Source organism: Toxorhynchites rutilus, chromosome 2 (assembly GCF_029784135.1).
Source record: "Toxorhynchites rutilus septentrionalis strain SRP chromosome 2, ASM2978413v1, whole genome shotgun sequence".
Classification (NCBI taxonomy): Eukaryota; Metazoa; Arthropoda; class Insecta; order Diptera; family Culicidae; genus Toxorhynchites; species Toxorhynchites rutilus.
Window position 1 is genome coordinate 219,348,636 of NC_073745.1, and position 576,716 is coordinate 219,925,351.

The 576,716-nt window shown below is 37.5% G+C and overlaps 5 protein-coding genes and 3 pseudogenes across 11 annotated transcripts; 2 read left to right on the top strand and 6 right to left on the bottom strand.

Annotated features, from left to right (window-relative positions):
* Positions 1-13,103: 13,103 nt before the first annotated feature.
* On the bottom strand, positions 13,104-457,090 carry LOC129771504 (nuclear hormone receptor FTZ-F1-like). 7 transcript variants are annotated; one of them, XM_055775226.1, is made up of 10 exons: positions 457,073-457,090; positions 454,446-456,326; positions 214,759-214,818; positions 214,453-214,665; positions 48,300-48,547; positions 47,653-47,990; positions 47,193-47,391; positions 21,445-21,861; positions 20,987-21,378; positions 13,104-20,933 (listed from the first exon to the last, which is right to left on the bottom strand). In XM_055775226.1, the coding sequence occupies exons 2-9, from the start codon at positions 455,275-455,277 to the stop codon at positions 21,232-21,234; spliced, it is 2,454 nt and encodes an 817-aa protein (XP_055631201.1). In that variant the 5' UTR covers positions 455,278-456,326; positions 457,073-457,090; the 3' UTR covers positions 13,104-20,933; positions 20,987-21,231. The 7 variants fall into 7 exon arrangements, with proteins under 7 accessions (XP_055631201.1, XP_055631199.1, XP_055631200.1 ...); XM_055775224.1 differs by lacking the exon at positions 457,073-457,090 and adding an exon at positions 456,553-457,058; XM_055775225.1 differs by lacking the exon at positions 457,073-457,090 and adding an exon at positions 456,495-457,058 and having other exon boundaries at positions 454,446-456,316.
* LOC129772122 (U4 spliceosomal RNA) lies at positions 196,168-196,356 on the bottom strand (annotated as a pseudogene).
* Positions 329,160-329,339, top strand: LOC129772313 (U4 spliceosomal RNA; annotated as a pseudogene).
* A 30,926-nt stretch (positions 457,091-488,016) lies between the features above and the next one.
* On the bottom strand, positions 488,017-505,350 carry LOC129769643 (medium-chain specific acyl-CoA dehydrogenase, mitochondrial). Its single transcript, XM_055772029.1, has 4 exons — positions 505,168-505,350; positions 504,374-504,635; positions 489,197-489,297; positions 488,017-489,135 (listed from the first exon to the last, which is right to left on the bottom strand). The coding sequence occupies exons 1-4, from the start codon at positions 505,183-505,185 to the stop codon at positions 488,248-488,250; spliced, it is 1,269 nt and encodes a 422-aa protein (XP_055628004.1). The 5' UTR covers positions 505,186-505,350; the 3' UTR covers positions 488,017-488,247.
* Positions 505,351-516,601: 11,251 nt separating this feature from the next.
* LOC129770640 (uncharacterized) lies at positions 516,602-518,119 on the bottom strand. Its single transcript, XM_055773597.1, has 5 exons — positions 517,904-518,119; positions 517,740-517,837; positions 517,498-517,675; positions 516,787-517,428; positions 516,602-516,702 (listed from the first exon to the last, which is right to left on the bottom strand). The coding sequence occupies exons 1-4, from the start codon at positions 518,040-518,042 to the stop codon at positions 517,340-517,342; spliced, it is 504 nt and encodes a 167-aa protein (XP_055629572.1). The 5' UTR covers positions 518,043-518,119; the 3' UTR covers positions 516,602-516,702; positions 516,787-517,339.
* Positions 518,120-527,536: 9,417 nt separating this feature from the next.
* On the bottom strand, positions 527,537-529,626 carry LOC129770088 (uncharacterized). Its single transcript, XM_055772716.1, has 4 exons — positions 529,432-529,626; positions 529,278-529,369; positions 529,025-529,202; positions 527,537-528,969 (listed from the first exon to the last, which is right to left on the bottom strand). The coding sequence occupies exons 1-4, from the start codon at positions 529,535-529,537 to the stop codon at positions 528,872-528,874; spliced, it is 474 nt and encodes a 157-aa protein (XP_055628691.1). The 5' UTR covers positions 529,538-529,626; the 3' UTR covers positions 527,537-528,871.
* Positions 529,627-545,929: 16,303 nt separating this feature from the next.
* LOC129769906 (uncharacterized) lies at positions 545,930-567,418 on the top strand. The gene is made up of 5 exons (XM_055772442.1): positions 545,930-546,105; positions 551,574-551,716; positions 556,692-556,917; positions 566,514-566,723; positions 566,987-567,418. Exons 2-5 carry the CDS (start codon positions 551,607-551,609, stop codon positions 567,290-567,292), a joined length of 852 nt encoding a protein of 283 aa, XP_055628417.1. The 5' UTR covers positions 545,930-546,105; positions 551,574-551,606; the 3' UTR covers positions 567,293-567,418.
* LOC129772057 (U4 spliceosomal RNA) lies at positions 551,281-551,459 on the bottom strand (annotated as a pseudogene).
* Positions 567,419-576,716: the final 9,298 nt, after the last annotated feature.

The window sequence follows — 576,716 nt, forward strand, 5'->3', positions numbered from 1 at the left end:
GAAGCAAATTAATCAAGTTGATTGGATTATTACTAGCGTCAATGTAATATCAACATATTCTTTTTGCAAGTGTTTAGAAAATCGTGAACTAAATATGTATTTGAAAATGTTTTTAAATCCATTTATTTTAATTCGATTGGCGATTGGCAATCACAATTAGTAAAGCTCAAGATCAATCTATGAAGTTGTGTATATTCAGATGCGAATTTTTCTTCGCCTGGTCAACTGTACATTGCGTGTTTCCGTGTTATCAAACCAGATAGCCTATATATATATATATATACGCTTATAATGGAAAAACAAAAAATATCATATACTCACAAGTATTTCAAAATTAAACTCATATGAAGCATGTGCTTTGTTATGCTACTTATTTCTCTACCATACAAGAACAATGGGCCACAACTGGCATAGGGTACAGCTAGTGAAATTTGAAATAAAATCACCTTAAGGGGGGACCCCGGTCTGGAAAATCGAACAAAACGAATTTTAGTTTTTTTGCATTTTTGGGAAGCTTGTGCCCTTTTCGATATTTGATTTCGTTGAAAAGTTACAGCCAAAAGTATGACCTCACCTCAAGGGATATAGTATTACTGTACGAATTTTGAAACGCGTTTTACTCGATACCGTGTTTTTCAACTGGTGGCATCAATATCTTAGGATCTACTCGACCGATTTGACTGAATTTTTTTATCAGCCTTTAAAAATTGATTATCTAAAGCGTTACATAGCCGTTTTTTGATATCTCATTTTTTCAATTTTTTATGAGCTTCTAAACAGCGATTTTTTATAAAAAAAATTATAGGAGGTTGTGTCCAAGATACGACCGCATTGTTGACGTAGAACTACGCTGTTATTTTATATAAGTCGCTTGTTTATACCTTCGGATATTATTCTATAATGCTTTGGGGCACCTTAACGTCTGCTTCGCTATAACGTCAGTTTAATGCATTGATGCATTCTCAAAGGCACCAACGAAGCCCTTATGATGACGGAAAACAAACAATGTTAACTGCTTGGAAAAAGACTGAATTGTGCCACACAGCTTGTTCTCTGTTGTAACACCCATCGATGCGAATTCGCTGATGAGTTTGTCAAGAGCGACCGCCTTCACCACCAGCGGGGGGTGCTTGATTTTGGTTGCTGCCTGGGTAACGGCGTTTACATTTTCGACCGACGCGCCGAAATCGCCTACTTCGCTGTTGTTCGATGCGGTGTCCCACTCGTGAAGGCTCGGTTCAGTGCGAGCGCTTTTCACTGAAGCAACATCGCGTGCATCATTAGATGACGCTTGCCTCGAAATTTTATTGCCCCTGACAATTCGTTCGTTTTTTGCAGGGCTCGAGCCTGCCTTCCTCTTCTTCTTGATCATCACACACTACGCGAAGCGTCCAATTTATGACGCGGAAAGAAAAACACACGACACGAATAACGCCATTACACCCGTATTGACGTGGGACTACGTCTAACCGGAATATATGGGGGGTAAAATGAAATCTAAACACAGAACATGCAGCGAAAAATGAAAGATTTCGAATGCTTATAACGCGAACATTTCTTACTGGATTGGAAAGATGTTTGCATCAACTGATAGGGAATATTTCTACGCATCTATCGCAATTAATGAAATGTTTTTTTTATAAGGGAAATAATTTAATAACTGTAAAATGTCAAGCGTTATCTAAACGCCCTAACTGCCTCGTTTTGATTGGCCCGATTTACGGTTTCCCCAACACAGCCATCAAAACCAAGCAGCCTCAGGGAAATCGGCATTGTAAAATATATGAAAGTAGGGGGACTTTTGTTCTCACCGAAATGTGTTCCCTAACACAGACTTCAAAACCAAGGTGCCTGGAGGAAATCGGCCTTGCAAATGAATGCAAACTGCGAGTACTTTTGTACTCGCTTGCCTTTGTAAAGACTATAATATCTTTCCCTAACACTAACACACTAACACTTAGCAATCTGGGAAAATCGTGCAGACACTAGAGACGAATGAACTTTCAAGTTTCAAGCAAATTTGCGGTTCGAGAAGCACGTGCACTTGAGAGATGTGAACTTCAGAGGGAAATGTAAAATAAAATGATCGTTTGATAATTCTTCCGTTCTCATATTTTGTTCTAGCCATCATAACAAACGTAAAAGGTAAACGTAAAACAATTGAATTCGGAAATTGGTTCATTCAATCAAGATTTTTATCAATACAAACAAACGAATGCTAAGCTAAGGTAGTCCCACGTCAACCATGCGGCTATATCATAGATATAACCCACCCATTTTTGACGAAGAACTACGTCTTTCATTAAGGGTGTCAAATCAGAAAACAGGTCACGTTTTTATGAAATAAAGTTAACGTTAACAACTATTTTTGCCGCGAACGGATTTTGGCGATTTACATACTAAACGAATCGGAAATTCCGTAAGATTTGTTCAATATGCCATACAATAGAATCCCCTGGTTAGTAAATGGTTAAAATTCATGAAAACTTTAAGTGTTTCTATTTTCCCATACATTTGTTCTGTCCATTTGAGTGCTTTCCGGAGGGGAAATCATAGGATTTAAATGTAAGAGGCGAATGAACTGCAAAGTTTAAAGCCTCTTAAAAACAAAGAAAGAAGAAGAAGGCAAACTTTCATTCGGCATCGGACTGTTGAGTAATCCAGTTCACTTTGTTTTCGCTGTGCTTCGATCTAAGATTGGACCCCACCAGTGGTAATCCAACTTGGAAATCGTCGTTTGATTTTTCTGTTCGTTTTTCGCGTTATTCGTTTCGTGTGTTCTTCTTTCCGCGTCATAAATTGGACGCTTCGCGTAGTGTGCGATGAGCAATAAGAAGAGGAAGGCAGGCTCGAGCCCTGCAAAAAACGAACGCATTGCCAGGGGCAATAAAATTTCGAGGTAAGCGTCATCTAATGATGCACGCGATGTTGGTGCAGTGAAAAGCGCTCGCACTGAACCGAGCCTTCGCAAATGTGACACCGCACCGAACAACAGCGAAGTAGGCGATTTCGGCGCGTCGGTCGAAAATGCAAACGCCCAGGCAGCAACCAAAATCAAGCACCCCGCTGGTGGTGAAGGCGGTCGCTCTTGACAAACTCATTAGCGAATTCGCATCGATGGGTGTTACAGCAGAGTACAAGCTGTGTGGCATAATTCAGTCTTTTTCCAAGCAGTTAACATTGTTTATTTTCCGTCTTCATAAGGCTTCGTTGGTGCCTTTGAGAATGCAATAACTGACGTTATGGCGAAGCAGACGTTAAGGTTGTGCACCAAAAAATTATTTGGGAATACCAAGCATCTTGAATGTCTTACTGGAATGTTATAAGTTATTTAGGTTCGCGTGCCAGTCGCAAAACTGCCTTCAACTAGGATTGCATTTGCGCTAATATTGATCATAATGAAGCATTGCTACTGTTTTCGAGGTTGTCATTAACAAAAAGAGTTTATTTCTCTTGTTTAGTCATCAAGAAAGTAAATGTTCTGGAATTTTGTATGTGATTAGGTTTTGCTTGTCAGTAGCAAAACTTCCTCCACTAAGGGTGACAGCTGCGCTTCTCTCGAGCATGAGAAAGTAATGCAGCTCTTTTCGAGGCCAGTAATATTAACAGAAGCGTTTCTTTTGAGAATAGCGCAAAATGATGAGAAATGTTTATATTGCTAGTAGTTTCAAGCCACCAATGTATGGCTCTGTATGCATGCTATGGTGAACGCTTGTTTGGCGCTTGGTTTACGCTTAGTTTGTACGAACGATATCTAGAGGTGCGATTCCTTTGAGGCAATACTAAATAACATGTAGCATGATATTTGATACTTGCAACTGTTGTCATTGTTGTTGTTTACATGCGGTGCCAAAGATATATTGATGTAGTTATGAGATATGGAATAATGGTGCTGGTGCAACATGTATATAATCGACTGTAGCCGAGTCTATGTCAATTTCGAAAAAGGACACCGGAATAGCCTTCGAGGTAAATTTTCAATGCATTGACATGAAATAAATTGCGACATACGATTGTTTTGCGAGGGCAAGAATGAATCATCAATCAATTATCGTCAACTGATTCTACAATGAAAAAATCATTTCAGAGATTATTCTACTAAGCAGTTGTTTCTAAAATTTCACAGCATTATAGAATAATATCCGAAGGTATAAACTAGCGACTTATATAAAATAACAGCATAGTTCTACGTCAACAATGCGGTCGTATCTTGGACACAACCTCCTATAAATTTTTTTCCAAAAAATTACTTTTTTCAAAAATTCATAAGTTTTAAACTACTAAACCGATTCAGATGATCGATATATCAAATTAAAGCCAAGCCTGGCATTTCTTGAAAAAATACTACACCTGCAGAAAATATTGATTTTTCAAAGTTAATCGATGGTTTCAAAAATCAATTTTTTCTTTTTTTTTTCCAACACTAAAATACATAACTTTTGATCTACTGGTACGATTCAGATTATCGACACATAAAATTATAGCCAATTAGATAATATTAGAAAATATTAGACTTGCGAAAAAAATGGATTTTGATTTCGTAAATATTGTTCGTATTAGTTTTTTATAGTTTAAATGGTTTCGGCACCAAGGATGCTATATTTTTTATATTTTTTCTTGAAAGCTGAGGTTTTTTTACATTTTTTTTACATAATTATATTTTTTCTTGAAAGCTGAGGTTTTTTTACATATTCGAAAATCAGAGATGTGTTATTTTTCGTTTTTAAGTTATGATTTTTCAAAGTTAACATGTTTTTAATCTTCGTTTAATATTTATATGCGACTAGACTGGATGTATGCGACTAAAATTCAGTTAATTGACAAATGTGTAATTTTTTCAAAAAAGGCTAGTTAATTGGTTTTAATTTGACATACCGGTCATCGGTCCAATAGTTCAAAAGTAATATTTTTTTTAAAAAAAGTCATTTTTGGAATGAAAGTGAAAATATATTTTTTGGACCATCGGTTAACATTGAAAAATCATAACTCAAAAACGAAAAAAAACGCCTGTCTGGTTTCCATATATGTTATGTGAAAAATCCTCAGCTTTTCAGAAAAAATATAAAAAAATATAGCGCCTTTGGTCCCGAGACTATGAAAACAATAAAAAACGAATACAATCAATAATAACGAGAACAGATCAATAATTTTCTGCAGGTGTAGTATTTTTTTCCAGGTGATTGTCTTTAATTTGATATATCGATCATCTGAATCGGTCTAGTAATTCAAAAGTTATGAATTATTTTAAAAAAGTCATTTTTGGAAAAAAGTTGATTTTTCGGATACCATAAAATGGAAATGGTCACCCTACTGAAAAAAATAAAAAATACGAGTCTTATATTTTGCGATAAAGAACAGAACTACCACTTTTCACGAAAATCTGAGAACCACTATATCGGTTTTGCATGGAATTACTATATATACAGGGTTTTCCAACTTTAAATTCCGAAAGTAAATTGAAATAAAACACACTTAGAATTCGAATTTCGATGAAACTTTTATTTCAAATTAAAGTTTGGTTTATGCCATTATGTGTGAAATACAACATCATTCAAATGTCTACCTAGGGCTTCCTCGCACACCTTGATCCGGAACAGGTAATTTTCGATGACTTTTCGGCACATATGGGGCGGTATCTCGGTCATAACTTCACGAATGTTGTCTTTCAAATGTTCAAGAGTTTGCGGAGAGTTGGCATAGACACGGTCTTTCGCATAACCCCACAAAAAAAAGTCTAGCGGGTTCAAATCGCATGATCTGGACGGCCAATTGGCATCACCAAAACGCGAAATTATGCGTCCCTCAAATTTCGTTCGCAATATGGCCATGTTCGGTCGTGTTGTGTGGCACGTGGCGCCGTCCTGCTGAAACCACATGTCATCCGTATCCATATCTTCAATTTGTGGCCAAAAAAAATCGGTTAACATGCGGCCATAGCGCCCACCATTCACAGTTACCGTCCCGACGCATTCCATGGTCACCACGCTCTAATTTTTGTACCAGTTGGACTTTATATGGATGTAGGTGCAAGTCCAAATGCAAAATTCGCCACAATGATGTGTTTGACAAGCCCAATTGCTGAGCACGCCGTGGAATCGAAACATTCGGGTCATCCTCCACATTGGCAGCAACAGCAGCAATATTTTCGGCTGAACGCACATTATGATGATGCACAGGTTTCACAATATCCGCAACGGATCCAGTTTGTTCGAATTTACGCACTACATTAGCGATTGTGTGCTCTGTAGGCCGTCCATGACGACCAAAATCCGTCCGTAATGCTCGAAAAACATTTGCCGGTTTTTCATCATTTTTATAGTATTATTTGGCAAAATTTACACGTTGTGCGATGCTAAAACGATCCATATTGTAAAATGGCAGACATTCAACTAAGCATATGACGCTTTGGTTGACAGCTATGTCAAACGGTTGTCAGCGCAGGGCTGTATACTTTCGGAAGCCCGAAATGGAAAACCCTGTATAAATACCAATAACGCCAAAAAAATGTAATTTTTTGGCAATACAGGTCTGACTCGATTATCCGGAGTATTGACTTTTTTTTCACTCCGGATAATCGAATCCTCTGGATAATCGAGTCATTAAAAAAAATTATAGGAGGTTGTGTCCAAGATACGACCGCATTGTTGACGTAGAACTACGCTGTTATTTTATATAAGTCGCTTGTTTATACCTTCGGATATTATTCTATAATGCTGTGAAATTTTAGAAACAACTGCTTAGTAGAATAATCTCTGAAATGATTTTTTCATTGTAGAATCAGTTGACGATAATTGATTGATGATTCATTCTTGCCCTCGCAAAACAATCGTATGTCGCAATTTATTTCATGTCAATGCATTGAAAATTTACCTCGAAGGCTATTCCGGTGTCCTTTTTCGAAATTGACATAGACTCGGCTACAGTCGATTATATACATGTTGCACCAGCACCATTATTCCATATCTCATAACTACATCAATATATCTTTGGCACCGCATGTAAACAACAACAATGACAACAGTTGCAAGTATCAAATATCATGCTACATGTTATTTAGTATTGCCTCAAAGGAATCGCACCTCTAGATATCGTTCGTACAAACTAAGCGTAAACCAAGCGCCAAACAAGCGTTCACCATAGCATGCATACAGAGCCATACATTGGTGGCTTGAAACTACTAGCAATATAAACATTTCTCATCATTTTGCGCTATTCTCAAAAGAAACGCTTCTGTTAATATTACTGGCCTCGAAAAGAGCTGCATTACTTTCTCATGCTCGAGAGAAGCGCAGCTGTCACCCTTAGTGGAGGAAGTTTTGCTACTGACAAGCAAAACCTAATCACATACAAAATTCCAGAACATTTACTTTCTTGATGACTAAACAAGAGAAATAAACTCTTTTTGTTAATGACAACCTCGAAAACAGTAGCAATGCTTCATTATGATCAATATTAGCGCAAATGCAATCTTAGTTGAAGGCAGTTTTGCGACTGGCACGCGAACCTAAATAACTTATAACATTCCAGTAAGACATTCAAGATGCTTGGTATTCCCAAATAATTTTTTGGTGCACAACCTTAACGTCTGCTTCGCCATAACGTCAGTTTAATGCATTGATGCATTCTCAAAGGCACCAACGAAGCCCTTATGAAGACGGAAAATAAACAATGTTAACTGCTTGGAAAAAGACTGAATTATGCCACACAGCTTGTACTCTGCTGTAACACCCATCGATGCGAATTCGCTAATGAGTTTGTCAAGAGCGACCGCCTTCACCACCAGCGGGGTGCTTGATTTTGGTTGCTGCCTGGGCGTTTGCGCCGAAATCGCCTACTTCGCCTACTTCGAAGCGTCCAATTTATGACGCGGAAAGAAGAACACACGATACGAATAACGCGAAAAATGAACAGAAAAATCAAACGACGATTTCCAAGTTGGATTACCACTGGTGGGGTCCAATCTTAGATCGAAGCACAGCGAAAACAAAGTGAACTGGATTACTCAACAGTCCGATGCCGAATGAAAGTTTGCCTTCTTCTTCTTTCTTTGTTTTTAAGAGGCTTTAAACTTTGCAGTTCATTCGCCTCTTACATTTAAATCCTATGATTTCCCCTCCGGAAAGCACTCAAATGGACAGAACAAATGTATGGGAAAATAGAAACACTTAAAGTTTTCATGAATTTTAACCATTTACTAACCAGGGGATTCTATTGTATGGCATATTGAACAAATCTTACGGAATTTCCGATTCGTTTAGTATGTAAATCGCCAAAATCCGTTCGCGGCAAAAATAGTTGTTAACGTTAACTTTATTTCATAAAAACGTGACCTGTTTTCTGATTTGACACCCTTAATGAAAGACGTAGTTCTACGTCAAAAAGAAATTTCTCTTTATATATATCGATACTTGACAAAATAGTTAGAGGAACGGAGTAAGTGAGAAGGTAGACAGAGAAAATGTAATTAATGTAATTAATTTAACATTAAAAATTGAATTTGAAAAAATATCTTTAAATTCTGTATCTTTGAAGAAAATCTATAATTCTGCAGTGTTTGGATTTCGATCAATATCGAATAATACGCAAAGTGCCATGCAAGTAACCTCTCACGAATACATAACCAAACACGAGAGGATCGTTCAGATACTTGTATGAATGACAGTATCCATTTGTGTTACACTAAATGATTAAACAAAGAGTGGAACGAATACTGTTGATTGCATATCCGAACTGTACCAAACATCGCACACCATTTTCGAAGCCTGCATACAAATTTTACCCGCATATATCGTCCCGTTCTACTGTAGCGAAAACCGCTGCACAGACAAGTGCAAAGCAATAAATTATACAAGAAAATTTACGTCATCATTCGGTCACCATTTGCGGAGAGCAACGAATGGGAAAAGAGCTAAAACGAGATAGTTTTGACGTAGGACTACGTTACATTAAGGGTGCCAAATCAGAAAACAGGTCATGTTTTTATGAAATAAACTTAACGTTAATAACTATTTGTGCTGCGAACGGATTTTAGGGATTTGCATACCTATCGAATCGGAAATATTCTAAGATTTATTTTATATGATATACATTACAGTCCCGTAGTCTGTATATGGTTTAAATTGATGAAAATTGGAAGCATTCTCATTTCCCCATACATTTGTCTGTCCATTTGTGTGCTTTCCCGAACAGAGCTGTCAATAACAGGCAACTTATGCAGCCGCTAGAATAGAGACAACGAAGAGGAGTAGCGAAAAGAGAATATTTGCGAAGTAAGCTCCACCCTTGCATAGTAAGTAAGCTGTCGCTAGCGTATAAGTATTGCATCTTCTCTGAGGAAAATTCTCAGAATTTCTCTGTGCCCGAAACAACAAAGGTCGCTTATTCTGCTCGTTTTGTGTTTTATGTTTCCCCTCGCGAGCTCCTAGCTTTGTTGACGGTTTTGACCGAAAGACGAGAAATGATTTTCCATGAACGGTCATTCTCGCGATGTTTCATTTTTATCGCTGCAACCGTGTGCATCTGTTAGACGCGTGTTTGATGCTTGTCGAATGGCGATGCACGGAAGATGCCTCTCGTTAAATACTCAGTGCAATGCGTGCATTGACATAAAGAAACAAATTGCGACATATGACCAATTAGTGTATAGTTCTCGCAAAGGCAAGAAAGAATCGTTGCTTCTCGAAATGATTCTACAAAACCACGCAAGCCATTGAACCTTTTCAGGGTTCCCGAAACTTTTTACTAAAGATTTATTTATGAAATTTCGACGTATTCGCAAATAATATCCGAAATGATAAACCAACAAATTAAATCAAAATTACGTAGTCCTACGTCCTAAGCGGTCGTGTCTCGGCTATTTTTCTGTTTCTCACTGGAGCGGTGTTACTAGTAAAACTATGCGGTCTATATGAATATATATATTTCAAGGGATAGCAGCGTTAAAAATGAAAAATATAATCTGACTACCCTTCCCTTAGCCTCTATCGAGCTAAATAATCGTATAGTTTGCATTTTCTGAGACTTACAAATCAGGATCTGCTACATTAGATGAATATGAACCATTTGATTTGCGTAGTCCGTATGATCCTGCTGTTTCATGATGCATGGAGAGGTTCGACATGTAATGAGTTAGAGGCAAAGAAGAAAATAAACTTTCTGCACCGAAACAAGTACATGATGGTTTTGCTTGCGTGCCGGTGTATCATGAAGTGCGAACCGAAGCAGAGTAGTCTCGTTCTTATTTGTGTCGTGATTTGTAGCACGTAACAACAAAAGAATTCCACTGGGGGAAATGATTTCTGTAAGATCATATTTAAACGAACGAAGGTGATTTATTCAGTGAAAAGATCAATTGACAAACACTGTAATTCTGTTTATACAGATTCTGTATCTGAAATTTGGCGAAAAATCCGTAAAATACAGAATATCCTTCATATTTAAACAATGGTAGATTCCTCGCATATATTAGTGAGAATGGTCAAATAAAAATCTTGCAGCTCTTCATGTAGCATCGTGAATTCAGGTTTTTCAGCCTGGAACAAACAATTAATCTGGTGACCTGGAGCAAAAAATAAATAACAGGGTGGTTCACGTAACACAACTTATGGAGCATCTTAAAAATTTCAAACTTGTGTTATTTTATAGGGGTCGATAATAATATCCCATCAACTTTCAAAATCAATTTTCGTTTCTGTTTCGTTTCGATATCGACCCCAGGGGAGAAAACCCTGATATTGACGAGGAGATCGATGATCGTTAAGGAGTACATCCTAATCCTGGAGCGGCAGTGGGTGATTATGGCCCTGAAACCATTAACTTCATGGAACCTTTGTACGTAACAACGAATGTAACCTTTGATTTTCCATTTCTCGAGGGATTTAAGGACAAAGTTTTTCCTCAGATTCGGTAAGGTACTCGTAAGAACTTTTATTCGAACGGAAAGCGAATTGATTGAGAATTGTTGAATAGACCACGCGACGTTTCTCAAGAATTTTACCAACGCTTTTCAATAGAGCGAATCGCAATTCACTGTTAGCGAAACATCAATTTTTCGCGACTTTTAGAGTGGTAGATTCGAGAAAGATTATTCAGAGAGATAAGGCTCGATCGATCGTATCGTAATACCATCTGAGGCGGCTGGTCCTGACGGGGGTTACTCGGTAATGAGGTGGTAATTACTCCCGCAGCTACCATCAAGGATCTTCCAAGACAACTGTGAATAAAAGTTTCGCGACGAGATGAATAAATTAATAGCAGATGAGTTACCAGAAGTGGAATGATCATCGTTTTTTATTACAATGAGGCATTTTCCTCGATAAACTGTTTCAAAAAAAGGCCACAAATAATTGTAGGAGGAACCACCCCGAATGTTTATTTTAAAGTGAAAGCAAGTTTTAATCCATGAATTTACTTAAAGTGTGTTAAATTAGATAAATTTATCTATCCATTTCTCTATTGTTTTCATTGCATCATGTTTAGGGGTTTTTTTTCAATTTTTCCTTTATTCATTTAATTTGTTGTATTTTAAATACATTAATTAAAAATAAGATGATGTTATCTGCATTTTTACAATTATCTTCCATCCTTTCAAATATATATATATTTAAAATATATACGCGTGTGTTTTCCTATACGCTCTGTGTTGTAATTCGTTTTTTTCTCTTTCATTTTTATCAATCTGCGTGTGTATGTGTGTTTTTACTTCTTTGTATAAACTACGGTCATAAATCTAGTTTTTTTGTTTTCCGATTTTCTTGTTTCCACATTATCAACACATCCTTCTCTCTGTTAACTGCCACGAAAGAAAGGAAAAACTTATCACTTAACTTAGCTGATATAAAAATAATGTACATTAATAACGGATTCATCTGTTCATCCCTTTCTTTACATAAACTCTGTTGTTTACCTGTGGTAAAATTATTAGCCATAACAATTTGCCGTTAAAATTTGTTTAAACCTCTTTGAAACAAAAACCTGCAACCGGTTGCTTAATTCTCTCTCTCTCGCGCGCTTGCGCCTATTCTGTTTGTGTGTTAATGTTGTGTTCATGTTATCATTTTTGCCTTTTAAATAACTTTTTCTTTTCGTAGAGGATGCTCTCTCTCTATATGCTCTCTGGTGGCTGCTGTTCAAACGTAACATTGATTTTTTTCATTTCTCGCTTAGCCTAGTGATACTTTTTGAAAGTATTGGTAATTTTACACATTGTTTTTTTTTTTTGTTTTCACCTCATTTCTTCCGCACGCTGCCCTTTAGTTTTAAACACTAAATATTTTTAGTTTTGAATTTCTCGTTTCATTCAATGAATAGTCTAAAGCTATATTTTAATGGTAGTGTTCACATCCTTTCTCTTCAGTTTAAAAAAAAATTAAGTAATATCCTAAGCGAACTTGTTCTTTTCCTTTCTCCTATCCTTGGACAGCAAAAAAAAAACGCGAAATGAAACGACTTAATTTGCTTTCACTTTCACACTGCTTTCATCTCCGTTAAATTAACAGATAGCGTAACCACTATTAGACGAACAACTTAAACGTTAAAATGTTTTGAAAACACATTAAGGTAAGGTACCCAATTTTTTTGCTTGATTTTTAATATCATTATTTTTTCTGGTATATTTATATATTATAGTTCTCTATAATTAATTCTGTGATGTGTTCTTGCTTTTTTCTCTAACTGTTTTGTGTTGTTTGTTTTTTGGAAACCAGTGGCGAGTTTTTCATTTTCATTATTCTTCTTTTTTAAGGACGTACACCTAGTTATGGGAAAGCATTTTATGGTATGGAAATTATGGCATGTGAGAGGCATGATTGTTGCAACGGTTGATTTTTTTTTATGGTAGGAGAGTGAGCGGTGACTCACTTCAAACGGTAACGCCCACTTGACAGCGTAGCGTAAAGCCGTGGATGTTAAGAAAAAAAAACTTTAATTCCGAACGAAGTAAGAATATATACGATTTTTTTTTTTGATGTCGAACAAAACAGCACCTTGTTCGTACAAAAATTTAGCGAAATGAGAAATCGAACAAAACTTTGAGCTTAATATACCTTCACCTTCTAGTCGATTTTTTTGTTTCGGTTTTTAATCTTATAACGACTGCTGACCAATTGGTATGTGTGACCACATGTTTTTCTTCCATGTTCTAGCTTTTGATACTTTTCTACAAAGACAATGCTTCCAACCGATCAATACTTAATAAATTAAGTGCGTTTTGCTCCATTAAATCTATATCACTGTGGCAAATTATTTTCTTTAATCTTTCCACATTTCAGTGTTTACGGTTTTTCTTCACGACGCAGCAGCAGCAGCAGCTTACGCGTTACATTTGTGGGTGTGTGCATGTGGTTTATTCTGAATCACCCCTTCTGGAATGTTTAGCGACAGAAGTTCGCACCTAAGGTGTGTCCGTTTCTACTTTTGTCGGTGGGAAACAAGTTTTTCTCCCCCCACATATCCTCTGCGAGTGCGAGCTTCCTTCCGTTGTTTTTTTTTGCCTATATGCCCTAACTAACTAATCACGCACACATCTTGAACACGTTTCTGATCCTGGTTCTCTGCACTTGTGGCTATACTTTATTTTCTCACGTTCACCAGTTTTAACATTAATTACCCACTCTATCTACTAAAACGAAGCGAATAACCTAAATCTAGCATCTTTCCTTGTTTTTGTTTTTAAAAAATTACTCTTTCACAGCATTTGGTTACATTTCCCAATATCTACGACTACGCCTTCCTTTTCTTTCATACTCTGGTTTATACTTCACGTCGATGCCCGTTTGACTTCTACATACCCCCCGCCCCCCCCCCTCCTCATAATGGATTTGTAGAGAGGGTTACCTCACGCTGCTGCTTGGTTGAGAACAAGGTGCTGAACGGAAATTTTGACGCATCGACGCAAACGTTGGTCACAATCGGACGAGAATCATCGATCATCGATCATCATCTAACCTGCGCTAGCCCTGGTGTTTGTGTCACAAGCGTGAGAAAAATTCTACAAGACAATTACAGCTCCTACTTTCTTAGGTCATCAACTGCTACCTACATGTACATAATTCTCACCTTTTTGTGAGATGTGTTTTTTCTGGTGATAAGTGTGTTGTAATGTGTGTTTTTATGTCCGGTCTAGTGTGTTTAAGTTTTGTACTTTTGAAAAGGCATATCATTGAATTGTTTTTACTCTTAAATACTTCCGCTAAAGAATCGCTCGACTAGACTCTCGTATTCCTTCCGGCTGACTTCGTGTTCGTGTGTGTTTACTGTGGATTTACTCTGAAGGCCTGACTACTACACTGTGCGGCGGCGTTGGCTGTTCCGATGGTAGCGGCGGAGCGATGGAAAATCTGGAAAATCCTCTAATGGACATCCCCACCTGGTTTAGAGACCCCCCTCCCCTCGGTAACCATTGTGTTCGCGCCATAATATGACTTCTTCTACTAAGAATAAAAGTGGCATCAAAAAATATATATTCTTTTTTTTTCTTTGTCTCATACTGGCTTTCGCTGATTATTTGGTTGTTGGGTTGTGTACTTCTGCACTTCTGCTTTCTCCCCCTCCTTCTTTGTTTCGTACTGTTTGTCGCTTAAATACACCTTCCTCCAAGGAATAGGTGAGGGTAAGTGTATTTCAAGGTACTGTTTTTTTTACTATTTACACAATTTACTTCATGCAATTTTAACAATTTCAACTGTTCCCTATATCCCGCGTCGCTGCCCGCTTGTTTATCGGCGCTTATCCATTAAAAATAAATAAAACTATTTGATAATACTTGTTTGCTTTTGCGTCGACGGCTGAATATTTTTGCGACCCCTCCCCCCCCCCCCCCTCTGTCTGTTTCGCTTTCGTTTAGTTTTTTCTCCCTAGAACACATTCGATAACAATTTGTTTTGCATCACATTTTCGTTTTTCTATTTGTTTAGTGTCATTCTAGTAAGTGTTAGTGTATGTGTATTAGTGTTTGTGTGTATCTTAATCTTGATCGCGAATTTGTCTCAGTTGATCGATGATCGATTTTCTGCGGCGTAAATGCTTGAAACAGAGGCTTGATCAAAGAGGCATGCCATTTGGAAGTGAATCGAGTGCTGTTTTCATAAACCCCGGAAAAATCCTTTTTTCGGTTGAACATTTGAACATCTCAAGCAATTATTTCCACGAGCTCTCGACCTAAAGGAAGAAAGGTTTCAAAAATCTACATTAATCGTGAAATTTGAGGTTAGTCTCCACTGCTTCTTCGATTTAAGACTATAATCGAATTACATTTCATCAGGCGGAGCTTATTTTAGCCCGCGAGGCTACTTTCGATGCTCTAGTATATCAAAAATATGTTTTTGAATTTATATCATCTCCATAAAAAAAAACTAGAAATACAAAGTGCTACAAAATTTTTCGAAGTGGAACAACGTGCCATGATTGGTTTCGTTGCTTCAAAGTTGCTCGATGTTGACGATTATCCGCGTGAAGAAAGACTAAAAACGTTCCAAGAAGCTGGCATTACTCAACATGGATCCGTGCCAAACACAAGACGAGCTTGCTTCAGCATTAGAAGTTATCTACCAAACCATTACCAAGCGATTGTTTGCGTTGGGAATGATTCTAAAGTTAGGTACTTGGGTTCTTTATAATTTGAAGCCAACGGGCGTTGAGTGTCGTCTTGCGGATAATCAATACGATTACATCTGGTTAGCCTAACAGTTCCATTCCACAATATCATCGCCTCTCGCCTCCGCATAGCTAATTATATACCAGATAATAAACCCTTCAACTGTGATGTAGCCCTATCCGTTGCCTACATATCAACAGCGTGCAAAGTCTATAATATTGAACGATCGGCTAATGATTTGAACATCACTCTGGAGATAGTACTCTCATAATATATATTATACAATTGTTCCGATTTTAGATGGAACATGCCTATACGACAAATTCTGAAGCAATCGTGTAGGGACGAATGTCTTTCGGGTCAAAGTACCTAATCAGTAAGAACGAAATGGTACAAGTATTGAAAACAATCTACATGATGGTTTTGGAAGATTGTTATTTGAGATTGAACAGAAGTACTAGTGATCTAGAATTTTGGGTGTTAGGAAGCTGTGTGTGCGCAATGGGGCTGCCTTTTTCGTAAACAATGTAAGAAACACAAATCGGTATGTGACCATCTCAAAAACGTGTGGAAGGCAAAAAAGTTTTTTTCGTAGTTCAACACTGTGGGTTTCCAACTATTATCCTAAAATAAAAACAAAAAGCCAGCCCACGCGAAGCTCAATAGGCTCAGCAGGAGCGGACATCTGGACTCGCTTGGACTCCTTAAGTTTGAGCGGTCTTTTTCCTGACTCACGCGAGAAGATGCGAACATAAATACACAACGTCCGTTTTACCACCAACATGAATGTGGTTCGTCTTCTTTGCGAAATATGGAATGAATAGTTGGACATGAAAAATGATTCGATTTGTAGTTGTGGTGCCAAAAGCAAATCGTCACAAACGATTTCTAAATTCTGAAATTTTGAAAAAATTGTGCCTACAGAAGCGTCTATTGCCATTCATAAGGAAACACAATGTGTCTACATTCTTCTGGTCAGATTTGGCTTCATGTATACCAAAGGAATTTTGAAATGGTATGAAGACAACAATGTGATTTTGGTTCCTAGAGATGCCAATTCGCATTATGGGGGTATTGTGGTGTAGATACACGAAAACATCACATCATTATTTGTTCATCTATTTTTTAACAATGAAGCAAAATTCGAACGGAGAAAAAATATGCATTACTAGAATAGTTAAGAGATGATGAAGTGATTGGGTTCAGAAAAAAGTTGTGCCATGGCGTACACGATTCCAGCCCTTCTGGTTATCTGAAACAAAAAATCGGCCAGATTCTGAATCAGTAAAGATGCCGCTATCGCGTGAACCTCGGACAAGTCGAAAAGATTCTTTTTTGACAAAATGGCGGGCGTTTGAAAAACAAAATGTGGTTCAAAACATTTTTTCTTACGTTTCTCGATTTTTTAAAAATATTAAATTTAAAAAATATAATTTTTTTAGAGGTTCATGCGATATAGAGATGCCTGCAGATTGTATCCATAGAAATGACATGAATCGGTTCAGTAGAACTTGAGATATCGTGTACGCCAGTTCGAAAAATCTAGTTTCGAGAAAAAAGCGTTTGAAGTTCATTGTTATGGCCGTACCAGGTTAGATACCGCGTCACTAAAATGGCTCTAACTCGTTAAATATTAGTATTTTCGATAAGTCTTTTCTAGGGTATATTCTTGAATGCCTAAACTACAGAAATATGGAGGATTTTTTTTTGATTTTTTACAAATTTCTAGACTAGAATACTGCCTTAAGGTGAAGGTGGAAGGAAGCCACAAATAGCTGCCGCAATGGCGCTCATTTCTATCATCTCCCTCCCTTACCCCTCGCCCGAAAATTAATAATTTTGCGAAACAGTGCGAAGAAAATGATATCAATACAATTATTTTTCTTACGTTTAATGGGTCTATGATGTAAGTGTTAGCAACTTAAACATTGGTTAAGAAAATTGTATTGCAGAACACTGCCACGGCTGCCTATGCTTTCAAAAATAGTAAACGGAAAGGTATTACATCCAATCAAAATGCCTCGGCCAACGAAAAGACGGGTTAAGGCTTTCCAACGTGAATATATGAAAATAATACGATCAACGAAGGAAAACGTTGAGAAATTATCAACATCGAGTTACTGTGCGGAAGAACTTGGGCGCATGTGTTATGAATTGGCTCATGTTACGCTCGCGTAAAATCAGAATTTTACTTCATTTGCAAATACACCTTCTTTATATATTTATATTTTAGCATTGAATTGTTATTTTTTTTCAAATGTGTTCTAAGACTCGTGTCAATGAAGCGCCACACAGTCTGATAAGTGAATTAATCTATTTACGTGTGCTTTGCTCTTCTCTCACAAACACTATTACCCCATGAGAACACGTGATTTTACCTATACTACTACAATGGCTTCCTTCCACCTTCACCTTAATTAAAAGAAATTTGAAGTCAATGAAGTAATGAACCGAAAACATTTCAGAATTTCGTAGTAAGTCAGTCAGGAAAGTATCCAAAACTACAGTGAATTCCCTAATGGAAGGTATGCACCTTTGAAGATAGAAGAGTTTTGCAAAAAATAAAATGTGTAAATTATGTTACTATCAATTTAATCAGAAATTAAATCCCCTTTTCAATTTTATTTAGCTTTCTATAATACAGGTCGGACTCGATTATATGCAGTCTCGATTATATGCAATTTTGGAAAAACATTTTTTTTTTATATTTCAAATATTGCTTATTTCAAGAAGAAATGTAACCTTTCAGCATTAAGGTGAAGTTTAAGGGTCTATTACATGTAAAGTGGGGTAAAAATCATGATTTTTGAAGATTTGAATTTTGAATTTTCGATATTGCAGCCAAATTAGGAAAGATAGAATTGGGAGTCAAAGAACAAATTGTAGAGCGGTTAAAGAACTTCAATTTAATTGATAGAAACAATTTAGTTTAGTATAAATTTACAGGATAAAATTAATAATAACACATTAAAAATTTTTAACTTTTATGTTTTTCACTTCCAAAATGTTGTTAAAATCCACTAATTTAGTTGTTCCGCTACTACATCATATACTAAATTTTCTCATCTTTCAAACGAGCATCAGAATCATTTTCCATAGCGTACCTTTTAATGTAGAGCCAGTTTGAGGCAACAGAGTCTGAAAAAAAAGTTCTATAACTCTGTCATTGTTGGAATTCGAACATATGCGTAGAAGGATTTTTTTTCATCAAATATGTTCGTCTATCACCTCCTTAGATAATCTGGATAAATTTATTTTTTTCATATGAGAAAGGTGTTTTCTGACTTTAAGGGGATGAATCAAAAATCAAATTCCTCTTTTATTTTCAAAAATCGAAAAATACATGCAAAACAAACAAATCAATTTTTTTTTCGATTATATACAGTGAAAAGAAATCAAAAACTGTATATAATCGAGTCCGCGCTGCAGCGCAATTGGTTTGGGGATTGCAGCTGTTTAAAGTTTTGATTTTTTCTGTCTCATTACTGATCTAGATTTTCAAATTTCTGAGTAAATATTGATTGGTGAGGTAATAGCAGCCGTGAAAGTGTATTCCGACAGTCCTCCGGATTCTCATTCCAGGAATTAACTCACAAACCAGAACATCACTAGAACAAGTGTATTGAAATTGCGGGGAATTATATTAAAATCATGAAATGATATGGTCCAATAAGTTTTCAACCTGGTATCTGTAAAAACATTTTGAGTCCGCCCACTTCCATAGCATTTATTATTTCATAAAACAAATAAAAATGTAACATCGATAAAAAGAATCCCACTCGATTGAATCCGAGCACTGAACGATAGTTTAGGATGAAAATAATTTACCTCTCTGTTCTGATAAATGCTCGATAATTGAGGCTCGTTTCCATTGCTGATGTTCTAGCATTACTGCCTTCGAATTGAAGTACCAGACCTATCGAAGCTCTACCCTCTGCTATCCGAAACGAGGTACTAGAAAACAGCGCCCACCATTCAAGATCGTTTCAAACACTTGCACCCAAACGCGCATTGGGAACTATGTTTCACGTTCCTTGGTAATTGTGACCAACGCCGCTAGGTTTTGCCCGGGACAAACATCTAAGGATTTGTTCTGTTCCGCAGCGACACGATGGCGATGATGTATGGACATTTGTTGCAATACTCGATTGTGGGGTGAAATCTAAGTGTGACGGTTCTGAATTCCTAACATGTTTTTTTCCAATGTGTTCTTACTCTCAGCACACAGTAACTATTAACAGTTGATTCGCTTCAACGGCGATTAACCATTTGAAACACATTTGTTTGCTCTTCCTAAATTTCTCTCCTGCTGCACTTACTTGTTTCGCCTGTGTCGGTTATGGCGGTAACGCTTAGTATACAGCTTTAGTATCATTTGCTTTGCTCAGTTTTAACGAGTAAGGACTTATTCAACATATTCGATTTGAACTTTTTTTCTTCTCTCTCGCACACACTTTTTTTACGTTTGTTCTGTTGTTTATCTTTAATATTGAATCGGGCGTGCTTTTTGCATATTAGAGTAGAACGGGTTTTGTGTGGACAAAGAGGATATTTTCTTAGGGTGCAATCAATAGAACATAATTAATTACCATCACTGTGGCGATTCTGGTGAGATGAATTTGGAAGGAATACCACTCTTCTTGTTTCAAATTTTGGTTGCGCTCTTCTGTCTCAGAAGACGATCGGTGTGAACAATGAATTAATGAATGACATGGTGTGTGTGGTTGTCTTTGTTAAATATTGCACTAAGATCCGGAAAGAAATATATGATTATTACAGCAAAAAAAAAGTTATTCATTTAAGGAGAATTCGTTAATAGTTGCATTTTGTTTTAACATTTACTGAACACTTAGTTTTAGATCCTTTGTTTTTACGTTGGTTGTGTTGTGTTTCGTTTTTAGCTTCTTCGCCTCAAGTCACGAGTTTTGCATGCTTGCTTGCTTTCGCATATGATTGGGTGTTGTATCCGGAATAGTTTTATAACATTTTACACTGAATTGTTTTTTTTCATCTTCGGCAAATTTGATTTGGATTGACAACAATTTTTTTTTGATTTGACTATTTCTTCTACGGCGTGTTTTGCTTCTGTTTGTCTGACTAAAACTACTTTTGTTTTTTTCTGAGTTGACAATTAGGGTAGAATTAAAATTTAATTCGCTGAGATGAATGGTAACATCATTGTTTTATTACTGTGCATATTAGTGGACTTGGAGAATCTATTTATTCGTATACAGATTCGGTTCTGTATGTCTGCTGGTTGCTTGCGTGTTGCGTTGTGGCACTGATTTGGTGTGAATCAACCGTACAGGCAGGGGCACACCCAGAACCATTGCTCTCTGTTCTGAAATGAATACGATGATGTGAAAAAAATCTTTCTAATCTGAAGTTGCATACCTGTTGCTTCCAAATGGATGGACGTCAGCGGTTTGTAACCAATATTAAAAACCGATTGTTTTCTTTCAACACAAAATAAAGAAGAAATTATTCGCTCGAAACAGCATACACTAACTAAATAAACACGAAAGGAACACACAGTCCTTTGCAATTCACACCACATTTTGTCTGCACTGTACTTAGGAAACGATTCCGGCCGTTTTCCCCTAGGTGACCCTCCCGCTGTTGTTACTTCCCCGTCAACTTCATTTGCGTTTGGCGTGCAGCATCTCCATCAGCAGGGTTTGCGAGGGCGCACTGCCGGCGCAGTGCTTCATGTACAGATGCCCTTCGCCCCGCGACGATATCACGTGAATTTCCGGAATAATACTGAGCAATTTACTAAACTTATCCTGTGAAGAGGGGAACAGAATGGTTAATGTTACTTGTTACCGATTGAATAACGGGAGAACACTTACAGGCACCGACGGATAACAGGTGAGGGTGTAATCCAGCAGTGCTGCTTGCACATTTTCATAGCCTTCGACCACCGTCTTCCGGTTGGTGATCGCTCGAACTTCTACGATACGAATGCCAATTAGATAACCACTCAAAACCAGAAAATAATCGTTCTTACCAGGATTCAACAGCAGCAGGAATTTCATACAGATGTAATCGCCAACATCGAACTTGAGCTCTTGCAGCTTGTTCTGCAGCTCGTTGAAATGATCGGCCATGCTGGGGACGCCCAGCAAACCTAAACCTAAGAGATCAAACTTCTGCCCGTTGTGCAGGTTGGTTTCGTCCGGCAGCCCGTTGTGTAACCGCTGGTGGATGTGATCCAGCACCAGCATATCGGACCAACTGTTTTGCAGCAGCTTCATTTGGTCGTCCACCTGGGGGGTGATACATTGAAATATTGTTTTAGTTACGTGTATTTAAATAAAAAGATTAACCGAAATTCACTGCTACAGAACGAAATCATGTGTTTTATTGTACTATTCAAATGTGCGAACGACTTTCATGTTTGATGATTGAGATTTTAATGAAAAATTCAATACTAACGTAGTTGAACAACTCAACATTACATAGAATTTTATTTCATTTCATATGTACATTACTTAAAATTATTCATGTTGACAACATAATCCACATAATTATTATCGAGCGCTATTCGTTGTTGGGACATGCTATCACGGATCAAAATTTTCCTGTAGATGTTGCGAAAATGAAATATTAGATTGTCTAATATTTTTCGCCGGGTTGTCAAAGAAACATGAGATCTGGCATTGCCTTGGCGGAACACTACGCCTATCATATTGGTTTGTTCTGGACGTCAATCCGTTCAGTTGTGATCAGTACTTGATGGAATTTATCAACTGATAGAAACTCATTATACAGCCATTCCATACTAAACCGATATAGTGGTTAAAAGATGTCCATGAAAAGTGGTAGTTTTGTTCTTTATTGCAAAATATTGGACCCGTATTTTTTATTTTTTCGTTAGGGTGACCATTTCCATTTGAGGGTGGTCCAAAAAATCATATTTTTCAACTTTTTCCCAAAAATGACATTTTTTCAAATATTTTTTCAAAGAAGGTTAGCTTATTGGCTTCAATTGAATATGTCGATGATCGAAATCGGTTCAGTAGTTCAAATGTTATGATTTTTTGCAAAAAGTCATTTTTGGATAAAAGGGGAAAAATGATTTTTTGGACTTTGATAGATGATATCTCAAAAACGACAACAATAGCTTCTCTGATATCGAGATATGTTATGTAAAAAATCAGCTTTTAAGAAAAAAAATATAGTACCCTCTAGTCCAAAGCCATGAAAACAACAAAAAACAACTACAATCAATAATTACCAAAACAAAATCCATTGTTTTTGCAAGTTGAAAGTTTTTAAACAAAAGGTTCATTGGCTTCAATTTGATATGTCAACCATCTAAAACGGTTCAGTTGTTCAAAAGTTATGAACTTAAAAAAAAGGCATTTTGGGAAATAATCGATTTTTCGAACCACCCTAAAATGGAACAAATAAAAAAAAAATCGGGTCTAATGTTTTGTGATGAAGAACAGAATTACCTCTTTCCACGAAAATCAGAGAACCACTATATCGGCTTGGCATGGAATAACTGTATACAGAATTTCTTCTTATTCCCACCAGACACAGACTATATCTTCAATTATATCAAATATTCTATTCAATTTTTCATCACCTTTTACGATTTGCTTCAAAAGCAGCGTGTTTCCGATGCGTTTTCAAAGCGAGTCGCCGATGGAGATGCGATCGTTTTGATTGAGACTATGTGATGGAGTTTCGTACTCGCTGTTCTAATTCATTGTGTAGGATATGATCCGGACCACCATTGTGACGATGATAACAACTTTTAAGCAGTCGGTTTGCATTGGTAGACTTATCTTGCTTCTTGACTAGGCGAACCTAGCCAGAATATTCACCTGCCTCCAGGCTTCTGATTGCCAAAGGGGGACTAGGCCCTGTGGAATGCATGTATCTGCGTGCTCGTGCTTTTTAGCCCTGACCGAGGAATTGTCAGACAATCGTGCAGGTGCAATGGATGACCGACTTTTGGAAGCCGGCCAGAGGGAATGACTGGAACAATTCTTGGGACCTCCCTTAGCCCCTCTAGCTTGTTCCTTTTTATCTTGATTCAAGGGGCTTTAACCCAAAGGTCATTCTTCCCTGGTTTTGCTTCAGGGCTTCTCCCTTGGTACAAATTTTTGCGATGTTGGAAGAAACTTGTACTAGATTATAAGCGTTATCTAAACGAATTGCAATGAGAGCAAGAGACTCTAAAGAAAAGTTGGTGCTTCAGTCTCGCGGCCTGAGTATTCGTATACGGAGACAATCCCGAAGTTAGTATTGACAACTGCAGTAAATAACACCCAAGGAGATAGGCAGTGACTCATTCAATCTGGAAATCGTGTCAACTATTTATTTCGCACCAGGAGACAACTAACGCGTGTGAAACAGGGTGAAATTGACGAAACGTTGAAGGTCTCAATGGATAGTTTTCTAGACAAAGCTACACTGCCAGCAGAAAAAAAAGTTCTAACCTAATTCTTGAAAGAGTTGCCTGTTACTAGCCATTTTCATTTTACATCTTCCTGACAGGATACGGATTCCTTGATTGAAGAACTGCTGGTTTTCTATAGTGATCCACGAGTCTATCAAATTGTTCAGTCTCTTCGTAAGAATAGCAGGTCTGCTCAGTCAGCCATGCGCCATCAATCGGAATAAATGGCAGTCGGAAGAGACGATATCTGCAGGATATGGTTGGTAGGGAATAACGTCCCATTGAAGTATTTCAAGATGAGTTTCAAAGTCTTAGGCAACATGGGGCAGAGCGATGTCGTGCAGCAAGATCACTTCTTTGCTCATATTGCGACTGTTTTGTTTCAATGCTCGGCCCAAACGCATAAGATGTGTTTGGTAACGATCTCCTATGGCGATTTCACGAGGTTTCAACAGTTCGTAACGACGAATTGGTCCACACAGCAGAAGCATCCTTTCCGCACGCCTTTCGATGTACCTTGGCATCAATTCGAGTAGAATTGAATTCCCGTGCCCTTAGATCATTTCCAATGTTTAATGTTTTTTTTTTCGAGATTCGCTTCATGATATTGCTAGTTCCTAATGACGTTTGACTTAAATTCTCATGAAGAAGTACCTCCAATTCTGCATATTCAAGTGTTTTCTCCTTTCCGGGATACTCCGTGTCGTCAATACTAAAACCTTAAATTTTTAAAACGTTGAAAATATTTGCGGTATTTTCATTCACTAATATCGGTATTACCATTGTTATCAACAATCATTTGGTGCGTTTCTGGCGGAATGAACACAAAACGCAAAATGTTTCGCAATCGGAGAAAAGTTTTCTGAATCGCTGGTCACATAAGGCTTAGAAAAGTTTACAAATGTTTGCTTAGTATTGTGATCCTAGTTGACGTTTTTGGAACTTCTGACATGAAGGTGTTAACAATATCAATAAAATCAACAGTACAAATTTGCCTCGCATAAGCACCGTAGCCGTATATAAGTTTACGAAAAAAATTTCTTCCCGGTTAAAAAATGAATGATCGGTTCGGAGTGAACAAGTGAAATATATCCGCATTGACTGGTTGTGGACCTTGCGATGCAATATTTCGCATCTCTTCTGGATTTCATTGTATCGAGCAATTCGCAAAACCAAACAAAGGAAAGTAAACAACAGCTCACAATTCTGTGCATGTGTTGGCTTCGTTTTCTTAATTTTCATATTCCCCTAGGATAGAATGCTATGCACGGTGGATAGCTATGTTTGTTTTCGCAGTAGTATTGATGTATCCAGGTTGCATTCCGCCGTTACTCTAGTTGCCTTTCTTAGTCGATTAAACATGTTTGGATAAAGCTTGATATTTTACAATCATTCGATTATTTTTCTAAAAAAAAATATTTATTGTGTTTGATGTGTAGAAATATTTTAAATCAATTGATGCAAACATCTTTGCGATTTATCGAGAAATGGTCGAAATATAAGGGATCGAAATCATTCATTATTCCCTACATATTCAGTGTTAAGATTCTCGTCAAATTCGTCTCGATTCTCGCTACGTCAAAAAGCAATCTGGTTTAAATCAGTGCCCGGAAGCTGTATGACCAGATGCCCACCGAACTCAACGGAAGTAGACAAACAGGCAGATTTAAAATGTAATATGATTCGTAGTTGGATTAAAAGAATGGATAAGAGAATTCGGAAAGCAATTTTGTTTCTGCGCCTGTTAATATCGGATTGATATCATCGTGTAATTGTGTCCCGCTGGAAGCATTTTAAAAATAGAATAATTTAAAAATGAGAAATTGGCAAGCATTTTCAACCAATCATGCCGTCGACCGTAAGATCTGTAGCAAATCGGTGAAGTATTTCAACTGTTCGAACAAATGGTCGGTGTTAAGTCACACCGGACCGTGTAACACTTTTATGATTTCGAGAAAAATGAACTTAAAGTTCAGTGCTCCGCAATTTTCGCAATATTTTGTTCAATATTGTTTCCAGATAATGATAATTGCAAAAAACATCAAGTATCATGCTCAAAACAGACAGCTATTTGATTGATACATGGTCCACTCTGACTGAACCAATCAATCATCTAAGGCAGTGTTCCTCAATAGCTTGGTCTAATTCGAATTCTTTATCATCGCTACAGTCTGAACCGCACTCTGAAATAGTACATTTTGCATTCACAAACACTGAAGACCAGCATTTTTCGCTGATTCGATCAGTTAGAGTGAACCAACCTCATTTTTTAATATAATTAAAATGTGTACCTTCTATACAAACGGGTTCAAGCTCATTTCAACAAATGAGTTAATTTGAACGTATTAACGCCAACGAAGCGCAATTTATTGAATTTATTTTTTATATTTATGAGTTTATTTTTTTACTATAAAATTTATTCTGAGGGTAAATCTAACGAGGATAAGGAACCGAGACGGCCCCAATCCGTCGAGGTGACGCAATTCGATTCGCCCGCCGACCCGCTGTCATAAGCGGCGGCCTATTGCAAGCAAACCTGTTTCCACCATTTGTTGGATGAGAATTTCGTTCCCATTACATTGCGCAATGGTCTAGGAGGAAATTAAGTGAAAATTTAGAGCATTTAGAGCTCGACAGTTATTCTCTAGATAAGAACTGTCTTAGGCAAAGTTGTTACATATGACAGAGCGCTCATTTATATGTTACTAGCTGACTCGGCAAACGTTGTTCTGCCACATAATTTATTTCTAGAGAATATTTTAGTTGGTAAAAATAACGAATATATTAAAAAAATACTTTCGTCGGTTTGAATTTAGTGTTTGAAAATTGTTTCAATTCAATAAACAACTGATTGATGCATGGTACACTCGGTCTGCACATTATATAGAGTATTATCTGGTCAGTTTACCGACAGCAATGAATAATCGTAAATACACTCGAAATGCACTGCAGTGCATAAAACATACTGGAATCCGATGGTGAGTAGAACAAAGAGTCCCCTGATATATAAAAGTCTTAAAAAAGTAACTGTAAATAACTACTTGTGTGACTTACATCGCTTACGGGTTGGTAGTACTTGCAAACATGTCGTCGAAACAGCGCGAAAAAAGTGCACTTGCAATGAAAATCCGAAAGTTTCTGAACGATCTATCGCGAGAATGCTTAGAATCGCAAATACCACCTTGTTCCATGCAAGGCTGCCAACTTTTGCACTCTGCAATCAAGTGCTTAAATGATTTGATTTCAATGTAGATCCACCTTATGTCATAGAAAGGAAGCATATGTCAATTGTTCTCCTTCTACAAAGTCTTCCGAATATTTGCGAACGAAATTATATTCAGGATATCGATAACGAGTCTAGGGAGATCCGAAACTTGGATTTTTCTGACTTCACTGTAAACGAACGCAAGGATGCTTCTTTCTTTTGGGGTAAATAAAATTTTGTCACTAGAAAGGAATGACAATAATTTTGCTTATCCCAAATCGAAAAATATTATTCCAACATTTCTGATTCTGCCGCAATACTCAGCAACCGTCCAACGATTGTTTTCAGAATACAATTTGAACAAAACTATGCAATAGAACAGAAACAAAAACTATGCGAGCAATTCCAGCTTCCAAAAATGATGTAAACATGCATGAAGAACAGTCAGGATTAGTAAGAATGACACAAAATGTAAAACAAAAGTATAACGGTAAAAATTATGATCACAAACAGCATGAGGAAATTCGAAATTGCTGCGGTACTTACGTATTAACGCCAACGAAGCGCAATTTATTGAATTTATTTTTTATATTTATGAGTTTATTTTTTTACTATAAAATTTATTCTGAGGGTAAATCTAACGAGGATAAGGAACCGAGACGGCCCCAATCCGTCGAGGTGACGCAATTCGATTCGCCCGCCGACCCGCTGTCATAAGCGGCGGCCTATTGCAAGCAAACCTGTTTCCACCATTTGTTGGATGAGAATTTCGTTCCCATTACATTGCGCAATGGTCTAGGAGGAATTTAAGTGAAAATTTAGAGCATTTAGAGCTCGACAGTTATTCTCTAGATAAGAACTGTCTTAGGCAAAGTTGTTACATATGACAGAGCGCTCATTTATATGTTACTAGCTGACTCGGCAAACGTTGTTCTGCCACATAATTTATTTCTAGAGAATATTTTAGTTGGTAAAAATAACGAATATATTTCTAGAGAGTTTGTTGTATGTTGTTTGTATCGTTCTGATCTTCAAAATTGATCTAAATGATGATTTTCGCTGCGAAACATACATATCTTCTTGGATGGCACTAACGTTCCAGTGGAACTTTTGCCTCCTCAATGTAGCATTACTTGCGTCATTTTTATTAATAGTACAGGGTTTTCCATCTTTAAATTCCGAAAGTAAATTGAAATAAAACACACTTAGAATTCGAATTTCGATGAAACTTTTATTTCAAATTAAAGTTTGGTTTATGCCATTATGTGTGATATCATTCAACATCATTCAAATGTCCACCTAGGACTTCCTCGCACACCTTGGTCCGGAACAGGTAATTTTCGATGACTTTTCGGCACATATGGGGCGGTATCTCGGTCATAACTTCACGAATTTTGTCTTTCAAATGTTCAAGAGTTTGCGGAGAGTTGGCATAGACACGATCTTTCGCATAACCCCACAAAAAAAAAGGTTAGCTGGTTCAAGCATGATCTGGACGGCCAATTGGCATCACCAAAACGCGAAATTATGCGTCCCTCAAATTTCGTTCGCAATATGGCCATGTTCGGTCGTGTTGTGTGGCACGTGACGCCGTCCTGCTGAAACCACATGTCATCCGTATCCATATCTTCAATTTGTGGCAAAAAAATCGGTTAACAATCGGTTACCGTTTCGCCGTCCTCATTTTCAAAGAAATACGGCCCGATGACTCCACCAGACCATAATGCGCACCAAACAGTGACTTTTGGCGGATGCAATGGCCTCTCAACAATCACGTGTGGATTTTCTGAGCCTCATATACGGAAATTTTGGGTGTTCACATAGCTAGCTCGAAATGTGCCTCATCGCTGAATAAAATTTGATGCGAAAATTCAGCATTTTGCTGCTGTTGTTCGTTCACCCAATAGACGTATGCCCGACGCATTCCATGGTCTCCACGCTCTAATTGTACCAGTTGGACTATATATGGATGTAGGTGCAAGTCCAAATGCAAAATTCGCCACAATGATGTGTTTGACAAGCCCAATTGGTGAGCAAGCCGTGGAATCAAAACATTCGGGTCATCCTCCACACTGGCAGCAACAGCAGCAATATTTTCTTCCAAACGCACATTACGATGATGCACAGGTTTCACAATATACGCTACGGATCCAGTTTGTTCGAATTTACGCACTACATTAGCGATTGTGTGCTCTGTAGGCCGTCCATGACGACCAAAATCCGTCCGTAATGCTCGAAAAACATTTGCCGGTTTTTCATCATTTTTATAGTATAATTTAACAAAATTAACACGTTGTGCGATGCTAAAACGATCCATATTGTAAAATGGCAGACATTCAACTAACGATATGACGCTTTGGTTGACAGCTATGTCAAACGGTTGTCAGCGCAGGGCTGTATACTTTCGGAAGCCCGAAATGGAAAACCCTGTACTTGGTTGAGATTTCTATGCCGAAAAACACGCCTTAAATGTATTCTGAAGTGGCAAGCTCCAGTATACGCGTGATCACAGTGTAAGCAGTGTTTTTATTTTAAATATCCTTGTTTTATATATAAAGGATAGCTGACCCGGCAAACGTTGTTCTGCCATATAAATTATTCCTAAAGAATATGTTGGATGTTAAATAAAACATAACTAATGTATTAAGAAAGTGTGTTTGAATATTTTAACGATCTATAAGATTAATCGAATGTGATCGATAAAAGCATTTATGAATGCCGCATATTAGCTGACTGAAGTGACCTCCAATTCGGAGAATGTTTGTAATTGCAAAAAAGTGCGGGTTTCGATTAATGTTCGATTTTTCTAACAGTCATTTCCCGAAAAGTGGAAGTTGGGAAAAACATAATTCTTGAACATTGGGTTCAAATTATGTCTTACTGGTGGAAAATATGCCCTTGTCATTTTCATGATGGACGGCTAAATTTATAGTTACTGGTTCCTGTTCATGAATTGGGAAACCAACGTTACGCCATGCAACTTCAATTTTCACGATTCGATCGAAATCGATTTTTGCATTCTTAAATCCGTTCGACTCATATTCATTAGTTCTATGCAAATGTGGCATATAACTATTGTGGCCTTGTTGCAACAAAACGTCAAAGTGATTCATTCGTATTCGTGGATCAATTTTGAATTGTTGAAATTTGAATGAAAATTAACACTCGATGATGTTTAAATACATAGAAGACAGCACTGATCCTAACTTAAGTTTTTTTCTATAAATTTCTTCGTTTTTAGTGCAAGGAAATTTAGGTGCAACGTTTTTTTTTTATTTAAGTCATTTATTTTTACAGGCTCAGTGCAACGTTATCCATAATAGAAATTCATCATCAGACACAATTTTCGTTCAAAATTTTTCTCCACTTGCAGAGAATTTGTTACTTTTGTACATAGAACACATATTTGATATGTAGAGCTAATTTTTGTTTTAAAAGCGTGTTTTCCACCCGAATATACATTACCATTTTTGCTACACATAAATGGAACACGGAGCTCGATGTTGTCAATGCACAACATTTGCACAACTCGATTGGACTTGTCGAACGGATTGTAAAATACAAAATTGCAATTCGTTAGGGTAATTTTAACTCGATCGGTTTCCAGAGTACGTGTGAGTAGTTGATCAGTTGACAGATCTGAAATTTCTGAGGAAATTACACTATCGATTTCTTAGGGGCGTATTCTGTGGATACCCAAACTAAAAATGTGTGTTTGAGGTAATCCTCACTTCTTCCAATCAACCGAATACATCCAGCTATAGGTGAGACCGAATCCGAACAGACTGTATACACGCGCTGTTATGTGATGACAGTAGCGTGATTGTGATTTTATAATTCGACTAAGTGTGATTTGAAGTATTTCAATAATTCAATGTGCCTCCAGCTCGCCGACGATGCGCCTGGCTTTAGATTGATTGAGGTTACTTGCGCATGATGCGGACGTAATGCCATCTGTCATTTAACAACGTTGATAAAATCGTTCTGTTTGAAAAACGAACACGGTTGAATTACTTGGATATTGTTCATATAAAAATACTGAAATAGCTTTTATTACCCCAATCGGTATCTAATATATAGCAATCGGTATCCTAGCAGTATCGTATCTAGTTTACATCCTATTCTCATGTCTACCAAGTTTTTTGTGCATAATTTCATCAAAATCGGTCGAGCCGTTTTGGAGGAGTTCAGTAACAAACACCGTGACACGAGATTTTTATATATATATAGATAAAAAATAGGGTGACCAAAATTATCGATAAAATAAAAAATATAACTTTCTTATCTTTATAGATAGATATAAACATAGTTCGATCATGTTGTAGCCCTAGTTATTTGAGACAACTTTGTAGAACAAAGTTTTTTCTATTTCTATTACCATGAAAAAAACTAACTTTTATATTTCAAATTCTACATGCAAACTGTTTTCAAAACTATGTTCTTTTTTGTATTTTAATACATTAAAATTTAAATTATGCGTTTTAGGGTGAAAAAACATCAATAACTTGGAGTAAAGTTGTTCTAAGACAATTTTGATGTTGAATTCTAAATACAAAAGTTAGAGCAAAAAAATCTGTTAATGAGGATTTTATGTCTGGAGACTTCACTTTTAAGTACGACAATGCAGCCATCCATGTCAGTAAGAGAAGTACGCAGTGGTTTTCGGAGCGAGACATCGGGGTCTTGCACTGGCCAGCACGTATTCCAGACCTGAATCCAATTGAGAACCTTTGGGGAATTCTTGCACGACGTGTGTACAGCGCTGGAAGGCAGTTCGGAACAGTTTGGGAATTAGAAGCTGCTGTGAGAGAACCCTGGAGGTCCATCGCTGCGGCCACGCTTGAAAATCTCGTAAATCCATGCCGAACAGAATTTTCGAAACTAAATATTCGCAAGAACGGAAAGCAAACTAAATATTGACTGTTGTTTTTCCTTAAAATGAAAACTAATTCATTGTTTTCATTAATGAAAACTAAAGTGTGTTCAACGAAATTCCTCTTATTTTTATTTCTTATTTAGCCAAGAAAGAACATACAATTGGAAGTAATACTGTAACAAACTATGATTTGGAGGGACCAATATTTGCAATTGTTGTGGATCAATGATTGTTTGTTGACTCACTAATGTACTAAAATAAGGCACAGCGTTTCACCGGATTTTTCACGCTGTATATATCGTGGATACAAAAATAATATTTTTTTGAAATAGCTGTGTTTTGGGAAAATTCCATAATTAGAACCGCCATGGCTTCTTGGCCTTGTACACCCACGAGTTCTGTTGAGAGTGTCTCTCCCATTCTGTACCGAGGAGTAAATAAGAAAACCAAAACCAAACCATCACGGATGTGGTTTACTGGGTTCGTGCCGAAAATCGAATTCCCAAACTCAACTGACCCCCCCCCCATTTGGTTCTCTGTAAGTCCTCTTCCAATAACTTGGTTGACTTCGATGTTGGTGGGGTGGTAATGATGGTGATGGCAACAGAAGCAGGCAACCATTCAGTCACTCATTAAGTCGTGTGCAAACAGTATAATGGACGATGCAGACGATGAACACAACACAAAAAAAAATAAATAACAACGACAACGACGACGACGAGGCAACGATGTAAAAATCTGGGCCATGGTCAACTGATTGATGTAAATTAAGCATGATTTGTTCGCACAACAGAAATGAGAAAAGTAAAAAGAAAACGAATACTTCTCGATGGTTGCTACACGACGTTCGAGGGGTTCGGCCTGGGGGGAGGTTGTTTCGGGGACAAAAAGGATATGATTTGGGTGCAAGAAAGGGAACAATAATGAAGAAAAATGGGTTATTATTGTTGTTCGCTTTGCATGAAGGGGATGAGGTGTGAACTTAGAGTGCGCATCTTGGAATTGCTTGTATTCGAAGCAAGGTTCAGTGTTACTGATTTTATTGAAAGGAGCAGCGGAGAGTTCTGAAATTTACTGGGGATCGATTCATTGTTCCAATTTCACGGTTTAGTGAATTATGTGACTTTTTTAGGGGGGCACATGCTTCCAGATTGTGAAAATTCACTATTTGCTATGCAGTATTGATCGACAGAAACAAATAGTGAACAACAAAAACTTTTGTTCAATTTGTTACGTGTTCCACCGAATGCTCGAACTCACAGCCCAAGAGCAAGAGCATGGGTCTCAGAGTGGTGCGAAGATTTAGCAATCGTCGTCCCGTGTTGATTCAGAGTTTCGAATTACCATAAGGTGCCCCTACATGCGGATCACACGGCACGGTGATAATTTGTATGCACTTGCGCTTTGTGAAGACAACGCACTCTGAATGCATTAGTTCCGAGTCTTGGGCTAGCGGCTCATGTGGCCATTCGCTTGAGAGGCATTCACAAGAGGGCAAATCCGTGCGTGTGTGTGGCGTGCGTTCTTTGCACTAACGCCGTCATGGCAATCGGCATGGAAATCGGGCCAATTAGACAGGTTGATCTACATCGGATTCACATCGGAACATTCGCGGCGCCAAGGGTCCAGTGAACTATGTTGGTGTTGTTTTTTTATGGTGGAAATGGTGAGAAATATGTTCCGGTATGTAGATATAGATGTAGGTACCATTTGTTCAAAACCCTGGGAAAACACAACATTCTTGCCGATTGCAGATATCTGGGAGACTAATTGTTACGCGATTAAACCTATTTAAATACAAACGCGTTAGACGCCTCAAATCGAAGAAATTAGTTTGTAAAGTAGAAAATATATTACAAAATTGTTCAAATGTTCCGAGCCACCGTTTTAAAAAATAATTGGGCCAAAATGCGTACGTCGTGTTAAAAGATTACTTTCGTGTTTCATGCAAATCGGAGCCAGTCGAATTTGGCCGATCTGTCATTGGGCATGGAAATGCTCGGAAACTAATGGAATAAATTATTCCCATTGTGGTAGAACAAAACAGTCCAACAAATTGATAGTTATCATAAATCGATTAAATAAGTCTGTACTTTTCACAGAGCCCCAGTTGCAATTGTGCACATTAACAAAACACGAGACAGGCGGATCTTTTCGCTCAGCATTATGTAATTGAATCGATTCGAGGGCATTTAACCTGGTTCTCTTTTTAATCCGGTTTATTACATGCGGTGCTAAAAAATGCAAACGCGTCCATCGCTCCCAGAAGAAGGTGCGAGAAGGCGATGGGAAGCGAGAGCAAAATCGGTTGACCTACTTTTTTTATGGGTGGCAAATCCTTGCGTGTGACGCCCATACCCTTATGCATATATGTGGAGTGTAGTACACTTCGAAAAGGATGGGGTTAGCCTGAATACTAGTTACGATGTTAAGTTACTATGATTTAAGCATACGACGATTCTCTTGATACGAGTCGTAAACCTTTGCATTGGCATAAAAAATCTTGAAAAACCCATCAATGGATCCAGGATAAATGACACTCATAAATGCGTGCGTATTCCGATGATGAGGCACATTCCGAGACGTGTCTGAAATACTTCCTCCGGGCAGCATCAATTCCAATTGTGGATGCATATGAGCGAGCAGACCGTGGCACGCAAGATATTGGCGCGACCTTGACATGTTTGTCTGGTGCAAGATTTATGTGTGCTGCACTTATATATGTATGTGCATGGAGAAAGAAAGCAGACATGAGATGAAATATGCACGCACGCGGCACGGCGGCACTGAGGTTTTATTTTGCCTTATTCATTCATAAATCAAACCAGCTACCCTATGTTATATTGCAGACATTTTTTTACAGGGACCGAGAACGCGATGCAGCGCGATGTATCAAGGTTAATCTTTGCTATTATTAACTCATTGGTTTTGGGAAGAAAAAAAATCAAATGGTGAAGATAATTTTTTAAATCAAATGAAAAAAATATGAAAGAATATGTCCATTTTCGACATACTTTTTACAGTATTTCTGAATTTCATGTTCTAATACCAGATATGTAAATATGAAACCGGATTTTGTCAACATATGGTATTAACTGTCAATGTAATCTTCATCATAATTCATTTTTGGCAACTCTGTCTTGTTTTACATCTAGCAATAGATTTGAACTCAAAACAAAACAAGTTTTACTCTGCAGCATATGTATAGATGAAACGCCTTGAACATGACGTCTTCTATGACTGGAAAGTACGAGCTATTTTCTGCTACCATTAAAAAAACTACATGCTGAACATGCTCTTGGAAAATCGCTGCGATTCGAATGACTCAAAAAATGAAAAAATTTTTTTTTTTGAAGTCACAAAAAAAGAGCGTGGAAATACTCCGAAAAATTTGAAGAACAGCGAAATTGACTCAAGAAGCCGTGCGTTTTATGGTCATAGTTCTAATCAAGAAAGAAAGTCACTATCCAAGACCAATTGTCATTAACTTAGCAATTCTACGAAAAACCGATCAACCGAAAAAATAAATTGCTCAGATTTTATTTAAATCTTGAATAGAGCGTTTTATCGGTTTCCAAACTTTTATTTTTGACAGCTGACAGCATACGTGATTCACGATATATTTTAAAATGAAATAAAATAAGTAAAAAAACTTATTAAGTTAAGCGGTCTCTTTGTGATTAAACATAATAATAATAATAATACAGATAATGTACTAAAAGCTAGAAAATAATTAGGCAAGTAGCAGTTAGCAGTTATCATACCCCTTCCTTCATTAATCAAGGACATTGGTGAGACTAAAATAAAAGCGCGGGGCATATGATAAAAACCATTAAATGCGGATAATGGAAATCCAACGTGCTCCACGATACTAGTCAAGCCTTTTCTTTTGATACTCATATTGCTGAGTATATATATATATATATATATATATATATATATATATATATATATATATATATATATATATATATATATATATATATATATATATATATATATATATATATATATATATATATATATATATATATATATATATATATATATATATATTGCGCCATATGTGGTGGCAGCCATTTTGGATTTGCATTTTTTATAAATAAATGTGATCTACTCATCAAGCCCTTTTATTTGATACCCATATTGACGGGATTCTGAAAAAATATGTAATCTGCCATTTTGTAGCGGCCACCATTTTGTGTTTGCATTTTTCTCAAAGAAATGTGTTCTACTAGTCAAGCCTTTTCATTTGACTCCCATATTGATATGATTTTGAATAAAAATATATATGGCGCCATTTTGTGGTGGCGGCCATTTTAGATTTGCATTTTTTTTTTGTGGTGGCGACCATTTTGGATTTGAATTTTTCATAAACAACTGTATTCTACTAGTCCTTTCAATTCATAACCATATTGATGGAGTTTTGGAAAAAATCATGGTGATGAGGGTTTGAGAAAATATATAATTCGCCATTTTGTAGCGGCCGCCATCTTGGATTTGCAAGATCATGAAATACGCACTTTTATGCAAGTAACTATAAAACTGCGTATTCCAGATAGAGGTTTGTCCCAAATTTCAGATCAATCGGTCAACAGGAACAAAGTTCAGTTTGTGTTGCCATTTCATCATGCAAAGACTTTCACAACTCGAGCAGCTTTCACAAAAATTGAATTGCATTATCAACCTTTGTGCTCTGTGAAAAGAATGTGTTTGGCGACGAAGCACAATTTTGGTGAAATTGATACGTCAACAGATAACATAGTTCTATTTGGTGCGATGAGCTACCCCAGACAATTCAAAACTGCTAATGACATTCACTGTTCGGAACGAAAAGGACGAAAAAGAGATAAATAAGAGATGAATAAAGAAAAAAAAATATTAAAAAAAAAGGATACAGAAATTATATTTTTACAATAGAAAAACACAAAAAAGAAAACTTTTATGAAGAAAGAATGGAAAAAGGAAATAAAGAAGTAAGAGAAAAAAAGAAGACAATAAAGAAAACGATGCAAGAAAGGAAGAGGCAAATAAGGGGGAAATATAAGAAAAAAATGTTTAAAAAACAAGAAATTCTGGAAAGAAAAAAGTTGAAAAAGAAAAATTCGTGAAAATTTCGTCGAAATAGGACGAGACCACCTAGAAAGTAGCAGATATTTTGACTAGCACGGCAATAAGCGAGGCTCTGGTCACCATCATTAAAAAATCAGTGGAACAAGTTCTACAAAAAATAAACCAGTAGGCTAAAATATTCTGCATTCATCCTTTTGGCCCTTATCGAAATATTTTAGACTATTTTTTTTATTTCGCCGAGTTGCCAATCGGTATCATACTCCTATATTTTTTCAAATATTGGAGCCACTTAATGTCTTAATATTTAGGTAATGTCGAGGTGAAACATAGAACTCAATATTTTCTTTAACTATACGAAGGCATTCCAGAAAGTATCAGACGTTTTTACCTACGCGGTAGTGGGCGTGACGCATCTAGCTGTGGTAGCGTGTCTCTCTCACTTTTCTCACCGTGTCTAGTTTGAATGTGCGCTGCAATTGAAAATTCCACCGTTCGCGAAGTACGTTCAGTGCCTAGACCGTAGTTGTGAACGTGAAAAAATACGGGTCTGAAAATTTCGATAAAGACCATAAGGATTGAATGTACACTATTTGTGCATATTGGTGTATTTTTTTAGAACTGTTTTGCTTTGAATTCCTAAAAAGAAGAAGAACACGTGGTATAAAAGTAGGTAGTAAAAGATAAAAATAGACTATAATGTAGAGAAATAAAGAGGATAAAGAAGAAGAAGTTCTTTCATTTTTAACTTGACTCGACTTTTTGATTAGAAAAATCTTTTTCTAACGCTCTTAGACATCAAGTATTATTAAAGTTAAATTTAAAAAAACGTTCAGGTTGGTAATAACATGAATAGACGAATAAGATGAATAAGAACAGGAAAATAATGGATAAAGAAGAAAAGATTGAAAAATAAGATGAAAACAAAAAAAGAATGAAGAAAAAGAGTTCGAGAAGAATCCAATAAATCGTCGCTAAGATTCGTAAACTTCATTACATTTCATATTTTCCGTGATCGTCGACAGTTTCTCTAATTCGTTGCAAAACTATTGTCAATTCGATACTTCATGTTCATTTCCATCGATAGTTGGGTTGAATTGTATTGAACTGCATACATTCCACTCTAAACCAATATCCTTATAATCTGCAGTCAATTCTAATATTGTTCAACATTTTAACTTAAAGTGAAATACTATATAAAAGTTTTTACAAATGTTCGAAAACGATTGAAAAAGTTGAAAAAATACAGAGTAAAAGAAGATGAAGAAGACGACGAAATCGTAGAAGATAAAAAGGAAGAAGAAAAAGAAGCATAACTGAAAGTGTTAGTCGCGCATATAGTTCCTACACTGAGCTTCGGAGGAGCGTTAGTCACTGGGACAGTTTCAAAGAAAGAAAATAAATACAAATACAGTCATACCTCGATATAAGGCAACCTCGATATAAAGCGACCTCGATATAACGTAACTTTTCAAGATGTACAAATAAACAATACAGAAATAGTTTTTGGAATATAAATTATTTCGAATAAATGTTTGTAGTAAGTTTTTCAACAAATAAGTACCGTAAAATGGGGTAGCTTCGGTAGTTTTCATTTTGGATCTCTTTTTTTTTAATAAAAAAGAACTTGTGGAGAAGCGATGTACGGATTGTTTTGTACATTACTTTTGAGAATTTTTCCACGACAATTTCCCTCATGAAACACGCATGCCTTCAACCTGATATTCTTGGGCGGACTTTCCACCTAATATTATTATGAAATTATGAACTTTTAGCATAATTTTGAACATGTTTCAAGACCAAATTCAGAGGAATTTCCATTCGGATATAAAGTAAGTCAAACATAGAAACTATAAAATAAACATTGATACTAGAGATGAAACGGTTGTCAGGCCTATCCGGTCAATATTTGCTATGCGTATGTTGAAAAAGAAACCACAATTTCCCTTAACATAAATAACGGACGGCGCCAGTGGTTGTGTGGTTAGAGTAACAGCTTCACAACCCGATCGGCCTGGGTTCCCAGCTGGCGTCGTCGAGATTTTCTGAGGCGAAAAATCTCTGGTTACGCCTTCCTTCGGAAGGAAAGTAAAGGAAGTTGGCCCAGCTCAAGAGTTGTTGAGTCTGATAGGTAGGAACAGGTGTAGTCGCCTCCCTGTTGTGGGTGATTGGCACCGAAGTGGTGGAAATAGGCCGACAAATATAAGCGAAGATAAAAAAACAGCATAAATCATAACAAAATAACTCATTAGCCAGCTAGCATAACATAGCAAGGGGGTCTTCGTAGCCACTTGGTTACGCGTTCGCTTACCAAGCGATCGATCATGAGTTCAAACTCAGGGCCCTCGATTGACCATCTTTGTGTTGTTATAGAATAACTACGTCCACGCAACCATCATCAGCGATGGAAATCGATCCACGGTCGAAATAAGATCGATTCATCCATACAACTGCTCTGCTCTGCAAGACACATCGGGCTGCTGTTCTATAAATAACTCAACAATGATCAATATCAACTGTCTCCGCTGTCCGGTCTGCTGAACAATGGATGAACAGAAAGAATACCCTTACGCCTAAATGGCTACTACTGTGTAATTTACCATAATGTAATGGAACAGAAAACTTAACGCCTTAATGGCTACTACTAACTACCGTGTAATTCACAATTTATAGAAACATAAACATATGTACATGTACACGATTAAACCCGGTTCTGTTACAGCTAAATACTAATGAGCCTAATAAATAAATAAATGAGATAAAAAAAAAATAACATAGCAAGACCATTTATCCATAATTAAAATTAAGGTTTGATTACTGAAATGCCAGATTTTTTTAAAAATTATATAAATATTTACTCATAATATTAATTTATGAACAGTACTCAAAATTACCCAGTGGTTTTTATTATGATGAATAAATAATCAATTTTCGGAAGTTGATGATGACAACCGATTGAGCTTTGCTTCGTAAGCCAGGCTAACTTCAGAGAACAGTTTTCGCTGTAATACTACTGCAAGGAGCTGAAAGATGAACTCTACCAATCCTTGCCCTCGATTGACTGGTTAAATATTAAAGACCACCAAATTCAGAATCGATCGCAAACGTGATTCACATTTCGTCGATTTGGTTAGCAACGGGATTTTTTTTATGAACGCAACTCTTATTTAAATTTGCCACTTTGTTGAAACAGTCCTAAAAGGTGGGTCGTGAGTTTCGTGTATATGATTTGATTCAGTTTCGTCTCTTTTGTTTCATTTACAGGTCTTGAAGATGACGATGAGCTGTTACTCTCAGAAGATTCGTCGTAAGATATTTGATGTACTCCAATAACATTTGCCAACAAGACTGTTTACGTTTCAAGAACTTCTAGATAGTTTGACTTAATCCTCGGGTCTAAAAAGGTTGCAATTAAGTAATTCTAATCTTCTTCTAAGTAGTTGAATCCTTATCAGAAAAAAACCCTGTTGAATATAACTTGTAGAAAACTTGAATCTCTTTTAAATATGAATATGATGAACTATGAATAAATTTCCGGAAATTTATCATTTTTATGTTAAAAAGTATTTATTTATTCTAAAATATAATCCATTATTCGCTTCATGCACAAATTCAGTGTCATCCAATTTCGTATTCTTACTATAAATAAAATCGCTAAAAAATAAAGCGCGGCCGTCGTGAACAGTCGTAAACGGTCGTAAATGGTCGTATTCTCGACGTAAACACAAACAGAGTGAGAGAGTGAGCAGCTGCGATGTGTTTTTTTTGTGTGAGAGAGTGTGCGCGTTTGCATGTGTTATGTGTGTGAGACCGTGCGGGTCTGCGTGTGTGCGTGTGTTCGTTTGCGTATGTTCGGTTGCGTGTGCATGTGCGTGTTTGTGTGTTCGTGTGCGTGTGCGTGTATGGGAGTGTGTGTTTTGGTTGATTGATGTATACAAAAACAGTGTGAGAGATGGAGCAGTCAGCAGATGCGATGTGTTTTTTGTGTGTGAGACTGTGCGCGTTCGCGTGTGTGCATGTGTTCGTTTGTGCGTGTATGTGATTGTGTGAACGTTTTTATTTTTTTTTAGAGTCGAGAATAGAGAGTAGAGAGTAGAAAGTTGAGAGTAGAGAGTAGAAAGCAGAGAGTGGAGGATAGAGAGAGTAGAGAGTAGAGAGAGTAGAGAGAGTAGAGAGTAGATAGAGTAGAGAGAGTACAGAGTAGACAGTAGAGATAGTAGAGAGTAAAGAGTAGAGAGAGTAGAGAGAGTTCAGAGTAGAGTAGAGTGAGAAGAGTAGAGAGTAGAGAGTAGAGTGAGTAGAGAGTAGAGTGAGTAGAGAGTAAAGAGTAGAGAGTAGAGAATGTAGAGAGTAGAGAGAGTAGGGAGAATAGAGAGTGGAGAGAGTACAGAGTAGAGAGTAGAAAGTAGAGAGAGTACAGAGTTGAGAGTAGAGAGAGTATAGATTAGACAATAGAGATAATAGAGAGTAGAGAGTAGAGAGTAGAGAGTAGAGAGTAGAGAGTAGAGAGTAAAGAGTAGAGAGAGTAAAGAGAGTAGAGAGAGTACAGAGTAGAGAAAGTAGAGAGTAGAGAGAGTAGGGAGAGTAGGTAGAGTAGAGAGAATAGAGAGTACAGAGTAGAGAGAATGGAGAGTAGAGAGAGTACAGAGTAGAGAGAGTACAATGTAGAGAGAGTACAGAGTAGAGAGTAGAGAGAGTAGAGTTGAATGTTAAAGTCAAATTGAAAGAGCAACAATTGATCGCAGAGAAAGAGTAGAAGTTTTAGACATAGAGACATTTGGAATAAAAAAGAAACATTGAATAAAAGAAAAGAAAAAAAGTTACGAGAGTCTGTTCGAGTGCAACAGCAAAGCTATTCCAATAACTTAACTTATTGGGCCGCTAGTCACAAATAAAAACCCGAATATCCGACTCCCAGATATCCAGATATCAGGCCTTGAAGCTATCCGGTACCCCGCCCCGACTATCCGTTTCATTACTAAATAATACCAATTTCACTTTTTCATTTTTTCAGACTTTTTCATCTACTTTTCCTTTTCCTCTATCATTTCTGTCTACGAAAATTTTCCTAAATGGGCATAAGAAAGGTTTACAAATACTGCTGGGTGATAGAAAATTAATTATGCGCATTTTTGAGTAATTATGAACAGTTTTGCATCAATGAAAAAAAATTATTTTTATGCTTCGGTATAACGTTACTCGATGTAACGTAACGAGAAAAAAAATAAAGTTGCCTTATATCGAGGTATAACTGTATTCTATATGCGGATATAGTGTTGATTCAGGGCTATTGACTAATGCTAACTGATTGAACATTTCAATCCTTGCTCCTTGATAATGTTACTGGAAATTAAGTAGAGAAAAAAGTACTTATGCAATGCTTTTATTTAATAACTTGTTTCTAATGCAATGATCTGAGAATTTATTGAAACAAGATGTCCTAAAAAATCCTTCAAGTCAAACCGTATCATATTTTTAAAGTTATTAAAACACGGAATTTACGAATCAGAATCATAATAGATTGATACGATTTCTTGGCTTTTTGAATAGGAACATGCGATTCTTCTACTCATAAAGGTTTTTCCCTATTCTCAAATTTAAATAATGGTTAGCGTTTTGTAACGAATCAAGAAAATTATACAGAACAAAGAAATTTCCGATACTTTTGTCAACTATAACATGTTCGCCCCCATTAAAAAAATGGAATTTTTTTATGTTTGTTGGAGTATCAAAAATTACACTATTATTTTAGAGTATACGAGTATAAGTTATAATTTTGCGCGCGAGTATAGGAGGGTTATGACCCTTCCGAAACCCTGGGGAGATATTGGTAGGCATCTCATTGTTCATCAAAACTGAATCATTCTTGTGTTTTATTGTTATACGAACTCAAAAATACTACAATAAATATTGTTTCAATCAATATGGAAATATTATTATCTATGTACTATTTAAATACTAGCTGACCCGTCCCACCCAGAATTTATTTTTTGTTATCACATTCACGTTTTTTTACTAAGCGCACGTTCATAGGTCCAATCGGAGAACTGTTCATTGATTGATTTTCTAATCGTCCCTTCAAAATTACCTTTTACAATAAAACTCCTAGTACTTCTACCACAACTCGTCATTATAATATCAGATTATTTTCAGACACAATTCTCGATCAAGATTTTTCAACCACTGGCAAATAAAATATTTCTCCGTTACATGGAATAAATGTTTGATACAAAAAATATGATAGAATATGATAGACAGCCCTAAATCGGACAATTCCTTTCTCGAGTTTTGCTCTTATCAACACATTCGGTGATCCATTTTTATTTATATAGATAGAAGAAGATATAGGAGTGCGATTTATCACATTAAAAAAAATTCAATTGTCATGTTTGGTTGGAATATGTTTGGTTGAAATATGTGTATTATTTTCACGGGACCCGCTCCATTTTAGAGGAGGGAAGGGTGTCATACCATCATAGAAACATCACTCATATTCAAAACCCCTACATGCCAAATTTGGCTCCATTTGATTGATTAGTTTTCGAGTTATGCAGAAATTTGTGTTTCATTTGTATGGTAGCCTCAGCAGTGTAGTGAGGATAGACAGCGCCCCTGGCAAACTAAGAAAATGGCGCCCCAAAAATACCACTTTTTGCCTACTCTATGGAATTCCTTTTAAAAGTCCTATTCAATTTGAACAAGGAAAGTGTCACCCATATCTAGGTGATGGAAAGACGAACGTGTTATTGCTTCAATAACTGTAAAACATAGCATGGCACGGAGGGGCGCCCAGGCATGCGTAGCGAAAAAACAAAAGAGTATTGGTGTAATATGATGTTGGGTGTTTCAATTTTTCGAAAATCAAAGAGAGCTTTGTAGGTTTCAGAAGCAACTACTCATGATGGATGTCGTTTTACTCAATTGAAAGATGGAATATAATTCGGGGATAGAAATTGCTATTGAAAATTCTTGGATTTTGGCGCCCCAAACGCTCAGCGTCCCCGGCAAATTCCGGGTTTGCCAGCCGCACACTACGCCGCTGGGTAGACTCCTCTTAGAGAGGAGAGAGGAGTGTCCAATTATATTTTCCGTTGTTTTCATTGTTTTGATCAATTAAATCTGGAAAATGCCGAAGGGAAAAGCCCTCACGGAGAGAGAAGAGAGACAAATCGATGCATTTCACCAAGAAAATGTTTATATCAGAGAAATTTCTCGTCGGATTTGACGATCCAATCAAGTAGTGCTCAATTATTTGGCGAATCCTCGAGGATACGGTAAGAAGAAGAAAGTTCCACGTAAATCGGAGCTCTCTGACCGGGATAAGCATGAAATAGCTAGAACAGGTTCGAATACCTCCAAATCGCACGTGCAAATAAAACAATATTTCTATAACTACTTAACTGCTCGGATGACAATTCATCAAATTTTGGTAAAAAACCCTCACATAAAGAGGGCTTAAAAGGTAAAAACTCCTCATCTCGGAAGACGTCTGTGTTTTGCCAAAACTCACATGAACCGACAGTGGGACATGGTATGTTGGAACAAAAAATGTTTCCTAAAGAATACATTTTGCTATTTACCATATCTGATAAATCATCATCAAGGCATCTAGGATGTTTTGTGTCATTTTTCGCATCACAAAGCAATTCAAAGACCCACATTGTATCAAAGCTGTTTATTTTGCTTTAGTGCGCTCTCATCATGAATATGCGTGCATAGTATGGTCTCCCTACTATCAAAATAGTGTTCAGCGAATTGAAGTGATCCAGCGGAAATTCGTCCATTTCGCCCTACGCAACTTGCCCTGGAGCGATCCTTCGAATTTACCCAGCTATGAGGAAATTGATCGGACTCGATTCGCTGAGCTTACGTAGAGATGTAGCGAAGGCAACTTTTATATCCGATCTTATTTCCTCGAAAATCGATTGTGCTGATCTTCTTCAGTCGATCGATTTTAATATACGCCCTCGTAACCTGCGTTCACATACATTTCTCTGCCTTCCTCACTCTCGCACAAACTACGGTTACAACGAACCCGTATCGAGTATGTCTCGTGTATTTAACCGCTGCTACTTATCTTATGACTTTCACTTATCTCGCGCAAATTTAAGAAAGGCATTGTTGGCCGCACTTTCCAGTTAGGCATAGTTTTAAGTAGATTAAGTATTTTAAGTTATTAATCTCTTCTACCGTTTTTGCGTAGATATTGTCACAAAATCACAATTGCGTAGATATTGTCACAAAAATCACATTCCAGCGAAACAATGCTTCTAAATATCCATACCAGCACGTAGCTAAGCAATGGATTAAGGAACAAAAACCTATTTTTTTAGACTGGCCGGCTCGCTATCCAGACTTGAATCCTGTTGAAAATCTTAGGGGGGGATCCTTGTACGCAGAATCTACACTGAGGGAAAACGGTACACCACGATTGAAGAACTCAAGGTCGCAATTTCGGAAAAATGGAAAAATATCTAGAAATCTGTTCAGCAGAATTTGGTAAATAGTATTCCAACACGAATTTTCAAGGTTGTTAGTCGAAATGGCAAGGTTACCAATTATTGACATGTAAATCAGCCGATCGTTTTTAATTTTTCATTGATAATACTTATGAATGTTGAAGTGGTCTTATAGAAACTGGAAGCTGAAATTATCATATTGAGGTACAATAAATAAACAAACAACTCTTTTGAACGGAATTGACGTTAAATGTATATTAACGTATTGTATTATCCTAAGCAGTCTGAAATGTATGAATGTATCTTGTTGAAATTCTAACTGTTTGTGTTGCAACGAAATAGAATCAGGGTGGTCTTATAGAAGTTGAACAGAGAGTTGGTCTATTTCATACCCGAGTCGATAACATATGAGGCCACGACTTCAAATCTCACCTACGTGACAATCTGTAGTCACGCAATTCGCCTGCAGGAATACCGTGACTTGAGTCATCTCATGTCACTCGCCGCGCGGAATCAAGGGGTGTATATGCTCGATTCCGCACTGTATTAATAACTTTGGAATGGCTCATAGTATTATCAAAAAGTAGCTTGCATCAGAACGCCTACTCAAATCCGACGTAAATATCATCGGAATCACCTGGTGCAGAGCTCTAATAAATCCGTATCCGTAACATGGGACAACCAAGTTTCACTTTCCTTCAAAACGGCAGCAGTAAAATGTCGAGTGTGTGTATGTGTGTAGCTCCCACTGTCAAACCGTTCGAGAATGAAAACAAGGTATGCCATAATTCGGAATAAACAGCAATAGCAATAAGAATAAACAGCGCGCGTTTTTGTTCGTGTTCTTCTCGCTGCTTGCAACATTGACTCCTGTACGAGCTTGTACGAGTAATTGCATCGAACGTGTGTGATTGTACATTTACTTCCACATTACATTATTATTTCCCCTATTCCCCCTCCCCACCTCGGTTAGTGGCCGGCCCCTCGATTCGCCACGGTGTGTTTATGCTAAGGCCGGTCGGTGCGCGAATTGCTCAGCTCTGACACACGCGGATGGCCGGTGGAAATGTGAAAAAAAACACGACGATTGATGGTGGCAGCAGCAGCAGCGTTCGGCTTAACTTGGCAAGTAGGTCAGCAATTGAAATTGAGAGTGGTCTGGGCAATATGCTTGTGTGTACACATTTATATGTATGTACTTTTCGTGTTCAGTTTAAAGTTTTGTTTCAGTAGTTATTCATTTTACTTCTTCTGTTCGCTCTCACACTTTTCGCGTGAGCCTTCGGTCCATTTATTTATTCATTCTCCTCGACGACTTCGACGATTCCGATTACCGAACCGTCTCTGGGAACAGTGTGTGGAAGGAACTTAATTTTGCTTATTGTTGTTGTTGTTGGCCGGCGTCAATTTGTAATTTCACGGCAATGAACACAGCGTGGAATTTGTTTGGTGTGGTCAACCTCCATAAAAAATGTGCGATTCCGCACAATCAAGATAAGCAAATGATCACAATTTAGGATCGGCATTTTGTCGGCACAATAAAACAGATGGTCGAGAGAGAATCAAGAGTCACTTACCTTCAAATCCTTAAAGAATATGGTATTCCGCGCCCAGTCCACCTGGGAGAACAGATTTTGGTCTAATACTTTGCACATCAGCTCGAAGAGATCCACCTCGCACTGATTGTAGGTTTGGTTCTGAAGCAGCGAGAACAGCGCCGTCTGCCACTCCCGGTCATCGATCGATTGTACGAAGTCGCGAATCATCGGTGATACCCTAGATATGATCGAATCACAGATAGGCGTTGGAGTAAATTTTGATTGTCCGATGGAGGTTGTTTTTGGGGATAGCGAATTATAAGACGATTTGCCGAATGTTTTGTTGGGATGGGAAGGCGAGTGGGAAAGAAAAAAAAGAAAGAGAAAAAAGAGGAAATGAGAGTAAGAAGAAAAAGAACATTAAAGGAGTCACGAGAGTTGTGCCTGCCGGTGGGGATGATGATGGTGGACAATGACAATTAGTGTAAAAAAGACTAGCCTTAACGTGTCCGCCGGGTTGCCCGAATCGGCCGTGCTCGTGGGGATCGTTCCACTGTCGAAGCTGAACGTTTTGGGACTTAGCGAATGTGGCGAAGCGGTCGTCGAATTGGCGCTCATCCATAGCTTGGACTCCGAGAGTTGATTCTGCAGCGTTTGTAGCGTCGAGTTGGATCCACCGGAACCGTTGTTGTTGCCTCCGCCTCCGCCACCACCGCCGCTACTTCCGTTACCTCCTACGCCACTACTCAACGATATCGTCGTCTGTGGGTTCACTTGACCTAACGCAATCGCGATCGGACTAGGTGAGCTATCGGGCGAGGACGTCAGCGAAGACACCTGTTTGGTGGGGGGAGAAAAAATAACAGGACAGGCGAATTCATTGGCCAAAACATAAATACATTTTGCGTTGATAAGTCACGTGTGTCGACGAATGTGTGCACCCCCGATGGAGAGGGCGACACAGTGAGAGGGAGGGAGTGAGAGTTACACCCGACGTCGACGTTGTAGTTGTCGATGTTGTGGACCATCGGTAAAACCCCGTTACGGTAGAACAGAAGAAAAACATAGTGAGAGAGAGCATTATTGGTAACTTTCCACAAAACCATCGCAAGTGTACCAATTGGACTCATATTAACATAAACAAACCTGCGGTATTTGGATTTCCTGCTTGATATGCATGCTGGAGTACGGCTGGTGGTAATCGATGCCCTGCAGCTGCGGTGACGCACCGTCCGAACCGAGCTGACCGATGCCGACGCCGCCACCTATCGACCCCCGCAGTGCCTGTATCGCTAGCTGCCGCTGCCGCATGATTTGAAGCTTCCGCGCCCGATCGCGTTTGTACATGGGGCCGAATTTGTTCCTTCCTCCACGCATCCGATCGGCTCGCACGGCTGCAGGGGGAGATAAGAGAGGGGAGAAAACGAGGTATTAAGGATCAGTTTGACATAAACAAATGAGTACAAAAAATGAGTGATTCAGCTGCTGTTTGTGTTTCGCCAATGCGTTTCAGAAATAACAATGCAATTGCATAATTTGGATCACGAGACTGGCTTGCGATTGTTGTCATAAAAGTGTACAGTAAGGGTATATCCAACATTGGGATAAGTCTGTTTGAATACATGCTCCCATTTTTTTTTCTAAAAAAATCAATCAAGAACTTACTAAATCAACAAATTTTGTATTTGTTCCACTTTGCACCAAGTCTCACGCTAAGTTGATTAGCTGTTACTTGATCCATATTGAGATATGAACACATGAGTATTACCCTAGCAATGAAACATATGAAACGACTGGAAAGGGTGCCAAAACATGAACCACTACTAATAATGCTACACTACAATAACGATTATAGTTGGTTTGAAGGTTTAGAAGTGTTTTTGGTTTTTTTTGGTGACTTGGTGATTGAATTCATGCTTCCGGGTTAAATGAGGCGCCAAACTGCAGTGAATGCTCTGAAGAGAATCCGGATGAGACTAATGTATTTTCCATAGGTAAGAGCTATTTTCTTCGATTAAAAGCTTAAGGTAAAACTTGTTAAAATCAACAAATCAACCGATTCATTTCCCGGCTAGGCCACTCACGCATAAGACACATTATCATTTGAAAAAATCGAAGAAATGAAAATAAAACGATATATTCAAATTAACTACCCTTGATGTAGTCATGCGTCTCTATGACTATGTTCTCAACATTACTCACTCGTCTACTTTTGCAAAGTAGACACAACTACAAAAACAGAAAGTGACGAACCAGCCAAATGAGTTGAAAGTCACTATAATACAGAATAAAAAAATACTTTTGCAAAAGTCTTCGCTCCAGAAAATCATGACTTGGAAAATTTCTTTGTTAGTAGAGACGTGATATTACACTGAGTTGTTAAAGAAGAAATGGATTATGTTAAGAAAAACTAATCTTAAAAATTTTCCTAACAAAAATAAATAAGAATAAAAATTAACTTTATAAGGTTTGAATCCAGGACACGACCTCTTCAAACTTTAAAGTTCGTAGCTTCACCCTTGATAAAAGCCAGTTAGAATGAGTGTTGTCACATATTCATCTGTACCGGAAAGGCTAACCATCTTTTTCATCTGTACTTTTGCCTTCGAAAATCTGTACCATTAAAATATTTATTGCATCTGTAAAATAGAAATCGCAAATGACATCTGTCGTACACTTGCCCGTTACAATAAGTTGTAAAATAGACGAAGCCTAAGTTGCGATATTTTCTTTCTCCACAATGTCCGTAACGCAAGGAACTGCATTTACATTTCGAGTGAGCAATTTACATGCGACTTGATTGGCTCGGCGTTACCTTTGCTCGTTCTCGACGGAACGAGTATTTTTTTTATCCCATTTATTTATTTATTAGGCTCATTAGCATTTTAGCTGTAACAGAGCCGGGTTTTAATCGTGTACATGTACATATGTTTATGTTTTTATAAACTGTAAATTACAGAGTAGTTAGTAGTAGCCATTTAGGCGTTAAGTTTTCTGTTCCATTACATTATGGTAAATTACACAGTAGTAGCCATTTCGGCGTAAGGGTATTCTTTCTGTTCTTCCATTGTTCAGCAGACCGGGCAGCGGAAACAGTCGATATTGATCATTGTTGGGTTATTTATAGAACAGCAGCCCGATGTTTCTTGCAGAGCAGAGCAGTTGTATGGATGAATCGATCTAATTTCGACCGTGGATCGATCTCCATCGCTGATGATGTTTGCGTGGACGTAGTTATTCTATAACAACACAAAGATGGCCAATTGAGGGCCCTGAGTTTGAACTCACGACCGATCGCTTAGTAAGCGAACGCGTAACCAAGTGGCTACGAAGACCCCCCGACGGCACGAGTAAGAATACATCAAATGCACAAAATGTGTATGAGGAATTAGAAGCTCTCCTATCAGAGCTATAATAACAAAATTAAAAAAATATATATTTTTCTATATTGTAATACATTTTTAGAATGCGTTCAAAGTGATTGGTGCAAAAATCTGACAAATGCAAGGAAAGAAAAGAGCTATTGAGGTTTTCAATTCGCATCCCAATATGGTCCCGAAAGGCGTATCCCTACGTCAAAACATTGCATCTCTTACATCCATAAATAGTATTTTAAGCGGTGTTGGTCTTACGAGATCATGTATTTTGATTTGTGAATATCGAATATAGTCAACCATCATTCAGAATTTGAAACATTTTAAAATAACAATTTTTTGACAAGAGAAATGCTAAAAATTATGAGTAGTGGCTAAGACACGACCGAATTGTTGACGTAGGACTACGACTTTATTGTATTCAATTCGTTTGTTTATCGCTTCAAATATTATTTTAAAACGTGTCAAAATTTTAGAAAAATAACTGTTATGTGTCGTGCACAAATTACGTAACCCGAGTAGGGGGGAGGGGGTCGGGGTTGTGTTACTTAATGTGTAAAAGGGAGGAGGGGGGTAACTTCGTTATCTTCGATCGTTACGTAACAAAAATTATATTCCAAAATAAATTCACGCGCCCCTATATGCTTGAGCAGCGATTGAGCGATTCTGGAACCGAATGAGGTGTGTTTTCTGAGCCAAGATGATAAAGCACATGTTGTTATGGGCTTAACAGCGGCCGGTAAGCAAGCACCGATCAATAAATCTCGAATATCGCGTTAATTTACCAGTTCATGATTTTGTCGTAGCGGACGCATTTCTTCTTTGGCTCGATTTTAAAAGGGTGAACGAACTGCCTGAATTCAAGATTATTCGGTAGAAAGTAATAATCAAGCCAGTAATTATCATTAATGTGGGTGGAGAACCAGACGAGAACTCTCGTTTCAAAAAGGTCTTAGATATATTCGATTTGTCATTTCACTCAATTGAATATTGATGCAACATTCGTTGCTACTGCTCCATGCTCCAAGACGCAGTGCTTTTTTTGAAAGTCGAATGGCTCCTCTTTCCCGGAAGTTAACAGGTTCAATACTTGCAAATAGTGACGTGGTTTGAGAACACCAATCTCAACAGATGTGAGTAATAATTTTCCGCTGCTGTTTGCTCGAAATTCTATGAAATTGTCGAAAGTTCTTTCGAAGTCACTACTTGCATATAAGTAATTTCCGTAAAAAACATTTGATTCTAACATAACGTTGTTATTTTAATTACTTTTTTTTTCTGTATTATAGTGACTTTCAACGCTTTTGGCTGGTTCGTCACTTTTACCTCTCATTTTGGAAGAATGTCGGGAGTGAGAATTGAACTCGTGATCTTGAGCGTGAGAAGCTTGGATGTTACCACTACGTTAGATCGCCTCCACATTCCAATTACTTAAAAAAAGTTCAAGTATGATGCAAATTTTTCAAACGATTTTTTGTACAGATTGTGTTAGCGTTACGTAACTTAAGAGAGAGGGGGGTTTGTCTTGCGTTACCTTTTGGTACATTGGGGGAGGTGGTCAAAAATCCGCATTTTTAGCGTTCCGTAATTTGTGTACAACGCCTCACGAACATTATTTTTATTATACAAAACTTGAAATATCTCGAGAATGGTTAGTCCTAGGTTAAAATGTAGGATATACTTTTCATGTAAAACCGCATGCAGTTTCCTTTCTTCATATTACTTTTCTCAAATGGCTATGCTTACGATACTGAAATTTCATAAATTTCGAAAATTTCATATCCCCATTTTGGCCACTGTATATCAAATTTTGTTAAACGAAAAGTATCTTATAATAAAAGTATTTTTTAAAATATCGAAGGAGAGCTTGAGCTGCCTCGTTTCCTTATCCACGTTAAATAGGGAATTCGTCCCCGTTACATTAACCTCAGAGTAAAGAAAAACGAAAAATAATTTACAATAAAAATTACGCTTTTTTGTGTGAGGTATTTATACCCAAGATTTTTTCCACGTCTCAATATTTCTAGCCTACTTGTGACATTACGCTTTTTTCTGTGCCGTTATTTCTGTTGCTCTTATTTTCTTTGCGACTTTTAGACTTTTCGAGTTTTCGAGTGGTCACGTTAATGGATAACATAGAATTTCCTATGTTGCTGTTAAAAATAATGTGAAATATGTGAGAATTATATCAAATCAATACAACATTAATTTTCGAATTAAAATTCCAATTATCCAGTCAATAAATTCCAGCAAGTAATGCTTGTAACCGGACAAATTGGATGCAAACTCCAGTGCAAGCTAATATGAAATACGTTTTATCTTACATTTGTCCACCTACCTATAAGTTATATTTTTTATTATTTGCAATTAAACCACAAAATGCAATTGTGGTTTTATTTTTGCTGAAATTATTTTGTTCTTCAGGAACATCTCGATGAGGATTCGGCAAAAAAAACCCGACTGAGCTTGTCACATCTTCTTCGACTTGAATAAATTGAATCTATGGAGATCAGTAGTTCTATGAAAGAATAAAAGATATAAAAAAAATGTATTTTGGAAGAATTTTTAGAACAAAATATTACGGTTGGGGAAAAAGTTATCCATTATTTTCTCGGTAGCTGGTTTTAGTGATCAATATCTCGCGTAATAACGATCATACAGTTTCAAGTTTAGGCTCGTTGTGAAGGAGACATTTCACTCTAAAAAATCTTCTGCTGTTTTTTGTTTGTCCCATTCAGTTGTGAGTTACAAGGTGGTAACAATGGAGTTCAACAAAGAGAAAATTGGATACATTTTACACTTTTTCTTTTACAAAGACAAAAATGCAAGCCAGGCCACTGAAATTTTGAAAACCTTATATTATATGGTATCTAAAATGTATGCTTTCAGTTGAAAGCTCTAAATATTTTTAGTTTGGGGTGTCCAACCCAAAAAGACTCCGGCTATTTCATTTTTTTTCGGAAAGTTTAGACTTTTTACATTAAAAATCAAAATTGCAGAAGCACTTAAATTTTTTTTTTAGATATATTTTTTTAAATGTGTTATGTTTAAAAAAAACATGCGTCTCCATAACGGAAGTCCCGATTTATTGAATCAATGGAAACGTGCTGAAGCTGTCCGAATAGATTAAATTTTAAATTTCTCCAAATCTGCTATATGGATTAGCTTTGCATGTTGAATGAAAATTCAGTGCCTTTTACGAATTGAGAGGATCTTGCTCTTAGTTTGTTGCGACAGCCAATGTTAGACTTCAGTAAACCGTAACTTCTTCTCTGATTGAGACGCAGTCTCCGACTAAGTTGGCTTTATTATATTTACCCGAATGCCATTCAGTCGAAACACATTTACCCGAATGTAATAAATATCCGAATACCGTTCACCCGTAAGTGACATTTACCCTAATGTAACGTTACCCCAATGAAAAATAAGAAAAAAACATGAGATTATAATTTTTGCCAATTCTCCCGATAATAAAAGAGGTTACTTCAATAAAACATAAAAGTGTAACTTTACGTCATACGTATTGAAAATTGTAATAACAAAATTTGAAAATAATCCGCAACAACCTAACGGTTTCATTCAAGGGAGTATTATTCCTGTCTTGAAACATAAAGAAGTCGATTTTTTTCTTCGTATTGTTGAAGTTCAAGAATTTGCTCTTGGTGGGAATTTTTAGAAATTACCACACAAAATCCACACTCGACAAAACAATTTTTGATAAGCTGTAGCTTCGTGCAAAATCAATGCATGAAAATCAGACGTACATCATTTTAATCTTAAGCTTTCAAATTTAGGGACATTTTACGAAGAATTTTTTATCTTGGTGTTTGTTGGACAAAAATATCAAGAAGAAATAAAAAATCGATTTCTTTTTGTTTTTTTTCAACGATTTTGTGGACTAACACATTTTTTCGCAAACTACGTTAATATTTGAAAAAAAATTGAAAAAAGTGCCAAATAACAGGAGTTTGGAGTTTTACAAAAACTACTGTATTTCTACAAATCTTGCAGTAAGCTTTAATGTTACTCGACAATTTTTTTAGCCGAATCTTTTCCCTTAACCCATTCATTAACCATTAACATTTCATGTTGATATGGCTGATCAATCAAAGTATGAATTTTCTTATAATTTCCAACAATTTTGAAAAATATTTTTTTAGTTTCGCTACGTTTTGTATTGACCCACATGTTTTCGAATGTTTCGTAACGTAACTCCTAAACATATGTCTTTACCATAACGATGTATTTGGAAAAGTTGTTGGAAATTATAAGCGAATTCATAAAATCTCATGAACATGATGGTATAACAAGACAAACATATTTAAAGGGCCTATTTACTATTAAAAAGACAATAAATTACAAATATTTTCTTAAATATCTCGAGAATGGCTACATTTAGAAAGAGATTGATAATAACCTTTTTTGTTTTGAATCACATCAGGATTCATAATTTGTGGCTAAAAATGATTGCTAACATACAAAAGTTTCGAAAATTCCTAAAAATTCGATGTTCCACAAATTTCGTCAAAAATAGTTTTACCTTCTTGGGCCTTTTTTTAAAATTTTCTACATAACTTAATTTTTATATGAAAAAATTAAAAAAATATAACAAAAATACATATTTTTTGATATCGCGAATTAAAATTTCATTTTGTAAATAAAAAAAAGAGTACTAATTTTTATTCTCAGTTTATATTTCTTTCAAATTAAGCCAACAACTCTCTATAACTCTTTCTAACACACTATTTCGGTACGACTCATATTTTTTGAGATATAAATTATCAAAGATTTCTCTTACTAAAATCGATACGCCCTTTTCAAAAGTTACGCTTGAGTCAAAAAATTCCCAATTGCTGTGAAAAACTCATATTTCTTCCAACCCAAGCGGAATACACACTTTCATTGGAATCAAAAATACAAGTTTTTAAAATCTGCATTTTTAGGACGATTTCATTTGGAATTGCTGGTATGGTTTTTCATGTTCATTTGCATGCAGAATCCATTTTTTATATTACTTTTCTAGAACGGTAACGATTTCACAAAGTATTGGAATTTGGAAAAAATCATATCTTCATTTTGGCGAGTCTGACACGGCACCACTATACGTCAAACTACATTAAATATTTATATATTTATTGGGTTTTTTACACAATAATGCGCCGAATCACAAATTCATGACTGTGTGCCAATTTTAGGCTCGAAATCGCACCAATGTCCTAAATCATACGCCGTATCTATCTGATTTGGAACCCTATGACTTTGTGACCAAACATTAAGACACAATTGAAGGGCCATTTTTGAGGATATCATAGCCACTCTGAAGGCAGTTTCACAAAATCGGGAGGCGATCTGACGAAGTGGTGACATCCATACTTCTCACGCTAAAGATCACGAGTTTCTATTTTCATTACCGACACTCTTCCAAAATGGAAGGTTAAAGTGACGAACCAGCCAAAACTGTTGAAAGTCACTATAACACAGAAAAAAAACTTTCTCAAAATTAGCTTGAAAACGCCCTTTAATCGCCATTGAATCGACGTAAAAAGTTTATTGAAGCTGGAGAAAACTACTTTGAACCACGAAATCAACAAATCTTAGAACACAAATAGAAAAAAAACATTTCCAGTTCCAGTCTATAAACTCAATTGTCACACTGTGTAATTACTCATTACTGCATCTATTCGTTACTATTTCATGGTAGCAAAAGGACTATCTATTTTATGGGGATACATTTTGAATAATTTTCACAAATTAAAGTTATGAAGAATTAGAGGAAGAAATTAGAAAGTGCCTCCTCAGAACACGATCTAACTACAAACATTGTTGCATACATATCAATTTTATAGGCAGCTCGTTGGTTTACAATGTTTTTCCTTTAAATCTCCAACCTACAACGTCAAATCACACTCGTGGTAATTAAACTTTGTCGAAACGGAAATTCTCCAAAAATGTTTGATACATTACGATTCCCCAACCCGTAAATGGTTGACATTAACAAAAATTTGAAGCACACTCATTTTCCCATACATTTGTTCTGTGCATTTATGTGCTTACCTACCGGTACCATCTATTGGGTCGTGTCGTGAGCAGGATTACCATATCTACAGAATAATCTGTATTTATACAGATTTTTGAGTCTTTTTGAAACCAAGAATCTGTAGATACAGATAAAAGATTTTTTAGGTTTCCATACAGATTCACAGATTTTACAAAATAACGATCCAACATTAGTTATGGCTTGATCACAATAATATTTTTTCCCGACTCACCAATTTTATTCATATGACATTCGAATCAGTATGAATCAGAGTCATTTTGGCATTCATGTGTAGCGTGTAATACTGCTTTCTCATGTTCAATCTAAGGCGAAAAGATGCCAAAAGTCTGCGTCATCAGCTAGCTTTACAATAAATAAATATCACTGTTTATCTTTTTCCTACTAAAGCACAGTAATTGCGAATTTATACGTGGATACCATCGACATCGTCAAATTCATAATATCTATGCCAACCAATGATACTAAAGCTAAGATTCAAGTTTTTTCCTACACCTAAAATTGATTTTTAGCTCATGTTTTGTCATCCCAATTTATGACATTAAATGAGACATAACATAACAGAAAATGTCATGACTCACAAATACTGGTAAGCATTTGTATAATATACATGGTACAGCAATATAAGATTAATACGAGCGAGCGAAACAAAAGACAAATAAGCTCTCCGCATACTTTGCCACATACACGGCCCAGACCAAGATAGATATTGTTCTCCTTCATGCGCTCCTTTTTTACTCTTAGAAAACACTTCCCAACTTCATTTTATAATCAGGTGCAATATTATCACGTACTTGCTGAACAATTTCTTGAGCATCATTAGCCATGTGGATAGCGTGGTCGTGTAAATTAGCTTTGCATTCCAGCCGGCCTAGGTTCGATCCCAATTGACGTTGTATGGACTTTTTTTTGCACAATCCCAAATGAAATGAGAAAAGAAAACAGAAAGAGATGTCTGCACGCATACATGCAAACCATTTTTAAGCTTTCAAAATAGCTCATTTTTTGCGCATTTGAATCAACAGTACACTAAATGGCATCATTTCTGCCAAAGATGACATGTTTTCTGGCAACGCTAGTTTGGCTGTACATACGTATAACTAATCATCACAAGAGAACGGCTGATCAGATTTGAGTCGTCTATATATTGTTGTATCTGTCTCCACTCAAATTAGAATGATAGAATGCTTTGAAGAATGTTTTAAAAAAGGAACATTTAAAAAAAATGGGCTAGGCATATGTACTGCAGTGAAAAGTGAAATCGAAAAAAATGATCACGCATTTGTTCAACAATGATAACTTTGTCCGATTGGAGTTAATTTACTCAATTGGAATCAATTTTGACGACATTAATATTTATGTTTCGCCATTCTGTAAATATTAATGGATGTTCAGGTGAAAAATGAAAATGAATCGCCAAAAAGGGTTATCAAATTCGAGTAAAGATTGTCCGATTTGAGCTGAGATCCCTCCGTAGATCAATGTAACGGTGAGAACAATTGTTTTTTTTTGAAAATTTTGAAGGAAAAAGGAAAAAAATCGGAAAAAACTGAGCAATTTGAAACTGCTCTCGAGTTTGGTTATCAGATAGAGTTAATTGCAAATTATAGATTGATATTTATTTTTGATTATAGAGTTTCAGACATTAAAATTCATTCGTGTCCAGCAGTGACAAATGCCGAAAGATTGATCAATTATTTTTTTGGAATTCAAGCCACAAGTTTTCGCTTTCTGTTCAGAAGTATTCATATCAAAAATCAATTTTGGGTAGTACAAAGTTAGCCGGGTCAGCTAAATGAAGTTATAAATTTAACCCTTTTGCGGTGGTCTTAAATTTCGACACGTATATCGTACTTTTCGCGATTATTTTTACTTGAAGAAGCAGTGATGTATAACTAAGATGAACATAAGATGAACAAGATTCCTTTACTTTTGTAAACTTCTGATAAGTATTTACTGAACAATGTTTTTATGTTTGTGATTAAAAAATATTTGCTATAATTCTTTTTCGCGTGATATCTGTCGCATGTATCACCGAAATAATTAGTTTGGTTCGTGAATAAGTTCACTGGACATAAAAATTCGTTTAGAAAAAATGTGAATCAGGGTTGCCAACTATTATTTTCAAAAATCAGGGAGAATGAAAATAAAAATCAGGATGCTCATTTTGTGTTGTCCGGAAAGTTCGAACAGATTTTTGGAAACACAAACGCATGATTTTTATGGGCAGACATACATTTATTCAAATTTAACCCTCCAAAATCATAACACGTATACTCGCGCACGGTGTCACATACCGAAAATTGAACTTCTCTCTAATATTGCCATTGTGTATTTTTCAGGCTTTATTGGTATTTATTTGAAGAAGAGGGTATGATTGAATGAAAAAACTTCAAAAAATATGTTTTCTTCATCTTTATTATGTTTTAATAGTCATCTAATTCAGCCTCCTCAAAACAGAGTAATTTTTGATACTCCAACACAAATAACGAAATTCGAATTTTTCACTGTTATTAATTAAAAGTAAGCAACTGAATATAATTCATGGAAGTATAAATAGCTATAAAACAACATAAAAACGTATTAATCGATTGTGGTTTCATTGGTGTGAGAATCAGAACACAGCATAACTGCATGCTCGAAACAAACATATGTTTTACATTTCATGAAGTTGTTGCGTATTTTTCGGGTCTTTTATCAAAGAGAAGAATGTATAACGACCTTATAGATTACCAGATGATAAAGATTCTGTAATATATTCCACGCCACTAACATTAATTTATACATTTCATTCAACAATATTCTAGAATATGAAAAAAGGCACTTGTCCAAAAAAGTTACTGCTATACTCGCGTCGGTAAGTCAGACCGAAAGAGTTAAAAAAGTGGCACATGTCCTCTTTGTACCAACACATGCGATACGCTAAACGATGACGAACGACAAATAACGAAGCTAGAGAGAATCGCAAAGCCGTAGTGTTGATATGTTCTGAGAAATGAACGAATTATTGATTTCTCGGTCTGACAGACCAATGCGCGAGTATAGGAGTGTTAAGTGCACAGTTCGGTTCCACGATCTTTCACCAGCTTAAACATTTTATCCTTCCAGAATATGTTTGCCTTCACGTCGAAAACTGTTTCATATATAAAAGAAAGTTATTTTCTATTCTGTCCATAATGTCCAAGTTCGTGTTACATGTTACGTGTTACGAGCAGTAGTTGTGGAAATTTATCGACTGTTTGATTAGTAGAAGCTCATAATGGAACCTCGAGTATAATGAATAAGTTCAGCTACAAGATCAATTTCGAAAGATTAAACTAATGATGATGAAATGTCGGGAACTTTACTGACACAGTTGTAAAGTAAGAATGAGGGCTACGTGTTTTAAGTATTTAAAAAACAACAAGTAATTATTTTCATTCAAAATATAACGATTTGAAACTGCCTTTGGGCGTGTTAATCTGATAGAGTATCTTTTTTTCACGCAAACTTCAAGCTTGTTTAAATGTCGACAGGGTATCTTCGATAAACCGAATCGCTTCGGAACATATAGATAATACACAAAAAAATATTGAACATTATACAAGTGCGGACCGAAGAGCTTTTTTATGTAGACTTCGTATATTTATTACGGATAACTTTTTATTCCTAATAAAGTAAAAAATATAAACTTAGGAAAAATCAGGCAAAATTGAATGTTTGTCAGGATATTTTAATATTAGTATACTACTTTGCTGTGGTGGCTGAGAGCAGACAAACGACCGCAAAGGGTTAAGACAGATTTCGATACAAATTTTCTGAGAAAAAACGCAGATAAAAATATTTTTCGAAACCAAAAACACAGATTTTATTATGGCAACCCTGGCCGTGAGGTATAATTTTTATTTACCACAGCAAATAAGTAAATCGTAAATCGCTCGCTAGAAATTGTAAATGCAACGTTCGTTCGTACGGAGTCAGTCTCGTTCCACCTAGCGAGCAGACAACAGTCTCACCTAATGCTGATGTCACGCCCAACGGTTTTGTTTGATACAAACTTCAAAAGCGAAATCGTTCCACGCGTTGAATATGTCTCAGATGGTTTAACAGTTCAAAATATGGGTAATGCAACCTTCGGAGAGTGTAAATATAGAACATTGGGTTCATTCGGATTGGCAGCAACCCAATACAGAAAGTTCTGCTTGTTACAAATCCTCCTTAGGTGGAAGCGATTCTCATAATTATTTATGATAATGCGTGTAAAGGGGTTATTTGAAGCATTTCTTTCCAAAGGTTTTTGCGACTTCGATGAAATCGTAGTAAAACAGGGCAATACTGCAAACATTTTTTTCTTTATACTAAAAATACGATACAAATTGATTAAAAGACTGGACAATCCAGAATGGTTGAAAAACGGCACTGTCCCGTTCAAACCGGTACGTTTGATCAGCCTATATTTCGGGGAGCGAAAAATATTCTAGAACATGCTCTCAATCATGATGAACATCTTTTCACACAGTTTTACGCAACCGTACTTTGCCGTATGATCGAACCGGAAAGCTATTAATGCCAATGGAAAACATGAAAAGTACAACAAAGCCACATATCGAAAAGTTGTCGCAAATGATGATGGCCAATTAATTAGGGAACCGATCGAACGTGTTTTCTGTCGCACGTGCTCCCAATTCCACACTAGCGAAGCCCATTCGCTATCATCACCTGTCCCCTTATAATAATGGCAATAAGGTCATGTTCGGGCGCAATTTCCCCACAGAACACCGGTAGTCCAGCTTTGCTGCCGATCAATTGTTTCAAACTTTGGCACTTCTTAAATAACGGCTGTGCGCGTGTTCCAAGGTGCTGCATCTTGTGTTTATCAGAAACGGGAAAAGTGGTGAGCGAGAAAGCGGATGATACGTTGCTGAAGGCTGCTACTAATGGATCCTGTCGAAACTAGTTGTGCAATCGCGAGACAGGTTCATCCGGCGTTGCTACTATTATAGTGTGTCCGAGTTCGATCGCTGCAGTTTGGGCAGCTGCATCCGATGAGTGCGATCGAAAAATGATCTATAATTATGACCGGAAAAATTTAACAACAACTTTTTTCCGGTAATTGCACACAGGATGTGTGTTGAACTTTCGTTTTTGGTGAAGAATTTCTGGTGGAAATATCTTTCCGGTTAATTGTTGCGCGTCGCAAGTTTTGTTCTTTCAACCGGTAGCGATGGCCAACATATATACGGTCGGGTCGGGTACAGGGTATTTATTACCATCGCTCAGTTGTAAATTTCCACTCCGATTTGCTAAACCATTTCGTCATAGGCTTTGTTTATAGTTATAACTAGTCGCGCTGCATACGAATTCAGCTTCGCAACCGTTGAAACCATGCATATGGTTTAGCGCTAATGGATTTCCCCTTCATGGAGTGGTTAGTATTACATCGGAGGGGGGGAGGGGGTGCATTGATAAAGTAAATCTAACCTAAGCCTCAAGCAACACTTGACGATGATATATTTGACATCGAATGCTGCTGCTGTTGGTTGCAAGGCGATGCTAATAAGTTTACCCTGAGTTGTGTGAGACGCATTACATCGCACGGTTGCTTATGATGGGGTGAATTGAGAATTTGTTTTATGCGACGCACCACTACATCAGCTTCCACCACATTCGCGGAACATTTCATGTTATTGTTTGTTCAAGCCGAAACTTTCAGACGCCAGACATCAGACGTTTTCAGCAGCTACAAAAGATAGAATTCGTCTTTCAGGAACCCATATAACTGAGACCTATTATTTGCTTCATGCCACGAAAAAAACCGCTCCATCTCATCACCATTAGAAGCAGCCTGACGACACTGCCCAGACCGATTCACCACATCCTTTGGTGTGGTCACTTCCAGGAAGGATCTCTCGCGTTTCGGCTAAACGTTTCATCTAATGTCGATTAAAGAAGATCCGAACGGCGACGAAACGAAAGCATACTGGTTGGCTGGTTGCCGATTTTTTTTTGAGTTCGCTCGGTCGAGGTACCCGAATCGAAAGTGAACTCAAGCCCCAACTGTGGGGCCAGTGCTGTGTGTCCTAATGACCTATTTTTCATGGCAGGAGAGTGTGAGCCCGCTAATGGAAACATAATTACGCAAATGGTTCGCTATGAATGATTGCACCGAGCGATGAGAATGACTAATTTTGCTTTTTTAAAAAAATTAGTAGTGGCGCTATTCGTTCTTTATTATTTATATACCTAACACACAATTAGAGTCAAAATTAATTGAGAGAACGAGTCACGCATGTCGTTCTCATACAGAGGTAACGTATTTTTCAATCTACATCAACTCGTCTAATTTGATCGATGAATGAATGCAAGAGAAGAGAATCAGGTGGAAACTGCTACAGAAGTCGAAAATCTGATTTGAATGAAATTTGATCATGACTCCGGCGCAGAAGATGTTTTACAATTACGGCTCAACACAAATTTTTCTAAAAGGCGTATTAATAATTCGGAAACTGTTCTTTGTACCGGCATGGTGAAAAAGAAAATGTCAAAAATCGATTGAACTCAATTCAAAAATACAAAAAAATATCAATCAATTCCGAAAAATAAACTTGCAAAATTTAAAGAATATAACATTTTTTCCTTTTATTTTAAAATATTCAAACCAGCAGGAAAAATTATGTTCAATTTGTTATGATAGACGGGTCGAAAAATATTCTTGAAGGAAAACTTTTCAAGTATTTTTCGAATTCGGTATAATTGTACGAATTGGCACATATGCTTGTTTTGCCAAAATCGCCGGTGATGACTCTATTGGAATTGCAGCAATAAGTTTTTTTTCAAAATTGAAACTAATTCACTGTCAATTTCACTGTTGTGAAATGTCAAAAACAAATAATACACCTAATATCACTGACAAAACAAACTGGAATTGACTTTGAGGAATCTGATGAAGGAATATTTAGTGATTATACAATTGAAAACCATAAATAACTTGGAAGTAGAGAAGATAGAATCAATAATAAACCCAAGTGGTGATGATACTGAAATAATATCAATATTTCACAGACCAGCGCCACTGAGTGTTCTCGCAAATTATTTTCAGAGCAATTTATTTGGTAAGAAATAAAAATCTAGCTCATGTGGAATATTTTCCTGAAAGATCTGAAGTCACTTTCGTATGCCAGCGTAGGCGCAATATCTAATAGCTCTTTTATCGTTCCACAAACTCACAAATCAAATCTGTTGCCAACGCAAAAAATATATATATCGGTACCCTAGAGTTAGAAACATTTTCAACCAAAACGCTCTTAAGGACAGACCATTTTCTCTCTTAAGAAGCCATTTTCGTGATATATTGAAACATATTTCGATAAAATGAAAAAAAAAACTATTTTTCAGGGGTAACAGTTCGGCGCCTCTAGCAAAAATCTACTTGACTATCACAAAGCACCATCTTTCAATGGATACGTGTCAAAATTTGACAGCAATCGGTCGATTAGTTCGTGAGTTATAGCATTGAGAGTGAAGCAACTTTTGTTATTGTGAAAAAAATGGAAAAATCACAAATGAATGAAAACAATGGCAAAATTGCATAAATTTGGTTCGAATTGCTTCCACATTCATCGTATTCTCCAGATCTGGCCCCGGCGACTACTTTCTATTCGCAGACCTGAAGAGAATGCTCGCTGGCAAAAAGGTAAGACCGATGATGAAGTGATTACCGAAACTGAGGGCTATTTTGAGGAAAACCCGAAAGAGTACTATAAAAATGGTATCGAAAAGTCGCAAGATCGCTATAATCGCTGTATCGCCCTCGAAGGCAATTATGTTGAATAATAAAATTGAATTTTGCAAAAAAAATAGTTTTACTATGTTACCTTATAAATTTCTTTGCCGAACTGTTATAGTTATGATCTTCCATTTAAAGCTACATACTTTTCGCAAAATGTAAGTAAAATTCTTCTAATTTATCGAAAGCCGCCAGTAGCAATCAATAATTTTTCGTTTCTCCATATTCCATCCGTCTTGCAATTCTTTTATCCAATGTTCGTACGTGAGCAAATGCAGATATTAAAAACATGTATTTTAGATTCGCATGGAAGTTTGTATTCCGCTTGGGTTGGAGGAAATATGAGTTTTCCACAGCAATTGGGATTTTTTTGACTCAAGGGTAACTTTTTGAAAAGGGCGTATCGATTTTAGTAAGAGAAATCTTTGATAATTTATATTTTATATTTATTATATTTTCACCATAAAGAAAAAGTTGTTGAAAATTATAAGCAAATTCAACATGACGGTATAACACGACAAGCATATTAAAAAATCCTATTTACTATAAAAAAAAACAATAAATTAGAAATATTTTTTTCTAATATCCTGAGAATAGTTGCATTAAGAAGGAGATTGATAAAGAGCTTTGTTTTAAATCACATCAGGATTCATAATTTGTGGCTAAAAATAATTGTTAACATGCAGAAATTCGAAGTCTCGAAAATTCATAAAAATTCGATGTTCCACAAAGTTCGTCAAAAATAGTTTTATCATCTTGGGCTCATTTTGAAAATTTTCTAAATGACTTCCATTTTATATGAAAAAAATAAATAAAAATAAAAAAAATGTTTTAAATATTGCCAATTAAAGTTTTTTTTTTAAATAAGAAAAGAGTACTAATTTTTTTTCTCAGTGTATATTTTTTTCACGTTTTAACATCAACACTCTATAACTCTTTCTAAGACACTATTTCTGTACGACACATAGTTTTTGAGATATAAATTATCAAAGATTTCTCTTACTAAAATCGATACGCCCTTTTCAAAAGTTACACTTGAGTAAAAAAATTCCCAATTGCTGTGAAAAACTCATATTTCCTCCAACCTAAATGGAATACAAACATTCATTCTAATAAAAAATACTCATGTTTTGTCATTCGTCGATTTCATTTGGAATTGCTCACGTACAACCCATCATCAAAATAAAACAGATGGTCAGATTCTTGCTGTCTTTATTTCGTTGTGTTCGTCTCCACCTAAATTAGAATGATGGAATAAATTGTACAATACTGAAAAAAAAATGGAAAAATAAAAAAATCGATTACGCACGCATACATTTCTTTTTGGAAAACTGAGACTTTTTTACATAAAGAACACTTGAAAAACACTTGTTTCTTTTTCGTTTGTGGGATATTTATTTTTCCTCCATTTTTTTTTAAACTAGCGGCCCAATTCTATATTTTGATAAGTTTACCGTAAAGTCATTGGAATATCGTTGCTGTTGCACTCGAACAGACTCTCGCAACTTATTTTCTTTTCTTTTATTCAACGTTTCTATTTTAGTCCAAATGTTTCTATATCTCGAACTTCTACTCTTTCTCTGCGATCAATTGTTGCTCTTTTAATTTTGACTTTAACTTTCAACTTCCTACTTCTCATTTCCTACTATACTTTGTTCTCTCTTCTCTCTACTCTCTGCTCTTCATTTTAAAATCTGTACTCTCTGTTTTCTACTCTCTGCTTTTTACTCTCTACTCTCTACTCTTTATTCTCTACTTTCTACTCTCTACTTTCTCTACTCTCTACTCGCTACTTTGTACTCTACTCTCTTCTCTCTCTTCTCTCTGTTCTCTCTCTTCTCTCTGTTCTCTCTCTTCTCTCTCTTTTCTCTGTTCTCTCTGTTCTCTCTGTTCACTCTGTTATCTCTCTTCTCTCTCTTCTCTCTCTTCTCTCTCTTCTCTCTCTTCTCTCTCTTCTCTCTCTTCTCTCTCTTCTCTCTCTTCTCTCTCTTCTATCTCTTCTCTCTCTTCTCTCTCTTCTCTCTCTTCTCTCTCTTCTCTCTCTTCTCTCTCTTCTCTCTCTTCTCTCTCTTCTCTCTCTTCTCTCTCTTCTCTCTGCTCTCTACTCTTTCACCTCTCTGCTCTCTACTCTTTCACCTCTCTGCTCTCTACTCTTTCACCTCTCTGCTCTCTACTCTTTCACCTCTCTGCTCTCTACTCTTTCACCTCTCTGCTCTCTACTCTTTCACCTCTCTGCTCTCTACTCTTTCACCTCTCTGCTCTCTACTCTTTCACCTCTCTGCTCTCTACTCTTTCACCTCTCTGCTCTCTACTCTTTCACCTCTCTGCTCTCTACTCTTTCACCTCTCTGCTCTCTACTCTTTCACCTCTCTGCTCTCTACTCTTTCACCTCTCTGCTCTCTACTCTTTCACCTCTCTGCTCTCTACTCTTTCACCTCTCTGCTCTCTACTCTTTCACCTCTCTGCTCTCTACTCTTTCACCTCTCTGCTCTCTACTCTTTCACCTCTCTGCTCTCTACTCTTTCACCTCTCTGCTCTCTACTCTTTCACCTCTCTGCTCTCTACTCTTTCATCTCTCTGCTCTCTACTCTTTCACCTCTCTGCTCTCTACTCTTTCACCTCTCTGCTCTCTACTCTTTCACCTCTCTGCTCTCTACTCTTTCACCTCTCTGCTCTCTACTCTTTCACCTCTCTGCTCTCTACTCTTTCACCTCTCTGCTCTCTACTCTTTCACCTCTCTGCTCTCTACTCTTTCACCTCTCTGCTCTCTACTCTTTCACCTCTCTGCTCTCTACTCTTTCACCTCTCTGCTCTCTACTCTTTCACCTCTCTGCTCTCTACTCTTTCACCTCTCTGCTCTCTACTCTTTCACCTCTCTGCTCTCTACTCTTTCACCTCTCTGCTCTCTACTCTTTCACCTCTCTGCTCTCTACTCTTTCACCTCTCTGCTCTCTACTCTTTCACCTCTCTGCTCTCTACTCTTTCACCTCTCTGCTCTCTACTCTTTCACCTCTCTGCTCTCTACTCTTTCACCTCTCTGCTCTCTACTCTTTCACCTCTCTGCTCTCTACTCTTTCACCTCTCTGCTCTCTACTCTTTCACCTCTCTGCTCTCTACTCTTTCACCTCTCTGCTCTCTACTCTTTCACCTCTCTGCTCTCTACTCTTTCACCTCTCTGCTCTCTACTCTTTCACCTCTCTGCTCTCTACTCTTTCACCTCTCTGCTCTCTACTCTTTCACCTCTCTGCTCTCTACTCTTTCACCTCTCTGCTCTCTACTCTTTCACCTCTCTGCTCTCTACTCTTTCACCTCTCTGCTCTCTACTCTTTCACCTCTCTGCTCTCTACTCTTTCACCTCTCTGCTCTCTACTCTTTCACCTCTCTGCTCTCTACTCTTTCACCTCTCTGCTCTCTACTCTTTCACCTCTCTGCTCTCTACTCTTTCACCTCTCTGCTCTCTGCTCTCTACTCTTGCACCTCTCTGCTCTCTGCTCTCTATTCTTTCACCTCTCTGCTCTCTGCTCTCTACTCTTTCACCTCGCTCCTCTCTGCTCTCTACTCTTTCACCTCTCTCCTCTCTGCTCTCTACTCTTTCACCTCTCTCCTCTTTGCTCTCTACTCTCTGCTCTCTCTACTCTCTCTACTATCTGCTCTCTACTCTGAACTCTCTCTACTCTCTACTCTCTCTACCCTAAAAAACGCACACACAAACACATACACAACACATGCACACTCTCATACACAAAAAACACATCGCAGCTGCTGACTGCTCACTCTCTCACATCGTTTTTGTTTATATCAACCAACCAACCAACCAAAATAGACACCCCCACATACGCAAACACAAACACATACACGCACATGTGCACGCAAACTAACACACGCACACACACGCACACACTTTGACGATATCAAAAAAAAAGTTTTCATGATTTTTGAGTCGACATCGATCGAAGAGACCCTTTATATAATTTTTGAGAAGCTGAGACTTTTACATAACACATCAATTCATAGAAAATTAATGCAAATATCTTTTATCAAATATCATTTGCAGGTAAGAGAGCAGAGAAAGTGATTTATTTCTTACGAATGCATTTAAATTCGACTTTTAACGGTGTGTTTTGAATGTTATTTCAATAAATCGTTCATTGATCCTCCAACAATTTTATTTTGATGTACATCTTATTTAAATCAGACATCTGGATTTCGATGTTTGATTTTTTGCACAAAAAAAAGTTCAATGATTTTGGATACGATCTTGTAAAAAAAATGAGTCGTAATTAAAATTGGCCATCTGGTAATGAAAATAGGATTTTGTATAAAGTACAAAGTGAGTGAAGGTAGCGGATGGCTGATTTGGTGTGAAATTTCTCTAGATTTTGGAATATAACCGGAATACTCGTAGATTTATCTATTCAAAAGATGGTTACAACGAATTAAATCCTGATATGTGGCAGAATTCATGGTGAGTTCGAGTGAACATGTTTATCCTTCCATAACATCTTGAAGTGACGCTAGAGTCAATATAAAATTGGCAGATAATCATAGGAAACATAGTAAAGCAGAATTTCTCATTTCAATTGACGGTTAATTCGGATATAGGATTTTATTCCCGACCGGTTGACGAGGTTGGACACGGAAGAAATGTGCTCATGTAATGCCTCAATTACTACTTTTGATACATTTGATACAAATGCGAACTCAAAAGTTAAATACAATTGATCATCGATCCGTCCTCTCTGTATCATTGTTCATCTAATAACTATCTTACTTGAATCGCTCGCTAGCATGTCATACCTGGAAGAGAGGAAAAGAACAAAGATTAATACTCATGTGTTAGTGGTTCAGTTCGTCAAGAACTTGCGAATCTAGGCAAGCACATATAAAATAAGACTTTTGTTCGATGGAACAGTGACTCGAACAGTTCAAAACCTATCTCTACTTCTCACGTTACAAAAAAGTAACAACAATTTGCATCAACATAAAAAAACTCCGATATTCCGTTCCAGTTCCACTACTTCACGCAGGACTGGCGAAACAAAACCAAATCTAGTCTGATTGTAACCACAAAGTGTTCCCACCGAAGCCAGCAGTCCCAGACGGTCAATAATGTGACCATTGTGTATCCACCAAGCAGACAACAACTCGAGCAGTGTTTGTTGGCACTAATTTATAAAGCCTTCCATTTTACCCACGATATGGCGAAAGAAAAATCTTGCAAGCATAAGTGTTGTTCCGTTTCGTTCGACATCCCACCACTTTCCTCGCAGACGTCTCACCCTGCGTGTCCACCAGTATCCAAATATGATGCTTGGTTGCATAAGCTTTCGCCATCACTCTCCAGACTGGCAATTGTTCTCAGTTCTTCAATCCTTCGCACGCGGACTCAAGTGGAACGAAAAAAGAGAAACTTTCTTTTTTCCGTCCCGTCCGTTCTGTCTGTCTGAGGCTCCCCAAAAGTGGATCGTCTCTGACCAAACCAAAGGAACACAGGCCTAGCAACAATTCGTCGGAGCGCCTCCTTGGTTCGGAGGTTGGAGTGTTGCTCCATGCGGTTCCACTCGCCGTTAGTACAAGTGTCGGGAGGGAGGAATTGAAGCATAAAATTTAATGAAATGCCGCCCGTTCCAGCTCGTTCCACAACTGGGACAGTTTTTTCGCGCGGACGAATGTCCCGGAAGTTGGAGCTGAAAATAATGAATTAAATATTAAAGGAGGAGAAAAAAAAAACCGAACCCGAAGAAAGGGAGCGCAAAAAAATGAATTAATAAGAAAGCGACAGTCGAAGGGATTTAGTGGATGGGTCCATCCGAACGGAAATAATGAGGCATAGTAATGAATTACTGACTAACGAAGACGACGAACGAACGAGCGAATGAAGCTGGGTGTTATAATTATTGCACGGGATTCCGCTTCCGGTTCTAGCTGTTGGCATCATCATCAGCAACGGCAGAAGCGGATCGTGTCGAAACGCATTTGCTTGCAGTGTGTGCAGTCGAGTGGTTTCCACTTTTTTTTTTCGCCAATTCGGTGTTCTTTGCATTGCTTCATCCGATGGAACATTGTTAGTTCAGCGCTTAAAAGTGTGCCAGAATATTATTTTACCAGATGAGATGATAATGAATGCCAAATATTTGAGCCGAAATGGAGCCCTTCCGATGGAGCACAAAATTCAGGTTTTTTATTCATGATTTCGTAGAGAAATGTTTGGTCAGTGTTGTAACTGGAAGCTGTATTTGATTAATACATTTGGAATTTGAAGTAATATGCTAAATTAACTGTTTTTTTTTGTAACGGAAGAAATTTTTTACTTATTTTTAATATTATTTTTTCTTCGAAATATGACAGCAATGCTCACGATTTAATATTATGAATGGCGTAGAGTATCAAAATTGCTATCCTTTGAATAGACAGTAGTTTTCATAATTATTAGGGTAAATGATCTTGGTTTGTCCGATTTGGGGTGTTTTTACGCAACTAGTAAATGCAAATCGGTTTTTCTTCATGAAAATCACACATAATCGATACGAGTTTGGGTTTGTTGAAAAGCCCCAAGTCTCTAGTTGCTAAAACTACCATAAGGTGTTGAAATTATTCAAATTTTCATGTTTCTAAACGATTTTCCTTGAAGAGGAATTATGATCATGGTTTGTCCAAAAAATGATGATGGTTCGTCCGGTTTTAGAAATCACCATTTTTGAATGAAAACACTCGAATTCTGAAGTAGATGTTGCATTTATCATTGTTTGAGTTTAATGTCATCATATTGATTCATTCATAATTTAGGCTTTCTTCAGAATATTACCCTTTCTTGGGCATTTTAAAAGTGTTACACTCAACACCCTCAACACAGTGAAACTTTATTGCTGCTTTATTGTCATAGAAAGCATGTGGACAAATAACATTATTGAATTGGAAAACTCATGATCAGATTTGAGTTCATCAAAATGCGCTATGCATAACTCGAGAACTAATCAAGCAAATGGAACCAAATTTGGCATGTGATGATTTTAAGGGGCAATAAGTGTTTCTATGGTGGTTCGAAACTACTCCCCCTCTCGAAAGTTACAAATAAAATACTAAAATACAAATACAAATGAAAATACAATACAAGATACAAGAAATACAAATGAAATGTGAATTTCAGCATATTTGCATAAGTAAATTACAAAGGGTCAATTAGAAGTTCAGTCGGACCCATGACCGTTCGCTAAGCAAGAAAACGTGAATGTTTGAAGATTGTATTGTATTGTATTGTATATTGTATAATTCATCCGACAATCTGTTTGTGTTAATGAATAAAAACTTAGACTAGTTTACATACATGAAACTCCTCATAAATACACAGATAAAAACAGTCATGCTCTCCTCAATCTATTCCTAAATCGGTTTGACGGTTCTCCAAACTCAAACGCAGATTCCACCAAAGAAAATTCACGAATCATCGCTGTCATCGGTTCATGATATCCGTATAGAGTTCGATGGAAACTTGGCTGTAGCAGGGATGATTGCCGCAAAGTCCTTCGGGGAACATGGAAGTCAAGTTGTGCAAGTAACTGAGGGCAGTTCACTTCACCGTTCAGGAGTTTCGCTACGAATACCTGTCGGTGCAGTTTCCTTCTGTCTTCCAGCGTGTCCAAGGCTAAATAGTAACATGCATCGATGTGAATAGGGTGGCAAATTGAACGGTTCACGCCACGGTAGGTTGCGCAATGAGATTCTCACGAACCTTTTTGGACACACTCGATCCGATGTTTCCAAATTAAATCATATGGAGACCAGACGATAGATGCATTCTCGAGGATAGGTCGCACTAACGAGCAATACAGCGCTTTCAGACATTGCGGGTCTTTAAAGTCACGAGCTATTTTGGATATAAATCCCTGTTGTCGATTTGCTCTACAGATGATAGAAGAGTAGTGAAGATTGAAATCCAACTTCGGGTCCAATAGAACACCAAGGTCTGTTACACGATCTACTCTGCGCAGCGTAACATTTTCAACAGAGTAATCGTAGAGGATTGGGTTCATAGAGCGGTGAAACGTCATCACCGCACATTTTGGAACGCTGATATTGAGTTTATTGCGATGGCACCAGTCAACGAAAGTATTCAGCAAAGTCTGAAGACGATGGCAATCCTCAATCGAGTAAACAACAGCATACAGTTTAAGGTCATCAGCATAAATCAGTTTGCATCTGACTCCTGATATACTCCTGAGATATTGATAACAAAAAAAATCATTTTGGGCGGAACAAAGTTTGCCGGGTCAGCTAGTATACTATAAAACTACTGTAAATCATGAAAAAGACAATTTTATTTATATGTTTTGAAACATTCCTTATTTGACACAGGAGCGCTGAATTAGAGCATTCAAAAAAGTGGGCAAACCATGATCATATTTTCGACTGGACAAACCAAAATCATTTACCTTAATAGAGTGTTGGAATCATGTAACTCCTTTACAGCAGTGCTGAACTGAATTCATCGCCGCATTCAATCACGGTGCGATCTGATATCAGGGATGGCAGTTTTTTTTTGCAATACATATGCATCATATTTCGCGTTGATAATCAAACCAATATTTTGTGTGGAATGGCTTTGAACACAAACATTTGACCCATTTCATGAGATTATGTACCAGAGAACCAAATTTCAAATCTAGTTTTAGGAGAAAATTGAAAACTTTATTTGAATACACACTAGTATCATGAATTATTTGAAACGAATTTGATTTTTATGCATCAACCTTTGAGAGGAGCGAGTTAAAAAAAACTACATGATTATATTTAAAATATTTTGGATTTTCACTATTTTTATGATTCTTGAAATATCTCTGCACATGCTCAACCAACCTTCAAAGTCTATATACCATTGAATGGATAATTAACCACTTTTTTGAAGAGCCGTGGGTAGAACTAGATTTCTTTTTGTAATTTGTGAGAAACAAGGATTTGAAAAACTGGTTTTTTTGAAGCTTTGTCATGTCACAAAAACGGAGCATTTTTTTAGGTTATCAGATGAACCTAATTTCAAACATTTTTTTTTACTTGGGTTTCTCTGAGCAAGCAATGAGGGTTAAAAACCAACAAAATTTGGTTAAGAACGGGCCACAAATAGAGGAGTATCAACTGTGTCAAGAAGTCGTTGTCACGTCACGCAAAGTATACGTTCCATTCCAGTGTGACGTGAAAAAACGACTCGCTACAAATTCTTTTTTCTACGTTTTCATGTATGAATCACACAAAATTGGCTCATTGTCAGTTAAATACTTTTGTGAAGTCACAAAACCTGTCTTTTTGCTGTTTCCGACTTTTGAGCATTAATGATGTATTTTCAGTTCCATTTCAAAACGTACAAATGAACTTTCTTCTGTGTTTTATCTATGTTTTGTCAATAATAGATGAACGTAGATTCGAGAATATAGAATATAATCTTGTTTCGAATTCCGGTTTGCTAATAATAGTATTGAATGACAAAAAATATGGAAAACTCATACAATTTGGGTATTGGTTGTAGGTGTTTTACCAACGAAAGTCGAATATCGCATTCAGATCTCATTTTCACATGCACACGGATGCATGCAAAGAGTTTATCAAAAGTTTCTGATAGCAAAATCAAATGCGTTCCCCCTGTTGTGAGCGCCACTCGATGAACCAGGCTTGTGCGAGCCATTGTTTCACAATCTAAAAGAACATTGAATTCATTCTGCATACAGGTCAAAAATATTTCTATTCTGTTTTTAAACCAATGAAAACGCAAAATGACACTAAAACGCTAGAATAAAGAGAGCCACAAAAAAGTCACCATATTACCAAATTGTCAGCGTTATGACACCTTTCATTTGACACTACTGAAAAAACGGTAGGAAGCACCTTTCCTGAGATACAAAGCAGGGTAGGTTCAGACAGAACCACCGGTCGTATTAGGACCACCTTCCCCTATAGGATGGACTTTTGGAAGAGGAAGGGGAGATCTCAGAGGAAAGTGAGAAGTATTCAGAGTAATGAAAAAGAAAAAAAAATAATGTTATTTAATACAACTAATTGATTGTGTGACGTGACATCGCTTTGTGGAGACAGTTCTTTCGCACAGAGCGCGTTGTCATGTCACAAAATGCATGCCGATTTTTGCAAAGTTCTTTGAAAAACTGAATTTACAGGAATTCACGTTCCTGTAATTTGTATGTTTTGAAACAGAACTAAAAATACACCATTAATGTTCAAAAGTCGGAAACCGCAAAAGGACAGGTGTTGTCACGTCACAAAAGTATTGGGCTGGCAACAAGCGAATTCAACTGTACAATATTCTCCAACTGATGATTCTAGTAAGAAATTTTCTCAATTTAACTTTTATATCTTTTACTATTTGAGAATCGTGTGATTTACACATGAAAACGAGAAAAAAATTGTTTTTAGTGAATCAAAACGTTGAATGAGTCATTAGCTCAACACGATGAGCCCCGGATTGCTCTTACCACGCTTTCCATGCAGTTCTCATCAAGAATATTTGCACAATATCAGTGTCGGTCCCCGTTACCAAGTATATTTATTGTATTGAAAGAAAATAGTCAGAAATTCGTCTAGGAAGTATCGTAGAACAACCAGAATTAACCATGCATTTTTTTAGTCCCTTGTTTTGTAACTTGCTGTCCCATTTATTAAAGTTTTTCTAACGAAAAGCTCAATGTCAGTCCCTATGGAGCGACACGGGGCTCAACGTGTTAAACAAAAGAAAACACTATAGAGCTTTTTTCTTGAAAACAATGAGACAATGAGGATCGGTTAATAAATAATTGACCCGAAAGATAGGAATGGAACTTTATTGAATTGTAACAAATTCAACTAATTTTTACATAGCAAAACAATTTGATATGTTACTAATCAACATTTTAATTAATAATATGATCGAACTCTGATGAACATTTTGTAAGATGTGATTGAAATTTAGCTTCAATTCTGCTAAAGTTTTTAAGAACGAAAGTGTTCTGGTATTTTTGTTTCAATCGAACTGAAATTCGAAGAAAATGTATGAAAATGTTTTATTGAAACTAAAACAGATATGGATGTTTCGCCAAAAATATCCATGAAGTGGAACTTGCAGGGCTTGCTAAGTTCGACGAGTTTTTGGGTATTTTTTTTAGATTGCTTCCTAGGCTAATCTCTACCTTCACCATTTCCTTTATTTACCTTTCATTTTACTTGAAGTTCTAACTTCTAATTTCTTTATAGTACATCGGTAAATTTTTCGAAACTTGTCCTAAATCAACTAAAATTCTGAGACAATTCAGATAACATTTGGATGAACCTCATCACGTTGAGCTTTTGTTAGAAAAACGTTGATCACTGGTACTGACAGTTACTAAATATATAAAATAAAAATAAATATTGAAATATTGAAAAAAATGGGTTGTTTTCGGATGTTTTACGATAGGTGACTATCTTTCTAGTCGGATTTGGGACTATTTTCATTTCATACAATGAACATATTTGGGAGCGGGAACCGACATTGATATTATATGAACATACTAGCTGACCCGGCAAACGTTGTTCTGCCGTATAAATTAGTTCTAGTGAATATTTTTGTCCAACGGATTACAGAATGCAAAAATTAGATCCGTTCGGGTGATTCTGACTTGATAGAATTTCAGAACACGGGTGAGTATAGTAAACGGATTGGGAATTTCCGAGGAAATTACATAGTCGATTTTCTTAGGGCGAAATTTTTCCACTAACCAAACTAAAAATGTGTGTATGAGGTAATCCTCGCGTTTGCCATTGAACCGAATACATTCAGTAACGTGTGGGACTGAATACGTGTAATGTTGTAATAAAGCTTATTAATGACTTTATTTTTTGTTTGAACGCACGTGCTGCAATGTCATGTGCATTGCGTTTTGGTCTGGCAATAGCAAACGCTGTGTCGGCATTGATCATGATAGCGTCTCGCAAGCAAAGAATCGTAGTCGGTCGCTCTGTACCTCTACCTTGGTACTGTTCACGAAATCGTGGAATGACGTTTTCCTGGCCGCATAGAATCATCATATGATACACACAAAAATCCTTCAAGCTCCCTCCACAATCATAAATACAGTAGAATCCGTTTATTATGACTCCGCGTATATCGACCTACCGTCTATTATTATCTAATTACACAACGAAGTTTGGTTTTCATATAAAATTCTTTGTAAAAAAGTCGAATATAATTACTTTACATGCATAAGTACATAGTTTCACAAAACGCTTTGTATGACGTCCGCTTATTATGACCTCCAGTGTTTGCCAAATGATCCACTCATTGAAAAAATCGCTTTCGTTCGTTCAAATATGATCTTTCAGGAAACATTTCCCCCAGCGGTATTCTATTATTGTTATGTGCTGCAAATCACGACACAAAAGAGAACGAGACAACTCTGCATCGGCTCGCACTTCATTGCACACCAGCATGCAAGCAAAGCTATCATATACGCTTTCAGTGCAGAAAGCTTATTTTCTTCTTTGCCTCTAACATATGCATACCGACCTCTCCATGCATCATGAAACAGCAGGATCATACGGACAACGCAAAGCGAAAGATTCATATTCAGCTAATGTAGCAGATCATGATTTCAGAGAGTCTCAGAGAGTGCAAACTATATGATTATTTAGCTCGATAGAGGCTAAGGGAAGGGTAGTCAGATTATATTTTCCATTTTTAACGCCGCTATCCCTTGAAATGTGTATATTCATATAGACCGCATAGTTTTACTAGCAACAGCGCTCCAGTGAGAAGCAAAAACTCTCGCGTTTTATCTCTTTTCCCATTCGCTGCTCTCCGCAAATGGTGACGTAATGATGACGTAATTTTTCTTGTATCATTTATTGCTTTACACTTGTCTGTGCAGTGGGTTTCGCTATAGTAAAATGAGACGATATATGCGATTCAAACTTGTATGCAGGCTTCGAAAATAGTGTGCCATGTTTGATACAACTCGAATATGCAAACAACAGTCTTCGTTCCTCTCTTAGTTTAATCACTAAATGTTACAAAAGTGATTGCTGACATTCATACAAGTATCTGAATGATCCTCTCATATTTGGTTATATGTTCGTGAGAGTTTACTTGCATGACACATTGTGTATCATTTGATTTTGATCGAAATCCAAACACTGATGACCTCCTTTCGATGTCATTACAAACGGATTCCACTGTATTAATTCAAAATGAGAAATGATGTTCATAATGAATGAAGTACCTGTGGCGGAGTCTCGTTGTCCAATGTGTATGCAATATCCGTTGTGTTTTTTCAGAACGGCAGGGGGATTTTTCGTCAAAGAAACCCTTCTGACTTGCGCTATAGTCACACATATTTTAGAGCTTGTCATTCAGGATATATTCAAGGCACATTGCTTGGCATAAAAATCTCAATTAAGTACTACTAAAAATGACGTGGAAACTTTGGTGGCATTGAAGAAGGTCATGGAGAGAATCGTATGAACGGTGTGTGTCAGCAATGAACTCCAGATCATTGTTTTTTTTTCGAATCACAATTCCTCGCGTCACTGTGCAGTCGCCTAACAAGATTCCAGCAACACTTGCGCATTGAATCTACACGAATCTAGTACGATTAAGCAAACGTAGCGCTATCTGTGATTCAAGGGCTGACCCTGGTCGTGAAGGCGAAAAATAAGTTTTTTTTTTGCATTTTTGAAAAGCTTATTCTCTCAGAAATTCTGTCCCAAAATTATTTTTCGATATTTGATTCCGTTGGAAAGTTACAGCCAAAAGTATGAGGTCATCTCAAGAAATATAGTATTGCTGTACGAATTTACAAACGCGTTTTTCTCGAAACCACTTTTTTCAGCTATTGTATCGATTGATTTTTCAGGATATACTCGACCATACCGACCGTACACCAAAATTTCCTCCTGGATGGTGAAACGAATAATTGAGAAGATTGATAATGAGTGTTCCTTGGAGGTAAACCCGGTTCCAATAACCCCGGATTGGACCAGAAAGTCGTAAATAATCGCATAAAATCCATCTGCTTCTATTCGTGATTTGGTCAAATAATCTGGTACCAGCATCGAAATGATCCAGCGGATTAAGAAGAGACAGGGTTCAAAAACCTACAAGAAGCAGAAAGCACCCAAACAAACTCCGGTATATCAACATCGTGCTAAAACGATGACTTGATAGCTTTATAGCTTAATCTTAAATAATCCAAACAACTGCATTTTGATGGAACACAAGGAAGTCCAAAAAATAATCAGAAAGTCATATTTTTGAAAAAAAATATTGAGTGAATAAAACCCACAATAAAACCAATCAATCAAACATTCTTAGACGTACCTGCTTTGTTCTCCACAGTGTAGGAATGTTTAGATGCTAAAGAAATTTTACGAAGAAGGTTATGGTTTTCGGAAATTTTATCACATTTTATGATAAAATTTCCACATCACATTTCAGATCAAGGTTCTATTTGGTATTTATTTTTTAGCTTTTGTGGTTTCAACATTAAGGCGCGACAATGTTGTGTCCAAACATTGACCATTGAAAAAATCCTTCCAACAGATGCAGGCAAACACAAAATATAATCAGTAAGCTACACGAATTCCTTATATTCTAGAAATTTGTTTTCCTTTTTGAAAATATTTGCACACAACAATTCACGCCTGGTAAGGATTATTTGTTCCCCATTTTCATCTCATTAATTATAATTTCTGTAATAATCTATATATATTTTTTTACTAACTAATGCTACTTTGAACCTCTGACCATTCAGCAAACCAACCGTGATAATTGTTTGATATGTTAAACATGACGATTCCCTAGTCAGTACCGGTTTGAACTAACAAAAACTGAAGCACACTCATTTTCCCATACATTTGTACTGTACATTTTTGTCCTCATCTATCCGTACTTTCTTTTCCGAGGAATGGATGTAGCGGTGATGTATGATTTTTACATACCACTGCGAATGAGGCGTGCGTTAATCGCTCACTAGAAATGTAAATTTTCGTTCGCTCGTTCGTACGGACTCTTTGGAGAGAGGAGATATTGCAAATTAGGCCCGCTTGTTTTGTAACTTATTGGGTATTGGGTATAATTCGTGATTTCTAATTCACAGTCTCGCTCCAACTACCGAGCAGTCATAAATTTCACCTAATGCTGATGTTACACACAACGGTTTAGCTCGACACAAACTTCATAAGCGAAGTTGTTTCACGCGCTGAATTGGTCTGAGATGCTTAATCAGTTCCAAATCTTTATACTGCAACCTTTGGAGAGTGCAAATTTAGTACATTCGGTTCCCTTGGATTGACAGCCACCCAATACAGAAAGTTCTGCTAGTTGAAAACCCCTCTCAGGTGGAAGCGATTCTCATAATTATAGGCGTGCAAAGGGGTTGTCTTAACAAAGCTTTTTTGCGAATGGCATGATCACTTTTAATTCTTGAGTTAATATGGTTTTGTAGAGATGGAACTCAAAGTGTTACAACAACATATTTAAGCACAGACCGTCTCAATGACCGCTCAATTGAAACTCTTACTCGTTCCACTTTTTCAGGTGTTTCTTAACTCCTATGGCTTTCAATTGTGCCATCAGAATTCTTCCTGTACTGCCGTTCTACGCATAGTTGTCCCATGTTCCAAAATCAGCAACCTTATAAAAACGCATTCGAAGTTTTTTAGCATATTTGTTTATAAACAGAGAACTATTGTTTAATGAAATGTGTAAATATTCCCTCATTTGAATCAATCAATCTTGGTTACAGGTTTAAAAATTCATGGTGGGACAGTTATGTCTAGAATATCAACATAGGACAATTGAACTTGATGTTGTTTTTTGGAATTGCCTTTGCAGAATATAAATCTCGTTGTTATTAGGCATTTGCTAACAATGTGTTCACGTGTTCTGTTAAACTTTTTATTTATTTGAGAATTAGTTTGTTTTTCCCATCCAGAAATCAGTGCATTAGCCCTGCTGAAAGGCGTGACATAAAATATTTGTACTTTATTTGATATGGATCTACAAATAATATATGGTGGGACAGTTATAGATATAATATCAATATGGGACAATTGAGCTTGATATTGTTTTTTTAAAAGCTGGGAACAAACTATAACTTTTTTGTGTTTTCCCGGGAGACTAGGCATAACAGAAACAGTCTATGTGCGACAGTATCAAACCGGAAATGAAACATATTCTGGAAAGGTTGCGGCGATTACACAAATAATCCAGCCCGATGAGTCTGCAGCGATGTTCATAACTGGGATCCCTTCAAGGTAGATGCCGTAGAGCAAATTTGACGAATTTGCACTGAATAGCTTCTAGCCGCAGAATGCTGTTTTGATAGCATTGTAACCAATACTTTGGGCCTCACTAGTCAAAAATACGTTTTATGTTGAGGAATTCTAAAGAAAAAAAAAACAGCAAAATTAACAGCATTAACCATCATCTCTTTCAACAAAACGAACAAATGTTCGAAATGTCACTAACTAATCTCCGGTGAGAAAGTATGAAAAGGTCCTACAGGAACGTTTCAGGAACCAAATGAAAACTGTTTGATAAGGTTAATTGAATTTGCTATTGATTTGGTTAGCAAAAAAATGTGTTAGTCCCCAAAATCTTTGGAGAAACAGAATAAATCGATTTTTTATTTCTTCCCGATGGTATTACCCATTACACCTACAAACACATATACACACCTAGATAAAAAATATGTAATATTCTAATGATATGAAATACTCTAATACCAGAAAGTTACCCATTACACCTACAAACACATATACACACCAAGATAAAAAATATGTAATATTCTAATGATATGAAATACTCTAATACCAGAAAGTTGGAGCTTTAGAATGATGCATATCCCATCTGTATGCGTTAATTTTTCACGAAGTTACGGCATGTCAAAAATCACTTAAAATTTTCGACTTCGCACTCTGTTCCTCTAATTTTTTGTCGAGTGTATTTTGTAGATATGTTCTCCACGCAAAGATTACCGAATTTGTGGCATATATCAATTAAATTGTGGCGACATGTTCGGCCGAGAAATTGTAATTTTTTGAAGGTGAGTCGCGTGTGTCCTGATCACACGCTCTAAAGGCAGTTGAATGAAATCAAATACATTTTTGAGCTATTGAAGATTACATTCTTCGAATACGAATAACTTTATACCCGCAATCAATGCAAAACGCGATTATGGTATCACGTTTGAAAAAAATATTGCGATAGCGTAGAATATTCTCTTATATTGTTTTAGAGTTCTTTTTCCACGGTGGTACATACAGCATATGGTACAAACACGCCGATGAAGTATCTCAAAACAGATTTTAAGAAAGCTGATTAAAATTTGTAAAGGATTTGTACCAAGAAGAATGCCGTAAAAGCTATTATTTTACAAATTTTTATGGACAGCATTATTTGTACTTGGTTCCCCAAATATTATTGAAGCGTTTGCAAATAATTTGAATCTTGCACAGAAAATCGCTTTTCACCGAGAAGTGTTTGTATTACGAAAATTCGTTTCGTGGAACATTTTAGGTAATTTACGTCTAAATTTGTTCGCTACTGAATGTGAGGAAAAGAGTTTGTTAATGATTATTTTTCTGTTGAAAATTTGTACAATGAACATGGTGGGAGATGATTGAGAGTTTTTGCTGTCATGAAGACTCTACACGATCTATTCTGCTGTAAAAACTGTATCTAGAGGCTCAACATATATTCAGAATACAAAAAAAACAATTAGATTTGACTTTTTCACAGATGATGATGATGATGGTCCCGCCACCTTCCTCTACAAAGTTTTGAGCAAGATGAGTTATCTAGAAGATAATATTTTTTTCCTCAGCTTTGAAATCAGTTTAACAAAAAAAAAAAGCGAACTGATTTTACTTACAGATAAAAATTCAAAAAAATATTTTATTACATTATCGAAAGAGAAGCCAATACTCAGTCTTGTCCGCCGCAGAGCCGATACGATCCCGACTAGGCCCTTGCAGCCAATTGGTCCACCAGAGCATAAGTCCAACCGCCAGCCTAGTTTTGGATAGACAATGAGTACCCCCATCCAGAGATGTCGAGAAATTTTCCATCACGAAAAAATTCCTAGACTAGCCCTCACAAAACTTTTATTTTTTCTCATTTATATCTGTGCGTAGCGCAAGGCTCAAACTTTTGTAGACTACTTTAATTTTTTTTAAACTACTACAAAAGAAAACAACAAAATAAAAAATAAAAAAAGTTCATCATCACCATGATCATGACAGACATAATACTGATTAATACAATTTTCGAAAAATAATACTAAAAAACAAACAAATTATATACAGTATAATCCGTTAAAAAAAAAACAGGTACAGTAAAGGGTGTGTCACATCAAATTGCATCACGGAAAAAACGCTGTAAAAATTCGCCCAGTAGACCGATCCTTTTGAAAATTTTAGACAGTAAAATAGAAATTATTAAACAACTTTTGGCATTTTCTTTTTATTCATACGAGCCCAAGCTCGTATGCTCACACCTGCCTCTTTACCCCGTCCATAAGGTTCTGTACAACGTCAGGTTGAATTTTTTTTTTTCATTTTCTCCTTCGTACCACTCCAACACGTCCTTTGAATAGTGGCACGAAGCGAGATCCGGCCAGAAGATGATCGGGCCCTCGTGCTGCTTCAATAGTGGTAGTAAGCGCTTCTGTAGGCACTCCTTAAGGTAAACCTGCCCGTTTACCGTGCCGGTCATCACGAAGGGGGCGCTCCGCTTTCCGCAAGAGCAGATCGCTTGCCACACCATGTACTTTTTGGCAAACTTGGATAGTTTCTGCTTACGAATCTCCTCCGGAACGCTGAATTTGTCCTCTGCGGAGAAGAACAACAGGCCCGGCAGCTGACGAAAATCCGCTTTGACGTAGGTTTCGTCGTCCATTACCAGGCAATGCGGCTTCGTCAGCATTTCGGTGTACAGCTTCCGGGCTCGCGTCTTCCCCACCATGTTTTGCCTTTCGTCGCGGTTAGGAGCCTTCTGAACCTTGTATGTACGCAGGCCCTCCCGCTGCTTGGTCCGCTGGACGAATGAACTTGACAAATTCAGCTTATTGGCGACATCCCGGACCGAACTTCTCGGATCACGTCTAAACTGCTTAACTACGCGCTTGTGATCTTTTTCACTGACGGAGCATCCATTTTTGCCGTTCTTCACCTTCCGGTCGATGGTTAGGTTCTCGAAGTATCGTTTTAGTACTCTGCTGACCGTGGATTGGACGATTCCCAGCATCTTACCGATGTCCCGATGTGACAACTCCGGATTCTCCCAATGAGTGCACAGGATTAATTCACGACGCTCTTTTTCGTTCGACGACATTTTTCCAAATTTACGAAAAATTGACAGTGAAGCATGGCCAACGTGATCTATACACTCTTATCTGATTATAAGCGAAAGCTGAAGATATAATTCCTAAAAATTAAATTTCTACAGCGTTTTTTCCGTGATGCAATTTGATGTGACACACCCTTTATTCATTGAAAAAAATATATATATAAAAATGCTACAATAAACTGTTGACACTAAATTATCCGTTCCTATAAAACTTCGTCAGTTACAATCTTCGTCAAAAAATTTAAAAGAACACTATTCGACTGTTAAGAAACACAGCTTTAATGTGTGAAATACAGTGCCTCTTGAATTCTGTTGTGCTGTGTTGTTGCACATTTAATATGTCTTGGCATCGAGTTGAAAACATTTATTCCTTTGAAGTACTACGAATTTTGTAATGCACATGACAAGAAATTAGGTGTTCTCAATTCATTCGCGTTTCTAGTGTTATATCTATGAAAATCACTTCCTCTTTTAACTCGATCACTCAAATATCGAGGCAGCAAACCGTTAACTGCTTTAAAAATAAACACCATAGTTGAATAAACAATTCTTTGCTTCACGGATAACCATTGCAGAGCGTCCAGCATCAAAGATGAGGAAGTGAACCTATTACATTTTAGAATCAATCGCATTATTTTATTCTGCAAGCGCTGTAACCTCGATATTTGTGTGTCATTGGCTAAAAATAGAATGGAAGAATAAAAGTCCAAATGAGGAGAGATGATTGATTTGTGCAGTAGTATTTTGCTGTGTATGGTCAAATCGTTCTTCAGCGATTTCACCATTCACATCCAGCACAGTCTTGGAGAAATCTATCACCAAGTTGAAACTGCAAAAATCATAAGGCGGCTACTAAAAAAAAGCTCGTCAGCTTGGAAATCCGAAGCGAGCTCTAAAGAAAGAAAATCTCATATTACGTTTCTAAAAAGAAAAAAAAACAACATCGTTCTCATTTCAAACAAATGATCTTTCAATTTTGTTCTGTTTTGTTCATGTGTTATGTTTTGAATTGGTTTTTATTGTAACTCCTGAACGTATATTTTTGCCATAACGTTTTTGGAAAAATTATTGGAAACTATAAGCAATTCCATAAAATTTCATGGACGCGATGGTGAAACACGATGAAAGACGTATTTGCTATCAAAAAACAATAAATTGGAAGCATTTTTGTAAATATCTCGAGAATCGCTGCATTTAAAAGGATGTTGACTACAAGCATTTTGGTTTTAAATTACATCCGAATTTTTAATTTGTGGTCAAAATTGATTATTAATATGCGAAAATTCTATGTATCAAAAATTTAAAAACATTCGCTGTTCTACGAAGTTTGTCAAAAATAATTTTAACATCTTACTTTTTTCAAAACATCCTAAATGATTTCTTTTTTTCACGGGAAAAAAATAAAAAATAAAAACAATGTATTTCAGGTATTGGAAGTTTTATTTTCGTAAATAAAAAAGTACTATTCTTTCGCAGTGTTTTGTATTTTTCCACGTTTAAAGATCGACAACCCAAGACGACATTTCGGTATGACTCATCGTTTCAAGATAGGAGGGTCGTTCAAAAAATAAGTTTCCGTGCCTTAGAAATCGCGGAAAAATAAAGTTAGGGATAAAAACAAGGTGATATTCGTAATCTATGGTTTTTTTTCTATTTTTCTACATAATCGCCGTAACGAGTTTTTTTTATTTCGAGCGCGAAGTGCGTAGCGTCCAACTTTTTGAAGTACGATGTAACTACTTCACTATTTTTTCAGTGTTATCGAATCGTTGACCGCGTTCGCGACCGTTAAATAAAACAATCAGATTTATTTAGCGCTTCCCTCTGGATATGCAACATTACAACGCCAGAGGTGATAATTGGTACGAATAGCTTAGATCTCAATCATCATAACCGGAGATTTTTCACTTTCCAGTCACGGGAAGCACAACCCGGTAGAGTGAATTTCAATACACAACACACCGCGCGTGCCTTCCATGAAGTAACACAATCCCATTCAGATGGGAAAAGCTTGATAACATGTTGCACAACTCGCCCGCGTTCCTGGCTAAAGCATGCCACCACCAAAGTGGAATCATAGAAAACAGTCGACAAAACACAACCACGGCCACTAACAAATGGCTGGGAGAAGGTGAAAGTGGGCAGCAGCCAAGTCGCGCAATTAATAGTCACGCTCCGAACAGACTCCCCGCGGGCTACCAGCTGAGCTGAGTGTTGCGTTGTGGAGAGCAGGCACACGGGAGGAAGAAATTGTAACCATAAACATCTGGGTCAATGTCAAGGTTCCCTGTCTCTTCGCCCCTTTCTAACGCGGCGCTGTGTTCCAGCGCGCGCAGCCTAGCCTGTTTTCATGGCTAGGAGGTGCAGCATAACGTTCTTCCTCTATGACTCTCTCTCTCTCTCTCTCTCTCTCTGAATGGCGGTACGGCGCGCGTACATAGCAATTCATTTACTGACTTCTTCTTGCACCCAGTCGCCACCCAGTTCCCCACAGCTTCCCTACCGCCGCGGTGGTGGTGCCTGTCCGACGGAGTCGCGAGTATTTTCTATGCTCAATGTTACACAACTCTGGCTGATGGGGGTTTGCCATTTTTTCAGCTTCCTCCATTTCACTGCTTTCGCTCTTTCTTCTAAACATCTAAGTGCGCACACATACACACATAACCAGCAGCCAGCAGTCGCTGGTGGCGACGACGAGATTTTTAAGCGGGAAAAGTGGGTGGTAGAAAACACCCGCGGGTAGCTCTTGGAGAGTGACTCATGCAGAAGTTGAGCATTGCATTCGTCTATGCGTGGTTAGTGTGTGCAAGTGGCGTAATTAAACTATCTGGTATAATGGAGATGTTCTACTCCCGTGTGTTCCCGTGATGCTTCTGTCATTATGGTTTAATCTTTTGAAAACGGTTTTCAATATAAATAACTGTTGGGTTCGATTGAAATTAAAGCTATCGGTACCATTATCTTTCTTTTACCATTACCGAAAATTAACATCATGAAAAATGCGAAAAACTGGAATCGTTTTAAATCATTACTCTTTATGATTTTATTAAAAAATCGGTCATCTACCCCCTTTCCAAACGACGGCGCCGAAATAATCATATTCACCATTGCAAACTTGTTTGGTCACCCAGGATTACTCAAATTTGTATACATATGGTTAATATTACCGGCCTAGATTAGCTTAGCTGCCATCCTTGGAGGAGAGAGTTTTGCTACTGTCATGCGAACCAAATCACAGACAAGATTCCAGAACATTTATTTTCTTGGTGAGCCGACGATAGCCTACACTCCCAAAGTTAATTTTTAGCACATGTTCTGGCATCCCGATTTATTACATTAAATGAGCTGAAAGATAACATAAAATGTTCTACTCCCCAATACATGTATATCATTTGTATAATATATTAGGCTGTCAAAAAAGTCCTGCGGTATTTCCGCGAGGTGTCGTTGTAAGCGCGTAGTTCTAGTTGTATTCATTGTATCGAGTCATACTATAGCTTGTTGGAAAGGTATTTTTGCGCGCTATAATATAGTCCTTGACAGTGCATTGTTTGGTTAATTCGTTCGTGAGTTATAGTGTCGCAAATATGGAGCAAAATAAAGAGAAAATCCGACATATTTTACAGTACTTCTATGACAAAGGCAAAAATGCATCTCAAGCTGCCAATAAAATTTGTGCAGTTTATGGACACGATACAGTTTCCATTTCCACCGCACAACGATGGTTTCAACGTTTTCGTTCTGGTGTAGAGATCGTCGAAGATGCGCCACGCTCCGGAAGGCCTGTCGTCGAAAATTGCGACAAAATCGCTGAATTAGCCGAGAAAGACCGGCATAGTAGCAACCGTAGCATCGGCCAAGAGCTGGGGATAAGTCATCAAACCGTTATTAACCATTTGAAGAAGCTTGGATTCACAAAGAAGCTCGATGTATGGGTGCCACACACGTTGACGAAAAAAACATCGTTGACCGTATCGACGCATGTGAATCGCTGCTGAATCGCAACAAAATCGACCCGTTTTTGAAGCGGATGGTGACTGGCGATGAAAAGTGGATCACTTACGACAACGTGAAGCGCAAACGGTCGTGGTCGAAGCCCGCTGAAGCGGCTCAGACGGTGGCCAAGCCCTCATTAACGGCCAGGAAGGTTCTGCTGTGTGTTTGGTGGGATTGTCAAGGAATAATCTATTATGAGCTGCTTCCCTATGGCCAAACGCTCAATTCCGACCTGTACTGCCAACAATTGGACCGCTTGAAGGTAGCACTCATGAAGAAGAGGTCATCTTTGATAAACAAAGGCCGCATTGTCTTCCATCAGGACAACGCCAGGCCACACACTTCTTTGGTGACGCGCCAGAAGCTCCAGGAGCTCGGATGGGAGGTTCTTTTGCATCCGCCGTATAGTCCGAACCTTGCACCAAGTGACTACCACCTGTTTTTGTCCATGGCGAACGAGCTAGGTAGTCAGAAGTTAGCCACAAAAGAGGCCTGTGAAAATTGGCTATCCGAGTTTTTTGCCAATAAGGAAGCGAGCTTCTATAACAGGGATATTATGAAGTTGGCATCTCGTTGGGAACAAGTCATCGAACAAAACGGCGCATATTTGACTTAAAACAGATGATTGTAACTAATTTTATGAACAAATGAAAATTCAAAAAAAAAATACCGCAGGACTTTTTTGACAGCCTAATATATGCTAGAGCCAATATGAGGGAGCGAAACAGGAGACACATTTAAATGAAAGCATATGAAAGCTTTTCGTATAGTTTGCCAAATACACGGCCCAGACAGAGAAAGATATATTCTCGTTCATGTTCTTCTTTATCGTCTCAGAAAACACCTTCCAACTTCATTTTATGATGAGGTGTAATATTATCACGCTCCTGTATAATAGCGCTGGCAGTTATATGGATAGCGTGGTCGTGTAAAGTAATTTTGCATTCCAGCCGGCCTTGGTTCGATCCCCATTGACGTCGTACACAACCCCAAATGAAAAGAGAAAAGAAAACAGAAAGAGATGTCTGCTCGTATACATACAAACCATTTTTAAGCTTTTAAAATAGCTCATTATTTGCGCATTTGACTGTCATGCACAGGAAATTGCATCTTCTCTGCCAAAGATGACATGTTTTCTGCCAACGCTAGTTTGGGTGTAGCTTGTAGACTTCCTACCTAACTGTATGGCGCAGAACCTTAATGCAATGGCGTCAGTTTGATGCAATGATTGCAATGCCAGAGACATCAGCGAGTAAAGCCAGCGCTACACGATGCTACGAACACTCTCGAATGCTGGACGCTCGATGATTCGACGCATCGTGTAGTCGAATGACGAGCTACGAACCTCCAATATCAAGTGTCGAATATTCGCGTTGGAAGGTAATCCGTTCGTTGTGGATTACCTTCCAACGCGAGTGGCACGAGTCAAAGGATTTTTGTCATTCGTTGATTCGACACTCGATGACATTCGATACAGCGCTACACGATTCGTCCGAATCTATCTTTGACAGATTGGTTTTTTTACAAGTTTTAGATGAAGGAACTATGAAATTGATTCATAAAATTCAAAATATTCGGCAAAATATTGCAGTTTAATAATGTTGATTTCAAGCATTTTTAATTTACAGCCCGATATCAGTACAATTGCTACGGCAGCAATTTCAATACTCGCATCGTCATCCAGTTTCCTAACGTTTTTGATGGTAAATAAAAACAATAAACATTCGATCCAAATACTCGCCGAATGTTTGGACCGAGTGCATTGAATCGAACATTCACTTCACCGTGTAGCAGCACATTCGTCACAACATTTGTCGATTCATCGAGCCAAATGCTTGAGTCCAACATTCGAGTGAAACTTTGGACGAATCGTGTAGCGCCCGCATAAGTAATTTGGTCGCATTCACAACTCAATCCGAAACGAAGACATGTGATGACGCAAAACAAATAAAGTCTATAGTTGGCGATATTCATTGATTCGTATCTAGAACGATACTGAAGGTTTGCCTCAGCGAGATCCACTGTTTGTACCAGAGTTGCCACATACACATAATATTCTGTATTTTACAGGTTTTTCGACAAATTTTAGATACAGAATTACAGATTTTCAGCAAAAACACATAATTTACAGATTTTTTAAAATTCAATTTCAAGTGCATGTATAGATACCTCGACTTATAAAAATGTTGAACACAACACAACGAGAGGGCTTTCTGTGGAGGCTGATCTTAAGCGAAATCTTGAGCGATTCGAAGAGCTTAAACTATTTTTTTCGTTCCAAGTTAAGTATGATCATAATCAATTTGCCGTATTGACTCATTTAAATGATCCTACGACTGAACCGACTATATTGTTCCTAAAGTTTGTTCTCCCGCTCATCAAATCAGAAAATTCTCTATTTTACAAATTAATGAGACATGAGACAAGAGTGTTATTGTTGATTATGTTGGGTAACTTATGTTTGGAGAGCTACAGGCAACGATTCGCTGATGCTGACCTTGATGTGAAATATTTTGAAAACTCTCTGATGAAGCCTGAAGATGTTTACGTTGGTATCGATGCAGAAAAAGCTGAAAAAGGATTGGATGTAGCTAGAAAACTGACCTTCAAATCAATTTGTCGTGATTCTATTGAACTCGTGATTTCAAAGTGATTTGATTTCAGCGATCCGGTTATCAAAACTGCGGCCTTGATGAACTCTCAAAATTTTGTCGAGGTACCAAACCTTAATGATTTGATACGCCAATTTCCTTAATTCGTTGAAGCAGGTAATAAATAAGGCTTGAATAATCAAATGTGGCTACTCAAAAATTCAGGTTACTCAGATATAACTTTGTCCCAGCTGTCGGATATCAAAAGGCGCGATGAGAAATTTTTGTATCCATTGCTAAGGTCGTTTGAAAGACACTTTTTGGTAACATTCATCAGTGTGTGTTGAGCGATTTTCATTCGCTTTACAATGGCAACAAAACAAAATCCGCAAATCGGTTGGCAACTATGGACTTTATTTTGAGAGCCAAGAACTATGTATCGGCTCAAAGAGGAGCTTCAAAGATGAAATTGATGAAAAAATTGAACGCAAGTTCAACAAAACCATTTGTAAAGAAGGGTTAACAAACCATTATGTAAAGAAGGGTTAACAACCCATTAACTAGAAAAATAAGTTCAAAATGAAAATAAACCTTTAATTTTTTCCCCCTAATTTTTCGATACAGATCTGTAAAAATCTGTATAAATTTTTTGCTAAGAATACAGATATACAGATTTTTTCATAAAATGTTACAGATTCAAATGTGACAACTCTGGTTTATACTCTAGGCAAATATTCCCCTTCGTTCTACTTCCTTTCCTTTGTTCACGGAGACTTTAAATCTCACGAATTCCTCTTCGTTGCTCGTCCATAAGTTGCTCGTTATTGACAGCACGAGTAGAAAAGCTCACAAATCAGCAGAACAAATGTATGGAAAAATGAAAACACTTATAGTTTTCATGAATTTGAACCATTTACACACCAAGGGATTGTAATGTATAGCATATCAAACAAATCTTAGGGAATTTCCGATTCGATTGGTATGAAAATCGCCTAAATCCGTTCGCACCAAAAAAAGGTATTAACGTTAACTTTATTTCATAAAAACGTGACCTGTTTTCAAATTTGGCACCCTTAATGAAAGACGTAGTTCTACGTCAATAAACCAATATAATTCAATTCAACCAACATAATTCAATTTTTTGCTTTAAAAGAGTAGATGAGTGTAATATCATTCAGGATCCATTCAAGATCCAACGAATTTCAGAACACCAATGAACTTGCAACCTAAATGCAAGTTGGTTATACAGTAAAATAGCAGGAGCAAGTTTGGACTTGAATTTTATCATGATTTCCCTCGTGTTAAATCGTGCCGTTACCGGGATAAACCACCCCAGAAAGAAACTGCAACAGAAACAACCACTCAGAAAAAGTGTCAGACTGAAGTTCAGCTTGAAATTGTACGCAAAAAATTCCAAACGATGCCAAGCAGAGATCGAATTCAATGCTGTTTTGCGACTAGGTTATCCACATAATCACTGGTACTGTTACACATGTTCGTGAGAATATTACACCACACCACACCACATATTCGCACAGAGAAACTTCTCAACAAACCTTAGAGTTGAACAGACTTCCACAATTGAAAAGAGGTGTGATCGAATTGATTGTTTCCACCATGAAACTGTTTCGATTAGATAAAATGCTCTTCGGAATGTTCAATCCTGTCAAGTGGTACGCAATTATTTTACAATTCCTAAAACAAATTCTCCTATGGAGATAAGCGGGAAATAATACGATATAATTACGGCATTTTTTCGCCAACAATAATACGACCTGAACGAGATATGGGATATTTCTAGCACTCTTAACTTTTCCAGTTTCAGTTAGGAAAAAAATCAACTTGAAAAAATGGTCCTTATGATTTCAACGGGATGGCGTGAATTATGGATATTTGTCCCTCACACAAATCTTTGGTGTCAAACCATGCATGGCATGGGATGAGTTCGTGCAATTGTAAAGTTTAAAATAACTACATTCGGATTCTAGAGAACTCTATTTAACATCTTTGTGTAAATATCGTCGAAACAGTTTACGATACAGCATCCCGCAAAATTATCTAACTGAGGAAGTCAGACAGTGAAAAATAGATTGGTTCGACTTGTCAGCTAACTTGAACTTCCTATTTGGAAGGATTTACGCCGAAGGGAGGCAGTAAGCTACTGTTGATGATCTCAAGACTACGATTTAGGAATTATGCGGAACAGAGAGTTGCCAAGTTACAATGAATTGTATGATTTCTGAATCAAGGCTTTATTCTAACGGGTGTTAAATAAAAAATGAGAATTTTTTCAATCACATATAAAATATTTTTATAAATAATAAAAAAAAAATTTATAAATATTTTAAATTTTTTATCATCGATTTCAGTATTTTTTATTAATAACATAATGTATTTTCTTCAAAAAAATTTTAGTGAATGTTGTTGCGTCGAACAGCAGACCACGGCCCTTAGGTCTGCTGTTCGACGCAACTTTGTCGCGATGCTCTCACAAGAACGTTGTACGGCACTTACGTCCATTTTCCGGATACAATTCCGGATTCTTGTACTCAGTTGCTTCGTGTCCTTGGCCCTGTTTTTATACACTAGGGCACTGAGTGAACCAAAGAAATTCTCTATTGGGCGGCACTGGGGCAAGTTTGTTGGGTTACGATCTTTCGGCACGAACGGTATCTTTTTCTCCTCAAGATACGTCAGCGTCTTCTTGGCGTAATGGGAAGAGGCTTTGTCCGGCCAGAAGACGTACTTCCCATCCGCGTGATGCTCGTTCAGGAACGGCAGTAGGATTTTATCGAGGCACTCTTCTGGATAGATTTGTTGGTTGATTGCCAGACCGCTCGGCTTAAACCAAGGCTTTGAAATGCCTCGGTCGGAAATGGCGATGTACAACATAACCTTTTTTTTCAAACTTATGCTTGAACTTGTATTTCACTTCAGGCGGTGTGGATGACTTGTCGCTGAAGTAGTAATTATCATTTCCTGGAATATGCGTTTTGGACAGCGGAAAATAGCTTTCGTCGTCCAGAACGAAAGACGTCCCGCGATATTTTTTGGTCATCCACCGACACTGTGATTTAACCGTCTCAATCTGCACCTCCGTGTACTCCGGCGACCTCGTCTTCTTCCTGCAGACGATTCCTTCCATCTTGAGGGTCCGATGGATCAATACGTGGGAGCAGCCATATTTCCGACCGGCGTCACGCAGGCTGGTTGCGTCCTTGTTGTCAAACAGCTTCTTTCTCTGTCTTCCTCTGTTTCGTCATTATCGTCACCGGACGACCACTTCCGACCTTCCGCTCTACGTTCAGGGAACTCAGGATACGATATACCGTACTGACAGGTACATTTTCTTCCTTAAAATGTGCCACCGTGAACTTTTTTCCTTGCTGGAAATGCGTTTCGTAGAACCGTACAAAGTTCTTGTGAGAGCATCGCGACAAAGTTGCATCGAACAGCAGACCACGGCCCTTACTCAAACATTCACTGACATTTTTTTGAAGGAAATACATTATGTTCTTAATAAAAAATACTGAAATCGATGAAAAAAAAAAATTTTTTTTTATGTGAAAAATTCTCATTTTTTATTTAACACCCGTTAGTCTAGAAATTAAAAAAACAATCAAAATTTTTTTTCCTTCATATTTTTGTAGTTTAGGCATTCAAGAATATACGCTAGAAAGGACTGATCGAAAATCCTATTATTTACCGAGTCAGAGCCATTTTAGTGATGCGGTATCTAATCTGGTACGGCTAAAACAATGAACTTCAAACGCGTTTCTCTCGAAACAAGTTTTTTCAAACTGGCGTACACGATATCTCAAGTTCTACTGAACCGATTAATGTCAAATTTATATGGATACAATCCGCAGGTATCTCTCTATCGCATGAACCTTCAAAAATTATATTTTCAAAATTTTACTATTTAAAAAAAAATCGGGAAACGTCGGAAAAAACGTTTTAAATCGAATTTTGTTTTTCAAGCGGTCGTCATTTTGTCAAAAAAAACATGTTTATGGCTTGTCCGAGGATCAGATGCGATAGCGGCATCTTCACTGATTCAGAATATGTTCGATTTTTTTGTTTCAGATAACCAGAAGGGCTGGAATCGTGTACGCCATGGCACAACTTGTTTTTGAACCCTCTCACTTCATCAGCTCTTAACTATTCTAGTTGTGAATATTTTTTCTCCGTTCAATTTTTGTTTTATTGTTAAAGGATAGATGAACAAATGATGATATAATGGATAGTAAAAATATTCTTTGTCTCAGATTTTCGTGAAAAGTGGTAGTTTTGTTCTTTATCACAAAATATTAGACCCGCATGTTTTAATTTTTTCGTTAGGGTGACCATTTCCATTTTAGGGAGGTTCGAAAAATCAAAGATTTTTAATTCATAACTTTTGAACCACTGAATCCTTTCAGATGATTGACATATCAAATTGAAACCAATAAGCTAGCCTTTTATTAATTAATATTGATATAATATATTAATATATTAAATATTGAACCAGCAAAAAATGGATTTTGTTTTCGTAATTATTGATTGTAGTCGTTTTTTGTTGTTTTCATGGCTTTGGACTAGAGGGCGTCATATTTTTTTAATATTTTTTTCTAGAAAGCTGAGCATTTTTAAAATAACATGTCTCGATATCAGGGATGCTATTTTTTTCGTTTTAGCTGAATTACATCTCGATCGCTCCCAAAAACTGACATCTTTCTCAAAGAAATAATCCACACATTTTAGTATGAGGCACCTTTCGCAGAGCGGCAAGAGAAAATCCGACCCTAATTGATTGTGTGATTATAATGACACACGGAGCAACGTTGCATGTGGCTGGACAATGCACACATCAACAGGAAAATTAACTTTTGAATAGAATCATTTTACGCTATTGATTACTCTCGGACGAATATTACACACCTGCATAGTCAATGATTGCAGATGAAGCATAAACCGAACCCCAAAATTGTCCGTTGAAATAGGCACATATCAAACATACAGGCGACTTACTTCCAAATACATACACGTACGTCCAAACAACTAGAAGATCAACAGTGGTTATGAGACAGTTTGAAAACATTAAAGTGTGCTCTGAAACCGGCTCGCTGGCTGGACCGAGACTTGATAGTTAACTTCTGTTATGCTTTGCTCCTGCACGACAATGCAAGCTCAGTACTACACATTTATCTTTGTGCACATTCTGAGAATGCATTCGGGGACTAACAACCTGACATGTCCGTTCAGCACGATAGCAAACCAGAAACTGAAGAATTGCCGCAACGGGGGAATTTTTCTTTGGCCTCTTGATCACCTGCACTGCCCTTGGATAGAAGATTTTTGGAGGTAGCTACAGTTGAATTGTTGTAATACATAATACGTCAAAAATTAGCGCCGACCCGTCTTTACATTTTCAATTTCCAGCCTCTTTAATCGTCGCATATAGAGTTACCATCTGTTCTGATTCAGCAGAACATGTCCTGATTTTGAGATGCTTTTGGGGCATCCTGATTTAATTTTCATATTCTAGCATTTGTCCTGATTTTTTGAAAGAAATTCAATTTTGTTGATGAATCATAATTAGGGCGTTACAATTTCGCTTCAATTGACACATCCTCACTCACTAGTGAGCCTATCGCCTTTCGCCATACAAATGAAACACAAATTTCTGCATAACTCGAAAACTAATTAAGCAAATGGAGCCAAATTTACCATGTGAAGGTTTTAGGGGGCAAGAAACGTTTCCATGGTGAATAGACACTCCTTCCCCCTCTAAGGTGGGGTTGCCATACAAACGAAACACAAATTCCTGCATAACTCGAGAACTAATCAAGCAAATGGAGCCAAACATGGCATGTGAGGTTATTTTGTGTACGAGAAAAGTTTCTTTGATGGTTTGACATACCTCCCTCCTTCGAAAGGAGAAGGACGGTCCCATAAATATTACACTTACCAGCCATATCAACAACTAAATGCGACAATTTGAGAACTCTGAAGAAAAATAGGAAAATATGGAAAATCGAAGGAAGAAGAAAGAAAGAAAGGAAGAAAGGAAGAAAGGAAGAAAGGAAGAAAGGAAGAAAGGAAGAAAGGAAGAAAGGAAGAAAGGAAGAAAGGAAGAAAGGAAGAAAGGAAGAAAGGAAGAAAGGAAGAAAGGAAGAAAGGAAGAAAGGAAGAAAGGAAGAAAGGAAGAAAGGAAGAAAGGAAGAAAGGAAGAAAGGAAGAAAGGAAGAAAGGAAGAAAGGAAGAAAGGAAGAAAGGAAGAAAGGAAGAAAGGAAGAAAGGAAGAAAGGAAGAAAGGAAGAAAGGAAGAAAGGAAGAAAGGAAGAAAGGAAGAAAGGAAGAAAGGAAGAAAGGAAGAAAGGAAGAAAGGAAGAAAGGAAGAAAGGAAGAAAGGAAGAAAGGAAGAAAGGAAGAAAGGAAGAAAGGAAGAAAGGAAGAAAGGAAGAAAGGAAGAAAGGAAGAAAGGAAGAAAGGAAGAAAGGAAGAAAGGAAGAAAGGAAGAAAGGAAGAAAGGAAGAAAGGAAGAAAGGAAGAAAGGAAGAAAGGAAGAAAGGAAGAAAGGAAGAAAGGAAGAAAGGAAGAAAGGAAGAAAGGAAGAAAGGAAGAAAGGAAGAAAGGAAGAAAGGAAGAAAGGAAGAAAGGAAGAAAGGAAGAAAGGAAGAAAGGAAGAAAGGAAGAAAGGAAGAAAGGAAGAAAGGAAGAAAGGAAGAAAGGAAGAAAGGAAGAAAGGAAGAAAGGAAGAAAGGAAGAAAGGAAGAAAGGAAGAAAGGAAGAAAGGAAGAAAGGAAGAAAGGAAGAAAGGAAGAAAGGAAGAAAGGAAGAAAGGAAGAAAGGAATAAAGGAAGAAAGGAAGAAAGGAAGAAAGGAAGAAAGGAAGAAAGAAAGAAAGGAAGAAAGGAAGAAAGGAAGAAAGGAAGAAATGAAGAAAGGAAGAAAGGAAGAAAGGAAGAAAGGAAGAAAGGAAGAAAGGAAGAAAGGAAGAAAGGAAGAAAGGAAGAAAGAGAGAAATAACGAAAGGAATAAAGAAGTTTTGGCGATCAAGAAGAATAGTTTTGGCCACTGAAAAATACGATTGAGATCGACTTATTCAAGCTTATAAAGCCAACCATACGATTTTTAGGTCACTCTTTATTATGAACGAAAGCGGAACTAGAAAACTATGTTAGGTTCAGATTTGACATTTCCATCAGGTGAAGACTGTCAATTGCAATCATATTATGTCTTTTTTGCTTTCTAATTTTGATTCATTTTCATTTTTAATAATAGGGGAACGTTATCAAACGAATGGTCGTAGTGGTACAATATTCCTATATAAGGTAGGGGAATGTAACCCAATAGTTATCAATCAACAAAAAAAGGAACGAGAATAGTACATAATATCAATAGGAAATTGCAACTCAAAATACGATCAAGGGAATATTTCCTAACCTTATAAAACCAACCCAACGCTATTGAAATGGAGCGAATAAATTTTATATACCCATATTGATTATGAACTAGATTGTCTATAAAAAAGAAACCATCTGCTCTGTAGCCATTTTTTCAGTTGATTCCTTATCATCATAGTTTTGAATGATTTAGATTCGTAACCTTCAATAGTGGTCAATTATGAAAAATGAATGAAAATAGCACATTTTTTCCAGTCGCTTTTGATTATAACCTAGAGCAGGACCAGATGCTAAGAGGACACATTGGGGTTTGTCTATCGGATAAACACCCTCTGATCTGTTATTGTTGTATTATTTTTAGTTGTTGCTTATTTTTGATCGTTTTAATTCAAATAATTCTCCAGAATAATGTTTTCCGTTACAAAAAGAACTTCAAAGTTTAGGAATAGACATGAGATACAAGAGAAAACAATAGGAATTGCTCTATAGGTATAAAAAATAGAATATAGCAACATGAAATATAAATGAGAATATTAGGTGAATTCACTGACGTTTGTTTCTATGTTAAGAGATAGTGACAATTTGGAATTAATTAGGTTTCGGGAAATCGGGATTTTTTTCAATTCAAAATATCGGCTTGTAAGATAGCAAAGAGCAATATAACCTTTGGAGCGTTTTTTAATCAGGAAAGTTTGGAAAAGGAATGGGTTTTGTAAACAGCATCGAGAGAGTAAGCAATTGAAAAAAAAACCTTAAAACCATCATTTATCAATCAATTTCAATTCCCAGATTACATAGAGGCTAGCGTATATTAGATGTGTATCGAGTCCATGAGCTTCAGCATAAAAAGGCTTCGGAAATAAATTCCAACAAATTATATATGATTGCTTCACATCGCATAACATTATTACGTCATGCTGTCCAATCGAACTACAAGGATTGTTACGGCCCGAACGAACGCCACGGCAAGTGTCACCTCATCTCTTGTGCCGTATGATTAAATCATACCTGACATGTGCTCCCTTATGCATTCATACATGATTCCGCCCAACCTCTCTACCCACAAAAACTCCACAACTCACAGTCAACGAAATGCATCGCACGGTCTGAAAGCCACTGACACAGTCGACGGGGGCACAAGATCGAAGATAACGAGGGGAGGGGCGAGAGGGTGGCGAAGATGCCATTTTGCTCTGTTCTCTCTCAAGTCACGTTCACTTCGGTGTAAGCAAGCGGGGGAGGTCCCACTTTCCACTTTCCGACTTCGTCGTGAACTTCTGGCGTTGGCATTGCCCATTACAACACCGCCAACTGTGACTCTCTCTAGCTGCAGCTGCATAGAAGTAGAAAAGTAAGTAAAGGGGGCAACAAATAATGCAACGTTGCGTTGCGGTACAACAACATGATGCTGTGCTACTCATGGATAAGAAGAAGGGGGTAGTGTGAGGTACTTTTCTCTCCATTACGTCTTTTTTCCAATGTTGCATTTTTCCCAACTTTACCTAGAAAAAAAAACAAGAGACCGTGCAGTGGCGGGCGTCGGTTCGCTTTTCAATGTCTATGCTTTCAGGCCGTTTTAATTTCAGGTTGGAGCCCCGGTAACCGTGGCTCTTGATCATGACCGAGAGCGAGACCCGTTGCGGGGTGATCAGGTTTGGCCTTGTCTATCGACTGAAAACCGGGATCTGAGCGTCAGGTCTATGTTTTTGTGTTCATTATTTTTTGCGATGATTTGTCATCATTATGAGGGTTGATAATTGGGGTACATGTCTAAAGAGCTTTCGAGTCGGAAAATACAGGATCTGAATCTAACAGAAAAAAATATAAAAAATGGGCCACCTTTGACCTTTTTTTTTTGGAAAAACTAGATGAGATGTCAACCAAATTTTGCTATGTACAGACATAATTCATCATGTTCTATGGTATCTTTTTCTGTGAATCAATTCCTATAGCAAAGACATTTTCTGTTCTCAGATTAGTCGAACGACTGACATCCAACTTCAACGCTGTCTAGACTGTGAAGGCTCCCTTTCTGCTGCTTGGTCCTCAGTATCCAGCAGTAAATATTTTTGTAACTCCATTAGATTACTTCGAATTACTCTGCACGATGTAGACATGTTAACTGTAAAAATAACGGCCCGAGGAACGAGGTTACTACACATGCTCATATTTGATCTGCTAAAAAAATGCAAGGCTTTGGGATGAACAAAGTAGTATTTAAAAATAGAATATAGATCTCACTCAACATAATTCATCGTTAGTTCATCGTTAAGCGGAAATACGTGATAATGACATGTTGCTGCGAATTGCTGCATTCCACGCAACACAGTAAATGCAGCGCTTCCCTATCTCGGCCGTCACAATTGGGTGATCCCATTGACCCTAAATACACATCACCTGATCTATTTGTTTTTGTTTTTCATACAAAAAATTAAGAAGATTTTTTAATATTTGGTTTCCAACCAAAGCCAACATTTGAGTCCGTATTATTTCATTTCAAATTATTTATCAGATTGATATAAAAATAGGATGCGGCATATGGTCGGTGTTAAGTCGGTTCGGACCATGTGACAGTTTTATGATTCCGAGAAAAACGAGCTTGAAGTTTGGTGCTTTAAGTGGTTTTTATTGAACATTCGAAACAATATCAATGCGTTATTCCTGCTGTATGCGTGATTTTTGACATCTGATTAATGTGGTACGGAGCTTACGAAATGCTTAACCTAATGCAATCGATAACTCAAAATTTTCAATTTTGCGACTTGGTTGTCTCTGACTTAACACCGACCATATAATGACTGGCTGTTTCCTATATAGGATGGATTGTACTCGGTTAATTCTATTATCACTAGATCAGTAACCAATTTCAAATTCTGGCGCCAATGAAATTTGAAAAAAATAATTAGTTTCCTTTTTTGACGTAGGACTACGTCTTTCATTTCTATACTGGGGTGTAAGTTCAAAGTCTCAAAAATGAGAGTGTTACGCCGAAACAACAAGAGCGTTAATACCTCCAAACCAACTGAATGAAATGGTATGATAACCATTTTGTTCGAAAGATATTTAGATGCAGATTGATTTAGATGCAATTTCAAACAAATTATACCCGAGCCAGCGGTAGTCCTACGTCTACTTTGCGGCTATAACGCAGATATAATCCACTTCTATTTTTTTTCTGAACAAACTGCCATGTGGTGCGATGACTTTATGTTATGAAATATTCATGTCTAGATTTAAAGTTACATGATTATGGCCCTCATAGCCTGTTGATGAATCGACAAATAAATAAATAAATAAATCAATCAATCAATACAGAAGAATAAAAGGATTAATAGAGATATGTGGATAAGAGAGATGAAAAGGATAGGCAGGTAAGAGAGAATAGCGCTATGTGGGATTAGAGAGAAGGATAAGGATGAGAGATAAGAAAGATGAGAGCGGTTAGAGGAAAAGAGCGATGAAAGAGATAAGGAGGATCAGGGGGATGAGAAGAATGAGAAGGATAAGAAGGATGAGAAAAATAAGGAAGATTAAGAAGACAAGGAGGATAAGAAGGATAAGGAGGACAAAAGAATGAGAAATATAAGGACAATGAGGAGGATAATAAGGAGGAAACTGAAGATTAGAAGGATAAGGAGGATAAAGAGTACAGAAAAGATAAGTAGGATAGCAAGAAAAAGAGGATAAGGGGATGGGGGAGAATAAGGATGATGAGGAGGATAAGAACGATAAAAAGGATAAGGAGGTCAAAACAATAAGAAAGATAAAACGATGAGGAGAATAGTGAAGATTAGAAGGATGAGGACTATAAGGAGAATAAGGAGGATGAGTTGGATAGGAGGAAAAAGAGGATAAGAGGGGTGAGGAAGATGAGGATGATGAGAAGGATATGAAAAATAAGAAGGTTAAGAAGGATAATGGAGGATAAGGAAGGGAAGAAAGACAAAAAGAGTAAGGAAGATATGAAGAATAAGAAGGATAAGGAAAAAATGGATAAAGAAGAAAAGGAGGATAAGAAGGATAAGGAGGACAAAACAATAGAATGACGAGGACGATGAGAAAGAAGAGGAGAATAAGGATAAGGATAAGGAGGATAAGTAGGTTAGGAGAAAAAAGGGACAGAGATGGGGAAGATGAAGAGAATAATAAGGATGGAGAAGATGAGAAAAATGAGAAGGATAAGAAGGATAAGGAAAATAAGGAGGATGAAGAAGACGAGGAGGATAAGAAGGATTATGAAGACAAAAGAATAAGAAATATAAGGACGATGAGGAGGATGAGGAAGTTAAAGAGGATGAGAAGTATAAGGAGGATGAGAAGTATAAGGAGGATATGGAGGATAAGGAGGATAAGGAGGATAAGGAGGACAAGGAGAATGAGTATGTTAGGAGGAAGAAGAGGATAAGAGGAATGGGGAGGATAAGGAAGATAAGGATGATAAGCAAAATAATAAGGATAAAGACTACAAGAAGTATAAGAGAAATAAGAAGGATACGGACGATAAGGAGGACAAGGAAGAATAAGGAGGATAAGAAAGATAAGAAGATTAAGGCTAATAAGAATGATAAAGAAGATATATAAGACAAGGAATAGAAGAAAGATAAGAAGAATAAGGAAGACATGGAAAATCAGAAGATCATAAAGGATAAGAAAAACAAAGAATATAAGATACATAAGAGGGTAAGTGCAATAAGACGGATAAGAAAGATAAGAAAGATAAGAAGGATAATAAGTATAAGAAGGATAAGGAGGTAAGAAGAAGTAGAAAGAGGAGAAAGGGAAAAAAAGAGGAGAAAAGGGAAAAAGGAGGAGAAAAGGAAATGAGGAAATGCAAAAAAGAGAAAAATAAGAAAATGAAAAAGTAGCAAAGGGATAAAAAGGAAGAAAAGAATAAAAGAAGGGAAAGGGAAAAAGGAAAGATAAGAAGAACAAGGAAGATATAAAAAATAAGCAGGATAAGAAGGATAAAAGAGTAAAAAGAATAAGAAGGATAAGAAAGAAAAAAAAAGAAACAGAAAAAGGAGGTAGAGGAGAAAGGGAAAAAAAAAGAAAGGTGGAAAAGGGAGAAAAATGAAAAAAAATTAGAACAGGGAAAAATGAGAAGATGAGAAAAGGAGCAAAGGGAGAAAAACGAGAAAAGGGTAAAAGAAGGAAAAATAAAAAAAAGGATAAGATGGTAAGAAGATGAGAAGGACGAGAAAGATAAAAAAAGATAAGAAAGATTAGAAGGATAAAAATTTATGAAGGATAAGGAGGAAAGGAGAAGCAGAAAGAAGAGAAAAGGAAAATAAGAGAAAGGGGGAGATGAGACAAAACTGAGAAAATCAAAAAAGGAGCAAAGGGAGAAAAACGAGGAAAAGGATAAAAGAAATAGAAGGAGAAAAAAGAGAAAAGGAAAGATAAGAAGAATAAGGAAGATATGGAGAAAGAGAAAAATAAGATGGATAAGAGAGTAAGACGGATACTAAGGATAGGAAAGATGAGAAACATAAGAAGGATAATAAGAATATGAAGGATGATGAGGAAAGGAGAAGCAGTAAGAGAAGGAAAAAGAGAAGAAAGGGAAAAAAAGGAGAAAAGGAGGAAATGGAGAAAAGGGAAAAATGAGAAAATGAAAAAAAGGAGCAAAGGGAGAAAAACCAGGGAAAGGATAAAAGATGGAAAAATAATAAAAGGAAAGATCAGAAGAATAAGGAAGATATGAAGAATAAGAAGGATAAGAAGGATAAGATGGTAAGAAAATGAGAAGGACAAGAAATATAAGAAAGATAAGAAAGATTAGAAGGATAATAAGTTTATGAAGGATAAGGAGGAAAGGAGAGAAAAGGAAAAGAAGAGAAAGAGGGAGATGAGACAAAAATGAAAAAATTAGAATAGGAGCAAAGGGAGAAAAACGAGGAAAAGGATGAAAGAAATAGAAGAAATAGGAGAAAAGGAAAGATAAGAAGAATAAGGAAGATGTAGAGAATTAGAAGAATAAAGAGAAAAAGAAGGATAAGAAGGATTGTTTTTTAGGAAGGATAATAAGGATAAGAAAGACGAGAGAGATAAGAAGGATAAAAAGTACACGAAGGATAAAGAAGAAAGGAGAAGCAGTAAGAGAAGAAGGAAAAGGGGAAAGTGAAAAAGGGAAAAAATAAGAAAATGTAGAAAAATGAGAAAAAGAAAAAAAGAGCAATGCGAGAAAAACGAAGAGAAGGAGAAAAATAGGAAATGAGAAAATTACAAAAGGAAGAAAGGAGTAAAAACAGTAAGAAAGAATGTACTTTCTTCGTAATTCGACATTTTGTACTGCAACTATGTGATTTTTTTTAATGTTATCACACGGTCTTTTTAGTTAAGATGTCATGACATGTCATTACTGATCAGTAATGGTAATGTACCAGTGCAAGTCAGAAGAAATATCTATGATAAAAAAAACTCCCGATCAAGGCAGGGAGCGAACCCACGGCCGCACATTCACATGTTATTGTCATATTCAACAAAAAGGAAAAGAAATCATAACATATCTTGGTTGTGAGGGAGAAAAACGAGAAAGGAGAAAATAAGAAAAAAAAGGATAGGATGAAAAGGAGAGAATGGGAAAAAGAAACAAAAAAAAAGAAAAAATATCAAAAACACGAGGAGAAGAAAAAGATAAAAAGAGAGAAAATTAAGAAAGGAGGAAAAGGAGAAAAGAGACATAGTGGAAAAGAGAGAAATGGGAAAAAGAGAAAAATGATAAAACCAGAAAACTGAGAAAATGGTCAAAAAGAGAAAAAGAAAAAAAAGAAGAAAAAAGAGAAAAAAATGAAAAGGAAGAAAAGGAAAAAGGATAAAAAATGGGAGGAAAAAACTAACGTGAAGAAATAATAATAAGAAAAGGAAAGTGCTAGTTAATTATTCCAGACTTCTGATCACCTACGTTACGTTTACGTATTGTCTTTCATCATTTCGCGGCAAGATTTTTATCATTTGCCCAAAGTTTAACATTATATGCTAGCTACTTACAGCGCGCGGAGTTAAATGATAAGATGAACAGAATTTTCATACCTGCAACAGAGAAAATAAAAAAACCGTTAGTTATTGGTCCTATGATTATGAATTCATGTTACCGAACGAAGAAGTTTGAAATCGTTCGTTCCATTTAGCACAGTTCCATTTACCAACTAGTTGACTAATAAATGTATTGATTTAATACGCTAACATATTGTGCCGCTATTTGGTAACATCTCCTATATTAACGCGAGAAATTGATCCAACAGACGAAGGAAAACGTAAAGGGTGTTGTAAAACGACCCTACAAGATGAACACTTTTTAGCAGATTTCAAAGTCTCACAAAGCCACAAATTATGACACACATTCTTTTGTGTACCTCAAGCATAACACTCTCCACTTGTTCGGCCTGATTATTACCAAATAGCCCGACCAATTAGCACACTCTATTTGCAGCACCAATGCAAATAGCGTCTCTTCATCTAGGAGCAGAAATAGAAATAACAACGACAAAAAAAACAGAACTAAGCGCTGTTATGATTTATTTGTTTTACTCGAATGTTGTGCGACAATGGGTAGGCAAACACAAATGCGCAAATCCATCGATAAGTGCACTGGGCGCCGAGAGACAGAGAGATATGACAAAACATTGCATAATGTCAATTTTGCATATGATTCGCCGCATCGATGCGCGACTTCAATATGCGCGACGACGGACGACGACGGGAGAGGAAACCCATTGCTAATTGATGGCGTAAACTTTTTACACCATTAGCGCGCGTGTAATACATGGGAACTCGCATTCGATAATGTTTGCGTTAAACTAAGCATCGCAAGATGCAATCTGTGTTTGTGTATTGGGAGAAGATTTGACCAAAGCGGTCCTCCAATTACCGCTTGGTTGATAATATCTCCCGAAAACAAACTCCTCGCAGCAACAGATGTTGCAATTGTACTGCTATGCACACTCAAGAAGAGCATCTTTGCAGAATCGCGACCGAACGCATAACGGTCGCTAATTAGCGCAATCGGTTTGGTCAGGTTTTGTTTTGATTTTTTTTTGTCGTGGTATAAAAGAGATGACCTCCAAAAAGTGGTGAACGCAACTCGGAGCTCGCGCATTGAAATCACCAACGCGATCGCGCGATGCAATTAAATTTTAAGTTTCTCTGTTGCTGGTGGCGACCAACCAACGTGGCCTCCAAGGCTGCATCTGATTGGTTTCATTTTTTTGTTGTTGTTGAGTTTCCAAAGTACGCGCGGGTTGTTTGCTTCGTGTCAAACCCCCGCGCCCCAGAGACAATACTAGATGATCAGTGGAGTGGAGTTGGTACTAGCCACCGAGGGTTTGTGTTACGAATGTAGAGACCAGATGGAAGGGAGTTGGATGGCGCCGAGAAGAACGGAAAGAATAATTTAAATTGGAAATTTGGTATTTTTTTTCTTCGATCGCGTCATAGCTGACATTGAAGCGAAGTGAGTGTTGTGGCTCAATTGTGGATCGAAAAAATGCAGATTTTTGCTGATTCATTGTTATGTTGGGCACCAAGTTGTTTATGGTTCGACATATGATCTAAAATTGTTGTGTTCAAAAATTTTTTTTGTGCAGGTTTCAGTATCTTTTAATGAATAAACTTATCGTTTTGTGCTTTTAAGAACAGAAGCCTTGCTATAATATAAGAAAAATATGTATAATACACTCCTACTGGGAAAAATGGTACATTTCAATTTCTCGGAAATCAGTAAGCGTGACACCTAATGACAACCTCCTACTATGAACGTTTGGTAGTTGTAACATGCTTTTTCAAAATAATTTCTTAACAATTCTTTGAATTCGGATTCATTAAGTTGAGTGTCCCGTGAATATATCAGATGAAGAGAGCGAACTGTAAGAAGGATTTCACTTCCAATTCAATATATTTCATTTCAGCTTCACTCCGGGCAAAATGGTTCACCTTCGATCGAATCAATATGGTTTGTGATCCTACTGTGTGATTTTTTTTTAAATGTCTCCACACAACCTGAAAAAATTGTCTGTAAAAGTCATTATTTTAAACGAAAAGTAGAAAATCATAACGCAATTCTTTAACCATGTTTGTATAAGTCAGTATAAGTTTGTATAAAGTTTTAACATACTTCCAAATTGAATCCACATCGGGAATCACGGTTGTGTTCTGAGAGAAAGGAGCAGCAACATTGTATTTAATGCACAAAAACTGGGAGAAAAAGTTCACCGCATAAAATCCGTTTCTCTTAACTCGTATGCATGAAGTGAATCGATCATCTGAATCGGTCAAGTAGATCAAAAGTTATGATTTTTTGTAGCGGAAAAAATGAAATGGGAAAAAATGATTTTTTGGACCATCGGTTAACTTTGAAAAATCATAACTCAAAAACGAAAAAACGCCTTCCTGGTTTCGAGATATATTATACTCAGCTTTCCAGAAAAAATATTAAAAATATAGCACCTTTGGTCCCGAGATCATGAAAACTATAAAAAACAAATACAATCAATAATAACGAAAACATGATTAAAACTTTCTGCAACTGTAGAATTTGTCCAAAAAATACCAGCCAATTGGCTTTAATTTTATATGTCAATCATCTGAATCGGTCCAGTAGTTCAAAAGTTATGAATTTTTGAAAAAAGTCATTTTTGGAAAAAATGGATTTTTCGGACCACACTAACATGGAAAATAATACGGGTCTAATGTTTCGCGATAAAGAACAAAACTACCACTTTTCACGAAAATCTGAGAACCACTATATCGATTTGGCATGGAATGGCTGTATATATATACAAACATCGATTCTAAGACAAAAAAAAAGTTTTTTTAAAGCACTTCAATTTTACTCAAAATCGCAGTGATGGGTCACCAGTCAAAAAATTATACCCTTTTTATTTGTTCATTAGGGTGCTCAGTCTTAAAGTAGGGTACCAAGAAAAAAGCGACATTTGACTTTTTTTTTAAACATTTTTAGCAACAATCAAACATTTGAAGGATTTCCAATTATACTGAAGTCGCTCCAAATCGCTTCGTCGCAGTAGTACCCTTCAGAATTTGGTAGTATATATCTTAAACTTGACAAAAAACCATAGCCCTGCCCGGGAGCAAAAGATGCCGATCAACAAAGTTGAAATTATTTTTATTCTTATTTTTCTTATGTTTTATCTTCTCATTTTCTCCTATAAAGCCACTTTACCACAAGTTTTTCGGGAAGCATAAACAATAACGTTTATAAGAATACTAGCTGACCCGGCAATCTTTGTCCCGCCCAAAATTTATTTTTCGTTATCACATCCACGTTTTCTTACTAAGCGCTGTTCATGGGTCCAATCGCAGAAATATGCATTGATTGATCTCATAATCTACCTTTTAAAATTACCTTTTACTATAAAATTCCTAGTACTTCTACCAAAACTCGACATTATAATATCAGATTATTTTCAGACACAATTCTCGTTCAAGATTTTTCAACCACTTGCAAATAACATGTTTCACCGTTACGTTACATGCCAAAATTGGTTTTATGTGCTTGATTGATTTTCGAGTAATGCAGAAATTTGTGTTTCATCTGTATGGCAGCCCCCTCTTAGAGAGGGGGTGGAGTGTCTAACCACCATATAATTATTTATTGCACCCTTAAACCTCAATATGCCTAATTTGGTTTCATTTGCTTGATTAATTCTCGAGTAATACAGAAATTTGTGCTTCATTTGTATGGCAGCCCCTCCTAAGAGAGAGGAGAGGGATATCTAACCACCATAGAATCATTTATTGCACCCTAAAACTTCCACACGGCAAATTTCGTTTCATTTGCTTGATTAATTCTCGAGAAATTTAGAAATTTGTGTTTCATTTGTATGGCAGGCCCCCCTTAGAGAGGGGGGAGGGGTTTCAAACTGTCACGAAAATCTTCTCCGGCACCAAAAACCCTTGCATACCAATTTTCATGTCGATCAGTTCAGTATTTTCCGAATCCATAAGAATCAGACAGAATGAAAGACAGACAGACATCACTCCATTTTTATATATATAGATACAGCCATTTCATGCCAAACCGATATAGTGGTTCTCAGATTTTCGTGAAAATTGGTAATTTTGTTCTTTATCACAGGACATTTGATCCGTATTATTTTATTTCTTCATCAGGGTGACCATTTCCATTTTAGGGTTGTCCGAAAAGTCAACTTTTTCCTCTTTTTTTCCAAAAATGATTGTTTTCAAAAATTGATAACTTATGAACTACTAGACCGATTTAGATGATCGATATATCAAATTAAAGCCAATTAGCTAGCCTTTTTTGAAAAATGATACATTTGATTGCCAATTGATTGCATTCATCCAGTCTAGTCGCATAGAAATATTGAACGAAGACTGGAAACATGTTAATTTTGAAAAATCATAACTTTAAAACGAAAAATAACACATCTCTGATTTTCAGATATGTTATGTAAAAAACAGGAAGATGGTTATATCTATGGTATAACCGCAAGGGTGACGTAGGACTATCGTTGATTTAGAGATCATTTGTATGAAGTTGAATCTGAATTCATTCTGAATGAATGAATATTTGGAGAACTTCGAAAACGAGAGCGTTAAGTTGGAGGCACAAGGTTTTATGCATCCAATATTGGATACGGAAATATCCTACTGATGGGGAAGAATAATCTTCAGAAGCTATCCTGTTGATTGCGATTGATTGAAAAATCACAAAACCTAATGTATTTGGTCACAGTGTTACATGGATAGAAAACATTAAAATAAACTCTTTCATATGAATGTAATTTTAAATTCCCAGAGGCAGATTATTTTCAGTAACGATTAGATATTTCCACATTTTCCTCGATACTGGAAGCCCACCAGTGGTTAATGCTAACTCGATAACCATCTGTTAATAGCACTTGATTGAAACATATTTGGTCACAGTGTTACATGGATAGAAAACATTCAAATAAACTCTTTCACATGAATGTATTTTTAAATTCCTAGAGGAGCTGGCAGATTATTTTCCGGATCTTTCTCGATCCAAACGGGAAGAATTCCGTGCGTGTATGTGTGTGTGTGTAGCGGCTGCTTCGAGATCTTCCCGGGGAACCGTTTGTAGCATCACTCTCCTCCTGATGGATTCATGTCTGGCCTAAGGTGCACAAACAGGCTCTTGGTGACACCGTTCATCATGGATAAACGAAAAGCTTCACCACAATAGCGACAACATGCTCCAATCGCTGTTCAATTAGAACTGAGTGGATTTCCGAGCGGCGCTCGCTTATATACCGATTGGTGATTTCAGTAGCCTATTTTGAAAGCAAATTTAAGACTATTGAAACAAGTTTTTGGATCAGAAAGTAACAAGTATAGAACGCGTAGACATTTTATCTTTCGAATGAAGTGTTTATCATACCATTTCGTTCAGTTGTTTAGGAGCTATTAACACTCAAAATCTCGGTCTCCGGCGTAACGCTTTCGTTTTCGAAACTTTGATTTTACACCCCGGTATAGAAATGAAAGACGTAGTCCTACGTCAAAAAACCACAGCTCAGATTTTTCGAACCATCGGTTAACTTTGAAAAATCATAACTCAAAAACGAAAAAAACGCCTCTCTGGTTTCGACATATGTAATGTGAAAAATCCTCAGCTTTCCAGAAAAAATATAAAAAAATATATCGCCTTCGGACCCGAGACTATGAAAACAATAAAAAACGAATATAATCAATAATAACGATTGCAGAATTCGAATTTTCTGCAGGTATAGTATTTAAAAAAAAAAAGACCAGGTGATTGGCTATAATATGTCGATCATCAAAATTGGTCTAATAATTCAAAAGTTATGAATTTTTGAAAAAAGGCATTTTTGGAAAAAAAAAAAAAAAAAAAAGAGGAAAAAGTTGATTTTTCGTACAACCCTAAAATGAAAATGGTCACCATACTGAAAAAATAAAAAATACGGATCTTATGTTTTGCAATAAAGAACAAAACTATCACTTTTCACGAAACTCTGAGAACCAATATATTGGTTTGGTATAGAATGGCTGTATAAGTATATATGATCAAAAAAAATTTTTTTAGATGCGCTTTTTTTCGACAAAAATGCATTTTTTTGCAATTGTTCATCTTTATTTTTCGTTATCCAAGGTATAGTAAAGGTATAGAGAAAGTGCCACAAAACTCAGCCCTGGTGGAATGGGGAGCTTCGCAATCTTCGAAATCGACTTCCCAAAGCAAGGAAACGGTTTTTCAAATGCAGGAGTGAGCAACAAAAAACTGAAATGCGGGAAGCTGAGGCCCATTACAGCTCTCCGAACGCAATATGTTTTCGCGACTACATTCATCGTATCTAGGTAAAGTGAAGGCGGACCCGAAATCTTTTTGGAACTATGTTAACGATCGAAAAACGACGAAAGTTATACCTCAAAACATGCATTACCAGGGAAGGGCTGCCATCACGTCACAGGATTCAGCGAATATGTTTTCGTCTTTCTTTCAAAGTGTATCAAGTAATAACTCACCACCTTTGATTGAAAGTTACCTGAACAGTATGCCGCATTTCGATGTGAACGTGCCTCAAATAATATTTTCAACACACGAAGTCCTGCTTAAGCTGCAATCTATCGACGGATCAAAAGGACCTGGGCAAGATCAATTACCGCCTTTTTTCATCAAACATTGTGCAGCTCTTGCTTTTCCAGCAACTATGTTGTTCAACCGTTCTCTTAGTGAGAAATGCTTCCCATGATCTGGAAATCCGCCTCAACGACACCAATCCATAAGTGTGGGTCGCTCAATGATGTGGAGAACTATCGTGGGATCTCCATTCTTAGCTGTCTGCCGAAGGTCTTCGAAAGAATGGTACACGATGTACTCTACCAGTCTACGAAATACATAATCTCTGACGACCAACATAGTTTTATAAAAAACGCTCGACTACAACCAACTTACTAAGCTTCGTATCGACTCTGGTGTTTGAACGGGATGGATGTGGATGTCGGCAAATGCAGCGTGATTTCATTCAACCGCTTACGTACACCGATTGTCTTCGACTATAAAATGGCGACAACCAGTTTGAAGCGTGCGAGTATCGTGAAGGATCTGGGAATTCTAGTAGACAGCAAACTGAGGTTCACGGAACATATCGCTTCAGTCACTGCGAAAGCATATTCCATGCTAGGCTTCTCAAAACGAAACAGAAATACTTTGATGATATATAATATATTGTTTAAAAACGTTGTACTGCTCATTGGTGCGTAGTGTGTTGGAATACGGAGTACAAGTTTGGGCCCTGTTCCATGTAGCCCACATAAATCGGATAGAGCGTGTCCAGAAGCATTTTATTCGATATGCTCTTCGGAATCTCAACTGGAGCGATAAGACAAATTCACCAGTGTATGAAAGCTGTTGCATGCTGATTGACTTACCAACATTAGCAAGCAGACGAGCGCTTCTTCAACGATTACTTGTCTTTGATGTCCTGACAGATCACATCGACTGTGCAGACCTATTATCAAAACTTCGCTTCAACACACCTTTTCGAGTAACTCGGCAATCAGACTTTTTCCGCCGATCGAATCACCGCACCACCTATGGTATGAATAATCCACTGAACGTCTGCTGCAACAAGTTCAACGAAGTATCTTTTATGTTTGACTTTAATATATCAAAAAATGTGTTTAGGCTTAGACTTAGTATGCAATAATATCTGTACGATTTTTATGTCGAAGCTAGACAATAATAACATCGCGCTCCTCATAGTACCTGCTACAGTCCTGAAATTTTTAACTTTTCTTAGTTAAAGGGTGTGTCACATCAAATTGCATCACGGAAAAAACTCTGTAGAAATTTAATTTTTAGGAATTATATCTTCAGCTTTCGCTTATAATCAGATAAGAGTGTATAGATCACGTTGGCCATGCTTCACTATCAATTTTTCGTAAATTTGGAAAAATGTCGTCGAACGAAAAAGAGCGTCGTGAATTAATCCTGCGCACTCATTTCGAGAATCCGGAGTTGTCACATCGGGACATCGGTAAGATGCTGGGAATCGTCCATTCCACGGTCAGCAGAGTACTAAAACGATACTTCGAGAACCTAACCATCGACCGGAAGGTGAAGAACGGCAAAAATGGATGCTCCGTCAGTGAAAAAGATCACAAGCGCGTAGTTGAGCAGTTTAGACGTGATCCGAGAAGTTCGGTCCGGGATGTCGCCAATAAGCTGAATTTGTCAAGTTCATTCGTCCAGCGGACCAAGCAGCGGGAGGGCCTGCGTACATACAAGGTTCAGAAGGCTCCTAACCGCGATGAAAGGCAAAACATGGTGGGGAAGACGCGAACCCGGAAGCTGTACACCGAAATGCTGACGAAGCCGCATTGCCTGGTAATGGACGACGAAACCTACGTCAAAGCGGACTTTCGTCAGCTGCCGGGCCTGTTGTTCTTCTCCGCAGAGGACAAATTCAGCGTTCCGGAGGAGATCGCTTTCCACGAAGAGCAGAAACTATCCAAGCAGAAACTATCCAAGTTTGCCAAAAAGTATATGGTGTGGCAAGTGATCTGCTCTTGTGGAAAGCGGAGCGCCCCCTTCGTGATGACCGGCACGGTAAACGGGCAGGTTTACCTTGAGGAGTGCCTACAGAAGCGCTTACTACCACTATTGAAGCAGCACGAGGGCCCGACCATCTTCTGGCCGGATCTCGCTTCGTGCCACTATTCAAAGGACGTGTTGGAGTGGTACGAAGCCGTGCCAAAGGAAATGAACCCGCCCAACGCGCCGGAGCTTCGCCCAATAGAGAAATGTTGGGCGATTATGAAGCATGCCCTCCGGAAGAACCCAAAAGTTGTCAAATCGGAGGCGGACTTCAAGAGAAAATGGATTTCTGTTTAAAAAAAACTACAACCTGACGTTGTACAGAACCTTATGGACGGGGTAAAGAGGAAGGTGCGAGCATACGGGCTTGGGCTCGAAGTATGAATAAAAAGAAAATGCCAAAAGTTGTTTAATAGTTTTTATTTTACTGTCTAAAATTTTCAAAAGGATCGGTCTATTGGGCGAATTTCTACAGCGTTTTTTCCGTGATGCAATTTGATGTGACACTCCCTTTAGAGTGTCTATTTTCTATAGGAAATATACAGAAAACAGATCGGTGACAGTCACTTTTTCGATTTTTGTCCACCTGAAAAGTCATAGTGCAATGTTTGTCAGAAATATCCGGCTAGAAAAAAAAATCTCACCATGAAACATTTGTTGGCTACTGCGCAAAGCAGCTATAACAGCCATAAAAGCATCAAAACTGCATCCACGTGAACCAATTTTACAACGGATTTTTCAATCCGTTCTCGAGATTAGTGGTCACGGGCACATTTCATCTTTGTCGTAGTCTTTCAGTAAGGGTACCAAGTCAGAAAATATGTCACATTTTTACGAAAAATAGATTAACGATAATATCTGTTTTACTGCGAACGGATTTCGATGATTAGCCTATCAGTAAAATACTCTCAGGCTTGGTCGACATGATTTTGTGCGATCCTGTTCGATTGAAATGATACAAAGCATCGGTTTGTGTGCCATTTTGTCGCAACTCTAAATCCAAGGTATCATACGATGATACAAAACGTCGATATTCATGCCGTCTGTCGGAAAGTGATTGCGTATTTTCGATTCCCGAAAAAAAAAGAAATAAGCGCAACGGAAATCACCGCAGAGCAAAAAACGCAATGTCACAAAAGCCTACAGGAAATATACTCACATGGAAAATTACACTCAAGGAAGCGCACGTAGAAAAATGTTCTTGGGTATAAATGCGCACATCGAGAAAAGCGCGATAGATTTTTTATTAACCTAACAATTTTAAATAATACCTCAATATCCAAACCAAAATACTTATAAATTTTTATGTTCAGATAATGATGCAATAATTTTTAATTGTAATGAATGATATATTAGGCTGTCAAAAAAGTCCTGCGGTATTTCTGCGAGGTGTCGTTGTAAGCGCGTAGTTCTAGTTGTATTCATTGTATCGAGTCATACTATAGCTTGTTGGAAAGGTATGGGTTTTTGCGCGCTATAATATAGTCCTTGACAGTGTTTTGTTTGGTTAAGTCGTTCGTGAGTTATAGTGTCGTAAATATGGAGCAAAATAAAGAGAAAATCCGACATATTTTACAGTACACCCAGGTTTTTTTTTACGCGGGGGATACGTACCTCGTAAAAAAAACCGCGTTAATTGGAAAATCCGCGTAAAAAAACCGCGTTAATTCTAAAATCCGCGTAAAAAAAACCGTGTTAATTGGAAAATCCGCGTTAATTGGAAACTCCCCGTAAAGAAAAAAAGGTCACATAAAAATCCTCTTGAGAATCGTGATGGGGTGCGGCATACGCTCTGAGGGAGCTTGAAAGGGAGAGATATGAACTGAGAGAGAGAAGTGATGTTGCTCAGGTTTACGCGCAAAAATCGCGCTTATTTCATTCCTAAATGGGTTTGATGCTATGCATGAATTTCATTGTGTGTGGCTCTCGACGAGCGGACTTAAATACATGTACATGAATCTTTCTTCCCCCAGTTCCCCCAGCCGTTATGTGGGGTTGGATAAAACTTCGTTGCACACGAAGGTCGTACGGAGGATTTCTGCTTCGCAGTGGTGTGCTCATCAACCCATTCTTGCACAAATTTTATGCTATCTCGAGATACTACTTCTTGCACTTGCAGATTCATCAGCTAGCGACCCAGCTTGTATTTTTCCTGGAAATGCTTCTCTGCAGCGCTAATTGCCTCTGTTCCAACTGTAACTGCTTCTGGTCTAATTCTTTCTGTTCTGTCAGGCATTTGCGTTGCAAAATCTGTCCTCGACTTGACGTGGTCGTTCCCATCGAAACTGGCATAGGCGGTGGTGAACAACGCGGGCAAATTGAATCTGTGTTCGCTACAGATGCATCGAACCTGGCACATAGGTGCGGCACTAATATCCGTCAATAGCACTAAGTTCCGTCATATGGTCTCAGGAAGCATGAGGGACAGATTTGATATTGCTCAGTTTTTAATTGGAAAATCCGCGTAAAAAAAACCGCGTTAATTCGAAAATCCGCGTAAAAAAAACCTCGTAAAAAAACCGCGTAAAAAAACCGCGTAAAAAAAACCTGGATGTGCTACTATGACAAAGGCAAAAATGCATCTCAAGCTGCCAATAAAATTTGTGCAGTTTATGAACCCGATACAGTTTCCATTTCCACCGCACAACGATGGTTTCAACGTTTTCGTTCTGGTGTAGAGGTCGTCGAAGATGCGCCACGCTCCGGAAGGCCTGTCGTCGAAAATTGCGACAAAATCGCTGAATTAGCCGAGAAAGACCGGCATAGTAGCAGCCGTAGCATCGGCTGGGGATAAGTCATCAAACCATTATTAACCATTTGAAGAAGCTTGGATTCACAAAGAAGCTCGATGTATGGGTGCCACACACGTTGACGCAAAAAAAAACATCTTTGACCGTATCGACGCATGTGAATCGCTGCTGAATCGCAACAAAATCGACCCGTTTCTGAAGCGGATGGTGACTGGCGATGAAAAGTGGGTCACTTACGACAACGTGAAGCGCAAACTGTCGTGGTCGAAGCCCGCTGAAGCGGCTCAGACGGTGTCCAAGCCCTCATTAACGGCCAGGAAGGTTCTGCTGTGTGTTTGGTGGGATTGTCAGGGAATAATCTATTATGAGCTGCTTCCCTATGGCCAAACGCTCAATTCGGACCTGTACTGCCAACAACTGGACCGCTTGAAGGTAGCACTCATGAAGAAGAGGCCATCTTTGATAAACAGAGGCCGCATTGTCTTCCATCAGGACAACGCCAGGCCACACACTTCTTTGGTGACGCGCCAGAAGCTCCGGAAGCTCGGATGGGAGGTTCTTTTGCATCCGCCGTATAGTCCGGACCTTGCACCAAGTGACTACCACCTGTTTTTGTCCATGGCGAACGAGCTAGGTAGTCAGAAGTTAGCCACAAAAGAGGCCTGTGAAAATTGGTTATCCGAGTTTTTTGCCAATAAGGAAGCGAGCTTCTATAACAGGGGTGTTATGAAGTTGGCATCTCGTTCGGAACAAGTCATCGAACAAAACGGTGCATATTTGACTTAAAACAGATGATTGTAACTAATTTTATGAACTTTGCGGTCGTATTTAATTTGGATATGGGTGTCAATCTGGTCGGAATTATTTTTACTTTAAAAAGCAGTGATGTATAACTTGTAAGATTATGAAAGATGAACAAGATTTATTTATTTTTATGTAAACTTCAAATAAGTGTTTACTGAACAATATGTTTTGATGTGTTGTTTTCATGTGAAAATATATGCTATAGTTCGTATGATATCTTTCAAAACAGTTCCTTAAATACAGCTCAGGTGCCCGCATGTATCACAAAAATAATTAGTATGGTTTTTTTCGCCTTTCATCTTTCTGTTTGAACACATAGAAAAATGTTCTTCGTCGTAATACATGCAGTTATCCATTAGGCCTTTCCTGGAGCATGGGTGACAACTTTTGTTATACTGAAAGGAAGTGTATTAAACTTGTACTTTATGCAACAATATATCAGTTTACACTTTTTCAAAATGAATTTTAATGTCTACTAAACCAGTTCACAAATTCAAACGGTGCACCTACTCATAATACATAACGGTAACATCATGCATAGGACCACCGTTTAGTGTCTGAGATCAGACAAACGACCGTAAAGGGTTAAAACAAAAATTGACCGTATTCCGACCTAACTAAAAAGTCGTCTCCTATGTTTCAAACTAACCGGGTGATCGGTAGAACACAGGTTTGCTTGCGAGAGGCCGCCGCTTCCGACGACGAATCGGCGGCCGACTCGGATTGCGTCACCTTTGCGACTTGGGGCCGCCTCGATTCCTTGTCTTCGTTAGATGGAGTCTTACATTAGCATTATATTACAAAATTAACTTTATTTAAAAATAATCTAGGAATAATAATAACAAAAATTTTACTTTATGCTTTTTTTTCTAGTAGGAAGATTACACGCTAAACAGATTTCTTCCATAAATCTCCTTTATTTCCAACCAACATTGTACCCGTTCCCGCTTAAAATAAATGAATGACAAAAAATGGGGTTTTTTCCTTGTGCGCATTTATACCCATGATCTTCTTTTCACGTGCACTTTATTCCACGTGTGCAATTTTCCATGTGAGCTTATTTCCAGTAGGTTTTTGTGATATTGCGCTTTTTTCTCTACGGAGCTTATTTCCATTGTGATTATTTCCGGTATTTTCGCACCATACGCAGCCATTGTTGTTGTTTGTGTTGCCATAGATCGATTGAGGTAGTTATCATAATGGTAATGGTGGAACAAATATATAATCACTCGTGATCAAGTGTGTGTCCACTGAGAAAAAGACCGATAGTTGTAATTTCTCCCGTGTTTCATCAGTTCTCATCACTGTTAACAGTTCACTGTGATTGCTTAGTAAGTGTTTCGCAGTTGACTATAAAATATTGACTATAAATAAGTGCCATGTAATTTTCGTTCACAAAATTACAAAATAAAGTGTCCGAAATTTGAATTCAATCTGTCCGAAATTTGATTTAGTGTCCGAAGTTTGATTTTTATTCGCTTCATTTGAAAAGCATTTTATTCGATCATTTTTTTATGTTTTCAATCAAATAGGTATCAAAGTAGAAAGCTTAAAAGCATATTGAATTAATCTTTTAAAAATATCAACCAAATAATACCTATACATAAAGTTTGAACCTGTTTTCTGCATCATATGCCTTAAGCGTCCGAAATATGGTTCAGAACGGTACTACTTAATGTCAATTTTAATCGCAATCGGCAATTTAGTTTGTTTACAGCGTCATCAAGAACAAATCAACTTTTTTTGCTTGACGATTTTTGATAAAAATAATGGTCAAAGATACCGAAACGTTGAAAATGTTTGGGTGTACATTTGGTAACTCAACTATGTCGAAAACACGGGTGTATGAATGGTATTCAAAGACGACCGAGAAGAGATGAACGATTTGCCACATCAACGAGGACCATCCACCTCTTTAACTGATGAAAACATCGACAAAATGGTGCTCAGAAATCGTCATTTAAGTTTGAAAGAACTAGCCCGTAAATTAAATATCTCTCAAGAGATCAATCGTCATATTTTGGTTGATGTTTTGGGCATGAGAAAATACGCAGCACCACTAGTGCCAACAGAGTTCAAGTTTCTTTAAAAATTTCATCGCAATCAAGTGGCTGAAGACATGCTTGGACGAACAAATTCTGTCCCCACGTTCATCCAAAGCATACTTACTGGCGACAAACATTCTTTTTTGCCTAATGGTTCCGGAATCTTTTTATCACTTCAACTTTTACAACACATTTCAAAAATCCCAGTCCATGTAACAAACGGCTTTTTTCGAAGACACCATTTGGAATATTAAATAAGTTAAATTTTAAAATTTAAGAATTTTTTAACAATTAAAAGAGTTAAATTCAAAAACGTTTTTTTAACAATCGCAGCCCTATATCAAGCCTTCATTCGTGTCCTTAGGCACAACTTCTCCTTCGTTCTGATTTTCATCGTTTTTCTTATTACGGTAAATGTTATATTAGATTAAAAATTCTAATAATTTTTAAGATGGGAAACGGTCAACAGTTACGGTAAGTGGAATAAATATTTTTGTTACCATATAAAAAGTATTCTAAAGAGCGCCTCTAGGAGTGTTTACTGCATCCCTTTAAAAAGAACGATTTTTTTTATATGAATTGGCATTGTACGATTATGCAATAACGATCTCTGACTGCATCTGAACGAGCAAGATTAAATCCGGCTAATCGAACAATTCTTGACAATGCAAAAGATATTGAAACAAGCTGAGAAAGAGGTTTGGACCGATGGTAGGAAGCATTAAGGGAGCTTAGTTATGGAAATCGCTACGAACCAGGACAAACGTTCAGAATTAGCCGATAGGGAAGGTGTTGATTTTCATCGGTACAAAGGCTCATGTTTATTTAATATCCCGAAGAAAATGAGTTTGGCTGGGATTTTCAAACTATAAATTGCACCTCCTGATTGTTCAAGTCTCTGCCGAATTCTTTCAAGGTCAAAACACATTGATCAACTTCTCACGAGAAAGCAAAAGATTGTGCATAAAAATGGTTCATATGTCATTGAAAGAAAGTTTGTCTATCGATATAAATAATTCTTTTGATCTTTCCTAGACATTCCGGATAATCCAATATTAAAATTTTCCAAATGTGTATAGTCTTTTTTTATTTCGTGATTCGGTTTACGTGACAATGTTTTCAATTTGGTGCAATACATAATTCCGTGGGCTGTATTGTTTATCTAGGTTCTGTAATTTTAGGTGAAAGCGAAACGGTTGTTCACTGTAGTTCGCATCATTCCTAGTATATTTCTACTTTCCACAATTTTCAACTGTTCCTAATCTAACAAACATACGTAGATTGAGGCGAAATGTTCGCAAGAATCATCCATCGCAATCCGCAATCCGTAATCAATGACAGCGGACATTTCTACCTTGCATACCGATTAGCATATTTCAACATAGCAGCAGCGATTTTCGAACTCCCACCACAGACAATCCCCACTACAAATTGCCAAGGTGACAAACCGCGGCTGGAATGAAAAAACCTCCACCGAAAGTAGAAAACAAACGTGATAATTTTTTTTTCTTGTTTATTTACTATATTAAAAGCTGGTAATTTTTCCACGATTGCTTTACCGACGCGCATTTTTTTTTGGTTTGGTTTGGTTTCGTTTGTTTGTCTCCCCACCTCCTCCCATTCACAAATTCGGTACAACCAGCCAATCTCCGGGCAAACACGAATTTATTGATTCAGTCCACCTTGACCCAAATTCGAGCCACAAACACAGACTCAGCCACAACAGCGAACGAAAAAAAACTCCACCGTCATCATCATAACAACCGTGTGATAATCGTCGTCATTCGCGTTCGGACGAAAGACGAAACGGAATAATATACACACCACTATCATCAATGAAGCAATCCCGAGTGGCGGTTCGGCGCGCGAGTGCTGAGTTCTTTATTTTTATTTGTTACCGATGGCGGTGTGTAGCAACAGCTGAAAAGTATTGCACACTCGAAATAACAACAGCAGCAACAACAATCAATGTTCGTATTTCGAAGATATTTCGTGCTTATTTTGTGGGGTGTGGGGAGGGAAGTGATACTCCTGACACACTTTGCTGCATTGAAAATGTGTGGGAGGGGTTGTGGATGCAACAAAGAAATGCGAAGATTTCGAGCCAAAATATCATTTTATTTCTATTCAAAAGTGGAACCAAACATTTTTTGGAGTTCATTAATTGATCAAAGAATTTCGAATAGGTTAAAGATTCGAAGATCAATTTTTAAGGATTTTTTTTTATCGTGTTATTTGGCAGAATGATTATCATCAATCAGTTGCTTCCTGCATCGCTATAACAATGGAAAATAGCCTTTGCAAGGCAATTAAAAACACATTAAACTCGTTCAACATGATTGCTATTCCCATTCAATATGACACAAAGTCACTTGTTTCTCCCCCTCCTTCAATTTAGGGTACTTAGCTGTCATCTGCGTGAGCGCGGTAACGACGCACTCTTCTCTTCCTCCACACACGCACACACACACACAAACACAGACGCCCTGAGAGTAGGTACATCACTGGGCAATTGCTACAGAAAACGTGTAACGAGTGATAAGATTATCGGCGGTGGCCTACTTTCTTGGGGATGCCAACCACTCTCGTCATAACTGCTGCTGCGGCGTATCATTCTTTTATTTTGTGTTGTGTTTTCCCACTCTCTCGCTTAAATTCTTCCAATTCATTAATAGGTGCCGTAACCAAGTAAACGAATGTGTGTGCCGATTTACTGTTTGTTGACAACGTCGTTGCTGGCTGTCAAAGGCGTAGATAATTGGGAATTGGGTACGCATGGTTACTTTCTTCGTTCCCGCTAAGTGGATGCGTAATTTGCGCAATGTATGAGATTTTATTTGGATGTTTTGGATGTTTTGGATGTTTTGTCTCAATTTTAAAAAAAGTGTTACTCTGAATTGTGGTAAGCTTCAACTTGGGTAGACTGTACACTTCGTAGTTGCTTTCCGTGATTGACCTGAACTTTCGAAATTGCAAAAAAGAACACACTGAATGAAATCTCGTTGTGACTCTAAACCAGGGCCCGAAATATTCGAAAATGAAAGATGAAGATCGACTCTCCTCTCTGTATCTTCGCTTCGACTAGGACTACTTCGGTATTCGACGTCAACATAACGTGAAGTGACGAGCGTTTGAGAGCGAGGATGACTGATGAACTATTTTAGTTAATACTTATTCTAATGACTAATGAATACAAATCTTCCTCTTCATTCAACCTGACTTCAATCCACACTTCTACTCCCCCTGCCTGGAATTTTGTTACCCGCGTACACAATCTTATTTTACGCCCATGTGAAGTGAAACGAAAACTTGATTTTTGATGCAAAAAAGTAGTTACACCATTAATGGACGGTTTATTGTCTACCCACCGTGAACTCAAACCAACGAACTTAGACAGTTATCATGTATGCTATAAAGGTCCTCGTGTTAGTATTAATATAGCGTACAGTTTGGGAGGAATTCTAAACAAAAATTTAGTTTTCTATGTCTCCGAGTTCAAGTTTGTGAAAAAAAAACATACAGAAAAACGGGTTGATATTAACAAAATTCACAAATTTGCCAGTGTTTCTGAACACAACACTGCACACTGTTTTATAGGTGTGAATTATTTTCGTGTACCATACTAAAAAAATCTAGCTCACCTGTAGTATAAGACAAATCACGTTGAACTCAAACATCGATAGATGCATACGTGATACATGAGAGAAAGAAACGTATTCATTTTGGCGGGAGTCACTTTAACATGCATTGAAATCCCTTCGACGGGACACCCGAACACCCGAACTTTCCCGAACACCCGAACTTTCGAGTCATGTTGACGGAGAAACTGCTGGACAAAAACCAAAACTAGTTTCCAATTGAATACGAAGGCGACTTTTTTCATAGTCCGTTGACTGTCTCCAGTTGAAAATGACTATGTCGAGTCCTGCTCTCAACCGCACGACGAAATGAAATCCCAAAAATCAACTGCATTTTGATACATGGAAGCCTTACCAACGACACACCTGTAGAGTATCCATGGGTAGCTTGGGAAAGCAACCAAGAGATAATCACAAGATCCACCGAACGATACATTTTGTGTCTCATCGTTCCAAAATTCTAAAATATTTCACACACTTTAGTACGAGTACTCGGCATCCATGAACAATCGAGGAAGGCAACCAGAAGAACACATACAACCACAAAATGGAACGACGATGTATTTTGAGACCCATAGGACTCCAAGTTCCTAAATATTCTGATGAAACTTTACGATTCGATTGTCGATTTACAGCATTTTAAATGAATAGTTAATTAACAATTATTACGATTGAGCTTTATAGATTACGATTAGTGCAAAACGTTCAACGATTTAGTATTGAGGAATCATATTTTACGAATTGCGATTCTAGATTTTAAATTGGTATCAGATTTTGGATTGGTTTTAATTTTTAAATTGTATTATTATGAAGATATGACACTATGAAAAGACAAGTTTTTTACTCTATCTACTTGATACCTTTTTCCAGAATTGCCAGTCTCTGGAGAAAAAGTTTCAACAAGCTTTATAGGATTCCTTTTGGAATTGCTTCTCACATGACACATAGCTGTTTTACTGACACTTTGGAAATGTTTCGAATAGATGCGTCTCAGACATTGTTGACATAGCATTAGGAAAGACTGTTGCCTACTCTGGATGGGGCCAGACTCGAATGAAAATCACAAATGAATTCTCCTCGATTGTACGCTTGCGCCAAGTGAAACCGATTCGGCCTATTTGGACAGTTTCTTGAATTGTGCAATCTAGACAAGAGTGCCTATTAACTCTTTGCGGTCGTATTAAATTTGGGCATGGGTGTCATACTGGTCGGAATTATTTTTCCTTGAAAAAGCAGTGATACATGCAAGATTGTGAAAAATAAACTTTTTAAATTTTTTTTTGAACTTTGTCCCACATTCCTATGTATGCAACGCACTGTTCGTTGTTTTGTGTGGGTGACTACTTTGTTTGATACTGAGTACCGTTATCTATTACTCATAGGAGCACCGTATTGATTCGTGAACAGGTTCACTAGACATCAAGCTTCGTTTAGATAAAGCATAAACTGATACATAGTTGAGTAAAATATAAGATTAGCATGGTTTCAAGCTGTGGTGGCTGAGAACAGACAAACGACCACAAAGAGTTAACACAGTGCGGTTAACTCAATACCGAAAAGAAGTGGAGAAATAGTTTTCATTGTCATGTAATTTTCCAACCGATTCTCATTAGTTTCAACCCGAGTCAAAATTGTTTAGGCTATTTATTGCGTTAGACCAGGGACTCGCAAACTATTTTGGGCTAGAGACCCCTTTTCCAGAATGGAGTGTTACCTCGACCCCCAAAAACTTCGTGGTTGATCAAGTGAGTAAACTTGACATAATTTTTCAATCAAAATATGTGAAAATATCAAGTGTAGTTAATAATTATTAATACAAGTTTCAATGATGATGTCTTCCCACTAAAATATTAGATTATTATTATTATTATAACGAGTTGGCTCACGTTACACAACTTATACAGTATCTTGTCGACCCCTGGGAAACTCATATCGACCACTTTGAAAATCCCTGCGTTAGGCTATTGACGTTATTATGAAGCACAAAAAGGCACGGAACACATCTGTAGAAAATGGTAATTTCGCCAATCAAAACTATTAAAACTAGAGAAATTCCATTTCTGTTTTCTTCCGATTGGTACTAGATTATTGAACCCTGATGATTGGTAATTCTGGCATGGGCTTAACATAAAAATGTTTTATTTCTTAGGAGGATAAACAACATACCTTCTTTGTGCTCCACCCGTGTCATCCTTTGTAGCAACAAAATAGAATTTGCGGTAAGTTGGTGACGAACTTGGTCTGAAAATCATGGCAAACTCAAGAAAAGCTACATTAAACGTTGAGAGTGACTCACCACAGTGATTTCAGATCTTCTGAGTATGAGTGACTCACCACAGTGATTTCAGATCATCTGAGTATGGTACAAAATACGAAAACTGAGCTCCGAGACATCGAACACAGTTTTTACGCGCAAAATCGGAATGGTTTTTTTTTGTATCCAATCATGACGGGAAACGAGAAGAGGATCCACTACGAGATCTCTAAGCACAGAATGTGTGGCGTGAGCTGTGCCTCTAACAGCGAATACCGAATACCCATAACTAAGAATTGATTTTTCTTAAATAGAGCTTGGGCTTCAGTTTGAACTTGACCTGAAGAGGGGACCCCTGTCTGGATGGTCGAAAAATGATGTATTTTCGTGATTTTTTTTTTTCGGATGTTAGGAATGAAGTGAAGCGTTCGGGTATTTCGGTTATTGTTTAAGGTATGTTTGAAGATGTATTTTTATTTTTTTCAATGCTCGAATAATGATTATTACGCTGTTGACAGCTGGATGAGTAGATGCTGTCTGAAAATCGGTACCTTGCTGGTGGTATCGGTTCTGAAGTGCTGAATTCCAATGAATATTTTGAAACTTAAGGACAATACCTGAATCGTTACATACGGTGTTCGCGATCGACAGCGCAAAAAAGGAGCAAGTATGCCTATTTCCATATTCCAATATCCATCCCTATTCTTTTTCCCATCCAAGCCTCTCCCTTCCTTCCGAAATGCAGTGTATGTGGTGCATAACACAACTACAACAGCAGCATATCCCGATGCCGAACAACAGCCGAACGTATACGAACAGAATAAAAGTACATACAGATTACTACCAATGCAATGCAATCCAAAAAATTCCATATTCGACCTTTAACCGAGCAACATCGCGAACAGTTTCCAAAGTGTTTTTAGAAGTTTACCAAGTGTTTTTTTTTTCAAAGTTTTCCATTCTCCGAACAAGCCACGTACCAAATCCAGAGATATCATCCTGGTCTCCTTCAGCCGAAGGAGCAGCCATTTTCGTCAATGGTGTGATCCACCATAGGAGTTTACAAAAATTCGAAAAATTGTCAAACGGCGACCATTTTTGTTAAAAATGAATTATTTTTCATGAAAAAACCGTTGTTCAGGAGCTCATAAGAAACGAAAAATATAGATACCACAAGACGGCTATGTAACGCTTTAGATAATTCATTTTTATATGCTGATAAAAAAAATTCAGCATAATCGGTCAAGTAGATCCTGATATATCGATAACACCAGTTGAAAACATGGGTTCAAGAAAAACGCGCTTAAAAATACGTACAGCAATACTATGTTCCTTGAGGTGACGTCGTACTTTTGGCTGTAACTTTCCAACGAAATTAAATATCGAAAATCCTTTAAGGACAACATTTCTGAGGACAAAGGTTCTCAAAAATAAAAAAGAAAATCGATTTTTTGACCTTCCAGAACAGGGTCTCCCCTATCACCTGAGCTTGGTTCGATTCTTCTTGAATGGCGCTCGATTCTACACTTCGGAGTTATTTTTCGTGATTGATCTGAACGAGCAACCTAAGAAGACAACCGAGAATAAGCCTCTGAACTCTCAAATATTTACAAGTAACCTTCACGATTCAGGATTTGGGATTTACGATTTACTATTCAATATTTGTTAGTGAGTTTGATTAACGGTTCACTATTTACGACTTGTGAAAAACGATTAAGAATTTGCTATGAAGTACACCTTACAAATAATAATTTTAGATTTTAAGGACATACACAAGTGTTTAAATATATTATTAAACAATAAATCAAACTACCAAATTCATTCGCCTTTAGCCTTGAAAAAGACCAACTCACGATCATTTGCTTAGGGTGCGGACGCGTAGTCATGTGGATAGTAATATCTGCTAAGAAGCTAATGATGTGAACATGATAGGATTGAAAAAAATACTACTATGACTTATTCCAGCTCAGCAAAATAACCACTTGACAAAATGATTGAGTCGAGTATTGAAGCTCAAAGGCTCCCAATAAACCAAAAACATGACAAAGAGATCTGGCTACACGAGGACGCATAGCCACATGTTGCAGAAGTTGTCAAAAATACTTTAGTGCCAAACGGGATGTTCTATCCCAACGTCGTATTCGCTTGACATTATTCCTTCCGACTACCGCTTGTTCGGGTCGATGGTTCATGACATGACCGAGTAGCATATCACTTCTTACGCAAAAGCCAAAAACAGGACCGATTCGTGGATCAAAAAAAGGATTTTTTTCAAAGTGGAATCCGTATGATGCCTGAGAGTGTGGTATGGTAGTATCTAACTCTGGTCAATACATTGAATAATGCCCTTTTCCCTAAATAAAGATTGAAATTTCACAAAACATTTCAAGCGTCAATTTCGTGGTATAGGTGCGTCATTCGTTCTTCGATTCGGTTGAACTGTCCGTTCTTAGATGTCGGGAAATCCTATTCAGTTTATATCGGTTTGACTTTCATATTTGTTATATTTTTCCATTTGTTTATTTTAGGCTCATTGGCATGTGAGCTGTAACAGAGCCGAATTTTATTCGTGTACATGTCACATGTTTATCATATCTATAATTAGCACAGTTGCCGGTTGCCTCCTTCGGCGTAAGAGTATTCCCTTCTATACCATTGCATATGGTACATTACATTACATAGTAGCCATTTAGGCGTAAGAGTATTCTTTCTGTTCTTCCATTGTTCAGTTAGACCGGACAGCGGAGACAGTTGATATGATCATTGTTGAGTTATCATTAGAACAGCAGCCCGATGTTTCTTGCAGAGCAGAGCAGTTGTATGGATAAATCGATCTTATTTCGACCGTGGATCGATCTATATCGCTGATGATGGTCATTGAGGGTCTTGAGTTTTGAACTCACGATCGATTACTTACTAAGCGAACGCGCAACCAATGTGGCTACGGAGACCCCCCAAATAGTATTTGCGAAGGGTTTTAGTTTTCTGCCCAGATGGGAAAAATGTGCAGTGGAAGCTTATTAAATGCTTGTCGAGAAACAGCTCGAATACAATGAAATTGAGCGCCAAAAGCTAAGTCCGAAAAATAATGAAATACTAAGTTTCACTTGTGACTAGTTGATTATGAATAGATTTCAACAACATCAAAGCCGAATATCAACTAAACACAAATCACTCCCTGTACCAGGCGGAATCGAAAGGCAATTACATACTCACTTTGTATGCTGAAAGTTTGTGATTTCTCGCGTAACTTTGTAATATGTCAGTAGCGGCACAGCCAATATTGGAAGTGGTTTAATGCGATTGTGGCGTATCTTTTTTTGCAAAGATGTTTACCAACATGCAACAAAAGGCCAAACATAATACTAAAATTTTCATTTTCATTTTTTTGTTTTGAAAATAAAACAGTTATAAAAAAATATTTTGCATTAAATATTTAAAGGAATTTAGGGTAAACGGGAATCATGTTGATTCATGTTGATTCAAATGAGACATAAAAAATACAATGAAAAAATCCCTTTTTCCAAGTTTTTTGAACAGATTTCACTCGATTGCAATTGCATTGAACCTTTCAAAAAATGTGAGAGAATGTTTGCGCGAGAAACAATCTTGATTTTTTCCCTTTTAACTTAAGGTATCTATATATTGCTCTATTGAGGAGTGGCAGATGATGAAAAATGGATTTATTTCGATTATTACAAACGAAAAATACACAGTGTACTGATCAAGACCATCTATCAACATCGCTAGCAAGATCAAATAAGTTCAGGCAGTTCGATGTGATTAGTTGAGTAAAGCTTAGGGTGAGCTGCTCAAACCAGACAGAATTACAAAAAATGCTAACGACTGCAATTAATGCGAGCCATTAAAGAAAAAACGTCCATTATAATAAATGTTTTTTCTTTCAATTATAGTCGTTAGCTGATCGAGCAAAGAAAGATCATAATGTTTTTTGACGTAGGATTACTGATGGATTGATGAAATTTTTGCGTCGATCGATTTCGGCACTCCATAACACTTTTTTATATTAAAGAAAATAATATGTCATGAAACTAACTATCGAACAACTGAAAAATCTCAACCTCTATCCTAACGGTAATACCCACTTCTCATTGGTCGTTAAAAATGACTTGATATATGAAACGATTTATTTGAATTTCCATAAATAAAAACAAGGTGTGTTCCCGTTCGAGAACGAATCGTTTGATTCAAACTGTCTGTTTTGTTGTGTTCATTTTCACCCAAGGAAAGTTTATACGGCGAGAAAAATTGGAAAAGTGAAGAAATATTTAAAAGTAATTTTCCATATGCTCTAAATATAGTATAAGGTGTTGTTAGTCCAATTAAAATTCGCATTGGGTTGAATTTTACTCTCAGAAAGTAAAAATTATTAAAAAAAAATACCTTGTCCATTTCAAATATGTTTTTTTTTTTATCCAAAATATATATTTTATTAAGGCTCATATGGCGTCAGCCTAACGGGGCCGAGAGTTCAATATTTTGACAATGTTTGCTTAGACTATGTTAGTAATATGTAACCGATTACTCGCGGTTGACTCGAGGTTAGTATTACAAGTGTTCTCATAATTGGTATGTCGCAGTCGTCGATGCTCTGTACGTGTGCCCGACACGGGATACTTCCTATTGGGATGCAGCTGACCATTAATCAGCAACGCCCCCCTAGTATGTACCCCATATCTAGCGTGGTGCGTCTTTCTCGACTCGAGGAATCCAGGATAGAATGGTCACTAGCCGGCGCAATCATCAGCTCGTGTAGAGTTGTCATGAGCGGTACAACCTTTGGCTCTTGTTGAATCATCAGTGGACTGCACAACCTTCGGCCCGTGCATCTGTAAAGAGTGTGTGTATGTATTGCCGCGACTAAGTAAAAGTTTATCGATCGGATAGGAGGGATATGAAACGGGGACACAACGAAGGAAACATCATTAAACGTTGACATCGGCGTTTCTGAGGAACAGGTATAGATGAAGCAGAAGATCAGGATCCCGGCTACCTAAGATATCCCGGACGGGGATATCCAATTGTCTGCCTTGTGCTCTCAGTGCTCTAGAGAGCTGAGAGCGAGCAGCATGGCACCGGATACACGACCAGACAACATGCTCGATGTCGTGGTAGCCATCGCCACAATCACAAAGATTGTTTGCTGCGAGCCCAATGCGATAGAGATGCGCGTTTAGGTTGTAGTGATTGGACATAAGCCGAGATATCACGCGAATGAAATCACGACCTACATTCAATCCCTTGAACCATGCACTCGTCGAGACCTTAGGGATAATCGTGTGTAACCAACGACCGAACTCATCACCACTCCACATGCGCTGCCAACTTACGAGCGTATACTGACGAGGAATGTGGAAAAATTCATTATAAGCAATTTGCCTTTCAAAAAGTGTGCCTTCTAAAGCGCCCACCTTAGCTAGCGAGTTCGCTTTCTCATTCCCCGGAATCGAGCAATGAGAGGGAACCCATGCTAAGGTAATCTTGAATAATTTTTCGACCAAAACACTCAATAATTGTCTTATTCTTGTTAGAAAATAATATGAGCGTTTATCAACTTTCATTGAGCGGATTGCCTCTATTGAGCTGAGACTGTCTGAAAAAATAAAATAGTGGTCGATGGGCAATGTTTCAATGATCCCTAATGCGTAATATATCGCACCCAGTTCAGCGACATACACGGAACAAGGATCTTTAAGTTTGAAAGAGGCACTGGAATTTTCATTGAAGATGCCGAAGCCAGTGGACCCGTTTATGAATGAACCGTCAGTAAAGAACATTTTATCAGATCCAACTTTCCCATATTCTGCCGAAAATATCGGCGGAATAGAATCGGAGCGTAGGTGATCTGGGATTCCATGGATTTTTTGTCGCATGGACAGATCAAAAATGACAGAGGAATTGCAGAAGTATGGGAAGCAAACTTGGTTGGAGATGCCTGGTGAAGGGAGCACGTCGTGTGTAAGGTACTCATGGTATAAAGACATAAAACAAGTTATCAATCACCAATGGATTCATGATCTTGCAACGGATGAGAAATCTGTAGGATAATTCTGTGAACCGAAGAGTAAGCGGGGGTACTCCTGCCAAAACTTCGAGACTCATCGTATGTGTCGAATGCAAACACCCCATGGCTATACGCAAGCAACGATATTGTATTCTCTCCAGCTTGAGAATATGAATCCTGGCAGCTGATCGGAAGCAAAAACTGCCATATTCTAACACTGATAATATCGTTGTTTTGTACAACTGAATGAGGTCTCCTGGATGGGCACCCCACCATGTTCCGGTAATTGTTTGGAGAAAAATGATTCTTTGCTGGCATTTCTGTTTCAAATACGCAATATGTCTCCCCCAGGTACACTTAGAATCAAAATATACACCCAGGTATTTGAAAAACATAGAGTGTTGGATCGTTTTGCCGGATAGGTGAAGCTGGAATTGGGCGGGTTCGTGCTTCCTAGAAAAAACGACCATTTCAGTTTTCTCCGTAGAGAATTCGATACCCAGCTTGAGGGCCCACGTGAACAGATTGTTCAGGGTATCTTGCAACGACTTTTGCAGAACGACGGGATTAGTACCCGTGATGGAAATAACTCCATCGTCTGCAAGTTGTCTCAGCGTGCAGTCTCTAGTTAGACAATCATCCATATCATTGACGTAAAAACTGTACAAGAGGGGGCTTAGGCAGGAGCCTTGTGGTAGGCCCAAATATGTTTTCTCTATATTAGTAATATGTTTTTACTGATGAGAAAAAATTGATAATTGTGTTCGGTATTTATAAGTAGCTTATATTACATTGGTGAGTTTTTTATTTTCTTTATTTCATCCATACATATCACAAGAGGCGTACATATGCGGTCATGTCTCGGACACAACCCTCCTGTAACTTTTTTTGCAATTTGACAACACATTACTACACCTTGTAAGTCGATTCTATAGCTCAAAAAAAGAAATCCTAGCCCATCATATATTGACCATATTGATCAGACTTACATTGTAATAACATCATCAATTATCATGTTCGTCCGAATGAAATTAAGAACACAGGATAGAGGATAAATGAAAAAGGATAAAAAGATGATGGATAGAGGACAGGGGTAGACAATAGGGGACAGGTGATGAAAAATGAGGTCTAATGATTAAGAATAAAAGATTAAAGGTAAAAGATGAAGAAAAATAAAGAAAGGATGAAAAAATGGTAAACAAAGAAATTGGAATGGGAAGTAACAATATATAAAAGAAATCAAAATATAAGAAGAACAGGAGGTATCGCAAAAATTAATTAATTAGCTGTGTTGGAAGCGGAGTAATTTATATTTTGCTTGAGGCAGGAAAAGGTGATTTTCCCTTCATCTTTTCCAGCCTCAAGCATAACATAAATGATCCGGAAAAAGGTAACAGAACGAAAATAAAAAATGAAAAAGGGAGAAATAAATTTAATAGAAAATAGCAGTGAAACATTTAATAAAGAATTTAAAAAAAACAGAATAAATAGGAAAAAGAAAGAGAGAAAAAGGAATCAAATAGAAAAACTAAAATAGAGAACCTAACTAAAATTATGGCGAGCAATAGTTAGGTTCAAGAAGCAAATGGAACAGAAACTGGAATGAAAGTACTCAGTAGTGGATATAGATAGCAGATGGGAGGTGGCAGAGTGGTCCACTAGCTGGATTCGACTCAAAGTGCTACAGACAGAATACCGCGATCGCCTGAATGACGGACAACACTTGTGAGTGACTGTGTTATTGGAATTCCACAAATCAGGCGACTTTCATCACAAAGAACATACCAATTTACAGCGACCAATGATTTAAAGCCTATCTACGCAAAATAAATAACTTTCAACTTTTCTGCGCCAGCCAACAGATAACATATATCGTAATGTCTCGTAATGAAACAGAAGAAAGCGACGCAGAAGGAAAAAAATAAAAAACAAGAACGATTTAAAAATGAGTGAAAAGGAAAGAAACGGGAAAATCTGCCGAATGGGTGTAGAAGAAGAAGAAGAATAATGAAAAAAGAGAAAAATAAAAATAACAAGAAAAAAATCAAAAGAGGACGTTAAAAGAAATTGCTAGAAAAATACATGAAAAAAAATGGGAAAAAATGGATGACATAAAATTTTAAAAAGGCATGGATTGATATACTATCCATATCAACAAATGGGATATGGGAAAAAAACAGAAGATGAAAATGCTAAGTAAACGGTACCTGAGAAAAATTATAATATTTTGAGGAGACAATTTCGACGCATACACAATCAGCGAATCAGAAAAAAAAACTCGAAATGACAACTAGAGATATTCTTCATAGCTTTATGTTATGTAATCAAGCAATTTGATTCCCATTTCTTCTGCCATTCAAATATTTGAGAGAAAAACATGCCAACCGTCAGGCTGACTCAGCGTTATATCCACATGCGGCATAAGAGAGAATCACCTGAGCCTGAATAAGTGAGTGAAAGCAACAGAGAAAACAGCCTTCTATTATCGGAGCTTGTGGCTCGGAAGGGTGCGCTGCCTCATAATCTAACGCGCATCCCAATGCACTGGGCGCGAGTGCGAGTAGCGTTGATAAAGCTACGAATGTTTACCATGACGCGTCGCGCCTGTTTTGTTGTCTCGTCGCCTTCCGTCCGCCAATTTCGCCACATTCCTTCCCGAACCCGACGACGACCACTTTCGATTTCTGTATCAGTAGGTCAAGGTCGGTACGTCAGCGGGCATCCAGAGAAAGGTGGGGGGGGGGGTAAGACGCCACACACATAAATGTGTCATCTTCGCGGGGCACTTTATGACCCGTCGTCGTCGTCGTCTCGTTGAGATTGAATGGAAACGCAGTAATGGGGGTACGATGATTAAGCAGACGATGATCCGGGGAAACGCCTGGTAGGCAGAGGTCTGGTTGAAATGGTTGATTGAGGCGGATAAAAGTGGCCTTTGTTTGTGTGTTTGAGGATGCGAGGCGAAAGTTATTGATAAATTGTGGGAAATCCATCGTGAATCAGATCGAATGACAGATTTTATTGTTCGTAGGAAGGGTACCATAAATCGAGGTCGTAGGTGAAATGGGCGCAATCGATTGCATTTTTATGGATTCCAAGAGAGATCGCAAAATACTCGAGCGAGTTGCTGCTGTCAGCTACGATTTTATTGCCTTTGGGATAATCAGCAGTAATTGATTAATGCAAATAATAGAATTATGAAGATTTCTTGTAGATCCTGAATTTTACATAAGAATATTTGCGCCAAAGTAGAAGAACAGGTGAATGAGCAATGCTATGACGTGTTACTCCTCTCTCTAATTATTTAGAAGTAGCAAAATCTGATCAGCAGTTTCCATGACGTTTTTTAGAGAATTTAACGCATGACTGAACAAGTGCTTAGGAAGAACCTAACGCCTGTTTACGGATAATGATGGACCCAACTTTTAGATTTGAACAAGAAGGTCTGGGTCTGAGTTGAACTTTCGTTAAGATGTGTACGCATATAATAAAATAAAAAATATATAGAAGACATGAAATGATTATAATTTATCGATTGGACACAGATAGACTATCCGAGCAGCTAGTGTTTTTATGAAAATCGTTAAAATAAAACGACTTTAGGAACGCACTATCATGAAATATCTTGGTTGGCATGGGTATGTTAATTTAAAATAATTCTAACGAGAGATCGAGAACACTATAACACACCGCTCAATAAATTTTGTAAAATATGTTTCAATCAACGAATCTATCCGATTGCTAGGAAGCAATGGTTCCGTATGTCATTAAATGTCAATTCATGTATGAAATTTGATCTATCTTTATAGCTCAAGTTTTAAGATAAAAACTGATACCGTCGATGGGGGTGAAAATGAGTCAAAAATGGTAGTTTTCGAACTTTTTGTTGAATAACTATCATAAATAAGAGTAAAACACAATTCTGATTACGTAGAAATGTTCTCTAATGATGAACACTCGTAAGTGTTCAAGGAAGTGTTGAATAATATTAATTTTTCACTGAACTACGATTGAATGAAAGTTGACACAATCTCACCCCTTCCTTAGAGGGGGTGACATTGGGTCAAAGTATTGAATATTACTTTCTATTAAGAATTGTGTTTAGAAATCAATTTCTCAATAGATAATTTACCAACATGTAAGTGTCTTGAATGATTATTTAAGTTACGAAAATAGTGTCAATCCACCTAGGAGTGCGACGGAAATGTTTATATAGTCATTCCATATCAAACCGATATAATGGTTCTAAGATTTTCGTGAAAAGTGGTAGTTTTGTTCTTTATCGCAAAACATTAGACCCGTATTTTCTATCATTAGGGTGATCATTTCCGTTTTAAGGTTGCCCAAAAAATCAATTTCTTCCCATTTTTTTCCAAAAATTGCTTTTTTTTAAATTCATAACTTTTGAAGTACTGTACTGATTCGGATGATCCACACATCAAATTTAATAGGTGACCATTTCCATTTTAGGGTGGTTCGAAAGATCATTTTTTTCTAATTTTTTTCAAAATTTACTTTAACTCATAACTTCTGAACTACTGCACCGATTCAGATGATAGACATATCAAATTAAAGCCAATAAGCTAGTCTTTTTTCGAAAAATATTTTGAAATTTAGAAAATTCTGGATTTTGGTCTTGTAATTATTGATTGTATTTTTTATAGTTTACATTGTCTCGGGACCGAGGGCACTATATTTTTTACATTTTTTTCTTGAAAGCTAAGAATTTTTTAGATAACATATCGCAAAATTTATAGATGCGTTATTTTTCGTTATTGAGTTATGATTTTTCAAAATTTGCCGATGGTCCTAAAATTTTTGTGTCACTTTTTTCCTAAAAATACTTTTTTTAAATTCATAACTTTTAAACTACCGGCCCGATTCAGATGATCGATATACCAATTTGAAGCCACATGAAATACCACAGATGCATAAAAATTGGAGTCAAGTCGCATAGATGTTGTCCAGTCGCATAGGAATAGGGATATGTTATGTAAAAAAAAATCAGCTTTCAAAAAAAAATATATAAAATATACGGTGACCTTAGTTCCGAAACCATGCAAGCTATGAAAAACAATCACAATTAATAATTACGAAAACAAAATCTGTTTTTTAAGAGTAATGTTTTTCGAACAAAACTAGCTCATTTGCTTTAATTTGATATATCGATCATCTGAATCGGTCCATTAGTTCGAAAGTTATGAATTATTGTAAAAGGTCATTTTTGGAAAAAGGGCAAAAAATGATTTTTCAGACCACCATAAAATGGAAATGGCCACCCTGATGAAAAAAAATTAAAATTACGGATCTAATATTTTACGATGAGGAATAAAACTACAAATTTTCATGAAAATCTGACAATCACTATATCGGTTTGGCATGGAATTCAATTTTGTACTTGACCCATTCCAACCATCACTCAGTGTAAATAAGAGATTATTTCAAAGATATTGAAATTCGAATGGAAAAAAAATGTTTATGTTCGAAATCAGTGATGACTCATCTGGCAGAACTTTAAACAATAATTCTATCCAATATTTACAATTTTAGTAGTTCTGTATAGTGCTGAGCATGATATTTTTTCTGAGGTGTTATTTGATCAAACTTTGATAAATTATTAAATAATAACTATTTGTACTACAGTTAGGTATTACACACAGGCTCACAGCCTTCAAATATATTCGCAATATTTGTATAGATATTACTAATAGTAACATTCTCCATTTTTGACCCAATTTCACCCCCATCGACGGTATATGATAGTTAATACAGATTCATATTTGAAGTATGGTTTTTGTACAACAACAATGGTGCAAAATACGACATCTAGATTTTAAAGTGATTTTTGAAACGCTTCCAGAAAAAATCATGCATTAAAATAGAATATACAACAACACAGCGTTTTTCGTTTTGGAATATCGGGCGTACATTTTTTTGTGCACATATTATTTTTATGTGTAAATGCGTAATGGACAAAATCCTCACGCAAAAAAAAATCATCAATGAATAATCATGTTAACCAGAGTCGGAAGGATGATTTTCCATTCAATCAAAAATGTCCCGGTAGCAAGGGTAGGATGAAACGTCTCAAAACCTGCGGCCAATTGAATTTGATATTAACTTGTTTGGGGATATATTTTTTGACCAGTGGATGAATTTTAAGCCAACTCGACTGGTCCTTAGCAGCACCATCTCAGAATGCAGTGAACCAACATTGACCATTTCAGCAGCTTTGTATACTTGAAATCTGAAAAGACGACTTCTTGAAAACTTTTTTTTAAATTTATATAAAGATTTCAAAATTCAAAAATTATAAGACAAATGTTTGGTCAAAAAATGAAATGTGGAAAATGATTCAAATTTTAATTGGAAAAATTCAAACAATTTTTTTCTGAAAAATTGCCCCAAAAAATATTTTAAAAATAAGCTTTTTTTCTCGTAAACGTATCTTTTTTAGATTTTGAAAAAAAAATATAAATTACCCATACGATATCCAACAAGTCTTTCGTACAACGGAAGATGAGTTATTCTATAGGAACAAAGTTTTCCAAACTACAACTTTTTCATTTTTTTTCTTTGAAAGAATTAGAATTAATACTAGTTTTGTTCAAAGTTAAGATAGCGATATAGTGTATTCGGCAAAGATGATAGATAATATTAAAACTTGTAACTTGAGTCAATTTTTTATTTTCTTTTTGACGTAGAACTACGTTTTTCAGAAAGGGTGCCAAATCAGAAAATAGGTCACGTTTTTATGAAATAAAGTTAACGTTAATAACTATTTTCACTGTGAACGAATTCTCATGATTTGCATACCAATCGAATTGGAAATTCTCTAAGATTTGTTTGATATGCTATACATTAATATTGGCTAATCTCTAAACGGTTTAAATTCAAGAAAACTGGAAGAACTTCCTTTTGTCAAGTTTTGATTGGCACAGACTTCAAAATCGATGTACCTGTGGAAACCCGTTTTGCAAATATACATGCAAGTCGTGGGTATTTTTGTTCCTACCGAGCTGTGTTTCCCTAACACGGATTTCTAAATCAATGTGCCTGGAGGAATTCGCTTTGTCAAAACATGCAAGTCGGGGGTATTTTTTTTCCACTGAGCTGTGTTTCCCTAACACGAACTTCAAAATTAATGAGCCTGGGGGAGTCCGCTTCGCAATGAACTTTCGCGGTTCGAGAACTACGTAAACATGAGATGTGCAATAATTTCAGAGGAAAATGTAAAACACAATGATCGTTTGACAATTCTTTCGTTCACATATTTTGGTAAAAGGACGTTCATCAAATTTATTTGTAACGAAGAACATAATCTATTACAAAAACTTCGATGCAATCAAAAATAATATTCGAAGTGGTAAACAAGTGGATTGCATAATGGAATTGCGTAATTCTACGTCGAAAATAAGCGGTTGTGTCCTAGATACAACCCCTTACAATTTTTTTCTTTCAGTGTGATTTTAAAAAAAAGTTTTATATTTGTTAACTGAGAATAAAAACAATTTCCTACATTTCATTCTTTGACCAACATTTATAGGTCTTAAAATTTTTCGATTAATTTTTTTTGTAATTTCGAGTTTTTATTCTAACTCATGTTATGTTTTGTTTGTTTTATGGTGTCAGTAGGAGCTTATTGAAAGGGTCACGGATGGAATCATTAGGATTTGTGTTATTTTTCTAAGGAAACTTTTTTTTGTGCGGTCCCCATCCACCGCATAATTTTTTTTTTTCAAATTGTGTAGCGAACTTTTTTTTAAAGCTACTGGTGAAGTTTAGTACGGTTTTTTAATGGGGGGTCCCTATCCCCCGCAAAAAAAGGTTTGCCTGTATACTAAACTTTCTGTTTTCAAGATATATTATTTTATTTGTTTTCTTGGCCGATTTGGCTGAAAATGTCTATTTTAGAAAACATGTAACTTTTAAATCGCTGGATGAATTTTCGATGATACTCACGCATATATATGCATACTTCCACATGTTCACACACTCCTCAAACTCATAAAAACGAAAGTAACGAGTCGTTCATTCTGAGAGTACGTATAGCATTTTGTGCTTCTGGTGAAGTACAGAATCAGCACCACAGAAACTACAAACGACTGAAACACACAGTTTCTTCTGTTTGCTTATGCTTTTAACACATTAAGAATTTTAAAAAATGAAAAAAAACGAATCGTCCAAATATCTTTCATAAGCTGTACAAAAATAGAAAATTGGTCAAGCGGCTTGAAAGAAGTAACTTTTTTTAACATGTGTATTAGGGTGGTCATCTCTCATTCCAAAAAGTAACCTCATAAAAAAAGTTTGCTATGCCAAACATTAGCTCAATCGGACTTAAAGGAGAGTGGCGCAAAGCGGTAAAAGTTTGAGTTTTATGAAAATCGAAAAATCATCCAAGGGGTGTTTTAAAGGAAATCGGGATGTTCGAAAAAAAAATTGATGCCAAACGTCGAGATCTAGTGTCATCTCGAAAAAGTTTTTTTTCTCAAAAATCGACACTCTGAGACTTAGTTTTTTTTCGGAATACGAAACGAAACGTATGGTTTTGGGTACCAATAAAAATAGTTATCTCGATTTTCCATTCGGAATTTGCTGCGTAATGTTGATTTACACGAAAATATATCCTTTGCATAATATTAGCTCATTCGAACTTCATTTATTAGTGTAAAAATTTGATTTTTTTTTGAAAAACGAAAGATCACCGAAAATCGGGGTTTTCAAAAAAAAATGTTGGTGCCAAATGTCTTCAAATTGCATTACGCGTCGAGATTTCCTGTTATCTCGAAAAAAAAATTTGTCAAAAAAAATTTTTTTTTCGCTTGATCGTTTTCCGTCTGAAAAATAGATTTTTGACGAAAACAATTTTTTTGCGATAACTGTAAATCTCGATGTTTCATGCAATTTTAAGACATTTAGCATCAAAAAAAAATTTTTTGAAAACCCAATTTCCTTCCCCCTTGGGTGATTTTTTGATTTTCAAAAAACTCAAATTTTGACCGCTTTGCGCCAGTCTCCCTTAAGTCCGATTGAGCTGATATTTGTATACCCTAATGTGTATGTTCTAAATAAATCGGCAAAATGGCCAGAATAAGTCTTGCATATTTTTTCATTATGTAAAAAAGTGAAAGCTTTCCAAAATTATGTAAACAACTAGCTGATCTGGAGAACTTTGTCCCGCACATTCGATTCAATTCATCAAATTATATTTTAGAAGATCAGCTAACTGGCGGATCTAGTATTTTTCGATAACGAATAAATATAAAGCATTTTATTGCAATTCCATGAGAGAAGATCTAAAATACAAAAAAAAGCTCTCATTTTGCTCGAACCCCGTATATTTACAGTTCTTAAAAATTACGCATCTGTGTTTTTTATTTCGTCTTTAGGGTGTGTAATTCAGTATTAGCCTAGTCTGGAAAATCGTCTCTTTTGACAATATTTACATGAAAAAAATTGAAAAATGTTTGAACTTTCGACCCACTCAAAAAATTTACGATTTGTTAAGAAGTAGTGAAAATATTATCTATAGCTCTGTGGCTTACTGGTAAATCTTGGCTATCTATCATCAAGACCACGCGGAGCTCCGGATGTCGAACGGACCGGTAACTATGGTCATTATTCATTACTCAGATAAAGCAACATAAGTAGTGATTACCTACAGTTTATAAATTATGGCCAGGTGACAACATCTCGATTCCATTTACATACCTGCAGAAAAATAGAAAAGAAAAAAAAATCTCATTAGTATACCAAATAATCGTGTTTAACCCGTAAAATTAACCCTGTCATAACGCAAGCAAACACACACACTGAACGAGAACCCCCGAGAACCAGCCGCAGCACTTTTATCAGATTGAGGTAACTAGATAAAGAAGCACTGAGTGCTGTCGCAGATTTCATCAACCCCCGGCCGTACACAGACCAGTTCTTGAACTGTTGCATCAAACCGGTGGCCGGTCAGAACGCTTCCGACTCGGCGGGACCCGGGTTGCATATGGGCGCAACTTCATTAACCACTGAGCTGAGCTGCAGCAGCAAGCTGAGCAAACTTGAGTCGGTTGCCGAAGAACAAGTGCACAGTGCAAAACTACTTTCGCAATCTCTCACTACCTGCTACTACCTGCCGCGCCGTAGCTTTTACCTTCCACACGGTAGCACACGGCATTTTCACCTCTCGTAATGAAAGCTAGAAGTTAAAAGATATGTACATATGTATTAAAAACAAAACCGGAGCTTATGGAGTTTATAGTGCCAAGCCAATTCCGTTTTATTTCCATGCACTAGCGACAGAACGGAACGTACCTAGAACCAAAAACGCCGAACTTCATTCCAAGCCACTACCTATGCAAACGACCGCAACACATATGCACCAGGCACCACGCGCGCGTCTTTGTGGTAAGGAAGGGTTGCCCAACCAATTGAATCTACTCCATTGGCGTGCTTCGCCGTAAAACTAGTTAAACTATCCGTCAGAGCGCTCCCCCCAATAAGTCAGTGTACTCACACGCAAGCGACAAGCGAAGTTGGTGGCGGCGGCCAAGGGGAAACCCTTCCTTCCTACCGGTGTGTACCTACTACGAGTACCTATACTATATGTTGTGTGCGCGCTGTTGCCCAGCCGACAAGTGCACTGCAAAGGTGAAATCTTGCTCTCTGCAGCTCCTCACTACCCGCACCGGTGAGTCAAACCACTTTGCGGAACGCGTCGTCGTGTCAATAAATTCTCTACCCTGGTTTTAGTGTTCTACGATTTCTGCGCGGAATGTAACGCGAACGCGAGGTTCGAATTATGTCGGAGTATGGGTTTTAGAAGAGATCTATCAGGAGAGTAGAACATTTGATGGTTGTTTGCGACATCGGTCTATTGCGCTGGGTACTAGGGAAGTTCTTTGAGCTAAATGCGACTTGCGCTTCGTCAAATCTCTGTATCATATGTCACTCTTACGAATGAAAATATTGGTACTCAGAACAGACCCATTTGATATAGAGTTACTCCATCTAGAAGTATTTGAAATTTCTATGGACTTGGACTATGAAACTCTTCGGGAGCTCGAAGAGTAAAGTGACCAGATGGTCAGAGGCCTAACGCGGGACACAAAAAACAAAACGTTATGTATATACGTTATGTGAACATAAACCATAGTTTAGCGAGTCTAAACTGATCAGTATTATTTTATTCTGAATATCGGCACTCAGGCAAGCACGATTTAAATTCTATTCTAAAATTTTTTTTTAGAATTTTTAGAAATTTATTTAAATTCTAAAAAATAATGGACTAATTTCGAATGGCGATGAAAGATAATTTATAGGAACAAATTTCCTTTAAATCTTACGTTTATTAAGTCTACAACGAAAATGATTCAAGGCTGTTGATTCACAGCAGCAGCACTGTCAAGCAACTTGATGATTTTTTCATATTGTAAGCTCCACCCCACAGCGAAGGAGTTGGACATCCGGAGGCACTTTGTGTCCGCCAGATAAAACCGATCTGGTATTTACAATATCATCTCTTTGCCGCTCCTTAAGCCGGGAGATCGAAGCATCCGGCCAAGAAGAATCTGGCCAAAAATGGCCACGCCGATATACATCTTTTCATCATTTGGTTCAGGTTCCGGCCAACTTCCGTAAGACCGCCTAGCGCTTCATTTACGATACTTCATCAAACAACTCTGCCTCTTCTTGTCGAGTATACACTAGTTTTTCCGGCTTATTTAAAACGTTGAGCCCTGACCGAGCTAGGGGACCAAAGATGTGCTTTTCGTCTGACTCACGTTGTCCCTGCGGATCAATAGGGGACTTTTATAAAAATCATTCTCCAATTTTGTTACGGCCGCTTCCAGTTGACACTTTCTAAACAAAAAACCCAATGTCGGTGCGATGAAACCAGCTCAACGTAATAATCATTGGATGCATTAGAAGCGCTCTTGAACAGTCTGCCAAATAAAAGTTTAAAAAAAAACTTTTATTTGGCATAAAAGAGGTTCATCCATTTAAGAAAATCAACATGATCAAATTGTGATATTGAAATATATTGATATCGCGGGACATTTTCGTTTCTTTTGCGAAATGCGGGACGTTTCGCGTCATAACATAGCAGTGAGTCTTAAAATCATCCGACCTTAAATTTGCCGCGCATAAGTGACGATTGAACGGCGTTATTACGGTTGAGGTCATAGAAAAGATCGGTGGACTGAGTGTTTACAGGGCCTGATAGCGAAGCGCATAAGGGTCCCGAGTTATTTTTTCCGGTCACAGGTCGGAAACATTTGGGAATCAATTCCTTTGATCTCGCATCACGCATTGAATTATTTTGTGTTCAGAACTAAATCCTTGCCAAAAAAAATCAGCCTGCGACCTACCTTTTAGCAAGAAAAGAGCTTACAAACATTTGCTAACAAATCGCTTTTTATGTTGTTGCTCCAGAATTGGATTGTCCTTGTACCCCCATTTGTTAACTTTTGCCTGAAAATAGTATGTTCAAACATCTTCTGTTCGGAATTCAAATTCGTCGTCGCGAAACTTGATTCGAATTCCGAACACTACCTAAATGCTAATTTTAATGAAGATTTCTGCCTGAAATATCTTATTTTATTCATTTACTATCTGGCCCGGCAAACTTCGTCCCGCCCAAAATTTATTTTTTTGGTTATCACATCCTCGTTTTCTCACTAAGCGCGCGTTCATGGGTCCAATCGCGATTTTTGCTCTTATCAACACATTCGGTGATCCATTTTCATTTATATAGATAGAAGACGATATAGGAGTGCATTTAATCACATTAAAATCCATTTCCACTTTCGAACAAAGAACAATTTCGTTACCGCAAACATCAAATGGACTAATAACGATTGTCAATATGTAATTGTACAACACATGCGAATTGAATGTTTCTAATTTTCCCATTTTCCTTCAAATATGTGCATTATTTTTATTTATTTAGGCAGACTTATCTCACTTCTTAACTAGGCGAACCTAGCCAGAATTTTCACCTGCCCCCGGGCTTCTGAATGCCAAAGGGGGACTAGGCTCTGCGGAATGCACGTATCTGCATGCTCGTGCTGTTTTAGTCCTGACCGAGGAATTGTCGGACAATCGCGCAGATGCTAAGGATGACCGACTTTTGGATGCCGGCCAATTCCTTCTCGATGTTCAACACCTTTAGCGCTTCCAGAAGTGTCTTCGGGATAATTCCAGTTCCAGAGAGAACGACTGGAACAATTCTTGGGACCTCCCTTAGCCCCCACAGTTCCTTGAGCTCCACGGCCAATGGTCGGTACTTGCAGATTTTGCGACCGTGGGTCTCCTCCAGATTCTGGTTCAGTGGAATAGCGACATCGATGATGGTGACTTTGCGGTCGCTCTTGTCGTAAACCATTATATCTGGGCGGTTGTGGTGGATCGAGAGGTCGGTCAGAACAGTGCGATCCCAGTACAGCTTGAAACGGTCATTTTCCAGGACAGGTGCAGGCAGGTACCGGTAGTTTGGTACGTTGTCTTCCAGTAGAGCACATTGGAGCGCCAGTTGTCGATGAACAATACGGGCCACGTTGTTGTGGCGCTCGGTGTAGGCTGCGTTGGCCAAAACGGGACAGCCTCCCATAATGTGCTCTATGTTTTCACCTGGTTGATGGCACATCCGGCAAATGTCATCAACGTCTTGATGCCAGACGTACCGCCTGCAGTTTCTCGTCGGCATTATCCTGTCCTGGATGGCTATCATGTCGGCTTCTACTACTGAAGAGAGTTCACCACGCGTTAGCCACAGATTAGATGCGGCCTTGTCGACGTGTGGCCGGTCCAGTTGATGGGGGTGGGCACCATGCACTGCCTTCTGCTTCCAAGCTGCAATCTTCTCCTCCACTGTCTGCAGATTGCAGTTGAGTTGGTACTCCGCTTGCGCCAAGTGCAGAGCGCTGTATCCTCTGTCGGCGGCGCAGACAGCCCGGTATAGCGCGTTTTGGTTGGCGCGTTCTGCGAAGTACTCGCGCAGTTGTCGTACCTGGGCAACACACAGTGCAGAAATGTCGACGATTCCAAGTCCCCCTTCTTTGCGTGGTAGTGAAACTCTCTCCAGTACCGATTGAGGATGGTGCATTCCGGCCTCTTTTAATGCTTTCCTCATCCTCCTCTCAAGGTCCTCTAGGTTAGTTTTGCTCCATTTGACTACACCAAAACTGAAGGTCAGCAGGGGAACCGCGAATGTGTTGATCGCGCGTACCTTGTTCCCCGCGTTGAGGAAAGTCCTCAGGACACAGTTCACTCGACTCAAGAACTTGTCTCGCAGCTCCGTCTTGATGTCGGAGTGGCGAATCCCGGTGAGCTGTCGGAATCCAAGATATTTATAGGATTCGCCACGAACCATGTCTCTTATAAACTCGCCGTCATAGACCTCGTAGCCTCCGGATTCGGTAAGTTGTCCTTTCAGCAGGTGGACACAGCGACACTTGTCGAGGCCGAACTCCATACAGATGTCCCTGCTTATGTCTTCGACAACCCGGATAGCTACACCTAGACGCTGACGTGAATCAGCGTAGACCTTGAGATCGTCCATGTAAAAGGTATGGGTCACTTCTTCGTGGGCGCCGTCGCCATACCTTATTTTATAGCCATGACCGTTTCTATTGAGCGTCCTACTGAGGGGGTTCAGTGCCAGACAAAACCAAAGCGGGCTGAAAGAGTCGCCTTGGAATATCCCCCTCTTTATCTGCAGCGTTCTAGACTGCAACACATTTTCCCCATCACTGAGGTGCAGAGACGTACTCCACTGCCTCATCGCATGCTGCAGGAACCTAACGACGACGGGATCAATTTTGTAGAGCTCCAATACCCGGACGAGAAACGAGTGAGGTATGGAGTCATAAGCCTTCCTGTAATCGATGTAGGCCATACTTAGGTTCCGCTGGTTATATACCGCCTGGCCGACTATGGCTGCGTCGATGATGGCCTGGTCTTTGCAGCCATGCGTATTTTTCCTGCATCCTTTCTGCTCTTCTGCGATGATGTGATGCTGTTCGCAGTGAGCAGAAACTTTGGCGGTAATTATGCTGCTCAGTATTTTGTACAGACTCGATAGGCACGTTATCGGTCTGTACTTTGATGGGTTCAATGTGTTGCTGTCTTTCGGGAGGAGGAAGGTGACGCCACGGGTGGCGAATTCAGGAAGGTTGTGTGGGTCACGTAGCACCTTGTTGAAGCACTCAGCTATCTTTGGATGTGCGACGGTCAGCTTCTTGTGCCAAAAGTTCTGGACACCATCGGGGCCCGGTGCTGCCCAGTTCCTCAGGTACCGCGAGGCTTCGCGGACATCGTTCTCTCCGACGATGATAGCTGGCATCTCTCCAATTTCACCACAACTCTCCTCCTCCCGTCTTAACCACATTTGCCCGTCGCGATGTTCTACTGGGGTCTCCCAAATACCAACCCAGAAGTTCGTCACATCGCTAATATCTGGCAAACCTTCGCGGTAGTCGGGCTTCTCGTCGCTAATGTGGTCGTAGAACGCTTTTTCGTTATCTCTGAACATCCGATTTTGTTCCTGGCGCTTTGCAGAGTCAGAGTAACGTTTCAGCCGTTTAGTTAGGACGCTCAATTGCTGTACCAGTGTGTCGAGTTTTTCCGTCAGCTGGTGAGCTCCCAGCTGGCGAAGTTCAGTAGGCCGCACGATCACAGCAACTTGGCGACATAATTTCGCCGATCTGCTGCCTCTTTTGTACGCCATCAGTCTTCCAATTGCGGCGCGCTTGTTTAGGATCCGTTGCTCCAATCTCCTTCGCCATGGAGGCTCACGCCTTTCACGGAGATGTTGGAGCAGTCCGCCTCTTGGCCTAATACGGTATCCTAAACTTTTGGCGGTCGCCACAGCAGCACAGTAAACTTTCAGTTGCAGCTCCTCCATGTTCTCAGCATCAACCAAGTGCAGCGGAAGAACGTGCTCGTTCATGAGCTTTACTGCACTTGTCAGCCTGCGGGAATGCTGCAACTTCGGGATCCTGGGGCGCGACAAAGGGTCCGTGTCGCGGAACTGTGAGATCGCCTCGTCGTAATGGAAGACCAGATCGCGTAGTAGTTGTTGATCTGGCTGTGGATCTTCCGGCTCAGGGGGTTGTTGTACTGTGGCCTCCACTGGTGCTGATTCGCGTGCCCCACTCGCGAATGAATTGCTCAGCCGTACTGAACTTCGTCTCGACACATCGCTTGCTCTGCTTGTTCTGGAGCTTAGTTCTCTCTGCACCTGCTGCTTGATCTCGTCGACTTGCGTTTGGGAGAGCATATTGTTGCGTACAATCGCTCTACGCCTCGCGTTCATCGCGTTTTGGTCAAGCCTCCCGACGAACTCTGGATACGCTTCCTCGAACATTGCGAGTATTCGAGGGCGACCGCTCATGTCCGTCTCCAAAGCAGTGCAGATGTAATAGGCGCGGATCACGAATTCATTCATTTCATGTGTCCACATGATCCGTCGTCTAGTAGTACCCACAAGTGTGGACGACTGTCGTCTGACAGTCGCAACACGCCTCGTAGGCGCAGCGTTTCGTTGGTGATGTCGATGGCTGCTGTTTCCGTGTGGCGGTAGCTCTTCGGGTTGAACCCGGCTGGTGGCCCGCTCTTGCACATCGCCCTCCAGCCGCTGGCCGCTCGCTCTTACGCCCGTTCCAGGACCAGCTCCAGTTCGGGGACCCTCCTCGGGCGATCGCATTCTGAGTATTCTTCGTGAACGTAGCTCCATTTTCTGGGTGTATCTCCTTTGCCCGGGAGACAGCGGGTTGGCAAGGCCTCCATGACCCGGGAGGCCTTCCCCGGGAGAGATATAGCGCTCTGACTCGCTCGCACCCCCTCACTTAGCCACTTTCGACACCCGTTCTCGGAGCCAAGACCAGGTATGTGTTTCCAGTTCACGCCCGATCTAAAAATGTCGTCATATGATCTTCGTGGAGGCGTGAGATAGGAACATTTGAGACCAACAGGTAGGCTCCTACCCTAGTGTTGATCCCCATTTGAGAACCTAGAACCTAGAACCTAGAACCTAGAACCTATTATTTATTTATTTTTATTTTTTTTTTATCCCATTTATTTATTTAAGGCTGATTAGCATTTTAGCTGTAACAGAGCCGAATTTTTAATCGTGTACATGTCACATGGTTATCATATCTATAATTAGCACATTACACAGTTGCCATTCGCCAGTATTTCTTCTATACCATTACATATAGTACATTCACACAGTAGCCATTTAGGCGTAAGAGTATTCTGTCTGTTCTTCCATTATCCAGTTGGACCACCGAACAGCGGAGACAGTTGATTGATCATTGTTGAGTTATTTATAGAACAGCAGCCCGATGTGTCTTGCAGAGCAGAGCAGTTGTATGGATGAATCGATCTAATTTCGACCGTGGATCGATCTCCATCGCTGATGATTGTTGCGTGGACGTAGCTATTCTGTAACAACACAAAGATGATCAATGAGAGCCCTGAGTTTTGAACTCACGATCGATCGCTTACTAAGCGAACGCGCAACCAATGTGGCTACGGAGACCCCCTATTTATTTATTGTCGTCAATCAAAATTGTAGACCGATACATTCTTAATACTATTTGAAACTACTTAGTTAAAACTAAAAAAACTAAAGAGAGCTGGCTGGATAATTTATCCGTTTAATTTAGAAGGGGATTTTAACAAGTTACATAATAAACAAAAAAATTTTCATTTATTTATTTATTTCGTCAAACCAGCGTAGACTAAATATACTGCCAAATATTACAGTGAAATTTAACTATATCTTATTATATTCATATAGTCTTTAAGCATTGACCTTGACATGGTTACATCAAGTATTTCACTGTATTCGTTACAGAGACTCATCATACGATTAATAGGACTATATTTGGCATAATTAGTTCTTCGGTAATCTATGTAGAAAATGTTAGGGTTTCTCAGGTGTCTAATCGGTGCGTAAAAGTAAGTTTCGTAAAGTTTCCTAATATTTCTTTTGAGTCCACTCGTTGTGATATGATATCAATAATAAATAGAATCATGGCAGAGTTCCGACGTTCTTTTAGGCTTTTAATATTGATTAGCATACAGCGTGCTTCATATGGAGGGAGATGATATGAAGACCAGCCTAGTTTACGAAGTGCAAATAGTAAAAATTGTTTTTGTACAGATTCAATTCTGTCTTCGTGTGAAGTTATATAGGGGGACATACAATACTACAGTATTCGAGAATTGATCTGACATGTGTAATATACAATGTCTTTATTGTGTACGGATCGTGGAAATAGTAACTAAAGCGTTTGATGAAGCTCAACATATTATGTGCTCTATGGATGGTTGTATTATAATGATCAACGCAGGTTAGTTTCGAATCTAAGACCACGCCTAAGTCTCTGACTCGTTGACATCTATTGATGGGTTGATTTTCAAGCTTTACACCATTGTTCAAGTGTGTTCTTCTTGTAAAAGTCATCAAAGTGCATTTCCTAACATTGAGCTGTAATAAACTCTTAGTGCACCTTTTATAAAATATGTCAACTTCGTTTTTGAATGTTTGAGAGTCTTCTTCATTCTTTATTTCCATATACAGCTTCATATCATCTGCTTAGATAAGTACCTTAACCCTGTTAAGAAAAACGCAAACGTCATTAACAAATAAAATGAACAAAAGCGGCCCCAAAGTCTTGAGGAACTCCGGATGTAACAAATATTGGTTTTGAAATTTTCCCATTAAATCTTACCATTTGCGTGCGGTCAGTAAAATATGATTCTAGCCATTTCAATAGCTTGACTTCTATCCCTGTTTTTTGAAGTTTAAGAAGGAGTAAGGGTATATCAACACGATCGAAAGCCTTACTAAAGTCAGTGTATAGAGCTTCAACTTGATTACCATTATCCATTGCATTCAAAATGAATGTGACAAATTCCAGCAAATTTATTGTTGTTGATCGTCCGAGTTGCTTATTCGTAATTCGTGTCTTTAGTTGGTGGAAAAGTTTTTGGTTTATTATGGCTTCAAAGAGTTTTGGAATGCAAGAAATAATTGCTACTCCACGATAATTTCTTACATCGGATCTATTACCGGATTTGAATATAGGTACAAGAAAATAGTTTTTCCATATTTTTGGGAACCTTTCAGATTCCAATGACTTATCGAAAAGCCATAAAAGTGGATGAGTTAATTCAGTTGCCATTTTTTTTATAAAAACCGGTGGAATTCCGTCAGCACCAGGCCCTTTCGAGACATCAAGCTTATTTAGTGCGTCAAAAATTTCAATGTAAGTTAGTTTTCTGACTCCAACATCACATGGAAATTCTGGAAGAAATGCAAAGAAGTCACGATCTCGGTCCTCCTCAGCTGTTTCATTATTTGTATGGGACCCCCTTTCCTTTCCAGAGGAGGAAGGGGTGTCATACCATCATAGAAACATTTCTCGTATCCAAAAACCTTCACATTCCAAATTTGGCTCCATTTGCTTTATTAGTTCTCGAGTTGTGCAGAAGTTTGTGTTTCATTTGTATGGCAGCCCCCCTTTAGAGAGGGGGGAGGAGTGTCGGACTACCATAGAAACGTTTATCGATCCCTAAAACCTCTATATGCTAAGTTTGATTAATTCGCGTGTTGTTCAGCATCTTTCCGCCCTCTTCAGAGAGGGGAAAGGAGTGTCAAACCACCATAACAACCCTTCTTGCTCCCTTAAAAAACTTCCATATGCTAAATTTGGTTCCATTTGCTTGATTAGTTCTCGAGTTATGCAGAAATTTGTCTTTCATTTGTGTAGCAGCCCCTCCCTAGGGAGACGGGTGGAGTATCTAACCACCATAGAATCATTTATTGTACCCTAAAACGTCCACATGCCAAATTTCGTTTCATTTGCTTGATTAATTCTCGACTTATGCAGATATTTGTGTTTCATTTGTATGGCAGTTCACAAAGTTTGCATAAAGGGTGTGTGTTGGTGTTGCTCATGATAGCGTCTCGCAAGTGAATGTATTCTTCCTCAAACCGCTTCTGTTGGTTGTGTCATAGGAATCACAGTCGTTCGCTCTCTACCTTTGCGTACATGTTGACCATGGATTATTGGCACATCCAAAGACATCGTAGAATGACGTGAATAATAAGAATCAATCGATCACACCTTCTTGTTTGTTTCGTCTCCTTCAACCACATGTTCGGAAATATTAATTCAAAATGAGTAATGATGTTCTTAATGATTGAAGTAACAAGTCGAAGTTGCCGTTACCGGTGTTTGTGAATGTTTTCATAAGATTTGCATGAAATAATGATTGACGTAACGTGACGAGACGTGACGTGATCGTGACGGTTACGTTGTATGTGAATCGCACTTTAGTCGAATTGAGTTTACTTGCGTATGTGTGGGGTGGAAGTTCGATGAAAAGGGCGAATAAATAAATAAATAAGCGTAAATAAATTCGTCCTGTTTGAAAAACGAACGACGGATCAATTCTTTGGTATTATCTCTATAAAAATACAAATATCGCAATTAAAAATAGAAGATAGGAGTGAAAATCGGTAATATATGGTTATATTTATTTTTTTTTCAGGCCAAGTGTAGGCAAAAAAGACAAAAATAAAATTACTAATTTTTTTTATAGAACCACCCTAATCGGTATTAAATATACAGTAATCGGTATCCTAGCGGTATCATATATGGTTTACGACCTATTCTCATGCCTACCAAGTTTTTTAGTATAATTTCATTAAGATCGGTCGAGCCGTTTCGGAGGAGTTCGACCACGAACATCGCGACACGAGATTTTTATGTATATACAGCCATTCCATTTCAACTTCCGATAAAGTGGTTCTCAGATTTTCGTGAAAAGTGGTAGTTTTGTTCTTTATCGCAAAACATTAGACCAGTATTTTTTATTTTTTCAGTAGTGTGACCATTTCCATTTTAGGGTTGTCCGAAAAATCAACTTTTTCCTCTTTTTACCAAAAATGACTTTTTTTTAAAAAATCATAACTTTTGAACACTAAATTGATTCAGATGATCGACATATCACATTAAAGCCAATCACCTTTTTTTTTAGGAATATTCTGAATTAACATAATTTTTGCTAACCAACTTAACAGCAATTCCAATTAACCTTATCAACCAACTTTCATTTGGTTCTTAGAACGTTTCTGTAGGACCTTCCCGTACAAAGATATTTCAGTTTGAATGAAAATTACCCCTTAGCCTTTGATGATGAATAATTCAATAAACAATCATCGCACCGAAAATCGAAAGGCAGTTTTGAAAACTCTAATAAATTCTGCACAAGGGTAATATGTTACTTTGACGAAAAAAATGGAAATTTTTGCATCGATTTCAAAAAAGTGCCAAAAACAGGGTTTTTATAGTGCTTTACAGAATCCACTGTTATTCTGCAAATATTGCAAATACTGCAAATATTGCAGCAAGTTCTAATGTTTGCAGGCAAATTTTCAGCCTAGTGTAGTCCCCAAACATCTGTGAACGTTTCATATTGATACGTCAGCCATTTTTTCTAGCTGATTTTTCAAAGTTTGGAGTCAATTAGAGGAGCATTTAATCGCAAATCGTATCAGAAGTACAAAATCCTATGTGAGAAGTACAAACTCATAAAGACAAAAGTTACGAATCGTTTATTCTAAGAGTCGCGTAAGATTTTGTACTTCTGATACGATTTGCGATTAAATATTCCTCTAGTTTACTCCAAACTTTGAAAAATCGGCAGAACGTATCAATATGAAACGTTCACAGATGTTGAGAGAATACACTAGGCTAAAAAATTGCCTGCAAACATTAGAACTAACTGCGATATTTGCAAAATAACAGTGGATTCTGTAAAGCACTATAAAAATTCAGTTTTTGGCACTTTTTTGAAATCGATGCAAAAATTACAATTTTTTTTTATCCGTGAAAGCGATAAATTACCCTTGTGCAGAATTTATTGGGGTTTTCAAAACTGCCTTTCGATTTGCGATGCGATGGTTGTTTATTGAATTATTCAACATCAAAGACGAAGGGGTAGTTTTTCATTCAAACTGAAATATCTCTGTATGGGAAGGTCTTACAGGAACGTTCTAGAAACTAAATGAAAGCTGGTTGATAAGATTAATTGCATTTGCTGTTAAGTTGGTTAGCAAAAAAAATATGTTTGTCCAGAATATTCTTAAAAAAACAAAGAAAAATCGATTTGTGATTTTTTTTCCGATACTGTTGCCCACTACACCTACACACACCAAGATAAAAATATGTACATAACATATCCTAATACCTGAAAGTTGTAGCTTCAAAATGATGCGCATCCTATCGATATGCGATGATTATTTACGAAGTTACAGCATGTCAAAAATCACTTAATATTTCCGACTTCACACTCTGTTCCTCTAATTATTTTGTCGAGTGTATAATGTTGAAACAAATGGTCGCTATTTTTCGGGAACTCATGTGGGAAAGTGTTTTCGAGAGGAACGTCTAATAGTCAATTCAGAATGGTATACACTTACAACATTTGTTAGCAAAAAGTGCTGCTACATATTCTAACAAGTGATTCGGACCGATTTGGATATTTCCTTGTAATTTCTGTGTAACTACTAAATTAATTATCAAAAACAAAAAAAAATGTCAATTCTAACTTTTTCTTCCTTTGATTTAAGTCGGACGATTTTTTTACAAAAATACACTTCACATTTCACACTTCTAAATTGACCACAAATTTACCTATCCTTCATATTTTTGGCAACACCAGACTTTATTAATGATCTTCCAAGCAATAAGATTTCAATGATATATTCACTCCGACTCAAACACTCGACATATATCGATTAACTTTGAAAAATCAAAAATCAAATACGAAAAAAACGCCTGTCCGGTTTCGACATATGTTATGTGAAAAATCCTCAGCTTTCCAGAAAAAAATATAAAAGAATATAGCGCTCCTGGTCCCGAGACTGTGAAAACAATAAAAAAACGAACACAATCAATAATATCGAGAACAGAATTCGAATTTTCTGCAGGTGTAGTATTTTTTCAAAAACGAGTTTCAAATATTGAGTTCTGTGTATAAATCAATTACAAACAATATTTGTTCGATTTATTAAATCGTGATAAAATTCGATACACATCCCATGACCAAAAAAAACAAAAACAAAAAAATTTTCAGGTGTAGTATTTTTTCAAAAAAGACCAGGTGATTGGCTTTAATTTGATATGACGATTATCTGAATCGGTTCAGTAGTTTTAAAGTTATAAACTGAAGAAAGTCATTTTTGAAAAAAAGAGGAAAAAGTAGATTTTACGGACAACCCCAAAATGGAAATGGTCACCCTACTGAAAAGATAAAAAATACGGGTCTAATGTTTTGCGATAAAGAACAAAACTACCACTCTTCAGTAAATTCTGAGAACCACTATATCGGTTTGGCATGAAATAGCAGTATATAGAGAAGAGATTGTAGATTCTTACAATATATAGCACATGAAAACAGTAAACCAAATAGTGGAAAGCTATTTTTTTATCCCATTTATTTATTTAAGGCTCATTAGCATTTTTGATGTAACAGAGCCGAATTTTAATCGTGTACATGTCACATGGTTATCATATCTATAATTAGCACATTACACAGTTGTCATTCGCGTGAACTTTGCCTAGTATATTGAACGAAAACAGCACGAATGAATTTCGTAAAGCCTGCATTCAGGCACTTTCCTAACTGTCAATAATCTCAGATAATTATCACGAAAGCTAAATTGATCTTCATCGCTTGCAGTGAATTTTTATTGCGAACGTGTTTTATTTCCATATTTAGAAAAAAAAAAAAAAAAAAAGGACCAGGAATCCGGAAAGGGCAACATTATGGGTTTCGTTGAGCGTTGACCGTTGTGCGGTGATGAGCGGTTAAGCGGCCAAAATAGCATCGGAATACGATATTCGTATTCCGATTTCGATTATTTTCACCCATATGATTGGGGGTGTATGTCGTTTCCGGACAATCGGGAGTAGATTCTCAAAACATAGTCAAAGAGTTATACTATACATTTCAATGCCTCAGTCACCAAAAACATGAATTTTATGTGATGAATGACCTTCCCTTACCATTATTAGATTTCACTCTCAATTGGTTGACGTTGAATTTTATGCTTAGATTTTCACTAACACGCAGTGATCTTCAATTCCGACGTTTTGAATATCATGAAGGAAATGAACATGCAAATAAAAAATGAACTTCATTGCATGTTGATGTTGATGTTCATCCCACTCGTGTTCATTGATAGTGTTGTTTTATATTTATCGACTCTCATTTGAGCAGAAGGTTATCAATACAAGGAGGGCTGAAATTCGCCGTATTTGAATGTCGTGAACGTGAATATTTTCGGCACTGTTCGCCAGTATTCCTTCTATACCATTACATATGGTGCATTCACACAGTAGCCATTTAGGCGTAAGAGTATTCTTTCTGTTCTTCCATTATCCAGTTGGACCACCGGACAGCGGAGACAGTTGATTGATCATTGTTGAGTTATTTATAGAACAGCAGCCCGATGTGTCTTGCAGAGCAGAGCAGTTGTATGGATGAATCGATCTTATTTCGACCGTGGATCGATCTCCATCGCTGATGATTGTTGCGTGGACGTAGCTATTCTGTAACAACACAAAGATGGTCAATGAGGGCCCTGAGTTTTGAACTCACGATCGATCGCTTACTAAGCGAACGCGCAACCAATGTGGCTACGGAGACCCCCTAGTGGAAAGCTATACTATGCTTGTTTTACAGAATTTTCTAACGGAAACATTTTATCATTGGTTTTGACTGTAACTTTTTTTGCAAATGCTTAATGTTATAAATTGTAGGCTGTATCGATACCTGTAAATGATGTTAAAATGAAGCCTATATTCATAACATAAATGTTTTATAAATTTACATTTAAAAAAGGAGTGTTCGGAATTTTAGACTGTTCGGAATAGGAGACAAAACGGTATATTTGTTCTCATCGAAGATTTCGGATCCGTATTTTTTGGTCAACTCTTACGGTGCTTTTTGACGATTTTGTCGATTATATCTGTTGGCAACATATGAAATATATTCAAGTAAACTATGAAAATACTGTTAAGCACTTCAATGTTTTGGTACTATTTGGAAGAAGACACAATCATTGGTCTGAGGGCTAAGGGCTAATTTTCTCCAGTTTGCGTTTGAGTGATAGAACGAAAAGATGAATATTAACAAAACAGGTTCCACCCCCTTAATGCTACAAATGTCAGTTTCAAGATAATAACACTCAACTGTGTGACCGAATTCGGGCACTAAAGTTGCTATTCTTTGGAGATTTGGTAAACAATAGTACGAATCAACAAGTGAGGCGGAGAAAAATCAACCGGTTCCGGCTATGTAAGTGCCTAGCTTCAAAAGCTAAAATTCTATTTCCTTCCTCCCCGCGAAAATTTTGCAACACTAGCGTGTGCACTTAAACATCACATCGCAAATTGCAATCGCCGAGAATAACATCAACAGTGGCAGCAAGAGAGGTAACTAGTTTCACTATTAACCGGTGTTTTATACATGGTGGTAGTTAATGTGCATCGTTGTTTTTCACAGCCACAGCCTGGCGGAAGGGGGCGCGAGGATATGCTGCTCATATAGCTCAAACGTGCAACCACCTTAATGCTGTGAGATATCCGATCGTATTGTATCCGCTGGGGTGGTTGGGATTACTCTTGAACTTCTTGTTTTTGTATTATCTTGTGATTTGAAAAAACTATGGTTTTTATTTTCAAAGAAAACAAATTGCACTACGGATTTTTTTTAAACACGAAGAAGCCACCCCAAAAACACCAAATGCATTCTTCAACAGACAGCCTTTCATTCAAACTCAACGAAGGCAATCGAAGGAGTGTGAACGAAATACGAGATATGTTCTTTCCGAATGGCTTCGAACTCGGGTAGGAAAATTAAGCAAGTCAAAGGCTTTGCTCAGAACACCTAGCAGTGAAAAAGTTTCCGAATTTATCAATGACCCGAAAGTTTTCGGAAAAAAAATAAAACGTTGTGAAAAGCAACAAACAAAAAGACAGAAACATTTTCGGAATCTCCAATACATATTTCACGGATACGGTGCCACCTTTCTCCGAGCCAAGAATCCAGCAATCAGACAAAACTGGTTTGCACACCATAATTGCTAATTCTTTCGCGACCTGGGGTTCTAGCCCAGGCGATGGTCGTATTGTGCGCGTGCATAGCCCATAGCCTAGGAGAGGGTTGCAATTTTAAGGCTGTTTTCGTTGCGTTTTATTTCCTCCTCTCCTCGCCCGTGCACAATTTCCCCCCGTCCGTTCGTCCAGCACAATTCGCGTTCTATGCTAGAGTGGTTTTCGCGCGAGGTGCTGAACGCTGAGAAGTTTCTAAAAATTGTTTCGTTCTGACCAGAAGACGACGAAGAAGCGCAAGAGGTGGTGTGATGATGGGGAGGAAGTGCTGTTGCAAAAGTTGGCCTATGCAGTTTGTCGGTGGCGATGATGACGATATTGCTCGGTTCTTACTCTTACTGCTGCTACTGCTGCTGCTGCTGCTGGTGGTATTCATGTGAATATCATGTTGATTGGAACCAGTTTCCACACCACCCTGGTGATATGAAACTGAAAATTCTAGATTGAGTTTTATCTGGCGAGGGGCAAAAACAGCATTTCAGATCTTGAATTATTTATGGTGGTGGCACAGTTTTTTCACCCAATAAAAAGTCACCACTTTTTTCAGCTCTCTATGAATTGAATACGAATCAAAATTGTTCCCGTACGAGAACATTAGTAGAATGTTCTTGGTCAAAGTGCAAAATAAAAGAAATAAATTTCCAACGTTCCTAGAGGATCTTCGCCGTCTCAACGTAGAATTACTTGTGTCACTTTTATTCTATACCAAATAACACGCCTCGGATGCATTCTGAGTGGCAAGCTCTAAAATACGCGTGAGCACAGTACATGTCGGAGGAACTTTCTTTGACGAAAAATTCCCCCGACAAGAACGGGAATCGAACCCGAACCCGTGACGCTAATCACTCGGTTGCGAGAGCACCTTCAATCATGTTTGCACGTCTCAATTCAGTCTCCATTAAGTTCAATACACTTCCCAGCAAACATTAAATCGTATAACTTGCATATTCATAACACTATCATAAAGGGTGTGTCACATCAAATTGCATCACGGAAAAAACGCTGTAGAAATTTAATTTGTAGGAATTATATCTTCAGCTTTCGCTTATAATCAGATAAGAGTGTATAGATCACGTTGGCCATGCTTCACTGTCAATTTTTCGTAAATTTGGAAAAATGTCGTCGAACGAAAAAGAGCGTCGTGAATTAATCCTGCGCACTCATTTCGAGAATCCGGAGTTGTCACATCGGGACATCGGTAAGATGCTGGGAATCGTCCAATCCACGGTCAGCAGAGTACTAAAACGATACTTCGAGAACCTAACCATCGACCGGAAGGTGAAGAACGGCAAAAATGGATGCTCCGTCAGTGAAAAAGATCACAAGCGCGTAGTTGAGCAGTTTAGACGTGATCCGAGAAGTTCGGTCCGGGATGTCGCCAATAAGCTGAATTTGTCAAGTTCATTCGTCCAGCGGACCAAGCAGCGGGAGGGCCTGCGTGCATACAAGGTTCAGAAGGCTCCTAACCGCGACGAAAGGCAAAACATGGTGGGGAAGACGCGAGCCCGGAAGCTGTACACCGAAATGCTGACGAAGCCGCATTGCCTGGTAATGGACGACGAAACCTACGTCAAAGCGGACTTTCGTCAGCTGCCGGGCCTGTTGTTCTTCTCCGCAGAGGACAAATTCAGCGTTCCGGAGGAGATTCGCAAGCAGAAACTATCCAAGTTTGCCAAAAAGTACATGGTGTGGCAAGCGATCTGCTCTTGCGGAAAGCGGAGCGCCCCCTTCGTGATGACCGGCACGGTAAACGGGCAGGTTTACCTTAAGGAGTGCCTACAGAAGCGCTTACTACCACTATTGAAGCAGCACGAGGTCCTTCGGTATTACGCTGACCCCGTTCGTTGCGTACCATTCCATAACCGTTTTGCTGTAATGGCAGCTTGCGAGGTCCGGCCAAAACATTACTGGACGGTCGTGGGCACGAATAAACGGCAGAATCCGTTTCTGTATGCACTCTTTTTTGTAGACTTCTGATGTCATTGTCTTGTCAGTGAGAAAGACTTTGGTTTTCTGTCCACAACTGCATATCCCCTGCCAAATCATGTACTTGCGGGCGAATTTATTCGCAAACACGAACTTAAATTTTGCAGGTACATCCCCCCGAGCCGTCGCCAAATAAAATTTTTGACCTGGGATTTGCCCAAAGTCCACCTTCACGTAGGTCTCATCGTCCATCAGAATACATCCGTCGAACTTGGTCAGCACTTGGTCGTACAGCTTTCGAGCACGGATTCTGGCCACATTGTTCTGCTTCAGCGTCCGATTTGGCTGTTTGCTGGCTCGGAATGACCTTATTCCTTCCCGGAGACGAATTCGTCGCACCGTCCTGTGAGCGGCCTGGAACTTATTGGCCAAATCGCGGTCTGAAAGATTGGGATTCCTCTTGACGGCCTTGATGACTTTCCCACTCAGTTTCCGGTCGACAGTTCCACTCCGACGCTTCGAATGCGGCTTCCGAGCCGTCGTCAATGTTTCCTTGTACTGCTTGATAACACGCCATACGGTATTTCTGGGCATTTTAAGCTGTTTAGCTAGCTTAGATGCCGACAACAATGGATTTTCAAGAAAACTGTGCACAATTTTATCTCTCCGTTCGGCTTCCATGGCGGTTGTTTACAAAATGATATCGTTTGGTGTTATGACATAAATACATGGTGAAAGGTAATGAATTTCCCGACACGTGGGTGAAAAAAGTTTCCAAATCCGTCCTCCTAGCAAAAGAATTTGTTCCAATTTCCTCCGTCCACAATGAGCAAAAGAATTTGTTCCAATTTTAATGAAGCAGACTTTAGTCGACATCATAAATGCATATCAGGCTGATGCAGTTCGTGAGTCGCATAAACATATACCATCGATGGGGGTAAAAATGGGTTATGGGGGTGAAATTGGGTAAAAAATGGAGAAAGTTACTATTAGTAATATCTTGACAAATATTGCGAATATTTTTGAAGGCTGTGAGCCGTTTAATAGGAGACATATTTCCACAACTTCCAATGCATAGTACTTAACTGTAGCACAAAAAGTTATTATTTAATAACTCATCAAAGTTTGATATTTACACACCATCAAATAACACCTCAGGAAAAATTTCATGCCCAGCATTATACAAAACTACCAAAATTGTAAATATTGGATATAATTATACTTTAAAGTCTTGCCAGATGAGTCATTACTGATTTTGAACGTCAAAAATTATTTTCCATTCGAATTTCAATATTTTCGAAATAATCTCTTATTTACACTGAGTGGGGGTTCCATGCCAAACCGATTCAGTGATTGTCATATTTTAATGAAATTTGGTAGTTTTATTCGTCATCGCAAAATAATAGACCCGTATTTTTGTTTTTTTCATCAGAGTGGCCATTTCCGTTTTATGGTGGTCCGAAAAATCAACTTTTCTCCCTTTTTTCCAAAAATTACCTTTTTCAATAAAAAATTCATAACTTTTGGACTACTGGACCGATTTAGATGATCGATATATCAATTTAAAGCCAATGAGCTAGTTTTATTCGAAACATGTTACACTTGAAAAAAAAACCAGATTTTGTTTTCGTAATTATTGATTGTAATTGTTTTTCATTGTTTCGGAACTAAGGTCACCATATTTTTTATATTTTTTCATGAAAGCTGATGTTTTTTTTACATAACATATCCGAATATCACAGAGGTGTTTTTTACGTTTCCTAGTGATTTTGCAAAGCTAACATGTTTTCAGTTTTCGTTCAATATTCATATGCGATTGGACAACATATGTGTGACTAGAATCCAATTTTTATGCACATGTGGTATTTCAAATTGGTATATTGATCATCTGAATCGGCCCGGCAGTCTAAAAGTTATGAATTGTCATTTTGAAGGTCATGAAGGTCATTTTTGGAAAAAAAAAAAAAAGGAAAAAAATATTTTTCGGACCATCGGTTAGTTTTCAAAATCATAACTCAATAACACAAAATAGCGCATCTCTGAATTTGGGAAATGTTATCTAAAAAAAATCTTAGCTTTCAAGAAAAAAATATAAAAATATATATCGGTCTCTAAAAAAATACAATCAATAATTACAAGATCAAAATCCAAAATTTCTGTAATATTTTTCGAGACTAGCTAATTGGCTTTATTTTGATATGTCGATCATCTGAATCGGTACAGTAGGTCAAAAGTTATGCATTTAAAAAAAGTCATTTTTAGAAAAAATGGGAAAAAAATTTGATTTTTTGGGCAACCCTAAAATGGAAAGGATCACTCTAATGATTAAAAAAAATACGGGTCTAATGTTTTGCGATAAAAAACAAAAATACCACTTCACGAAAATCTGAGAACCGCTATATCGGTTTGACATGGAATGACTGTATATAAACATTTCCATCGCACTTCTAGGTGAATTGACACTATTTTCGTATTTTCGTCTTTGTAGGGATTGTTCGTTCGTTTGCGATGAAGGTCGCAGAAAAGAGTTCTGTCCGAGAGTGCGTCTTATGGGCAGCATCCGAAATCGGAGGTGGATAAACGGAGATCTGTTTGCCAAAAATAGTTGCTTTTACAAAAACAAACAACAGAAAGATGAACAAATTGCGTTCTGGCCGAACTAAGTTTCATGCCATTACGCAAAGGTTACTCTTACTATCCCATGGTTTAAATCTCTTACTTACTGTATATGGTTCCAATTGATTGGTTTAAATTGGAAGCAATCTCATTTCCCCATACATTTGTTCTGTCCATTTGTGTGCTTTCCCGTTTTTTATGTAATAAAGTGAAATTATTTTTTTGTCTGATTTAAAAGTACAAAAGTTTTGTAATAGAAAGATTAGATACCCAAAACATTGCACGGTTGAGGAAAGACTTCAGAAGATTTACTTCTTCGAGTGTTAGTTTTTTTTTTAATTTAAGTAATTAAGCAATCTTAGGCAAATGATTCTTTTTCCGATTTGTCTTCTTCGTTTTTCGTAATCATCAATGTGTTCCTTTCATGATAGGGTTATTTTCTTGTAACTTAAAAAATATTCTATTGGGCTATTTTCAAATGTTTCATTTTGTTTTGTAAAAAAAACATATTTGTTCCGAATTAGTTTCCTAGACATGATCTGATTTTCTCCCAAGTTTTTCCTTTTGAAATAGAATGCCGCTGGCCCTTTTAGTTTCAATAAAACGACTTGATCTTGTTTTTAACAATTTTATCATATTAAATTTTAATTCGTATAAAAACAACAACTTAGTGATTTATGATTGGATTATGTAGAGAACAAATCCAAAGTCATTTTTAAAAACATTCTATAACCATACTAAGATCCCAATCAACACATTAATGATTTTCTGGTAAATTACGTTAACAATAGGTATTTAACAAGCAACGCGTAAGGAATGGATGATCACAGCTAGAAGCTTAACACTATTTTCTATTTATACAATAAATATCTTATCTGATCTGGGACCGACGCAGACATTGTGCAAACGCTCTTGATGCGGGCTGAATGGAAAGCGCAGCAAGAATAATTCGGGGCTCAACGTGTTAAAAGTGAAACCCCCGAAACCTGCGATGAATGCGATGAAAAAATCGAATGCAAATGTGAGATTCTGTGCGAAAATCTCAGTAAAAACTCTCAACCAATAAAAAAACCGATATGTTTGTGATGTTTAAAGACTTAGTTCCTACGCGTGGCAATATGTTTAATCACCGAAAAGCAGTAATGTTGCTGCAGGAAGGAAGTGGTTGTATGTGGAATAACCGCAAGGTTGACGTAGGACTAGCTGGTTTAGTGATCATTTCTTTGAAGTTGCATCTGAATCCATTCTAAATGAATGAATGAACGAATATTTCATTTTATGTATCCAATATTGAATACGAAAATATTTTACTGAAGGGGAAGAATATTCTTCAGAAGCTTTCCTGTTAATTGCATTTGACTGAAAAATCGCAAAATAAAATGTATTTGTTCGTAGTATTGTATGGATAGAAAACAATAAAATAAACTCATTTGCTTGAATGTAATTTTCAATTCTAAGATTATTTTTCAGCAATAATGACATCCTTTCGGTTTCTTCTCGTCGCTCGATTCCCGCCAATGGTTAATGCTAACTCGATAACCACCAAACGAAAAGAGTTGCGCGCGTGTATGCTCCTAGCAGAAACAATAATCGATGCTGGTCGTAACAATGCTGTTTTCTTCTGCCCTCCTGCGCTCCCTCACAGTTCGATACATACTGAATGCATTTCGCAACCGGAGCGTCGAAGCTAGCCACAGCAGCAAAAACATACTCCCAACGCTGTACAATTATAACTGGGTGGATTTCCGAGCGAAACTCGCTTATATACCGATTGGTATGATTTCAATAGCCTGTTTTGAAAGCAATTTTAAGGCTATTGAAACAAGTTTTTGAACAAAAAGTAACAAGCATATAACGCGTAGACATTTTATCTAATAATGATGGGTTTATTATATCATTTCGTTCAGTTGATTGAGAGGTATTAACGCTCAAAATCCCATTGCTCCGGCGTAACGCTTTCGTTTTCGAAACTATGAACTTACACCCCAGTATAGAAATGAAAGACATAGTTCTACGTCAATAAAAAATACAAACATTTCGAGAACAAAATCCAATTTTTTCTGCAAGTGTAGTATTTTTTTCAAAAAAAAAAAAACTTTCATCACTTGAATTTGATAAGTCAATCATATGAATCGGTTGAGTAGTTCAAAAGCCATGAATTTTTGAAAAAAGTCATTTTTGAAAAAAAATTGGAAACCATGATTTTTTGGACCACACTAAAAATTAATTAAAAAAAAATACCAATTCCCCCGAAAGTCTGAAGTCAGTTCGATAAAAACGAAGTCCTCCATATGATAGATTTTTTCAACTTATTTGTGGCGGAAATTTTTGTCTGAAAAGGCCATTCACTACTCCTCATTAGCATTGATGCAATGTTCCGCAGGTGAACAAGTGGTTATACTCAAAGTAAAAGCATTCGAAATCTCCATCATTTTCCCCTATCATTACTCTCAACAAAAACTAAAAGTACCGTAAACCGGAGGCAAATTGATCACGATTTTCAGAACAATGTGAATATTTTCGATTTTTTCTTTTCTTGTTAAATTTATACCCAATTATTTTTAAAAACAATACTGGTGCTATGTCCACAAAACGTTATAGAAAGTTTTGTTGAAAAAAATCCGTAAATGTTAATTTAAAAAATTTTCAGCGAAAAAATCCAAAACGTAGCTTCGGGGTGAAATTGATCAATCTATGTTTTTCATTCTTTTCTAGGATGAAATGCACAAGAATGTATAGAAAGGCATTGAGTTCTTCGCCTACGGTCATTTGACTGATAGTTCAAGGGTTTGAAGGGTACAAAAACCATATTTAATCCACCTAAAGGTGTGGTCATGCCTTTCCATAACTCGATCTAAAAACTGATCTGCAGGTCGTACGGAGACCATTCAGGTTATCCTGATACAACCAAAAACCTTTGAAATGGTAACCTATGAGCTAGTTCTAACAAGTCAAGAAGTTCGATATATCGCATGATAGGATTCGGTTCTGGTCATTCGCGGTCCATTTTGTAAAATAGATTTTTTTAAACTTGTTTCAATAGTAATTACAAGTGTTCAATTACTATTTCAACTCGTAAAGTATCGGCTAGTAGTGAATTAATATGTTTAGCGTCTTTGAATATTGTTTTGATGTGTTGAAAACATGTTTCTTTGTCATAGTTAAAAATGGAAACGAAAATGCTATTCAGAAAAATATTAATTTTCATGCAATTTAATAAGTGATTCGTTGAGAGTAATTGACAAACAGAACCTTCAGATGATTATTGAACATGGCAGATAAACAAAGTTTGAAATTTAATTGCATGATACCTTTGACATGGTAATTTTTATAGTTTTAATAGTTTTAATAGTTTTAATAGTTTTAATAGTTTTCAGTAATACGTTTGATCAAATTTATCCCGGTGATCAATTTCAGGTTCTTATGTTAATTGAAGGGCATAGAATGAAAGGGGTGTAAGTGATTTGATCGATTTCTCTACATCGACTCTCTCTGATCGTCATAGCTTAGCCTCAAATACTTTTCGCAGCTGTATTTGACAATGTGGAAGATAGGTCAGAACCTCACCTCGATCGATCAAGTCTCTTACACTCCTTGCATTCTAAGCCCCTCAATTGTCATATTTTGAACAACTATGCATATCAATTTGAATCTCAATACAGAGATAAACAAGTGCAAATACAGGCCGGACTCGATTATATGTGATTCGATTATATACAATTTTGGACTCATTTTTTTATGTTTCAAATATGAGTTATTTTTGATGATTTTTGAAGATTTTGCTTGAATTTTCACCAGGAATTGTTTATATCGATATTGCAGCGAAATTAAGATAGATAGAAGTTGGGTGCCAAAGAACAAATTGTAGGGCGATTAATAAGCTTTAACTTAATTGATAGAAACAGTCAAGTTTAATATGAATTTTCAGGATAAAATAAATAATAACACATTGAAAATTATTACCTTTGAAGTATTTCACATCCAAAATATTATTTAAATCCACTAACTTAGATGTTCCACAACTATATCCTGTACTGAATCTTTCTAATGGAAGCTACAGAATCGTCTTCTGTAGCGTAGTTTTTGATGTAGCTCCAGTTTTTAATGTTAATGTTAATGTTGAGACAAAAGAGTCCGAAACAAACAAAAAGTTCTATATTTCTGTCATTGTTGAAATTCGAACATATGCGTAGAAGGATTTTTTTCAACAACTATATGATTCTCAATCACCTTCCGAATGAATTCGGTTTTTTTTTAATAAGAGAAAGGTATGTTATGACTTCAAGGGGATGAATCAGAAATTAAATTTTTCTTTTCTATTTCAAAAAACAAAAAACGATAAAAAAAAATTGTATACTCGAATAAATACAGGATATGCAGTGGTAACGAATCCGAAACTGTATATAATCGAGTCCGCCCTGTACAGAATATAACGAATAACGAAGGATCAGACTCGAAACTATGCTAAAGTATATAAATATAAAAGTGATATAACAAAAGCTCATCAGGGTGCACAAAGCAAAATGTGATCGAAGTCCCACGGCTTCGCAACATAAGTCCATCACCACTCAAACCATGGAGATGCTGAAACATATGTTTTTAATGCTGGGTGAGTGTGGAGTGACAATCTTAGGCAGGACATCGCGTAGAAAGATTTGCAGAAAACTGATTCCAATGTTTAGAGGCGAATGAACTGAAAAGTTTAAACCCTCTTAAAGCCAAGAAGAAGAAGACGAAGATTCCAATGTTGTCAGCCAGAAAGAAATCAAAACTCTCTGCTGGGTTGCGTTAGGATCGGTATAAGAAAATTTTGGATCAACATATCACTCCACCGACTTTATATTTATACATGGCTCTGCTGCTAGACACAAATAGGAATATTCAAACTTTGAACCTGGCCAGGATACTCGCTCGACCCCCCGATAAACTGTAAATATCGTTCTATGTTTGAATCTTGAATGAGCTTCTTTCGTTCAAATTTTAAACTGAGAAATTAAGTTTTCGAAGGAGGATTGAAACAATTTTGGAGACACTCTGTAAGCTTCTCGAAGTTTCTTAAATTCTGCATCGTTGACTTCTGTTTTTCTTGTTTTCAAAGGTACTTTAACTTAATGGTAAGAATATCGGGAGTGAGAACTTAACTCGTGACCTCTAGCGTGAGAGGTACGGATGTTAACTACTTCACTGGTAAAACGAAAAAAAAAATTATTACGAAATACTTTCAGACGCCCGAGAATCCAACGAGGAGATTCTTGTGGAAGAAGACATTGTATACTTACACGTAATGCGAAATTTGAAAACACGTTTTGTATGATACATACCTGCAAATACAAAATAAGAAAAAAAAATAACATTAGTCTTGGGATTTTTCAATGTGATTTCTTATTCCCTATGTCTATGTTTCGATTGCTTGAGTTCTAGTTACTCATGAGCCAGTTTTGGATAACAGGCCTGTAATAGCATCATTATATGGTTTTTCATTCTGAATTAGGTGTAGAATCTATTCTTTGTATTATTTCGTGCTGAAAAATGACAATTTATCCTTTTTTTTTTAATTCCTTACTTTCGACCAATGGATTGTACTTCGGACGTTTAAATGCACTTTCTGAAAAGAATTGTGAACCACCAGCAATAGTCTACTTTTAGACGAAGCCTTTGAAGAATTTGACCTAACGTTTTATATCAATTTTAGAATGCTTAGACTTTTCTTTCCTTTTTTTGAAATTTTAAAATTTTGGAAACAACGTTTTCTTTGAGATAATATTTTTTCCCATTCCCAACTTGAAAATCACCTAATCCATTAATAAAATTGACATGACTAGGCGAAAACTTTGACTTTTTTTCTATGATTTATGAGGTGGCGACACCAAATAGATGTTTATATCAAAATATAAAATTTAATAACGGAAATCATAGAATTTTCGATATAATTCGAATTCGAATTTTCGTAAGCAAGTCTAAACTGAAAAGCGAGTTTCGTAGTTTGCCGTCAACATATACAGGGCAACTTCGATATAACGTACATTTCGCTTTCAAAATTGTACGTTGTATCGAATTGTACGTTATATCGAAGCATAAGAAAGAAATCAGAAACATAGCTCACATTACTTTATTGTGGTGCTGTTTGAGTAAAGTTCGTAACTAATGATGACAAAATCCAACTAGAAGGTGAAGCCAACCTTTCTCATGATATTTCCCTTCATACTGTTGATTGAGGGTAAATAGATAAAATGACCGCTTACTCGTCACCTGTAACAGTGCCCTTTTTTCGATGAATGGGAAACTTGTTGATAGTTGTATGGACTATTCATATAATTTTCGTTCAGAACTTAAAAACAAATATATTTTTGAGATGAATTTCAATTTTAAAATTTTTTTTCCAGCGTTATTTTATATATTTTTTTCATATTTTTCATGAAAGATAAAATTATTTCCTATATTTCATTCTATGACTACAATTTTGTAGGTTTGAAAGTTTTTAAGTTAAATTTTCGAAAAAACCTAAAAATAACCTAAAATAAAAAAAACTGGAAAACTATAAGAACTAAATAATTTTGGTCAGACAATGAAATATAGAAAATTTTTGAAGCTTCCATTAAAAAATAGCAAATTCATTTTCAAAAAAAAATCATCGAACAAAATAATTTTGGAAAATAAAATTTGTTATTCTCAAAAACATTAACATTTGAATATTCTATACAACTATCAATAGGTCTCCCATATATTGGAAGAAGGACACTGTCGCTTTTGGTAATTTTAATGGGAATTAAAAAAATACATTTTTGAGAAAAATCAATTTCAATCTTTAAATTTTTTTTTCAGTGTAATTTTATTTATGTATTATTATTAATTACCACGCCAATAATACATGAAATACATGAAATTAACAGTTTCCTACATTTCATTCTTTGGCCAAAATTTTATAGGTATTAAAATTTTGGAGTAAAAGTAGTCCAAAAACTCCAAACTCCAAAAAGTAGTCTAACTCTTTTTTTTTTAGATTTGAAGTACGCAAATTTGCTCAAATGGCCAATGTCTTTACACCTACGTTTCACTGCATTTTGAGATGGAGTGGATTCGTCGATTGAGAATGTGTACGTTATATCGAATGACGTTATAACGAGGGTACGTTATATCAAAGTTTCCCTGTATACACAAAGTGTACAAAGACAAAAACCTTCAACTGTTTTATGGTAAAAATTCTAACGATATGTTTGCTGGACAGAAGTGTTGTGTATATCTCGAAATTGTGGATACAGCACCAATATTGTCAGAACAATGATTCTATTGAGATAGCACAGATTCGAAAAAAGATACATATTACTAAGCAAAAAGCTCCAACCACTCTTAACTGCTCTTGGGCAATGAAAGTGTCTCCGGCATGTTTATGCCGCTCATGAACAGAAACCGCAGAGCAGAGCACATAACCAAAGAACGCCAAAGCGCTCAGAACGAAAAACCATCCTCGAAGCTTATTTTATGCTCGAACAGGCCAGCGCTTCGCATACTTTTTCCGTGCTTGAAAAAACTCTCCGGCGATCGCCAAATTACCACGCTACTTACATACCAATCACACCCTCACCACCCATCCGGCTTCGTTCTAAACATCGCCCGTAATCATCGGCAATCATTGCCATCATCGGCTGTCGTCATCGCGAATGGAGCGCGCGTATCACAACAGCCTCAGCTTCAGCTTCGGCTTCTCTCTCGCCCCATTGCCACCGCAAGCAAACACAACCCGATCACCTATCTCGCTTCTTCCTTCCGCTCTGACCGCAATGGTGTTGTCTCTTGTTGTCATGACCTACTTGCGCGCCGTCCCGTATACACACGATTAATCAATGCATAACTTTGAAACACGTTTGCCGAGGCCGACGATGACGACGAACAACGGGGGAAGGAGAGGGGGACCGGGTACACATATACATCATTCGCGGGCAAACCTTTCCCTCCCCCGCCAACTCAACACAAATCAACTCACACTATCCGACACAACATTTAACTCAACATTCCCATGGTCTCACCGTCTCTCGCTCTCTTTCCGTTGAGAAGAATGGCGACATGCCATCGTTGTTTTTTGTTGTTGTTGCTTTCTGTTTTTGGATCACTGTATCACTCGGCCAAACATTCGGTGGGAGAGCGATACTCAATCACTCAATCGAGAGTGAGAGTGTATGACACACACTCGGGAGAGCTGGTATATCGATTGCAACATACGCACACACCCACACACACACACACACACACACACACACACACACACCGAATCGATCGACACCCCACGTGAGTTGGTAACTCTCCGAGGCGGCGAACTTCACCCATGAGGGTGAGTTCCTCTCGATTCCGGTCTGCCGCTGCTGCTGCTATTATGTAAACAAAAAAATAAACACCGACCGCCCCTTTTGAATATACACATTCTTCTCTACGCACGGGGATCAGCAGCGTTCGTTGAACAGTTTTATGACTCACACACCGAGCGTCGTCTCTATTGTTGTTTGAAAAGTATTTTTACTTTTATTTTCTTTATATTATGCTGTCACTCCCCCCGGCCATAAAAGTGACTCTAAAAGCGAGAAGCAGCAATACACACAGGCAGGCAGGCAACCAGAGATCTTTACGATGTTGAGCCGGGCCAGGCCGAGCAGGTAGGAGGAAGGTATGCAGCAGCATGCTCTCTTACCATGACCGGTTTATCGCTGCTTCGTATTGTCTATGACAGCAGCAGCAGCCCCAAAATATACGCGATATGGTGTAACGAGCCGCGAAGGGCAGCGCGCATGTTTTGTAATAGTGCGAGCGCGTCTCGGCGCACCGAAAAATGGGTGTCACTGTGTTAGTGTTGCGCGTTTCAGTTCGCGGATGGCACGGTGGATGGATGAATGGATTTCGAGTGGAAATAAAAGTATTTTGCTTAACTCTTTAAGGCCGTGGTAACTATATTGCCAACACAAAAATATATTTTTTCGCTGCACTTAGAATATTATTTCAATATTTTACTTAATCAGAAACTTCTACAGGTATCTGGCAATACTCCAATTTTTTTGAGCTGTTGAAAATGTGCGATATTTATTTGGGAGTCATTTTTATTTGAAGTTTTCTTTCTAGAAACGTTTTATTTTGGATCTATTGATGGAAATATTCAAGTTTTGATTTTTTTTTCTTTGTAAGTCTATATTAGTGATGTAACGGATAGTACTTTGGCCGGATACCGGATATCCGGCATTCTTCGAGGCCGGACAGCAGGATTTTCCGTATAGAATAAATGTCCCTGAATACAGTATCAAGTTTTTTGAAAGGAATATTGAACAGATTTTTTTTCAGTTGAGGGTTTAATAACAGAAAAGGTTACAATGATGAAATTTTGGTGGATATATTGAAATAATTTTAATGATATATAGTGGAGAAAGAGTAAGTACTACGGATCCAAATAAGCAATCAATTATTTTCATTCAAGATAACAAAACTTGGAACTGTCTTCGGGGATGATATTCTGAGAGAGTTCACGTACTTCATCACAAATCAAATAAAATGAAGCAAAAGTGACGAAACTGAATAAGACCTTACACGCAAAGCTCAGAACACCAACTGGGGCTGTTTCAACGAAAGGGAATTGTCCCATTGCTATTGGAAACGACTGTTATGCGAAAACATTTTGAATCAATCGCAATCACGTTCCTAACGTTTGGTGGTCATTAAACTTTAAGCAGAACCCCCATTTAAAAAGGTTTGCTAGAGTTTATCGTTCAGTTCCTAGCAGTAGTGTTTACAGTGGAAGACTCTAAGGCTGACCTGGTAAACGAATAAGGCGTTATCGGTCGGTTAAAAAATTTGTAATGAAAGTCAATGTGTTAATGAATTAATGATATGAGTTAATATTGATTTATTTTGCAAAAAAAGATTTATCTTGTGTGAAAGAGAAATTATTGACTTTTTTTTTCTAATATCCGGTATCCGGCCGGATAGTAAATATTGACCGGATATCCGTTTCATCTCTGGTCTATATAAAAAAAACACTTTTTTTTTCACTACACTAGAAATATTGTTTAGATTTTTGCATAACCAAAGGCGCAATAAAGTGGGCCTACAATGCAGTGGCAAACAGTGTTTTTGAGGTTAGCGGGCAGTGGCAATTATATTGCCACCAATTTTTTCAGCTGATTCAATAGTTAATTTTTTATCGATGGCAAATAAGTGTTATTTCACATGTAAGGCATTATGTTCTTTGAAATTGGAGTCGATTCGTTGGCTAGCTTTCACGGTCTTATAAACAGTGAAACATTATTTGAATAAAATATCTGTTTAACGGTTTCGCACATTCCCACCATTGCTAGCAATGATTGATTTTCTTCAGCATTCACAAACGAACTGAAATCTTAGAGTAATTCTATCGACCTCGCCATCATGAATCCATTGAAGAGTTGTGTGAACACATATATTGCATTATATGTGTCCTTTTTACCTGTCTGTTATGTGAAATTTATGAGATTACAAAATTCAGGTGAGTTGATGTCCCTTGTTGAATACTATCGTAGTTTTTTCTGTTCTAGATGCACTGTCGGGAACGTTAACATACGACAGATTAAGCCAACACAGGAAGAAACAAGGGCTAGAATACGCGGGATCACAGCGCAAGTCAAAATGTATTCCTTTGACGAAAAATTCCCCGGACAGAACGGATTTCGTACAAAGCATATTCCTGAACAGAAGCGAGTTCGTTTTCGAAGTGTTTACCAATTTGAGGTAACACTAGGGACAAAAATCTTTAACACATTCATACAGAAACTCGATAAAAACTATCTCTAGGTGGAGAAGGAAAATTGTGTTTCCAGAACTCACAGATAAAGAAGACGCAGAGCTGCCTTACTATGCAATAATACTCTGAACACCCTAATGCGTGTAGATATCTGCAGCAAAAAAGTGGGAGTTTTTTGGCACATTTGCTTAGAATTTTCTTGAGTATGATATTGTAAAAAACAACACAGTACGAGAATATTGGCTAAACGGAACCAAAAGTTTGTTGGAAAGGTATGCCATGAACAAGTTTCCAATAATATCGACGTAAATAAAGGTAAAAGTTAGAAACATGCATCAGCAAGTGCAAAATCTCTGAACCACAAATCCAATGAAAATATTTATTTTTTTATCAAAAACACATATGCAAGCAAAGGTAAGCGAACAAAGTTTTCGCGCCATCTGCAGTATTTTATTCATTTATTTCACATGAGAATATGCTCTAAGGAACTGTTCGCCAACCAGCAAGCTGTGGAATAACTTCGACGAGCATGATGATACCAAAGTCAATGGATATAAAATAGTATTTTGGCAATAGATAAAATCATAAAGATGAATCTATTTTGTCTATTAGGTTATTATACGTGAGCATCGATCTTGAAACGGTTGGAGATTTTTTGAAATCTATAAGCAATTACGGTGAATAAATTGTACTAATCTAGGATGTACTGATATTGATTGAAAAGATCATCCGATCATCATAAAATAATCAGTTGTAATTCAAATATAAACGAATAAAACATTTTACCACAAAAATGGGTTACTTATTAACGCAAAACCGGCTGCAAAACATAGGAAAAATACTCTCCACTCAATAGAGGCTATCCCATCAGTTAGGTTAACCGTCTATATATATATATATATATATATATATATATATATATATATATATATATATATATATATATATATATATATATATATATATATATATGTGTTATGTTATTATATAAAAAAGCTATTGATCAAGAGCGAGGCAATATCAAATAACATTGAGAAAAAAACATGGGTGAAAGTTCCGAGAAATTTGACACCGTGGAAAAACAGCAAAGTTTGCATATACAAACTATATCAACATTAACATATATTCAAATACAATTACAATAAAAGACAGCTATGTTTTTGATTCACTTCTGGGGAATCCCTCAAGCCAAAAAAGGTTAGATGTACGCTAACTGAAGTTCGTTAATGTATCCCCCTATAAGGTCAATTCGTGCTTTGGTTAACAAATAGCTGCGTAAAATATAATAGAACCATAATCATAAAAACTTTATTAGAAAAGGGGATCGGTTACAGTCGATGTTTTGGCTTCTTTCTGTGTCCCTTTACTACTTTAGAACCAGCAATATCGGAGTGTTTATTTCGTTAATAACGCAGCAATTGGACATCATCTACTCTCTGTGCATATATGGAAACTAACCAAGAAGAGGATAAAACAACCAGCGAAATATGTGTCACGCTAGAAAGGTGTTGAATTAGCATAGTTTTTGAATGATGTTCATATTGAAATTGTTTCGATCTGCAGAAAAAGCGACTGAATTAAAGCTTCAAATTTGGTGTTCAGATGAGAATAAATTTTCGATTACTTTTCGAATGCAGATTTTCAGTTGCTTACAGATTCGAATATTGTCCTCTACATCACACGCAACACGAAATTTCTCTGCAACCAATTGACATCATCAAATCTCGAAATTAGGCGATTTGAGAACATTTTACGCGGAAAAGTCTAATACTTTGTTTCATGGCTTAACTATCATATTAAAAAGGGCAAACTGTAAACTGAAAAAAAACAAGTTGGATAACATCAACGCTCGATATCTGTCAGAATGGAGCGCTATCCTCTCAAAAATAAATGTACAGCCAATAAGAAAATTGAACGTTACACAAATGATGAATTCGTTGTTTTTGAGTTTTACAACACAAGTAATTCCAGGTTGGAAAATGTACACAAATCATAAAAACCAATTCATTGTTTGATTTGATTCATTACTTTCTGCATAGTCGTGGCATCGATTCAACTAAATTTTTTGATCACGCTTCCAGATCTCCTTTACCACCGTCTCGAGTCCCACTTCTTTCTTTGGATTTTCATGGGAATTCACACCACAGATGCGCTCGATAAGGTTCAAGTTCGGTGATAACTGGGATGTTTTGAGTTGATTGGAGGGACATTATAGAGCAGCCATACTCGTACGCTGAGACCGGTGTGCTGCAAGCTCGAGGTAGAATTTACACTTCGTAGTTGCTCTCCGTGATTGACCTGAACCAGCGAAATTGCACAAAAAACACACTGAATTGCGCTTGAAAAAACAAATCCGTTGTCATTCAAATAGTAAATAATGGCACGGATCGCGTTCTTATAATCACCAGAGGAAAGGGAATGTTAATATGACATTCGCGCCCAGAGAGGTCACATCTGCGATTATCATGGACGGGATATATTTCAGTTGAAAGGGGTATGAATTAAGATTCGTAAGCGATGTGAACTACCTAAATTTCAATACAAAGCCGCAGAACTGACGATATATTTCGTGATTCGTCGCGTTGTCATCTTTCCCATTCACTCAGTGGCGGGGGATCTTCATGGCTCATCGTATCACGTAATTTATTATTCCTCACCTGAACTTAATAAACATTAACACGGAGTATTTCTATGAATACGTTGAAAGCGGTGTGCCTCGGATCATTACTGAAATATGTAACCATGTTTAAACAACTCATTTTGCCCAATGTTAAAACAATGTTCTTCGTGAAGCCAGTTCCAGAAGCTGCCATAGAATCTGACTACCAGCTATAGCAGCTCTACCGTGTTCTAGCAATCGGATCAAGTACAGAACTTGAAGTTTCGGTCTTGATTTTCTCCACATCAACTGTTTTCCATCAAATTCGAATGAAAAACCTTATTCCAGAAATCTTAAGGCGTTATCACATTTTATTTAACAAAAGTCAATCATTTCTTCATATTCATCTAGAAATAAAAGGGTTTTTAACGGGCGAGAAGACCTCTTATATTGTTTCTATTGCCACCCTCCGAACAGGTCTTTCGGTGATACCGGCTACTTCGTCAGTAATTTTGGCATATTCTTGCTATTTGTTATAATTTTTCGGGTAGCAATAATCGTTCAATTCTTCTTATTTGACATTTAGATCTAAACACATACAAAAATTTGCAAAAATAAAGAAAACACTCCACTTTGCAAACTGATCTTAGATGTGAACATCATACACTGAAAAAACAGGATGCTAATCAGTTATGAACTTATTTTTCCGGTAAATTTGTTCGGAGAAATGGAATGTTTCTCAGATTCGAAAAATGAGCATTTTTTTGCAAAAATTACTTGTACAGTATAACTAATCAAATGTATCAGCGATTAATGTGTATCAAAAGGAAGGGATTACTAACTCTTCTGTACGCGCAAAACCGTAACTCGTATACTCACAGACTGTGCCTGTCTCTGTAATATTTCTATCAAGTATTTTTAGGCATTATTTGTATTTATTCAAAGAAGAGATTAACTCCGCTCAGTTTTGATAGTTATTTAATTCAGCAACCTCATCGATACTCGGTCTGTCAGACCGTATGCGCGAGTATAGGAGGGTTGAAAATATTTCATAGCAAAAAAAGGAAAACTTTTGAACTTCACGGGTGTACGTTCAATTTTGCGCCCGACTGTAGTATATAGACTGCATATAGAACGTTTATTAAGGTTGAATATACATAGGAAAAAGGCTCTTGCTTAAGCAGTGTAATTTGGCACAGCAATCTAATTATAGTCGGAGTTAAAGTGAAAATCTTCATAACGACAAATCTGTATAACGGTATTTCCACAGGTCCCTCCATAATCCTATAGAAATTCTCTTCTTCATTAACGACACTTCTCTGTAACCCTGTAGCTGGAATGCATTATTGAGAATAACTGTAATAAGTACCCATTAGTGTATTCTAAGCAAGTTTTGAAGCGCTCACTGAAAAAGAAGTTGATTTCACTTGAAGGTATAGGTACCAATGTTCAAATAACAAGTAATGTATAATTGCAATTGATGTGACAGCATGACCTTCGACGAAAACTCATGTGAGGGAAGGATTTTTTTTGACGAGAATTTAATCAGGAGAGTTATTTCCGTTAGTAGACGATTAAACTTGTTTTGGACCTGGCGAAGCTGTTAACAATTACGCTATAAGGCCACCCCCTCAAGCCCATCTAGTAGATGCGCCCCATACTATATATGGAGGTTTTTGAATGAAAAAAATTCTTGCATAGAATAGCTTGATTATTATTTTTTTTATTTCAAGAAAGTTTTTTTAGAGGATGAACTCACTGGAATTTGATTTTACTGTTTAATGGTCTTGCTCTAGACCTGTCACAAATCAATTGCATTGATTGAGAATATAATTTAATGGTTTCGTATGGAATTGGACATTTTTCTCTATGAAACGACATCGACAATTCCAAAACTATAGTTTTTTGTAGCGACAATTCTCTATAACTTCAGCGCTTTGCGATGTCGCTATGTACTAGAGAATGTCGATACTCTAATCTCAATCGAATATTTTCTGTCATTCTCTTATTTATAAAATTGAAACTTCGGTAATACGAAGATCGACATTTCATAGCAATAACTAACGACAATTCTATAAATACTTCCCCTGTATTTAGTTAGCTAGCTGAGATTATTAATCGAAAACAAATCGTTCCTTCTCCCAAACTCACATTTTCAAGCGTAAAACTCGTTTCGTGCACACCGCGTGCGCTTTTTGTTTGTATCGCAGATATCAGCAACAACAAAATGGATTAGACAAAACAACTGAGCGAACGGACTCTTTGATTTGATTGAATTGAGTTACGCGTTCGGCGAACGGAATGAGTTGCCGTGTGAAAACGAAAGGGAAACCACTGTTTTGTTGACATATTTAACTTTTTATTGCACGAAAGCAAAAGCTTTTGACATTCTTCAGTTTAACGAGATTTGGGGTAGTGTTCCCAACGTGAAAAAAAAATCGCACCAATTCACGCTTCTCGCACCATTTACACATTGGCTCGACCCCAATTTGTGATCCGAGTGCTGTTTGATACATACTTTTATTATTCGAATGGCAATTGTGAGGGACTGTGCGCTCATTGTGACATAAGTTCGTCTGTCTTACTTTTCAATCTAATAGCGCTTCTAACTGGGACCGCTGAGATAGAACTTCTACGGCTTCCAAAGTCTCAACAAAAAAAGGGTTGTCCTAACGGTACCTGTTGCTGCGCTGGCCCAAAATTCTTTCGCATCGAGTCCACTGTCACGAACACACACACACACACACACGCGCGCCAATCATCATCTCAGTCAAGAACGGAAATCCTATAGGAAAATCTGGGTCACTCAACAAGCGCGTAAACATCAGAACTCACACAACGCGAACGAGAACGAGAGCGAGCGGGAGTGAGAGTGTCCTTTGCGAGGGGCGAGATCGCAGCTTCTGATCTTCTTTGTATAGGGTGCGCGCGGTGACGAGAAAGAACGCTTGGCGACTGTGTGAGTGACACACTTAGCAGAATGAACACAATGTTGCGAACGACGGCATCATCGACGGATACGCGGGGGGTGGGAGGGTATAACAACAGATCGCGTGAGGTAGCGGCGGCGGCGACGGCAAGCTGCGCTCTAAGATGTTACAAAAATTGGGGGGCCTCGTGCTCTTGCTCAGTAGGTCACTCTCTAGAATAAGGATGCTATGGGGGAGAGACGATGGAAACGAGAATGAAAAAAAAATGTGTGCCGCGCGGAATGTGTCGTTTCGTTCCGTTCGAATGTTGAGACTCGAGAATAAAGAAACACAAATGTATGTTTCACACAACCCATTTAATCGAGAATGGAAAACACGATTCTCTGTGCTTATGTTCTACAACAAGTTCCGTATTCTTTGGTGTCTTGCGGTGTATATTTTCTTCTCGTTTCGTTGGTGGAAGCAGCAATGAGGACCCCGAAAAAAGCGTTTTCCGGGAAACACATGGATAGGAAACATTAAGAGCATGAAATTCGGGAAATAAATATAGAACCTTTCCATGATGTTGTGTACCACACCGAAAATGTTTCAAATTTTAGCTCTTCTTAATGTTTTTTGAGCTTGAAGAGCAATTACCAGACTCAGATCTGATTTGAGAGGGTCTTCGAAGCCAAATTGACGCGCGTCCACTCACTAATCGAATGGTTTTAAGTTCGATCACAGGTCCATCTATTGGCTATCTTTTCAAAACACTTGAAATAAAACAAGTAAAAAACTATTTGTGAAACAGGTGTAAACTACCAAAGGATACGGAAAAACTAAAAGTATTCCCCATAACTCGAAGCTCTCCACTCGAGATACACGGTAAATAATACTGCTTCGAATACCTCGGAATCACTATCACAAGACAATTCGTTAATGGGATATTCTAGTATAGGGACACGAATTTCGGACGTTTTTGATAAAAATGATTCTTTTCTAGGGTATATTCTTGAATGCCTAAACTACAGAAATATGAAGGAAAAAAAATTGTTTTTTTTTCAAATTTCTAGACTAGAATACTGCCTTAAGTGATAATCAAAAAAAAAATCTTAGCATCATAAAAAACTTGAAAGGTAAAAGACCCTAATCTTAAAACCTCTCACACCCAAGACCGAGTTTCGCTAAAACTCACATGAAACTTCATTCCTAAAAATTCCATAATTCAAGAAATATTTCTGATACCTTGAACATTTTCACGAATATCTAAGAATCAAGGTTTTTATCGATCTGAATTATGTCCCAATTCCAGATTCCTCTCTAGATTTTATTTAGATTCTGAATCATAAAACTGATACCCGGATTCAGATCTCTACTACACACTCTATTTTTTTAAATTTTTGATTACACATTCGGCAATAGATCTCAGTTCTCATATTAATAATCTTGAATTTCGGAATTTCTGACTCCCGAAAACAATTTCCGATTCAATTTGTTATTATCAGGTGTTAGATCTCAAATTCAGACGCTGGTTTCGACTTCCAAATTCCACAATTCAGAACTCTTGATCTCTGATATTTACTTCAGATTTCCTATTTCAGACTCGAATTTCCTTCAGCTGAATAATATTTCCAATCTAAAACTTGATAATTTTTGATTACAAATACCTGAAACCTCAGCCCGCATGTCACAAAAATCCAGAATTCATAATCCGATTCCACAACGTTCATGAAGTGTTCTCACTTAAAGATTATGGCTTCGATTTCAGACACTGATTATCACTGAAATCATAAAAAAAATTTAAAAAAAATCCAAATTTTAAATTCAAGATTTTTTTTAATGTCGAAACTTGGCTCATTCAATGCCTTAGATTACATATTCAAATGATAGATACAGTCCAAGATTGTAGGTTAGAAAAGACGCGTAATATAAATTGTGGTTCTGAAGGAAACCCACAATTTCTTCTAAAAAGTTATAAAATTTGGTGAATAATTTCAGATTCAATTCAGGTATCACATTTGAGATTCAAAATTTAGATTGTGAATTATTTTTATTCAGTAATCTACAATCTAAACTTGGAAGCTGCAAACGGAGACCGAATCTTAATCTGAAATTTTCCATACCGTCGTTAACTGAATCTAAATTTAACGCACAGGTCTCTGATTCATATTTTACATTCATCACCCGAATTCTTGATTCAATAATGGTTTCAAAATTCAGATACAAATTATTGACATTGATTTTAATTTTTGATTTTATAGTCAAACTTCAGGTCTGACGTACCAAATTATCCAATTCAAAAATGCTTAAATACCAGTTTAGGGTATCATATTCGGATCTTAGTTTGGAGATTTCATACTCCAAACACCAAGTGATCTAGGTTCTAAATTCGGAAGATTGCAAAATTGTACGTAATAAAAATAACTGAGATTTTTTATCTTACAAAAGTGCTGTTAATGTTAATGTAGTAACCGTTGGCTGGTCTTCAAGTCATATATTTTATTAAACTTTCATTTGATAACGAACATAATTGAAACATTATTTATCAAATTAATGCAGAAATCAACAGGTTTTCTAGAAAACAGAGTAAAATGAACAAAATTTAATTAATTAAGACTATATTAAGATTCAAACTATACAATACAAACTCCGACAGATTCACGATTTCATATTAAGATTTCGATCAATATATTCAGAATATAATCCTCCGAGTGGGATTCCAGATTCTAAACTCAAATAACTAACTCCTGTTTTTCAGTTCCAGGGGATAAATTTCCAAATACACATACCAGATTCAGATGTAAATATCTGATTTCAAATGAATTTATAGGATTGCCGATATCTGGTATCAAATTCAATCCGCAGATCTCTGATTCGGGTTTCACATCCATTATTCAAATTCCAAATTCAACTTCAGTGTTTAAATTCAGATACAAATTATAGACATTCATCGTATTTGATGATGGATTTTAGGTCCGACTCATCAGATTACACAGATTTCAGGATGCTGAGTTTGAAATCCGTTTAGGATACTGTATACGGATCTCAGTTTGCAGATATAAAATTGAATTGCTCCGTTCATAATCCAACCTTCCAGACGATTTAGATTTTGAACTCACGGCCTAATGTGCAGATTTCACACTCTAGACACAGAGTTTAGACAGGTTTTTTTATATCATACAAAAATATTAAAACTCAAAAAAAGAAAAATGACTCTGAAATCCAAAGCTATAGTTTCCATATACGGCTCCCCAATATTATATTCTGATTTCAGCTTGAAACATTCCTAACACAGATCTCCGATTGGAATTCCCGATTCCAAATCGGAAACTAATTGTTTCAAATATCGGATTCAGATGTTTGAATGCTTGTTTAAGATACCAAGCTTCCAGATGACTCAGATTTCAAATTCAAAACATAATGTGCACTTTCCAGATTCCTAATACCGAATTCAGATACGTTTTTCGTTCGACATTGCGATTTCGTATTTGAACTTAAAATTAAGAGCCTGCTTTTTGAATCCAAAATTTGAGTTTCTGTAATACGGATTCCCAATTTCATATTCAGATTTCGAATTATGGGTTTCTAATACAGATCTTCGATTAGAAATCCGGAGAATTCAAATGACAATTTTCGGTTTTTAGATACAGATACAGAGCAAGAAATTCCTAGATTCTTAATTTCAGATTATAGATTCAGAGCTCGAGAAATTGGAACTGAAAATCTAGATCTAGATTGCTAAATCAAGAATTCATATTTACTTCTCAAATTATCTGTTGTGGAATCCCGAATCTTTATACTGTAGATCGCTGTTTCCAGCTTGTACAGATTTCAGGTTGATTATTTCGCAATTCCTCGGGGGCTTCCGAATCTAGATTCAGAAAAATTATTATATATATTATGACAGTTTTAGAAGATTTATTTGTTCAAAATACAAGATTTCCGTCCCTACAACATCTGATTCACGATTCCTGACGTTAGATTCAGAGTTCAAATATGTTTTTTCGAATAACAATACGAGCTCATATCAGAACTTCAAATTAGGAATCGGATTTATAAGGTGTGATTCCCAGCTTCATTCTCAGAATTAAATTTATAGATTCCCAATGTCGGATTCTGGATTCCAAATACAACTCACAATTTTCAGTGTCTAGATTCAGCACTTCAATTCCCAGACACAAATATCAGATATAATTAACTGATTCAAATGAGGGATGTTCGATATCTGATATCTGATTCAATGATTCCAAGAGCTCAAATATGCCGATACTAGAATCTCCGCCTCCCGATATTGGTAATCATGTAGATTTTTCAATTCGACCTTGGACCCTTTATACCAGATGACAGATTGCAGGATACCAGCTCAATCATCAGCCCAGAACGCCATATTGGGATCTCAGTTTGCGTATCGAAAAAGTCGAAAGAAATTTTGTACTAATATTCATAGCTTAAGAATTTTTATATCCTGATTCTCTGTTTGAATTTGGGTTCCCAAATAAAGAACCACATTCTAGATTCGGGTTGTAAATTCCTTTTCTTAAATAAAAAAAAAATCCGATAATGTCAATTGATTGAGATTTCACATTTTTGTTCCCTGTTTTCAGAATCTGAATTCCTAATCTAATCCCGGAATTCCGATTTGAGATTGTTGATTTCATTTTAAGATTCCAACTCAAGACTTGTCAATACAACAGAAATTTTGGAATATTCTTGTTTTAACTTCAGCTTCCAGATAGGGATTCTTCACGAATCGAGATTTCATAACACTCGCTCTGAGTTTGCGGTTGTCATTCCGAATTAGTAATTAAGTTCCATACAACTAAGATCTGAATTTATGTATCCAGATTACCAATTTCCCCAATATATTCTTTAATCCTGATGCTGTTGTTCCCAGTTTCCAGTTCTACCGATTTTAAATTTCATATTCCGAATACCTGTTTTCGATTGGGCCATCGAATTGAGATTCAGAACATTTACTGTCTTAAATTTTTTCAGCATTCCTGATTCAGGGAATCCATTTTCAAATACAGATATCAGAATTAGATGTAAATAGCTGATTTCCAATAAGGAGTTCCCGGTAATTCATTTCGATTTCAGATATTCAAGTACAGAGATGAATTCCAGACAGAACTACAAGATTCCATTTTAGAACTGAGCCATGACGACCCATCAGATACGGATTTCCGAGTACTACGCAGTACTTACGCAGATTTAAAATTTGTTATTCCGAATACGTATTCTTGATTGAGCCTCTCAGCCGATTTCGGACTTAAGATTGGGGAAACGCATACCTTTTATCTTTTACGCTAGGATTCGTAATTTGAATTGCAATCAGAATTCTGCGATTTCAGATTTTTACCGCTGTGTCACGATGGAGATTGCAGATACAGATTCAACGCGAGATATCGTAATACTTGTGCAAAATTTGCGGTTGTGATTCCGAATTTGGAATCAGTTTTCGGAGTTTGACAAAAAGTTATGTTCTCGAAAGATTGAGTATTAATCATAAGCTTTGAAGTTTTTATGTGTTCTAAGATTGGATAATTTGGACACATGAATAAGGCAAGGTATCAAAATGTGTTATTGCTTCTACGGTAATCTTGAATCGCTGCGGAATTTATAAGATTGTGGATTGTGGAATACGAGAAGGGTGACCCGAATACTGATTTCGAAATTCAAACCTGCGAATCACAAACTCCTTAGTGTGGAGGCGATCTGGGGTAGTGATAACATCCATGCTTCTCACGCTGAAGGTCACGAGTTCAATTCTCACTCCCGACATTCTTCCAAAAATGGAAGTAAAAATGACGAACCAGCCAAATGAGTTGAAAGTCACTATAATACAGATATAAAAAAAAAATCACAAACTCCTTAGAAATTCTAGTTATAAGCTTCATGGTCGACTATCATATCTCCAAACTCCAGCTGTAGGATTAAGATTCTTTCTACATGTTCCAGCTATGCAGATTTCAAATTCAAGAGATGGCAAATTCAGACCTTGGATTCAGTTTGCAGCCTTAGTTCACGCATTCCAAGATGTAAATTACTTTTTTTCTAAATAAAAAAATGTGATAATGCCAATTGATTGAGATTTCACATTCATATTTTTGCCATTTTTACCAAGATTCAAGCTGCAATATCAATGCACGGATACTAAATAAAGATTCCAGCGACTGGTCGAATTCGAGGTTCTAATTTGAGAACCCAGCATATGGAATTGAGATTGTTGATTTCATATTTAGATAAATCAAAATTACAAATTGCAAACTGTATCCAAACTTATTCCTGTTTTCGATGAACTCCTGTTAGGAATTCCAACTTAAGATTTCATAATTTGTTTACGAATTACCAGGAAATTGGAATTTAGAATCAGATTTCGAGATTACAGAAAAGTCTAGTTTTCAAATTTGAAGAATTTGAATATCCAAATAGCGATCACCATTCAGAGTAACGTTGTTCTCAACGTCATCTTTAAAAAAGTACGTGCCAATGATTCATCTGGACTATAAATCGCACCAAACAGTGCATTTTTCGAGATGCATGGGCAGCTCTTGTATTTCTTGTAGCTGCTCATCAGACCAAATCCGGAATTTTTGCTTTCTAACATATCCGTTCTACCAAAAATGAGCCTCATGAAGACATTTTTTTCACAAAACAATGAAAAACATACACTTTGAACAGGGCATTAATTCTGATAGTAAAATTCAATGATTTGCAAGCGTGGTTCGTTTGCAAGTCTTTCCATAATGGAATGGCAATGAAAACTACACAACTTTAATTTTGACATTTGACATGAATCACGCGTGGTCTTTAAAAAACAGTAAAATATGTGAAATATGAACTCTATATGGAATAAGGATTACAAAGGCGTGGATCAGAAATCCTAGCTTTTGGAATTCGAAGTCGGAAAAAAAATTGTTGTTTCTGTTGAAATACAGTCTATACAGTCATCTTCGACATCGTTGATTCCATTCCTATCACAATTTGCTTGGTTAATGAAATGTGTATTGTAGGGAATACCCTAAGCATTTCTTTAGCTCTGAATCGAAAACAACCCAACCCCAATAACATTTTCGCAATGATTTGCTGCTATTTCCCTTCTGACAAATTAAAGTTTTCTCCAAGCCGTGACGGTGGCGGCAACAAGCGCCGATTCCGGAATCACAAACATTCCCACATCATATTACCCCCCTCCTGCCACTGCCGAGAACTGGGACCGCGTAAAATGAGGACACTCGAGGCAATCCATCGAGCAGAGCACAAGATGGGGGGCAACATACAAAGCATCCAACCCAAGAAAATGAAAATTTATGTTTTCTAGCGAAAGATGATAATTTATTCTCGAGTGTCCCCCTTCTCCCGCCACTCCGCTTTGCTCCTGCTGCCTCCAGGAGGGTGGTACGCGTTTGTTCTTCCGAAAGGAAATAATACAGACAGCAGAGAGGAAGAGTGTTGCTCGACATTCCTTCTATCTTCAGGCAGGGGAGATAGGGCGCAAAAAAAAACGAAATGCAACCGGAGGAGAATGTGAAGAAGAGAAAAATTGCATTAGCTTCTGCGCCTGAGAAATGCCGCCCTTGGGACGCGTGTTTGATGGTGTTTTTTATTTGCTGCCGCCCGGACTCTGTCTCCACCAAGTCGGACTGCTGTGTGATGAGGTGTTGGGTCCTTTTTTTTCCGCAATTGCGAATCGCATCTTATGAAAAATTGCATTCGGTGTGAGCGCGAAAACTGACCTACCTTTCGTCTGATGATGGGGTGGAGCAAATACCTGAGGGGTGGAACAGCTGAGTGTACATTTAATTCGCCTGTGCTTCCTCACGGCACTATGCTAATTGAGGGGACCAATGCGCGGTCCCCATCGTTGTCGTTTGGTGTTGCTATCAACGAACCATCACACACTTTTGGCTTGTAATAGTGACCCATTTATTCTTCATTCGTTCAGTGCAGTAGCTCTTCGTACAACAGCAATGCAATGCAAAATGTGATGTGTGATGCCAATATGATTCGAGTTTGAATGGCGCGCCTTCACTTTCGATTTCAGAGCGAAATTGTGGTGCAGAAAAAAAAAATTATGCATTGTGACGAGATTTATTTTGAAAAAATAACAGATTATTTTCGACAATGAAAAAAATCTTTTTCTATGGGCTCTTATTACTGCACCATTAGATGGTAAATCAACGATGGCGCGTTAAGAAACTAATTAATTCCTAGAAAATTACCGAAAACACATCCAAACAAAAATAGATGTGTAATTTCGTTTACGGAAAAAAGTCCAATATGAGTCCTAAACAAGCAAAACGCAGACTCCACCATCTCTGATTTTGATGGTCAATGAATTTCAATTGATCTATTTTTTCTGATAGCATTCTTGATCGGTCAAGAAACATTCCTAGATATTCAAAGCACTACGCAAAGGTGAGCTATTTCGTGCCATATTCCTCAATCTGCAATATTTTGCTCTAACTTTCTAAACCAACAAGATTCTTGTAGTTGCCTATTAGATTCAAAATCAGTCTGATACTGTATACAGATTCTGGAACCTAGATCTCGGATGCGTATTCCAAACCTAAAACCTGTATCTGGAATCTCCCATACGAACGTCCGATATAAAATCCAGAATATGAATCTGGAATCGGTTTCAGAAAGTTTGATATGGAATGTTTAGAATCTGTAGCCTGAGTCTGAAATCAAGATTCATTAGTATATTGAGGTAGAGATTTAAATGAATTAAAAAAATAAACTAAAAACATGGTTTCAAAATAGAAATTCATTTTTATTAAAAACGTCTTTCATAAAACTAGGAAAAATATATAAATAGCACATACAATAACCAACAAGTCATCCAAACATTGGAAGAAGGGCGCTCCTACTGGGGAAGCGTTTTTCTAACAGCTACTTTTTCATGTGTCTTTCGGAAAAATTACTACTAATGTTTTACTCGTAACATTTTTGCGTGTGAATCCTCGCGATTGACTTGTCTTGCAATTTTTTTTCCTATTTGGAAACATATCAATAATTTGCGGAAATTTGCACACAATAAATATTACGAGTAGAACATTACTTTTTCAGGTGTCTCCATACAAAAATGCCATATATTTTAGAACCTATAAAAGAGAGGATGTTGACGTTTTTGACAGAAGTCCATATTTTGATATTATTTCAAACTTTGTCGAATACACTATATCGCCATCTTCACTTTAAACAAAATTAGGATAACGAAAAACACGTTTCTGAGAAAAATAAACTTTAATTTTGTATTTTTTTTAGTGTAAACCTTTTGAAAAGGTTTGTTTGATTTTTGAAAATTAAAATAAAATAATCCCTATATTTCATTCTTTGATCAATTTACTATAGGTCCTATAGTTTTTGAGTTAGAAACTTTTGCAAAAATTTAAGAAAAAAATTTAGGCCTTTTTCAAAAATTCGTCTAATTTGTTTTTAAATTTTAGATGTCAATAGTTATAAGCCCACAAAGTTTCACCGCAATCTGAAATGATACTACACCCAAACTTGCGTTGGCAGACAAAATGCTTTTTCTAATGCTGAAGGGTGAAATGAACAAATGAAAGCACCTGTTTTCAAGAGTGTTAAAATGTTTGTATGTAATTTTTTCGATCTTGGGCTCTTTAATCGTGGTGTAACGTTTTCTCTCAGTGTAGATTACGCGTACAAGGATCCTCCTAAGATTTTCAACAGGATTCAAGTTTGGATAGCGAGCCGGCCAGTCTAAAAAAAATAAGCTTTTGTTCCCTAATCCATTGCTTAGTTTCCTTTCCGGTGTGAATAGTAGCATTGTTTTGCTGGAATGTGATTTTTTTGTAACGATATCCACGCAAAAACGGTAGGAGAGAGGATTCCAGAACATGTATGTAATATTTGAATGATGTGAAAGCTATCTTGAGCTTTCCGGTTGCACAGAATCCCGGCCAAACCATGCACGAGTCTCCATCAAAATTATGGTTGAAAAATACTGTCCCTTCTTCCGTAAATCACGCCAGTACCCGTTCAAACCGTCAGGGCCATCCAAATTAAACTTTTTTTTCGTCAGTGAAGATAACCTGTACTATTACTCTATTTGCATAAGCGATTTTGAGTTATTCGAAGCTGTTCTAGCTATTTCCCGCTTATCCCGGTCAGAGAGCTTCGATTTACGTGGAGTTCTCTCCTTCTTACCGTATCCTTGAGGATTCGTCAAATATTTGGGCACTTCTTGACGGGATCGTCCAATCCGACGAGAAATTTCTCTGATACCAACGTTTTCTTGGTGAAATGCATCGATTTGTCTTTCTTTTCTCTCCGTTAGCACTTTTCCCTTCGGAATTTTCCAGATTTCGAGATATCGATACCACTAGTTGAAAAAAACATGATTCCGAGAAAAACGCGTTTAAAAATTCGTACAGCAATACTATGCCCTTGAGGGGACTTCATACTTTTGGCTGTAACTTTCCAACGAAACCAAATATCGAAAAATCTTTTTAGGACAACATTTATGAGGGTATAAGCTTCTCAAAAATACAAAAAACCAAAAATTCGATTTTTTTGATTTTCCAGACCGGGGTCTGAAAATCGACGGAAATGTGAAAAGATCAATCGGGCAATTCATGTTTTTTTTGTCTAAATTGTTATATTCGGTTAAATCGACAGAAAAAATGATGAAAATCAATATAAAAGCTGTTAGGTAGCTGATACAGAAAATTATAGAGAATCATGTCTGATAAAAGTAAGTTGAATTGTTGTGTCCGAGACAAGATCGAATAGTTGACGCAGGATTACGTTACGATATTTTTTGCATGTTGATATTGAATATATCGGAGTAAAATATGCCGTATCCTAAGCGTATTCGACCACTTGCAACCAGCCGGAGTTTCCAGCTCGATTGATGCAAAAATCTCGTAGTTCTATCAATAGATGAATAAGCGCTCAAAATTGGACCTTTCTGATGATGCGACCAATATTTTTATTTAAATTTTGACCTTAAATATGTTCCCAAAAGACGTAATACTACGTCAAAATCCTTCTACGCATATGGTGAAACCTCAACTATGAAGAAATTATTGAAATTTTCTTATTTTGGGTTCTGTTTGCATCTCTCAGGACAGTTTTGTTGCTTCCATTTACAAGATGAGAAGATTGGCGCTGAATACATTTGAAAAATATTTAAAATAGTGAAATATATAACATTTTAGAAATAAAAAAAAAAATAGAACGTTAGTGATTTTTGTTTTTTTTTTCAAAAAGCCCAATAATTCTTATTGTTTCCGTTAAATTGCTTCCGGTTTACAATCGCTTCACAATTTGTTCTTAGGTGTCAAACCGCTATCTTTTTATCTCTGGCTGAAATTTTGTTTGAAGAATCATGAAAATCCGCGCATTCTATGCGATTGTGTCCATTGAATAAGTTTTAATAATGAGTTTTAAATGCTCTTGCAGCTAAACTTAGAAAAAATAATAGTTGGGCGTCAAAAGACGAAACATGATGTTTTGGGAGAAAACCATCATTTTAAAGTTTTCTACTTATGAAATGTTATAGCGAAAACAGGAATACGAATGGAGTATACTTTTAAACGAAACGAAAACAATAATGAGAGCTTTTTACCCGATCAAACAGAAAGAATGTCATGTAGTGTTATTATCCAAAATCTGCTTCAACACGTTGATCCCCGAGTTGTTCTTGTTGCGTTTCCTATTAAGCCCGAATCAAGAGCGATTGTAGATATTGATTGTATAAAAAGAAAATAGTCAGAAATTCTACTAGAAAGTAATCACATTTTGAAACACATCTGAAAACAAACCATATATATTTTTGTTTTCCTAACTTGTAACTGTTACTCCAAGTAGCCAAATCAACGTGTTAATCAAAAAAATTTCCAAAAAAAATACAATAGATTCGATGACTGTTGAACGGTTGTTTGCGTTTTGTTCCTGTCAAAATGAGCTTCAACCAAAAAGTTTCCAGAGGAAATATTTATGAAATAAAATACAGGTCGGACTCGATTATATGTAATTCGAACAATCTATCACAAGATCAGCATGGAATCTTCCCAAAAAGGTCAGTCGTCACCAATTCAGTCGACCTTGTTTCTTTCTGTCTGCGCAGCATGGAGCAAGGCACTCAGGTGGACGAAGTGTACACAGACCTTAAGGCTGATTTCGACCGTGTCGATCACAAAATCCTGATAGTGAGGCTGAACAAACCAGGCATTTCCTCGAGATTCACGATATGGTTGAACTCTTTTTTAACAGATCGGTGGATGTGTGCCAAAATTGGATCTGCGCAATCTGCGAGTTTCTCCAATCTTCCGGGAGTGCCTCAAGGAAGCAACCTAGGCCTACTGTTGTTCTCATTGTTCATCAATGCAGTGTCCTTACTACTTCCACCTGGCTGCCGCTTATTTCACGCCGATGATGTGAAAATCTGTATGGTTATCAGGAACGCTCTTGATTGCTTTAGACTTCAGAATATGGTCGACTGTTTTGAAGAATGGTGTTCAAGAAATATAGTGTCGCTCAGCATCACGAAATGCAGTACTATTTCGTTCCATCGTAAGCTAAAGCCAATTGTGTTTGGCTACTCCATCTCTGGTCAAGTTCTGTCGCGAGTAAGCCATATACGAGACCTTGGAGTGACACTCGATAATGTACTCAGCTTTCGATTACACTTCAGTGAAATAATCACTAAAGTCAACCGGCAGTTAGGATTCATCCTTAAAACTACAAGGGAATTCCGTGATCCACACTGTCTCCGATATCTCTACTGCTCGCTAGTTCGATCTATACTGGAGTTGAGCGCAGTTGTGTGGTGCCCATTTCAAGCAAATTGGATTTCAAGGATTGAGTATGTTCAGCGGAAACTCGTACAACATGCTCTCCGGAACCTTCCGTGGCGGGATCCACTAAACTTGCCACCATACGAGGCGCGTTGTCAACTTCTGGGACTGGAGACGCTGGAAAGAAGGCGTTTCAACGCTCAAGCTATGTTTGTCGCTAGACTTTTGACCGGAGGAATCGACTGCCCTGCATTGTTGACACAAATCAATATTTATGCGCCTGAACGTACTCTTCGTGTCAGAAACTTCCTGTTTCTCGAAGGACGCATTGTGAACTATGCGTTGCATAATCCTGTCCGTTTCAACGAAGTTTTCGACTTATTTGACATCAATATCTCCTCGGACACTTTTTATAGACGACTCATTCATTGATGACTCATTTTGTATTTTGTATCGTTTTTATTTCGTATGACCAACGTATTAGATGTAGTTGTGACGTTTAGTTTTAAATAATCATTTAGACGAAATGTGAGTCAGACGATTCAAAGAAATAAATATACATATAAATAAAATATAAATATACAATTTTGGACTCGATTATATACAGTTTGGATTTTTTTTATATTTCAAATATGGCTTATTTCAAGAAGAAATGTAACCTTTCACTATTAAGGTCAAGTTTAAGTGGCTATCACATGTACAGTGATCGTGATCAAAATCGTGATTTTCGAAGATTTTGCTTGAATTTTCACCAGGAATTGTTTATATCGATATTGCAGCCAAATTAAGAAAGTTAGAAGTTGGGCGTCAAAGAACAAATTGTAGAGCGGTTATAGAACTTCGATTTAATTGATAGAAACGATCAAGTTTGATATAAATTTTTAGGACAAAATTAATAATAACACATTAAAAATTATCAACTTTCAAGTTTTTCACTTCCAAAATGTTATTAAAATCCACTAATTTAGAATCGTCTTCCGTAGCGTACTTTTTAATGTAGTGAAAGTTTGAAGCAACAGAGTCCGAAACAAACAAAAAGTTCTATAACTCTGTCATTGTTGAAATTCGAACATATGCGTAGGAGGATTTTTTTTCATCCTGAGAGAATCTGGATAAATTTATTTTTTTTCAATTGAGGGGCTTAGAATGAAAGGGGTGTAAGTGATTTGATCGATTTCTCTACATCGACTTTTTCTTTTGGTCAGACCGTAGCTGCAAATACATTCCCAGCTGTATTTGAAAATGTGGAAGATAGGTCAGAACCTCATCTATCGGATTCTATAGCAAACTTAAATTGGAACGTTTTTGCAGTTGAGTTATTAACTAAATAAAATGTTGATGAAGAGAAATCGATCAAGTCACTTACACCCCTTGCATTCTAAGCCCCTCAATTGAGAAAGGTGTACCTCCTTTATTTTCAAAAAAACAAAAAAATACATGCAAAACTAAAATAAATAAAAAAATTTTTTGGCTCGATTTTATACAGGATTCGATTAAATACCGTGAAAAGAAATCAACAACTGTATATAATCGAGTCCGTGATGTATATGTTTCCTGTCGTTGGAGACAGCAAAAATAATCCATTGAATACAAAAACAACTTCCATTTGAGGAAACCCTTTCTCGGAACAACTGACCGCCACATTCGGATAACCAATATGAGAGGGGGGTGGGGAGGATAGGACAAACTTGCGTTGCAGTGGTGTGTCTGTCGCTTCGCCTTTGATATGTTATCATCTGCGCAGAACATATAGTAGGTATGTGACACAAACGACGCATTTAGCCGCGAGGAGAACATTCGCAACCAAAACAAAAGCACCGCGCGCCACATAACATTTTACACATTACGAGCAAGCGATCCAGAAAATTGGCGAATATCCCCGTCGTTTTCTCCTGCAACCAAACACGGCATCCCCATCATCAGGTGAACAGAAAGAGACATTGATGGAAGTCACAAACTGCACCACTCAAAGTCAGAGAGAGAGAGAAAAAGAGAGGGCGAAATAAAAGGGGGATGCATTTTGAGTGGAGTGAAAGATTCTTTTTTTTTTCGTTTTCTTCGCTCAGAACCACCAACACATCGGCACTTGGTTCGGTTCTCGGGCGGCACTGCTCTAGATTGTGTTGTTGTTGTTTTTGCTGTTTTTGTTGGGTGATTACGGCAGAGACAAGAGCGAAGCAAATTAGGTCGCCGGTATGGGCGGGGGTGGTATGTCGAGCGGGCGGCGATTGAAAATGGAAAAGGCTGTTTGCGTACCAGAATCGACCGGCGTGTGTTCTTTGAAATGGGTTTTTTTTCGTTCCATCATCATCATCATCAACAACAACATCAGCGCTTCATTTACCCTCGTTTTGTATTATTTTTTTTTTATTTATTTCAAGGGTTTGTATCAGTGCATCCCCGTAGCCAAACAGAGGAGCTTCTCCAGTTAGTGCGGAAGGGCGGAAAGGGAGTTTTGTTTTGAGTAAAAAGTTTTCCAGTTTTTCGCCATGACGTCAGAAGACAGAGGCGTAGCGGGATTCGTTCGGACGGAAAATCGATACCGAAAAATGGTTCACCCCATCTGCTTCGCTACTCTTCGGACGCGCCTGTTATCCTTTATTTTTTTTCGCGACCCCGCGGTGCGAAAAAAGATAATGTCGGAGCCGGCCTGAAGCTGAAGCAGAAGCTTATTTTTATGGGGTGCCAAACTACTCGCCGAGGAAAAATAACGGCGGAGATGCCAAACAAAGCGCCGCTCAGCAATGGGTAGTAAACGCGGGACGAAACTAGGACAAGGTCAGCCGGAAATGGCGCGCAGTTTGCACACACACACAAAATATACTACGCACATATATACCCACCACCGAGCGCCTCCATGTCTGGAGCATAAATTTTGCGAACGGAACGGGAAACGCGAAGTGCGCATCGCCGCTGCTGCTGCTGCTACTGGTAGAGATCTATCTGATTTGATTAAATTTATTGGGATATTTTTCAAGAGCTATCGCCCAAGGCGGTGTCCAAACGGTTAGGTTAGGGGACATACATTTCGATGGTACGGACCCCGGAAATGGTTATAATAAAATTATTAACTAGGACGACGAGTTGCGGGCGGATTGCTTGCAGAAAAGAGGGGTGGATTGGTAGTGTTTCAATGCAGTATCGGGCGAAGCCAATTTGATTTGAAATTCATTGCTCAACGTCTGATTTTTGTTGGTCTGCACTTGCTATAATGATCAAAATGTGCTCCATTCGTTGGAACAATTGTAGATACTACCTAACGGTAGATGACCAAGAATCTCCCACGAGGTTACAGAAATATTATGAAATTATAATATGTTAATGTAAACAAATCCTTTTACGCATATGTTCAAATTTGAACTATGACAGAGTACTTTAACTTTTCTTGTTTTTAGTCTTTGCCTTAATCTGTTTTTAATCCAAGGAGTAAGCTACTCTAAACGTCTCTTTTGCCTTCATTTAAAAGATGAAAAAATGTGCATAACACAGTTGTATAACGTTTATATTAGGAGAACCAAGTAACCATTTAGAAGTAAAAAAAACATATAAGTTAATGTTTTCTTCCAAAAATGCAAGCATGTTTCTGCATGTTCTACATTTCGTTCTTTGGCGCCCAATTTATATTTTTTTCATTTCGCTATAGGTTCATTTCATAGTCAACATAGCCACAATGGCGCAGAATTATTGGTTTTTGGAAGATCCTTAAAACTAAATTTCAGTCAGAGTAAATAAAAGAGATAGCGGTTTGGTATCTAAGAACAAATTGTGGAGCGGTTAAAAATTTTCAATTTGGTTGATAGAAATGAAGTTTATGAAACTTTCAAAACTTTTTTTATACTTCTAAAATGTAATTTGTTTCACAAATTTTAATAATCTACAACTGTATTCAGCGCCCATTTTTTCATATTTCAAAAGGAAACAACAGAATCGTTCCAAGAAGTGCAAACCCAATATAAGCGAATTCCGATAACTTTTCCATAGTTGAGGTTTTCCATTCTCTAAGTACGGTGTCTTTCGGGAATACATTCAGAATCCGAATTGGAAATCAAAATATTGGTCGCGTCTCGAAAAAGGTCCAATCTTGAAAGTTTATTTATCGGACATCTATTGATAAAATGACAAGATTTTTGCATCAATCGATATGAAAACTCATAAATGATCAATCGAAGAATAGAAAATGTTTGAATAGTTAAGTTATTTAAACAGCGTTGAAAAAAGAACTTCTAAATTCCCATGAATTTGCGCACACCGTAAAGCGACAGGTTTTAATTTGCTCTGTGCGTCAGTGCTAGCTCTACACTATGCTTGCTTTGTGCATATTCTGAGAATGAATTCTGAATAAAAAATAAATGACTTTCCGTTCAACACGGTAGCAAAACAGGAACCGAGGTTAAAACTTATGATGATGTCTTGAATTCTAGAGACTTTCTTCATCTTCAGCTTATTCACCTCTTAATCACCATCGAATCAGCAGCGAGAAATCACACATTCATCATTATCTCGGACAAACGCATCATTGCACTTTAACGGCGTGAGCAATCGGCATAGCAGGATTTGAACCACCAAATTAAATCTCAATTTGCACACATAGTGTTTGCTGGTCGCTATCTGAAGCGAAATTAAAAATTGAAACCTCAGAATGAGCGACGAGAGCGATAGGGAAAAACCTACCTATTTTACTCGTTGCACTGTTTGCTTTTTTTTTTTACTTTTTCCACAATATATGTCTTAGGACGAATTTCATGCCAACTCGTATTAGCAGTTGACAGCATCATCTCAGATAGCAGGGAAACATTGTGGTTGTAAAGACATTGGTCATTTAAGCAACTCACTTAAATGACCAACTTGTCTTGGAATATTACAAAAAGAATTAGACTACTTTTTGAAAAGAGCCAACAAATTTTTCTTATTTTTTTACAAAAAAATGTTACTCAAAACTGTAGTAACTACAAAATTCTGAGCAAAGGATGAAATGTAGAAAACTATCGAAAAATACCAAAATACCAAAAATTGTTTAGAAAAAATACGCTGGAGAAAAAATATTTTAAAAATTTATATTAATTTTTCTCAAAAAGGTTTTTTTTTATTCTCAAAAAATATTTCTCAAATTCTCAAAAAATAATATTCAACAAGTCACCCATACATCGCAAGATGGGCACTTTTACAGGAAAAAAGTTTTTCTAACAAAAACTTTTTCATGTTTTCTTTGAATAAAATACAACTGACCTCAATTTTGTTTCCAGTCAAGATAGCGGAATATTCGTCAGTTTTTTTTTTTGAAAACAATTTTTTTTATTTTTTATTTTTATTTTCTACATTTCATTCTTTGACCAGAATTTCGTAGTTATTATAGTTTTAAAGTTATAATTTTTTGTAAAAAAATCATAAAAGTTTTTTAGCTCCTTTCAAGAAGTAGTCTTCTTTTTCGAATATTTCAAAGTTACTTAAATGACCAATGTCTCCACACCCACAATGTTTCACTGCTATCTGGGATAGTCTTGCCAACGGCTAGTCGAGTTGGCATGAAATTCGTCTCAGGTAGAAAAATTTGCCAGAAATGTTTCCCATTGATTTGTTTATTTGGAATCGTAATCCATTCATTAATATTTACGTTCAAAATCCATACACGTTTGCCACTCGAAACATTAAGATGTTAATAGAAATACTACGTCAAAAGAAAAAAAAAACTATGGATGGGTTATACCTATGATATAACCGCAAGGTTGCCGTAGGACTGCCGTTGGCTTAGTAATCATTTGTGTTTCTTCAATTAGCAATAATCGCACCTCGGATGTTCCTCATTGGTTACGATATTGCCGCTGCGCAGAGCTATCTTTTGTGTGTATTGATTAAACTAGTGAATGAATGAAACAATTTACGAATTCAATTGCAAACAAATGCCTATTTAGGTCAATTCATGCATTATGGTAGTAGTTATCACAGCAAATAGTTATCAACATTTTGCTTAATCATCGAACAGTATGCGTAGAAATTCAGTGAGCTGGCGACATGAAGGGATATCTTCCAATGCCGTCTTGAATAACCGAGGCAAAGCGTTGCATTTGTACCCGCTTTTGTCGACAGTGTTAGCAAATGAATTCCGGAGTGTAAAAATGCATGGGAGTATAAAAGTACTACCGACTTGCATGTATCTACAATGCCGATTTTCCCAACTTCTTGGTTTCGGAATCTGTATTGGGAAAAAATATTCCGATTTGCAGAAATGCAAGCGAGTGCAAAAGTACCCACAGCTTGCATCTATTTTGCAATGCCGATTTCTCCAGGTTCCATGGTTTTGAAATCTGTGTTAGGGAAACATCCATTCATTTCAGCAATCGTACCTTAATCGTTTAGCAATCACAACTGAGTGGATTCTGAGCAGCGCTCGCTTGTATACCGATTGGTGATTTCAATAGTCTGTTGTGAAAGCAATTTTAAGGCTATTGAAACAAGTTTTCGGATCAAAAAGTAACAAGTATAAAATGTGTAGACATTTTATCTTTCGAATGAAGTGTTTATCATACTATTTCGTTCAGTTATTTAGGAGATATTAACCCTCAAAATCTCAGTCTCCGGCGTAACGCTTCCGTTTCCGAAACTTTGATTTTACATCCCGGTATAGAAATCAATGACGTAGTTCTACGTCAAAAATTTCAAAGATTTCTTGTAGAAGTATGGATCTTCTTCTTCTTGAATGGCGTTAACGTACCCTGTGGAACTTTTGCCGTCTCAACGTATTCATTAACTAGCGTCGTTCATTAATACTTGGTTGAGATTTCTATGCCGAATAACACGCCTTGAATGTACTCTGGAGTGGCAAGCTCTAGAATACGCGTGACCACAGTGCAAGCCGGAAGAATTTTCTTTGACGAAAAATCCCCCAACCAGAACGGGAATCGAGCCCGAACACCCGGCATGATAGTGTGGGACGCTAACCACTCGGCCACGGGTGCACAAGTATGTATGGATCTAACCTGCAATTCACTATTTTCATCCGAGAAAGTTTATCCAATCTTTCCAATTATATAAAGAGTTAGGGCTACATTTGGCTCCAATTTCTCATAAACTATATTTTTTCAAATGCTTCGCCTACAAGTAGACAAATGACAAATGATGCTTAGTTTAACATTTTTATCATAAATTTACCTTTGCCTGATCCAGATTTAATATTTTTTCATGGAAAATTATCTTATTCCTTATTCTAGTAAGTGCTATATTGGGGTTATGGAACTCGAGTGAGTGTCTCTCTCGTGAATGTCAAATGATCACGCTATGATATCTTTATTTCTGTTATCTATATTTAATTTGTAATAAACTTTTCATCACTATCAAAAATATAGTAGGCAACGCAGTAATAATTATTACTGCACTCCCACAATAGATACAAACGATTTTTGGAAAGAAAATGAATGTACAATACAAATGGGACCTGATCACGAACGTCACTTCACGGTGAAAACGAAAAGAATTGTATGCGATTTGTATGCATTTCATTCCGTTTTCACCGTGAAGTGATGTTCGTGATCAGGTCCATGGTATTATATTAGAAATATATATCAGAAATGAACACATAAATAACTACAAATGTTTTCTAATTTTGGATCTCCTGAAAAATTTTCGAATGAATTCGAATAATTTTCTTCAAAATAAAGTTTTATTCTGGTATCCAAAATTCGCAATTGATTGATCTGGTTACTAAGGCAATGTATGCCTTTCATTACGAAATTATTACTTCGAATCTGTATACAGCAGCATTAATGTTTGTCTGCTTGTCTATATGCCCTGTAAAGATTCGAAAGTTACTGAATTTTTCGACGTGAAAATTTGTTCATAACGGATTCGAGTACCGCGAGTATTACTGCATTACGAGCCTTTGGGTCTATCACGAGTAGGAACGGTGGAAGAGGGTAAAGTAAAGAGATATATAGAGGTAGAGACATAGGTAGAGGTAGAGAGAGGAAGGAAAAGGGAGAGAAAAATATAGAAGCAGAGATAGGAGAAAAGAAGAGAGAGAAAAAAGAGGGAAGGAACGAGAAGTGAGAGTAAAACAGAAAAATATAGAAGAAGAAATAGGAGAGAAGAAAAAAGAGAAGAGAGAAAGAGAAAGAGAGAGAGGGAGAGAAGGGAAGAGGGTGAGAAATAGAGGGAGAGAAAGAGAGAGAGAGAGAGAGAGAGAGAGAAAGAGAGAAAGAGAAAGAGAGAGAAAAAACGAGAGAGATAGGGAGAGAAAGAGAGATAGAGAGGAAAAAAGAGAGGGATAAAGGGAGAGAGAAAGAGAAAGAGAGAGGAAGAGAGAGAGAAAGAGAGAGAGAGAGAGAAAACGAGAGAGAGAGAGAGAGAGAGAGAGAAAGAGAGAGAAAGAGAGAGAAAGAGAGAGTGAAAAAAAAGAGAGAGATAGGGGGAGAAAGAGAGATAGAGAGGAAGAAAGAGAGAGACAGAGGGAGAGAGAGAGGGAGAGATGGAGAGAGGAAGAGAGAATGAGAGAGAGAGAAAAAAAACAAAGAGAAAGAGACGAAGAGAGAGAAGAGGGAGAGAGAGACGAAGAGAGAGAAGAGGAAGAGAGAGACGAAGAGAGAGGAGAGGGAGAGAGAGACGAAGAGAGAGGAGAGGGAGTGAGAGACGAAGAGAGAAAGGGAGAGATATATAGATAGAGAGATAGGGAGAGAGATGATGAAATGGAGAAAGAATCAGAGAGGGAGAAAGAGATAGAGAGGAAGAGTGAAAGGGATAAAGAGGGACAGAGAAAAAAAGAAAAAAAAGAAGGAGAAAGAAGATCAGGAAAAGGGAAAAAGAGACAGAGGAGAAATAAGAAAAGAAACGGGAAGAAAGAGGTAGATTTTAATTAAGTAATTCAAGGTGGTACAACTCATGGGCCAAAAAATACGGGTCTGAAATTTATGGTATACCAATAAATACAATTGGCTGGAGCACATACAGGCAAATTTTTGTTTCGGTCTATCCTATTTTTCATGGCATTGATGTATAAAAACTAAACAAAATAAAATTAGAGGATCAAGTTGCAACATCGAGATTTTTAAATATTTTTGGAAGACTGTAACTTCGTTTCACATGAGGTGATGAAATATACATTACATTGAAGCTACGTGTACATAGTACATCTGGTAGTTTAATAATTTTACTTTGAATTGTGTATGTGTATCAAACAAACATATCGTTATAGTTTTGATATAACCAAATCTATATGACGAATTCTGCAACTTGCATTTGCCTTTCCAATAGAATTTTTTATTACAGGAATGTTCATCATTTGATAGGTACGACTGTTGCCATCGGCTCCTAGCAAAGTTTGCAATATGTTCCTCTCATTTACTCAAAGATTTGAAAGAAAAACAGCCGAACGTATCAATATGAGGTTTTGGTAACATTAAACTGAAAATTTACCTGCCGACATGAGTACTTGCAAAACTATGGTATATTAAAAATAAAACCAACAAAGTCCTATTTTTGACACTTTTTAAAATTGGTTAAAAAAATCAATTTTTTTGTCGTCACTTTATTGAGCCGTCTCATTTTTCCTTTTCCATTTTTCCATTTTTCTCTGTTAATTTCTGTGCCGTGCTGACGATAACGAGCAACTATTGCAGCAGCGAGGTACAATTTTCATTCCCAAGTTAAGGTGTAGGTGGAAGGAAGCCGTTGTAGTAGTGTAGATAAAACCACGTGTAAAAATGGGGTAATAGTGATTGTGAGAGAAGAGCAATTTGTTTCGTTTGTTTTGATTTTTGTACGTAAATAGATCAATTCACTTATCAGACTGTGTGGCGCTTCACTGACACTGGTTTTAGAATACATTTGAAAAAAAAAATAACAATTCAATACTGAAGTAAAATGTATGAACGATGTGTTCCGATGAAAAATTGCAAATATAAATATATAAAGAACATGTATTTGCATATGAAGTAAAATTATGCTTATACGCGAGCGCAACATGACAAAATTCATAACACGTGCGAATTGGGGCTCTTTTGGTATTAACAAGTTCTTTCGCACAGTAACTCGATGTTGTTAATTCCTCAATATTTTCCTTCGTTGATCGTATTTTTTCACATATTCACGTTGGAGAGCATTAACCCTTCTCTTCGTTGGCCAAAACATTTTGATTGAATGTAATACTATTCCGTTTACTATTTTAGACAGCAGAGGTACCCGTGGCAGTGTTCCGAGCTCTGCAATACAATTTTATTAACCAATGTTAAAGTTGCTTAAACTTACATCATAGACCCAGTAAACGTAAAAATAATAATTGTACTCATATCAACACAATTTTATTTTATTGATATTCATGACATGAAACGCTTTGACTCATGAACATTTTATTGAGTGGATTTTATAGCTGTTTCGATGATATTTGTCTGGCAACAGTGTCGAAAAAATAACGATGCTTTCACCAATACAAACAAAACCATTGCGGAAAATTGAAAAATGTAAATTGACCTTCCAGAGCACTAGCTCGAGTTTTCCGGCGTTTTTCACTAGATATTGCGACGGCAGATGAAAATTTAATATCTTGTGAGCAATCGATTAGAGTTTGGTTGATATTACTTGATGGGAAGTGTGCGAAAACGATCATTTTCTTCACACTTTTTCGCAAAATTATTGATTTTCGGGCGAGGAGTGAGGCAGGGAGATGAAAGAAATGAGCGCCGTTGTGGCAGTCATATGTGGCTTCCTTCCACCTTCAACTTAAGTCGGGCTAGCAATCAATCAACAACTCCAACATCCTTCGCTAGCGGGGCCGAGCGCACATCATGTACTGGAGCTCATCCATAGCTAGCGTCTCGCTAGCCACAATGGTTGCGTGTCCATAGCAGGATACTAGCAACTCTCCTTTGATTGATCTTCGAATTAGTCTTTTTCAAGGCTAGAGGCGAATGAACTTTGTAGCTCAAAAACTTATAAACCTTAAAATATTAAAATACAAATCAAGCAATCAGACAGCAGTCGCACATCAAGTTTATTTTTACTTTCTAATATTAGGTTGGGAAAAAAGAAATGTCATATATTATCAATATATGGCAATACTTAAACATATCTTGTGTTGTACTTATCGCATCGGGTCATACTATACGGCTATTCAAAGACAACAATCTGTGCTACAAGTGTCGTTTTGACAATGTTGTGATTGTCCTTTTCAGTCTCAAGTTATAGCGCGTCAAAGGTGGAGTTCACCAAGCAAGAAATTCGCCATATTTTTATGTTTTACTACCTGCAACGAAGGCGGCCGAAAAAATTCGTGTAGTTTATGGACCCGATACTGACCAGAAGCGGCCAGAAATGATCAGTAGGAATGGTGTTGTTTTCCACCAGGACAACGCTCGGCCTCACACATCTTTGATGACCCGCCAGAAGCTACGGGAGCTCGAATGGGATGTCCTATTGCACCCACCGTATAGTCCGGACCTGGCTCCAAGTGATTATCATCTCTTCCGGTGCATGCAAAACGTTCTTGGTGATACTAAGTTGGCCTCAGAAGAGGCTTGCGAAACTGGCTGTCTGAGTTTTTTGCAAATAAGGAGGGGGTTTTATAAGAGGGGATAATGAAGTTGCGAACGAAACGGCGCATATTTGACTTAAATTGGATACTTTTAAGTATACTAAACAAAGCGTCAAATTTCGATCAGAAATACGACATTTCTTTTTCCCCAACCCTATATAATAGGCGTTTTCCCTCTAAACAATTTTTTCCAGCTGGCGTACGCGATATCTCATACGATATCTTATACTGAACCGATTTATTTCAAATTTGATATGGATATTCTTAATAAATAGCTCTATCACAACATCAAAAAATCAAGTGCGGGATGGGAAATAAAATAAGAAGTGGAGAAGTGATTTCAGCATCATAAAATTGATGTAACGTCACAATGTCAGTTCCCGTCTGTACCTGAGATAATGATTGGTCTTAATCCAAAGTTCTGATCAATTATTTTTATTACATTTAAATGTATGTATTTTGAGTACGATGAAAAACTAATTTGCCATGTCATGCTGAAAAATATATGTTTTGAGATTTATTCTGCAAAGCCTGATAATCTGGTCTGTTTCAATAAGAAATTATCTCAACGGGTCTATCGTGACGCGTGTGATCTCCGTTTGAAATACATGAATTTTCCTGAATATTTCAATTGCAAAGAATATTCATATTCTTGACAAATTTTCAAACCCCCCCCTGGGAATATGAGGGATGCGATAGAATTTCCCAGCTACACGAAATCGGGTGGGAAACCAACAATACAATTTCGACAGCTCAAAATTGCCAAACTCCAGTCCAAATTCCTACCATAGTTGCGACGTGTGTGTCGGTGTCGGCTCCAAAAGCTTTTAAACGGAACATTCCATCGCAACAATGTGTAACACCAGAAATAAGAAGTAAAGTAACCAGCAAATATTTCGAAACGTTTGCCGCTTCGATCTCCGACAATACCTTCCAAAGCAGTGACCGGAGAAAAAAAAAAACATAAACCAAATGCCGAATTTCAGGAGAAAGGGTACCACATGTGCAAGTCGGTCTCTCCAGTAAATACACATTTCGCCGCAAGACAGATTGCCGAAAAGTCGAAACCTAGCAACTCTTCTTCGCTCTCTTTGGGCCCAGTCACGTTGAAGAAGCCGAAGAAGACAAGTTAACCGACTTGCGTTTCCATTCGTTCGATCTTAGAGACTCCACCATTCACCAGACAGAAATTTGACGTTTTTTTTTCGCGCCTTACTCAATCGCTTACTTCATCACTGCCGCCATCGCCGCTCCTGACGGGTGATATCGATTACTTTGTTGTTTTATTTGATTCCACCAAGTGTGGCCGTTATAATTTTTTTTTCAAGATTTCTTCAACTCAAGTTTCGCATATCTACCGCTACGCTAGTGGCAGCCACCTACGAGCCCGACCCCGTTTTCGGCGATCGGTTTATCGCATCATGTGGTCACCTAAATTTTCGCGTCTGTCTTTTTGGAACTGCCAGCCCCCCCCCCCCCCGGCGAATACTCACCAGCACACCATCACGCAGACAAACGCTCGGACTGCCAAAAGTGCCCAAACGCAGCGCAGCGAACAAAACCTGTCTCGATGGCGATTGTCACGCGCGACAGACTGCGCGGCCTTACCTGTGCGCACGATACGAGGGTAGGAGGCGACGGCGGCGATCGCCGAAATCGAAAGTGAAACTCTACACACTCGATTACTCAATCGATCCCGTCCCGTTGTTGTTCGAGCCTCCCGCCACCACCACTCTCCCGAACGCGGTGGGGTGGATATGAAATCCACCAAAAATCAACACCCACTATATCGAAATAAAAGCGAAATATAAAAGTGCGTACACACACATGACGGGTGGACGGATAAATTACTTTATGATCTGCACCCGGTTGCATTTTACGATCGTCGATCTCGATCTCTTACCGAATGTAATGCGGCGGGCGATGTCAAAAATGGTCGGATTATGATTGCCACCGAAGAACCTGTAAATTGGATCGACGAGAAGCCCAGCTCAGCTAGGGGGCCAGGGGGAGATGGATGGCACAGTCGGAACGCACCGACACTTGCGCGAGAGTGCAAAACACAACAAACAGGTTTGTTTTGTAATCACCCTTTTCTTTTGCCGAAAAACATGCGTGTCACAACCGTGGTTTCGGAGGCCCGGTGTCGACGAATGTATGTTTCGGGGTTTTGTTCATGGTCCAGTTGGACACCAATTATGACGCTCTGGAGTGAATGTGTGAATGTGGCAAAAGTTGTTCGAAGAAAATTGTAACAGACTGCATCGTACACTGAACGGGATTTTATCAAAATCAAGAAAGACTCCTGATTGAGCAAAAAAAGATTCTTTCCAGAAGGATTAGTTTTCATAAAGTAATAATATTGGGCCATCAAAATGGAATATTTTTTGCTCTTTTTTTGTTTTGATCAAATTGCGATGGAACAGCTCGCGTCAACTTTTGAATACTCTTTTGGTCAACCCAAGGTGCCTGAGTGTTAACAGGGGTGTAACTTGTAATCATACATATTTTTCTTTCTTTCCGCTTCCATTTGTCCAGACTTCAAACTGGACTTTTGACAGGGTGTCGACTCAAAATTAAAAAAAAACAAATTCCCTGATTTTCCAGTAATTTTTCCGAAAAATTCCAGGTGTAGACTAGTAATCTAATTCTCTACTAGTACTTAACCTGTAGTTCCTAAAACATTCAATTAACTTAAACAATGAAATTTAAAAACGACTGTCGATATTTTCCAATAAATGTAGAAGATTTAAAAAAAATGGATTTACTAACACAGTTCAAAGTTAGCTTAACAGAACTTCAAATACTAGTAAAGAATGAGGCATTTTCATTTTGACGATTTTAACGAAATGCTTTATCTTTAGGCACCCTTCTGTGCGATTTCCAAAAAATTCCACTGATACGTCAAAAATCTGTCAAATATCAAAATAGTCAATAGTCAAAAGCTTTTCGAATCATTTTCCCTCCAATTTTCTATCGGAATCAATTATGGAATGATCAAGGATGCATCAATGCTTCATAAGCTTTAAAACCAGTGCTTCGCATATCAGACGAAATTTCAAGATTTGTCTGTCGTAAAAATTTGGCGAGTATGTTTGAATCTATCAATCCTTTGATGAACCGTGCAAAATAAGCAATCCGAAACTATCCATATTCAAGAATTTTTTTTTCTAAATTTTGAATTCATGTTTATACCGCCCATCGACACAAGAAGAAGTTTGTTCGAATATATAGGGGAGAACTGTACAAAACGCATCGGTGAGGTAAAATGGCCCAAGCCATCAATTGTGAAAAATCTTTAGATTAGTCATGTAAAATGACATATTACTTCACTCATTTCAGTTCGCAGTAATCTCTTCCACATATTCACAGTACACAAACATGCCCATCATAATAAAATAAGATACAAATTGAGAAAAACTAATGCATCTGCCTTTTCTGTAAATATTCATGGTTGCTTGGTAAGATTTTGCGGTTAGTCAATGTTTAAATATCAGGATATTTACACTCTACCTCCACAACGAATCATTGAACTTTATGATCACACTTAAAAATCACACCAACATGTCATATTTTACAAGAATTTTGCCAAAAATTGTGAAAGCAATAATTGGGGCAGTATGCACAGGAAAAATATTCGTTACATAGGTTATAAAAACAAACGTTCGTCTTGACCAATGCCCTGGCATGTAACCATTTTTTTGTGGTTCGCACAGAAAATCATAAGCATAGTAATTACTCCAAGCCGCACTCACATTACGGAACAAACAAAAGAAATTTGACAGCACGACTGAATTGACCACAATCACATCACGCGAAGAACAAAGAAAGGCTTTGGTTCTGACTTTCTCTCTTCGCTTTGATGATATTAGTTGCATAGTGGGTCTAATTGATTGCATAATGTGATAAAATTGCAACAAGTTTATTGGTTTTACACTATTTATTTGAAATTTTATTCATGTAATGAATTTTCAATAAGCTGTGTCTAGCATCGAATATGTTTTTTTTATGAAATATAACAAATAGAAGTACTTTTATTAACTTATCGATAAAAAAAACATATTGAAATTTCGGGCATCCTGCAAGTCCACTGTGTGCGTTGTGTTCGTTTGTTTTGATACGTCTAACCAAGTTGTTATGATGCGTTCTGTCCATGGATTATGGCATTTTACTCAACTGTTTTTACTGTTTTGAACTGTCGATGGAAATATTTAAAAATCCTTGCAAATTCGAGTATGTTATATCAAATTACATCAGGGATATAATTGGCAGTGATGGAAGAAGTATTCCAGATGTTAAACAGCATGAATCAATTACAAGAAGTGCGGTAAATGATTGATTTGCTTAAATGGTGCGTTTTGTACCACTCTCCCCTAATTCCCAGGCTTTGAAAATTCTTCTTTTCTTCATCCCAAAATCTAACTTTCAGATCAATCTGTAATTTCTTTGTAGTCTTGTTCATAGACTCGTCGAAACCAACGACTATGTATAGCTTACAAAATTTCACCAAGCCAAACTTCATCATAATGTTCATTTTTTTACACCCTAGTTAGACCTTCTCAGCGCTTTGGCTTTCATGAAACATTTATCTCAATACAACCATGTCTTTTTCAGCAGTGCGGAGTGATTTGTGACACATAACTATTTCCAGGCACCACATCATCTCAGCTCTGATAGTATGATTTTCAAACATGAATTTATCAATAGTTTTCGAAGAAGGCAAGGAAGAGAATTGGTTGAAGCTGAGCTGACGCCAAATGCCAGTAAAACAGCGCGAACGTAAAAGTCGTCTACTTTTGCGCTGTTAACCCTTCGGAAAGACTAAGTTTATCTACATAGAGTCAAATACAACTTTTTTGGTATCATTATCTTTCTAATTACTGCACTAATCGAAATTCTAATTGGCGAAATTTCATTTTTTCCAGATTGGTGACGATTTTCCCTGACATTGTTTGAATTCCCTGATATTCCCTGATTTACAAGGATTTTCAAGGTAGTCGACACCCTGTTTGAAGGCTGACCTGACCGACTGATCTTATACTTACTCAAATTATTAATTCTAGAAATTTTCATAATCATCATTGATTTATGGGAAATTTTTCATTGGATAAAAAAAATAGATTACACACTTTTGCTGAAGAATCGAATGAAAGTTAAATTGTTAGTTTAATTAGATTTGATATTCGCATAGTTTGGAATATATTTTTTCAATACAGGTCGGACTCGATTATATACAGACTCGATTATATGTGATTCGATTATATACAGTTTGAAAAAAAATTTTTTTTTATATTTCAAAAATAACTTATTTCAAGAAGAAATGTAACCTTTTAACGTAATTCATGTTGCTATTACATGTACAGTGGAATAAAAATTGTGATTCTTGAAGATTTTGCTTGAATTTTCACCAGGAATTGTTTATATCGATATTACAGCCAAATTGAGAAAGATAGAAGTTGGGGGTCAAAGAACAAATTGTAGAGCGGTTAGAGAGCTTCAATTTAATTGAAAGAAACAATCTAGTTTGATATAAATTTTTAGGATGAAATTAATAATAACACATTAAAATTATTAACTAAAGTTTTTCACTTCCAAAATGTTTTTAAAATCCACTAATTCAGATGTTCCACTACTATATCCTGTACTACATTTTCTCATCTTTCAAATAAAAGCAACAGAATCGACTTTCGTAGCGTACTTTGTAATGTAGAGACAATTTGAGGCAACAGAGTCCGAAACAAAACAAAAAATGCTATAACTTTGTCATTATTGAAATTCGAACATATGCGTGGAAGGATTTTTTTTATCAAATATGATCGTCTATCCTGAGAGAATCTGGATAAATTTATTTTTTTCATGTGAAAAAGGTGTTTTCTGACTTTAAGGGGATGAAACAAAAATCAAATTCCTATTTTATATTTCAAACTTTTGACTCATTTATATACAGTGAAAAGAAAACAGAAAATGTATATATTCGAGTGCGCGCTGTACTAGAGAAACCGGAATTAAATCCTTTTTTTTCGTATTTGTAAATTTAATCTTCGATCTTCTCGCAGATCTCGCACTTTACATGTTTTATTTGTGCAGAGTTGTATTAAAAATTGGTAGCTCTCTGATTTACATAAAAAGGAAATTATTGTAATAACTTACGTGAAAAAAGTTCGGGTTTCAAAAATATGAGGTTTCAATGTGAAAAACTACAAAAAAAACCTTCTTCGAAATCGAAGCAAAAAAATTTAAAAAAAAATCGTCAAAGCAATAAATCAGCCTTGTACAGAATTTATTGGAGTTTTCAAAATTGCGGTTCAATTTGCAGTGCGATAATTATTTTTTTAATTAATCATCATCAAATACGAAGAGGACATTTTTCATTCAAACAAAAACATCTCAGTATTGAAAGGTCCTACAGGTCCTACGTTACAGGGATCAAATGAAAGCTGGTTGATAGGGTTAATTAGATTTGCTATTGAGATGGTTAGCAAAAAAAATTGTTATTCCACGTAATCCTTGGAAAAAAAACAGAGAGATATCGATTTTTGATTTCATTTAGATTCTTTTATCCACCACATCTACACTCACCAAGATAAAAATGTGTTCATAACGTATTCCAAAAGTTTAAGTTTAATTTAGTTAAGAAAGTTTAAGCTTTAAAATTGTGTAAATTCCATCCTCATGCGATGATTTTTCACGAAGTTGCAGAATTTCTAAAATCACCTAAAATATCCGCACAATGTTCCTCTATTTTTTTTTGTCGAGTGTACACTGAAAATATTCAAAAACTTATACTATTTATTCGTGTTATACCAGGGCCTCCGAATATTAAAGAAATTCATCAATATCCAAATCCCTCAAATTACAATACCTATTCTGCCGTTCTACGCATAGTTGTCCCATGATACTTTTTGACAATTTTCACTTTTCTTCACAAAACGATGTTTTTATGCCGAATCTTCCGGAAAACCATTAAAAAAAGATATAGTTTGTTCCCAGTTTTTTTAAAAAAAAAAACAACACCAAGCTCAATTGTCCCATGTAGATATTCTATTCATAACTGTCCCACCATGTATTTTTTTGTAGATCCATGTCAAAAAAATCGGTTCAAGTACAAGAATTTGATGTCACGCTTTCAGCAAGCATGCAATACACTCAGTACTGGTTTGGAAAAGCGAACTAACTCTCAAACAAATGAAAAAAAAAGTTTACCAGAACACGAGTATACCTTGTTAGCGAATGCCCAATAACAATGAGATTAATATTCGGCAAAGGTATTGCAGATCACTACCTTCTTCATAAAACGATGTTTTCATGCATAATCTTTCGGAAAAAATACAAAATAACTTATTGTTTGTTCCCAGTGTTTCAAAAAACAACATCAAGTTCAATTGTCCCATGTAGATATTCTAGGCATAACTGAGTTTTTAGGCCCGTTACCAAGATTGATTGATTCAAATGAGGGTTTCTACTAGTAAAAAAAACTCAGTGTATTGCTAGACCGAAATGCCTAAAGCTTCTGGTTGACAAATATGCTGGAATATTTTGAATGCGTTTTTCTCATTCGATGATTTTGGAACATGGGACAACCATGCGTAGAACGGCAATATACACTTGTAAATTTTAAGTTTTTTTTATTTATTGTTTTGATAACGATCCTTCTTACTATTATTATTATCAGTTCTATGAGAAGAAAATGAGTCTCTGGTTACTATTTTATCTTCTCTTTTTCAGCTTTTTCCTCACGAAACTCAAAAAAATATGAGTAGATGCATATAATCCTCCTAGTTGGTACCATAATTCTAAAGACACGTTTTTTCTATATGGAAAATTTTAAATGAGAAGCTTTGATGTTGTTTTTCATGATGAATTACATTATATTATATTGTCAACATTGATTTTGTAACCTTCCTCGAAAAAACGCGAAAGTAATAAATTCTGAAAAGAGGTTTTATGTCATTTTGAGAAAGAACTTACAAACACTCGATCGTATTTTTAAACACAGTATAGCTTACGTGTTTACGCAAAAAAAAAAATTGCTGAGCCATTTGAAAATAAATTCACATGCTTCAAAAAATAAATAGTTTTTTTTAAACGGAATTAATTATAGGATTTGTTAATAGATTTATAGATTTATTTACTTTTCGCAATCAGGTCAGATAATATGAATATATATAATGGATTGATTGGAAGATATTGGATGTTATTTTATATGTGTACACTCTGTCCAACTTCTATAAGACCAGGTCATGTTTTTGCTGCTTTGTGCCATTGTAAATAAACAATTATTATATTCTAGTGTGTTGGTATTGGTGACTATCACACACAGCATGATTTTCATATGTGTGTGTGCAAGTGCTGAGCGTAAACCAAAGGTATTGTATTTTTCAAGTGTCAAGTTTCTATAAGGCCAGTTACATTTCTCCGTTGTTTTGATCAATGAATCTGGAAAATGCCGAAAGGAAAAGTGCTCAAGGAGAGAAAAAAAAAGACAAATCGATGCATTTCAACAAGAAAATGTTGGTATCAGAGGAATTTCTCGTCGGATTGGAAGATCCCATCAAGTAGTGTTCAATTAATTGACGAATCCTCAAGGATACGGTAAGGAGGAAAGAGCTCCACTTAAATCGATGCTCTCTGACCGGGATAAGCGGAAAATAGCTAGAACAGCTTCGAATACCTCAAAATCGCTTATGCTAATACAGAAATATTTCAATTTAAATTTTACTCGGGTGACAATTCGTCAAGTTTTGGTAAAAAATCCTCACATAAAGAGTGTTTAAAAGTTTAAAGCTCCTCATCTTACACCATCTCACATCGGAAGATGTCTGAGTTTTGCCAAAGCTCACATGAACCGACAGTGGGGCATGGTATGTTGTGACAAAGAATTTTTCCAAAAGAATACATTAGCTATATACCATAACGAAAAGTTCTTCAATGTATAGGTTGTCTTCACTGACGAAAAAAGTTCAACTAGGATGGTCCTGATGGTTTCAACGGGTACTGGGGCGTGATTTACGGAAAAAGGAACAGTATTTTTCAACCAGAAATTTCGGTGGAAGCTCGTGCATGGTTTGGACGGAATTCTATGCAACCTGAAAGCTCAAGACAGCTTTCACATCATTCAAGGATTACATACATGTTCTGGAATCCTCTCTCCTACCGTTTTTGCGTTGATATCGTCACAAAAAAATCACATTCCAGCAAAACAATGCTACTATTCATACCAGCAAGAAAACTAAGCAATGGATTAAGGACCAAAAACTTAATTTTTTGAACTGGTCGGCTCACTCTCCAGATTTGAATCCTGTTGAAAATCTTAGGGGGATCCTTGTACGCAGAATCTACACTGATGGAAAACGGTACACCACGATTGAAGAGCTCAAGGTCGCAATTTCCGAAAAATGGAAAAATATCGAGAAATCCGTTCAGCAGAATTTGGTAAATAGTATTCCAACACGAATTTTCAAGGTGACAACGATACCAATTATTGACATGTAAATCAGCCGATCGTTTTGAATTTTTCATTGATAATACTTATGACTTTTGAAGTGATCTTATAGAAACTGGATAGCTGAAATTATCATATTTAAGCACAATAAATAAACAAACAACTCTTTTGAACGAAGTTGACGTTAAATATACTTTATTCTAAGCATTTAACAATGTATGAGTGTATCTTGTTGAAATTCTAACTGTTTGTGCTGCAACGAAATAGAATCAGGGTGGTCTTACAGAAGTTGGACAGAGTGTAGATTGAATTTTCAGTCAATTGGATAGGTATGAAAATATAATTTATACTTTTAACGTTTCGTTTTCAAAAAATAAGTGAAATGCACAGGCAGTGATGCCAATGTTCTAGATTGCTGAGTTGATCATTTTCGCGCCTTCAAGTCACTGCGTTCAAAAGAAGGTCATTCATCTTCATTTTCTGGAGAAAAATCGCTGACATTGCTAGTGCTTATGGGCTAGATGTGGTTTAGGAGGTCACCGTGGTCACATGTGACGCGAACAGCCTAATTCCAGAGGAATCAAGTGTCTCGGCTGATGAGCTGATAGCTCTTATCAACGCTTCCAAGAACATGAAGACCCCTGTTTTCAACAACACCATTAACAACGAGTTCGAGCACTTGAGCCACGGCTCATTTGCTTTTGTAGCGAAAATGATTATTAGATGCTGGGAGCTTTGCTACTTCCCTTCAGTGTGGAAGCTAGCTAAAGTCATCTGAAGTTACCCAGTTCAAGTTCCCAGTGTCCCAGAAACTGTTTGAAAATTGTGTCCAAACCCGAACTTTTGCTTTTCCCGATGAGTATGGTGCCTTTCCTGAGGAACAATTTGGTTTCCGTATGGGAAGGTCCACCCTTCATCAACTCATTAGAGTTAATAATATTATACAACGTTCTTCCATACAAATGAAACACAAATTTCTGTATTACTCGAGAATTAATCAAGCAAATGGAACAAAATTTGGCATGTGGAAGTTTTAGGGTGCAAAGAATGTTTCTATGGTGGTTAGACACTACTCCCCTTTCTCTTAGGGGGGGGGGGGGCTGCCATAGAAATGAAAAACAAATTTCTTCATAACTCGAAATCTAATCAAGCAAATGGAGCCAAATTTGGCATGTGAAGATTTTAGGGGGCACGAAACGTCTCTATTGTGAATAGACACTCCTCCCCCACTTTCTAAGGGGAGAAGCGGGGACGGGCCTGTATTTATTCTACCATAATTTTCTGTATCAAACATTTATTCCATGTAACGGAGAAACCAATTATTTGCAAGTGGTTGAAACATCTTGAACGAGAATTGTGTCTGGAAATAATCTGATATTATAATGATGAGTTTTGGTAGAGGTACTAGGATTTTTTTTAGTAAAAGGTAAATTCAACGGGGTCTATTAGAAAATCAATCAATGAACAGTTCTGCGATTAGACTTATGAACTTGCGCTTAGTAAGAAAACGTGAATGTTTGAAGGTATTGATTTTTATTTATTGCTATTGATAACAAAAAACAAATTTTGGGCGGGACGAAGTTTGTCGGGTCAGCTAGTCTTATATCAAAAGCAACAAATTGATATTCATCACATTCGAAACGATATTCGTTCTGGCAGTGAATTTGAGTCAAAATTCAAAAATAGAAAAATTATTCAGGCTGGACCGTTTAGAGAACAAAAACACAATTGGTTTCCGTATGGGAAGGTCCACCCTTCATCAACTCATTAGAGTTAATAATATTATACAACGTTCTTCCATACAAATGAAACACAAATTTCTGTATTACTCGAGAATTAATCAAGGAACATATCGAAGAACAAAAGTTCATTTGTTCATATTCTTTGGTTGTCTGGATCTGTCATTTTGATTTGCGTTTGGAAAATAGAGGTTTTCGATGCAACCTAGCCCGAAAATCTATGCATTGGAACCTAACGAAGATGATTTCTGTCAACACTGATATGAACTCAGAGCAATTCATTATAAGTGCAGGTGTACCTCAAAGAAGTATCCTCGGGCCCATTCGGTATACCATTTATACTGCAGACATCCCACCGCTCCCCGGTGATGGAATTTTGTCCCAATTTATCGCTATTTTGTGCAATGGTCGCGCCATCGATAGTCTTATTCGAAAATTGCAGGATGGTCTGGATGCTCTAACAGAATATTACACCAGTTGGAAAACTGTTATCAATGCGGCGAAGACTCCCGCATTCAAGATCTTCTAGACTTGTTCCGACGGATAACGTTTGAATTCGGTTCGGTGGCTCAATGGTCAATGGTCACTCAAATGGTCTACTTAGGACTCACACTAGACAGTCATTTGATTTTTAGATCTCACGTTGGGAAAATCTCCACAAAATGTAACATTCTGCTCCGATCTAATGGTGAATATGATCTATGTTACCTATTCTCACACCAATTCTAGGTTTTCTTATAGTCGGGTTTATTACCTGAACGATGAATTTACGGAATTATTGATCAACAGAATCTTGTTTCAGACGGAGAAGAAGCAGAGTCCATTAAGTATACGAGTTTACGCATCAAAAACCAAACACATCACTTCGATTTGAAATTGATAAATATTTTATTTTGCATATTTTTCAATAAAAAATAGCCCAAAAATATGAGAAAATAAATGCATCCTGATTTTTGAAAATATTAATTGACAACGCTATGTACAGAGTTGTGCTGTACAGGGTTCTTAATTTACGCTTTAAAAGTATTTTGCGTCAAGACATGTAGTGAGATTTGTTATGGTCATGTCCATGACAATGTTCTGTGAGCAAAGATTCATGTAACTGTACAATTTGGTTCAATTTGGAGGAAATCAAATTTGTCAAATTGTTCAACAGATCCCCCCTAGAACAGACCCTGAACCAAGCAATCGAAATATCAGGTCATAAGAGAAAAAGGGGTTCACCACTTACCTTCTAGCTTCATGCCGACCTCGAGGCACTTCTGGAAGCGGCAGTAGGGGCAGCGCTTGCGCTGGGTCTTGTCGATGTGACACTGCCGCTCGGCGACGCACGTGTAAACCTTCTTGTTCTGGACGGTACGCTTGAAGAAGCCCTTGCAGGACTCGCACGTCAGCAGTCCATAGTGGTAGCCTGAAACTTTGTCACCGCACACCGGGCACAGTTCTTCAATGAAATATTTAAAATCAGTTTGGTCGCATTGGATGGCGGATACGACATTTAGGTTATTAAGATTAGTGGGCTCAATGGCGGTAGTACCTGACGGGGGGATCGCGAGATAGTTCGACTGCGTTTGGGAGATGTTCTCGTGGTAGCCACCTGCGGAAAACATGTAAGGGGAGTCGAAATTATACAGGGAATAGTTGGACTGCGACTGCATGCCCTGGGACCCAACGGCCGCTCCGCTGTTCTGGTTGGGATGATGATGATTGTTATTGTTGTTGTTGTTGCTATTGCTAGTGTTGTTGTTGTTGTTGTGCGATGGTAATGGCGATTGCGACGTGAGACTGTTCACCATTGTGTTGGTAATGCTGCTACTGTTGTTATTGTTATTGTTGCCTAGATGGCCTGAAACGGCGGCCAGGACCAAATCCGCGCTACCGGATCCGTCACCAGTTCCGGCAGACATGTTGTAGCCATACTGTGGCGGTGGCATGACATTACCGGTCATGCTGTTGCTGTTGCTGCCCTGGCTGGACAGGGACAGGAGCTGCGTGGTGTTGCCGCCAGCGCCGCCATGCGGCGGAGGGCTGCCAGAATCGTTGATCATCGAGTACTGCGACATGTTGAGCGACATAAACACTGCCGAATTTTGGTGATCCATGTCTAATAACATTTCTTCTTCCCACTTTGTATGCTAAGTATATATGTATCGTTTTGCTGTCGTGTGTTTTAAAATCCACGCCACTTTTTTTTCCTTTTCAACAGATAAATATTGTGCACAATTATGCTTTACTATACGATGGACGGACTCTTGCAGATGTTTGTTTTGCTGTTGATGTTTTGTTTCTTCACTAAATTCGATCACACTATCACCCTTTTTTTCTCTGTTGTTTTTTTTTTATTCTGTAGTTGCGGTTTTGTTGGATTTTGTGAGTTTAGGTGCTACCACTAAATACGCCTAATAGCTACTCTTATGCCTCTAGAATGACCAAACACCCTTATCAAAGTAAATATATGTGTATGTATATATCTTATGCGCTAATAGACAACATCACAAAATCGTAGCTCTCCCTTGAATTATTGTTGCACTTCAATTTGTGTACTTTGAATTGTTGTTTCATCACCTGTATCACACACACGTAACCAAAAACTAACCGCCAGATTTTTGTTTCTTCTTGTGCCAACTTTTGAGTACTTTCACACAATAACTTTTTCGTTTGTTTTTAGTTGTGTCTTCACTTCTTTTTTTTTTGCGGATTTTCAGGCTACTTGCTACACTACTTGCGTCGTCATTCCGACTGGGAGTAACGTTAGAGTTGATGGTAGACAAGATGCAAAGAAGCCTTGTCGAAGTCACTCCGATGGTCACGTGCCGTGCTGGACGATTCCGAAGACGATTGCGACGACGACGACTGTTGAGATTTGATCAGCTTGCAGCCACTGCTCCATCGATGGAACATTTTTGCTCCACTGAAGTCTTCATGGGGATCTGGGATCGCTAGGGCTATATCCAACGACTCACAACAACACACACACACACACGCAAACACTACAGTTGCAGGTTCTTCTCTTGCAGGATCACTTGTTTCGCGCACGCAGCTCACTTTGAACACACGCAGTAATCCTTTAGATTTTGTTGTTTTTTTTTTGTTTTGTAAATCCAAGATTGTTGTTAATATTTCCGATTTATATATATACACTCGTAGACAAACACTAGATGAGTTTGCTAGCACCAATGATTTGTGGTTGTTTCCTTCCGTTGTTGCAAAGTTCGTGCCGAACTTTGACTTGAATTATTATCACATTTGCATTTGAACCAGTTTTTCGAAACTGTGGTTTTAGTTTTCCGGCACACTTGGGCCGAAACTTGAAGCACTTGGTAACTTTTGATTTATTTTAGGATCTTCCGGCTGAGCTCCAATGGGAAGATCAGAGTAGATTTAGACGGTAACTAGGTGGCTCTTCCAGAAGAGCCCGAAGAGATATATGTAGAAAAATCCAAACCGTTCTTGGAACGGAACTTCGTTTTTTTTTCTAAAAAATAATTCCGCGAATCGCGCGTTCGTCCCGATTCTAGGAGAAAACAGTTCTTCCAACCCCCGAAGGAAGGTATCGAAAGAACTCCGGTTGCCTTTGGTGGACTACTACTGCTGGTCGTTCCGGTGGTGACTCAAAAAAGATCGCGGTGTGGCGCACGATCGGGAAGCGTTGATTACGACTTGCGGCGAACATGGGCTACGATATACTAACTCCGACGACTACTTGAAAAATAATAACGCAAAATCCGCTGCTCAAGAATCCGTCCGAAAACATCGGCGACTACTTTTCGTGTGGCCACACTCCGGTTGTCTTGCCTGTTCACTGCTCAGTGTACCCGACTTTTTTTTCGGCCTTTCGGGGTTCTCTCTCGCACACTCTCGCTCTCGGACGCTGCAGCCGAAACGAAAACACACCAAACAGCAACAGGGAGACGGAGAAAGAGAAGTACACGTGAGAGAAAGAGTGTCGACCCAGCGCCAGAGTCGTCATGCCGCAGCAGCAGTTGCATTTGACACAGTTCGGAATCAAGAACAACAACTTCAATAGCAGCAACAGCAGCAGCAGCAGCAGCATCAGTGGCACAGAAAAAGTATGACACACTCTCGCTCTCATTGGCCCACATTTTGGGGCGCGCGCACGCAGACACCGCTCACCCCGTGCACACAACAAAGCCCCACCGAGCAGAGGTGCGCTCGGGCAGAGTGCTGAATGAGTGGCGATTTGTGTTCGAAAATTAGAATACACCTAAAGAAGGTCAATCTGACTCGACATTTTCGGGCATAATTTGACACGATTCATTTGCATAAAAATAGTTCAAAAGGGACCGATTCCGGTTACACAAAACCGATACAAGCAGACAATAATTCTTCAATTCGCTCCCCTCATATATTTCCCAACACCCAAAACTCCGTACACACTCACTCCATTCAGTGTTGAGGCAGGAAAGGAGTGCTCGTGAGTAACTCACAGTGGGAGCTCGCTAGCGCGCTCACCGAGCAGCATCAACACTTTCGGTTTCATTTAGCGGTGTGGCAGCGCGCTGTTCCCCACCATTCCACCGACGAACTCCAACGAACACCGACGACGATCGAGAGTGAGAGTAGCGCAGCGCTTCACACACGCGACATCCGATCGTACACAACACGGCGACAGAAACTCTCGTGTGAGTACTGGCGGGAGAGAGAAACGGCAACTCGACTCTCAGAGCTTTGGGGCAATAAAATAAAAGCGAAGGTATGAGGTAATACTAACAATTGCTGTAATTCACCACCACCACCGCTGGAAGGAGGATGGCGCGCGAGCGGTATTATGGAACTATTGGTGTTGCTGGGAAGAGGTGGGGAGGCAAAGAGAAGTCCGCTGTGAGGTGAATTCCGAATGAAGCGCACGATGGAAACGCAGTGAAGAATGAGAAAAAAACGCTGCCCGCCGCCCCGCAAAGGAAATGAGAGGAGCAGCGCGCGATCGTGTGGAGAACGAAAAGGTTTTTTTTGCTGTGTTTTGAATGTTCAAATATTTTGCTCACACTTAATGTCACAAGCAATTGTAAATAGTCGTGTTCGAATGTCGATTGCAAATAATTAATATGCACGATTGTGGGCTGTCCGTGGGTGCCATATGGTGCGTTCGGTTTCATATTTTGGGGGTACATCAATTTTGAATTAAAATCCAAAAGTATAAGAACGAAAAAGTATTCTGTGAGCTTTTATACTGAATGAGCTATGCAAATCCTTTTTTTTTTTTTTTTTTTTTCTCTTTTATAGTGACTTTCAACACATTTCTGCTGGTTCGCCACTTTTACTTCCATTTTTGGAAGAATGTCGGGAGTGAGAATTGAACTCGTGATCTCTGCGTGACAGGTATGGTTGTTACCACTACGCCAGATCACCTCCTATGCAAATCCTTTAATCACTGTATCTTTAGGGGAAGTGGGGGCATAGTGGTCACCCTAAGGAATATGCCCATTTCCAGCGCCCACATACCAATTCAATTCCCGTTTCTCGAAGAACATTATAGTTCAACTCATTGTTCTTCAAGATAGCAAATGGCTTTTTTTATAAAAATTCAAAATAGTACACTTTTCATCATTAGAAAAAAAGATGAAAAATCGAACTTTTTTTTTTGCTTGGAGGTAAAGTGGTCACCTAGTGGGAGCAAAGTGGTCACCCGCACATATCAAGCTAAATGGGATAGTTTTATGGGTTTTTTTCATCCAAATTTTTTCAAATCATATTTGTTATGGTAGGTACATGTATGAAATAAGCTTAGCCTGTTCACCTAGAGTCTCAATTTAAATTTGCTCTTGCATACAAAAACGTAGTAAGAAACACATAACGTTCCGCATAATGCGGCTTGGTTTAGTTGGATTGGCCTATTTATCGAGGGTGAAAGCAACAAAAGATCTTCTTCAAGAGCAGAATGTGATGATATATATCAGCTTTAGTAAACAGAACATTGTAAGTTTTTATTTATCTATGACCACTTTGCCCCCAAACATGAACATAATTTCTATGCTAATTAATCGCTGAGATTAAACAAAATATCTGTTCACCTCTTCTAGAATATGTTAACAGTCGTCCAAACTGATGATTTGTCCAACAAATCAGATTGAATAAACTAAATTTCACGAGAAATTCCTAAGATACCATGCGCACAGAACTACGGCTGAATGGCTATCGAGAGAGTAATTTCTGTTTTTATTTGTATTTTGACATGCGATAGCTCTACTGAAGTACAGGGTGACTCAAAAGTCATTAAATTCTTCGAACGTAAGGTGACTATAAATACGGCATATATCGTTAATAGTTATACTACACAAACAAGCAGGTGACCACTTTGCCCCCCATGACCAATTTGCCCCCACTACCCCTATACATAAAAGAAGGATTTTCCCACGTACGTGTAAAATATCATCACAGTAGAACGGCTGATCAGATCTGCACGGTCCATATATTTTTTGAGTTTGTCTTCACCCAAATTAGAATGATAGAGTACTTTGGAAAATATTTGAGATGATTAGAAAAATTCGAAAAAATTGGCTATGCATATATGGATATTTAAAATAAAAAGGGAAAATTTGAAAATAAGAGGTACGCATGTGTGTGTTTCGCTATAAAAATCATCATTTAGATCAATTTTACAGATCTGAACGATAACGTACAAACTCTCTTGAAATATATTCGTTATTTTTACCAACCAAAATATTCTCTAGAAATAAATTGTATGGCAGAACAACGTTTGCCGGGTCAGCCAGTTTATTATAGAGATTGAAAAAAATTGAAAATGCATTCGAATCATTGCTATTTTTCTGACTTAATCGAACCAACTTAAAAAAAAATCGTTTGTAGTTAACTTAAATTATTTTGGTGAGAAAACAACTATTTGAAATATTTAGTTCATAAAACCTTCACTTTTATCATCATCATTTTCTGGAATTATGTATACCGCTAATATCCGAGAAAATCAATAATTTCTCATTAACACAATAGAATTCATATTTAATAATTTATGTTTAATATTTAATTTAATAATTAAATTAATAGAAACTCATAACATTAATTCATTATCACTATGATTTTTACTACAAAATTTTAACCGACCAATTACGCTTTGCTTCTTATACCAGTCCAGCTTCAGAGAATAGTCTTTCATTGTGAACACTACTCTGCAAGAAGCTGAACGATAAACTCTAGCAAACCTTGCCAATTGGAGATACTGCTTAGAGTTTAATGGCCACCAAACGTAAGGAACGTGATTGCGTCGATTCGAAATGTTTTCGCATCACATTCGATTTCGTTAGCAAATGTATTTTTTTTTTTCCTGAACGCAACGTTAACTATCATTTTCGTTTGCCACTTCGTTGTAACAGTCTCTAAAGGTGTTCTGAGCTCCGCGTAAAAGATTTAATTCAGTTTCGTCTCTTTTGCATCTTTAATTTGATTTGTGGTGAAGTAAGTGTACTCTCTCTCAGATTACCATCCCTGAAGACAGTTCCAAGTTTTGTCATTTTGGGAAAAAAGAGGAAAATGCTTTTTTGGACCATCGGTTTACTTTGAAAAATCATAACTCGAAAACGAAAAAAAAACATCTCTGATTTTTGGATATGTTATGTAAAATTAAATAAGTAAAAAAAACTTCTTAAGTTAAACGGTTTAATTGTGATTAAACAAAATTATGTACTAAAAGCGAGAAAGTAATTAGGCATGTAACAGTTAGCAGTTATCACACCTCTCCTTCATTAGTCTATGGCATTGATAAGACTAAAATAAAATCGTGTGGCACGTTGGATTTCCATTATCCACAATTAGCGACTTCATCATATGTCCCACGATTTTATCTAAGTCTTATCAATGCCCTAGACTAATGAAGGAGGGGTTTGATAACTGCTAACTGCTACTTGCCTAATTATTTTCTAGCTTTTAGTACATTATTATTTTTAATCGCAATTAAACCGTTTAACTTAAAAAAAAATTTCAATTATTTTATTTTCTAGTTTTTAATACATTATCTGTTTCATTAGAATATTTCTCTACAATAAAACCATTGTACTGTATTCTATTAGTCAAAAAAAATCATTTGATACCGATATTAGGTGGATTGCAGAAAACACATAGTGTGTTCTCCAAGTTAAGTTCGTTCGTTTGATACACATATCTCAATCAATCATTTTTTTGAGACGATATGGAATCAGATATTTTGTAGCGGCGGCCAAATTGAATTTTTCAAGATAAGCAGTTTTAAAATGACAGCAGAGATAAAGGTATTGTACAAATTCGGATCCTATTCGTCAAATTTCTATTAATGTGGGACAACCCTACAGACATACAAACATACATACGAACAGTTCGAGCTAAATAAAACCGTTTAATAAAGTAATTTGCTATTTTGTGATTGCGGCCATATCATGGATTTGGATTTTTCATGATCTACTGTGATCTACTATCCAAGCCTTTCCATTTGATAGCCATATTAATCGGGTTTTGAGAAAATATGTAATTCGCCATTTTGTAGTGACAACCATCTTGGATTTGCATTTTTCTTAAATAACCGTATTCTACTAGTCAAGCCCTTTCATTTGATACCCATATTAACGGGGTTTTGACATAATATGTAGTCCGCCATTTTGTAGTGGCAGCTATCTTGGATTTGCATTTTTCTTAAATAGCCGCATTCTACTAGTCAAGCCCTTCCATTTGATACCCATATTAATCGGGTTTTGAGAAAATATGTAATTCGCCATTTTGTAGTGACAACCATCTTGGATTTGCATTTTTCATAAATAACCGAATTCTACTAGTCAAGCCCTTTCATTTGTTACCCATATTAATCGGGTTTTAAAAAAATATGTAATTCGCCATTGTGTAGCGGCCGCCTTCTTGGATTTCCAAGATCATGAAATACGCAGTTTTATAATGACTACAGAGATAAAGATTTGTTCCAAATTTCAGATCAATCGGTCAACAGGAAGGGGGTCAAATTCTATTAATGTGGGTCAGCGCTACAGACAAACATGTTACAAACACACAAACATACAAATATACAAACAGATTACAGGGCAAGCTAAATAAAACCGTTTAAAAAACCGTTTAATGAAACCGTTGTCTGTCTGTCTTTCTGTCTTTCTGTCTTTCTGTCTTTCGGTCTGTCTGATTCTTATGGACTCGAAAACTACTGAACCGACCGACATAAAAATTGGTATGTAGAGGTGTTTGAGGTCGGGGAAGGTTCTTATGATAGTTCGAGCCCCCCTTAGAGAAGGGGGAGTGCCATACAAATGAAACACTAATTTCTGCATCCCTCGAAAACCAATCAAGCAAATGAAGCCAAATTTGGCATGTGCAGGTTTTAGTGGGGCAAGAAACGTTTCTATGGTGAGTAGACACTCCTCCCCCCCTCTCTAAGGGAAGGCTGCCATACAGATGGAACACAAATTTCTGCATAACTCGAGAACTAATCAAGCAACTCGAGCCAAATTTGACATGTGGAGGTTTCTATCGTGAATCAACACTCCTCCCCTCTCTATAGGGGGAGGGGGACTACCATACAGATGAAGCACAAGCTTCTACATAACTCAAGAACTAATCAAGCAAATGGAACCAATTTCGGTAAATGGATGTTGTAGGGGGCAATACACGTTTCTATGGTGGTTTGACAAGCCTCCCCCTCCCTAAGGGGGGGGCTGCATTACTTGAGAATCAATCACGCTACGGAACCAAATCTGGGATATGAGGTTTATTGGGTACGAGAAATGTTTCTATGATGGTATGAAACCCCTCCCTCCTCTGGAATGGAGGGGAGTTCCAAAAAATTAAAACACATATTTCAATCAAACATATTCCAACCAAACCTGACAATTGGAAATTTTCGGGATACTCTGAAGAAAATGGGAAATTTTGCGAAAATTCAATTCCCATATGTTCTACAATTTCATAGTGAAAAGGCGTTGTTAGTCCTTTTGATGTTTGCGCTAGCAAAATTGATCTTTGTTCGAAAGTGGAAATTAATTTTAATGTGATAAAACACACTCCTATAGCTTCTTCTATCTATAAAAATAAAAATGGATCGCCGAATGTGTTGATAAGAGCAAAACTCGAGGAAGGAATTGTCCGATTTAGAGCTGTCTTCATTCTATCATATTTTCTGTATCAAACATTTATTCCATGTAACGGAGAGAAGTACTGTTATTTTATAGTAAAAAATGATTTTATAGGGTAGATTAGATGAACAGTCGGCCCATGGACCCATGAACGTGCGCTTAGTAAGAAAACGTGAATGTGATAACGAAAAATAAATGTTGGGCGGGACGAAGTTTCCCGGGTCGGCTAGTAACTTATAATATTAGGTATTTGCAAAAAAAGTGACTTCAAAACCAGCGATAAAATGGACAAATTCGACAAATTCGGAATTGGAATCAAGTTTCGAAGCACAAAATCCGAATTTTTGGGAGAATAATATTTTTCCAAAGAAGAATAGAAGAATAGGCTTTAATTTAATGTATCGATCATCTGAATCGGTCTAGTAACTCAAAAGTTATGATTTTTTTTAAACAAAATTGCATTTTTGCTGTTCGGAATTTGAGACAAAACGGTAATTCTTCCCGAAGCAGCACTGCCGTAATCTCGCAAAGTTACGCAAGCGCCAAAATTGACATTTTCCTTTTTTTGCTTTAGATCGATGAAGAATTCCAAATGCTTTCAAGCAACTGCGAAGTTTTACAGAAATGTGAAAAAATGACACCGTAAAAGTCTAAAAACGGAGTGGCGCAAGCGCCATTTCCACTGTGATGTGGCGCAAGCGCCATTTTCCCTATGGTGTGACGTGATTTGATTGTGATAGGAAGTGATTTTCTATTTGATCTGATAGTATAGAATGGATTAGCAGGGACAGCAAATTTCACATAAAATCATCTTCCGTAATGAACGTTTAGCATAATGAAAATCACTTTTCCGAAAAGCTCGTCATTGTATTTTGCTCTGTTTATAAATCTCGTCAAATATTTAAATTCATAAAATCAAACTCACTTGAAAGGAAAAAATTATCCTTGATCGATCACATATTGTACATAAAAATTGTAACTAATTAGTTTAAACTCATCAATTTAATTGTTGATTACCAGAATTGATGTCTTTTGATGGCAATGATATCTTCTATCCTCAGGTATCAAGCGATAAAGCTTCTTGACGCTGTCTACTTTCTCACACGCTCATTTCTCTTTCGGATGGATTGAAGCTGAGTGTTGATTGAAGGGTAAATATCGGATTTGGTGAAAAGTTGCACTTTTCCAAATCCTCCATCGAAACGCATCTTGTAACCAAACTTAAAACATACTCGCATAAACTGTATCTGCTTTACATCGGATGATTCTGGACGGGATTATCTTATGTTTTCAATTGTATTTTGGATTGGAAAAAAATGGTACTTGGTAATGGTCCATAATTGTTACAATCGGGTTCTCAACTATGTTAGCCTGTTCAACGCATGTTACAAAGTCGGAAAATGTGTAGAACTTTTCTCCCTGATGCTTTCTCATGCTCCGCTCAACGGCAACATTTTGGATAAAATAATTGGAAACAGATTCTCGCATACTTTTATGGATGAACGCCAATCGGTTGTGGAAACAGCGACTAAAATTTGCTGTTTCCACAACAAATTGGCGTTGGTAAAATAGCTTAAATAAAACGGCATTTTTTCAAAAATCAAGTCGGCAATGTTTTTCCATCAAGTGTACACAATTTGAACAGATCAGATTTTCGTAATGTACGCGTAAGCTGATTATACATGCAATTTTACGAAAAGTCTCGTACTGAAAATTCTTCCCTCTGGCGCTTGCGTCACTTTGCAAGATTACGGCAGAGCAGTCGTATGCATCGTGAAATCAACCATAACCTGCTATTGAAAGTGCAGTCCCAACTTAAATCGACTCCCCGATCGGTTTCGTATTGTACTTTTCCCGAAATTCATTCGCTGCATACACCCGTACGGATGCGTGGATCCCGTGGTTTTTTGTTGTGCTTGTGTGTGGGTCTCTGTGTGCATGTTTTTGTTTTACTTCGACGCTCATGTAATAAGTGAAAGTGTGGCGGCGACCTACTTTTTTTCGTTTTTGTCGGACCCGCCGCAATTATTTGTTTTTTTTTGTCTGTACCTTATTCTTTTTCTCTTCTTCTCTCTGGCTCTCGCTCTCACGCTTCAAAGTGACGACGATTCAGGTCTATGTTAACGAAACAACATTGAAACCGCGAGGATTGGTCTGCATTTCGCTCTTACTTCACTCCCCTCTCCACCCTCTCCACCATCATTCAACCCGAAAAAAAAGTAGTGTCACGCAGTTCCGATGGTCCGTTCGAATTCGGTGGGACTGAATGAATTTGCTCGAGGGGACTTACATTGAAATATGTTGGGGCTCTTGGCAATTTTTTTGGTGCGTGTGTTTGTTTGGCGAGAGAAAATCGTTTTGTCATCGCAAGCTGTGACGTGAATGCCGATGAGTTGGGAATGGCGGAGCGCTTAGCCGCTTGGCACCTAAATTCGGCTGCAGCGGCTCGAAACTGACCAGACACAATACCGTGTGAGCTGATCGTTTGGGTAATTCTGTGCCGAACAAAATACAAGGCGGAAAGAAGAAAAGATGAAAAAACTCGTCCCAAACCGAACAACACGCAACGAACCATCATCCGTGATTCATTATCAGAGGATAAAGATACGATCCGAGGCAAAAGTGTTAAAAACTCGTATCCTTCATTATTCCTTATTTCCCTACCACTCGGCTCTGTGCATGCTTTACGCACGTAAATATTCAAAGAAAAGTCAAATTATTCGAAACAAACAAATGGACCGGGAGTGCGAGGATGAGATCGCATCTTCGGATCAAGCTTTTTCTCGTGGCGATGTGTTCTTAAGCCAAGATAATTACGGACTCATCCGAAGCCAGAGGAAGGATGATACGCAATAAAGCTTGGGGGATGAGTAAAGCAGAGTAATGAGCGCTCCGCAGGACCGAGTAAATTACAGACTAGTAGGAAAGCCGGTTTCGATCTGGAAGATTCACGTTCGTAGCTTCCATTCGGGTTTCTTTCTATCGCACCCCAACCAGGTTCCTTTTCCTCATTTCTCCATCCACCGTTCCATCTTGGTCGAGGAACGACGCGGAGAAATTCGTCAATAAACCTATTTTTATTGGTTTATTACCCAATCCCTGTGCGTTTTGGTACAGTGTTTGTTGGTGGATATTAAGGAGTCTCTGCCTTTAATCCTGATCCAGCGGCAGGGGTAGCTACCTGTCGCACGAGAAGACCAGCAGTGCTCAGCGAGAGAAGCGAGAGATAATAATTATTCTTTCATCCCATTCTTTGTAACATTCCGATAGGTAAATACCATGCATAGTGCTGCTCTGTTGGTTCAATTAGAAAGTGAAATTATGTAAATATATATATATTTTCCCAGGCCTAGAGTAGTCCGGACAATGTTTGTGTGTGATTTCATTTCTCTATTCGTTATTGCTGGTTGAGAGCAATTGAAGGAAGTCTCGAACACTAGGTGAGAACGTAAATATTTTGGATAGCCGTTATTGAAGCATAATAAACAAACGTTGAGCGATGTTGAGCCTTTTGGTTGCTTTAAATGCAGTTTGTTTCTATTGAAAGTCTTTCCTGCTAGCTTACTCCGTTTACAACTCAACTAAATTTAGTGGCATTGAACGTTGAGCTCCTCTTCTAGCACAATGGATCGTATTTGAGCCTATTTACGCGAAACCAGCGACATGTTCCATGTTTGTTGGCGCTCTTGCTCGAATAATTAATTAACTACATTCTACCGGAGATAGATAAAAAGGTCGGTTAGGAAAAATTTTATCTATGTTCGAATGACCATTACTCTTCGGAAATAGATTTATTCAGATGCTGCTCGTTGCCGACAAATTTTCTCTGAATTTTCCATTGCTTGTATTTTTTCTAGTGCGAGATTAATTGTCCTAGTAGTACAGGTCGGACTCGACTATCTGGAGTATTGATTTTTATTTCACTCCGGATAATCGAATCCTCCGGATAATCGAGTCATAACAAAAATAATTTTCTCTTGGTAGACGTATTATAATTATGATTTGCACTTATTTATTAAATGGTTTTATCTAGGCCGTTTGTATGTTTGTGACTTTGTATCTTTGTAACTTTGTAACTTTGTATGAAGCACCGTACCACATTAATTGAAATTTAACCCAATTCCTGTTGACCGATTGATCTAAAATTTGGAACACATCTTTATCGCTGGTGTCATTATAAAACTGCGTATTTCATGGTATTGAAAATCCAAGATGGCGGTCGCTACAACATGGCGGATTACATATGTTCTCAATACCCCATCAATATGTGTTTTCACAAAACCCCATCAATATGGGTATCGAATGAAAGGGCTTGATCATCTTGTGGTGGCGGCCATTTTGGATTTGCATTTTTCATAAATAGCTGTGTTCTACTAGTCAAGTCCTTTCATTTGATACCCATATTGATGAGTTTCTGAGAAAATATGAAATCCGCCATTTTGTAGTGGCCGTCATTTTGGATTTACATTTTTCTTAAATAACTGTATTCTACTAGTCAAGCCCTTTCATTTGATACCCATATTGATGGGTTTCTGAGAAAAGATGAAATCCGATATTTTGTAGTGGTCGCCATCTTGGATTTGCATTTTTCATAAATAATTGTGTTCTACTAGCCAATCCCTTTCATTTGATACCCATATTGATGGGGTTCTGAGAAAATATGTAATTCGCCATTTTGTAGTGGCCGCCATCTTGGATTTGCATTTTTCATTAATAACTGCATTCTACTAGTCAAGTCCTTTCATTCGATACCCATATCAGCTATTCAATATGGAATTATTATACAAATTATTCAAAATTTCAGAAAATCAAAAATAAAATACTCCGGATAATCGAGTCTAAAATTCCGGATAATCGAGTCCGACCTGTAGTTGGAATTGTCCGGTTGATGTTTTAGTAGTTGTTGGTAGGGTTGTATGGATTTTTTCGATTTGACATATATGTCATTCGTTTCATTTGTCATTTAACTTCACACAAACGTTATTATCCTGCAAAAAATAACTTGATGGTTCAACGTAATAAGAATGTTCCGAATGAAGAGCATTTGAGGCATTTGCTACTTTATTTAATTTGGAAAAAAGCGGTCAAAGTACATCGTTTCCTTTTGAAAGCTTATGGTAAACATGCTCTAAAAGTGAAAACATGTGAAAGATGGTGTTGGGGAGAGCCGTTTCCGAAATGTTCAACTATTTTGTGTTAAAATTTCCTATAATGTGTAAAATTCATTCAGTTTGATGAATTATCTTCTGAACAAACAAACATTATTCACAATGTGGAGATGAGCGTTGGCACAAAGCACTTAACCTAGACTAGTTAGAATAATAAATGTATTCAAACTTCAATTTAATTTCAATATATTCATGTTTGACTCACTGTATCGATAAAGAAAATTTCAGTAGATATGGTTTTCTATGTGACAACCTTTGTAAAACTATATAACGCAATAAATTTATGCATAGAGCACGTGAGTTCAATCTTAAGAAACTTCGAAACGAAAGTAAATTTTTCCTACCATATCCCTTCTTCTTCTTCAATGGCACTAACGTTCCTAGAGGAACTTTGCCGTCTCAACGTAGTATTACTTGCGTCATTTTTATTAGTACTTAGTTGAGATTTCTATGCCAACTAACACGCCTTGAACGCATTCTGAGTGGCAAGCTCTAGAATACGCGTGGCCACAGTGCAAATCGGAGGCAATTTCTTTGACGAAAAATTCCCCCGACCAGAACGGGAATCGAACCCGCGAATCGCACCCGCGAATCGCACCCGCCATATTCTCCAGGCCTGGTCCCGTTAGATTACCACGTTTTGACGTGGGACTACGTCTAACCGGAATATATGGGAGGTGGAATAAAAACCTAAACACAGAATATGCAGGAAAAACTGAATGATTTCGAATGCTTATAACTCAAACATTTCTTAATAGATCGTAAAGATGTTTGCATCAATTGATAAGCAATATTTCTACTCATCTCTCACAATAAATAAAATACTGTTGTTTGAGCGAGATTCAAATAACAACAGAGAATATTAGAACCACCACGAGTGTGGATCGCGTTTGCGATTTATTACTATCTCACTCGTACGCACAGATTTTAACAGTCCATTTCGCTGCACGTATTTGTACTGTGAGTAGTACTTCTTTGTCAGTCAACTGTTCTTTGTTGTAGAAAGTCAGTCGGAATAAACCATTGTAAAATACGGTTCGGATTACTGGTGGGATCAATTCACATATACGGAGTTCTAATAAAGTGGGAAACAATTGAAAAACAATTTCAGAGGGAAATGTAAAAAACAAAGATCGTTTGACAATTCTTCCGTTCACATACTTTGGTAGTCCTAGTCATCATATCAAACGTAAAAGAACAGTCATCAAATTTACTTGTAACGAACAACATAATCTATTACAATGCATGAATTGATCTTACATGGCAACTGTTCAAACTCTTTACTGATAAAGTAAATATGTTGAATTCAATTGAATTCGAAAATTGTTTCATTCAATCAATAATTTATTCAATACAAACAAATTAGTGCTAAGCCAACGGTACTCCCACGTCAATCTTGCGGTTATATCATAGATATAACCCACCCATTTATTTTTGCTTTCGCGGGACATGCACTTGTAAAATTTATTTAAAAAATTTCATGGAAAAAATCGCACAAAATAAGACATTCTTTTGGCCGTTCAAGAAACATTTCGGACATGCAAAATCGCATTATCTCGCTTTCAATTTGTGTGGAACACAATTTACTTGCTTTCGAATGTATCCTGCGGCTTTGAGTCGATTAAAAATAGCTCGTTCAGCTACTCTTGATGATTCTGCAAGCTATGTTTGCAGTTGATATGGATCTTGATCGAGTAATGTCGCTTATTCTTCGTTTTCAAACTTTTTCGATTTATCCGGACGCTCTTTGTCTTTCACACTACAATCCTCATTTTGAAATCGTTCGAACCAATCTCAACAATATATATTCAATGTGCAGAGTCGCAGAAAATCGAAACATCCCAAATATATATTTTCAACGCAGTGAAAAGTGAACTTGTTGTGCAAAACTTAAGGCAGTATTCTAGTCTAGAATTTTGAAAAAAGATCACAGGAGGGTTTTGGATATGTTTGAAGAATTACATCGTTAAACTCTTTGGTAATGATTCTGTGAAAAGGGCCGTTTTGTTTGGTTGTTGGGTATTGTTTGTTCACTCCACCAGTGTTTACCGAGTGATGATGACAGAAGGATGGTAAACGGTCGTTGGATAGTGCGTATCAGATACAAGATACCGAAGTGGAACGAGATATGATGGAAACTGCCCTCTGTGATCCTAGACGAGATGGCTTCTGTGTTATGTATGGATGAAATAAACAAAAAAAACTCACCAATGTAATATAAGATAATAACCAATACCGAATACAATTATCAATTTTTCTTCAATATAGAGAAAACTTATTTGAAATGGAAAAGGTAATTTTCTTTTATATTTTTTACTTTCTGAGTGTTTATTCAACACAATGTGAATTTTAATTGGACAACACCACCTAATACTATATGTAGAGCATATGGGAAACCACTTTTTCTAATATTTCTTCACTTTTCCAAATTTTCTGCCGTATAAACTTTCCTTGGGTGAAAATTAACACAACAAGCTTAAACCTAACGACCCGTTCTTGAGCGGGAACAAACCTTGGTTTTTATTTATGAAAATTGAAATAGATCGTTTCATATATCAAGTCATTTTCAACATAACTGCTACCATCTCTGTTAAAGAACACATTTCGGTGGGAAAAAAACTCCACCTACTTTCATGTTTTTGCAATGTCGATTTTCCCCAGGCAGCTTGGTTTTGATGTCTCTGTTAGGGACCCGCCGCATGTGTCGTCAATTTCGACCAATCAGAAGTTGGTATTTTCTTTAGGATAGGGGTTGAGATTTTTCAATTATTCGATAGTTAGTTTCATGACAAATATTATTTTCTTCAATATAAAAAAATGTTATGGAGTAAATTTGTAAGTAAAAAAAAAAAAGTAAATTTGAGTGCCGAATTCGATTGACGAAAAAATCTCACCAATTTATCATGAAATGACTGAGCAATAAGCGTTAGAAGGTGGACAATTTTCACGATATGTTCGATTTTCGATTTTCAATTGGTTCTCCAATATGTTCCCGAAAGACGTAATCCTACGTCAAAAATTCTAAAAGTTTTTTCTTCATATTTTTGAAGTTTAGGCATTCGAGAATATACACCAGAGAGGATTTTTCCAGAATCTTATTATTTACCGAGTTAGAGCCATTTTAGTGATGCGGTATCCAACCTGGCACAACCATAACAATGAATTTCAAACGCGTTTTTCTCGAAACTAGTTTTTTCACACTGGCGTACACGATATCTCCAGTTCTACTGAACCGATTTATTTGAATACAATCTGCATCATCAAATGGTATGCATAGAAATTCAGTGAGCAGAAGGTATGAAGGCATATCCTTCAATGCAATCTTGAATAACCGAGCAAAAGCGTTGTGTTCGTACCCGTTTTTGTAATCCATGTTAGGAAAGCACTTTTCGGAGTGCAAAATAAAAACATGCGGGTGCAGAAGTACCCCCGGCTTGCGTCAATCAACAACTTCAACTTATACTTATTATACTATAGAGGCTTCAAACTTGAATGTTCATTCAACTCTAATGTCTGCACGATTTTCCCAGATTCCTAAGTTTAGTTTATATTCTAGTCTGCACAAATGCAATCTAGTACTAGCCGCAATTTGCATTTATTTGCAAAGCCGATTTCCCCAGACACCATAGTTTAGAAGTCTGTGTTAGGCAAACACATTTCCCTCGGAACAGAAATGTCCCCGACTTACATGTATTTGCAATGCCAAATTCCCCAAGCTCCATGAATTTGAAGTCTGCGTTAGGGAAACACATTTCAGTAGGAATAAAAATGCCCCCGACTTACATGTATTTGCAATGCCAAGTTCCCCACGCTCCACAGTGGTTCCGTTCTGAAAAAAGACGGTCAAAAATCTTTTCTCGTCTTACCTTACATTTTTGAGGTTGGGTGTCTTCAGAAAAGTTGTTCAGAATGTTAATTCGGATAATTTGACGGTTTAATTTAAACTCTTACTAAGTTACAGTAAAAATTAAAAAAAAGCAAACTTTTTATACTCACGAGATAGTTGAGTTATGTCTTCAGCAACATTGTAGAGCTAATAATTTCATGAAACTTTGCTGAAGATATATTGTATCTTTCTATAAGTCCTTCAGAGATGTAACTGTTTTTTTCTGGGGAAACTATCTTAAAACTAGTTTTTTAACTTAAGTTATACCTAAATTACATTATATCAACTCGACATGTTCCACAAAGTTTTAGATAACATGAAAATACACAACTTTGCTGAAGACACTATTAGTTATAAATTACACCATTGCGATGTAGAGTGGTTACAAAGCAAAAATATGTTACTTTTATTTATTTAATTATTCAAAAATGTGCACGTCTGTGCATAAATACTCAATGTCATTTTGTTCGTCAGAGTTTGGAGTATACGGCAAACTACTTTGGAGAACTCGGAAACTCTCGAGAACATCCCTTTTTATACCAATTTTAACAGCGCAATTTACACAATATTTTACTCTATTTTCTTCATACTTTATCTACTGTTGATGTTTATTTGTATTATATTAATATATGAATCAATTTCTGATTCTATCTCACTATCAGAGCTCAAATTTGAGTTATATTGCAGTAGTTTTATTGCAGTTGGTGATAGCAATTGGACCTTTCTCGATTTTCGTTTTTGCAAGCTGCTTATCGTAGGATCGGATGTCATAAAACATCCTGTTTGTTGGCCTCTCTGCAAGTTCTGGATCTGCAAGTTGAATTTTGAAGGTTTAGAATGTGTTTATACGCCTTTTCTAGATATGATTGATTTTTTCCGAATTTTCATGTTATCGAAAACTTTGTGGAACATGTCGAGTTGATATAATTTGATATAATTTTGTAATTTAGGTATAACTTAAGTTAAAAAACTAGTTTTGAGATAGTTTCCCCAGAAAAACAGTTATATCTCTGGAGGACTGATAGATAGATATGATACATCAGCAAAGTTTCATGAAATTTCTAGCTCTACAATGTTGCTGAAGACATAACTCAACTATCTCGTAAGTATAAAAATTTAGCTTTTTTATTTTTTGCTGTAACTTAGTAAGAGTTTAAATGAAACCGTCAAATTATCCGATTCAACATTCTGCACAACTTTTCTTAAGACACCCAACCTCTAAAATGTAAGGTAAGACGAGAAAAGATTTTTAACCGTCTATTTCAGAACGGCCCCACTGTGCGCTCCTTGGATTTAAAGTCTATGTTAGGGAAACACATTTCAGTCAGAAAAAAATTTCCCCGACCTGCATGAATTTGCAATGCCAATTTCCCCACGCTTCTTGGATTTGAATTCTGTGTTAGGGAAACTCATTCCAGTCGGAACAAAAATACCCCTAACTTTCATGTAGTTGCAATGTCGATTTCTCCAACGCTGCTTGGTTTTGAAGTATGTGTTAGGGAACACATTTCGGTGAGAACAAAAGTCGCTATAATTTCATGTATTTGCAATGCTGATTTCCCCAAGGCTGCTTGGTTGTGATTGTTGTGTTGGGGAAACCGTAAATCAGACCAATCAAAACGAGGCAGTTAGGGCGTTTAGATAACGCTTCACATTTTATTGTTATTCAATTGTTTATCTAATGAAAAATAACATTTTATCAATTGGATGTGTAGGAATATTCCCTATCAATTGATGCAAACATCTTTCCGATCCGGTAAGAAGTGTTCGAGTTATAAGCATTCGGAATCTTTCATTTTTTCCTGCATGTTCTGTGTTTAGGCTTTCATTTTACTCCCCATATACTCCGGTTGCACGTAGTCCCACGTCAAAGGCATGTGAAATCGCACTTTTTTCTTCAAACGGTCGCCATTTTGTCAAAAAACATTTTTTTGACTTAACAGAAGCTCATGCGATAGAGGCATCTTTACTTAATCAGAATTTGTTCGATTTTTTTGTTTCAGATAACCAGAAGGACTGGAATCGTGTACGCCATGGCACCACTTTATTTCGCAACCCTTACTGCAACAGCTCTTATCTATTCTAGTTATGAGTATATTTTTCTTCGTTCAATTTTTGATTCATTATTGAAAGATAGATGAACAAATAATGATATAATTGATAGTACAAATATCATTTGTTTTATTTTTGCGGAGCTCGAAAAAAACTCCGAAATTCGTGTCTCTACACTAGAATACTCCCTTAAACGCTTTCACGACACGCTTGTGATCCTGATCACCAATAGAACATCCATTCTGGCTGCATTTCTCCTTCCGTTCGATGCTCAAAGTTTCGAAGTAACGTTTAATCAAACGACTCACCGTTGACTGCACGATTCCGAGTTGTTTTCCGATATCCCGATGAAGGAGTTGAGGATTTTCCAGGTGCTTGCGCAAAATCAATTCGAGACGCTGCTTTTCGGGTGACGCCATTTTTTATATGAGGGGTAAAATAAAAACCTAAACACAGAACATGCAGGAAAAAATGAAAGATTCCGATTGCTTATAACTCGAAAATTTCTAACTAGATCGGAAAGATGTTTGCATCAATTGATAGGGAATTGATATTTCTACACATCTATCGCAAGTAATGAAATGCTATTTATCATTAGATAAACAAAAACTGACAGCGATGAAAAGTAGTGATGAAACAGCTAAGAGTTTGGCCGGATATTCGGACTTTTATTTGCGAATACAAAACTGGAAGAAACTGCATGTTTGCATGCAGCAAATAAAGGAAAAAATAAAAATAATGAACGATGATTAATCGATGATTTTCGTTTAGAATGAATATTCTTTGATGGGGTGTCAAATTTTTTGCAGGAATTCTTGAACAGAAATTTTTCTGATATGGATTTGGTGTGATTTTTGTTGATATATCGAAATAATGTTCATACTGGTCTAGTAAGAATAACTACAACGAATTAAAATAAGCAAAAAACAACAATGAATTATTTTCTTCTAAGATTAAAACTTAGAACTGTCTACAGAGGTAATAATCCGATAAACGACACATACACTCACTAATTAGACGACATAACAGCGGTGTTTTATGGAACAGTGCATTTGTTTTCTTTAGGTAGGCTTCTTTAGGCACAAGTTCTAGTCTCCTGTATATCCAAGGTAATTTCGCATGTTGCTGTATAGAAAAGTATTTGGATAAGGAACATACACCGAACTTACCTCGCATGAAAGCGTTTTCAAACGCTGGTTCGAGAAGTTATTTCAAAATGGATTATCTAAATCGTTACATAGACGTTTTCGATACCTAAATTTTTAAATTTTTTTTATGGTTTTTTGAATAGATTTAATACATCTGTTGCCAAACAGCCAAATTTTCATTCGAATGGCCGCCATTTTGGCAATATTTCGAATATTCAAAAACCGCTACGTAACAATTTAGATGTCAAACTAATGCCAAATTATCGGCGACTGAATTGGCGGACTCCGTACTAAGGATCTTCACATGCCTCACCATATGTTTTGGTATTCCAAAATGTACTTTTAAAAAAGTTGTTGTTTTTCACAAAATTTCAAGAAGTATGTCTTCACATATTTTGGAACTTATTCGAAAAATCTTCACAAAATATTACATGTTTTCAAAATGAAGGCATCTAGCATCTCTGCCCTTCTATATTCATATTTGTCACAGGAGCTGTCGCAAATGATTCTCCATTTCCATGCCTAACACAACAATTTCCTTATTAGGTCGATAAATCACGCTACCCATTCAACATCATGAGTGAGAGTGAGCAAAGGAACATGCCCATGTGTGCGGCTTTTGACTGATTCATCTCAGCCCTCACCGAGCGGAGCGTTTTTCGTTCAAATCCGCTGTTGGGCCTCTTGACACGTTTTCAATTTTTGCCGCACCAATTCGCCACGTGAAAGCGAGAATTTATCACGACGAGGGCGCCAAAAACAACAAGAAAATATGATCGGAACCATATCGGAATCTCGCAATAAGCACACACACATACACAGAACTCACCGATGATTCTCTCTCCCTCGCCTTAGTTGTGCTCGGAGGTGAAAAATGGTGTGTATGTAATGTATGTGTGTGTATGGATATACACACAACAGCTGTAGTTTACGGTGACCGAATGTCGCTATTTGCGGGTGGAATATCGGTAGTGGTGTCGAAAGTAGGTCAGTAGGACGCTCGTAGTACTCTACCTCTCGCAGCAGTAGCCGCATACATCAATCTGCCGCCCCAAATCGCCACCCCCTAAAAATCGACTAGGTATTGCGCGGCCCCACTCTTCGAGATCTACAATCGTGCGTCCACATTCCTCGCTTTCCCGGGCTGATTAAGTCTTATGGCGGGTTTACATTAGGGAGATCTATAGCTATAGATGGATTTATTCACGTGAAATAGGTGTAAACGGGTGAGAATAAATATGATACACTTATATAACTTGAATAAATTCAGCATATGTAAACGCTTGTGAATTTCTCACTGGTGAGAAATCACTAAAGTTGGATGCAGTTCTACTTCAGGTGAATAAATTCACTGAAGATATGAATATATTCATTATAGAAGTTCACGCTAGTGTAAACGGTTGATGCGATTTCTATAAATCTCGTCATATTTCTTCATATGAATATATCACTAGTCTAAACCCACCCTTAGTCAGCTTTGATGTTGTAATAGCGCCACTAACTAATCCACGCCATTCATCTTCTACTTCCTTCCTTTGATACGGTTCGCAATGCTTCTTCCGTTCGGTTGAAGCATCCAAACGAAAAGGAAAGTGATGAAGACGCAGTACAAATCAGTAAAAGGTGCAAAAAAAAAAAACGGAGAAACTTGAGAACTTGGCTCACTGCCAAAGGTTGAATAATGTAGGAAGCGAACAACAAAAACAGTGAGACAGTCCGAGTTCGATTATTAAATTAAATTCAAAGCTAATGTAACTCGCAGAAAAACAGCACAGTATGACCACTAGCTGTGTAATTTGGACCTCTACCCATTAATGATACTCGATTAATGATTCGTTCGTGAAATATGATGGATCGAGTTTGATTAACGGTTTGCGGGTGCTGATCGAACGTTGCAATGACCGCAAGACATTGAAACGAAGAAAAAAAAAGAACCACCGAACGCAAAATTTTTTTGTTGCAATTTGTGGGCCACACTTTGGCACGAAAAGTTTCACAATCGAGAAAAAGAGTTTCCGTGCATCATTCGAGGGGGCGGTAGAATCTTCGTGGTTGTATCGTGGGAATGAGCTTATTAGTTCTAGATATGATGGCGAGCAAGGTTTGCTGGGGAAACAAACACAAATAGAAAAGTGAGAAGAATGATGCCAAATTTCGATGGAGCGTAGACCGAAAAACATCATCATAAAACATGAAAAAATGCGTCAATGCGTAAATTTAAAATTATATTATCGTATAAACAAAACAAGATAAGTTAAACGCATAAAAAACTTCAAGTACTTATTACCAGACATAATCTAAACTGTTAAATCTGGGATTGATTACGGACTACACAAAATGCGTTCCGAAGTTGAAAAACAATCCCACAAACTCACTAATTCGACAAAACATACTGCAATCCTTTGACTTTAAACAGTGATTTGCAAGCATATTTTATCTGGAACTACAACGCAAGGAGAACAACGATTAAAACCTGATTATCAATCCGTTTTCTAAATTTCATTTCAAGTATATGATTAAACTCACGAAAATTCCAAGTCTATATAAGTTACCAGCTGACCCGGCAAACTTCGTCCCGCCCAAAATTTATTTTTTGTTATGACATCTACGTTTTAATACTAAGCGCACGTTCATGGGTCCAATCGCAGAACTGTTCATTGATTGATCTTCTAATATACTCTTCAAAATTACCTTTTGCTATAAAATACCTGGCACTTCTACCAAAACTCGTCATTATAATATCAGATTTTTTTTGACGCAATTCTCGCTCAAGACTTTTCAACCACTTGCAAATAACATATTTATCCGTTACATGGAATAAATGTTTGATACAGAAAATATGATAGAATAAAGACAGCCCTAAGTCGAACAATTCCTTTCTCGAGTTTTGCTCTTATCAACACATTCGGCGATCCATTTTTATTTATATGGATAGAAGAAGCTATAGGAGTGGGTTTTATCACATTAAAATCCATTTCCACTTTCGAACAAAGTACAATTTTGTTAGCGCAAACATCAAATGGACTAACAACGCTTGTCAATATGTAATTGTAGAACATATGGCAATTGAATTTTCGCAAATTTTCCCATTTTATTCAAAGTTTTCCGAAAATTTTCAATTGTCATGTTTGGTTGGAATATGTTTTATTGAAATATGTGTATTATTTTTATGGAAGCCCCCCCCCCCCCCTCCATTCCAGAGGAATGTCATACCATCGTAGAAACATTTCTCGTACCCAAGAACTCTCACATTTCAAATTTGGTTCCATTTGCTTGATTAGTTCTCGAGTTATGCAGAAATTTGTGTTTCATTTGTATGGCAGCTGCCCCCTAGAGAGGGGGAAGGGATCTCAAACTATCATAAGAACCTTCGCCGACCCCAAAAACCCCTACATACCATTTTTCATGCCGCTTCAGTAGTTTCCGAGTCCATAAGAATCAGACAGAAATCAATTTTTATATACAGAGATTGTCCCGTCTTCGGTGCCGTATTTTAAGCATAAAGAGAAAAACATTCTTTTGTCATTATTTTCAATAAATTTATCTTATTTATCTTATTGGAATTTGAATTTTAATCTTGCTCAGTGTATTCGCACAGAAACAGTTTGTCTGTCAATTCTAGGTTAATCCTGTTGACGTTAGTGAATGAAAATGAAAATGTGAATATGAAATCACTACCTTCTTTTGACCTAAGACTTATTTTTCAGTAATGGTACCAGAAAACAAGTCACGTTTCTTTATGAAATAGTTTTAACGCTAATGATTATTTTAGCTCTGAAAGGATTTTAATAGTCTGCACTCCAATCGAATCGGAAGTTCTCTAAAATATTTTCCGTACGTTATACATTGCAGTTCCCCAACCCATAAATGAGTTCAATTAACAAAAATTGGAAGAACACACATTTTCCTATCGTGTTACTCTGGTCTAATATGTATCAGCGAGGTACAATATATGAATATTACTGCTAATCAGACAAGCGTAAATCGGTCGCTCGAAATGCGAATGCAGCATTCGTTTTACGGACAATGTGGATAGTGAAACTATTGCAATCTGAGCTCCGCCGTATTCTATTCATTGAGTATGAACATGCCATTCACGATTTCAAATTACGATTATCCGGAGACTCGATTAACCGGGATTCGATTATCCCGAGTATTTTATTTTTGATTTTCGAAAATTTTGAATAATTTGTATAATAATTCTATAGTGAATGGCTAATATGGGTATCAAATGAAAGGGCTTGACTAGGAGACTGCAATTATTCATGAAAAATCCAAAATCCAAGTGGCCGCCATACTACAAAATGGCGGATTACATATTTTCTCAGAAACCCATCAATATGGGATTCAAATGAAAGGGCTTGACCAGTAGAACACAATTATTTATGGAAAATGCAAATCCAAAATGGCCGCCACCACAAGATGGCACCATGTATATTTTTTTCACAACCCCATCAATATGGGTATCAAATGAAGGGCTTGACTAGTAGAATACAGTTATTTATAAAAAATTGAAATCTAAGATGGCGGCCACTACAAAATGGCGGATTACATATTTTCTCAGAACCTCATCAATATGGGTATCAAATGAGAGGGCTTGACTAGTAGAACACAGTTATTTAAGAAAAATGTAAATATATATATATATATATATATATATATATATATATATATATATATACATATATATATATATATATATATTTTTATCTGTATTATAGTGATTTTCAACTCATTTCACTGGTTCGTCATTTTTACTTCCATTTTTGGAAGAATGTCGGAAGTGAGAATTTAACTCGTGACCTTTAGTTTTTAGGGTTTTGAGAAAATGTATCCATAATCCGCCATTTTGTTGCGGCCGCCATCTTGGATTTTCAAGATCATGGAATACGCAATTTTATAATGACACCAGAGATAAAGATGTGTTCCAAATTTCAGATCAATCGGTCAACAAGAAGAGGGTCACATTTCTATTAATGTAGGACAACCCTACAGAAAAAGTTACAAATTTACAATGTCACAAACATACAAACGGGTCAACCTAGATTAAACCGTTTAATAAATAAGTGCAAATCATAATTATATTACGTTTACCGAGAGAAAAATGGGTTTTTTATGACTCGATTATCCGGAGTGAAAAAAAACCTCAATATTCCGGATAATCGAGTCCGACCTGTACTATGAAATTGTGATACGTAACTGAATATGCAACGTCAACGATGGTTCTGGGATTTGAACTCTATAGTTCTGAATCATGAATTTAGAATACTGGTACAGGTCGGACTCGATTATCCGGAGACTCGATTATCCGGGATTCGATTATCCGGAATTTTAGACTCGATTATCCGGAGTATTTTATTTTTGATTTTCGGAAATTTTGAATAATTTGTATAATAATTCTATATTGAATAGCTTATTTACAGTTATTTACGAAAAATGCAAATCAAAGATGGCGGCCACTACAAAATGGCGGATTACATATTTTCTCAGAACCCCATCAATATTGGTATCAAATGAAAGAGCTTGACTAGTAGAATACAGTTATTTATGAAAAATTCAAATTCAAAATGGTCACCACCACAAAATGGAGCCATATATATTTTTTTTCACAACTCCATCAATATGGGTATCAAATGAAAAGGCTTGACTAGTAGAACACAGTTATTTATGAAAAATGCCCACAAATGTATCAAAAGAAAGTTCTCGACTAGTAAAACACAGCAGATAATGAAAAGTCCAATTTCAAGATGGCCGCAGTCCCCAAACAGATAATTACTTTTTGAATGGTTTCATTCAGCTTGACCTGTTTCTAGGTATGTTTGAATGTTTGTTGGGTTGTCCCACATTACTAGAAAATTGACTCCGGTCTGTTGAATGATTGATTTGAAATTTGGAACATACATTTAATTCTACTGTCATTATAAAACTGCGTATTCTGGCTGAATGGCTTGATTTGGAGAATACACTACACTATGAACAACATAAATTCGAAAAGGTCGCCGCCACAAAATGGTCGATGTATTTTTTGCAATCCCCTTAATATTGGTATCAAATGAAATGCTTTGACTAATAGAATACGGTACAGGTCGGACTCGATTATATACAGACTCGATTATACATGATTCGATTATATACAGGGTGCGGCAGCATAACTTCCTTTTTTAAAATGCGCACCACTCAGTTAGTTGATGTCATAGCGGAGCGCTTGTGGTCTCGTTCAAGAGGGAACACTGTAAAGTTTTGTCCCGACACGGTTCATTCGCCATCAAGCGTTGGAATAGTGAGGAGCGAGCCTTTGTCGTTGAGGTTTACTTTTCAAGCGGAGGTTCGGTTATTGCAACACAGCGTGCATTTCGGAATCGCATTAATTTAGCCTCGTTGGCTCCCGTCCCAGACCGCAAATCAATTGTTACATGGGTCACTACATTCAGACAAACTGCAAGTACGACAAAAGGAAGAACTGGAGCCCCTCGACCCGTTAGATCACCGGAGAACATTGAAGGACTGAGAGCGTCAATGTTGTGATCGCCACGGCGTTCTGCGCGCAAACACGCATCTGCCCTTGGACTGTCCGATCGTTATGTAAGAAGAATTTTTCGTGATGATCTTCATTTTCATCCCTATAAGATGGTGATAGTGCAGGAACTTTCAGAACGTGACTTCACGTGGTATGGGTCAAACAAAACATGCGCTACTGGGCTGACATCAACCCTCGAGAATTGCATCAAAAGCCTTTGCATTCACCCAAAGTCACAGTGTGGTGTGCAATTTCCTCAGCTGGAATTATTGGTCCCTGTTTTTTTTTGAGGAAAATGAGGTTACAGTGACAGTGAATTCGAACCGGTATGTAAACATGCTAAAAAAATTTTTTCCCCACGGCTAGAAAATTTGGATTTGGAGGACATTTGGTTCCAACAAGACGGTGCAATAGCACACACTTCAAGAGCATCGATGGCTGTTTTGAGGGAACACTCTCCGGAGCGCCTTATCTCAATTAGAGGCGATTTGGAATGGTCGGCACGCTCTCCCGATCTGCCCCCTTGTGATTTTTTTCTATGGGGTTTTTTGAAATCCCGTGTTTATGTGAACCGTTCAAGAACCCTACAAGATTTGAAGATCAACATCCAAGAAGAAATTGCCAACATAACACCTGCTATGCTAACAAGAGTTATGACAAACGTCAGAAATCGGTTTACGCAATGTATGGAGAATGGGGAACGTCACCTAACAGATTTGATCTTCAAAACAATGTAAATAAAAAAACTTCAGACATGTACCTACATTATGAAAAATAAATAAATATTTTCCGATGCATACAATAGTTTTTATTGAGTTTTGAAAAAAGGAAGTTGCCGCACCCGGTACAATTTTGACTCGATTATATTCAGTTTGGATTTTTTTTTATATTTCAAGTATGGCTTAATTCATGAAAAAATTTAACCTTTCACCGTTAAGGTGAGTTTTAAGTGGCTATTACTTGTACAGTGGGGTAAAAATCGTGATTTTTGAAGATTTGGCTTGAATTTTCACCAGGAATTGTTTATATCGATATTGCAGCCAAATTAAGAAAGATAGAAGTTGTGCGTCAAAGAACAAATTGTGGAGCGGTTAAAGAACTTCATTTTAATTGATAGAAACAATCTAGTTTAATATAAATTTTTAGGATAAAATTAATAATAACACATTAAAAATTTCACTTCCAAAATGTTATTAAAATTCACTGATTTAGTGGTTCCACTACTATATCCTGTACTAAATTTTCTCATCTTTCAAATGAAAGCATCGGAAAGCATCGTCTTCCGTAGCGTACTTTTTGATGTAGAGCCAGTTTGAAGCAACAGAGTCCGAAACAAAAAAAAAGTTTTGTAACTCTGTCAATGTTGAAATTCGAACAAATGCGTAGAAGGATTTTTTTCATCAAATATGATCGTCTATCACCTTCTGAGAGAATCTGGATAAATTATTTTTTTTCATGTGAGAAAGGTGTTTTCTGACTTTAAGAGGAAGAATCAAAAATCGAATTCCTCTTTTATTTTCAAAAAACGAAAAATACATGCAAAAAAAAAACAAATAAAGAAAAAAAATGTTTTGACTCGATTATCCGGAGTGAAAAAAAAATCAATACTCCGGATTATCGAGTCCGACCTGTATTTGCAATTTAAGAATACATTGTGGACCTGTAATCCGAAATCTTGTAATTTGGAGCCCGACTTAGAAATTTGAGTCCAGACATTGAAATCAAGTGTCAGGGATCTGAGTTTATCATCTGAGTTCATCAGAGTATTGAAGTTATATCTGAAATTTTGTGTTCGGATTCCGATATTATTGTACAGTTGTTGTGAAGAAATCATATCATAAAGTAATGAAATTTAAAATGCAATTTAAAAGACACGTACTAAAATACGAAACCTCCATAGCATATCACCTACCATTCGGGACTGGACATATGCAATAAAAGTAACCGTTTTTCCTCGCTCTCTTTACTATAGTCACAAATCATGGAGCATCATAAAATTATATATCGACCCTTGCATTTACACCTCATCTACCGAAACGACTACACTAAACTCCATTGCCATCATAATTTTGCAGGGCGGGAACTACTAGGGTACCCGTTTTTTTCGGAAAGGAACCGCTGCTATTCGCTCTGCTGCCGTTGCCGATCTATGCATTACACAATAGTCCTTCCAAGAGAGCGACCACACGAAAAAAAACCCAACCCATACACGAATCGGCGCCAAACAGAATGAAATGAAACCTCATCTGACAGCGAAAGAGAGCGCACCGAAAGAAGATCGCGCGCATTGGTGCCATAATTTATAATATGCATATTTCGGTGGGTACCACGAAAATACAAGAAAAAAAGCTGAATCAACCTTTACACACGCTGAAAACATAACGAATGCTGAAGGTGGGTGGGAGGGGTATGCATGTTTGGTGGAATATTTTCACAGCGATGAACACACATTTATTTGGCTTGGAGTAGCTGCCGTCGTAGTGCCGAAAAAAAAGTGAAACTCAAGAACGGTACGATCCCGCCGTATGTTGAGAGGATTCGAAAGGTGCGCGCGTTTCGATCCAGACGGCGAGATCCCTCCTGGAAGCGACCGCACATTATGGGCCCCCGAAATCGTACATTTCCATATAATTGTGGGGAAACCGCGAAGCGGTTCGATGATGTTATATTCTTATACTTCAGCGAATCGTGCCAAGAGAAAGTAGGTCTTGTGTAATCGCACGGACTTATATCCACGCGGGAACTGCTTTTTTTTTGCAGGCTATTTGGCCTTTAGAGTTCAATCCATGTTCGTGAATTTACTACAACAAAATGCATTCATTATTAAAACAATGATCACCACGCAAATCTCACGATGTTCCAAAAACAAAAACGAAATCGGCACAAATTGGCAGTTCAGCCCGTGTTGGCGTGACGTAACACGAGATTGACTACGCAAAAGGATCCCGATTGCTGTGGAACCGAGGCCGAGGAAAAAGTGACCACAACGAACCGATTTTCCGTTCACTCGCCGCTGAGAGAAAGGATTCTGATTCGTTGGGTTTAATAATTTTGGATTTTCTTGTTTCTCGCGTTTCGTCATGTAATTGCCAGGGACGATATTGAGATAATCGCCTTTGGCGATTGGTGTAAGGGAGAAAAACAGCTGTGGGAAAGTGATAAAGTAATCTGGTTTCACATAATGATAAAAAAAATATTGTCAGTTCCATCTCATTTGGAACGGTGATTCCGATTGGAAACTGTTTCAATAGAACAACAGAGCATTTCCAGGCTGAACGACATATCTTAGAACGAATTGCTCAGAAATCGTTGGTTTTATTTTTCATAAAATATAGAGCACATCTACTTCAATTGTTTGTAAAAAACCCAACTGTCTGTCAGATCGAGTAAGATCTCCTCCACATTTTGAAAGTATTCGTTTAAAATACTTATTTTTTTCAGTGCCACTGATATCACAATATTGATGTGTCATTTTCAAGCCACAAGGTGGATTAACTAAACTTATTGATGTACGATAAAGATCGCCTCTGTCCCACAATTCGCAAACCCGAACGATGATCGCAAGAATATTTTGACCTTTTCGGATCGCATTTCTGCAGCTTGACATTGCTGCTCTGCACCCCTTTCCCAAGCCTTCTCCTCCACCGGAGCTCACTCTGGTAATGGTCGATACGTCGTCCGTTTGCTACCTTTTCAGTCCAACTCACTGTTGAACATCGCGTGGACACCCCGCGAATGCATCGCATCGAATTATGGCGTGTTGTTACTATTATTGTTTTAGCGTGAGTTTGTCCCGTTCTTCTGCCCTTATTTTGGTGTACCATATGAGCGGTTTGCGATGCTGTCCTGTCCGCGGTCTGACCCAGACAAACCGGACCATTAACGGGTCCCTGGCAGACGTCGTCTTGTTTGGGACAAGAACTGTAAAACATAAGAAATAGGCATGAAGATGTGAAGATGCAGAACAAGAAATAACAATTGGTGCCGCGGCTGCTGCAGTCGTTGTTCTTCAACAGCGCTTAATTCGGTTACTGTTGTTGTTGTTGTTGTTGGTACTTTCAATACATCTTGCATTGAGCCGGTCATATGCCAATTCAGAGGGGGCTACACTTTCGATTGCGTAACAATGTTGTGTTTTTTCGCTTTTGTTTTCGGTGTTCTGTGCCTTTTTCACCGTTCGCAGACTATTTCGCGCGATTCGAAAGTTGGATACAGCTTCGGTGTCCTTGAACGTAGGTAGGTACACTGTGTCAATTTATTTTCATGTTTCGCTACATCTTGAGATGGAAAGCGCCCAGACCGAGGCCAGAGGTTCATGAAACACCATGAGAGCATTTTTATGTTCTAGAATGTTAACAGTAATTGTGAATAATTTTGCTCGCCTCAAATTTGGAACCCTTATCTGAACAAAATGTATTTCTTGATCTAAAACTCACAGCCCATTGAAGCTACGAAGATCCTTTCCATCAAGTGTGATTCTCTATCATGAAGGATTTTCAGCAACCTCATACCCTGTATAACTGAATAAACGAATCACTACCAGTGGAAATGATGCCTGATATTTTATGCAAATTAGATTAAAATTAAAATTAGTATTGAAGTAGTGTTCGGAATTTGCATCAAGTTTCTTTGCATTATTCAATTTCCGAACACTTCATTTTAAATGTAAATTTGCTGAACTTTAATGTTATAAATAGTTGAATAATGAGAGCCTTGACAGTCTTTGGGTTATAGTCAGACATAGACAGTCAGTCGGTCGTTTAGTCGCTATCTCCCTCTACCGCCTCGACTATATCATTTCATTATTCCCAGTCAAATTGTCCTGATTGCATCCCCCAAAATGATTTCGTTCCTCTCTTTCTCTCTCCCATGTACATGTGCATGCATCGATGTTTGAGTTCATCGTGGTTTGACATACGCCACAGGTGAACTAGATTATTTTGTATCGTACAAGAAAATTACTTACACGTATAAAATAACGTGCAGTGTGTGTGCGCTATTATGCACGTTATTTACTAATCCTAACGCGAGGACCTTTATAGCATACCTGATAACTGTCTAAGTTCGTTGGTTTGAGTTCACAATGGGTAGACAATAAACCGTCCATTGATGGGGTATCTTCTTTTTTGCATCAGAAATCATGTTTTCGTTCCTCTTTACATGGACGTAAAATAAGATTGTGTACGCAGGTATGAAATTAGTGTCAGGGGGAAATGGAAGTGTGGATTGAAGTCAGTTGAATGAAGAGGCAGATTTGTATTCATTAGTCGAGACAGTTAAAATAACCACTGACTGGACTAGTTCACCAGTCATCCTCGCTAGTCAATTCATTTTCTAGTCAAATCACTTTTTGTTGGCGACGACTGTCGAAGCAGTTATAGTCGAAGCGAAGCTACTGAGAGTAGAGTCGGTCCTCATTTTTCACCTTCGAAGATTTCGGGTCGTGTAAGGGACTATGGTAAATGGATGAAAAAATTGTATGGAGTTGTATCTAGGACACGACCGCATATCTTCGACGTAGAACTACGCAGTTATCCTATGCAATTCACTTGTTTACCACTTCGAATATTATTTTAAAATGCATCGAAATTTTTGTAATAAATTATGTTCTTCGTTACAAATAAATTTGATGAACGTCCTTTTACGTTAGATATGATGCCTCGGACTACCAAAATATGTGAACGGAAGAATTGTCAATCGATCATTGTATTTCACATTTCCCTCTGAAATTATTGCACATCTCATGTTTACGTAGTTCTTGAACCGCGAAATTTCATTTACCTAAGGTATCTGAAATAACGCTTTTCCCAGGCTTCTCAGTTTAAAAGGACGTTTTAGGGAAACATATTCCGGTCTGCACAACGACAAGCGAGTACAAAAGTACTCAACACCCAAAAATACCCTCGACTTGCATGTATTTGCAAAGCGGATTTCTCCAGGCACATTAATTTTGAAGTCCGTGTTAGGGAAACATAGCTCAGTGGGAACAAAAATACCCTCGACTTACATGTTATGATGAAGCAGATACCGCCAGGCACATTGATTTTGAAGTCCGTGTTAGGGAAACACAGCTCAGTGGGAACAAAAATACCCCCGACTTGCATGTATATTTTCAAAACGGATTTCCACAGCTACATTGATTTTGAAGTCTGTGTTGGGGAAAGCGTAAATCAGGCCAATCAAAACTTAGCAGCTAGAGCGTTTAGATAACGCTAGACATTTTACAGTTATTCAATTTTTCATCTCATGAAAAATAACATTTTATTAATTGTGATAGATGCGTAGAAATATTTCCTATCAATTGATGCAAACATTTTCCCGATCTGTCAAGAAATGTTCGAGTTATAATCGTTTGAAATACGGGTAGGGTTAGCACACAAATCGGGAGAATAAATGTATGGGAAAAAAGTAGGTTCTTCCACTTTTAATGAATTTAAACCGTTTTTAGATTAGCGAATTGTAATGTATAGCACATCAAACAAATCTTAGAGAATTTTCAATTCGATTGCTATGCAAATCATGAGAATTCGTTCACAGTGAAAATAGATATTAAAGTTAACTTTATTTCATAAAAACGTGACCTGTTTTCTGATTTGGCACCCTTCCTGAAAGACGTAGTTCTACGTCAAAAAATTATATTTTGTGCAGAAATATTCATTAAATTAGTATTGAAGTAGTGTTCGGAATTTGAACACTTAATTTCAAATGAAAGTTTACTAAACTTTAATGGTACAAATAATTATATAATGAGACCCTTGACATTCTTTGGGTTATAAGCTTCATTTCAACATCATTTACAGGTATCGATACAGCCTATAATTTATAATATTAAGCATTTGCAAAAAAGTGAAAGTCGAAACCAATAATAAAATGTTTGCGTTAGCAAATTTCGTAAAAAAAACAAGCATCGTATTTTTTTCAGTTTTTGTCAACTTTCAACTGTTTCGTTTGCTGTTTTCATGTTAAGTGCTAGAGAAGTAAGAATCTACAATAAATGGATGAAAACACTGATATTTTGTGCAGAAACATTTATTTAAATTAGTATTGAAGTAGATTTCGGAATTTGAATTGAGTTTTGACGTATGATTCAAATTCCGAACACATCATTTTCAAATGAGAATTTACTGAACTTTAATGTTATAAATAATTGCATAATGAAAACCCTAACATGCTTTGGTTTATAAGCTTCATTTTTAAATTAATTTACAGGTATCGATACTGCCTATAATTTATAATACTAAGCATTTTGTAAGGGGGGTTCTGTGCGAGCCTTTTAAAATCGCCGACTTTTGCGCCAGAGGACCAATGTCCTCTGTCGGGATTCGGATTGATTGTTGCCCGGACCAGCGCGTACCGTAGGCCTCGCTACAGTATCCTCCTTCAAATTGCGGCTTGCCACACTTCCCAATTTGCTGACGAGAATTTCGAAAAGTTTCTCAGTCGTTTTGAGGAACCCAATCTTTCTTTCTAACCGAAACTAAATAAGAAAATGTTACTAATTTTAAAATAAACCGCTAATATTTTAATAAAAATTAACCAAATCTTTTCCAGAAATTTTCCGAATCTTTGTTTCTTATTTTCGTCAAGACACCTAACTCCTTTTCCCAACAATTCCAAATTACTTGTGACGTCACTCTTTACTTTACGTGTTTTCCTAACTCTATGATTCTCCTACTAACACAATATTTTGTCCCTACTAATTGGTGTCGTTTTACGCGTAACTGTGGTGGTGGTCCGTTATATAGCGTTCTGTTTCAGGGTACTCACTTTAATTGATGTTTTAATACCGGGATGGGCCCACTCGTGCAGCAACGGTGGGGTTTTCAAATGGTGGAGCAGCGTGATGATTTATTCCGCTCCGACACCACAACTCTCACCGACGTGAGTTCCGGTAAATCTCGCTGGCGTTGGTGGACTTTCCCGTCCTGAGCTTACCGTGTTGGAGTAGGGTCGCGTGTAGCGTGCGACTCACACGGGCCGAGCTTCCCTTCCGTTGACCAACGCGCTCCAGAATGGTCTATAGTGGTACGCAACCACGAGGCGATAGACCACTCCGGGGGATTTTCCGTAGCACCAAGATCTCACAGCGATGGCTGATCGCCGGAACGCAAGCGCAGTCCAAACTAGGAATCGGGCACGTAAATGTAACATGTACACGGAGCCACCAAGGCTGTATAAATTGCCTTTCATTATTATAAAATCATCAAACCAATGTTGCTTTAATAAAAATTTACCTCCGTTTTACTGGGTGCAAAGCACACTGCTGCACTAACTTTTAATTGTACTGATTGATTGTACAAATGTCCTAAATAAAATTTAACACAATGATTTATTGATATTTTTATCCAAATCACTCCGAAAATTTCTGGAAATAATCAAAACTTAATACTCGAAACGTTTTGAAACTATTTTTACTGTTACTTTAAAAAAAAAAACTACTCAAAATAATGTCACTCGTTTTCACCAAAATTGAACTTCTTCGCTCGGCGGCTCAGAATGGAAAGGTCGATTCCTCTGTTCTTTCCGATTGCGAAACCTTTCAAATCTTCTAGTAAATTTTTTTATACTTCTGTCTCTACTTCCGGATCTTTAGGCATTCTATAATCTAGAATTTTCGTCGAGGACTACTAAGTTCTTGATCGATTATTCTGAGCGTCTGATTCTATTCGTGGTCTGATATCTAACATTAGGCGTAACTCAATTTAAAATTTTCATGAAACGACCTACTCGTTTCAATTTACAAAAAAAAAGTGTCTATCGAAAACCAGTGAAAAAATGTTTGCATTAGCAAATTCCGTAGAAAACGAGCATCGTGAATTTTTCAATTTTTGTAGTTTAAACTATTTTAATTGCTCTTTATATGTTCGTTCGGTAAGAATCTCGTTACGAATCTACTATAAATTGTTAAAAAAAACTTTTATGCAGAAATCTTTATTAAAATTAGCGTTAGCGTGTTCGTAATTTGAATCATGTTCCGATGTATGAAACGAGTTCCGAAAGAAAATGTTTGAACACACTATTTCCCGGCAAATACAGCGATAGTTCCCAAAATGGAGCACAAGAACAAACCAATTATGGAGCAACAATATAAAATGACCATTTGTTAGCAATTGTTTGCAAGCTTTTTCCTTGCAAAACGCAGGTCACAGGTGCAAACCAACGAGAGTAAAATTGATTTTCTCAGTCAGGTTTTCAACTTAAACCACAAAACCGGGGTCCTGAAGTAACAGGTCGAACTCGATTATATATTGATTCGATTATTCCATTCCATGCCAATATAGTGGTTCTTCGATTTCCGTGAAAAGTGGTAGTTTTGTTCTTTATCGCAAAATATCAGACCCGCATTTTTTTAATTTTTTTGTTAGGGTGACCATTTCCATTCTAAGGTGGTTCAAAAATTAATTTTTTTAATTTGTTTTTTTTTTTTTTTCCAAAAATGACTTTTTTCAAAAAACCATAACTTCTGAACTACTGGACCGATTCAGATTAAACCAGTTAACTGGTCTTTTTTGAGAAAATACTAAATCATGTTAAATCATGTTAAATTTGAAAAACAACTCAAAAACGATAAAAAACACACACCTCTGATTTTTTGATATGTCATGTAAAAAATCCTCAGCTTGCAAGAAAAAATATTAGGCTGTCAAAAAAGTCCTGTGGTATTTCCGCGAGGTGTCGTTGTAAGCGCGTAGTTCTAGTTGTATTCATTGTATCGTCATATCGTCATACTATAGCTTGTTGGAAAGGTATTTTATAGTCCTTGACAGTGTTTTGTTTGGTTAAGTCGTTCGTGAGTTATAGTGTCGCAAATATGGAGCAAAATAAAGAGAAAATCCGACATATTTTACAGTACTACTATGAAAAAGGCAAAAATGCATCTCAAGCTGCCAATAAAATTTGTGCAGTTTATGACCCGATACAGTTTCCATTTCCACCGCACAACGATGGTTTCAACGTTTTCGTTCTGGTGTAGAGGTCGTCGAAGATGCGCCACGCTCCGGAAGGCCTGTCGTCGAAAATTGCGACAAAGTCATCAAACCGTTATTAACCATTTGAAGAAGCTTGGATTCACAAAGAAGCTCGATGTATGGGTGCCACACACGTTGACGCAAAAAACATCTTTGACCGTATCGACGCATGTGAATCGCAACAAAATCGACCCGTTTCTGAAGCGGATGGTGACTGGCATCCGCTTCAACGTGAAGCGCAAACGGTCGTGGTCGAAGCCCGCTGAAGCGGCTCAGACGGTGGCCAAGCCCTCATTAACGGCCAGGAAGGTTCTGCTGTGTGTTTGGTGGGATTGTCAAGGAATAATCTATTATGAGCTGCTTCCCTATGGCCAAACGCTCAATTCGGACCTGTACTGCCAACAACTGGACCGCTTGAAGGTAGCACTCATGAAGAAGAGGTCATATTTGATAAACAGAGGCCGCATTGTCTTCCATCAGGACAACGCCAGGCCACACACTTCTTTGGTGACGCGCCAGAAGCTCCGGGAGCTCGGATGGGAGGTTCTTTTGCATCCGCCGTATAGTCCGGACCTTGCACCAAGTGATTACCACCTGTTTTTGTCTATGGCGAACGAGCTAGGTAGTCAGAAGTTAGCCACAAAAGAGGCCTGTGAAAATTGGCTATCCGAGTTTTTTGCCAATAAGGAAGCGAGCTTCTATAACAGGGGTATTATGAAGTTGGCATCTCGTTGGGAACAAGTCATCGAACAAAACGGCGCATATTTGACTTAAAACAGATGATTGTAACTAATTTTATGAACAAATGAAAATTCAAAAAAAAAAATACCGCAGGACTTTTTGGACAGCCTAATATAAAAAATATATTGCGCCCTAGGTGCCGAAACCATGTAAACTAGAACAAAACGAACACAATCGATCATTACGAAAACCAAAGCCAACATTCTTGCGAGTAAAATATTTTTCCACAAAAGGCTAGCTTATTCGCTTTAAATTAATATATCGATTATCTGAATCGGTCCAGTAGTTCAAAAGTTATGAATTCTTCAAACAAATGCATTTTGGCTGTTCAGAATTTGAGACAAATGTGATTTATGTAATTTTTAGTTTTTCACCATGAAAATATATTTGTAAATCAATTTTTGTGAAGTCAAATGAAATAGAAGGCTCTATTGTATCCAAAAATCAAATTAATTTCGCGAAAAAGTATCATTTTGAGTAATGATACACTGTTTAATGGCCATCAAAGCTTAAGTGTTCGGAATATGAGACAAAACGGTACAGTGGCTCCGATTTGAATGTAACTTTGCACACTCGTTTGGCTCAGGTAACTGTTTTTTTATTGAAAACTCCAAAACTATTCTTAACATATTTCAAAAAGTTACGAAAATAAACTTTTCCATAAATTATTCTTGCTTCAAAAAGTTGTTCGAAAAGCTTTCTCGGGTCAGCAATGATAGAAGGATCTAGTGAAAAAAAAGTTACGACGAATATATTTTTAATTCATCTTTTGGATCCATTATTCAGTACTAGTGTTGTCTGAAAAAATGAAATTTTTACCAATGCGCCCATTTTCGCGAATTCGCATCTTTTGAACCACTTAACCGATTTTCGACTACTTGACTTCAAGTGAAAGGTATTTAGATAGACTTTCCGCAAAGAATATAATGCTGCCACTAAAAAACATACTTCCAGGCGAAAAGTTAAAAAAAAATCACCTAAAATATTGAAATTTATTTCTGTACCGGGGTGTAAGTTTAAAGTTTCGAAAACGAGAGTGTTATATTTGGAGTGCAAGGTTTTGAACACTAATACCTTTTTGCAGGCTCAACGGAGGGGTATGATAATCTCTCCATTCGAAAGATAAAATGTCTATGAATTATATGCATGTTACCCATTGGCCCGAAACTTGTTTCAATAGCTTAAAAACAATAATAATAATAACACAGACTTCAAAATCAGGGAGCTTGGGGAAAATGATATAAATAAATGAGAAAATAAATGAAAATGACTATACTTTTGTACTCGTTTGCATTTGTGCAGAGAGGAATGTTTTCCTAATACGGCTCGGTTATTCAAGATTCCATTGGAAGATATCACTTCATGTCTTCAACTTCTACGCTAGCCGTTCGATGATCGGGCAAATATTGATAACCAGTTGCTGCGATAACGTCGATTGATTCAACAATATGTGTTCAACGTGCATGTCAAAATCAAATCTGAGTACCTAAAGTTCATCAAATCAAGCAAATTTGCGGTTAGAGAAGTACGAAAACTTGGGAGATTCAATAACTTCAAAGGGAAATGTAAAATACACTGATCGCTTGATAATTCTTTCGTTCACATATTTTAGAAGTCCACGATAACTGAATGAATTTATGCCATACGTAAAAAGATAGACTTAGTGATTAGATTCACATGCAACGAAGAACGTAATCTACCATAATACTCATGCATTGACCGAAATTGGGTTTTGTTTGCAATTTATTTCGGAAATTCCTCCATTCAATCACTAGTTTAATAAATATTTTAATCAATACAAATAAATGATTACTGAGCCAACGGTAGCCCTACATCAAGCTTGCGGATAGGTATAACCGACCATAGTTTTTTTTTCGTTTTGTTAGATACATAATTATTCTCCACAAAAAAAAAAATGATGATTTCGAAATAATACTACGCTGTAGAGGCGACTCTTCTGGCCGTGAATTTCACACTAACATTCCTTTCCTTCGCCTGGTGATTGTAAGGACGTGGCCAACGTCGTCATTGACTATTTATAGCTCTCTTCACCATAACTTGCACAATGAGAATGTATGCTACTCCCAAGTTCAAGCTCAATTTTTAGCCCTGAACCTGTAGTATAACTACTTTTGTGACAAAAAAGGATAGGTGATGTCGGGGACATAAACGGAGCGACATAGGACCACGTCAAGGGGCTTTCGATTTAAATAACTTATTGAATATCCAATTAGTTTTTCCCTGTCTCTTAGCAAAGTTGCATCTTCGACACTTCGAAAAACACAGTTTTCAAAGAAATAATCAACACATTATGCTACCGAAGAACTCATTGCATCAAAATACCTTCTTAACACTGGAACTTTGACGCCACTTTCAACCCGGAAACAATGCTCGAAATTACGAAAATTTAATAATCGATCGGTGAGTCTATTCCTAGACTCACAAAAGCTCTACCGACAAAAAAATAATTAAAATCTATAAATAACAAATACCAGATTTACTTTTTCAGCTTTCACACATCGTATATACCAGGGAATCTCAAACTATTTTGTCAACAGACCCTTTCTCCAGAATGGAATGATGCCATCGACCCCTATAGCCAAATTAATTTGAAATTTTATCTTTATCTCATTCATACAAAATACTTACCAATTCAAAAACATTGCGATTAGTGAAGTGAGTCAATTTGACTTCATATTCTCAACAATAATTAAACATAATATTAAGTAAATATCAAGTGTAATTAATAATAATAGAAATTACAGCAATAATACACTTATACTTATAATTTATACCGTATCTTGGATGTTTCGAATGAGAACATGTGTTAATTAATAGGGGTCGATTTTAGACCTCGTCGACCCACAAAATCAATTTTCGCTTATGTCGACCCCTGGAAAACCGAAACCGACTCCAAGGGGTGAAACTAAAAATTGAAGAGAGAGAGGAAAAGAGAGAAACATGGAAAGAGGAAGAAAAAAGAGAGAGAGAGAGAGAGAAAGAGAGAGAGAGTGAAAGAAATAGAGAAAGAGAGAGAGAGACAGAGAGTGATAAATGAAGAAAGAGAGAGAAAAAGTAAGACAGAGAAAGAAACAATGAGACAAGAGAGCGAGAGAGAAAGGGGGAGAGAGAAGGAGAGAGCGAGAGAGAGTGAAAAAAAGAGAGAGAGCGAGAGAGCGAGAGAACGAGAGAGAGAGAGAGAGAGAGAGAGAGACAGAGAGAACGAGAGAGAGCGAGAGGAAGAGAGAGAGCGAGAGAAAGAGAGAGAAAAACAGAAAGAATGAGAGAATGAGTGAGAGAGTGAGAGAAAGAGTGAGAGTGAGAGAGAGAAAGAGAAAGAGAGTGAAATTACACAGAATGCTTTCTTTGAGTGAACCTAAATCATTCATAACATTCCATTGCGACATTTACGATGGTCTAGTTTCATAATTCCCCAAATGATACTTCGGCTATACAGATATATGCCGAAGTAATTCTAGTCAAAACGAAGCGACTTAGAGGAGAGTCGATTTTCAAGTTTTTTCTTCGAAAATGTCGGACTTATGACTGAGGCTTTTGGGCTTCGGAACAGTTTATGGGCTATTGAAGTTTTTGGGTTAATAAGTAACAATCAAAAGCATCCATAGATCTTTTATCTTTTGAATGAAGTGATTACCACTCCACGCTCTCGTAACGAAACCTTCAACTTACATCCCAATTCAAAAATAAAAGAGGTAGTCCTACGCCAAAATGGATACATCTAGAGCATTCAACTTCTATAAAAAAACACTCAAAGCACACAGCCACAAGACCGGCAGCTTGAATGCTGCAGATTTTCCCAGAAGTCATGAAACTTTCCGCACAATCGCTTGAACTCAATGTCACTGTGGCATCATCTTTCTATTTAGCCCGCATCGCTAGTGCTTGTATAATATCAGTGTGAAACCATTTTCTGCTATCCACAAATCAGTCAAAAAAGTTAGAGTCTTTCTGTCGAATCCATAGAGACTCTAAATTCAAAAATCATTTTAAAAACCATTTCTTTAAGAGTTTCGCCTCAAAAGAGACATTTTTTTCAGGTTAATATTTTTCCTAGAAAGGCTATCTCAAACAATTCAAAAGTTATAAGTTTTTTTTTAAAAAGTGTATATTCGGCTGTTGTGGCTGAGTGATTAGCGTTACACATTATCATGCTGGGAATTCGGGTTCGGTTCCCGAAGGATTTTTCGTCAATGAAATTATTTCCACTTGAGCGTATTCTAGAGCTTGCCACTCTGAATATATTCAGGGTGTGTTATTTGGCATAAGAAATCTCATCTAAGTACTACTAAAAATAACCCAAGGTCCACCTAAGTTGAAATGGGAAAAAACCCTCGGAGAACATTAGTGCCATTCTAGAAGAATCAATATATGTTATGTAAAAAATGCGAACTTTCCAAAAATTATATACACAATTGGGGATTCTGCAGAAAGTTGTATAACTTCATCTTCTCAGTTGAACTTTGTGCCTGCGATTGTTCCATTCTATCCAACATTCACAATTTTGATTAATCATCGTAGCTATCGAACGCTAACCTTTACTCCATTATCTAGTTGAGAAACAGTAAAGTATTTCGCAAAAGCACCCCATTAACTAACCTCAACGTAAACGCATAAAAATGACAGACAGCATCAGAAACTAACAACGGCAGCATCAACAGCAGCAACGGAATAGTTTGCAATACAAATCCGAGCCCATAAATGCGAAATCAGCTTCTCGCGCCGGAAAAGTGGGTTAATTACACCTGTCCGAAAGGAGTCAATGACAATCGAATCCTCTCCACCAGAGAGCCTTGGATGTGAAATAAAACCACTCTGCGCCATTTGTGCTCCACTGCTGTCACGCCGAGGCTTTTAATTCTACTACCAGAGAGATGTCATTTCGTTTGCGGTAATTTAATAGCTCTCAGAAAAGTGAAAATCAACCGAAAAAAAGTGCAAAGTGCAGTGGGCAAATCGAGTCGCTCGGAGCCATTTCGGTTTAATGAATTTACTGCCGCTACTTCGCTACGACGGGTCGATCTCAGCAGAAATAGTCATGGTACGAAACATGGGTTGTGAAATGGAAGGAAAATAACAAAAAAAAAAGCAACATATCTCTCTTCTATTTCTAGTTTTGAATGTCAAGAGAAACGCTTGCTCCCCCGAGCACCTCCCATGTCGCCACTGATCGATGTATCCAACGCTCAGAGCGATTGCAGCATCGAGACTTGAATGCACAGAGCTACGCATAACAGCCATTAAGAGTGTGCTCTAAGCGAATCAGTTTTCCAAAATAGACACGCTGAGGCATGAAAGCCAAAATGGCAAAAAGGATTGGAAGCAGAGACAAACACATACGCAGGTCCCGTGCGACTTGCGGCGGAGACCGAGACCTGTTGTGTTAATCAGCGCATAAAACTACGTCTCGATGAATTCACCGCCATCCGGTGTAACCATGCTCCCCCCTTCTGTGGCTGCCACCACTGCCCCCAAAACCACGAAAGGTGGCCCATACAAAGTTAACCCCCAAAGCCTCTGTCGGCGGTAAGCCGATGTGCGCGAACCATGCGTCGTCTGCTGTTGTCGATCAGAGCCACTCTCCACTCTCTCTCTCTCTTTCTCTTGCTGTCTCTCGCTCACTCTACCTCCTCGTCAGTGTATGTTGCCATGCTGAAACATTTCGTCAATTTTTTTTTTCGTTCAAAGTGTTCTTGCATAACCGAGCGGGTCTGACGAGATTCATGAAGTAACGTAATCCAGCCCCAGTCGGTGGCAGTTTTCAGCATCAACAACCACCGCAGCAGCTCCATCATCATGCTTCGATATCATTAACCGCCAGCACTGGTTGGATCGGTCCGAGGGGGCTGTGTAGGGCACACGGGAGGAGGTCTCCGCTGACACTGACTGTGCAACACGACCACGAAACAACGGCACACCACGGCCAAGGGGCTCTCACGGGCCCGACAAGCTCTTGAATTCTACTGGAAACTAATCAAACCATGACGACTGTGACCACTCGGGGCTTTTTTCGAGATGGCCGTTTGCCGTTTGTTGTGGGTGGTGGTGGTGCTGGGAACGGGAATGAGTCGAGGCGAGGATCGGCTGAAGATGATCATATTTAGAACAACTGAATGGCGTTTGGGGGATTGGAAGTGGACTCATGCGTAACGAACATGAATTGTGACTAGGAATGAGCATATGATTACTAACGAATCATAGTTGAAGGACACTTTATATTAGTAAGACGTACTTTCACTAAAATGCCCAGAAATACATTATTTAACTATCTCGTTAACTCAAAATTCAAGCAATGGCTAAATCTGTAATCTCAATCTATGTTGCGTTTATATAAGCTGAAATGATCGCTACAAAAAACTTCAGTTTATGGCTTGGAATATTAGCAAGAATGGCCTTTGAACATTGTTGTTTTTGACGCGTCTTCAAAAAGATGAGGTTGTCGTTTCTTGTTCTGTTTATGCTCAAATTTCTCTTTGAGGATCCTGTGCATCGAACTTTCAGACATTCGCTGTTTATCTGATAAAATCATACTTGACTTGTCGTGGAAATTGACGGAAGCCTATCTAATTCAATTAATATCCTGTCAGGTGTTCCTCAAGGATCAGTGTTGGGCCCTCTTTTGTTTTCATTATTTATCAACGATTTGTCATCTGTCTTGAAATTTTGTTCTATTCATATGTTTGCAGATGATGTGCAACTGTACATTTGCTCAAACGATGGTGATTTAGAAGATATGGGACGTCGTATTAACTATGATCTCAACAATGTTTCACGATGGTCATCGAAAACTAAAACTATCAATAACAAAAAAATATAATATGCGCAAAAAGTTGCAAATCTTGGTGTTATTTTCCAATCTAACCTCGAGTGGGACTCTCAAATAAATGCACAATATGGTAACATCTATGCAGGTATACCACATCTTCGACTTACAGCAGAAATGCTTCTTGTGTCCACCAAGCTTTTGCTATTCAAATCTCTTCTATTACTTCCTTTTTCCTATGGATCAGAACTGATTTTGAACGCCTCAGCCGCAGCGTTTGACAGACTGATGTTCATTCCATAGTTTCTTCAAATTACGATGTTATGTCACTTTATTTAAGAGAATTCATTTCGGTCCTTACTATCGTAGTGATAAGTTGTAGCCTTTCAGAAGTTCCAGAGTTCGTCATTTTGTTCTAATGCCTCAAAACTCCTCTCATTACAGCAATACTTTTTTCATGCATGCGATTAGTTTATGGAATCAACTTCCAGCGGATATTAAATCTATTCATTCAGCAGCAAGATTCCGTCGGGAATGTATGAATTGGCTGAATTGAGGGAATCGTCTTGAATAGGATGGGCGATCGTATAGTGGATATGGTATGCAAGTATTGTGTAGTTTCTCTTCATTATTTTTAATGTATTTAAATTCAGTTCGAATTGGGTTTGTAACGGTTATAAGGATGTGGTATGAACAACGTTGAATCCGATTGTAGAATTTTGAGAAGGGTGAACCCTTACTCTACAAGTATGGATAAACAAAACGAACAAAACAAAAAAAAAAGGAAGATACTCTATCAGATTGGCACGCCCAAAGGCAGTTTCGAATCGCTATATTTTGAATGAAAATAATGACTTGATGTTTTTAGAACGTTTGAGACACGTAGTCTTAACTTTTACTTAACCATTTGTCTATAAATTCTCTCGTATTTCCTCAAAATCACATCACTATAATATAATACCATTGTTATCCGATATAGTTTTTGTTTAACACTCCAATACTAGCGCATAGGTCTGTCAGACCGAGAAATCAATAATTCGTTCATTTCTCAGAAAATATCAATACTACGACTTTGCGATTCTCTCTAGCTTCGTTATTCGTCGTTTGTCATCGTTTAACGTATCGCATGTGTTGGTAAGAAGGGGACGTGTGTCCAGCGTTGCCAATGTTCCAGTTTAAACTGGATTCTTCCAGTTTTTTTTTCTCGATCCAGTCATCCAGTTGAACCCTAAAATCTTCCGGTTTTTTGGAATATCGTCCAGTTTTATCCAGTTTTTTATATGTATGCTCTAGTTTTATCAATTTTATGTAAAATAAATTTACAATGATAAATATTATCTCTCCCTCCACCTACCTATTCCTTGTGAACTTTTTTCTTGACATTTATAGTTCGACCTTGAATCGATCTCTCTTTTCTTACATAGTCAACTCAGTATCCGCGTTGACTGCATTGAGCTTCGTTTACTAGTTTAGGGGAGCGTCAAAGGATAACTGATTTTCAGGCGGAAAGAACACGTTTTCAAAATTAAAATTATGAATGAAAATTAACTTTCCCGAATAAAATAAGTATCTGTGAAAAAAGAAAATATTATATGAAAATTGTTTTTGAAGACAACTTTATATTATAATGAAAATATTCAGTGACAATGTTGGATATTGTTGAATAAAAGTCAGAAACACGTGTTTCAAGTAATTAAATAACATGATGTAAAAATTTTCATTCAGATTTTAACGTTTTAAAACTGGTTTCGTGTTTTCTAATCTGATAGACTAGTTTGGGACCCAAATTATGGCCCCTAATTGGAAGTTGCCACCAGACGTCGACACCGTACCTGTCATTGCGAATTGCTTACATTTCCGAATTCAATCCGGTTAGCGCGCAGTGCGTGTAGTGACAATATACTGTTTTTCAGTCGTGTTCCATGTACTTCATGGACTTTTGCGACAGGCGAGTTTGTTATTTGGTTCTTCCCATTTCGTTCAATTCGTCGGTGTTTTGTCGGAAATGCTAAAACGAAGAGCAAACCGAATGCTGGAAACTTATCAAACTACTTCAAAAACAGGCTATCACTCAATTTCTATCTTATTTAACAGCCAATGTGTCACACTTTGTTTCGATTTATATAAATTTCAGATTTTGTAGGTCCTCCAAACCATTCTGAAGTTCAGACCAATCGATCTACCATAAGAGGTAATATTTAAGGATATCTCATTTTGATCTTCATACTAAAATTTGGTTTGGACAAGCCTTATATAAGAAGTAAATTACCAATGAATAATACCAAAAAACGAGAGAAATAGCATCTCAATACCAAAACTTGATAATTTCAATATCAAAGTAATACTTGAGCAGTGTTGTTTTGACATTGAATGTGCTCATTTGAGTATTGATACAAAATAATGGGAAGTTGTTTATGGTAATTTTCTTTGGTATTTTAACTCATATCTTATGCTAATCCGTATCTTTTTGAGGTATTGAACTATTCACAGTTTCGCGACGATCTTCTCTCAGCGATTTTATGGATATGAAGCGGTAAATGCGAGACTCTCCAATTTTGCCCAAATGAAACCGTCCCTCAAATATCGTTTCACAGTAATTACAGTTACAGTTTTATGAACTCCATATAATTACTACACGAAGCTTCAAAGAAAAGTTTATTTCTTGAGCATTGGAATGGATAAAAAAATAATTTTATATAAATCATAACCAATCTTCTTAAAATAAAACGGTTCTTCAGGATCCAGTTTTCTTCCAGTTTTTTTGAGAGCAATCTTCCAGTTTTTTGAAAAATATTATTAGCAACCCTGCGTGTGTCACTTTTTTAGCACTTTTCAGTCCCAAGTTATAGCGCGTCAAAGATGGAGTCCACCAAGCAAGAAATTCGCCATATTTTACGTTTTCACTACCTGCGAGATAAAACTGCAACGAAGGCGGCCGTGTAGTTTATGGACCCGATACTGTAACGATTCGCACAGCACAGCGTTAGTTTGATCGATTTCGTTCTGGTGTAGTGGCTGTCGAAGATACACCCCGTACTGGTAGGCCAGTCGTCGTGGAAACCGATAAAATCCTTGAAATCATCCAAGTAGACCGGCATGTGAGTACTCGCTCGATTGGCCAGAAACTGGGTATAGACCATAAAACCGTTTGGAATCATTTCCAGAGCATTGGATTCTAAAAATAAGCTGGATGCCACACGAGTTGACGCAAAAAAAATCTTTTAGACCGAATCAACGCCTGCGATGCACTGCTGAAACGGAACGAACTCGACCCATTTTTGGAGAAGATGGTGACTGGTGATGAAAAGTGGATCACGTACGACAACCTAAAGCAAAAAAAGTCGTGGTCGAAGCGCGGTGAGCCGGCCCAAACCATCGCCAAGCCCGGATTGACGACCAGGAAGGTTTTGCTGTGTGTTTGGTGGAATTGGGAATCATCCACTATGAGCTGCTCAACTATGGCCAGAGCCTCAACTCGGTTCTCTACTGTGAGTAGCTTTACCGTTTGAAGCAGGCGATTGACCAGAAGCGGCCAGAAATGATCAATAGGAATGGTGTTGTTTTCCACCAGGACAACGCTCGGCCTCACACATCTTCGATGACCCGCCAGAAGCTACGAGAGCTCGGATGAGATGTCCTATTGCACCCACCGTGTAGTCCGGACCTGGCTGCAAGTGATTATCATCTATTCCCGTCCATGCAAAACGTTCTTGGTGATACCGTTCTGAATCATATTTCGAACACTTTGTTCTAATATCTTGAAATACTTAATGCACTGATGATATAACTATAAAATTAATATCACAATTGCTTCTTTAGAGTAATCCCTTGGTTTCACTATCATTTCATATGAGAACTACATTTGAATTATAACATAATCGGCAAAAATCTATCAGCACTACTCACTATCGTTTGTGTTTGACGTTTGGTTAACGTGAGCACGTAGAATTTACTCGTTCCGAAGTTTTTAATTCACTTCATTTGAAAGGCATTTTATTCGATGATTTTTTTATGTTTTCAATCAAATAGGTACCAAAGTAGAAAGCTTAGAAGAATATTGAACTAATTTATTAAAAATATCAACCAAATAATACCTGTGCATAAAGTTTAGCACTGTTTTCTGCATCAAATGCCTTAAGCGTCCGAAATATGATTCAGAACGGTACTAAGTTGGCCTTAAAAGTGGCTGTCTGAGTTTTTTGCAAATAAGGAGGGAAGAGGGGGTTTATAAGGGTGGTGGATAGTGGAGTTGCCTTCTAAATGGCAACAAGTTTGCGAACAAAACGGTGCATATTTGACTTAAATTGGATAATTTTAAGTAAGTTTAATGAAGCGTCAAATTTCGATCAGAAATACGACAATTCTTTTTCCCCAACCCTATATTATCCATTCGTCGATATATTCGCCGTTAGATTCATACGTGTAAAAGCACAATACAAATTGTTATTCGCTAAATTGTAAAATTGTAAAAGAGTTTCACTCATGGAAGAATTGTATACAGCAAACTATAAACAAATCGGTGGCTTATGGTTATTTTTTACAGTTACAGTCTGAGGGATGTTTTTTTATAATGAAAAATTTCGGCAAGAAAACAAGAAAAAGAAAAGGAAATTCCTAGATATCCTTTCATATCATCTTTTTATGCCCAATCTAAAAAAAAGGCATTAACTTTTAGTTCACCAAGAATACAGAGACAAAGAATATTAGAAATATGCAAACTATATATTTCAGAACCTTTATCATCTGGTAATTACCTAGAAGGTCGTTATACATTCTTCTCTTCCACAAAAGAACCGAAAAACACGCTACAACTGCATAAATTGTAAAAAATATGTTTGTTTCTAGCATGCAGTTATGGTATGTTCTGACTCTTACTCCAATAAAACCACAATCGATTAATACGTTTTAATGTTATTTTATAGCTCTTTATACTTTCATGAATTATATTCAGTTGCTCACTTTAAAATTAATAACAGGAAAAAGTCGAATTTCGTTGTTGGAGTTTTAAAAAATACTCTGTTTTGAGGAGGCTGAGTTAGATGACTATTAAAACTGAATGCAGACGGAGAAAATATGTTTTCCCCTTTACCCAAATACCCTCTTATTCAAATAAATATCAATGAATCCAAAAGAAAACACAATAGCAATATTACAGAGAAATTCAACTTTCGGTCTGTGACACCGTGCGCGAGTATACGAGTTATGATTTTGCACGCGAGTACAGGAGGGTTAACGATGACAACCATTTGCGTGTTCCTCTATTAAGTCATTAGATACGGAGAAAAACGTTTTCATTCATAATTCTTATTCTACAAGTGCGTTTTTCCACCTGAATTCCGTTATGATTTTCGCTTCAAAATTACAGAACATGAAGCTCAATGCCGTCAACGCAAATTGAATGAATGAACATTGAAAATAGTGTTGTGAGATCTTTTTTTTCTCAGTCCAGAATCTTACTTCGAGGCAGACAGATTTACTCTTTGGATGTTTTTATTTATATTAGTGTATATAATTCAAAGACCGTATAAGAATATGTAATGATCTTCTACGCATTCAAACACTATTTAAAATTTGAATTGCATACATTTGAAAAATGTCTTGAGTTCCTGCACACTCTTGCGCGCCTGATTTCGTATCTGAATTCATTCATAATTCTCGTACTACAAAAAATCTACCAAGTCAGCCGATTCTGATGAAGAAATGGAACGAGATGAGTCAGTGATTGTGGCAGTACTTTGACCGAATTTGACCTTTAATGCATGTTTTATGCAAAGATGAAATTAACAACAATGATGGTGGTTGCTGGTGGGATTGGGAAAGAATTCTGTAATATGAGTATCTACCAAGTAACAAGTCGATAAATTATCTCAAGTACTGCTTGCAACTGTGAGAGGCGTCGTGTCCCATCACGGTAACGTAAAATTTCAAGTCCTTCAACAACACTACAAATTATTTTGGAGTCTGGATATTGCATACTATCACAGGTTTAGGTTCCTGTAAAATACTGTCAAGGACAATAACTTCCAATCTAAGGACAGCATAAAAATACCTTGAATAATTTTCGACGAGAAAGCAAACATACACTCTGTCTAACTTCTATAAGACCAGGTGTGCCATTGTAACCAAACAACGTCTCAATTTATATTCTAGTGTATTTGTATTGATAACTACCATACACTGCACGATTTTCATATGTGTGTGTGAAAGCGCTGAGTGTAAACAAATGTTATTTTGTGTTTTTCAAGTGTCAAGTTTGTCAAGTACTCGATTCCATCGAGTAGGGCTCAATTATGAATTTGCTGAATACGAAAAAAATGTTCAATTTGGGTGGTCTTGATAGTTTCAACGAGTACTTGTGTGATTTATGGAAGGAGGAGCAGTATTTTTCAACCAGAAACTTTGGTGGAGGTTCGTGCATGGTTTGGGCGGGATTTTGTGCAACCGAAAAGTAGCTTTCACATCCTTCAAAATGAATAGCAAGGCTTACACACATGTTCTGGAATCCTCTTCTCTACCGTTTTTGCGTAGATATTGTCGCAAAAATTCACATTCCAGTAAGACAACGCCGCTATTCATACCAGCAAGGAAAGTAAGCAATGAATTAAGGACCAAAACGGACTTATTGGACTAGCCAGATCGCTCTCCAGACATAAATCCTGTTGAAAATCTTTGGGGATCCTAATATGTAGAATCTACGCTGAGGGAATGCCGTACTCCACGGTTGATGAACTCTAGGTTGCAATTTCGAAGACATGCGAAAAAATCGACAAATCATTCTGCAGGATATGGTAAATGGTGTGCCAATTCGAATTTTCCAGGTTATTGAGCCGAAATGGCCATGTTACCAATTATTGACATGCAAATCTGCCGATTGTTTTGAATTTCTCATTGATAATAGTTATGAATTTTGAAATGGTCCTTTAGAAACTGGACAGCTGAAATTATCATATTTAAGACCAATCAATAGACAAACAAGGGGGTCTCCGTAGCCACATTGGCTGCGCGTTCGCTTAGTAAGCGATCGATCGTGAGTTCAAAACTCAGGACCCTCTTTGACCATCTTTGGGTTGTTACAGAATAGCTACGTCCACGCAACAATCATCAGCGATGGAGATCGATCCACGGTCGAAATTAGATCGATTCATCCATACAACTGCTCTGCTCTGCAAGACACATCGGGCTGCTGTTCTATAAATAACTCAACAATGATCAATCAACTTTCTCCGCTGTCCGGTGGTCTAACTGGATAATGGATGAAAAATACAATACAGAATACTCTTACGCCTAAATGGCTACTGTGTAAATGTACCATATGCAATGGTATAGAAGGAATACTGGCGAATGACAACTGTGTAATGTAATGTGCTATAATTATAGATATGATAACCATGAGACATGTACACGATTAAAAAATTCGGCTCTGTTACAGCTAATGAGCCTGAAATAAATAAATGGGATAAAAAAAAATAGACAAACAACTCTTTTGAACGAAATTGACATTGAATATACTTTATTCTAAGCATTCATCAAGGTATGAAAATATCTTGTTGAAATTCTAACTGTTTGTGTTACAACGAAATATATTCCAGGTGTTGGACAGAGTGTATACTTAGGGTAGAATTTTTAAACTGCGTGAAAGAGGGCTAAATATTGTGGAACAAAACTTACTTTGCATATAACATTGAATAAATGTATGTCTGTCTATAAAATGATACTTGATACTACTGTTTTTTTTTTTCAAAAATACACCCGAACTTTTCGGACAACCCTGATTTAATTCTACATTTCTAATTTTTTAGAAATATAGTTGGCAACCCTGCTCCGAACTATTGGTCACTTTCGGAACTATCAATACTCGATTACATACAGAATCGATTATATACTGACTCGATTATATATGAATCGATTATATACAGTCTGAAAAAAAAAGATATTTCCAATATGCCTTATTTCAAATCAAAATGTAATATTTCAACGTTAAGGTGGAATTTAATTGGATTTTATAAGTACAGTGAACTAAAAATCGTGATTTTCGGAGATATTGATTGAAAGCTCATCAAGAACTGATTATAATGATATAACAGCGGAATGAAGAAATAAAGAAGTTTGGTGTCATAGAACAAATTGTAGAGCCACTTCGAGAGCTTCAATTTGGTTGATAGAAGGAATCATGTTTCTAATGCATTTTGAGAAAAAAAAATAAGAACATCTCATAAACCACTATCTTTTATGTTTTTCATTTCCAAAATGTTATTTAAATCGACTAGTTCAGATGTTTCACAAATTTTATATTGTACTAAATTCCTTCATCTTTTGAATGGCAACATAATTGTCCAACCTAGCGTACTTTTTGAGGTAGAGCCAGTTTATGGCAAACACGCCCGAAACAAAAAAGAAGTTCAACAACTCTGTCATTGTTGATATTCGAACATACACGAAGAAGAATTATACGATCCTCTACCACCTCCCGAGAGATTCTGGATAAATATATTTTTTTCATGTGAGAAAGGTGTTTTCTGACTTTCAAAAGATGTATCAAAAAATATAATTCTTCTTTTTTATTCAAAAACCGAAAAATATATGTATAAAAAACAAATAACACATATTTTGACGCGATTATATACAGGATTCGATTATCTACAGTGAAAAAAAGTCGGAGACAGTGTCCGTCCGCCCTGTATTACGAAGAAAAAAAAAATAGAGTAACAGAGTGTGAAGTCGAAATTTCTAAATGATTCTTGAAATTGTGCATTTTCGCGAAAAATCAACGCTTGAATATGGAATTTATATAATTTTATAGCTTCATGTTTTGGAATACTCTACGAATATATCGGTAAAAAATCGATTCCTTTCTGTTTGTTTAATCTTTCTGTAAGGTAACTTTTGCTAACTTTGTCAATAGCAAAACCAATTTACCTTAATAGCAAGCTTTCATTTCACTCTTAGAATGTTCCTGTGGGACCTTTCAATACTGAGATATTTTTGTTTGAATGAATAATTACCGCTTCGTCTTTAATGATGAATGATTTTATGAATAATTATCGCTTCGCAATTCTAAAAGTAATTTAAAAAATTCCAATCAATTCTGTAACAAGGTTAATTTGTTCCTTTGGCGTCCATTCCGAGGGCATTCATAGCATTTTGTACTTCTGGTACACATTGCGATGAAGTACTCCTCCAACTCCAAACCTTTGATCAATAGGTTGAAAAAATGGCATGAATATGAACGTTCACAGAAGTTTTGGGGAAACAATAGTAAAATAAATATTTGTTTTTGAATTAATATTCTAGAATCATACACATTGAACAATATTATTCCAAGAACTTCTACGTTGCTTTTTTAAAATTTTGTGACATTGGGTTTAATTTTCTGAGTTAGAAGATGTTGATTCTCCTTCCATTTTAGTGATCTTATGAGAAAGTGTGAGTTGCACTAGATCGTACCCCTCAGTAGCTGCCGCAAATTCTGATCCTGTCAGTATTTGCACGAAAGTAATTCTTAGAAGAATCTGGCTTACTCTACCAACAAGCTTAATGAAGCGCTCCAAAGCGATCAAAATATGGACAGTATGTTTGAAAAAAAAATGTTTTGTGGGCCTTGGTTAGATTACAATCGATGTACATTGAAGAACAAAAAAAATCCTAGGATCCAAAAAAACGAAAGAAAATAGTTATCTTCAAGATTTTTTTGAGTACAAAAATCAATTGAAAAATCGGAAATCGGAATGGATAAAATCGATCTTCTAAATATCGATCCAAGATCACTCAAACCTAGTCTACACCGAGGGAAATAATTATGAAAACAGCAAGAACAATACAAAAATCCCTTCATCAAAGGGAATGAACCAAAATCCAGTCACATGCTAACAGATGTGTGTTAGTGAAGCAACAATGCAGCACAATAAAGCTGAATAAAATATTTTTAGCAAATTATTGCGCCTGTATGCATGTCATAATTCAATATATTTATTTTATTGGTGGGAAATAAGTATTAGAACAGCTTTGTCCAGCGTTTGTCCAGAATTTAGAGAAAAATATGCCAAGAAAAAGCGTAGTGGTCGTCCTTCCACTCTTACACCAGGAGTGGGAAGAACGTTGAAGCGGATACTGGATGAACAGTTAAAAAGCCATAAATTTTGGTGGCGAAAAAAAATTGGATTTTGGGACGTACATTGGACAAATGTTTTCTTCAGTGACGAAAAAAGTTCAACATGAATGGCTCAAACGGTTCCAGTACTTCCACGATAACCTAACAGAGAAAGATAGAAAAAGTAGGTCCCAGAATAGTTTTTTTTGTAAATGGGTAAAATTTTGATTTTTTCAAATATCCGAGAAGACTCTGTTAATCTGCTTATTTTATTGAGTGTATAATTCCTAATCTATATATATATATATATATATATATATATATATATATATATATATATATATATATATATATATATATATATATATATATATATATATATATATATATATATATATATATATATATATATATATATATATATATATATATATATATATATATATATATATATATATATGTATATAAATGGATTCTGTCTGTCCGTCTGTCTGATTCTTATGGACTACTGAACCGATCGACATGAACATTGGTATGTAGAGGTATTTGGGGTCGGGGAAAGTTCTTATGATAGTTCGAAACCCCCCTCTCTCTAAGGGGGGTCTGCCATACAAATGAAACACAATTGTCTACATTACTCGAGAATCAATCAAGTAAATGAAACGAAATTTGGCACGTGGAAGTTTTAGGGTGCTATAAATGATTCTATGGTGGTTAGACACTCCACCCCCCTCTCCACCCCACTCCACCCCTCTCTCTAAGGGGGCTGCTATACAAATGAAACACAAATTTCTGCATTACTTGAGAATTAATCAAGCAAATGAAACCAAATTTGACATGTGAAGATTTTAGGGTGCAATAAATGTTTTTACGGTGTTTAGATACTTCACCCCTTCTCTCTAAGGGGGAGCTGCCAAACAAATGAAACACAAATTTCTGCATAACTCGGAAATTGATCAAGCAAATGAAACGAAATTTGGCGTATGGAGGTTTTAGGGTGCAATAAATGATTCTATGGTGGTTAGATACTCCTTCCCCCTCACTAGAAGGGGGCTGCCAAACGAGTTAAACACAAATTTCTGTATAACTCGAAAACTAATCAAGCAAATAGAACCACATTTGACATGTGGAGGTTTTTAGGTACGAGAAATGTTTCTATGAAGTTTCCTCCCTCCTGTGAAATGGAGAGGGGGTCCCGTAAAAATAATACTCATATTTCAACCAAACATGACAATTGGAATACTGTGTAGGAAAATGGGAAAATTTGAAGAATTCAATTCGCATCTTCTTCCTCTTCTTCTTCAATGGCACTAACGTTCCTAGAGGAACTTCGCCGTCTCAACGTAGTATTACTTGCGTCATTTTTATTAGTACTTAGTTGAGATTTCTATGCCAAGTAACACGCCTTGAATGCATTCTGAGTGGCAAGCTCTAGAATACGCGTGATCACAGTGCAAGTCGGAGGAAATTTCTTTGACGAAAAATTCCCCCGACCAGAACGGGAATCGAACCCGAACACCCGGCATGTTAGTTATGACGCTAACCACTCGGCCAAGGGAGCACTCAATTCGCATATGTTCTACAATTAAATAGTGACAAACGTCGTTAGTCCATTTGATGTTTGCGCTAACGAAATTGATTTTGATTCGAAAGTGGAAATTAATTTTAATATGATAAATTGCACTCCTATATCTTCTTCTATCTATATAAATGAAAATGGATCACCGAATGTATTTATAAGAGCAAAACTCGAGAAAGGAATTGTCCGATTTAAGGTTGTCTTTATTCTAGCATATTTCCTGTACTAAACATTTATTCAATGTAACGGAGAAACATGTTATTTGCAAGTGGTTCAAAAGTCTTGAACGAGAATTGTGTCTGAAAATAATCTGATATTATAATGACGAGTTTAGTTAGAAGCACTAGGAATTTTATAGTAAATGATAATTTTAAAGGGTAGATTAGAAGATCATGCAATGATCAGTTCTGCGGTTGGACCCATGAACGTGCGCTTAGTAAGAAGACGTTAATGTGATAACGATAAATAAATTTTGGGCGGGACGAAGTTTGCCGGGACAGCTGATTATTTATATTTTTGTTTTCAAGAATTTCATCTGTAACATGTCGAGTCCAAGAGCGTTTGATTGATGAAGTACATGACACTAAAAACGTCAACAAGAAAACCTCTATCGAAATAAAAAGCATCGTGCGTTTGAAACTCTTGATCCAGAAATTGGAGTCTGATTCGAGGGAAAATTATTGAAAAAAATTAAGTTGATTTCATCAGCGGTAAAAGCGGTTTGAAATGTTAACTTATTTCAAGTGCTTTAAGATTTTTCCACAATTTCTTCGGTGAAATTTTCGAATCATGACGGGAAACAAAATAGTCTTGTTTTGTCATGCGTATTAACCTATTTACATGATTACGATTTTTTCAAAACTTTTTCTAATGCGCAGTAATCGTTTGAGTCTCTTTTTCTATGTTTTGTGTAACAAATCACGATTTACGATACATTGTGTTTTTTGTCTCAAGATATTTAATGTTTGCATGCTTATTTTATTATTCACCAAAACTGAGCTGATATTTAATCAAGTATATTTGTTTATTTTTCAACACCGAAAATATCGATTATTTTGAGAGCACTGGTACTCTCAACCAGTGTTGCCACACGTACAGATTTATCTAAAAAGGTTCATTTTTTTTTGAATTTTCGGTACAGATTCTGCACGGTACAGATTACATATTTTCGTCATAAAGTACAGATTGATACAGATTTTTTCGCGTGTGAAATTCATTGCTTTTTCTGCTTAATGTTATTTCTTGAAACACTTGAAACACATGCGCCTCCTGGTATGAATGAAAAAAAAACAAAACGTATCTGTGAAGCTAGATGTGAAGAACAGATTTGTGCTTCATGTATGCCTCTGTTGTTGTCCTGCTCTCTATTTAAGCATTCTAGCATTGTCTCTTTTTAAGCATTGTAGCTATTCAGAAGTTACTTGTTGGCGGCGTGTATCATTCTCCTAGTTTCAGTGATTACGAATTCTTGAGATTACTTGAGCCTGAATGGCTTTCAGATGCGATGAATGATGGTATCGAAAATATAATTTGTGGTAATTTCAATATAAATTATAATAGTATGTACGAGAGTCGTGAGTTGAGACGAGTGACAGATGTGTGCGGTTTGAAGCAGTATGTTGTACAAGACACCCGAGTAACCCAACTAACTAAGTAGCACAAAGATTGATTTAGTTTTTTCGAATCATGAAAACTGCGTGGCAAATGTTTTACATAATTATAGAATTTCAGATCATGAGACTATTTGTGTTAAACCAGGTAGCAATTTTGTTCCAGACACTCAAAATGAGCATGTTTCGGTTAAATCATTGGTTCGTTATAATCAAGCGAGTCTTTGCAATTTATTAAGACAAAGTTTGTCTATTTCCTCTACTGTCGGAAGCGATATTCATGGTGAAGCGAGAGCATTTGATGAAATCTTAGAAAAAAGTGTATCGCAACTAATAGATATCAAAACCGTTACAACACATCCAGTAAACAGCTGGTATTCCAATCATCTGGCTAATCTAAAGTGTCGCCGTGATAGATTGTGTGGTAAGCATAGGCAAGATAGAACAACGCGAAACTGGAATAATTATGTTGCTGCTAGAAATCTATATTCGAGGGCGCTGAGAGAGGCAAAAAATACAATGTTTCAAGAGGAATTGGAAATAAATAAAAATGACGGATTAAATTATGGAAAACAATTAAAAAACTACTGAATTCCAAGACGACGAAACCGAATATAATGAACTTTGATGACATAGAAATAACAGACGAACAAGAAATTGCAAATCGATTGAATGAGTATTTTGTTGATAGCGTGATTGAAATACATGAAAGCATTCCTCCATGTCAGACAGTGTTGGTGTCGAATGTGTGTCAGTTGTCAGCGTTAGTAGGTACATATAGAGGTGAAGCTGTAGGCGAAGTATATCTGTATTGGCAAGCAAAATATCGTGTCGTAATTATTTGCATTCAATATAGAATGTATATGGAAGAAATAAAACAATGTTGAAAGTACTCACGGTTGCATGATAATTTGAGCCAAAATTCTAATGAAATCATTCAACTGTTTGTTTTTTTAACAGATGACAATTATATCGTGGCTTATTTCGATTACTTATGTGGTAAAAAGGTCTAGAGAGCAGTCGTTTGCTTACTTTTCGAAAGCAGTAACATTTTCGGTGAAATTTTGATTAATTGGCGATTATTCTCTAACAACATGCACTCCGACACTGAGAGTATTCGAAACATAAACTTCATAACGTTGAAATAATATAACTCCGTTTGTTTCTATGAACGTGGGGGAGTGAAAATGGCACATGGAAATATCACTTATATCCGTCTTTTTCGACGTGATTTCACAAATATTCACTCCACGCTATCACATTCGCCTCATATTCAACGGGAACTCTAAAAAAATGTAAGTTTTCAATTCATAAATTACTTCCTGAAAATAGCATTTTCACATGGATGCGGTGGGTAATCGAAGATAAACACAACGACTGACGTCATTATTTGAGAAATAGTTATGGCAGCGCATGCTATGTCGCTCGAAACTCTACCATCTTCATTACCTTTTTTTCCAGGACATTGGTTAGTGTCAGTGTCAGTTGAGGACGATCCGCATTTGAGGAATTTCTCATTGGTTACAAATGATGAACTCAACGAATTAATAAATAATTTGTAACGTACATCAGGAATTGGAAATGTGTCAACCCAAGTGTTTAGAGACGCGTCGTTAGTTATGAATGGTATGTTGTTGAAAATCGTAAATGAAAGTCTTCGATGCGGTGTAGTCCCAGAACCGTGGAAAGAATCGATAGTAATACCTATCCCGAAAGTGACAAACACTACTGATGCAAAGCTACACAAACCCATAAATATGTTGAGACTGTAAGAAAAAATTTTAGAGATGTGTGTGAAGAAGAAGTTGCTGGAATTCGTCAACAGAAAAGGCATTTTGATTCCAGAACAACCAGGCTTCCGAAAGAATCATTCTACTGAGACTTCGATAAACTTAATATTACGCAAATGGAAGTCTTATATAGAGAATGGAAAATACACGGTAGCTGTGTTCTTGGATTTCAAAAGAGCTTTTGAAACTGTTGATAGACAGAAGCTTCTTCAAGTATTACAGAACATAGGAATTGTTGGTGTGATTTTGCATTTTAATATTTAGATTTTATTTGAATAATAGAAGTCAAATAACTAGATTTGGAAATACTACATCGGATCGAAGATTAAATGATTTAGGTGTTCCTCAAGGTAGTGTGTTAGGTCCTTTGTAGTTTATTCTCTATATTAATGACATGAAATATCATATAGGAAGAGGTGTATTGAAATTGTTTGCCGATGACTCTACAATTTATTGGGTGAATGATGATTTGTCTACAGCAATAGCCGAGGCAAACGAAGACTTGAAAATAATAACTGAGTATTTGAAAATAAAGAGACTTTGTCTGAATCCTTCCAAGACGTACTGGATGATAATCGGAAGTCGGAAGAAAGACGGACATCCACCTATGTTCATGGATGGTGTAATGATTGAACGAGTAAAAATTGTTAAATATCTAGGTGTGCAATTCGACGAGAAGCTAACGCTCATTGAACATGTTGACTACGTTATAAAAAAGGTGGCTGTTAAATATGGTGTGCTTTGCCGGATAAACAGGTATCTAACATTCGAATCTAAGGTGACGTATGTACGGTCTGTTATAATGCCACATTTTGATTATTGTGCTACAGTATTGCTACATGCTTCAGATACGCAACTACAAAGACTGCAACGTTTACAAAATAAGATAATGAGAGTGGTTCTTAGATGTAGTAGGTACACACCAAGTGTTTCGATGTTGGATATGCTTCAATGGTTGTCCGTACGACAAAGGACTGTCCGAAATTGCCTGATTTTTATTCATAAAATGAAACTCGGATTACTACCTGATTATTTGATGGAAGATGTCGAATATGGAAGAGACGTGCACTCTCATAACACTAGGAGAGCAGCTGACTTTAGATTACCATATCTTACAAAAACAACGACACAACGATCACTTTTCTATCGTGGACTACAAATTTACAACACATTACCTCAAGACGCTAAAGAAATGACAAATATCGCACAATTCAAAAGGACAACAATTGACTTCGTTAAAAAAATTTATTGACCACTGACATGAATGTCAGCGAATGAGAACAAAATGATAATTATATAATGACTACAGAATGTACATTTCATAAATGACTAGATGTGATGGACTTAGAGTGATGGCCATACGCGGGAGTAGACGCAACGAGAAATATAGTACCAGAAAAAATCCGACGACATCAAGTAATAACATTGAAAAACTAATTATCTACGAGATAATCAGTCCCTCCCACTCCAAAAGAAGCGTATGGGGTGGAGGTAGGACCCAAAAAAAAAATGAAAGGGCCTTTGGGACCATCACAGTAAAGCTATTAGAAGCATTTCCGGGGTTCTACGGTGGGAATTCACAATATCTTGGAATCTTTCTGTACCCCAAAAATTGCTCCGGAAAGAAATCACAGCTTCATGAAACGAACAGGATTTTCAAATCATAAGGCGGCAGCTCAGTAATTTTATTGAAGGATAGTATGCAATCTAAATTTAGAAAGACTATGTATAACATCATAAGTTACTAAGTAAATATAATAACATATTTTTTTCTCTACGATATTTTATACGTATTTTCGATGGTGTAGATCTTTGGTATAGTTTTTTTTTTTCAAAGCACAGATGAAAAATATGTTTACTCCTTCTGGTACAGATGGAAATGTGGCAACACTGCTCTCAACCCTAGCTTCCACTTCATGGACCTCTGAAAAACAGTTTAGTTTTCAAATTTAATTTTTTATTTTTAAATAAATTTTCTCTTCTCTTTCCCTTAATGTAGGCAATAGCAGGTCAAAAATTCTCTCAGTTTGAGTATACTGAAGTAGGTCAAATGAAATTTTCGTTGAATAACGTGGAGTTCAACAAAAAAATCGGTGATCGTGCACTCAGAATTACAGGTGCCAAACCTGCAGCCCTTTAAAACCCCGTATTTCATAGATATGAAAGCAACATTTGACTAAGCATCTTTTCCCCCCTCGGAACAAGTGACGACAGCGACGCTAAAGCTGTCGATTTATTACCTCATCTTGGCGCAAGTAAAACCACCGCGCTTCACGCAGCTCCAACCAAATCTCACTTTCGATTTCGATTCTGGAACTGTGGATTCATCGCTGACATACATTACGAACACGGTGCGAAACCACTGGGCCAGCCGCGTGTGTGTTACGTGATGGGGAGGCAAGCGGATCCGGATAATGATGATGGCAGCATAAGGAACTCACAACTCACAATGGAGCTTTTTAAAAGTGAGCAACACATATCTCGCATAAACTATGATCTCATGCGGCTGCATACGCGCCTGCAGATCTCCTCGCGATTCTCTTGCTCATGAGGGGGACACTCAGCATCTTCGATGGTTGTTGGCGGGGTGGCAGTTGAGAGTGTTGTTTGATCGAAGCGAGCTCCAAGAGATTGTTGTTGTCTGATTCTCCCCCAATTCAACGCTCACGAACTCACCATAGTCACTTTCTACCAGCGCAGGCTTTGGCAATGGTGTGTACCCGTGGAACTCTTTCTTCTATTTCGGTCCGTTTGTGAGCTGTTGACCGAGAGAGGGGGTGGGGGGTGGTGGTAGGTGCAACACAGGGGGTACACAACCGAATTGAACACAGAGACGAACCGACGAACAAATAGACAAGCTGAAAGAAAAACGAAGCTCTCGCGCTATAGCGGCGATTGCACAATCTCTATAGAGAGTGAAAATTGGCCAAGTGCAGTAGGACTGCGAGCAGCACAACCGCCCTGCCGTTGCCGCCGTTCCGTCGGACCGATGGCAGCCAACGAGTCGACCGAGTTTGATTGGTGGCGGCAGAAGCGGCAGCAGCAGAAGGTGGAGGTAGAGTGAGGTAGCGCTCGAAAAAGTGGGTCGCACACAGACTCAGTGGCCACTGTAGCAATCGAATGGTCACAAGGTGCGACGGAATGGCCGCGGCGGCGGTGGGAGCGTTGGAGCGTTGGAGAGCTATTCTATCAGCCAATTCATCATCGTCATCGTCATAGGCAAAGCAGCGGAGCATTCGATCGAAAATGTGTAACTACCACTAGGCCGGGTATACTTTGTTGGGAGGTACAATCAATCTGTTCGAATTAATGTTCAAATTAATTTTCTCCCGGCAACACACACGTTTCCACGTGGGGCCACATTGCGTAACCAGCAGCCGAATATAATGGCAGCGCCCCGATGATAAGTATGTGAAATTGGGTGTAATTGATTCGTGATGGGCTATCACAGATTTCATGTTTTTTTTGGGAAAGTTTGATTTACTAAATGGGAAGAAGCTTGATGCATATTTGATCTACATGTGGTGCTATCGAGAACTGCAACGTATAAACTTCGATGTGTCAAATAAGAAAATGGCGAAAAAAGAAAAATGAAAAATAACGAACTTACCGTTCTGAATCACAGTTCGGACACTTTGTTCTACTATCTTGAAATGCTTAATGCGCTTATGATATAACTTTCAAATTAACATCACAATTGCTTCTTTAGAGTAATCCCTTGGTTTCACTATCACTTCACATGAGAATAACATTTAAATTATAACATAATCGGCAGAAATATTACAACTCTACTCATTATAGTTTGTGTTTGACGTGACGTGTGAGCCCCTAAAATTTACCCGTTCATAAATATTTAAATTTCTCCCGTGTTTCATCAGTTCTCATCACTGTTAACAGTTCACTGTGATTGCTTAGTAAATGTTTCGCAGTTGACTATAAAATATAATCAAGTGTAATGTAATTTTCGTCCAAAAAATTACAAAATAAAATGTCCGAAATTTGATTTAGTGTCCGAAGTTTGATTTTCATTCACTTCATTTGAAAAGCATTTTATTCGATGATTTTTTTTATGTTTTCATTCAAATAGGTACCAAAGTAGAAAGCTTAAAAGAATATTGAGCTAATTTATTAAAAATATCAACCAAATAATACCTGTGCATAAAGTTTAGCTCTGTTTTCTGCATCATATGCCTTAAGCGTCCGAAATATGATTCAGAACGGTATATGAATCAATTCTTAGCACACCTGAATTTGGGTAGAAAGCTTCAGGCCTGACGAAGGAGAGCAACTTTCTCGAAGTGATACAATTTACATAGTCCGTCAAGTCTCTCAAAATTATCATTCAATCTCATTTATTTTTCAGACCATTTTATAGGGATAAGAAGTAGATAGTTGTCGCTAAATCTGGTGGATGTGGTAGTTGGACGAGCAACTCGAAATCCGATTTGCTGATCGCAACGACATCGCAATCGACAAAGCCCTAGCTATGGTGGATCTAGTACAGAGTTTTTTCATACTGAAATGTCCATATCCAGTTGACATCCTAATAGTATCCGCTATTGGGTTTATTCTCAATCATAGATTCTCTATCAATATTTAATAATTTTCTTCAATAATATCGGGTGTTATGGCTTCAATGAGACTTCCGGAGCATGGTTATTCAAATGTGTTCGTGCGACCTTTCCTAAATTCAGAAGTCCACTCTTATTCGCCGTGGAATTGGGCCTTTCAAATAGTCTAATTTCAATAGTAAACATTGAATGTACAAGTATGGTTTTAGGGATATTTTTTGATAAAAAGGCATAAAACATCCTGCTACTTAATTCAAAGTATTCACGGTAATCGTAAGCCACTTTGGCCCATCTTTAGGTGTTATATTGGAATCCAAGTGATAGCAGTACAGTTGATTTGAAGTCAATTTTTGATTCGGGTCAATTTTGAATTTCTTCAAAAGATCGAAATCGCCCTTCAGAAAGGGCCGTAGCCATGGACCGGTGCAAATAGTAGTCTGAGGGGGTAATGTCTATTAAATATGGTGGATGAGGTGGAACCTCCCAGTTCACTCTTTCTAGATCACACTTGACAGATCTGTGTGGATGATGAATGTAAATTTCTATTCATATCCATTGTATCGTTTTTGTCTCAAGTTCCAAATAGTCTCAAATTGCGAACACTTCATTTTAAATGTTAATTTACTGAACTTCAAAGTTATTAATAATTTAATAATGAAAACCATGATATTCGTTGGGGTATAGGCTTCGTTTGGGCATTATTTGGTCGGGGTTCTGCCAGAACGAACCAATCACCAAAAACATTGTTTTGGGATATTTCAATTTGAAGTTTGGGCTCCCTCTAATTGACCGTAGTTGATCAAATCTATTATTTTATCGCTCAAGTGTTACAAGCAGGATGTCTACAAAGCACTGAGACTATGAATGTCTGTAAAATAACGCATAATTATTGAAAAAAAATTACTTTCAGTATTGGTACGCATGCACTCAGTTCACTTTGGCAGAATAAAAGTTAAAGAATATGGGTTTCAGTTCAGTGTGGTTGGATGCATTTTTAGTCTGAATTATTACTAAAATAATATTATTAAAATGGTTGAGAAAAACTTAACATTTTTCGTCGCTGATCAGGTCGTAATCAATATCAATATTGTTTTGATAATCGGGAACCACCTTCATGAAGATTTCATGGTTTACAGGAGATACACATTTCATAAGATGTTGGATGTCGTTGTACTTTACACGGAAAATACTGTGCCCATTTAGATGTAAAAGTTATATTTTGGCTTGACTAAAACAGGGTGAAGAGCCTCCTAATCTCTTCCTCAAGTCTAACCCAAAGAATGGATCACCTGGGCCGTGACTATACTTAAACATATGTATTCCGGGTTTCCATTTTATCACAAAAATTACTTTCATACTTAGACAGTTCACATTGCCTTTGTTCTTCCCTTTTTTTATATTGATAAATAACTTCAGCTACGCTTCAGTGGAGAAAAAATCGTTGCTTATAATTTTAGTGACAAAAAAACTTTTTCTTGTTTTGCTTACAAGATGAGACTACTTCTCCCTCTGATCTGGATAGAAAACGTTCCTCCGTTGAACTATTGAAACACGAGTTAATTTGGCAATAAATGCTGTTTGTGTTCCTCACGATGCTTTTTCGTAAAACTGTTTGAAATTTCACAGACGTTGCTCAAAAGACATTTTGATATAAACAATTTTTGGACAACAATAGAAGTAATTGGCTTGAATCTTCTCAGCCGCAACTACCACCCCTCGTATGTTGATGTATGATTTGCTTTCTTGCTTGTTCTAAAGTGTTATGATCGGAGAATATTTAAAAAAATGTACAGCCAGAGTGAATCAAGTCAAAAAATGTCACCTAGAATATTATTGTGTCTATCCTCCATAGCCAAGTCTTTCTCAATAACATCCTCCCTTCCATGCTGTGAGTCTACATCTTTGTTAATTTCGGATCCAGAATCTTTAATAAAGTGAAAAACAAAATTATGTAGCTGCTGGACACGCAAAACTTCTTTATCTATGCAGCCAGAGCGAACCAACTACATGCTACCTATTAATATAATATTATCACACAACATATCAGTATTTTGTAACGGCTCTTGAGTAATTCGATAATTAGTACATCTATTGACTCACTTTTGCTCTTTTTGATAACATATAATCTCAATAAATGTAAATAAATTAAATTGAAAATGTATTATGCTTGGTTCATTATGGCTGAACGCAATTTCGAAAAATGCAAATCAGCCCTCTTCACACCATTTTACACTTCAGGGCAGCCCTCAGATTATCTTACTTGCTACACAGAATTTTTGTTTTGTAGCCGTTGTCAACTGTCCGAATAACACGGTCATTTTATAGACGATAGATTATTTTTTTCTCGATCCAGTGGTGTACATATCTAAATTTTGAAAAAATTGGCGCTTGGTTCGCTTTGGCAGAACCCCGACAATTTACAGGTATCGTCTATAATCTCTATATAGTCTATAATTTATAATACTAATACTGAAAAAAAGTGACAGTCAAACCCAGTGACAAAATGTTTGCGTTAGCAAATTCCGAAGAAAAGCAAGCATCGTTAATTTTTCAGTTTTTGTAGTTGTTTTAACTATTTTGTTTGCTGTTTTCATGTTGAGTGCTAGAAAAGGTAAGATTTTTTTTTATTCTGTATTATTATAGTGACATTCAACACTTTTGTCTGGATTGTCACGAGAAGTGAGGATGTTACCAATACGCCAGATCGCCTCCACGAAAAGGTAAGAACGGGAAGAATGGATGAAGAAATTATCTTTTATGCAGAAATCTTCATTAAAATTAGTATTGAATTAGTGTTCGGAATTTGAATCAAGGTTCGACACATGATTTATATTCCGAACAGTGGATGTGTGAACGCTCTATTTTCAGGAAAATACATAATAATATAATGTTGTGGATCAACAGCCATGCTATATTGAGGATGCTCAAAATTATTCTGGCGCAAACAAAAATCCATTCCAAAACAGTGCAAGAGGGAGACAGAAACGAAATACCTTCTTTCTTTTAACAATAAAACAAAAATTGAACGGATAAACAATGTTCATAACTAGAATAGTTACAAGCTGATGAAGTGGGAGGGCTCAAAAAAAAGTTGGGCCATGGCGTACACGATTCCAGCCCTTCTGGTTATCTGAAACAAAAAAAAACGAACAGATTCTGAATCAGTGAAGAAGCCGCTGTCGCATGGAGTCAAAAACATAATTTTTGACAAAATGACGGCCGTTTGAAAAACAAAATTCGGTTTACAATGTTTTTTTCGATTTTTTAAAAAGATATAAATTCGACATGAATCATTTCAGTAGAACTTGAGATATCGTGTACGCTAGTTTGAAAAAACTAGTTTCGAGAAAAACGCGTTTGAAGTTCGTTGTTATGGCCGCAACAGGTTAGATACCGCATAATTAAAATGACTTTAGAGTCATAATAGGATTTTCGATATGTCCTTTTTTTTCAAAATTCTAGACTAGAATACTGCCTTAAATATACTGGTTTATTAACAAAAAAAAAACTACCAGACGATAGCTATACTATTTTTTTTTAACTAGAGAAAATTTTGTAAGGGACATACGAACTGAGTTTTGAATTCATTGTTTTTTTTTTTTTGTTCCAAGATAGTTAGAAATCAATTGATATTGTTTCTAATATAATTTGATTGTTCTGTGTGGGATTGGACGTTCTCTCCTTATAGCGACATTGAAGTTCTCGACAGTTTTTTGTAGCGACAATTCTCCATATCGAGGGTCTCTTGCGAGGTCGCTATAGAGAGCTTTGACTGTAACACCATTTGTAAAACAAATGTTTGTAAGCTCTTTCCTTGCAAAACGCAGGTCGCAGGTGCAAAACAACGAGAGCTAAATTGATTTTCTCGGTCAGGTTTCCAACAAAACCGCAATAACGAAACCGGAAGTAACAGATTGGATTCTATTATATACAGAGTCGATTATATACTGACACGATCTTATACAATTTTGGACTCTATTGTATACAGTTTTGAAGAAAAAGTTTTATATTTCTAATATGACTTTTATTTAGTATAAAACGGAATATTTCAAAGTTAAGGCAAAAGTTCATTGGTTATTATAAGTATAATGGAGTCGATAAATATCTCATGTTAAAAAACTCAGCTCTCAAGAAAAAATATCAAAAATATAGCGCCCTTGGTACTGAAATCATGTAACAAATACAATCCATAATTACGAAAGCAAAATCCAGTTATTTGGCAAATATAATATTTTCTAAAAAAAAGGCTAGCTAATTGGCTTTAAATTCATATATCGATCATCTGAATCGGTCCAGTGGTTCAAAAGTTATGATTTTTTCTAAATTGCGTTTTTGCTGTTCGGAATTTGAGACAAAAATGTTCGGAATATGAGTCAGTAACAAAAAAGGTGTTCGGATTTCGATGTAATTAAACGTTTTCCATTGTAGTCCAGTACAAAAAGACTTCATTGTATCGAAAAATCAAATTAATTTCGCGAAACAGTACTATTTTGAGTGATGAGACGCTGTTTAACGCTTTCGACGCCCCGTCACCCAGATATGGGTGACACTTTCCTCGCTCGAATTGAGTAGGATTTTTAGAAGGTATTTGATAGAAAAGGCACCTAAATGTAACTATTGGATATGAAGAAAAATAATAAAATCATAACCATAATATTATACTGCTTGTACTATACTTTTTATTAATTTATAGTACGGATGGTTTGTACTGCAGTTTTTTGCAAAACCCCTATACTATGACTTTGGCATGTGTTATTGTCATCAATTCGTCTTCAATTGAAAACAAACATTGCTAGATCATGTAAAAGTTATCTATAGACTAAGTTTGATCTTCATTTAATAATTTAATCGCAAGTTGGGCTCTGCAAGAAACTCAAAAACGTCGCGTTGGGCGTCGAACATGTTAATGGTCAACAAAGCATAAGTGTTCAGAATTTGAGACAATACGATACTTCGCCAACAATGCGCAGTCTATTTTTCTTACATACGGTGCCTATGCAACGCAGCTCTGTCGCGCTTTCTTCAGTTGAAACATATAATTTGAAAATATTATTTCTGTCGCTTAGAGACCGCTCATTCTGGAGATACAATTTGAGTTGGAAATTGGTGAGTGAAGTAACCAGTAAATAACGTAAATCACGGAATAAAATCAGAATACGGAAAACACGTGCTTTTTGCTCTTGTGTAGTGATAAGCAGCCAAGAAGAAATATTTATATTATTCGTAGCGAACTTAGTACAGTTTTTTTTTTGTTATTAATGTGTGCTCGTTTACAATTTCGCTAGTTAAAACGTTGATGTTTGTAAACCCGGAAGTAAAAAAAGTCAATGGCAAATATGTGATTTGGCAAAGGATCGGGACGACCGCTATAGATTTTTGTTTAAATCAAATTTCTTCAGCACGCGCTCATTGTTTGTACTTAGTTTTTCAGTAAATTTAAATTTATTATACCCTTATACCCAAACTCCCAAACCAAAATGGTTGAAGAAAGATATGCGCGTTTGAAGCACTTTTCGTTCATGCTTATCGATGGAGCATATTTTTCGTAAGCTTCGACAATCGAACGATGCCTATCAACTGCACTTTTCTTTAGAGATAATAAATGTAATAAAACTTCCCGCAAATGGCGTTCTTCGGTACAAAATTCGACATTTCCAATGCGATAACAATGTTTTTTGCATACACTTCAATCAAATGAATTGTACAACGTTCTGATGCCGAAGTTCTTGAAAGGCGTGTATTTCGTGTTGTCAACTTCAACATAATTCGCCACACACAAGGTCCGCTCAAAATGTAACGTGACTTTTGAATTTCCGCGGGTTACGAATATATTATTTATAATTTTTTTTAATTGTATCCATGTTGGTACTTATATGTCTGATTTATGCTGACAAATCGCGATACACTTTGAATAAACCTCGTAGAATAATACCATGAAGTCATACTTGCACAAACTTGTTGATATGTGCGCTATTTTGACAGCTATAACTTGATTTGTGTCTAGTTGGATTTGTCATTCCATCATGAAAAGATTTACATCAGAACGCTCATCGTCCATATCAAGTTGACAACTTTCGCTCTATAGTCAATGACAAATGTTGTCGACCGGCACCGTTAATGATGATCACTGCAGGGCCATGATCATCGACTTTTTTCGTCACAATAGGGTGCCCTTTCCACCTTTAACTAGACGGTACAATATGCAACGCCGCGCGTTGGTTGTACGAATCGTTTGGCGAACAGATAATTTCGCGTAATGGAGCTGTGAGTTGGTCTTTAGGATCATGCGACTTAACATCGTGGGACTTTTGTGGATATATGTGAGGTCTTTGGCGAAATGCATAGGGGAAGTGGGAGCATAGTGGTCACCCTAAGGAATATTCCCATTCCCAACGTCCACATACCGATTCAATTCCCGTTTCTCGAAGAATATTGTAGTTCATCTCATTGTTCTTCAAAATAGCAAACGGCTTTAACTATAAAAATTCAAATTAGTACACTTTCATTAGAAAAAAAAAGGTGAAAAATCGACCTTTTTTTTGCTTGGAGGTAAAGTGGTCACTCGCACATATCAAGCTAAATGGGATAGATTTATGCGTTTTTTTTGTCCAAATTTGTTCAAAACATGCTTGATGTAGTAGGTACATGTATGAAATAAGCTTGGCCTATTCACCTAAAGTCTCAATTTAAATTTTCTCATGCGTACAAAAACGTTGTAAAAAACACATAACGTTCCGCATAAGGGGCTGTCCACATACCACGTGGACAGAAAAAGCACGGTTTTAGACTCCCCCCTCCCCCTCCGTGGACAAGCGTGGACATTTTCATAACCCCACCCCCCTTTGTCCACGTGGACATTTTTCCTTTTTAAATTAAAATATTTGAGGAAATAACTGATTTGCGCCTAAATTCCATTTTAATTCAATTTAAGTTGTTTATATTTCAAATTTTACTTGCTGTACCCTGTACCTGCTGAATATTTAATGACATAACGATTGCACAATAAATCGAAGAGGAAATATGGGAACTATAAAATGTTCTATACAAGATCCAGTTATTGCTTTGACAAATGCATTGTTTCATTTGTCAATTGCATTGTTACAGTGTTACCGTGTTAAGTGCGATTCACATGAAATAATTCACATAAAACGTCACGTTGCGTCAATTATTCTTCCAAGCAGTTCTCATGCAAACATTCACATACACCGGCAACGGCAACTTCGACTTGCCGTTGCTGGTGTATGTGAATGCTTCAATATTAATTGCATGGAAGAATATTTAACGCAACGTGACGTGACGGAACTTGAACGTGACGTGGATGTTGTAAAGGGTGTGTCACATCAAATTGCATCACGGAAAAAACGCTGTAGAAATTTAATTTTTAGGAATTAAATCTTCAGCTTTCGCTTATAATCAGATAAGAGTGTATAGATCACGTTGGCCATGCTTCACTGTCAATTTTTCGTAAATTTGGAAAAATGTCGTCGAACGAAAAAGAGTGTCGTGAATTAATCCTGTACACTCATTTCGAGAATCCGGAGTTGTCACATCGGGACATCGGTAAGATGCTGGGAATCGTCCAATCCACGGTCAGCAGAGTACTAAAACGATAGTTCGAGAACCTAACCATCGACCGGAAGGTGAAGAACGGCAAAAATGGATGCTCCGTCAGTGAAAAAGATCACAAGCGCGTAGTTAAGCAGTTTAGACGTGATCCGAGAAGTTCGGTCCGGGATGTCGCCAATAAGCTGAATTTGTCAAGTTCATTCGTCCAGCGGACCAAGCAGCGGGAGGGCCTGCGTACATACAAGGTTCAGAAGGCTACTAACCGCGACGAAAGGCAAAACATGGTGGGAAAGACGCGAGCCCGGAAGCTGTACACCGAAATGCTGACGAAGCCGCATTGCCTGGTAATGGACGACGAAACCTACGTCAAAGCGGACTTTCGTCAGCTGCCGGGCCTGTTGTTCTTCTCCGCAGAGGACAAATTCAGCGTTCCGGAGGAGATTCGCAAGCAGAAACTATCCAAGTTTGCCAAAAAGTACATGGTGTGGCAAGCGATCTGCTCTTGCGGAAAGCGGAGCGCCCCCTTCGTGATGACCGGCACGGTAAACGGGCAGGTTTACCTTAAGGAGTGCCTACAGAAGCGCTTACTACCACTATTGAAGCAGCACGAGGGCCCGACCATCTTCCGGCCGGATCTCGCTTCGTGCCACTATTCAAAGGACGTGTTGGAGTGGTACGAAGCCGTGCCAAAGGAAATGAACCCGCCCAACGCGCCGGAGCTTCGCCCAATAGAGAAATATTGGGCGATTATGAAGCAGGCCCTCCGGAAGAACCCAAAAGTTGTCAAATCGGAGGCGGACTTCAAGAGAAAATGGATCTCTGTTCAAAAAAAAACTACATCCTGACGTTGTACAGAACCTTATGGACGGGGTAAAAAGGAAGGTGCGAGCATACGGGCTTGGGCTCGAAGTATGAATAAAAAGAAAATGCCAAAAGTTGTTTAATAGTTTTTATTTTACTGTCTAAAATTTTCAAAAGGATCGGTCTACTGGGCGAATTTCTACAGCGTTTTTTCCGTGATGCAATTTGATGTGACACACTCTTTATGTGAATCGCGCTATACTCAACATTTTAAATGAAACAAATCTTTGCCCACTCCGGAATATAATCGAACACAGTAAATGCCGATTCATCTTCACTCTGGAATTCCGATTCACCTTTAAGTGCGATTCGAATACAACATCCACGTCACGTTCACGTCACGTCGCGTCCCGTTACGTTAATTATTCATCCATGCAATTCTTATGGAATCATTCACATACACCAGCAACGGCAAGTCGAATTTTCCGTTGCCGATGTATGTGAATGCTTTCATAAGAATTGCATGGGAGAATAATTGACGCAATATGACGTGACGGAACGTGAACGTGACGTGGATGTTGAATTTGAATCGCACTTTAGTCGGTAGCGGAATTCAAAATCTTTTCGCCATAGTTCGGAGAATTTTCAGAGAGTATTGAAGGCGTTTTAAAATATTTTATTATTTTTCAAATCCCATTCTGCATTGTGTCTAGTGTCTAGATGACTTTCAAAGCGCTTGCGGGGAAAAATGACATCAGACAACTTATGATACATTGATTCCCAACTATGGAATTAAGCTCAAATCTCAACTATGAAAGTTGAATTTTTCTTGAGACTCATTTTTTTGTCTAAATTGACCCCAATTCAAAATTACGCTACTTAGAAGAATTTAATTGCATTCATTTGAAAGATGAGAAAATTTTCTGCTGTAGAACATTTTAAATAGTAAAATATAACAATAGGAATAACGAGGAATAGGTTCGAGGAAGGAATTATAGAAGGGTTGGAGAGCTTTAATTTTGTTGATAGAAACAATCAAGTTTATTTTTATAATATTTATAAAAAAAATATGAAAACCCTTGAAAAACGACAAATTTTAAGTATTTTTTATCTTCTAAAAGCTACTTCAATCCATCAATTGAAATGTTTTACAACTGCGAAATTTTGCGAAATTTTCTGAAAAAAAAATAGAATACTGGGTCAACTGATTCAAGTTTGACGACTAGTGGTGCATGGATCATTTCACGCAAATGTAAATATTAAAATTGACGAAATTCCAATACTTTGAAAAATTCTGCCTTTTCGAGAAAAGTACAGGAAAACCTGTTTTTGTGCGGTTGCTTTTTAAGCGATTTCTCATTTGTGTGACTGTTAGGTGCGATAGTATTATTCGTGCGATTAGTTTGTGTGATTCAAGACGCGATGTCATAATAAAATCGCACAAAAAGAGTTGCAAAAACGAGGAACCACGCAAAAAGGGACCGCACAAAAACAGGTTTGCCTGTAATGCGAGAAAATAATTTTACACAAAATTCTGCATGAAAAATTATACAGACATTATTATCCTAAGACTAACTGTTCTCGAGATAGAACAAAATCTATAGAAAATTATATTTGATGAAAAAACCATATGTGTAATATCATGAAAACTTAACCATTATGGAATCGTTTATTTTTTATAGGTTTGAGCTATGAACGTCTATGCACAGCCCGCAACTATAAAATTATATGATCATACAAAATAGCTCTGTCGCTCACAGTTTACATCAGTTATTTTCAGAATATAGATTTCAGTGAAGAAGTTTAATGATATAAGTAAAAATATATGAAGCACTCTCAGGCAGCTAAATCTGTTTATTGATAAATACGGAGTACTCAGGATGGGCGAAAAGTTTTAAAACTCTTGAATTCTTGGATCAGTTTTTATTTAATTTAGAATGTATCGGTGATTATATTAGAAAAATATTTATTTTTCGTGTCCACGTGGACATAGTCTATACCCCCTCCCCCCTCACCGTGGACAAGCGCTTTCATACACCCTACCCCCCCCCTAAAATTGTCCACGTGGTATGTGGACAGCCCCTAATGAGGCTTGGTTTAGTGAGAGTGGCATATTTATCCAGGGTCAAAACCACAAAAGGATCTTCTTTAGGAGCAGAATGTGATGCGGTATATCAACTTTAGTAAACAGAACGATGTAAGTTGTTATTCACCTTTGACCACTTTGCCCCCAAACATCAAAGTAGTTTCTATGCTAACTAATCGCTGAGGTTAAACAAAATATCTGTTCATCTATCCCAGAATATGATAACAGTCGTCCAAACTGATGATTTGTCCAATATATCAGTTTGAATAAACTAAATTTCAAGAGAAATTCCTTAGATACCATGTGCACAGAACTACGGCCGAATGGCTATCGAGAGAGCAATTTCTGTTTTATTTTTATTTCGACATGCGACAGCTCTAATGAAGTACAGAGTGACTCAAAATTCATTAAATTCTTCAAACATAAGGTTCCTATCAATATGGTGTCAATAGTCAATAGTTATACTACCAAACAAGCAGGTGACCACTTTGCCCCGCATGACCAATTTGCCCCCACTACCCCTATAAGCTGCCAAACGACTTTGACTCTGCAAAAACAGTATTATTAACAAATATTTCGTTACGGGTACTACTGAAAGAATCTACTACTTAAATTCCTGTTCACTTTGTGTACATTAATCAACAGTTTATATCGCTAAGTAATAATGAAGATAAATGATTCAACGTAGTTTTTTTCAAGTAGGATGCAACAGTTGCTCTTTTTTTTGTAAATGTTGTGGAACATGAGACTCGTTGCTAATGTTAAAGAGATGAAACCGGACAAAATACAAAACAAAATCGTGTCACCAGCCATCAGTGCAGAGCAGCGGTTACAAAATTAAAATAATTCGCAGTGGCCCTTTTCTGTTACGTGAATGCATTTTTGATTTGTTTATGTTTTTTTTGAGCAAAATTAATCCGTGCGTGTGTGTGCGTTTGTTTGTTTCCCTTCGCATATTATTTCTTCATCACCACCATTTCGTTTTAATCATCTCGCGGCGTAATGCAAGCACACAGCAAAAGCTTACGTGCGTAGCGTAACAAGTGGAGTGTAACACAGATTGCATCATAGCCGTAACATGGTATCGTCACATCGCCAAAAAGATAAGCCCTTTTTTCGGCGGTACTCTTTCTTCGCCATCCACGAAATGAGGATGGTTGTTGTGGTTGGCTGCAATGTGGTTTCGTTAGCGCCGTGGGCAACTCATATTGATCCATTGAAATTTCCTAGAGTTCGTAAAAAAATAGATTACCCGAAACAACCCAAAACATTTCGTTTGTTTTACTTCGATATCGTAAAGTTGTACGAAGGTATCAAAAATTGTACGAAATTAATCAAATATCAATTGTCAAACAACTCCCAAGGGATTTTTGATTTCTTAAGCGACCTATAGACATTCAATATTATTGATCAATAATATTGAAATTTGTTCAGGGGCAATATCGAAGCCACTAGACCAGGGTTTCTCAAAGTGGTCGATATCGACCCCTTTGGGGGTCGATGAGGCCTAAAAATCGACCCCTATTAATCAACACAAGTTCTCATTTGAAACTTTCAGGATACTGTCTATGTTTTTCTTCTCTATTATAGTGACTATCAACACATTTTGGTTGGTTCGTCACTTTTACTTCCATTTTTGGAACAATGTCGGAAGTGAGAATTGAACTCGTGATCTTTGCGTGAGAGGTATGGATGTTACAACTACGCCAGATCGCCTCCTACTGTCTATGTTGTATTACGTGAATTATCTTGTTATAAGAATGACTAATATTTTAGTAGAATATATTAGGTAATAATAAATCAAAAATTATTGCGTAAACTTCAAAACATTATTTGTGATATTTAGGATTATCCGATTTGGGTCAAATATGCACCGTTTTGTTATACAGGGGTTTCCATTTCGGGCTTCCGAAAGAATACAGCCCTGCGCTGACAACCGTTTGACATAGCTGTCAACCAAAGCGTCATATCGTTAGTTGAATGTCTGCCATTTTACAATATGGATCGTTTTAGCATCGCACAACGTGTTAATTTTGTTAAATTATACTATAAAAATGGTGAAAAACCGGCAAATGTTTTTCGAGCATTACGGACGGATTTTGGTCGTCATGGACGGCCTACAGAGCACACAATCGCTAATGTAGTGCGTAAATTCGAACAAACTGGATCCGTAGCGGATATTGTGAAACCTGTGCATCATCGTAATGTGCGTTCGGCCGAAAATATTGCTGCTGTTGTTGCCAGTGTGGAGGATGACCCGAATGTTTCGATTCCACGGCGTGCTCAGCAATTGAGCTTTTCAAACACATCATTGTGGCGAATTTTGCATTTGGACTTGCACCTACATCCATATAAAGTCCAACTGGTACAAAAATTAGAGCGTGGTGACCATGGAATGCGTCGGGCATACGTCGATTGGGTGAACGAACAACAGCAGCAAAATGCTGAATTTTCGCATCAAATTTTCTTCAGCGATGAGGCACATTTCGAGCTCGGTGGCTATGTGAACACCCAAAATTTCCGTATATGGGGCTCAGAAAATCCACACGTGATTGTTGAGAGGCCATTGCATCCGCCAAAAGTGTTTGGTGCGTATTATGGTCTGGTGGAGTCATCGGGCCGTATTTCTTTGAAAATGAGGACGGCGAGACGGTAACTGTGAATGGTGAGCGCTATGGCCGCATGTTAACCGATTTTTTTTGCCACAAATTGAAGATATAGATACGGATGACATGTGGTTTCAGCAGGACGGCGCCACGTGCCACACAACACGACCGAACATGGCCATATTGCGGCCGAAATTTGAGGGACGCATAATTTCGCGTTTTGGTGATGCCAATTGGCCGTCCAGATCATGCTTGAACCAGCTAACCTTTTTTTTGTGGGGTTATGCGAAAGACCGTGTCTATGCCAACTCTCCGCAAACTCTTGAACATTTGAAAGACAACATTCGTGAAGTTATGACCGAGATACCGCCCCATATGTGCCGAAAAGTCATCGAAAATTACCTGTTCCGGATCAAGGTGTGCGAGGAAGCCCTAGGTGGACATTTGAATGATGTTGTATTTCACACATAATGGCATAAACCAAACTTTAATTTGAAATTAAAGTTTCATCGAAATTCGAATTCTAAGTGTGTTTTATTTCAATTTACTTTCGGAATTTAAAGTTGGAAAACCCTGTATATTTTATTGCCATTTTGAAAGTAAAAGTAATGAAAACTTGAAAACTTGAAAGTAATGAAAACTTGATGAAAAGTAATCACTTGATACCAGTGATTACCACCTTTTCTCATATTGCAAAACTTCTTTAGTGACAATAAATTGGGATCAAGAGATAATTGTGAAAATCGATCATTATAATTTTTCGCCAATAAGAACCAAGACATCTATGAATGTCTCTCTAATAAAAGTCTTGGTTCTTATTGGCAAAAAACTATAGTGATCGATTTTCACAATCTTCTCTTGATCCCAATTTCTTATCACTCTGGAAGTTTTGCAATGCGAGTAAAATGTGGTAATCACTAGGTGTCAGGTTCGGACAGGATGCATTATAACTTCCCAACCAAACTTCCGTAGTTTCTGGCGAGTCTCTATAGATATGTGTGGCCTTGCGTTGTCATAATGGAACACAACACCTCGTTGTTTTAGCCACTGTTTGAGCTGCTTAACAATGCTTTGACCATGATAGTTCTGCAAAATATTGTCGTATATGATTCATTTTTCTTCTTCAGTCAAGGTGAGGTTCCGTTTAAGAAATGGATCGATTTTATTCCGTTTGGCCAAGGCTTTGCAGATGGAAATTCGATCCTTCCTACATGCACATTATAATGTATCCTATATTTAACACATATACTCGATTTAATAGAAGGCAGTCATGATCAAATTCAAATCCAAACATGCTCCTAATATTTTACTGTCTAACAAACTAGCACAAAGTTCTAAATATTCGCTTTTCTGTGTTTTCTTTTTTCGCTACGTATTACACAAGGATCTTACTAAGAGGGTTGAGGATATCCTAATTTTACAAACTCCACAATGAATAATAAATCCCCACAATATCACAACCGTGGAAGAAGCCAGTTTCGACGATACAAGAGGAGTTCATTACCTTCTTCACGGATGAGGAACTTGAGCAGAATCTCAACCAATGCTATCAGAAGTTTTGATTGCAACGCAACATTGAAATACAGTATTGTGGAACATTGTTGAAAAATATATTATCAATTTTCCATCTTCATACCTTGTCAAAAATGGCTTCAACATTTTGACAAGCTAAAAAATCGTTTGAAAATCAACGAACGTGAAGATTTAGGGGTTCAACTCACCAATATTGAATTGGATTTAGCTAGACTGGTAGAAAATCACCAGGTTTATCCAGTATATTTATTTGTAATGTATAGTATTTGCAAGCTATTTGTATTTGTGAGTAATTTGTATTTATATTTGATAATTACACTTGACATTGAGAGAATAAGAAAATGATGTCAAGTCACTTAACCCTTTATAAGGCCTTGGCAACTATATTGCTACAAAACGTATTTTTTCACTTTGAATTGTATTTCAATATTTTGTTTAACCAAAGGCTTCTGAAACTATCTGGCAATACTCTTTCTTTTAGGGCTGCTAAAAATTTACGATATTAATTTGCGAGTCATTTTTATGTAGAAAACATAAATTTTAGAGCACCGACAGCAAATCAACACAGCAAGACAACAACGACAGCAAGACAACAAGTTGATCAATTTTTCATTGCAATCGTTCTGTAAGCTCATGCAGTTTTTTCAATTATATAAATGGTGTACCGTTTTTTTATCCCATTTATTTTTTAAGGCTCATTAGCATTTTAGATGTAACAGAGCCGAATTTTAATCGTGTACATGTCACATGGTTATCATATCTATAATTAGCACATTACACAGTTGTTATTCGCCAGTATTCCTTCTATACCATTACATATGGTACATTCACACAGTAGCCATTTAGGCTTAAGAGTATTCTTTCTGTTCTTCCATTATCCAGTTGGACCATCGGACAGCGGAGACAGTTGATTGATCATTGTTGAGTTATTTATAGAACAGCAGCCCGATGTGTCTTGCAGAGCAGAGCAGTTGTATGAATGAGTCGATCTTATTTCGACCGTGGATCGATCTCCATCGCTGATGATTGTTGCGTGGACGTAGCTATTCTGTAACAACACAAAGATGGTCAATGAGGGCCCTGAGTTTTGAACTCACGATCGTGGTGTACCGTTATCCGGGGACAAATGCAGACAAATTGGAACTTTTGAAGGTATGAAGTTTGGAAACTTTTTCATGTAACGCGATCAATAATCATCTGCAGGGACTTTTCGTCAGTGGTTCCCAACGAATCGCTCATTAAATTGCATAAAAATTTATGTTTTCCTGAACAGCAGTTTCGTTTCCATTTTTATCATGGCCAAGAAACATATTTTCAACACATGAAAACCACAGATGGTTCTCTACCAGTTGTAAGAGAACCGTTGTAACAGTTGACAGTAATAAGATAGTCCCAATTACTATTAAAACAAGTGGAATAAATACATTTTACAAAAAAGCACCATGGAGGACTACTTTTTTTTACTCAGACAACTATTGATGCGACTCAGTTTTCTCGGAAACACGTGAAATCGAATTGGACGCGATAAGTGTCATTTGAAACAACCCTTTAAAGTTTTTTCGGAATCGGTCCAAAGCTTCCGGAGTTCTAGCCGGAACAAGTTCCGGGACCATAAATTCCAGAACCCAAAACAGCACAAAACCCACCATTTGGAGTGTCAAACTTCACGATGTTGCCAAACTTGCTTATTTGTGATGAATTCATTCTGTGTTGGGGAAATCGTAAATCGGGCCAATGCAAATCATGAGAATTCGTTCACAGTGAAAATAGTTATTAACGTTAACTTTATTTTATAGAAACGTGACCTGTTTTCTGATTTGGCACCCTTCCTGAAAGACGTAGACCTACGTCAAAAATAGATTGATAAATTCCAGCCCAAAGCTAGGTTTTGAAATTTTCTATTAAAAATTTTCCAAACTAACGTTTAAGTTAATTTTTTACCAAAACATTTCATTACGTTTTGTGGCTTAACACCAATACTGGTTTTAAAAATAATTGGGTATAAATAAAACAAAAAAAAAAATCAGAAATATTGACATTTTTCTGAAAATCGTGATAAATGAAAATGGAGTGATGTCTGTCTGTCTTTCTGTCTTTGTGTCTATCTGATTCTTATGGACGCGGAAACTACTGAACCGATCGACATGGAAATTGGTATGGAAGGGTTTTTGGGGTCGGGGAAAGTTCCGATGATAGTTCGAGACCTCTCTTCCCTCTCTAAGAGGGGGCTGCCATACAGATGAAACACAGATTTCTGCATTACTCAAGAATTAATCGAGTAAATGAAACCAAATTAGGCATATAGAGGTTTTAGGGTGCAATAAATGTTTCTATGGTAGTTGGACACCCCTCTCTCCTCTCTAAAGGGGGGCTACCATACAAATGAGTGACAAATTTCTGCATAATTCGAAAGCTAATCAAGCAAATGGAGTCGAATTTGGCATGCGAAGGTTTTAGGGGGCACGAAACATTTCTATGGTGGCTCGCCACACCTACCCTCTCTCAAGGATGGGGGCTGTCATACAAATAAAACACAAACTTCTGCATAACTCGAGAACTAATCAAGCAAATGGAGCCAAATTCGGGATGTGAGGGTTTTTTGATACGAGAAATGTTTCTGTGATGTCATACAACTTCTTCCACATCTGGAAAGGAGAGGGTGTTCCAAACATGCACTAGAAATATTGTTTCAATTTTGCATAACCAAAGGCGCAATAAAGTGAGCTATGAGCATAGACAAATAGTGTTTTTTGGGGTTAACGGACTGTGGCAATAGTTTATTTTTTTATCAAAGGTTTATGTTCTTCGAAGTTTGAGTCGATTTCTTGCCTACACCCAAAGTTAATTTTTAGAACATGTTATGGCATCCCGATTTATTACATTAAATGAGCTGAAAAATAACAGAAAATGTTCTACTCCTCAAAACATACATATCATTTGTATAATATATATGCAATATGAGCGAGCGAAAAAGGAAACACATTTAAATGAAAGCATATGAAAGCAAATACACGGCCCAGACAGATAAATATATATATTCTCTGTTCTTCTTTATCCTCGTAGAAATAGCTTTGCATTCCAGCCGGCCTTGGTTTGATCCCCATTGACGTCGTATGGACTTTTTTTTTCGAACAATCCCAAATGAAATGAGAAAAGAAAACAAAAAAAGATGTCTGCTCGCATACAAACAAACCATTTTTAAGCTTTTAAAACAGCTCATTATTTGCGCATTTGACCCTCCAGCACACGAAATGGCATCATTTCTGCCAAAGATGAAATGTTTTCAGCCAACGCTAGTTTGGGTGTAGTTTCCACGGTCTTCTAAAGGGTTAATCAACAGCAAAGTTTTTCAATAGTTTAGTGTTTCGTATGATTGAGGAAGCTTGGCTATGGGGGTCGGAGGTATACTTCATTATGGAAAAGGGGTCTTTTGTCCAAAACAGTTGGAGAATCCCTGCACTAGACGAACAATTATATTGCACAAACCAAAATATTGCGCCTTCATCTTGAACGTCTATGGGCCGCTTTAGATGCATGTTTTGTTTCAAATTATCATTTTGCTCTTTTTAGTTTTCCGTTCAGAGGTCTGTTTTATATTGTTTGTTATGTTTTTGTATCTATTATTGACGTCCCCACTAAATTCTCCAGTGGTGTCATTTTAAATTTGTACATATTCCGTACATTTTAGTTTCATAATGCACACACTACAGGTGAAATACCAATAAAGAACTTCGTTCGACATTCGCGCGAGTTCTAATTGTCAATCCCCGCTTTAGTGTTTGTGGGAACAACAGAATGTGGCCATTGGATTGAGCGATTGTGCCCATTTCTAAACAAAACAACCCGAGAAGGCCATCCGCCGCCGGTTGGCGCAACGCATTAAAACATGTTGCAACGATTCTCTCAAAAGTGCTGGTTGCTGCAGAAAATAACCGAGAAGCAATCGTCTACGGTACATTTGGATACCATTTTCTGCCGAATCACCATTCAAGGTTTGTGAAACCACCAAGTTTGGAAGTTGGCCAGTGTGGCTAGCTCGGAGGGGTCAGTTTGAACAATGACAATATAATTTTTTCATTCATTCAAAAAGTGCTATCAAAACTAATACCAAAATTAACCACACAATAACCTATGATAGACGGCAAACACATCTGGAGGAACCACCCTACCTCATTGGTTCACGAGACAAGCAAGCACCAATTTTTGGGGACCCGGTCCGACACCGTTTTGCAATCTCGGCCGGTTTTGTTCAGTTTTTTTTTTCGAATCAAGCCTCTCCAACTCTCTTCGTCCCACCCGGGCGCTGTTTTTTTGGGGGGTCCATACGCGGATAGTTGCGGCAGAAGTTTTACTTCTTTTTCTGTTGAAATCAATTCACCTTTTCTGCTGGTGTTATTTGGAAATGCTTCGCTGGCTTCAAGGTTTTCTTGTGCTGGAGTGAGATGGGGGAAAAACAAAAAAAAAACACTGTTTTTGTTTTATTTCGGCAAAACACCGCTGAGGCTCAATGATTTACGGTTTCTGAGCAAACGTGCAACTTCACTTTCACTTTGTCTGGCGCTGTGTAAGCTGCCATTCTGCCAGGATTGGATTAAGGCTTCCATCAGATGATTCAGAAGATTTTGATTAGGTCACATGAAAAAAATGCAACCATTTTTCCAGCTAGAATCTACTCAGCATCAAACGCCACTTGCTTCAGTGCGCGCGCGATGCACGATAGTATATTAATAGAAAAACAAACGAAGCCGCTGGCATTGACCTGAAAACACAATGCACTTGAGTTAGTTTCTATCCGTTGTCCCCTATTTTGCCGTTCCCTTTGCCGGATAGCGAATGCACTTCGTCGCGTGGTGCACTTTTCACTTTTCCCTGCCGCCCACCTCCCAAGGGGTGGATTCGTTGGCGGTGCGAGAGGTGAGGTGATAAACGTGATTCCACTCGTGACAAGAATCGTTGGCGCTGGCGATACACATAGACTCATTGCCCCGTAATTGGCGAGCTTCAGGGTACGGCGGTGGGTGTGCTAGTGAGCCTGACTGGAATGGGATCACATTTCGCACTAAATTTTAGTACTAAAAGTATCAATTTTATTGTACATGTTTTCTCGGTTTTGAATTTTAACGATGGGTGCTTTCAAAACATTCTCACATTCATACTTCGCACAGTAGAACCACGCGCAAGTCAAAAACATTTTTTTTGACAAAATGGCGGCCATATGAAAAACAAAATGCGGTTTAAAATGTTTTTTCTGACGTTCCCCGATTTTTTAAAAATAGTAAAATTTTCAAAATACCATTTTTTTAGAGATTCATGCGATAGAAAGATGCCTGCGGATTGTATCCATATGAATTCGACATGAATCGGCTCAGTAGAACTTGAGATATCCTGTACGCCAGTTTGAAAAAAGTTGATGGGTCTGAGCCTAGGGGCACGGACGGGATCTTGACATAGAACTGTGATTGTGTGTAGTAATTGCTTTTGAATTGAGTTTTTCATTGTCTCTGAATCTGTATTTTTTCTCTTTTGATACATCAGATGGATGCCCTGGAAAAACCGTTTCCTGTCTGTACTTATATACTTTAAACGGGTTAGATGACATAACGTGGTAGAATTCGGTACCGCATTCTGTTCAAAAATGTACACAAATTAAATTTAAGCCATTACCATCCATTTCTTCTGTTTATTCAATCATGCAGAAGAAGACAAAGAGTCATCATGCATCATTTTTAAACACAAGTCTAAATAGTTAAGACCTACATAAATATAAACCTGAGTCAAATCAATATACGACTACAAAAATATATTATAGATAAAAATAGCATTATCTCCTTCGTTACTACGTTGTCCGGAACATTGTTTGTAATAACTTTATAGCCTTGTCAGATCGCGACTACTCAAGCTATCATAATCTGATTTATATTCGATCTTCTAAATCAGCAGCCTAAATCAGCTAAATGAATTTAATTCATTTATTTCATTTTCACATAACCAAACAACATACTCGATATTATAACATCCTGGACCACAATTACACAAATTGTTAGTAGTGAAACCCACCGGATAAAAACATGAATTGAGCACAAATTGATTGAACAACATGCAATATAATATAAAATTAGTGCCTATTATCGGTAAATGGAGAATAATTCATTTTACGCATCAACTCACATTATGAGCTTACGCCCGAATTTAGGCAAAAAGATTGCTCGCTGCGTCGGGGAGGAAGCGAGTGGATAGTGCAATCGAAAGAAAACATACCCCATTAAATCGTCAAATTGTTAACTTTTTTACTATGTTCACTGTTCATGTTTCAAGCAAAACAAATTCTGAATAGATTTCCTGTCTAATGGTATATAACACAACATATGTCGCAATAACCATTTTGAGTAATATGCGTTTGAAAACTCTTAATAAATCGTTACATTTTTCGTAGAGTGACCCCCTATATAGAAATCAAACACATAGTCCTATGTTAAAAAACTAGTTTCGAGAAAAACGCGTTTGCAGTTCATTGTTATGGCCGTACCAGGTTAAATACCGCATCACTAAAATGGCTCTAACTGAGTAAATAATAGGATCTACATACGATAAATACTAGAATATATCAACCCTTTGTCGTTTGTCTGTTCTCAGCCACCATTGTTGCGAGTGAACCCCGTTGGGTTGATGAGGCAGGCGAAATGTCGAACCTTGGTGACAGTGACATAACTGACAGTGCGAACCGAATTAAAATAGACAAACAATCAGACATACAAAACACAAGCTAAAGAACACACAATAGGCAGACGTGAACAATTACATTGGAAAGTGAAATTTATAAAACACACTATTGAACACACGAATTACACAAATTAAAAGTTAAGGGACAGATATGTGAGTCATAAATTAAAACTACATTGAATTATAAACAAATTAAAATTGAATGAATTAAAAATTTACAGCTTGAAGCTACACACATTAAAAACGTATTTGCTCCTGAGATTCCCCATAATCTCCCGTGGAAATTCCGTGTGTTTCAACAACCATAGCAAGGGATCATACTCCGACCGAAAAGGGTTAATATAATACCTTACATAAAATGTATCAATTTTAGAGGTTTTCCTTCTCAGGATATCTAAAGATAATCTCTGTCCCGTGTTGTAACACACGAGATTTTAGGGTTTTTGTTTCATCGAGTAGACAATAGCTCACATTTACATAATCACATCACTTACCGCAGTGAATCCTGATTTTTCTTAACCATTCCCACTAACAACTATCCCTTCCATGATAAACGCTAGGGAACCACCCTATAGAGGCGACCTTTCTGGCCTTCGGGCGGCGAATATCATACTAATATTCCTTCCCTTCCCCTGGTGACTGTAAGGACGTGGCCGGTGTCGTTATTGACCATTTAAAGCTCGGATCACCGAAAATTGCACAACGAGAATGATTTGCTAGTCTCAAGCGTCATTCTGTGTGTTCTTTGTGCAATTTGGTTGGTTCAGGTCAATCACGGAGAGCAACTACGAATTGTACAGTCTACCCAAGCTCAAGCTCAAGCTCTAACTCAGTAAATAATAGGATTTTTGATAAGTCCTTTCTAGGGTATATTCTTGATTGCCTAAACTACAGAAATATGCAATTTGAATTTCAGCAATTTCACAGAAAAACGGTATGCGATTTATCAGAATTTCGTTATATTTGGCAGGATTGCAGGTTAAAAAATCGTCATTTTTCAAAACTCAGATTTCTCAAAAAAAAAAAAAAAAAAAAGAAAACAACTGCTGACCCTATTTTACATCTGACATTTAACCCTAAAAATTAAAGATACTTTGATTCAGTTTTTGAGAAAAAAATTGTAAGGGGTTGTATCTAGGACACGACCGCATATTTTCGACGTAGAACTACGCAATTACATTATGCAATCCATTTGTTTACCACTTCGATTATTATTTTAGAATGCATCGAAATTTTTGTAATAGATTATGTTCTTCGTTACAAATAAATTTGATGAACGTCCTTTTACGTTTGATAATATCGTTTGATAATGTGATAATGTCTAGGACTACCAAAATATGTGAACTGAAGAATTGTCAAACGATCATTGTATTTTTTTTTTGGAATTAGTGCACATCTCATGTTTAGGTAGTTCTCGAACCGCGAAAGTTCATTCACCTCTAGTAGTAAGCGGATTCCCCCAGGCACTTTAATTATGAAGTCCGTGTTAAAGAAACACAGCTTAGTGGTGAAAAAAACACCCCCGACTTGCATGTTTTGACAAACGCGTGATAGACGCGTAGAAATATTGCCTATCAATTGATGCAAACATCTTTCCGATCTGTTAAGAAATGTTCGAGTTACAAGCATTCGAAATACGGGTAGAGCAAGCACACAAATCGGCAGTACAAATGTATGGGAAAAAAGGAAATTCTGAATTTAAACCGTTTAGAGATTAGCGAATTGTAATGTATAGCATATCAAACAAATCTTAAAGAATTTTCGATTCGATTGGTATGCAAATTATGAGAATTCGTTCACAGTGAAAATAGTTATTAACGTTAACTTCATTTCATTAAAACGTTACCTGTTTTCTGATGGCACCCTTCCTGAAAGACGTAGTTCAATAAAAACAATTCAGAACGGCCTCAAGTACATCGTATTTTTATATACGTTCTATCAAACCAAATTATCTCTTTTTGAAAATATGAAAACAAGTAGTCGTAACAAGCCATTGCACTAAAAACTAAGAAAAACTTTTTTACGCATATTTTTTTTCATGCAAAAAGAAGTACTTAAAAAGGTTATTTTTATTTTTCTCAAAAACTAAATCGAAAGACCACTAATTTTCGGGATGAATGACAGAGATAAGTCCAGCGGTTCTGATTTTTCGAAAAACAAAAAAAAAGTTATATAAAAATTGAGCCACGCTACATTAGTTGCTTGCTATTGACAGCACGGATAGGTAAGCACGGATATGTACAGAACAAACGTGAGGGAAAATGGGAATGCTTGAATTTTGAATTTTCGTTTATCGAAACATTTCACGGATTTATTTTTCTCTAAAACTAAATAAAAACACCTCTGATTTTGGGGATGAATGCGATTTTGGGGATGAATGCAATCCAGCGGTTGAAAAGATATGAATTTTCGAAAAATCATAGTTTCGTAAAATCACAGATTTTTTGAACCTGGAACGATCCAGTCTACTGACGAAACAAAACATTTTCGATTATTTTGGAACAATCGTACCAAATATTGAGGTATTCTGAGAGATTCTATAACTTTTTTCGGTGGAATTGCTTTATAAACAAGTGATGTTATTAATATGTTTCTAGAACAGTGATTTTTCGATTTTGACGTAGGATTACGTCTTACATTAAAGGTGCCAAATCAGAAAACAGGTCACGTTTTTATGAAATAAAGTTAACTTTAATAACTATTTTTGCTGCGAACAGATTTTAACGATTTGCATACCAATCGAATCGGAAATCTTCTTACATTGGTTTTATATGTTATACATTACAATGTGTACAATGTGTGTTTCATCGAAAAAAAACATACTTATGTTTATGTAAACTATTTTGGCATAATGTTACAATCAGTAACAGTGTTCTGGGATCGATACCAGTTGTCTTGGCCAGATTCCAGACCAGAAAAATTGGATTGAGTCATTCTCGCGATGTTTCAAATTTATCGCTGCAACTGTGTGCATCTGTTAGACGCATGTTTGATGCTTGTTGAATGGCGATGCACGATTCGATTCGATTCATTGTTTTTGAGAGGCATTAAACTTTGCAGTTCATTCGCCTCTAATGATGCACGGAAGATGCCTCTCGTTAAATACTCAGTGCATTGCGTGCATTGATATAGAGAAACAATTTGCGACATATGATCGATTAGTGTATTGTTCTCGCAATGGCAAGAAAGAATCGTTGCTTCTCGAAATGATTCTACAAAACCACGCAAGCCATTAAACCTTTCCAGGGACTTTTTACTAAAGAGTTATTTATGAAATTTCGACGTATTCGCAAATAATATCCGAAATGATAAACCAACAAATCCCAAAAAAAAAATGCCTAGTCCTATGTCCTAAGCGGTCGTAGCTGGGATACAACCCAGAGAGGGTTTTTTAAAAACCCGAACTTTCACGTCTTTGCGACACTAGTAAATAAGGTCCGATTGAACTGAACTTTCTGTTTTAATGTGGGGAACCAGCGTTTTCGCGAGGGCTTTTCAGATTTTCAGAATTGTTTTCTTTCATTTATTGTTGTCAAAATATTATAAAATCGACAAACAGGGGCGTTAATAAGAATAAATGTCTGCGGATTCTCGCACAGAACCAGGCTCTATGCCAGCATTACTAATATGAAGAATGGTTTCACACCCTTGAGAATTAGAATTTATAACTTAATTTATATTCATAACATCGTGATCGACATCAGCATATAATTTGTTCCGCTCAATGCAATCGATCGAATTATAATCGGTTGGATAACAATCGAAACAACCCAATCATATGCAGTCTCTAGCTCTTTGCGTACCCAGCGACCGTGAAAACTCTCGACGGTATTTGCCTATACTCTCCGTAGCGCCATTACTTCATCGTGCAATAAATAGGCAATTTCCACCCCATTTCCTCTGACATAACTCTTTCTCCGCGTTCTGCCCGTTCGCACACGATGTTTGGCGGTCACATCCATCCATCGCCGCGGCCACAGCCTCTTCCAACCCGGCCCAACCAAAACCAAGTCTAACCAGCAAACTGCAGCAAAATAGTTTGTAGCTCAAAGTCAGTTCGGAAAACCGGTCAATGTCAGCGGTGGCTTAGGTTCGGTATACACCAACCGATGCAACGTGGTGCAACGGGACAGGGCGGTGGGGGTGGTTGTGTGTCGGGCGGTATAGAGGGCTGCACTTGTACCCACACACGATATTGTGCAACCGGAGTGCTGAGTACGAGTAAATACGCCAGCCAGCCAACCAGCAGCCCTCCGTGCATATGTCAGCGGCAGCGTGGCCGTGTTGAATAGATTGCATCGCCGCATATACATGTTCATATGCGCTCACCCTCCCCCTCCATCCTCCCTACGGGAAGGAGACGGCATGCGAGCGGCAGTATTTAGGTCAAGTATCTTCAAATAGTGTAAGATTTATTATATTAAATTAATCTAAAGCGCTGCTGTCCGAGCGATTCGCTCAACTGCACGATCAGAGGCTCAAGCGCTCGCGTGTGGGAACTGACCGCGCGCGTACTTGGAAGGAGGAGGTGGAGCCCGGCTGTGTTTGCGGCAAGTGCGTAATAGCCCTATCTAGGTGCGGATGCATCGGAGCGGGTTACAGCGCCACCACAACACTTGGTGATGCGCGTGCGGACCTAGGATCGGCAAAACAGTGCATGCTGCACAACACATATGTGAGTTCTCGAGTGCAGCAGCATTCGCTCTGTGCCGCTGTCTAAATGGACACGTACGGAATACCTACTATATTTGCAATCGAGTGCAAGTATGCTTCTTAGGCGGTTGCCCTCGTACACTAGACCCACTTAGAATTCGAGCCGAGGTTAGGCCTATCGAGCGCGATCGCTCGCTCGCTTATTTTCCCTCCCCTGATAGAGGTTTGTTTTTGTTTTCAATTGCATTTTTTGTTGTTGCTACTCCTCCGGGCTGAAAATGCAATTTTGTCATTGAGACAGGTGTTTGCGATGCGCTCTATTTCAACCGTCCGCCTCATACCCTTACAACGGCTTGAACAGGTCGATTTATCTGGTGGGTAATTAGTTATTTCAGAATATACAAAACCAATGCGTTTTATAAAACACGGAAAACGGACAAATTTCGTTGCAGATACATAAACAGTCTATCGAGTATGGAAATCTTTGCATTCTTACGATTTTTTTTGGAGCGTTACTCTGACAGTTTGTTTCTGCAGCTAATAAATGTTTTTCTAATACAAAGCAATGTAATAATTTCAGCAAAAGCATCTTGGTAAGTGCGACACGGCATCAATACACGTAAAACTTAGTCGAAAAAGACAGAAAAATCTAATAAAAATATATAAAACAATATCAAAAGAGGGTTGTACCAAAGTATATAAATGTTTTTATTTATGTTTATACTAGCTGACCCGGCAAACTTCGTCCCGCCCAAAATTTACAATCACATCGACGTTTTCTCACTAAGCGCGTTCGTGGGTCCAATCGCAGAACTGTTCATTGATTAATCTACCCGTGCAATTCCAAATGAAATCCACAGCAATTGGGAATTTTTTGACTTTTGAAAAGGGCGTATCGATTTTAGTAGGAGAAATCTTTGATAATTTATATCTCAAAAACTATGAGTCGTACCGAAATAGTGTCTTAGAAAGAGTTATAGCGTATTGATTTCTAAACATGAAAAAATATACACTGAGAAAAAAAATTAGTACTCTTTTTTTATTTACAAAAAAAAACTTTAATTTGCAGTATCCAAAATACACATTTTTAATTTTTTTTAAATTTTTTTCATATAAAATAGAAGTCATGTAGAAAATTTAAAAAATAGGTCCAAGATGGTAAAACTATTTTTGACGAACTTTGTGGAACATCGAATTTTTATGAATTCCCGAAACTTCGAATTTTTGTATGTTAACAATCATTTTCAGCCACAAATTATGATTTCTGATGTGATTTAAAACAAAAAATCTCATAAAAAATCTCCTTCTAAATGTAGCCATTCTCGAGATATATAAAAAAAATTAATTTATTGTCTCTTTTATAGTAAATATTCCCTTTTAATATGTTTGTCGTGTTATACCGCCATGTTCATGAAATTTTATGAATTTGCTTATAATTCCCAACAACTTTTTCAAATACATCATTATGGTAAAAATATATGTTTAGGAGTTACGTTGAAAAACATTTGAAGAAACAAAACGTAGCGATATTAAAAAACTTCTTTTTTTTATCTTAATACAAACTTTTAACATATTATTCGTGTTACACAATCAAAACACGAACAGTAGAATTGAAATCCCAACAACAAATACACCTTGTTGATTCAACCAGACGTTATGGGTACAAATATAATTAACTTGTTTACTTTATGCCTAGATTATACCTGAAGTCAGGTATCTCTAAGCTACCTCTGTATAAAGGGTGTGTCACATCAAATTGCATCACGGAAAAAACGCTGTAGAAATTTAATTTTTAGGAATTATATCTTCAGCTCTCGCTTATAATCAGATAAGAGTGTATAGATCACGTTGGCCATGCTTCACTGTCAATTTTTCGTAAATTTGGAAAAATGTGGTCGAACGAAAAAGAGTGTCGTGAATTAATCCTGTGCACTCATTTCGAGAATCCGGAGTTGTCACATCGGGACATCGGTAAGATGCTGGGAATCGTCTAATCCACGGTCAGCAGAGTACTAAAACGATACTTCGAGAACCTAACCATCGACCGGAAGGTGAAGAACGGCAAAAATGGATGCTCCGTCAGTGAAAAAGATCACAAGCGCGTAGTTAAGCAGTTTAGACGTGATCCGAGAAGTTCGGTCCGGGATGTCGCCAATAAGCTGAATTTGTCAAGTTCATTCGTCCAGCGGACCAAGCAGCGGGAGGGCCTGCGTACATACAAGGTTCAGAAGGCTCCTAACCGCAACGAAAGGCAAAACATGGTGGGGAAGACGCGAGTCCGGAAGCTGTACACCGAAATGCTGACGAAGCCGCATTGCCTGGTAATGGACGACGAAACCTACGTCAAAGCGGACTTTCGTCAGTTGCCGGGCCTGTTGTTCTTCTCCGCAGAGGACAAATTCAGCGTTCCGGAGGAGATTCGCAAGCAGAAACTATCCAAGTTTGCCAAAAAGTACATGGTGTGGCAAGCGATCTGCTCTTGCGGAAAGCGGAGCGCCCCCTTCGTGATGACCGGCACGGTAAACGGGCAGGTTTACCTTAAGGAGTGCCTACAGAAGCGCTTACTACCACTATTGAAGCAGCACGAGGGCCCGACCATCTTCTGGCCGGATCTCGCTTCGTGCCACTATTCAAAGGACGTGTTGGAGTGGTACGAAGCCAACGGGGTCACCTTCGAGCCAAAGGAAATGAACCCGCCCAACGCGCCGGAGCTTCGCCCAATAGAGAAATATTGGGCGATTATGAAGCAGGCCCTCCGGAAGAACCCAAAAGTTGTCAAATCGGAGACGGACTTCAAGAGAAAATGGATTTCTGTTAAAAAAAACTACAACCTGACGTTGTACAGAACCTTATGGACGGGGTGAAGAGGAAGGTGCGAGCATACGGGCTTGGGCTCGAAGTATAAATAAAAAGAAAATGCCAAAAGTTGTTTAATAGTTTTTATTTTACTGTCTAAAATTTTCAAAAGGATCGGTCTACTGGGCGAATTTCTACAGCGTTTTTTCCGTGATGCAATTTGATGTGACACACCCTTTACCTCTGTATGATATATATAGTCAGGTATCTTTAAGCTACCTCTGTACAGGTATATAAAGTCAGGTACCTTTAAGGTACCTCTATAATATATATAAAGTTACTCATCTTCAAACATCGTTCATCAGTCGAACAATCTTCCTTATAGAGTGAATAACAGTATACCACAATGGACTACAAAATATTTTTTTCGTGTTGTAGACCGTTTCCGAAAAACGGTAAGAATTGTTCATCTGAAGAACGTTTCTTAACCGTGTCAATGATTGAGAAACTCAAGTCAATGGGATGCAATATCCTTTTAGATACATCTTTGAAAATCTGCGGATCATGCCGTTTATCTGTATACTCTTCCAAACCAAAGCAGTGTAATACTGAGGAGCAGATCAGTACAGCAGTAGGAAATACTTTAGAAGAATAGTTTCAGTCGTTTCAGCATCTTCGCAAGATTCCCAAAACACGAATATACCAGAGCATTCCTGAGCGTAAACATTGAGCTATTCAACAAGGGAATCGCCGGTGTTGACGTTTCACCAATAATGATGAACAGACTTGGACAGGATAGTTACCCCGAACAAAAATTCAAAGAAATTTCTAAAGGTATTAAAAGAAATCTATTTTCCTTTTCACATGAAGAAGACGAAGAGTCGAACTTTAAACAAAAGGCAAAAGAGTTTGATGAGATTACCAAACAGCTCAAAGAGAAATTTGACCACACAGAGACAACAAGATCAGAAAAAGTTAGAATTTTAACAGTTTTGCCTAAGTCTTGGTCCGTGCAAAAAATGGAAGAAGAATTTGGCGTTAATAAATATATGGCAATTCAAGCCAAAAAAAAAAACTGGCAAATGAAAAAGGTGTATTGTCGACACCACATAGCAAATATGGACCAAGTTTAAGTGAAGATGTTTCGGAATTTTATAATGACGACGATACCAGTCGATCATTACCTGGAGAAAGAGTGTTTCTGTAGCCAAAGATGGGAAGCGCCAACACATCCAAAAAAGGTTATTAATAACATCATTACGGGAAACTTTCAACAGATTTAAGGAACTTAATCCAAATTGCAAAATTGGATTTAGCTCTTTTGCATCAATGCGTCCGAAGCATTGCAAATTGCTGAGTAGTTCAGGAAATCATAACGTTTGTGTTTGTACATTCCATGAAAATGCAAATCTTATGCTTCATAGTCTCAAAAAATATTCCTTTAACATTGAATGCAAAGAATATATGATAATACTATGAAAATACTATGTAACATATCAAATAGATCAAACTACTGTTACCTTCGTGAATGTAAAAAATGCCCAACAATGGTTTGGAAACTGGTTCCTAGATGAGCTTCAGGAACGCAATTTAATTGAAATCACTTATGCACAAAGGATTTCTACTGATCGATGCGACATAGAAATTCTTGTAAAACCGGTGGAAGAATTTGTATCGTATTTTTGCGAAAAAAATAGTAAAATTACTTACTCATGATTACAGTAAAACACAACAGTCCACATTCCTTAACAATGTAAAAGCTAATTTGCAAGAAAATGGTGATGTTGTGATTTGCGATTTTTCCGAAAATTTTTCATTTGTGCTTCAAGATGAAGTTCAAAGTCATCACTGGAACAATGATCAAGCAACAATCCATCCATTCGTTGTTTATTATAGACTAGCTAACCCGGCAAACTTCGTCCCGCCCATTTACTTGATTAATTCTCGAGTAATGCAGAAATTTGTGTTTTATTTGTATGGCAGCCACCCCTAAGAGAGGGGGGAGGGGTATCTAACCACCATAGAAACATTCATTGCACCCTAAAGTTTCCATATGCCTAATTTGGTTTAATTTGCTTGATTAATTCTCGGGTAATGCAAAAAATTGTGTTTCATTTGTATGGCAGCCCCCTCTAAGAGAGAGGGAAGGAGTATCTTATCACCATAGAAACATTTATTGCATCCTAAAACCTCCACATGCCAAATTTGGTTTCATTTGCTTGATTAATTCTCGAGTAATGCAGAAATTTATGTTTCATTTGTATGGCAGCCCCCCCTTTTAGTGGGGGAAGGACTGTCTAACCATCATAGAAACATTTATTGCACCCTAAAACTTTCACATGCCAACTTTGGTTTCGTTTGCTTGGTTAATTTCCGAGTAATGCAGAAATTTGTGTTTCATTTGTATGGCAGCCCCCCCTTAGAGAGGGGGGAGGGGTCTCAAAATATCACGAAAACCTTCCCCGGCCCCAAAAACCCCTACATACCAATTTTCATGTCGATCGGTTCAGTAGTTTCCGAGTCTATAAGAATCAGACAGACAGACAGACATCACTCCATTTTTATATATATAGAAGATAGATAGAAGATAGAAGATATGAAAAAGATTCTCTGGCAAATTTAAGCTTTGTAATTATATCTGAAGTATTAAGTCATGACACAATAGCTGTGCAAGTATTTATTTCTAAATTAATAACATTTTGAAATAACAAATGCAGGTAAAAAGAATAAAATTCATGTCGGATGGTTATTTGACTGGGCTAGCAAGCGAAAAGAAGACTATCTTACAAAATTTTCATTTTCATATAGGTCACAAGAAGAATATGATCAGAGTGTGGAAGAGTTGAGTAGCATGTATGATAACACCAAACAAATCCCAGGTACCCAAAAGTATAATTCTTTTGTATCTGTATCCGAGAATGAAGTAGTAGCAAAGTTGTACTCTAAGGACAATGCAGCAAGTTATCATAAAGTTTATAGAAATATAAGAAAATAATGAAAAAATTAAATTATATACAACAAAATTGTTAGTTCATAAAAATGAATGTTGATAAAAAATAAGTGCTAAAAATTCTAGTATTATTATTAGTATCTCTTAAACTCCGATAAATGTAGGAATTATTTGACCAAATTGTAGAGAATTATATTTTTTCCTTTTATAAATGTAATGTTCTGTTGGCGCAACATGTATAACATGTTAAAAGTTTGTATTGAGATAAAAAAAACATTTTTTAATATTGCTACATTTTATATTAACCCACATGTGTTCAAATGATTTTCAACGTAACTCCTAAACATATATTTTTACCATGATGATGTATTTGGAAAAGTTGTTGGAAACTATAAGCAAATTCATAAAATTTCATGAACATGACGGTATAACACGACAAACATATTAAAAGGGAATATTTACTATAAAAAAGACAATAAATTAGAAATATGTTTCAAAATATCTGGAGAATGGCTACATTTAGAAAGATTTATAATGAGCTTTTTTGTTTTAAATCACATCAGGAATTATAATTTGTGGCTAAAAATGATTGTTAACATACAAAAATTCGAAGTTTCGAAAATTCATAAAAAATTCGATGTTCCACGAAGTTCGTCAAAAATAGTTTTACCATCTTGGACACATTTTCAAAATTTTCTACATGACTTCTATTTCATATGAAAAAATAAAAAAAAAATCAAAAATATGGATTTTGGATATTGCAAATTAAATTTTTTTTTGTAAATAAAAAAAAAGAGTACTAATTTTTTTCTCAGTGTATATTTTTTCATGTTTAGACATCAATACTCTATAACTCTTTCTAAGACACTATTTCGGTACGACTCATAGTTTTTGAGATATAAATTATCAAAGATTTCTCCTACTAAAATCGGTACGCCCTTTTCAAAAGTTACGCTTGAGTCAAAAAAAAATCCCAATTTCCGTGGAAAACTCATATTTCCTTGAACCTAAAGGGAATGCAAACTTTCATTAGAATCAAAAATACTCATGTTTTGTCATTCGTCTATTTCATTTGGAATTGCTCACCCGTTAAAGTTATTTTTCGCTATAAAATTTCAGTACTTCTACCAAAACTCGACATTATAATATCAGATTATATTCAGACACAATTCTCGTGCAAAATATTTCATTCCCTTGCGAATAACATTTTTCTCCGTTACATGGAATAAATGTTTGATACAGAAAATATGATAGAATGAAGACAGCCCTAAATCGGACAATTCCTTTCTCGAGTTTTGCTCTTATCAACACATTCGGCGATCCATTTCTATTTATATAGATATAAGACGTTTTATCACATTAAATCCATTCCCACTTTCGAAAGAAAATCAATTTCGTTACCGTAAACATCAAATGGACTAACAACGCTTGTCAATATGTAATTGTAGAATACATGCGAATTGAAATTTTCGAATTTTCCCATTTTCAGTTGTCATATTTGGTTGAAATATGTGCATTATTTTTATGGGACCCCCTCTCCATTCCAGAGGAGGGAGGGGTGTCATCTATATATATAAGAATGGATTTCTGTCTGTCTTTTTTTTATATATAACATTTCTCGTACCGAAAAACCCTCATATCCCAAATTTGGCTCTATTTGCTTCATTAGTTTTCGAGTTATGCAGAAATTTGTTTTTTATTTGTATGGGAGCATGTATGGTTTTGTATGGAATGATGAATTTACTTTCTCGAACGTCACATAGCGCCTAGGTAACAGTCACAGGCGAGATTTTTTCGGTTTCTGCTCATGTGCCATTTCGATGCTTGGATTGCATGTCACACTCATAAACCCACGTCTCATCACGTCACGTCGTTTTAGGGAAGTGGGGTCGGAATTGATGCGCTCTAGCATACATTCATAGATTGTTACGTGAATTCTGTTGAATGTTGATTTTTGAAACACAGAATGTTCATCAATTAATCTCGACCGTTTTTGAAAGCACTAATCTGTTTATGAAACCATCTGATATAAACTGAAAAAATTGAGCACTAAAAGCAAACTAATTTACAGATCGCCCTCAAATTTCTCGTCCGCACGGAGGACAGTTGTGCAATGAAAATATCGGTCATTTTGAACAATGAATTCCCGTTACCCTCATTTTGTGATTGAGAATCCTTTTTAACACAGATCTTCGTTTCAGCACGCGTAAGTACCAACGAATATTATGGGATTATTAAAGTATGATTAGGGCAACTATTTACTGTTTTGAGTAATAGAATCCCAAAATTTTCTCTAAACTATCAAATTCCCGACCCACTTCTAGGTGACCAGCTCCAACGTTCCGAACGCCGCTTTGTCACACGCTCCGGCTCCGAGTCCTCGCTGGAGCACACGTACGCCACGAGAACCATAGCAAAAAGGCCAGCAGCAGCGGCTATAAAATTTATACCTCTGACCCAGTTTTTTTTTTCGAGTCTACCAACCACCAAACTATATGGGATCGTAATTTTTCCACCTTCAACAATCAGCATCAGAGCAAAAAAAAGCACAGAAAAAACACGACGCAACACTGAGTGCAACCGCCGAAAAACGCGCCCTGCGTCCATGCTGAGGGGTACCATACCATGCGGTGGAGCAAAAATTGCATTGATATTCGAAACCGAAATTCACCTCATTATTCTCGTGACGAAGTATCTCTTTTGATTTTAGGTTGTGTTTTTGTATTTTGTGTGCATTTGCGCTGCGTAGGCCTTCGCGGTTGTACGAGCATGAGCGGGTTTTTTTATTCGACTGAGAAGAGGTAAATTAAAGTGATGCATGCGAAAATCGTCGCAGGACAGCAGTGGGGATTTCAATAGCGTGAATACAACGTACTTTGTAAAGGGTTATTTGTGTTGTGATGTTGGGATTATGTTCCAACTTTCAAGAGACTTTTGTTCCACCAATGTTGGAGTTATGACTGAATATCTCAAATCTCTACGTTCCAAGTGGACTGAAACAGTTAGCGATCTCCAAGTGGGGGGTTTCTACATCGACTGACAGCCAAACTAACTGAATTTCGAAACAGTTGCACCGAAAGCCCCAAAATAAAAGAGAAAAAAATGCGTTGTTGTCTCAAACGAAAATAAGCGGTTTTCGTGGGAGATGCAACGGTTGGAGGGGTTGAAACTCCAACTTGTGCATTCACACACAGGCACACGAGTCTACTATTTGTGTCAAGGACAATGGAGCCACTCGTTTTGGGTAGCCAAACAGCTTCTCAGAACAACTTCTTCGGAGTTGTGTGTTGCAGTGGAAAGTTGTAAAGCACGTTCGGTATGCTTCTCGGCATAATGAGACGGGGTAGTAAAGCTGATCCATCAACTGCTGCTGCTGCTACTGTGTTTAGGAAAATTTTGCCATATCCAGCAAAACAAGCCTTACCGCGTGGCGAGTGATGCATCCACTGCCATTGCATGACGTCTTTTCAGCGAACCGACCGACCGTCCAAAGGTCCGCTTTTCATTGGTCACAATTTATGGTCTCTGCATGTCACGACTCTCGGCTGGACTCACGTACCATTTGTTGACGCCGTTGGGCCGCAAATCGGCTGGAGGCAGGCGCTAAACTGGGCCTAGGACACTCCCATATAGAGCAGAGCACGCACGGAGCTACCGGCGTTCAAACGATTACTCACTAGCTAGCAACCTCGGCTAGCTAGCAGCTCGAGTCTGATTCCTTGTTATTAGAACATGTTGGTTTTTTTTTCTTTCTACAATGTGTGGCGGCCCCATTGCATTTGTTATGATGATACTCGAAGATTCTATTTTGAGGTGGTTCGCAAATTCATTTTTTTTCTCATTTTTCCAAAGCTGACTTTTTTCGAAAAAACATAACATTTGAACTGTTAGACTGATTCAGATGATCGACATATCAAATTAAAGTCAAATTAAATACTACACTTGTATAAAAATTAAATTTTGTTTTCGTAATCATTGATTGTACACTCGACAAAAAAATTAGAGGAACAGAGTGCGAAGTCGGAAATTTTAAGTGATTTTTGACATACTGTACCTTCGTGAAAAATCAACGCATATCGATGGAAGGCGCATCATTTTGAAGCTACAATTTTCAGGTATTATAATATTTTTCGTTTATATTTTTAACTCGGTGTGTGTAGGTGTAGTGGGCAACAATATCGGGAAGAAATGAAAAATCGATTTTTCTTTATTTCTTCAAGAATATTCTGGACTAACTAATTTTTTTGCCAACCAACTCAACAGCAAATCCAATTAAACTCATCAATCAGTTTTTTTTTTGGTTCCAACAACGTTCCTGTAGGACCTTCCCACACAGAGATATTTCAGTTTGAATGAAAAATCACCCCTTCGTCTTTAATGATGAATAATTCAATAAGCAACCATCGAACCGCAAATTCTGCACAAGGATAATTTATAACTTTGACGAAAAAAAAAATATTTAAATTTTTTACATCGATTTAAAAAAAATGCCAAAAACAGGATTTTTATAGTGTTTTACAAAATTCACTGTAGTTGTGCAAATATCACAGTAAGTTCTAATGTTTGCAGGAAATTTTTTTGCCTAGTGTATTCCCTAAACATCCGTGAACGTTTCATATTGATACGTTCAACCGTTTTTTTTTAGCCGATTTTTCAAAGTTTGGAGTAAATTGGAGGAGCATTCAATCGCAAATCGTACCAGAAGTACAAAATCCTATGCGACTCTCAGAACGAACGATTCGTAACTTTCGTCTTTATGGGTTTGTAGGTGAAGAGTGCGTGTATGTGTGGAAATGCGTATGAATATGTGTGAGTATCATCACTCCTTACAATACCTGCAAATGCATGAAAACGAAAGTTTCGAATCGTTCGTTCTGAGAGTCGCGTAGGATTTTGTACTTTTGGTACGATTTGCGATTGAATGCTCTTCCAATTTACTCCAAACTTAGAAAAATCGGCTAGAAAAAACGGTTGAACGTATCAGTTGTAGCTTCAAAATGATGCCCCTTCCATCGATATGCGTTGATTTTTCACGAAGATACAGTATGTCAAAAATCACTTCAAATTTCCGACTTCGCACTCTGTTTTCCTCTAATTTTTTTGTCGAGTGTATTTGTTTTTTTTTATAGTTTTCATGGTTTTGGGACTCAGGGCGCCATATTTTTTTATATTTTTTCTTGGAACCTGAGGATTTTGACATAACATTTCCAAAAAAACCATAGATGTGTTCTTTTTCGTTTTTGGATTATGATTTTTAAAAGTCATAAATAAAATAAATTGCCCGAAATCATGTAAACCATAAAAAATAACAGATAGAATCAATAATTACGGAAACAAGATCCTTATTTCGCAAGTGTAATAGTTTTCTAGAGAAGTCTAGAGAATTAGCTTCAATTTGATATATGGATCATCTAAATCGGTTCAGTAGTTATGAATTTTTGAGAATAGGAAAAAGGGGAAAAAATTGATATTCCGTACTATCGGGTAACTTTGAAAAATCATAACCTAAAAACGAAAAAGAACACATCTCTGATTTTGAGATATTTTATATAAAAATTCCTAGCTTTTAAGAGAAAATAAAAAAAAATCTATAGCGCCCTTGGTCCCGAAACCATGTAAACTATAAAAAAAACAGATACCATCAATAATTACATGCTTTTTATGCGGGGAAACGTGCCGCGTAAAAAACCGCGTAATTTTCGAAACCCACCTTAAAAATAAACCACGTAAATTTCTAAAACCGCGTAAAAAGCGACTTCATTTTTTTTGCAAGTGTGATATTTTTCCTAGACTAGCTAATTGACTTGATGTCGATCATCTAAAAAAAAGTAATTTAAAAAAAAAGGGTAAACAACCACCTCGAAATCGCAATGGTCACACAAACGAAAAAAACAAAAAAATATGGGTTTAATATTTTGCGATAAGGATCAAAACTACCGCTTTTCGCGGATATCTGGGAGCCACTATATCGGTTTGGCATGGAATAGCTTTATTAGTTTGTTACAATTACTAAGGGTAAGAGATGTCACCGATATGGGTAATTGTATCCATTGCATCTGGAACATTCAAATTATTATCAATCATGGAAAATTGTACATTTTCCCATATAATGTTTACGACTTGCAAAAACCTATAAACGATTTACGATGTATAAATTACGCTTTGCGGGTTGCGATTTTAGATTTCAAACACGGAACACTCTATCGAATTCCATTGAAAATGAATAATTTTGGTCATTTTTTTATATCAAATGTTCAAATAGACCCTAGCTGGTTTTGGGAAGCTGAGAACTTTTTATCATTAAACATCATTGATAATGATAATTTATTGAAAATAGTTTTTCAAAATATATGTTTATTACCAGCTGCCCGGCAAACTTCGTCCCGCACAAAATTTACTATCATTTTCAGTACAAATTTACTATAAAATTTCAGTACTTCTACCAAAACTCGACATTATAATATCAGATTATTTTCAGACACAATTCTCGTGCAAGATTTGTCCGTTACATGGAATAAATTTTTGATACAGAAAATATGATACAATGAAGACAGCCCTAAATCGGACAATTCCTTTCTCGAGTTTTGCTCTTATCAACACATTCGGTGATCCATTTTCATTTATATAGATAGAAGACGATATAGGAGTGCGTTTTATCACATAAAAATCCATTTTCACTTTCGAACGAAGATCAATTTCGTTACCGCAAACATCAAATGAACTTACAACGCTTGTCACTATGTTTTCCGAAAATTTTCAATTGTCATGTGGAATATGTTTGATTGAAATATGTATATTATTTTTAAGGGACCACCTCTTCTTTCCAGAGGAGAAAAGAGTGTCAAACCACCAGAAGGGGGTTGGGGTGAAGTGTCTAACCACCATAGAAACATTTATTGCACCCTGAAATCTCCATAGGCCTAATTTTCTTTCATTTGCTTCATTAGTTCTCGAGTAGTGTAGAAATTTGAGTTTCATTTGTATGGCAGCTCGAACTGTCATATGAACCTTTTCCAATCCCAAAAACCCCTACATACCAATTTTTTTGTCGATCGGTTCAGTAGTTTCCGAGTCCATAAGAATCAGACAGACAGATATCCATTTATATATATATATATATATATATATATATATATATATATATATATATATATATATATATATATATATATATATATATATATATATATATATATATATATATATATTTATATATACCGAATACTCGCGGTTTACTCGAGGTTAAAAGGGCAACAATTTTTGTGGGACGGTCAGGTTAGGGATATGGATATGAGGTATCGTTGTCTCAACCGAAAGTTGCCGCACGCACTGTAGCATTGTGCATAATGGCAAGGAATAGCATCTGGTGTTCGACTATCTGTCGAGGGTAGGCGACGGTGAGATGACAAGACAAACAAACTAATAACGAAAAAGAAAAACACAAAAGCATTAAATACTTATACTAGACCGTTTCACAAACATATAGATCAAATGCAAAAATAGTTCGATGTAAATTTTCATCTGCAGAAAATAAGGTTCTCATTGCTATCAAGTAATCTTTTGGATATTTTTACGTGAGTGTTTTTTGTTTGTTTTTTCGAATTTTTTTTTAATACAATTTGATTGAAAAATGGACATTTTTCGGATGGTGATAAAAAAACTAAGACAGATAATTGAGTTTGATAAATTTCCCATGGAAGGTAATAATATTATATTATATAGCTTACTTGTAAAAAAACTACGCCGTTGCGAGCGCCCTCCTAGCAAATAACCGGAACTTTCCCCATGACGGACGAAAACATGCGTGTAGGCATGGCTTTAATTTGATGTGTCGATCATCTGAATCGGTCCAGTAAATCAAAAGTTATGATTTTTTGTAGTGAAAAAAATGGGAAAAGAATGATTTTTGGACCACCCTAACATGGAAATGGGCACCCCAAAGAAAAAATAAAAAAATACTGTTCTAATATTTTGCGAAAAGGAACAAAATTGCCGCATGACTTCTAGTGACTTCAAATTACAAAATCTATTCGCTTCTAGCCTTGAATCAATTGAGCTCACGTTCGTACGGTAAGGTGCCAACAGCATAATAAACACCACACTGGCAACCCAAACTAGAAAGTACATCTTCTACATCTTAATCAATCACCAAAATGTCCCAACAACCAACCTCAATTATAACATCAGGAAAAAAAATCACGAAAACTCGTTATTTTTCGACCTTCCTGAGTAAGATCTCCCTTGACTGATCTGGTTTGATTTTCATGTCTTCTTGAGCTCGCAAAGGCAACCGTTGCCTTCTTAATACTCGGGAATATGACAGTATATGTCCATATGATAATCACTGCTTTTCCTGCTTCTATGACATCGGAATGCGTGACCGTGTTGACAAAAAAATATAGCTATCTCACCACGAATCGATAGTCTGGGTTTCTTTCTGTAATAACAAAACTAATTGGTCCTGTATTTTGGAAAAAATAAGACAAAGTCGGGGAAGGCGTACACTTGAAAGGATAGATGGAAACTAACTGAAAATTCAAGTTTTATGTTCTCGATAAGTATAAAAGAGTTAAAAAGGCTTGACTTAAATCGCCTAGAAGACGTTGTCATTTTTCTCATTTTTCATCATTAAACAGTCGTTTAAAAAAGAATAAGGAGGAGATAATCAAATTGTTTTCAGAACAAAATGTTTGTCTTTCCCTTCGATGGAGTGTCCGTCTTACCCGACTCGATTAGTATTTTTCAACATCATTATTTCTGTAGTAAAAATGAGAAAACTTAACGCTGATTCGATAGAATGGAAGGAAAGTGCTGCCAAAACACTCACGTAAAAATATCCAAAAAATCACTTGTTAGCAATAAGAACCTCATTTTCTGCAGATGAAAATTTACATCGAGCTGTTCTTTGCAGATTGCTTTTACGTTTTTATTTGCAATTTTGACAGACGGTCAGATAAGTATACACAGGGAGTGTCAAATCTATTAATATATTATATTGCAAATTTGTACATCATTCAATCTATATACATAAAAATGTAAGGCAAAATCTGTTGGTAAGCGGAAAACCCGAAGAAGGAATGGTCCGATTTTAGCCTCCTGTATTTTGTTGTATTCGTCTCTTCCCGTAGATCAATATAGTGGAGAGAAAAATCGGAAAATTTTCGGAAAATCCTGAAGTAAGGTCGGAAAATTCGGAGAATTGAATTCTCACATGTTCGAAAATTACATCATAATAAGCGTTGTTAGTCCATTCAATATTTGCGCTATCGAAATTGATCTTTGTTCGTAAGTGGAAATGGAATTTCTGGCGAAATAACGCATTTCTATATCTTATATCTATCTATATAAATAAAAATGTAAGGCAAAATCTGTTGGTAAGTGGAAAACCCGAAGAAGGGATGGTCCGATTTCAGCCTTCTTTATTTTGTTGTATTCGTCTCTTCCCGTAGATTAATATAGTGGAGAGAAAAAAAATTCGGAAAATCCTGAAGGAAGGTCGGAAAATTCGGAAAATTGAATTCCCACATGTTCGAAAATTACATCATAATAAGCGTTGTTAGTCCATTCGATGTTTGCGCTATCGAAATTGATCTTTGTTCGTATGTGGAATTGGATTTTCAGGCGAAATAACGCATTTCCATATCTTATATCTATATATCTATATCTATCTATCTATATATATATATATAAAAATGGAGTGATGTCTGTCTGTCTGTCTGATTCTTATAGACTCGGAAACTACTGAACCGATCGACATGAAAATTGGTATGTAGGGGTTTTTGGGGCCGGGGAAGGTTTTCGTGATATTTTGAGACCCCTCCCCCCTCTCTAAGGGGGGGCTGCCATACAAATGAAACACAAATTTCAGCATTACTCGGAAATTAACCAAGCAAACGAAACCAAAGTTGGCATGTGAAAGTTTTAGGGTGCAATAAATGTTTCTATGATGGTTAGACAGTCCTTCCCTTACTCAAAGGGGGGGGGGGGGCTGCCATACAAATGAAACACAAATTTCTGCATTACTCGAGAATTAATCAAGCAAATGAAACCAAATTTGGCATGTGGAGGTTTTAGGATGCAATAAATGTTTCTATGGTGTTAAGATACTCCTTCCCCCTCTCTTAGAGGGGGCTGCCGTACAAATGAAACACAAATTTTTGCATTACCCGAGAATTAATCAAGCAAATTAAACCAAATTAGGCATATGGAAACTTTAGGGTGCAATGAATGTTTCTATGGTGGTTAGATACCCCTCCCCCCTCTCTTAGGGGTGGCTGCCATACAAATAAAACACAAATTTCTGCATTACTCGAGAATTAATCAAGCAAATTAAACCAAATTAGGCATATGGAAACTTTAGGGTGCAATGAATGTTTCTATGGTGGTTAGATACCCCTCCCCCCTCTCTTAGGGGTGGCTGCCATACAAATAAAACACAAATTTCTGCATTACTCGAGAATTAATCAAGTAAATGGGCGGGACGAAGTTTGCCGGGTTAGCTAGTCTATAAATAAAAATGGAAGGCCAAATGTGTTGGTAAGCGCAAAACCCGAGGAAGGAATGGTTTAATTTGAGTCATCTAAATTTCGTTGTATTCATCTCTTCCCGTAGATCATCAATGTAGCGGAGAGAACAATTGGAAAATTCGGAAAATTGAATTCCCATATGTTCTATAATTAGCTAAGCATTGTTGGTCCATTTGATGTTGACGCTAACGAAACTGATTTTTGTTCGTAAGTGGAAAAGAATTTTCAGACGGAATAACGCATTCCTATATCTTCTATCTATATAAACAAAAATGGAAGGCCAAATGTGTTGGTGTGCACTAAACCCGAGGAAGGAATGGTCCGATTTGAGCTGTCTTTATTTTGTAATATTCTCTGTATCAAACATGTATTCCATGCAACGGAGAAACATGTTATTTCCAAATGCTTGAAGAATCTTGAACGAGAATTGTGTCTGAAAATAATTTTATACGAATTTTTGTAGAAGTATTAGACAATTTATAGTAAAAGGAAATTGTAAAAGGTCAAAGAGTAATCAATCAATGAAGAGTTCAGTGATTGGACTTCACTTAGTAAGAAAACGTGGATGTTTGAAAGTATTCAAATCAAAAAATCTATTTTGGGCGGGATGAAGTTCGTCGGGCCAGCTGGTTTTGAAATAAAAATGTAATTTATCACTAATACATAAGTGTCCATCTCACCCGCTCTGTCCAAATTTCCCGACTTTCGCCTACATAAACTCGAATTTTCAGTTAGTTCCCGTCTTTCCCGATTTTCATTTTTTCAAAGATGCCGGACACATTAATTTGCAAAATTTCTGCTTCAAAAACAATTTTCATCATAAAACGATTCGTGATGGAATACCTATAATTTTTTATGAAATTCACGGAAAAAAATCAATTTTTGCTTAGGGTGTCTTTACCACCCTTCCCCTACTCATGAACCACATAAAGTGGCAAAAATATAGTACGAGAGACTTACTATGCAATGAAATGTTTAAATATTTTAGGTACTAATATAATAGAACCAATATTCAATTAATAAACCAATTCCTATATCCAACAATAGAACATCAAACATATTGTTGAAGCTTGCATTGAATCGATGCAGCTATACTGCGAATGATCGAATTGAAGTTACCACTTTGTTCTATGGTTGCTCCACAGCCGACCAGCAAGTAAAGTAAAGTGTCGAAATCCGACATTGCTTGTCGACAAATAGCGCCGTTTCATAACACCACAATCCAATTTACCACCGAAAGCCTCACTAATGAATGCACATCGTGCATCACTTAGCTTGACCCAATCACGCGAATGCAATTGACCGTTCGGAGGCTGCGTGTACCATTTCAGCAGCAGCAGCAGCGGTCAATTCGCAAGATTTCAACGCTCGATCCCATCCGAACGCGCTCCTATAATGAACCCCTCGAAATTAAACGGTGGCTTTTCAACATGTCTTAACCAATTTTCCCATCTTGTGCACCGCCGTCGCATCCACTTTTCCGCTCTCCCAACCCAAACCAAACCAAATTGACGACGAATTGCAGCAATCGCTCTCGATGGCCACACGAAAAATGGCGCTGGGCCTAGATCGTGAGATTGATCAACGAAAAACGCGAAAACGCGCGCGCTGCTCAAAGGTGCGCACAGTCGTCTGTGGGATGTATGCGTGAATCGCGCGAGATAAAACGCAGACGAAAAAAAAACTATTATTTAAAATAGCACAATAACAATAGCGACCGTGTGGTGGAGAGCAGGGCCCCGGAAGGCGGGAGGCGCCGCAGAGCACTACAATCACAGATTATGTATAGAGGTGGTAGACGGTATTGCATAATTTAGAAATACTTAATGTTTTAATTGAGCTTGACCTCAATTTTCGCGCGCGACGCCGTGATTCGCTTTTTCTCTGTTGCTGCTGCTGCTGTTACCATTATTCTCTTTCTCTGTCTAGCATTTTGATGTGCGCTGCGATCGTTCGTTTCGCCTTTTTTTCGCGTCCACATTCGGTTTGCTAGTGCATTTAATGAATTCAATGAAAACACAATTTGAGCGGTTTTTTTTCGCCTGCTAACCGCCCATTAATACGCGCAATACGCTTTTTGTTACTGTTCTGATTCCACCTACCTCCTCCCGATTCGGACCAGAGCGAGGGTTAATGGGGTAGAAAAAGAGAGTTTTTTCCCTTCGAGTGACGATCCATTAGATTTGTAGTTGAAGGTTCGTGCTACCCAATGTTTAGAATAATGTTACTTTATACCTATCTGGCATTGCGAATACTTTTAAATTTCTATGGTAGACACGCACGCTAGCCGTTTCTTAAGAACAATGATGTTCTTCGAATAAATGGTAAATGGTAAATAGATTGGTGGTTACTTCTACTTTACACGAGGATTCATTCAAAGGTTTTTTTTTATAAAATAAAAATGAGAAACTCAATTATGTTGATTAATTCACATTTCCATACATAAGACGAATTACATGCCAACTCGACTGGCCGTTGGTAGCACCTTCCCAGATAGCAGTGGGTGAAAAGACATGTGTTATTTAAGCAACGTTGCATACATGGAAAATTTGGAAAAAGGAATTTTTTTTTAATGTTTTACAAAAATTCATAACTAAAAAACAATGGTACCTACAAAATTCTTGTCAAAAGATGAAATGTAGGCAATCGTTGAATTTTCACAAAAAATACGAAAATAAATAACGATTTTTTTTAAATTCCCAAATATATATATATATATATATATATATATATATATATATATATATATATATATATATATATATATAAGGCTGTCAAAAAAGTCCTGCGGTATTTCCGCGAGGTGTCGTTGTAAGCGCGTAGTTTTAGTTGTATTCATTGTATCGAGTTATACTGTAGCTTGGAAAGTATGTGGAAAGGTATTTTTGCGCGCTATAATATAGTCCTTGACAGTGTTTTGTTTGGTTAAGTCGTTTGTGTGTTATAGTGTCTCAAATATGGAGCAAAATAAAGAGAAAATCCGACATATTTTACAGTACTACTATGACAAAGGCAAAAATGCATCTCAAGCTGCCAATAAAATTTGTGCAGTTTATGGACCCGATACAGTTTCCATTTCCACCGCACAACGATGGTTTCAACGTTTTCGTTCTGGTGTAGAGGTCGTCGAAGATGCGCCACGCTCCGGAAGGCCTGTCGTCGAAAATTGCGACAAAATCGCTGAATTACCCGAGAAAGACCGGCATAGTAGCAGCCGTAGCATCGGCCAAGAGCTGGGGATAAGTCATCAAACCGTTATTAACCATTTGAAGAAGCTTGAATTCACAAAGAAGCACGATGTATGGGTGCCACACACGTTGACGCAAAAAAACATCTTTGACCGTATCGACGCATGTGAATCGCTCCTGAATCGCAACAAAATCGACCCGTTTCTGAAGCGGATGGTGACTGGCGATGAAAAGTGGGTCACTTACGACAACGTGAAGCGCAAACGGTCGTGGTCGAAGCCCGCTGAAGCGGCTCAGACGGTGGCCAAGCCCTCATTAACGGCCAGGGAGGTTCTGCTGTGTGTTTGGTGGGATTTTCAAGGAATAATCTATTATGAGCTGCTTCCCTATGGCCAAACGCTCAATTCGGACCTGTACTGCCAACAACTGTACCGCTTGGAGGTAGCACTCAAGAAGAAGAGGCCATCTTTGATAAACAGAGGCCGTATTGTCTTCCATCAGGACAACGCCAGGCCACACACTTCTTTGGTGACGCGCCAGAAGCTCCGGGAGCTCGGATGGGAGGTTCTTTTACATCCGCCGTATAGTCCGGACCTTGCACCAAGTGACTACCACCTGTTTTTGTCCATGGCGAACGAGCTAGGTAGTCAGAAGTTAGCCACAAAAAAGGCGTGTGAAAATTGGCTATCCGAGTTTTTTGCCAATAAGAAAGCGAGCTTCTATAACAGGGATATTATGAAGTTGGCATCTCGTTGGGAACAAGTCATCGAACAAAACGGCGCATATTTGACTTAAAACAGATGATTGTAGCTAATTTAATGAACAAATGAAAATTAAAAAAAATACCGCAGGTATATATATATATATATATGAATAGCCCTTGCAATTTCCAACAAGTCGTCCATACATCGGAAGATAAGCACTTTTACAGGGAAAAAGTTTTTCTAACGATAACTTCTTTATGTTTTCTTTGGAAAAAATATAACTAATCCTAATTTTTTGTAATGTCAAGATAGCGATATAGTGTATTCGACAAAGTTTTAGATCGTATTAAAATATGAACTTATGTCGAAGACATTAACTCTGTTATATCTGTTATATTTTTGAAATATAAGTCATTTTTGTATGAAGACTCCTTTTTTTTATCCCATTTATTTATTTTAGGCTCATAAGTATTTTAGCTGTAACAGAGCCGAATTTTAATTGTGTACATGTCACATGGTTATCATATCTATAATTATAGCACATTACATTACACAGTTGCCATTCGCCAGTATTTCTTCTATACCATTGCATATGGTACATTTACACAGGAGCCATTTAGGCGTAAGAGTATTCTGTATTGTATTTTTCATCCATTATCCAGTTAGACCACCGGACAGCGGAGACAGTTGATTGATCATTGTTGAGTTATTTATAGAACAGCAACCCGATGTGTCTTGCAGAGCAGAGCAGTTGTATGGATGAATCGATCTAATTTCGACCGTGGATCGAAGTCCATCGCTGATGATTGTTGCGTGGACGTAGCTATTCTGTAACAACACAAAGATGGTCAATGAGGGCCCTGAGTTTTGAACTCACGATCGATCGCTTACTAAGCGAACGCGCAACCAATGAGGCTACGGAGACCCCCGTGAAGACTCCTGAAAAAAGTAATGTTTCGCTCGTAGCATTTTTGTGTTTAAATTCTCACGTTTGACATGTTCTTGACATGTTTCTAAATAGAGAAAAGTTAGCAGAGCATATAAATTGCAATAATCTATATATATAAAAATGGATTTCTGTCTGTCCGTCTGTCTGATTCTTATGGACTCGGAAACTACTGAACCGATCGACATGAAAACTACACTACTTGGTATCTACGGGTTTTTGGGACCGGGAAAGGTTTTCATGATAGTTCGAAACCCCTCCTCCCTCATGTAGCCCTGGGCTGGCCGATCCTTTAAAAGCGCGCAGCTTAAGCGCCACTCCCGGAGGAGACTGCCCGCCAAGATCGTTTGCCCTGTAGAGACTCCCTTCAAGGGCGAGTTCCAGTAATGCTACCTCCGTAATGGAAGTACGGATCGTTCCAGCCAGGCCACGATACCCTAACTAGAACTCCACAACCAGCTGAAGCCTCATCAAACTTTATTTGACCTCCAGAAATCAGTAGATTCCACCTGTGAATGAATCTCATCACAGGCCAGAGAGCGTGAAGCAATGGAACCGCTCAACATCCCATTCAAACTTCGCTACGCGAAAGTCGGGACAACGGAAAGAATTACAAGCACCCGACATCAACGTAATTCCAAACACCAAATTTCATAACGCTAACTTTAAACTATATATTTCAACGAGAACATATTATATAACATTGTAACATTTATTTCTAATTATAATCGACATTTCTTATCATCTATGTTCTCTTAGGCCTAGCATTCTCGTCTTCTCTTTCTATTGTTTCTGTGGGTGTGTGTCTTTATACGTATATCGCAGTCATGACTGTTTCGTTGTGCTTTGTGCTTCGTACTTGATCTCTGGTCTTTGTGCTTTGTACACTGATAAAAAGCTTTTATGGGTGCTTCATTGTCCGGGAATGACGACACCGGAACAATGGCTACCCTTTGTCTTTGTATTTCCTCTTACAGCTCAATCGAACTCGATTTTATGCGGTCGATTAAAAAAATCTCCGAGGCGTCCTCTCCGGACGCCACCCTCCACAGAAGCAGAACAAAAGGAACGGACTCACCGATTTGATTTAAGTTAGTTGCTGATGATGCTTGACTTTGATATGGCGGAAGTCGAACCGAGCTTTCTTCGTTGAATCGGCCTTTCCGTTTTCGATGCGGCGGAAACGCCTTGTCGCTGCGTTGAGACGTTGCGATGAGACGAATGCGCCGCCTGTGGGGAATAGTGTAGCCTTCGACTAGAACGTCGGTATAATCACTGCGTTCGCACTTGGTTTAAATTCAGAATGAATTACCTTTGAAGTGATAGCACAGACACACAACCTAACTACACTTTCTAAGAACACCACAAACGATTGCCTAACTGAAATTATAAAATTTAATATGTGGAACAAACCGCGTACTTCCACCGTTTTCAGCTATCAGCAGTAGAATGTGCGATCCTGGAAATCCTCAGCTCAGGGAAAGTGGAATCAGGCTAAGTAATTTGCTTTTCCCGAAATTCTATCGGTCGCACTCGGATATCCAAGACTAAAGCTGGCTGTCTCATTCTAGTGTCGAAACACCGCTTTCCAGCATTCGCGATCGAGAAGCAGCATACTCGAAAGCTCTCAAGGAAGTCTCTCCCAGACTCTCTGATCTGAATTCTCACGCGGGAAACGAATAAGCTTCACACCGCTTGAAGATCAACTCAGCCCATATCTATAATCTACCTTAGGGCAAATACATATAGAGTATGTTTTGCCCTAAAACATTTAAACTGCTGACCGCTACACTCTCTAAGGTGGGGCTGCCAAACAAATGAGATACAAATTTCTGCATTACTCCAGAATTAATCAAGCAAACGTCTGTGTTAGGGAAACACATTTCAATCGAAACAAAAATACCCCCGACTTGTATGAATTCGCAATGCCAATTTCTCCTAGTACCATTGATTTGAAGTCTATGTTAGGGAAACACATTTCAGTCGGAACAAAAATACCCCCGACTTGCATGAATTTGAAATGCCGATTTCCTCCAGGCACCTTGGTTTAGAAATCTCTGTTAGGGAACACATTTCGGTGGGAACAAAAGCTCCCCCTACTTTCATGTGTTTGCAATGCCGATTTCTTCATCGCTGCTTGGTTTTGAAGTCTTGGTTAGGGAACATTTGTCAGTGAGAACAAAAGTCCCCCTACTTTCATGTATTTGCAATGCCGATTTTCCCAAGGCTGCTTGGTTTTGATGGCTGTGTTAGGGAAACACTCCGATTTGCAAAAACGCAAACGAGTACAAAAGTTCCCGCTGTTTGCATCTAATTTGCAATGCTAGTTTCCCCTGGCTCCATGGTTTTCGAGTCTGTGTTAGGGAAACATCCATTCATTCCAGCGATGGTACCTCAATCGTTGCGCAATCATAACTGAGTGGATTTCCAGGCGACACTTGCTTTTATACCGATTGGTGTGATTTCAATAGCCTGTTTTGAAAGCAATTTCAACACTATTGAAACAAGTTTTTGGATCAAAAAGTAACAAGCATAGAACGCGTAGACATTTTATCTTTCGAATGAAGTGTTTATCATATCATTTCGTTCAGTTGTTTTGGAGCTATTAACGCTCAAAATCTCGTTCTCTGGCGTAACGCTTTCGTTTTCGAAACTGTGAACTTACACCCCAGTATAGAAATGAAAGACGTAGTCCTACGTCAAAAATATTAAAGAACTTCTACGCATACCGTGTGATGATTAGGTAAAATGTTGATACCTATTTGCTGCGATAACCACTACCACAATACATGAATTGACCTAAATAGAGATTTGCTTGCAATTGAATTCGTAAATTGTTGCATTCATTCACTAGTTTAATCAATAATTTTATCAATACATACAAACGATAGCTATGCGCAGCAGCAATATCGTACTCAATGAGGAACATCCGAGGTGCGATTATTGCTAACTGAAAAAAACACAAATGATTACTAAGCCAACGGCAGTTCTACGACAACCTTGCGGTTATATCATAGGTATAACCCATCCATAGTTTTTGTAATAAAAATCCGTTCACTTCTGTAGAAGTTATTGAAATTTGTTGCGTGAGCGTTAATCTGTTCATAATGATAATACAGATAATGTTCAAAGATACAAAATAATCAGGGAAGTGGCAGTACTAGTTACCACACCCCTTTCTTCATTAATCTAGGGCATTGATGAGACTAAAATACTTCCCTGATTATTTGTTAGCTTTTTGTACATTCTCTGTGTTACTATTATGTATAATCGCAATGAAACCGTTTAACTTATTTTTTTTTTACTTATTTTAAAGGGTGTGTCACATCAAATTGCATCACGGAAAAAACGCTGTAGAAATTCGCCCAGTAGACCGATCCTTTTCAAAATTTTAGACAGTAAAATAAAAACCATTAAACAACTTTTGGCATTTTCTTTTTATTCATACTTCGAGCCCAAGCCCGTATGCTCGCACCTTCCTCTTTACCCCGTCCATAAGGTTCTGTACAACGTTAGGTTGTAGTTTTTTTTGAACAGAAATCCATTTTCTCTTGAAGTCCGCCTCCGATTTGACAACTTTTGGGTTCTTCCGGAGGGCCTGCTTCATAATCGCCCAATATTTCTCTATTGGGCGAAGCTCCGGCGCGTTGGGCGGGTTCATTTCCTTTGGCACGGCTTCGTACCACTCCAACACGTCCTTTGAATAGTGGCACGAAGCGAGATCCGGCCAGAAGATGGTCGGGCCCTCGTGCTGCTTCAATAGTGGTAGTAAGCGCTTCTGTAGGCATTCCTTAAGGTAAACCTGCCCGTTTACCGTGCCGGTCATCACGAAGGGGGCGCTCCGCTTTCCGCAAGAGTAGATCGCTTGCCACACCATGTACTTTTTGGCAAACTTGGATAGTTTCTGCTTGCGAATCTCCTCCGGAACGCTGAATTTGTCTTCTGCGGAGAAGAACAACAGGCCCGGCAGCTGACGAAAGTCCGCTTTGACGTAGGTTTCGTCGTCCATTACCAGGCAATGCGGCTTCGTCAGCATTTCGGTGTACAGCTTCCGGGCTCGCGTCTTCCCCACCATGTTTTGCCTCTCGTCGCGGTTAGGAGCCTTCTGAACCTTGTATGTACGCAGGCACTCCCGCTGCTTGGTCCGCTGGACGAATGAACTTGACAAATTCAGCTTATTGGCGACATCCCGGACCGAACTTCTCGGATCACGTCTAAACTGCTCAACTACGCGCTTGTGATCTTTTTCACTGACGGAGCATCCATTTTTGCCGTTCTTCACCTTCCGGTCGATGGTTAGGTTCTCGAAGTATCGTTTTAGTACTCTGCTGACCGTGGATTGGGCGATTCCCAGCATCTTACCGATGTCCCGATGTGACAACTCCGGATTCTCGAAATGAGTGCACAGGATTAATTTACGACACTCTTTTTCGTTCGACGACATTTTTCCAAATTTACGAAAAATTTACAGTGAAGCATGGCCAACGTGATCTATACACTCTTATCTGATTATAAGCGAAAGCTGAAGATATAATTCCTAAAAATTTAATTTCTACAGCGTTTTTTCCGTGATGCAATTTGATGTGACACACCCTTTATTATTCTAATATTAACGAAATAGAGAAAAAGAAAAATCTATTCTTCCAGCTTTTCCAGTTTTCCAGTGACTCTCATAAACCCGTTAATAAGTATCGCTATATACTATTTAAAGTTCGAATTACCGGAACTTGTGCAATGAGAATTGATCGCTACCAATCGCCTGTATGTGTGTTCTTTGCGTTTTTCGCAAAGTTTCGCTAGTTCAGGTCAATCCCGATTAGTAACTACAATGTGTACAGTAGGGTGGCAGCGAAAATTTCAAAAACCGACCATGTACATTTTGTTTATTGCCCCATAGAAATGATCTGTGCAAAGTTTCAGCTCGATCGGACATGATTTAGGGGTGCCTGAAAGCGCTCAAAGTTTGGATTTTTTGATCCTCGAAAATCATCCAAGGGGGGAATAAAGAAAATTTGGAAAATCGATTTTTTTTGCCAAATTACTTAAAAATGCATGAAACGTCAAGGTCTGGTGTCATCTCGAAAAAAAAAAATTCGGCCGAAAATCGACCTTTTGGGCCTGAGGCAATGAAGGTATGGAAAAAAAAATTATCGAATTTAAAGAACCGATCATGTACATTCTGTTTATTGGTCCAAAAAAATGACCTGTGCAAAATTTCAGCTCAATCGGTCATGATTTAGGGGTGCCTCAAATCGAAAAAAAAAGTTTTAATTTTTTTTTCGATGCCAAATGACTTAACACTAAAACTACCACGAGGGGTCAAATGACCCATTTTAAACTTTTAGTCAAAATTTTCTTGCAAATTACATTGTCACAACTTTTTTTTTTCTCTATTATAGTGACTTTCAACACATTTCGGCTGGTTCGTCACTTTTACTTCCATTTTTGGAAGAATGTCGGGAGTGAGAATTAAACTCGTGATCTCTGCGTGAGAGGTATGGATGTTACCATTACGCCAGATCGCCTCCTCTCTGTCACAACATCATTTGCCTACACTACTTTTCCTAAAACATACATCGAATGTATTTTTCAGTGTTTCTCCTCTCTTGTTATTTTTTTTTATTGAGAAATATATGTAATCTGTCATAACTACCGCAACGGGTCATTTGAGCCTTGCAAACATTTATATGATATCAGAAAGATTTGTATGTGTGGTTGTAATACAAAACCATTGCATTACACACTGTTTGCTATTGCTTTATATATTTTGTTGTATTTGAGATTGAATAGTAAATGTTCAGAATTAATTGTATTGCTGACTATCCAAGCGAGCAAGCAGTAACCATTCCCAGCTACAGTGCTATTTTGCGTGTCAAAAATTGTAATTTCAATATTTTGCTAATAATTGTTATACCAAAATGTCGAAATATACAGCAGAAATATGGTATGTCACGTTTCTCAACAAAACTTTATAATTCGAGTCATTGTTCACTAACTATTTACAAAAGGGTCGCTTTACTCGCTGTGGTATTAATAGGTATACATGAAACATCGGTAGGTTTAGTGTTAAAAATGCATAAAACGTCGAGATCTGGTGTTATCACGATAAAATACTTTTGACCGAAAATCGATTTTTTGGGACTTAGCCTGAGTGGCCAAAAAAAATCAAAACTTTGAGTGCTTTGAGGCACCCCTAAAGCTGAAATTTTGCAGGGATAATTTTTTGGACTAATAAACAAAATGCACATGGTCGGTTCTTGAAATTCGATATTTTTTCCATACCTTCATTGCCCCTCAGTAGAGTGCGTGCGATATGGCACAGGGGCCGTGCCGTGCCAAACAAAAATGGCACAGAAATGGCGTGCCATGGCACAGTGGATATACATACTTTAAGTCTTTTTTTGTTGCATTTTTGGGAAGCTTATGTCCTCAGAAATGTTGTCCTGAAAGAATTGTTCGATATGTGATTTCGTTGGAATGTAACAACCGAAAGTATGAGGTCATCTCAAGGGATATATTGAATATTACTGTGCAAATTTTTGAACGTGTTTCTCGCGAAACCATGTTTTTCAGCTGGTGGTATCGATATCTCACCGACCGATTTGGCTGAGTTTTTTTTATCAGCATGTGAAAATGAATTATCTAAATACTTACATAGCCGCTTTAATATCTCATTTTTTCGATTTTTTATGAGCTAATAAACTGCGATTTGTCATGAAAAATAACTCATTTTTAGCAAAAATGGTCGCCATTTTGGCAATTTTCGGAATTTTGAAAAACCCCTATGTAATGCTTTAGGTGTTGTCCTAAAGTTTCAAAATATCCATCGTTCTGCGGCACCCCGTTGCTTCAGAACCGAAACCACCAGTAAGGTATCCAGCTGTCAACAGCGTAATAATCATTATTCGATATAACTTACATTTTACCTCGATATAACGTACAAGTTTTCAAAGTGTAAAGGAATATTTTTTAAAATATATTTTTTTTCTGAAAGAACAATGAATTATCTATATTTTGATACTAGAATATGTTTCGTATCTTTAACCAATCCCGAAATACAACTGGTTTTGTGATTCCGGATTCTAAATGAATCATGCTTTAATCAACAGTACGGGGGAAAACATCATGAGAAAGGCTAGCTTCGACTTTTAGTTGAATTTAATCATCAACCTTACCCAAACAGCAACACAATAATGTAATACAAGCTACGTTTATGGGTTCTTCATTATGCTTCGATATAACGTACAATTTGATACCGCGTACAATTTTGAAAATGAAATGTACATTATATCGCAGTATCTGTTTTGCTTAATATATTTATATTATATATTTGCTTAATATGTTTTCCTTAAAGCTATCGATCTTCGTGTGTAATTGTCCCTATATCCTTATATCCTCCTTCTCTTCCATTGCGGGCCCTTGCTAACTTTTCGATACCATTTTTATAGTACTCTTTCGGTTTTTCATCAAAATAGGCCTTAGTTTCGGTAATCACTTCATCATCGGTTTTAAATTTCTTGCCAGCGAGTATTCTCTTCAGGTCTGCGAATAGTCGCTGGGGGGCAGATTTTGAGAATATGGTGGATGCGGAAGCAATTCGAAGCCCAATTCATACAATTACACACGAAATTCGGATTTTTCCATTTTTTTCAAAACAACAAAAGTTGCTTTAATCTCAATGCTGTAACTCACGAACCAATCGACCGATTGTTGTCAAATTTTGACGCGTATCCATTGAAAGATGATGCTTTGTGATAGTCAAGTAGATTTTTGCAAGAGGCGCCATCTAGACGTCAACCTTATGATCTTTTCAGCCGAACTGTTACTAAACATAGAGTTACTAACAAAAACATGTTTATATAACGGGATAGCTGCTATCACCTCATTGTCAGAGTTGTAATGATTATCCTTAAGGTCTCTCTCTCACTAGTAGAGGAAAAAAATCGCAAGACACAAGGTCGGGAGAATACGGGGAATTGGTGGAATCAATTCAAGCTTCAGGGTTTTCAGAGTCTCAGTTGCACACGAAGTGTGTGAACGAGCGTTGTCGTGTTGCAAACTCGACGTCGGAGGGGTTCCAGTGTCTGTATATACTGTATATTCGACGACTTTCACTTGATACTCATATTGATGGGGTTTTAACAGAATATATTTATGGCGCAATTTTGTGGTGGCGGTCATTTTGAATTTTCATTTATCATAAATAACTGCTAGTCAAGCCCTTTCATTTGATACTCATATTGATGGGGTTTTAAAAAATATATATGGCGTCATTTTGTGGTGGCGTCCATTTTTTCATAAACAACTGTGTTCTACTAGTCAAGCCCTTTCATTTGATACGCATATTGATGGGCTTTAGAAAAAAATAAATATGGTTTGTTTTGTGATGGCGGCCATTTTTGATTTGCATTCTTCATAAATAACTGTGTTCTACTGGTCAAGCCCTTTCATTTGACACCTATATTGGACCGCATATTGAAAATATGCGGTCCGCCATTTTTTTGGGTTCTCAAGACAACGGAATACTCAGTTTTATAATGATAGCAGAGATATAGTTGTGTTGACAAGAAGGGGGTAAAATTTCTATTATTAAGTTCGTCGCCTAGCGCGATTCGGAAGTGTACCAAATATGCCATTTGTACCATTTGTACCATTTGGGCCATTTGTGCCATTTGTGCCATTTGTGCCATTTGTGCATTTTGTGCCATTTGTGCCATTTGTACCATTTGGGCCATTTGTACCATTTGGGCCATTTGTGCCATTTGTGTCATTTGTGCCATTTGTGCCATTTGTACCATTTGTACCATTTGGGCCATTTATGCCATTTGTGCCATTTGTACCATTTGTGCCATTTGTACCATGTGAGCCATTTATGCCATTTGTGCCATTTGTGCCATTTGTGCCATTTGTGCCATTTGTACCATTTGTACCATTTGGGCCATTTGTGCCATTTGTGCCATTTGTGCCATTTGTGCATTTTGTGCCATTTGTGCCATTTGTACCATTTGGGCCATTTGTACCATTTGGGCCATTTGTGCCATTTGTGTCATTTGTGCCATTTGTGCCATTTGTACCATTTGTACCATTTGGGCCATTTATGCCATTTGTGCCATTTGTACCATTTGTGCCATTTGTACCATGTGAGCCATTTATGCCATTTGTGCCATTTGTGCCATTTGTGCCATTTGTACCATTTGTGCCATTTGTGCCATTTGTGCCATTTGTACCATTTGCACCATTTGTACCATTTGTGCCAAAGTGTGCCAACCGTGCCATCTGTGCCAGCTGTGCCAACCGTGCCAAGTGTACCATGGCACAGCTATGTGCTCTGTGGTACGTGCCGTGCCAATGGCACACGCATATTACCCCTCAGGCTAAGTCCCAAAAGGTCGATTTTCGGCCAATTTTTTTTTTTTCGAGATGAAACCATATATCGACGTTTCATGCATTTTTAAGTCATTTGGAATCGAAAAAAAATTCGATTTTCCAAATTTCCTTCACTCCCCCCTTGAAAGATTTTCGTGGATCAAAAAATCAAAACTTTGAGCGCTTTGAGGCACCCCTAAATCATGTCCGATCGAGCTGAAACTTTGACCAGATCATTTTTTTGGACCAATAAACAAAATGTACATGGTCGGTTTGTGAAATTCGATGATGAAATTTTTCTCATACATCCATTGCCATCCTAGTGTACAGTCTACCCAAGTCAAGCTCAAAAACTTGTGCAACTTGTGAACTAACATCATATTGCTCTGTTCTAACATCAGATTGAATGAAATTCGAAAGGATTTCTACGAAATGAAAAATGTCACCTAAATTCATCTAGATCAAATCAAACAACTCTAAAACAATCCGGAATCAATCCACCGCTGGCGAAAAAAAAATGGAGCACACAATATCACACCCAGTTGGCGGCTTACGACAGGTATTTCCAAAAATTACATAAAAAGCTCTACTAGCACAATCTGTTGTCGAACTCGTGGGGACCCCACGTAGGAGGGTATTATCGAATGAGTGATTGTGATCGTGAAAATGACAGAGTTTCACTTTCGTTTTGAAAGACGGCGCGGAAGTCGTTGTATGCGTGAGTGACAAAAAACCACGTGTGTGTAGGTGAATTTCACTCTTCACTTACAATGCCGGTTCTCGTTCGCCCCCCACTAACCCCCTCATGATCGTATGTCACGCTCCTCAGTTCCAAAATGCGACAAACCCAAACACAAAGGCTTGAAAGTGAAATTCGTTCAGCTCTGAACTTCGCACGAGCGTTCGTATTTTGGCGGTGCCAGAAACGACCACTACGAAAGCCTATTTTTCGCTGACGATCGTGATCATTCCGACTGTAGATGACGACACATCCACAAAAGTAGTTGCAATGGCTATGGATGACTAACTTATCTGTGGAAATATTGCTTCAGCGAACTTTTGGAAACAATACGGAGTTAAATTCCCCACCACTTTCGACTGTCCAGAGCGCTTTACCAGCGTGTGTGATCTCTGGGTGCCATTTGCGTTGGCATGATTCGGAACCTGATTTACCTGTGCGTGCGATCGATGGAGTTATAAAATAGGCCCCAGCTGTCGATCGGGGTGCTTCCTCACCATCCGCGCGGGCCCACTTAGTCAACCGAGACAGATGATATATTAACGCGCATGATGTGAAATCGGTGGTTTCGACAAATATGGTCTTCGGCAGTGGTTGGTGGTGGTGAGGCACGCAAGAGACTGTTATATGTTTTGGCAGTGATGTAACTCGCACTCGGCTTCGGAATTGGGGAAGGTTTGTTGTTTGGTATGAGAGTTTTATTTGTTCGGACCCTACATATTTGTGTTTGGTACGCAATTCGAAGGGACTTGAGGGCTCAATTAGTGAGTAAAGCATGACTTTGACGCTACACGAAAATTCCCCCCTAAATTAACGATTAGCTCAACCGGAAACAACAAATATTGTCCAAAGTGTGGTGGCTTTCGTATTTTCTAGACTACAGCTTGTCTGCAGTGCCGTCTTTGCTTCCGTACAAACAACCCCATAAACAACATCAGCCTGAACGTGGTTTTCCGAAGTACCCCCTGAAATTAGCAGACGTTGAGTAATCCGTTTCACCTTGGTGTTATTTATCCAGATTTGATGACACACTGTAGCGAGAAAAAGTCGCTTGCGCAAAGACAATTTGACGGTGCTATGATGAGGAAAAAGCTTTGCAAAACATTTCACCACGCTTTCTCTTCCCAAGAACTGCCGCGGATTCATTCTGGGCGTCTTGTTTGCATATTTTTCTTGGCGAAGGTAAGCCGGGCGTGATTAACTCGCAACATATTTCGAAAGTTTGTTTTCGCTGTTTGTGATTCGAATTAGCAACACCAGAAAAGCTCACAACTTTGTGAAAAAGTTTGTATAAATTTTCTCCAGCATATCGCTCCGCAAAGCACAGAGCCGCCTGTGCAATGTAAACAGGTAGCCGCAAAAGCGGACAACTGTTCTGTTGAGGGACGAAAAATATGACATTCGTTTCCGTTATGATATTTTGATATGGGTGAAAGCACATTCGTAGGTGCAAATTGTACGCTTTTTCCACCTTGGAGGCTATTTTGCCGCTCGGGGGGTGCGATGAGTCAACAGAAACAGTTATGAACCGTGAAGTGAAATATGCTGAGATAGGGAGTGCAACATGTGTGCGCTTGTATCTTTTGTTTATTCTTTATTTCCTGTTTCTAACTCTTCCGTTGAAATCAGGAAATTTACTATTGTTATCCACGTGTGTGACTGTTTTTCCGAATACACTTTCCCACATTTCTAGCTTTTTCAACAAAAAATTGCTGGCGATCTTCAGTTTCGAACAGATTTTTTCCTAATAGTTTCATTTATTTTCAACCAAACATTTGAAAAGCACTCTTTAAGACCTCATTCAAACTTTGTGGACGTGGGAAAATTAGTGAATCAGGCAACTTAGTATACTCAAGTTGTCAACGTTAGTCCAGCCTGTTTCTAGAAAAGGGCTACACTTTTGAATCGATATAGCTCGCCACAAAAGTCCATACAAAAATGTTTCCTATAATGTACTTACAGGAAATTGTTCGAATTTCATTGATATTCATATTAAAAAAATTATAATTTACTGCTGCACTTCCACCATTTACTGCTGCACCAAAATTCGATTTAAAAAAACCTTATTCTAGCGATGGTTTTTTTTCAAAAAAGATAATATGCTTGGCTACGAATCGTCCAAAAATCGCAAAAGGGGAAATGCTTTCTGTCAAATCTATACAGGGTAACTTCGATATAACGTACATTTTACTTTCAAAATTGTACGTTGTATCAAATTCTACGTTGTATCAAATTGTACGTTATATCGAAGCATAATGAAGAACTCTGAAACGTAGCTTATATTACTTTATTGTTTTGCTGTTTGAGTCAGGTCGATGAAAAAAATCAATAAGAAGCCGAAGCCAACTTTTATCATTATGCTTCCTTTCGTTCTGTTGATTGAAGATTGATTCATTTAGAATCCGAAATCACAAAACAGTTGTATTTCGGGATTGGTTAAAGTTACAACACAAGCTATAGTATCAAAATACAGATAATTTATTGTTCTTTCAGAAAAAAAAATTAAGAAAATTTTTTTTTTTGACTTTGATAATGTGTACGTTATATCGAGGGTACGTTATATCGAAGTTTCCCTGTATATATAAAAATCTCGTGTCACGATGTTCGTGGTCGAACTCCTCCGAAACAACTGAACCGATTCCAATGAAATTATACAAAAAAAAATGGTAGGCATGAGAACTATATATTATACCGCTATGATACCGATTATTGTATATTTAATACCGATGAGGGTGGTCCAATACAAAAAATTTCCTGAATTTTTTTTTGCATATTTTGCATAAATTCGGCCTAAAAATACATATAATCCCAAAGGTTCAGCTCCATCACCTATTTTAAATCGTGATTTTAGTATTTTGATATAAACAATATCCAAATAATCGACCCTTCATTCGTTTTCCAAACAGAGCTTATTTAGTTACGTTGTTAAATGACAGATGGCACTTCGTCCGCTTCATTGTACCCCACACAAGTAACTTCAATTCGACTAAAGCTAGGCGCATCACCGGGGAGCTGGAAGCCTTTTTGGATGAGCGCAAAATTATTGAAATTATCCTAATTACTTATTTTGAATTAATAGTTTTGAATATGTGTTTGGAGGAGACAAGAGAGTGCGCTCTTATTTTTATTGTGTGGTTATGTGTGTTGTTTAATGATTCGACTCGGCAGGACAACGTCATTCTATGATGTCTTGAATTGCACCAACAATCCATATCAACATATAAGAGAGCGAACGACTGCGATTCCTATGACCTATTATACCTATTCCTATGACACAATAAACGGAAGCGATTTGAGGAAGAAACGCAATTCCAAATGAAATCGTCCTAAAAATGCAGATTTTAAAAACTTGTATTTTTGATTCCAATGAAAGTGTGTATTCCGTTTGGGTTGGAGGAAATATGAGTTTTTCACAGCAATTGGGAATTTTTTGACTCAAGCGTAACTTTTGAAAAAGGCGCATCGATTTTAGTAAGAGAAATCTTTGGTAATTTATATCTCAAAAACTATGAGTCGTACCGAAATAGTGTTTTAGAAAGAGTTGATGGTTGAATATGAAAAAAATGTACACTGAGAAAAACAATTAGTACTCTTTTTTTTTATTTACAAAATAAAAATTCAATTTGCAATATCCAAAATACATATTTTTTAATTTTTTTTTAAATTTTTTCATACCAAATAGAAGTCATGCAGAACGTTTAAAAAATGGGCCTAAGATGGTAAAACTATTTTTGACGAACTTTGTGAAACATCGAATTTTTAGGAATTTTCGAAACTTCGAATTTTTGTATGTTAGCAGTCATTTTTAATCACAAATTATGAATCCTGATGGTATTTCAAACAAAAAAGGTCATTATCAATCTCTTTCTAAATGTAGCCATTCTCGAGATATTTAAAAAAAAATTGTAATTTATTGTCTTTTTAATAGTAAATAGGCCCTTTAAATATGTTTGTCGCGTTATACCATCATGTTCATGAGGTTTTATGAATTCGCTTATAATTTCCAACAAGTTTTCCAAATACATCGTTATGGTAAAGACATATGTTTAGGAGTTACGTTACTAAACATTCGAAGACATGTGGGTTAATACAAAACGTAGCGAAACTAAAAAATCTTTTTTATCTTAATACAAATTTCAATCAATCAAAAAAATTGTTGGAAATTATAAGAAAATTCATAAAATTTCATGGACACGACAAACATATTAAAAGAGATTATTTACTATAAAAAAGATTATAAATTAGAAATATTTTTTTAAATATCTCGAGAATGGTTGCATTTAGAAGGAGATTGATAATAACCTTTTTTGTTTTAAATCACATCAGAATTCATAATTTGTGGCTAAGAATGATTGCTAACATACAAAAATTCGAAGTTTCGAAAATTCCTAAAAATTCGATGTTCCACAAATTTCGTCAAAATTAGTTTTACCATTTTGGGCCCATTTTTAAAATTTTCTACATGACTTCTATTTTATATGAAAAAATTGAAAAAAATATTTAAAAAATACATATTTTTTGATATCGCAAATTAAAATTTTATTTTGTTTTTATTTTGTTTTACCATCTTGGGCCCATTTTTAAATTTTCTACATGACTTCTATTTTATATGAAAAAATTGAAAAAAATATTAAAAAATACATATTTTTTGATATTAAAATTTTATTTTGTAAATAAAAAAAAAGAGTACTAATTTTTCTTCTCAGTGTATATTTTTTTCAAATTAAGCCAACAATACTCTGTAACTCTTTCTAACATTTCGGTACGACTCATATTTTTTGAGATATATATTATCAAAGATTTCTCTTACTCAAATCGATATGCCCTTTTCAAAAGTTACGTTTGAGCCAAGAAATTAACCATGATGATGTATTTGGAAAAGTTGTTGGAAATTATAAGCATATTTATAACATTTCATGAACATGACGGAATAACACGACAAACATATTAGAAGGGATTTTTTACTATAAAAAAGACAATAAATTATAAATTTTATATTTTTTTAAATATTTCGAGAATGGCTACATTTAGAAGGAGATTGATAATAACTTTTATTTTTATTTAAATCACATCGGGATTCATAATTTGTGACTAAAAATGATTGTTAACATACAAAAATTCGAAGTTTCGAAAATTCCTAAAAATTCGATGTTTCACAAAGTTCGTCAAAAATAGTTTTACCATCTTAGGCACATTTTTTAAATTTTCTGCATGACTTCTATTTTGTATGAAAAAAATTAAAAAAAATTAAAATATATGTATTTTGGATATTGCAAATTGAATTTTTATTTTGTGAATAAAAAAAAAGAGTACTAATTTTTTTCTCAGTGTATATTTTTTTCATATTTACCCATCAATACTCTATAACTCTTTCTAAGACACTATTACGGTACGACTCATAGTTTTTGAGATATAAATTATCAAAGATTTCTCTTACTCAAATCGATACGCCCTTTTCAAAAGTTACGCTCGAGTCAAAAAATTCCCAATTGCTGTGGAAAACTCACATTTCCTCTAACCCAAAAGGAATACACACTTTCATTCGAATCAAAAATACATGTTTTTAAAATCTGCATTTTTAGGACGATTTCATTTGGAATGGCTAAAAAACGAAAAAAAAATAGCATCTCTGATATCGAGATATTTACGTGACAAATCCTCAGCTTTCAAGAAACAAAAATAAGAAATATTGCCCACCATTCTATTCAATTTGATATATCGATCATCTAAATCGGTTCAGTGGTTCGAAAGTTATGATTTTTTGAAAAAAAGTCATTTTTGGGAAAAAGTGGAAACAATAGATTTTTCGGACCACCCTAAAATGGAAATGGTCACCCTAACAAAAAAAAAATAAAAAAATACGGTCCTGATGTTTTGTAATAAAAAACAAAATTACCACTTTTGACGAAAATCTGAGAACCACTATATCGGTTTGACATGGAATGGCTGTATAAAAGAATGTCAACTCACGCAAATTCAGTTGCATTTATAAAGAAATGGAAGTCTGGCAGCTTTGGTGTCTGAGATTAATTTGTTTGTAATTTCATACTGAACAATAACTATTGTAGCTTAAAATTACGACTAAGGTTCCGAAAATGTTTCAAAACACAATAAATGAAGAATATGAAAACTTGAAAATTGAAATTTCTAAAACTATGAAGGAATGTTTCCCATTCTAACCAGACACCAGACACCAGCAACATCAACCAGGCACCGTAATAAAGCAAAAATCTATATCAAGATAGGAAGTAAAGAAAGCTGACCCAGATAGCTGCCATCGTAGAAAAGAATGGCCGCCGGGAAAGTAGGTAAGTAAGTTTACGAGAATTTTATGTTGCAACCGTAAACAATCACAGCATTGTACGCGATAACAGACCGAAACGCCATGTCACCGTTTGAATTGAGCATATTAAAATTCGCTCCGCTATCGGCAAACACAACCACAATCAGCTGTGATTTTTAGTTCACCACACCATCCTACACAGGAACTCTTTATCGATTGTTACTTAGTACTATACTATATTCACAGTTGTCGACTCGGTACACTCGGTATTTTTTTTCGGGGGTTACATAATTTCGCTGAGCACAAAACGGAAGTGGAAAGCAATTCATTATGACACATTTTCGATCACTCGAAGCTAATGTAGCAAATGGTCAGCTCGGTGCGTTTCTACCTTCATCGGTGTGGGCGAAGCTAGGTGAGGGGGCAGCATTTCCGGTTTGAAAGAAGCCACTATTCCACGGTGGAGACAAATCGTCTCTTGCAGTAAATTCATTAGTAGTAAACGGGTCGTGATTAGGGATGCTCAATATTTCATATTGTAAATCCATCGAAAAATGTTCGAATTGTTTATCCACTGAACAACCTTTCAATTAAGGAAGCGTGAATGTATCATTTCCAAGAAATTTGGAACATCCCTTATTATCTGGGGAGAGCCAGCAAACAGAAAGTGCAAGCGATAGCTTCATTTGTAGTCGCATTTAGCATAATTTTGGAGCGCTTAATTTGAAGCGATTGTCGCTAATGTTACCGTCATCGTCATCGGCTCTTAGCTTAGCCGTCGCTGTCGACGTAATCGGCAACGTGATACTGCGCACCGGTGTTTCACTGCCTGCCCGCGCTGCCGCAATGGCCCACTAACCTGCTGGCAGTGACACCGTTTTCACTTTCTTTTGAAACATATATTTTTCATTAATACACACTTCCACGCAGCGATCGGTGGAGGGCAAGTCGACACACAAGTGCTTATCACGCGACGTTGGCCCAACTGGGCTGATTGGGATGGTGGGGTGGGAAAGTGGTTTGCTCTCGAGTTAATGGTTTCTTTTCGGCGGGATTTCTACTGGTTTTGGGAAGCGAGCGAGAGCTGGTTTAGTGTGAGTTCACTTTGTTACATCATCCCAGATTCGTCAGCGTGTAGATTAAATTATAAGGATTTAGTCCGCTTTTCAAATTACGGTTGGTAAAGATACTAATTAAACCCCACAAAAGTCTTGATCAATTCTAAACTTTTTGTCTGCAGCTCGCGAATTTATTTTAACAACTTAAAACTGAAATACAAACATATTTATCTATTTTATTTAATTTGTTTATTTGGACTATAGGCTGTAAGCCCGTTAGCCTTCTTAAAATTAAACGTGAATACAGAAAACATAAAACATACAAACTTAGAACTTATACATTCAGTTGGTCTCTAAAATATAATCTTAATCTTCTTCGAACTTCTTCTGATGTCATATTTACAGAAACAACGTTGAACTCACGCATAAATCTGGCTGTCGGTTCATGCTGGGTGTAATTTCTGTTCCTCAGGGGTGGGTCAAACATCCTCCGTCGACGAAGAGAAACGGGGCTGGTGTTAAAACGAATCCTGTCGTAGAGACGCGGGCTTTTGATCCGTCCGTTCAGTACGTTGCAAAAAAAAGTTACGTCTGTAATTTTGTGCCTGCTGCTAATGGTATCCAGATCTACCAAACAGCAGAGATCTTTATATGGTGGCCGGGGTTCTTCTCTCCATCCCAGATTTCTTAGCGCAAATTTCAAGAACTTCTTTTGAACATTTTCAAGTCTTTGAATATGTAGATCGTACTGCGGTCGCCACACCACACTCGCAAAATCGAGTTTGGATCGTACAAGGCAGGTGTAAATTTTCAGGATTGCGTGCGGATCGGTAAAGTCCTGCCCGAATCGACGAGTGAGTGCAAATAGTTTCAGCGCTTCTTTGACAATACGCTCTATGTGGCAATTGAACGAAAGAGATCGATCCATCGTCACGCCTAAGTCACGAACATTCTCTACTTGTTGTAGATTCGAACCTCCCAGTCTATAGTCGAAGCTTATTGGCTGAACTCTCCTCGTAAAGGTCATAACGGAGCATTTGTTGGGGTTTACGCTCAATCCAATGTTCTCGACGAACCTCTCAAAATTGTCCAAATCCTGCTGAAGCAGATGACAGTCAGCGATGTGTTTCACTGGCTGGAAAATCTTTACATCATCCGCGTAAATAAGCACTACTGCGTTGGTCAAGAATGATGGAAGATTATTCATGACCATGACAAACAGGATAGGCCCCAAATGACTTCCTTGTGGAACTCCTGAGTGGACATCAAATGACCTAGATGAATTATTGTGTACTTTCACATATTGCGTTCTGCTCTCCAGATACGTCCTAATCCATTCAAACATTTTACCGTGAATGCCGAAATCAGCCACTGCGCGCATTATGCTGTTTATCCCTACCACATCGAAAGCCTTGCTCATATCTGTATAAATACAGTCCACCTGATACCCTTTGGATATACTGTCCGTGACGGTAGAGCAAAACTCGCATAGGTTCGTGACAACTGACTTTCCTTTCAAGAAACCATGCTGTGTTGGTGAAACACGGTCGGCAATACGTTCGGAAAGGTGGGAATAAACAAGCCGCTCGAATAATTTTGGCATCGCCGACTGGATTGCAACGCCCCGGTAGTTTTCAGCATCCGAGCGAGGGCCCTTCTTATGGATTGGAGTAATATGGGAAATTTTCCACAACGGCGGGAAGTAACCGGACGAAAGTGAATAATTGAATAAGGTAGTCAGGGGTTCAACAAGTTCATCCTTGAATTCCTTTAAATATTTTGCGGGGAGTCTGTCTGGTCCTGCTGACTTACCCGAGTCTAGATCCGACAAGCCTTGTTTCACTTCCCGATGCGATAACTCCAACAAGTCAGCGGTCATGAAGATCGAATTGTTGACTGTACTAGGGTTGTAGTCCTGATAAACGCTCTTGAAGTATTCCGCAAAAAGCTCGACTGTCTCCTGTCCGCAAGTCGAAGACCGGTTACCATAGGTTATAACCTCCGGAATTCCGTTGTTGTTTCGTCTGCTATTCACAAACTTCCAAAAAGATTTCGGATTTTCCTTTATCCCATTCTGGATACCATTGATGTAGACTCGATACGCTTCCCTGTGTAAAACTTTGAACGATCGCAATAACTGTTTGTAAGAGGCATATTTATTTTACGTCTGCGCTAACTTCACTTGCCCTCGTTTAAATCTAACCTATTATTTAAAAATCCATATATTTTAAGTTCATTTTCCAATACTATAAATTTAACTAACTTTTAACGCTTTCACTTTTTCACAACCTATCGCTTGTTTATTCAATTTTTTTCATCTCAATAATTGTCAACGATGATAATCTTTTATTTGTAGATGGCTTATCCCAATAAGGGGGTACGATCCAATTAAACTGCCCGCCAGTGCCCCAACAACACAGATTCATTTGGGGACGTCTCTCATTAAGCGCATTTATATCGAAGAATTCAGCATTTCTAACGGTGTCAAATGACACCACTAAGGTTTGTCCCGATTTCGCCCCCGTGCAAAGAATTGTTCGAGATATACCACAAGATAGGTGCGATCTTGATTCCGAGTTTTCGATGGTAGAATTCTCTCTTGCTCTCCTTTCTTGTTATAATTCGGCTCCAGGATCGGATAGAATTAAGTTCAACTTGTTGAAAAACCTCCCCGATGTGGCCAAACATCGCTTGTTGAATTTATTCAATAAGTTTCTGGAGCATAATGTTGTTCCGGATGATTGGAGACAAGTACGAGTTATAGCTATTCAAAAACCCGGAAAACCCGCGTCCGACTTCAATTCGTACCGCCCAATAGCAATGCTGTCTTGTATACGGAAATTGTTGGAGAAAATGATCTTGTTTCGCCTTGATCGATGGGTTGAAACGAATGGGCTACTCTCAGATACACAACATGGATTCCGCAAGGGCAAGGGGACGAATGATTGTCTTGCGTTGCTTTCTTCAGAAATTCAAATGGCTTACGCCGAAAAAAAAACAAATGGCTTCAGTATTCTTGGACATAAAGGGGGCCTTTGATTCTGTTTCAATATAAAGAGTGATGATGATGGTCCCGCCTCCTTCCCCTACAGAGGTTTGAGCAAGACGAATTATCTAAAAGATAATTTATTTTTTTTCAACATTGAAATCAGTTTAGCAAACATGAAAAACGAACTGATTTTATTTACAGATATAAGTTCAAAAAATTGCAATGTCCAAAAAAGCCAATATTCAGTCATGTCCGCCACAGAGCCGATACGGTCCCGACGAGGCCCTTGCAGCCAAGTGGTCCACCAGAGCACAAGTCCAACCGCCAGCCTTGTTTTAGATTGACTTTGAATACCCTCATTCAGAGAAATCGAGAAAATTTCCTTTACGAAAAATTCCTAGACCGGCACTTAAAAAAAACTTTCAATTTAATATTCTTTTATATCTGTGTCTCGCGCGCGACGCTCAAACTTTTGTAGACTACTTTTATTTTTTTTTTTTAAACTAATACAACTATAAGAACGACAAAATAAAAATAAAAATAGTCCATCATCACCAAGATCATGACAGACATAATAGAGATCAATACAAATTTAAAAAAGATGATTAAAAAAAAATTAAATAATCTACATAATATAATCCGTTCAAAAACTTCGTCAGATTCATTGAAAATATTGAAAACAAACTGCATAAAAATTGTCCACATTAAATTATCCGTTCGTATAAAACTTCGTCAGTAAAGATCTTCGTCATAAAAATAAACAAAAACTCGTTCAGCTGTTAAGAGAACACAGCTTTTACATGTGAAATACAGTGCCTCTTAAATTCTGTAAGTGTTGTTGCGCATTTAATATGTCTTGGCATCGAGTTGAACACATTTATTCCTTTGAAGTACAACGAATTTTGTGAAGCACATGACAAGAAATTAGGTGTTCTTATTTCATTCGCGTTTCTAGTGTTATAACTATGAAAGTCAATTCCTCTTTCAACTCGATCACACAAATATCGAGGCAGCAAACCTTTAACTACTTTGAAAATGAACACCATAGTTAAATAAACAATCCTTTGCTTCACGGATAACCATTGCAGAGCGTCCAACATTAAAGATGAGGAAGTGAATCTGTTACATTTTAGTATCAACCGCATTATTTTGTTTTGCAAGCGCTGTAATCTCGATATTTATGTGTCATTGGCTAAAAATAAAATGGAAGAGCAAAAGTCTAAATGAGGAGAGATGATTGATTTGTATAGCTGTATTTTGCTGCAAATAGTTAAATCGTTTTTCAATCGACATAAGATTCCATACTTCTTGGCAATTTTCTTGATGACATTGTCAATGTGAGTGTTGAACTTGAGTTTGCCATCAATAATCACGCCAAGATATTTAATGTCCCGAACTCGATCAATAGTCTCATTATCAATAACGATGGAGACGTTTTCATTTAAACGATTTCGCGAGATTACCATATATTTAGTTTTACTTATGTTCAATTTCAATTGCTTATACTTCAACCATCTACTTAAAGAATGTAAATCTCCATTCAAATGTAAAACGACCTGATCTAAATCATTAGCTGCAATGAATAACACAGTATCATCTGCAAAAAGATTGATATCACAAAATCGTAAAACTCTTCCCATGTCATTGATATACATAATAAATAAAAGGGGCCCTAATACACTTCCCTGAGGTACTCCAAGATTATTCCCTAGGGGATTCGAAATTGTATCATTAAAAATAGTCCGTTGAGTTCTGTCATTTAAATAGCTTTCGAACCATTTATATGCAGTACTCGTAAATCCAAAGCGCTTAATCGTGCTCAACAACAAGGGCCTAGAAATTGTTTCGAAAGCGCGTTTTAGATCCAAAAAAACAGCAATGATATTCTCTTTGCACTCTAGTTTCTCTTTCCATTTTGCTAATACCAAGTTCAATGCGGTTTCACAGGAATGACCTTCCCGATATCCCGATTGTTCTGGTATTAGCAAAGCATTGCAATTTAAATATTCCAGCAGCTGGCCTTTAACGACTACTTCTAATATTTTCTCTAGCGTGTGCAACATATTGATGGGACGAAACTCTTCGGCTTTAATCGTTCCAGCAACCTTTTGAATTGGAACTATTAAAGATTCTTTCCACACCTTAGGCACATGCCCAGTTAGCAAAGATTTATTAATAAGGTCCAGTAAGATGTGATCGATGACATGAAAGCAATCTTGAATAACTCTAGCATTGACATTATCCACTCCAGTCGTTTTTCCTAAAGAAAAGCAAATAGTTCTAAGTTCATTTAATGTAATTGGGTGAAAACTTTCAAATCTACAACTACTGTTAACCGGCTGTTTTATTTCATCAGGTTCATCAACCAATTCAATGGACTGATTGATCAATGAAACACTATTGACAAAATAATCGTTAAACTTAGATGCTATAGCCTGTTCAGACTGTTCAAGTGTGCCATTAAAAGTTATGGAACGCGGTTTGCTATTACTAGGTTTTAATAAAGATTTCAAAATTTTCCATAACTCCTTGCTGTTGCTTTGATGCAGATGAATCTTCCTCTGAATATATTCACAACGAGTTTTCTTAATCGACTGTGAATATATATTGCGCGCGTTTGTGTACATATTCCAATGATTTCCATCATTTGTTCTACAAAATTTCTTGTACCATCTGTCTCTCTCACGTTTAAGGCGTAAAAGATCCAAATTGTACCAGCTGTTCGAGTTTTTCATAGGAACAAATTTTTGCGTAACAAGCCGATTTGTACACTCTTTCAAGGTATTAGTTAGAACAGCTGATGATTCATCTAAATTAACGACCTCGAATGGAAAATCCAGGCTTCTCACTACGAGATTCGAAACAGCATGCTTCGAATATTTCCTCCAGCACTTTAATTTCACAACATCTTCATTTACCACGAGATTATCTACAATATTGATAATTAAAGTCTCATGATCGGTTATTTTCAAATTGGTATCCGTGACTGTGTAAATAGTATCAAAATTGGAATAAACATGATCAATTAAAGTTTTACTGTGCCTGGAAATGCGCGTAAATTCATGTACTGTTTGTTTCAAATTGAAGAAATGGGATACACGCTTCAAATGGTTCGAATTGTAGTCATCACGCCAATTAATATTGAAATCACCAGCTAATATATTCAATTTGCTAGAGTCAAGGAACATTTCAAGCCAGTTTTCTAAAATTTCAACAAAACGCAAGTCGCTTGAGCTGGGACTATGATACAAAACACCAAAATTACCCATCTTCATGCCATGTTCAACTGTAATGCCCAAGAACCAGTTACCATCAAACACTTCGTTGAGGCGAAGATTGAATTGAACTGATTCTCTGACATAAATAGCAACACCGCCAGTGTGCCTAGAATGTGATAAACACGCAGCAACATTATATCCCGGAATACTATACTGATCAAATGATTCTATTTCAACAATGTGTGTTTCAGACAAAAGGACTAGAAATGGACGCTTTTCCTCAACAATCTGACGTAACGCTACGTAGTTTGTTGACAGTCCCGCAATATTCAAATACAAAATATAATATTGGTTCACAATTCTTCTGGAACCTGGTTGCTATTTATTGAAATGCAAGCTGCTTTTTTTCAAATCAAAAAGTCTCTAATATAGGGGTATCAATTGTGATAATATGTACTTTAATGATGGGTCCACTATAAATGAGTCCACAGGATTTGGAGTGTTCAACGAATTTTTTAGCACCTCACACAGTCTTCAGAATCCTTACTCAGTGTATATTGCTGAATTGGCAGCAATTCATTGGGCGTTGGACAGCGTCGCCTCACGACCTGTTGAACACTATTACATTGTAACGGATAGTCTTAGCTCTGTCGAAGCTATCCGTTCAGTGAGGCCGGAAAAGCATTCGCCGTACTTCCTTGAGAGAATACGAGAAATTTTGAGTGCTTTATCCAGACGCTGTTATGTCATTACCTTTATCTGGGTCCCTTCACATTGCTCCATTCCGGGTAATGAGAGGGCTGACTCATTAGCAAAGGTAGGTGAAATTGAAGGCGATATTTATCAGCGTCAAATCGCCTTCAATGAATTTTATTCTTTAGTCCGCAAAAATACCATCGCTAACTGGCAACGAAAGTGGAATGAAGATGAATTGGGCCGGTGGTTTCACTCGATTATCCCTAAGGTTAGCCTCAAACCGTGGTTCAAAAGTCTGGACTTGAGTCGGGACTTTATTCGCACCTTCTCCCGACTCATGTCCAATCACTGTTCGTTAGATGCGCTACTCTTTCGTTTCAATCTTGCCAGCAACAATCTCTGCGTCTGTGGTCAAGGTTATCACGACATCGAGCATGTTGTTTGGTCGTGCGAGGTGTATCTTGTCGCCAGATCGAATTTAGAAAACTCCCTTCGGGCCCGAGGAAGACAGCCCAATGTGCAGGTGAGAGATGTGTTGACTCGGTTAGACCTTGATTACATGACCCAAATATATGTTTTCCTTAAAACTATCGATCTTCGTGTGTGATTGTCCCTATGTCTTCATACCCTCCTTTTCATCCATTGCGAGCGATTGCCCCCCTTGGTATAAACAATAAAATAAGTTGAAATGTAAATATACAATAGATATACGAATAGATTTAAGAATTGAGTGTGATCATCAACATTGTAACAATTCCCTTATATCCCATCCCCTTCCTGAAAGAATATGTCACCCTTCTAAACTCGAGTAAACCGCGAGTAATCGGTTTTCCACCTTACTAACCATAGTGTTAGGAAAATTGTATATGTATAGTTTTAAAAAATACATTTAAGAATTCGGCTCCTTTAAACTAATGTAACTGAGCCTGTAAAAATAAACGATTTATAAAAAAAAAAAAAAATGACACCACTAACGGGGGAATCGTACTGTAAATATTTCAAGTTTTATTTTTTAGGGAAAAGATTTTGCGCACGAAAATGCGGCAAGAACAGTGGGACTTGCAAGACTAACAACTTCTGATGCCTATCATTTTTTGACGCAGGATTACGTCTTTCATTTCTATACCGGGGTATAAGTTCAAAGTTTTGAGAACGAAAGCGTTACGCCAGAGAATGAAATTTTGAGCGTTAATAGCTCCTAAACAACTGACTTCACACTTCATTCGAAAGATGAAATGTCTGCGCGTTATATGCTTGTTACTTTTTGATCCAAAAACTTGTTTCAATAGCCCTAAAAATGCTTTCAAACAGGCTGTTGAAATCACACCAATCGGTATATAAGCAAGTGTCGCTCGGAAATTCACTCAGTTATGATTGTGCAACGATTGAGGTACAATCGCTGGAATAGATGGATGGTTCCCTAACACAGACTTCAAAACCATGGAGTCAGGGGAAACTGTCATTGGGCCTGATCATGAACGTCACTTCAAGGTGAAAACGAAGTGAATTGGGTACAACCTTATTATGGCTGTCACCGTGTGTGTAGAATCCAGAAGAGTTCATCCGTCGTGACAACTTTGATGAACTAGGTGTTATTATGAATACCACGATACTGTCATGTCAAGGAGAAAAACAGGTATATTTGTCACTTGTGTTTTAGATGGTGAAAGCTAGTCACGCGGAATGGAGTAAGTTTAATTTCGTATTTATTTAGCTTTTTTGCTAACATTTTGGATCTTGTCTTGTCTTGTTTAAGAAATAAAAAATAAACAAACAGCAATTTACCCGCCTGGTGGCATTTTTAGAACGAAATTCTGACGTATCCAGAGGACGTAAATTTGTTTATTTGGATTCGGTAAATGCGCTATGGGATGTAATTAAGGATTAAAAAATGTAGTTCCCGTAGGTCCATTGAAACATGGCGGAGGTCTACTTCCGATTGTCCTGAATGAACAGAAATTTTTTGTTTTTATTTTCAGGATTAGACTAAGAGAGAGTTGCAACACCGTAAAATCGCAATAGAGGCCACTGGCCCAAATACGATCATGATTGATTATGTATAATGTTCATTTGTTGATAGTTTTTCCAACATTGCAGAGCTAGTTTTTTGTAATTCAAACACAATTGGCGGACAAGACCAGAATCAGGACGATAGTTATAACTTTATACATTATAGATATTTTCGACGGTATTGTTTTGAAGACATACTTTGAATGAAAACATATTAAAACATTGATAATAAGTTTCAAACAAGGAAAAAATGAGTCTATCATTGCAAAGCATTCACAAGTTCCTGTTTTTAAATTCTTCTCTAGTCTCCGTCTAAAAAAAAATCTGAATCACTTTCCGCTTTTGTCAAATTTCTTGAAACCCATCAGATGTTTTCTATGAGGATTATGCTTCTGACCGACGCTGCTGACCAGTTTCTGTTGGAATAATTAAATCAAACCTCATGTCCCGTATATCAAATTACACGAGAATGGGAAGGATAAGATGAATAAACTTCAGAATCCCATATGGGAGTAGCTCAGATTATACTGATCGTGAGATGGATAAATTCGGGATATAGAAGATATTAATATTCATCAAAATTGTAGAAGCGGTTCATAAAAAAATGGGTGGGTTATATCTATGATATAACAGGAGTTCGGCTCCTTTAAACCTATGTAACTGAGCCTGTAAAAATAAACGATTTAAATAAAAAAAAAATCTATGATATAACCGCAAGGTTGACATGGGACTATCTTAGCTTAGTAATCATTTGTTTGTATTGATTAAATTGAATTGAATGAAATTGAATGAAACAATACGAATTGATTTCAATATATTTACGTTGTGAGTAAAAAGTTTGAACAAATGCCATGTCTCTAGTGTCTACACGATCGGACTCGATTATATACAGACTCGATTATATGTGATTCGATTATATACAATTTTGGACTCGTTTGTATACAGTTTGGATTTTTTTTATATCAAGTATGACTGATTTCAAGAAGAACTCTAACCTTTCAACGTTCAGGTGTAATTTAAGTGGCTATTACATGTACAGTGCGGTAAAAATCGTGTTTTCTGAAGATTTTGCTTGAATTTTCACCAGGAATTGTTTATATCGATATTGCAGCCAAATTAAGAAAGAAAGAAATTGGGTGTCAATAAACAGACTGTAGAGCGGGTAAAAAGCTTCACTTTAATTGATAGAAACAATCTAGTTAAATATAAATTTTAAGGATGAAATTAATAATAACACATTAAAAATTACTAACTTTTGAGATTTTCACTTCCAAAATGTTTCACTACTATATCCTGTACTAAATTTTCTCATCTTTCAAATGAAAGCAACAGAACCGTCTGCTGTAGCGTACTTTGTAATGTAGCGTCAGTTTGAGGCAACAGAGTACGAAACAAAAAAAAAGGTATACAACTCTGTCATTGTTGAAATTCGAACATATGCGTAGAAGGATTTTTTTCATCAAATATAATCGTCTATCACCTCCTGAGAGAATCTGGATAATTTTTTTTTTCATGTGAGAAAGGTGTTTTCTGACTTTAAGGGGATAAATCGAAAATCAAATTCCTTATTTATATTCAAAAAACAAAAAAATACATGCAAAAAACGAATAAAATTTTTTTTTTTCGACTCGATTATATACAGGATCCGATTATATACAGTAAAAAGAAATCAGAAACCGTATATAATCGAGTTCGCGCTGTACCTAAGTTTAGAAGACCGTATTAGGGAAACGCACTCTAGTCTGCACAAAGGCAAGCGAGTACAAAAATACTCGCAGTTTGCATGTATTTGCAATCCCAATTTCCCTAGACACCTTGGTTCTGAAGCCTGTGTTGAGGAAACATATTTAGTCGGAACAAAAATGCCCCGATTTGCATGTATTTTCAATTCCAATTTCCCCTCGCTCCATGGATTTGAAGTCCGTGTTAGGGAAACACATTTCAGTCGGAACAAAAATGCCCCCGAATTGCATGTATTTGCAATGTCGATTTCTCGAACACTGCTTGGTTTTGAAGTCTGGGTTAGGGAACACATTTCGTAGAGAACAAAAGTCCCCCTACTTTCATGTATTTGCAATTCCGATTTCCCCAAGGCTGCTTGGTTTTGAAGTCTGTGTTGGGGAAACCGTAAAGCGGCCCAATCAAAACGAGGCAGTTAGTGTTTATGTTTATGTTCAGTGTTTATGTTTTCATTTTACCTCCCCATATATTCCGGTTAGACGTAGTCCCACGTCAAAATGATTCTAAATATTTCTCACTATTAAAACTAGTAAGACAGAGCTAAGTACAAGAGTATGCGAGATTTCGATTATTAAACATAATAGTCATGTTTTATCTTTAGCGTAGAATTACATTCCCATATTCAACAACTACATTATTCCCAAGCAACCAAGTATTCCTCCTCATCGTTGAGCCAGCATTTGATTTAGCAAACTAATCATCGAGGTATAATCGCAAACTTGTCGTTCTAAAATATACGATTAATTAAATGGAATATTATCTCATATGCTGTATTTATTTTACCGGCCATTATGTGTACAGTGGGGTAAAAATCGTGATTTTTGAAGACTTTTCTTGAATTTTTACCAGGAATTGTTTATATCGATATTGCAGCCAAATTAAGAAAGATAGACGTTAGGTGTCAATGAACAAATTTTTAGAGAGCTTCACAGAGTCCGAAACAAAAATAAGTTCTATAACTCTGTCATTGTTGAAATTCGAACATATGCGTAGGAGGATTTTTTCATCAAATATGATCGTCTATCACCTCCTGAGAGAATCTGGATAAATTTATTTTTTTCGTGTGAGAAAGGTGTTTTCTGACATTAAGGGGATGAATAAAAAATTCCTCTTTTATTTTCAAAAAAACGAAAAATACATGCAAAAAAAACAAATTAAAAAAAAGGGTTTGACCCAATTATATACAGGATTCGATTATATACAGTGAAAAGAAATCAAAAACTGTATATAATCGAATCCGCCCTGTATTAGATATATACGATGTATACTTTGATCAACATTATACAGTAGAACCCCGATTATCGGCGGAATAGTTTGGCTAGCTCACCGCGAATAACGGAAACCTCTGATGAACGCAATAAGGCGGATTCGCCGCCGCGGATATCGCGACGGTTATTTTCTCCATTTGAAAACCGCCCCGCTCTGTGTGACATGGCTCATTCACAATACACTGTAGATCCTCCGCTGCGGTTTTACTCGCGGAATGCGCGGCGGCGAATCCGCCTAATGTGACATCAGCCTAAGGGACTAAAATGAGGTTTTCCCTTTTTCTCTAGCCTTACTTTCGAGAAGGGCCTGGGCAAAAAATGCTTGAAATTTTTCACAAAAAAATATAGAAATCAGAAACGGTTGGTCTTCCACAATGTTTTAGGTTATTATCGGGGCTATATGGAGAAAATATACATTGTTTAAAAAAATGTTTTACTTATATTTTATTTCGAAAATAACAATTAAAACTTAATTTTCTCAAAAATGTGTTTTTGTTTTTTTACATCAAATATTGTAACGGATAATGTAGTTTATTGCACAGTGCGTTAAAATAGAGAAATGATGAAATAAAAAGTTATACTTTTTTTTTGAAAAAGCTGGATTTTTGAAAATTGTTGAAATATTTCTTATAATTGATTTTAGACCCGGTTTTATGAAGGAGCTCTTATTTCTGAGATGCAGTGATTTTAAAATAAAATTTACTGAAACTTTTCGTCATTTTCGGATGTTTTTCGAGTCTTTTTAACTCAGAAGTAAATCTTACTAAAAACGTAGACAATTTTCGATTGCAATGTTTGAATTAATTAAGCGATGCGGCCAATGGTATAAGGTTGCGTAAAAATATATACATTATAACATTTTTTTTAGTTTTCGAATACAAATAATTTTTGATTTGTTTTGGATGTTGCATCGGATAACAAATATCACTCATTGCAAAATGGATCAATATGAAAAAAAATGATGAACAAAAATACAAACATATCCCCTCCTTTTCCTGAAGAAGCCATGTGAGCCATGACCAAAACAAAAGAGCAAGACTCTATCACTCACTGACAAATTTCGGGAAGGTTTATAGAATTACTAGGGAACTCGCATTCGCGTATAATCCGTATCACGGATCATCCGCTCGCGGGCAATCGAGGTTCTACTGTACCAGTAACAATACAGTAAGGAGTTCGACTCCTTTAAACTTATGTAACTGAGCCTGTAAAAATAAACGATTTAAATAAAAAACAAAACAAAAAATTGTAACGTCAAATAAATATTTTCTGAGAAAATTTTTCTCGAAAAATTAAGAAAAACAAAATTGTTATTATGTATATTTTTTTACACAACTTTATACCATAAAAATTATTCACATTACTTAACTAATTCATGCATTGCAGTAGAAAATTAGCAATAATCTTTTAGTAAAATTTACTTCTAGGTTAAAAAGGCAGGAAAAACATTCGAAAACGACCAAAATGAAGAATTTGCTGTAAATTTTATCGTTAACGGTAACATTTTGCAAAATTTTGCCGTGCTGCATTTTGGCTGAAAATAATGCATACTTTAATAAAATCGGGTTTAAAAAGATGTATAAGAAACATTCCAACAATTTTTGAAAACCCAACTTTTCAAATTGAAATTTTAACTTTTGCCGCTGTGCAATAAACATCATTATTTGTTATTTTCGAAATAACAAATAATGATGTTTTTTTAGCAATGCATATTTTATCCATATAGTCCCAATTATAACCTAAAACATTGCGCAAGACACCAAATCAATCGGACCAACCATTTATGAGATATATTTTTGTGCAATTTTTGTTTAAGCTCTTCTCTCAAAAGTGAGGCTAGAGTCAAAATGGAAAACCAAAAATTTTTGGTCACAAAGAATGAGCCTGCAAAATTTTAACCAAAAAAAAAAACACTGAAAAATACTCGAGCTCCCAATTCAAATGGAATCGCACACTCAACTTTCGACTTGGTAAAGATAGTCCCAGGTTTCTTTTCTAGTCTCGTCTCTAATTGGACAGGATTTAACTGAAATGAATGCTGGTGCATTTTATGAAGAAGAGTGATTCCTGAGAGTTGGTTAAAAATTGCGGATTGAATATCTTGGACTAATTGCTCTATTGCACTGTGGTTCAATTAGCAAAATTAAGTGAAATAATTCAAAGCTTGCAAAATATTAGAGATATCGTTTTGATTTGCTTGTAAACTTAATTCGCGTTATTTGCAAAAGTGTCCCGAGCTCCTAATATTGACAGTTACACAATTACTTGTCACACTATTTCAGTTTGTTAAACAAAAAAGTGAAACGATCAAGAATTTAGAGGCCTAAAATTGACAACCTTTTCGAGGATTTTTTCTGTGTTTTATATTTTCAAGTTATTGATTTTGTTCGATAGCTGGATTGGGTTGCCGATTTGATTGCAGTCCTGCCGAATCCGTTGGATTGTGAAACTTCTTTTTTCGATATGAAACACGGTTTTAGTAGTTCACTAATAACTTTATTTTTAACACTTTTAACACAACATTGTTTTTTTTCAGGAGTCTTCATACAAAAATGTCTTATATTCCAGAAACTATGCAAGATAGAAAGTTTTGTCTTCGACAAAAAATCATAATTTAATAAGATCTAAAACATTGTCGAATACACATTATCGTTATCTTGACTTCAAACAATATTAAGATTAGTTGTAATTCTTTCAAAGTAAACATGAAAAACTTGTTGTTGGGAAAACTTTTTTCCTGTAGAGTGCCAATCTTCCGATGTATGGACGACTTATTGCAAATTATAAGAGCTATTCAAATTTTTGACGAAGGATTACGTCATTCGGGAACATATTGGGGTACAAATTGAAAATCGAAAATAAAGCACATCGTCGAAATTGTCCTATTTCAAACGCTTATTGCTCGGTCATTTCTTGATGGATTGATGAAATTTTTGCGTCAATCGATTTCGGCACTCCATAACAATTTTTTATATTGAAGAAAATAATATATGTCATGAAACTAACTATCGAACAACTGAAAAATCTCAACCCCTAACCTAATGGAAATACCCACTTCTGATTGGTCGAAATTGACGACACATGCGGTGGGTCCCTAACAGAGACATCAAAACCAAGCTGCATGGGGGAAATCGACATTGCATATACATGAAAGTAGAGGCAACTTTTGTTAATACCGGAACAAAAGTTCTCCCTAACAGAGCCATCAAAACTAAGTTGCCTGGGTGAAATCGGCATTGCAAATACATGAAAGTAGGGGGAGCTTTTGTTCCTACCAATATGTGTTCAGAGACATCGAAACCATGGTGCCCGGGGGAAATCGGCATTGCAAATATATGCAAGTCGAGGGCATTTTTATATTGCGAGTAAGGTGAGTGATACGATTAATTCTAGCAAATAAAATTTAAATTTGGAACTTTAATGTTGGTTGCTTCGTGATATTTTATATCAATGACCGATCGTATATTGTGAAAAATAGCACAAGTGTAAGTGTAAAATTGTATATGGTGACAGTAGTGTTAAAAATGACTTGACTTGATATAAAACGATTCATTTCAATTTTCATAAATAAAAACCAAAGTGTGTTCCCGCTCGAGAACGGGTCGTTTGGTTTAAACTGTCTGTTTTGTTGTGTTCATTTTCACCCAAGGAAAGTTTATACGGCGAGAAAAATTGGAAAAGTGAAGAAAAATTAGAAAAAAATTATTTCCCATGTGTCTACATATAGTATTAGGTGTTGTTAATCCAATTAAAATTCGCATTGGGTCGAATAAACACTCAGAAAGTAAAAGTTATAAAAGAAAATTACCTTTTCCATTTCAAATATTTTTTCTCTATATTAAAGTAACATGTTTTTACTGATGAGAAAAATTGATAATTGTGTTCGGTATTGGTAATTATCTTATATTAGATTGGTGAGTTTTTTTTCTTTATTTCATCCATACATTACACAGGAGGCATCTCGTCTAGGATCACAGAGGGCGGTTTTCATCATATCTCGTTGCACTTCGGTATCTTTTATCTGATACGCACCATCTAACGACTATTTACCATCCTTCTGTCATCATCACTCGGTAAACATTTGTGAAGTGAACAAACAATACCCATCAACCAAACAAAACGGCCCTTTTCAGGGCCACCAAATCATTATCAAAGAGTTTATCGATGTAATGCGTCAAACATATCCAAAATCAACAGATAGTCTTACGGAATCCTACGTCAACTATGCGGTCGTGTCTTGGACACAACCCTCCAGTGACTTTTTTTTGAGAATTTTAAAAGAAATACGTTTCTGAGCAAAATGATTTTTAACTTTTAAAATATTTTTTTCAGCGAAATTTAAAAAAATGGTATGAAAATTTAAACAAGTCGAGAATATGTCGCACTAGCTCTTATTCCTACTGCTGACAGAAAACTATCGGAAGTGGTCCTAGCTTTGAAGTGTCGCATGAGTGTTGTTCTTGGAGTTTTGCAATTCAACGCGGCTGTTTTCACGGGTCCCTCCCTCAACAGCTTTTACAGCCTCTTCCATCCGCTGGCCCGTCCATAACTTCCGGTTGCTCTTGCAAACGTAATTATTGGGCATCTGTGAAAAAAGAAGGAGATAATCAAATTGTTTTCAAAACAAAATGTTGGTCTTGCCCTTCGGTTGAATGTTCGTCTTACCCGACTTGATTAGCATGTTGTTACACCACTATTTCTGAATTAAAAATGGAAAAACTTATCGCCGACTCGTTTAAATGGAAAGAAAGTGATAGTAAAACGCTCATGTAACGAGAAATAACAAAAAAAAAAGCCTGTTAACAATAAGAACCTTATTTTCTGCAGACAAAAATTTACATCGAACAGTTCTCTGCAGACTTTTATGTTTTTATTTACAATTTCGACAGAATACCAGTTAGGTGTACACATTAGGTGTCAAAAGTATTGATACACTGTATAACAAGTTTATACATCATTCAAAGGGCCTGGCCGGGTAAGGGAGTAAAGAGTGCCCCCAAACCAAATCACCAGCTGTGTGGCAAATATTGTAAAGGATATTAAATAAGAAATTTTGGCGTTTTTTTTTAACCCCTATGTGGTTTAACATAGGATCTATAGTGAAAAACGTACTGAATGAGCATCTCACTACGGTGTATCAAGAAAAAATTTTTAAAAAAATTTCATCAAAAATTTAAGTACTAAAAAAAATATTGAAATTTTGAAAAAAAAAATTGTTGGTGCAGGTCGGACTCGATTATCTGGAGTATTGATTTTTTTCACTCCGGATAATCGAATCCTCCGGATAATCGAGTCATAAAAAAAGAATTTTCTCTCAGTAAACGTAATATAATTATGATTTGCACTTATTTACTAAACGGTTTTATCTAGGTTGACCCGTTTGTATGTTTGTAACTTTGTAACTTTGTCTGTAGCGCTGTACCACATTTATAAAAATTTAACCCCCTTCCTGTTAACCGTTTTATATGAAATTTGGAACACATCTTTATCTCTGGTGTCATTATAAAACTACATATCCCATGATCTTGAAAATCCAAGATGGCGATCGGTACAAAATGGCGGATTATGTACATATTTTCTCAAAATCCCATAAATATGGGTTTTCCCAAAACCCCATCAATATGGATATCGAATGAAAGGGCTTGACCAGTGAAAAATGTAAATCAAAGATGGCAAACGCTACAAATGGCCGATTACAGTTTTTCACAGAACCCCATCAATAACTATATCAAATGAAAGGGATTGACTAATAGAACACAGTTATTGATGAAAAATGTAAATCCAAGATGGCGACCGTACAAAATGGTGGATTACAAATTTTCCCAGAACCCCATCAATATGTATATCAAATGAAAGGGATTGACTAGTAGAACACAGTTATTTATGAAAATGCTAATCCAAAATGGCCGCCACCACAGAATGGCGCCATTTTTTTTTCAAAACCTCATCAATATGGGTATCAAAACAAAGTTCTCTACTTGTAGAACATAGCAGATAATGAAAAATCCAATTCCAAGATGGCTGCAGTTCCCAAACAACCAATTACTTTTTAAATGGTTTCATTAAGCTTGATCTGTTTCTATGTTTGTTTGAATGTTTGTAGGGTTGTCCCACATTAATAGAAAATTAACCCCGTTCCTGTTGACTGTATGTCTGTTCCAAATTTTAGATCAATCATTAAACAGGAGCGGGGTCAATTTTCTATTAATGTGCGACAACCCTACAAAATACTCAAACATACATACAAACAGGGCAACCTGAATGGAACCATTGAAAAGTAATTGTTTATTTGGGAACTGCGGCCATTTGGATTTGGATTTTTAATGATCTACTGTATTCTATTAGTCAAACCCTTCCATTTAATACCCATATTGATGGGGTTGGGAAAAAAAATATGGCGCTATCTTGTGGTGGTGGCCATTTTGGGTTTACATTTTTCATAAATAACTGTGTTCTACTAGTGAAGCCCTTTTACTTGATACCCATATTGATGGGGTTCTGAGAAAATATGTAATCCGCCATTTTGTAGTGGCCACCATCTTAAATTTGTATTTTTCATTTATAACTGTATTCTACTAGTCAAGTCCTTTCATTTGATACCCATATTGATGAGGTTCTGAGAAAATATAAAATTCGCCATTTTGTAGTGGTCGCCATCTTCGATTCGCATTTTTTATAAATAGCGGCATTCTATTAGTCAAGCCCTTTCATTTGATAGCCATATTGATGGGGTTCTGATAAAATTTGTAATCCGCCATTTTGTAGTGGTCGCCATCTTGGATTTGTATTTTTCATAAATAACTGTATTCTACTAGTCAAACCCTTTCATTTGATACCCATATTGTTGGGGTTCTGAGAAAATATGTAATCCGTTATTTTGTAGTGACCGCCATCTTGGATTTGCATATCTAGAAAAGTCGTAGGAACACATTTAAATATGAATCAGAGTAGTAGGGGTAGTGGGGGCAAAGTGGTCACCTGCTTGTTTGGTAGTATAACAACTATTGACTATAGATGCCGTATTGATAGTCACCTTATGTTTGAAGAATTTAATGACTTTTGAGTCACTCTGTACTTCACAGTACAGAGTACAGTACAAATAAAACAGAAATTACTCTCTCGATAGCCATTCGGCCGTAGCTCTGTGCGCATGGTATCTAAGGAATTTCTCGTGAAATTTAGTTTATTCAATGTGATATGTTGGACAAATCATCAGTTTGGACGACTGTTAACATATTCTAGGTGAGATGAACAGATATTTTGTTTAATCTCAGCGATTAATTAGCATAGAAATTATTTTGATGTTTGGGGGCAAAGTGGTCATAGGTGAATAACAACTTACAATGTTCTGTTTACTAAAACTGATATACATCATCACATTCTGCTCTTGAAGAAGATCATTTTGTGGTCTTGACCCTGGATAAACATGCCACTCCAACTAAACCAAGCCTCATTATGCGGAACGTTATGTGATTCTTACTACGTTTTTGTATGCAAGATAAAATTAAAATTGAGACTCTAGGTGAATAGGCCAAGCTTATTTCATACATGTACCTACTGTAACAAATATGATTTGAACAAATTTGGACGAAAAAAACGCATAAATCTATCCCATTTAGCTTGATATGTGTGGGTGACCACTTTACCTCCAAGCAAAAAATCGATTTTTCTCCTTTTTCTAATGATGAAAAGTGTACTATTTTGATTTTTTATAGTAAAAGCAGTTTGCTATCTTCAAGAACAATGAGTTGAACTATAATATTCTTTGAAAAACGGGATTTAAATCGGTATGTGGGCGCTGGAAATGGGTATATTCCTTAGGGTGACCACTTTGCCCCCACTTCCCCTACTGAATCTATAAAATTTCAATATTTTGTTTAGTACTTAAATTTTTGATGAAATTTTTTTTGATAATTTTTCTTGCTCCACCGTAGTGAGATGCACATTCACACATTCAGTTTTTTTTTTCAAATGTTTATCTCGAAGCTTTTGAGGATGGCGTGAAATAAACGAAAAACTACGTTTTTAACTGTAGATCCTATGTTAAACCACACAGGGGTTAAAAAAAACGCCAAAATTTCTTATTTACTATCCTTTACAATATTTGCCATACAGCTGGTGATTTGGTTTGGGGGCACTTTTTACTCCCTTACCCGGCCAGGCCCTTTAGAAGAAAAATGTAATTTTTCAATCATACATAGGTGTCTATCTTACCCGCCCTGTCCGTCTTTCCTGATTTTCCTTATTAATTTAGATAACGTTTCGCATCTTCTTCACAAATTTGATATAAATTTTGGCTTGAAGGTGCACAATCTTATAACAACCATATTACCCACATGATGACTAGTTGTGAAACATCTTTCCACTCAACGCTAATAATTCGTTCATCAAATGAATCCCATATTTTTAAAGGGCGACATACGAGAGTGAAAATTCCGCCGTTGGGTCGGAAAAACACCGAAAAAGATGATTTGGCTGCTCGCAGTTGAGATAGCAGCAGCAGCTCACCAAAGACCCGCAGCACTTGCGGTGTTTATGCGCGCGCGAGAACGTTTTGCTGGCTGTCCGCGCGATGAGACCAAAACGAAGAGGAGTCGCAAGCGCGGCAGAAATTAAAATGTAGAAGTAGAAGAAGAAGAAGTGTGTATGGCAGCAGGCAGCGCAGGCAAATGAAAATATATAAAAAACGAAAATAACACGATTGCTGTCCTTGGCCTACTAACACACATTCTGTCGAGTCGAGTATGAGATCGCGCGCGCTCACTCACAAAAGTAGTCCCACTGCCACTCGATTGATGCGGCGCGTGGTGTGATTGTGATTGTGTTTGTGTTTGTGTTTCGCTGAGTGGCGGCATACCGACCGACCGCACACCGAAAGTAAAATTATTGGTACCAAAAGAACGTTCCTCACACGAAGGAAATGTCACCAAGCGAACCTTTTAGAACCCTCTTCTTGGAAATTGTTGGTAGTAGCGGAGGAGAGCGCTAGTAATTCTGTTGAATGAGAAGACGTCATTACGCACTCTTATTCTTATTGACAGAGATGATCGAATCCCGGGTATTTTTACTATACAATAGACACTATCTCAAATGACACACATCTCGCGGATTCAGCAGCCTCACAGCTGGTGCTTATTTGCGGTTCGCAAATGACAATCGTTTCGACTGAATGAAAGAACCACTTTTTTTTTGCTTGCTGATTCTGAATGAATTTTGTTGATCACAAAAAAAGGGAACGACTCTTCGTCACATCTCATGTGTTGTGATGCGTGAAATGAAACGAAAGCAAAAGTTTAACTGGCTGCAAGAAAAAAAGTGTGGCATTATAAAGAAATGCTGACAAGGGAGGATGTAGCGCGTTGTGTACCACTTCTGGGTGCGTATATTTTTATGCGTCTGTTTTTTTTCTCGCTTTATTCTCGGCGTATTTTTTGCTGTGTTTGTTAATTGTACTTTTTTGTGTCCCGAGAAAAAAGGTGCGTTACGTTATGGGGCTGTTTGTATGTTACCAAACAGATCAATCTCATAATCAAGGGTTTGAGCGACGAGAATATAACAGTCACACATGAATATAACAGCACAGAGGTGGGTTGATATTTTCACAACATACCATTCGAATTTTAGATTGAGAACCGGTTGATGTTGATTGGCGAACTAAGAAAAGAAACAAGCCCGCTGTGCGGTGAATCGAGAGGGTGTTGTATGAAATTTTATTTTGAATATTGATTGACACCATTCACTTACACGGATCTGGGTGGATATCTTTTCAACGACACTTCCATAGGTCCGTTCAAAATCGGAAAGAAATTCTCAAAAAGAAAAAAAAATCGAGGGGTTGTATCCGAGACATGACCGCTTAGGACGTAGGATTACGCAACCTTTTTCATGAATAACTCTTTAGTAAAAAGTTCCGAGGACCCTGGAAATGTTTAATGCCTTGCGTGGTTTTTGTAGATTCATTTCGAGAAGCAACGTTTCTTTCTTACCTTTGCGAGAACAATACACTAATTGGTCATATGTTGCAATTTGTTTCTTTATATCAATGTACGTATTGCACTGAGTATTCAACGAGAGGCATCTTCCGTGCAATAAAACCAAAACGAGCAGAATAAGCGACCTTTGTTGTTTCGGGCATAAATTCTGAGAATTTTCCTCAGAGGAGATGTAATACTTATACGCTAGCGACAGCTTACTTAGTATGTAAGGGTGGAGTTTACTTCACGAATATTCTCTTTTCGCAATCTCTCTTCGTTGTTTTTATTCTATCGGCTGTATAAGTTGCCCGTTATTGACAACTCTGTTCGGGAAATCACACAAATGGACAGAACAAATGTATGGGGAAATGAGAATGCTTCCAATTTTCATCAATTCATACCATATATAGACTATGGGATTGTAATGGGTAACATATCAAACAAATCTTAGAAAATTTCCGATTCGATTGGTATGCAAATCATTGAAATCCGATCGCAGCAAAAGTAGTCATTAACGTTTACTTTATTTCATAAATACATGACCTGTTTTCTGATTTGGCACCCTTAATGTAAGACGTACGTCATAACGTACTATCAGTTTTAGAGAGAGCATCCATGTGCCCAGCTGCCAACAGCAGAATTATCACTTTATTGGCATCAAAAAATAAAAAAAAATATAGGAATTTGTGTCCAAGACACGATCGCATTGTTGACGTAGAACTACGCTGTTATTTTATATACATCGCTTTTCAATAACTTCAAATAATATTTTATAATGCTGTTAAATTTTAGATATGACTGTTTAGTAGAATGGTTTGATCGCCCTGAAATGGTTTCTTTTTATTGTAGAATCAGTTGACAATAATTGATTGATGATTTATTCTTGCCCTCGCAGAACAATACACTAGCTGATCGTATGTCGCAATTTGTTTCATGTCAATGCATTGAAAATTTACCTCGAACGCTATTCCAATTGACATAGACTCAATATATCTATGGCACCGCATGGAAACAACAACAATGACAATACTTCAAATATCATGCTACATGTTAATACTAAATAACATGTAGCATGATATTTGAAGCCTTAGTGGAATCGCACCTCTAGGCATCATTGGCACAAAGTAAACCAAGCGCCAAACAAGCGTTCGTCATGGCATGCATGCAGAGCCATACATCGGTGGCTTGAGGCTACTAGGAATATAAACACTTCTCATCATTTTGCACTGTTCTCAATAGAAACGCTACTGTTAATATTACCGGCCTCGAAAAAAGTTACATTACTTTTCCATGTTCAAGATAAGCACAGCTGTCATCCTTGGTGGACAAAGTTTTGCTACTGGCAAGCGAAACCAAATCACATACAAATTTCCAGACCGACATTTACTTTCTTGGTGACTTAAAAAATGAAACAAACTTTTCTGTTAACCTCAACAACCTTGATAAGAATAGCATTGCTTCATTATGATCAAGATTAGCGCACATGCAATCATAGTTGAAAGTAGTTTTGCGACTGGCACGTGAACCCAAATAACTTATAACATTCCAGCACGACATTCAAGATGCTTGGCATTCCCCAAATAATTTTTTCGCGCACAACCTTAACGCCTGCTTCGCCATACCGTCAGTTCAATTCATTGAATGCAATGTCAAAGGCGCCAACGAGGCCTTTATGATGACGGAAAACAAACAATGTTAACTGCTTGGAAAAAGATTGAATATTTGCCTCAGCAGAGATTCATTACTAATACTCTGAAGCAACTAAATATACACACACTTATCTACGTTTTGCGCTCTTTTCAACAGAAGCCCTTTCTGTTAATATTGCCGGTCTAAATTAGCTTAGCTGTCATCCTTGGTGGAGAGAGTTTTGCTAAACTAACTGACAGACCAAATTCCAGAACATTTATTTTCTTGGTGAGCTAACGATAGCCTAGCTTGATGATTCCTCACACAATTGTGTAGCTTAGAACCTTAAGGTGAAGGTGGAAGCTAGCCACAAATGGTTGCCACAATGGCGTTCATTTCTTTCATCTCCCTCCCTCACTCTTTGCCCGAAAATCAATAATGTTGCGTGTGTAGAAAATGATCGTTTTCGCACATTTCCCATCAAGTACTATCAACCAAACTCTAATCGATTACTCACAAGATATTAAATTTTCATCTGCTGTCGCACTGTATAGTGAAAAACGTCGGAAACCTCGAGCTAGTGCTCTGAAAGTTAAACTTTCATTTTTCAATTTTCGGCAATGGTTTGTTTGTATTGAAAGCATCGTTATTGTTTCGACACTGATGCCAGACAACATCATCGAAACAGCTATAAAAACCACTCAATAAAATGTTATCCCTGAGTCATAGCGTTTCATGTCATGAAAATCAATAGAATAAAATTGTGTTGATATCAATACAATTATTCTTTTCACGTTTAATGAGTTTATAATATAAGTTTTAGCAACTTTAACATTGGTTAATAGAATTGTATTGCAGAGCTCGGAACACTGCCACGGCTGCCTATGCTTTCAAAAACAGTAAACGGAAAAGTATTACATTCAATCAAAATGTCTCGGCCAACGAAAAGAAGGGTTAAGGCTCTCCAACGTGAATATGTGAAAACAATACGATCATCGAAGGAAAATATTAAGGAATTATCAACATCGAGTTACTGTGCAGAAGAACTTGTAAATATCAAAAGAGCCCCAATTCGCATGTGTTATAAATTGCTCATGTTACGCTCGCGGATAATCAGAATTTTACTTCATATGCAATTGCACCTTCTATATATATTTATATTTGCAATTGTTCATCGGAACATATCGTTCATACATTTTACTTTAGTATTGAATTGCCTTTTTTTTAATGGATTCAAAGACTCGTGTCATTGAAGCGCCACACTGTCTGATAAGTGAATTGATCTATTTACGTGTGCTTTGCTCTTCTCTCACAAACACTATTACCCCATTTTTACACGTGGGTTTACCTATACTATTACAATGGCTTCCTTCCACCTTCACCTTAATATAATGGCGTCAGTTTGATGCAATGATTGCAATGCCAGAGACATCAATGAATGAATAATATGGACGCGTCCACAGATCAACCCGAAACGAAGGCATGTGATAAAGCAAAACAAGGAAGAACAAGCGATGTTCATTGCTTTGAATACAGAACGAGACTGTAAGTTTGCCTCAGCGACATCCACTGTTTATGCTCTAGGCTATTCTCCTTCGTTCCTCTTACTTTTCTTTGTTCACGGAGACTTTAAATCTTACGATCTCCCCTTCGTTGCTTGTTATTAGCAGCTCTGTTCGGGAAATCACACAAATCAGCAGAACAAATGTATGGGAAAATGGAAACGCTTATAGTTTTCATGAATTTAAACCATTTACAAACCAGGGGATTGTGATGTATAGAATATGAAACAAATCTTAGGGAGTTTCCGATTCGTTTGGTATGTTAATCGCCGAAATTCGTTCGCGGCTAAAAAAAATTATTAACGTTAACTTTATTTCATGAAAACGTGACCTGCTTTCTGATTTGGCACCCTCAATGAGATATGTAGTTCTACGTCAAAAAAATACATTTTCGAATATGCTCAACGCTCAACTTTTATTCAGACATCCGGAAAAAGAACACGAAAATCCATTATTTTTCGACCTTCCAGAGTTCCCCCTTAATTCTCAAAAAAAAAAGGGAATTCAAAAACATAATTTCGTAGTGGATTCCATCCTTCGTCCTCAACCTTCAACGTATCCCTTTTCTGAAGGATGCTATTTCGAGTTTACACCCAAACTAGCGTTGGTAGAAAACATATCATCTTCGGCAGAAAAAAAAGCTTTTTCGTGTGCTGAAGGGTCAAATGAACAAATAAGAGCACCTTTTTCAAAAGTTTTAAAATGTTTGTATGTATGGGAGTAGACCTCTCTTTCTCTCAGACTGACCGTCAGTTTGGGATTGTATCCAAACAAAATCCCAAACGATACCATACGGGGATCGAACCAAGGCCGGCTGAAACGCAAGACTGTTTTACACGACTACGCTATCCATATAGCCACTGGTGCTGTTGCATAAATGTGTGATAATATCAATTCATTCGCCTCTATGTGGCAAAGTATGCGAAAAGGTTTTATGCGTACTTATTCGCAATGTGTTTCTTGTTTCGCTCTCTCATATTACTATGGTATATATTTTAAACAAATGATGTACCAGTATGAGAGAGTAGCACATTTTCTGTTATTTTGAGGCTCATTTAATGTAATAAATCCAGATGCCAAAACTTGTGCTAAAAATTAAATTTGGGTGTATAGAGTCAGGTAGATGATTTCAATTATTTTTGTTAAAAATCGGCATTCTATGACTTAGTTTGTATTCGGAGTACGAAACGTAAAGTATGGTTATGGGTGCCAATAAAAATAGTTATCTCGATTTTTCATTCGGAACATGCTACGAAATGTAGATTTGCACGATAATATACCCTATACTAAAATATCAGTTCATTCGGACTTCATTTACTGGTGCCACAAACGTAAAATTTGAGTTTTTTGAAAACCGAAAAATCGCCGGAAATCGGGGTTTTAAAATATACGCCAAATGTTTTAAAATTGCATGACACGTCGAGATTTACAGTTATCTAAAAAAAATAGTTAAAAATCGATTTCGCAGGCGGAAAAACGACAAAGTGCCAAAAAACATTATTTTTTCGACAAAAAACTGTTTCGAGATAACTGGAAATTTTAATTTTAAAACATTTGGCATCAAATTTTTGTTTGAAAACCTCATTTTTCGGTGATTTTTCCTTTTTTTCAGAAAAACTCAAATTTTAACTCTTGTGACACCAGTAAATGAAGTTCTATTGACCTACAGGGTTTTCCATTTCGGGCTTCCGAAAGTATACAGCCCTGCGCTGACAACCGTTTGACATAGCTGTCAACCAAAGCGTCATATCGTTAGTTGAATGTCTGCCATTTAACAATATGGATCGTTTTAGCATCGCATAACGTGTTAATTTTGTTAAATTATACTATAAAAATGATGAAAAACCGGCAAATGTTTTTCGAGCATTATGGACGGATTTTGGTCGTCATGGACGGCCTACAGAGCACACAATCGCTAATGTAGTGCGTAAATTCGAACAAACTGGATCCGTTGCGGATATTGTGAAACCTGTGCATCATCATAATGTGCGTTCAGCCGAAAATATTGCTGCTGTTGCTGCCAATGTGGAGGATGACCCGAATGTTTCGATTCCACGGCGTGCTCAGCAATTGGGCTTGTCAAACACATCATTGTGGCGAATTTTGCATTTGGACTTGCACCTACATCCATATAATGTCCAACTGGCACAAAAATTAGAGCGTGGTCGGGCATACGTCGATTGGGTGAACGAACAACAGCGGCAAAATGCTGAATTTTCGCATCAAATTTTCTTGAGCGATGAGGCACATTTCGAGCTCGGTGGCTATGTGAACACCCAAAATTTCCGTATATGGGGTTCAGAAAATCCACACGTGATTATTGAGAGGCCATTGCATCCGCCAAAAGTCACTGATTGGTGCGCATTATGGTCTGGTGGAGTCATCGGGCCGTATTTCTTTGAAAATGAGGACGGCGAGACGGTAACTGTGAATGGTGAGCGCTATGGCAGCATGATAACCGATTTTTTTTTACCACAAATTGAAGATATGGATACGGATGACATGTGGTTTCAGCAGGACGGCGCCACGTGCCACACAACACGACCGAACATGGCCATATTGCGAACGAAATTAGAGGGACGCATAATTTCGCGTTTTGGTGATACCAATTGGCCGTCCAGATCATGCGATTTGAACCCGCTAGACTTTTTTTTGTGGGGTTATGCGAAAAACCGTGTCTATGCCAACATTTGGAAGACAACATTCGTGAAGCTATGATCGAGATACCGCCCCATATGTGCCGAAAAGTCATCGAAAATTACCTGTTCCGGATCAAGGTGTGCGAGGAAGCCCTAGGTGGACATTTGAATGATGTTGTATTTCACACATAATGGCATAAACCAAACATTAATTTGAAATAAAAGTTTAATCGAAATTCGAATTCTAAAGGGTGTGTCACATCAAATTGCATCACGGAAAAAACGCTGTAGAAATTCGCCCAGTGGACCGATTCTTTTGAAAATTTTAGACAGTAAAATAAAAACTATTAAACAACTTTTGGCATTTTTTTTTTATTCATACTTCGAGCCCAAGCCCGTATGCTCGCACCTTCCTCTTTACCCCGTCCATAAGGTTCTGTACAACGTCAGGTTGTAGTTTTTTTTGAACAGAAATCCATTTTCTCTTGAAGTCCGCCTCCGATTTGACAACTTTTGGGTTCTTCCGGAGGGCCTGCTTCATAATCGCCCAATATTTCTCTATTGGGCGAAGCTCCGGCGCGTTGGGCGGGTTCATTTCCTTTGGCACGAAGGTGACCCCGTTGGCTTCGTACCACTCCAACACGTCCTTTGAATAGTGGCACGAAGCGAGATCCGGCCAGAAGATGGTCGGGCCCTCGTGCTGCTTCAATAGTGGTAGTAAGCGCTTCTGTAGGCACTCCTTAAGGTAAACCTGCCCGTTTACCGTGCCGGTCATCACGAAGGGGGCGCTCCGCTTTCCGCAAGAGCAGATCGCTTGCCACACCATGTACTTTTTGGCAAACTTGGATAGTTTCTGCTTGCGAATCTCCTCCGGAACGCTGAATTTGTCCTCTGCGGAGAAGAACAACAGGCCCGGCAGCTGACGAAAGTCCGCTTTGACGTAGGTTTCGTCGTCCATTACCAGGCAATGCGGCTTCGTCAGCATTTCGGTGTACAGCTTCCGGGCTCGCGTCTTCCCCACCATGTTTTGCCTTTCGTTGCGGTTAGGAGCCTTCTGAACCTTGTATGTACGCAGGCCCTCCCGCTGCTGGACGAATGAACTTGACAAATTCAGCTTATTGTCGACATCCCGGACCGAACTTCTCGGATCACGTCTAAACTGCTTAACTACGCGCTTGTGATCTTTTTCACTGACGGAGCATCCTTTTTTGCCGTTCTTCACCTTCCGGTCGATGGTTAGGTTCTTGAAGTATCGTTTTAGTACTCTGCTGACCGTGGATTGGACGATTCCCAGCATCTTACCGATGTCCCGAGGTGACAACTCCGGATTCTCGAAATGAGTGCGCAGGATTAATTCACGACGCTCTTTTTCGTTCGACGACATTTTTCCAAATTTACGAAAAATTGACAGTGAAGCATGGCCAACGTGATCTATACACTCTTATCTGATTATAAGCGAAAGCTGAAGATATAATTCCTAAAAATTAAATTTCTACAGCGTTTTTTCCGTGATGCAATTTGATGTGACACACCCTTTAAGTGTGTTTTATTTCAATTTACTTTCGGAATTTAAAGTTGCAAAACCCTGTATTATTTTGCATAGGGTATATTATCGTGCAAATCAACATTTCGTAGCAAGTTCCGTATGAAAAAATGAGATAACGATTTTTATTGGCACCCAAAACCACACTTTTGTTTCGTAGTCTCAGAATGCCGATTTTTGACAAAAAAATAGTGTTCGAGATGACACTAGATCTCGACGTTTCATGCAATTTTATAACATTTGGCAAAAAAAAACCGATTCACTCCCCCCTTTGGGGTTTTTTCGATTTTCAAAAAACTTAAACTTTGATCGCTTTGCGCCACTCTCCCTTAAGTCCGATTGAGCTGATATTTTGCATAGGGTGTTTTTGCGAGGTGGTGAACATTTTTATGTGGGTAACTTTTTGAAATTCGAGATGACCATCTTCATTGACAGCCTAATGTACACCCAGATTTTTTTATGCGGGGGATACGTACCTCGTAAAAAAAATTCTGCGTTAATTGGAAAATCCGCGTTAAAAAAATCGCGTTAGTTCGAAAATCGCGTGAAAAACCGCGTTTAATGGAAAATCCGCGTAAAAAAACGCGTTCATTGGAAAATCCGCGTAAAAAAACGCGTTAGTTAGAAAATCCACCTAAAAACCTCGTAAAAGAACGTAAAAAAATCTGGGTGTATCTTGATATCCACTAACCACTGGAATATTAAAGTCGGCCAAATTGTACTAATGAAAAACAACATATTACCGACCATACTCTCCTCTGTCTTCCAGCGAACTGAGTCAACAATATCACACTAAATAATCAAGTTTACTCTCAATTACGGAGCCATAATCATTTTTTCCGTACAGTAAGCAAAACAAAATTACATCAGAGGAAGTACTTCCTCTGACGATTCCTCCCCTGGGAGAGAGAAGGGAGAAGGGGTAGAGAAAGTCAACACGCTGTCATCGCTATGTTTCCATCGTGTTGTTACGGAGACTTGTTGCTGACAACATCACGCCACTATCTCCGCCGAAGAACAAGCTGTTTAAATGCTAACATCCCTGAAATGGCGGCTTCCCTCCCAGCAGCCACTGTGACCAAATTACTTTCGTCTGGTATCATGCTGGAAACGAGTGGCCGGGGGAGGGGGATAATTCTGGGATGGATGCAGCAACACCTCTGACCATCGTCATCGCGGTGGGGACCTACAGCTGCTGTTGCGACAAGCAAAGTGCACACAAGAATCTCATGGCCAAAACATTTCCGAGTGCGCTAGGTCTGGGTTTCTGTGTTTCCGTTTCCATGTCGCAGCGAGATAAACCGAAAGAGACACTCGGATGTCGGGAGATGGTGGCTATACTGGAACGGGAGGACTGACACGAAGAATGAATCGGCGCATTCACACACACACAGAGCCCATTGTTGGACCCGAATAGCCGGATGTATTAAAATTTATGCATTTACTTCATTCGGTTCGATGGCATGTAGAGCGCGCACTGTTCAGTGATGGTCCATGGTGCATCCCTCCCCGACCCCCTTCTCGAGTGGGGGGAGGTGGAGAGTAATCCGCTGGTGGGTTGTAGAGGAGGAGGAGTGAAAATGATGTTCGGTCACAGAACAGAGATAGAGCTGTGCGGCGTTGTCGTTACACACGATGTTCAATTTGTGTCATGGTCAACCGTACCGAGTGAATAAATTGCATTATTTCTTTTCTTCCATTCTTTCGACGTGTCTGTTTATTATTTTTTTCTTGCTGTTGCTTGCTTCACAAGTCCCCAGCGAGAAGTTGTTTTTCTCCTAAATTGGTCCGAGAGCAACTCCGACTCAGACGCTGTATCATCTTCTCAAACCGCAATCTTGCTGCGTTTTGAATTGCAACAAAATTGACTAACCGTGCCGGAGGAGAGCAGCATCTTCTTCAATTCCAAAAATGTACACATTTTCATCATAACCGTCAATTTGCGTCTCGCGTCTTGAGCGCCCGACGCGCGTTGGCTCGGAATGCGTTCCGATTGCCGCAACACCGCGAACCGGAGCCATAAATTAAAAACATTTACACAACTTTCGGCAATTCAGACAAAAACGCGACAATTTGTATGCCATATGTGCAATTTCCATCCCCCAACGCGTCTAGACTCCAATTTCCTCACCCACCATGTCGCGCTGTAAGAGTGCCAGGCTCGGCGGCGGCAGGGAGATTAGTAAGCAGAGCTGGGCATCAATTATTTCACGGCAGGACGCAGCGTCGAACGTTTGCGTATGCCTCACCATCACCATCACCGAACCCCGCGCGTTTTAGTAGCGGCGAGCGGCGAGTTTAGTATGTAAAACTGAAAGTCTGCCAGGGTCAGTAGGTTTTTGTGTCAATGCCAGCCGGCGGCGTGGCTCGGAGCCGAGGGTGGCGGCGGCGGGAAACGTATCGAACGAACGAAGGAGTCATCAATATGATGCAAAATGCAGCCTGCAGCAGCAACAACACCAGTAGAGCTGTTACTTCAGCATACGCCAAGCCCACGGCCGAATTCGCGAAACTTCTGACGGGGCACGGGTATTGCAGTGTTTTGCAACAATTAGCAGACTGTGGCAGCATCATGGGGAATTCCGTACATGCGGGTGCAGGATAACCCGAAGGACTTCATTGAAAATGATTCGCTTTCAAGCGACATTCATGTCGGATTTCATAAGCTTTTATAATTGGATCGGATGGAACAGAAAGTTCCATTCCCAGAAAGCAACAATAATACGAAATTACACCATAGTTTTACAGACTTTGCTAGACTTCATTGAGGGGTCTAGTAAAATTACAAAACAACTAGTATTGAACAATGACAAAAATGCCATTAACCCATTTTAGGCCAAGCGTTCGAAAAATCGAACAGCAACTTTGATAATTTTCCATGTCTTTGGAAACCTACCATATGGTAATGTTTTTGCACCAAAATATAGCTTAATTTATTAGCTACCACTCACTATCAAGTTCATTCAATTTCATATAACTTTATTGGGCAATAAATTCGATTTAAAGCAAGTTTGTTTGGAAGGTGTTTTTAATTTCAATTAAAAACCTCAATGAAACACAAAAATATTAGAACTTTTCTACAGTATTACTTTGATGAAAGCACATATATTGCGATATAGAGCAAAAATCATTCGATTGAGCCTCCTACAAGTAAATAACAGCCGGGAAAATTGAGTGTTCGGAAAATCGAACGTTGGCCATAACGAACATTTATTTTCTGCTGAATAAATACCAACACATCTAACTTTCGCAGCGCATTTTGAATCGTTTACTTTGGAAGACGGAAAGTTTTTCATTTGTTTTCGCATGTGTTTGTGAATGTTTGCAAATATCGATAATTTAGCAAATATTATTGAAAATCTTTATGTTTTTTTGTTCGTCAAAACCTTAGATGATGGCGGCCCGTAGAATTTCGTGTGGGCAGGAGCTGGCGGAAACGATCAGTACGTGTAACGAGGATTCTAATGAGATTACTGGTGTGAATATTTTTTCGCCGGACCGAATAATGACTACCCAACAATATTTCGCATCATTTTGGTACTTTGCAGGTTTTGGAAAATGTTCGATTTTCGGGAAATGGATGATTGGGAAGAAATAATTCTTAAGCATACACATTTCTCCACGGCCAACAATAAACATAACAACATATGCTTTCGTTTGAACGAAAAAGCCTACCAGTAATAAATTAAAATTACATTAAATAAGAAATATCACATCTCATCTTAGGTGGATTAATTTAGGTTTACACTTAGAGATCTCCATGCTCCTGTGCTTGTTCGTCCCAGAATGTGAAATTGATGCATTTAATGAATACCGTCAATTTGCTAATTGTAGTGATTTTCAGTTCACAGTATGTTTGTACTTGCAAAAAAAAAGGGGTTTCGGCCAATGTTCGATTTTTCGAACAGTCATTTCTCGGAAAATGGAAGATGGGAAAAACATAATTCTTGAACATTGGGATTTCCTTAGCGTCACTAATCGAAATTACACCAATGGCTTTCGTAAAAAAAATATTTTTACAACTTGGTCGTTAATGGGTTGAACTTCATTGTTTTGAAATTTTATCCGAGTCATCAACTAATGTTCAGGAGTCTAAATTTGTGTTTGTATTTGTTGCTGTTCCTTGATAACACACCGACAGAATTTTCTTCACAAACACCATGTGCAACTCCACTTGTTTTTGTTTTTATCGGTGGGTGAAAATGCAGAAAAATACAAAAATACTAAATACATTTGTGTAGAATGATTCAGTATACAGATCTGTTGGAGAGTAAATGATGATGAGCAAAAATTAGGAATAACGATTTTTTCAGGATGGTTAATTGACGAATTTCATGCAAACTCGATTGGCCGTTGGCAGCACCATTTCAGATAGCAGTGGAACGTTGTGGGTGTGAAGACCCATGTTCTAAGCAACTTTGCATACTTGAAATATTCGAAAAATAATAAGACTACTTTTTGGAAAAAAGCCATGTATAACATAAAAACTATGATACCTACAAAATGTATGTCAAAGGATGAATTGTTTTAATTTAATTTTTACAAAAAAATACATCTGAAAAATTTCCAAATATATATATATATATATATATATATATATATATATATATATACAGGTAAACTTCGATATAACGTACATTTCACTTTCAAAATTGTACGTTGTATCGAATTGTACGTTATATCGAAGCATAATAAAGTACTCACAAACGTAGTCTATAATACATGATTGTGTTGCTGTTTTAGTAAATTAAATGAATAACTTCAATCAGAAGACGAAGCCTTCTTGTCTCATGATGTTTCCCTTCGTACTGTTGATTGAAGCTTGATTCATTTAGAATCCGGAATCACAAAACCAGCTGTATTTCGGGATTGATTGAAGGTACAAAACTTGTTTTAGCATCACAATACAGATAATTCATTCTATCAGAAAAAAATATTGAAGAAAATTGTCCTTTACACTTTGGAAATGTGTACGTTATATCGAGGGTACGTTATAACGAGGGTACGTGGGTCTTCATACAAAAATCATATATTCCAAAAACTATAACAGATAGAATGTTGACGTCTTCTTTTTATTTTTTTTATTCTTTATTTTTGAGACTTTCAGCCTCCTGGGCTGGTTCGTCTCAGATGTTGACGTCTTCGACAAATGTTCACATATTTTAATAAGATCTAAAACATTGTCGAATACACTATATCGCTATCTTGACTTTAAACAAAACGTGAAAAAGTTGTTCGAAAAACTTTTTCCCTGTAAAAGTACCCATCTTCCGATGTATGAACGACTTGTTGGAAATTTTAAGGACTATTCATATATATATATATATATATATATAAATATATATATATATATATATATATATATATATATATATATATATTTTATATATATATATATATATATATATATATATATATATATATATATATATATATATATATATATATATATATATCTATATATATCTATATATATCTATATATATGAAAGTCTCAAAAATAAAGAATAAAAAAAATAAAAAGAAGACGTCAACATTCTATCTGTTATAGTTTTTGGAATATATGATTTTTGTATGAAGACTCCTGAAAACAATAATGTTTTGCTCGTAACATTTTTGTGTGTAAATTCTCACGTTTGACATGTTTCTAAAAAGAGAAAAGTTAGCAGAGCATGTAAATTGCGATAATTTATACATAAAAATGTAACGAATTGAACATGATTAGCGTTTTTTCGAAGAAAAATATGAAGAAGTTGTTGTTTGAAAAACTTTTTCCATGTAAATGTGCCCATCGTCCAATGCATGGAAAACTCATTGGAAATTTTAAGGGCTATTTATATCTATTTTTTCAGAATTTTAAAAAGCATGTTTTCGAGAAAAATGAATTTATGTTTTCAAATTTTTTTTACAATGAATTTTTTTCCAAAAAATTTTTTGATAATTTTTAATGAAAACCTAATTTCCTACATTGCATTGTCTGACCAACTTTTTGTAGATCTCAGATTTTTAAATTGAGATTTTTCGAAAAAATGGTGAAAAAACTCAAAATTAAAAAAAAAAAACTACAAAAAAATCTATCAGACCTACAAAATTTTAGTCACAGAATGGAATGTAGGAAATTATTTTGGTTTTCATTAAAAATTACCAAAGAATTTTTTGGGAAAAAATTTCATTGAAAAAAAATATTTTAAAAATTAGAATTAACTTCTATCGAAAACATAAGCTTTTAAAATTCTGAAAAAAATAGATATAAATTTAAAATTTCCAATGAGTTTCCATAGAGGCGAATGAACTGCAAAGTTTAAAGCCTCTTAAAAACAAAGAAGATAAGATAAGATGAGTTTTCCATGCATCGGACGATGAGCACATTTACATGGAAAAAGTTTTTCGAACGACAACTTCTTCATGTTTATCTTTGAAAGAATGCTATCAATGTTCAATTCGTTACATTTTTATACATAAATTATCGCATTTCAAATGCTCTGCTAACTTTTCTCTATTTAGAAACATGTCAAGAACATGTCAAACGTGAGAATTTACACACAAAAATGTTACGAGCAAAACATTATTGTTTTCAGGAGTCTTCATACAAAAATGACTCATATTCCAAAAACTATAAAAGATAGAAAGTTGATGTCTTCGACATAAGTTTATATTTTAACAAGATCTAAAACTTTGTCGAATACATTATATTGCTATCTTGACTTTAAACAAAATTAGGATAAGTTGTTTCAAAGAAAATATTAAAAAATTGTTGTTCGAAAAACTTTTTCCCTGTAAAAGTGCCCATCTTCCGATGTATGGACAACTTGTTGGAAATTGTAAGGGCTATTCATATAAATATATACTTTTGGGAATTTTAAAAAAATACGTTTTTGAGAAAAATGAATTTTAATTTTTTAAATAACTTTCCTGTAAGCGAAATTTTTTTCCAAAAAATTTTTTGTGTTTTTTTTTTGGAATAATTTAAACAATTTCCTACATTTCATCCTTTGAAAAGAATTTTGTATTTTTTTTAAGTTAGAAATTTTAGTAAAAAAATTAGGAAAAAAATGGCTTTTTCCAAAAAGTAGTCTAATTCTTTTCCGAATATTTCAAATATGCAAAGTTGCTTAAATAGCCCATGTCTTCACACAAATAGCCCATGTCTTTATTTCTTGGCGGATGAAAATGAAAATAATGAAACGTTATTAAATTGCAACACATTCAGCCGTAATTTAATATGAACATCAACATCAAAACTCCAGTTAAAATCGAATTTGGCTAGACTTTTGTTAAAATTCATTAAAATCTGGCACGATTGGCTCTACCGAAATTTCTATGAACTCCCCTTTCATTGGTATTATTTTTGAAACCAAGCTGAAATTTTGTATTTTTTTTTCTTATTTTATGAAATCGAACTTGTTAATTGAAACTAAAAAACTGTTATATTATACTATAGAACAACAAACATTGAAAACGAACTTATTCAATACATTTTCTGAAGTGAATAAACCTTTTTTGAAATTTTACCCCCCATTTATTTGTTTCCAATTACTTTTCCATGAAATATTGCTAAAAGGTTTCTTTTTCTTCAAAGTGTACGTGAAGTTCCATGTTTGAAAATTGTTAAAGTCAATGGAATGTGTTATTTCTTTTAAACATACCGGTACAGGTCGGACTCGATCATCCGGAGACTCGATTATCCGGCATTCGATTATCCGGAATTTTAGACTCGATTATCCGGAGAATTTTATTTTTGATTTTCGGAAATTTTGAATAATTAGTATAATAATTCCATGTTGAATAGCTAATATGGGTATCAAATGAAAGTGCTTACCTAGAATACAGTTATTTATGAAAAATGCAAATCCAAGATGACGGCCTCTACAAAATGACGGATTTCATATTTTCTCAGAATCCCATCAATATGAGTATCAAATGAAAGGACTTGACTAGTAGAACACAGTTATTCATGAAAAATTCTAATCCAAAATGGCCACCACCACAAGATGGCGCCATATATTTTTTTTCAGAACCCCATCAATATGGATATCAAATAAAAGGGCTTGACTAGTAGAATACAGTTATTTATGAAAAATGTAAATCCAAGATGGCGACTACTACAAAATTGCGGATTACATATTTTCTCAGTCCACATCAATATGGGTATCAAATGGAAGGGTTTGACTAGTAGAACACAGTTATTAATGAAAAATGAAGATCAAAATGGCTGCCACCACAAGATAGCGCCATATTTTTTTTCGAAACCTTATCAATATGAGTATCAAAAGAAAATTCTCGACTAGTAGAACATAGCAGATAATGAAAAATCAAAATCCAAGATGGCCGCAGTCCCCAAACAACAAATTACTTTTTAAATGGTTTCATTCAGCTTGACCTGTTTCTATGTATGTTTGAATGTTTGTAGGGTTGTCCCACATTAATAGAAAATTAACCTCGGTCCTGTTCACTGATTGATCTGAAATTTGGAACATACATTTAATTCTACTGTCATTATAAAACTGCGTATTCCATGATCTTGAAAAATTCAATTTGGCCATCGTTAAAAAATGGCTGAATGATTTGACGTGGAGAACACGAAACATAATGAACAACATAAATTCAAAAAGGTCGCCGCCACTAAATGGTCGACTATGTATTTTTTTCAATCCCCTCAATATCGGTATCAAACGAAATGATTTGACGAATAGATTATAGTACATAATGAAGATATTCCGAAGAAAATTAGGTAAGAAATAAACGTTGGTTTTTCATTATCCACAGTTAGTTGTTTCATGTACTATTCATGTATGGATGATTGATGTTATCAACTAATCATATGAATATATAAAGGTGTCATCACCCGTTCAAAACCCATATTGTTTATAGCAATACAATTTCGTTCAGTGTATATTTCATTTGACACTTCTGGTTGAGTCCGTTTCGCGTTGTTCAAAATAATAGCAGCGAAAAACGATTTCAAACAAAGTTTGTTTCCATTCGTAGTTTTATACAAGTTTTGCTATTTTGTTAGTCGGTAAGTATATAAAAGCTAAGATATGTGCAAGACAATATGTTTGTTTTGTTTGTATTGCAGAAAATGGGTCGCGGAATACATTGCTCTGAGGAGCAGCGCAATTTTATCAAAACGTTGATAAATCAAGGCGAAACTTACAGACAAGTACAGTAAACAGTGGGGTGCTCGGCCAAAATGATAAGCAATGCTTTGGAATGGAAAGACAAGTTGGAAACTCGTGGCCGGAAACGTTGCACTTCTGAAAGAATTGATCGAAGAATCATCAAGATGTCACGGACTGATCCAACTTTGTCTTCTAATAAGATCAAAGATGAACTAGACTTAACTGTGAGCACTGTTACAGCCAGACGACGATTGACGGAAGCCAAACTTTACGCACGTAGTCCTCGGAAAGTACCATTGTTGACAAAACGTCATGTTTCGAATCGCCTCAATTTTGCTAAAATGCATATCGATTGGCCGAAAGAAAAATGGCGTAATGTTTTGTGGACGGATGAGTCCAAAATAGTTTTGTTCGGATCAAAAGGTCGTCGTCAGTATGTGAGACGTCCACGCAATACGGAATATCAACCGCAGTACACGTTTAAGACAGTAAAGCACGGCGGAGCAGAAATTATGATATGGGGAAGTTTTTCGTACAACGGTGTCGGGCCAGTTGATCGCATACCAGGCATCATGGATCAACATGGCTACATCAAGATACTCAGTGAGGTTATGTTACTTTATGCTGAGGAGGAAATGCCACTAAAATGGGTGATGCAGCAGGACAACGATCCTAAACACACGAGCAAACGTGCTAAGGCGTGGTTTAAGGAGAAGAATATTGAGGTTATGGAGTAGCCAGCGCAGTCTTCAGACTTAAACCCTATTGAAAATCTGTGGGGAGATGTCATGCCAGACCAAAAAATGTGGAAGAATTATGGTCTGTAATTCGTGATTCGTGGGCTGCAATACCTGATTTTCGCTGCCAAGCACTTGTGGACTCTATGCCGAAACGGTGTGCTGCTGTTATTAAGAATAAAGACTACGCTACAAAGTACTAAGGTGGATAATCATTTTACAGAACAACTTCGAAATCTTTCATCATTTTAATCATGTTTTCCTGGTGTTGACTGAAGTACTGCTATTTTTTTGAACACTATCTTTTTTGAACAAATGATTATTTTATTGAATAATAAAATGAAATCTTGCAACCAATACCATACACTTGTTTTATTGAAACTCTGTTCAAAATACACTATGAAGAACATTCGAAGCAAAGCGCTATTTACTAATTATTATTTCATTTCAGATTTTAAATCAGCACTGCTATTATTTTGAACACAACTGTACCCCAAGATTTTATTTTGGTCTCATCATTGCCCTAGATTAATGAAGAAACGGATGTGATAACTACTATCTGCTACCTGTCCTATTATTTTCTAGCTTTTAGTACCTTAAACCGTTTAACTTCAAATTTTTATTTCTTACCTAACTTTCTTCGGAATATTTTGATGATGCACTGTATTCTATTAGTCAAATCATTTCATTTGATACCGATATTGAGAGGATTCAAAAAATATATAGTCGACCATTTTGTGGCGATGATCTGTTCGAATTTATGTTGTTCATAGTGTAGTGTATTCTCCAAGTCAAGCCATTCAGGCATTTTTTAACGGCGGCCAAACTGAATTTTTCAAGATCATGAAATACCAACAAACGTGATGAATTATAGAGGTTTTAAACTTTTCAGTTCATTCGCCTCTAATATGGAATACGCAGTTTTATAATGACAGTAGAGTTAAAGGTATGTTCCAAATTTCAGATCAATCAGTCGTCAGGTCATCAGTGCTCCCTTGGCCGAGTGGTTAGCGTCATAACTAACATGCCGGGTGTTCGGGTTCGATTCCCGTTCTGGTCGGGGGAATTTTTCGTCAAAGAAATTTCCTCCGACTTGCACTGTGATCACGCGTATTCTAGAGCTTGCCACTCAGAATGCATTCAAGGTGTGTTATTTGGCATAGAAATCTCAACTAAGTACTAATAAAAATGACGCAAGTAATACTACGTTGAGACGGCGAAGTTCCTCTAGGAACGTTAGTGCCATTGAAGAAGAAGAAGTCATCAGGTACGGGATCAATTTTCTATTAATGTGAGACAATCCTACAAACACTCAAACGTGCATACAAACAGGGCAAGCTGAATGGAACCATTAAAAAGTAATTGTTTATTTGAGAATTGCGGTCGTCTTGGATTTGGATCTTTAATGATCTACTGTGTTCTACCAGTTGAGCACTTTCATTTGATACCTATATTGATTGGGCTTTAAAAAAAAAATGGCGCCATTTTGGATTTGCATTTTTCATAAATAACTGTGTTTTATTGGCCTCTCATTTGATACCCATATTGATGGGGTTCTGAGAAAATATGTAGTCCGTCATTTTGTAGTGGCCGCCATTTTGGATTTACATTTTTCACAAATAACTGTATTCTACCAGTCAAGCCCTTTCATTTGATATCCATATTAGCTATTCAATGTGGAATTATTATGCACATTATTCAAAATTTCCGAAAATCAACATTAAAATACTCCGGATAATCGAATCCCAAATAATCGAGTCTCCGGATAATCGAGTTGCACAGATGACCAATGTCTTTACATCCACAACGTTTCACTGCAATCTGAAATGGTCCAGATTCGTCCATTGAAAATGTGTACGTTATATCGAAGTATCTCTGTATTAGTTTTTTCGCATTATATTCATGCTTCGTAATTAGAGTTTTCCATTGTTGCATTGAATTATTCTTATTTACTGTGTCGTAATTTGACCAAAATCACAATCTGATTTTTCCTCGTTTTTCATTTGGATAAATATCGCATTCCGGTGAGCGACATTTGGATATGTATCATATTCGGGTAAATGTGTTTCGGATAAAGTACTTTTCAAAACTTAAACTATTTTCTACTATTAATCTCAAAATAAAACGATGATCCTTGTCAAGAAACCCACTCTTCTTGTGTCTTTCTGGGCATATTATACAAGCAATGAAGAGTTGTAGATTTTCCCTAAATAATCCGTTTATCGCACAATATCAATAAAAATCCGATAACAATCGTGGTAACACTCCAAACTGAGTACAGGTCGGACTCGATTATCCGGGATTAGATTATCCGGAATTTTAGACTCGATTATCCGGAGTATTTTATTTTTGATTTTCGGAAATTTTGAATAATTTGTATAATAATTCCATATTGAATTGCCAATATGGGTATCAAATGAAAGGGCTTGACTAGTAGAATTCAGTTATTTATGAAAAACGCAAATCCAAGATGGACGCCACCACAAGATGGCGCCATATTTTTTTCCCAACCCCTTCAATATGGGTATCAAATGAAAGGGCTTGACTAGTAGAACACATTAGATCATGAAAAATACAAATCCAAGATGGTCGCAGTTCCCCTGATTACTTTTTTATGGTTTCATTCTGCTTGCCCTGTTTGTATGTATGTTTGAGTGTTCGTAGGATTGCCCCACATTAATTGAAATTTCGTTCCTGATCACTGATTGATCTGAAATTTGGAACATACCTTTAATTCTATTACCATTACCAACTGCGTATTCCATGATCCTGAAAAATTCAGTTTGGCCGCCGCTAAAAAATGGCTGAATGGCTTGACTTGGAGAATACACTACATTATCAACAACACAAACATGAATGAAGGAACGGATGTGATAACTACTAACTGTTACTTGTCTAATTATTTTCTAGCTTTTAGTACATTAATCCGTATAACCTCAAAAGCTGTTTTATTTATTTTATTTTCTAGTTTTTAGTAAATTTTCTGTACCATTAGCATACTACAATGGTATCTCTACAATAAAACCATTCAACTTTTTTTAAATTTTTATTTCTTACCTAACTTTCTTCGGAATATTTTAATTATTTACTATATTCTATTAGTCAAATCATTTTATTTGATAACAATACAGGGTAACTTCGATATAACGTACATTTTACTTTCAAAATTGTACGTTATATCGAAACATAATAAAAAACTCAGAAACTTATATTACTTTATTGTATTGCTGCATGAGTAAGGTTAATGGATAAATTCAACTAGAAGACGAAGCCAACCTTTCTCATGATGTTTCTCTTCGTACTGTTGATTAAAATTTTTTATTCATTTTGAATTCGGAATCACAAAACAGTTGTACTTCGGGATTGGTTAAAAGTACAAACCAAGCCTTAGTATCAAAATACAGATAATTCATTGTTCTTTCAGAAAAATACTATTCAAAAAATTATTCCTTTGGACTTCGAAAATGTGTACGTTATAACGAGGGTACGCTATATCGAAGTTGCAAAGAAAACAAAAAAAACATAGTCGACTATTTAGTGGCGCTTACCTTTTCGAATTTATGTTGTTCACGATGTAGTCTATTCTCCAAGTCAAGCCATTCAGCCATCTTTTAGGGGCGGCCAAATTGAATTTTCAAGCAGTTTTATAATGGCAGTATAATTAAAGGTATGTTCCAAATTTCAGAACAATCAGTGATCAGGAACGGGGTCAAATTTCAATTAATGTGGGGCAATCCTAAAAACACTCAAACATACATACAAACAGGGCAAACTGAATGAAACCATTAAAAAGTAATCAGTTATTTGCGGACTGTGGCCATCTTGGGTTTGAATTTGTCATGATCTGCTATGTTCTACTAGTCGAGCACTTTCATTTGATACCCATATTGATGTGGTTTTGAAAAAAAAAATAAACGCCACTTTGTGGTGGCGGCCATTTTGGATTTGCATTTTTAATAAATAACTGTGTTCTACTAGTCAATCCCTTTCATTTGATACAGGTCAGACTCGATTATATGTGATTCGATTATATACAATTTTGGACTTATTACTTTGGACTTTGGATTATATAAAGTTTGGAAAAAACATATTTTTTTTATATTTCAAATGACTTATTTCAAGAAGAAATGTAACCTTTCAACGTTAAGATGAAATTTGAGTGGCTATTACATGTACAGTGGGGTAAAAATAGTGATTTTTGAAGATTTTGCTTGATTTTTTACCAGGAATTCATTATATCGATATTGCAGCCAAATAAAGAAAGATAGAATTTGGGTGTCAAAGAACAAATTGTAGAGCGGTTTGAGAGCTTCAATTTAATTGATAAGAACAATCCAATTAGTACAATTTTTAGGATAAAAGTGATAATAACACATTAAAAATTATTAATTATTAATTATTAAGTTTTTCACTTCCAAAATGTTATTAAAATACACTAATTTAGATGTTCCACTACTGTATCCTATACTAGATTTTCTCATCTTTCAAATGAAGGCAACAGAGTTGTCTTCCGTAGCGTACTTTTTAATGTAGAGCCAGTTTGAGGCAACAGAGTCCGAAACAGAAAAAAAGTTCTATAACTCTGTCATTGTTGAAATTCGAACATATGCGTAAGATTGTTTTCATCAAATATGATCGCCTATCACCTCCTGAGAGAATCTGGATAAATTTATTGTTTTCATGTGAGAAAGGTGTTTTCTGACTTTAAGGGGATGAATCAAAAATCAAATTCCTCTTTTATATTCAAAAAACAAAAAAATACATGCAAAAAAACGAATAAAAAAAATCGATTATCCGGAGTGAAAAAAAAATCAATACTCCGGATAATCGAGTCCGACCTGTATTAGTTTTTTCGCATTATATTCATGTTTCGTAATTAAAGTTTTCCATTGTTGCATTGAATTATTCTTATTTACTGTGGCACTATTTGACCAAAATCACAATCTGATTTTTGGATTTTTTCCTCATTTTTCAATTGGATAAATATCGCATCCCGGTGAGCGATATTTGAATATGTACCAGATTCGGGTAAATGTGTTTCGGATAAAGTACTTTTCAACACTTAAACTATTTTCTACTATTAATCTCAAAATAAACGATAATCCTTGTCAAGAAACCCTGTGTTTCTGGGCATATTATACAGGCAATGAAGAGTTGTAGGATTTTCCCATAGAAACAAATAGCTCATCCAGCTTTTCCCTTAATAATCCGTTCATCGCACAATATCAATAAAAAACCGATAACAATCGTGATAACAGTCCAAACAGAGTATATACTTAAGCCATTGACATTCTCTTCCAGAAAATATCTTACTCGCGTTCTAATTCTTCTTAATTCAAATTGAATAAATTCTGTAGCCAATGTATGTTAGTGTTACATGTCCCTATTTTTATATCCTTTCCGATTCTGTCTTCATAATCCTACCTATAACAATTTCAACCGCATAACGGTGTTCCGATTCTACTAGGTACAAAATTTACATAGTATTTTTTCCGGGCTAAATACTTCGTCAAATTGGGTGCCTTACTTCGTACATATGTGTCAAACTCACCTCTCCTTTCATCAACACGTGTCAAAACGGATCATTCTAGAGTAGAGAAGCACTTTTTCCCTCCCAAAATCCACGCCGCCCACCACATGCTTATTATAAAAAGCGGGACGCGTGCTTCCAATGCATTCCCATCACTCACCTCGTTTGCCAGTTGCGTACGCAGCGCTGGTAGTCTATAAACGTGATAAAATAGAACAATCAATAAAGTGCATCCTTACAACCACCACTAGAGCTAGGGGCGGTCGGGAAGCAGTAGCACAACCCAACGCCGCCACCGTCGCCCTCGTCGTCTCCATCACCACCACCAACACGAACGGAACCGAACACAGCCATCCGTCCGTCCGACCGTCCGCAACCATGACCTAGTTCTAGATGTGCGGCGTTAGTAACAAGATGTGGAACGTAAGAGGAAAAGCATGTTTCCAGAGAGAGAGAGAGCGAACCGAGAGTAGGACAACAAGGAACGCATCGCGTGTGTACCAAAAAAACTTCCACGTACGATACCCATCCGATCGCGGTGGTGAAGTGCCTTTCGGGCTCGTGGGAAATCACCGTACACGAAAGAGTCCGAGTGGGCGCCACTCACACGGGAACTCATTTTCCACCAAACGCGAGAGAGGCGATTTCATGAGAATAGCACACCAGTTGACGCATTCTCGCAAAACAAAAATTCACTCTCATTCTCGCCCTCTCTCGATTGAGTGAGCGAGTGTTACTATTACTACACCACCACCCACTCGGGTGGGAGGAAAATGTAATCCGGCCGCCACCGCTCTGTTTTGGCACTCGTTTTGCTCTGTCCTATTTTCCGCTGTTTAACGACAGCATTATTGGAACATTTCACATGCGCAGAATGGTGGCGGTGTTTATGTTGTTTTCATAATTCGGCTGCCATCAATCGCGATGCTCCCTCGGTGGTCTAGGGGGATTTGGCTGACGATCATCGTAAAAGTCTAAATTTTGTCTTCTAGGCGATTCATTTGTGTTTGTCAATATTCTAGAAAATATGTAGATGAAGTAGGTCCTGAACCGACCGGTAGCATGTTTCTTCGTCGCTTCAAGGTCCCCATTTTCGAACATGTCGGAAAAAGTACTTCTGATTTGGCTTCTGTACTTTTGACGTAGAACTACGTCTTTCATTAAGGGTGTCAAATCTTTCAACAGGTCACGTTTTTATGAAATAAAGTTAACATTAATAACTGTTTTTGCCGCGAACGGATTTTGGCGATTTACATACCAAACGAATCGGAAATTCCCTAGGATTTGTTTGATATGATGTACATTAAAATCCCAATGTCTGTATATGGTTTAAATTGATGAAAATTGGAAGCATTCCCATTTCCTCATACATTTGTTCTGTCCATTTGTGTGCTTTCCCGAACAGAGCTGTCGAGCAACGAAGGGGAAATCGTAAGATGTGAAGTCTCCGTGAACAAAAGAAAAGAAGAAGAACAAAGGAGAATATTTACCTAGAGTATAAACAGTGGATATCGCTGGGGAAAACTTTCATTCTTCGTGGGAAAATCGACTGAACAACATCGTTGCTGAGCGAGCTGGACGGCGAGAGATCGAATGCCTTTCTCAAGGCAATGGGGATGGAGGAGTAATATGATGGATAATTAAGTTATCCAAGGACTTTTAGGTTAGAAGGTTAGAGACGAATGAACTGAAGAAGTTTAAAGTCTCAAGCAAGGAAGGAGGACAAACTTTCAGTATCGTTCTGTATTCAAAGCAGTGAATATCGCTTTTTCTTCCTTGTTTTGCGTCATCACATGTTTTCGTTTCGGATTGAGGACGCGACCAAATTACTCACTCGCTGATGTCTCTGGCTTTGCAATCATTGCATCAAACTGACACCATTGCATTAAGGTTCTGAGCTACACAATTGCGTGCGGAATCATCAAGCTAGGCTATCGTCAGCTCACCAAGAAAATAAATGATCTGGAATTTTATCAGTGATTTGGTTTCGCATGACGGTAGGAAAACTCTCTCCACAAAGAATGACAGCTAAGCTAATCTAGACTGGCAATACTAACAGAAAGGGCTTCTGTTGAGTAGAGCGCAAAACGGAGATAAGTGTGTGTATATTTAGTTCCTTCAAGTCATCGATATATAGATATTTGTATGCGTACGTGCGTACTTCATAACCCGTAGAGGAACTGGTACAAATTTGGTACCCCATTTTTTTTTTTTGGACTTAGCTCTTGGCCAATGCTCGGAATTTCTTCATATTACGTCAGCTTATGAAGCGATCTATTGCGGACATTTCCCCGCAAACCGATTTCAAAAATCTTGATTTGGCTGGGAGCTTTGAGCATAGAAGTGAAACAACTCAAATTCGAGTTCCCGAGATGCCTGGGTATAAATTTGTTTTTTTTTTTCAAATTAAAAGAGTCGTCCTGAAATCACTGGAAAATGTATTTTTTGACATTCTCATACCAAACAGATGTGAAGTACACGTAACTCAACTAAATTAACTCAACCTTGAGTGGAGGCGATCTGGCGTAGTGGTAACATCCATGCCTCTCACGCTAAAGGTCACGAGTTCAATTCTCACTCCCGACATTCTTCCAAAAATGGAAGTAAAAGTGACGAACCAGCCAAATGAGTTGAAAGTCACTATAATACAGATAAAAAACCCCAACTTTGACGAAAAAGCATGCAATTTTCCAAAACAAAGAGGAACAAAAAAACGTTTTTTTCAAGAAAAAGTGAAAAAATTTCAGCTCGATTTATTTCTAACTAAAAAGTAAGGTAAAGTAAAATTTTGCTCCATGGGCATGCAATATTTAGCATAGTGTATCATCAACACTATGTTTACATTAGGGTGCCAAATTACCCGCATACCGAATTTTCACTTTGGAATGAAATCTATGAAATTTGTGATTAGAATCTCGATACACTTACTCGAATTCGTTGAAGAACAATTTCAATTTCAATTTCTTGATCCAAATCAGCTTTAATATTTAAAATCGGCTCACTATTCGATTTTTAATGATTTTTCAAATGACGCACGTGAAAAATCTTCGAGATTTCAAAAACAACAAAACTTGATTTTTTTTAGAAAACACAGATATTTTGGGTTTTTGGCATCTGACGTTTGATACTACATTACTAGAACACTTTTTTTCATTCACCACCAGAGTGCGCTCATTACCGCCGGAGATCCTGGTGGGTACCAAATTACCCACGGGATACCGAATTTGACCCAGTTCCTCTACGTAAAAATACTGCATCTTCGCTACACTGAAACCTCATCTGTATCTGCTCCCGTGTGAGTTGGCCCTGTAACGATGCTACTAACGCCTAATTTTTTAATGCTATGATTGACTACTTTTTGGTGTTGCAAATTATGCAGTCGTAATGGTAAATATAAACAAGGAGAGGAGATAGCGGGAGGGAAATATTTACAATTTTTAGGATAAAAGTGATAATAACACATTAAAAATTATTAATTATTAATTATTAAGTTTTTCACTTCCAAAATGTTATTAAAATACACTAATTTAGATGTTCCACTACTGTATCCTATACTAGATTTTCTCATCTTTCAAATGAAGGCAACAGAGTTGTCTTCCGTAGCGTACTTTTTAATGTAGAGCCAGTTTGAGGCAACAGAGTCCGAAACAGAAAAAAAGTTCTATAACTCTGTCATTGTTGAAATTCGAACATATGCGTAAGATTGTTTTCATCAAATATGATCGCCTATCACCTCCTGAGAGAATCTGGATAAATTTATTGTTTTCATGTGAGAAAGGTGTTTTCTGACTTTAAGGGGATGAATCAAAAATCAAATTCCTCTTTTATATTCAAAAAACAAAAAAATACATGCAAAAAAACGAATAAAAAAAATCGATTATCCGGAGTGAAAAAAAAATCAATACTCCGGATAATCGAGTCCGACCTGTATTAGTTTTTTCGCATTATATTCATGTTTCGTAATTAAAGTTTTCCATTGTTGCATTGAATTATTCTTATTTACTGTGGCACTATTTGACCAAAATCACAATCTGATTTTTGGATTTTTTCCTCATTTTTCAATTGGATAAATATCGCATCCCGGTGAGCGATATTTGAATATGTACCAGATTCGGGTAAATGTGTTTCGGATAAAGTACTTTTCAACACTTAAACTATTTTCTACTATTAATCTCAAAATAAACGATAATCCTTGTCAAGAAACCCTGTGTTTCTGGGCATATTATACAGGCAATGAAGAGTTGTAGGATTTTCCCATAGAAACAAATAGCTCATCCAGCTTTTCCCTTAATAATCCGTTCATCGCACAATATCAATAAAAAACCGATAACAATCGTGATAACAGTCCAAACAGAGTATATACTTAAGCCATTGACATTCTCTTCCAGAAAATATCTTACTCGCGTTCTAATTCTTCTTAATTCAAATTGAATAAATTCTGTAGCCAATGTATGTTAGTGTTACATGTCCCTATTTTTATATCCTTTCCGATTCTGTCTTCATAATCCTACCTATAACAATTTCAACCGCATAACGGTGTTCCGATTCTACTAGGTACAAAATTTACATAGTATTTTTTCCGGGCTAAATACTTCGTCAAATTGGGTGCCTTACTTCGTACATATGTGTCAAACTCACCTCTCCTTTCATCAACACGTGTCAAAACGGATCATTCTAGAGTAGAGAAGCACTTTTTCCCTCCCAAAATCCACGCCGCCCACCACATGCTTATTATAAAAAGCGGGACGCGTGCTTCCAATGCATTCCCATCACTCACCTCGTTTGCCAGTTGCGTACGCAGCGCTGGTAGTCTATAAACGTGATAAAATAGAACAATCAATAAAGTGCATCCTTACAACCACCACTAGAGCTAGGGGCGGTCGGGAAGCAGTAGCACAACCCAACGCCGCCACCGTCGCCCTCGTCGTCTCCATCACCACCACCAACACGAACGGAACCGAACACAGCCATCCGTCCGTCCGACCGTCCGCAACCATGACCTAGTTCTAGATGTGCGGCGTTAGTAACAAGATGTGGAACGTAAGAGGAAAAGCATGTTTCCAGAGAGAGAGAGAGCGAACCGAGAGTAGGACAACAAGGAACGCATCGCGTGTGTACCAAAAAAACTTCCACGTACGATACCCATCCGATCGCGGTGGTGAAGTGCCTTTACTAACGCCTAATTTTTTAATGCTATGATTGACTACTTTTTGGTGTTGCAAATTATGCAGTCGTAATGGTAAATATAAACAAGGAGAGGAGATAGCGGGAGGGAAATATTTACGCTAGTATATTAGTAATGAATCTCTGCTGAGGCAAATATTCAGCCTTTTTCCAAGCAGTTAACATTGTTTGTTTTCTGTCATCAATGCATTGAACTGACGCTATGATGAAGCAGGTGTTAAGGTTGTGCACCAAAAAATTATTTGGGCAATACCCAGTTATTCAATAAGTTATATTAAGTTATTAATTTATTTGGGCTCGCGTGCCAGTCGCAAAACTGCTTTCAACTAGGATTGCATTTGATAGAGTTTATTTCGTTTATTTAGTCACCAAGAAAGTAAATGGCGTTCTGGAATTTTGTATGTGATTTGGTTTCGCTTGCCAGTAGCAAAACTTTCTCCACTAAGGAAGACAGCTGCGCTTATCTCGAGCATGTATTGTTCTGCGAGCACAAGAATGAATCATCAAACAATTATCGTCAAATGATTCTACAATAAAAAAAACATTTTAGGGCGACCAAGCTGGTAGAATGGTTATTTCAAAATTTTCGTAGAGTTATAAAATTATATTCGTAGTTATAAACAAGCGACTTGAATTAAACTACAGCATAGTTCTACGTCAACAATGCGGTCGTGTCTTGAAAACAACCTCCTATATTTTTTTTCTTTTATTGCACTCATGAACCTCACCAATTGATACAATCCAATGCTTAAGTCACCAACAGACCAACATAAGTTTGAGGTAACTTATGTCTTTTACAAATTCGGGGGGTCCGGTTCAAGAACCTTCCTCTCCTATCTATCGGACGCTGTCATCACATTGAATTGCTACTAACAAAAGGATTTTGTTTTTATCAATTCTACATTATTTGTGTCACTTTTATTAAAGCCTAGTGTTTTGTTTCTTTTTGAAATGAATGCGCAAAGTTATCTATATGGTTCATGAATGGCCTCGAAATGACAATAATTATCAGCAATGACATGGATAATTATTAAGTTGTGAAAACCGGCGAACATTGAAGCCACGCATTTATCGAAATAATGACTATGTTGAGGGAATTTAATATGTGTTCTGAAAAGGTTACTGTATTTTTGTCAGGTCAGTCTCGAGAGCAACCCTTGTAAGGAATTTTTTTGTTAGATAACGATTCTGAATTTTTGGAAAAGGAAAACAATCACAGATTTCCAAATTAGGTGAATACGATGGATGATTTAGGTTTCAGGTGGGATTTCGAGCGCACGATCAGTGACTTGTAACTCGGTTCATTAACGTGTGTAGAAGAGTCCAACTTTTTAGACTGTGATTTCGGTAGATTGTTTGAACCGTGTTATTAATCGTGATCCATGTTCAGATTAAAACATCAACCAAAAAGGACTTTGAGAAAAAAAACTCGTATATTTGTTATCCGACAATCATAACAAAAAAAAATTGACATTTGACACACCATGTTTAACATTTTTAACTCTATGATTAATGTGTTTGAGGCCCGGAACTCAATTGATACACTTCGTATACTGGGCTGTTTGAAAAGTCCAAGAAAGCATGGTTTGAAAATTGACTTCGGTCTATTCTGTTTTGAGTTAAGTTCAATACTCTTATGGCAGAGATTTTCAAATTTACTAAACCCTAAAGCGATTTTCCGGCGGGCCTTCAAAAAACCCGTCTGTGTTAATTGGGAACAGATGAAAATCAGAAAAGAGCCAGAACTGGCGGATAGAGTAGACTTTTCGAGAATCCTGACTTGATATTCCGTAACAAATTTCTTTATTCAGCTATCCCAGAAGGTTTACATAATATTCTTCTGTTTTAGTTTGACCGGCTTAGAGATAATCATTCAGCAAGATATTTTTTGCTTCCCAAAAACTGATGCCATTACCTTACAGTTTCGTCTTCTTATTTTTTTCAAAAGGCTCCTTCTAAAATGTGTCTTTTATTTCATCTCAAATTGTGCTCTTGACATGATAGAAGATAAATAATTAAATATTGAGAATCTCTTTTTTACTTTTTTGTCTCTACCAAGACAGAGTTAATAATATTTCTTTAGCTTTGCTATCAAGCGATTTTATTACTTTCTCGCCCATTCTAGCGTCACCGGAAAAAAAGATTGGAAGGAAGTGCTTTTCTATGGCAGCGCTCTCTAAGAATCTTCGACACTCTTACACTTACCCGATGGAAACTCACCCCAATATAACAAATACCCGAATGCGAGAGGTATCCGAATGGAACATTCAAAATGAACATTTAATTAGAAGGTAACATCGTGAAAAATCAACGCATATCGATGGGATGGACATCATTTTGAAGTTACAACTTTCAGGTATTAGAATATTTTACGTACATATTTTTATCTTGGTGTGTAGTTATAGTAAGCAACAATGTTGCGAAGCAATGAAAAATCAATTTTTCTTTGTTTTTCCAAGAATATTCTGGACTAACACAATTTTTTGCTAAACAACTCAACAGCTTCATATCCCCTCCTTTTCCTGAAGAAGATATGTCACCCTTCTAAACTCGAGTCAACCGCGAGTAATCGGTTTCCTATATTATTAATAATAGAATTAAGGAAAAATGTACATATACTAGTAACAATACATTAAGGAGTTCGGCTCCTTTAAACCTATGTAACTGAGCCTGTAAAAATAAACGATTTAAATAAAAAAAAATAAAAAACTCAACAGCAAATCGTCAAACGTTTGAAGGTACAAACATTGTAAGAAGTGATGATGCTCACACATGTACATACGCATTTCCACACATACACGCACTCCCACTCATAAACTCATAAAGACGAAAGTTGTGAATCGTTCATTCTGAGAGTCGTGTAGGATTTTGAACTTCTGATACGATTTGCGATTAAATGCTCCTCTAATTTTCTCCAAATTTTGAAAAATCGGCTAGAAAAAACGGCTGATATGAAACGTTCACAGATGTTTGGGGAATACACTAGGCTAAAAATTTGCCTGCAAACATTAGGACGTACTGCGATATTTATTATTACAGCGGATTTTGCAAAGCAATATAAAAATACTGTTTTTGGCACTTTTTTTTAAATCGATGCCAAAAGTTTAAATGATTTTTTTTCGTCAAAGTAACAAATTAGCCTTGTGCATAATTTATTGGAGTTTTCAAAACTACCCTTTGCGATAGGTAATGATTCACCATAAAAGACGAAGGAGTAATTTTTCATTCAAACTAAAATAGCTCTGTGTGGGAAGGTCCTACAGGAACGTTCTTGGAACCAAATGAAAGCTGGTTGATATGGTTAATTGGATTTGTTGTTGAGTTGTCATTGCTTCGCGATATTGTTGCCCACTACACCTACACCCACCAAGATAAAAATGTGTACGTAACATAGTCTTATCCCTGAAAGTTGTAGCTCCAAAATGATACGCATCCCATCGATACGCGTTGATTTTTCACGAGGTTACAGCATGTCAAAAATCTCTTAAAATTTGCGACTTCGCACTCAATTCCTTTAATTTTTTTGTCAAGTATAAATCTATCGCTAACGCTCGGTCGAAGCTAGCTAAACGGATCGTCTCCAATGTTTCAAACTATCCGGGCAATCGGTGGAATACAGGTTTGTTTGTGAGAGGCCACCGCTTCCACCGGCGAGTCGGCGGCCGACTCGGATTGCGTCACCTCGGCTCCTTATCGGTTCCTTATCATCGTTAGATGGAGACTTTGCCCCATTACATTGAACCCAGAATGGATTTAAAACAACAAAAAAATCACAATAAAAAATGGGCTGCGGTGGCGTTTATACGCAAGCACCATTTGTTTTCTAACCATTTTTTTCGTTTAAATTTTTTATATTTTTTAATTCTTTTTAAGTTAAAATTATCTGCTCCATTTTCGGAAAAAACATATGCATAGCCCATGTTCATTCCTAAATGACCTCTAAGTCTTAAAGAGTAATACGGAAAGGAAAGAAGACAACATGTTAATTGTACCTACACTAATTTCTAAAAATGAATCAGCGAAATCTTCCGCATCATTTTCAAATTTCCTCATTGCAGTTTTTTCATTTTACTGCGTATTTTTGTAGTTCTCTCATGATGTGTTGGTTAAATCTTAGTTATTTATTATCAGGAGATTCAACAAAACTCATAACCTGATTTGGCGGACTTCTTACTTCTTCGTTTGGGTAAACGTTACATTTGGATAGACACTATTTCGGGTTATTGGTAATTGGGTAAATGTCACAACCGCAAAATGTAGTCTTTTCATCGCTTTGTTCAGGTTTGAAAAATAGAAACAAGTAACAGAGCGCAATTTCGTGCCTATAAGGTGAATGTGATGTAAGTGATGTAAATGTATAGCCGGTACTCTAACAACCCACTGCTTAAGCACCACTTCCGAAGGAGATTGCCCGCCAATCCAGCCAGAAAGCCAGCGCACGTGACATTCAAACTCTGCTAAGCGGAAGTCGGATCACAATAATGCCCCGCTTTATACAGCCAACAATTAACAAACAACAATGAGGTGTGCGCAAGCGTTATCTATCAACTAGAAACTTGTCGTCGGAATAGGTGAAAGAAAAACAAAAAAGGGAAGAAGGAAAAACGGAACGATTAAAAGGAAAAAAAAAGACTAATGAAGAAGGACAAAGGAAAAAGGAAAAAGGAAAAAGGAAAAAGGAAAAAGGAAAAAGGAAAAAGGAAAAAGGAAAAAGGAAAAAGGAAAAAGGAAAAAGGAAAAAGGAAAAAGGAAAAAGGAAAAAGGAAAAAGGAAAAAGGAAAAAGGAAAAAGGAAAAAAGAAAAAGGAAATAGGAAAAAGGAAAAAGGAAAAAGGAAAAAGGAAAAAGGAAAAAAGGAAGAAGGAAAAAGGAAAAAGGAAAAAAAGAAGGTAGTAAAAAGGAAAAAAAGAAGGTAGGAAAAAGGAAAAAGGAAAAAATGAGAAAGGAAAAAGGGAAAGAGAAAAAAGGGAAAAAATAAAAAAGAAAAGGAAGAAGTGTAAGTTCTCAAAGAAATTGAAATTGTTGAAGAATTCTATCGAGAAGGCAGCGAGACTTACACTTGCAAAAATCCACCATTTCTAATAATGTTGCAAAAAAGTTTTAGTTTTAGATACTTTTATTCCACAAAAATTTTGTTTTGCTTTTTTTTCTCATTTTGCTCTCGAGTTTTGAATTTTCAAACGATTAACAGAATCGAATTAATGCTACACCAGGGCCGTAGGAAAATTCATTCATTAAAAATTAAGGTTATAGGCGAATTTCATGCCAACTCGACTGACCGTTGACAGCACCATCTCAGATAGCAGTGAAACGTTGTGGGTGTAAACATATGGGTCTTTTAAGTAAATTTGCATACTTGAAATACTCAATAAAGAGTTAGATTACTTTTTGAAAAGGGCAAACAAAATACAGGTCGGACTCGATTATATTAGGCTGTCAAAAAAGTCCTGCGGTATTTCCGCGAGGTGTCGTTGTAAGCGCGTAGTTCTAGTTGTATTTTGTATTCATTGTATCGCTTGTATCGCTTGCTATAGCTTGTTGGAAAGGTATTTTTGGGCGCTATAATATAGTCCTCGACAGTGTTTTGTTTGGTTAAGTCGTTCGTGAGTTATAGTGTCGCAAATATGGAGCAAAATAAAGAGAAAATCCGACATATTTTACAGTACTACTATGACAAAGGCAAAAATGCATCTCAAGCTGCCAATAAAATTTGTGCAGTTTATGGACCCGATACAGTTTCCATTTCCACCGCACAACGATGGTTTCAACGTTTTCGTTCTGGTGTAGAGGTCGTCGAAGATGCGCCACGCTCCGGAAGGCCTGTCGTCGAAAATTTCGACAAAATCGCTGAATTAGCCGAGAAAGACCGGCATAGTAGCAGCCGTAGCATCGGCCAAGAGCTGGGGATAAGTCATCAAACCGTTATTAACCATTTGAAGAAGCTTGGATTCACAAAGAAGCTCGGCACCCATACCACACACGTTGACGCAAAAAACATCTTTGACCGTATCGACGCATGTGAATCGCTGCTGAATCGCAACAAAATCGACCCGTTTCTGAAGCGGATGGTGACTGGCGATGAAAAGTGGGTCACTTACGACAACGTGAAGCGCAAACGATCGTGGTCGAAGCCCGCTGAAGCGGCTCAGACGGTGGCCAAGCCCTCATTAACGGCCAGGAAGGATCTGCTGTGTGTTTGGTGGGATTGTCAAGGAATAATCTATTATGAGCTGCTTCCCTATGGCCAAACGCTCAATTCGGACCTGTACTGCCAACAACTGGACCGCTTGAAGGTAGCACTCATGAAGAAGAGGCCATCTTTGATAAACAGAGGCCGCATTGTCTTCCATCAGGACAACGCCAGGCCACACACTTCTTTGGTGACGCGCCAGAAGCTCCGGGAGCTCGGATGGGAGGTTCTTTTGCATCCGCCGTATAGTCCGGACCTTGCACCAAGTGACTACCACCTGTTTTTGTCCATGGCGAACGAGCTAGGTAGTCAGAAGTTAGCCACAAAAGAAGCCTGTGAAAATTGGCTATCCGAGTTTTTTGCCAATAAGGGAGCGAGCTTCTATAACAGGGATATTATGAATTTGGCATCTCGTTGGGAACAAGTTATCGAACAAAACGGCGCATATTTGACTTAAAACAGATGATTGTAACTAATTTTATGAACAAATGAAAATTCAAAAAAAATACCGCAGGACTTTTTTGACAGCCTAATATATAATCGCAATTTCACTTTCAACGTTAATTTTCGAATCCAACACATAATCGAATCACAGAAAAGCTACTTTAATATTAATGTTTGGCATTCATACATTAATGAAAAAAAAAATTCTTGAAATTCGATTATGTATAGGATTTGAAAATAATTGTTGAAAAAAATGGTCGACTATATATAATCGAGTCCGACCGATCGCGAAAACCAAGATTGACTTATTTCATTATTTCAGAGCTATGTTTTGATACTTTCCAAACAAACGGTGGAGGGAAATTTTTGACAAAAGTTTTCATAAGGTTTTGAGACTTTAGTACCAGTATTGGTTTTAAAACTAATTGGGTGTTAAGAAAAATCGGATATATTCGAGTTTTTCTGAAAATCGTGATCAGTTTTACCCTAGTTCACGGTATTTAAAATATGAACAGATAAAAATACAGGTCGGACTCGATTATACAAAAATTTTGGACTCGATTATATACTTATTTGGGAAAAAATGTAACCTTTCAACGTTAAGAGGAAATTTAAAGGGCTATTGTAAGCGCAGGAGGGCGGTGGTGGAAAAATAACGATTTTTGGAAATTTTGCTTGAATTTTCACCAGGAATTGTTTATTGCAGCCAAATTAAGAAAGATAGAAGTTAGGTGTCAAAGAACCAATTGTAGAGTGATTTGAGAGGTTTTATTTGATAGATAGAAACAATCAAGTTTAACAAGAATTTCAGGGATAAAATAGATAATTACACATTAAAAATTACAAACTTTTAAATTTTTACTTCTAAAATGTTATTTGAATCCACTATTATAGATGTTCCACTACTATATCCTGTACTAAAATTTCTCATCTTTAAATGAAAGCAACAGAAATGGCTTTCGTAGCGTACTTTTTAGTGTAGAGCCAGTTTAAGGCAACATAGTCCGAAACAAAACAAAAAAATTCTATAACTCTGTCATTGTTGAAATTCGAACATACGCGTAGGACGATTTTTTTCATCAAATATGATCATCTTTCATATCCTTTGAGATTCTGGAAAAAAAAATATTTTTTTTCATGTGAGAAAGGTGTTTAATTTAGGGGATGAATCAAAAATTAAATTCTTCTTTTATATTCAATAAACGAAATATATATGCATAAAAAACGAATTAAAAAAATTGTTTCGATTCAATTATACACAGTGAAAATAAATGAGGGACTTTTTTTATCCCTTTTGTTTATTTTAGGCTCATTAGCATTTTTGCTGTAACAGAGCTGAAGTTCAATCGTGTACATGTCACATGTCTATCATATCTATAAATGGTACACTACACAGTTGCCATTTTTCAGCGTAAGAGTATTCCTTCTATACCATTGCATATGGTACAATTACACGGTAACCATTTAGGCGTAAGAGTATTCCTTCTGTTCGTCCATTATCTAGTGAGACCACCAGACAGCGGAGACAGTTGATATGATCATTGTCGAGTTATTGATAGAACAACTGCCCGATGTTTCTTGCAGAGCAGAGCAGTTGTATGGATGAATCGATCTTATTTCGACCGTGGATCGATCTTCATCGCTAATGATTGTTGCGTGGACGTAGTTATTCTGTAAAAACATAAAGATGGTCAATGAGGGCCCTGAGTTTTGAACTCACGATCGATCACTTACTAAGCGAACGCGCAACCAATGTGGCTACGAAGACCCCCTCTGAATCAGGAACTGTATATAATCGAATCCGTGCTGTATTGTACATTGGAAAAATATGAAATTTAAATTGAAAGTACTACATGAAAAAATCAGTGCAGATTTTTTAATCGTTTATTTACATAACTCCATTTCGATACAATCAACATTTGTCGAAGTTAATTTTTGAAAAAAAAAAACACAAATAAGAGCGTATATGCCCTTTTCAAAAAATTGTTTCAAATCGTAATGGTGAAAATGTCATTATAGAAATTGTAATCATCGTCTTTTTTGTAGAAAAAATATTGTATCCTGTCACGAGGGTATGTGGAAAATGTCATTCAAATTTAGAATTTCTCCACATAAATTGTGTTGCATTGTAAATTTTCTATAGCATGTTTGATTATTTTAAGTCGTTACGAATAACCCTATTTTCATTGAGAAACAAACTGGCGATTAATAGATTGTTTTGAAGTCCTTAATCGAAACAGCAATGGAACTACTGATTATATGAAATAATACATGGACCGAAAAGACACTTCTTCTCAAACAATATATATTTATTCGAAACCTTTTTAAACCATTAACGATCAAGCTGTAAAAAATATTTCTGACGGAAGCCATTGGTGTAATTTTGATTATTAGCGGTTACGAAGCCCAAATGTTCAAGGGTTATATTTTTCCAATCTTCCATTTTCCGGAAAATAATGCTACTTTATTTAAAGTATGCACCATCGGGAGCCACAATCTTGGCCCATCTCTCACTCAAAAAACGGATCCAAGCTAATAGAATCTATAATCAAGCCAATTTTTGATTTCATCATAAGATTGGAACCGCTCTTCAGAAAGGCCCACGCCATGGACCGAAACGAATAGTTTTTTGATGGACAGTGTCTGGATAATAAGATAAAAACTCCCAGTTCACTTTTTTTTAAATTAATATTTGACACAGTTTAGATCCATGAACATGTGGTCTGGCGTTATCATGCTGTAAAATTATCTTGTAGTGTCTGTTACCGATTTTCAAAGCTCTGCTCAAACATATTGATTGTAGTCGGTACCATTAATCAGTCATAGTTTCAGCCGGTAGGTGCTTCCAATAGCGTGATTTTTTCGGTGGCTTCACATGTTCATCATCCAAATCCGAAATATTGCTTCTGAATCTTTAAAATCACTTGTATTGCCTTCTATTACTAACCGATGACTATTGTCTGCACTTTTATAAAAAAAAAGCTTGACGCAAATGGCGTTTTGACGGTACAATGTTGAATTCAATGCGATAAAATATTGATTGTTCACAAACCCTACAAATACCTGTGTTGCCAACTTCAACATAACACATTCAACAATACGACATTCTCCAGACACCTAGTAAACCTAGTAAAATTATTTTTAAATATTGACACGCAACAAAAGAAACCCTCACAATCTATTTTACTCTGTCCCAGTGTTCTAAGCGTGAACTGTACGAACGCAATGCACCGCGCATTTGAATGTGCAAACCTTGCTCCAAAAGCATTCATAATCGGCTATCTTCACAATTGCTCTTACACGTTCACTTTCGGTTCAACTAGGTCAGATATGACTAATAATAGAATTTCCATTCTCACCCCTTTTTAGGAAACATAAAAAATGTGTACTCCCAATAGCCCCCACCATGCCCCCCACCGTCCCACTATCGAAAGACCCACATAATCTCCATAAAGTGCTGTACAGTTGAGGTGCAAATCTATGTCAATTGCCTACTTCCGTTTTTCGAACCACACACGTATATGTGTGTGTGTGTGGGGAGCTTTTTAACTTGGCGTACCATTGAAAACGGCCACTACACGGCATTTAAGGAGGCATCTTAGCACTTGCCTATAAGCAGCCATACGTCAGGACACGGTACCCAACCGTTTCCTGGGGTGCACTTCCCTGCTCGTGGAAACCCCAATGCACAACCAACAAGGGTGCGAAAATTCAAATCTATGCTAATGAGTTCTGTCTCCTTTGGCGCTTCATAGGCCTGACGGCCTATCACATGAGCACATGATGATGGTGTGTCGATAGGATTGGAGTGTGCCACTCGTTCTCTTTCAGCAGGACCAATGCTTCGTCGTTTCCGTAGGACGAGGCGAAAAAAGCCTTCCTTCCGTGGCCCCCGTTGCACCACACCTGCTGAGTACAAACACGAGAGAACCAAGCACGAGAGCACTCAACTGTGAGAGAACATCTATGTTAGTGGGTCACCTAGTAACCGTGAACTAGTATCGAGGAACCGCCGAGGGTTTTGTTTTTTTATGGCTTCTATTTTTGAGTATACTCAGCTGTTATAGAACTAGTGTACCTGTTCATCTCGCCTGGGCCGTGTGGAGTATGGCGAAGGGGTAAAACGCCTTTGGGGGGGGGGGGGGGGGGGTTCAGCAAGTGGGCCGACCGATGTATCGATGTAACGTCGGAAATATGCTTTGCACGTATTGATTTCCATATTCAACTGGGTTAATTTGAGGCAATTAATATACTGCGAATAATTCGAAGCATGAACAATATTTGCATGAGGGGCCTAATGTCGGATTTGATGAGGCAACCTCAGCAAATAGACTGTGAACAGCTTTTCCATTCACCAAGATTCATTGAGGTTAAGGAATGCTCCAGAAAGCCCCCCTTTTGTGATCATAATAACCATTGAATTGTACCTATACCGTTCTGAATCATATTTCAGACGCTTAAGGCATATGATGCAGAAAACAGATCTAAACTTTATGCACAGGTATTATTTGGTTGATATTTTTAATAAATTAGTTCAATGTTCTTTCTAAAATGCTTTTCAAATGTAGCGAATAAGAATCAAACTTCGGACACTAAATCAAATTTCGGACACTTTATTTTGTAATTTCTTGGACGAAAATTACATTACAATTGATTATATTTTACAGTCAACTGCGAAACACTTACCAAACAATCACAGTAAACTGTTAACGATGATGAGAACTGATGAAACATGGGAGAATTTTTAATATTTATGAACGGGTAAATTCTACGTGCTCACGCTAAAGAAACGTCAAACACTAACGATAATTAGTAGTGTTGTAAGATTTCTGTCGATTATGTTATAATTTAAATGTAGTTCTCATGTGAAATGATAGTGAAACCAAGGGATTACTCTAAAGAAGCAATTGTGATATTAATTTGATAGTTATATCTTCAGTGCATTAAGCATTTCAAGATATTAGAACAAAGTGTCCGAAATAATATTCAGAACGGTACATTTGGCCCTAAAATACATTGAACAATATTAAATTTGAGCTCAAAACAGACTTTAGAGAAGAGCATATTAGTCTTCGTACGAGTTTCATGTTTCGAGGCGATACGTACTCAGAATGTTTTGATCAGTGCTAAAAATTATCAAAATTTATTCATGAATGAAAGAATTAGCTTTTTCCCAGCGTCGTATGAATTCTCTTCTGTTGAAACTCAACACCATATCTGTCATAATGAGTAGAACACATGAGTCGAGACGCGTGACCTTTGCCTGGTATATTGAACGAAAACAGCATGAACGAATTTCGGAAAGCCTGCATTCAGGCACTTCCATTACTGTCAATATTTTCATGTGATTATCACGAACGTTCAGTTGATCTTCATCGCTTGCAGTGAATTTTTATTGAAAACGCGTTCGATTTCCATATTTAGAACAAAAGAAGGGACCAGGAATCCGGAAAAGGCAACATTAATTTTCGTTGAGCATTGACCGTTGTTCGGTGTTGAGCGTATCATGAAACTGGAAATCAAAACAAGATTATATTCGTTTTCCGCTCACCCATTGCCCATTTTTATTGTCACCAATTGCCCATATAATAGACGGTGTATGCCATTTCCGACCAATCGGGAGTAAATTAATAAAACATAGCAAGAGTTATCTATACATTCTATTGCCGAAGTCGCCAAAAACAAGAATTTTCTGTGATGAATGGCCATGATTTACCATTAATCGATTTCACTCTCAATTGGTTGAAGTTGAATTTCATGCTTTGATTTTCACTAACACGCAATGATTTTCAACTTCTACGTTACGAATATCATGACGAAAATGAAGATGCAAATGGAAAATGAACTTCAAGGCAAGCTGATGTTGATGTTCATTACACTGGTGTTCATTGATAGTGTTGTTTCATATTTATCGACTCTCGCGTGAGCAGTAGGTTATCAATACAAGGCAGGCTGAAATTCTCTTTATTGGAGTGTCGTGAACGTGAATGTTTTCGGCACTGGATTTGATATCTAAAGGCTTTATGTAAGGTTTATAGCGTTCCGGAAAATTCATCTCAGTTCACTGAAAGAGAAACTTGAACTTTTGGTGCGATTGTTCATTACGACTGTCTCATTGACATATCATAACAGAAGTGTGCTTAGCAACTTGTTTCAACATTTGGTGTTGAAATATCATTCTACTCACTATTTTGGGCGCTCAAAACAAAAAGTTGATGGGTCATTCGCCATATGACGGATTTCATGCCAACTCGTCTTAGGAGTTTTCAGCTACATCTCAGATAGCAGTGAAACGTTGTGGGTGTAAAGACATTGGTCATTTGAACAAATTTGTATACTTAAAATCTTCAAATAAAGAATTTGACTACCTTTTGAACGGTCTAATTTTTTTCCCAAAAAATTGTAACTCAAAAACTATAATATCTACAAAATTATGGCTAAAGGATGAAATGTAGGAAATTGTATTTGTAATTAGAATAAATTTTCATAAAAAAATACTAAAATTATTTTTCAAAAAAAATTGGTTGAATTTTTTTTAATTTGAAATTTATTTTTCTCAAAAATTTTTCTAACAACAACTTTTTTATATTTTCTTTGAAAAAAAAATACAACTAATCCTAATTTTGTTTAAAGTCAAGACAGCGATATAGTGTATTCGGCAAAGTTTTAGATCTTATTAAAATGTGAACTTTTGTCGAAGACGTCAACTTTCTATCTGTTATAGTTTTTGAAGTATAAGTAATTTTTGTATGAAGACTCCTGAAAAAAATATTTTTTTGAATAAAAAATAATTTTTGTGTTTAAATTCTCACGTTTGACATGTTCTTGACATGTTTCCAAATAGAGAAAAGTTAGCAGAGCATGTAAATTGCGATAATTTATACATAAAAATGTTACGAATTCAACATTAATAGTATTTTTTCAAAGAGAAAAATTAAAAAGTTGTTGTTCGAAAAACTTTTTCCATGTAAATGTGCCCATCGTCCGATGTATAGAAAACTTGTTGGAAATTCTAAGGGCTATTTATATATATTTTTTAAAGAATTTTAGAAGCATATGTTTTCGAGAAAAATGAATTTTAATTTTCAAAATATTTTTTTTCATCAATTAAATTTTTTTCCGAAAAATTCTTTGATAATTTTTAATGAAAACCTAAGTAGTTTCCTACATTTCATTATCTGACCATCTATGTGTAGATGTTATTGTTTTTAAATTAAGATTTGTCGGAAAAAGGAGAAAAAACTCAAAATTTGAAAAAAAAAAACCTACAAAGAAAATATCAGACCTACGAAATTTTAGTCAAAGAATGAAATGTAGAAAATTATTTTGGTTTTCATTAAAAATTATCAAAAAAATTTCAATGAAAAAAAATATTTTGAAAATTAAAATTCATTTTTCTTGAAAACATATGCTTTCAAAATTCTGAAAGAAATAGATATAAATAGCCTTTAAAATTTCCAACAAATTTTCCATACATCGGACGATGGGCGCATTTACATGGAAAAAATTCTTCGAACAAACACTTTTTCATGTTTTTCTTTGAAAAAAATGCTATTTATGTTCAATTCGTAACATTTTTTTTGTATAAATTATCGCATTTCAAATGCTCTGCTAACTTTTATCTAGTTAGAAACATGTTAAGAACATGTCAAATGTGATCATTTACACACAAAAATGTTACGAGCAAAATTTTTTTGTGAAAATTTAAATTATTTCCTACATTTCATGTTTTGACAAGAATTTCGTAGCTATCATGGTTATTAAATTATAATTTTTAGTAAAAAATTAAGAATTAAAAATTGTCTTTTTCCAAAAAGTAGTCTAATTTTTTTTCGAATATTTCAAGTATGCAAAGTTGCTTGAATGACCCATGTCTTTACACCCACAACGTTTCACTGCTAACTGAGATGGTGCTGCCAACTCCTAAGACGAGTTGGCATGAAATTCGTCTAATGTGTTGAATTGAAAATAGAGAAGAGGTGAATCCCCCAGTAATTTTGCGATGAATAATTTATTGAAATTTATTATTTCAGGAGATGAAATATTTAAATAAAATTAAGCATTCCGTTTGTAATCAATTATTATTGTCATTTAAAAAATATACATTTGCAGATTTGAGCTGTTACAGTAGAAAAGTAACGTATCTGCGGTCAATAAAAAAAATGTCAAGTTATAAGCGTTCAAAATCCATCATATTCTCGTTACATACATTGTGAACTTTTCATGAATCGTTTTGTTGCCAAAGAGAGAGCTGTGGAAAAAATATCACATTTCACACAAAAAACTTTTGTTGATGCTTGAGAATCAAGGCATTCGAAATTGCTCTAAAAGTTTCAAGAATTTTTCTTCTGGAATTTGTCCATCCTGGCAATGTTATCAATATTTCGTCTATGACTTCAAGTTTTCACATACTATACCTGACAACAAAAATAGAGAAACAGAGTGCGAAGTCGAAATTTTTAGGTGATTTTTGAAATGCTCTGTTACTTCGTGAAAAACAAGAAGTGGGTTATATCTGTGATATAACCGCAAGATAGACGTAGGACTACCGTTGGCTCGGTAATCATTTATTTGAAATTGCATCTGAATCAATTCTAAATAAATGAATGAATGAATATTTTGGAAGATTGCTGAAAGTTTTTCTTGTTAGTGTGTGGTTGGATGAGTATAAGTATGAAAAGGTTATTAACATAAAATTCAACTCTTTCGAACTTGTTGGTGGTCCCGAACAGAACTGATGGAATTTGAGTGGCCTTGTAAAAGCAACTGAAGATGTTTGATACATGATTCATGAAGGCGCCACTTCGAAGTAAAAAAACTAAAACGAAATAAAGTCTATATAACCTTGCATAAAATTTATTTCTTTTTTATCGTGATGTGGCAATTTTTCATGATTGTTCCATGCGAAAACAGAATAGAAACTGATGCTATTGACGAATTTACGTTGGATTTATAACCAGATGGCGCGGCGAGTAAAATCATGATGTTTTGTTTTTTTTGTCGTTAAAATTTTTTAGAGAAATCAGAATTTATCCTCAAATTTCCCGGTTTCACGTATTCTTTCTACGCTAAAAAAGTTAAAAAATCGCCATTTTACAATGTGGTATGTATATTTTGAAGAATGGCTTGGTATAATTGTTGTAACTTTATTTTTTTTCAACTAGATAAACGATGAGTAGCATGTGTTGCGCTAAACATACTGCAAATCATTCTTGTATCAGCCCTTACATTATCAATGATATAATCCAACTTAATATGATATCTATTTCATCACCATTATCCACAGTATTCATAACCTGGATGCATTGTCAAACTCAAAATTTTCGAAGATTATCCATGACTTTGGTCCAATCGCGTGTTGAAATCATCGTAAATATACAAAGCTCTAACTTTCTTACCACATACTGAAGACATTTAATGGATGGAATGAATCTAAATAGAAATAAAATGAATAATCACGACCGAATCTTGCTTTTCAGTGCGTAGAATAAACAAACATAATCACTTTTGTGGTTCTGAACTCTAATGTAAGTGTCGCATGAGCTGATTCAGCTTTGCGTAAATTCATCAATTGGATTGCATCAATCGAACACCAAGTCGAATGCGTAAATGCGAATATTCGTTCGCTCGATTCGTTCGATCATATAACTCGTTGACATTTTATCTTTCGGATGAAGTGATTATTATACCGCTCCATTCAGCCGGTAAAGAGGTATTAACGTGCAAAACCTTACACTCCAGCGTCACTCTCTCGTTTTCGAAACTTTGAACTTACACCCCGGTACAGAAATGAAAGACGTAGTCCTACGTCAAAAAAAAAATCATCGCATGACGATGGGATATACATCATTTTAAAGCTGTGGGTATAATGAATGTAAAGAGTGATGATATTCACACATATACATACGCGTTCCCACATATACACACATTGCTTGATAATACACTAGACTAAAAAACTAGGCTCTAGGCTAAAAAAAACACTTGCTAACTTGCTAACATTACGTTTAACAATATTTGCAAAAATACTGAAAAAAAACAGCCTGTTTTGACCTTTTTTTTTAAATCGATACAAAAAGTTTATATATTTTTTTCTGTTGAAGCCACAAATTAACCTTGTAAAGCAGTTTTCAAAATCAGAATAAGCACACTAGGTTAGATTGTTTGGATTGGCTATTGAGATGATTAGCAAAAAATCACCCAAAAAAATCGACTTCACGACTAATTCTTTTCGTCAAGTGTATATATGAAGCGAAGGAGAATGATTTTTTAAATAATAAAAGTTTAGTGTCAGTTTTAATTTTGTTTCAAAAATAAATTTTATGAAAAAGAGCTAGGGCACCCATTGGAATCGATATTAAATCGATGTAGTAAGTGCTTTGGAGCTAGAGACAAATATAGAAGAACAGAATCAGCAACTATTAGAAGAAACTTGTTTAGAGGTTTATTTTCACGACCAGACCCGAAAATAAATTGACACAATGTGCATGTATCCTTTTCAAATTGATGCCACTTGCCAATCATGAAACTCGCTGAAAGTTTATGTTTCTCGCACAACAATAATGTTTCGCTTTTGCTGTGTATAATTCTGTGATAACGAACGTTCTAATTGTAACAAATTCTATTTCACAATTGTTCATTGAGCGGTACCCATTCACAACAATATGACGTTCAGTGCCATCTGTGAGAAACAAGCGGCAGTTAGTTCTGCACGTTGCGTTCCTAAGTTACAAACCACGATGCTTTCGCTGTCGGCGGTCGGTTCTCGTTGTATTGTGCCGTATACCTTTACCACCGCCGCCGTTCGTGACCGCATTCACTCATATATACCAATAAATAAATCAACACCGTTTTTCCACATTCTAAACAAACAAAAACCGCCTGACGGTAAGTACTGATGGTAGTAGCGCAAAAGTATACTCCCCAGGAGATCGATCCACCCAATGGTTAGTGGTGGTCAGTCGGGCAACTAGAGCATGGCAAAAATTACGTAAAACAATTTACATGAAATAGGAAAGCTTATTATACCAAAACACATATTTAACTCACATTGCCCTTATTGGATAACAATACTCGGGTCTCTCCTGTTCGGAAAGAAACAAAAACGCATTAAAAACAACTTTTGTTTTCAGCCACTACTACCAGTGGCAGAAACACAGCCGCAACCACCACTATCGTCATCGTCATCTCCTCCCCCCGACCATCATCAACCATCATCGGTTTGTTTTGAAACCAACTGCGTCGAGTCGTGAGTGCTCGGCTGGTAGTAGCAAACAAAACTACCCACACTTCATAGTAATAGTGCAATGGCGTTTGCTCGTGGATCGCGTTCAGACCATCGCCACAGAAGCACTACACCAATAACGTTTTTCTCTCAGAAGTTGGCTGGCTGAACTAATTCAATAAGCCGACAGCAGAGGAAGAAAAGCATAGATCAATAAAAATTACATGGTGGTAGCGGTTGAGAATTGGAGAAAAACTAACATTGGACGTTTCCTCGTTGGAATGTTTGGATAATTTATCGATGCAAATTGAATAACGGCTACCCGAATCGGACTGCTGAATCGTGTGAAAATGAAGAAATTATTGAACCGGGTGTTCGATTTTACTAACACAAGCCCGGTACCACTCGGGACTGCAACGTGCAAAGTATGAAGAACAGCACAGAGAGCACACTTGAGACGCCGGCTACATCATCTACTAGTAGTTCACCTTGAAAAAATGCCGATTGTGTATGCAAAAGAGCGAACCCCGGGGAGGATTTTTACCCATATTCTATTCCTCTGTACTTCTGCCGGTGTTGTTGCACTGTGGGATTTTAATTGATTGAGAGTGGACAAAATTTGAGTATTTTCTTTCCCCTGTTGGGTGTGAACCACTGCGTCCATTATTTTGAACTATTGTGGTATACCCCTTTTTTATACTACACTTCAAGCTAATTTACTACTTATTGATGAAGGAGTAGGCTGAAAGCTATAGCGAGATAGGTGCCAATCAGGAATAATCCGTATGATAAAATTTATAATCCTGATCGGTGACGCAGACCAAATTTCCTTGGGCTCCAGAATAGCTTTATCAAGGTGTTGAAGTCTGCGTCTAGTTAGAGCTCCGCAGTTACAGAGCAAATGTTCAAAGGTCTCGCTTTCGGCATTACAAAAGCGACAAATGTCATCTTGTGCTAAACCTATGTTTTTAAAATGGTATTTACTCGGGCAGTGTCCTGTTACAAGACCATTGAATGTGCTGTGGTCTTTCTTACTAAGGCTTAGCAGCTGTTAAGTAATTTTAATACTCGGTATTATAATTCTTTTTCGCCTGTTTAAGTTTTGCAGCCATCCAATTGGCAGTCACTTCCCGGTCTTCCCATTTATTCAGCTCACTTTTCAACACACAGTCAGAAAGTCCACAGAATAGTTCTGGACCAGTGAATGGTGAGTTCATCTGCTCGCTCGTTTCCCTCTATACCGCAATGGCCAGGAATCCAGTACAGTTGTACCGAACTTATCTGACCTAATTGCCGTAAAAAGGAAATGCATTCCCAGACAATTTTTGAAGAGCATACAAAAGCAATTAGAGCTTTAAGTGCCGCTTGACTGTCTGAGAATATGCAAATGTTAGCATGTCTATATTTTCTTTTGAGGCAGACATTCTACTGTTGCAGTTATTTCTACCTGAAAAGCTGTTGGCCAGTTTCCCATAGCCACAGAGATTTTTGTTCTGGGACCATACACTCCAGCACCGGTTCTGATTCCCATTTTCGACCCATCAGTGTAGAACATGATTGAACCATTACGAACGTTGGGGCCACCTTCATCCTATACTGAACGAGAATGTTCGATCACTCTGTATGGAATGTCATAATTAGTCCTTGGTTCCATCCAATCACTGTTCATCTCTGAGGCTGGTCCAATGGGTAAGAGATTCAGGATGCTCAAGTGACCAGTTTTGTCCCCGTCTAGTATTTTTTTCCATCTTTTAAGCTATAGAGCGCTTTTCTTAGCCTCTAGCTGAACATATTGATTCAAAGGTACTAGGTGAAGGATAGCCTCCAATGCCTTTGAAGTAGTGCTTCGCATTGCTCCAGTAATTGCAACGCATGCTAGTCGTTGGAGTTTGTTTAGCTTTTTTGTAGCTACAGTCTCCTTAGTCTTTGGCCATCATACAAGTGAGGCATAGGTTATCCTAGGCCGCACAATTACAGTGTAGACCCACATAACCATTTTTGGGTTAAGGCCCCATGTTCTTCCTATCATTTTAGAGCATGCCCATAGGGCTGAGTTGGCCTTGCTGATTATTGAATCTGAGTACGCGTTCCAGTTTAGTTTGGCAACTAAGATAATAGTTGCTAGATATTTCACTGAAGCGCTGCTTTTTATTTCCTCTCCCCCAAGATGTAAAGACTGCAGATGCAGTTTTTTGACGTAGAACTACGTCTTTCATTAAGGGTGCCAAATCAGAAAACAGGTCACGTTTTTACGAAATAAAGTTAACGTTAATAACTATTTTTACCACGAACGGATTTTGGCGATCTACATACTAAACGAATCGGAAATTCCCTAAGATTTGTTTATTATGCTATACATTAGAATCCCCTGGTTTGTAAATGGTTAAAATTCATGAAACTAAAGTTTCCATTTTCCCATACATTCGTTCTGTCCATTTGTGTGCTTTCCCGAACAGAGCTGACAATAACGAGCAACTTATCGACGACCAACGGAGGGGAAATCGTAGGATTTAAAGTCTCCGTGAACAAAGGAAAAGTAGAAGAATGAAGGGGAATACTTGCCTAGAGTATAAACAGTGGATCTCGCTGAGGCAAACTTTCATTCGGCATCGGACTGTTGAGCAATCCAGTTCACTTTGCTTTTGCTGCGCTTCGATCTAAGATTGGACCCCACCAGTGGTAATCCAACTTGGATATCGTCGTTTGGTTCTTCTGTTCATTTTTCGCGTTATTCGTATCATGTGTTTTTCCTTCCGCGTCATAAATTGGACGCTTCGCGTAGTGTGTGATGACCAAGAAGGAGAGGAAGGCAGGCCCGAGTCCTGCAAAAAACGAACGCATTGCCAGGGGCAATGAAATTTCGAGGCAAGCGTCATCTAATGATGCACGCGATGTTGGTGCAGTGAAAAGCGCTCGCACTGACCCGAGCATTCGCGAGTGTGACACCGCATCGAACAACAGCGAAGTAGGCGATTTCGGCGCGTCGGTCGAAAATGTAAACGCCGTTACCCAGGCAGCAACCAAAATCAAGCTCCCTCCGCTGGTGGTGAAGGCGGTCGCTCTTGACAAACTCATCAGCGAATTCGCATCGATGGGTGTTACAGCAGAGTACAAGCTGTGTGGCATAATTCAGTCTTTTTCCAAGCAGTTAACATTGTTTATTTTCCGTCTTCATAAGGGCTTCGTTGGTGCCCTTGAGAATGCATCAATGCATTAAACTGACGTTATGGCGAAGCAAACGTTAAGGTTGTGCGCCAAAAAATTATTTGGGGAATACCAAGCATCTTGAATGTCTTACTGGAATGTTATAAGTTATTTGGGTTCGCGTGCCAGTCGTAAAACTGCCTTCAACTAGTATTGCATTTGCGCTAATATTGATCATAATGAAGCATTGATACTGTTTTCGAGGTTGTTATTGACAAAAAGAGTTTATTTCGCTTGTTTAGTCACCAAGAAAGTAAATGTTCTGGAATTTTGTATGTGATTGGGTTTTGCTTGCCAGTAGCAAAACTTCCTCCACTAAAGGTGACAGCTGCGCTTCTCTCGAGCATTAGAAAGTTTTGCAACTCTTTTCGAGGCCAGTAATATTAACAGAAACGTTCTTTTTGAAAATTGCGCAAAATGCTAGAAGTGTTTATATTCCTAGTAGTTTCAAGCCACCAATGTAAACCAAGAAATAAATTGCGACATACGATCAGCTAGTGTATTGTTTTGCGAGGGCAGGAATGAATCATCAATCAATTATCGTCAACTGATTCTACAATGAAAAAACCATTTCAGAGATTATTCTACTAAGCAGTTGTTTCTAAAGTTTCACAGCATTATAGAATAATATCCGAAAGTATAAACAAGCGACTTATATAAAATAACAGCGTAGTTCTACGTCAACAATGCGGTCGTATCTTGGACACAACCTCCTATATTTTTTTTTGGTGAAAGGAATAATTGTTGTTTTTGAGTGATTTACGCTCAGACCTTCTGTGATAAACCAAGATTGTGTAAAGTTTAAGGCCATCTGCATTCTGCTCGATAATACGTCGTCGAACTTACCACGTACCATTACGACTAGATCATCGGCAAAGTCCACAACCTCGAATCCTTTTACCTCTAAACTTATTAGAAGGTCGTCAACTACAAGTGACAAAAGGAGAGGTGATAGAACCCCCCCCCCTTCTTGTGGGCAACCTTTCGTTGCAATCACAGATGTCGACGATCAGCCCAGCTCCGAGGTGATTCGTCTATGTGTGAGCATGCCCTGGATCCATTGGACTATGCAGTTCTGCCCATGATTGCATAGGAGACGTAATCGACAACACTATTAGTGTTGGGAAAACGCATTTTTTTGTTTTTTGACTCACAGGCATAACCATGCAAATTTCCGATTAAATGATCTGTCCAGTTGAAGAATATTGTCGGCAAGGCGATTTTGTGGATTCTAATATATTTTTTCCATTTGGAAAACGCTTGCGTCTATTTATGCAAACAATCAATCGTTTCAATGAACATTTGTCCGCATAGCTAGACGTAATCACCAGGTTGCTCTGTCTGTAGCGTTAGTATTTACATTTTCGATAATAGTCAAAACGTCTCCGTCGGTAGTTTCAGTTCTTATCGGATAAAATCGAAAAGGTTTGGAAGAAATATAGTGAAATGTCTGGAAAAGGCGCTCTGGGTTTGTTGCGAGTCTATGATAGTACTTTTTTCCCTGAAGAACACTCTGGGAGAAGAACAGCAGATTCGTGTTTTTTCAATTAATTGAATTTGTGAAGGCAATCTGCAATGTTGGTAATTTTAGCAACATGATTTACCGATATCACGATAAATCGCATAAAGATGGTGGAGTGACTTACTCCAACGGTATGAGTAAATGCTGAGTATGTGGAATAATTCAATGTTGAATCCGAGGAGTTATAATGCTAAGAACCAATATTATTTTAAGTTCACTACTGATCAGATTGTTTCATTATCTACTTGATAACTCAAATGCAGAAATTTAGGTAATTATAACATTAAAAAACACAATTGCTTCTTTTTGTTCATCATGTACAGAAAATAGAAATTATGTGAGCAGCATTTCAATGTTTTCTTATATTCATCTATTAGGAAACACTAAGTAATAAGACACTATCGTGACAGACATGTTTGGACTCTTCAAAGAATGTGATTCAAATGTAGATTTAGCTTATAGCACATAATACTAACAATTGTTGATTTTCGAACGATGTATGAAAGCTGTATGGAAGTACGTCTGTTATGTGGACAAACAGTGATTTTTCTGAAACGTGTTTTCAAAATTGCTCAAATTTTTTCGAACAAAAAATGTTTGTTTGCATGTTGAGCAAACGTATTACATTGTGTAGAATGCGAAACAGCGAAAAAGTCGATTTTGTTCATTTTGTCGTTTATGTCTCCTATACAAACATGGGCAGAGTTATCGAAGTGTCTTTTTCTCATAGTTTGTGCCATTGATAGATGAGAAGCATTATCAAAAGCACCTTCGATGTCAAAAAACGCGCAAAGAGCGGTTTCTTTTGATGAGAGAGATTTTTCAATTTTTGTAACAAGCGTGTGTAGCGCTGTTACTGTGGATTTGCCAGATTGGTAGGCAAACTGGTATTAAGATAATGGGCAATTGAACATGAATACAGACTTTATGTATTCATATAAAACTTTTTCCATAGTTTTCAGCAATATTGATGATAAACTAATTGGTCTGAATGCCTTTGGGAGTGATTTGTCACGTTTCCCCGCTTTTGTAATGAAAACTACTTTAACAAGTCTCCATATCGAAGGAATGTGCTCTAGTATCAGACTTGCCTTAAAAATCTCGATAAAAGGTGGAATTTTGATTCTCCATTTTGAATCAGGGCTGGAAAAATCCCATCTTCACCTGCAGATTTGTAAGGTAGAAAGGATCTCACCGCGTTTACTACTCTGGCCCTCGTGAAGACTAACCCAGCAACTATGTTAGCGACATCTTTTGCACTTTCAGGTCTTGTGAGGTACCTTCGGGAACTTTTTGTGTCGCTATTATAGCCAGGATTTGTATTCGAGTGGACAGATGTAGATCCCGGGAAGTGAGTCTTCATCAGTAAGTCTAGTACTTCTGAGGGAGTTTTTGTAAACGAACCGTCGTTCTTTTTAAGGGTACCTAGCCCGTTCGAGTGGTCTTTTGACAGAGTCTTATTGAGTCTAGCAACGATTGGAGTATTTTCAATGCATTCGCAGTTATATACCCAGGATTTTCGTTTGGATCGTCTCAGTTCTCTGCTGTACTCAGTTAGAGCCGTTTTGTATTGAGACCAGTCCGAAGTAATTTTTGCTCCGTTGAATAGTTTCCGCGCTGTTTTGCGAAGCTGTTCAAGCCTTTAAGTCCACCAAGGAACGTTTCTTGTTGAAGAAACTCTTCTTAGTGGGCAACTGCTGTTGTAGGTAGAGACTATCGTTTAGTTTAATTCTTTTGATGCTGATTCAAGCTGCTGAAGCGACCTTATTTTTGAGTTTAGAGTTTTTGACTCGAGTTCAAGGGAATATTGATCCCAGTTGTTTTTTTTTTGGATCTCGGTATTCTCTCTGAACTGTCAAGCCACCATCCCATTCAAAAATAATGTGTCTATGATCTGATAAAGATGCCTCCTCGGAAACGTGCCAGTTATGAATCATGTCAAGAATAACCGGGCTACACAGCGTTAGGTCTAAGACTTCTTGTCTGATTGCGTTTATGAAAATTTGAATATACCAATCTACATCACCTGGCGATATAATTATCACGACCGCAATGATCCAGACAAGGATGATGTCGACGAGGCAAGCTAGCTATTTTAACTTAAGTTAACCTTAATCCCTTATCATATTCAGCCAAATTTAGTGAACAGAAAAAAATGCGAGCGATCGGTTAGTATTTCCGTAGGAGAGTAGAAAGATTGTTGAGTTTTTCGTATTAATGGTTTCGGATTATTTGTACTACTTCAGCTGCTTCTACTACGGAACTACGTTCAGTTCAGTTCTGTTCAACCCATATTCTATTCCAGTTCGACATAATTGAACAAAGTTTGAAACATAGAGATGCATTGTGGGACTCTTCAAAATGAATTTCGAATTTTCAAATAGTCCGATAGTTTAGTGGTCTGGACAAATTTGACTCAAACATCTGGATTGAAAATAAAGTTAAGTAGTCTTTAAAGAAGGTTAATGATTGTGAATAAAAGTCTTTTTAATATCAGCCGCATTTTGAATTGATCATACGATTACGAAAACTGTGATTTTCAGTAGCTGCTAACTTATGCACAAGATCAAAGTTAAGTTTCACGTCAAAATCGGCCATTCACCCAGTTGATTTAACGCGAAATTACTCTATACACCCGAACTAGCGTTGGCAGAAAACATTTCATCTTCGATCAGAATTAATGCTTTTTCGTGTCCTGAAGGGTCAAATGAGCAAATAAAAAAAAGCTTTAAAATATTTGTATGTATGGGAGTAGACATCTCCTCCTTTTTTTCTTTTTCAATCTTTTTTGGGATTGTACCCAAAAAAAAAGTCCAAACGATGTCAACGGGGATTGAACCAAGACCGGCTGGAATGCAAGGCTGTTTTACACGACCACGCTAACCACATAGCTACTGGCGCTGTTGCACAAATACGTGATAAAATTACACCTCATTATAAAATGTTGGAAGGTGTTTCGGCATTGCAAGTTGTGAGTACTTTTGTACTCGCTTGCGTTTTCTGCAAATCGGAATGTATCCTTAACACATATTTCAAAACCAGGGAGCCTGGGGAAGTTGATATTGCAAATGAGATGCAAGCTGCGAGTACTCGCTTGCATTCTTGCAAACCGGAATGAGTTTTTCCAACACAGATTCCAAAACCAATAAGTTGGGAAAATCGGCATTGCAGATCTCGCATTGCATGCATTTTTACACTCCGGAATTCGTTTTGCTAACACGGTTTACAAAACTGGGTACAAATGCAACGGTTTGCCTCGGGTTTTCGGGACTGCATATCCCTTCATATCGCCAGCTCACTGAACTTCTACGTATATCATATGAAGATTAGGCAAAATGTTGATAACAATTTGCTGCGAGTACCACTACTATAATGCATGGATTGACTTAAATTGGGATTTGTTCCAATTCGTAAATTGTTTCATTCATTCATTGGTTTAGTCCATAATTTAATCAATACATACAATAGCTCTGCGTAGCGGTGACACCGTACCCAATGAAGAACATTCGAGGTGCGATTATTGCTAATTGAATAAAACACAAATGATTACTAAGCCAACGGCAGTCCTACGCCAACCTTGCGGTTATATCATAGGTATAACCCATCCATAGTTTTTTTTCATTGTAGAATTATTTGACGATAATTGTTTGATGATTCATTTTTGTGCTCGCAGAACAATACATGCTCGAGATAAGCGCAGCTGTCATCCTTAGTGGAGAAAATTTTGCTACTTGCAAGCGAAACCAAATCACATAAAAAATTCCAGAACACCATTTACTTTCTTGGTGACTAAATAAGTGAAATAAACTCTATCTGCATGCGACCCCAAATAAATTAATGACTTATTATAACTTATTGAATAACTTGGTATTCCCCAAATAATTTTTTGGTGCACAACCTTAACACCTGCTTCACCATAGCGTCAGTTCAATGCATTGATGCAATGTCAAAGCCACAAACGAAGCCTTTATGATGACATAAAACAAATAATGTCAACTGCTTGGCAAAAGGCTGAATATTTGCCTCAGCAGAGATTCATTACAGGGCTGCTTAGAAACATTGGCGTCATTTTCACCAGGGCGCATGCTAAACAGCACTTTGGGAACCCCTTCTAACCCCGTAACAGTCGTGCCATCAACATCTTCAAAGTATCAATATCATACATGCTGCCGTCTCAGTCGTCCTGGACCTGTTTACGGAGGCTCGGAAGGGGTCTCCCAGCCGGCACTTAAAGGCAAGTACGCGTGTATTGGTGACTGTTCTGCCCCTGATGCTTTTCAAAATTGCAGCTTCACGTTAAGCTATAAACCATCGGTTTGCCGTGTTGCTTTCGAACTCAGTCAACGCCCTTCTGACTACGCAAGATCCTCAAGCTCCCCGGCTGAACTCAGTTATTCTAACTCACTGCAAACGGTTGTGGATACACCAGGACGCAATGTGTACTGTGCTTCGGAAGCCCTGGATCCACCAGACCCAGTCGAGCGATTTGCTGGTTCCTGCAATCGAAGTCGTCCTGGTCCTGCGGTCCAGGCTGGTGAAAGGGTTTTCCAGCCTGTGTTGACAGGCAAGTATCTTATTATTCACGACGCTCCTTCTCTTGATGCTTCGTCGAATTGCAGCGGAATACCACAGTTCATTGACGGAGTCTGTATTCCCAACGTCACTGATGCCAACGGTTCAACTGTCCTCCTGTATTATCAAAACCTTGGCGAAATTAACACCTCGTTAGCGAAGTACGCGACTGCTTGCAGCGACGGCTGCTACGACATCTACGCGTTTACTGAAACATGGCTCAATGACAACACTATTTAAAGCCAGCTCTTCGATAGTAATTGCGCTTTTTTCCGACAAGATCGATCACCCTCCAACAGCAACAAAAGTTCTGGTGGCGGAGTCTTGCTGGCTATTCGTTCTTGCTATAAGTAGCGGCTACTGTCCCCTTCCGAAAGCCTGACGGTTAAGCAATTGTGGGTGTCGATCGATGCAGGCGACTCAACACTCTTCATCTGTGTGGTGTATATTCCTCCGGATCGTGTAAACGACAATACTTTTATCGAAAAGCACTTGTCGTCGCTCGACTGGATTATCTCTCTTATAGGCGCGAAGGACAGTTTGACAATCCTTGGAGATTTCAACTTACGTGATGTAAGATGGGAGCAGAACACCCACGATTTTTATTTCCCTACATCTGACTCATCGACTGGACTCGCATCCCGTAAACTGTTTGATGCTTATTGCACTTCAACATTGGACAAAAGAGCGGAGTTATGAATCGTAACAATCGTATGCTTGACCTCTGCTTTGTGAGTGAGGGAATGTGTTCCAGTTGCTCCGTAATACCAGCTCCTGCCCCGCTCGTAAAAAGTTGCATACATCATCCCCCGTTGCTGGTCAGCATTGATATTTGCGTACAATGTGATTACGAAGACACGACAGAGAGCATATACTAAAACTTCGACGAGATGAACAATTTCCTCTCAAACGTTGATTGGGATGAAGAACTGGCCAATCGCAACGTCAACGACACGGCATCAACGGTATCGTGCATCATAATCTATGCCATTGATCAATTTGTACCTAAGCGAACTAACCGTGTGCCTCCCGAACCTGCATGGTCGAACTCGGAGCTTAAGCGTTCGAAGAAACGGAAAAGGGCAGCTCTTCGAGAACATGCCAAACTTCATACCGAATCTACGAAAGCGCGTTATTCCAAGGCTAATTTGGACTACAGACGATTGAACGATCAACTACATCAAGCGCACCTAAGACAGCTCCAACGCCGTCTGAAATCTAACCCTAAGAGGTTCTGGCAACACGTGAATACTCAAAGGAAGGAAACAGGGCTCCCCTCAACCATGACTAACGGTGTAGTGAACGCTGCAACCATTCCAGATATTGCAGAATTATTTGGTAAACAGTTCAGCAGCGTTTTAAGTAACGAACGCACAAACAGTCAGGACGTAGCAGCTGCATCTCGCAACGTTCCTTTTTGGTTATCTCAGCCGGGAGTCAACTGAAAAGTTCGAGGGGTTCCGGTCCTGGTGGTATTCCGACCTTGGTCCTGAAACGCTGCTTGATTGCTCTAGCAACACCTCTAGCCAATACTTTCAATCTCTCCCTGAGGTCGGGTGACTTCCCACCCTGCTGGAAGGAGTCATACGTTTTTCCGATTCACAAAAAGGGTTGCAAAAGGACTGTATCGAACTATCGTGGAATAGCCGCTTTAAGTGCTACGTCGAAGCTTCTCGAGCTAATTATTCTCGAAGAATTGGTTCAAAACTTTGCCCACTGCATTTCGGTGGACCAGCATGGTTTCATGTCCAAGCGCTCAACGACTACCAATTTAGTACAGTTCACTTCCTACATCATCCGTGAAATTTTGCAAGGCCATCAAGTATATGTTATATATACAGACCTCTCTGCAGCAGTCAATAAATTGAATCACGACATTGCTTTGGCTAAGTATGACAGGTTAGGTGTTCAGAACGACCTGCTTGCTTGGCTTTCTTCTTATTTGACTGGTCGAAGCATGTCTGTCGAAATTGCAGACTATGTTGCTCCTTCCTTCCCCGTGACATCTGGCGTTCCTCAAGGCAGTCATTTAGGGCCATTCCTGTTTCTGCTGTATATGAAAGACGTCAACTACATTCTGAAATGCCGCAAGTTGTCGTACGCCGACGACCTCAAGTTGTATCTCGTGATACGGAAACCAAGCGATGCTGTTTTGACGTAGGACTACGTCTTTCATTTCTATACCGGGGTGTAAAATCAATGTTTCGAAAACGAAAGCGTTACGCCGGACACCGAGATTTTGGGCGTTAATAGCTCTTAAACAACTGAACGAAATGGTATGATACACACTTCATTCGAAAGATAAAATGTCTACGCGTTATATACTTGTTACTTTTTCATCCAAAAACTTGTTTCAATAGCCTTAAAATTGCTTTCAAAACAGGCCATTGAAATCACCAATCGGTATATAAGCGAGCGCCGCTCGTAAACCCACTCAGTTATAATTGAAAAGCGATTGGAGCATGTTGTCGCTGTTATGGTGAAGCTCTTCGTTTATCATGAAAGCGCGGATGAACGGTATCACAAAGAGCCTGTTTGTGCACCTTAGGCCAGAAGAGAATCCATCAAGAGGAGAGTGATGCCACAAACGGTTCCCCGGGAAGAGATCGGAGCAGCCGCCCGACACACACATATACGCGCGGAACTCTTCGTTTGGGTGCCATTCAGCATCGAGAAAATTCCGGAAAGATTCAATCGTTGCTGAAAAATAATCTGCCAGTACCCCTGGGAACTGAAAAATACATTCATGCGAAAGAGTTTATTTTAATGTTTTCTAATCATATAACACAGCGACCAAATACATTTGGTTTTGTGATTTTTCAATCAAGTGCAATTAACAGGTGGTTATCAAGTTAGCATTAACCACTGGTGGTGGACTTCGAGAAAAATCGAGAAGAATCCGGAAAGACGTTACTGCAAAATAATCTGCCAGTTCCCCTTGGAATTGAAAATTACATTCAAGCGTAAGAGTTTATTTTAACGTTTTCTATCCATGTTATACTGCGACCAAATACAATTGGTTTTGTGATTTTTCAATGAAATGCAATCAGCAGGAAAGCTTCTGAACATTATTCTTCCCCATCAGTAGGATATGTTCGTTTCCAATATTGGATGCGCGCGCAACGGAAAATGTTTCACATCGCGAAAAACATAATTCTCAATCGATTATTGCTCAGTCGCCGAAAGTTTCAAACTCAGAGAGTTCATTCGCCCCTAGTTTGCCTTCCAAATTGCCATCGTAAACCACACCTTCTTTCGATTCAGTCACAGACAAAAAGCATACTTAAGCGATATTCTGGTGGTGAAACGCACCATTCTTTGTGTGGACACTGACTGGACAACATCGTTGCTGGACGAGCTGGACGGCGAGGGATCGAGTGCCTTTCTCAAGGCAATGAGGGTGGAGGTGTAATGCAGGAGTTAGGGTGGAGTTCCAAGGGCCTTTCTCAAGGCTAGAGACGAATGAACTGAAAATCTCTCTTAAATCTCTATAATACAAAACCATTCTATCCATGAAACGCATTCATTTTTCGTGAGGACATCGACAAGACAACATACTGAACGAGTTGAACGAGCTGGATGGTGAGGGATCAAGGGATTCATTACCTGGCCTGACCTAACCTGAAACGCATTCAGTTTGTTTGGGACTGTGACGGAGCGCAGAAAAGCCGATCCATCAGAAGAAGAAAAGACGACCGAGAGAATACCAGCATCAGAAATTGGTTCCGCTTGAGACATCGGAGCAACCGCCACACACACACACACATACACGCGCGCAACTCTTTACGTTTGCTGGTTATCGAGAAGAATCCGGAAAGAAGTGATCGTTGCTGCAAAATAATCTGCCAATTCCCCTTGGAATTGAAAATTACATTCAAGCGAAAAAGTTTATTTTAACGTTTTCTGTCCATATAATACTGCGACCAAATACATTTGGTTTTGTGATTTTTCAATCGACTGCAATTAACAGGTGGTTATCAAGTTAGCATTACCCACTGGTGGTGAACTTCGGGAAGAATCCGGTAAGATACCGCTACTGCAAAATAATTTGCCAGTTCCCCTTGGCATTGAAAATAACATGCAAGCGAAGGAGTTTATTTTAATGTTTTCTAACCATATAACACTGCGACCAAATACATTTGGTTCTGTGATTTTTCAATCAAGTGTAGTTAGCAGGGAAGCTTCTGAAGATTATCCTTCCCCATCAGTAGGATATTTTCGTATCCAATATTGGATGCATAAAACCTTGTACCTCTCTGTAAGCTCTCGTTTTCGAAGTCCCCCAAATATTCATTTATTCATTTATTCAGAATGGATTCAGATTCAACAACACTAAATCAACGATAGTCCTACGTCACCATTGCGGTTATACCATAGATATAACCCACTCCCTGTTTTTCTACAGCTGCAATTAGAAGCTTTCGCCGAGTGGTGCCAACTAAACCGCATGTCACTCAATGCATCCAAATGCTCTATAATTGCATTCGGCAGACAACGTGCATTGATTCGACACAACTATGTCCTATCGGAGACAAGCTTGAAACGGGAATCGACGGTCAAGGATCTTGGATTACTACTTGATTCCAAGCTTACATTCAAGGACCACGTCGCCTACGTGGTGTCGAAAGCTTCATCTCAACTCGGGTTCATGTTCCGCTTCGCCAAAGAATTCAAGGATATATATTGCCTTAAGGCTTTGTACTGCTCGTTGGTTCGACCAATACTGGAATATTCGGCTGTAGTGTGGTGCCCATACTACCAAAACGAGGTGAACCGCATCGAAGCAATCGAACGAAAGTTTATCCGTTTCGCTCTGAGGCATCTTCATCTCATCTCAAAACACAGAATGGAATGGAAAACTCTGTTCGGGAAAGCACAAACAGAACAAATGTATGAGGAAATGGGAATACTTCCAATTTTCATCAATTTAAACCATATACAGACTATGGGATTGTAATGTATAGGAACGATTGAATTATCGAATTTCTGGCGAAATGCGATAATTCAGCCAATTACTCTCTTTCCGAAAACAGAAATACCCGATGTTTAGTCAAATGTCAACTAATATGTTCAGAAACCCAATCATAATTATCCTTCAGGCCCATTTTGCGTCAATTTAACCCATTGTCAATAGAGCGCAATAGCCGACTCTTTTCATTTCCTGGCGGTGGAGGCTCAGACGACTAATGTACGACTTCTGCTCGAACCAAGCGACTTACGAGAGCACGGAGGAAAATACATGTCCGACTCCAGGATTCAGCCCGACCCGAAAACTATAGTCGTGTGCTGGAAAATGATCGCCAACCCTACCATATTGGAGACGGCATGATGTTATCTAAGCTGATAACGTTCGAATGTGACTAGACCGGTCGCAATAAAAACAAACATCATCTATTTACACGAGTCCCGTGATTTAGATTCTAGTCTCGTCTGCGCCTTCGAATGTGTTCCAACGTAATCTTCGTAATCAGCACAGTTTGCAAGTATCTCCTCCCCCCCATTCCGAAGACCACCAGCGATTGAGAATAGTACAAGCCGGGCTCAAAGTCGTCTGTATTTACACGCTTCGGACCTGTTCACTCTCTCTCTCTGTCTCTCGGTCTCCGGCAAGGCAGCGGTGCATGACGGAAGCAAACTGGAACATAAATCAAACATCCGCGCTTGCTTCGCAAAATGCTTCCCAGAAATGACTCAGTCAGAGACCCAGACTGGGGCGGTTGTAGCGAACATATTTGCGCGGTTTTGTTGGAGGGTTCGTTCTTTGCAGAGGGTTTGGTTTCAGATCATTTGTTAGCTTCGTGATTCGTTGACGAAAATAAGGAAAAAAAGGGGAAATAGTCTCTTTTCTCTAGAATTGTTGGGGAATCAACTTCTGTGGATGGGTAGACATGGGTTGATGCATCGTGAAAAATATGGGATCACTTAAAAGTATCCGCGGCTTTTATTCAATACTTGATAAAATTTTTCTTTATAGAAAATCAGTTTTAATCAAGTGTGTAATTTAGTTGGAGATTTGGTAAGAGGAAGCGGTTATACCAGTTCTTTCGATGAAAAAATGAAAGGGGAAGATATTAGCTTGTACTAAATGTAGTACAAGTATTTGGAAGAATTAATCTTCAATAGAATTTTTTTACACAAGTTATATGAGTTTAGTTTGTTTCCAATGAAAATATCAAAAAAAGTTTAATGTAAAAAAATTGCCACAAACCACTCCATATCTCTAGCCTTAGCTTTCGTTAAACAGTGATTCACTTCTTTCAGATTGCTCTTCTGAAGCAGACTTTGATTGCTGAAACGCACATCACTCAAATCAATCCTGTTTGAAAACCTAACGGCAGAACGAGACTCAAAGCGAACACCACTACTGCCTCAAAACACGCAAACCGATCTCAAAGGAGTAAAGGGATGCAGATGAAGAAAACCTGAAAAAAGGATGAGCATCAATAGCGAGCATCGCCGTTTGATGAACGGTACCGCCGTTTGATGAAAGTGTGTATAATAATCTCCAAAAGAGGAGCATAATTGGTACCATTTCTGGCTCAACGGGGTTCAACAAAGTGTGTGTATCGAGAGCGAGTGGGAACCAAGAATGACTGCATGACTGTTCTTTCCTGGTATACGCCTTCGCTTTCCAGCCAGCCAGCCCGTAGTTACGTTACGACCAAAGCGGGGCTGAGAAGAGGAACTGGTTTTATTGACTAGCTTTGTTTTCTCATACACATCATCGAAAACGTTGTTTTGCTCATAGAAGCTATCGTATCGGTATTCTTCTCATGAATAATTTTACGATTTCGTCGTTGCAATCTCGAAGAACTCAGTCAGTAAGTCAAACGGGTCCACTAATATTGGTCCGATGGGGTTTCGGAATCATCCGTAACGACCCGGGAGTGTTTTGTTTCGTGAAGCAAAGCTCCCTCCGCGCGAATCAAACTCTCACGAAAAACGATATCAAAACAGAAGCAGGGAGAATGAATTAGGCGTAGGAATAAATTTAGACCAAGGCCTTCGAATATTGAATATATGGTTGGGGCGGAAATTTTTGTTATTTCTTTTGCGTGTTTTAGCGGGCCACAATGTTCCAACAGTTGCTGCGTGATTTTTTGAACAGAACGCGTTTGTTGGTTGCGTGCTTTATAAGTGTGCTATCGCAAATTTTTACTAAAATTATGGTTGCAATCATTATTGATTGTATGTAAGGTTATTTTCCTAAGAATATCTGATGTTTAGAACGAATGTTCTGAGTAAATGAAAAAATATTACAAGTGTATCTGAGAAGGGTTCAAACAAACATATAAAGGGTCATCGATTAGAGACTTGAGAGTTTTGTGCCTTTGTGTGAACGAACCCTTGAAACATTTTAATCATCTGTCATCATCGAATCCTTAGTCAAAATTGATATTTTCGTAATGGTGCAGTACACGAACGAGCAACGCTTAATAATTATTAAAAACTACTACTACTGTAGTTGCAACTTGGAGAGCGCTTACTCCAATTTTCAGCCATAACAATCGTTCAAATTTGAGTCTACATTGTCGCTGTTGGATGTTCCTGTGCCAACGAGAAGTCGCCCGCACGAAGCAACGAAAATATCGCATCCGCAATTGAATCCATCCAAAATTATCCAAATCGATCAATTGCACGACGTTCTCAAGAGTTGGGCATCTCCCAAAATGCGCCTCTCCCGAATCGCGCATTTTTGCGAAAAGATCTTGGGCTACATTCTTACAAGATCAAATTAACTAAAGAACTAAAGCCACTCGATCACATGAAGCGCCGAAACTTTTCTGATTGGGCTCTGGCCAATCCAGAAGAAAATGATGACCTTCATCACAAAATGGCTTTGTCAACAAGCAAAATATGCGTCAGCTCGCGTGGCTCGTATCCTGGTGTCCTGATAAACACTCTATTTCGCCTGATTTTTCTAAAATGATACTATTTTTTCTGATTTTCTATTTTTCTACTTCATCACAAGAAAGAATATCCGTAATAATACCGGGATTCCTATCAAAGCTTTTCTGGTTGGAAATGAGAACTGTCAGAATAGCTCTCTGTTCCTGACTTGTATAATGATTGCCATTTCATTCATTTATTATTTATTCCGAAGTGGTTAACGTTATCGGAGGTATCGAAGATGTCGACTTCTATTTTGGAGTTGAAGTTGACGTGAAGAAAAGATTGTCTATCAGATTGGCACGCTCGAACGCAGTTTCAGCACAGCAGTGGAACTCCATACAATTCACTAACTAAAAAGTGTCCACTTTTTTATCGCTTGTTTACATGAAGAATATAATTTTTTCAGGCACAATTGATTTGAGAGTGTATGGATTTCTAACTGTCTTGACGCAAGGTCTTCAATTAAGAATGATAAGATGGGAAGGTTTATATAAACATGTTATAACTACATAAGTTTATTCAAATATTAATATTGCTCTTCATTCACTGTTCAATGCAAATTTATTGTGCAACTTGCTCAATGCTAATGCTAATGCTTTCACTGTTCAGTGCAATTTTATCAAAACTTGAAAGAGAAATTAAAAAAGGATTTTTTTTTCAATATTTTTCTGAGATGGTTATTAAAAATCCATGATTACCTTTGCTTTATTATTCAACACCCCCCCCCCCCCCCCCCCCCCCGTTATTTGTTGATTTTTCCTGCTTTTCGTTCTTTTACCGATTATTATGACAATTCAATTTGAGAGGTTTAAAATTGCGACAAGATAAAAATTTGGTGTGAAAGAGCGAATTGTGGAAAATTAAGTGACAAATTTTCTAAGCTTTATAATTAAAGTTTTTCTGTAGTATTTAATTTCTGAGTTTGTTTGAATGACAGATTTAAGATGATTCATAGAAGAATAAGATTTCATTTGATATGTCGATTTTTGAAATCGACTCAATGGTTGAAAAGTTATGACGTTTTGGAAGAAATTTTACTTACTTAATCAGCAGGGCCTCTTAGTAGCATGTGTTGTACACAAAAGTCATTTCCATTCACATGAATTTTATATTTTTTTCCAATTCTTAACTTTTAAACTTATTTCCATAAATGTTTTCAACTCGATGCCAGGACATATTAAATGCGCAACAACACATACAGAATTTAAGAGGCACTGTATTTCACACGTGAAAGCTGTCTTTAATTAACAGTCGAACGATTTTTTTTAATTTTATGACGAAGTTTTATACGAACGGGTAATTAATGTCCACATTAATTTTTTGTAGTTTGTTTTAATATTAGACTATTTAAATTTTTTAAATAGTCTTAAATGGCGCGCGTGCGACATATATAAAGGATATTTGGTTGAAAGATTTTTAAGTGCCGGTCTAGGAATTTTTCGTAAAGGAAACTTCTCGATTTCTCTGAATGAGGATATTCATAGTCAATCCAAAACAAGGCTGGCGGTTGGACTTGTGCTCTGGTGGACCACTTGGCTGCAAGGGCCTCGTCGGGACCGTATCGGCTCTGTGGCGGACATAACTGGGTATTGGCTTGTCTTTTGACATTGCAATTTTTTTTAAACTTATATCTGTGAATAAAATCAATGCGTTTTTTTTGTGTTTGCTAAACTGATTTCAATGTTGAGAAAAAATAAATAAATTATCTTTTAGATAACTCGTCTTGCTCAAACCTTTGTAGGGGAAGGAGGCGGAACCATCATCATCATCATCATCATTCTTATTTGGGGGGTCTCCGTAGCCACATTGGTTGCGTGTTCGCTTAGTAAGCGATCGATCGTGAGTTCAAAACTCAGGGCCCTCATTGACCATCTTTGTGTTGTTACAGAATAGCTACGTCCACGCAACAATCATCAGCGATGGAGATCGATCCACGGTCGAAATAAGATCGATTCATCCATACAACTGCTCTGCTCTGCCAGACACATCGGGCTACTGTTCTATAAATAACTCAACAATGATCAATCAACTGTCTCCGTTATCCGGTGGTCCAACTGGATAATGGAAGAACAGAAAGAATACCCTTACGCCTAAATGGCTACTGTGTGAATGTATCATATGTAATGGTATAGAAGGAATACTGGCGAATGGCAACTGTGTAAATGTGCTAATTATAGATATGATAACCATGTGACATGTACACGATTAAAATTCGGCTCTGTTACAGCTAAAAATGCTAATGAGCCTTAAATAAATAAATGGGATAAAAAAAATCATTCTTATTTCAAGGATCAACATATCATATCTTTCCAAACTCATAAACGACAAAAAGAGTCTTCGATTGTATATTTTTTAAAATTTTACAGTATTTTGTTTATTTTGTTTATTTTTGGAGCAGGGAAAAGCCCATTTTAGTTTTACAGTACACATTCGCTTATTAGTGCTTTTTTAGTTGGAGTACTTTTTAATTGGCGGTTCGCTAGTTGGAGCACGCGCTAATCAAAAAGCAATCATCCGTCATAATTGTATGTCAGTTTTCCTCTGTTGTTCCAATGCCATTTTTATTGAAGGGTATTTGAATGTTAAACTCAAAAAATTAAGGCACAGTATAAAAGTTTTTGATTTCGCAGTTTATATGACAAATGTTTTCGTTTAAAAATATATATAAATATATGTATACATATATAAAGTGAATTATTTCACATCCACTATTCAAGGATGTTAATGATACTTATATTTTCTAGCATCAATCCAAAGTGCAGTAACCCTAATTATTATTATGGCCGCACTAAAAGACATTAAATACAACTAGAAAAACGCGAACATTGAAATTTGTGAACCATTGCAGTATTACTTCAGCCATTCCATGCCAAACTGATATAGTGGTTTTCAGATTTTTGTGAAAATTGGTAGCTAGTTTTCGTTATGGTAAAATATTGAACCTGTATTATTTTTTTTTTGGGTGATTCGATTTTTTTCACTTTTTCCCAAAAATGACTTTTTATCAAAAACTCATAACTTTTGAACCACTAAGCCGATTCAGATGATCGATACATCAAATAGAAGTTAATTATCTAGTCTTTTTTGGAAAATATCGAACTTGCAAGAAATTTGAATTTTGTTATCGTAATTATTTACTGTATCCATTTTTTATAGTTAACATGCTTTCGGGACCAACGGCGCTATAATTTTCTATATTTTTCTTGAAAACTGAGAATTTGTTTGACACATTTACATGTTTTACTCAAAATCAGATGTGTTCTTTTTTTTTGAGTAATAATTTTACCGAGTTATAGTTAACCGATAGTTCGGAATATTAATTTCTTCCCCTTTTTCCTATTCTCAAAAATTTATAACATTTGAACTGCTAGACCGATTCAGATGATCGATATATCAAATTAAAGCCAATGAGGTAGAATTTTTTTTTATCCAACTGGCGATATTACACGCGCGAGAAAAGTGAATTTTGTTTTCGTGATTTATAATTGTATCTGTTTTTTATAGTATACATGGTTTCGGGACCAAGGGTGCTATATTTTTTATATTTTTTCTTGAAGTCTGAGGATTTTTTACTTAACACATTAAAAAATCAGAGAAGTGTGTTCTTTTTCGTTCTTGAGTTATGATTTTCCGAAGTTAACATGTTTTTAAGCTTCGTTCGATCATCCTATGCGACTAGACTATCTATATGCGAATAGAATTCCCCTTTTTTGCAAGTGTGAAGTTATTGACTTCAATTAACTATATCGATTATCTGAATCGGTTCAGTAGATCAATTTCTGAAAAACATCATTTAAGGAAAAAATGAGAGAAATGATTATTTAATTTGAAAAATCATAATTCAAAAACGAAGATGAAAACATTTTTGAATGTTATCTAAAAAAATCCTCAGCTTTCGAGAAAAAATATAAAAAATATAGCGCCTCTGGACAATGAAAACTATAAAGAACAAATACGATCAATAATTAAGAAAACAATTTTTTTTGCAGGTGTAGTATTTTTTCAAAAAAGACTGGCTACCTGGCCAATTTGATATGTCGATCATCTGAATCGATTTAGTAATTCAAAAGATATGAGTTTTTGAAAAAAGGTATTTTTGGAAAAAAAAAGGAAAAAAAAACTAGATTTTTCGAACCACCCTAAAGTGGAATGGGATCTAATATTTTGCGATAAAGAACAAAACTACCAATTTACACGAAAATCTGAGAACCACTATATCGGTTTGGCATGGAATATATATAACACTAAAAAAATATTGTTTGGTGTTAATTTTCCCGGCAACTAAAAAGCTGATTACTATAATTACTATAATAAAAATGGCTTTTTACGGGGTGTGTTCGAAACTGAAAAAAATGAAATTCATTCAGACATCATATTTTATGTTGTTTTTTAAGCGTACATACATTATTTAGTCGTATAATTATTGTATCATTCAATTTATTCCAATGAGAATGCTTTAAAATATTTCAACTGATGCTCTTACCAAATTTAATTTTTTTTCGCAATGTCCAGTTTCTATGGCGAAGCTTAATTTGTAAATTACACATTTGTTATCATTGGTGGAATACTACCATAAATGTTGTTATGAATAGCACAGCAAGTTATGATTACAATACATATGGGTTTATTTTGATAATGCAAATATCAACGACTTTATACATAAACCGATAAAAATGCATTATAATATTTGTCCACAGCACTTTAGGCGTCTATATGTATATTTTATTCAATTTTCAGTTCGTAATTTCTATCCCATTCGCCGTGTTTATCATGATGATGCTAACATTAAGCACATTATATAGGATTAAAAGCGCGGTGTAATAAATAGAGAGAATACAGTGAGCAGTGATTGTTGCGATGACAAAATGTGCAAGAGGTCACAGCAGTGGCACTCCATACAATTCACTAACTAAAATGTGTCCACATTTTCGATCCTTGTTTACATGAAGAATATAATTTTTTCAGGCATACTTGATTTGAGAGTGTATCGATTTCTAGCTGTCTTGACGCAAGGTCTTTAATGAAAAATGATAAGATGGAAAGGTTTATATAAACATGTTTATAATTAAATAAGTTTATTCAAATATTTATATTTCCCTTATATAAACTATTTTGTGCTATTGTATCAAAATTTGAAAGATAAATTAAAATAGGAATGTCATGTTTTTTCAATAATTTTCCTGATATGATTATTAAAAATCTATGATTACTTCATCATTTACCCCCCATTATTTGTCAATTTTTCCTGCCTCTCGTTCTTTGACCTATCGTTTTGACAGTTCAATTTGAGGGGTTCAAAAGTGCGACAAAATTGTGATAAGATAGAAATTTGTTGTGGAAAATTAAGTGGCTAATTTTCTCAGCTTTATAATTAAAATATTTATGTAGTCCTAAATTTTTGAGTAAGTAAAATGACAGATTGAAATTGATTCATAGAAGAATTAGATTTCCCTATACGGAATAAGAAATAGAGTCCTGTATTCTTCTGGTGACCAAAGAACAGAAATCGTTTCTCTGAAATTATGCGATTTATTCGTTCTGAAAGAAGAGATGAGCGAATCCATAGTTTGCGAACTGAAAAATTTGCTCTCATATCGATGGAATGGCATACAAAATAACCAAATCTGCTAGAAACCAGTTGGAAGTGTTGTTGTTTATGAACCGCTATTTTCGACAAAAGCAAGATGCAGATCTGCCCAATATAAGTAACACAATTTGTATCAAAAATAACAACATTAGCAGGAACTATTCGATTGAATGTAATTGCCCAAATCTGCAAAATAAAGGAAAGGCAAAAAGCAGGTTTTTCAATGCAGTTTTACAAATCAGATGATTGTAGTTTTACAATTACCAAAAGCAAACAAAAACAGTTCTCTAATTAAGTTGGAAGCATAAATTAAGTATTTTGACCGACAGAAGAATAGAAAGGACCAGCTGGCTAGAAAGTGTAACACAAAATAACAATCTCGTAGACAGGTCTTGTAACATTTTGGGTTTAATTGCTATAAATGCTTGGGTTTTTATGATCAAACAACTGGAGAAAGTATATCGTGACAAGAATTTTTCATTTATGGCAGATGAACATTCCACTGTATAGCGTTTTATACGTAAAAAATATGTTCGTGCAAAATGTTTACGGTAAAGGCCTTTTATCTGTAACAAGTGTGACATCGAATAATTTTCTAAAGCCCGAAAAAATGGATATTGTATAATTATTACTTGATAATTATTTTATATAGCATGATCTATGGAAATTTCTGTACTATTTATGTCCAACTTGGAAAAATAGAACGTTTATTTGAAAAGCGGTCGTTTGACCGCCATCGGTAGAAATGGGTACATGTCATGTGTACATTAGGGTGGCAATGGATGTATGGGAAAAATTTCATCATCAAATTTCAAAAACCGACCATGTACATTTTGTTTATTGGCCCAAAAAATGATCTTTGCAAACTTTCAGCTCGATTGGACATGGTGCCTCAAAGCGCTCAAAGTTTTGATTTTTTGATCCTCGAAAATCTTCCAAATCTTCCAAAGGAAATTTGTAAATCGAATTTTTTTTTCGCTGCCAAATGACTTAAAAATGCATGAAACGTCGAGATCTGGTGTCATCTCGAAAAAAAATGTTTGGCCGAAAATCGACCTTTTGGGACTTTTGAGCCTGAGAGGCAATGAAGGTATTGAAAAAAATAATTATCGAATTCAAAGAACCGACCATGTACATTTCGTTTATTGGACCAAAAAATGATCTGTGCGAAATTTCAGCTCAATCGGACATGATTTAGGACAAAAAGTCGATTTTTGGCGAACATTTTTTTTTTCGTGATAGCACCGGATCTCGACGTTTCATGCATTTTAAGTCATTTGGCATCGAAAAAAAATTTCGATTTTCTAAATTTCCTTTACTCCTCCCTTGACAGATTTTCGAGGATCAAAAAATCAAAACTTTGAGCGCTTTGAGGCACCCCTTCACCATGTCCGATCGAGTTGAAACTTTGCACAGATAATTTTTTTGGGCCAATAAACAAAATGTACACGTGTACAGATCAGCCGGGCGCCCGACCCTTTTCGATTTTTTTTGAAACTTTGTACATATGGTGGCAGCTACCGAAAATCCCAATTTTCATTATCATATAAACAATTTTAATTAAGCCTGTTTTTTTGGAATATTTTTTTTATCGTAACTTTAAATCTAGATGATGTCTGATAAAAATATGATGTGCTATTCAATGAACGTCCATTCATCGAAATATGGGAAATTTTACAGGGAAAAAGTTTTTTGAACAACAACTTTTTCATGTTTTCTGAGTAAAATTACTATTAATGTTCAATTCATAATATTTTTATGTACAAATTATTGCGATTTACATGCTTTGCTAACCTTTTTCTGTTTAGAAACACGTCAAGAACATGTCAAACGCGAGAATTTACAAACAAAAATGTTACAAGAAAAACATAATTTTTTTAGGAGTTTCCATACAAAAATGCCTTATATTCAAGAAACTAAACTAGATCTAAACCTTGTCGAATACACTATATCGCTATCTTGACTTTCAACAAAATTGGGAATAGTTTCAATTTTTTCAATGAAAACAAGAAAAAGTTGTTGTCGGAAAAACTTTCTCCTTGTAAAAGTGCTCATCTATATATGTAAGGGCGACTTATTGTAAGAGCCATTCATATGTTTTTTTCTGACAATTTAAATAAAATACGTTTTTCAGAAAAATGAATTTAAATTTAAAAAAAAAATTTAAGCGAAATTTAGAAAAAGTGGTATTTTTTTATGAAAATTTAAATAATTTCTTACATTTCATCCTTTGACCATAATATTGTAGGTATTAAGCCTTTGAGTCATATTTTTTTGAAAAAAAAAGAAGAAAAAATGTTGGACCCTTTTAAAAAAGTAGTCTAAAAGTAGTCTTTTTTGAATATTTCAAGTATGCAAAGTTGCTTGAATGACCCATGTGTTTACACCCACAACGCGTCACTGCTATCTGACATGGTGCTGCCAGCTGTCAGTCGAGTTGGTATGAAATTCGTCAATTATTGATTGTATTAATAGTAAATTACCCGTGCAAGGTTTCAGCTCAATCGGACATGATTTAGGGGTGCCTCAAAGCGCTCAAACTTTTGATTTTGTTGATTTTGGTGTTTTAAAAAATATTCCCAAGGGGGAGGGTGATTTTTCGATATCCATAAAATTCAAATTTTGGCCGCTTTGCGCCACACTCCCTTAAGTCCAAATGAACTGAAATTCTACATACGTTGTTTTTTTGGAGGTGGTCAACATTGTGTGCACTCGTGGCTGCGTGGTTAGCGTCTCACATTATCATGCCGGGTGTTCGGGTTCAATTCCCGTTCTGGCCGGGGGATTTTTCGTCAATTTCCTTCGACTTGCACTGTGGTCGCGCGCGTATTCTAGAGCTTGCCCCTCGGAATACATTCAAGGCGTGTTATTTGGCTTAAGAAATTTCAACTAAGTATTGATAAATGGCGCTAGGAAATGCATACGTTGGGACGGCAAAAATTTCACAGGGAACGTTAACGCCATTCAAGAAGAAATTTTTGTATGGAGTAACTTTTTGAATGACGAATGTTGTTCCTGAAAGCCAAGGATAGAATACGTTGGTCATATTCTCTCAAAAAGTTCCAGAGTACAGCTAGGCACTATCAGTTCGTCCAAGGGCTTCAGGATTATAGTGTATATTATCATCTACTGTTCGGAATTTGAATCATGCATCGAAATTTTACGAACACTACTCTAATACTGATTTTAATGAAGATTTCTTCGTTCTGATCACACTTACTCTCGTCTGTTCGGAATATGATTCAAAATGGTATTGCCTAAATTCATTCTTATAAATTTATGGAATACTCCCAAAACCATGTAAACTTTAAAAAAAACAAATATAATCAATAATTACGAAAGCAAAATCCAATGTTATACAGGTCTAACTAAAAAGTTAAAGTTGAAGCGTTTTAGCTAGTCTAGAGAAGACTAGCTCATCAGCTTTAATTTGATGTACTGATCATTTGAATCAGTCTAATATTTTAAAAGCTATGAATTGTTTTTAAAAAGTCATTTTTGGGAAAAACGGGAAAAAGATATTTTTCGGACCAACCTAAAATGAAAATGAGCACCTTAATGAAAAAATAATAAAATACGGTTAACTACGATAAACAACAAAACTACGACTTTTCACGAATATTTGAGAACCACTATATCGGTTTGACATGGAATGGTTGCATATAAAATTTGTTATATTTGGAGAAGTATTAGTTTCAAGATGATATTCTTCACATAAGGCTTTTTCTCATTAAATTAAAAATTTTGAGTAATTTTTTGTAGTGTATCTAAATTTTGGCTTTCCTAAACTTTGTCCAATACACTATTATTTTATTCAGACATCTGACTTTCGAGCTTTTATTTTTTTGATAATAAGTCAATGAACGCCCTTACAGAAAAACTAGTCGATACCAGAGTGAGATTTTTAATTTTGGATAGCCGAGGAATATCTCTCTAACATTCTCTGATGATGTAGTCAAAATCGACCCAGATACACTTCCGCCCCAAAGGCAATGAGATCACTGTGAACCGGTGTTCGAATAAAAGAAATAATTCAGCTGGAATGTACATAACTCATATCTACTAAAAAAATTGAAAATTTGGATTTATATATCCTTACATTTTTCCAGCATACCATTAACTAGTGGAACATCACTGTTCCCAAATAGGTCAAGTTCGTGCCAAGAGCAGGGAAGGCGCCCGCAAATTCACATCCTATTCTGTAAAACTGTTCAAACCGACCCCACAGTTACAAATGCAATTCTCCCGGACGGGTTAGTCGAACCAATGCCAGGACAAGCTACAGCTTGTTTCCGGCTAGCAGGCGCATACCATAAATTGCGGATAGAACAGCATTCGCATGCACCCATGCAATCAACCGAATGCGGCTTGCGGATGTGGAAAATGTGTCACATGCCAAAGCGTGTGTGTGTGTGTGTTGGTAATTGTTTTCGTTCCTGGCCAGGGCTCTGAGGCGTCTGACGTTTTCCCCGTCGCGTGTTGGGGAAACACAGCGGCTCTCATCCCCTCCGACCCAAGTTACATGGTACACGTGATACGCGTGAACACAACTGGGTCTATGCTGGGTTTTCTGGTGTTGGAAGACATGCGCACTTTTCCCAGCGATGGAATTGAAACGAGGCACGCGGACATACCGCCGCCGTCCCCCATCGTGAATCGTGTTGGTTAAGGTCAAGTTGCTGTCCTTTGCAGCGATAGGACAAAATGTAGGATTCTGAGTCATTACCAACGATGCGCGTTATTGTGGGTCAGGTTCGGACCTAAGTTCGCTTCGTTCTTACCGAGATTCGTGTGCTTTCTTGGGGAAGACTCTGTCTCCTTCCTAGCAAACTGGTATGTAAACCAGATGGACACGATATGTTCCTGAGAAAGGAAAAGTCTCTCAAATCTACATTTCGTAATAAATTTGAACTCTTTCCGTGATTTTTTGGGGTTTTCGTATAAACATTCATGCGCTTAGTTTATTTTCGAACGCTCCGGAGAAAATCAATGATGGGTGGGACGTGTGGAAAAGGACACGACCAACTGGGTCGGGCGAGGGTGTTGACCTACTTTCGAGCGATGGTTCGTTGGCAACAAGAGCCTTCGGTAACAACACAGCTCACAGCTGGAAATGGGCAAAAACTAAAACGAAAGCAAAACCTCGCCTCCCTTTCCACGGTGGAGTTAACATTGTAGCATAGAAACGAATAGGGGCTGGGGTAGCACGAGCACGAGGATATAAATGGAACTTCCTGGCGTAAACATGCGCAGGCACGCACACTTGGGTCTCAATATGGTGGTGTTTGTGATGTCGACAGGTATACGACTACCCTCTCACACGTATTGTTAGAGGGATTGGTCATGACACCGTGAAATGAAAAGAGCATCAACGCGTGGAACGGTGGCGCGCGGATTTCCAGAAGGTGAAGGGATGCTAGCTATTATGGTACCGAGAGTTATGTGTCAAGTTCAGCTACCGCCGAGCTCAGCTCAATTGAGGTTATGGTTATGGGAGCAGTGTCAATAGGGCAACCGAGGATAGTTGCACATGGGCCGCGTGGATTTGGTACCTACAACTGCAGTTGTACACAGGCGAGTACGCCGTGTGAGTGAGCATTTTCAATCGATTTTGCTGTCGATGAACAGGAATGCAAAATAGCGGTATGTGTTGTAGGTTCAGGAACACCTGACGTGGAAGAAATCTTTTCAAATATCCATTGAATGATCTGAATGAACGACTGAATGACTATTGACATGTGCACAGAGGACAGTGGCACCGTTACATTTAAAATATCAATGATTGCGAATAAGAACGGGTTTTAGAAAAACTGAACATATGTTCTGATTGATGGTCTCTGTATGCGAGTTGGAATAGCGGTAGTAGGGATTGAAGTTCGGGTTTTTCCTAATCAGTTCCCAGTTCAACCTGTTGCCAAACGTACATATCAGACTTAGAGCACGAGAAAACGCCTTTTAATCTATCGATCTGTAGTAATGGTAAATGGCTTTTGAATATCACCTTGATTGTTCCCAAACTCGTGGCCGATCTTCAAGATTTTTATAAATAAGATTTTGTACGTGTTCCTGCTACCACTTTCCGACGTCGTCCTCCATCACTTTGGTGGGACAAGTGTTCAAAGGTCTACCTTGAAAAATCATCCGCTTTCAAAAAATTCAGGAAAACTGGATTAGTGGAATGGTTTCGAAAGTACCAAGCACTAGAAGCCAAACTAAAAGGCTTGATTAAAGCAAAAAAGCGTGGATATTGGCGGAAGTTCGTCAATGGTTTGTCAAGGGAGACAGCTATGAGTACTCTTCGGAATACGGCTAGGAGAATGCGTGGCTGGAACCATATAAATGAAAGTGAGGAATACTCTGACCGTTGGATTTTCAAATGTGCAAGAAAGGTTTGTCCCGATTCCGTTCCTGCACAAAGCGTCGTACGAGACATTCCGCTCCAAGGCGATTATGAGAATTTTTCGATGGTTGAATTCTCAATTGCCCTCCTCTCATGTAACAATTCAGCTCCGGGGTCGGACAAGATTAAATTGAACTTGTTGAAGAATCTTCCCGACTTGGCGAAACAGCGTTTGCTGAAATTGTTCAACACGTTTCTGGAGCTGGATATAGTCCCGCATGACTTGACAACATGACAACAAGCCGGCTTGCGATCACAATTCGTATAGGCCGATTGCAATGTTATCCTGTATTCATAAATTGTTAGAGAAAATGATTCTACTTCGTTTGGACAAGAAGGTTGAAACGAACAATTTGCTGTCAAATACGCAGTTTGGCTTCCGCCGAGGTGAAGGGACAAATGATTGTCTCGCGCTGCTATCTTCTGAAATCCAAATCGCATTTGCTCGCAAAGAACAAATGGCTTCCGTTTTCCTCGATATCAAAGGGGCATTTGATTCAATTTCCATGGAAATTCTCTCAGAGAAACTTCATAATCATGGACTTTCGCCAATTCTGAATAATTTCCTGTACAATTTACTGTCAGGCAGGAAAACCCCCACTTACTCTTCGGTTCACAGAATTATCCTACAGATTTCTCACCCGTTGCAAGATCATGAATCCATTGGTGATTGATAACTTTGAAAATCTACTTCAACTGACTCCTCAGTCAACTTTTATGTTTTTATACCATGAGTACCTTACCCACGACGTGCACCCTTCACCAGGCACCTCCAATCAAGTTTGCTTCCCATACTTTTGCAATTCCTCAGTCACTTTTGATCTGTCCATGCGACAAAAAATCCATGGAATCCCAGATCATCTACGCTCCAATGTTATTCCGTCGATATTTTCGGAAAAATATGGGAAAGTTGGATCTGATAAAATGTTCTTTACTGACGGTTCATTCATAAACGGGTCCACTCGCTTCGGCAAACAATTGAGTGTTTTGGTCGAAAAATTATTCAAGATTACCTTAGCATGGGTTCCCTCTCATTGCTCGATTCCGGGGAATGAGAAAGCGGACTCGCTAGCTAAGGTGGGCGCTTCAGAAGGCACACTTCTTGAAAGGCAAATTGCTTATAACGATTTTTTTCACATTCCTCGTCAGCACACACTCGTTAGTTGGCAGCGCATGTGGAGTGAAGATGAGTTCGGTCGTTGGTTACACACGATTATCCCTAAGGTCTCGACGAGAGCTTGGTTTAAGGGATTGAATGTAGGTCGTGATTTCGTTCGCGTGATATCTAGGATTATGTCCAATCACTATAACCTAAACGCGCATCTGCTCGCTCTAGAGAACTGAGAGCGAAAGGCAGACAATCGGATATCCCCGTCCGGGATATCTTAGGTAGCCGTGATCCTGATCTTCTGCTTCATCAATACCTGTTCCTCAGAAACGCCGATGTCAACGTTTAATGATGTTTCCTTCGTTGTGTCCCTGTTTCATATCCCTCCTATCCGACCTATAAACTTTTACTTAGTCGCGGCAATACATACACACACGCTCTTTACAGATACACGGGCCAAAGGTTGTGCAGTCCACTGATCATTCAACAAGAGCCAAAGGTTGTACCGCTCATGACAACTCTACACGAGCTGATGTGTGTGCCGGATAGTGACCATTATATCGTGGATTCCTCGAGTCGAGAAGACGCACCACGCTAGGTATGGGGTGCAGACTAGGGGGGCGTTGCTGATTAATGGTCAACTGCATCCCAGTAGGAAGTATCCCGTGTAGGGCACAAGAACAGAGCATTGGAGACAGCAACATCACAATTACGAAAACACTTGTAATACTAACCTCGAGCCAACCGCGAGTAATCGGTTACATATTACTAACATAGTTGTATGCCAAACATTTTCGAAATATTGAACTCCCGTTCTTAAAAACCGAAAGAATCCGACCAAACATTTTTCAAACTGAGACGTGGGTTGCTAAGTACGTGACACAATCCAGGCATCAAACGAGTGAATGGATTGATTGTTTAGTGTGGCAATCTTAATATAACATACGTCGTTTTCAATGGAATTCCGTTCAGTTTACATAAATTACAAGAGTTTTTTTTGCATCGTCCATTTTCTCTAATGAATCTTTATTGATGAATTCAGGATTATCGTTGGGTCGTTATGACATTGACTTTGCAGCGACCACGTTGCTTTGAATCAGATCTAACTTCTTTGATGGATTGAGCATAATTGTAAATAAATAAATAAATATATAAATAAAATGCCAAGGTGTATCTCCCTACTCTGGCAATCAGATTAGTTCGTTCATAGCGAAATTCTCTACTTGAACAAACATGAAAGAAGTTGGATATCATGATATCATTGATCTTCATTGCATAAAATGTTAGTAGCTAGGCCCACAAGAAATATGCCCCAAAATGTTATGATGCTTAGAAGATGCAGAATGTATACATGAGTAGCGCAAAGGAGAAGAAACGTACACAGAAATTGCACTTTGCGAGTGTATAATGGGACGTCATCTGTGTCAATAGAAACAATGTCATTGTAGTCAACTACACTCAAGCCGAATATTTCATCGTACTCTGTCCGGCCCCCACAGCGATATCCATGGAGTCCACTTCCGATGAGCTTCGAAATGAAAACAATCATCTACCAGGGTGAGCAACAACTAAGGCGAAAATACCATAATAAGCATCAAATATTGGAAACGACTCTGCACTGGATACTTCTGGAAGTAGAGAATCGGTTCATTCCAACAACGCAGGCCAACATAATTTTTGCAACTTGATGCTGAGACCAGAAAAATTATTCAGAGGCTATTCCAAAGAACGCAAAATATTCAGAGATTCTCTTGTGAAAAATAATGGGAATCATCCACTATGAACTGCTCAACTATGGCCAGACCCTCAATTCGATTCTCTACTGTGAGCAGCTTGACCGTTTGAAGCAGGCGATTGACCAGAAGCAGCCAGAAATGATCAATAGGAATGGTGTTGTTTTCCACCAGGGCAACGCTCGGCCTCACACATTGTTGATGACCCGCCAGAAGCTACGGGAGCTCGGGTGAGATGTCCGGACCTGGTTCCAAGTGATTATCATTTCTTCCGGTCCATGCAAAACGCTCTTGGTGATACTAAGTTGGCTTCAAAAGAGGCTTGCGAAAATTGGCTGTCTGAGTTTTTTGCAAATAAGGAGGGGCGGGGGGGGTGTGCTGGGGTTATAAGGTGGGGATAATGAAGTTGCCATCTAAATGGCACCAAGTTTGCGAACAAAAGGGTGTATATTTGACTTGAATTTGATAATTTTAAGTATGTTAAATAAAGCGTCAAATTTCGATCAGAAATACGACATTTCTTTTTCCCCAACCCTATATTATTAATAGTATATTGGGAAGCGTTGAAGATGTAACTTCGCTTTCAATAAAATTGTTTATTAGAAAAATGTATTAATAAAACCGGACGACATTATATACGATAAATTCTACGAGTAATTAGTCCCGAAATACACGAGAGTATATGTCAGGGGTGGCCAAACTTTTGGGCATTACGGGCGACTAATTGTTCAAATGTTAGGCGGCGGTCTACCAACGTTGACTGTATCAAAAAGTCATTAGAAAATGAATATAGTACTAGAGAAGAAAATAACGTTTTAACTCTCCTGTACTTACGCGTAAAATCATAATCATAACTCGCGAACGGTATCACAGGCTGTGCTTATCTCTGTGATATTGCTATTGTGTATTTATAGACGTTATTTGTATTTATTTTAAATAGTAAAAGTTATAATGAAATGAAAAAAACTCCAGAAAACTTTTAATTCAGCCTCCTCAAAACAAAATTTTATCTGTCTGTGAGGCTGTATGCTCGAGTATAGGAGAATTAACAAGTTGAAGCCCGAATTTTTATTGCTGCGCTATTCATTCAACCCGCATCCAGAGGGTTTGGGACGTCGGCCCCTAGGGACCGATGCGGGGCTTAACGTGTTAATTAAAGGTAAAACATAGGTTAAATATCCAATGATAAATTATTCTATAAAATAAAAATAATTATCGGCTACTAAACAATTGATAAGTAATAGATTATTTTCTGTAAAGTCTCATCAATCAATATTGTTGATTTTTTTTAAGGAGATTGTCATTTATTAACATACAAAGCATTTATTTTCCATGAAAATTCACTCAAGATGAGTATTGTATCCCTCAATTTCCTAGAGCTATATGGATCCTCTATCGAAAATACTGGACCCTATTATGTAAATTCAATCGAACGGTCGGTTCGATCCCTATAACTTTCACACCTAACAAAATTTCGTATTTTTTAAATCGATAGAATCGTATCGAATCGAGTTCTTTCTCGAAGGTCGACGAATTTCATATTTTGAAACGGTGCCGAAATGTTCCCCCAAAGCAAAATACCAGAGATGCAACAAGCAAACCAAACAGCTCGAAAAATTATGCCGACAACTTTCACCCGACTGTATCTATAACAGCAAAATAGAACTAACCAGCAAAGTTCTGTTCACCTAGAATTACATAATAGGGGCCAATACACTGCGTTTCACAACTATAGAACCACTCATTTTTCTGAATTCCCAGAGATATGTAAGAAGTCAGTTGAATTGAAGTATATTGTGTAGGATATAATAACTATCTTCATTTAAAAAACTGGCCGTTTTAACTTTATTGTTGTTTTCAGGTGCGAAACAATAAAAAAACTTAAATACCAGTGTTTCATAACTATAGAACCAGGTGGAAAAACTCTTACTCCTTTACAAAATTAACATCAAATTCACATGAATTACAATAAGTTTCTAATTCGTAGGTTATCTTTAGTTCTCAATCAGTTCAAATAACTCATTCGGGGTGGTTTTGACCAAGCTGCGCCATATTGTAGTGTGTATCTCATTCTACGCAGAGGATTCTTCTCGTTTAAGCTCTTCAAATCACTCATACTGCTTGTAAGCTGCATCTACTATTCGTATGATCACTCCTCATAAGTTCTTGATAGGGTTTTGATCTGGTAAACAAGCTGACCAGTCCAGAATCTGGAGCCCCTATTCAATAAACCATGCCTTGACTTTCCGGATTTTATGAATTGATGCCAAATTACCCAATTATCACGTTGTTTTTTATCCATAAACAGAAGTAAACGATTCCGAAGTACTTCATTGTACTTCTGACTGTACATTGGTGTTGATGAAAAGCTATCTGAACCAGGCCGTTTTGCAAATATCTTCCTCAAACCATCAAACTGCCGCCTGCAAAGTTACGACTAGAAAAATTACATAACATGTTCCGAAAGTTCTTCCGGTATGAAGCATTTCTATTCAATTTGGATTTCTTGTTATCAGAGAAGTTCTCCTGGAAGAGTGAAACCCATGGCATTAGCTTTACCATTAGTTTTTGGACCCGCAGTTCTGGAGATGGGATTTTTATGGTTTGTGAAGAATATTCTCAAAAACGCCTGGTTTAGATAGCTCACCATCAACACGAATGAACAGTCAGAAGTGCAACAAAGTACTTTTGAATCATTTACTTCTGTTTTTGTATCAAAAACTCCGTGATAATTGGGTAATTTGGCATCAATTCATAAAATTCGGAAAATCAAGGCATGGTTTATTGAATGGGGGCTTTAGATTCTGGACTGGTCAGCTTGTTTACCAGATCAAAACCCTATCAAGAACTTATGAGGAGTGATTGTACGAATAGTCAATGTAGCTTACAAACAGTATGAGTGATTTGAAGAGCTTAAACGAGAAGAATCGTCTGCGTAGAATGAGATACACACTACAATATGGTGCAGCTTTGTCAAAACCACCCCGAATGGGTTATATGAACTGATTGAGAACTAAAGATGATCTACGAATTAAAAACTTATTGTAATTCATGTTAATTTTGTAAAGGAGTGAGAGTTTTTCCACCTGGTTCTATAGTTATGAAACACTGGAATTTTAGGTTTTTTTAATTGTTTCACACCTGAACACAATAATAAAGTTCAAATGGCCAGTTTTTTAAATGAAGATAGTTATTGTGTTCTACACTATATACTTCAATTCAACCGACTTTTCACATATCTCTGGAAACTCAGAAAAAATGAGTGGTTCTATAGTTGTGAAACGCAGTGTAATTAATTTATAATTTATCATTCATCACTGTTGCTCTATTCATGGCTATATTTCTTGAATGAAAACTGCACAATTAATTCACATTACTTATCATAGTGTTAAAATTAAAATAACAATAATGCATTAAAACTCGCATTCGCAGTCTTCAAAGGCGAATTTTTCTCCAATAATTCAGTTTTTATTGTTTTTCGAAACCTTACGCCGGATGATTCCATTTTCAATTGGTCATTTAACAAATGATATTCCTGGAGAGAACTATGTTGAAACTGTTCCTAGTGAAAATGTTTTGCTTTATTACAAATTATGGTCGAACACCTGGATATTAGGGGGGTATTCTAATGTAGAGACACGAATTCACGACGTTTTTTCGAGCTCCGTAAAAATAAAACAAATAATATTTTTACTATCCATTATGTCATCATTTGTTCATTTATCTTTTTACAATAAAACAAAAATTGAACGGCGAAAAAAAAATTTTTTTTTACTGTTTTATAGTGACTTTCAACAGATTTGGCTGGTTCGTCACTTTTAACTTCTATTTTTGGAAGAATGTCGGGAGTGAGAATTGAACTCGTGACCTTGAGCGTGAGAGGTACGGATGTTACCACTACGCCAGATATTCATAACAAGAATAGTCAACTGTTGATGAAGTGAGAGGCCGCAAAAAAAGTTGTGTCGTGGCGAAAACGATTCCAGCCCTTCTGGTTATCTGAAACAAAACAGATTCTGAAACAGTAAAGATGCCGCTATCGCATGAACCTCGGACAAGTCAAAAACTTCTTTTTTGACAAAATAACGGCCGTTTGAGAAACAAAATGCGGTTTAAAAGGTTTTTTCTTACGTTTCAAGATTTTAAAAAAATATTAAAATTTAAAAAAATATTATTTTTTAGAGGTTCATGCGATAAAGAAATGCCTGCAGATTGTACCCATATGAATTCGGCATGAATCGTTTCAGTAGAACTTGAGATATCGTGTACGCCAGTTTGAAAAAACTTGTTTCGAGAAAAACGAGTTTGAAGTTTATTGTTATAGACGTACCAAGTTACATACCGCATATCTAAAATGGCTCGGTATATAATAGCATTTTCGATAAGTCCTTTCTAGGGTATATTCTTAGATGCCTAAACTACAGAAATATGAAGGAAAAAAGTTATATGAGGTTGTGTTCAAGACACGACCGCATTGTTGACGTAGAACTACGCTGTGGTTTAATTCAAGTCGCTTGTTTATAACTGCGGATATTATTTTATAATGCTACGAAATTCTTAAAATAACCATTCTACCGGTTTGGTCGCCCTGAAATGTTTTTTTTTATTATAGAATCATTTGACGATAATTGTTTGATGATTCATTCTTGTGCTCGCAGTATAATACATGCTCGAGATAAGCGCAGCTGTCATCCTTAGTGGAGAAAGTTTAGCTACTGGCAAACGAAACCAAATCACATACAAAATCCAGAACGACATTTATTTTCTTGGTGACAAAATAAACGAATTAAATCTGTTAATCTCAACAACCTCGAAAAAAGTAGCAATGCCTCATTATGATCAAGATAAGCGCAAATGCAATTCTAGTTGATAGCAGTTTTTTGACTGGCACGCGAGTCCAAATAAATTAATCACTTAATATAACTTATTGAATCACTTGATATTCCCCAAAAAAATTTTTGATGCACAACCTTAACACCTGCTTCACCATAGCGTCAGTTCAATGCCTTGATGACAGAAAACAAACAATGTTAATTAACTGCTTGGGAAAAGGCTGAATATTTGCCTCAGCAGATATTCATTACCAATACACTAGCATAAATATTTCCCTCCCGCTATCTCCCCTCCTTGTTTATATTTGAGGGCCTTAGAATGCAAGGGGTGTAAGTGACTTGATCGATTTCTCTTCATCAACTTTTTCTTTAGTTAATAACTCAACTGCAAAAAAGTTCCAATTTAAGTTCGCTATACAATCCGATAGATGAGGTTCTGACCTATTTTCCACATTGTCAAATACAACTGGGAATGTATTTGCAGCTAAGTTATGACCAGAAGAGAGAGTCGATGTAGAGAAAACGATCAAATCACTTACACCCCTTTCATTCTAAGTCCCTCATTTATCATTACGACTGCATAATTTGCAACACCAAACAATCGTCAAACATAGCATAAAAAAATTAGGCGATTGTTACATCGTTACAGGGCCAATGCATACGGGAGCAGATACAAAAGGGGTTTCAGCGTAGCGAAGATGCACTATTTTTATGTACGGGTTATGAAGCACGCACGTACGCAAACAAATATCCATATATCGATGGCTTGAAGCAACTAAATATACACACACTTATCTCTGTTTTGCGCTCTTCTCAACAAAAGCCCTTTCTATTAGTATTGCCAGTCTAGATTAGCTTAGCTGTCATTCTTTGTGGAGAGAGTTTTCCTACCGTCATGCGAAACCAAATAACTGATAAAATTCCAGAACATTATTTTCTTTGTGAGCTGACGATAGCCTAGCTTGATGATCCTCAGAACCTTAATGCAATGGCGTCAGTTTGATGCAATTATTGCAATGCTAGAGACATCAGCGAGTGAGTAATTTGGTCGCGTCCACAGCTCAATCCGAATCGAAGACATGTGATGACGCAAAACAAGGAAGAACAAGCGATATTCATTGCTTTGAATACATAACGTTACTGAAAGTTTGCCTTCCTTCCTTGCTTGAGACTTTAAACTTCTTCAGTTCATTCGTCTCTAACCTTCAAAAAGGCCCTAGGAAAATTTTATCCATCATATGACTCCTCCACCCCGTTGCCTTAAGAAAGGCCTTCAATTTCTCGCCGTCCAGCTCGCCCAGCAACAATGTTGTTCAGTCGATTTCCTCACGGAGAATGGAAATTTGCCTCAGCGAGATCCACTGTTTATGCGGGCGCTACACGATTCGTCCAACGTTTCACTCGAATGTTGGACTCAAACATTTGGCTCGATGAATCGACAAATGTGGTGACGAATGTGCTGCTACACGGTGAAGTGAATGTTCGATTCGATGCATTCGGTCCAAACATTCGGCGAGTATTTGGATCGAATGTTTATTGTTTTTATTTACCATCAAAAACGTTAGGATACTGGATGACGATGCGAGCATTGAAATTGCTGCCGTAGCAATTGTACTGATATCGGGCTGTAAATTAAAAATGCTTGAAATCAACATTATTAAACTGCAATATTTTGCCGAATATTTTGAATTTTCAATTTCATAGTTCCTTCATCTAAAACTTGCAAACAAACCAATCTGTCAAAGATAAATTCGGACGAATCGTGTAGCGGTGTATCGAATGTCATCGAGTGCCGAATCAACGAATGACTAAAATCCTTTGACTCGTGCCACTCGCGTTGGAAGGCAATCCACAACGAAAGGATTACCTTCCAACGCGAATATTCGACACTCGACATTGGAGGTTCGTAGCTCGTCAGTCGACTACACGATGCGTCGAATCATCGAGCGTTCAGCATTCGAGGGGGCTCGTAGCATCGTGTAGCGCTGGCTTTATACTCTAGGCAAATATTTCACTTCGTTCTATTTCTTTTCCTTTGTTCACGGAGACCTTACATCTTACGATTTCCCCTTCGTTGCTCGTCGATAAGTTGCTCGTTATTGACAACTCTGTTCGGGAAAGTACACAAATGGGCAGAACAAATGTATGAGGAAATGGAAGTGCTTCCAATTTTCATCAGTTCACCATGTACAGACTATGGGATTGTAATTTATAGCATATCAAACAAATGTTAGGGAATTTCCAATTCGTTTGGTATGTAAATCGCCAAAATTCCGTTAGTGGCAAAAATAGTTATTAACGTTAACTTTGTTTCATAAAAACGTGACCTGTTTCAGTTTCAGCGAGAAGGTTATTGTCTCTTCGGGCCAACAAACAAACTAATCGAACACTAAAACAGGCTCTAGAAGTCGAGGAAGCTAACAGAAAGGTTAAAACCTAAGCTTGAACATAGGATGCTTACTAATGAACGAAGAATGGGCCTGAAATTTAGTTTTGGGCGGTTTCCGGTGCAAAAGTTCTGTTAGGCAACAGATTGAGGAGATGTCACTAATAAGATAAAGTTAATTTTCGTAGACAAACCTGGTAGAATTTTTTTTTTCTGAAGAATTATTTGCAGTTGCGGAAGAAAAAACGACCCAAAGATATACATGCAAAAGTGTCTGAAAAGACGTATTCTACTGAACATTGAAGTATACAAAAAGAGGTTCCGGCCAAATTTGACAAGGTGTCCTGAAAGCCGAGAAGTACCTCAGCGTTATCGTGAAAAGGATGTAGATTTCATCGTAAAGGACCTCAACCCACCTAACTCCACCCAATCGAGAAACATTGGGAAGAGTATAAGGGTTATCCCGGGTGTAGAAAAAATGAAGGGCTGGAATGTGGTTTTCAGTTTAAACAGCAGACTGATGAATTTGATGCGGGGTATTCAGAGAAAACTCTGCAATTTCGTGAACACCAAATGTTTTTTTTTGCATTTTGTTAATTTTGAAACATTTTTATTTCATCACAACCCTTTCGAAATAGAGCTGATTTTATGATTCCAGATTCTGTGCAACTAGAGTTTAATTCCATTGCATCCATTTACAACTTATCCTAGTACTTTCATAAAATGAGAATTCACAATGAGTTCAACGTAGAGATGGGCAAATCGTTCACGAACGGTACGAAAGAACTAGTTCGCCGAGAAGAGTGAACGAACGGTCGTTCTTTTTGACGTAGAACTACGTCTTTCATTGAAGGTGCCAAATCAGAAAACAGGTCACATTTTTGTGAAATAAAGTTAACGTTATTAACTATTTTAGTCGCGAACGGATTTTGGCGATTTACATACTAAACGAATCGGAAATTCCCTAAGATTTGTTTAATATGCTATACATTAGATTCCCCTGGTTTGTAGATGGTTAAAATTCATGAAAACTTTAAGCGTTTCCATTTTCCCATACATTTGTGTGCTTTCCCGAACAGAGCTGTCAATAACGAGCAACTTATCGACGACCAACGCAGGGGAAATCGTAGGATTTAAAGTCTCCGTGAACAAAGGAAAAGGTAGAAGAATGAAGGGGAATAATACTTGCCTAGAGTATAAACAGTGGATCTCGCTGAGGCAAACTTTCATTGCTTTCGCTGCACTTTGATCTAATATTGGACCCCACCAGTGGTAATCCAACTTTTTTTTATCCCATTTATTTATTTTAGGCTCATTAGCATTTTAGATGTAACAGAGCCGAATTTTAATCGTGTACATGTCACACGGTTATCATATCTATAATTATAGCACATTACATTACACAGTTGCCATTCGCCAGTATTCCTTCTATACCATTGCATATGGTACATTTACACAGAAGCCATTTAGGCGTAAGAGTATTCTTTCCGTTCTTCCATTATCCAGTTAGACCACCGGACAGCGGAGACAGTTGATTGATCATTGTTGAGTTATTTATAGAACAGCAGCCCGATGTGTCTTGCAAAGCAGAGCAGTTGTATGGATGAATCGATCTAATTTCGACCGTGGATCGATCTCTATCGCTGTTGATTGTTACGTGGACGTAGCTATTCTGTAACAACACAAAGATGGTCAATGAGGGCCCTGAGTTTTGAACTCACGATCGATCGCTTACAAAGCGAACGCGCAACCAATGTGGCTACGGAGACCCCCTAATCCAACTTGGATATCGTCGTTTGGTTTTTCTGTTCGTTTTTCGATTTCGGCGCGTCGGTCGAAAATGTAAACGCCGTTACCCAGGCAGCAACCGAGATCAAGCTCCCCCCGCTGGTGGTGAAGGCGGTCGCTCTTGACAAACTCATCAGCGAATTCGCATCGATGGGTGTTACAGCAGAGAACAAGCTGTGTGGCATAATTCAGTCTTTTCCAAGCTGTTAACATTGTTTGTTTTCCGTCATCATAAGGGCTTCGTTGGTGCCTTTGAGAATGCATCAATGCATTAACCTGACGTTATGGCAAAGCAGGCGATAAGGTTGAGCGCCAAAATATTATTTGAGGAATACCAAGCATCTTGAATGTCTTACTGGAATGTTATAAGTTATTTGGGTACGCGTGCCAATCGCAAAACTGCCTTCAACTAGGATTGCATTTGAGCTTATATTGATCATAATGAAGCATTGCTACTGTTTTCGAGGTTGTTTTTAACAAAAAGAGTTTATTTCGCTTGTTTAGTCACCAAGAAAGTAAATGTCGTTCTGGAATTTTGTATGTGATTAGGTTTCGCTTGCCAGTAGCAAAACCTGCTCAACTAAGGGTGACAGCTGCGCTTCCCTCGAGCATGAGAAAGTAATGCAACTTTTTTCGAGGCTAGTAATATTAACATAAGCGTTTCTTTTGAGAATAGCGCAAAATGATGAGAAGTGTTGATATTGCTAGTAGTTTCAAGTCACCAATGTATGGCGACTTATATAAAATAACAGTGTAGTTCTACATCAACAAAGCGGTCGTATCTTGGACACAACCTCCTATAATTTTTCAAAGAACGGTAGTTCTCCCCACGAACTGATTGCGAGTGAACGGTTTGTGAACGAACTGATTCCGGAAAAACGGTTTGCGAGTGAACTGTTGGAGAGCGAACTGATTGAGAGTGAACTGTTTGAGAACGAACTGTTTGCGAACGAACGAGTGCAGCAGAACTGATTTTCGCTGGACAGAATGGATAAATATAACGAAAACGCTTCTAAGAAACATAAAACGATATTGTCATTTATGAGCAAAATGCATGTAACGGAGGGTTTTTTTTTGGTCAGGTATACTCAATTTCAGGTTAAAAATTAAATTAGATTTTCGTAGTTTTAAAGGGAAAACTATATATTTTCAATTTCATGTATTCTTTCAATTCCGAGTAACATGCATATACTTCCTGATTATCAAAAAAAGCTGGGGGAAGCTGCGGCGATTCATGAATTGGGTAAACATAAAATCTAATAGTGAGGGCAAGTTGAGAAAAAAGTTTTTTCATTGCTATCAATCCATTTTTTGGCCTATTGCGTGTACGTGTTATCGTGATTGTTTGTATGATTGATTGTTAGTAAAAATCGCCGCTCAATTTTTTCTCTAAATGAGCATTATGAAATATGATCTTGCATGGAACCTGTGTGTTGTCCAAACAGAAAATATGAAAAATTGCGCATACTTTGTGCGCATCAAATTATTACATATACTTTTGTCGGCCGATTATTATATTTTCACATACAGTTTTCTACTTTTAAAGAAGAAGCAGCTTATCTTTCCCCACTAAATTTCAAATATAAATAGATAGATATAAATCCCATACGTATACTATCCAATCCAACGATATCAATTAATAGCTGTCTATTGGTGGTGGATTCCAGCTAACATTCTATGTTGTTCTTAATACCGCTGAACGAAAGAGCGAAAGAACGGTTCAAAAGAACTGATTCACTTAGATGAACGGTTAGTGACTGAACCGTTCATCAAAGTGAACTGTTTTGCCCATCTCTAGTTCAACGCGCATGGAAGAATTAGTGTTTATTAACTAGGGTACATTTCACGCCTCTTAATACAAGGTACCTTAATTCTAATTGTCATCATTTTTGTATTACTATCAAAGAAGTATCTTTGAAATACATCGACAACAACAACAAATCAATCATCATCATCACTGAAAGGGAATGCAGTTTATGTTTCATTATGAACAAAAAAAAATCTACTCACCATCGGATCCCTCCGTGAAGGACCCCTCCGATGGAATTTTGATCTCGATCGGCTCGTGCAGTCCGACGCCGTCGGACGATCCGCTGGCGCTGCTCGTAGCGGTAGCGGTCAATTCCTGAAAATGTATTCCTCCGCCTGCCGCCCCACGGTCGGTGGGTGGGGAAGCGGTGGTGCTGCTGGACGAAGATGACGGATGCAGATCGATGAGGGCAGTTGCTGCCGTCGAGCTGCAGCCGACGTCCGCCAGCAGTCCACCGGACGCTCCGGACGTTTCAGCCTCTAGGGTGGAGGACAGCTGGAGCGCTGTCGCAGCATCGAACGGTGGCTCGTTTGTGTTAATGACTATGGTGGTAGTTCCGGCGGCAGTGGAGCAGACAGCAGTCCTCGACGACGTCCCCGAGCCGACCATTACGCTCGTGGATGAGCTCGGTTGGACGTGGTGTTGCTGCTGCTGCTGCTGGTGTTGCTGATGCATAGCGTGATGATGCTGGAGGGAACGAACTCCAACTGGACTAGTAGAGGTGCTGATCAGCGGGTTGTTGGTGATAATGATTTTAGTAGTGTGAATCGGTTGGGTGGATGTCATAATCTGCTGTTGATGATGCTGCGTTTGATGCTGGAGCGGCGGTTGGTGATGCTGTTGCACCAACTCGAACAGCGATGACGTTGCATCTTGGATCGGCGATGTCGTAATGAGAAGGTTGCCATTCAACGAATGTCCACCCTCGCCAATGCCACTGCCGCCTGCCTCGTTAATGCTGGCGTACACGATACTGGTAGGCTTGGAAGCTGTCGAGGAACTCGTCGCCGTCGGGGAGGACTCTTCGTGCATTTTATTTCACTTTTTTGGGGAAATTTCACACACAGCTTAGATTGTATTACAAAATCTAATGTTACTTTTTTAAACAACTATTATTTTCTTTTCTATCACTTGAACACTTCACTAAGTGGGGGAGCTTTTTTTTCGCTACGGACTTGGGTTGAACACTTTGGATCTTTGTACTAACGATTCGAGTACGCGAGACACTTTGTTAGCCCTATTCCATCAGGTAGCACTTGACTGAATGATAACGAGATTTTCGAGCTGGCCAGCGCCAAAAACCTCCCCAGATTGTTGGGGGATGCTGCTAGTTCCAGCCCACACACGCACACATATAAGCACACAAATGCACATCCGTGCGGAGGGTCGTTTCCGAAATATGCACTATTGCGCTCCAATCACTGGATACGCTCAGGCGATCGTTGATTCCCGGGATGCAACAGGAAGAGATGCAGCAGCAGCAGAAGCACAATGGGGCGAGATAAGCAAGACAAGTATATAGTTCAAGGTCGAAGAAAGAGCACAGATGCAACAGGGAACAGCACATAGATTGGTTGACCAAATTTTACACCAGCAGCAGCGGTAAAATGTGTAGCTGCACAGAGTCACTAGTGGGAGCGGAAGTTGCTCTGCTTCGGTTGCGGGGGTGGTATCAAAATACGCAGCTTGATGTCACTCGGCTACAGGGTCGCAGCTGGAGCGATTTTGGGCCATCGCCGTCGTTGCACATGCACACTAACACACCGACAGGACGCAATGTGGCGCCTCCACCGTTGGTGTCATGGTCACACCGAATTTGGACGTCAGCAAAACTCGCCAATCGGCTGTATTTTGCATACAAAACCAAAGTCTTCGACGTATCAGGAAGCGATATTCGCGAATAATAATCATACGCACACAAATTGATTCGATTCTATGAATTCGCAATGATCGCGAAAATCACTCTTATTCGCAGTATTCTTCGCTTGCACGCGCACTTACACATATGCACAGATTTCCTTTGATTCTCCTCTTACAGAGCACTGTGTTTGTATTTCTTCTAATTCGAAACCTGCAAAAAACTGCAGAATGGAAAAAAGGCAAATCAACTTATTCCAGAATATCGTGACTTCAAACGGCTGTCAACAGTTTCAGCGTCATCCACTTCCAGAAGCGGAACGAATTCTGACTGTAGGTCACTTTCACTATCACCGCACGCGAAGAAACGCGCCAAACCCAGGCGTATTTACACTAAAATTTCGGGAATAATCAAAACTTCACTCGAATATAGGTCTTTAGGCCACTTACACTCGTTCTTAATTGTGCCTTTTTTCCTTCACTCTCACTGCACAAGCGAGACAGACGCACACTCACTGTCACATCCAGACTGGGGGATCCATGGTCACCACGACCATCACGGGTTTTATCACAAGTTCACCTCAACACATCCAAGCGCTGGGGCATTCTAAACACTTTGCGGCTTAGAACTCTATCGCGGCGCTGCTTCGGGCGGCCAAAACACAACCAACCGAACACTTCGACCAACACATGCTCACGCGGATCCCCCAAAAATATTCGCTTCTCGCTTCGGTTACATCAACTGACATTGAATTCATAATCAACCTTCAGCGCAATCATTCACTTCCTCCACCTTTCGGGGCGCTTTTGCGTTGATAATTCCTCTTCCGAATCGCTTAATCAGCCCGATACTGGACCAACATGTGGAACCACTTGTAACGTTACACTCTCTCATGGCGGGCGTCTCCAGGGCATATACACTTCACTCTGTCCTTCCATCAACTTACGGTGCGGATATAAACAAACTCACTTTCTTCTGGTTCGTTCCCAGCGAGCCGCGAGAAAACGGGCGGCTCTTCTTGTCATTTGCGCGTCCGAACAGCAAAAGCATCACTTCCCCTATTTGTTGTTGATTTTTTTTTGTGCTGCACTCAGAATCTCGTTCAGAACGAATGGGATCGAGAGCGTGGAGACAGTCAGCCGCCCACTAACACACAGCCAAGCGACGCTTTAGAGCCGCCGGACGGTCAAAAAATTTTCACGGCCAGCGATGATTACTTCCCTCTCGTCCCTCTCTCTTTCTCTCGTACACACAGCCGTTGGTACACCCCATTCACAACACCCCATTTGCGCCTCACCATCCCGTCGCGTAGTCTGTGGCTTGCCGAAACGCGCGCGCTCCTCCCCTGCTTGCTTGCTTGCTTTCCGCTTTCCGTACTTTCGGTAGTCGCATAGAGGAAACCCCTTTGTGTGTTGTTCGGCTCACATTGAGCACTCGCAGCAAACATCGGGGTTCCTATCGTTTACTGGTAGCTAGTGGTAGCGGGACGTGTTTCGCCATTCAAATGTATGCCGTATAGCCCAGGCGAAACCGCGCCGAAACGATGAACAAATTGTTCTGCTTCTGCTCTATTGGAGGAAGTTTTTCGATCGAATCTGGGTGATGGACAAGGCTCCTCCATACATTGCGATTGCTTCTAGGATTCCCAAGATTTGTAAGAGCTATGTTGATAATTCGAGGTTTCACAAAAAAATTATAGGAGGTTGTATCCAAGACACGACCGCATTGTTGACGTAGAACTACACTGTAGGTTAATTCAAGTCGTTTGTTTATAATTGACGATTATTCTTTGATGTTTCATTCTTGTCCTCTCCGAACAATACATGCTCGAGATAAGCGCAGTTATCATCCTTAGTGGAGATAGTTTTGCTATTGGCAAGCGGAACCAAATCACATACAAAATTACAGAACGACTCTACTGGTGACTAAATAAACGAAATAAACTCTTCCTGTTAATCTCAACAACCTCAAAAGGAGTAGCACTGCTTCATTATGATCAAGATTAGCGCAAATGCAATCCTAGTTGAAGGGAGTTTTGCAACTTGCACGCGAACCCAAATAAATTTATAACTTATTGAATAACTTGGTATTCCCAAATATTTTTTGGGTGCACAACCTTAACACCTGCTTCACCATAGCGTCAGTTTAATGCATTGATATAATGTCAAAGGCACCAACGAAGCCTTTATGATGACGGAAAACAAACAATGTCAACTGCTTGGAAAAAGGCTGAATATTTGCCTCAGCAGAGATTCATTACTAATACCCTAGCGCAAATACTTCCCTCCCGCTATCACCCCTCCTTGTCCTCACGTTCGGATCGACATGTTCACCCGCAACAGCGCAATACGTTAAAACGCACGCACGTACACACACTAAAATATCCATATATCGATGGCTTGAAGCAATAAAATATGCACACACTTATCTCCGTTTTGCGCTCTTCTCAACAGAAGCCCTTTTTGTTAATATTGCCGGTCTAGATCAGCTTAGCTGTCATCCTTTGTGGAGAGAGTTTTGCTACCGTCATGCGAAACCAAATCACAGACAAAATTCCAGAATATTTATTTTACTGGTGAGCTGACGACAGCCTAGCTTGATGATTCCCCACACAATTGTGTAGCTCAGAACCTTAATGCAATGACGTCAGTTTGATGCAATTACTGCAATGCTAGAGACATCAGCGAGTCAGTAATTTGATCGCGTCCACAACTCAATCCGAAACTAAAACACGTGAGACTTTAAACTGCTTTAGTTCATTCGTCTCTAATTTGAAGATTAGATTCTCTAGGCCCTTGGAAAACTTCACTTTTTCCTCGTATTACTCCTCCACTTCTCACCATCCAGCTTGCCCAACAACGATGTTGTTCAGTCGGTGTCCTCACGTAGAATGAAAGTTTGCCTCAGTGAGATCCACGGTTCATACTCTAGGCAAATATTCCCCTTCGTTCTTGTTATTTTTCTTTGTTCACGGAGACTTTAAAGGTAATATTATACTATCAGGCACGTAGCGTAACCGGCACGGCACGTTTCATGCAAGACAAATATTATTGCGTGTGTTTCAAATGTGTATGCGTATATATAGTGGAACGGCTCCGGGCATACACAGCCCGTTTCAGACAAATGCATGAAGGAATTCTCAAAAAGAATATTTTGCCGGTGCCGGGCACGAACTACACGGGTTAGTAGCACATAATGTATAGCATATCAAGCAAATCTTAAGGAATTTCCGATTCGTTTGGTATGTAAATCGCTAAAATCCGTTCGCGGCAATAATAGTTATTAACGTTAACTTTATTTCATAAAAACGTGACCTGTTGATTTGGCACCCACAATGAAAGACGAAGTTCTACGTCAAAATAAATATTTTATTCTTATTTTTCTTATAGGTTCTTATATCCTTATATCGAAAATAATACATCAGGGTTGCCATAATAAAATCTGTGTTTCTAGTTTGAAAAAAACTTCTTATCTTAGTTTTTTATCAAAAAAACTGTATTGAAATCTGTATCAAATTTTTAAGTTCAATTTTGAAGCATGATTTTAGCTTTTGTATCATGAGTAGACACAGTTATTATTGATTAGATGATGTTGATTTTATCCACGTAAAGCCAACAGGCATATACAATGTAGTAACAATAAAATGGTTTATTGAGGTTTAATTAAAGATTATTTAGTTACCAGTACACACTAAAGTGTAATGGTTGTGATGAATTGAAAGGTAGCATTTCAAAAACTGGAGAAATGCCAATGCTTGAAAAGGGAACATAAAGTTACTATGATTATAAGTTACTATGTTACTATGATTATAATTCTTAGGATACGGATAGTACAGGAATATTTCATTCTAAATCATTCTAATTGAATTAATTTGAATATTTATATTTAAATTTCTTTTTTTAATTCAAATTTTCGTCGTTCTACCGTTTGATGATTCAGTAGATGGGCATTGTTTTGTTCTTGCCCAGTTCAGTAGCTGTTTTTACAGTTTCAGCACCGATGTTCATATCCTCAGATGCTTTCCGAAATCTCCAAAGTCTGGTTCTGCTACATCAGAATACATCAATTATTCGTGGCATGTATTGCTCAAGAGAGTAAGCTAAAGCTTTCTGAAATCCGAATTAGGGAATTCTAAGTGAATCCGAGTCAGCGGCGTAGTAAGAGGGGCGCCCCCAGCAAACAATTAAAATGGCGCCCAAAAAACCACTTTTTTCAATTTTTTTTTACTAATTTTGAGATTGCGATATTTTGAGAAAACTACTCACTTATACCAATGTTCACTATGAGCAGTTTATTCGTATTTAGAAGGCTAGAAATATCATTACTAGCTTCGCTTATTCTCTAGTCGAATATTTTCCTTGTGTTCCTTAGCTTAAACAAAATGATCCATAATTGCACCTAAATCAAGGTCTGCTAGTAAGTCTTTCTCGATCGAGATAATTGCTCAGCCATTGAGTCGGTCTTGATTCATTTCAGAACGCAGATAATTTTTAATCAATTTGAGCTTGCTGAAACTGCGTTTGCACGATGTCACGATGATAGATAGGTTCGATAGATTCGGTCGATAGGATAGATAGATCGATGATAGGTTCTTCATCTGCATCTTGAACACTTCCACGTATGATACTAGTTCCTCTGTATCAATGTCTGAAGGATACTTCCGTCAGAAATTTGACGCAGTCTTCTTCAATTGATTCATGCTCATAGATGTTGGTCCGTTTTCCGTTATAAATGAAAATCTGATGCTAAATCCACTATAGCACATTTTCGTTTTCCTTGGTCGAGTAGTTCTAAAATTGTTAGGGATACCAAGTTGAATACTCTTCTGCGTACCGAATGTCATGATTAGATGCTTCTTTCTTCATCTCCTCGAATGATGCACGCAAGGCTTCAAGGAGTTTATTTGCGACGTTTCAGGTCATGCCTTTTGATTGTGATTTAGGATTCTTTCCCGTTCCAGTTCCAGGAGACAAATAAATTCAAAATCTATTTGATTTAGTGAAACATCAGCCCTGTATACGGTGACACTGCTGTATTTGGTCGGATCTGTTGAATCAGTGAAAACAAAAAAAGACGGAACAAATGGACCTTTTCAACGCTATTATTTTAGTGGAGCCGATCTGGCGTAGTGGGGATATCCATACCTCTAACGCTAAAGGTTACGAGTTCAATTCTCACTCCCGACATTCTTCCAAAATTCGAAGAAAAAGTGACGAACCAACCAAAATGTGTTGAAAGTCACTATAATAGAGAGAGAAAAAAAACGCTATTATTTGTTCGGTTTTATTAACGCGGCTGCATTTTGACGACCATCTTGTATCGGAATACCCTTTCAACGACACTCCGAATGTCTCAATAAGTACATCCCAACGTGTAGTTGAACTGCTGAAATATTTGAACTTTTTTTTTTGCAAAATATCATTAGCTAATCCTTAGCCACTTTTCTCCGTCGTGTTTATAAAATCTATAGAGCATTCCCTGAACTGACACTTGCCTTCAGACAAATTTAAGAAACGGATTACCTGTGTAAAAATTTGAAGAAACATTAGCTAGTACATGTGTTGCCACATTTTAATCGGTACCAGACTGATTAAAAATCCTTTTCATCTGTACTTTTTTTTTTCAAAAATCTGTACCATCGAAAATATTCGTTGTAGAGAAAAAACTAATTTATAAGTATGAATAAAATTCTCATTTATTTACTATTAATACTAAATTTACATTTGCAATTCATTCGTGTGTTTGATATTTCGACATTATTACTTTTCAAATTGCAGAAAATAGGAATAAAACAAGGACTGTTGAACCGGCTCAATTCTTAACCAACAAATCGTTCATTTTCAAAATTCTCTCTCAAATCCAGTGAAAGTCACTTCGGGAGTCCCACAAGGCTCTCATCTTGGTCCTTTTCTTTTCATTATGTACGTTAAGGACATCTCCTTCATTCTCAAGCGTATCAATGTACTTGTGTATGCCGACGACATAAAGCTTTTCGCGGAAATTGGAAATGGAAATAACATCGAAGCATTCCAAAACGCTATACATGTATTCCATACTCTGTGTTTAATAAAAATCTAAACCGTATACGAAGTCTATCCAGGACCCATACACAATCAAGTTTTTATAGTTTTATATACCTGGGCGTCATCCAAGAACACGCAATTTGTTCCTAACCAAAACATCCAGGACAAATTATGCAAACAACGCCCTTGTCAATCGCATGATGCGTATATACAATCAGCACTGTGAAATAATTGACACAACAATGAATAAAAAGCTAAAATGAAACATGTACCGTAAGAATAACTTAAGTAAGTAACTTAAGAAAACATTGTAACATTAACATATAAGCATGTAGTCTACATTTGTTTGACGAAAATAAATAAATAAATAAATGAGATGCTCTTACATAGTTTTTTCTGAATTTAGATTGCATACTATCATTTATCAAATCTTTGATCGCAAAATAGCGTTAATCGTATCGTTGCTGAGTTTATTTCGAAGCTTATTTTTATTCTGATTGTAATTAGAAAAAAATTTATGAGGCATAGAGAGAACGTAACAAACAAGACATCGAAGTGCCAAAAATGCAAGCGAACCGTCTTTTTCTAGACATTCATTTTTGTCAAATTTCGTCGAAACTGATCCATCATTGCATTTATGATCAGCAGCACCAAGCCATACTGCGGCGTAAAAGCCGTAATGTCCCTTAATGTTGCTTTGTTCAAATGTAAGAAATTTCATATGTGGGAAAAATCTGTTTCAATCTGTACATTTTTACGAAAATCTGTACATGTGGCAACACTGGCTAGCTTGCTTCGCTTTTTGCAAGGTCATAATTTTGAGCAACGTATCCATTATTTTGATTAACTCGTTTTGGATATCGGACGAATAATAACTCAACGATTTCTTATGCTCAACATGCGACATGTGAGCATCCAGACTCCAATGTGCTCATAAAAACACCACCGCCAGCGCCTTTGCCTCGTAACGGCAAATTATTGCAAATGCAGAACAGTATAACGTCGACTACAATTTTCAAGATTGTACGCCATTTTTGTGTCTCTTTCTGTAACCCATCCAAAAAGTCAGCATCAATCATTTTTCCTGATAACTTTTACTTCTCATAATCTTTTCACTGAACGTAACATTCTCTGTGATTTTATGAATTTTCTTGAGTTAGAATAGCTTCCAATCGTTAAATCATTTTCCGCAATTCGAAAAAAACGGTTCTAAGTATTTTTGCACCGGAAAGCAAACAGCGTTTAATCTCTGTATAACATCTACTGTCTTTCAATTATTTCGCATTTTTAAATATTTTTGAAAAACCATTTTGCGTTTAGTTGCCTCCCTTCCGATTTGAGCGATCGAAACTCGCCCAGGTGATGTTGTATGTTTCTTTTTGGGAAATTCAAAGTTATATTATTGGTTTCATGTACAAACAGTAGCAACTACTCATGATGGATGTTTTTTTACTCATTTGAAAGATGAAATATAATATGAGGAAAAATTGCTTTTGAAAATTCATGGATTTTGGCGCCCTAAAGGGTCAGCGCCCCTACGCACACTACGCCGCTGATCCGAATATTACAGATTGTTTTGTTCAATTCAACAATCAATAGCAGAACGTATTTCAAAAATTATAGGAGGTTGTGTCCAAGACACGACCGCATTGTTGACGAAGAACTACGCTGTAGTTTAATTCAAGCCGCTTGTTTATAACTGCGGATATTACTTTATAATACTACGAAAATTTTGAAACAACCATTCTACCAGTTTGGTCGCTCTGAAATATTTCTTTATTGTAAAATCATTTGACGATAATTGTTTGATTATTCATTCTTGTGCTCGCGGAACAATACATGCTCGAGATAAGCGCAGCTTCCATCCTTAGTGGAGAAAGTTTTGCTAAATATTGGCAAGCGACACCAAATCACATACAACATTTCAGAACATTTACTTTCTTGGTGACTAAATTAACGAAATAAACTCTATCTTTTAATCTCAACAACCGCGGAAAGAGTAGCACTGCTTCATTGTAATCAAGATTAGCGCAAATGCAATCCTAGTTGAAAGCAGTTTTGCGACTGGCACGCGAGCCCAAATTAATTAATAACTTAATATAATTTAATGAATAATTTGGTATTCCCCAAATAATTTTTTGGTGCACAACCTTAACACCTGCTTCACCATAGTGTCAGTTCAATGCATTGATGACAGAAAACAAACAATGTTAACCGCTGAGAAAAAGGCTCAATATTTGCCTCAGCAGAGCTTCATTACCAATACCCCAGCGTAAATATTTCCCTCCCACTATTTCCCTTCGTTGTTCATATTTATAATTACGACTGCATAATTTGCAACACCAAACAATCGTCAATCATGGCATAAAAAAATTAGATGATTGTTGCATCGTTACATGGCCAATGCCAGAGCTTGGAAATATTGAGCTTGTTAAGCAACATTGAAAATATATTTTTATCAGTGTAACGCGTTTATTTTGCTTGTCGATGCTACTGTCATTCATTCGACGGCAAACAAATTTACAACTGTGTTCATTCATATTCATTCTGTGCTCTCTGAGCTTTCCTCAAAGCTCGAGTCATGAGAATTCATTCACATTTATTCATTGCCATTGAATTGTCAGGAATGTTGTGACTGTTCATTTTCAGTATCCCGATATGTGTGTGATTTTCTCATTGAGTCAGTGCCTTGCTTATTCAGCTGTTTTTGAAGTTACTCCGAAAGGGCAACGCAAATCGGTGGCGCAAGCGGAAATGCCAACAAAAGATCAAGATCTGCATGCACACTCACAGCTAAGGATTGCTTAGGCTTGGACGGCGAGGGGGCATTCTGCAGAATCGATCCAAGCAGCGAGTGCAAACAGTGTCAGCCAAAGCTGGATGTTGGCAATTTCATCCGCTAATCCTATAGCTTAGTTTGATCCGTTTGCAAAAGGAAGCTCGAAATATTCCCATTGCGGTCGTGTCTTGGACACCACCATTTTATGTTCGTGTGTTCAGAATTTAAAAAGAATTAAATGTTTGAAATTTGAGTCAAGACGGTATTTTTTACATCGAAATTCTTCTTTTGAAGCATTTCTGACAAGTGGATTTGGAACTGCATATTCACTATGTAAAATGAAAGCAATTTAACTGAGACGGAAACCTTGCATGCTTGAACAATTCAATTTATTGTCACTATTATGAGCATTCTGTACTTTCTTATCTTCCTCAACGAATTTCTCCGTTTCGTCAGTGTCCGAGAACGATGCTGATAGTGAATGAACTGGTATGTTAATGTCAATGAATGACAAAACTAGGGATATTTTGTTTTGCTCACATTCCGTGAACGCAGAACAGAACAAAAACAGAATGAAAAAAAACTGGATGAATCAACTGTGAGTGGCTTGCTGTGATTGTGAGGTTTGGCGTTGGTTCATTTTCGGTATCCCGAATGCAATGGTATAATGATCGAATGTGGCCGGAAATTCAGCTGAAAAGATTGATGTGATACAGATATTTCCAAGCACTGGCCAATGCACATGGGGGCAGATACAAATGGGGTTTCAGCGTTGCGAAGATGTACAAATATCCATATATCGATGGCTTGAAGCAACTAAATATACACACACTTATCTCCGTTTTGCGCTCTTCTCAACAGAAGTCCTTTCTGTTAATATTGCCAGTCTAGATTGGCTTAGCTGTCATCCTTTGTTGAGAGAGTTTTCCTACTGTCATGCGAAACCAAATCACAGACAAAATTCCAGAACATTTCTTTTCTTGATGAGCTGATGATAGCCTAGTTTGATGGTTCCCCACACAATTGTGTAGCTCAGAACCTTAATGCAATGACGTCAGTTTGATGCAATGATTGTATTGCCAGAGAACTATACTGAAAGTTTACCTTCCTTCCTTGCTTGAGACTTTAAACTTCTTCTGTTCATTCGTTTGTAATCTTCAAATAGGCCATCGGAAAACTTAACTTAATCCATAATATTACTCCTCCTCCGCATTGCCTTGAGAAAGGCATTCGATCCCTCGCCGTCCAGCTCGCCCAGCAACTCCCGAAGAATGAAAGTTTGCCTCAGCGAGATCCATTGTTTATACTCTAGGCAAATATTCCTCTTCGTTCTTCTTCTTTTTCTTTGTTCACGGAGACGTTACATCTCATGATTTCCCCTTCGTTGCTCGTCGATAAGTTGCTCGTTATTGACAGATCTGTTCTGGAAAGCACACAAATGGATAGAACAAATGTACGAGGAAATGGGCATACTTCCAATTTTCATCAATTTAAACCATATACCGACTATGGGAACAAATCTTAGGGAGTTTCCGATTCGTTTGGTATGTAAATCGCCAAAATCCGTTCGCGGCAAAAATAGTTATTAACGTTAACTTTATTTCATAAAAACGTGACCTGTTTCACCCTTAATGAAAGACGTAGTTCTACGTCAAAAAAAAAACAGGTTTCGCCATCAAGTCGTTCAAATTATTCAAACTTTGTTTCATTTTTTGTATCGGTCGTAGTAGAATCTCTAGGTTATGTTTAACGACGGATTCAACTGAAAGCCATTTTGTTGCGGATCAGCATTTGTAAAGGTTTGAGCTTCAATATTTTCTGAACTGAGTTAATTTCTTCTTTTCGTTATGAGCTCTGAGGAAGATAACTGTGTGAAATGTCTAGACCGCAATGTGTCTTGCTAATACAAACTAGACTGATTTCCTAGTGGGTGTTGGGAAAATGCTTTGCGGCCTACACAAATTTATGGGAAATTAGAAGCTGTATTCTCAACGTTATTTTAACATGTTGACTATAGGGAATTTTATAATTGTTTTGAAATAGATTATTAGAGAGTGTTGAAATCGATTGGTCCAATAACATAATGAATCTATCATAGAATGTCTAAACATGAAGTATTCAAAACTTGACAATTTTTATGGCGCGACCGATAACTTTTTATATGTACTGTCTATATGCTGTCCGAGAACATGATCCTGCGTCAAAATGTCTCGATGGTTCTTCAGATATTTTCAATTCCCAAAAAAAAACAGGAAGTGGGTTATATCTATAGTATAACCGCAAGGGTGACGTAGGACTATCGTTGATTTAGAGATCATTTGTTTAAAGTTGAATCTAAATCCATTCTGAATGAATGAATAAATGAATATTTGGGGGACTTCGAAAACGAGAGCGTTACGTTTGAGGCACAAGGTTTAATGCATCCAATATAGGATACGAAAAACCTTGTTCTGAAGAATAATCTTCGGAAGCTTTCCTGCTAACTGTACTTGATTGACAAATCACAAACCCAAATGTATTATATGGATATTTTATGGATAGAAAACATTAAAATAAACTCTTTCGCTTGAATGTAATTTTCAATTCCAAGGGGAACTGGCAGATTATTTTCCAGCAACGATTAGATATTTCCACATTTACCTTGATTGAAACATATTTGGTCATAGTGTTACATGGATAGAAAACATTCAAATAAACTCTTTACATGAATGTATTTTTAAATTTCCAGAGGAACTGGCAGATTATTTTCAGTAACGATTAGACATTTCCACATTTCCCTCGATACTGGAAGCCCACCAGTGGTTAATGCTAACTCGATAACCATCTGTTAATAGCATTTGATTGAAACATATTTGGTTCCAGTGTTACATGGATAGAAAACACTCAAATAAACTCTTTCACATGAATGTATTTTTAAATTCCCAGAGGAACTGGCAGATTATTTTCCGGATCTTTCTCGATGCTGAATGGCATCCAAACGGAAAGAATTCCGTGCGTGTATGTGTGTGTGTAGCGGCTGCTCCGATGGTCACCTTCTCTTCGCCTGAAGGATCGGCTTCTCTGTGCTCCCTCACAGTTTCAAACAAACTGCTTGCGTTTCAGGGCAGATCTCGATCCTTCGCCGTCCAGCACCCTCAGCAACGATGTTGTCTTGTCGATGTCCTCACGAAAAATGAATGCGTCTCACCACCAGTATATCGCTTAAGTATGCTTTTTGTGCGTGATTGAATCGAGAGAAGGCGTGGTTTACGATGGCAATTTGAATGGCAAACTAGAGGGGAATGAACCCTCTGAGCTCGGAACTTTCGGCGACTGAGCAATTATCGATTGCGGGCGCATACAATATTGGATACGGAAATATCCTACTGATGGGGAAGAATAATCTTCAGAAGCTTTCCTGCTAATTACACTTGATTGAAAAATTACAAAATCAAATGTATTTGATCGCTTTGTTATATGGTTAGAAAACATTAAAATAAATTCTTTCACATGAATGTATTTTTAAATTCCCAGAGGAACTGACAGATTATTTTCCAGCAAAGATTAGATCTTCCCGGAACTTTCTCGATGCTGAAAAAAACAGGAAGTGGGTTATATCTATGGTATAACCGCAAGGGTGACGTAGGACTATCGTTGATTTAGAGATCATTTGTTCGAAGTTGAATCTGAATTCATTCTGAATGAATGAATATTTGGGGGACTTCGAAAACAAGCGCGTTACGTTGGAGGCACAAGGTTTTATGCATCCAATATTGGATACGGAAATATCCTACTGATGGGGAAGAATAATCTTCAGGAGCTATCCTGTTAATTGCGATCGATTGAAAAATCACAAAACTAAATGTATTTGGTCACAGTGTTACATGGATAGAAAACATTCAAATAAACTCATTCACATGAATGTATTTTTAAATTCCCAGAGGAACTGGCAGATTATTTTCAGTAACGATTAGATATTTCCACATTTTCCTCGATACTGGAAGCCCACCAGTGGTTAATGCTAACTCGATAACCATCTGTTAATAGCACTTGATTGAAACATATTTGGTCACAGTGTTACATGGATAGAAAACATTCAAATGAACTCATTCACATGAATGTATTTTTAAATTCCCAGAGGAACTGGCAGATTATTTTCCAGCAATGATTAGATCTTTCCGGAATTTTCTCGATGCTGAATGGCATCCAAACGAAGAATTCCGCGCGTGTATGTGTGTGGCGACTGCTCCGAACTCTTCCCGGGGAACCGTTTGTGACATCACTCTCCTCCTGATGGATTCTCTTCTGGCCTAAGGTGCACAAACAGGCTCTTGGTGACACCGTTCATCCGCGCTTTCATGATAAACGAAGAGCTTCACCACAACAGCGACAACATGCTCCAATCGCTGTTCAATTAGAACTGAGTGGATTTCCGGGCGGCGCTCGCTTACATACCGATTGGTGATTTCAATAGCCTGTTTTGAAAGCAATTTTAAGACTATTGAAACAAGTTTTTGGATCAAAAAGTAACAAGTATAGAACGCGTAGACATTTTATCTTTCGAATGAAGTGTTTATCATACCATTTCATTCAGTTGTTTAGGAGCTATTAACGCTCAAAATCTCGGTCTCCGGCGTAACGTTTCGTTTTCGAAACTTCGATTTTACACCCCGGTATAGAAATGAAAGACGTAGTCCTACGTCAAAAATGAAGTTTCAAAGCAAACGAATTTTCACGACAGTGTGAGCACACTTTTGAAATTTACATTCTCTTCGGTTCTGTGCTTCCGTAAAAAAAAGATAAACAGTGTTATTTATTTATTATAACGCTAACCGGTACCGTAAAGGTTTGCATCAGAATTAAACAAATCCCAGGGCTTTATGAATGAGATGGGAAAACATATTATGCACATCAAGCCATTTCTATTACTTAAACGTTATTTGGAAAAATTTGTATATTCTGTATGAAACCTAAAAAAATCTGTAATCTGTATCTACAGATTCTTGGTTTCAGAGAATCCAAAAAATCTGTAGAAACACAGACTATTCTGTAGATATGGTAACCCTGCGATACAGTAACGTTTTCATTATATCGAGCCCAATTTGCGCGAAACATTTTGATCTTTCGTTACATGAAACAAATGTTTGATACAGAAAATATGATAGAATAAAGGCAGCCCCAATTCGGACAATTCCTTCCTCGAGTTTTGCTCTTATCTCAACACATTCGGCGATCTATTTTTATTTATATAGATACGAGAAGATATAGGAGTGCGTTTTATCACATTAAAATCCATTTCAACTTCCGAACAAAGATCAATTTCGTTAGCGCAAACATCAAATGAACTAACAATGCTTGTCACTATGTAATTGTAGAACATATGGGAGTTGAATTTTCCCATTTTTCGTCAGGGTTTTCCGAAAATTTTCAATTGTCATGTTTGGTTGAAATATGTGTAATATTTTTATGGGACCCCCTCCCCCTCCAGAGGAGAGAGGGGAAACATTTCTTGTACCCAAAAACCCTCACATCCCAAATTTGGCTCGATTTGCTTGATTAGTTCTCGCGTTATGTAGAAGTTTGTGTTTCATTTGCATGGCAGCAGCCCCCCCCTCTTGAATGGTGGGAGGAGTGCCGAAACACCTTAGAAATATTTCTTGCCCCCTAAAACCACCACATACCAAATTTGGTTCCATTTTCTTGCTTAGTTCTTGATTTATACAGAAATTCGATTTGTATGGCAGCCCCTCTTTAGAGGGGGAAGTGCCTCGAACTATCACAAGAACCTTCCACGACCCCAAAAACCCCTACATACATTTTTTTACGTTGATCGGTTCAGTATTTTCCAGAAAGACAGAAAGACATCACTCCATTTTTATATATAAAGATTATTCTGATTTAAATGTTCTGCAAACTTTTTTTTATATTCAGAAACATGTCAAGAACATGTCAAACGCGAGAATTTATACACAAATTTGTTACGAGAACTGACAGTGTCCTTAGAGAATTGTAGGCCTGACAGCTGTCCAAATTTGGTAAATAGTATGCCAACACTAATTTTCCTGGTTATTAACCGTTATTAACGGTTATTGATTCGAGAACGGAACACGTCGGCAATGTCAGAGGTCACGTATTAGCTCTAGCCAAACCGTTGGTCATCGTAAAGGGAAATTTGAATTCCTTCCGATTTACCGTTGCACCAGAAACATATTATTCTTGAGGCAACTTCGCAGATTTTCTTGATAAGCGTGGTACAGCAAGTTTTGATGCTGCTCATATTCGTTTTTTCACTGTTTATTTATTTTATTTTTACTGTTTATTTAACTGCAGTGTTCCCAGTGGTCGGATCTGAAATGTTTTGACAGCAGTTTGCTGGGAAATGTTTCATTTTATTCCAAATAAGTTATAACTAATGGAAGCCGCGTAATATTAGTTTGGTGTTTGGTGAGTGTTGACCGGGAAAAATCAACAAAATGTTGTCTAAGTGGAAGGTAATCTGCTCGTTGGCGTACGATTTACTGGATAAGGAAAATGACACGTCGATCTGTGAAAAAATTTTATGAGGGATATATTAATGAAATAAAAATTGTTTCTTTTTTTCAAAAATAAAGTTCATATTGTCAGTTCGAAATCGTGCGCATTATATTGCCAGAATGTAATCAATTGATCAAGTCATCAAATCATGTGAAGTTACGACCATAAAACGATAGAGCTTTATTTTCCTCCCCTATCTTCTCGGGGCTAGGCGAATTCTGCTGTCCGCATGTTGTTTGTGCTACGCAGCGGCAGCCGTCTTCTTAGTCACGGCCGTTCATTCGCGAAGCATTTCCGCGTCTCGCACTGAACTGCCACGGTATGCGAAGTTCACCACCACTCCCATAGAAGCTGTAAGCTCCTCTCGATTGACTGACTGCATGAGGTGGGGAACGGCGGCGAATTATCTTTTGCGCAATTCATAACTCGGCATCCGTCGTTTCCGAAATTCGAGCCGCGCGCGCACTATTGTCGTGTTGTTTGAGCTTATTTACACAACCATTGATGCATTGGTTGCGACTCCGGGCGTTGTAATTATGGCTGTTCTTGAACCCTTGAAGCAGCGCAGACGATTCCGCGGCGAGACCGACTCTTCTCGGGTGATTTATTTACAACGAGTCGGAACCAAATTTGTTGCTGCTGTTCATTTGGTGTTATTGAATGCAAGCGGTTTAGTATGATCATTTTTACGTCAGATCGATTCTGATGTTACGAGTACTTGAAAAACTGAATATCGGTCGCGTCACAAAACTTCTCCAATTCAATTTCCAATGATTGATATGTTAAAAAAGTATATACAGCTACTATTGATACGCATTATTGATCTTACTGAGTGTAGTCAAAACTCAAACAAAAAGTAATACAATGAAAGAATTTGATCTTATACAGTTCTTATTTCTTGACCAAACAGAACTGTTCTATCAAACTTCGTATATGACTTCTACTAATATATTCTTCATAGAGATCATCCCTCCTATGAAATACAGGTCGGACTCGATTATCCGGAGTATTGATTTTTTTCACTCCGGATAATCGAGTCAAAACAATTTTTTTTGCATGTATTTTTCTTTTTTTTTTTTCAAATAAAAGAGGAATTTTATTTTTGATTCATCCCCTTAAAGTCAGAAAACACCTTTCTCACATGAAAAAAATTAATTTACCCAGATTTTCTCAGGAGGTAATAGACGATCATATTTGATGAAAAAAAACCTCCTACGCATATGTTCGAATTTCAACAATGACAGAATTACAGAACCTTTTTTTTTTTGTTTCGGACTCTGTTGCTTCATGCTGGCTCTACATTAAAAAGTACTCTACGGAAGACGATTCTGATGCTTTCATTTGAAAGATGAGAAAATTTAGTACAGGATATAGTAGTGGAACCAGTGTTGGAAAAAATCATCTTCGCTAAGATCAAATGCATAGATTTTCGGGCTAGGTTGCATCGAAAACCTATATATTCCAAACGAAAATTAAAATGACAGATCCAGGCAACCATTGAATATGAGCAAATGAACTTTTGTCCTTCAAATGTTTTGATGTTTATTTTATCCACCCAGTGTCATTTTCATCTTGATTATCGGAAACGTCAGAACTGAATTTCATTTCAGTCAAATGAATATCAGCTGTTGTTAACTTCTAACCTGAGGCTGCTGTGTGCGGTTGGGTTTTGCAGTTGCCGGATGCCGTAATCGGGAATACCTTATGAAATTCCCGATGTCGCAAATGACTTGACGGTAGCTAAAACCACTCGTTGTATTCATTCTGCATATGCCGTTGCTACCGTCTCGCCAAATAAAATTTATTTTGAACTTAAATTCACTGCCAGCACGAATATCGTTTCGGATGTGATGAATATCAATTTGTTGCTTTTGATATCCAAAGTATAAATAACAGCGAAGTTATGAACCCCGCTCAACGTCGCATTCATTCATTACAGCAAATTTGCTCATGCAACAGCGATATGAACAAAATTAACTCGTTTGTTATTGTCATCAATATAATGAGGGCAGTGTGTTTCAAGCTGAAAAAAAACTGGAACTCGAACAAAATCATATTCGTTTCTCGTGAATATTTGTTGATATGGAACTGGAACACTGAGTGGAACAACTAAATTAGTGAATTTTGATAACATTTTGAAAGTGAAACACTTAAAAGTTAATAATTTTTAGTGTGTTATTATTATTTTATCCTAAAAATTTATATTAAACTAGATTGTTTTTATCAATTAAAATGAAGTTCTTCAACCGCTCCACAATTTGTTCTTTGACGCACAACTTCTATCTTTCTTAATTTGGCTGCAATATCGATATAAACAATTCCTGGTGAAAATTCAAGCAAAATCTCCAAAAATCACGATTTTTACCCCACTGTTCATGTAATAGCCACTTAAACTTCACCTTTACGTTGAAAGGTTACATTTCTTCATGAAATAAGTCATATTTGGAATATAAAAAAAGATATTTTTTTTCCAAACTGAATATAATCGAGTCCAAAATTGTATATAATCGAATCACATACAATCGAGTCTGTATATAATCGAGTCCGACCTGTACTGTATACTATTAGTCAAATCATTTCATTTGATACCAATATAGAGGGGATTGCAAAAATACACAGTCGACCATTTTGTGGCGGCGAACTTTTCGAATTTATGTTGTTCATAGTGTAGTGTATTCTCCAAATCAAGCCATTCAGCCATTTTTTTGCGACGGCCAAATTGAATTTTTCAAGATCATGGAATACGCAGTTATAAAATGACAGTAGAATTAAATGTATGTTCCAAATTTCAGATCAATCATTTAACAGGAACGGGGTTAATTTTCTATTAATGTGGGACAACCCAACAAACATTCAAACATACTTAGAAACTGGTCAAGCTGAATGAAACCATTCAAAAAGTAATTAGTTTATTGGGGATTGCGGTAATCTTGAAATTGTATTTCTTTATCATCTGCTATGTTCTACTAGTCGAGAACTTTCTTTTGATACCCATATTAGCTATTCAATATAGCATTATTATACAAATTATTCAAAATTTCCGAAAATCAAAAGCAAAATACTCCGGATAATCGAGTCTAAAATTCCGGATAATCGAATCCCGGATAATCGAGTCCGACCTGTACTTCTTATTTAGATGAGGTATGATTTTGGGCTCCCTCCACCACTTGTTCAAAGTGAATGCTACTCATTTTGACATTAGCAGTGATTCGAGTAGACACGGTCCAAGATGTGAAGATGTGAAGATGCGCTATCTAACTCCACATTGTGACTTTTCGATGAGAAATAGCAATTTAGTTTCAGTGCCACATCCGTATTCTCCCGAATTGTTATCTTCTGGAAACAAATCGGAATCTGAATGTGCAGAGCGAGTTCAAATTGTTGTAACACAAGCGTTGAAGTAATCTTCGAAAGTAATGCGATCGAACACATAGAACACCCGTTGGAAGTTGCGTTTATTTGAGAGTTCTACAGAGATGTCTTCCATTGCAGTAGTCAATTGAACTTAATGCACAACTGGTCGGTGTTCAGTCATCCCGGACTATGTAACTACATTATGATTTCGAGTAAATCCAACTAAAAGTTTAAAGCTATGTAGTTTTAGTAGCTTCCAATCATTCTCCCTAATTGTTTTTCGATTAGAAATAATCGATTAGTTGTATCTCCGAGTACAATTCTTGATTTTCTAAAAAATATGTTTCAACGACATGCGGGTTAGCATTATGAAAAAAAGTACTTGCAGTCGATAAAAGACCATGGTTTGATATGAAATAGATCATAATAAGTTTAGTAATTAAAATGTTTTACTCTCTGGCACTTGCTGTACTCTGTCTGAACAAAATATAATAATATATTTGATCAATTTTCCAATAACTATTAATTGTCTGAGAAGCATATACATTGTGCTATAATATGAGTTACTTTCTGTGTCAGAATCAGAAAATTCTTCCCCTCGTCCTTCAATTAGGACGAGGGGAAGAATTTTCTGATGCGGAGAATTCCAATGTTTCATGTGAAATTCTTTCCATTTTGTGGTGGTCAAAAAAGCGTGGCTTCTCTCTAGTCGCTACGGTTGTATGCACTCGGTCCGCTCTGACTGCATACTATCATCAGTTTTTGCTGATCAGTCAAAATAAATTTATGTAATAAACCTGACTATTTGCAACATAAGTGTGATCTGATAAAAGTAGACTGTAGGTTAAGAAATTCTTCATTGTTTGCTACTGTTAACTGATTTTTTCTTATTTTGTTACTTAATCCGGTTTGACTGAACACCGACCAACTAATCAGCAAATAAATCATCGATGTGACATTTAATATACATTTTTTATATTGTGTCAAAGTTCGAGGACATATCGTTCAATTGAAGTTGAAACATGAAACATTAGTTGACAGTAGGTTTTGTAGGGGAAATACGGTTAAAATCAACAGTGGTGGTAAAATGAACCGGTGCGTAAATGTGATGGTCATCATTGTTACAATCACGATAAACAGCGTTTTTCCTTTAATGATTGCAAAATTTTTATTGATGCGCTTAGTGAATAGTTCGGACATTGGTCAGGATATGAACGTAGTTTTAGTATATTACGAACGTGAATCTTCATCAATACCAGCCATAATCCCAGCCCAAGCCGCTGTAGCCCCAGCCGCCCCAGCCGCCATATCCCCATCCAGGATAACCGTACCCTCCACATCCGGACCAGCCGCATCCTGGAATATTGATTGAAATTATACATCTAATGTTTTCATTATTATGTTGTTCTACAAACCTATCGGAATACTGCTCACAGCTGCAATGATCATTGCAATCAGCAGAAGAATGGTTAGATTCATCATCTTGTAGCTTCTATGCAGATAAGCAAACTCAGGATTAGTATGAATAAACTGTTGCTTGCGGAGCCTATTTATATTTGCTTCGCACGTGATTTCTAGCAAATACTTTGCCGGATATCGGGAACATCCAGCAGATCATCTGAATGTTCTTTGTTTCGTTCTGTCATTCCGAATATTATGGTCCAGTACTGTGATGTTCGAATATCCATTGTAATTTATTCACCCTTCATCAATTTATTATCATTATATTATAGTGACAGATACTGCGATTCAAATGCGTTATATAGATCATATTAAGGAATGGTGTCAAATGTTTTTTTTTTAATTTCGCTTCAATTTTTGGAGGATAAAGAGGTAGGTGTGAAAGGTGCCAAATCAAGTACATACGCAGATGATTTTAGACACGGACTCTGTTCTGAATCAACGCACGATCAGTGACTTGTAATTCGGCGCATCTGTCAAATAAACACCGGAAATTTGGGATTTCAATGAAAATGCTTTATCATCTAGATTTCTATTTTCGCCTTCTAAAAAGACCCCTTCTGAGCAATCCAGTCATCGAAACACTTTCAACAGCTGTTCATAAATGGTACTCGAGTGATTTTCTTTCTCGTAAAGGCTCTAGAATCTCATACGAGGGTCACTATTTATATTTCGGGAATAGGAACAAAAACAAATAGTTAAGCTGCGAATATATTTTTATTGTTTTTCAAAGTACTCGCCACGATGATCGATACACTTTTGCATGCGCTTAAACCAATTTTCAAAGCATTTATTCCAATCGACACGAGCCTTTTTTTGAGCGATTGTCAAATTATGTGGGATCCAACGTGAACATAATTTTCGCACAACTAAGTGTTCATGTAAAATCGCATATATGCTGGTGGAACTAATGCTTAGGGATGCCTCAATCTCACAATAGGTTACATGACGATCTTGCTTAATCATTTCGTGCACAGCATCGATGTTTTCTGGCACTACAGTCGATTTTGGACGACCTTCACGAAACTCGTCGGACAGCGAACTACGACCACGATTGAATTCACTATACCAGCGATACACAGTGGTTTTTGATGGAGCTTCATCGCCAAAAGTCAAATTAAGTTGATTGACGCACTCTTGTTGTGATAATCCACGTCGAAAGTCGTAAAAAATCATCGCACGAAAATATTCACGATTCAGTTCCAGTTCAACTTTCAACTAAATATAAAATAAACAAATAGCGTCCGTATGACAAAATGTTCTGAGTACGTATATCGTCAAAAATGTCAAACTTTACGATGGAACCGAACTGACTCACATGACATCAGTGTTGCCAATTCCCGAAATATAAATAGTGACCCTCGTAATACTGTTCTTTCATTTCTTTCCAACACATCAAATGTCTTTTTTTTTTTTGAACAGATATGAATATCTCATTATATGAATTTTATGGCGACTGTTTGAAATTGACGGTTTTCCTCTACGTGATCTAAATGCTGGATAATGTTTACAATCGAATTTGAGAGTCCATCATTCATACAAAATTTATAGCTTAATTAACATTAAAGTGATACTACACCACTTTTCATAGCTTTGCAAAATTTAGTAGGCAACACCATTTCTTCTCGTTTTTTGCTCTACCCGTACGAGTTTTTGAATACCAGTAAATGTAGAATTGTGACGCTTATCAGAATTCAATAACGCTTATCAGAATTAAATTTCAATAACGCTTATCAGAATTAAATATAAAAATAACTTGTAATAAGATATAGGTGTAAATAGTACATTCGGGCAAATAATGTAGTCGAGTAAATGTTGCATTTGGGAAAATGTCACATCCGAGTGAATGTTGCTTTCGGGTACATACCGTATTCCAGTATTAGTTACAATCGGGCGATTATAATTCGGGTATCTGACTTTCGAGTAAATGTGACACAATCCTCAGTGGGTAGTATCTAGTATCCCTCTTTAATGGGGGTGGGGGGGTCTGGCATACAAATGAAATACAAACTTCTGCATAACTCGAGAACTAATCAAGCAAAGGGGTAAGGGTTAAATTGTCCGATTTAGGGCTGTCTTTATTTTATCATATTTTCTGTATCAAACATTTAATCCATGTAACGAAGAAACATGTTATTTGCCAGTGATTGAAAAATCTTGAACGAGAATAAAAAATAATGGCGAGTTTTGATAGAAGTACTAGGAAATTCATAGTAAAAGGAAATTGATCAATGAAAACGTGAATGTTTGAAAGTATTTATAACAAAAAACCATTTTGGGCGATACGAAGTTAGCAGGATCAGCTAGTAAAATATAAAATAACTAGTTGACCCGGCAAACTTCGTCCCGCCCAAAATTTATTTTTCGTTATCATATCCACGTTTTCTTACTAAGCGAAAGTTCATGGGTCCAATCGCAGAACTGTTCATTGATTGATCTTCTAATCTACCCTTTAAAATTACCTTTTACTATAAAATTCCAAGTACTATCAGATTATTTTCAGACACAATTCTTGTTCAAAATTTTTCAACCACTTGCAAATAACATGTTTCTCTGTTACATGGAATGAAAGTTTGATACAGAAAATATGATACAATAAAAACAGCCCTAAATCGGACAATTCCTTTCTCGAATTTTGCTCTACTCAACACATTTGGCGATCCAATTTTATTTATATAGATAGAAGGCGATATAGGAGTGCGTTTTATCACATTAATATCCACTTTCGAACGAAGATCAATTCCGTTAGCGCAAACATCAAATGAACTACCAACGCTTGTCAATATGTAATTGTAGAACATATGCGAATTGAATTTTTTTAATTTTTCCATTTTCCTTCAGAGTTTTCCGAAAATTTTCAATTGTCATGTTTGGTTGGAATATGTTTGGTTGAATTTTGTGTATTTTTTTTAATGGGATCCCCTCTCCATTGCAGAGGTGGGAGGAGTGTTATACCAACACAGAAACATTTCTCGTACCCAAATACCCTCACATCCAAATTTTGGCTTCATTTGCTTGATTGGTTCTCGAGTTATGCAGAAATTTGTGTTTCATTTGTATGGCAGCCCCCCTTAGAAAGGAGGGAAGAGTGTCTAACCACTATAGAAATATTTATCGCATCCTAAAACCTATACAAGCCAAATTTGGTTTCATTTGCTTGAATAATTCTCGAGTAATGCAGAAATTCGTGTTTCATTTGTATGGCAGCCTCCCCTTGGAGAAACGGGAGGAGTGTCTTACCACCATAGAAACATTTATTGCACCCTGAAACCTACACATGCCAAAAGTGGTTTCGTTTGCTTCATTAATTCTCGAGTAATGCAGAAATTTTTGTTTCATTCGTATGGTGGCCCCTTTCTTAGAGAGGAGGGAGGGGTCAAAATGACAATCACGCTATTGCCATCAACCCTGATAAAACATCAGCTGTAGAGCACGTGTATAGATCCAAAGCACAAGCGCTGCTGGAATCATGATAGCGCGGTGGCACGAGAAATTTAATGCGAAGAAAAAACAATAATCTGGAATTCATCGTTGACACACACCGTTCATACGACCCTCGCTATGTTCTTCTTCAATGGCACTAACGTTCTCAAGGTTTGCCTTCTCAACGTAGTACTACTTGCGTCATTTTTATTAGTAAATAGTTGAGAGTTTGATGACGAACAATACGCCTTGAATGTATTCTGGAGTGGCAAGCTCAAGAATACGCGTGACTACAGTGCAAGTCAGAAGGGTTTCTTTAACGAAGAATCTCTTGCATAAACATTAGACCAACGAGACCCCGTCACAGATACTTAATTCATTATGAACAGCATTTCTCATTTTGATTTAATATTTATGAACATGCGACGAAACAAACAGAGGGCGCGCTCGAAGGATTTCTATGTTTATCATATGGTGATTTGACATGGTCAAGAAACGCCAATTCGAGATGCCAACAATTTATGGTCGACATATACGCGAAGGTAGAGATTGAACGACTGCAGTTCTTACTACACAATCAACAAAAGCGGTGCGAGGAATAATACATTCACTTGCGAGACACTATCATGAGCAACGCCGACACAGCTTTAGTTATAGCCAGGCCAAAGCGCAATGCATTGTCATGACATTGCGCTTGTGTTCAAACACAAAATGAAGTTCGATCGTATTCGTCCCCACATATTGTTGGTTGTATTCTGTTGAATGGAAAAAGCGCAATTTTGCATTCTGTTCAAGCTCAAGTCCAATCGAGTTGAGCAAATGTGACAACCTTGCCACGCAATTCGACGTAAACAACATTGGTCTCCATGTTCCATTTCTATGAAGCAAAAATAGTAATGGTTTTTCGGGTGGAATAAACACGCAAAATTTAGCATTCAAACACATTCAAAACAAATTTAGCATCCAAACGAAATCGAATAATAATTTAGAATTATGCCGATAAGATAGAGAGTAAATTGAACCACAAATACGGATGACTTATTTTGACCATTGTTTCGCGACAAGGCGAACGAATTTAAGAGCGTAAAAGTCGATTTCGATCGAATTGTAAAATCCGATCACTCATATGCATATATGAATATTGAGTTCTACAAATCGGTGAAGAGTAATAAAAACATCCATGAATAAAGGAAGCAATATGGCTGTATTTCAAACTTAGATTACCGATGTGAATACTCCTCGATTGAATGACAACGATAAAATAACGCGATTCCAAACAGGCTGATTAATCAGCTTTATTGAAGTTAGCTGGCGTATCGCTGTTTTCCAATTTATGAACGAGCCGAGCTGTTATAAACTAAGCCATGTTGAAAATCACATGCACGTATTTTCTAACAAGGAGACAGCAATAAATATTGATTTTCTATATTTCATTTTTTCTACTTTACGACAAACTTATATTCCTTTTTTTAGTTGACGTTTAACTTTTAAGGGATCAAACATGTCGGTTACGTTAATGAAATACACCAAGAAACATCATATAACCTTTCGTTCAAATCATTTAATTCGTTTTTTTATCGGTCACATTCGATTTATTTTAAAGATCGTTAAAATATTTAAACACACTTACAATACATTAGTGTGTTTTATTCAACACCCAAAATATTCACTAGAAATAATTTATTTGGCAGAACAACGTTTGCCTGGTCAGCTAGTATATATATAGATATGCATAGTAATTTTTTTCGAATTTTTCTAACTATCTCAAATATTTTCCAAAGTAATCTATCATTGTAATTTGGGTGAAGATGAACTCGCAAAATATACGGATGGCGTAGATCTGTTCAGCCGCTCTCCCGTGATGATATTTTACACGTACGTGGGAAAATCCTTCTTTTATATATAAAGATAATAAAAAATAATAAAGTTTGAATAAATTACAATGGATTCACAATTCGAACATCACAGTACTTGATAATAAAATGCGAAATAACAGAGCGAAACAAAGAACACTCAGATGATCTGTTGGATGATCCCGATATCCGGCAAAGTCTTTGCTAGAAATCACGTGCGAAGCACATATAAAAAGGCTCCGCAAGTAACAGTTTATTCAAACTGATCCTGAGTTTGCCTTTCTGCATAGAAGCTACAAGATGATGAAACTAACCATTCTTCTGCTGATTGCAATGATCATTGCAGCTGTGAGCAGTATTCCGATAGGTTTGTAGAACAACATAATAATGAAAACATTAGATGTATAATTCCAATCAATATTCCAGGATGCGGCTGGTCCGGATGTGGAGGGTACGGTTATCCTGGATGGGGATATGGCGGCTGGGGCGGCTGGGGCTACAGCGGCTTGGGCTGGGATTATAGCTGGTATTGATGAAGATTCACGTTCGTAACATACACTTAAATCGGAAAACTACGTTCATATGCTGATCAATGTCCAAACTATTCACTAAGCGCATCAATAAAAATTTTGCAATCATTCAAAAAAAATTTTCAATGTTATTAAAATTAGCGAAAACAGGAATAAGGGTGAATATTACAAGAATGAGTGCCATCTGGATGAAATCAGTTCTTGAGAAGCAAGGGAGATATTCCTTCTGTATTTGATATGTTCTTGGTGTCTAGGACTACACATCTTCCTTTACATCCTCAAAGGTTAATTGAACAATTGGAAGAATGATGTCTAATGCAGGAATGTTCATTTGTTTATTTGTTTAGATATAACATTCATCTGAAAAAATCGTCTCAATGAATTAAAACTTTTGAATAATTGAACAAAACATGAAAACATAACATTAAAACTTTACATTCAGCCTTCTGAAGCGTAGTGATGGTTCTCCAACATGAAAACTGGAAATGGGTTATATCTGTGGTATAACCGCAAGGTTGACGTAGGACTACCGTTGGCTTAGTGATCATTTGTTTGAAGTTCATCTGACTCAATTCTCAATAACAAAGTCTATACGCGAAGAAATTTTATCCTTAAAATGAAGTGTTTATCATACCAATTCGTTCAGTTATTTAGGAGCTACTAACGCTCAAAACCTGGCTCTCCGGCGTAGCGGTATCTCAGCGGCTTTGCAATTTTCAGCTCATTGATAGTTTTTCCTGTGTTGGTGGTTCCACCGCTTGTCCGTCGCTCACATTTTTTTCCTGTTCCATATTCGTTCTTCTTATTCCTTCCCATTCAACACTGCCTGAAAGTGGGCTTTCACTCTGGCTACAACCGTCGGCTGTCAGTAAGCAGGTTGCCATCCTTGTCGGTACATATGGCCGGCTTAGAGAAATTGCTGCTCCTGACGGTTTTGACCGATTAATAGAAACTCCGCGTGTCGTTCCTCGCATAGCTGTTCTCTGCCCTGGCTAGCACCTGCTGTTTGTACGCGCGTTTCTTCCGACGGTAGGCTCTTTTTTCGACAACTCTTGCATTCCTGTATGTCTCTCTGTTTTGACGAGTAGCCACAGTGAGCATACCTCTCTTGGCCTGGTTCTTCTTGTCTGTCACTCTTTGGCACTCGACATCGAACCAGCTGTTACGCTGTCTTCCTCGTGTTGTGCCTAGCGCAGTCGTTTCGATGGCATGATGGATATACACAGTCCATTCATATCTTCTACTCGTTCTCCCTGTTCTTCGATCCGTTGATCCAGCGCTCTGGCGCAGTCTGCTGCCAAGTCGTCCACTTTCAACTGCGCATTGCTCTGGCAGCGGTAAACTTCCCTAACCTCAGACCGTTATCATTGGTCAATAAATGGGGGCTATGGTTTCCAATGATTGGAAGGAAGAGTTCCTCCCTCCCAATTTATGCGTTTACATCCTCGATGCAAACCCCGACGTCCGAGCTTCTCGTAGAACTCGTCCTCGACATCATCGGGTTTATCGTTTGTCGGTGAGTAGATGTTAATCAGGCTGTAGTTGAAGAATAGGGTCTGTCGTATCCGTTACACGCATCCATTTTATTTGCGATGCTGATGTCCGATGTTCGATGTACGATGCGATGTCTGTTGTCCTGCGTTGTTCTCCGATGTTGTCCGTCCTTTAATTGATCCGAAAAAGACAGAATATCTTTCTTTCTTTCTTTGTTTTTAAGAGGCTTTAAACTTTTCAGTTCATTCGCCTCTAGAGATGACAGAATATTTCCTCGCATCGCTTTATATATGTCCACCTCTCATCTAAAGCTCTTATCGTAAATTCCCTCTCTCTCTCTCTTCGTTTCTAGAGCTTTACTTAAGGCTGATTTAGACGATGCCAGTCAGCGCTCTAGTTGAAGTTTCCAGTGAACAGAGAACAGACACTCTGTTCAAGTTACTTGTACCAGTATCGAACAAGTAATTGGCCTCTAACTTGAACAGAGTGTCTGTTCTCTATTCACTGGATACTTCAACTAGAGCGCTGACTGGCATCGTCTAAATCAACCTTTAATTTCTTCTCGAAAGCTTTCGCTCCACTTTGACAGATTGGTTCATTATTATTTTAGTACCGAATAAGAATATCGGCCAAGTCTATGCTTCGCTATTCTTTACACACTCGAAATTATTCAAGCATTTTTACTATCATATTATAACCCAGCTCTATACACCACAGGGTCGTCTACGGGTCTCCACTCTATTCTTCTGGTTCTCTAACACTACGAAATCGACGCCTCGTTCTGCTGCTTTGCCGCCACTGTGGTAGATGTGGTACTTGAATTACGTATGTGTTTTAGGGTGTATTGCACAGAATTCCTCTTCTCCGGAATTGGGCCATCGGACCTCCTGGATCGCAGCGATTTCAATGCCCAGTCACTGTAGCTCCCGTGTGAGCTAGCTAGCCCGTGCCGGTTCACGAAGAGTTCGGACATTCCAAGTACCATGTTTCCAAACGTTTAAATCTAATCGTTTTCGTGTTCGTTGCCGTGGTCTGTACCGATTGATCTTTTCTGAATTACCTTCTTCATTTTCCGTGGTATGTTAAGTTTCGGTATGCTACTTTACCGGGGTCGTGATACCAACATTCCACTGATGGGGCTTCCATCTTAGATGTAGTTGGCGAGATACAGCATTTCTTATACAGCCGCTCGATCCGAGCCTCCTAGCCTGAAGCACAGACACTCAGTTTGTAGCCCATTTAGCGTTACCCAAGATGCACCGCGTGGAGCCGAACTACCTTATATGCTAGTAACTGTAGTGGCAAGGTCCACTCGGTAAAAAGGATAAACCCGCTGGTAGGGTTCTCAGTTCTCAGCTCAATATATGAGTGTTAATTGAATAGAATAGGCATTGAGCTATACATTAGGGTGCCAATGAATGTATGTATGGGAAAAACTCGACCCTAAAATTTCAAAAAGTTACCCCATAAAAAATGTTCACCACCTCGAAAAAACACCCTATGCCCAATATCAACTCAATCGGACTTAAGGGAAGGTGGCGCAAAGCGATAAAAGTTTGAGTTTAATTGAAAATCGGAAAATCACCCAAGGGGGAGAAAGGAAATCGGGGTTTTCAATAAAAAATTATGCCAAATATCTTAAAATTAAATGAAACGTCGAGATCTACTGTCATCTCAAAATTATTGTTTGTCAAAAATCGACACTCAGTGACATAGTTTTTTTTCGGAATACGAGGCAAAACGTATGGTTTTGGGTGCCAATAAAAATAGATATTTCGAATTTTTCTTTCGGAACTTGCTGTGAATTATTGATTTGCACGATGATATACCCAACGCAAAATATCATCTCTAACGGACTTCATTTACTAGGGTCGCAGACACTAAAATTTGACTTTTTTGCTCGGAAATCGAGGTTTCATGCATTTAGCATCGAAAATTTTTTTTGAAAGCCCCGATTTCCTTCACTTACCCATTAGGGTGATTTTTCGATTTTCAAAAAACTCAAACTTTGTCCGTTTTGCACCACTCTCCCTTAAGTCCCTTTCAGCTGATATTTTGCATAAGATGTTTTTTCGAGGTGGTGAACATTTTTTATGGGGTAACTTTTTGAAATTCAAGATGACCATTTTCATTGGCCCCCTACTATACATCGACGAATAAAGGCGGTCTTATCTTTGAAGATAAACGGAATTTTCAATCAGCTCTAAGAAAGAGTCCTGTTTTAAATGTTTCCTTGGAATATTACAGTAACTATTAGTACTTGATCAAAATTTCGCTGCTGAATGATACGTTTTGGTTGTATTCTTCAGTAGCAAATTTAAGTGCAAGCAACTGGACGATACCCACACCAATCGATACGCTATTTGGAAAACAGCTTTGTCCCTTCAACATATACCAACGGTCACTACTGAATTAATTCCAGGCCAACGCAGAATATGAAGTTGTTGTGCCAATCATACGACCACTGATTGTTCCTAGGTAGCCCTATGAATGGAACATTCTCAACCGACTCCTCATATTTACTCCTGACCAGGGCTCGGCATAGTCATATTCAACTGAGGATAGTCAGCGGACTATGAAGAAATTCTTTTTCGTATTCAATTGGAAACGACTTTTGGCTTCTTCACGCAGTTTCTCCGTCAACATGACTAACTAGTCAGTCGGGCGTTAAATTTCTATCTTCCTCTACAACTCGACTATCTCATTTCATTCTTCTCCGTCAAATGGACTTCATTGAATTTTGAAGTAACTCCCCTCAAAATGAATGTATCGATGTTTGAGTTCAACGTGGTTTGACATACACTACAGGTGAGCTAGATTTTTTTGTATCGTACACGAAAATTACTCACTCGTATGAAATAGCGTTCAGTGTTGTGTTCAGAACCACTCACCAATTTGTGAATTTTGTTGATATAAACCTGTTTTTCTGTAGGTTTTTTTTTCACAAAATTGCACTCGGAGACAAAGTGAACTAAAATTTTGTTTATAATTCCTCTTTGACACTTTGCTCGCTCGAATTGAGTAGGATTTTTAGAAGGAATTTGATAGAATAGGCACCTAAATGTAACTATAGGATATGAAGATAAATAATAAAATCATAACCATAATATTATACTGTTTATACTATACTTTTTATTAATATACAGTACGGATGGTTCATTCTGCAGTTTTTTGCAAACCCCCTATAATATGACTTTGGCATGTGTTATTGTCATCAATTCGTCTTCATTTGGAAACAAACATTGAAAGTTATCATGTGAAAGTTATCTACAAACTTAGTATGATCTTCATTTAATAATTTAATCGCAAGTTGGGTTCTGCAAGAAACTCAAAAACGTCGCGTTGGGCGACGAACGAGTTAAAGCATGCTTAATAACTGTCTAATTGTGTTGGTTTGAGTTCACGTTGGGTAGACAATGAACTGTCCATTAATGGTGTAACTACTTTTTTGCATCAGAAATCCAGTTTTCGTTTCACTTCACATGAGCGTAAAAAAAGATTGTGTACGCGGGTAACAAGATTCATCTCAGGGGGAAGTAGAAATGAGGATCGAAGTCAGATGAATGAAGAGGCAGAATTGTATTCATTAGTCACGTCAATTAGAATAATTATAGACTAGAATAGTTCATCAGTCATCCTCGCTCTCAACGTTCGTAAATTCATTTTCTAGTCAATTCACTTTCTGTTGACTGTGAGTGCCGAAATAGTCTTAGTCGAAGCGAAGCTACAGATAGGAGAGCCGATCTTCATTTTTCATCTTCGAAGATTTCGGGTCCTGCTCCTGACACAACATGTCGATAATCACTGTTCTTTGGTAAAAAAAAATCCTGCCCGCCAAACTTCTTTTCGTGTTTATTTTCCTTCGCTATACACGAATCATGCGCCAACATTCTGCCAACATTAATCGACAGAAAGAAAATCAAAGATGCACCTATGAAGACTACCAACACTACCCTCCGCCTTCCCGTTTCGCACAGACTCCGCACCATAACTTTCCCCATTGAGAGCACGCTATCGCAAAAACACACTGACACACATTCAAGCCGTGCGCAAGCCTGAATCGTTCACTCATTCCTGAAGCGCGACAATCGGTTTCCTGTGTGCGGTCCATCCAAGAGCGCTTCCCCTTTTCATATTTCATTCGCGTTCTGGACCGATTAAGTACTGCAAAAGACGGATGGTGTGCGGATCGAAGTTGGTTGCGGTGGGGATTCGTATATATAATACGAACAAATGAAAGCGAAGGTCCCATTGGCGCAAATGCAGCACAAGCAGCGAAAACTAGTGTGAGGTTGCGGAAGATGAATACAATCACAGATTCTAGATATAACCTTGACGGCAGCAAAGGTAGTTTGGAATGAGCGAAAAACTGGCAGCACTGAAGGTTTAGGGTATGTGGTCAATAGCTTGGACTGACGAGAAGAACACTTGAAAATGGGATTTTGGAGGATGTGATAGATCGATAGGTGAAAAAATACCGGAGTTACTAGTTTTCAATATTTTTTTTGTAAATTTGAAACTCTTCAAGAAATTCTCAATTGCAATAACAATGGATAAGCTACATTGCTATGAATGATACATTGGTTGATTGATTTGTTGATTGTTTTTCCCTGCATGATAGACTTTCCTCCACTCCCAGAGTTTTCCAGAAATATTAATGTCTTAACACAAAACATGAATCAGAAGGAAATAATAACACATCTACACTTTTTTCTTACAAAGATTTACCCTTTGCCGAGTCGATCATACTCCTCGAGATGATCAATCTTTGAATTTGCGAGGTGCCCTCGTAAATCTGGTAAATCTTTGCATCGCGCATAAGTTTCTCCACCGGGTAATCGGTGTTGAATCCGTTACCACCGAATACCTGCACGGCATCGGATGCCACTCTGTTAGCCATATCCGCGGCATAGCATTTGGCAATCGCCGCATAGTAACTATTCCTTCGTCCTTGATCTACTTCCCAGGCTGACTTCATCGTAATCAGACGAGCGGTTTCCACACCGATGGCCATATCGGCTAGCATGAAGGATATTGCCTGATGGGCAGCGATGGGCACACCGAACGTTTTGCGTTCCAACGCGTACTTTAGCGCCTCATCGAGACATCGTTGGGCCAATCCAACGGCCCCAGCTGCCACTGGCGGACGGGTCTTATCGAACGTTCCCATGGCAACTTTGAAACCGGCACCCTCTCCAATCAGTACATTCTCTTTTGGCACGCGCACATCCTCGAACGTGATGCCTCGCGTGTCAGATGCACGTTGTCCCATGTTCTGCTCCTTGCGACCAGGTGTCAATCCTGGAGTTTCCCGCTCCACGATGAAACCGGTGAAGGCCTTCGATGCCGGACACTTGGGGTCGGGATTGGTGCGAGCCAGGACGAAGTACCAGTTGGCTACGCCACCGTTGGTGATCCACATTTTCTGACCGTTCAGAATCCATTCGTCTCCCTTCTTTTCGGCCCGTGTTTTGACGCCATTGACGTCTGATCCCGCACCAGGTTCGGTCACACAGTACGCTGCCACCAGAGGCTCCTCCAGCAGACGACCCAGATACTTCTTCTTCTGCTCGGCGTTGCCCGCCAGGATTACTGGAGTTTGCTGGAGGTATGGAATCGAGTTTGTTATATGATAACTGACATCGGATGGCTCATATACTTACACCAAGACCGCTTCCCTCGAGAGCTGTCATGATACCGGTACAGCCATATGCCAACTCCTCCGCAATTAAACAGCTGGTAACGATTGACATGTCCGTGCCACCTGGGGATATGAAGAAATTGAAAAATATAGTATTTTCGTGAAATACTTGTTATAACACATGAAATGTGAATTTGGTGTACCATTTTGTTTGGTGTTCGAATTGTATCAGGCACATTTTAAAAGTTTTAGCGAATAGTAAGACTTACTCGAGGGTGACTCTGCAGAGTGAATAATGAGTTTTCGGACTCAGATATTTCATCTAAAAAAATTTCTTCCGAATTGCACAATCAAGGCGTGTTATTTGGCATAGAAATCTCAATTGAAATTACTCTAGTAGAACTTCAGCGGAGATTTAAAAAAATGTGCTTCGGGGATCAGCGAAGCCAGCCGAAAACATTGACATGGTAAGGCTTTATGTTCTATTCGTTTTAAACGCAATCGTGCTTCTGCTGCCACTGGATATATAATTTGGAAGCTATTTTGACAAATGATTTTCTTCATTCTGAATCCTCTGTAATTCAACACATCATCGCGTTTTAATATCAACTCTCGGTCTAAAAGAATTGTAGTTGGTCGCCAGCAGTAGTGAGACAATAGTCTGTTCTGATTTTGTTTATTGGGAACCTCAACCCGAAAGTAATTTATCTTTGAGAATACAAATTGAGGGGCTTAGAATGCAAGAGGTGTAAGTGACTTGTTCTATTTCTCTTCATCATGATCTACTACGTATTTGGTGGGTCTTGAAAGGAATCATTCATCATGAGTTGCTTCCGTATGGTCAAACACTAAATTTAGATCTCTACCAGCTGGACTGTTTGAAGCTAGTGATTGACCAAAAACGGCTAGAATTGGCCAACTGGAGAGGTGTTATGTTCCATTAGGACAAGGTAGAACCACACACATCTTTAGTGACTCGCCAGAAACACCATATAGCCCGGACCTGGCCCCAAGCGATTACCGCCTTTTTCTTGCACTGGAAAAATTCCTGAGCGATAAGAAATTGGGCTGATCGGTTATTGGGAAGATTGTGTAAAATAGATTACTAGAATTTTTCGCTAATAAGGAACAAGATTTCTATGAAAGAGGCAACAAATTATACAAAAAACGTTTAATATTTGACCCAAATCGGACAATCCGAAGCATCTTAAATAAGGTCTTGAGTTTCTCGCAAAAAAATGGATTTATTTTTCCCCATCCTAATAAATTCCGTTGCCTAAATGATTTGCTGTCACTCACACGGTATCGCGTGTTCGGCATAGTACATATACAAGATACAGCAACCGAAACGAAAATCGAAACTTTTCTCGATAAAGATAAAATGCAATCTGCGACGATGATCAATTCGATACGGACAATTTTACTGCCTGCTTGATCGGTCTAAACGTATTGACAAAGCTCATCAACAGGCATCGTATTGCATCGTCAGTCACAATTTGAACAAGATTTTCGTCAACAGGAAGTGACTAACGTTGCACCTCAGTTGTCAGCAGGGTGGTCATAATAAAATCTGTGTTTTTGGTCTCAAAAAATCGATTTATCTGATTTTTTTTTCAAAAAATCTGTATTGAAAATCTGAATAATTTTGACGTAGAATTACGTCTTTCATTAAGGGTGCCAAATCAGAAAACAGGTCACGTTCTTATGAAATAAAGTTAACGTTAATAACTATTTTTGCTGGAACGGATTTTGATAATTTACATACTAAACGAATCGGAAATCCCCTAAGTTTTATTTCTTATGCTATATATTACAATGTGTAAACGGTTTAAATTGATGAAAACTAGAAGTATTTCCATTTTTCCATACAATTGTCATTTGTGAGCTTCCGTACCCATGCCGTTAATAACGAGCAACTTATTGGCGATCAACGAAGGGGAATGACTTCAAGTCTCCGTGAACAAAGAAGAGAAGAAGAAGAAAAAGAACGAAGGGAAATATTTGTCTAGAGCAGGGTTTCTTAAAGTGGTCAATATCGACCCCCAGGGGTCGATTTCGAATTCCCAGGGGTCGACAAAAACGAAAATTGATTTTGGGGGTCGACGGGAGCTGAATATCGACCCTTATAAAATAACACAAGTTCTTTTTTGAAATATTTAAGATGCTCCATACAAATACAAATTATACAAATTATACAGTGAAGTACAGAATATTTAGTATATGTGGCAACCCTGAGAATGACTAATATCTTAGTAGAAAATATTATTGCTGCAAATTTTAGAAACTAAACAAGACGAAGAGTGTGCACAAGATGAAAATAAAAAAGTACAAGATGAAAAATTCGGGAAGTAAAAAACGTGAACAGGTTCGTGCCAGATAATGTGTTCTTCAGGAATGTTTAACATTTTTTGTATTTTAAACATATACGCGATATAACAAGAAGGAAGTCATCAACAAATTCATGCACAAACATGCTCCTAATATTTTACTGTATAACAAGCCTGCTTTTACTTTTACTTTTACTGTATAACAAGGGGGTCTTCGTAGCCTAATTGGTTGCGTGTCTGCTACTAAGCGAACGACCATGAGCTCATAACTCAGGGCCCCTCAACTGACCATCTTAGTGTGTTATTCTAGCTACCATGTCCTCGCAACAATCATCATGTGTTGTCGGTATTACCAGTTCCTTACCGCTCACATTTTCGGTCTGCTGCATCGGTAATTGGCACTACTAATAACGCAACAAAGGAAGCCGCATATCAACAGTCCCGCTGTGAACAGCCCAACTGTGAACATTCGAACAATAGCAATATTCTTACGCCGAAAAAAAGCGACATGTGTTGTGCATCGATAGAATAGGAATATACAACAAAGCTTATCTTAAGATAAAAAATGTACACGAATAAACTCTCTGCTACAGCTGAATTGCTAAATGAGCCTAATAAAATAAACTATTGGGATAAAAAAAAACAAGCCTGCCCTTAGGTTGCAAGTTCATATGCGTTCTGTAATACGTTGGAGCTTGAATGATAATGTACTCAACTTCTAATTTGATTCAAGAGATTACAAGGTTTTTACATAGCTAAATGAAGTGAACTAGAATAAAGTGATTGAAAAAGAATTTCCAAAATGCTTGATCGTCTATGTGCATGGCGTAACAATATTTTTTTTTAATTATTTCAGGAAACGTGAGATGGGTCGCGAAGAGGGAAAAATGTTATTCAATTTATTATAGACCAACAGATTTGCTCTCCAGCTGGACGAGTCTACACTACCCAGCAATGAAGGTCTGTTTTGACGTAGGACTACGTCTTTCATTTCTATACCGGGTGTAAAATCAAAGTTTCGAAAACGAAAGCGTTACGCCGGAGACCGAGATTTTGAGCGTTAATAGCTCCTAAAGAACTGAACGAAATGGTATGATAAACACTTCATTCGAAAGATAAAATGTCTACGCGTTCTATACTTGTTACTTTTTGATCCAAAAACATGTTTCAATAGTCTTAAAATTGCTTTCAAAACAGGCTAGTGAAATCACCAATCGGTATATAAGCGAGCGCCGCTCGGAAATCCACTCAGTTCTAATTGAACAGCGATTGGAGCATGTTGTCGCTGCTGTGGTGAAGCTCTTCGTTTATCATGAAAGCGCGGATGAACGGTGTCACCAAGAGCCTGTTTGGGCACCTTAGGCCAGACATGAATCCATCAGGAGGAGAGTGATGCCACAAACGGTTCCCCGGGAAGATTTCGAAGCAGCCGCTACACAAACACACACATACACGCGCGGAATTATTTCCGTTTGGATGCCATTCAGCATCGAGAAAGATCCGGAAAATAATCTGCCAGTTCCTCTGGGAATTTAAAAATACATTCATGAGAAAGAGTTTATTTGAATGTTTTCTATCCATGTAACACTGTAATCAAATATGTTTCAATCAAGTGCTATTAACAGGTGGTTATCGAATTAGTATTAACCACTGTTGGGTTTCCAGTATCGAGGAAAATGTGGAAATATATAATCGTTACTGAAAATAATCTGCCAGTTCCTCTGGGAATGTAAAAATACATTCATGTGAAAGAGTTTATTTTAATGTTTTCTATCCATGTAACACTGTGACCAAATACATTTGGTTTTGTGATTTTTCAATAAATCGCTATTAACAGGATAGCTTCTGAAGATTATTCTTCCCCATCAGTAGGATATTTCCGTATCCAATATTGTATGCGCCCGCAATCGATTATTGCTCAGTCGCCGAAAGTTCCGAGCTCAGAGAGTTCATTCTCCTCTAGTTTGCCTTCCAAATTGCCATCGTAAACCACGCCTTCTCTCGATTCAATCACGCACAAAAAGCATACTTAAGCGATATTCTGGTGGTGAGACGCATTCATTTTTCGCGAGGACATCAACAAGACAACATCGTTGCTGAGGATGCTGGACGGCGAAGGATCGAGATCTGCCCTGAAACACAAGCAGTTTGTTTGAAACTGTGAGGGAGCACAGAGAAGCCGATCCTTCAGGAGAAGAGAAGGTGACCATCGAAGCAGCCGCTACACACACATATACACGCACGGAATTCTTTCCGTTTGGATGCCATTCAGCATCGAGAAAGATCCGGAAAATAATCTGCCAGTTCCTCTGGGAATTTAAAAATACATTCATGTGAAAGAGTTTATTTTAATGTTTTCTATCCATGTAACACTGTGACCAAATATGTTTCAATCAAGTGCTATTAACAGGTGGTTATCGAATTAGCATTAACCACTGGTGGGCTTCCAGTATCGAGGAAAATGTGGAAATATCTAATCGTTACTGAAAATAATCTGCCAGTTCCTCTGGGAATTTAAAATTACATTCATGTGAAAGAGTTTATTTTAATGTTTTCTATCCATGTAACACTGTGACCAAATATGTTTCAATCAAGTGCTATTAACAGGTGGTTATCGAATTAGCATTAACCACTGGTGGGCTTCCAGTATCGAGGAAAATGTGGAAATATCTAATCGTTACTGAAAATAATCTGCCAGTTCCTCTGGGAATTTAAAATTACATTCATGTGAAAGAGTTTATTTAAATGTTTTCTATCCATGTAACACTGTGACTAAATATGTTTCAATCAAGTGCTATTAACAGGTGGTTATCGAATTAGTATTAACCACTGGTGGGCTTCCAGTATCGAGGAAAATGTGGAAATATCTAATCGTTACTGAAAATAATCTGCCAGTTCCTCTGGGAATTTAAAATTACATTCATGTGAAAGAGTTTATTTTAATGTTTTCTATCCATGTAACACTGTGACTAAATATGTTTCAATCAAGTGCTATTAACAGGTGCTTATCGAATTAGTATTAACCACTGGTGGGCTTCCAGTATCGAGGAAAATGTGGAAATATCTAATCGTTACTGAAAATAATCTGCCAGTTCCTCTGGGAATTTAAAATTACATTCATGTGAAAGAGTTTATTTTAATGTTTTCTATCCATGTAACACTGTGACCAAATATGTTTCAATCAAGTGCTATTAACAGGTGCTTATCGAATTAGTATTAACCACTGGTGGGCTTCCAGTATCGAGGAAAATGTGGAAATATCTAATCGTTACTGAAAATAATCTGCCAGTTCCTCTGGGAATTTAAAATTACATTCATGTGAAAGAGTTTATTTTAATGTTTTCCATCCATGTAACACTGTGACTAAATATGTTTCAATCAAGTGCTATTAACAGGTGCTTATCGAATTAGTATTAACCACTGGTGGGCTTCCAGTATCGAGGAAAATGTGGAAATATCTAATCGTTACTGAAAATAATCTGCCAGTTCCTCTGGGAATTTAAAATTACATTCATGTGAAAGAGTTTATTTTAATGTTTTCTATCCATGTAACACTGTGACCAAATACATTTGGTTTTGTGATTTTTCAGTCAATCGCAATTAACAGGATAGCTTCTGAAGATTATTCTTCCCCATCAGTAGCATATTTTCGTATCCAATATTGGATGCATAAAACCTTGTACCTCCAACGTAACGCTCTCGTTTTCGAAGTCCCCCAAATATTAATTTATTCATTCATTCAGAATGGATTCAGATTCAACTTCAAACAAAGGATCATTGAATCAACGATAGTCCTACGTCACCATTGCGGTTATACCATAGATATAACCCACTTTCTGTTTTTAGGGTATGTTCGATATATTAAAGATGAAAATATGTGCCAAGAAATTATTTTTGCTACATGAAGACTGATACCAGAGGAGAATCGATCAGTTGGAAGAACATTGAGACAGATGGTGCACCATCTATGGCTGGTTGTAATCGTGGTTTTACAGCATAATTGTTCAGGAATTTTGTTTCGCATGACAGTAACAAAACTATTTCCACCAAGGATGGCAGCTAAGCTAATCGAGACCAGAAATTTTAATAGAAAAGGCTTCTGTTGAGAAAAGCGCAAAGCGGAGGACATGAGCAAAAGAACAGCGTAGTTCTACGTCAACAATCTGGTCGTGTCTTGGACACAACCTCCTATAATTTTTTAAGCTCAAATAATTTGGAGCACAATATTAGCTCTAGTTTGATTCTTTGGTATAGTTATTATGAATTCGACAATGTTGTCCACGTAGAGCCAGTACTGTAGTAAAAATGCAATGCTTCATTGATGTGTAATAGAAGTTCACGCACTTACCAGGGCCTGCTTGTTTACATTGCGCTACGTAAGTAGCTTTGTTATAATAATCATAGTAACATAATAAATCAATAATTCAAAAATAGGAGTACTCTCAACGCTTGAAAAATTCGCGTGACCAAGTGAGCTACTTGTTCAATCAACAATTGTGTGCGCGTGTGTGTGTGTGTGTGTTTTCTATCTTCTACATCGGTCTCGTCATGACATTTTTACCCAAGACGACGCATTAGTAGAAGTGATTGCTTCATACATAACTGACTGCGTTTGTTTGACTTTGAAGATGTGAAGAAGATGAAGATGAAGATGTTTGAACACTTGAAGATGCAGAAAAGTGTGGGTTTAAATGAAAGGTTTGAACCCGGTAGTCGTTACTGCTTATTTCGTAGTGTTGTGTTATGTTGCGTGCGGATTGTGTGGTGTAGTCAAATGCAACCATCAGATTACAATCTTCACAGTTGAGAAGTCCCACCAAAACAGAAAAGGAAAGATATATAAAAATATTCGGGATAATATGAAAATAACAAATAAATAACTTTGCTACAAATTTGAAAAAAAATTTTTTTTTTCTGAGATTATCTACCTGTCCTCTCTGTCCGTCGAACATTTTGGACGGGCGGACGAGACGCCACTAGAAAAATGGTCATATGCTTAGGGTACAAACAGGTTCTGATTTTAATCAGATTTATATTTTTTCTGAATTCATTCAGTTAAGTAGCTTCTGTTTGTACAGTTTCGACCGTCGTGTGGCCTCTTCAGATGCTGTTAAAAATCTTCAAAATCTTTCCGCCGTAGTTAAGCCAACTTGAGTATCTTTTTCGTGAAGCGATCGATATCTAGCTTTTTTCAATTTTTACTCGCTATATGTTCCTCCCGTGGCCGAGTGGTTAGCTAACATGCCGGGGTTTCGGGTTCGATTCTCGTTCTGGTCGGGGAAATTTTCCATCAAAGAAATATCCTCCAAATTGCACTGTGGTCACGCGTATTCTAGAGCTTGCTACTCAGAATGCATTCAAGGTGTGTTATTTGGCATAGAAATCTCAACTAAGTAGGGGAACCGCGGGTAAGACGGACAGTGGGAGTATGATATGGACAGGCGGTCGATTTGTATGGTTACATTATGAATTTCAAATTTCTGTTGATGGGAACCCCTTCTACAATATTTAAACCATCCTATGACAATGAATACTGATCAAAACTGAAATAGGAAAACAAAAACCGAAAATCAAACATGATTCCGCGTGTGGATGTAATTTTTGCGGCTTCGATATTAAGCATTTTGAGTGATTTAATTGCAAAAATGAATTCGCTGATGTTTATATTTCGGTTTTTGAGTTGATAGAGAAGCGATATGAGGTACGTACGGAAAAGTAAATTCCTTCGTAAGTGGCAAATTAAAATTATTGAAATAATTGCACTGGGGGGGTTGAAATGAACATTCACATCTATAATCACATCCAATGCATGATGGAAAGTGAAGGGAATGATATTGAACTCCTTTTTATATTGCTTTCTCTTTTTGTTCTATTTCAGTATTGGACGCACAAACACTGAGAGAGAGCGAAATTATTCCTCTCGCGAGCGATAAACTTCTACGCTTCATATATTATTGACCTGTCCATATTCCCCCCCCACTACATGTCCATTATACCCGCATCGATAAAAATGTTCTACTTTTCGGCTTGTTTTAATTTCAGTAAAAAATATAAAAAAAAAAAGACGGGTGGGTAATGTCGGGGACATAACCGGAGTGACGTAGGACTATACAAAGGGGACAGCTTTTATACTCTAGCAGTACACACTCACAGGATAGAGACAAATCGGCAGACTCAGCCAAAGGGGCGGGTCCAACGAGACGAACGAATGAGCGTTAAAAGGGAGCGATGGCAAAAAAAATACATTCATTACGATTTGTTCGCTCGTTGGATTCACATACAGACTAAAAAGGGTCCTTTTCAGGATCACAAAAAGTCTAAAGAGTTTATTGTTTTGTTATCACTCGATATCCCCATCTTGTTCGGCTAAACCTTCCTGTTTAGCGATTTGTTGTCACTCGCCACAGCTTTCACAGTTGGAAAATTTCTTCCCATCCAGCTTGTGACATATTTTACAGTAAATTACATTCAATGGCACGTCGCATTACCACCACTCAGTGCCGGATTGGAGGTAATTTTAACCTGTAATTGAACATTTGCGATGACAGTGGTACAGTGTCGACTTTCAATGTGGGGTCATAATTTGGATCTCTATGTTTACAAAAATGTCCAACTAAATAAGTCGCATTACATGTCCGTCCAATTAGCTAAATGTCGAACTAATTATAGATTACTGTACTTTAAATCTGGAAACAATTTAAGAATTGGTGAAAATTGAATAATCAGGAAAGTCCCTAACTATCAATAAGCTCAGAACAACTGCCAAATTCACATACTCATCAAATCCTGGCAAACAAATTATGAAAACATCAATTTGTGTTTTATTATTATTTTGGATAATGTTTTAGAAAGCATTGAACTTTATTTCCTAAACTCTTTTTTGGAAGGTTTAATGGCCCTGAAAAGCGCCTTGTTTTATGGAATGGTTCCAATTTAGAAAACTTAGTACTCGTGGTTTTGAAAAAAAACCATTTCGAACGCCCTCGATGCCGCCTTGTTCTGGATTTGCCGCCAAAGCAGTTTGTATAAAGAACAAACTTTTTTCTTCTGCTACCTGATGCCGTTTTGCGATTGCGTTTGCCACTCGCCATTCGCTGCAACTGCCTGTTGTCTTGATGTCCGCCGAACCGAATGTGTTCTGTTCCGAATGCAGGTTTTCTTATCGTCGCGAGCACCTAAGCCAGCTAACTCGATCACTCCGGCGGCCGAAACTATATAACGCCGGCTAGGTGGACTGGTACACAGGTACTAACGCGCTCGACCTAGCAACCTTTTCCGGTGCAATTGGCGGATACACCTACGGGAAATTGCAGACCACCACGGTTCGAGCGGGATTTTGCCTTTCCCTTCTCTTTTCCTCCTTTGTTGAGTACACGATTCCGATGCCGTACAACCACACGGGTTTACGGTTTGAAAGAAAATAAGATATTTTTTTGGGGTCCGCGTGTTTTATACTCTAGCGGTACACACTCACAGGATAGAGACAAATCGGCAGACTCAGCCAAAGGGGCGGGTCCAACGAGACGAACGAATGAGCGTTAAAAGGGAGTGATGGCAAAAAAATACATTCATTACGATTTGTTCGCTCGTTGGATTCACATACAGACTAAAAAGGGTCCTTTTCAGGATCACAAAAAGTCTAAAGAGTTTATTGTTTTGTTATCACTCGATATCCCCATCTTGTTCGGCTAAACCTTCCTGTTTAGCGATTTGTTGTCACTCGCCACAGCTTTCACAGTTGGAAAATTTCTTCCCATCCAGCTTGTGACATATTTTACAGTAAATTACATTCAATGGCACGTCGCATTACCACCACTCAGTGCCGGATTGGAGGTAATTTTAACCTGTAATTGAACATTTGCGATGACAGTGGTACAGTGTCGACTTTCAATGTGGGGTCATAATTTGGATCTCTATGTTTACAAAAATGTCCAACTAAATAAGTCGCATTACATGTCCGTCCAATTAGCTGAATGTCGAACTAATTGTAGATTACTGTACTTTAAATCTGGAAACAATATAAGAATTGGTGAAAATTGAATAATCAGGAAAGTCCGCAACTATCAATAAGCTCAGAACAACTGCCAAATTCACATACTCATCAGATCCTGGCAAACAAATTATGAAAACATCAATTTGTGTTTTATTATTATTTTGGATAATGTTTTAGAAAGCATTGAACTTTATTTCCTAAACTCTTTTTTGGAAGGTTTAATGGCCCTGAAAAGCGCCTTGTTTTATGGAATGGTTCCAATTTAGAAAACTTAGTACTCGTGGTTTTGAAAAAAACCATTTCGAACGCCCTCGAAGCCGCCTTGTTCTGGATTTGCCACCAAAGCAGTTTGTATAAAGAACAAACTTTTTTCTTCTGCTGCCTGATGCCGTTTTGCGATTGCGTTTGCCACTCGCCACTCGCTGCAACTGCCTGTTGTCTTGATGTCCACCGAACCGAATGTGTTCTGTTCCGAATGCAGGTTTTCTTATCGTCGCGAGCAGCTTTGCCAGCTAACTCGATCACTTCGGCGGCCGAAGCTATATAACGCCGGCTAGGTGGACTGGTGCACCTAGCTACCTAGCTACCCTTGCGGGGAACTCCAGATCAACACGAGCGGGAACTCCAGATCAAGGTTCGAGCGGGATTTTGCCTTTCCCTTCACTTTTCCTCCGTTGCCATATCCAACCATGGCTGCTTGTGTTGGTTTGTTGATGTGAGGTGATGCGAAACGATGTGGTGTACGGTTCGGATGAGAATGATCGTTACGGCAGCGGAGAGGGGATTTTTAAGCTGACTGGCTGGCTCGAGAATTACGCATGTGTGAGACTGCGACCAATGTTTCCCTCATTTTTTTCTTTTTCCTTTCCAATCGTGCTTCATTCTATTTCGCTGCTGCTCTGGTTGCCCGTTTTGGTCGGTACGATTTGAGGAGCACAAAATGGACCAATCAAAAATGGGCACATAGTGTATTTGTACAATGCTTGATATTTCACAATTATTCAATTATTTATCTCAAGAAAAATGAAATGTTATTCGTTATGATAGATGCGTAGATATATTTCCTATCAATTGATGCAAAAACCTTTGCGATCTATTGAGAAATGCTCGAGTTATAAGCGTTCCAAATCTTGCATTTTTTCCTACTTGTTCAGTGCCTAGATTTCCATTTCACCCCCTATATCTTCCGGTTAGACGTAGTCCTACGTCAAAATATGTATTTATAAAACATTTGGCAAATTATTTCGAAAACCAGTATATTGAACGGTAAGAAACCGCTTTTATTTTTGGAAAACATGAGTTTCCAAAGATACAATTGAAGTTTTCTTAAACATGTCCATCCCCATCTCCCCTACTGATAAAAATGACGCAGTAATACTACTTTGAGATGGCGAAATTCCTCTAGGAACATTAGTGCCATTTAAGTAGAAGAAGAAGAAATGTCCCCGAAAACTACGTCAAAACGTACCAACGATTCATTTAGATATTTTCAACCCTTAAAGCAAAAACTTTCAAAGCAAATTGGATTTGCAAGGCAGTAGGAGCGCACTTTTGAAATTCACATTCACTGTACTTTGGTGAGAGAAGGATAGCCCGTATTATTTATTTATTGGAAACTAGGCAAGGAATCGACACAAACTTTAGAGAAGGTAATCCTTACATGAAGATGAACACATATTTACCTTTGATAAAAAATAAACTATTGAAACAATTGCTCAACCCTCAAAGGAAAAATCGATTCCTCCTCGGAAATACCCAGCGCAATTAATACTCTCTCTCTCCAACCCCCGACAATTTGAATCATCAGTCGATAGCGGCCTTCGTGAGCATTCATTAATAGATCTGCTGCTTTGACCAAAAAATGCGAATCCGTTCAGTCCGGTGGCAGAAAAGAAATGGGATTGGGAGAGAAGAGCATAGTGTTTAAGCGAGCGAGCGAGACCATTTTCCCGTCACTTTTCAATCACAACCAAATGGAGTGCCGAGCTAGCGCCAGCTTATATACGGATTTGTGTGATTTCAATAACCTGTTTTCAAAGCTGTTTTAAAGCTATCCAAACAATTTTTCAAGTCAATAAGTAGCAATCATATACCTCTTGGACAATTTAGCTTTTGTATGAAATGATTATTATACAATGTCGTTGGTCTGTTGAACAGAATTATTAACGCTTGAAGAACGAATGGATTCCTCCTCGGAATTACACAGCCAAACTCAGCCTGTTTTCAAAGCTATTTCTAAGCCATCCCGAATGGGATGCACCCAATGCTCTTGGAATCTCTTCTTGATTTTCCGTCACCGTTCTCTCCTCCGTTGTCAAACACAAATTAAATACAGTCTTTCGAGAATATTCGGCCGACAGTTGGCTATAGTGCGCACTCTTGACCAACCCGACTGCTTGATTGGCTCGGTGTGCGCACTAGCAATCTAATCCGACCAAACTATCGGCTGCAAAAAAAATCTGCAGTGTGCGGGACTCTTACAAAGAAAAAAAATTCTAATTTCTCATCAAATACATAATTTATTTTATTGAAAAAACTGCATGATTTTGTACAGTAGATCCTAAATAGAATGATTACAGTGAATAATTTAAAAAAACAGAATTTTTGCTGGTAAAAAAACGCGATTAAAAAGCGCAGAAACTTCTATTTAAATTTGATGAAAAAACAACAAGTTGATAAGGTTTTCACTGGAATCGTTCTACAGTAAAACCTATTTTTGTGCGAATTTTTTTTTGTGCGATTTTCTGTTCTTGTGTGGTTTTTTTGCGTGATTTTTTTTGTGCGATGTATGAAAAGAAGCAGTTGTCGTCCATTTAGTTTTTCTCGATGGTTTATATGCATTTCAGTGTGAAAAAAAGCATATTTGCGTCTCAATTATCCATTTCTGAAATCATTCCTCTCCTCTCATCAAATGTTCTATGGTTTTCTGAGTTTTTGCATGACACGATTTCTAACAGCAACACGTTTCGACATGCAACTAAAAGCACAAAACAGCCACGCGCAACCGAAAAGACAAAGTGTCCCATCGCAAAGCAGGGAAACAAAAGGAAATTGAACAGTGAATGGCGTGGATGATTTCTTGAGGAAAACTTTTTTTATGCGTTCCCTATCTACCATACAGAAAAAGTTTTTTTCAAAATTTGTACCGAACACGATTTTTTAAAGCTGCTGGTGAAGTTTTGCACGATTGTTTTTTATGCGACTTTTTTGTGCGGTCCCTATCCCCCGCACAAAAAAAAAAGGTTTGTCTGTATTTACGGAAGCCTTATTGCTGTATGGCTATATTGCCACCAACAAAAAATATTTTCTTCGCTGCACTAGAAAAATTGTTTAAATTTTTACATAACCAAAGGCGTAATAAAGTGAGCTTACAAGGCAGTGGCAGTGTTTTTGGGGTCAACGGGAAGTGGCAGCTATATTGCCACCAATTGGCAATCAAGAAAGGAAATTCGAGAGCACAATCGAAAACAAGTTGAAAAATGCATGGTACTTTGGAAAGTCCAGAAGTAAAATATGTGTGTTTTGAGTTTAAGGTTACCTTATCATCATTTTCCTAGTTCAAAAACAAAATCCAGATGTCTCACCGATCATTTACGTTTTGCGTTAGATCGCCAATTCATTCAACTGTTTCAATAGTTAATTTTTCATCAAAGGTAAAAATATGTTCTCCTCATGTAAGGACTATGATCTCTGATGTTTGAGTCGATCCCTTCCCTAGTCTCCATGGCATGGGCCAAAGCAGCAAGTTCTTCTTCTTCAATGGCACTAACGTTCCTAGAGAAACTTCGCCGTCTCAACGTAGTATTACTTGCGTCATTTTTATTAGTACTTAGTTGAGATTTCTATGCCAAATAAAACGCCTTGAATGCATTCTGAGTGGCAAGCTCTAGAATACGCGTGATCACAGTGCAAGTCGGAGGAAATTTCTTTGACAAAAAATTTCCCCGACCAGAACGGGAATCGAACCCGAACACCCGGCATGTTAGTTATGACGCTAACCACTCGGCCAAGGGAGCACAAGCAGCAAGTTAATTCTTCTAAATATTCGCCCACAGGGAACTATCAATGTTCGGGATTTTTTATAGTAGATTGTGAAGCTCAATTGCTGTGGGTTTATGTGGGAATCGATTACATATTCGCAACTACAAATCAACAAAGTTTATAAACAAACGTAGATGTTACTATTCATAAACGGATGCCGTGAATCTCTCATCACGTGATACGATAGGGAACGATGAGACAACAAAAAGGATGAAGATGTTACATATTAGGTCGCGGTTCAAAAAAAGTTTGGTGCGAAAGCATATTGATAATAGTTACTCATCTAATCAGACAACAAATAATACAGTCCCCAAATGAAATATTATATTTCATCCACACGAATGTAAGAAGGCGGTTCCATTATTGATGTTGTGAGATATTGGTGGAGTATCAATAACTTTTGAGCAATCGTAAAGTAACCATGTGTAGCCTTTATGTACCTTATACTTTGGGTCATTGTCTAGATGAAACTCCTCAAATCTTCCTTAAAACTTTTCAAATCTTCCTTCGGAATGTTCAAATGCACAGCACTTCATTTATAAAAAGCAAATTTCCAAAACATTCAACAAATATACATTATCATATCAAAACCACTATGTTTAATCATTGCATTCAGTTTTTTCACGTTTAACTCATCGTTTGGTTTTCTTCACTTTAGCTATGAAGAGTTATGGACAAACAAGCCATCAATGGACGGGTTCGTCTAGTATAGGCGCAAGGTAGCGAGATTGACATTTTAAGAATTACTAGTCGAACTAGTATAAACTTATATCATGAAACACGGACGAAGCTTCGCAGGAACGGACGGTAAATCTGTTGCCAGTTTCGTGCTACTCACCAATATCAGCAGGAATGTGATTGTTCATCAAACCCAGCTCCCATGCTTTCTTCACAATTGCCCACGGGTACTCTCCGGTCTTATCGTGGTGGGCAGCTACTGGAATGATCTCCTCACGGACAAATTTCTTCGTCATGTCAACAATTTCCCGCTGCTCATCGGACAGGGCAAAAGTGGGTCCCAACGATGCTCCCTCAGCAGCATGAGGAGATGCTTTCGAGGATAACGCACGGCATGCCGGACGGATGGCCGATTTGATTAACTGCAAATAGTGTTCATTGGTTATGGAAGCGTGTAACAAAATTACGTCTCTGCTAATTCTGAGATTAATGAATTCAAATGTCGGAATTGGTAGAGATTACCATATCAAATACAGATAAGATTACACCCCACGCCTTGTAGAACAGAAATAAAGAGAAATTGTTACGAATGCGTGCTATTGTGACTCGGCAGAATGATTTCTGATACCTATCCCATAAATGCCATCATTAAACTTTCGCCGGGAGCATCTCATGGTTCGAAAGGTTCACATAGGGGATCCATAGTCTCGATATCTCAATTAATGTTTCGTGCAAATATCAAATAAGAGTGTCTCGATAGCATACATCATTTCCAATTAGATTTTCCAACCTGAGACCCGGCTAGTGATTACGTGCCAACTTGTTTACGCTTGCTTCATTTTGAAATCTCTCTTGCGGAGTTCAATGTCCAAAGTCCACACAGAGCCATAACGTAACACCACATACAGCCTCATTTTCGACTTTCTCCTCAAATTATATCGAGCCCTTGCTTACCTGGGAAATAGCGGCCATGTTTATACTAGTTTTCAAAAAAAAAGGCAACAGTGAATAACAAAATTACAAAAGTTACAGAAAGAACAAAAAATATATATTAAAATGACATTTAACGTCAGCGGAGTGCAACGTACACGGCCCTGCCTCTCCGAGCGCAGACTTATCAATGAACACCGATTTCACGAACGGTGTGTAGGAATTGAACAAGAAACGCTACATGTGTTTATCGAAGGCCGGTACAGCTTCCACACACACCAGCGAATTTCTGTTCTCTGGCTATCCGCGTTGACGGCATTGAGCTTCGTATTACGAAATGGGGGAGCAGGCATGACAATATGGGTTTGCAAAAGACATGAACGTGTTTTTAAAATAAAAATTATGAATGAAAATTATTTTTACCAAACCAAATTAGTACTGTAGGTAAACTTAAATCACTTTTGCTTGCAAGTAGTAAAAAAATATCATACACAAATTGTGTTTAAAGATAATTTTGTATTATAATGGCAAGTTTTGGTGAGAATATCTGAAAATTGATAGAAAATAGTTTAAATTGGGGTCAGAACAGCGTACTTATAGAAGGCAAATAACGCAAAGAAAAAAATTTCATTCAAATTTTAGCAATTTAAAACTGCCTTAGGGTCGACTAATCTGATAGAGAATAGTTGACCTCATACAAACTAATATCGTATCCAGATGTCGACACCATTCCGCCTTCAACGCGAATATGTTATATTTTCAAACTGATAGACAGATGGCACTGTCTGCTAATAAGGGAAGTGAGGGTATCAAAACGCATTCAGTATCAGAAGTTATTTATGTGAATAAATTCGGTACAAGTTTAAATTATTGCTTAAGCGATAATGACGAATTTAAGTTGGATTTACAACCAGATGGCGCAGCGAGTAAAATGAGGATGTTTTGTTTTTTTTTGGTATGAAATTCGTTCAAATTTTCTAGAAAAATCAGAATTTATCTTCAAATTTCCCGGTTTCATGTATTCTTTCCACGCTGAAAAGGTTAGAAAATCATCATCATCAATGGGTTGTTATAAGTATTGCAACTTAAATTTTTTTCAACTAAGTAAACGATGAATAAGGTTTTTCGCGCTAAAAATATTGCAAATCCTTCTCGTATCGGCCCCTACATAATTAATGATATCAGCCAATTTGATATGATATCGATTTCATCGCAATTATCCATAGTATCAATAACCGGTATGCATTGTCAAACTTAAAGTTTTCGAAAATTATCTATGATTTTGGTCAAATCGCGTGTTGAAACCATCGTATACAAAACCATATATACAAAACTCCAACTTTCTTACCATATACTGACGACATTCTGAGCTCTAATGTAGATGTCGCATGAGCTGATTCAGCTTTGCGTAAATTCGTCAAATAATTTATTTGAATTTCTACAGCAATTCTAGAAAAGCGCAAAAAACCGTTGTTGCATTCAAAAAAAAAACTTACATTGATTTTGGAAATATTGTTGCTTTGGTTAAAGGAATATTGTCTTAACCAACAGAAGCTTTGGAAAAAAGTAGATTTTCTTCACCGATATTCTTATCCATAAAACATTCACACATCAAAGCCAAGTGGATGATACCAGAATTATAAAGTAGAATTGTTGCTGTAAAAAATGTATATTTCATCTCCAAATGTTGATTTATTTCGGAGTTACAGCCTTTCAAAACACACTTATATTCTTGATGTCGTACCTTGAGCACTAACATTTCACAAAAAAACTAAAACATTGGATTTAATATAACTTTTTGTTTATCTCAAAACACATATTTTCCGATATTTATATATTTTTCATTACAATACTTGATTCTCTAAAGTTTGACGACAGGTTGTGCATTTCCCAATCCACTTAAATGCAACGATAAATTTTATAAATGAATTGAATTTCAATACTTTGTGAAATGTTTATTTTTCAATAAAATGTAATAAACAAAAATATTTTCAACACGCTGTTCTATTTGAAGAACTTCTAACCGTACTCGAAACAGAATAGATTCTATATAATGAAAAAAATGTTTCAATTTTGGAACCTTAGGCAAAATGTCCAGCTGCAGTATGCATTTTCTATTTGATTGTTTGATCTCCGCCTTCAGCTACGATCTACGGACTTAAAAACTACATTAGTTCAAATCATTTATTTTAACATCAAACTCATTTTAGGACAAAGCGAAACTTTATTGCACGATTGCAGACGCAAACACAAACTATTGAAACCATAACTAAGTAATTCAGCGAGAAGGAATTAAAAATAATGGAATATTTCTGCTATTTGGTATGAAACTACAACCGAATCATCCTCAGACACCAAAGCTGTCAGACTTACCCATTCTGTTTTATATATAATTTTTTTTTATATTTTGTGTAATCTAGTATTATATAAAGGTTGTTATTAGCATATTGAGAATCTCTCAGAGAGTGATAAAGGATCATATTTGATGAAGAAAAATACTAAACTACTGTAACTACTTTTAAGTCAAATTTCTGACTATTTTCTATTTATATATAATTTATAGAATCTTATCACTTCGGATATTATTTTAGAATGCATCGAAATTTTTTAATCTCTTTTTAGGTATTTAATTTTTTATTTTTTTAGTAGACTCGAAAGAGTCGAGTAGTATTTGAATCAACTCGCATTAGACATTCCTTCCCAATCAGATATTAATCAAAAATTATGAACCCTTTTGCTCCTATATTCCGCTTGACATTTGGTCGAACCCCGCAACATGTTTATATATATATATATATATATATATATATATATATATATATATATATATATATATATATATATATATTGTTTGTAAATCATGTAAAATAATGTGGGGTGTTACGCCTTTTCTTGTCTGGTTTTTCCCCATCACATTTCATATTTCATTAAGACAGTAAAAAGTCAGATGAAAAAATAAATAAATAAAATAAAATAAAACATGCAACAGTAAGGTTACCCTGCTGGAATTTGGAAGCATACTTTCATGAAATATACGTTTATCTAAATAAATGCAGTGTATATCTATATTCCAAACTTATGGATACTCTTCCATATCCGCACTAACACAAAAAAAATCGTATGCTGCTCATATAGCTGCATATAGAATTCAGCATTAGGCATGAATGATAACCGCTCGTTATGTTATGCTAGCTCACTCGCATCTATGTTTTCATTCTATTTTATTTTTGGTTTCCGCCTCCGTTTATTTTTGGTTTCCGCCTTGTGGAAAGAAACTCTATTCCATACTCCTCCTTTACCCGACAAGAAAACAATCCCCTTCCGCTCGACGCTCTGCGACAACCATGTTGCTTCGATTACCACCAAACGAAAAGTGTTGTTGCTTCGAATCGCGGATGGCTTATTTAACCAAATATGTTGAAAACGGGCAGAAACAATTGTCAGTTGCTCGTTATTGACTGCTCTGTTCGGGAATGTACACAAATCGGCAGAACAAATGTATGGGAAAATGAGAATGCTTCCGGTTTTCATTAATTTAAACTGTTAAGGCATTAGTGGATTGTACTGTATAAAGGGTGTGTCACATCAAATTGCATCACGGAAAAAACGCTGTAGAAATTTAATTTTTAGGAATTATATCTTCAGCTTTCGCTTATAATCAGATAAGAGTGTATAGATCACGTTGGCCATGCTTCACTGTCAATTTTTCGTAAATTTGGAAAAATGTCGTCGAACGAAAAAGACGTGAATTAATCCTGCGCATTAATTTCGAGAATCCGGAGTTGTCACATCGGGACATCGGTAAGATGCTGGGAATCGTCCAATCCACGGTCAGCAGAGTACTAAAACGATACTTCGAGAACCTAAACATCGACCGGAAGGTGAAGAACGGCAAAAATGGATGCTCCGTCAGTGAAAAAGATCACAAGCGCGTAGTTAAGCAGTTTAGACGTGATCCGAGAAGTTCGGTCCGGGATGTCGCCAATAAGCTGAATTTGTTAAGTTCATTCGTCCAGCGGACCAAGCAGCGAGAGGGCCTGCGTACATACAAGGTTCAGAAGGCTCCTAACCTGACGAAAGGCAAAACATGGTGGGGAAGACGCGAGCCCGGAAGCTGTACACCGAAATGATGACGAAGCCGTATTGCCTGGTAATGGACGACGAAACCTACGTCAAAGCGGACTTCCGTCAGCTGCCGAGCCTGTTGTTCTTCTCCGCAGAGGACAAATTCAGCGTTCCGGAGGAGATTCGCAAGCAGAAACTATCCAAGTTTGCCAAAAAGTACATGGTGTGGCAAGCAATCTGCTCTTGCGGAAAGCGGAGCGCCCCTTCGTGATGACCGGCACGGTAAACGGGCAGGTTTACCTTAAGGAGTGCCTACAGAAGCGCTTACTACCACTATTGAAGCAGCACGAGGGCCCGACCATCTTCTGGCCGGATCTCGCTTCGTGCCACTATTCAAAGGACGTGTTGGAGGTTCTTTTGCATCCGCCGTATAGTCCGGACCTTGCACCAAGTGATCACCACCTGTTTTTGTCCATGGCGAACGAGCTAGGTAGTCAGAAGCTAGCCACAAAAGAGGCCTGTGAAAATTGGCTATCCGAGTTTTTTTGCCAATAAGGAAGCGAGCTTCTATAACAGGGATATTATGAAGTTGGCATCTCGTTGGGAACAAGTCATCGAACAAAACGGCGCATATTTGACTTAAAACAGATGATTGTAACTAATTTTATGAACAAATGAAAATTCAAAACTTTTTTGGACTTTTTTGACAGCCTAATATATATATATATATATATATATATATATATATATATATATATATATATATATATCTGTATACTCTGTATACTCGAGAACCAATCAAGCAATTCGAACCAAATTAGGCATGTGGAGCTTTTAGGGGGCACAAAACGTTTCAATGATCAATTGACACTCCTCCCCCTCTCTAAAGAGGGACTGCCATACGAATTAAACGCAAAATTCTATATAACTCGAAAACTAATCAAGCAAGTGGAACCAGATTTGGCATGGGTACGAGAATAGTCTTTATGATGTTTTGCTTTTTTTGTGTATGTTTTGCCTCAGATCAACCCAAAATTTATTTTTTTGTTATCAAACACGTTCATGGGTTCAATCGCTGACATGTTCATTGATTGATCTTCTAATCCACCCTTTAAAATTACCTTTCGCTATAAAATTATTAGCACTTCTACCAAAATCGTCATTATATTATTAGATTATTTTCAGACACAATTCGGCTTCAAGAGTTTTCAACCACTTGCAAATTACATGTTTCTCCGTTACATGGAATAAATGTTTGATACAGAAAATATGATAGAATAAAGACTGCCCCAAATCGGACAATTCCTTCCTCGAGTTTTGCTCTTATCAACACATTCGGCGATCCATTTTTATTTCTATAGATGGAAGAAGATTTAGGAGTGCGTTTCATCACATTAAGCCATTTTAGACCAAGCGTTCGAAAAATCGAACAGCAAGCTTGATAATCAACCATATGGTAATGTTTTTGCACCAAACGATAGCTTAATTTATTAGCTACCGCTTACCATCAATTTCCTTCAATTTTGTATAACTTTATTGAGCAATAAATTCTATTTACAGCTAGTATGTTAGGAAGATGTTTTCAATTTCAATTGAAAAACCAAATAAAATACAAAAATATGTCAACTTTTCTACAGTATTTTCTATTTTCTACAGTATTACTGTGAGAAAAGAACAAAATCATTCGTCTGAGCCTCCTACAGGAAAATAACAGTCGGGGAAATTGAGTGAACATTGGCGATAACGAACATTTTTTTCTGCAGAATCAATACCAACACATCTTACCTCCGCAGCGCATTCGGTTTGTTTACATTGGAAGACGGAAGGTTTTTCATTTATTTGTACTATTCCAATTGTGAATGTTTGCAAATATCGATTAATTTAGTAAATGTTATTGAAAATCTATATGATATTTTGTCCGTAATAACCTCAGGTGATGGAGCCCGTAGAATTCTGTGTGTGAAGTAACTGGAAGAAATGGTTCGTACGTGTAACGAGGATTCTAAGGAGATTGCTGGTGTGAATATTCTTCCGCCGCTCCGAATGATATCTTGCTGGCTCTCTATGCCATTGTTTTTGGTACTTTACAGGTTTTGGAAAATATACGATTTTTCGGGAAATAGATAATTGGGAAGATATAGCTCTAAAGCATTGACATCGCTCCATGGCCAACAATAAAAATAACAGCAAAAAAGTCACATCTCACCTTAGGTGGATTAATTTAGGTTTATACTTAGAGACCTCCATACACCCTGTGCTTGTTCGTCCTGGAATGTAAAATTGATGCATTTATGAATACCGTTTATTTGCAAATTGAAGTGATTTTTAGTTCGCAATATGGTTGTACTTGCAAAAAAAGTGCGGGTTTCGGCCAAGATGTGTCGAACCACCATAGAAACATTTATTGTTCCTTAAAACTTCCATATGCCAAATTTGGTTCAATTTGCTTGAATAGTTCTCGAGTTACGCAACCCCCTCCCCCTCCTTCAGAGATGGGGAGGAGTGTCTAACCACCATAGAAACATTTGTTGCACCCAAAAACCTCCACATGCCAAATTTGGTTTCGTTTGCTTGATTAATTCTCGAGTTTATTTTTTCGTTAGGTGGTCATTTCTATTGTGGTGTGGTTCGAAAAATCACTTTTTTCATTTTTTTTCCAAAAATGACTTACATTCAAAAACTTATTAGTTATGAACTACTGGACCGATTCTGATGATCAGCATATCAAAATAAAAAAATAATTAGCTGGTCTTTTTAGAAAAAAATACTAACAGTAAATTTGAATTTTGTTGTTATCATTGATTGTATTTGTTTTTAGGGTTTTCATGGTCTCGGGACCAAGGGCGCTATATGTTTTTATATTTATATATATAAATATAGATCTATATAGATTTATATATATAGATATATAGATTTATATATAGAAAGCTGAGGATTTTTATACATAAAATATCTCAAAATCAGAGATGTGTTATTTTTCGTTTTAAGGCTATGTTTTTTTTTAATTTAACCGATGTCAAACCATGTCAAACCGATATAGTGGTTCTCAGATTTTCGTAAAAAGGTGTAGATTTGTTCTTTCTCGCAAACAATTAGACCCATATTTTTTATTCTTTCGTCAGAGTGACCACTTCCGTTTTAGGGTGGTCCAAAAAATCACATTTTTCATCTTTTTCATAAAATTACTTTTCTCAAAAAATCATTACTTTTGAGCTACTGTACCGATTCAGATGATTGACATACCATATTAAAGCACTTTAGCTAGTTTTCTTTGAGAAAAATATCACACTAATAACTGAATCGGATTCTAGTTGCAAAGAAATATTGAACGAAGACTAAAACATGTTAACTTTTAAAAATCATAACTTAATAACTAAAAAGAACAAATCTCTGATTTTTTTATATAATATGTGGAAAAACCATGTAAATTATAAAAAATCCAATGAAAAATAACGGAAACAAAATTTTAATTTTCTGTAACTGAAGTATGACGTATGTAAGACGAACTGGTTGGCTTGAATTTGTTATATCGATCATTAGAATCGGTTCAGTAGCTCAAAAGTTATGATTTTTTGAAAAAAGTAACTTTATGAAAAAGATGAAAAATGTGATTTTTTGGACCACCCTAAAACGGAACCAAATGGTCACTCTGACGAAAGAATAAAAAATATGGGTCTAATTGTTTGCGAGAAAGAACAAATCTACACCTTTTTACGAAAATCTGAGAACCACTATATCGGTTTGACATGGAATGGCTGTATAGATAAATATACAGATAGATTACAGGGGAACATCGATTTGACGTACCCTCGTTATTACGTTACTCGTTACTCGTACACATTTTCAATTTTTGACAAATCTCTTCAGAATCAATACTTAGAGTTTCATGAGCAATAGATTGGAAAGGATATTTAATCTCACTGCGGATCATTCGCTCACGGATAATAGGGGTTCTACTGTATACTCCATCCTCATGCGTTCAAGTTCATGTGGATTAGCTAGATGATTCACCGTTCGTTGTAGACGGATTTTGGATATTCCAGCGCATTGAAGATTACTCAGCTGTCAGTACACTACATTGTCTCTGTGCAACAACTATTAATATGAAGCCATAAGTATAGTTAACACCATCTCGCCTATGAATCTCCAAATGAGGTCGTGATTCATCCAATTTGCTCGAAACTAAATTGAATACATACGCTCGTATTCAGCTTATTTTAGGGCAAAAGAGTTAACGTGCTGTATGTTTGAGACTTATTTTCTGATCGCAAGAGACAAGATCATACAATGGAAGGCTGTCCACATATAATATATAAGGAAGAAAGGAGTTCGCAAACGTTCACTATTGTCCACGTATCATGGGGTATCCCCACGTGTTCACGTTGAACGAATTATTGAAAATTTAAAGGTTTATGAATCTAAAAATAGAGACTCCACTGTCATATTTTCCACTTTCGGAAATTATTATATAGGCGTAAGATCCATCATTGCTGGTGAATCTGCGTAACGCAGACCTCATAAAATGTTTGTTGCATTGATAATCGACGGCGCAGTCATAAAGCAATAAACAGAACTTCTAACTAATTTAAAAAATTAAACAAAAAAAACCGCATGAAAAACATGGGGATGTTCATGCATTTTTACGGAGGAGGTGGGTGTTTATTTTTCTTATACACGCGGTGAGTGGACGATAATCGGTATAAGCATTAGCTCAAGTAAACCCACGCAGTCGATGTCATGTATTTGTAGTTGTGAAAAACAAAAATAAATAAATAAATAATATATTCCAAGGGGATATTCCAAGGCGACTCTTTCAGTCCGCTTTGGTTTTGTCTGGCACTGAACCCCCTCAGTAGAACGCTCAATAGGAACTGTCATGGCTATAAGATAAGGTATGGGGACGGCGCCAACGAAGAAGTGACCCATACCTTCTATATGGTAGATCTCAAGGTCTACGCTGATTCTCGTCAGTGTCTATGTGTAGCTATCCGGGTTGTCTTAGAAATAAGCAGGGACATCTGCATGGAGTTCGGCCTCGAAAAGTGCCGCTGTATCCACCTGCTGAAAAGACAACTTCCCGAATCCGTAGGCTTCGAGGTCTATGACGGCGAGCAGTGTTTGGATTTCGATCAAAATCGAATGATACACAATGTGTCATGCAAGTAAACTCTCACGAACATATAACCAAATATGAGAGGATCATTCAGATACTTGTATGAATGTCAGTAATCACTTGTGTAATATTTAGTGATTAAACTGAGAGAGGAACGAAGACTGTTGATTGCATATCCGATCTGTATCAAACATCGCATACCATTTTCGAAGCCTGCATAAAAGCTTGAACCGCATATATCGTCCCGCTCTACTATAGCGAAACCCACTGCACAGGCAAGTGCAAAGCAATAAATGATACAAGAAAAATTACGTCATCATTCGGTCACCATTTGCGGAGAGCAACAAATGGGGAAAGAGAGCGGTGTTGCTAGTAAAACTATGCGGTCTATATGAATATACACATTTCAAGGGATAGAGGCGTTAAAAATGGAAAATATAATCTGACTACCCTTCCATTAGCCTCTATCGAGCTAAATAATCATATAGTTTGCACTCTCTGAGACTTAAAAATCAGGATCTGCTACATTAGCTGAATATGAATCTTTCGCTTTGCGTTGTCCGTACGATCCTGCTGTTTCATGATGCATGGAGAGGTCGGTATGCATATGTTAGAGGCAAAGAAGAAAATAAGCTTTCTGCACCGAAAGCGTATATGATAGCTTTGCTTGCATGCTGGTGTGCAATGAAGTGCGAGCCGATGCAGAGTTGTCTCGTTCTCTTTTGTGTCGTGATTTGCAGCACATAACAACAATAGAATACCGCTGGGGGAAATGTTTCCTAAAAGATCATATTTGAACGAACGAAAGCGATTTTTTCAATGAGTGGATCATTTGGCAAACACCGGGCTGTCTGCGCCGCTGACAGAGGATACGGCGCTCTGCACTTGGCGCATGCGGAGTACCAACTCAACTGCAATCTGCAGACAGTGGAGGAGAAGATTGCAGCTTGGAAGCAGAAGGCAGTGCATGGTGCCCACCCCCATCTACTGGACCGGCCAAATGTCGACAAGGCCGCATCTAATCTGTGGCTAACGCGTGGTGAACTCTCTTCAGTAGTAGAAGCCGACATGATAGCCATCCAGGACAGGATAATGCTGACGAGAAACTGCAGGCGGTACGTCTGGTATCAAGACGTTGATGACATTTGCCGGATGTGCCATCAACCAGGTGAAAACATAGAGCACATTATGGGAGGCTGTACCGTTTTGGCCAACGCAGCCTATACCGAGCGCCACAACAACGTGACCCATATTGTCCATCGACAACTGGCGCTGCAATGTGCTTTACTGGAAGACAACGTACCAAACTACCGGTACCTGCCTGCAGCTGTCCTGGAAAATGACCGTTTCAAGCTGTACTGGGATCGCACTGTTCTGACCGACCTCTCGATCCACCACAACCGCCCAGATATTATGGTTTACGACAAGAGCGACCGCAGGGGGTCTTCGTAGCCTAATTGGTTGCGTGTCCGCTACTAAGCGAACGATCATGAGCTCATAACTTAGGACCCCTCAACTGACCATCTTTGTGTGTTATTCTAGCTACTACGTCCACGCAACAATCATCATGTGTCGGTAATCCCAGTCCCTTACCGCTCACATTACGATCTGCTGCATCGGTAATTGGTGCTAATTCTAACACAACAATGGAAACCTCATATCAAGAGTCCCGTTGTGGACAGTCCAACTGTGAACATTCGAACAATAGGAATATTGTAACGCCGAGTAACGCTGTCAGGCGGCATGTGTTGTGTATCGATAGAATTGGAATACTCTTAGGCCTAAACAGCTACTGTGTAATAGATGAAAAAACAAATGTTGGATAGAAATGGATAGAAATCTTACGCCCAAAAATGGCCACAGTGTAATATACAACAATAGTTATCTTAGGATAAAAATATATACCAATAAATTCGGCTCTGTTACAGCTGAATTGCTAAATGAGCCTATCAAACAGATGGGATAAAAAAAAAGAGCGACCGCAAAGTCACTATCATCGATGTCGCTATTCCACTGACCCAGAATCTGAAGGAGACCCACGGTCGCAAAATGTGCAAGTACCGACCATTGGCCGTGGAACTCAAAGAAATGTGGGGGCTAAGAGGGTCCCAAGAATTGTTCCAGTCGTTCTTTCTGGAACTGGAATCGTCCCGAATTCTCTTCTGGAAGCGCTAAAGGTGTTGAACAAGGAGAAGGAATTGGCCGGTATCCAAAAGTCGGTCATCCTCAGCACCTGCGCGATTGTCCGACAATTCCTCGGTCAGGACTAAAAAGCACAAGCATACAGATACGTGTATAGACTAGTCCCCCTTCGGCATTCAGAAGCCCGGGTGCAGGTGAAAATTCTGGCTAGGTTCGCCTAGTTAAAAAGTGAGACAAGTCTGCAAAAAAATATATATAATGTGTGTCATAATGTATAACGTACGTATATAATGTAACAAAGTATTTCTTGTATTTCAACTTACCATTGATCGAGCTAAAATTACATTTTGTCCTGTTTGGTCTCATATTTAGTATATTTAAATTCAATAAAAAATAAATAATTTTTAGTGGTTTATTCTCCCTTTTTGTGTTCTGTGTTTTAAGAAATGACACACTTCTTCGGACGCTATTGGGCATATAGTCTAATGTTTCCTCATCATGTCCTAGTTACATGAGCATGGAGTATTTGATAGCAGACTATTTCTCTTCTTTGATGGCACTTATTGTGCTGGAGTATCATCGCCGTCTCAATGTGGAATAACCTGAGTTATTTCTTCTAGTACTTAGTTGAGTTCTCTATACCAAAAAGCACGTGTTGATTGTATTCGGAGTGACAAGTCGGTGAATACACGTTTATGAGTGCAAGTCGGAGGATATTCGTTTGACGAAAAATTCCCCGGCCTTGACGGGAAACGAATCTACCACATCGATATATGTCCACCAGCCACCCGATCATGGATAAACACTGCTATTGGTAATGTAACTTCTTAAATGAACGTTCAGGAACGGAATGACCGCTTCTTTTCTTTTGAACATTTAAGCTTCACTGCTTCGTTCTCCATGAAACTGTTCCATCACGTACCGCTCAGCGCCGTCTATAATCCACAACTCCAGGCCGAGTATGACTGAAAAAATATTATATTAGAGATCGATTGATCAAGAATCGTTCGATTGACGTGGTGGAGAATAGTAACCTGCAATTGTAATGAGAAAAGCACTCGTAATGTTCTGGTCCTGCACAACCGCCAACGAATGATCACCGTTGGTGCGTGCGATCTGCAGCATCACGATATGGTACGACCAACGAACTATCAAGACAAAATTTCTGACCAGCATAAATACTCGCTGAAGTCGAATGTAGGAAGGTTGCGCCTATCAATTGAGATGACAAATGTTTAATATAGAAAAGTTCTCCTCGTGCACAACTATATAATACTTCTTCGATTCCGATTTTTATGAAGATTGAGAACATTGCCGACAACATAAACACTATCATGATAACCGAGATGACTATCAAGTGATAGTCACTTTGATCTGTAGAATGAAAAACATCACGTCAGATGGTAATTTATCGCTAACAGGTCGTTCCAAAGTACTTACAAAAATGATTCAGGTAACTTTCGCGGGAAGCTTCATCCACCAGCCTTTTGAAGAAAATTATGGCGCCGGTTGTGGATCCAAGAAAGCAAATCACCGCATAAATGAACCCAATTTTACGAAATATTTTCACTTCCATCATCACTGCGACGTATTACGCGCTTCCAACCGATGCCAAGAGGAACACAATCCAAACAAACGAATGAACTAACCGACAGGTGTGAGATGAATGAAGCTGCCGGTGAACGAAACGGGCGCTTTTTTATGTACAAGTACATATATACAAGCCCAAGTTGTGCGCGGGAAAACCATTCATAAACGATGCAAATGCTCGGTGCTGCCCACGGCGCCAACAAGTTTACGGGATTTTACTGGCTCGAATGGAATACCGCACGGGTCATGATTTTGTACGGGTTTCTTGAAAATGATCTCATTGAATTGCAACACTTGGTGCAATAAGCTCGATTGTACTACTGATTTTGGTGCAATTGGTGTAATACTTGCAGCGATGCTTCAAGGGAGCATCACGAACAATTCATGGTTGTTTATATTTATAAGATTGAATTCGTGAATTCCTCAGTACTTATATGCATTGTACAAGTACCAACAATAGGAATTGGTATTGATCGAAATTTATAATTATTTGGAATATTGCAACATTATCGTTCTGCTTGAGTGTACAATTCTTTACTGATTTAATCCGATTCCGATTTGATGAGTTAGCCTTTGGATTGGGTTGTTGAACCGTAATAACCGTGAGATTAGCCAATTCATTCCGTATCGTATACCTAAATCGAATTGGCACTAGAACAATTAATGCTTGGAGATGAAGCATGAACACGAAGAAATCCATAAACTTGACAATTCTACAATTAATATAATTTCTTCAATTATAATAAGGCTGAGCAAACGTACCGTTTATAACGGGACCGTACCGTTTTTTCGATCTATTTTGATTGTTCCACTTTTTTATCAATCTGTACCGTATTTTGAATATAAAGCATAGAATAAAAAAAAATTATTTCAATGTCGTTATTTCAACACATTTATTCGAACGAACATCCGATTGGAGTTTTGATTTAAAATTATGCTCAGTATTTTCGTATTCATGTAGAACAATTGAAAAGTTTTTGTGATTTCATTGGTGAATATTATACAAAATTGCCTGAACATAGTAGAAACCCACAATTTTTCTTTTCTTTTTAACCTTTTATCGAGAAGCTTAGTATTGATGACGGATTGCATTTAATTTTTTTCACAACATAAATTTATTGTTGTACTCCGCGATCTATTTGGAAACCCGTGGCTTTTTAACAAGAAACCGGATAGTTACCTTCCGATGTAATTTTTCATTAATTTATTATAATTCTAAACATATAGAGGATGAAGTTTTTATTTTACTGTCTAAAATTTTCAAAAGGATAGGTCTACTGGGCGAATTTCTACAGCGTTTTTTTTGTGATGCAATTTGATGTGACACACCCTTTATTAAATAACTTTTGGCATTTTCTTTTAATTCATACTTCGAGCCCAAGCCCGTATGTCGCACCTTCCTCTTTACCCCGTCCATAAGGTTCTGTACAACGTCAGGTTGTAGTTTTTTTTGAACAGAAATCCATTTTCTCTTGAAGTCCGCCTCCGATTTGACAACTGTTGGGTTCTTCCGGAGGGCCTGCTTCATAATCGCCCAATATTTCTCTATTGGGCGAAGCTCCGGCGCGTTGGGCGGGTTCATTTCCTTTGGCACGACCCCGTTGGTGACTTTGGTGACCCCGTTGGCTTCGTACCACTCCAACACGTCCTTTGAAAAGTGGCACGAAGCGAGATCCGGCCAGAAGATGGTCGGGCCCTCGTGCTGCTTCAATAGTGGTAGTAAGCGCTTCTGTAGGCACTCCTTAAGGTAAACCTGCCCGTTTACCGTGCCGGTCATCACGAAGGGGCGCTCCGCTTTCCGCAAGAGCAGATCGCTTGCCACACCATGTACTTTTTGGCAAACTTGGATAGTTTGTGCTTGCGAATCTCCTCCGGAACGCTGAATTTGTCCTCTGCGGAGAAGAACAACAGGCCCGGCAGCTGATGAAAGTCCGCTTTGACGTAGGTTTCGTCGTTCATTACCAGGCAATGCGGCTTCGTCATCATTTCGGTGTACAGCTTCCAGGCTCGCGTCTTCCCTACCATGTTTTGCCTTTCGTCGCGGTTAGGAGCCTTCTGAATCTTGTATGTACGCAGGCCCTCCCGCTGCTTGGTTCGCTGGACGAATGAACTTGACAAATTCAGCTTATTGGCGACATCCCGGACCGAACTTCTCGGATCACGTCTAAACTGCTTAACTACGCGCTTGTGATCTTTTTCACTGACGGAGCATCCATTTTTGCCGTTCTTCACCTTCCGGTCGATGGTTAGGTTCTCGAAGTATCGTTTTAGTACTCTGCTGACCGTGGATTGGACGATTCCCAGCATCTTACCGTTGTCCCGATGTGACAACTCCGGATTCTCGAAATGAGTGCACAGGAATCATTCACGACGCTCTTTTTCGTTCGACGACATTTTTCCAAATTTACGAAAAATTGACAGTGAAGCATGGTCAACGTGATCTATACACTCTTATCTGATTATAAGCGAAAGCTGAAGATTTAATTCCTAAAAATTAAATTTCTACAGCGTTTTTTCTGTGATGCAATTTGATGTGACACACCCTTTATGTTCGAATTTCAACAATGGCAGAATAATTGAACTTTTTATTTGTTTCGGGCTCTGCCTTAAAGCTGTTCTTGTTCTAATCCAAAAATTACGCTACGTAATACAATCCTGTTGCTTTCATTTGAGAAAAGAAGAAAAAAAATTGTGCAGGATACAGTTGTGAAATTTCCAAATAAGTAAATAAAGGTAAAATTTTAGAAGGAGAAATTTTAAAGTTAGTGGTTTTTAAGGTTTTATTATTAATTCCATCCAAAAAAATCATGATAAACTTGATTGTATTTATCAACCAAATTGAAGCTCGCTAACCAATCTTCAATTCGATTTTCGATCTTCAATTTCGCTGCAATACCATTTTAAACAATTCCTGGTGAATTTTCAACTATAATCTACCAAAATCACGAATTTTACTTCACTGTACTCATAAAAGCTAATTAACTTTCACTTTAACGTTGAAATATTTTATTTTCGCTTGAAATAAGTCATATTTGAAATATTAAAAAAATATTTTTTTGAACTGTGTATAATCGATATTGTATCGTATTCTTCTCCTATTGACGAATTTACGTTAGAATTGCAACCAGATGGCGCAACGAGTAAAATGATGATGTTCTGTTTTTTTTGGTATGAAATTGGTTTCGATGTTTTGAAAAATTATAAATTTTCTCCAATTTCCCCAGATTCAAGTACACTCAGGTTTTTTTACGCGATTTTTTTGCGCGGTTTTTTACGAGTTTTTTTTACGCGGATTTTCCAATTAACACGTTTTTTTACGCGGATTTCCCCATTAACGCGGATTTTCTAATTAACGCGGTTTTTTTACGACAGTGCAATATCACATCTCCCCCCAGCTCACATTTTTCTATCATGTTCCCTCAGGGCAAATTATGGTAACTAGTGCTTGTAACGGAGCTTAGCGCTTAGTGCCGCACCTTATCATGATTCTTAGGTGGATTTTAGGTGTTGGGTAACGAGGAGCTCGCCGGGCGGTACAACGGGACGGGGTTGTTATGGGCAGCGATTTGTTGTCCTCTGGACGGTCTAACAGTGGTACTGCACGTGCATCGGCAGAAGAGTTTACAAATTACTAGGGAATCTTCTAGCAACAGCAGATGACCTCATTCGTGAGGAAAACCGAACCATAGCTACCAGTAACCAACGAAATTGCAGGAAAAAACTACGGGTTTTCGGAAGTGAGCAGCACTCAACTTTTTACTTCCGTTCTACGTAAAGATAGTCCCATTTCATATCTATCATTAGGTGACATGGTTTTTTTTACGCGGATTTTACAATTAACGCGATTTTTTCTACGCGGATTTTCGAATTATCGCGGTTTTTTACGCGGATTTTCCAATTAACGCAGTTCTTTTACGAGGTACGTATCCCCCGCGTAAAAAAAACTTGGGTGTATTCTTTCTACGCTGAAAAGGTTAGAAAATCATCATTTCACATTGTTTCATTCATAACATATGACGAGTGATTCGGTACAAGCGTTATAATTTACATTTTTTCACTAGGTAAATGATGGGGGGCATTTGTTACGCTTCCAACATTGCAGATCCTTCTCGTATCGGTCGAAAGGAAGCCCCTGCATAATCAATGATATTAACCAAATTGATATGATATCGATTGCATCGTCATTATTCACAGTTTGAGCTTCTGAAAAATGTCCGGAAGTAAGTACCCATAAACTATATTCACAATCAAACATAAACATATCGAAGATTATCTATGACTTTGGTCCAATCGGGTGTTGAGACCATTGTAAATAGACAAAAATATAATTTTCTTATGGTAACATCCATACCTCTCACGCTAAAGACCACGAGTTCAATTCTCACTCCCGACATTCTTCCAAAAATGGAAGTTAAGTGACGAACCAGCCAAAAAGTGTTGAAAGTCACAATAATACAGACAGCAGACAGCAATATAATTTTCTTACCATTTACTGATGAAATTTAGTGGCTAAATTGAATTTAAATAGAAATTAATGAAAATCATCACGACCGAATCGCGCTTTCGAATGCTCATAATAAACAAACATCATAACTTTTGTAGTTCTGAGCTGTAATGTGGGTGTCGCATGAGCCGATTCAGCTTTGCGTGTGTTGTCTCCGTAGCACATGGCTTCTGTGTCTCCCTTAATAGCGTAACAAAGCGTAGAGTAGTGCGGGCATAGGTACGCAAGGGGCAAAAGTGCGCATTGGCCTTTTTGAAAATTTGACAACAGTGTATTCGTTTGATACATTATTACACCAGCAGCTCAAACATGTAAACAAGATACATTTCATGAAAGTGGCAAATAGTTATGAGGTAAAAAGAGTTATGCGATGTTTTGATCTAACTTTTCCAGTTTTGGAGATGACGATTTACTTACCTAAAATAACTGGAAAGTTCTAAACTACACTGTCAAGGAAACCTTCGTTATATAGTAGATGATAGTGCGTATTTGTTTTTGTGAAAAAGTTCAAGAGCTTTTTTTAAAAAAAATGCTTGTGGGGCAACGAGCCGTACTGAACTTCATCTCGACACATCGCTTGCTCTGTTCGTTCTGGAGCTTAGTTCTCTCTGCACCTGCTGCTTGATCTCATCGACTTGCGTTTGGGAGAGCATGTTGTTGCGTACTATCGCTCTACGCCTCGCGTTCATCGCGTTCTGATCAAGCCTCCCGACGAACTCTGGATACGCTTCCTCGAACATTGCGAGTATTCGAGGGCGACCGCTCATGTCCGTCTCCAAAGCAGTGCAGATGTAATAGGCGCGGATCACGAATTCATTCATTTCGTGTGTCCACATGATCCGGCGCCTAGTGGTACCCACAAGTGTGGACGACTGTCGTCTGACAGTCGCAACACGTCTCGTAGGCGCAGCGTTTCTTGGGTGATGTCGATGGCTACTGTTTCCGTGTGGCGGTAGCTCTTCGGGTTGAACCCGGCTGGTGGCCCGCTCTTGCACCTCGCCCTCCAGCCGCTGGCCGCTCGCTCTTACGCCCGTTCCAGGACCAGCCCCAGTTCGGGGACCCTCCTCGGGTGATCGCATTCTAATTACTCTTCGTGATCGTAGCTCCATTTTTTTGGGTGTATCTCCTTTGCCCGGGAGACAGCGGGTTGGCAAGGCATCCATGACCCGGGAGGCCTTTCCCGGGAGAGATATAGCGCTCTGACTCGCTCGCACCCCCTCACTTAGCCACTTTCGACACCCGTTCTCGGAGCCAAGACCAGGTGTGTGTTTTCAGTTCACGCCCGATCTAAAAATGTCGTCATATGGTCTTCGTGGAGGCGTGAGATAGGAACATTTGAGAACAACGGGCAGGCTCCTACCCTAGTGTTGATCCCCATTTGAGAACCAACCAATTTTTTTTTGGCAGACTTATTAACTAGGCGAACCTAGCCAGAATTTTCACCTGCCCCCGGGCTTCTGAATGCCAAAGGGGGACTAGGCTCTGCGGAATGCACGTATCTGCATGCTCGTGCTGTTTCAGTCCTGACCGAGAAATTGTCGGACAATCGCGCAGGTGCTAAGGATGGCCGACTTTTGGATGCCGGCCAATTCCTTCTCCATATTCAACACCTTTAGCGCTTCCAGAAGTGTCTTCGGGACAATTCCAGTTCCAGAGAGAACGACTGGAACAATTCTTGGGACCTCCCTTAGCCCCCACAGTTCCTTGAGCTCCACGGCTAATGGTCGGTACTTGCACATTTTGCGACCGTGGGTCTCCTCCAGATTCTGGTTCAGTGGAATAGCGACATCGATGATGGTGACTTTGCGGTCGCTCTTGTCGTAAACCATTATATCTGGGCGGTTGTGGTGGATCGAGAGGTCGGTCAGAACAGTGCGATCCCAGTACAGCTTGAAACGGTCATTTTCCAGGACAGCTGCAGGCAGGTACCGGTAGTTTGGTACGTTGTCTTCCAGTAGAGCACATTGGAGCGCCAGTTGTCGATGAACAATACGGGCCACGTTGTTGTGGCGCTCGGTGTAGGCTGCGTTGGCCAAAACGGGACAGCCTCCCATAATGTGCTCTATGTTTTCACCTGGTTGATGGCACATCCGGCAAATGTCATCAACGTCTTGATGCCAGACGTACCGCCTGCAGTTTCTCGTCGGCATTATCCTGTCCTGGATGGCTATCATGTCGGCTTCTACTACTGAAGAGAGTTCACCACGCGTTAGCCACAGATTAGATGCGGATTTTTTAATAATAATTTTTTTTTTTTAATTCCTGATTCCAAATAAGGTGGTTGCAGAATTTTAATTTCAAATGTCTTTCCTCGTCGATTCTATGTTGAGCCTTTTTTTCAAAGGGTCGAGGAACTCGGATTTTAAAAACAGATTCAGTGTTCATACACACACTCTCGTGTACTGTGATGGTGGATGCGACTGTGTGCGAGAGGTGGCCGTACGAGATGGTAAGGTCGTGGGATTGCAGCTGCATTGAATGATATTGGTGTGGATGCATTGCTTTCCCTCGCTTTGTTCGGACTTGCTGCTTCGAGCGGGCAGAGTGGTTTGTTTTTTTTTTCGTCAGTTGTGCAGTCAAATTTTTGTGTGAGCTCGGATCCACTGTCAACGTAGCCTTGAGTGCAGTTATGTTGAATCCGAGTACATATGGTTTGATTGTATGGTAGCTAAGGTAAGGAGACGAGATATTTTGTTCGCTTGGTCTGGCCGATTTCGGGTGGCGCGAGGGGACACTGACAGCCGCACCGGTGCAATTCTGTGTAGCTGTTTACTTCTCGCGATTGCATACGATTCGAGTGGCCCCATTTTCGCACAGAGGTTCATTAAATTTAACTAAAATATGGAACTAGTATGAACATAGTAGCTTTAGTGTGTTAATTTATACTCTAATTGAGGGTGATTGTTTCTAGATGAGTTCTCTCGGTTACCTTCTCAGGTTTCCCCACAGTTAAAACTTCGCAGTTGCGATTGGATTTCGATAACAAATATGTGCAGAAAAATTTAAAATCTAATTAATGTTACAAGTTTTCCTTCTCAGGATACCTAAAGATCTCTGCCGCGTGTTGAGATATGAGATTTTTAAAATTTAGTTCCATTCAATAGATTGCGTTTACATAATCACATCACTTACCACAGTGAATCCTGATTCTTACCACTTCCCACTAACAATTATGCCTTCCTTGATAAACGCTAGGGAACCACGCTATAGAGGCGACCCTTCTGGCCTTCGGGCGGCGAATATCATACTAACATTCCTTTCCTTCCCCTGGTGACTGTAAGGACGTGGCCGGCGTCGTTATTGACCATTTAAAGCTCGAATCACCGAAAATTGCACAACGAGAATGATTTGCTAGTCCCAAGCGTCGTTTTGGTGCACCCGTGGCCGAGTGGTTAGCGTCTCACATTATCATGCCGGGTGTTCGGGTTCGATTCCCGTTCTGGCCGGAGGATTTTTCGTCAAAGAAATTTCCTCCGACTTGCACTGTGGTCACGCGTATTCTAGAGCTTGCCCCTCGGAATACATTCAAGGCGTGTTATTTGGCTTAAGAAATCTCAACTAAGTATTAATGAATGACGCTAGTTAATGCATATGTTGAGACGGCAAAAGTTCCACAGGGAACGTTAACGCCATACAAAAGAAGAAGAAGCGTCATTCTGTGTGTTCTTTGTGCAATTTGGTTGGTTCAGGTCAATCACGGAGAGCAACTACGAATTGTACAGTCTACCCAAGCTCAAGCTCAAGCTCAAAATTGCTTGTGAGGTAACGGTGCGCAGTAGCTGTGGGGTAAAAGTTCGTAGCGTTTTGCTCTGAAAAAAAATTATAAAATGTTTTCAACAAATTTTTTAACTGGACCCACAAGAAGAAAGCTGATTTGAAGAAATACGCTCCATAAATGCTCAAATGGCCCGACAGAGGCTTCGGGAGGGAGTCTCGAAGCGTCGGATTGCGGCAGACCTCGGTATTCCTGAATCAGCTCTGAGGTAGGGGCTCATATCAGTAAGTGATTTTTTATATGAATCTTCTTTTACTCACATTTCTACTTCTGCCGGGATGTGCCAGCGAGCACCTAGGGTGGTTCAGACAAGTATTTACGAATGAGCAGTCTAAGGATTTGGCGGACCACTGCAGATAGGGTTGCCAACTATTTTTTTGAAAAATCAGGGAAAGTCAGGATAGCTCATATGGGGTTGTCCGGAAAGTTCGTACCCATTTTTGAGAAAACAAAAGTATTATTTTTTGAATTTTATATGCACAGTGTTGTTTTGCAATCAATTCAGGAAGTTCTGAAATCTTTCAGGTAGCCTAACAATTCTAAACATTATCTAATTATGGAAGCTAATTTTGCGAGCAGTATTTGTGGAAATGTATCGACTGGTTGTTTGGTAGAAGCTCACAATACAGAGTTCCTCTCCAATACCACCTGACCAGATCATAATTTTTTTTCAGGTGAAGGCCGGGTCAGTCTGATTGTTTAAAATGACCTGTTTTCATCACCCGCCACGATTTGCTTTAAAAAAAATCGATGCATAGATGAAACGCACAAGTCGTAACGATTTACGTAACCATGTTTCAACTGATGCACATGAACGGAGATTTCAAACATATGTAGTGTACCTGCTAATTAATTTGTCGTGTCTCACGGATCATTCTTACAACTTCTTGCTTTACAAACAATTTAATATATATTCTTCAAGAAATAAAACACTTTTTAATAATAATTACAGTTTAATAGAAAAAATATGCTTACACGTTCTTACTTCTAAAATTCTTGTACATTGGATGTTATTTGCTGCGAACATGTAATAAAACCTGTATCGTTTTTATTTAACTGTACATAATTTTTGGTCGCTTATATTCGTTCCATCGTTTCCGTTCCAATTCTGTTTCTAATCTTCGTTTTATTGAAATTGAATTGCGAGAACCTTCGGGCATATGATTCAACCACGTTGTAAAACTGGCAGGAAGAGATTGGGTTTCTAGCTTCATGAGGAATCATCGTCTGTCTCTCCGAACCCCACAACAGCGTAACGAAGCAAAAGCGCTCCAAGGCAAAGCGTCGGAATCCTCAGAATCGAAATCTAAGATGAGGAATGAAAATAAACAATTGCTTAAAAATAATTTAAAATGGATTTCAAATGAAAAATGTTTTTATTTTCACCATGTATTCTATTCAATAACGGTTATGTTTCGTTCATGTTTATATTTTCACAATGAACTTCAAATATATATATGTTTTTTTTCAACAATGGGTTTCAAAAAAATCAAGTGAAGGTAACTACGTATTCATACACTTGATCTATATAAATAAAAATGATTTGGTGTCCATTCCTCACGATTTAACTCAATAACGGAGCAACGGATGTCAACAGTCAGTATCAGGATTGATGCATCTTAGTCTGCATCAGGTTCAAATGTCAAAAAAGGAATTATATACCGCGAGTATAGATTACGTACATAAAAATAATCTCTGCGGGAACTTCAGTGTTCGAAATGATTTATATCAATATATCAATTGAGGGTGGGACGAAGTTGCCCGGGTCACCTAGTTTATTATGGGGCAAAGGTGCGCATTTTTCTTTTTGTCTCACAATAGGTATGTGTTCAATCACAAACACAACTCAAGAAATGCTTGTACTACGTTTCGAAGGTAATATATATAGTTACAATTTGGTAAGCAAACGGAATTTTATTTGCTTTTATTTCAAGAGTTACATTTAGGTGCGCACTTTTGCCCCGCATTACTCTATATCGGAAGAACAAATACAGATATAATTTTTTTTAAACAGTTAGATAATGATAATTGAATTAGTCAAAGTCGTTCGTTCTAAGAATGAAGGAGGGTGGGGTTCTAGACATGGACATTTCGGACCCCCCTCGTTTGCTCAACCAGGGTGTAGTAAGTCCCTTAAACGGACTCCTATACCCGAAGATACTTCTACTGGGGACGAGTCACCTCCGATAGCTGTTCTAGCATAAATTGCAATCTGACGTCAGCTTTCATAAAGGGTGCAGTTTTTCCGGCATAGCAGTATCGCTATCGCTGAAGCTTATCCTGTGTTTCATTTTCACCTCCCACAGTCTTCAAAATCCTTGTTTAGTATATATTGATGAGTTCCAACCTCAATCCGACCAAACTATCGGGCAATTAAAAAATCTGCAGTCTGCGGGGGCTCTTAAATGAACAGAGCATGCATGTACGAATATTGGCTTTTTATTTTTTCGGAAAATGTCTTCCATCAGCTCGATTGTTTTGGATTCGAATCTTTGATCGTCAAAGGAATCATCAAACATATTTTTGACCAATCATGTTTTTACACAGGTGTAACTGAGGGAATCTTTACAACTTCAGTTGGCTGTTCTACGTGACGCTTTATTCCTTCCAATATCCACAGTTCGAAGGCAAATACACCTAAAAAATATGAATAGAATATCATAAATGTGCATAATATTATTATTCCACCCACCAACGCATATCGCAATGGCTACAATTAGCAGCAATACCCCAACGACTGCTTTTCCAGTGGATGCGGTGTTCGCATGGTCAACGATCACAATCAACGAGTTGATGAACATATAGACCAACCCACATATGCTGCGGAATATCACGAAAATCCTGTACACGATTATGTATTCAATTTTTTCCTGGGGAAAACAAACAGTGTTAAAATTCGAACCAAACCACTTCACTTCTCATTTGCCGTCTCAAACAACACGCGCCTTTTCTATGCCGATCATCAGCATAATAGCGAACGCCAGACAAAACAAGGCAAATATAGACTTCAGCGCCAACACCGTGTTATTTTCATATTCTGCAATGAGAGCAAAATCCCAAAATCACATCACAACCATAAAAACAACGAGTCCCCGTTACCGCTTCCAAAGTAGCCAAGACATCGAATCGCTTCGAAAACGGCCACAACAATGATCAACGTTGCGTAGATGTGCCCAACAAATCGGAAGGTTTGAACCTTTGCCATAGTTGTGTTCCGGGCTGGTTGCAGGATCGGATGGCCAATTACTGCCGCAGCTGACGACGCGAAAAATAAACTGACATTACACGACTGACAGCATCCCAAAACCACCGCCGAGAGTGGCGGTTAAGCGGTGAGATCTGCTAAGCGAGTATGAGTGCGCGCGAGGGAATAATAATAAAACGACGGTTTTCGAACCTATAAGTGGTACGGAGCACTTTTCCCGCCAGTGAGTTGCGGGTAGAAAGCCAGCATCGTTGTTGTGGAGTATTTCATCGGAATGATATATCCAGCTGGGAAGCAAAGATTTCGATGATTTGAAACTCAATAAGTGTATCTATGAATTAATTAGTCGTGAAGGTGCGTGACTACGTGTTTTATCTGCTTAGAATTTCAATTTGATTGAAATGGCATTTATAAACTCGTTTTACAGTTGTTTGCCAGAGGTAGTAAAGCGGCTGTTCATTTGTTTGGCAATCTTTTGTAAAAACATTTTTTTCTAAGAATATATCGAATACACGCGTACCGTCCTCTAAAAAATAAGATACGCCGTAGAAGATTATCGACAAAATTATAGGAAGGATAACATAGGAACTGCAATATTACACGATATGGCATCACTTGCTTCTGCCAGCCCTGCAGTGGTGGCAAAAATAATAAATACACTGCTGGAGTTTGTCATTTTTACCTGTTTTCTTACAAGCTTTGTTTACTAAATTAGGTAATATAACTTGTGCTCCCGTGGCCGAGTGGTTAGCGTCATAACTAACATGCCGGGTGTTCGGGTTCGATTCCCGTTCTGGTCGGGGGAATTTTTCGTCAAAGAAATTTCCTCCGACTTGCACTGTGATCACGCGTATTCTAGAGCTTGCCACTCAGAATGCATTCAAGGCGTGTTATTTGGCATAGAAATCTCAACTAAGTACTAATAAAAATGACGCAAGTAATACTACGTTGAGACGGCGAAGTTCCTCTAGGAACGTTAGTGCCATTGAAGAAGAAGAAGAACTCAGCAGGCTATGCAAAAGAAAAGATCTTCATTTTTCAAATATCTGAAGACGTTTGAAACTTTTTGCGAAGACCAGTGTATTGCCGGTGCCAAATTAGAAAAAAAAACACTACTGACATAAACATCTTGAATATAATCAATTGAGTTTTATTATTCTACATTTTTTTGGAAAAAAACAATATCACTACCTCGTTATAGTGCCAATCGCCGCGTTCGTTGTCCAGCTAGTGGCTTCTAACCCAGGCTTAAATGATGTCCGTTAATAAAGGTCAGAGAACAATCCAGCTGCTCCAGCGAACGAAGGCTACCAGAAGACACCCACAGGGAACCTGGAGGACAGGACCAAATGACCAAGAACCATTCCAAATACTATAAAAAAAACTCAACAGAGATGGCGCTGGCGAAAATAATCAATACAAACATTAGGTGCACTTTATTCCAATTTCTCAAATGAAATAACGTTCTGAAAACGGAATGCAATTTCTTATCAATCGGGAAGTTTTGCAATGCGAGAAAAAGATGGTAATCACTTGGTGCCAGATCCGAACTATATGGTGGACGCATTAAAATAACCCAATCAAGCATCCGGATTTGTGTGGCCTTGCGGTGTCCTGACTACACCTCTTCTGTTGGCCAATTCTGGATGTCCTGGTCAATCGCTAGCTTCAAACTATCCATTTACTGACAGTAGATATGTGAATTTAGTGCGTTGAACTAAAAAAAATATTGTTTAAAAAAAAACTAAAATAAAACAAAAATAATTGCACGCATTTTACTGTCATTTACTGTCATTTTACTGATTTTTTTTAGTTCGAAATGTCACCTCTACAACGAGCCTAAACTCCTTGAACGATTTTACCACACGGGACACGGTCGAATGGTCGATTCCCAACCGTTTTGCGATCCACTTGTGGGACCCGGGCCCATGATTTTTTGTCGAAGCACTTCTTGTTTGGAGATCATCTTGACAGATTGTGACGAAATTTTGCACATGTAAACATTACACTCTAAACTAGTATTGCCCAAAATTTCATCAATTTTTACCCATGCAATAAAAAGTTATGTACAAAAAAAAGTGTTGCATTTTTTTCGAGTACAGTCTTTATAAGCCCGTTCTTCTTTTGAATAGGGTAAATCATAATGATGGAATGTTAATTTCTGGATAGCAATTGAAAACAATACGAAAACAAGAAAATTTGCTTACACTATCAGTGCGATTATTATTTTCGACATCGCTGTATTTTCAAAACTTTTACTGCTCAAAGGGGTAGCACACTATGAACATCATAAAGAGTATATGATCCTCGCGATTTTTTTCAACGAGAAAATAAATTACTATGAATAATGAATAATGATATCATAGTTTTATTAGGTATATATTACTTAACAAACATAAAATAATAATGTCAATTGGACTGTTCCCTGAATAGTCGCAACCGGTTTGTTGACCCCTTGCAGCCAAAACCATATAAACTGGTGGGAGTTCTACAAGTTTTTCTAGTGGACCGATTTCAATCACTCTTTTTTTTTTACTTAATCTTAGATATATTTCTTGTCAACGTACGTAGGATTTCTTTCGAAATATCGGTTTTTAACGGAATGGAGACATTCTTTGTGTGAAAAAATGCGTTTCTGCCTAAAAAATCGAGACAAAAATATTCAAATTTTTTTATTGTGCTCAATATAAAAAAATCTACGTGCGATGACAGGAAATTTCGTGGAGAATCTGGGAAAATAATTTCATCAAAATCGGAACAACCGTCCCGGACATGGTTTCGAGAAAGACGCTTTTAAAATTTTGGATACATTTGTTTCGTTTATTTTGATGCCATCCCTGGACCATAAAATTGTCCTTCATCGCTTAAAAGGATATTTTCCTATCGCTTTTTTGTTGCCGAGTTGGACTTGGGGGCTTCTCCAGCTGCTTCTGAAATCCGTATCTCTGCTGGTTCGATTCGTTCCTTTTCCAATTTTCCACAGAATTTTTTGCACTCCGGTCCACTAATTGTCTTGTAACTTCGAAGCAGAGCATCTTGTAAACCTTGGATAAAAACTACATTTTTAATTTTTTTCAAGTTCTAGTCTAGTCAAGTCTAGAAATTAGAAAAAAAAATATTTGTTTTTTTTTCATAATTCTGAAGTTTAGACATTCAGGTTATGTAACTGGAAGGATTTTTCGAAATACTCTTTATTTGCCGAGTTATAGCCATTTTAGTGACGCAGTATCTAATCCAGTACGTCCTTGATTCAAAACTTTCAATGCGTTTTCTCGAAACTACTTTTTCCAAACTGGCATGCATGTTATTTTAGGATCTACTGTGCCCACTTTTTTTTAATTTAGTATGAAAATTCAATATATACTTCTCTATCGCATTGATTTCGGTCAATTCAAAAATTGAAAAAAAGTGCAATCGCTATAAAAAAACTTGTTAAAACATGTTTTTATTTTCACACTGCCGCCATTTTGGCTAAGAACATTTTTTTGAAACTTGTCCAAGATTCATACCAAGGCGTCGTCTTTACTGGCAAGATTCTGTTGGAGTTTTGTTGTTTCGAATTATCAGAAAGGTTGAAATCGTGTACAGTTCGAACTCGATTATATACTGACTCGAGCATATGATTCGATTATGTGCATTTTTAGACTGGATTATACCCTGCGTTTCACAACTATAGAACCAATCTTTTTTTTTGAGTTTCCAGAGATATGTTAGAAGTCGGTTGAATCGAAGTTTATAGTGTAGAATACAATAATTATCTTCATTTATAAAATCGGCCATTTCAACTTTACTGTTGTGTTGTGTTGTGTTCAGGCGCGAAACATTAAACCAGGCAGAAAAACTCTCAATACTTTATATAATTAACGTCAGTTTAACATGAATTCGGATAAGTTTCTTATTCGTAGGTTTCTCAAAAAGGCCTGGTTTAGATAGCTTACCATCAACACAAATGAACAGGCAAAAAATCATTTACTGCTGCTATTGCATCAAAAACAATGTGATAATTGGGTAATTTGGCATCAATTCAAAAAATTCGGAAAGTTATGGAATGGTTTAATGGAAAGGGGCTTCAGATTCTGGGCTGGTCAGCTTGTTTACCAAGTCAAACCCCTGTCAGGAACTTATGAGGAGTGATCGGACGAATAATAGATACAGCTTACAAGTAGTATGAGTCATTTGAAGAGCTTTAACGAGCAGTATCCTCTGCGTTGAACGAGATACACATTACAACATGGCGCGGCATGGTCGTAATCACTCCAAATGGGTTATTTGAACTGATTGAGAACTAAAGATGACCTACGAATTAGAAACTTATCCGAATTCATGTTAAATTGACGTTGGTTGGGTGGTTCTATAGTTATGAAACACTGGAATTTTAGATTTTTAACATTTCGCGCCTGAACACAACAATAAAGTTGAAATGGCCGATTTTATAAATGAAGATAATTATTGTATTCTACACTATATACTGATTTTCAACCGACCTCTTACATACCTCTGGAAACTCAGAAAAAATGAGTGGTTCTATAGTTTTGAAACACAGTGTATACAAAAATTATATTTCAAATATGGCATATTTCGAGAAAAAATATAATATTTCAATGTCAAGGAAAAATTTCCTCGGCTAAAGGATGTCCCACATCAAATTGCATCACGGCGCTACCCGAAAAACAACGTCGCGAATTGATTTTGCGCAAGTACCTGGAAAATCCTCAACTTTCTCATCGGGACATCGGAAAACAACTCGGAATTGTGCAGTCATCGGTGAGTCGTTACTACGGAACTCTGAGCATCGAACGGAAGGACAAATGCGGTCAGAGTGAATATTCTATTAGTGATCAAGATCACAAGCGTGTCGTGAAAGCGTTTAAGCGGAATCCCAATGCTTCGGTCAGGGATGTGACCAAAAAGATGAATCTGTTCAGGTCTTTCGTGCAGAGGGTGAAGGTCCAGGAAGGACTGCATACGTACAAAGGTACAAAGTGCAGAATGCTCCAAATCGTAACGAACGACAAAATACGGTGGAAAAGCCAAAAGCTTACTGATGGGTTATGATTGTCTGAAAGTTTGAAAAGGATCGGTCAGCTAGGTAATTTTCTACAGCGGTTTTTATGTGATGCAATTTGTGATGCACCCTTTCTTTTAAGTACAGTGGAGTAAAAATCGCGACTTTTGAATTTTTTATTGAAGGCGCACCGTGAATGGTTTAGATTGATATTGCAGCGAAATTAAGAACAATAGAAGTTGGGTTTCAAACAACAAATTGTGAAGCGGTTTGAGTGCTTCAATTTAGTAGATAGAAATAATCGTGTTTATTATGCATTTTCGGGATAAAAAATAACATTTCGAAAACCATTACATTTTTTACTTTAACCTCTTCCCGTATTATTTAATACGTCACACATCAAGTGATTTCGCTACTCTGCTGAACGTTCTAGGGCCCTGTGTTATGCAAGTGAGACCACCACGAGTGAGACTCGATGTTGTACGGGAAAGGGTTAAACATGTTATCTAAATACAATAATTGAGATGTTTCACAATTATAGCATTAGAGGTTGTAAAATTACAGTTATGAACCGGGTTTATTGTGAAGATCTAATCTCTCAATGGGATGTAGTGTCATTGTAAATAATAAGATACTGTTAGACTTGTGGATTGATTATTTTTGCAGATGCTTTGAATTGAAGGTGGCAGACCGTTTCTATGGACTTTGATACATCTACAGCAGGGGTGGCTAAACTTTTTCGCATCGCGGGCAACTAATTGTTCAAGTGTTAGACTGCGATTTACCAACGTTGACGGTATCAATAAGCCATTAACATGAATGTGGTACTCGACGATAAAACAAAGTTTTAAACCTCCTGAACCCGTGCGCAATATCAGCCTTGGGCTTTCAGCCTCCTGGGCTAGTTCGCCTACCGGTTATTCTCTATGGGTATTTGAAAGCATACTTTCATGAAATATACGTTTATCTAAATAAATGCAGTGTATATCTTTATTCCTAAATTCTGGATACTCTTCCATATCCGCACTAGCACAACAAATTCTCGTATGCTGCTCTTCGTAGTCGTAGCACACCTCGATACAGAGGGCTTCCTCTCTTTGTATCGAGCTGTGTGTTTATATGTGTGAAATCAGCATTAGGCATGGAATGATATCCGCTCGTTGTGTTATGCTAGCTCACTCGCATCTGTGTTTTCATTCTATTCTATTTTTGGTTTTCGCCTCTAGCCCTGAGAAGGGCCCTTGTGGAAAGAAACTATATTCCATACTCCTCCTTCACCCGACAAGAAAACAATCCTCTCCCGCTCGACGCTCTGCGGCAACCATGTTGCTCGATGACCACCAAACGAGAAGTGGTATGGCTTCAAATCGCGGATGATGATGATGACATTGAATTAGAGTAACTTTAAACTTTTCAGTTCATTTGTCTCTAGCCTTGAGGAAGGCCCTTGGAAAACTTTACTCTACTCCTGCAATACACCTCCACTCTCGCTGCCTTGAGAAAGGCACTCGATCCCTCGTTGTTCAGCTCGTCCAGTCGGTGTGCACACGAAGAATGAAATCGCTGATGACTTATTTAAACCAAATATGTTGGAAACGGGCAGAAACGAATGTATCAATTGCTCGTTATTGTCTGCTCTGTTCGGGAATGCACACAAATCGGCAGAACAAATGTATGGACAAATTAGAATGCTTCCAGTTTTCATTAATTTGAACTGTTTAGACATTAGTGGATTGTACTGTATAGTATATCAAACGAATTTTAGAGAATTTCTGATTCCATTGATATGCAAAATATCAGAATTTGTTCGCTGTGAGAATAATTATTAACGTTAACTTTATTTCACAAAACGTGACCTGTTTTCTGATTTGGCACCCTTCTTGAAAGACGTAGTTCTACGTCAAAAATTAAATGTTTCTAAAATTTTTCCATCCTCCAACATATGATCGGAATTTTGAATATGAGCCATAGATTTAATGAAATAATACGAAATTTGCGCTCTCATACATGCGCATAATTGAAGAAGATCAAAGCAGTTGATATTCGATAGGATCAGGATAGGATACGAATATCGCTTTAGAGACGTCTATACGTAGAGCGATCTTCATAATTTGAAAGATTTCAAGGATCGTTCCAGGGCAAATTTCGCAGAGCGACTTCTGGAGCACTTTTTGAACATTATAGAACAGTGATTTTCAACCGGTGAGGAATTCTCCCCTAGTGAGGAATTTGGTCATTAAGAGAAGGGAATTGTACAAGGGAATATTGCACATTTACTTCGCTTTGAAGAAAGCAATGATCAGCAAAAGTAGCCACAAAAACTTTATTGGATATGCTAAAATTTGCGATCCTCGGCAAACATTTCCAAATCTGAAAGGTAATGTTCAATTGAACAACTTCGCAATGTTTGAAAGACTTTCTTCAGTGAATGATGATGGAACGGACGACGGAACAGTACAGGAGACAGTAAAAAAAGGAAATTGTACAGAATTTGTCAAGACTTTTTACAACAAGTTAAACTTGAAACATATCTTCCTCAAATCAAAGAACAAATTTGGACATGGTTTGAAATGCCTTCCGAATGGCAGTGACGAAAGCTTCGGATCAATTTTAGAACGAACTCATCGATCTACAAATGATAGATTCTTATCCTGATATGCGGAATAAGCGTCACGAGTGTTGTTGTCTTTTACGTAAATTTATGAGAATCTGGATTTCCTACAATGCTGCTGATGGGAACAAAACACCGTAACAGAGTGAATATCGAAGATTTGAGATATGCTTTTCGACAACGTTCTCAATAATTACGATTTTGGAGGAAATCGTTCAGGCGCAGATGCCACACTGATTTGCCAAACTTTATATACCTTTTTTGTAATCAGATACAAGTATAAAATCAAATTTGTTGCGAATATAATTTGATAACCGTTTGTATTCCTACATTATTTAACTGATATGCTACAGACTTTCTTACAAAATACTGATACGGGTGAAGCACAGGGATTAATTTTCGGAAAGGGGGGAATTGAGCAAAAAAGGTTGAAAACCACTGTTATGGAAGGTATACCATCCGGTTCAGGATTTGTGGATTTTTTATCAACATGACAGGTTTCTTGAATTCTGGTAGAGCTTATATCAGCCAGTGTGTTGACAGACGTAAGGTAAAGTACATTTCTCATAGCTGCATTAATATGATCATTGATGAGGCTTTCACTGACGAAAACACTGCTCAATTGTTCCCGAAATAGTGAACAAATGGTATTCCTGTTTGTAGTCTCCACATTATTACGTGTCATCACAGTGGGAACTCCAGACTCTTTCCTCTGCTCATCTACGTACCTCCAGAATTCCTCCGGACTGAGTCGCGGATTATTTGAAATACGATTCAAATTAGCTCTAAATAAGGCGTTATTTAATCGTTCGTACTATTTGTTGGTGATGGAATAACGTTTTTTTTCCAAAAATCAGTGCGGTGTTTCAAATATTTCTTTAAAGTGCATCGTTTTTCTGTTTGAAGGCGCTTCAATTGATATTTTTAGTCGCTAGGTGGGTGAGGAGGATCCTTGGTTGTTTTCTTATCTTTAAAACTGATCAATTGCATAGAAGATCACATGGGACATGGCCATTGCGGCTTCTTCAATGTCGCGGCCATTCAGAACATCATTCAAATTAATAGGTGAGAAGAAACGTTTCACCAGTTCTAATGAGTTGATTCGATGATGTTTTCAAAAATGGGCGGTGATAATTCAAGTGATGAAACCAGAAGCGGAAGATGATGACGACATAATTGGACTAAAGCATAGGAAGCTGAAGTTACAGTCGTATTGTGGGGCATCTCTAAATTGGTGAAGAATAGATCTAGAACACGATTGTTGTTGTTTAAGATTCCGTTTATTCATTTTCTTTATTGTATCAATAAATCATGTAACTTGATACACCACCTCTTTTAATGTTACCATTTTTTTATGTTAAAGAATATGTGAAAAGTTCTAATTCATTTCTTTAATTACGACGTATTCGTTTCTCAAATTGCAACGAGCTAATTAATGCTGTTTAGGTGAAGAAGTAAATCCCGCTTGAAATTTTACTTAGATGAACAATTTTTGACATTATTTGGTAACTGATTCCAAAAAAACTATACAAACAAGCAGTACATTAGCCGAACGCAGCGTCCAGCGTTTTTAGAAGAATATATTCTTTCGTCAAAAAAATCTTGCACCCATGGGAAACACACAGCCACTTATTGCATGTACAACGTTTCATATAGGGGGTTTCCGTAGCCACATTGGTTGCGCGTTCGCTTAGTAAGCGATCGATCGTGAGTTTAAAACTCAGGGCCCTCATTGACCATCTTTGTGTTGTTACAGAATAGCTACGTCCACGCAACAATAATCAGCGATGGAGATCGATCCACGGTCGAAATAAGATCGATTCATCCATACAACTGCTCTGCTCTGCCAGACACATCGGGCTACTGTTCTATAAATAACTCAACAATGATCAAACAACTGTCTCCGCTGTCCGGTGGTCCAACTGGATAATGGAAGAACAGAACGAAAACTCTTACGCCTATATGGCAACTGTGTAAATGTGTACCATATGCAATGGTATAGAAGGGAATACTCTAACGCCGAAAATATGGCAACTGTGTAATGTGCTAATTATAGATATGATAAACATGTGACATGTACACGATTGAAATTCGGCTCTGTTACAGCTAAAATGCTAATGAGCCTAAAATAAACAAAAGGGATAAAAAAAAACTCTTTCTGTGCGATTTTATCAGGGAATCGAGTCTTGAATCACTCAAACTAATCGCACAAATAATAAAATCGAACCCAAAGAGTCACACAAATGAGAAATCGCACAAAAACAGGTTTGTCTGTATTCTTACTGATACGAAGATAGACTTATACTGCCGTGATCTCGCAAAGTGACGCAAGCGCCAAAATGACATTTTACTTTTTATGTTATAGATCGATAAAGAATACCAAATCCTTTCAAACGACTGCGAAGTTTTATAGAAATGTGGAAAACTGAACCCGTAAAAGCTTGAAAACGGAATGGCGTAAGCGCCATTTCCACTGTGATGTGGCGCAAGCGCCATTTCCCTTATAATGTGACGTAATTTGAATCTGATGCGGTGTGATTTTTAATCCGCTCCGATGGCATAGAATGAACGAGAAGGGACAACTAATTTCAAATAACAACATCAATTAAGGGACAAAGCATCTTGACGATGTTCACTTACCTCACTTGCTCAATGTCTTTTTCGGATGAATTGAAGCTGAGAGATCGAAGGGTAAATGTCGGATTTGCTGAACAGCTGCACTCTCCTAAAATCTCCATCGAAACGCATCTTATAACAAAATTCAGAACATCCTCGCGTAAACTGTATTTGCTTTACATCGGATAATTTCGGACGGCATTATCATATTCAACATGGATGTTTTCAATTGCATTTTGGATTGGAAAAGAAAGTGCTGTCCATAGTTGTTACATTCGGGTTCTCAACAACGTTGGCCCGCTCGACACACGCTACAATGACGGAAAATGTGTAGAACTCTTCTCCCTGATGCTACCTCATGCTCCACTTAACGGTGGCATGTGGTAGAAAATATTTGGAAACAGATTCTCCCATACTTTGATGGGTGAACGCCAATCGGTTGTGGAAACAGCGATTAAAAGTTGCTGTTTCCACAACAAACTGGCGTTGGTAACAAAGCTTAAATAAAACTGCATTTTTTCAAAAATCGAGCCGATGGCAATGTATTTCCATCAATTGTACATAATTTGTACAGATCAGACTTTCGTAATGTACGCGTATGCTGATTATACATGCAATTTTGCGAAAAGTCTCGTACTGAAAATTTCTCCCTCTGGCGCTTGCGTCACTTTGCGAGATTACGGCAGTATAGTAGTTCGCACCAGAAACGGTGCGTCGGTTAGGAACAAGCTAAGGGAGCATAGTAATGTTAACAGAAAGGCAACAATCGTCACTCTGTCTATTGTTCAAAGAGGATTACTTCAGTGTAGGTTTAATTAAACGAAGTATTCTCTTGAACATGGAAAATCAGTACACAACACATTAACTCTTCGAACTTGTGCCTTTCCCATCTAGCATCACGAATGTTAGTACCATGACTTATCATTGTCACCGATAAACCATCACAGGATCCATCCGAAATTCTTTCGAGGCTCTGTCACCGCACTAAAGTTGAATCCTTTTGCAAAACATGTCGCACACACCACGATGAATAACCGCGGTAAGTATTTTTACCCCCGGTGTGTAATTATTTTCCCAACCGGTCCAACCAAGTGACGTCAAATTGTACGGGCAGCCGAACTGTGTGAACAGACTGAGATGCGCGCGCAAATGCGGCATGATTATTTCAAAACACGAAAATAAAAACCGCACCGTTCGATAAATCTACGGATTTGTCATAAGATGTAGCTTGTGAGTGAATCGTGTGGACCTCGAGAGAGTGAACGCCTTCCAAAGATGGAAAACATTTTTCATACTATTTTAAGAGTACGCAACATATGACCATGTTCATTCGGGAAGCTAGTTGACTTGTGTGAATGGGGTTTTCCCCACGACAGATGAGATACAAAAAAAATGAAAAGTGAAAACGGACGAAAATACTAATGAACTGTTTTTGAAAATAGATTGACCCTGAACGTGTACTCAAGCTAGACTCGACGAGAATGTTTTGAATGTTCTACAAGACATCGAATGTGTGCAATAGACATAGTCGGTAGAGATAACGATTGAACGCAACCTTGGAACAGATTTCTCGCTTGAAGACCAATTTTCATTAAAATGAACGACAGCGGCACGGTCGTCTTAGATAACTCTGAGGTTTCTTGGCTTCTGACTTGACGCTGCCGGCGATGGCACACACCTGAAAATAACTGTGGCGCAATATATTGAGATTTTTGCAGTAAAAGTTTATGTTTTAGACATGCCTTGGTGGTCATTTAAAATTACTTGTGTTGTTCTTGGCATATTTCTTGGAATAGGATAGTTTTATTAGACCGAAACTGATTCTGAATAGCAAACGGACATTCGGACAATGCTTCTCGAATCCCAATTAGTAAATGAATGAAACGTTCTTCAATGTGTTTATCCCACCCGAAAATCCATTATTATTTTCACGAAAATCGAAAATCGAAAATCGAAAATCGAAAATCGAAAATCGAAAATCGAAAATCGAAAATCGAAAATCGAAAATCGAAAATCGAAAATCGAAAATCGAAAATCGAAAATCGAAAATCGAAAATCGAAAATCGAAAATCGAAAATCGAAAATCGAAAATCGAAAATCGAAAAATTCAAAAATTCAAAAATTCAAAAATTCAAAAATTCAAAAATTCAAAAATTCAAAAATTCAAAAATTCAAAAATTCAAAAATTCATTTAAACTTTCGTCGTATACGGTATATTAGAATCTCATTTTCCAACGCTGTAAAATATTAATTTTAACTATTGGAAATTTTATAATTGTATTGCAAAAGATTATCCAAACCGAAGGGGGCAAAAACATCATGAATTTATCATGGAATGTTTCTGCATAAAGCATTCGAAATTGAGCAATTTTCGGGAAGCGATCGATATTTTGTTTTTTTTTGTACAGAGGAACTTCGATATAACGTACCCTCGATAGAACGTACACATTTTCAATGGGCGAATTTCATGCCAACTCGTCTTAGGAACTGGCAGTGAAACATTGTGGGTGTAAAGACATTGGTCTTTTGAGCAACTTTGCATACTTGAAATCTCCAAAGGACCAGCTTTTTTCTTAATTTTTTACAAAAAAAAATCTAATTTAAAAACTATAATACCAAAACAATTTTGATCGAAGAATGAAATGTAGGAAATTGTTTAAATTTCTTGGAAAAAAGCAGAACTTTTTAAAAAGTTGTATGGGCTATATTCATATAATTTTCGTATATTTTCGTATAGTTATTAAGTTGGCATTTTTTCTGAAATGCCAAGCTTTTTTATTTGTTTTTGAAAAAAAAATATTTAAAAAACGTTAAGACCTATAACATTTTAGTCAGAGAGTGAAATGTAGGAGATAATTTAATCTTTCATTAAAAAAAACCAAGAAATCAAGCTTAACAAAAACATGTTTTTTCAATTCTGAACGAAAATTATATGAACGGTCCATACAACAACCAACAAGTTTCCCAAACATCGGAACAAGGGCACTGTTAAAGGGAAAACGTTTTTTAACTAGCAAGCGGTCATTTTATATATTTACAGTATGAAGAGAAACAACATGAGAGAGGTTGACTTCACCTTCTAGTTGGATTTATTATCATTATTTACTAACTTTACCCAACCAGCATCACAATAAAGCAATATGAGCAATACGTTTCTATGCTTCGATATAATGTAATAATGTAATAATGATATAATGCAACGTACAGTTTTGAAAGTAAAATGTACCTTGTATTGAAGTTTCCCTGTACTTACCATTTCTCTTCGAAAACGTAATTCTGTATCAAAGTCTCTTTGGTTTCTTTAGATATATTCAATCCTCAAAAGAAGAAGTTTCAAAGCAAACAAAATTTCATGACAGTTGAAATTTACGTTCTATGTGCTTATTATGTAAAAGATAAACAATGTAAATTTATTTATTGTAACTGATAACGCAAACGTTTGAATAAGAATGCAGGATATCACGCGACATGTGAATGTCGAAAAAAGATGATTCTCATTTGAACAGATTCAAAAGACTTATGAATAGACGGGAGATGGGAAAAAGTATTATAAACATCAAATAACATCAATCTTTTTTTGAAAAGAGGCTGTAGATTCTGTATGAGACCCAAAAAATCTGTAATCAGTATCTACAGATTCTTGGTTTCAAAAAGTCTAAAAAATATTATATGAAATAAGAATTTAGGTTATTTTTTTATTTATGAAATACACTAGGCCAAAAATTTATCTACTTATATAATAACTTACTGCAATATGTATTTGCAAAATCACAGAAGATTTTCTAAAACTCTATGTTTTTGGCACTCTTTTGAAAACGATGCAAAAAAAAATTAAATTATTTTGTTTCGTCAAAGCAAAAAATTAGTTTTGTGCAGTTTTGTTAGTTTTGTTTGCGGTGCGATAATTATTTATGGAATTATTCATCATCAAACACGAGTGAGTAATTTGTCATTAAAACAGGAATGTATCTGTATGAAAAGGTTCTACAGGAACGATCTAGCAATTAAATGAAATCTGTTTGATGAGGTTAATTGGATTTTCTATCGAGTTGGTTAGCGAAAAATTGTGTTAGTCTACAAATAATTTGAAAGAATAGATAGAAATTGTTTTTATTTTTAATTTTCCCGATATTTTTGTCCATTACATCTACAAACACCCAGATGAAAATATGTTCGTGAAATATTTCAAATTTGAAATGTATAATTGAAGTTCCAAAATGATGTTTATCATATCATGCGTTTATTTTTCACGAAGTTACAGCTTTTCAAAAATTACTTGAAAATTTCGACACATTATGTTCCTCTATTTTTTTTTGTCGATTGTATTTGACAGAATGTATAACGCTTATAAGAATGCGGACATAAGCTAATAAATTTTTTGATGATTTACAAAGCTTCTTTTGAGACAAATTTACACCAGCAATAACGTTCACCATAGTCAGAAACAGACGATAATCACTCAGAGTCAAACTCGAACTATAAAGTGTATGCAGAAGTGTAACGCTTTCGTAGCTTCTGGTGTGGTTTGACGTCATTTTGATGGAAAATAATTCCTCATCTTTTGACCCAAGCTGGTCGCTTTTAGGCAATTGATTGCTTCAGTTGTTCCAATTGTGCACAGTATCGTTCTGAATTGAATGTTTGACCATAGTGTCATAGCTCAAAGTAGATAACACCCTGCCAAATCAACTAAACACACTGGAAAACCTTTCTGGTCTGACACAGCTGACATTCCTGACTTGACCACAGTTTACACCGGGTCACTGCGTCTCGATCGCAATCATTTTTGCTTGACGTTGTCATAAGTGATCTACTTTTCATCGCCAGTCACATACCGCTTCAAGAATGTGACGATTTTATGTCAAAACGGATATTTTGTGCAACGGTCCCTGAAACCGAAACAGCATTTACAGGATGGCCTCATCCGACAATTTCCATAATTATATTAACATTTTTGACTGTTGGCCATATTGGTAATTTAGAAAGGTCTGAGCTTAGTGTTCTGGTCGGGGGATTTTTTGTCAGAGAAATTTCCTTCGACTTGCACTGTGGTCACGCGTATTCTAGAGCTTGCCCCTCGGCATACATTCAAGGCGTGTTATTTGGCTTAAGAAATCTTCACTAAGTATTAATAAATGACGCTAGTTAATGCATACGTTGAGACGGCAAAAGTTCCACAGGGAACGTCAACGCCATTCAAGAAGAAGAGCTTAGTGTATCTATAATCCCAACACCAATGATCAGGACCATAAATACTATTCACATTTTCAGCATACCCGGTTTACGTTATCGATAAATAATTCTCTGTAATAACAGAAAAAAACAGTAAAATATGGCTCTGGCCAACTTTGAAGAACGCTCAAACAATTTTGAGTCGAGAAATCACAACTCTAACTGAGAATTGTGTTTAGTACGAAATCCTATTTTTCTAACGCGTATTTTTACTACACTTTATATCACGATTCAAGCACACCCAATAATGTCTGCTGGGTCACATGAGCTTTTCCATTTTCCTCTATTTATCAAAACAATCAATTGAACACGAAACACATCAGAGACAATGTTGTCTCTCAGCAGATTTTTCTCGAGATTTGTTTTCAATTGACAATTCAAACGATTGTTCTTCATGAGGTTAATCTGGAGAATAATTACAAAAGGACTCGATGCGCGATTTTCTCATAAGCATTCGATAGCACTTGAAGTTAATTTGTTCCCAAGGTCAATAATATACAAGGAACGATAATGAAACAATGAAGAACGAACCTTGGTAGCTAAATAATGTATGAAAACGGTTTAGATTGATATTCATCAATAAAAATAACTAGAACATCGCAATGTTTGAAAAAGAAAACAGAAGTTTGTTGTCCAGCAGTGGACGCGTCTTCTCTGAAACTCTCACTTAATCAATTAGCCAGCAACGGAAGTCTGCCAGTTTGCCAAAATTCAACCGCATTTATGTTTGCTACACACAAACAGGTCCCGACCTGTGGTATGTATCACCCGAACCGGTTCAATTTTAGGATACGTTGCGCATATACCGTTTCAGAACCGAATGCGTCTGATCTGGTGCGCATCACTGATCGTGTTGTCGTTGTGTGTGTTCGTGAATAGTCCTCGAGTGGGAAAACGAAAAACCCATTTGATTCATAAAATCATTCGGTCTGCGAAAATTCGCGCTCAGTAACGTTCGGTTGGTGGCTTAGGAAACGCATCTTTGCGATCGAGGTGAAGCAGGAATTTCCTCCTGCTCTTTGTGCGATTTTTGTGTCACTGAGTGTGTTGAACTCTCGCATTTCGCGCTTAGACAACCGTTCGCACGGTTTGTGTTATAACTAGGTAGGTTCGATCAAGTGGATATTTTGAAATTTTATTTTGAAACCAGCAGTGGTGCAGTGTCACATTACCATGCGTCTCCATTGGCATTTTCCGTGAAGCAGCGTGTCAGTGAAAATATTTGTGTGGCTATATTATCCATGGCAGTAAATCAAACCGACGAAACATTCCAGTGATGTATTTTCATTTCTGAGTGCAATGCTCAATTATGCAATGAACCGATGGATACTCTTGTGGAAAAAAAACAAGTTTACGATATGATCCTAGGCCCAGTCCATGGAACATTCCGAGTGAATCTATCATCTGGCATGTTTGAAATGGACACATTTTCGGCGGCTGCAAAAATATTTTCCTTCGCCACCACTAATGGCTTCCGATGGATATACACGATAATGGGTGCGAAGTGGAGCCAAACGGGCGGATGCGAAGTGAATAGACCAGTTGAAATTTATATTTGCCCGGATCGTCAAATGCTTTTTACTGTAATAAACAACAGAACGGTGGATGAAAATGTTTGTGGCGGTTGCTCAGAGAATATAGTCGCGAAGACCAACTCGTGGTAGTGGCTGAAAATAACGGGGCAAAGAAAACATTCCCACGACGTGTTGCACCTGTGAACATACAGAAAACAGTCCGGACAGTAGCACACATCGCGGGTGTGAATGTGGCACGGGAACTATGCACGAGTGAAATTAAATGGAGACGCATGGCGCATTTGGCATGTGGAATTGCAACTGAAATGGCACTTTTGATGGTTTTTCCTAAAGATAGATTAATAACTGCACACTAGTATTACGTTTAATGGTCAATTTGAAACGAATATGGGTTTTTTTGAAGGCATCGTGCCATTTTCGTGCTAGTTTCAGATTTTAGTTTGTATTTAAAATTGTTTGCTAGAATATGTGTATAGACCTATTATGAAAGTTACGAAATATTTTCATTTTAAAATGTCGACATGCCGATTCAACTAATGTGAATAGAGTTTCGGAAGTCCTTGCTCCTCAATCGTTCCTCACGACATAATTATTACAATTACTCTACTATTCATTCAGTATTTGAAGTTCCAATTTGTACTTCGTTAAAGAGAACAACAGGCAGGAAACGCTAATTACTTATGTTTCTCCTCTTCCAAGCAATTTCGTGTTGGATATTAAAAGACTCAATCCTATAAATGTTTTCATTTCCATTTCCTATACAGCTAGAGCCCCCACAAACTGCAGTCTTTCTATCGGCCGATAGTTTGGTCGGGTTGGCTTGCTAGTGCAAAAATCGACCCAACTAAATCGATGTAAAGGGTGCACATGCATACCTCTTCGTACTGATTAGAAAGTCGACCAAACTATCGGCCGACAAAACGTCTGCAGTGTGTGAGGGCTCTTAAGCGATTGGAGTAGTGTTAACATAAGCTTCGATTCAACCACACAACTGCTCTGCTCTTCAAGAAACACAAGAAACGGAGAGTGTCGGCATTGGGAACGGCAACAACAAAGTTACAAAATGATATTTAGAAAAGTCCCCCATCAATTCGCTGGAACCGACACGAGCCTAACGAAAAGTTCATTGTCAGTCCCCTATTTCGGTTGGGGCTTAAGGTGTTAGTAACTCATCAGTGATCATAGCAACTGTCTCCGCGGTCCGGTGGTCTAACTGGATAATGGAAGAACAGAAGGAATACTCTTACGCCTAAATGGCTACTGTGTAAATGTACCATATGCAATGGTATAGAAGGAATACTCTTACGCTGAAAAATGACAACTGTATAATGTTCTATTTATAGATAAACATGTGACATGTACACGATTAAAATTCGGCTCTGTTACAGCTAAATGCTAATGAGTCTAGAATAAACAAATGGGATAAAAAAAAAAAACCTGTCAGACGTGACCTGATATGATCTCAGGCGCCTCAAATTCAATAAAATGCGCAAAAAAATGTGAACATTTGGTACACAGTTCAATTTCTAGAAAATAGTTCTTCAAATGCATGTGAAAACTACGTGATTTTGAATAAGAGCTTTTTTTTATAAAACTTCAAAGTCGATAACGAATAGGGTTTGCTCCCTAGTATGAAAATAAAATCCACGATCGTTGGCTGGTGTTCTATTCCATCGACAATTCAGCTGCGTGTTCGGAGCTAAATCAATCAGTAACAACTTCAATCAAACAGCAATTGATTATACTGCAATTGCTCCTAAGATTGGCCCTTATCCTGTGATTGTGGCGGAAACAGTTCGTCTACTTGAAGCTGAAAGCATCATCATGTTCTAGTCTAGTCCTGACATTGCGCTGATCTGTCCTTACAATTATCAAAATTATTCAATTGCTCAACGCGGAGTTTCTTCTAATATATGGGGATTATTTGTGTTTTCTTGTGTTAAAGAATGGGTGCGAGAATCTTGTGGAAAATTTCATGACTGAAGAGCATTATGAGTTTGTTCCCAAGCCTTATTCACCATTCACCATTAACCTAAGAATATTAATTTTTCTGTTGTACCTCCTGATGCTTAACCTGATTCGGGAATGTAAGAAGCTGTCTCCTGTAAATGACTACAAACTTTTCATGCGCATGCGAAACTACGAAGACGCCACATTACTTCTGCTTAAATTGCGCTAACGTTCCTAGAGGAACTTGTCCGTCTCAACGTAGTATCACTTGCGTCATTTTTGTTAGTACTTAGTTGAGATGTCAAATAACACGCATTGAATGCATTCTGAGTGGCAAGCTCTAGATTACACCTGTACCAGTACAGGTCGAAAGAACTTCGTTTGATGAAAAATTTCCCCGTATAGAACAGGAATCGAATCCGAACCCCCGGCATGATGATGTGTGACGCCAACCACTCGGCCACGGGAGCACTGCTTCATTACATTTCGGATCTGTGTGGGCTTGGACTACAAACCGGGTTAAGGGTTAGAAATTCTCCTGTAATAACAGCTTTCGAAAACATTTCATACACCTTCATTTGATCCACCAAAAATGTTCCGAAAAAGGGAATATTGTTCCTCGTACCGCAAATTACGCGAGTATCCTTTCAATGCATCAGGACGATCATGGTTGAACATTTTTTCGTAACTGAATGTAACATGAAGAAATTCAAAGCTCCAGAAATATTTGTTGACTAGCAGAATTGCTGACGATTATATTCACAATGAAGACTTATTTGAAATGTAGAGCTATTTAAGCCTATATCAATATTAAAATGGTTTGCTGTTTGGTCAGCCAAATAAAATCCTTAAATTTTGTCATAACGTTCAATGTTTTATGAATTGTTATTACACGACATGAAGACACATATACGGGTGATACTCGGTTATATACTGACTCGATTATATATGATTCGGTTATATACAATTTTAGACTCGATTATAATCAATTCGAATAATTTTTTTGATATTTCAAATATGACTTACTTCAAGCGAAAATGAAATATTTCAACGTTAAAGTGGAAGTTAATTGGCTATTATGAGTACAGTGAAGTAAAAATCATGATTTTGGTAAATTCTAGTTGAAGATTCACCAGGAATTGTTCAATATAATATTGCAGCGAAATTAAAAAAAAAGTTGGGTGTCAAAGAACGAAATGTAAAAGGATTAGAGAGCTTCAATTTGGTTAATGAAAACATTCACGTTTATTATATGTTTTTTTCATAAAATTAAAAACACATTAAAAACCATTAACTTATAAGTTTTTCAATTCTAAAATGTTACCTAAGTCTACTAAGTTGGAAGTTTCACAACTGTATCCTGTATAAAATTATCTCATCTTTGAAATGGAAGTAACAGAATTGTCCTACAAAGCGTAATTTTTTTTATTTAGAGTCAGTTTGAGGCAAACAGAGCCCGTAACAGAGAAAAAGTTCAGTAACTCTGTCATTGTTGAAAATCGAACATATCAGTAGGAAGATTTTTTTCATAAAATATGATCCTCTATCACCTCCTGAAAGAGTTCGGTTCGGTATATTATCAAGTCTGCCCTGTAGCTCTTTTTTCAAAACATTCTAAACTAAGAAGAAGTACATTAAACAAATTACCAGAAGCCATAGTGTCTGTACGCATTTCTCGAAATTTGTCCAGTCGTCATCATTAGCAAGTTATGTATCACCCACGCAAAATTGACCCATCTCTTCTAGTGTCAATCATCAGAGCAAAAATCACACAATTTTAACATTCTTAAATTCGTTGAATCCCCTCGTGTACTAATTTTGTACTCGATGTAATATACATGCTTCTGCGATCAGCTGAGCAATCGCATTCCTGGCAGCGAAATTAATTACTCAACTGGTCGCTTACTCACCTTTTGTCGGCCAACTGTCAGCCAGGTGAGAATAATGGGGATAAAATGCCATACCATTCAATGTTCCTCATTTCGCCAGCTAAGTGTTCCTACATAAGTGCATGCCTCGCATCGTAAAAAATTTCGCACCTTCGGGGCTATGCTATTCATAAACGTGTCACTCAATCTGGCTAATTAATTATTTTACTGCACCCGACGATGGCAGTCGCGAAGATGTTTCAATACATGAAAAACTGATATTAAAATAATTCTCGCGAAAACATTTGGATGGTGCGGAATTCCGTTGATTCGTCTCGCGCCTCTCGAAGCGGTTTATTTTTCTCTCTGACTGACGAAGATAAATCTCTTCTAACGTTCAGGAGGGGGAGCAGCATCATCATGTTTCAGTGAATCACAAGCACAAGCAGTGCTTCCCAGGGTGAACCTTGACTCACTTCTGACCATTGATTGTGTCAGCGCGTACAAAACATCAAATTTTACCCTCAGTCACACCGCGCAGCCAGCTGTCACACGTTTAACTGACAAGCCATTTTTTTCAATTAGACGACAGCTAGGGAAATGACCCGTTTTGTTGAGGGTAAACTATATTCAGCGAGATGATTGAGCTTATTTCTAGTGGTTCTACAACACACACACACTTGAGAGACAGTCGGTGGATCTCTCAACCGGTCTCGTGTTGGGATAGTTTTATGGCAAGGTACGGATTCGAAAGGAAACTATTATTAGAACCGAAATGCTGTTTGGTTGTGCAGATAGAGATACAAACCGGCTGCGGGCGGTGAAATGATCTGACCCGCTCCAATTACCGTAGAATGGGACGTGGTTCTGTATGGCAGAAGGAAAATATTTAGCGCTACGATGGCGCTTTCCGGTTCGAGGATCAAGCTTTGATTGTTTCATCGCGAGTTGAAGTTATTGTGCAAGAAAGAAGCGTAAAAATAGAATACGTCGCATGCGAACAGCTTTGTGAAAATATTTTCAGATTTATGTTTTTTTTTTCAACTAGCAATAATCGCACCTCGGCAAAACCTCATTGGTTACGATATCGCCACTGCGCAAAGCTTTTTTTCAGATTTATGCTAATGATATTAAGTATTGTTTACGATAAACAAATAAGATATTTTCATTCAAAATATTACACCGTGGGTAACTATTTTCCATTTCTGTTTTGTTTCAGTTAAACTAACCCTGCACCAGAAACTATAACAAGATGAGCCGTCGTATCGGACTCCGCAGCCGCGTGTATGCCTCCAATTTGGGGATGGTTGAGAACAACTACAAAGAGGCCATGGCCCGTCTCGAGAAAAGCCGCAGACCCGCGTAAGTAATAATAATAGCTCGAACAGAATTCTTATCTCGTTAAAACCGCGAAAATTTTCGCCATCGCTGTACACGTGTTGACGTGACCTTGTGAAAATAGACCGTGGTCACAGTGAACCTTACGTGAGATGTGTGTTTATAGGAATAAATCTACTCTTCTTGGTATCGTTGATGCGAAAGCCAAGACAAGTCGAGTCGTTTCTGCGAAAACAGTTTTACCGATTTATCACGGTTGATGCGTGACTGGCTGGGTACGGCTGTCAGAATTTCGTAAACATCAGTTTTCTAAACATGAATATCAATTTCGTTTGGATTCAGCTGGCGAAATATATTTATGAAGACTAAACGTTAATAGTATTGAGCCTAGGCAAAAAAAAAATGCAAACCGTTCGATTGGAATGTCATACAAGCTCAAAAGGTTACTCGTACATCACCTAAAGCATTCAGATGATAACTCAACTTATTCATATAGTTTCCTTCATAAGTGAAGAATGATGATCCAAACATTCTTTTCCGTGGAGTTATTTATCTTCGATCCCAATAAAAAAAACAGTGTACTACAATCGGCTTTAGCACCGAGGTATTGGCCTTGGGAACCATAATGACTCCATTGTATCACTGTTTGGTCGAATCGAAAATAGCGAAAGCATGCAAAGTCTGGCCAGAAAAAGCGATCGATCTTATGATGCTCAAAAAAGACAGTAACTTTTTCTGAAGGCACTACCTTTAATAAATTTCTTGGATCATGGTTCCAGATGTTACGAAAATGACACTTTTTAATCCACATCCACAAATTGCTTCCCGAGCGAGGAACTTTCTCGTGAACTTCGATCCCATTTTCTATTTCGCAGTCTATCAGGGCCTCGAGGTATGGATTTCTTGTCCAGAAATTTGTCCGGGAACGGTCTCGAATTATGTTTTATTATCCATAACGATGAAATTTGGTTCCTTCAGCGAATTCTCGATTCGAATTACCTCCCGATTTTGGTTCTCTATATGACCTGCGACAATTTGTAGCTTAATGCTTCTCAAATCAGCTCTCTTCTCTGCTTTCTGGATATTCGATCGAGATACTTTTGCCGCATGACAACATCGGGTTCCATTTGCAAATTCTAAATGAGTTTTGGAAACACCAATTTACAGTTCTTTCACTGACGGATTTATTGTGATTTTGGAATAATTGAACCGGTCAGACAATTCATTCGTTTGTTCCGATGACGCCATCGATACTTATGCAAACAGATTACAATTTATTCTGACATCAAATGTAGTTTTAACGTAATTCAATGAAATTAAAAAAAAACACATAAAACGATGAATGGCAGCATTTTCGTGTGTCTTTGTTTTGTCGTGTTCAACGGTTGGATAATTTTTATACTTCTGCAGGACAAGTTTGTTGATATAATTTTTGCACTCAGTCGTTTTAAAAGGCTTCTCACAGTGTGTCACAAAATAGCTGTCACTAGATAGCGGAGCGATCTGGTGTAGTGGTAACATCCGTATCTCTCGCGCTCAAGGTCACGGGTTCAATTCTCACTTCCGACATTCTTTCAAAAATGGAAGTAAAAAGTGACGAACCAGCCAAAAAGTCACTATAATACAGACAAAAAAAAAGCTGTCACTAGAGTAAAATCTGATTAGATCAAAACAAGACAAAAACAAATGCAATTTACTTCTTATTTCAATGTACCATATTGGTCCAGTTTAAATCTGTAACATTTTTCTTCAATAATTTTGCGCCATCAATTCGCATCCACATTACAGCTGGCACGCACAATTGGACATGCTCTTAAATTTATGGTCAATATTGAACTGATTGATTTAAAGTGCTTCGTACTTTTCATATGTTGTAGCATATAAAATGACCACACAAAGAAATCAAGTGGGTTAAAATCCGATGATTGGATTGGAATTGGGAATTTTTTTTGCACACCATGCATGTGTCTTCATTTTCCTATAAGCCGAGGTAGAATCTTGCTGTAGGCAATATGGTCGAAAAGTTTCTTCAAAACCTGCTTAGGTTCTATGAAAATGATAAACGTTCAGTCATTAGCAGTCGTTTGCACAGGCTACATTCAGATCCAGTTTGCCGAATTTCGTTTAGGTTGCTTCCTTAACGTTTATTCAAGTTCTTCATCTCGACAATCCTGCAGTTTCATTGTGTCACACAACAACATTCCTAAACTCCTTAAACTTCTCAATGAAGATGAGGCTCATGACTCATTCAGAACTACTGAACAAATCTGAAAATGTAACATGGCTCAAGCTTCTACGGGTATGATTTCAAAATTACTTTCTCATGACCTCTATGGATGCTGCGGAACGTAAATAAATAGTATCGAGTTGTCGCTCCAGCGATAGACTGTCAGAAGTGTGCAAACGAAACTGACAATTGCCTTTTTTTCTGTAGAAATTATCCTGTTAATAACAAAAATGCAAATGGAGAATGCTAATACCCATTCTGGGACAAAGTGTATAACATTCTTCTGTCATGTTTTACCGGTTTGAGCAAATTGTTTGGCAACAGTCGTTTTCGGGCCAAAAAACTTATGCCATAACATTCTCGAACGATTTCGATTCCCTTTGTTTTTCTTCGAGCTGAACAGCTCGGATCAGTACATTCTAAAATTTATTGTCGAAATTCAGGATTGTAGTGGTAAACTCAAGTCTCATCCATAGTTACGTAACGGAATCAGTTTCATTATTTCAAAACGGGCTCAATGTTGTTAGGAAAGCAATAGTTGGTATCAATGACTCATGCCTTCTAAATGTCTGGCACAGTATATCCATCATCACCTTTATACATTCCTCAAAATATGGACGTCCATCATGCAACAGGCCTAAAAAATGATTCATTTAGAATCTGGAATCACAAAATCATGCAGATAATTGTTTTTAGAGAAAATTTTTAAGGTCTCCATCGTCAAGGCGTGGGCCTCAATGTCAAAGGGGTATGTTATAAAGGTGAGCTCTCGATTTAAATTTTGCCGCCGGGATGAAGTAATTGAAAAAGAAGGACATATCGATTGATTATTACATGCATGAAAAAAATTTCCATTTTGATTTTTCATTGATAAAAAATAAGAAAAACTGTTTTTGAACCTTGAGGTAGGATATTAGTATTTTTGTGGGACACACTGCAAATGTATATCGATTACTAAAATACACAACAGTAGTACTGGTGGAAATCCTATAATAGCATAAGAAAAAACCTTTTTTTGTTGGCTAGAATCAGTTGTTTGACTTTGGACGAAGAAAGAGTACAATTCTATGGAGTTGTTTACATCTGACGATTATGTACAAATAGCACGGCCACATTTTCGTACAAGTTCGTATCCAATGTCTCAACACCGTGACGGAAACATTCACGACACGTTTTGGATTAATTTGTAACATTAAGGTTATTCAAAGGAAAAAATATCGATCCTGGAATTGCTCCTAAAAATGAGAGGTTCTATCATTGTTCAATTAATTTTTTTGTACGAAAGAGTTAGTTGATGTGCCGAACATATATACAAATGTATAAATACCAGCTGACCCGGCAAACTTCGTCCCGCCCAAAATTTGTTTTTTGTTATCAATACCTTCAAACAATCATGTTTTCTTACTAAACGCAAGTTCATGAGTCCAATCGCAGAACTGTTCATTGATTGATCTTCTAATCGACCCCGTTGAATTTACCTTTTACTAAAAAATTCCTAGTACTTCTACCAAAACTCATCATTATAATATCACATTCAGACTCAATTCCCGTTCAAGATTTTTCAACCACTTGGAAATAACATGTTTCTCCGTTACATGGAATAAATGTTTGATACAGAAAATATGATAGAATAAAGACAGACCCCTCCTCTCTTCTCCCTCTTAGAGAGGGGGAGGAGTGTCTATTCATCCTAGAAACGTTCCGTGTCCCCTAAAAGCTTCACATGCCAAATTTGGCTCCATTTGCTTGATTAGTTTTCGAGTTATCCAGAAATTTGTTTTTCATTTGTATGACAGCCCACCCTAAGAGAGGAGGAAGGAGTGTCGAATCACCATAGAAACATTTATTGCATCCTAAAACCTCCACGTGCCAAATTTGGTTTCGTTTGCTTGATTAGTTCCCAAGTTATGCAGAAATTTGTGTTTCATTTGTATGGGAGACCCCTTTAGAGAGGGGGAGGAGTGCCGAACCACCTTAGAAATGTTTCATCCCCATAAAACCTCCGCATGCCAAATTTAGTTCCGTTTTCTTGATTAGTTATTGAATTATACGGAAATTTATGCTTCATTTGTATGGCAGCCCCCCTCCCTCCCTCAGAGAGACGGGAGTAGTCTTTTCGCCATAGAAACGTTATGTGTCCCCTAAAACCATCGTATGCCAAATTTGGTATTTTCTTGATTAGTTTTCGAGTCATGTAGAAATTTGTCTTTTATTTGTATGGCAGCTCCCCTTAGAGAGGGGGTGGAGTGTCTAACCACCGTGAAATCATTTATTGCACCCTGAAACCTCCATATACCTAATTTGGTTTCGTTTGATTGATTAATTCTCGAGTAATGCTGAAATTTGTGTTTCATTTGTATGGCAGCCCCCCCCCCCCCTACAGAGGGGGTGGAGTGTCTAACCAGCATAGAAAAATTTATTGCGCCCTAAACCCTCCAGATGCCTAATTTGGTTGAATTTGCTTGATTAATTCTCGAGTAATGTGGAAATTTGTGTTTTATTTGTATGGCAGCCAGCCCCCCCCCCCCCTCCTAGAGAGAAGAGGGGTCTCAAACTATCATGAAAACCTTCCCCGGTCCCAAAAACCCCTACATACCAATTTTCATGTCGATCGGTTGAGTAGTTTCCGAGAACATAAGAATCAGACAGACAGACAGAAATCCATTTTAATATGTATAGATGGCCTGAAATTAATATACGTGCCGTTATTAGAGAGTCATTATCTATATGATTTTTTAAAATCTTTTCACCATTCAAATCCTTTATTGACAGGTCGGCCGATCGCGAGACCTCGACACGCACCTCCCCGCTCCGTACCAAGGCGATGCTCGATTTCAACGGCGACGAAATCGACGAGGGCCTGCAGTTTGCCCGTTCCCGTGCCGCCAAGGTTATCCACGAGAAATCCGTCATCGACTCACGCTCGGAGCAGCTCCGTAGCCACAGTCTCGCGCCGGCCGTTAGCTCTGCCCTGCTGGAGAATGAGTTCGACGACCAGGTGAGATATAGAAGACGTTTTCTGTTGAGACGCTCGGATGTCAACCGCGATAACAGCGTCATTTACGTTGTACCACTGCCGAGCGATTCTCACTACATCCCGCGTGCCTACTTCGACTATTACGACCATTTCAACTACTGCCATCGCTTCGGGTGCTGTTGCTTGTGAGCGAGCACACCCACACGTGTTGTAGCCTTTTATCTTTAGGCACTTGCACACCTAGTTACTGTTACTACCTACTAATACTTCCCGTACTTATTTTGATTCAAATATGTTTCCAAAATCGAACCACAGAGTCAGTTACGCAAGCTAGTTAAGATGAATTACGTAACCTATGATGTCAATAGATAAATCTGCATGTCTATGTAATTAATCAATTTTCTTGAGATACTATGTTTGTGAGGAATGTTGTTCTATTTTTGTGTATAAATGCATAGTATATCTTACTCAACAGGAAAAGAAACAGCATTAGCAAATTGTGAAAAAAGAAACATAAACGATAAACGAAACTAAGCCTCTAAGGATGCTCAAAATTGTGTTAATCTGACAGGTACTTGTTGCTGCCATCTCGTATGTAATGTAAATTCGTAAAATGTATTACGTGTGAACAAACAAAATGTGTTGGGATTTAACTCCACAACCAAACGACCGAAATTTTCGGATATTTTTTTATGCTAGCAATAACTTATCCGTGTTGATAAATTATTTAAGCAGCTGAACTAAATCCGCGGTAACAGCTGAAATATGTAATTAATCATAACAGTAGAATACGTATGTCGAAACCCCAGGAATGATGATAATAAAATGTGATATTTCTAGAAAGTCTCAGTAAAGCTGTGTTTGTTTTTTTCTCTTTCAATCTCACTGAGCACTTCATTTCATGCACGCGCATTACATGCTGTCAACGTTTCGTGTTAGCTTTTGTTCCGGAGCATTAGGAAGATAATGAGAATTAACGCAAAGGAAACATATTTAATCAAAACCCCAAATTTTAGACATGGTATTAACAATAACGAAAAATTGTTGCTATGCTTACTAGATGTCGTTCATGTCCATTAACATCGACATATCGTCACAATACAGCGAATATCCGAAACGTAACTGTAGTTCTATGATAACACAATCACTAACCTCTAACCAGACTAGAAGATGATGACAATATGAACAATGTATTATCGAAGACGCTTGGATATGTACAAATGTACAAATTTGGATATGCCCATTCACCCGAAACACGTTTACCCGAAGCACATTCACCCGAATGTAACAGACACCCGAATGGACATTTATCCGAATGCGACAAATACCCGAATGGACATTTGCCCGATTGCAACATTTAACCAAATGTGACATTTACCCGAATGTTTACCCGAATGAAGAAGGAAAAATTCCGACGAATCAGATTAGGACTTTTGTCGAATCTCCTGTTACGAAGTAAAATGAGAAATTGTAATGAGGATGAAAAGATGTTGAAGACTTCGGTGTGTCATTTTCTGAGAAATTAGTGTAGGCACAATTGACATGCTGTCTTCATTGCTTTCCCTATTACCCTTTAACCGTCTACAGCCCAAGCCCGCCTTCAGACGGGCTTCGCTGATTCTCTTTGCAAATTATTCAGACATTATTTTCAATGTTCACCCCCACTAGAACGTCTTCAGAATATTTTCATCTATCACACATACACATTGTTTTTATGCTGGCAGCTTTCTGCTAGAAGTATTTTATGTTGAAAATCGGAAATTCGAGATAAAAACGGAGTAGGTTTTTTTAGATAAATAAAAAACTTGGGCGGTATAGAGTTAAGGACAAGAGATCATTCAGAAATGAGCATGGGCTATGGAGTATTCCGAAAATTAAGCAGGTAACTTTAACATTAAAAAAAATGAAAATGTGAAAAGGATGGATAAGGAATGAAATTGTGCTTACGTATCTACCATCGTAACGCAGTTTTTATCATTAATTTATTGTTTCGTGGTGGAATTTATTCTGAGGTCAACGTAATGGGGGCAAAGTCCCAATTTAACGGGGAAATAGGAACCAGGTGACGCAATCCGAGTCGGTCGCCGCTTCCGACGGAAGATCGGCGGCCTCTCGCAAGCAAACCTGTGTTCCACTGATTGCCCGGTTTGTTTGATATATATGAGATGATCCTTTAGTCGGACGACATATGTTTACCTGGTGCAGTACGTCTCAGAATAAATTTTTATTGCGAAAAAATAAATTCATAAGCCCAGTGTCATCCATATGAATGGATAAAAAAGGATTTTATCCAACGCCGCTATTTCTCAAATTGCACTGTCCACGAAAAATACTTTTTGAACGGAGATGAATGTACGAGGCAAATATGTTCTTTATATAACACTGATCAGAAATAATATACAAATACTTTCTAATAATAAAATTTGCGTATTATAATATATCCTTCTTTCGGGTAAGTGTCGCATTCGGGTAAATGTTACATTCAGTTACTTGATGCATTCGGGTAAATGTCGCATTCGGATAAGTGTCAGTAGAGTGTCGGGTAGATAGATGTTACATTCGGGTAGCTGTCGCATTCGGGTGTTTGTTATATTCGGGTGAGTGGGTTTCGGGTAAATGTGACACAATCGTACAAATCAGCAACGATTCTGCAATCGCACTGGTTCCCATTTTTCTCCGCTTAAGCTTAACTAATTACAATTAAGTATCTCGTGACCAGTGAAAAATATCATGGATGAATTACACTGAAGAGAATGGAAGCCGACCATCTGTTATGTCTTGACGTGAAGATAATATAAATGTCCACTCTCATAGAGGGGCGTAGAAGAACAGAATAAAACATACTATACCTTCAAGACCACCGAAACGTGTTCAATCTGGAATCACCTTCATATCCAAATATACTTCCAAAGTTCCCGCGGGAAGATTAGTCATATAGGGGAGAGGGAGGCAAGTTGGCAACGTTGAGCTTTGGCGAGTCTTGGATTTTGGAATTATTTTTTTTTTAATGTTGATGCTGATTCATATAGCCTGAAGTGTTTTTCATATTATCTATTGGATGGGTAAAAAAACTAAAAAACTTGTCCACCCAACAGCTTTGCGCAAAAAGCGTCGAATTCGCCATCTTGCCTCCACGTGGAGGCAAGATGGCGAATGCCTGGAGGCAAGTTGGCGAATATGGTTTGGTCACCTGAAAATCAACAAAATGTAATAACAATTATTTATTTATCCTTGGTTGGAATAGTGGAAATGCCATTTTCATCAACCCTGTAAATGTCACACGCAGGAAAACGATACTTAGCTCGTATATCTCCCAAAGTTCGAAAAAAAAATCACAATTTTCTTTATTGAACGCCATTAATCGAGCCGCTGAGGTATTTTCTGGCTTTCTCAAAGATAGCTTATGAACCTTCATAAGCATTTCAACCCATGTCCGTCCAGCGCATGTTCCTTTGAAAGGGTGCTCTATGCCATTTTTAACCGCAAACGAATAGGCAATTCTTCGAAGCTGAACCTGAATGTGGCTTTAAAGCGGCCTCTATTGGACAAAGTATTCTGAAATTGATACAGATTTAATATTTCTTGCATAAAGAACATGGAAACGCAAATGCTGAATTGAAAATCTAACCCATGTCTGGATATTTTCGTCGATATCGTCTCAAAGTTGGTTCTGGCACACCGAACTGTTTTGAAGCACCCAAAACAGACAAACCGTCTTCTATAGCTTTCATAACATTCTCCAAACTGGTGTCCGACCAATATTGGTCTCTTTTTCGCTTATAAAGGGTGTGTCACATCAAATTGCATCACGGAAAAAACGCTGTAGAAATTCCCCAGTAGACCGATCCTTTTGAAAATTTTAGACAGTAAAATAAAAACTATTAAACAACTTTTGGCGTTTTCTTTTTATTCATATTTCGAGCCCAAGCCCGTATGCTCACACCTTCCTCTTTACCCCTTCCATAAGGTTCTGTACAACGTCAGGTTGTAGTTTTTTTTTTGAACAGAAATCCATTTTCTCTTGAAGTCCGCCTCCGATTTGACAACTTTTGGGTTCTTCCGGAGGGCCTGCTTCATAATCGCCCAATATTTCTCTATTGGGCGAAGCTCCGGCGCGTTGGGCGGGTTCATTTCCTTTGGCACGAAGGTGACCCCGTTGGCTTCGTACCACTCTAACACGTCCTTTGAATAGTGGCACGAAGCGAGATCCAGCCAGAAGATGGTCGGGCCCTCGTGCTGCTTCAATAGTGGTAGTAAGCGCTTCTGTAAGCACTCCTTAAGGTAAACCTGCCCGTTTACCGTGCCGGTCATCACGAAGGGGGCGCTCCGCTCTCCGCAAGAGCAGATCGCTTGCCACACCATGTACTTTTTGGCAAACTTGGATAGTTTTTGCTTGCGAATCTCCTCCGGAACTCTGAATTTGTCCTCTGCGGAGAAGAACAACAGGCCCGGCAGCTGACGTCCGCTTTGACGTAGGTTTCGTCGTCCATTACCAGGCAATGAGGCTTCGTCAGCATTTCGGTGTACAGCTTCCGGGCTCGCGTCTTCCCCACCATGTTTTGCCTTTCGTCGTGGTTAGGAGCCTTTTGAACCTTGTATGTACGAAGGCCCTCCCACTGCTTGGTTCGCTGGGCGAATGAACTTGACAAATTCAGCTTATTGGCGACATCCCGGACCGAACTTCTCGGATCACGTCTAAACTGCTTAACTACGCGCTTGTGATCTTTTTCACTGACGGAGCATCCATTTTTGCCATTCTTCACCTTCCGGTCGATGGTTAGGTTCTCGAAGTATCGTTTTAGTACTCTGCTGACCGTGGATTGGACGATTCCCAGCATCTTACCGATGTCCCGATGTGACAACTCCGGATTCTCGAAATGAGTGCACAGGATTAATTCACGACGCTCTTTTTCGTTCGACGACATTTTTCCAAATTTACGAAAAATTGACAGTGAAGCATGGCCAACGTGATCTATACATTCTTATCTGATTATAAGCGAAAGCTGAAGATATAATTCCTAAAAATTAAATTTCTACAGCGTTTTTTCCGTGATGCAATTTGATGTGACACACCCTTTAAGTTCTAACCATCTGCAATAAAAAATCAAAAATTAACATAATGTTGCAGTTCGCCAACTTGCCCCCAAACGAATTTTTCAATAAAAAAAATTTGGCTGAAAAAAATTCATGATTGAAACTCGCCGGAAACAAACAGATTATGTTCAATAGAGTACCTTTATCATATATAAAATTATTTTGAAATTTTACTTTTCTCATAAAGTGGATAATGAAATCTAAACAAACGGAAAAAAATAACAAAATCACGATTTTTCACATTTTTATTTTTCACTTTTTTTGTGATAACGTTTTCGGCAGTGTCACCGAGTACAAAGTTTGGCCTTGTTATGATGCATCTTCAGTAAAAAGTAGGTGGCGCTACCTTCATCACAACGGGTCAAATCACCGATTCGTCATCTTGCCTCTCTCGCCAACTTGCCTCCCTCTCCCCTACACGAAACGAATTACTGACTGATGCTGAATCTCAGCTATCCAGGTTCTAGAAGACCATTTCAAAATTCAAAACTCATTTCATTCAAACGATCGGCTAATTTACATGTAAATAATTGGCCACCATGCCATTTCGGCTAATAGTCTGGAAATTCGTGTTGACATACTATTTACTAAATTCTGCTGAACAGATTTCTCGATACTTTCCCACTTATCCGAAATTGCGGCCTTGAGTTCATCAACCGTGGTGTTCTGCTTTCCCTCAGTGCGTTCAAGGATACCCCTAAGATTTTCAACAGGATTCAAGTCTGGAGAGCGAGCCGGCCAGTCCAAGAATTAAGTTTTTGATCCTTAATTTATTGCTTAGTTTCCTTGCTGGTATGAATAGTAGCATTGTTTTGCTGGAATGTGAATTTTTTGTGACGATATCCTCGCAAAAACGGTAGGTACCATCTGGAATTCGGATAAATTGAACTTTTTTCGTCAGTGAAGATAACCTTACACCTTTCAACCTTTCACTTTCTTCGCTCTTAGTGAGCACTTTTCCCTTCGGCATTTCCCAAATTTATTGATCAACAAAACCAAAACAACGAAAATAGTAACTGGTCTTATACAAACTTGACACTTGAAAATACGAAAACATTTGTTTACGCTCAGTGCTTGCACACATAAATATGTAGTGTATGGTAGTCACCAATACCAATACACTTGAGTATAAATTGGAGAATTTTTTGTTCACAATGACACAAAGCAGCAAGATCGTCACCTGGTATTATAGAAGCTGGACAGAGTGTATTAGTAAATAGCGTGCAGTTTGGGAGGAATTCAAGTTCAATTTTGTGAAAAAAAACATACAGAAAAATGAGTTTATATAAAAAAACTCACAAATTTGTTTTTCTGTGCACAACACTGTACGCTATTTTATATGTGTGAGTAAATTCGTGTACGACACAAAAAAAAATCTAGCTCACCAGTAGTTTTATGTCAAACCACGTTGAACTCAAACATCGATACATGCATACGTGATACATGGGAGAGAGAGAGATATATAAATTCATTTTGGGAGGAGTCACTTCAATATGCATTGAAATCCATTTGACGGAGAAGAATGAAATATAGTCGAGTCGTAGGGTGAGATAGCAACTAAACGCGCGAATGACTGTTGAGTCGTGTTGACGAAACTGCTGGAAGAAGCCAAAACTCATTCCCAATTGAATACAAAGGAGAGTTTCTTAATAGTGTGCTGACTATCCCCAGTTGAATATGAGTTTGCCGAGCCCTGCTCTTCACTATACATCTCAGAGTCCCTTGTCTTGTTTGTGGTGAGAACCTTGGTTTCCTATCACAGCTGCAAATCCCTTAACAAATCAAGAACTTCCTGGCAAATTTAGCAGCAAAAACGAACCACTCCTCTGGCAGTGGCCTCACAGAATTTCAGGTCTGAGAGCTGTCCAAAATATATCTTCACGCACGTTTCATCATCCACCAGCATGCATCATTCGTATTTCATCAAAACTTTGCTGTACAATTTTCGAGCGTGTATTTTTGCCACCAGATTTTGCTTCAACATTCTGTCTGGTTGTTTGCAGTCACGGGCAGGGCACGAAATCTTCGAAAGTGAAAAACGAAGACCGACTCTACTCTCAGTAGCTTCGCTTCGACTAGAACTGCTTCGGCAGTCGCCCACAACAAAAAGTGACTTGACTAGAAAATGAATTGACTAGCGTTGACCAGCGAGGATGACTGGTGAACTAGTCCCAAAGCCTCTTCATTCAACTGACTTCAATCCATACTTCCATTTTTCCCTGACACTAATTTTATACTCATGTACGCAAAATTATTTTTACGTCCATATAAAGAGGAACGAAAACATGATTTCTGGTGCAAAAAAGAAGTTACCTCATCAATGGACGGTTTATTGTCTACCCATCGTGAACTCAAACCAACGAACTTATACATTATCAAGTATGCTATAAAGGTCCTAGCGTTAGTATTAGTAAATAGCGTGCAAAATAGCGCACACACACTGTACGCTATTTTATACGTGTTTATTTTTTCCGTATACGATACAAAAAAATCTAGCTCACCTGTAGCGTATGTCAAATCACGTTGAACTCAAACATCGATGCATGCACACGTACATGAGAGAGAGAGAAAAAGAGAAACGAATTTGTTTTGGGGGAAGTCACTTCAAAATGCAATGAGGACAATTTGACTGCGAAGAATGAAATGATATAGTCGAGTCGGTAGAGGGAGATAGCAACTAAACGCCCGACTGACTGTTTAGTCGTTTGGCGGAGAAACTGCGTGAAGAAGCCAAAAGTCATTACTAACTGAATACGGATATAGTCAGTCAGAGAGTCAGCTGATTATCCTCAGTTGACTATGACTATGCAGAGCGCTGCTCACGCTGCTCAATTGCGATAACCTCCTCCCAGATGGTATGGTAGTTAGAGTTGTTTTTTTTGGCGATGTCCAAGTACGAGAGTTTGTTGATTTTTGAAATGATGTTACTTCGTGAAAAATCATGAGGATGGGATGTACATCATTTTGAAGCTTATACATTCTAGTATTCAATATTTTACTTACAAATTTTCATCGTGGTGTGTAGATAAAGGGTGTGTCACATCAAATTGCATCACGGAAAAAACGCTATAGAAATTTAATTTTTAGGAATTATATCTTCAGCTTTCGCTTATAATCAGATAAGAGTGTATAGATCACGTTGGCCATGCTTCACTGTCAATTTTTCGGGAGGAAGCGAGTGGATTGTGCAATCTAAAGAAAACATACCCAATTAAATCGTCAAATTGTTAACTTTTTTTACTATATTCACTGTTCATGTTTCAAGCAAAAAAAAATCTGGATAGATTTCCTGTCTAATGATATATAGCACAACATATGTCGCAATAACCATTTTGAGTAATATGCGTTTGAAAATTCTTAATAAATCGTTACACTTTTCGTAGAGTGACCCCCCTATATAGAAATCAAAGACAAGGTCCTTTGCCAAAAAGGAAATTGAATGTTGATTAGGAATGGAATCATTAGGATTTGGGTTATTTTCTTATTTGTGTAACGAACACTATTTTTTAAAGCTATTGGTGAAGCTTAGTACGATTTATTTTATGCGATTTTTTGTGCGGTCCCTATCCCCAGCACAAACACAGGTTTGCATGTACAGTGAAAAGAAATCGGAGATTGTATATAATCGAGTTCGTCCTGTACTTCATACCATGTTCGAGCCCTAGATGTCACGATAACCTGCTAAGAGCTTAGATGTCACGATAACCTGCTAAGAGCATATTTCTATTGCCTTGCTTCACATAGGTCTTGAGCCTCAACCTTTCTTTGGCACGATCGACGTTGGATTTCGAGGTTTCCAACTTTTCAGTCATATCACGAACTATTATCCATTTTTATAACAAAAGCTTCTTGTATTTTGTTGTCCAATTTTGAGTTCTCAGATTATTTTTTTGCGTTTATTTAAAGACAAAACCGCAAAGGACATCTTCTCACCGTATTTTTCGATTGCACCACGTACTACTCGAACACCATTTTCCACTTTAAACAAAATTCTCAATGATACCCCAGGAACACAACATCATAATCACTCAAATGACAGCAATTTGTAGTTGTATTTTTACTTTATACGAATGTCTATATTTCGAAGACTTTTAGATTGCTGTGTTATTAATCTTTCGTGTTTTCCTCGGTTCTCGGTTTTCAAAACTGGACGAACTATTCTCATGCATTACGTCATAATTATGCACTGATGGGGCGATTTTACGTACATGGAATATGAATTGCTCAATTGTATTCTTACCACACATGAAACGAACCCAATCGACAATAAAGTGATACACTTCCGTCGACAAATTCAGTCCTCACGTATGATATTTTCCGATTTTTTTTTTTTTGATAAACTTTTCTGAACTACCCCCCTTACGTCTTACGGTTTGCTGTAAATCAAACGCAAACGCATTTTTGTTGAGTTCAATCACATTTCTGCGCGTGCTGTTTGAAAATAAGTTATTTTTAAAGTACAGCTGATTATCGACATCGGATGCAACATCACTAAACGAGGGCTATACACATTCTATTTGCAGGTTCAGGCTACTCTGAATCGCATCCGAGCCAGCAAGAATTTGCTGAGTCAGCTCCAGTCCGAAGATGTTTTGGATCAGGTCCGCAGCGAAACCCGCTCCAAGCTGAGTGAGCAGACCAGCAAAAAGTTGGCCGAAAAGATGGCAGTTCTTGATGATACCGATGATTTAGGCTTGTCCAACGAGAAGCTGTCCGTGAGGAAATCTTTGAAGGTAGTTAATACTTCGATTGAAATCTAACCAGAGAACTAACTTTTCACTGCAACGCTGCCTAATAATGCTAATCATAAATTTATTCTTCGCTTCATATGCTGCTTTTGCCTTTTCCCTTTTTTTCTCTCTCTCTCTCTTTATTTGAACAGTTAAAATACCGATCAGTTCTAGAAGATCTCCAGAACTCGGACGAGTACTAAACTAGTTTCAACATTCGATTGTAATTATCTCCCCCAAACTGTTCCCGTTTTCCACCCGTGTAGATTAAATCGGTTACTGACAGCCGAAAGCAGGATTCCGCCCTCAAGTGGAAGGATGAGACGGCCGAATCGTTCGCCGCCAAGCGTGCCAGCGCGACCAGGGCGCGTCTGCTGGATTTGGACCAGGAAATGCAGGACATGGAAGAGAGACAAGCTGCCCGAGCCCGTCGCTCGGCCCATCTGAAGAAGGTGCTCGCGGAAACTAGCTGCGATGAGCTGATCCCGGCCACCACCACCGATCACTGTGGCACCAAGGTCACCACCGGTATGGTTAAGTTCAGAACCCAAAAGAAGGTGGTCAGCTTCTAAATTTTTCGTTTCACCGTCCTAGTTGTAAACAATCCTTGTTTTAGTTCACACTTCCGTAATCACTTGTGTAATGTATAAATTTTTGATGAAATTGAAATAAAATATAGTTTGTAAGTTGTTCGTAAATCCAAACTCGTTTCCTTGTGTGCCTCAGAAATTGTTTCTCAGTTGTTCGTAGGATTATGAAAGAATATTGTTAGAGAAGGAAAAAACAAAAAAAAAGTGTAATAAAGGTCTACTTGGGAAAATAGAACTGACTCATTCTAGGACCCGATGAGAAGCATGGCGAGAAGAATGCGAAGGAGCTCACAACAAATCATTAATCACATGGCACTGACTCTGTATCACCTCTGTCAAGTTAATGAGAAAAAGACGATGACAGGCTGTAAATATTATTTCATCAAACAATGCTTTCATTACAGGACATTAAAAACACATTGTGCCGTATGTGAACTCATGAAGCTTCTGGTATATAAATAGACTATGCTTCACACGCTCCGTTTGAACGAAAAGATATGTCGAAAAAAAAGGGAACGCATACCTACGGTTAGGAAATAATGATTTCAATTTGCCAAACCCTAGACTTCGCAGTTTTCATCAATGCTTAGATAAGGCTTCAATTATAAATATATTTGACTCGAGGTGACTATTGTTTACTGTTTGAGTAGCCAGTAACATTTCTCGCTGGAAGCTTGAAAAATAGTCAAACTCGTTTGGGATCTGAACCAAGTACTAGTAAGAATGACGTAAGTAATGCTACAAAGCTCTTTTATGGTCACGATGTTATTCAACATGTTCGGAACGGGTGATTAAATTTTCCAAGTTTATTTTTTTGTTATAGCGGATTACTGATCATAAGTAACGGTACTTCGTTAAAAATCTAAACTAGAAATGTTTCACAAGGAAAACAATGATTTGGCATTTGTTGTTTTTTTAATTGAGGCTATTGATTCTCATTGTTCAAACTTCGATAATTCGGATTTGAAATAGTTGATACCAATGCCTGAATTTATTTGATCACATTCGTCATATTATTCGAACACTGAAACATTTACAATGTACCTCAACTAAGTCATAATTGAATGTTATCTTAAAGATACTCATAAAGGTACACGTTTAGGGGCATATTTTTCCCATCCAATACATGACAAAAGTTTGGAAAAAATGGGTGCCGTTGGCGCAGCAAGTCTGAAAAATACATATAGCGGGATATATTGGGGAAATTTTATTCGAATATGTACGTTATGAAAGAGAGAAGATTCGTTGTGGTAGAACGCTTCGGCATGAATCCATGTTGATCGATGAAAAGTATTGCGGGAGAATATCGCTCAGGGCAGATATTCCTCGATAGTTATCAACGTTCATTTTGTCCCCTTTTTGTGTGGATCGGAGAAATGTATGCTCTCTTCCAAAGCGACGGAAAGATTGTTGACAAGGAAAGGCTGAACAAATTCCGCATTGGAGACATCAATCCAGCAGCACATTTTTTTGACGTGGAACTACGTCTAACCGGAGTATATGGGAGTGAAAAACAGAACATGCAGGAAAAAATGAAAGATTCCGAATGCTTATAACTCGGACATTTCTTGATAGATCGGAAAGATGTTTGCATCAATTGATAGGAAATATTTCTACGCGTCTATCATAATTAATGAAATGTTATTTTACTTGAGATAAACAGTTGAATAACTGTAAAATGTCAAGCGTTATCTAAACGCCCTAACTGTCAAGTTTTGATTGGCTCGATTTACGATTTCCCCAACACAGACTTCAAAATAAATGTACCTGTGGGAATCCTCTTTACAAATATACATGCAAATAAGGGGTATTTTTGTTCTCACCGAGCTGTGTTTCCCTAACACGGACTACAAAATCAATGTACCTGGGAAATAGAAAAGAATATGTTGCATCGAGAGTAATAGATGCATACATTGTCCGTTCTGTGTTCTGTTTAAATTTTTAGTATCAATTACAATTCGACAGTCAGTCAGCTAGCCACCAGTTACCGGCGGCAGCGATAGTGTCCATTCAGCATTAAGATATTTCCGCCGAATGAAAAGTGGACGAAGGAAGTGAGAAGGTCCCACGTCTCTCCAGTTATGTACACGACATTACCCACCTGTCTTTTTAAAATCAATTATGGGATTCCATCCGGTTCAACAAATGTCGAGGATTTCAATTTGTTGAACGCTAATTGTAGCATTGAATCGTCGACATCGATGCGGAAAAATGCATTTTGAAATGCATTTGAAAAATGCAAAAATGGAATTTTTTTTTAATTTTTTGTGGCCATTGAAAGTTGCTCCTGAGAAAGACTCTCATTTGAGAAAATGCTTGAAAACTTCGCTGAGAAAAGATTGCAAATCCCTTGAAAATCAGACGCGCTTTGTCCGTTAAGGAACATAGAAAATGGAAGACCCGACTCTTTACGTTGCCCATCGACGTATTTCCAAAATGATTTTGGATCTCTTCTAAACTTTCTTTGAACCCCACGTAGATATATTGCATTGCATTGTTTGCTCGCTCTTTGGTACTGATGGTTCAGTCGTAAAAAGTGTTGCTTGAAGATTGGGAGACGGTTCTTTGAATATCTCTTGAGTGCAGCCCTCTTGGCAGCTTTGAGTCGTCGAATTTTGATGGTTTGCCACGGTTGGTGAGTAGATGAATGTCTATTTTTCTTAGACATTTTATGTCTATCTATTTTTTTATGTCTATTGCCTGTCAATTAGGTAGCTCATGATGTTCGTGAAGGTTTAAACAGCACCGTCCACGTCGTCCTTGTCCAAAATTGCGTTCCAGTCAATATTCAAGAGCACATTAATTATGCTACTGATGTCAGCATTTTTAAAATCGTTGTAGACGGCGATAGGAACGGAGCTGAAACTATTCGCAGAGACTTCCAGCGCCAAACATAGTGGAGGGTTATGGGCAGTGTTGTAAACGGTCGACATTTCTCTCAACCATCACATACTGCTCTTGTGCGAGAGTCACGGCTCAATATGTGTTGCGAATGTGACCAAGAATGCATTGCTCGGTTCCAACAGTCACCTCAGAAAAAAACGCACAGCTGCAAACACGACCATCAATTGAACGTTTATATATTCTCTCTTTAGTCGAACGTACCCAGCAGAGCGGTGAAAATATGCTACCATTCGTGCTCATAACCATCCTTTAATTCCGGCTAATATGACTGTAGTTTTAATGTCATTTGACATTAAAACTGCAGTGGTATGCATTCTTTTTCGCTCTTTATTCCCCTCTCCCCTATCAAGTGCGAATGTGTTGAATGAACGTTTTTAGCGGTGAGCGTTCCCCGTGAACACTGTTGTTTAATTCAGGGTTTAGACATCAATTGAATATAGGCTACCCAAAATCAAAATCAATATGGCGTCATTTGTTTACCAACATATCATTTAGGAGGATTGAAATCGAGAAATGCGTTGCTTTATTCTAACTGCATGAGCGATTTTTATATTTCGGTTTCACATGGAGGTGTTCACAACATGGAGTTTAAAGTTAGCCACTATTCGACTATATAACCGGACCGAGTTGTAAACAAACAGTAATTGATAGAACCAAAATGTCAGTGAACCGCAGCAATATTGGGTACACTGGCAATATGAGGGATTTGACGTTTTAGTCGTACCCCTGGTTTAATTACGGGACGAGGAATAGCTAATGAATGAGACGGGAAACAAAACGAAATGTCATATGACATTTTCGAGTCGATGGTACTTTGACTGTTCATGTTATGATGTTCATTAATGACACAGCATATACGTCTCCATGAATAGTCATACGATGGTAGCCATTAGCAAGACTGGTTATGGGGTACTAATTTCACAAGAGGCGCTGGTGCTACCGATAGTGTTGGAGCTTCGTCAGTTTTACTCGCAAAGCAAAGATCGAGCATGCGGCTGTTCTCATTACTAACGGAATTGATTTGCTGAAGCAAGTTGGAGTTGTAGCCGTCTAATAAGGCGTTCGTACCCGCATGAAATGTCGATTTGGCTGGATCAGCGACTAGAAATCTTCCAGACTCTATTCGACACTTTAGATCTGGGAGGTTAAGGTAAAGGTGGAAGCTAGCCATAAATGGCTGCCACAATGGCGCTCATTTCTTTCATCTCCCTCCCTCACCCCTAGCCCGAAAATCAATAATTTTGCGAAACAGTGTGAAGAAAATGATCGTTTTCGCACACTTTCCATCAAGTAATATCAACCAAACTCTAATCGATTACTCACAAGATATTAAATTTTCATCTGCTGTCGCACTGTATAGTGAAAAAAGTCGGAAAACTCGAACTAGTGCTCTGAAAAATAAATTTTAATTCTTCAACTTTCCACAATGGTTTTGTTTGTATTGGTGGAAGCATCATTATTTTTTCGACACTGATGCCAGACGATGATGTTGTTGAAACAGATATAAAAACCACTCAATAAAATGTTATTCCTGAGTCATAGCGTCATGAAAATCAATGAAATATAATTGTGTTGATATCAATACAATTATTATTTTTACGTTTAATGGGGCTATAATGTAAGTTTTAGCAACTTCAACATTGATTAAGAAATTTGTATTGCAGAGCTCGGAACACGGCCACGGCTGCCTATGCTTTCAAAAATAGTAAACGGAAAAGTATTACATTCAATCAAAATGCCTCGGCCAACGAAGAGAAGGGTTAAGGCACTCCAACGTGAATATGTGGAAAAAATATGATCAACGAACGAAAATATTAAGGATTTTTTTTTATCCAAAATATTTATTTTTATTAAGGCTCATATGGCGTCAGCCTAACGGGGCCGGGAGTTCAATATTTCGACAATGTTTGCTTACAACTATGTTAGTAATATGTAACCGATTACTCGCGATTGGCTCGAGGTTAGTATTACAAGTGTTCTCATAATTGGGATGTTGCAGTCTTCAATGCTCTGACCGTGTGCCCGACACGGGATACTTCCTATTGGGATGCAGCTGAACATTAATCAGCAACGCCCCCCTAGTCGGCACCCCATACCTAGCGTGGTACGTCTTCCGAGGAATCCAGGATAGAATGATCATTAGCCGGCGCAATCATCAGCTCGTGTAGAGTTGTCATGAGCGGTACAACCTTTAGCTCTTGTTGAATCATCAGTGGACTGCACAACCTTCGGCCCGTGCATCTGTAAAGAGTGTGTGTATGTATTGCCGCGACTAAGTAAAAGTTTATAGATCGGATAGGAGGGATATGAAACAGGGACACAACGAAGGAAACCTCATTTAACGTTGACATCGGCGTTTCTGAGGAACAGGTATAGATGAAGCAGAAGATCAGGATCACGGCTACCTAAGATATCCCGGACGGGGATATCCGATTGTCAGCCTTGTGCCCTCAATGCTCTAGAGAGCTGAGAGCGGGCAGCATGGAACCGGATACACAACCAGACAACATGCTCGATGTCGTGGTAGCCATCGCCACAATCACATAGTTTGCTTGTTGCGAGCCCAATGCGATAAAGATGCGCGTTTAGGTTGTAGTGATTGGACATAAGCCGAGATATCACGCGAATGAAATCACGACCTACATTCAATCCCTTAAACCAAGCACTCGTCGAGACCTTAGGGATAATCGTGTGTAGCCAACGAACGAACTCATCTTCACTCCACATGCGCTGCCAACTTACGAGCGTGTACTGACGAGAAATGTGGAAAAATTCATTATAAGCAATTTGCCTTTCAAAAAGTGTGCCTTCTGAAGCGCCCACCTTAGCTAGCGAGTCCGCTTTCTCATTCTCCGGAATCGAGCAATGAGAGGGAACCCATGCTAAAGTAATTTTGAATAATTTTTCGACCAAAACACTCAATAGATGTCTTATTCTTGTTAGGGAAAAAGATGAGCGTTTATCAACTTTCATTGAGCAATATTAAGGAATTATCAACATCGAATTACTGTGCGGAAGAACTTGTTAATACCAATAGAGCCCCAATTCACATGTGTTATAAATTTGCTCATGTTACGCTCGCGTAATTCATATGCAAATACACCTTCTATATATATTTATATTTGCAATTGTTCATACATTTAACTACAGTATTGAATTGTTATTTTTTTTTCAAATGTATTCTAAGACTCGTGTCAGTGAAGCGCCGCACAGTCTGATAAGTGAATGGATCTATTTACGTATGATGATCAAAATAAACAAAACAAATTGCTCTTCTCCCACAAACACTATTACCCCATTTTTACACGTGGTTTTACCTATACTACTACAATGGCTAGCTTTCACCTTCACCTTAAAATCACCAAAGATGATAATTTGTCGCGTAACTTTTGAACTACATCTTTGAAAAGGTCCAATGTAACATTTTCACCAACTCGAGAAAAACGTAGTTGAAGACCCGAACATTATTTCGCGAATTGTCTTAAAAGCTATCAATCTTTATCACTGTTTTCACCACTAGCTGTCAAGAATAACTCCGTAAAACCAATCGTAACTATTGTTCCGTGATTTGAGATTAAGGTTGAAGCCTCGGGGCGAAAAATGTTACATTGGACGTTTTGACTGCCCGCGTTTGCACATTGGACATATTACGTTGCACTATAAAAATTTGAAACTAACTAATAAACAATAATCCAAATATCAGCATTTCGTTCTAAAGACTGATTATTATTTTTATCACTTGTTGAATTGCACTGAAATCGATAACAACACCTGTAAGAAACAAATTCCAAAACGACGGAAGTACGACTGCGAGTTGTATTGACTGCTTCGTTACTTCGGACGTTTCGGCCGTCGGAGGAAAGTGGCGTCCGAAGTAACAGCCGGGTGCTTAAAATTCGAATCTGTACATTGGATATTTTTTGTATCGGCGACAAAAAGATGGAGAAGATAGATACGTGAACGATTGTTTTTGTAATACATTCAATGATTGAAAACTAATAGCGTGCATCCATTAACTCGATTTGTTTACATTTGTTACATAGGACCTTTTCAAAAGTTACGCGAGATTTCATTTGCTGGAAGCGCACGTGCAGCTTGTTGGGGAGGTGGGGGTAAGACGGACATATTAAGGAAAACTTCAATTGTATCGTTGGAAACTCATGTTTTAAAAAATTTAAAAGCAGTTTCTTACTGTTCAATATACTGTTTTTCGAAATAACATCAGTATTCATTGTCATAGGATGGTTTACATATTATAGAATAGCATGTAGAAGGGTTTCCTATCAACAGAAATTTGAAATTCATAATCCAACTATACAAATCAACCACCTGTCCATCATACCTTCACTGTCCGTCTTACCCGCGGCTCCCCTACATGAACGTCGATCAATACGGTATCTCGAATGCGATCGGAAGGAAGATACACAACGCAAATATACAGAACTCTCGCTGCTAGTATTATCGAAACCCAAACTTGTTCGACACACGACCATGCGTTTTCAGCAATCAGCTTTCAAACGTCGATGGTAGAGATGTGCAAAATGGTTCATATCAGTGAGCGGCTCAGAGCCGTGCGCTCAATGAAAAGAGCCGGCTCATTTGAGCGGCTCGACGGTTTTTTTCAAGAACTGGTTTATTCGGATATGTAAAGAATGGAAGACGTGAGAATTAAGGTTTAAAACAATAATCAGTGCAGAGAAAAGTAAAAATATTACTTTACTGAAGATTTTCTCTGATATATTTCCATCACAATGATCTTCTATATTTTTTTATTTATAAACATTATCTTTTCAATGTTATCTGATGAAAGTCTACTACATCTTTCACTGCAAACTTGCCTTGCTTTCGGAAAAACTCACTCACATGGTACTGAAGTCGCCGGAATACATAATATTTTCAAAAAAAAAGATAGAGCCACGGAGAGATAGATTTCCTTTCATTCCACAAAAACGAAGGGTCGCTTAGTCTCTGCAAATGTGGTTCCGCTAAATGTTTATCTACAATAGATGTTGCAGCAGCTTCTTGATCATGTGGGGATCGAAGATTGCCAACCAATGCATCCAACTCCTCCCATACAGATGACAGCGCTTCATCACCAATGATTTGTGGTAGTTTCGTAGGTGTTTATTCTATGGATGTCATTTTTATTGTCCTTATCAACGACTGGCGATATAGTTGTACTTTCTGTTATCCCCAAAACTTGCTGCTTGAAGCGAGGATCTAGCAGTATTTGTTAGAATACTAATTCGTCTGACTCAAGATTTGTAGATCGCTTTACCAGCTCCGAAATCAATTCATACAGAGCTTTTTTATAATCACTAGAACTGAATTCACTTGATCCATATAGTGTTGATCATGTCGAATTATCAGTCGGGAGAATATAGCAGTTTTCGATAACGACACAGTTTTCTCCCCGTTTAATATCGTTTTATAGTCAAGCCCGTTCATCTGATACCCATATGATGGGGGTTTCAGAAGAAATGTAGTCTGCCATTTTGTAACGGTCGCCATTTTGGATTTACATTTTTCATGAATAACTGTGTTCTACTAATCAAATCTTTTCATTTGATACCAATATTGATGAGGTTTTAAAATAATATGTAGTCTGTCATTTTATAACGGCCGCCATCTTGGATTTCCATTTTACATAAATTACTGTGTCCTACTAGTCAAGTACTTTCATTAGATACCCTTATTGAGGGGGTTTTGAAAAAAAAAACATATTTCGCCATTTTGGAGTGGCGGCCATTTTGGATTTGCATTTTTCATAAATAACTGTATTCTACTAGTCAAGCCCTTTGATTTGATACCCATATTGATGGGGTTTTGACGAAATTAGTAGTCTGCCATTTTGTAACGTCCGCCATCTTGGATTTTCATTTTACATAAATAATTGTGTCCTACTAGTCAAGTCCTTTCATTAGATACCCATATTCATGGGGCTTCGAGAAAATATGTAATCCGCCAAAATTTAAAAACATACAAACAGTTAAATGAAACCGATTAAAAAGCAGCATGGGAAACATATATTTCTTCCGTACTGCCGCAACCCACGGTTTGTCAGAACGAGCGTACGATTCACCGTTCTTTATCAATAAGCCGGCTCTTAAAAGAAACACGGTTCTTTTATGAACTTTTTTGAACTGTGGTTCTCAAATGAACGGCTCTTAAATGAACCGCGGTTCAAAAAGAGCCACGGCTCATACAAGAACCGTGGGTCTTTTTGACGTAGGATTACATCTTTCGGGAACATATTGGGGTACAAATTGAAAATCGAGAATCGAGCACATCCGAGCAACACAACTGTCCAATTTCAAACGCTTATTGCTCAGTCATTTAAGATGGATTGATGAAATGTTTGCGTCAATCGATTTCGGCACTCCATAACATTTTTTTATATTGAATAAAATAATATATATCATTAAACTAACTGTAGCATACTAGATTTCTATACCATTTCCAAAGATCATAAATTAGAGAATCTTGACGTTTTCCAAAAGAG

Excerpts from the sequence above, each read along its gene's own strand:
- LOC129771504 (XM_055775226.1), bottom strand. The coding sequence starts at position 455,277 with ATGCACGAAGAGTCCTCCCCGACGGCGACGAGTTCCTCGACAGCTTCC. Across the intron at positions 214,666-214,758 it reads TCTCGCGATCCCCCCGTCAG|AACTGTGCCCGGTGTGCGGT; the intron begins GTACTACCGCCA and ends ATTTCATTGAAG. Across the intron at positions 48,548-214,452 it reads GGTCGGCATGAAGCTAGAAG|CCGTGCGAGCCGATCGGATG; the intron begins GTAAGTGGTGAA and ends CTCCCCCTGCAG.
- LOC129770640 (XM_055773597.1), bottom strand. The coding sequence starts at position 518,042 with ATGATGGAAGTGAAAATATTTCGTAAAATTGGGTTCATTTATGCGGTG. Across the intron at positions 517,838-517,903 it reads AAGTTACCTGAATCATTTTT|ATCAAAGTGACTATCACTTG; the intron begins GTAAGTACTTTG and ends TTCATTCTACAG. Across the intron at positions 517,429-517,497 it reads TTTTCTCATTACAATTGCAG|TCATACTCGGCCTGGAGTTG; the intron begins GTTACTATTCTC and ends ATATTTTTTCAG.
- LOC129770088 (XM_055772716.1), bottom strand. The coding sequence starts at position 529,537 with ATGGCAAAGGTTCAAACCTTCCGATTTGTTGGGCACATCTACGCAACG. Across the intron at positions 529,370-529,431 it reads TCTTGGCTACTTTGGAAGCG|AATATGAAAATAACACGGTG; the intron begins GTAACGGGGACT and ends CTCTCATTGCAG. Across the intron at positions 529,203-529,277 it reads TGATGATCGGCATAGAAAAG|GAAAAAATTGAATACATAAT; the intron begins GCGCGTGTTGTT and ends TGTTTTCCCCAG.
- LOC129769906 (XM_055772442.1), top strand. The coding sequence starts at position 551,607 with ATGAGCCGTCGTATCGGACTCCGCAGCCGCGTGTATGCCTCCAATTTG. Across the intron at positions 551,717-556,691 it reads GAGAAAAGCCGCAGACCCGC|GTCGGCCGATCGCGAGACCT; the intron begins GTAAGTAATAAT and ends CTTTATTGACAG. Across the intron at positions 566,724-566,986 it reads CCGTGAGGAAATCTTTGAAG|ATTAAATCGGTTACTGACAG; the intron begins GTAGTTAATACT and ends CCACCCGTGTAG.
- LOC129769643 (XM_055772029.1), bottom strand. Across the intron at positions 489,298-504,373 it reads TCACATTCCTGCTGATATTG|GTGGCACGGACATGTCAATC; the intron begins GTGAGTAGCACG and ends TCATATCCCCAG. Across the intron at positions 489,136-489,196 it reads TCGAGGGAAGCGGTCTTGGT|CAAACTCCAGTAATCCTGGC; the intron begins GTAAGTATATGA and ends CCATACCTCCAG.